This window comes from Oncorhynchus clarkii, chromosome 25, assembly GCF_045791955.1.
Source record: "Oncorhynchus clarkii lewisi isolate Uvic-CL-2024 chromosome 25, UVic_Ocla_1.0, whole genome shotgun sequence".
Taxonomy (NCBI): Eukaryota; Metazoa; Chordata; class Actinopteri; order Salmoniformes; family Salmonidae; genus Oncorhynchus; species Oncorhynchus clarkii.
Genome location: NC_092171.1, coordinates 5,611,623 through 6,188,338, shown reverse-complemented (window position 1 = coordinate 6,188,338; position 576,716 = coordinate 5,611,623). Strand labels below are relative to the sequence as shown.

The following is a 576,716-nucleotide window of genomic DNA, read 5'->3' as shown; positions in this document are numbered from 1 at the left end:
TTTATGTCTTGGGCCTAGATGAATAATTGAAATACAATAAATACTGTGAATTTGTGATGCATAATTGCATTGTAATTTGGAATATTCCATCAAAGTAGTTTGTTTTGACAGTCTAACAACTAACTAACTCTTACGATTAATCACTTGAGGTGAGTAACATGAATTGCCGGAAATAGCTATTGTATATTCTGACCTAGACACTGACTTGTGCAATGCCTAATGCATAATCTATGCATGTTATTGGCTCATCATAGTATATAGCAGAGGGTCTCATAGTCCAAAAACAGCATTGGCCATTGGACTGCTCAGTCAAAACAACAAACTTTTACGATTAATCACTTGACTGGAGTAACTCGAGTTCGGAACTAAAACATTAAAAGTAGGCTATATCTTGACTCATATCCTTCCTTACCTTGGACAAGCGTATCTAAAAGGCCTATCCAGTCGTGCGTGAAGATACCTTTAGGCAGATAAAAGCGCGGGACGGTTTGAGACACGCTCGGTATTGTGAATCTGTCTCACTGATATAAAAGCACGTTTTCATTTATAATTTACACTGTAGAATGACCTGCAAGCCAATCAGAATCGAGTTTTAAACAATACGGTGGGTTCCATGGAACGTCACAAACATATTCGGCCACTTGCGTCACAGATCGCATTCACTGAACATGGGTTTAATAGCTATATTGGCTATATGTACGTTATATGCACATCGTATTGTATTGAGATTACATTTACTGCCCCACTGAAACTATTTAGCCTAATCCTATGAGGATCATATGTCAAATGTCAGAATCATGGCACATGAAAACATAATGAAATTGACTGCAGATTATAAAATTCACTGTGACACAATAAACCCACTGGGCATCAATGTTGTTTCCATGTAATTTCAATGAAATTACGTTGAACCAACGTTGAATAAAAATTGAATTGATGTATGTGCCCATTGGGAAGTGATCCATTCAAAATATAATACATACAGTATTATAAAGAAAGACGTAAAAAATTGCATCGGAAAAACCTTTGAAAAAGTCTAATTTTACATAGGTAAAATGTATGTACGCATTACTGTAAATCGTTTTGGATGAAAGCGTCTGCTTTCAAATCTGACTCTCACACATATTTACAATCTCGCGATGTTTATTTCTGGCGCTTTCACGTTTGCGGGATTTTGTTTAGTAAATGATGCGTTGGAGAGCTCCATGAAATCAGCGACATTAACGGGTCCAAATCGAGCAAAAAGCTTCAAATTAAAAGTCCATCGTTTACTTGAACTCATCACAAATTGTAGTATATTTCCCTGTTTCATGATGCGTTATGTTGCGTTTCTCTGATCTCTGAAAAGTAATTTAGGTTTTCAATATTTTTATTAAATAATATCTGGAATAATAGTTTAATTTCCTTTCCACTTGATGGCACTATCCCCTATGGTACTCCCTGTCAGGGGTCTGAGGATTCTGAAACAAAATAGTTTAGGCTCTTGAAACGCATCAGTGTGTTGGTAGATGTGCTGTACATTGTTATAAACACTTATTACACTGCTATAGACATTTATTATCAATGTCATTCACTGTTATAAACACATATTACATTATAAATGATGATCCTGTGAAGAGCATGCCAATCCCACCACCAGGGTTGTGGGTTCGATTCCCGGGACAACCCATACGTAAAATGTATGTGCAAATGACTAAGTCGCTTTGGATGAAAGCATCTGCTAAATGGCATATATTATGATTACATTGTTTAAACAACAGGCCTACAATGTGAAAGTCTATTGCTTTTTCAAATGAATATTTGTGTTGGAACTTGACATCAGTTGGAAAGGCAGCACATGTATCTGTTTATGTTTCCCTTCCAATGAGCTTATCATATAAACTACAACGCAAAAAGTACGGTTTACTTCACTTGTAATCATATCAGCACAGGTAACAGCCGTTTACAGTCTTTCTTTAGTTTTTCATTCTTACTCTTCCCAATTCACTTAAACTTAAAATTAAAATTTCTTTATTTCCCATGGGCTTCACCAGAGTACCCCCTAGTGGCTGGAACTGTATTAAGCCCCTTACATTTAATTGCTACCTGATTCAAAAGTAGTGGACAGAAATGTGGGCATACTATAATACAAGTTAAAATAAAATAATGACAAGCACATCTTGTTCTTTTTGAATTCAGGTTTTATTAAGTAGGGTAGCTTGGTGATCATGGCTAAGTGTAACAGCATTGATGTCCCCTCTGGTACCAGAACTGAATATTACTAAACCAATATATCCTCAACTATACAGACACACAGCAATGTAGTGCTGCTGACCTGGGTTCAGGACCCACTAGGGGAGTCACCCTACATTCTAAGGAGCCTCAAGGTTAGATCATTGGGCCAGTTACCGAAAGGTTGCTGGCTCAAATACCAGAGCCGACAACGTGGGAAAATAAATAATGATGTCGCTGTGCCCTTGAGCAAGGCACTTGTGGGTGTCTCAGAGGGAGTTGGGGTATGCAAAAAAAACATTTCCATTGCACAATTGTGTGTAAATTTAAATGCTCCATCATTCTTGCCAATGCAGGTTCGTAGTGTTGTAATACTGTTGTAATACTGTAGCTACTATTTGACTGGAGTTGGGTCTTGATAGGAGAGACTGAGTAAGGAGTAGAAAGCCCCTGCCAACCAGGACCTCTCAACCCTCCTGCTCTAAGTCCTCTGTGAACTTCCTGACCTTGAACAAGACCTCCATGTTAACTGTGGGTTGCGTGGTGGATAGTGAGCACAGCATGTCAGACTGGAGGGCAGAGGGACACACACAGAATACAAACAAAATCATGAGCATGGTTCAGAAATTGCACAAATGTGAGAGTCAGTTTGCAATGCCTGGATGTGTATGTTGAAACAGCATGTTCCAGTATGTTTGTGAGCAGTGAATGTGAGTATGTCTGTGCCGTGAATGTGTGTTTCTCACCATGCAGATGATGGGCTCCAGCAGCTTGTCGCTAGGCACATCCATCCAGGTCAATTCTATGGCAGCCAGGTCACCTGGCGAGCACGGGGTCAGAAGGTGATCCACCATCAATTGACTGGTGGCACAGGATGGCCCTCGCACTTAGAGTACCATCACAAACAACAAAATATCTTAAAATCTCCTAAATTGTAGAGAAAGAGATACACCTTTAGTGTGCTGTACAAGAGTGGACTTCAATAGAGTTACCATACAGTATTAGTAGAAACGTTTTAAATAAATCACAAATAACTTCACTTTAGAAATATATTGTATCTTTGTTAATTTTCACATGTGTGTTTGGAACGACTGTCACGTGACTAGGGGGTGATCTAGTATATTTATTTCTATGTTGGTACTAATGTGTTTCCCAATTAGAGGCAGCTGTTTATCGTTGCCTCTGATATTTAGGTAGCTATTTCCCCACCTGTGTTTTGTGGGATATTGATTGTTTGTTAGTGTGTTTGGGCACTACTTCCTCACGGTCTTTGTAAGTGTTGTTATTTTGTTTTGTTAGTTTCACTTAAATAAATATGTGGAACTATACTCACTCTGCGCCTTGGTCCGCTCATTTCCAAGATCGTGACAGAATATCCCACCAACAAAGGACCAAGCATCGTGAAAATGAGGTAAGGAAGTTTTGGACTTGGGAGGAAATGAAGGACACGAGACCCTTCCTTGGTGGGAGTCGCCAAGGAGCCAGGTTCGTAGTGTTGTACATTGACGACACCGGGGACTACGGCCACAGAAACCCCAAGGTGGGGTGCACATGGAGCTGGTGGTCGAGCAGCGGGGAGTGCCAAAGCCTGTTTGGGAGTCGGAGGAGGAATTTGATGAAAGATTCCGGAGAGAGGTGGTAGCGATGAGAATGCTATTAGAACACTAATCACCCCCACCCCCCCCCCATTTGGTTTCAGGTTTTGCGGCCGGAGGCCGCACCTTTGGGGTGGGGGGGGGTTACTACTGTCACAAGTAGGTCAGGGCGTGACTAGGGGGTGATTTGGTATATTTATTTCTATGTTGGTGCTAATGTGGTTCCCAATTAGAGGCAGCTGTTTATCGTTGCCTCTGATTTGGGATCATGTTTAGGTAGCTATTTCCCCACCTGTGTTTTGTGGGATATTGATTGTTAGTGTGTTTGGGCACTACGTCCTCACGGTCTTTGTAAGTTTTGTTATTTTGTTTTGTTAGTTTCACTTAAATATGTGGAACTATACTCACGCTGCGCCTTGGTCCGCTCATTTCCAAGATCGTGACAACGGCACTGTTACTACAGCATTTGTAAGTATGTAGGACAATTACCCATAATGCTCATTGACTGAACATTCAAAATTACCATAGCAATTGACGCATTCACATGCCATCGGAAACTTGGCATCTCAGAGTTAAAACGAATGTAAGTTATTAGCGTAGAGCTTCCTACAGGTTGATTCTGATACTTCACAAGTGGGAAACTTGAAATCATCATTCCATAATGAGTTAGCGAGTCAGTATTTCCTAGTTCCGACTTGAAGGGCCTTCTATGATGTAGGGCAGGTCAGTAACCAAATTATTTTACTGTGCCCAGTTGCACACAGACTTTTATGGTCACACAAGTTGCCACCGGTGGATTCAAAATGAGTAGCCTAACAATTATTTACATGGCCCCAGTTACATTTGCGACAAAATTATTTTCATCATTATTATAATCACCATCTCAATCATTATCACCATACCATCATAGACTTATTATTCTGAGACTCCTCTGCACATGGGGACAAAGATCATACTTTTTGGAGAAACAAAAATAGAACTGTTTGGCCATAATGACCATTGTTATGTTTGGAGGAAAAAGGGGGAGGCTTGCAAGCCGAAGAACACCATCTAAACCGTGAAGCACAGGGGTGGCAGCATCATGTTGTGGGGGTGCTTTGCTGCAGAAGGGACTGGTGCACTATATATTGAAGCAACATCTCAAGACATCAGTTAAATCTTGGTCACAAATGAGTCTTCCAAATGGACAATGACTCCAAGCATACTTCCAAAGTTGTGGCAAAATGGCTTAAGGACAACAAAGTCAAGGTATTGGAGTGGCCGTCACAAAGCCCTGACCTCAATCCTCTAGAAAATTTGTGGGCAGAACTGAAAAAGAGTGTGTGAACAAGGAGGCCTACAAACCTGACTCAGTTACACCAGCTCTGTCAGGAGGAATGGGACAAAATTCACCCAACTTATTATGGGAAGCTTGTGGAAGGCTACCCGAAACGTTTGACCAAAGTTAAAGAATTTAAAGGCAATGCTACCAAATATTATTTGAGTGTATGTAAACTTCTGACCCACTGGGAATGTGATGAAAGAAATAAAAGCTGAAATAAATAATTTCACAGTCTTAAAATAAAGTGGTGATCCTAACTGATCTAAGGCAGGGATTTTTTACTAGGATTAAATGTCAGGAATTGTGAAAAACTGAGTTTAAATGTATTTGGCTAAGGTGTATGTAAACTTCTGACTTCAACTGTACCTGCAAATACTTACACAGCACTATGTAAACTTCAACACAACCACAAACCCACCATGCAATCTGAGTGACGTAAAATATAAAATAAAAATAAATGTACACTTCACGAGGTGACTAGTCTCATTAGGAAAGAAAGTACAAGGAAAACGTTAGCTTGCCTTTAGCATAACACAATGTGTACATTTTGTAAACGTCTCTAAAATGATAAATACATGACACAGCTCTGTAACACGATCACACAACGTGTCAACATCGATAATGATTATAAAACTATATGGTTTCTGCCAAACATGCATTAGATATCATTTGAATTATACATACATAACCTGACTGCATAATTGTGACAACTTATAGATTGTCTATTTCAACCCTGTTACATAGGCACCCCTGTATTTCCTTTATTTTCTTCATGCGAATGATGGGGATTTGGGCCTTGTCTGGGAGCAACATTATATCCTTCGCTTCAGACTCATTCAAGGAAAAACTCATTGTCCAGTTCGAGGTGAGTAATCCCTGTTCTGATATCCAGAAGCTCTTTTCTCATTTGCAACTGTTGGACTAATGATTACACCTTGGATTAACTAGATGCAAGGCGGTATTGAATGTGTCACTGTCTTTTTGTTTTTTTTCACCTTTATTTAAACAGGTAGGTTAGTTGAGAACAAGTTCTCATTTGCAACTGCGACCTGGCCAAGATAAAGCAAAGCAGTTCGACAACATACAACAACACAGAGTTACACATGGAATAAACAAAACATACAGTCAATAATACTGTCACCTTGATTACTCAAGAGATGGTAGCATCAACATTATGTTCAAAATAAGTTACAAATAATGCGGAAAAAAACACAAAAATAGCACATTTGGTTTGGAGTCCGTAAAACGACAACCATCCCCTCTGGCACCATTCTTCCAATCCACTCTCTGACTCAATGTATCATCGATAGGTTTAGGCTACTAAATGATACTCAAATTTTCCCTGTACCCATTATGAGGTTGCTACAACCTTGCCTATGAATGAAAGTTTACAATGTAGGTTGAGAGAATGCTGAGTAATCAAGGTGACAGACAGTGACCCATTCAATACTGCCTTGCATCTAGTTAATCTAGGGTGTAATCATTTGTCTAACAGTTGCAAATGAGAGTTTCTATTGGACCAATTCAGGTATGTTTATCCCCGTTTCTTTCCATTTGCTTCCGTTTAAGAAACATTTTAATAATCGGCGGAATGAATACACCCCTGATCACAAGCAAGCACACTTCACTTTCAGTCACACTAATTATCACTTTGCTCATTGTATGTAAAACTATCTACGCACTCTCCTCCTCTCACCTTTTCCCTTCGTATGTGGACTTCAGTGCACAACACATGTCTGTGACCAGGCAAAAAAAAAAAAAAATCCAAGTCAGAACTTCATATCATAACCACTAACTAGTACACACAGCCTACATAGTTGTCCCGTCATAGTCCACATACTAGAACTAACGCATTAGTAACCCCCCACAATCATGCAGTACAGTGTAGTCAGAAAGCAGTTTAGCAGTTACACAGGCAGCAATAATTTAATAAAACCAAAAGCTTACCTTGATTTGGAAGAGTTCTACTGTAGGATAGCCATAGCCAGCTAGGTACCATAGCATCCCTCTCTATTTGAGCTGGGTGTTTGAGTAGGATAAACTAGATAGCTGCATTCGCTAGCTAAGTGAAAGTTTAAAAAAAATGTAATACAATCAAATGTAGCTGGCGCTCTCTCGCTGTTTGTCTCTCGCTCTCTCTTGCTTCTCCTTAATTTAGGAAGAAATTCATTGTTCAAAACTGTTCAAATATTGTCTTTCTCATTGAGTCAACTACTCTCCACATTTTATGCACCGCAGTGCTAGCTAGCTGTAGCTTCCGTTTTCAGCTACTTTTGGTCTTATTTTTTTCAGCATATATCCATGGTTCTATGGTTTATCACGACTTCCATGCTTCCTATTTATTCCTCTTAGACATAACTAAGCCAGGGAAATACTGGTAACTGAGTTATTCACCATCAATTCACCCATCCTCTTTATACAGTGCATTCTGAAAGTATTTCGTTACCTTACAGGCTTATTCTAAAATGGATTCAATTGTTATTTTTTCCCCTCTCTTCAATCTACACACAACACCCCATAATGACAATGATGATGAGTGGAAACAGGGTGCTCCTGGGCTCAATTTCGAGTCTCATAGCAATTATGAATTATGTAAATAAGCTTTTGCATTTGCAAACATTGCTTTGTCATTATGGGGTATTGTATGTAGATTGATGAGGAATTGTTTTTATTTAATCCATTTTAGAATAAGGCAGTAATGTAACAAAATGTGGAGAAGGGGTCTGAATACTTTGTGAATGCACAGTATGCTGCATACTTCTGGGCCCATATTTACAAGACATCCAAGATTCTGAGTATTCAAGACTAGGATCACTTTTGCTTTTCAGATCATGAAAAATAAGCCAGGGGGGACCATATCAAGCATCTCAAAATGGGAATTATATCAGGTCAATTTTTACACAATGTTTTAATTTAAAAACATTTTTTTATTTTTTATTTTACAGTTAGTCTAAATTCTGCATTTCTGACTAGATTTATAAATCTGGACAAAGTAAAGGAATCCTCTCTTTTAGTACAGAATATCTGAGCCTCAATTTCACTTATTAGTATCTATTTTCTTTAAGAAACATGGTTAAAGAACATGTAGGAGTGAACCTGCATAGGGCATAGCTGTAGCCTTTTTTCTCTCCAGTCAAATATGGTCAATCAGGACACAGAACACAATTCCTGAGTTATTAAAATGTTCCCATCCTCTTCATATGCTGTGTAATAATACTATATTTTAGTATTTCAGGAGATGGCTTCCTGAATATCCCCCAAGCAGCTAAGTTACAGCTGTATCCCATTAGAATCATTCTCCAGTTATAAAAGCCAGTGTTCTGTTGTTCAGGAGAGAGAGGATTGCTGCGAGGATTGCTGCGAGAGGATTGCTGATGGTTATAGCATATGTTGGTGGTTTCTCAGGCAGTTGGTATGTACTATGTTAGTTGTAGATGGGAGCAGCTTTGGTATGTTCTGTGAGTTTGTTGCTCAGTCAGAACTTCTTTGATGTCCTGTATTTCTCAGTGTGTTTGTGAAATTGTTAATATTATTCTGTTTCATTTGTTCCCAGGGGGTTAAGGGGAAGGCACCTAGGGAGTGCTTAGACAAGAGCCCTGCGGGCATACATATACCCGTAGTATATTCACTGTCTAGGCACACTATGTAAGACCTGGGTGGACCTCCCCCTGTACTTTGGTTAGTGCACGAGGTGGTGCTAAATTAGGTAAGTAGTGATTAGGCAGGTAAAATAGGAGAGGGGGCTTTGATATTTACTTACTTTGCTTTGGTTCTGTCCAGCCCCTTTTCCCCATATTACCGTGTGAAGGAATAAATTCCTAGTAAATGGTAAATTCTCTGCCTTTTGTCATCCTTACTCGCACCTACAGTCCATACCTCTTTCACTTCACGGAGAGTTGAGTTGTAGCAGGGTGTTGCGTTCCCTCTTCTTAGAGGCGTGTTGAAAGTCTTATGAAATGTTATTTTAGTTGGATAGAGATGCCTGTACCTCTCTCCGGTAGTCAAATGAAGAGAACAGGTCAGTTAAGCTGGCACTTGCTGTTATATTATTTAGTATCTGGTCCTTTGCAACCCCTTACACAGTAGTACGCCGAACCACTGCATGAGGCCCAGTATAGACGTGTGTGTGTGTGTATATATATATTAAATTAATTTTTCCCACCAGTGGTTAGAGCGTGGGTTCAGTAACCGAAAGGTTGCTGGATCGAATCCCCAACCTGACAATGTAAAAATATCTGTTCTGCCCCTGAACAACCCACTGTTCCCTGGTAGCCTGGTATTGTAAATAATGATTTATTTTTAACTGGCTTGTCTAGTTAAATAAAGGTTCAAATAACTTGATTTTTCTGGTTCATTAAGAAACCTAAACTTAGATATGTGTTTTGGGTTTGAGTCAAGTAGACCATGCCCATTTCATCTTTCTAAAAAAATAAAATGTTATTTCAGATTAAGTCATTGATCTTGCTTTGAAGTAGATCCCTATGGACACTGCTGTCTCAGGCCCATTAGCTTGCATTTACACAGGTAGCCCAGTTCTGATCTTTTCCCCAATTATTGGCAAATGATGATCTGATTGGTTAAAATACCAATTAGTGGAAAAAGATCAGAATTTCGCTGCCTGTGTAACACAGCCATTGTGTGTGTTGCTGCCTATGATGGGCTAATGGCTGTGCTAGATGCCATATTTGGCCAGCAGGTGGAATGGTAGGCTAAATGATGTGTCCAGATTATAGTCTCTTGTCACTTAGCTCTCCAGCCCCCAGGAGCACTACATCCAGCAGTTTATGGCCAGCATGGGGATCTCGTAATAAAAAACATACAATTAGTATGTAAATTAATGTCGGTTTGTTCTCATTTATCTAATTATTGTTTTCAAATATGAGTTGCCGTAGGCTAGTAAAAAGTGGGGGGGACGCAGGTACCCGAAGGCCCTGTATACATTTGATTTTTTTAAAACTTAACAGCCAAATCTAGATAATCTTTAACATTTTTTTTGTGATGACAATTTGATTTCATTTCCATTGACAGAGGAGTACAGAGAAGACAATAATGAGTCATGCTAACCATCTGTCATCCCCTCCCTTCCCCTGCCCACACTCAGTCATGAACTTGAATGCAGAAGAACGACAAGAGAAGAAGTGTAAAGCTCAGTAAATGAGACACAATTGAACTAGCTTAAACGTGTTGAAACAGTTCTGTAGATAGTATCACTCTTTATGCGTTATGTGGATATAAAATGCCTCACTGAACCACCAGGTGGTGGTACTGCATTTCCATGGAATGTCGGGTATGCTGTAGACTTGTAGACGATCTGATAACTAAAAGTGTTCTCAGATATACACACTGCTAGTGAATGAACAAGACATAAATACTAATAGTGATAGCGGCTAGCTTTAGCTAGATAAACAGAGCGGGGGGGGGGGGAAATGTAACGCCAGGTGCTATACATACATTTTTGTAATATAATTGAGCATGAATTGATGTAAGCCTGAGAAACATGAGCGACCTGCTTCATTGTTGGCTTTGTAACACATTTCAGAATCGCCGTGACCCCAACCAACCTCAGTACTCACTGGACCCTTATGATCACTCGACTAAGCATGCCTCTCCTTAATTAATGTCAATATGCCTTGTCCATTGCTGTTCTGGTTAGTGTTTATTGGCTTATTTCACTGTAGAGCCTCTAGCCCTGCTCACAAAACCTTATCCAACCTTTCAGTTCCACCACCCACACATGCGATGACATAACCTGGTTTCAATGATGTTTCTAGAGACAATATCTCTCTCATCATCACTCAATACCTAGGTTTACCTCCACTTTATTCACATCCTACCATACCTTTGTCTGTACATTATACCTTGAAGCTATTTTATCGCCCCCAGAAACCTCCTTTTACTCTCTGCTCCAGATGTTCTAGACGACCAATTCTCATAGCTTCTAGCCGTACCCTTATCCTACTCCTCCTCTGTTCCTCTGGTGATGTAGTGGATCCAGGTCCTACAGTGCCAAGCTCCACTCCTATTCCCCAGGCGCTCTCTTTTGAAGACTTCTGTAACTGTAATAGCCTTGGTTTCGTGCGTGTTAACATTAGAAGCCTCCTCCCTAAGTTTGTTTTATTCACTGCTTTAGCACACTCTGCCAACCCGGATGTTCTAGCCGTGTCCGAATCCTGGCTTAGGCAGACCACCAAAAAATCTGAAATTTTCATACCTAACTACAACATTTTCAGACAAGATAGAACGGCCAAAGGGGGCGGTGTTGCAATCTACTGCAAAGATAGCCTGCAGAGTTCTGTCCTACTATCCAGGTCTGTACCCAAACAATTTGAACTTCTACTTTTAAAAATCCACCTCTCTAAAAACAAGTCTCTCATCGTTGCCGCCTGCTATAGACCACCCTCTGCCCCCAGCTGTGCTCTGGACACCATATGTGAACTGATTGCCCCCCATCTATCTTCAGAGCTCGTGCTGCTAGGCGACCTAAACTGGAACATGCTTAACACCCCAGCCATCCTACAATCTAAGCTTGATGCCCTCAATCTCACACAAATGATCAATGAACCTACCAGGTACCACCCCAAAGCTGTAAACACGGCACCCTCATAGATATCATCCTAACCAACTTGCCCTCTAAATACACCTCTGCTGTTTTCAACCAAGATCTCAGCAATCACTGCCTCATTGCCTGCATCCGTAATGGGTCAGCGGTCAAACAAACTCCACACATCACTGTCAAACGCTCCCTGAAACACTTCAGCGAGCAGGCCTTTCTAATCGACCTGGTATCCTGGAAGGATATCGATCTCATCCCGTCAGTTAGGATGCCTGGTTATTTTTTTTAATGCCTTCCTCACCATCTTAAATAAGCATGCCCCATTCATGAAATTTAGAACCAGGAACAGATATAGTCCCTGGTTCTCTCCAGACTTGACTGCCCTTAATCAACACACAAACATCCTATGGCGTCCTGCATTAGCATCGAACAGCCCCCGTGATATGAAACTTTTCAGGGAAGCTAGAAACCAATATACACAGGCAGTTAGAAAAGCCAAGGCTAGCTTTTTCAAGCAGAAATTTGCTTCCTGCAACACAAACTCAAAAAAGTTCTGGGACACTGTAAAGTCCATGGAGAATAAGAACACCTCCTCCCAGCTGCCCACTGCACTGAAGATAGGAAACACTGTCACCACCGATAAATCCACTATAATTGAGAATTTCAAGAAGCATTTTTCTACGGCTGGCCATGCTTTCCACCTGGCTAACCCTACCCCGGACAACAGCAGTGCACCCCCCACAGCAACTCGCCCAAGCCTTCCCCATTTCTCCTTCTCCCAAATCCAGTCAGCTGATGTTCTGAAAGTGCGGCAAAATCTGGACCCCTACAAATCAGCCGGGCTAGACAATCTGGACCCTTTCTTTCTAAAATTATCTGCCGAAATTGTTGCCACCCCTATTACTAGCCTGCTCAACCTCTCTTTCGTGTCGTCTGAGATTCCCAAAGATTGGAAAGCAGCTGCGGTCATCCCCTTCTTCAAAGGGGGGAACACTCTTGACCCAAACTGCTACAGACCTATATCTATCCTACCCTGCCTTTCTAAGGTGTTCGAAAGCCAAGTCAACAAACATATTACCGACCATTTTGAATCCCACCATAACTTCTCCGCTATGCAATCTGGTAGCAGAGCTGGTCATGGATGCACCTCAGCCGTGCTCAAGGTCCTAAACGATATCTTAACCGCCATCGATAAGAAACAATACTGTGCAGCCGTATTCATTGTCCTGGCCAAGGCATTCGACTCTGTCAATCACCACATCCTCATCGGCAGACTCAATAGCCTTGGTTTCTCAAATGATTGCCTCGCCTGGTTCACCAACTACTTATCTGATAGAGTTGAGTGTGTTAAATCGGAGGGCCTGTTGTCCGGGCCTCTGGCAGTCACTATGGGGGTGCCACAGGGTTCAATTATTGGACCGACTCTCTTCTCTGTATACATCAATGATGTCGCTCTTGCTGCTGGTGAGTCTCTGATCCACCTCTACGCAGACGACACCATTCTGTATACTTCTGGCCCTTCTTTGGACACTGTGTTAACAACCCTCAAGTCGAGCTTCAATGCCACACAACTCTCCTTCCGTGGCCTCCAATTGCTCTTAAATACAAGTAAAACTAAATGCATGCTCTTCAACCGATCGCTGCCAGCACCTGCCCGCCTGTCCAACATCACTACTCTGGATGGTTCTGACTTAGAATATGTGGACAACTACAAATACCTAGGTGTCTGGTTAGACTGTAAACTCTCCTTCCAGACCCATATCAAACATCTCCAATCCAAAGTTAAATCTAGAATTGGCTTCCTATTTTGCAACAAAGCATCCTTCACTCATGCTGCCAAACATACCCTTGTAAAACTGACAATCCTACCGATCATCGACTTCGGCGATGTCATTTACAAAATAGCCTCCAATACCCTACTCAATAAATTGGATTCAGTCTATCACAGTGCCATCCGTTTTGTCACCAAAGCCCCATATACTACCCACCACTGCGACCTGTATGCTCTCGTTGGCTGGCCCTCGCTTCATACTCGCCGCCAAACCCACTGGTTCCAGGTCATCTACAAGACCGTGCTAGGTAAAGTCCCCCCTTCTCTCAGCTCGCTGGTCACCATAGCACGCGCTCCAGCAGGTATATCTCTCTGGTCATCCCCAAAACCAATTCTTCCTTTGGCCACCTCTCCTTCCAGTTCTCTGCTGCCAATGACTGGAACGAACTACAAAAATCTCTGAAACTGGAAACACTTATCTCCCTCACTATCTTTAAGCACCAGCTGTCAGAGCAGCTCACAGATTACTGCACCTGTACATAGCCCATCTATAATTTAGCCCAAACAACTACCTCTTTCCATACTGTATTTATTCTATTTATTTATTTAGCTCCTTTGCACCCCATTATTTGTCTCTACTTTGCACATTCTTCCACTGTATATCTACCATTCCAGTGTTTTACTTGCTATATTGTATTTACTTCGCCACCATGGCCTTTTTTTTAAATGTTTTTTTTTTTTTTTCCTTTACCTCCCTTATCTCACCTCATTTGCTCACATTGTATATAGACTTATTTTTCTACTGTATTATTGACTGTATGTTTGTTTTACTCCATGTGTAACTCTGTGTTGTTGTATGTGTCGAACTGCTTTGATTTATCTTGGCCAGGTTTCAATTGTAAATGAGAACTTGATCTCAACTTGCCTACCTGGTTAAATAAAGGTGATTTTTTAAATTAATTTTTTAATTATGGAATTCATCAGGCCAACTGCATATAATAGAGCTTGACAGCACCTGTTTGTGTCTATTAATTTGGACCCCATATTGTGAGGTATTTCACACTATCATTATAGGGCCAAAAGCAAATTGGTACAAACACAGAAGCAGATTAACAGACCCTCACTTTGCAGGGAGCAAGCAACCCAGCATGCTGACTGGATCACAGGCACACACACAAACACATGCATGCATGCACACAGAGACACACACACACACACACACACACACAGTTTCAATACAGAACCTGCCGCTGTTTATAATGTAGTAGTTTCCTCTTGAACCATTTGGCTGTAGTTTTGCTCCTGTTTACAACATAGCCTATATACAGTGCATTCGGAAAGTATTCAGAGAAACCTGAAAATATCTGTGCAGCAATGCTCCCCATCCAACCTGATAGAGCTTGAGAGAATTTGTAGAGAAGAATGGGAGAAACTCTCCAAATACAGGTGTGCCAAACTTGTAGCGTCATACCCAAGAAGACTCAAGGCTGTAATCGCTGCCAGAGGTGCTTCAACAAAGTACTGAGTAAAGGGTCTGAATACTTATATAAATGTAATATTTCAGTTTTTATAAAAATTTATGAAAACCTGTTTTTGCTCTTTCATTATGGCGTGTAAATTGATGAGCTGTAATGTAACAAAATGTAGAAAAAGTCAATCGGTCTGAGTACTTTCCAAATGCACTGGAGGAGTTTCACCACATGCATGGGAAAGTCACTGCAGTGTGTCTGCCAACTACAGCAGGCTAGATGTATGCACAATTAGCTAATTATACAAACACATCGCCAAGGCCATTATCAACTCGTTGATGTGAGTTGCCCATTTCTCAACACATTTGTCTCACTGTGTTTATAGAGCGCTGTAAAGCCAACTCCTATGGACTTTGCCATGTTCATCATGACAATGAGTATAGGAGATGTCAAGACAGAACAAAGATCTGGGATCAGACTAGACTAGCAATAGGACTTCATGTTGAAATTTGCATTATAATGAAGAGGGGTATTCCTGTGTCATATCTGGAGGCTTGTGGGGGTCAATCGGGAGTGGGGGGTGGGCATGTCTTCAAGGAATGATTCCTTTTCTCTTTGTGAACTAGTGAGCAGCAGATGTCATTCGAATGAACATCTTTCTCATCAAATTGCTCACATAGAACTTCACTTGATTGTTTTATTGATTTATACACTGTTTACTAAAAGGAAGGCTGATTTGATTCAGATGAGTTTTTCTTACAATGAGATATTATGAGGGGGGTCTATAATAACATCAGGGTTGATTAGGCCTACATAATTGTACTCTATAGAGTGGAAATAAAATAATATTTAGATGCATTTGCTCCTCATGTCATAAAAGCATGTTATTATTTAACATTTTTGATTCGAAATGGCTAACTTTGTCCCTAAAATGACCTCACATAGACATACTATTCCTTTAAGGCTGGGTACGCCCCGGGCCAACTGTTTTATGCAAATATCTACGCAATGTAACAATTGAATTCGCTGTGGACCAATCAAAGATGCGCTCTAACCGCGGGAGATCCAAATTTCGCGGGACGAAATTTGGCGCTAAAAAAGCTGTTCTTCCGAACTCCAATTCCCTTGTATCAAGAGCTAAGCTTTTTAGCTGGACAGAGAACCCGACCGTGGCAGTATCTTCTCTACGGAAAATCTGAAGAATACTCCTAAACTTTGTATTTCTGAAGGATTCTGCTTCTCAAGACGTAAACGTCAAAGTTTGCCCATTCTGGACTTGCAAATATACTTGTTGTTTATTTATTTAGCTATTAAATCATTAGCTAGCTAGGCAAAGTCTACGTTTTCTCTCAACTGGACACATCAAACATAATATCGGTTGCAATGCAAGTCGTTTAATTTCAGAAATACTCAAGCAAAGGATATCTCTGGTGATTATCTATTTCACTTATGCATTTTGCACATCATTAACTAAATAGTATTTTTATGAAATTCTTCGGACATTTGTCAAACTAGCAACGAATTGTGAGACATCGCTTCCACGTCGTATCGGAAACTCCAACTCCTTTCATTCACTGTCGTGAATACAGTTTTCTGGAATATTTGAGTTTTGCTAGTAGCTAAACGTATTTTAATTTGAACACAGTCGTTATTTAAATTTACTAAAATGATGCGGCTGCCCAAAGGCGTTTCTCCTGCGTCTGGCCGAGGTGCTGTAGGAGGACTGTCGTGTTCACAGAATAAAGTTTTGTCTGGAGTGAAGACAGAATTCTTCAGCACCGGGTTATGCAGTTCACCGATGAACTCGGTACCGGCAGGATACTTCACCCAAATCTGCAACACGACAGCGGCCGAACAAAGGGTGAACTGCCTCTATGCAACTCCCCATGGACCTGAAGCTAAACCCATCAGATCATCCTCCGGCAGACTCCCGGTAAGACTTTTAAAAAGTTAAGAAACTACCAACAATCGATATTACTGTTCTCTACTTGATAATTAACGTTACTGACTATACAATACGTCAAATTATGGGCAAAATGTTCTTAAATTCCACCGGTATGAATATATTTTTTTCGGAGTTGTGCTTAACATTTAAAAACTGTCAAGCACAGGGTGATTTCTCATTCTAAATGTCAATTTATTTTTCCAAAAGTAAGAGAGAAGAATAACAAATAATTAAATGCAGCAGTAAATAACAATAGCGGGGTTATATACAGGAGGTACCGGTACAGAGTCAATGCAGGGGAACTTGTGTCCAGGTAATTATGTACATGTAGGTAGAGTTATTCGATAACAGAGAGTAGCATCAGTGTGGTGGGGGGGGGGGGGAGTCTTATGGCTTGGGGTAGAAGCTGTTTAGGAGCCTCTTGGACCTAGACTTGATGCTCCGGTACCGCTTGCAGTGTGGTAGCAGAGAGAACATTCTATGACTAGGATGGCAGGAGTCTTTGACCATTTTTAGGGCCTTCCTCTGACACCGCCTGGATGGCAGGAAGCTTGGCCCCGGTGATTTACTGGGCCGTACGCCCTACCCTCTGTAGCGCCTTGCGGTCAGATGCAGAGCAGTTGCCATACCAGGCAGTGATGCAACCTGTCAGGATGCTCTCGATGGTGCAGCTGTAAAACCTTTTGAGGATCTGAGGACCCATGCCCAATCTTTTCGGTCTCCTGAGGTTTTGTCGGGCCCTCTTCACGACTGTCTTGGTGTACTTGGACCATGTTAGTTAAACCTTACATGAACGAGGAGATGCACCATCTGGACAGGGAACTTGTTTCATAATGCCCAATCAGCCAATGCAAGTAATTTGCTGAAAAATGCGATTTAGCTTAACACATTGTTTAGCCATAGCCCCCAGCTGTCACTAACCAACCAAGCCAGGTCATATACACACCCGGCTCAACCTGTTTGTCCATCCACAAAGGTCACAGGTCACAGCTGGACAACCACTCACTTTTCTTGGGAGTTGACATAATTTGTATGTTCAAACATGACACACACACACACACACACACACACACGGAGATAATGACATGTTGCTGATTAACACACACACCCAGGGTTCAGTGTGTGCATCCAGGCTGATATTGTCTTCAGGACTAAATATTGAGGGGAGCACTACTCCTGTGCTTTGCGCTAATACAATGGCATTAACTTGGCTAGTCACATGTCTGGGCTACTGCAATTTCCATTGTGTATTACTCGCCATTGTCCTAATGTCTACTTCCTATTCTAGGCCAAGTCTGACCAAGACGCTAGGTCAGGCGATCAGGGTATTCATCGCCTCTCTCTATCCTACTTTTAGGATTAGGAACATGAGCTTTTAATGACCAGGAACATGTTGTTATAAAACTAGTTACTGCTAGATTACAACTAGTTATAGCCTATAACTGGGGCCCAGAGTTTTTCCTCGTCGGGTCAATGTGTGGTCAGAACTAGGGTCACGGGGTTATGGTAAACAATAACTCTATCCTGACACTAGTTATGATTAACAACAGAATGTCAGCCTCAGCAGGCAATCATTTCCTTATATTGTCCGTAAAGCACAGTGGGCAGAGAGGCTATACTTGCCCTGGAAACATGGTAATGATAATTGTGTCAGAAGAAGAAGTGGTAGAGCAGGACATCCTCTTGCCATGCCCTGTTACTCGTAAACACTTTGGGTTACACTGTGAAGGAGCCATTATCCTTCTCCCTGCTGAAGTCCTTCTCATTGGGAAAATGGGAGTAGAATTAATCTCAAATATGGGTCACTCACAGTCATTTAGCAGACACTTTTATCTAAAGCAACTCATGCTTGCATACATTTTATGTATGGGTGGCCCCGGTAATTGAACCCACAACCCTGGCAGTACAAGCAGCATGCTCGATCAACTGTGCCATACAGGACCACTTCACAGATTGTCATGGATACTTACAACTTGGCAGAGACTAACAACTGGTCAAACAGCATACTAGTCATATTCACCTTGATACTGTATTAGGGCACTCCTACACTCAAGTTGATGCAAAATCTAGAGTTAATTAATAGTTCATTATAGATAACCTGAGAGGATATATCCCCACTGTGTCATATTTATAGTGGTTGCTGCTATGATGTTTGAATGATTGGCAAGCTGTGAAATACTGTGTTTTCTGTGAGGATGATGCTACAACTAACTCGTAAATGTTTGACAGAGTTCTACTCCCGAGTTGAAAAACAAGACAGAAGGTCAAGGAGTGCTCTCTGGTTTCAGTTTGACACATACAGTACCAGTCAAAAGTTTGGACACACCTACTCATTCAAGGGTTTTTCTTTATTTTCACTATTTTCTGCATTGTAGAATATAGTGAAGACATCAAAGCTGTGAAATTACATATGGAATCATGTAGTAACCAAAAAAGTGTTAAACAAATCTTCAAAGTAGCCACCCTTTGCCTTGATGACAGCTTTGCACACTCTTGGCATTCTCTCAACCGGCTTCAGCTGTAATGCTTTTCTAACAGTCTTGAAGGAGTTCCCACATATGCTGAGCACTTGTTGGCTGCTTTTCCGTCACTCTGCGGTCCAACTCATCCCAAACCATCCCAATTGGGTTAAGGTCGGGTAATTGTACTGTACTTTTGTTTGTACTTCTGTTTCTCCCATGTGTAACTCTGTTGTTTTTGTAGCACTGCTTTGCTTTATCTTGACCAGGTCGCAGTTGTAAATGAGAACTTGTTCTCAACTGGCCTACCTGGTTAAATAAAGGTGAAATAATTAAAACAAAAACATATATATTATTTTGTGGAGGCCAGGTCATCCGATGCAGCACTCTGTCACTCTCCCTCTTGGTCACATAGCCCTTACACAGCCTGGAGGTGTGTTGGGTCATTGTCCTGTTGGAAAACAAATTATAGTCGTACTAATCGCAAACCAGATGAGATGGCATATCGTTGCATAATGCTGTGGTAGCCATGCTGGTTAAGTGTCCCTTGAATTCTAAATAAATCACTGACAGTATCACCAGTAAAACAGCATCACACCTCCTCCTCCATGCTTCACGGTGGGAACTACACATGCGGAGATCATCCATTCATGTACTCTGCGTCTCACAAAGACATGGCGGTTGGAACCAAAAATCTGAAATTTGGACTCATCAGACCAAAGGACAGATTTCCACCAGTCTGTCTATTGCTTGTGTTTCTTGGCCCAAGCAAGTCTCTTCTTCTTATTGGTGTCCTTTAGAAGTGGTTTCTTTGCAGCAATACGACCATGGACGCATGATTTCATGCAGTCTCTTCTGAACAGTTGACTCTGTAAAGCATTTATTTGGGCTGTAATTTCTGAGGCTGGTAACTCTAATGAACTTATCCTCTGCGGCAGAGGTAACTCTGGGTCTTCCTTTCCTTTGGCGGTCCTCATGAGAGCCAGTTTCATCATAGCGCTTGATGATTTTTGTGACTGCACTTGAAGAAACTTTCAAAGTTCTTGACATTTTCCAGATTGACTGACCTTCATGTCTTAAAGTAATGATGGACGGTTGTTTCTCTTTGCTTATTTGAGCTGGATCTCAGCGCTTACTGCCTTATTGCCTGCATCCGTAAGGGGCCCGCAGTCAAACGACCACCCCTCATCACTGTCAAACGCTCCCTAAAACACTTCAGTGAGCAGGCCTTTCTAATCGACCTGGTCCGTGTATCCTAGAAGGATATTGACCTCATCCCGTCAGTAGAGAATGCCTGGTTGTTCTTTAAGTGCTTTCCTCACCATCTTAAATAAGCATGCCCTATTCAAAATATTTTAGAACTAAGAACAGATATAGCCCTTGGTTCACTCCAGACTTCACTGCCCTTGACCAGCACAAAAACATCCTATGGCATACAGCATTAGCATTGAATAGCCCACGCAATATGCAACTTTTCAGGGAAGTCAGGAACCAATATACACAGTCAGTTAGGAAAGCAAAGGCTAGCTTTTTCAAACAAATTTGCATCCAGTAGCACTAATTCCAAAAAGTTTTGAGATACTGTAAAGTCTATGGAGAATAAGAGCACCTCGTCCCAGCTGCCCACTGCACTAAGGCTAGGAAATACTGTCAGCACCGATAAATCTACGGTAATCGAGAATTTCAATAAGCATTTTTCTACTGCTTTCCACCTGGCTACCCCTACCCTGGCCAACAGCTCTGCACCCCACGCAGCAACTCAGTCAGGATCACCACTTTATTGTAAGAATGTGAAATGTCAAAATAATAGTAGAGTGATTTATTTCAGCTTTTATTTATTTCATCACATTCCCAGTTGGTCAGAAGTTTACATACACTCAATTAGTATCTGGTAGCATTGCCTTTAAATTGTTTAACTTGGGTCAAACGTTTCGGGTAGCCTTCCACAAGCTTCCCACAATAAGTTGCGTGAATTTTGTCCCATTCTTCCTGACAGAGCTGGTGTAACGGAGTCATGTTTGTAGGCCTCCTTGCTCGCACCAGCTTTTTCAGTTCTGCCCACACATTTTCTATAGGATTGAGGTCAGGGCTTTGTGATGGCCACTCCAATACCTTGACCTTGTTCTCCTTAAGCCATTTTGCCACAACTTTGGAAGATGCTTGGGTGTCATTTTCCATTTGGAAGACCCATTTGCAAACAAGCTTTAACTTCCTGACTGATGTCTTGAGATGTTGCTTCAATATATCCACAATTTCCCTTCTTATGATGCCATCTATTTTGTGAAGAGCACCAGTCCCTCCTGCAACAAACACCCCCACAACATGATGCTGCCACCCCTGTGTTTCACGGTTGGGATGGTGTTCTTCGGCTTACTAGCCTCCCCCTTTTTCCTCCAAACATAACAATGGTCATTATGGCCAAATAGTTCTATTTTTGGTTCATCAGACCAAAAGACATTTCTCCAAAAAGTACAATCTTTGACCCCATGTGCAGTTTCAAACCGTAGTCAGGCTTTTTTATGGCGGTTTTGGAGCAATGGCTTCTTCCTTGCTGAGCGGCCTTTAAGGTTATGTCAATATAGGACCAATGCCATACAACACTCTGTTCGTGGCCTCCAACTGCTCTTAATGCTAGTAAAACTAAATGTATGCTCTTCAACCGATTTCTGCCCGCCCGCCTAGCATCACTACTCTGGACGGTTCTGACTTAGAATATGTGGACAGGTACAAATACCTAGGTGTCTGGTTAGACTGTAAACTCTCCTTCCAGATTCACATTAAGCATCTCCAATCCAAAATTAAATCTAGACTCTGCTTCCTATTTTGTAGCAAAGCCTCCTTCACTCATGCTGGCAAACATACTCTCGTAAAACTGGCTATCCTACCGATCTTTGACTTCGGCGACGTCATTTACAAAATAGCCTCAACACTCTACTCAGCAAATTGGATCTAGACTATCAACGTGCCATCCTTTTCTGTTACCAAAGCCCCATATACTACCCACCGCTTCGACCTGTATGCTCTCGTTGGCTGGCCCTCGCTACGTATTCCCCAACGCCAACACCTGCTTTGGCCGCCTTTCCTTCCAGTTCTCTGCTGCTAATGACTGGAACGAATTGCAAAAATCACTGAAGCTGGAGACTTATATCTCCCTCACTAACTTTAAGCATCAGCTGTCAGAACAGCTTACCGATCACTGTACCTGTACACAGCCCATCTGTAAGTAGCACACCCAACTACCTCATCCACATATTGTTATTTTTGTTGCAATTTTGCATCCCAGTATCTCTACTTGCACATCATCTGCACATCCATCACTCCAGTGTTAATGCTAAATTGTAATTATTTCGCCACAACTATTTATTGCCATACCTCCCTAACCTTACTACATTTGCACACACTGTACATAGATTTTTCTATTGTGTTTTTGACTGTACGTTTGTTTATCCCATGTGTAACTCTGTTGTTTTTGTCGCACTGCTTTGCTTTATCTTGGCCAGGTCGCAGTTGTGAATGAGAACTTGTTCTCAACTGGCCTACCTGGTTAAATAAAGGTGAAGAGAGAAAAAAAAGGAAAGAAATTCCTCAAAGTAACTTAACAAGGCACACCTGCTAATTGAAATGCATTCCTGGTGAAGCTGGTTGAGAGAAGCGTGTGCAAAACTGTCGTCGAGGCAAAGGGTGGCTACTCTGTAGATTCACAAATATAAAATCTATTTAGATTTGTTTAGCACTTTTTTTGGTTACTACATGATTCCATATTTGTTATTTCATAGTACTGTAGGTTTCGGTGATGTGCTAGCTACCCCCTGATCTCTCTCACCCCCACACATCACTACCTCATGTCATCATTGCCTATGCCCTCACCTCTCTCTGGGACTCCCATGGAGAGCTTCTATTCAGGCTAGGGCTCAGGGTGATGGGCTGTGAGATTGCCCACTTTGCCCCTTGTTTACACTCCAGCCAAAAGCTCTCTTTCTCTGTTCTCTTAAGTTCCCTCTTCTCTTTTTGGTCTGCTCCCTTCCCCAGTAGCATGGGGAATGGGATTGTCTTTTTTTTTTTTTTAATTTACGTGTGAGGGACATAGGCTAGCTTGGTGTTGAATGGGTCTTTTTGTCACGCATATTGAAACTCTTCCTTGTCTTGGACGTTAGGTTCTACTTAACTGAACAGGTGTTTGAAGAGCGAGAAGGTTTACACACGCGCTCGCACACACCAGTAGCTAGAAGTGAGTCTGTTGAAAGCATTTGGTTCATGTGACACAGATTTGTGAAATGCCTCTGGAGGGAAAATCCAGTCATATCTGTTGAAATGGCGTGAGTTCGAGGGGTGGAAGGACAGCCGAACTTGCATGCACGTTTAGGGTGAGGACGCTTAGTCGCCGTCTTGGAATGAGGCAATAACGGCTGTGGGTTGCGACATTGTGACGCAATGTGTCATGGAGATAAAGAACAGGGTTGTGAAGGAGGGACTCTGTGTATTTCAAATATGTTTATGTCATTTGACAGACACTCTTGTCAATGTAAGTGCATACATTTTCATACGTATTTCTCGTACCGGTCCCGTGGGAATCAAACCCGCCACCCGTGCAAACGCCATGCTCTACCAACTGAGCCACTTAAGTCGAGCGCCAGCAATGGCCTGCTAATGTGTTGACAATTGCTGTAGTTAGCTGTTCACTCACTATGTTTGAGCGTGACATTGTTTTAGCTTGATGTATTGCATGCGTGTGTGGTGTGTGTGACTCGTTATGTTCTGTATCTCTCTGTACATAACTTTGTGTTGGAATTTGGTGGTTGAGTGATTTTCTTTTCTCCCCCCTCGCCTGTGGTATGCTAGCTGACATAGGCCTTGTATTTTCACACGCCAAAAGGCGAAGCACTGACTCCCCGGTCAAAACCTCACTACAAACACAAACTCACAGGCCTAAGCCAGGCCCCTGCAAAACTGTGGTAAAATGTTCAAGGGGAGGCCCATTCGAGTTAGATACAATGCAAGGCGGCCATTTTAACCACCACATGGGCTTTATTTGACAGGTTGCATTTAGACTCGTCTCCAGAAGATGACACGGGTCACATTTTAATCCCTGAGGTGGTGGGTGGGGGGGAAAATATTTTAAGAGTGTGATCGGTGCTATCTTTTCCTCAATCGCTCCTCTGGTTTGCCACTGAGGCATTTCCTTCCTCTTTATTGGTCAAAAGGAGAAGTCATGCCTTAATGCAGGTTGAACACGTTAGAGGGGAACATTTCTATTTTTATTACAAATGTATTGTTTTGTATTTACCATGGGTAGTAGGCTTACTGGTAAACTACTAATGGCTGCTTTACCTCCAAGTTGGTGTAACGAAAATCTTAACCGATGCGATTGTGTGTGAAAGACAAGTACAGTAATTAGACTATAATCTAGCCTAGTCCTAGTAATATATAGTAGCCCCTGAAATGAACGTGTGTGTGTGTGTGTGTGTGACGGGTTAGACAGGTTCTCTTGTTGTCTTTCCCTGCCACCTGCTGTGTGTGGCTGTGCCATATGTCACTGACAGACAGGTGGACATGTGGTGGAGGACTGAGGGACAATGTCATCCTTTAACTCTCTCTCTCTCTCTCTCTTTCTCTCTCTTTTCTCTCTCTCTCTTTCTCTCTCTTTTCTCTCTCTCTCTTTCTCTCTCTTTTCTCTCTCTCTCTTTCTCTCTCTCTCTTTCTCTCTCTTTTCTCTCTCTCTCTTTCTCTCTCTTTTCTCTCTTTCTCTCTCTTTTCTCTCTCTTTCTCTCTCTCTCTCTTTTCTCTCTCTTTCTCTCTCTCTCTCTTTTCTCTCTCTCTCTCTCTCTCTCTCTTCTCTCTCTCTCTCTTTCTCTCTCTCTCTCTCTCTCTCTCTTTTCTCTCTCTCTCTTTCTCTCTCTCTCTCTTTTCTCTCTCTCTTCTCTCTCTCTCTCTCTCTCTCTCTTTTCTCTCTCTCTCTCTCTTTTCTCTCTCTCTCTCTCTCTTTTCTCTCTCTTTTCTCTCTCTCTTCTCTCTCTCTCTCTTTCTCTCTCTCTCTCTTTCTCTCTCTCTCTCTTTTCTCTCTCTCTCTCTTTTCTCTCTCTCTTATATATATTTATATATATGGTTCAGTTCAAATCCACATGCTGCTCACTTTCTCAAATCTCCTCACAGATCTACTGTAGTAAAGTATGGTTTACTAAGGGATAAGAGTTTTTTAAAATTTTATTTAACCAGGCAAGTCGGTTAAGAACAAACCGGGACAACGCTGGGCCAATTGTGCACCCCCCCATGGCACTCCCAATCACAGCCAGATGTGACACAGCCTGGATTCAAACCTATTCATGGTTAGAAAAAAAGAGAACCAGTGCAATTAAAACCATAGGTGATAGTTAAAACGACAGTAGTTAAAACTACACATTTGTTTAATTCTACCCTGTAGTCTGTGTGTCTAGTTGTACTGTAACGACTTTACTTAGTACATCAGGCCCATTGCAGCGTCAGATCATGACATGCGTCACAGGTTATGCCGTGGTTTGATTTGTAGCTTGTGGACATGTGGCCTTCGCGGCACATGCCCTGGGTTGTGTCTGTAGCCACACTGAAGCAGAGCAGAGTCTGATTTGACAGGCCCTCTCTACAACTGTGATCTGGCGTGTGTGTGGTTTGTAAAACAAGAGATTATGGGGATATGGAGGTGTGTGTGTGTGTGTGTGCGTACACACATCTGTGGGGGGGTAACACCACTTCCCCCTCTGTCTTCAACCAGCAGTACATGTGGTACCCCAGGGCAGATGTTCAATGTTCTGCTTGGTTCCCCCCCACTGCCACTGAGCTGATTATAATCTGGTCCTAATTTAGTGTGTTGGAATGGAGTGGGGCATGCCATTGCTGCAGTATGGGGGTGTTCTGAAATCCTAGTAAGATTATATATATATATATTTTTTTAAATCTCCCATATTTGGACTCAGTGTGTCTAATAATAATAATAAACCATAGTAAACCATCTGCAGTCCTCTTCCAGCAGCACCTTCCGTTCTACCCCGACATCTTTCAGTGCAGGAGATACGCGCTCGTTCCACAGCGAAAATAACATGGAACACATCGATCGAATCCATACGTCCTAAGTTGGAAAACATTTGGAAATTAGAAGTTAGATCTGTTAGACTTCGGGTTGTGGTTTTAATTTCTCTTTCAATAGCCTTTACACTTCTCTTTGGTTCAGTTTCGGTTCGAGTATAAGAAAATAGTCACTGATTTCGGTTGCTATAAAAAAATAAAAAAAGTTACATTAAATGCACTGCGCATTATGTGGGTTGTATGCTGTAACGACACCGAATAAAAACAATTGGGCCTAATAAAAGTCACGTGATGGTAGTCACTGCCCATGACTGATTATCAGTTCATTTAACCATCATTTACTCACATTATTTGACCTTAACTTTTTGTAGAGCTGCGGCCTATGCCGTCTGACAAAATCACTATTTTCGTAGTACTTTTAAAGTAGAAATGGCATGATGACTGCTATCAACCAACTATCAATCACTTAGATCATGTATTTTCAGGTAGAGATACCTCGAGATGCAACTGCTCTCTATCCATCTCGATCGGCATTCTTCTGTCTCTTTTAGGCAGCGGCCATTTTGTTGTTATTTTTAAAACACAGAACGGTAGGCGCTCAATGGATTATGGTAATTGTAATCATTTCCACGTTTTCTGCGCTAAACTCTGTAGATTATTGGTCTGTTGGAAACAACTTCCTACTACATCGCACAGTTCAGGCTTGATCTGTCTACAGAAACTGCGCCATGTGTGCATTGAGCTCACAGAGAAATACTGAACGAAATGGAATTCAAATAATTGAACCAATGTCGGTCAATTAGTTTTTTTAAAATCCGAAAAATATCCTACATTTCCGTTAATTGCTCAGCACTAATAATCATTACACGACTTTAAAGGAGGTCATTTGATGCAAACATATACTGTAAGTAGGTTCTACCTTTTTCCATGGTATAAATGACATTATCACAATCGCTTGCTTGCCATACTAGTCTGTACAACAACGGGAGTTAGCCACAACCAAGCTTGAGGGACAATGTTGATTGGCAGGTATCATTTCCACTGAGGTTGCAAGGTTAAAATGGGAGGTGGGATCAGATCCGCACACCATTGTCTAATAGAGCTCGCCGGCTTGTAGTTCTAAAACCCGGAAATAAGTTACCCCTGGTTCGTCCAGCCATCCCTGAAAATAAGGTCTGAGGTTAACACAGGCTTATACATTTTGTTCTATGAGAAAATAAGGTCTGAGGTTAACACAGGCTTATACATTTTGTTCTATGAGAAAATAAGGTCTGAGGTTAACACAGGCTTATAGATTTTGTTCTATGAGAAAATAAGGTCTGAGGTTAACACAGGCTTATACATTTTGTTCTATGAGAAAATAAGGTCTGAGGTTAACACAGGCTTATACATTTTGTTCTATGAGAAAATAAGGTCTGAGGTTAACACAGGCTTATACATTTTGTTCTATGAGAAAATAGCAGTCAGTAAAAATGACCGTAGCATAGTGGTGAATACGTGTGATGCAAAATCGGAGGTGTGTGTGTAGGTGGTCTTATTTATTTGTGTGCGTCCATAAGATTGTGTATGATAGCAGTGGTTAATCCTAGTGTGTGTGTGTGTGTGTCTTGGTGTTGGTCACCTACTGATTGAGGCCTCGTGCAAGGGGTGTGAGATGTGATTGTTGGGAATGTGGCAGGCTGCCTGTGTGTTCTTTTAAAGAAAATAGGACAAAAGGATGAGTGAGGGGGGTCATGGGGGGGAAAGGGAGGAGTGAGGGGGGTCATGGGGGGGAAAGGGAGGAGTGAGGGGGGTCATGGGGGGGAAAGGGAGGAGTGAGGGGGGTCATGGGGGGGAAAAGGGAGGAGTGAGGGGGGTCATGGGGGGGAAAAGGGAAGAGTGAGGGGGGTCATGGGGGGGAAAAGGGAAGAGTGAGGGGGGTCATGGGGGGGAAAAGGGAAGAGTGAGGGGGGTCATGGGGGGGAAAAGGGAAGAGTGGGGGGGTCATGGGGGGAAAGGGGGGAAAAGGAGGAGTGAGGGGGGTCTTGGGGGGGAAAGGTAGGAGTGATGGTTCATGAGGGGGGAAAGGAGGAGTTAGGGGGTCGGGGGGAAAGGAGAAGTGAGGGGGGAGTGAGGGGGACAGAGGAAGAGGAGTTGGGGGGTCATGGGGGGAAAGGGAGGAGTGAGGGGGGTCATGGGGGGAAAGGGAGGAGTGAGGGGGGTCATGGGGGGAAATGGAGGAGTGAGGGGTCATGAGGGGGGGAAAGGAGGAGTGAGGGGTCATGAGGGGGGGAAAGGAGGAGTGAGGGGTCATGAGGGGGGGAAAGGGAGGAGTGAGGGGGTCGGGGGGGAAAGGGAGGAGTGAGGGGGTCGGGGGGGAAAGGGAGGAGTGAGGGGGTCGGGGGGGAAAGGGAGGGGTGAGGGGGTCAGGGGGGAAAAGAGGAGTGAGGGGGTCAGGGGGGAAAGGAGGAGTGGGGGGGTCGGGGGGAGGAGGAGTGAGGGGGTCATGGGGAAAAGGAGGAGGAGTGGGGGGGGTCATGGGGAAAAGGAGGAGGAGTGGGGGGGGTCATGGGGGGGGAAAAGGAGGAGAAGAAACAGGGGGATGTGGTCAGTGAGTGGCGTTTGGCGGGCAGTGGGGCGGTCCCACACACACACTCCCCTCATTAGAAGTGCTTGAGAATGTGGCCGTTGTCACAGTTCTTGAGACCACCACCACAATTACGACTTGTCGCTTTTCAACAGCCACAATTAGCATTAGCATACTGGCAGCACAGATCTCACACCACAGTGGACGGGCTGGGCTTTATTCTATGGCCTGCTACCATCCTATCCTCATGATCTACAGCTCTATAGGACATAGTTACATGACAAGTGGACTTGTTACGCATTCAAACTGGGGAATGGTATCCTAACAATCCGTCCTTTCTCAGAGAGTGTGCTCTTGTTCACTCCCAGTTGAAAGGAAATGAAAGGTTGGAGATGCATAGTGCAATACTCTCTAGCCCATGCCTACGTTGTCAAATCCAGTGATTTGAAATGTGTGGGGAGTAGTGAACGAGTGCAAACCTCAGGAGAAAGGAGATATTATTGGGACACGTAGCTTGAGAAGGAGTGTCTTTAACCCCTTTTTCCCCTCTTCTTTGTGCCCCCCCCAGGCCAAGAGGAAGCTGGACCTGGAGGACCCTCTCTACCTCCCAGACTTCAGGACCCCCAAAGGAAAGGGGGTTGTGGCCACAGCCAGAATCCCTAGTCCCAAAAGTGAGTGTCTGCATCAGTGAAAAAAAGACCCCCCCCCCCCCCCCCCCCCCTTACTGTCTCCATTACCAAATAAGTGACAGGTTGCATAAAGCCAGACAACATAATCATCCATCCTTTTATACTTAAAACACACAAGCTACATGTAGATCTTTTCCAATCCATAATATTGAGTTCAAATATGTCTATTCCACATATTATTGACTACGTAGACCGTGCACAAATCCACTCTCTTACCCCATCTCTTGTATAACCCTTGACCCTCAGCGCCCAAGTCCCCCGGTGAGCGGACGCGCTACGACACCTCCCTGGGTCTGCTGACCAAGAAGTTTGTTGGCCTGCTGAGCGAGTCACCTGACGGCGTGCTGGACCTCAACTGGGCCACCGAGGTCCTCGAGGTGCAGAAGAGACGCATCTATGACATCACCAACGTGCTGGAGGGCGTGCAGCTGATCCGCAAGAAGTCCAAGAACAACATCCAGTGGATGTGAGTAAGGACACTTAGGACAAGTACATTTAAGGACAAGTCCACGCTTAGGACAAGTAACTTCTCATTCTTCGACCGTAGGAGGTGGGCCCAATTCCATTGTCAACTCCTTAGCCCCTACTCCTTGGTGCAATATTGATAGGTCCACCTTGCTCTGTAATTTAAAGACAATTGTTTTAAAACATTTTTTTTGTACGTATTGATGGTTCCAACTTCACCTGACCATGATCTATCTATACCATGATGTACAATGTATGTACTCTGTGGCTCATCTTAAAAAACAAAACCATTTTATTAGGGTGGGTGGCGTGTTCGAGGGCTCGGCCAGCAGCGGGGAGAAGTCTCGCGCCCTGAGGAAGGAGCTGGGAGAGCTGGAGAGGGCCGAGAAGGCCCTGGAAGACCTGATCACGTCCAGCAGCACCCAGCTCAAGGAGTTGACCGAACACGGGGACAACCAGGGACAACTAGGTTACGTCACCTACCAGGACATCAGGTCTATAGCCAGCCTGCAGGACCAGACGGTCATCGCCGTCAAGGCCCCGTCAGAAACCAAGCTGGAGGTGCCTGAGTCCTCGGAGGTGAGTGGTCGTCATAGAAGGAGAGCTGGGTAGTGTTCATTTGGGCACACCGTACTGGACAAGTTCAGTTAGTACCTGACCGTTTGAAAAAAACAATACAGCTGAAGTACAGCTTAAACAGACATGGAAAAAGGACACAGTGGCCGTTCCAAGGATTGCCTTATGTGTAACCTTTTATTTAACTAGGCAAGTCAGAGGAGATCAAATTCTTACTTACACTGACGGCCTACCGGGGAACAGCGGGTTAACTGCCTTGTTCAGGGGCAGAACGACAGATTTTTTTACCTTGTCAGCTCGGGGATTCGATCCAGCGACCTTTGCGGTTGACGGCCTACCGGGGAACAGTGGCCCGACGCTCTGACCACTAGGCTACCCGCCGCCCCTATTACTTGGAGCAAGTGACATGGGTGTGCAGTCCCTGTACCTCTTCCTTACAAGGATATGCTACCCACTTTCTTACTAAGCCAATCCTCTTGTATAACAAAAGACAGACTCTTTACCCTTCTGACATTTTGAAACCGAGCCCATTCATTTACCAATCCTGCCCACTATCCCTCACTTCCCCGTAGTGCGTCATTGTTACAGCTCCCTGTTGTCCTGTACCCACAGGGCTCCCAACAGATCTACCTGAAAAGTAAGAACGGGCCCATTGAGGTGTACCTCTGTCCCGAGGAGGGCCTGGAGGATGCCAGCCCCGTCAAGAACACCACCACCCCCAGGAAAGATGACCCTCATCACCCCCTGGGTCACATTGCCTCCCCCTCCCTCGCCATGGCACCACCACCGTACACCACTATCAAACAGGAGCCCCAATACACTGACGTCAAGCAGGAGCCCATGGAAGGTAAGATGAACTGGGGGTGGGGACTGAACTGGGGGTGGGGTATCTTGTCTGATACCGCTGAGGTCTATTCAGGGATGTGAAAAGTTCTGAACGTTGCAGATAGCAACAGAATTGAATAGACCTGATACGATTTCCAATTCTACATGACAGACAGTCGTAGCTGTTCTGCACAATACCTTTCTATCTGAGCGTCCTGTACCGTTGCAGCCTCCTCTAAACAGTCCCGTGTGTTGTAAGGGGTGTCCAGTCACTAACACACCCTCTCCCTCTCCGCCCTCCCTACAGCTGAACTCTCCAGACCTGCACCAGTATCCCTCCCCAACACCACCAACCCCACCACCCTCCTGGACGTAGAGGGCCTCCTGGGCCTGCCCCCCAGCTTGCTCCAGATGACCGAGGACCAGCTCCCGGGCCCCGGGTTCACCCCCGACCCCAATGCCCCCTTCGTCAGCTTCTCGCCGCACCTCGACCACGACGACTACCTCTGGGGGCTGGAGGACGGCGAGGGCGTGTCTGACTTCTTCGACACCTACGACCTGGGAGACTTGCTCCAGAGCTGAGGGAGGGAGAGGGCGGATGGGATTATAGCCTAGTTACGACCACGTTGCTTGACCTTAAGCAACTCTGAGCCCTAGTTATAATAGCTAGGGCTCAGAATATATGTAATATAAAGCTATAACTGGTCAAGGGGAAAACTCCTGTCCCTATTCATGAAGGAGTAGTGTCCTCTGTAGAGGTATGGGGTGAAGGGGAAATGTTACACTATGAAGCCAACAACCTTTGCTTTAGCCATGTCTGTTCCGCGTTAATGATTTGTCTAAAACGGGCCCCTTGTGTCTGTTCATTTGTATATACATGTGTATAGTTTTTGGGTTTGGATTTAGGTTAGTGCCTGGATTGATAGTGGTGTGTGTGTGTTTTGTGTGCGCTGTGTGTGTCCAGCTTATGAAGCTCTCAGCGTTGTGGTTTGTGTGTTTGTATAGTGGACAGTTTGTTGTCCGTCTCGTTTCTATTCTGTGTGCTGTGTGAAAAATGCTATGTGCTGTGTGAAAATGCTATATTTTTTTTATGCATATCTGATGACCAGCAAAAAAAATCGACTCGGGCATTTTGGGTTGGGGGTGTTGTTAATAACTCTCAGGATTTCTTTACGACTTCAAAAGTCTAAATGTTTATACTGCGCATCTTTGGCCATTAGGGGGCAGCATTGTATTATGTCAGCTGTAACTTGCCAGCTTTAGAAGGTTGAATCACTCACTGTATGTTTTAAAAACCGAAGTGAAACGGGGAGGTACTACTGAACGTCGCCAATAAAGAACACATTTCATTTGTCCGCTGCAAAACGTATTCAAATATTGTGCCCCACTGATCACGACCCAGGTACCAAACATGGAGTCATTGGCGCTAACTTAACGTGACGTTTCAACGAGGTGTTAGGAAGTATGGTTAGAGTGTAGTTGTCGGGTATTCCCAAGACATCTGTTTTACATTGGGGGACCTGACCTGGTCACTACATCGAGCCTCAAGCTTTATGGAAGGTCAGGGTGGTGAAGTATTCTGTCTCCCATGGCAGAATGTGTCCACGTCTAATCATAGAGCACAGGTGTCAAACTCATTCCCTGGCAAATCTGCAGGTTTTTGCTCCTCCCTTGTACTTGATTGATGAGTTAAGGTCATTAGTTAGGAACTCCCCTCACCTGGTTGTCCAGGTCTTAATTGGACACAAATTGAAAGGAAACAACTCAAACCAACAGACACTCAGCCCTCCATGAAACGAGTTTGACACCCCTGTCATAGAGGTTAGTTAGAAGCGGTTCTGGACCCATAGCCAAAAGACACCGAAGTTGCATCCCAAATTGTGCCCTATACATCGCACTGCTTTTGACCAGAGGTCATAGGGGATAGTGTGCGGTTTTTTTTTTTTTTTTTGGGGTAGCGTTTCTGTAGTATCTAGAATTCGTAGTAACAAATGACCTTATATTTCCAAGGAAATAATCTAGTGAGGATGATAATACGCCACAACATCTGGGTGTTTTTGACTTGGGCAGTAATTAAAATGAACTAGAGGGCAATTTTAATTTCCCACTTCTTTTGAAACTAGATGAAGTCTTTGATTTAAATGGTGGTTTGTGTGTTGTTGAAACGCTTGCCATTCACCCATAATAGGAAACAAAGAGCACTTTGTGTCTGTTCCTGTTTTTATATTTTTTTTTTAAATGAAGGCTCGGCCCCACGTGTGGTACTTTAAACCTGGGAGAAAGAGCCGAAATTACACGCCAAGGTCAAATTTCTCCCTCGTGTCTTTTAGACTGGGCTGTGTTCGCACCGAACTGAACAAAACACATTTCAAGATGTTTTTTGAGCTTGAATTCCGTGTGGTGCATTTTCTGCCTCTTCCCCAATGCGGGTTAAGTCAATTGTCCTGTCCTAACAAACTTGAATATTTTGTGTGCGTGTGGTTTGTTTGTTTGTGTGTGTGTGTGTGGAAGGTTGGGAAATGGGTGTTTTTTTTTTAAAGTTGTAGATTTGTAGACAATTTTTTTACATTAATGTTTAATTGTGCATTTTTTTTGTAACTGTACAGAATTGAATTTGTATTTATAATTCCTGAAATCATTTGTTTTTAATACTGACCATTGTAAAAGAGCAAACGTCTCTGTTTGACATGCGGCACTTAATATTTTGTATTATTGTGGTTGGTTTGAAAAAGAGTAAAGTATTAAAGCCATGGTGTAAACTTGCGATTCTGTCCATTTCCTATGACATCATTCGTTGATTTCTCATGGCAAGCAGCAGTTCTCCAATGTAGGTCAATGGGAGATACCTCCATTGTTCTTTTCTGTCTGGAAATCGGCAAACTCCGTTCCAGGGTGTGCTTGGTCAAGTCCGATCGTAAACCAAACTGTTTTCTTAAGAGTGAGTTTATTAGAACCACTTATGAAAAAAACTAAAAAACTATTTGGGTTTATGAACAAATACTCCTGTTCAGACTTGCTTCAAATTAATCCTCAAAGCAGAGAATTCTGGCCAATATGGTAACAGATTCAAACACAAACCTCGGTATCAACAGACTTGAATACAAATGTACCACAATAATGCTGCAACATATACAGTATAGATTTCTTAGCTCCACAACATCTAGTTGGGAATCCCTATCCAATCCGACCTGTGTTTAGAATCTGGCACAAGGACTGAGGACATGTCGAGGCACATTGATGCAATGAATTGTGACATTCCCATGGCTCGACTGAACAGAGCAACGTGAGCAATGACAATAACACCGAATGCAGCTATAAACTTACACCACCCCCTGACAGGTGGGCAAAAAAAACCAACATAAAAAGCCACGGTCCTTCTTTGGACTTCGACGGTTGTCAGGGGTGACCTACAGACAATAGATAGTGGATGAAGCTAAGGTCAAGGAGTCAGGGGTTAGGGGTCACGATGGAACTGGACACAATGGAATTCTCCAGCCACGGTAGCCAAGTAACCTCAGGCCAATAAACCTTTCTTTCACGGCATAAGAAAGCGCTAAGATGACGTGTGTATTTGATTGGTGTCGTTCTAAGTGCGTTTCTGTGTTGGGCAGAGGACCTAACCGCTATCATTCTCTCTCCGAAGACGATGAAAAGCGTCAAAGGATAGTCAGAAGTTCAACTTAAATGCTTCGTTTCTCTTGGAAGGGAAGCACAATCTAGCCTGAGCCACCTGCCCAATTGAATGGCTGGCAGCTAGTCGGCCAGCTAACGAAACAAGTCCTGGCGTGTTTGTCCCATTGGTGCGCAATGGAGAGGATGAAGGGAGAAGGAAAAGCCCCCAGAAATAAACAGTGATTCTGGAAGGAAACTTATTCTGGTGGTCTCATTCACCAGTCGTGTATTATAGGCCTTTGTGAGTGTGAGAGGATAGTAGGAGAGGCTAGAAAGCTGGCTGGCATCGGAGGCCAGATAACTCGTGTGTAGATAGAATTTTGGATTCAACGGCTCTATTTTGACATGAAGACGGATCAGAATAACTGGAAGAATGGAATATCACACAGTTTCCCACAAGTACTGTATGTATCATTATTAATAGTTGAATCCCATCCAGACAAGTATTCGCCCACAGCCTAGGTGTCTATGATTAGGTTATGTGGCTGGTGAATGCTGAGCGTAACTCTACGTGTTTAACAGGTTGTCAGACACCGCAAAACCCACAGGCTCGTCTGACATACAACATGCCTCTGTTCTCCCTATGCCCCTGGTAACCTGCTCTATAAGCCGTTAAAATTAACAGGGTTTCCCGCAGGCCTGTCACAGGTCACACTTTAAAGGCTGAGTCTGTGATTTTTTTGTATTTTTAATTGAACCTTTATTTAACTAGGCAAGTCAGTTAAGAACAAGTTCTTATTTGCAATGACGGCCTACCCCGGCCGAACCCAGACGATGCTGGGCCAATTGTACGCCGCCCTATGGGACTCCCAATCACGGCCAGATGTGATACTCACGGCCGTAAATTGAGGAATGTGCCTTTAATTCTGCTACATGCTCGGAAAGACGGGTCCTCAAATATGGACATACTTTTTTGAATTCTGAACCTAAACGAAAGCCTTGAATTTTCATGTGAAAAATGTGTACGTGACCAATAAAATGTGATTTAAAAAAACAAACATACTTTCTTTCAGACTGCTACTAGGGGATATCTAGACGTAATTTAATTTATAAACATCAACATTGTCTGGTTTAAAATGAAATTGGCAGCCACCGGTGAAAGTGTCAGGTGTGTGAGGATCGAGACTCACTCAGGTTGGGTGTTGATTTCCTTGAGACGGTGACTGACGGTGACACGACTTAATCGGATTATTACTACATCCATAAATAAATTGAACTTCTAAGCGCCATTCATAACATGCAGGTGTTGCCATGCTAACATGAGCGAAAGACAAGTCACGTGATGTCATGTCTGTCACAGTATTTGGGACGGTGGGGAGACAACAACAAAAAAGGTTTGAGTGTGACACCACCAACAGGAGAGGAGTGCTGCACACAGTGAGTCATACTCATAGACGCTTTACATGTTAAGACCAAAACAGTGGTAGACACTCACGTCAAACTAAGACCTTATTATTGGTACCGTGCCATATTAGAAGCTATTCTCAGTAAGTGCTTTAAAACAAATACTTGAAATGGACACCAGTTCAGTTCCGTTGATTCTCAGCCGGGTTTTTTTTTTCTCTCAAGAAAAGAGTCCACGTGAACTTTTCCCTGAAGTAACAGTGTCTTAAATCTTAAATATTGCTGCACCCTCTCCTCTCCTCTCTCTAGCTATCTTATATGGTAAACCTGGGAATATGGAGTAACCTTAATAAGGAGGAGAGGGAGAAAGGGAAAGGGTAAAGATAGAGGCAGTTTGGATATGAACACAAAAGAAGACTATGAACTTCTGAACTTCTGTAAGTGTTTTCTAAATGGTCTCCTTTCTCTCTTCTAGTCTCTAACTCAATCACTCTCACACACACTCACTTACACACACTCACTTACTCACACTCACACTCACTTACTCTCTCTATCTCGTACACACAAACTTTTCTCTCTCCTTTCTCACCCTATCCCTCCCCCCTCTCTCTGTTCTCTCTCTCTCTCCTATAGTCCTATATGGTTCTGTGTGTGTGTGTGTGTGTGTGTGTGTGTGTGTGTGTGTGTGTGTGGCTGAACAGACCGGCTTGCTCAGTCCTAGTCTCAAAAAAAGGACCCCAACAAACGTAGCAGCAGGCACACAAAGGCCCTGCTTCATCCAGTAGCCCTGCTTGGTAACTGAAGGAGGGTATTGTTATAGGCAGGCAGGGAGTCTCTGAAATGTCTGCATTACATCAACCCTAACGCACAGAGCCAACACAGGCCACAGAAAACAATTTTGGAAAACAAGAGTGTAGCTAATTGGGTCACCGAACCAATTTGTTATGCTCACCAGTACATGGGGCATGTTCTTTAGGCCAGGGGTTCTTAGATTTCTTGAGGTCGGGGCCCCTTTTTTTTACGATAAAAGAATTCATCAGGGACCGCCTCAAAATCAGGACACAACTCGAAATAGATAAAACATAGCATACAAGGAGTTTTACTATGCCATCGGGACGAACCAAGTCTGGCACCTTGGGAAGGAACATTTTAAAAGGCCCATCTCTTGGCGTCGGAGAGATCATTTTGCAGTTTTCAAACTAATGTCCTGCAATTCTACACATTTCGTCATGGTGCAGAGAGATTTTTGTTGTTGTTGCAGCAGAGAAAACGTTGCAGTTTTAAAGTTGAAATGACAAGAAGTATGGAGTTGAAAAAATTGATTATTGGTAGAGCACTGTGGATAACAATATCCCTGTGAGCCTACCAGGCCCATGTTGTCCAGGTGTAAGAACATACACTAAATGACCAAGAGTATGTGGACACCTGCTCATCGAACTTCTCATTTCAAAATCATGGACGTTAATATGGAGTTGGTCCCCCGTTTGCTACCATAACAGCCTCCACTGTTCTGGGAAGGCTTTCCTCTAGATGTTGGAACATTGCCGCGGGGAACTTGCTTCCATTCAGTCACAAGAGCATGAGTGAGGTCAGACACTGATGTTGGGTGATTAGGCCTGGCTCGCAGTCGACGTTCCAATTCCTCCCAAAGGTGTTCGATGGGGTTGAGGTCATGGCTCTATGTAGGCCAGTCAAGTTCTTCCACAACAATCTCGACAAACTGATTCTGCATGGACCTCGCTTTGTGCACAGGGGCATTGTCATGCTGAAACAGGAAAGGGCCTTCGCCAAACTGTTGCCACAAAGCTGGAAGCACAGAATAGTCTACAATGTCATTGTATGCTGTAGCGCTAAGATTTCCCTTCACTGGAACTAAGGGGCCTGGCCCGAACCATGAAAAACAGCCCCAGACCATTATTCCTTCTCGACCAAACTTTACAGTTGGCACTGTGCATTCGGGCAGGTAGCGTTCTTCTGGCATCAGCCAAACCCAGATTAGTCCGTCAGACTGCCAGATGGTGAAGTGTGATTCATCACTCCAGAGAACTCCAGTTTCCACTGCTCCATGGTGATCTTAGGCTTGTGTGCGGCTTCTCGGCCATGGAAACCCATTTCACGAAGCTCCAGGCGAACATTTATTGTGCTGACATTGCTTCCAGAGGCAGTTTGGAACTCGGTAGTGAGTGCTGCAACCGAGGACGGACGATTTTTGGCCGCACCACGTGCTCCAGCACTTGGCGGTCCCCTTCTGTGAGCGGTCCGCGTTGGTTTGTTATGAAAAAGAATGCTATTAAAACATTTGCATTTAAAGTATAACTTTTTAATGCATATAAACAAAATGCATATAAATGTAACAATTCAAAACGAATACAACTCACCATCACATACTTTTAAAGTGGGGCTATGACAGTCCATTTCAAATTAGTCTGACTTAATGTATCTTATCTCACCACCACTAATGAGGTGGGTGTGCTTGGTGCATGTCGCGTCAGAGCTTCTCAAAGTCAGGGGGCGTGGTTGACAAACCCTGCTGTCACATCCAACCTGTATCGGTATTTGGTTTTAATGCAGACAAGAGCACTGAATCCAGCTTCACACAGGTAAAGTTTTATGGTGCTTTCAAGACAACTGGAAATTCGTACAAATCATCTTCAGGTCGGCAAGTTAGAGCTCTAGAAAGAGGCCAGAGTTCCCTAGTTGGAATTCCAAGATGGATGACCGTTCAAAACAAGTTTTCCCGGAGCCAGTTTTTTTCAGAGTTCCCAGTGGTCTTGAACGCAATGAAGTCGGAAGATGGAGATTCCCGAGTTCCCAGTCCTCAGTTGATTTGAATGTGGCATTAATGCTCACAGGGAGACGGCAAGGTACTTATTCCCTTTGAATCAGGAACCAAAACTCCTCCCTATTGAGCTGTTGATGCATTTGGTCACATGACAGCTCGATCAGCTGTTAAATTTTACTCACCGGCATGTCAACTGAGCCAGGATCACAGTCAAACGGATTGGGAAGTAGGCCCCAAAGTGCTCTTCCAAGCATTGGAGGTGAGCAGTCATCACTCATGTGGGACACTTACTGATGCTATTTTTTCTGTTAGATGCTGTTTTCTGTCAGCCTAGGGAAGGGGGCATGGTTCGCTTTTGAAAGACTCCAATAAGAATTCTTTCCTCTGAATCAGTCACTCAGCTGTAGAATGTTTTTGTATTTCCCTTGTATGCTTGAGTTCATTCAGTTTCCCAAATATGTCTGTTACATTTACTTTTAATTACACAGAAAGTCAACCGAGTTTCCTCTCAATGCAAAAAAAAACTTTTCAACACTCCCCTCAATAACCACCAAGCCTCGGTGTGAAATAGAACATGGTCACGCTCTGATCTCATTATGTCCACACAGTTTTGCGAAAAGGCATGAGCACAGTGGATGTGGATTGATGTAGTTTTCAAGCAAAGTTACCTGCTGCAGTATATCTGAGTTCTGTGCTCAGCTCTTTTGCCACCAGTTGCTCTCGCGTATCATACAATGCGTACATATGCCAGAGGGAGACACATTCATAACTAGAGTGCAGAGGCCTGCCCGCCTTCCCACCATAGATGGAGCCCCATCTATGCAAAAGCCCACCATTCGATCCCACGGAACATCCTCTGTGCCGTTTCATGCTCGGGAATCGTGAAACAGAACAATGTGTACTCGTGAATAGCATCCCCAGACATGTATAGCGAACAAAAGTCAATGCATGGGCATCTTGGCCCTCACAGCTAACATCCATTTGGAGACCATAAACTGGGGAGTTTTTGAGTCATTCAGTCAGTTTCCTCTTGATTGCTAGCAATAGCATACATTCTTTGTTTAAAAGTGTTATCTGACAAAGGTATTGATGTGTCTTTCTGTGCCTCTGCCTCCCCACACATTGTTTTCACTATATCAGTTGCGGCCGGTGATATCAAAGTCTCTGCAATAGTGTGGTGTTTCAGAGCATAGCAGGCCTAGCCGTTCACCATGGGAATGATTCAAGTGCAAGTGTGGCCTTTTCCCATATCCAAGGGCACTCTCTGGTTCCATTTTATCTTTTAGATTCGAATCATTTGTATTTACTATTTTTAAAGGTTAACCACATTACAAGGATTTTAAGATTCAAAGACGACATTATATACAGTGGGGCAAAAAAGTATTTAGTCAGCCACCAATTGTGCAAGTTCTCCCACTTAAAAAGATGAGAGAGGCCTGTAATTGTCATCATAGGTACACTTCAACTATGACAGGCAAAATGAGAAAAAAAATCCAGAAAATCACATTGTAGGATTTTTTAATGAATTTATTTGCAAATTATGGTGGAAAATAAGTGGGACTATCATTTGTTTTTTTTAACAGGACACACCTCCAGGCTGTTTAAGGGCTATTTGACCAAAAAGGATAGTGACAGAGTACTGCATCAGATGACCTGGCCTCCACAATCACCTTACCTCAACCCAATTGTGTGGTTCGGGATGAGTTGGACCGCAGAGTGAAGGAAAAGCAGACAAGTGCTCAGCATATGTGGGAACTCCTTCAAGACTGTTGGAAAAACATTCCAAGTGAAGCTGGTTGAGAGAATGACAAGAGTGTGCAAAGCTGTCATCAAGGCAAAGGCTACTTTGAAGAACCCCAAAATAAAATTTATTTTGATTTGTTTAACACTTTTTTGGTTAATACATTACTCCATATGTGTTATTTCACAGTTTTGAAGTCTTCACTATTATTTTACAATGCAGAAAATAGTTAAACTTAAATTAATTAGTGTGTCCAAAATGTTGTTTGACTGGTACTGTGTAAAGTTGAAGTCGGAAGTTTACATACACCTTAGCCAAATACATTTAAACTCAAGTTTCACAATTTCTGACATTTAATCAAAGTAAAAATTCCCTGTTTTGGGTCAGTTAGGATCACATCTTTATTGTAAGAATGTGAAATGTCAGAATAATAGTACAGAGAATGATTTATTTCAGCTTTTATTTCTTTCATCACATTCTCAGTGGGTCAGAAGTTGACATACACTCAATTAGTATTTGGTAGCATTGCCTTTAAATTGTTTAACTTGGGTCAAATGTTTTGGGTAGCCTTCCACAAGCTTCCCACAATAAGTTGGGTGACTTTTGTCCCATTTCTCCTGGCAGAGCTGGTGTAACTGAGTCTAGTTTGTAGGCCTCCTTGCTTGCACACGCTTTCTCAGTTCTGCCCACAAATGTTCTATAGGATTGAGGTCAGGGCTTTGTGATGGCCACTCCAATACCTTGACTTTGTCATTTTGCCACAACTTTCGAAGTATGCTTAGGGTCATTGTCCATTTGGAAGACCCATTTGCGAACAAGCTTGAGATGTTGCTTCAATATATCCACATAATTTCCCCTCCTCATGATGCTATCTATTTTCTGAAGTGCACCAGTCCCTCCTGCAGCAAAGTACCCCCACAACAAGATGCTGCCACCCCCGTGCTTCACGGTTGGGATGGTGTTCTTCGGCTTGCAAGCCTCCCCCTTTTTCCTCCAAACATAACAATGGTCATTATGGCCAAACAGTTCTATTTTTGTTTCATCAGACCACAGGACATTTCTCCAAAAAGTATGATCTTTGTCCCCATGTGCAGTTGCAAACCGTAGTCAGGCTTTTTTATGGCGGTTTTGGAGCAGTGGCTTCTTCCTTGCTGAGCGGCGTTTCAGGTTATATCGATATAGGACTTGTTCTAGTGTGGATATAGATACTTTTGTACCTGTTTCCTTCAGCATCTTCACAAGGTCCTTTGCTGTTGTTCTGGGATTGATTTCCACTTTTCGCACCAAAGTACATTCATCTCTAGGAGACAGAACGCATCTCCTTCCTGAGCGGTATGACGGCTGCGTGGTCCCATGGTGTTTATACTTGCGTACTATTGTTTGTACAGATGAACGTGGTACCTTCAGACGTTTGGAAATTGCTCCCAAGGATGAACCAGACTTGTGGATGTCTACAATTTGATTTATTTTTTTCTCCCAGCATGATGTCAAGCAAAGAGGCAGGGAGTTTGAAGGTAGGCCTTGAAATACATCCAGAGGTACACCTCCAATTGACTCAAATTACGTCAATTAGCCTATCAGAAGTTTCTAAAGCCATGACATAATTTTCTGGAATTTTCCAAGCTGTTTAAAGGCACAGTCAACTAAGTGTATGTACATTTCTGACCCACTGGAATTGTGATACAGTGAATTATAATTGAAATAATCTGTCTGTGAACAATTGTTGGAAAGATTACTTGTGTCATGCACAAAGTAGATTTCCTAACCGACTTGCCAGAACTATAGTTTGTTAACAAGACATTTGTGGAGTGGTTGAAAAACAGGTTTTAATGACTCCTGTCACGTTCTGACCATCGTTCGTGTGTGTTTTCCTTGTTTTAGTGTTGGTCAGGACGTGAACTGGGTGGGCATTCTATGTTACATGTCTAGTTTGTCCAGTTCTATGTTCGGCCTGATATGGTTCTCAATCAGAGGCAGGTGTTCGTCATTGTCTCTGATTGGGAACCATATTTAGGTAGCCTGGGTTTCACTGTGTGTTTGTGGGTGATTGTTCCTGTCCTTAGTGTTAGTTTGCACCAGTTTAGGCTGTTTCGGTTTTCATTACGTTTATTATTTTGCACTGTTTGTATTTAGATTCGTGTTGCTATAGTCACAATAAACATGGATCGTAATCTACACGCCGCATTTTGGTCCGACTCTCCTTCTCATAAAGAAGACCGTTACAACTCCAAACTAAGTGTATGGAAACTTCCGTCTTCAACTGTACTTGAAAATCCATGGCAAGACCTGAAAATGGTTGTCTAGCATTTTTTCAACAACGAATTTGACAGAGCTTGAATACATTTTATAAGAATAACTGCCAAATGTTGCACAGTCCAGGTGTGGAAATCTTTTAGAGACTTACCCATACATTCTAACAGCTGTAATCGCTGCAAAAGTTTCTTCTTCAATGTACTGACTCAGAGGTGTGAATACTTATGTGAATCAGATAATTCTGTATTTAATTTTCAATACATTTGCTAAAATTTCTTAAAACATGTTTTCACTTTGGCATTATGAGGTATTGTGTGAAAAAATATATTCAATCAATTTTGAATTCAGGCTGTAACACAACAAAATGTGGAATAAAAGTATGAATGCTTTCTGAAGGCACTGCATATGCCATAACAGATTGGGAAAATATGATATTAATGGGCATGGTTTTGGTTCACCTCTGGTTATTTACACCAAAAGGTGGTTATTTTACGCCACTGGTTGTTAATTTAACTCTTTACGGTGTTAATTTAACTCTTTACGGTGTTAATTTAACTCTTTACGGTGTTAATTTAACTCTTTACGGTGTTAATTTAACTCTTTACGGTGTTAATTTAACTCCTGATTACAGAACTTTGTCTGCAAGATAATTGCCTTCACTTTGAAGACTAAACAGACACAGTTATAAATAATCAGACTTTCCAACTCCGAGCCTTCCTATTCCATTCTCTCACTTTGCTTAGTGTAGAGCTATTGTCCTGACTGAGTTTGCTAAAAGTGAAAGCTAGTGAAAGCTAGTGGACCAAAGTGAGAGAACAGGTGACTAGATTTCTGTGGAGAAAGTCAAAGATTATGAATAACACTACAGAAAGTGGAGCGCAGCGACAGCAGACACCAAAGGGCGCCTGGAGGAGAGAGAGAGAGATAGATGCCAACTTCAAAAGAGCCACCTCAAAAAGCACAAGAAAGAGGTTTTCAACACCCGCCATCACATATTGTTTCTATGGTCAGAAACAGATAAGATTAGCATTCCTGCAACATTATTTTGTTTAAATATAATTTGATCCCTGAGATATTAAGATAATTGATTGCACCCAAATTGGTCATTTGAATTTATAGGATTCATCTAATATTCAAATAATTTGGACCAAACTTTTTCTAACAATGAGTAAGACATGAGGAATCCAAAGAAATGGTTAAAAGCCCCCCATGAACCCCCTCCACACCCCAGCACCATCTAGTGGTCAGAACCTGGAAATATCAGGATGTATAATGGGACATCAACCAAACAAACAAAAAACATCACCAAATTCACTGAGAAGAGATTATATAGGGTGAAGAAACAATAGTTTGAGCCGCAGTTCCATATTACTTGTCAGACATAGAGAACTGATACTGTATACTTGTTGTTGGGGTGGGATTGATGTGGGGTGTTGTGGGTGGCTTTTGCCCATTTCTTTGTCTTACTCATAGTTAAATAAAAGTTAGGTCCAAATTGGATGTTAGGCAGGGGTGCAACATTCACTGGGGATGGGGGGGACATGAACACATGTGATTTTGAGGTCAAACCATACTCAATATGGTTGCAATGGGCTTGGGAAACAGGCAAACCTGGAGTATATTGCACCCAAAGGTTTTCCGTCTGAAACGTAGCTTCCTTCTGGAAAAGTGCTTTGATATCATTCCTTTCAAATGTTGGCAGATTGTATGATAGCTGGAATTAGGAGTCGGATATTCCAAAACAAATCAAAATCAAATCAAAATCAAATGTATTTATATAGCCCTTCAGCTGATATCTCAAAGTGCTGTACAGAAACCCAGCCTAAAACCCCAAACAGCAAGCAATGCAGGTGTAGAAGCACGGTAAACAGCTATATAGGGGTTTACTACTAGCGTATAACCTGCACTGGGGCCCAACAGAGTTATACTATACCTATACCCGGCAGGGAATTGGAGGGGCAGAGATAAAGGGTTTTCCAGTGAAGAGACAAGGTTTACCATATAATATGACGGCTATAATTAGACTTATTCGGTGAAATACACCAATGAAAGCATTGAAATAGATGCTTAATAGGTATATAGGCTAAAAGTTAGTTTGACCTTTAAAAGTAAAATGTTGCTTTGCTTTCACACAGGGCCATAGCTACATATGAGGACACCTCTATAATTTTTTCACATTTAAAAAGCAAAAAACATTTTAAAAAATTGTGGGGAACTCTGAGTTTCAACTTACTGTTGAGTTAGAATAGTAGAATACACAAAGTGCAATTTCGAAACTTGGTTGTGCATCAGCAGTTTTTGTGTTATGTGTCTCTCACTGACAGTCACTCAGATAGTTTTAAAAAATGGATTGGAAAATTATTCTAGTTAGTCTAGCAAGCTATCGAAATTTGTAGTAATCATGAACAAATTACCGACTCGGCACACTCAGGGCATGTGATCAGGGGCCCTGACCTCCAGGGGGCCCCCATTGATTTTGGTAGTCACTCTCACTCAGATATCATATTAAAGGTAAATATATATTTGTTTTACTTCATATTCATCATCTCCAGCACCACAACAACATCAACATATGTAAAAATGGCACATTTCTATGTTTTGTGGGAAAAAAATAGAGGAAGACAAGTGTTTCCAATGAAATCGGTGTGCATCGCGGGATTTTAACCAATTATGTGTAGGCATTACCTACTTATTGCCTATTAATTGTCTACTAATTGGTTGATGACATTGGAAACACTTATCTTCCTCTATTTACTACAGAACATAGAAACGTGCTATTTTCACATATGTTGATGTTGAGGTAGTGCTGGAGATGATGAATATGAAGTTGACATTTTTTTTAAATGTTCCTTTAACATGGCATCATTTGTAGAATTGCAGGAAATTAACTGTAAAACTGCATCAACAAAAAAGTTATGTAAAGGTAAACAAATGTAAAGGTATTTGTTTACCTTTTGTTAATAAAATACTTGTTCTGTTAATAGATCACTCTGTACGTATTAAATTATAGTTTTTGATCTCGGAGCTGAGTTAATTTGAGCTAATGTGTAGCAGCTAATTGTATAGCTAATAGGCTATGTGTTTGTAGATTGATTGAGGTGAATGACGCTACAACAACTGGGTCATTTTTGCTTGTATTTTCTTGCTCTCCAAATAGCATTTTTTAGTTTTTAAATTGTAATGAAATGCAGTAAATGAGCATCAACTTTCTTATTAAATCCAGACCCTGCCCCATTCACTTTTAGCATACCACCCAGCACGCTTTCATTGGATTTTATTGAGTGACGCCCTATTAATCTGTGTCGTCCACTGTTTTCACTGCACACTAGCGTTTGCATGGAGTTGAGGGGAAATGAGATGGCAGAAGACTGCAGGTCCATTCTTTACGAGTCTCATTCAGAATGCCAGAAAGCACAAACATTCCCACGTGATGATGGAATTACTCCCTCCCTAATAGCACGCACAGAGCCAGCAGTGGATTACTCCTGGCAGCAGGATATTATGCTGGCAGCACAAAACGCGGATTGGTTTCTCCTTCAAAACAAGAGTCGCCCTACAAAGACATGCTAAATTTTTTCTCACTTCAGTGCAGTACAACTATTTTTCACAGCATTGCAACTACTTAAAAAAATAAAACAATTTAACGTACTGTTATATTTAATATTGTATTACATACACCAGCATTTCTTTTTAAAGTTTACACCAATGTTGAAAGCTAAGGCTATGTAAAGAAATGCACTTTTAATAAAATACAAATATATATAATTGGAATTACTCAATAGAGTATACAAAAATGTAATTGGTCTATTCTGTTGGGCAATGGGTTTAATACAGAGTGCTGGTGAGTCCTTACTTCACCCACTTCATTCACTGCAATGCATATGAATTACATATTGGTTTATAGAGAGAGAAAAAAACGACTATGTGCCGATGTCAAAGTGGGGTTTGGAATACTCAGTAGGTCTGTAGAATGTATATATGGTGTCATTTCATGGGGCTCTGAATAATACGGAGTGTTACTGGCCTTTTACGACACCCATTCCATAGGCCATGATGCAGATCACTGTATTCTAAACTCCCAACCCCACTTTTACATCGACAGAAATAATATATTTTTCACTATAAGCCAATATGTATTTCATATTAAAAGTGATTTGCGTTGTGGCCTATGGAATGGGTGTAGTAAAAGACTAGCAACACTGCGTATTCTTCAGCGTCCCATGAAATGACACCATGTATAGATTCTACAGACCCTACTGACTGCTCCCAACCCCGCATTTACATCTGCACAAATAAACGTTTTTTCGCTATAAACCCAATATTGTCAATACCAGTCTCGACATTGTATTTTTTTTAATGATGTAATTTTTTTGCATTCACAACAAAATCGACATTGATAAAAATGTAATATCTTTTGAAACAGTTATCCACTTTGCAATGTTTTGAAATGTGGGCTTTTTATTTGGAAGGTTTTTCTTAAAGCCATTTGAAAGTGACGTCATCTTTAGTGCTGCTATCATACTGTTGTCAGCAGTGGACCTCACTCGAATTGCACCGCAGTACCATCAACTTTCACTCATATAGTTGTGAGCGTGGGAATGCTGTCGCGGGTAATTTTACCTTTTCCACAAAGGAGAACCAGTGCATTTCCAGCGGAAACATGCGTGGTTGAAACTTTAACGACCTTTTAAATGTCTTCAGTTGGACCTTTTTACTTGGAGAGCAACATGCCGGAGCATATCAGCATTTCGGACTTTGTTGCTCTGACAAACGAGGATTTGGCATCACCGACTACCTCGATTTTTCAGTCCAAAATGAGTGAATGTCGGAACACTGTTTCGGCAGTCGAAGAGGTGAGCTGGGGGGTTTCAGTGCGCACTATTGTTTACCTGTCTACAGGTAACTTGTTGTTGACAGTTAGTGGTGGGAGGTGAACCGATAGGTAGACGAACCTCCAGCGAGTAAACTAGCCAAGCGAAACAGTTTTGCCAAGTTCACTATGTCATTTATAAAAGTAGACTGTATAAATGTATTTTACCCTTACGCAACACCGCTGATTTAAATAACCAACTCACTATAACTTTGGTTATTTGAATCGGGGGCAGGACCAACGTTTGGGAACCCTGAACTAAGCTCCCGAGTGGCGCAGCGATCTAAGGCACTGCATCTCAGTGCTAGAGGCGTCGCTACAGACACCCTGGTTCGAATCCAGGCTGTATCGCAACCGGCCGTGATTGGGAGTCCCATAGGGCGGCGCACAATTAGCCCAGCGTCGTCCGGGGTTTGGTCGGTGTAGGTCGTCATTGTAAATAAGAATTTGTTCTTAACTGACTGATTTGCGTAGTTAAAGGTTAAGTAACATAAATGAATTCAAAAGCTACAGCCGCACTCTGAGCTTTGTCTTGCATTGGCTATAGCCAATATAGCCTTAGCGCAAAGGCCAGCAGATGGCGAAATTGAGTCATTTCCCGTCCAAATGAATTATATGCAGCTGGCAAAACATTTGCATGCCTCGTTAAACGGTTCGTACCTAAAACTTTCTCCATTCAGGCTGCATAGGCTTCGATTTCCTCTACACCGCCAAGATTGGGGCCTCTCTAAAATGTTGCTAGGCTGACACACACGCGCATACAGACATGTAGTACGGATGCACACAGTCACACACCCATAAAGGCACTTAGCGCACACACACACCAAAGCCGGGAACTGCTATAATGATCGTGACGTGTCCAAGGTTTGCGAAACATACAATAGAATAGAGGAAAGATGGCATTGTTTGTTGAGCATACACCCAGTCCGTGTCAATGGTAACCGTTTTATTTATGGGTGTAACCGTTTTGCTCTTCTCAAGAGTATAGGGAATTGTTGTGAGTGTGTGTGTGTGTATTCAATGCTGCAGACAGACCACAGCAGGGGTGAATGACAGGGTCTGATCCTCAGGATCTCAGGTTTTATGCTATACGCACATTAGGGCAGTGTTTCCCAACCCTGGTCCTCGAGTAACCCCCAACAGTACACGTTGTAGCACTGGACAAACACCTCATTCAACTCATTGAGAGCTTGAAGATTAATTGACAAGTTGAATCAGGTGTGCTTGTCCAGGGCTACAATGAAAATGTGTGCTGTTGTTGGGGGGGGGGGTACTCTAGGACCAGGGTCGGGAAACACTGCACTGGGGGTTAGGCAGCGTAACAAGCCTTTGATTGAGCCTAAACAGGGTGTGCTGGAACTGCACCGCGGTGGTCTGACCTGTACATGGACACTGTGTACAAGGAGAGGTTTCAATAAGGTTATTCCTTTTGTTAGACGGTGACATGACCTCATATTGGAATGGAGCCATCACCTTAACCCTTTTACACTTAAGTCAACAGATTTGACATCGACGTGTAATAGGTTGACATTACATTTTCACTTTGACCACAGTCTTGCCCTGACTCCAGCTTGGCCCCGCCCACTTGCTCGGAGGTTGACTGTGAAACGGTGGAAAGTACGGGAGGAGTTACTCCATTTTCTAAGCCTCTCCATACATTTCCATACATGTTTACAGTCCCATGCACTTTTTTTCATTAGACAAATAAGACAAGAGAAGGGCTGTTAGGCTATATAAACACTAACCACGACTGGTCCAGTTAGCTGTAATATATCAACTATTTTGGTGCCAAAGGAGTGTCATGTAGCTAGCTAGGTTCTTTAAAATTCACGTCTGTAACTCAAAGCCAGTTCAACTGCCCCCCCCCCCCCACTCTTCCCCCTCAGGGACTGATTTAGACCTGGGCCACCAGGTGGGTGTAATGAACGATCAGGTAGAACAGGTCATCAGCAGTACTCCAGGCCTCGTAGGGTAAGATTTGAATACCCCCTGTTCTTAAGCAAACAGAGTAGAGTGAAGCTACATGTTGACGCACGTCAGGGTGGTGAACCTGAAAAACGACAGGTGTGGTTGGTGCCTGAGAGACATCATCAGCCCAATGATGACAAGCGTGGTGGTGCTAGACGGATTAACCACTGATTCACCTGTTAATGCAAAGTTAGTCACGGCGTGGGAACTTCTGGGTCACCATGACCGCTGCTAGACAGTCAAAGAATTGCGGTTTTCCTATAGACGGTCTGACAGGTTACATTTCTTTCACTGTTGCCGTTTGTCAGTTCTACTAGGTGAAATTCTAACTTGAAGTCTGTGGCGTAATGTTGACATTTTTGCTCTGATCTCCCATTGACATCAATGCATCTGTCTGCGAATGTAACTATGTCAAAGCCAGATTTGCATGCGTAGGCAGATCTCAAGTTAGGATTTACCCCATAGGAATGATCTGCCTTTGTCTTCCTAAAACCTTCTGCTACTAATGGACGGGAGTCAATATGACACTATACACTGTGCAAAACATTGACTTGCACCCCCTTTTGCCCTCAGAGCAGCCTCCATTCATCTGGGTATGGAAAGTGTTCCACAGGGATGCTGGCCCATGTTAACTCCAATGCTCCCCACAGTTGTGTCAAGTTGGCTGGATGTCCTTTGAGTTTTGGACTTGAGGTCGACCGATTAATCGGAATGGGCGATTTAATTAGGGCCGATTTCAAGTTTATTTATTTATACCTTATTTAACTAGGAAAGTCAGTTAAGAACACATTCTTATTTTCAATGACGGCCTAGGAACGGTGGGTTAACTGCCATGTTCAGGGGCAGAACGACAGATTTTCACCATGTCAGCTCGGGGGATCCAATCTTGGAACCTTACAGTTAACTAGTCCAACGCTATAACCACCTGCCTCTCGTTGCACTCCACGAGGAGACTGCTTGTTATGCGAATGCAGTAAGCCAAGATAAGTTGCTAGCTAGCATTAAACTTATCTTATAAAAAACAATCAATCAATCATAATCACTAGTTATAACTGGTTGATGATATTACTAGTTTATCTAGCGTGTCCTGCGTTGCATATAATCGATGCAACGCAGGGGGATGATTTAACAAATGTGCTTTTTTCAAAAATGCGCTATCATTGGACGACTGTACCTAACCATAAACACCAATGCCTTTCTTAAAATCAATACACAGAAGTATATATTTTTAAACCTGCATATTTAGTTAAAATAAATCCAGGTTAGCAGGCAATATTAACCAGGTTAAATTGTCAATTCTCTTCCATGCAGAGTCGGGGTATAGTTTAGGCAGCCTGGCTCATTGCAAACTAATTTGCCAGAATTTTACATAATTATGACATAACATTGAAGGTTGTGCAATGTAACAAGAATATTTAGACTTAGGGATGCCACCTGTTAGATAAAATACCGAACGGTTCCGTATTTCACTGAAATAATAAACATTTTGTTTTTACGAAATGATAGTTTCCGGATTCGACCATATTAATGACCAAAGGCTCGTATTTCTGTGTGTTATAATTAAGTCTATGATTTGATAGAGCAGTCTGAGTGAGCGATGGTAGGCAGCAGCAGGCTTGTAAGCATTCATTGAAACAGCACATTCGTGCGTTTTGCCAGCAGCTCTTCGCAGCACAGGGCTGATTATGACTTCAAGCCTATTAGCCTAATGGCTGGTGTAACCGATGTGAAATGCCTAGCTAATTAGCGGGGTGCTCGCTAATAGCGTTTCAAACGTCACTCGCTCTCAGACTTGGAGTAGTTGTTCCCTTTGCTCTGCATGGGTAACACTGCTTCGAGTGTGGCTGTTGTCGATGTGTTCCTGGTTCGAGCCCAGGTAGGAGCGAGGAGAGAGATGGAAGCTATACTGTTACACTGGCAATACTATAGTGCCTATAAGAACATCCAATAGTCAAAGGTATATTAATTACAAATGGTATAGAGAGAAATAGTCCTATAAATACTATATTAACTACAACCTAAAACCTCTTAACTTGGAATATTGAAGTCTCATGTTAAAAGGAACCACCAACTTTCATATGTTCTTATGTTCTGAGCAAGGAACTCAAACGTTAGTTTTTTTACATGGCACAAATTGTACTTTTACTTCTCCAACACTTTGTTTTTGCATTATTTAAACCAAATTGTACATGTTTCATTATTTATTTCAGGCTAAATAGATTTTTATTGATGTATTATATTAAGTTAAAAAGTGTTCATTCAGTATTGTTGTAATTGTCATTATTACAAATAAACAAATAAAAATCGTCCGATTTTAATAGTTATCGGCTTTATTTGACCCTCCAATCGGTATCGGCGTTGAAAAATCATAATCGGTCGACCTCTATTGTGGACTATTCTTGATTCACACAGGAAACTGTTGAGTGTGGAAAAACCCAGGAGCGTTGCGGTTCTTGATACAAACCGGTACCATACCCCGTTCAAATGCACTTAAATATTTAGTCTTGCCCATTCACCCTCTGAATGGCAATACATAAACAATCCATGTCTCAATTGTCTAGAGGATTTAAAAATCCTTCTTTAACCTGTCATCTACGCTGATTTGAAGTGGATTTAGCAAGTGACATTAAGGGATCATATCTTTCACCACCTGGTCAGTCTGTCATGGAAAGAGCAGGTGTTCTTAATGTTTTTCACACTCGGTGGATGTTTCATTAACTCTTCTTCTCTCTCTGTGTTGCAGTCAATGGATATGGACCAGAACACCTTACAGAGGATGAAGAAGATGGTCAAGGCTATTCACAGCTCTGGAATCAGTAAGTGGCTCCTCGCCACACACACACACACTGTATTACAAACACCCAATGCATATTAAAACATAACTGCAGGCTTTAATAAGAGACTTGGGTGTGGGATGAGGTCTTATTATGGTTCACGTGTTTGTTGATGAAACCCGAGGCTGACATTGTATGGGACGTGTTAGCTGAGCCACTCCTGTCTGTCTGAGACACAGGAGGTTGGTGGCACCTTAATTGGGGCGAACAGGCTTGTGCTTATAACTGGAGCGGAATTTATGGAATGGTAACGATTATGTCCAACGCATGGTTTCCATGGTTTCCAAGTGTTTGATGCCATTCCAGCCATTATTATCAGCAGCCTCCTGTGGTCTGAGACTAATGACAGTGTGTGTTTGACAATGGGCTCAATGTTAGCTGTTTGACTGACACTGTTTAGTTCAGACACCAGACTCCAGAGGTCAAGTAGGGCGCCCCCGTGTGTGTGTTTGTGTGCACACCAGTGTGTGTGCCCCACTGTCCACCTACCACACACTTTGGCTTATAATATAGTTGCTTTGTTGGCAGGATTGTTAGAATGATCAAGTCACCCACCAGTTTGGCATGCTGATATTGTCTAAGTCCAGCTATGAAGAATACTGTAGAAGCTTCTATGTCTGATTCTGGCACCTTTTTGAAGAAACTTTGCTTCATACTTTGATGTGACCAAACAATTACTCACCAGTTTCGCAATGCTAACATGAAGTTGAACAGCAGCATCAGTAAACTTGGATGGAGTTTCGATTTCAAAATGAGTCTTGGATGCCAATCTAAAAAGTTACTTGTTTTTCAACTTTTCCAAACTCTGAAATATTCTGGTTTCCATTTTGGGGGTTTAACTGTCAGATGTGAGCCAAAGTTGGGAGATGGGAGTTCAGCAGTTGAGACCCCAACTCCACTATTCTCCCCCACCCCATCTCAACACCCACTTCCTCTCCCCCTCTTAATGTGGCACTCCAGTCTCATTTTCACCTAATTTACTTAATCAAAGGCACATCTCAATAGGTGGTCTAGGTATGTCATGACATGGCACAAGTGGGGGGGGGGGGGTGAGACTTTCCTATTTTTCTCTGGCTCCTCTATTGTTCCCCAAGCAAAGGTGGAGGCTGACGACATCACAACTTCCAATCAGACCAACTCCGATAAGGCATTACTCTTTGAATGTGTGAAATTGTGCTCAACCTCGCGCGCCTGGTCAAGTCATGACTTGATCTTCAGGTCTGAATGTCGGAGCGCTAGAAAGATGCCAGAGTTTCCGACTTGGAATGCCACTGCTTCAGTGTGTGTACTTTACTATATTTATACTTGGGATATCTCTTTTCAACAGTAAAAGTTCAAACATCGCTGGAGGACTTCATTAACTGGATACTTATGGGGCTGTTCCATTCCACTAAAGCTAAGGGGGGGCCCCCCCCTCTTCCTTTTCGTTGTTAGTGGCTGACTGATTCAGAACCGCTCAATCAGCCATGATGTTCACGTGTGATGTGTTGATTAACTCAGCAAAAAAAGAAGCGTCCTCTCGCTGTCAACTGTGTTTATTTTCCGCAAACTTAACATTTGTAAATATTTGTATGAACATAACAAGATTCATCAACTGAGACATAAACTGAACAAGTTCCACAGACATGTGACTAACAAATGGAATAATGTGTCCCTGAACAAAGGGGGGGATCAACATCAAAAGTAACAGTCTGGTGTGGCCACCAGCTGCATTAAGTAATGCTGTGCTTCTCCTCCTCATGGACTGCACCAGATTTGCCAGTTCTTACTGTGAGATGTTACCCCACTCTTCCACCAAGCATCTGCAAGTTCCCAGACATTTCTGGGGGGGAATGACCCTAGCCCTCACCCTCCGATCCAACAGGTCCCAGACGTGCTCAATAGGAATGAGGTCCGGGCTATTCGGTGGCCATGGCAGAACACTGGCATTCCTGTCTTGCAGGAAATCACGTACAGAACGAGCAGTATGTCTGGTGGTCATGCTGGAGGGTCATGTCAGGATGAGCCTGCAGGAAGGGTACCACATGAGGGAGGAGGATGTCTTCCCTGTAAGGCACAGCATTGAGATTGAGCTTGTTGTCATTGCAGGCAGTCTGATGATGCTGTGACACACCGCCCCAGACCATAATGGACCCTCCACCTCCAAATTGATCCCGCTCCAGAGTACAGGCCTCGGTGTAACGCTCATTCCTTCAACGATAAAGGTGAATCCGACCATCACACCTGGTGAGACAAAACCGCGACTCGTCAGCGAAGAGCACTTCTTGCCAGTCCTGTCTGGTCCAGCGACAGTGGGTTTGTGCCCGTAGGTGACGTTGTTGCTGGTGATGTCTGGTGAGGACCTGCCTTACAACAGGCCTACAAGCCCTCAGTCCAGCCTCTCTCCGATTATTGCGGACAGTATGAGCACTGATGGAGGGATTGTGCGTTCCTGGTGCAACTCGGGCAGCTGTTGTTGCCATCCTGTTTACATACCCTACATTATTAATCTCATATGTATGTGTATATACTGTACTCTATATCATCTACTGCATCTTTATGTAATACATGTATCACTAGCCACTTTAACTATGCCACTTTGTTTACATACTCATCTCATATGTATATACTGCACTCAAAACCATCTACTGTATCTTGCCTATGCTGCTCTGTACCATCATTCATTCATATATCTTTATGTACATATTCTTTATCCCCTTACACTTGTGTCTATAAGGTAGTAGTTTTGTAATTGTTAGCTAGATTACTTGTTGGTTATTACTGCATTGTCGGAACTAGAAGCACAAGCATTTCGCTACACTCGCATTAACATCTACTAACCATGTGTATGTGACAAATAAAATTTGATTTGATGTTCGGATGTGCCAATCCTGTGCAGGTGTTATACGTGGTCTGCCACTACGAGGACGATCACCTGTCCGTCCTGTCTCCCTGTAGCGCTGTCTTAGGCGCCTCACAGTACGGACATTGCAATTTATTGCCCTGGCCACATCTGCAGTCCTCATGCATCCTTGCAGCATGCCTAAGGCACATTCACGCAGATGAGCAGGGACATCTTTCTTTTGGTGTTTTTTTCAGTCAGTCGAAGGCCTCTCTTCGTGTCCTAAGTTTTCAACAACTGTGACTTTAATTGCCTACCGTCTGTAAGCTGTTAGCGTCTCACCTACGCTAGAGGTTAAGGCACTAACGTCCCACCAGCACAAACATCCGGTGAAACTGCAGAGCGCTAACATTCTAAATACACCATCTGTTATAGTAAACATTATTGTAAATACATATATCTAACATCATTTAAAAGATGAACATCTTATTAATCCAGCCGCTGTGATTTCAAAAAGGCTTTACTGCGAAAGCAAACAATGCGATTTTCTGAGGACAGCTCCCCGCACACAAGTATTGCTAGCATTTTCCAACCAAGCATTAGCGTCACGAAAGTCAGAACAATAACAATAAAATAAATAGCTTACCTTTGAAGATCTTCCTCTGGTGGCAATGCCAACTGTCCTAACTACGAAGTGAATGTTCGTTTTGTTTGATGACATCTGTTTTTATAGCCTAACACGAAACATTTGTAAACTGCTTGTGTCGTGATTTCCGTCTCATTTAACTTTGGACAACGCGTTCGTGGTAATTACACACACTAAACAAACTAAAACAACCATGACTGGATAAACATTACAATCCTCTGGTTGTTACTAACACATGATGGTTCTTTTCCCAGGACGTATTGACCGAAACAAACCGATTTGAAGACACCAATCAATGACCTCATTGCGCACCAATGCTTGGACCGGTCTATCATTGATTGACTGTATTTTGGCCCAATGACCACGGATCATCTTGAAATCTAGCTTGGAAGATAGCCAATGAGCTGAGGTAAACGGCAATATGTAATGGTTATACGTTCGAAGACCAGCCTTTGTCGTGAACTCTGGCGTAAGAGAGGTTCATTCGCCATTGCAAATCCTACTTGACGGAGCCATGTTACGCATAGCAGTACATAGTCAATAGCATTTTCAGCTAGTTTATATATTTTAAATTATGGCGACTAAATCAGGAAAAGCTAAAAACAGTCTAGGTATACAGATTTAACCCAAATTATAGAGGAAATTGATAGAGAAAGCGAGACCGAGTAAATAGTAACCCTTGTTTTTTTGTTTTTATATATATATATATATATATATATATATATATATATATATATATATATATATATATATATATTGGTGTGTGTTAGAATAGAATTTATGTATTTTGTATATAGTTCTTTCCTTCAAAATGTATCACTGTACCAATTCGTCCACAGGTACATTTGGTTACATTTGTGTGGGACACCTGGGTGACTTCATGCTCAATGTCATGTAGCTTGCTCATTTTTGAAGTTATCTGTCTAAAACCTTGCTCAGCTATTGTTGCCATCTTATGTTCTTCATTCAAATCCTCCACAGCATCCTATCTGTATGTTTGGCTGTTCTTGGTCATTTGAAAGATGATGCAGCAACAATACAAAACAGAAAATGTATGTTTATTTCCTTGTATTTTCTTCTACCATATCTATTGTTATATTCTCCTACATTCACATTTCCACAATATTCAGAGTGTTTCCTTTCAAATGATACCAAGAATATGCATATCCTTGCTTCTGGGCCTGAGCTACAGGCAGTTAGATTAGGGTATGTCTTTAGGCGGAAATTGAGAAGGGGGGGTACCCCAAAGAAGTTAACAACCGTTCCACAGGTGCATGTTCATTAATTGTTTATGGTTCATTGAACAAGCATGGGAAATGGTGTTTAAACCCTTGACAATGAGTATCTGTGAAGTATCTGTGATTTTTACGAATTTGAAAGACAGGGTTCTGAAAAAGGGACGTTTCTTTTTTTGCTTAGTTTGTGGTTGGTTAGGCGGACTCTCCATCCTCTTTCCATTCCTTTTTTTTCTCTCCTATCTATTTTTCCTCTCTCTCACCCCCCCCCCCCTTTACCCCCTCCACCAAGAATGGCCTATTCCTCTCAGCTCTTGCCAGGATGCAGTGGTTTGTGTATGTTGGGAAGAGATGGGTTTGCTGGAGTTTTAAAGCTCATTAATTATCTTCCCCAGGGACATTAGTCAGCATTCTGTTGCTTGTTAGATGTTTGTTATTGGCTCACACACACAGGGACACAAACTCCCATGCACACGTTTTCTATTACCCATTTCAGACTATTGTGCTGTCAAACTACACTATGCTGGCTTTGATCAATACTGTTCCAGCAGCTAGTATAGCTGTGCTTGGCTCCGTAGTATGAAAGGGCATATGGGGTCACTTTCTTTTGGGTCATGACCTAATAACATCTCTTTATGAGCCCTGGCACCACTGGGTTAGGTTAGACCCTACACTGGACGAAGTGACCCTGAAGACTAAACAGACGCAGTTATAAATAATCAGACTTTCCAACGCCAAGCTTTTCCACTCCGTTGTCTCACTTTGGTTCTTTTGCTTAGTGTAGAATTGGTGTCCTGACTAGGGCTGTTACGGTGACCTTACCGCCACACCGGCAGTAATGAGTCTTGACCGCAGTCACATTCCACGTGACCATTGAGTCACGGTAACTAGGCTCCTCCAAAACTGTGCTTTGATGCTGTTGATGGTTAGTAGCCTACCAAACTTGCTAACGGCTAATCGATAATGGCCTGGTACTCAGTGCTCTAATAACATTTTATTGGTCACATACGCATGTTCAGCAGATGTTATTGCGGGTGTGGCAAAATGCTTGTCTTTCTAGCTCCGACAGTGCAGTAATATCTAACAATTTCACAACATGTACCCAATACACACAAATCTAAGTACAGGAATTTAATTACGAATATATAAATGTATGGACGAGCAATGTCAGGCATAGACTAAGATATAGAATACGGTATACACATATGAGATGAGGAATGCAAGATATGTAAACATTATTAAAGTGACTAGTGTTCCATTAATTAGTGGCCGGTGATTTCAAGTCTGTATATATGCAGCAGCCTCTAATGTGCTAGTGATGGCTATTTAACGGTCAGATGGCCTTGAGATAGAAGCTGTTTTTCAGTCTCTCCGTCCCAGCTTTGATGCACCTGTACTGACCTAGCCTTCTGGATGATAGTGGGTGAACAGGCAGTGGCTTGGGTGGTTGTTGTCCTTTGATCTTTTTGGCCTTCCTGTGATATCAGGTGAGGAACTTAAAGCTTTCCTCTTCTCCACTGCGGTCCCGTTGACGTGGGTAGGGGGTTGGTCCCTCTGCTGTTTTCTGAAGTCCACGATCACCTTTGTTTGTTGAGTGAGAGGTTATTTTCCTGGCACCACACTCCCAGAGCCATCCCCTCCTCCCTGATGGCTGTCTCGTCTTTGCTGGTAATCAAGCCCACTACTGTTGTCGTCTGCAAACTTGATGATTGAGTTGGAGGTGTGCTCGGCCATGGGTGAACAGGGAGTACAGGAGGGGGCTGAGCACGCACCCTTGTGGGGTTCCAGTGTTAAGGATCTGCAAAGTGGAGGTGATGTTTCCTACCTTCACCATTTGGGGAGGCCTGTCTGGAAGTCCACGACCTAGTTGCGAAGGGTGGTGTTCAGACCCAGGGCCTCAAGCTTAATAATGAACTTGCTGAGCTGTTGTCAATTAACATAATTCTTACATAGGAATTCCTCTTGTCCAGATGGGATAGGGCAGTGTGATGGTGATTGCATCATCTGTGGATCCATTGGGACGGTAAGCAAATTTAAGTGGGTCTAGGGTGCCCGCTAAGGTGACGTAATCCTTGACTAGTCTCTCCAGGCACTTCATGACAGAAGTGAGTGTTACGGGGCGATAGTAATTTAGTTCAGGTACCTTTGCTTTCTTGGGTACAGAAACAGTGGGGGCCATCTTGAAGCATGTGGGGACAGCGGACTGGGATAGGGAGAGATTGAATATGTCCGTAAACACACCAGCTAGCTGGTCTGTGCATTTTACTTTTTAAAATTGTATTTAACCTTTATTTAACTAGGCAATGCTCTGAGGATGTCTAGGGATTCTGTCAGAGCTGGCAGCCTTGCGAGGGTTAACACGTTTAAATGGCTTACTCACGCAAGCCACGGCGAAGGAGAGCCCGCATTCCATTGGTCGTGGGCTGTGTCGGTGGCACTTTGTTATCCTCAAAGCGGGTTAAGAAGGTGTTTAGTTTATCCGGAAGCAAGATGTTGGTGTCCACGATCTGGCTGGTTTTCTTTTTGTAGTCTGTGGTTGTCTGTAGACCCTGCTACAAACGCCTCGTGTCTGAGCCATTGAATTGCGACTCCACTGTCTCTACTGACATTTTGCCTGTTTGATTGCCTTGCGGAGGGAATGACTACATTGTTTGTATTCTGCAATATTCCCAGTCACCTTGCCATGGTTAAATGCGGTGGTTCGCACTTTCAGTTTTGCGCGAATGCTGTTATCTATCCACGGTTTCTGGTTAAGTTAGGTTTTAATTGTCACAGTGGGTACAACTTCAAATTCTAGGTCAGGTGAACAAAAGGACTTGAATTCCTGTATGTTGTTACAATTACACCATGAGTCGTTAATCATGAAACATCACCCTTCCCGGGGAGAGATTTATTCCTGTCTGCGCGATGAACTGAGAACGTTATTGGCTGGACCGACTCAGACAGTATATCACAAGAGAGCCATGTTTACGTGAAACAGTATGTTATAATAATCCCTGATGTCTTGCTGGAAAGAGGCCCTCGCCCTGAGCTTGTCAACTTTGTTTTCCAGAGACTGAACATCTGCGAGTAATATACTCGGAAGCGGTGGGTGGTTTGCGCGCCTCCTAAGTCGGACTAGAAGACCACTCCAAGTACCTCTCCTCCTCCGGAGTTGTTTTTGGTCGGCTTCTGGAATCAGTTCAATCACCCTGGGGGGTGTAAACAAAGGATTCGCTTCAGGAAAGTCGTAGTGCTGGTGCGTTACCGCCGCTCTGATATCCAATCGTTCTCCCCGGACCGCATGTAATAACACAACATTTTGTGGGTGAATAATGTAAGAGATATATATATATATATATATATATATAGATATATAGATAGATAGAGATCTCTCTTACATTATTCACCCACAAAATGTATATATATATATATATATAAAATACATAAAAATGTAAAAAAAATACAGCGAAGTTTCTTAAGAGCTAGAAGTGAGGCAGCCCTCTGTTGGCACGTTTTTTTTCAGCTCGTGTCCCTCTAATCACTCTGACATCAATGCAAATAAAATTGAAAATCAAATCAAACACTTCATGAGAGCCCTGGTATTCAGAGTTTTTATTTTGAATAAGATCCCCTATTGCACAACGAGAGACTGCTCCTCATAGCTTGTTGATGCATGGAATGAAGTAAGTGTTCCTATAAGCCCATGTTGCGCAACATTTCTATATGCTATGTTATTGCGTAAGAAAGTCGTTTTTTTTTTACATGGCCTCTATTAAAAAGAAGGGTCTCATCAGCTTTTTATAGGCTAGGCCTACTATTTATTTTTCAACTTTCCAAAAATATTAAGCACATTGCTTCACTTTACAACCATAGTAGCCTACCTGGCTGATATGAAAATTAACTGTGGGAAAAATGTCCTCCATTCGCTATTCAATGGCATACAGATTACATATCCTGCCCCCTTCCCTGATCCAACAGGTGCATGATAATGGCCCATTCTAAATCAAAGCAAATTTCTCACACATACTAAATAATATACAGTACCAGTAAAAAGTTTGGACACCTACTCAGTCAAGGGTTTTTATTTATTTGGACTATTTTCTACATTGTAGAATAATACTGAAGACATCAACTATGAAATAACACATTGTATCATGTCTTAACAAAGTGTTAAACAAATCAACATATATATTTTAGGTTCTTCAAAGTAGCCACCCTTGGCTCCCGAGTGGCGCAGTGGCCTAAGACGCGATCTCGGTGCAAAAGGCATCACTGCAGTACCTGATTCAAATCCAGGCTCCATCACATCCGGCCGTGATTGGGAGTCCCGTAAGGCGGCGCACATTTGTTCCAACGTCGTCCGGGTCTGCTGCTGCTACTGCCACCTCACCCTTTTATCTATTTTGCTGGTCTTTTTATATGCCTGAACTTAGAATTAAATAGGCTTCCCCAAAATAACATGGTGGCTTAGGTAGAACGTTTAATTTTAATTGATGATTTTGTGCATTTATCATAATCCCATCAGCCTGATTTGATGTATGTAGCCTAAACACGATTTAAGGAAATTGTTCTTACACAGCATGTGAATGTTTAAATCTAACCTATTGTATTGATCTGGCTAGTCACAATAATCATATAATTGTGTGCATTACTCCGTGCCAGCCGCGTTCCTATTGGTCAGTTACCGGGTCGGCTTGTAACACCAGCCACGCTATACGATAAAGGCAAAGAAAATCTGACACTGACAGAACTTTGTCAGAGCCTATGACCATACGTAGCAGCAGACCTAGACCCTGTCACATTGAAAGATCCAAGACGTCTGACAATTTCCGACCTAAGATTTTGCCTACGACGTGGAAATGTTGTCTTGGGCAGTAATATCGTGGCATATGACGGCTAATATCATAGTCTGCAAAGGCCTTTAATTAGTGTCCAGGAAAGGGCCCCTCTGTGGTTTATATTCCCTTAAAAAATGGGTATGGATTAGTTAGATCAGGGTTTCTTAAACCTTTTGACGGTGTAGAGAAATGTACATTTCCTGGAATTCTACATATTTTGCCGTGTGACCCAAAGGAAATGTGGCTTTTTCTTGAAAAATGTTGTGCAATTTTACTCATTTTGCCATGGGGGGGGGGATTTTTCTCCAGTTTTAGTTTGACTAGTAGAGAAATGTTAATATATCAGAGTGAGAGCTTCTAATCAATCAATGGGGGCACCCTGGAGGTGCCCTGCATGCCTGGTTGGAATTCGGGCCTTGATAGCTGACTAGACTAACTTAACTATAAAAAAATAAAAAACATTGTATTGTAAAACATACGACTGGATTGCAATGGTTCATAATTGTATTTTATTAGGATTGTTACATTTTAGTCACTGGCCCATTTCTCCATCAAAGTTTTGGGCTTGTAGAAACATCTTTAAATGAAAATTGCACCATATGGATAGCCCTCTCAAAGAACTGCTGGACTTTGTTGGACTATTTTAAGGTGATTTGGGTTGAAGCATTAGGTTGCTAAGAGAAGGATCTTGCTTTTATGGAGGACTGGCTTGAACACAATTTACTCTCATCATGAGCAAAAGCAATTGGTTTTCTACCCAAAGTTGCAAAGAAAATATTGTGATCCATTTTAACCTGTTGCGTCGAGCAATCCCGTATCCGGGAGCGTAATTATAGCCTCAAGCTCATTACCATAACGCAACGTTAACTATTCATGAAAATCGCAAATGAAATAAATAAATAATAATAAATATTTTGTTAACAACACTGTCATCTCAGATTTTCAAAATATGCTTTTCAACCATAGCTACACAAGCATTTGTGTAAGAGTATTGATAGCTAGCATAGCATTAAGCCTAGCATTCAGCAGGCAACATTTTCACAAAAATAAGAAAAGCATTCAAATAAAATCATTTACCTTTGAAGAACTTTGGATGTTTTCAATGAGGAGACTCTCAGTTAGATAGCAAATGTTTAGTTTTTCCAAAAATATTATTTGTGTAGGAGAAATCGCTCCGTTTTGTTCATCACGTTTGGCTAAGAAAAAAACCCGAAAATTCAGTCATTACAACGCCTAACTTTTTTCCAAATTAACTCCATAATATCGACAGAAACATGGCAAATGTTGTTTAGAATCAATCCTCAAGGTGTTTTTCACATATCTATTCGATGATAAGTCATTCGTGGCAGTTTGGTTTCTCCTCTGAAGCAAATGGTAAAATACACGCAGCTGGAGATTACGCAATAATTGCAACGGAGGACACCAAGCGGAGCACCTGGTAAATGTAGTCTCTTATGGTCAATCTTCCAATGATATGCCTACAAATACGTCACAATGCTGCAGACACCTTGGGGAAACGACAGAAAGTGTAGGCTCATTCCTTGCGCATTCACAGCCATATAAGGAGACATTGGAACAAAGCGCATTCAAAATCTGGGGCATTTCCTGTTTGAAATTTCATCTTGCCTGTAGCATCAGTTCTGTGGCACTCACAGATAATATCTTTGCAGATTTGGAAACGTCAGTGTTTTCTTTCCAAAGCTGTCAATTATATGCATAGTCGAGCATATTTTCGTGACAAAATATCTTGTTTAAAACGGGAACGTTTTTTTATCCAAAAATTAAAAGAGCGCCCCCTATATCGAAGAAGTTAATAAACAGAGACCAGCAAAATGGATAAAATGTATTTATGGTAAATAATGCAATGTCTAATTTCTCTGAACGGGGGGAAGAAACATCCAGATTCACAGTTAATGCATTAGGGTTGAAGAAGCAATACTCCAAGGTGCAGCTCCATACAACGTCAAAAATAGAGAACTGATACTGCATACTGGTTGTTGGGGTGGGATTGCTGTAGAGTGTTGACAATTTTACTGGAATCCTCATGTCTTACTCAATCGTAGGAAGAAATTTAGTCCAATTTTGGATTCTGGGTAATTAACAGGGTCAATTTGGGTGCAATCAATTAGCTTAATTTCTCAGCTCTAATTACATTTCAACAAAATAAAAAGTTTCAGGGCCTCCCGAGTGGCGCAGCGGTCTGTAAGGCTCTGCCTCGCAGTGATAGCTCCGTTACCAAAGATCCTGGTGCGATACCGGGCTGTGTCGCGACTGGGAGACCCATGAGGCAACACACAATTGCCCAGCGTTGTCCGGATTTTATTATTTATTGAACCATTTATTTAACTAGGCGAGTCAGTTAAGAACAAATTCTTATTTACAATGACGGCCGACACCGGCCAAACCCTAACCCGGTTGGCGCTGGGCCAATTGTGCGCCGTCCTATGGGACTTCCAATCACGGCCGGTTGTGATGCAGCCTGGAATCGAACCAGGGTCTGTAGTGACACCTCTAGCACTGAGCAGCAGTGCCTTAGACCGCTGCGCCACTCGGGAAGGGTTTGGCCGGCCGGGATGTCCTTATCCCATCGCACGCTAGCAACTTCGGCGGGCTGGGCGCATGCACGCTGACACGGCCGGCAGGGTTACGGTGTTTCCTCTGACACATTGGTCACATTGGTAAAATGACATGACTCAAAAGGCAGCATAGGATGGAAACAACAATTAAGTGTGTGTTTGTGGTTCTAGGTCACGCAGAGAACAAGGAGCAGTACATCGACGTGCTGGAGAACCTGGGGAACAGTCACCTGACCCAGGACAACAACGAGGTGTCCACTGGGTTCCTGAACCTGGCTGTCTTCACCAGGGAGGTCACCGCACTCTTCAAGAACCTGGTGAGAGTAGGGGGGAGACTTTGGGAGGGATAGGGTGCACGTTTGAGGGAAGACTTTTGGGAGGTGGAGGAGAGAAGAAATAGGTGCAAGACGTCAAGAGTTTTGAGTGATGGAGGAGAAACATTTTTAGGGGATGGGGCTTAGAGTCTGGGAAAGGTAAGGCACTTTGGAAATGGATTAGAGACACTTTGGGAATGGGTAGGTAATGAGTGGGGTGTGTAGGGTAGGGAGAGGTGTGGGAATAACTTTTTTGTATCTGGGGGAGGGGCAATGGCTGCAGAGTTTGGAGTGATGGGTGTTAATGGTGTTGAGAGGGGGAAGAGGAGTGTATAGCTAAGAGGAAACAATGCTTTTGAGAAGAGACAGATTTGATTTTTTTTTTATTGGATGTGGGTGTTGACAGAACAGGTGTGGTAAAGTTGGGCTGTATTCATTAGTTGGCCACTGTTGCAAAACTATTATTCCAAACGGAAAACATGTTACAACGAAAACGGGAGTTTCTATTGGACAAATTCAGGTATGTACATCACTGTTTCTACGGTTTGGTTCCTAGTGAGTATACCCCTGGGTGACGTTCTAGAGGTGACAATAGGCTGTTGCTAACACCATTGCAGTATTCAGTCAGATCATAAACATTTGAAGTTGAGCGCCAATGACCTAAGGTAGATGTACAAATATTCACTGAGTGTACAAAACATTAGGAACACCTTCCTAATATTGAGTTGTACCCCCTTTTGCCCTCAGAACAGCCTCAATTCGCCAGGGCATGGGGCGCTCTACAAGGAGTCAAATCACAATTTTATTGGTCACATACACATATTTAGCAGATGTTATTGCGGGTGTAGCGAAATGCTTGTGTTCCTAGCTCCAACATTGCAGTAGGATCTAACAATACACTCATCTAAAAGTAAAATAATGTAATTAGGAAATATTAGGACGAACAATGTTGGAGTGGTATTGACTAAAATAAAGTATAGTAGAATACAGTATATAGATATGAGATCAGTAAAGCAGTATGTAGACATGAATAATCAAACACTTGTCACTTTAATAAAGTGGCCAGTGATTCCGTAAACGTTTGGAGTTTAGCGCCATCAATGATCTAAGGCAGCTGTACAAATATGCACTGAGTGTACAAAAGCGTTCCACACGGATGCTGGCCCATGTTGACTCCTTTGTGTGTGTGGACTGTTCTTGATACACACAAACTGTTGAGCGTGAAAAGCCCATCAGCGTTGTAGTTCTTGACACAGCCAAACTGGTGCGTCTGGCACCCGCTACCATACCCTGTTCAAAGGCACTTAAACATTTTGTCTTGCCCATTCACCCTCTGAATGGCAATTCATACACAATCAATGTCTCACGGCTTAAAACTCCTTCTTTTAACCTGTCTCCTCCCCTTCATCTACACTGATTTTGAAGTGGATTTAACAGGTGACATCAATAAGGGATCTTAGCTCTCACCTGGATTCACCTGGTCAGTCTGTCATGGAAAGAACAGGTGTTTTGTACACTCTTGTGTAGAATAATCCTAATCTGTCATTGTCTGGTTATGTGAACTTAATCTATTTCTGATGTAAATCTTCTCCATCACACAACATATAGGACTTCATGTCTGCAGCTCTACACATGAATAGTGCTGAGTGGTCCTACCGCCATCACTAAGCTGTGACTTAACCAAGCCATGAGCTCATTAATCGTGTGCCCGCGCTCATGCGTGGTCCGAGGGGTTATTTATGAATGAGTTGCAGTGTGGTTACAGCTGGAGGGTCAAAGGGCCCCTGTTGAGGGAGAGGGATGAGGAAAGACCCCGTTCTTGTCGCAGCAGTATGCTTGAAGGGGTGAGTTGTGTGTGCATGCATTGTGTTGGGTGGGATACAACAGCTGCAGGAGAGCACCTCTTCACCCCCCCCGAGAACTGGAACCCCCCCTACTGATAGTCATGTTAATTCATCCCAGACCTTCGTGTGTTGGGAGTGGACAAGGCAACTCCTCCTTTCTCCCCCCCAGCTGTCAAAGTCCCCCTCAGGACCTTGAGGAAGTGCTAGAGGAAACTGAGGAAACTAATCCAAAACACTACCACTGCTTGATTTAGGGGCTTTAACAGTAAACTGTGTGTGTGTGTCTGAGTGCGTGCTCTGAAGAGGGTTGTTTCACTGTTACACAGAACACAGGGCCTTCTTTCCATTTCTTCAATTCTCAGAAGGAAATCAAAACAAAGACAACTTCAAGTTCAAGTTTGCATCAATTTCTCAAGGTGAACCCAAGTGTGAACTCAGAAGGGGGAAATGGTTGTCTTTTTTATTTACCTACAGAGCTGCTTCAGTACAGGAGATGTTTTTGCACTGAACTAGGGTTGCAAAATTCTGGGAACCTTTACAAAAGTCCCATGTTTTGCTAAAAGTCTGGTTAGAGGTTTCCAGATTTCCTCCTTCCAACTGGGATTTCTAGAAAACCTGGGCATTTTGGGAAGGTTCCTGGAATTTTGCCACCCTACACTGAGCAGTCAGTTAATCAGTACGATCTACAAAATGGGTCAGATGTTTTGATTCTCCATTGGCGTGTCATCAGCATGTATTACACTGAACAAGAATATAACCGCAACGAGTTACGGTCATATTTTGATTTTATTTGTTGTCCTGTGTTTTACCAGGTATGTTGACTGAGAACCTTCTCATTTACAGCAACAACCTTGGGAATAGTTACAGGGGACGAATGAGCCAATTGGAAGCTGGGGATGATATGAAGGCCAGAATGGGAATTTAGCCCGGACATCGGGGTTAACACTCCTACGATTACAATGCCATGGGATCTTTAGTGACCACAGAGTTAGGACACCCGTTTAACGTCCCATCCGAAAGGCCACACCCTACACAGGGCAATGTCCCCAATCACTGCCGTGGGATTGGGATATTTTAATTTTTTTAGACCAGAGGAAAGAGTGCCTCCTACTGGCCCTCCAGCACCACTTTCAGCAGAATCTGGTCTCCCATCCAGGGACCGACCAGGACCAACCCTGCTTAGCTTCATTAGCAAGCCAGCAGTGGGATGCAGGGTGGTATGCTGCTGGAAATTAGTAAATTGAAATAAATTCATTTGGCCCTAATCTATGGATTTCACATGACTGGAAATTCCAATATGCATATGTTCACCACAGATACCTTAAAAAAAAAAAAAGTAGGGGCGTGGATCGGAGAAGTAGTCCTTATCTGGTGTGACCACCATTTACCTCATGCAGCGCGACAGATCTCCTTCACATAGAGTTGATCAGGCTGTTGATTGTGGAATGTTGTCCCACTCCTCTTCAATGACTGCAAAGCTGATGGATATTGGCTGGAACTGCAACACACTGTCAATCCAGAGCATCCCAAACATGCTCTTTGGTGACATGTCTGGTGATTATGCAGGCCATGGAAGACCTGGGACATTTTCAGCTTCCAGGAATTGTGTACAGATCCTTGCGACATGGGGCTGTGCATTATCATGATAAAACATGAGGTGATGGCAGTGGATGAATGGCACGACAATGGCTTCAGGATCTTGTCACAGTATTTCTGTGTATTCAAATTGCGATTTGATAAAATACAATTGTGTTCATTTTCCGTAGCTTATGCCTGCCCATACCATAACCTCGCCACCATGGGGCATGCATTGACATCAGCAAACCACCTGCCCACACAACGTCATAAACACTGTCTGCTAGTTGAAACCGGTATTGATCCGTGAAGAGCACACTTCAGCGTGCCAGTGGCCATGGAAGTTGAGCATTTGCCCACTGAAGTCAGTTACGATGCCGAACTGCAGTCAGGTCAAGACCCTGGTGAGGACAACGAGCACGCAGATAAACTTCCATGAGACAGTTTGACAGAAATTCTATGGTTGTGCAAACCCACAGTTTCATCAGCTGTCTGGGTGGCTGATCTCAGACGATCCTGCAGGTGAAGAAGCAGGAATGTGGTCCTGGGCTTGTGGGGGGTCGTTACATGTGGTTGCGAGGCCAGTTGGACGAAATGCCAAATTCTCTAAAACGTTGGAGGCAGCTAATTAATGGTAGAGAAATTAACATTCAATTCTCTGGCAACAGCTCTGGTGGACATTCCTGTAGTTAAGCAAGCCAATTGCACGATCCCTCAACTTGAGACATCTGTGGCATTGTGTTGTGACAAAATTGTGTTGTGGCATTGTTGTGATGGATTACCTTGGCAAAGGAGAAATGCTCACTAACATGGATGTAAATATATTTGTGCACAACATTTGATCTCTTATTTCAGCTCATGAAACATGGGACCAACACTTTACATGTTGCCTTTCTATTTTGTTCAATGTAGTTTTGCAAGAAGAGCTTAAATGGATACAGACCTCCTCTAAAATTGATCAACTGTTTTGAGGTCTTCCTATTAAAACAATGTTGCTTGTTTTCCGGCAGAGTAGAAAACAGCGTTTTGAATCGCTCTATTTTAGGGATACTATGGTGCAGTTGCCCTTGTCTTATTAATATGCATCGTTTTAATTTTTTTTATCACGTGTTGGTCATCGTTGTGTGTCCTGCCCTTGTAACTCATTGATGCATACTGTGGATAAAACAATTTCCCAAATTGGAATTAATAAAGTAATACTCTCTACTCTATAGAGGTACTGTACTATGATACCAGAAGTGGATGGGGTAGGAAGTTTGTGTGTGTGTGTGTGTGAGAACAGGAATAGACCCTGTGTTGGTCCCAAGCCAAGTCTGCACCATGATAAGAGTGAGGGAGGGGATTGCAGGGCGCCATGTCCTTCCTGGGTGGTGGTGTTTATATTACAGTGCCTTGCGAAAGTATTCGGCCCCCTTGAACTTTGCGACCTTTTGCCACATTTCAGGCTTCAAACAAAGATATAAAACTGTATTTTTTTGTGAAGAATAAACAACAAGTGGGACACAATCATGAAGTGGAACGACATTTATTGGATATTTCAAACTTTTTTAACAAATCAAAAACTGAAAAATTGGGCGTGCAAAATTATTCAGCCCCCTTAAGTTAATACTTTGTAGCGCCACCTTTTGCTGCGATTACAGCTGTAAGTCGCTTGGGGTATGTCTCTATCAGTTTTGCACATCGAGAGACTGAATTTTTTTCCCATTCCTCCTTGCAAAACAGCTCGAGCTCAGTGAGGTTGGATGGAGAGCATTTGTGAACAGCAGTTTTCAGTTCTTTCCACAGATTCTCGATTGGTTTCAGGTCTGGACTTTGACTTGGCCATTCTAACACCTGGATATGTTTATTTTTGAACCATTCCATTGTAGATTTTGCTTTATGTTTTGGATCATTGTCTTGTTGGAAGACAAATCTCTGTCCCAGTCTCAGGTCTTTTGCAGACTCCATCCGGTTTTCTTCCAGAATGGTCCTGTATTTGGCTCCATCCATCTTCCAATCAATTTTAACCATCTTCCCTGTCCCTGCTGAAGAAAAGCAGGCCCAAACCATGATGCTGCCACTACCATGTTTGACAGTGGGGATGGTGTGTTCAGCTGTGTTGCTTTTACGCCAAACATAAAGTTTTGCATTGTTGCCAAAAGTTCAATTTTGGTTTCATCTGACCAGAGCACGTTCTTCCACATGTTTGGTGTGTCTCCCAGGTGGCTTGTGGCAAACTTTAAACAACACTTTTATGGATATCTTTAAGAAATGGCTTTCTTCTTGCCACTCTTCCATAAAGGCCAGATTTGTGCAATATACGACTGATTGTTGTCCTATGGACAGAGTCTCCCACCTCAGCTGTAGATCTCTGCAGTTCATCCAGAGTGATCATGGGCCTCTTGGCTGCATCTCTGATCAGTCTTCTCCTTGTATGAGCTGAAAGTTTAGAGGGACGGCCAGGTCTTGGTAGATTTGCAGTGGTCTGATACTCCTTCCATTTCAATATTATCGCTTGCACAGTGCTCCTTGGGATGTTTAAAGCTTGGGAAATCTTTTTGTATCCAAATCCGGCTTTAAACTTCTTCACAACAGTATCTCGGACCTGCCTGGTGTGTTCCTTGTTCTTCATGATGCTCTCTGCGCTTTTAACGGACCTCTGAGACTATCACAGTGCAGGTGCATTTATACGGAGACTTGATTACACACAGGTGGATTGTATTTATCATCATTAGTCATTTAGGTCAACATTGGATCATTCAGAGATCCTCACTGAACTTCTGGAGAGAGTTTGCTGCACTGAAAGTAAAGGGGCTGAATAATTTTGCACGCCCAATTTTTCAGTTTTTGATTTGTTCAAAAAGTTTGAAATATCCAATAAATGTCGTTCCACTTCATGATTGTGTCCCACTTGTTGTTGATTCTTCACAAAAAAATACAGTTTTATATCTTTATGTTTGAAGCCTGAAATGTGGCAAAAGGTCGCAAAGTTCAAGGGGGCCGAATACTTTCGCAAGGCACTGTATGTTTCAACCCCTTAAAGAGCAGAGCTTTCATGTGTATGGTGTACATTTTAGGACACGTCCTTGTTCCTGGGTTAGGGTTCAGGTATCGGCCTGTAAAGAGCAGAGGTGGAGGAGGACCGGACTGACGGACTTTACGACAACTTTGATCTGTACGGTGTATGTTTTCGGACATTCATCTGTTGTGGATGTCCTAACATGTGCACCGTTAATCTGTAGTCCAATTCGATGCACGACGGGAAGGATCTTGGCATAAGTAACCAGAACACAGTATGCAATCCACTTATTCCGTCTGAGTCTCATTTGATTTGGTTGTTGTGGTGCACCCGGAGCCATCCCATCCCTTGAAAATGTGACTCAATTAAAAAAAAACTGGAACAACATATGACCCAAAGGAACCAATACAGGTTTTTTGTTATTTCATCATTGTAAATCAAAAATGGGTGTCTGTGTAACTATGTGACTCATTTGTTTCTGTCTTCCAGGTCCAGAACCTGAACAACATAATCTCCTTCCCCCTGGAGAACATCCTGAAGAGTGAGCTCAGAGACAGCAGACTGGTGAGTAACTAGGGTTGTAAGATTCCAGTAACTTTCACAATATTGCCTTGGTTTTCCAGAAAGCCCGGTTGGTAGGGTCCCCGAATTTCCTGCATATCCCCTCCTTATTCCAGGAATCTTCCAATTGGGAATTTTGGGAAAGTTTTGGGAATTTTGCCACCCTGCGATTTAGCTCTACTGTCGTGCACAAAACTGTAAGACTTCTGTGTAACCTATTGTGCACTAACTCTCCTGCCTCCCCACAGTCTGTGTCTGTAAAGTCAGCGAGAGATACACCTCCCCTAAGAGTAAACCACAACCCTGCAAAACATCCGCTCTGTGTACTTACTACTGCCTCGTGCCATTTTATGACCAACACCCATATTGTGTTGGGTGTCACAAATTAGTGACAGCTTTTTAAAACTTGCATCCCATCGGATGAGCAATTCTTCATTCAATATGTCAGTCTTATCTGTACCATAAATTGTTTGTTTTTTTAAACACATGCATAAATATGGTCAGGAGTTTTTCCTGACCATGTGACTCCACCGGGAGAAACTGGGCCACTGTTTTATATAGGCTTAGACTATTACTAATAGGACCTGGAGATTTACCTGGTCAGGAAAACCCCTGGCCCTACATAATGAATCCTTCACCGGCAGTAGATATTATTGTAAATCCCCTTTGTTGAAGAGTTGTAAAGGGAGTGACTGAGGCCTCCTGTGCAGTGTCCTGTGAATGTCCACAGTTTAGATGATATACAGTAGACTAGAGGCCATGTTTATTTGATATGTCTGGAGCGGATGGCAAGCTGGTCATAACCATCTTTTTCGTCTTCTTTAGGAGCTGAAGAAACAGTTGGAGAAGAGCTGGAAGGACTATGACATCAAAGTGTAAGTTGATGGTGATTATAAGGACTTTAGCCTATTATTTTTATGGTCCATCTCTCAGAAGGTTATATGCAGTACCAGTCAGAGGTTTGGACACACCTACTCATTCAAGGGTTTTCCTTTATTTGTGTTATTGTAGAATAATAGTGAAGACATCAAAACTGAAATAAAACATGGAATCATGTAGTAACCAAAAAGTGTTAAACAAATCAACATATTTTAGATTCTTCAGTAGCCACCCATTGCTAGATGCCAGCTTTGCACAATCTTGGCATTCTCTCAACCAAGCTTCATGAGGAATGCTTTCCCAACAGTCTTGAAGGAGTTCCCCCATATGCTGAGCACTTTTTAAAGTTTGTTTTTTTTAAACCCTTTTTTCTCCCCAATTTCGTGGTATCCAATTGGTAGTAGTTCCAGTCTTGTCTCATCACTGCAACTCCCGCATAGACTCGGGAGAGTCCTCCGAAACACAACACAACAGCTTCTTGACACAATGCACATCCAACCCGGAAGCCAGTCGCACCAATGTGTCGGAGGAAACACCGTACACCTGCCGACCTGGTCAGTGTGTACTGTGCCCGGCCCGACACAGGAGTCGCTAGTACGCGATGAGACAAGGATATCCCTGCCGGCCAAACACTCCCTAACCCGGACGACCCTGGGCCAATTGTGCGCAACCCCATGGGCATCCCGGTCGTGGCCGGCTGCGACAAAGCCTGGGCTCAAACCCAGAATCTCTGGTGGCACAATGCAGTGCCTTAGACCACTGCGCCACCCGGGAGGCGCTGCACAATTGTTGGCTGCTTTTCCTTCACTCTGCGGTCCAACTCATCCCAAACCATCTCAATTGGGTTGAGGTTGGATGATTGTGGAGGCCAGGTCGTCTGATGCAGCACTCCATCACTCTCCTTCTTGGTCAGATAGCCCTAACACAGCCTGAAGGTGTGTTGGGTCATTGTCCTGTTGAAAAACAAATGATAGTCCCACTAAGCAAAACCCAGATGGGATGGTGTATCGCTGCAGAATGCTGTGGTAGCCATGCTGGTTAAGTGTGCCTTGAATTCTAAATAAATCAGGGTCGCCAACAAAGCACCCCCACACAGTAACACCACTTCTATTTTTCACAGTGGGAACCACACATGCGGAGACCATCCGTTCACCTACTCTGCGTCTCACAAAGACATGGCGGTTGGAAACAGAAATCTCAAATTTGCACTCATCAGACCAAAGGACAGATTTCCACCAGTCTAATGTCCATTGCTCGTGTTTCTTGGCCCAAGCAAGTCTCTTCGTCTTATCGGTGTCCTTTTAGTAGTGGTTCCTTTGCAATTTGGCCATGAAGGCCTGAGTCTCCTCTGAACAGTTGATGTTGAGATGTGTCTGTTACTTGACCTCTGTGAAGCATTTATTTGGGCTGCAATTTCTGAGCCTGGTAACTCTAATTAACTTATCCTCTGCAGCAGAGGTAACTCTGGGTCTTCCTTTCCTGTGGCGGTCCTCATGAGAGCCAGTTTCATCATAACACTTGATGGTTTTTGCGACTTCACTTGAAGAAACTTTTAAAAAGTTCTTTAAATTTTCCATATTGACTGACCGTCATGTCCTAAAGTAATGATGGACTTCTCTTTGCTCATTTGAGCTGTTCTTGACATAATTCGGACTTGGTCTTTTTACCAAATAATCTTCTGTCTACCACTCCTACCTTGTCACAACACAACTGATTGGCTCAAAAGTATTAAGAAAGAAAGAAAAATTCCACAAAGTAACTTTTAACAAGGCACACCAAGAGTGTGCAAAGCTAAGGCAAAGGGTGGCTACTTTGAAGAATATAAAATATATTTGGATTTGTTTAAGTTTTTTGGTTTCTACATGATTCCATGTGTTATTTCATAGTTGATGTCTTCACTATTATTCTACAATGTGGAAAATAGTAAAAATAAAGAAACCCTGGAATGAATAGGTGTGTCTAAACTTGTGTGAGTGGTATTTATACACATCCAATAATGTTCAATTGCTGAGGCATGGCACTTTCCAATCTACATTTGAGCTCAGACATTACAGCATTGGTCTAAAATTGCATGTTGGCTAAAAATATGTGAAGGGGGCTTCACCTCCACAAAAAAAGGGAGTGTGTTACAGAAATAGGATGTGTAAAAGGGCAAAGATTAGGACCATAAATACCTGCTGACCGTATCATGTAAATCCACCCCATATTTCTTTAATTCTCTCACAAACACGCACACACTTTCTCATGCGCTGTCTCTGGTCTCCTCAGCAGCTGTTTTGTCTGCCCTGCTGCATTTTCTAACGCTATTTTGTTTTCATTAAGGGTATCCATACATGTCTCTCAAACTCTCTCTCTCTCTCTCTCTCTCTCTCTCTCTCTCTCTCTCTCTCTCTCTCTCAGTGGGAAACTGGAGAAGGAGAGGAGGGAGAAGAGTCGGCAGCTGGGCCTGACCAAGACTGAGGGACACAACGTGACGGAGGACATGGAGCGAGAGAGGAGGACCTTCCAGCTGCAGATGTGTGAGGTGGGGGCTTGGAGCTGAGACTAGACAGGAAACACACACACACACACACTAGGGATGGGCACGGCTAATCAGATAGCCGAACGGACCTTAGTACTCGATTACTTGTGTGTTTGTGTGTGCATTTTTTTTGTAGGCCCATTTAAAAAAGCTTTTCTATACATTTTATCCTTGTGACGCTGTTACCTACAAGGATAAACCATGGCTTTTGAAATAATTTAATAAAATGCTATTTTGTCCACTTCAAATAGCAATTACAGGCGCGCACCTAACGGACTTTCACAATACCTGACACAGACCAATGCAAAACACTCACCAGATAACTTTTTTGCATTTGTATCAGAATCAGTTTTATCATGGTGAAAATGACTTATTTTTAGTTGATTAGGGCCCTAGATCTGTGCATAAAGACAAATTCTCCCCCGAACAGCACAGCTTGGATCAAGGTGGGGGTGGCAAACCATGTAAAATAGGGAGCACAGATTGGAATCAGTACCATTGGAATCGGACTCCAAAGCTAAGCTCAGTTAAGGTTGTAGCTCACAGTTACACTTTACGAGCGTAGGGAAATTTGTTGCACACTCTTGTCAGGTCAGCTGCTGGGATGGATGGAGGAGAGAAGAAGAGGGGAATTATTCCCCTTCCTCCAAGGCTCTCGCCTGGGTCCTATTCATCAGGGCACGCAACAGAAAAATATTTCTTATAGGATAAATCGAGGTTGTACGTCGCTGTTTGTCTTTTTTTTTCGTTTGTTGCCTAATGAACATGATCCAGCACAGCCGCAGACAGATGGCTTTAAACAAGTCTTTATGGAGCAGAGGCGAAGCAGACTGAAGTCATTCCTTCCACAAGCAGCAGCGAGTTCCTACAGCTGGCTCCAAAGGCTTTTTCCGACCTTTTTTTAATTTTTTTTTATTTTTTAAAGCAACAGACTTCAAACAGTTAAAATGGATCAGGGAAAAAAACACGCCCTGAAATGGTTCTGTTATTTCATGTTCGGGCTAAGTCCTGAAAACCATACCGTCTTCGACAAAATACTTATTTATATTAAGGTCCAGCATTTTTGCTGACCATGACGTGACAATGAAGGCCAGGACCTTTTCCTAGTCAGGTCACAACGGGTCAGGAAAAACTCCAGGCCCTATTCAAATGTACACTAAACCAGGATTTAAGAATGACTGATTTGAATCTGTGAAATGACGCACAACTTAATTGTGGTCTATAACCACTGACGGTTTCTGAACCGAAACCTAAGCTCTGTAACCATGGTTACCAACGCTACATCCTCTGGTTTGTCCAGTATTTGCTAAAGATCCAGGAACTGAAGGTGCGCCAGGGTCCAGACCTGCTCCAGAGTCTCATCAAGTACTTCCAGGCCCAGCTCAAGTAAGTTCTCCTTCTATGCTGCATTCATGCCCTTTTCACACTTTTGAGCCAAACCAAGTTGAGCTGGACTGCATTTTGCCCCGGTTATAGTCTATTATATAATTAGTGGAACTGTGCTTGAGAGGATAAAATGTGTAAACGAAAATATCAGAGCCAGTTTGGCATGGAAGTATCAAAGTGACTTATGGTAAAGCATATGGCTTTTATATGCATCCTACTGTTGAGTTTCCCAGCTTCTACACAGAGAGAGTAGCACCACCGCAAAGGGTTTTACGTCAGGAATGTTACTGTGGCTTCTGGTGTAAAATGTTGTGGCTGTTCAGTTTTTGTCTTCCTTTTACGAGCTGTTGCCACGGTACCTAACTATTTGTTGCAAATGTAGTGTTTGTTCGACTCGGGTATGCTAGGGAGCTCTTTATAACCTGCGTGCGTGTTTGGGATCATGTACCTGAGTGTTAAGGCGTTGTCTCAGTTTCTTCCAGGACGGCTTGAAAGCTGCCGAGAACCTTAGTCCTTTTGTGGAGAAGCTGGCGTCATCTGTCCACACGGTAATTTGTGTTTTGTCTACTTGTCTGTCGATCTGTTTGTCAGTCAGTTTCGCCTTCCTGTATGAGAGGATTTAAGTGGAATGTTACTACCTTTTTTGTCTACTTCAGTCAGTCTCTCCATCCACAAGAGAGGATTTAACTGGAATGTCCACAAGCCTGTCGAGGGCCAGTCATTGAAAAAAATAACTACTGACACATTTCCCAGTATGTTGACTAGTAATTCTGTTTCTATTCCCTCACCTTTTGTTTTGAATGTGCCATCTTATCTAGAATGTAAGTCAGTCACCACAGATTTACTGTCTGGGTCAAAGGTCAGATTCTATTCTAACTGCTGACCTGCTTTCTGAAGCTAAGTTTAGTAAATAGTGTTCTGGAACTATGATACGAGAACCATGTCTTCTCTACCATGTGACTACCTTAGAAATATAATCTAGATTACATTTCTATGGTGACTACCATTATACTACTGCTTGTACAGGTGGTTGTTTTGGCAGTTAAGCTGTCGGAAGTTTGAAATATTTAAAACTTAGTCATAGCCATGGAACTGCATCTAACCACTGATTTAGTGGAAGGTAGGTTTTAGTGATAATCTCAGTGTGTGTCTAGCAGGCTGTCTGACGCTCACGCAAGCACATTCACAAACAACCCCCCACAGACTTCCAACTGCCTATGGAAGCCCAGACACAATAACAGAACACATCGCTAGCAGACAACTGTAAATCTCATGGACAGACAACAGTTGAGTAAGCTACAGTCAAATTCCTCTTTAACAACCAACCCTCGATCTCCTCTCTCCTCCCAGACTTTCCCAACCTACAGGCTGCTAGTTACCGGAATCCTCAATTATTTTAATAATTAACAGTAAATCAATGGCAATCTATCGTAACTTTGGTAATTTATACTTTAATAACTTTAAAAAAATAAAATAAAATGTGTTCATATAGTAATAACGTTTTAAAAAGGTATTCATATAGTATTCATTTATCTGTGTTCTTATTTCCATGTCTAGTAGATAGACCATATGGTTCAAGAGAAAATGGCCTAATTAATGAAAGCACCTATTTAACAATTACATTATTTTCAATTAAATATGCACTATGCAGAAATCGCACCGCCATTTCCTGGTTGCTAAAATGATTAATAGTTTGCCTAATTTCAGTTTGACAAAACAAGCAAATATATTGTAGAGAATCATTGTACCATCAAACCGCTGTGAAATCTATTTTCCATAACCAGAAATATAGTATTTTCAGCTGGTGTTCAAAACCGACACAACTTAAGAACGGGAATCATAGAAATGGCGCACGTAGAACAGATCTGCCGCTTCTTAGACTTGCTTTCAATGATAATGACAGATCTATAACACACATTTTCTAAGTGAATTTGGTCAGGGCGCCCAAAAAGTTACATATTGCAACTCTTCCAACTTTTGGCTTTTTTCACAACTGCCACCATTGACCATTGATGCCAAAACATTGACAACTAATACATATTGACATAGTAAAATAAATTGGTATGTAAATATTAAGGATATTTCTTGCTGAAACACTCATATTAAACACATTGTATTCACTAAGTTACCTTATTGTATTCACTAAAATCTCTTATTTTATTGTCATATATTTTACACGCGATAAACTCACACAGAGGGCCAGATTACAGACACCTGTGATAATCTGGAGTACTCAAAAGGGCCACTATGTTTTTGTGATTACATAAAATCCCGCTCTGGCATCAGGCACAGTATTGGTAACGGACACTTGACTTTAATGAGTGTCGGCGATTTTATTCTTGTTCTGCTTGGTCTGAAAGGGGCCAAGCTCAGGCTCGCTATTTCTCATGTTCCAGGAAGTATTAGGGAAATATACTGGTTTGGCCTTTTTCATGATTCATTAATGCGGCAGGCAGATAGGGGTGGTACTAGGCTAGTCTGGTGGTTTGTGCGGTCTAGAAGTTGGGGAAGACGGCACAAATACATCTGGGATCAGACTAAGATGGGGCACCAGAAACCAAAGAGTGTTCTAGCTCCGTTACACTTTATTTAGCAATGTTATGCAAAACTTGGGTTTATAGCTGTCCATACCCATTGCTTGAGGCCATATCAACAAAGCATCCCATCCCACAGCCACTATTTTCTGGGAAAAAGTTGGTTTTGTGTCCAAAGCTGCAATCAACGGCAGAATCTTCCTCTAAACCCAAATCAATGTGTTTGTATTCGATACAGTAGATTGTATTTAGCTAACACTCTGCTCTGTCCTCTGTGTGCTGTAGGTGCGACAGGACCAGGATGAGGAAGTGAGACAGCTCTCTCAGCTACGAGATTCCCTTAGGCTGCTGCTACAGGTGGAGGGAAAAGAAGTATGGTTTTACACCCCTACAGAACTCAAACACCTCGACACATTCTGTGCTGGGCCATGTTCATTAGGCACCAAACGGAAGAAAATGGAATGAAACGGAGAGGGACTACCTCTGCTTGTTCAATAGGAATGTGCTACCTATTTGTTGTTCCAGTGTCATTCAATAAACAGTAGTCTAGCTTTCTTTTAATGTTGTTCTAAAACTATTTTCTCGGACTAAGTCGCTCTGTTTTGTGACAGGAATACCTGAACAGAAAGAACTCGGGTAACGGATACAGCATACACCAACCTCAAGGCAACAAGAAGTACGGCACAGAGAAGTCAGGCTTCCTACAGAAGAGGAGTGACGGGTGAGTCTGGTCAAGTTACGGATAAATACACTGACAACACGAGGCTCCAAGTCCACATACCATGTCTTAAAGAAATGGACTGTCCTTTCTCTTTGCTTATTTTTGCTTATTTTTGCTATCTTACTTGGTCTTTTACCAAAAAGGGCTATCTTCTGATTGGCATTAAGAAGGAAAGAAATTCCACAAATTAACTTTTAGGCACACTTGTTAATTGAGATGCATTCCAGGTGACTACCTGATGAAGCTGGTTGAGAGGATGCCAAGAGTGTGCAAAGCTGTCATTAATAAGGGGTATGTAGCTTGGTGGAGCGACATTGAGATGGAGAGGCTGGGAACCACCGTGCCATGTCAGCCTCAGCTGGTTTCCATTATTCTGGGGTTTGGATCTAGGCTGAGAGGCCTGGCTGGATGAGTGGATCCAGCTCCTCTAGCTAAGCCATGTCATGCAGAGAGAGAAAAGGGGGGGGGGGGGGGGTAGAGGAGGGAGAGAGCAAGGAAGTCTGGAAGTCCAAAAGGGGGGGGGGGGTAGAGGAGGGAGAGAGCAAGGAAGTCTGGAAGTCCAAAAGCAGGCCCATGTCTCTATTTTAGCCCCTCTCTCCCCTGTTCTCAGAGCATTAGATTAGTGTGATAACATGGAGGGGGGTGAATCAGTTGGGGAAACAAACTTATATTCCAACAAATGACTAGTGAGCTTGATGGCAGATATACAGTAAGTTATGCCTGACTAAGACTGTGGTCTGTGTCTCTCGCTCTCTCCCTCCTCCTCGCTCCTTCTCTGCGTCTCCTCCAGGATTAGGAAGGTGTGGCAGAAGAGGAAGTGCGGAGTCAAGTACGGCTGTCTGACCATCTCCCACAGCACGGTGAGACTTGACAATGGCTACGTCTCAAATGGCACCATATTCCCTATATGATGCACTACTTTTTGACCAGGGCCCCATATAGGGTACCATTTGGGGACGCAACCAACATCTCTCACCGTCTCATTTCCTGTGCCCCATAAACCAAACAGTAAAGCTCACTGCCAAAATGAATTCTCCAACTAGTGTATACCGGAATACCTGTAACTTTCTAAATCCGTCAACAGATTTCTAATGCCCTCGAAATGTACCCCTCAATAGATTTTCAGTCTGATATCAAGTAGGACTCTTCTCTGGACTTTTTCACATCCCCTTTCTTGTGGATTTCTCTCAGGAATTCTATCTCGATGGCATTTTTAAGTGGAGTGCCAAGCTGAGTTAAGCCAAGCCGTATGTGGGCTGCCCTGCATGTACCGTATGTGTTGGAACCATGCTGGAAAAGATCACGTGAAAAATGCCATATCTGAGCTGGTGCGGTTCTGTTTGACCCCAGAGTGAGAAATTGACCCCAGTGTCGTTGGTTCCACAGATAAACCGACCACCGGCTAAGCTCAACCTTCTGACCTGTCTGGTGCGTCCCAACCCCGAGGAGAGGAGGACCTTTGACCTGGTCACACGTAGGTTCACCCTTCCCTGACCTTTCACCCCTGACCCCTCACCTCTGTCCACATACCTATGGGCTGAGCTGTACACGTGTAAAAAAATAAAAATAAAAAATAAAACCATTTTTGCTTTAGTTGCTCTTTTTATTTGTATTTTTTCAAATTCCATGCAACTGGATGGACATTAAACCAATTTTTTGTTTTTGTTAAATGTTTATCACCAGTTATGTTTTATACCTTGGAACGAATTGCAGTAATGCCTAATGGGGTTAATCTGTAATGTTGCAGTTTGTGCGTGTGCATATATGCCTGTGTGTGATTGCATATAGATGTCCATATGCATGCGTTTCTTTGTCTTAACCTGTGTGTATGTAATGGAAAGCAGGTGCAGAGAGGCGGGTCTCCCTCCATGGTTTCTCTCGCTGTGTGTGTGTGTGTGTGTGTGTGTGGATCAGGTTTTCCCACTGTAATATATCCCTTGGTATGTAGCCTCCTTCTCTCTCTCTCTCTCTCTCTCTAGCTCTCTAGCTCTCCTTTCATCTCTCCTCTCCCTCTACATTCACACCCATCTTTCTTCTGCCTCTCCTCTCCAGACAATCGGACCTACCATTTCCAAGCCGAGGACGAGCAGGAATGCATGATGTAAGCACAGCACTGGAGTCCCTCATATTCTAGACGGGCATTGTTCCAAATACACTGAGGTGCCAGTCAGGACTTGTTCCATCAGAGAGAGACGGATACAACGTAGAGGGGATACAGTTACATTAAAGGGACATTGAGAGAAACGGATACAATGTTTCTTTCAGAAAGTTGAAAGAGTTAAATTGAGAGGGGGAAAGAAACGCAATAGTGAAGTTACAGAAAGAGGATGACCGAAACCTTCAGAAAGAGCGAGTGTAATTTGAGACACAGAGACTCCAAGTGAGAGGGAGGGGCAATGTATTGAGAGAATAGGGCTGTCGGAGAGCGATTTAAAAAGAGAAGGATGAAGAAAGAGGGAGCCCAGCTGGTTTGGGGTGGGGACCTCTCTCTGGAGCCCGCAGAGCCGAGTAGGGGGGTTTCTCTCCACTCCTCTGTGTGGGCTTCAGATTCTGCCTTTCATCTGGAGGGAGGGAGGGTTGGCTAAAACGAAAGCAACAAAAAGGAGGAGGAGGAGGAGGGGGGGGGTGAGAAAGAAGAGCCCCGAATGAGGTTTACTGCGGTGTAAACGTGCCAAGCTTATAGCGGTGGCACAGTATAATTCTATACTTGTGTTTAGACCCACAGCTGATGTGGGCAGGTGGGTGATTTTGAAGTGCATTTGGTTACGTTAAAGTACTTCCATAAAATAAACATTTAAAATGTAGATGTAGTTCCATTAAAAATGAAAAATAACAACTTGTACGACAATACATATTGTGTAAACCTACATTGCATTGTTTAAGCCCTTCCGTCTGTCTCCCTCTGTCTGTGCGTGTCTCTGTGCATCCTTGTGTGTGTCGGTCTTTCCCTCTCCCCCTACAGTTGGGTGTCAGTGCTGCAGAACAGTAAGGAGGAAGCCCTGAACACGGCGTTGGGCGGCGACCAGCTGCAGTTCCCGGACTCCGGGCTGCAAGAGCTGGCCAGGGCCGTCATCACCGAACTCAGACGCATGCCCGGCAACGAGGCCTGCGCAGACTGTGGAGCCCACGGTGAGACTGGAGGGGAAGAAAGGCCAGGATAGAGGCCATGGCCAGAGAGAGACTTAAAAAAAGAGGGTGTAGTGCCAGAGGTTTTGGGTCCAATTAGAGACTATACCAAGGGCCAATAGTTATTTTCTAGTCAGGTCTCATGATCAGGAAAACCTCCTGGCCCTAAATAGTATACAGTCCACTGTATATGATCTTCTCCTACTTTTAATACAGAGACAAATTTGTTCACGCTAATGCCTTTGCCGTCCCTGACAAAAATATGAAGCTTTACTAAATTTGGGGGCCATTTGAAACACAGTTTTGCTCGTAGCATCACAGTTTCTGTGTGCATTGAGTAACAACATGACAATCCCAGTATTTTAATGCACGGACTCCATTCCTCGTGTTAACAGATCCTACCTGGCTCTCCACTAACCTGGGCATCCTGACGTGCATAGAGTGTTCTGGGATCCACAGGGAGTTGGGAGTCCATTACTCCAGGATCCAGTCCCTCACACTGGACATGCTAAGCACCTCAGAACTACTGGTAACACACACACACACACACACACACACACACACACACGAGTTCTAGACTTCTACGAGCGCTTCTGTCGTGGAGGTAGTTGTCTGTGACCTCTAGAGATATCATCTAAGCTCAGCCGGCTAACACAGTCTTAAGTTGTGACGACAACCCAGGTTCGTTAGCTGGTTCGTTGACCCTCTGAACCTGTCATGTGTATAAATGACACGTATGCATACCTCTAACTCCTCCCTTCTCGGGTCTGTCTGCTTCTGTCTCTGTCCACAGCTGGCGGTCAGTATAGGCAACACACGGTTCAATGACATCATGGAGGCCAGTCTTCCCAATGATTCCATCAAACCTCTACCCCAGAGTGACATGTGAGTTCATTATAAGGCCTTGTGCTGCAGTCATGTTCTCATTGGCGAGTTTGCCAGTTTCTCAATACCTATGGTTGTGTGTGTGTGTGTCGTGGTGAAACTAGGAATGCCAGGAAGGAGTACATTGTGGCTAAGTATGCCGAGCGGCGCTACGTGCTGCGCAGGGACAGGGAGGAGAGTGAGCCGTGGCGTGTGTATGATGCCGTGAGGAGCCGGGACCTCACCGCCCTGCTGCAGTTATACGCCATGGGAGAGGACCTGGCCAAACCGTTAGCACAGCCTGAAGGACAGGTACTGTTATAGGAGACGCAGACAGGTAGGAGGATAGGAAGTTGGACAGACGGGTAGACACGCAGAGTATAAACATAAACACTGCATGTAACATGTAGGATCAAGTACGAAGTTCTGAAGATTACTTCCTAGTGGATGCTTTGAAGTGTGTGCCCTGCGGGGCATCGTTCGGATGCTGTTTCTAATGTAAAGAGCTGTGAAATAATTCAAAAGGCAGCTGGTCTCTCTCCCCCCCCCCCCATATGATTTAAACAACTAGCTTACGCTGGAAGGCTCCATTTAACAACATTCCTCTATGGGCTTGATTCATCCAGTTGACTCTTCCGGTATTCTATGGCTGGCTGGTTTTCTCAGAAGACTGCTGTGGATCCAATGTCCCAAAATAGACTCCCAATTATTCTACACGTAATGACATTAATGTCCCTATGTTTTTGTCGTAAATATCTCTGTTTTTGTATGAAGCATCTTGAGTGGATAGTTGGTCTCCCGCTCCCTTCTCTCTCTCTCTGCAATCAATCTATCGCTCTCAGATTCTTTTTCACCCCTTCATCCTGTCATCTCCTCTCTTCTCTTGTTAAAATGTTATGTTCCCTCTCCTTTCTTTAATCAAATTTGCCCGTCTGCTGTTTTCCACTCAGCAAAAGGTGTGCAAGTAGCACTGACATCCACACATTGTGTGTGTGTGTTGGCAGGGTCTAATTTATTATTTCTGCTTTTTTTTTGGTTCAGAGTGCTGAGCGGAGCACAACAGTGGGTGTACGTTGCCTAATGAGTTTGTCTCTTCTAGGACCTGAGAGAGACCGCTCTTCACTTGGCTGTCAGGCTGGAGGACAGGAGTTCTCTAGCCCTGGTGGACTTCCTCATTCAGAACAGGTGAGCTCCCAGGGCTCTCAATATATAGGGAACTGTCGTCAGTGTGCTAAGCGTAGCAGTCTCCGTTTCCTCCCCCTCAAGGGAACCTGTCCGTACCACAGCTCCAACCCGGGGGGGGGCTAATAACTTGCTCAGAAACAACCCAGGGTTGTGTTCAGTACGGTGAAATGTTTAGAACGTTGCAGATAGAAATTCAGATATAGAGCAGATCTGGTCACATTTCTACCTGAATATTCTGTAACATTGCACCCTCCTGAACAGAACCTGGTTGGCGGATTCTGGATTTCCTGCTTATTCCCGCCTGCCTACTGAGATTTTTACAACCAGGATTTCTAGAAAACCTGGAAATGTCTTGAAAAATGTTGCAAACCCCTAGTCACCAGCACTGACCATTAGTAGTGTCTTACCTACACCAGCCACCAAAGCCATAGGCCTACATGCATGTCATTGACTCCAACTATCCCCGCACAACAGTGTCTGTCTAGAGAAGAAGACTCGAGAGGGGAACACTGCTCTACATTACAGCGCCCAGCACCACAAAACAGAGTGCCTCAAACTACTCCTCAAAGGAAAGGCTGTCCTCCACACAGGTACCTGGTACACACACACGCGCACACGCACACACACACACACACACTGTCGGTTCCTTCAAAGTATTCATACCCCTTGACCTATTCCACATTTTGTTGTGTTATAGCCTAAATTCAAAATTGATTCAATATAATTTTTTTCTCACTCAACTACACACAATACCCCCATAATGACAGTGAAAACATGTTTAAATAAATGTTTGCACATTTTCTCTCATTTACATAAGTATTCACATCCCTGAGTCAATACTTTGTAGGCACCTTTGGCAGTGATTACAGCTGCGCGTCTTTCTGGGTAAGCCTCGATGAGCTTTCAACACCTGTATTGTGCAACATTTGCCCATTTTTGTTTTTTTGTTAATTTCAAAATTCTTCAAATTGGTTGTTGATCATTGCCAGACAACCATTTTCAGGTCTTTCCATAGATTTTCAAGCAGATTTCAGTCAAAACTGTAACTGCCTCTCAGGAAGATTCAATGTCTTCTCGCTACGCAACTCCAGTGTAAATTTGGCCTTGTGTTTTAGGTTATTGTCCTGCTGAAAGGTGAATTAATCTCCCGGTGTCTGGTGGAAAGCAGACTGAACCAGGTTTTCCTCAAGGATTTTTGCCATACTGTAGATATTTTTTCTCCTGAAGAACTCCCCAGTCCTTAATGATTACAAGCAGACCCATAACATGATGCAGCCACCAATATGCTTGAAAACATGGAGAGTGGTATTCAGTAATGTGTGTTTGGGGCAAATCCAATACAACACTCTGTATTCAGGTCAAAAAGTGAATTGCTTTGCCATATTTTTTACAGTATTACTTTAGTGGCTTGTTGCAAACAGGATCCATGTTTTATAATATTTTTATTCTGTACATGCTTCCTTTTCACCCTGTCAATTAGGTTAGTATTGTGGAGTAACTACAATGTTGTTGAGCCATCCTCAGTTTTCTGCTTTCACAGCCATTAAACTCTAACTGTTTTAAAGTCACCATTGGCCTCATGGTGAAATCCCTGAGCGGTTTCCTTCCTCTCCGGCAACTGAGTTAGGAAGGACACCTGTATCTTTGTAGTGACTGGGTGTATTGTTACATCCAATGTGTTGTTAATAACTTCACCATGCTCAAAAGGATATTCAATGTCTGTTTTAGAATTTTTACCCAATAGGTGCCCTTCTTTGTCAGGCATTGGAAAACCTCCCTGGTCTTTGTTGAATCTGTGTTTGAAGTTCACTGCTCGACTGAGGGACCTTACTATTATCTGTATGTGTGGGGTACAGAAAAGGTAGTTAATAAAAAATCAAGTCTATGCAACTTGCAAATATATATATTACACACACACACACACACACACATACACAGTTGAAGTCAGAAGTTTACATACACTTAGGTTGGAGTCATTAAAACCTGTTTTTCAACCACTCCACAAATTTCTTGTTAACAAACTCTAGTTCTGGCAAGTCGGTTAGGACATCTACTTTGTGCACGACACAAGTAATCTTTCCAACAATTGTTTAGACAGATTATTTCACGTATCATTCACTGTATCACAATTCCAGTGGGTCAGAACTTTACGTACACTACGTTGACTGTGCCTTTAAATAGCTTGGAAAATTCCAGAATATGATTTCATGGCTTTAGAAGCTTCTGATAGGCTAATTGATGACATTTGAGTCAATTGGAGGTGTACCTTCAAACTCAGTGCCTCTTTGCTTGACATCGTGGGAAAATCAAAAGAAATCAGCCAAAACCTGAGAAAAATAACTTGTAGACCTCCACAAGTCTGGTTCATCCTTGGGAGCAATTTCCAAACGCCTGAAGGTACAATGTTCATCTGTACAAACAATAGTACGCAAGTATAAACACCATGGGACCACGCAGCCTTCATACCGCTCAGGAAGGAGATGCGTTCGGTCTCCTAGAGATGAACGTACTTTGGTGCGAAAAGTGCAAATCAATCCCAGAACAACAGCAAAGGACCTTGTGAAGATGCTGGAGGAAATGGGTACAAAAGTATCTATATCCACAGTAAAACGAGTCCAATATCGACATAACCTGAAACGCCGCTCAGCAAGGAAGAAGCCACTGCTCCAAAACCGCCATAAAAAAGCCTGACTATGGTTTGCAACTGCACATGGGGACAAAGATAATGTTTTTTGGAGAAATGTCCTGTGGTCTGATGAAACAAAAATAGAACTGTTTGGCCATAATGACCATTGTTATTTTTGGATGAAAAAGGGGGAGGCTTGCAAGCCGAAGAACACCATCCCAACTGTGAAACACTGGGGTGGCAGTATCATGTTGTGGGGGTGCTTACCTGCAGGAGGGACTGGTGCACTTCACAAAATAGATGGCATCATGAGGGTGGAAAATGATGTGCATATATTGAAGCAACATCTCAAGACATCAGTCAGGAAGTTAAAGCTTGGTCGCAAATGGGTCTTCCAGATGAACAATGACCCCAAGCATACTTCCAAAGTTGTGGCAAAATGGCTTAAGGACAACAATGTCAAGGTATTGGAGTGGCCATCACAAAGTCCTGACCTCAATCCTATAGAAAGTTTTGTGGGCAGAACTGAAAAGCGTGTGCGAGCAAAGAGGCCTACAAACCTGACTCAGTTACACTAGCTCTGTCAGGAGGAATGGGCCAAAATTCACCCAACTTATTGTGGGAAGCTTGTGGAAGGGTACCTGAAATGTTTGACCCAAGTTAAACAATTTAAAGGCAATGCTACCAAATACTAATTGAGTGTAAGTAAACTTCTGACCCACTGGGTTTGTGATGAAAGAAATAAAAGCTGAAATAAATCATTCTCTCTACTATTATTCTGACATTTCACATTCTTAAAATAAAGTGGTGATCCTAACTGACCTAAAACGGGGAATTTTTACTAGGATTAAATGTCAGGAATTGTGAAACTTGATTTTAAATGTATTTGGCTGAGGTGTATGTAAACTTGTGACTTCAACTGTATGTATTTGTCACTGGCCTACACAAAATACCCCATTGTCAAAGTGGATGTTTTTGTTGTTGTTTACAAATGAATTATAAACGAAAAGCTGAAATGTCAAGTATGCAAACCTAAATAAGTTCAGGAGTAAGAATTTGCTTAACAAGTCACATAACACTGTGTGAAATTGTTGCATGTTGCGTTTATTTTAGCTCATAAAAACAGTGTATTCAGAAAGTATTCAGACCCCTTGACTTTTTCCACATTTTATGTTACAGCCTTATTCTAAAATCACGTCAATCTACACACACACATAATGATGAAGCAGAAACTGTTTTCTAGAAATGTTTGTTTGCAAATGTTTTAAAAGTGTTTTAAACTTATTGACATAAGTATTCAGCAGACCATTTGCTATGAGACTCAAAATTGAGCTCCTGCATCCTGTTTCCATTTATCATCCTTGATTGGAGTTCACCTGTGGTATATTCAATTGATTTGGACATCATTTGGAAAGGCACACACCTGTGTGTGTGTGTGTGTGTGTGTGTGTGTGTGTGTATATATAAAGTCCCTCACTTGACAGCGCAAGTGATTGTAGAATCATAGGGAAGACAACAAAACTATGAAATAACACATGGAATCATGTAGTAACCTTTGCCTTGATGACAGCTTTGCACACTCCTGACATTCTCTCAACCAGCTTCACCTGGAACATTTTTACAACAGTCTTGAATGAGTTCGCACATGTTGAGTACTTGTTGGCTGCTTTTCCTTCACTCTGCGGTCTAACTCATCCCAAACCACTCAATTGGGTTGAGGTTGGGTGATATGTGGAGGCCAGGTCATCTGATGCAGCACTCTCTCTCCTTCTTGGTCAAATAGCCCTTAAACAGCCTGGAGGTGTGTTGGGTCATTTGTCCTGTTGAAAAACAAATGATAGTCCCACTAAGCGCAAACCAGATGGGATGTCCTATCGCTGCAGAATGCTTTGGTAGCCATGCTGTGTCTTTAAGTGTTCCTTGAATTCTAAATGAATCACGGACAGTGTCACCAGCAAAGCACCATCTCTATGCTTCACGGTGGGAACCACATGCAGAGATCATCCGTTCACCTACTCTGCTTCTCACAAAGACACGGCGGTTGGAACCAAAAATCTCACATTGAGACTCATCAGACCAAAGAACAGATTCCCACCAGTCTAATGTCTATTGCTCGTGTTTCTTGGCCCAAGCAAGTCTCTTATTGGTTTCTTTGCAGTAATTTGACCATGAAGGCCTGATTCACGCAGTCTCCTCTGAACAATTGATGTGCCTGCTCCTCAGAGTTCAAGTAACAGTCCGAGGGGCAGTTAATTGATGATTTCTGAGGCTGGTAACTCGAATGAACTTATCATCTGCAGCAGAGGTAAGTCTGGGGTCTTCCTTTCCTGTGGCGGTCCTCATGAGAGCCAATTTCATCATAGTGCTTGATGTTTTTGTTGTTGAAGATTTTACTGACTTACAGTTCATATCAGTCAATTGAAATAAATAAATGAATCCTCTTGAGTGATGCAGCGGTCTAAGGCATTGCAATCCAATGCTAGCTCCGTCACTACAGATCCTGGTTCGATACCAGGCTGTGTCGCAGTCGGCCGCGACCGGGAGACCCATGAGGCGGTGCACAATTGGCCCAGCGTCATACGGGTTAGGGGAGGGTTTGGCCGGCCCGGGGATGTCCTTGTCCCATCGCGCTCTAGCGACTCCTGTGGCTCATGCACGCTGACATGGTCGTCAGGTGTACTGCGTTTCCTCTGACACATTGGTACGGCTGGCTTCTGGGTTAAGCAATCATAGTGTCAAGAAGCAGTGCGGCTTGGCGGGGTCGTGTTTCGGAGGACACAAGCTCTCGACCTTCACTTCTCCCGAGTTTCATCGTTGCAACTCCCGCACGGACAAGACTGTTACTACCATTTGTGGCTATTTGTGGACAAAAAATATCATCATAATTTCACATGATTTATGAATCAGAAAATCAGTCTGTTTCTGGTGTGACCATTTGCCTCATGCAGCGTGACACATCTCCTTCACAGAGTTGATCAGGCTGTTGATTGTGGCCTGTGGAATGTTGTCCCACTCCTCCCCAATGGCTGTACAAAGTTCCTGGATATTTGCGGGAACTGCAACATTTTCAGCTTCCGGGAATTGTGTACAGATCCTTGCGACATGGGGCTGTGCATTGTCATGCTGAAACGTGGTGATGCCGGCTGATGATTGACATGACAATGGGCCTCAGGATCTCGTCACGGTACCTCCATGCATTCAAATTGCGATCGATTTAAAATGCAATTGTGTTTGTTGTCCGTAGCGTATGCCTGCCCATACCCTAACCATACCCCGCCTCCATGGGGCATGCATTGACATCAGCAAACCACTTGCCCACACAACGCCATACATGCCGGTACAGTTGAAACAGATGAATCCGTGAAGAGCACCATTCTCCAGCGTGCCAGTGGCCATCGAAAGGTGAGCAGACCCTGGTGAGGACACCGAGCACGCAGATTAACTTCCCTGAGACGGTGTCTTACAGTTTCATCAGCTGAAACCCACAGTTTCATCAGCTGTCCAGGTAGCTGGTCTCAGACAATCCCGCTTGTGAATAAGCCGGATGTGGAGGTCCTGGGGCTGGCGTGGTTACACATGGTCTGCGGGTGTGAGGCCGGTTAGAGAATTTGCCAGTATGTCCAAAACGACGGAGGCAGCATATGGTAGATAAATAAACATTACATTCTCTGGCAACCGCTCTGGTGGACATTCCTGCAGTCAGCATGCCAATTACACGATCCCTCAACTTGAGACGTCTGTGGCATTGTGCTGTGACAAAACTGCACATTTTAATGGCCTTTTGTCCCCAGCACAAGGTGCACCTCTGTAATTATCATGCTGTTTAATCAGTTTCTTGGAATGCCACACCTGTCCGGTGGATGGATTATCTTGGCAAAGGAGAAATGCTCACTAACAGGAATGTAGACAAATTTGAGAGAAATAAGCTGTGTGCGTGCGTCTGGAACGTTTTTGGGCTCTTTTGTTTCAGCTTGCTGTTTATATTTGTGTGTGTGTGTGTCTGAGATACCACAGCTTGTTTAGTCTATCTGCTCTCTCTCTCTCGTTATCCAGTGAACTCATCAGGAGAGACGGCCCTGGACATCGCCAGGAGACTGCAGCACTCCCAGTGTGTAGAACTGGTAAGACGTGACTGAAATGGCACCCTATTCCACATAGGACGCAGGTCAAAAGTCTTGTACCATGTGCCCTGGTCAAAATTAGTGCACGACATGGGGAAATGGGTGTAATTTGGGACGCATACACTCACCCTTAGTTTACAGTCAACTCCCAGTGCTAATACAGGCTTTATTTTCCTACTAGCTCCCATCTCGCCCTGCTAAACCTGCTCAGACCCTGTTCAATTTCCTGTCTTCCTTCCTATCATTATGGAACAATAAATAGCATGCTCAGTCATGCTCAGATTATTTGCTCGTTGCTTAATCCTCGTAGTAAAGTCCATAATGAACGAAATGGACAGTGTGTGTTGTCCGTTTTCAGTTCCTGTCCTCTTATCCTTGGGTGTGTAACTGGACAACTGTATCCAATATTTTCCTGTTGAAAAAGGAATAAGCCAAGTTACCTGATACTGAAGTTGCTGTTTCAGTCAAGGTTGGGGTCAATTTTTTTTCAGTCAATTCAGCCAAGTTACAATTCCAAATACACATTTTCCAAAGTGAAAAGAGTTGGAATTTATTGAACTTGACCCTCTTTTGTGACAGATTAAAGTAGGTGGCCAGCACATTGGTTCTGGGTTCTGAGACTACAGTTTCAGTGGTTTTAAGTTGCCCCAAAGCTTGAATATGTTAATTCAATTTCTGGATGATATTCAAGTATTTAATGCAATTAATCACTACTGATAGGAGCATACAATGACTTGTATGTTTGTACTCTGGGTGAAATATGGATTTGTAGCTGCATGATTGACGTGTGTCTGTGCGTGTGCATTTTAGCTGGAGCTGGCCCAGAGTGGGAAGTTCAACAGTCAGATCCATGTGGAGTACATGTGGGAGACGCAGAGCCAGGACCTGTACGACAGCGAAGATGAACTGGATGAGAGGGTACATACACACACACACACACACACACACACACGTGAACACACACACACGTGAACACACACCCAGCAAAGGCGACCTGGACGAGTGGGTACACACACTGTACCACTAACCACTACAACCAATACACTGGGGTAGGAAACCCTGGTCCTGGATTACCGACCTGGAGGACCAGGTGTGTTGTATTTTAGGCCATTACTGAACTGATTTATGAGCTCAGTTGGTCAGGTGTGGTGCCTAGTTGGACCAAAATCCTGCAGTACCTGCAGCATTCTAGGAACAGTGTTTCCTACCCCCCCCCCCGCACTAGGATTTAGCATTTCCCTCTGAGTCACTCTGCTCGTATCGCTCACTATTACGCTGGACTTAGTCATGGGGAGATGCAAGAGCAGGTGAGTAAGAGCCGGATGCCCTGTCGGGTTACTTTAGAAATGCATCCTTCCTTCATAGTTTCCCTGAAGTAATTATTCATCTAAAGTGGTTGGATTGGTGGTCACTGGTGCTTTCACCTATCCAATCACGTATAGATCTGTTCTTACCTCAAGGAAACACTAACAGAAAGTTGTGTCTTTGAAGTATTCGAACAGGGCCAGATACTTTGCCATAAAGGAAGCCTCAGGTAGGCTAGTTGGAATTTTCACCATATTGCTTATACCTTTCCAATTCTTTCAGATCCAAGTGTCTAGGGGTAAGGGCTGGGCACTAGGCTTCTATGGTCATTAAACAATGAATGTCTCCCCCTCTTCCCCAAGCTGAGCCTCGTACCCAGGAACCTGCGCTCGTCTCTGCCTTATAACGGGGGCGTGGGCGCCTCGCCCTCCCGCTGGAGCTTCGCCAACGCCCCTGTGGCGTGTAAGACCTACGAAAATGTGGACTTCTTGTACCGTAACCCCCCCGCCAACAGTGCCCCATCTGGCGTCCTCAAGCCCCCACCGCCGCTGCCTGCTAAAGCCATCATGAGAGGTGAGCCTCAAACAAACACACACACACACCTAATCTGTTTCCATTTCCAAACACTGAAATGAGGGCTCGATTGCAATTTCTACTTTCCATGATTCCTCACATCTACTTCTCAACTGTATTTGAGGAGCTTCCTTTGGATCTTCCTCACCTTTTGAAAAGTAGACAAGGATGCGAGGAATCAAGGAAGAACTAATTGAGAAAGAAACTGCCATACAAAACAAAGTCGGTTCCTGTGTCTCTCTTGCTCACCTGCTACCGTCTCCCCCACTCCCCACCTCCAGGCCGCTCGGACCCCCAGATATCCGTGTCCACCCAGGAGGGGGGCCGCAAATCCCCCCGGCGCTGCTGCTCTAACCCTGCCCCCCAGTCCAGCCCCCCCTCCCCCATGTTGGAGGGTCAGACCCAGGGGGGGCGGCCACCCAGATCACCCCACGGCCAGGGGGGTCAGGTGAGGGGACAGAGACCGACCGCAGCATGGGAGGTTCAGGCTAATAGTGGCTCATGGTCTGGGGCCTTAGACAGCAGCACCAAGTCCAGCTCCCCTCAGAACCACATAGGACCCGTCAGGTAAGAAATAGCCAGACTTCTTTTTTTTTTTTACTTCAAAAGCCCTTTTCCTGATAGAAGCATCAAACATTTGTTTTGTCACAACACCCATTTAAGAAAGTTAATTCCCATCCTAAGAACTGTTTTGGGGAACACAGTTTATGTTTTGCTGTGTGCTTTTGGACAGCACGCCACAGGGCACAGTTACTTTTATCTTACAGCGCCCTCTATTGGCACCTAGTGAATTTCCTCGAGGTAGTCAGTAAACGATTCAAATTCAGCCTACTCTCTAACAGTAATGTCCCCAATGAACCCCTGCTTTCCCAATGTCAAATGCTAAGGAATGTGATTGATGATAAAAAAATAACATAGCATTTTGCGTAACATGCATACCTGTACAGTACACTTGACATTTCATGTATACCGTATGTCCTATCCCAGTAATCACAAGACGTTGAAAAGCAGTCAACCAAAAATACTTATTTTCAACCAACGTATTTTTGCTCATAGGGATGAATCTGTGAGTGGGTGAAGTCCTTGTGAGTGTTTTTGCCAACGCGTCCTCTCTTCCACACCTAGCTCAGAGAAGACGACGTCGTACAGGAGGACCAATAGCGGAGGACAAGGGAAGGGTTCTACAGCCGTGACCTCTCCCAGCTGTGTGGCACTTGGCAGTCAGGAGGAGCTGTACTGCAGCTTCGTGACTAATGACTCCGCCCCCGGCGCCACACCTTCAGCCACACCCACCACCTCGCCCATCACTGTACCCGCCCCGCGCCCTCGCAGAAATGCCATGGTACATATAATATGCTTTTTTTTGTCCACGAGTTCACCTGGATATGTAGAAAAACTGCTTAACTTCCAGAATCTCACACTATCCCTTTGACATTACTGTCTAATTTGTGTGTATCTAATACGGTTCGTATAAGTATGTGTTCTAACATTGTAGAACTACTGTGCAGTATTTGTGTCTAAGAAAATGGTAATCAATCAAATTGATTGATTTTGTAAAGCTTTTTACATCCGCAGATATCATAAAGTGCTTATACAGTGACGCGCGGGTTGACTCATAACCCGCAGTCCCCGCCGTTATATCTGCGGGGCGGGCGGGTTTATTATGGTCCCTAAATATTGTGTGGATGAAGGGCGGGTGGGTGGTGAGCGGGTTGGATAAAGAGAAACCCCCCCCCCCCCCAAAATCCATAAATGTATCATTCTGGTCAAGTTCAGATCTATAGGTTACATAAAGGTATTTCTTAGGCCATCGGGGCCTAAATGCACGCACTTCAAATAAATGCGCTTCAAGAAAACGTCATTCAGTAAATCTTCAAGAGATTAAAGGGGAACTGTACAGTGCATTTTCTACATTTGCGGTTTAAGTTTGGGTGCTGGCCTCAGATTTCTATCACATATTATCAGGCTGTTGAGGACGGTTTATTAGCAATTGCGAGTGGGTGTGAGTAAACAAACCGCTGACCCGCGCATCACTATAACACAATGTGAAAATATGAGCAGTAGAATATAACTGAAAAAGACTGGCATGAATATCATTGGCTGCTTATACTCCACATTCAGCAAGTATGCATTTTTTTGGTACATACTGTATGCCTGTATAAGATTGTGTCTGTAAAGTGCATCTGTGTGTGTGTGTGTGTGTGTGTGTGTGTGTGTGTGTGTGTGTGTGTGTGTGTGTGTGTGTGTGTGTGTGTGTGTGTGTGTGTGTGTGTGTGTGTGTGTGTGAGGTATCTAAGAGCCGGCCGACACAGAAGAAGGTAAAGGCGCTGGTGGACTGCAGAGCTGTCAGCTCGGACCAGCTGGCCTTCTTCAAGGATGAGGTCATCGTAGTCACAGCCACCGAGGACCCCCACTGGTGGGTGAGTAGAAATAAACCTCTTATTCACCGTTATGTATTTTTTTTCTATTTTTAATAAATTTTTAATAAGAGGTTTAACACAAAGTTCAGCTGGTTAATTGTCTTCCAACCGTGCTCTTTTTTTTCTTTTTTTTTTTAAAACTTAGTCTCATTGAGATATAGCAAAAGATTTATCTTATCACGAAAAAAAAGTTTTTTATTTTGTGTCACGTTCTGCATAAAGACAAAAAATCAAAAATACACAGGCATAGAGAAAGCCCTGGCATTAATGTCCCTGTATCTTAAATATGTCCCTCTGTGTTCTCCGTCTATCTGGTCATTGATCTCGATTGTTTCTATGCCTACAGGTCGGCCACATCGAGGGCTATCCATCCAGAAGTGGGACTTTCCCTGTGAACTATGTCCATAAACTAGGGGACTGACTAGTCATAGCCATGGCCTACAACCTAAGCCCTTACGCCCTACCCTAACGCTTACCACGCCACTTACCTGGGAAACCCAAAAGGCTATAACGATATTCTGAACTTTGTGTTGTGTTGTGATCCAAGGGCTATATAATCTGCATACACTCGACTGTATATACAGACCGTGCACTGAAGGAAGTCACTATAGAATGAAATAGTGTAATCTAGGCTTTAACTGATCAAAACACGTGGAGGAATGCCACCCTAAAAGAAAAGCAGGATGAGAAAAGACTCCCTCACCTTCGACCGCTCCAGTTGTAAAACATACTAGAGTTAAATGGTATTTACCACAACTCGCTGCTCGGGAAACATGACTACAGTCCCAGCCACAAAACTGTTGGAAAAGTTGGAGGAGCGAGTATTTCTGCATGTGTTCGTGCGTCAGCCTATGCGTGTTCGCGCAACTGTTGGATTACCTGTCAATGGCATACATATACTGTACTATACTGGAGTCTGGAGGAGAGAGAACATGTGCTCTGTAAGAGAGGATGAATAGCCTACGTTGTCCACTGCCTTCCTGGAAACTAAAGAGACTAGGAGATTCATGCCATGTCATTCACAGTTGTCGGGACTCGGAGCCAGATGCAATGAATACCTGCTCAGTGACCGGTGGCGTTGACGTCTAGGGCTGGAACGACCTGGAACTGAAAGCCAGACAAGAGTGCCTTTGTGGCTTCCAGCCTGTCTCCCTGGGCCTCCGGGGCTCTCAGGCTGCTGCTCTGAAATGGAACCCCGGCCCCTAAGCTGGTTTTGGGCCAGACTCCAGCACTAGCTGGAGGTCTGTCTGGAGCCTGTGTGATTCAGTTTCCTCCAGTCTCCAGATGTAGTGGAGTCTCTACACACTATGTATGGTTTGGCAGGGGACAGGAAGAGACTGTTGCTGCAGTGAAATACACAAAGCTGGATATTCAGTAGGTACCAAATGGATAGAAACAGGAGAAGACTAAATGAACTGATCGAATAAGAAATGTTCATGTTCGTATGCGTTGCAAAATGTTGTCTGTTACTTACTCTTAATGCACCAGGAATCCGGGCAGAATACTGTCTCGATACAATTTCATAAGCGCTTTTAATGCCACTAATAGGGAGCAAACTGTTAACTGTCTTGTACAACTGGTTTATCTGTCCACAAGTGAAACTATGCCTGCTATGGGCATGATGGGCTCTCGTAGGACAGACCACAATACAACCTTTTTTAGAGACAAGGATCTGTAGCTTTTTGGCTGTGCAGGTGTTTCTACGCCTGTCTGCATTCCTGTCGTTCGACAGGGGGTTATTGGAGGTTTTTTTGGCGTTCTATAGCTCGAGTCACCGCCAATAAATATACAAGCAGAGAACTGCATGATCGCTTCAATGTGCATGGATCCAGGGACGGACTGTAAAATGAGGGCAAACCATTGAGTGCATGTTGCACTCTGTTGTACAAATGTTTTTTTTTGTTTTTTTAAACCACATCTGTTGCATGTTGTTGGAAACATTTTATACAACATTTATATCACCCAGTGTTGTAAAATTGTCGAGCATCAGGTTCGATGCACTCTCTTTACATATTGTACCAAACTTTCTCATCTTCCGCTACTCACGCGCTCTCATGTGAATGATACTTGTTAGTTGTGAACATCAATTCGATTCTATAAACTCTTATCTGTGCCAGTGGAGCAACGAGGCATGGGGTTTGGACTAGACAGTGGCCCTAAGGGCCCAGTCAGTCCACAGTACACTCTATTGACTCAACCCGACTGAGACTGAGGAATGAGAGGTGTGCTGGGCCCCCCCCCCCCCGGGGCCCTACATACACTTCACTTTAATTTGGACCGTGAGCTTGAGTAGGGCTGCGTCTCAATACTCTTCTATCATTTTTCTTTTTATAGGTACTATCGGATCAAGGGTTGTGAGGGAGAGGAAGCACGGGAAGAAAGCTCTTTGACATTACTGGACTTATGGCGAGCTAAGTGAAGGCACTTGTTGTTCTTCCACGTCTTCGTATCGTTGACCATATACAGATCCTGAATCGATCTCGACGGTTGAGACATTATCACGTGGTTTCTGTGAAGTTCTCTCACATTAACAATATACTGGAATATTTCTGTCATTTCATTGATTAGCAACTATTTGTAATATAGTAAGTTTTGCACTCTTAGTCCTTTCCACATGTGATTTTTACGCTCCACTAGCGATCATTAAAAAAGACTGTTAACATCTGATATTTTTATGCTGTATTCCATATTTGTATAATGGAGAGTTTGGTCACTTTCAGAATGGATTTACATTATATACATGAAACTTTTGTCATAAATAACAAGAATTATGTAAAATATTCATGGCCGTCATTTGTGAAATGGGAGGTTATTACAAATGGAATTTAAACGGAACACTCAATTCAATTTGTATAACATCCCTCATCCTACCCCTAACAAAAAAAATTTTCTCCACCCCTACTTTACCTTCCAACCACTCTGTCATCCACCTCAAACATCAGCCAAAGCCCCTGGGATTAATAGAGTACATCTCTGGTCACCTAGTACAGGGATTACCATTATACACAGCCTGTGTGAGGGATACAACCTTTTATTGAGTGCTCTAACTGCATGTGCATGGGTTCGTATGTGCGCGCGCACACACACACAGGCGTAATGGGACCAAAGAGCAGGCATATGGGATGGACTAGTCCTCAGAGTGAGCAGTAGCAGAACTTGTATCATTATCCCGGGTGGGCGTCAGTGAGGCAGCTGGTTGCTAGATGGCACCGACAGGTCGCCTCGCTTCAGGTCCTTAAACTATGCAGTTATTTTTTTTGATGTATTGTTTCTTACATTGTTAGCTTATAAAATCTAAACTGTTATTACATACAGCCGGGAAGAACTATTGGATATAAAAGCGACGTCAACTTACCATCATTACGACCAGAAAGACGTCTTTCCCGAAGTGGATCCTTTGTTCGGACCTCCACCCTGGACATGCGATCTTATCCCAAAGGCCGTCCCAAAACAATGCGGTCGCCGCAGGAGAGGCAGACAGAGCGGCCTACTGGTCAGACTCAGAAGGCGAGCACACCATCCACCGCTTCCGAGCATATTACTCCAATCTCTAGATAACAAGGTGGATGAAGTTAGGGCACGAGTTGCCTTCCAGAGAGACATCAGAGATGGTAACATTCTCTGTTTCAGGGAGACATGGCTCACTCCGGATGTGTTGTCAGTCGGTACATCCACCCGGTTTCTTCATGCATCATGCCGGCAGAAACAAGCATCTCTCTGGTAAGAAGAAGGGTGGGGCTGTATGCCTTGTGATTACACCATGAGTCGTTAATCATAACAATATACAGGAACTCAAGTATTTTTGTTCACGTGACCTAGAATTCCTTACAATCGAATGCCCACCGCATTATCTTCCAAGAGAATTCACTTCGATTATAGTCACAGCCAAGCAGATCCCTCGTCGGCCCTGATAGAACTTCACTGAACTCCATGTAAACTGGAAACTATACATCCTGAGGCTGCATTTATTGTAGCTGGGGATTTTAACAAAGCTAACCTAAGAACCATACTTCCTAAATTCTATCAGCATATCGAATGTGCGACGAGCTGGTAGCTTTATGGATCGTGGCTACTCGAACTTCCACGACGCATACAAAGCCCTCCCCCGCCCTGCCTTTGGAAAATCTGACCATGACTCCATTTGTTTGCTCCCAGCCTATAGACAGAAACTTAAACAGGAAACGCCCGTGCTCAGGTCAATACAATGCTGGTCTGACAAATCGGATTCCACGCTTCAAGATTGCTTCGATCACGTGGACTGGGATATGTTCCGGATAGCTCCAGACAACAACATTGATGTATACGCTGACTCTGTGAGCGAGTTTTTATTAGCAAGTGCATCGGCGATGTCGTACCCTCTGTCACCATTCAAACCTTCCCTAACCAGAAACCGTGGATTTGATGGAAGCATTCACGTGAAACTGAAAGTTTGTGGCAGGGTCTATCACGGATTACAAAACGACAACGAGCCCCGTCGCAGACACCGTCTTGCTCCCAGACAAATTAAACAACTTCTTTGCTCAGTGGCACAGTGCCACTGACACGGCCCACTACCAAAGCCTGTGGGCTCTCCTTCTCCGTGGCCAAGGTGCGTTAAACATGTTAACCATCGCAATGCTGCCAGCCCAGGCGGCATCCCTAGCCGCGTCCTCAGCGCATGCGCAGACCAGCTGGCTGGTGTGTTTACGGACATTTTCAACCCATCTCTATCCCAGTCTGTTGTCCCCACATCCTTCAAGATGGCCACCATTGTTTCTGTTCCCAAGAAATCTAAGGTAACTGACCTAAAAAAAACTATTGCCCCGAAGCACTCACTTCTGTCATCATGAAGTGCTTTGAGACTAGGACCATATCACCTCCACCCTACCTGATACCCTAGACTTACTCCAATTTGTTTACCTCCCCCATAGGTCCACTGACAATGCAATCGCTGTCACACTGCACAATCCCATCTGGACAAGAGGAGAAAACCTAATGTAAGAATCCTCTTCATCGACTACAGCTCAGCATTTAACCCCATAGTATCCTCCAAACGCGTCATTAAACTCGAGACCCTGGGTCTCTACCCCGCCCTGTGCAACTGGGTCCTGGACTTTCGGACGGGCTGCCTGACGGGCCACAACCCGGGTGGTGAAACACCTCCACTCTACTGATCCACCCAGCTAGATCAAATCCCTGAGCTGATGAGGTAAAAATCTGTCGTTCTGCCCATGAACAAGGCAGTTAACCCACTGTTCCTAGGCCGTCATTGTAAATACAAATTTGTTCTTTTAACTAACTTGCCTTGTTAAATAAAATAAAAATCCACTGGGGCCCACACAAGGGTGCATTCTCAGCCCTCTCCTGTACTCCCTGTTCACCCATGACTGCGTGGCCATGCGTGGCACGCCTCCAATTCAATCATCAAGTTTGCAGATGACACTACAGTGGTAGGCTTGGTTACCAACAACGACGAGACGGCATACAGGGAGGAGGTGAGGGCCCTCGGAGTGTGGTGTCATGAAAATAACCTCTCACTCAACGTCAACAAAACAAAGGAGATGATCGTGGATTTCAGGAAACAGCAGAGGGAGCAGCCTCCTATCCACATCGATGGGACAGTAGTGGAGAAGGTGGAAAGTTTTAAGTTCCTCGGCATACACATCATGGGCAAACAATTGGTCCACCCACACAGACAGCGTCGTGAAGAAGGCGCAACAGCACCTCTTCAACCTCAGGGGTTTGAAGAAATTTGGCTTTTCATCTAAAACACTCGCAACCTTTTTTACAGCTGCACAATCGAGAGCATCCTGTTGGGTTGTATCCCCGCCTGGTACGGCGATTGCACCGCCCTCAACCGCAAGGCTCTCCAGAGAGTAGTGCGGTCTGCACAACGCATCACCGGTGGCAAACTACCTGCCCTCCAGGACACCTACAACACCCGATGTCACAGGAAGGCAAAAAAAGATCAAGGACAACAACCACAGAGCCAATGCCTGTTCACCCTGCTATCATCCAGAAGGCGAGGTCAGTACAGGTGCACCAAAGCTGGGAGCCCGAGAGGCTGAAAGAAGCTGTTTATCTCAAGGCTGTCATACTATTAAACAGCCATCCCTAATATAGAGTGGCTGCTGCCAACAGACTCAAATCTCTGGCCACTTAAATAAACAGGCTTAATAAAGGTATCACTAGTCACTTTATGTTTACATATCCTACATGACTCATCTCATGTGTATATACTGTATTCTACACCATCTACTGCATCTTGCCTATGCCGCACTCAATCGCTCATCCATATATTTATATGTACATATTCTTATTCATCCCTTTACATTTGTTGGTGTATAAGGTAGTTGTTGTGAATTTGTTAGATTGAACTGCATAGTCAGAACTAGCATTCCGCTACACTCGCATTAACATCTGCTAACCATGTGTATGTGACCAATACAATTTGATTGAGGGCTCTATTCACATCATTCAGCCGACATCCACATAGCGGATGTTTTTGTGGCGGCGAAGCTGGGACTGTGTAAGAGCTTTAAAATCCACAAGTGGCTCCCGGGGCAGCAGGTAGCCCAGTGATTAAAGCTTTGGGCCAGTAACCGAAAGGTTGCAAGATCAAATCCCTGCGCCGAAAATGTAAAAATCTGTCGTTCAGCCCCTGAATAAGGCAGTGAACCCACTGTTCCTAGGCTGTCATTGTACATAAGAATTTGTCTTGCCTAGTTAAATAAAGGTAAAATAAAATTCTCAATGATTTCCCTTGCAGTGGTAGCTGCTGTGTATAATGTTGAGTCATCAGTGTACATAGACACACTGGCTTTGGCCTCCCGAGTGGCATAGCGGTCTAAGGCGCTGTGCCACTATAGAGTTTGTGGGTTTGAGTCCAGGCCCATGGGGCAGCTCACAATTGGTCCAGCATTGTCTGGATTTGGCTGGCAGGGATGTCCTTGTCCCATCGCACACAAGTGACTCCTGTGACAGGCAGGGCGCAGTGCACGCTGACACCGTTATGGCTCTCGACATTCGCCTCTCCCGAGTCCGTACGGGAGTTGCAGCGATGAGATTTTTTGGATTTGTCTAAGGGCTCTATTCAATCAGATCCGCTTTAGCCGACATCCACATAGCGGTTATTTTGGCGGAATCAAAGCTGGAACTGTGCAAGAGCTTTCAAATCCACAAGTGGCTCCAGGAAAGTAGACCTAAAGGTCTGAATCTAGGCCCAAGTGACCGGTATTAGATCACTACTGGCTCAGGGGACAGACAGGAAAAATGGGTCAGGGTTGTGTTGAGTCAGGAATTAGGCCAGCGCCCATTATGGTGCTGATCTAGGATCAGGTCCCTCCCTGTCCATGTACTCTTATTAATTATGCTCTAGAAGGCTAAACTGATCCTGGACCAGTAATAAGTGTGTGCGTTTAACTGGGTGAACCACACACAGGACCCACAACAGCAAGACATTAGCCACATGGCTTAGCCTTGGATGTGCTGTACAGTGTTATTAGATACAGTATATCAGGTTAGCGGCTTAACTGTCATGCTGTATGTAATACTGTACATTCATAAATGGTATCCTGTATCATAAAATCATAGGACATTAAACATGATGTAATATATACAGCTCATAATAAAATCCAGCACAGGCTCTGTTTTACTCAGATCAGTATTAGAATAGGTAAGTCTAGTTTTTCATTAAAAATAAATAAATATACATATACTGTGTATAACCCTGGTGTCGTGGCTAAATTCCCAAACTGGCCCAACTCCATCATGCCCACCAAATCATCAACCTCATTCCTAATTGGCATGTACCTCTCGAGCTGGTGGGTGTTCTGGCACAAAATGGCTCCCGTGCATCAGCCAGGTGGGTGGTGGACGAGTTGAGTTCCCCCCCTACTGTGTACAGGCTTTGAGTACCTTTTAGTTGGATTCCATCCTACACGCTTCTCAGTATTTGGTATTCAGATTTAACTTCTTCAGTCGCCAACATGCTCTGCAGGTCTGGCTACCTTGCGCGCTCTGAATACATTTCATTAAACTGCTGAAAACCTTCCCACTTGCTGGCCAATATTTTCCCTTGGAGTATTCATTCAATTAACTAACGTTCAGCAAGCTGAAAGGGCACTCAACATTGACACAAATTAACGATAAGTGGCAGAAATAAATTGAAGATTGTGGAAGCCGTTTTGTTAGACTTCAATGCAGCTTTAAACATTATCGATCATAATCTGCAGCTTAAAAAACGTGTTATTGCTTTACATCCTCTGCCGTATCGTGGATCGAGAGTTACACAGAGGGTGTTCTTTTAGTAAAGTAAACCAGGTAGAGTTAGGCATACTTCAAAGTATTTATCTTTTTATTTATCTATTTTTTCTTCCACTAGCCTTGAGTAAAGTCAGTCTTTAAAAAAAAAAAATTACCCCATTTTCATGGTATCCAATTGGTAGTTTTGTTTCATCGGTGCAACTCCCGTGCAGACTCGGGGGAGGCGAAGGTCGAGAGCCATAACGGTGTCAGCGTGCACTGCGCCCTGCCTGGCTTCAAGGTCCAGAGTTGAGTGTGAGGGATGTATTGTTTTATTTATGACGTAGGCTGTTTTGTTGTGATGCAATTGTTTTATTCCTCTTTGAACCCAAGAAAGAGTCTTGGCAATAGCCAACGGGAATCCTAATAAATACTAAATCACTATAATTCTACACCATTTATTAGTGTCTGACTGTCATTGGTGGGCAATGAGGGCCCAACACAGTGATGACAACATTTAATGTCAAAGTTTATTGTACAGTACATCATAGGCTCTCTGTACATTCAGACCAGTTAGAGAAGGTACGGATCACTCATTCAGCTCATAACCAATACAAACATTCTTCAGCGTGAACAGTACAGGCAAAGTGAGGCGTACCAAAGAACTAGAAACCTACCCTTTTAGGACAGATTTAAGAACCAGGACACAAGATATCAGACATTCCAAGGAATCAATAGGAGCCTATTGAATACACAAGTGAAGATCTTACATCCAATTGGTCAATGTGGTCACTCAACTCCCATAATACCAGTCACGTTCATCACCACGACACCTACTCAAGTTCAATATGGCGCACATGTTATATCACGTCACGTTTGCTTATTACACCTCACATTCTGCTGACGGTCCCAGCGGGTGTTCTGTCGTCTGTGGTGTCTCATGTTATCAGTTACCCTTCCTCTCTGCTAGTTGCAGTGTCTCATTACATCAAGAGCCATTACAATTACGCTGAGCAGGCTTCACTGCGCTGCGGCGCCAATGTGACTCGCATGACTACCCACTCTCTTTCCCAGTCATGACAGGACAACTGCGTCACTTCTCCAGAGAGAATGAGCGAGAGAAATGTGCCCTGGCGTTCGACACATTCCCAACAGATGTAAAAGCTGACTTAAAATAAGACTATAAACTATAAAGTTTATCAACCGTTACTGTGGCTATTCCCAGCAGAAGAGAACATGTGTAATGTGTGCATGGGTAAGCAATAAGCATTCTCCCACTTTCTCCAGGAAAATGTACCATATTCTACCACATTTCAGACTCAAGAAACCAGTGGTTTGCAAGTCCCATTCTCTCCGTCAGTAGAGTACATGCAAAACATCCTGAACAATGTCAAAACGTTAGCTCTGCACTAGGGAAATTATGTCAAATTTGATGTGAATATGCAAGCAATTCTACACATGAGCAAAATTAATTAATCCCGTTATGTAATGCAAAACCCTTATACAAAGCAATGAGCAGTTTGCATTATTTCAAATCAATGCAAGAACACATTTTATCAGTAGAGCTTCAAATATCTAAACTTATTTTCAAGGTCAACATGGCAATTTAATAGTAAAGGATATCGATCTATATCATTGTAAATAAACATTAAACCCTGTTTGAAAAAACAACATTTTGAAAAAAAACAACATTTTGCTTATTTTACACGAACAAAACACTTTAACATCACAAATGAATTATTAAACACAATAGAGAAGTACATTCATGTAGTAAAGTAGCTAACATTGTTGGAAGCTTGTTTTGGACCTGTGGTTGATTCAGTACTTGTTAATTATCTTTAACAAGTTAGGACAATTTTGGTTGGCTTAGAAGGACCGGGGTTGGAACGCTGGCCATGCCATTAATCCACTGAGCTGAAGCTTAGACATTTGCTCAGAAGCTTGTACAAGTCTTCAGGTCTCCAAATCTTTTGTCATTAAGTTGTTTTGTCCCTGCAACTCACGTGTGAAGCAAGACGAGGTTGCAAACAAGAGACGAGGGAAGAACATTTTGAAAAATCCTGAAGGAAGACTGTTTGAAAAAGTCTAGTGAGAAGATGGACAGAGAAGATTATTTTCAACCACAGGCATTAAACAGGTTAAGGGAACAATATTTAGTGAGGGGAAAAAAACCCATTAACATTACATTCATTCTGCAAGTGGGCCCAGAGCTCTTTGGGAAACTTTGTTTTTCATAGCAAAACAACAACAAAAAGGTGCTATGCCAAAAAGAGGACATTAGGTTTAAAGTGATCCAACCTGGAGCCTGATCTGCTTGAGGTTGTCATCGATAGAACAATGGTCATGAATTCATCATCACACTGTTATATACACGCATACATTGCATAAGGCATTTGTGAAGAACCCTTTTTAGGCTTCCAGTATATTCAGTATAATGTAATAGCCTAATATGTACATAAAACACAATATATGCAACCTACTATAATAGGTATTTTGCTCGTCTCGGGGCATGATAGATACGTAGGCAGTAGCTGACCCTGTGTCAAGATGTAAGCCTATGCTATGGACTGTGATTCACGAACTAAGCAAATGTGTCCTATGCGTAGGGCGATCCTCAGAAGTAGAGAATGCATGTAGACTGCTCCATCGATCATTGTCTGGTTGTAGTTCAACACCCTAGCTTTAAAATAAAAAAGAAGCTAAATAGCCCTTGTAATCGACAGACTAATAAATATTTGTAAATAAAGCGATAAATACTTTCCAATCACCGTCACCTGTGCACCTTGCCGCCTTTGCCTCAACCTGGACTCAGGGTTAGACGTAACATAGCAAATGTACATCCAGAACTGAATATATACCAATGCGAAATGTAACATATCATACTAATTGGGATGTCCATCATCCATTTTGTATGATGTTACAATTTGTATGGTATGTTACGAATTGCAATACGTACAATATTATTAGGAATTTGCTAAACTTATATTTGACGAATTCCAATTTGTTGTGGTTAATGTTAGCTAGGTTAGGCTTAGGATTTAGGTTAAAGGGTTGAGGTTGAGGTTAGCTAAAATGCTAAAGTTGTCCGTGATGAGATTCAAACACACAATCTTTGGGTTGCTAGACCCATTCAGTCACATGTACCACCAACGCTGTGAGGAGGACAGAAAGGACCAATAGGCTAAGCAAGTATCATATGTCAATTCAACCTATATCACCTGAAAGTGAAGTATTGTGTTCTGTAAACTACAATGTCGAGGTGTACATTTGATCATATTTTGTGCACTAGGTCGACTCATCTGAAAACATGATAGAAAATGTGCCTATGCGAGATGTCCCCAACACTCCATTTATGCCTTTTAGGTTACATTATGAATGGAAGAATGGTCATACAATATAAGAATTGAGAGACATATAGTTTCATACGTCTTACCCAGTTGTACATTCACATACGAATTGGGTGACGTAACTTGTTATACATATTGTTCTGAGACCAGATTGCTTTTTGGGTCACCATAACAAGAAAGGAGAATTACTGGGAGAACTAAATGTTGGTGAATCATTTATGTAAACGGTTAGGGGAACTAAAAAGACAAAGGTTAGGTGAATTTACATACCAGGTTTGGTGAATTGGGTTGAGTTTAGATTTAGCTAAAATGCTACAGTTGTCACCGACCAGACTCGAACAATCAACCTTTGGATTCTTAAACGGTCGCGGATTACGCCTACCCATCCTCCCTGGCCAACCTCCTTTCTTTGTTTCTGTATAAAGTAACTAAACCATTAGTAGGTACAATACACTGTATATGCAAAAATATGTGGACACCCCTTGATATTAGTGGATTTGGCTATTTCAGCCACACCCGTTGCTGACAGGTATATAAAATCGAGCACACAGCTATGCAATCGCCTTGGACAAATATTGGTAGTAGAATGGCCCGTACTTAAAAAACTCATCGTCATAGGATTCCACCTTTCCAACAAGTCAGTTTGTCAAATTTCTGCCCTGCTAGAGCTGCCCCAGTCAACTGTGCTGTTATTGTGATGTGGTAGGCCATATGCCCACAGAACAGGACCACTGTAGCGTGTAAAACTTTGCTGTCCTCAGTTGCAACACTCACTACCGAGTTCAAAACTGCCTCTGGAAGCAACGTCAGCACAAGAACTGTTTGTCAGAAGCTTGATGAAATGGGTTTCCATGGCCGAGCAGCCTCACACAAGCCTAAGATGACCATGCGCAATGCCAAGCTTCGGCTGGTGTGGTGTAAAGCTCGCCACCATTGGACTCTGGAGCAGTGGAAACGCGTTTTCTGGATTGATGAATGACGCTTTACCATCTGGCAGTCTGACAGACAAATCTGGGTTTGACGGAATCAAGGAGAACGCTACCTGCCCTAATGCATAGTGGCAACTGTAAAGTTTGGTGGAGGGGGAATAAAGGCCTGGGGCTGTTTTTCATGGTTCGGACTAGGCCCCTTAGTTCCAGTGAAGGGAAATCTTAACTTTGTGGCAACAATTTGGGGAAGCCCCTTTCCTGTTTCAGCATGACAATGCCCCCGTGCACAAAGCAAGGTCCAAACAGAAATGGTTTGTCGAGAGCGGTGTGGAAGAACTTGACTGGCCTGCACAGAGCCCTGACCTCAACCCCCTTGAGTGCCTTTGGGATGAAATGGATCGCCGACTGCGAGCCTGGCCTAATCGCCCAACATCAGTGGCCAACCTCAGTAATGCTCTTGTGACTGTATGGAAGCAAGTCCCCCCAGCAATGTTCCAACATCTAGTGGAAAGCCTTAGCAGCAAAGGTGGGACCAACTCCATATTAATGCCCATGATTTTGGAATTAGATGTTTGACGAGCAAGTGTCCACATACCTTTGGTCATGCAGTGTACGTCTTGGAGGTGCTCAGAAATACATAAAGTATGTTTCATCTGGCACTGAGACCAGGCTGCTCAAGCAATTCCAAGCTATTCTAACATTAAACAGCAACCTGGAAGCAGCAGAAATCCTAATACCACCAAAGCAAGACATTGATTTAAAACGTCAACAAATGATGCTCCAACAAGAGCAAGAGTTTGCCAAATGTCCAAACAATTTAAACTAGCCTATCGAATTGTACCAGAAACACTTCCCTTCTTGTCTACTAAGAACCTTGATGGAGCTTTTGAACAGAATGATAATGGGAAACAATTACCGTGCTGTGAAGAAGCCAATTACCTTGAAGTGTTTCCTCTGCCCACCTATGACAGGTTAGTTCTTATGAAATATGGTTAGCTAAAAGGGTCCTCACCATTTCCTGTTTCCAGCCAACATGTCATACACCAAATGACTGAGCATTGAAACAGTATCAGCTACAACTTTTACCTTACCCTTGAATTTGATGTAATATTTGCTCTGTATCATCAGTTTCAACAATACCTGGAAAGTAGTAGCTGTCGTAGATACTGCACTCATGTGCACACACACACTTCCAATTTATGTAGCAGAGAGATTGTCTGTCTGCCATAACCTACGATTGCCATAAATAGACCCCCCCCTAGTGAATTGGCTGTTCTTTCGACACACACACACTGGCGCTAAAGCAAAGGGGTGGGGGAAACGGTATCCCAAGACGAATGGAACGAGGAGAGGAAGGAGAAGAAATAGGACAAATAATCGTGCGAGTGTGTTCTGTTCTAGGCCTCTCTCTGTGGAATCAGGTCACCTGCATGGGACCCAGATAAAGTGAGAAACGAGAAACAGCTAACACTTTCAAAAACAGAACACCATGTACCTTCAAAGACACCGTCACACAAACCCATCCTTGAACCATCCTCAACAAACCCATCCTTGAACCATCCTCAGTTTATTTTCCTATGAAAAGGGGCATTAATTGCAGTGGGTACCAACGCGCTTACGTCAATTACATTAAATTGCTATATTTGCTCATTTGTCTCCTCTTTGGCTTCCTCTTTCAACCCTCCATCTTTCACAGATCTGACTCGGCCATCCTTTTGCCATGACAACAACACAGAGAGCTAGAAACATTAGACGTCAGCACAAACATCCACCCCACTGGCTCAGCTAGTCTGTGACCTTGGTATATATAACCTACCTTTGCTCGTCTCTCTGGCCATGGCATGGCTATTGCAACCCTAAAACATTCCGTCAACCTCTAAAGCATTGAGAGCCCAGCTCTACCGTTATCAGAATAACATAGTTTTGCGTCAGCGCCGTTGTCCATGGCTCAGGTCCGACTGAAATAAATGCAGCAAAAAAGCAAGTTGTTCTTGAATCCTCGGTCTCAGAGGACACAATGTTTGTCGAATACATTCTGGAAGGTTTTAAGGAGAGAGAGAGAGCTTGGCCTGGGTTGCCAGGCGACAAAGAAGAGGCCACAGGTGGAAGCTTCTGAGGAGGAACTACTTTCTCTCTCGCCCTGAGAGAGTCGACGATAACTCCACTGGGGACTTGGCTTTCAAAGCTCAAAAGATTACTGGGCTGAGAGATAGAGTTTGCTGGGGAATGCCAAGGCACGTTTCCCTTCGTGAGCATGGCCCTCTGCCACCCACGCTTTCTGACTCCCCCTTTCTCTGTCGATCCTCAACTGCCCTTCGCTCCCCTTTTCTCAATTCAGTGGGTTGGAAAGGGATATTGTTCAACGCTCTCCCCCATCCCATAAGCCCAGCTTTGTTATATAACCCTGTTCTCTCTTTGCATATCATAAGAGGCACAGACAAAATGAATTGTTTCCATGTTACCTCACAGTCCAATGCCTGCTCGTAGCCTCTTCAGAGACTTGCACCTTGAATGTTTTTCCCATTTCTTCCAACACATAAAGCACAGAAAATAAGAATCTACCAACTACATCAAGCAATGACATCTGCATTTGTACAATAACCTTTTGGGTTTACAGACGTACCATGTGAGTCCAATGGCTGCCAAACTAACTAATATGTTCAGTAGGCGGTCTTTAGTCCATAGAGGGCCAGCCTCCAGGAACAAACAAGAGCTCAAGCGGGGATTGTACATCAATAAGGGGTAATGGTCTGAAGAGGTGGTGCTCTGTAGTTGATGGGGGTCATTTGAGCTTGACGGGCCAGGGCAGGCACGTGCGGAGTCCTAGCATGGATGAGAAAACGATAGTGGGCCGGTGCTTCTTGAAGCGCAGGCCCTTCTTGAACCGCTGGCTGTTCTCAGCCGTGTACATCTCCCCCTGCTGGGCAGCGCAGGCGATGCGGGTAACCACCTCGCCATGCTCCACTGCCTCCTGCTCCGAGCGCACGAACACCTCCCGGAGCTCCTCCAGGCGCCGCTCCATCTCCTGGATGACACGCTGGCGCTCCTCCATCTCCAGCAGGCGTCGGCGGGCTGTCTCAAACTCCATGCTGGAGCTGGGGGTCACCATCTTGGAGGAGGGGGCCGTGGTGGCTGTCGAGGAGGGCTCCGAGCCGTACAAGGCCATCGTCACCCGCCGGAAGTCGCCCATGGAGATGGAGCGCCGTGTGGCGGGCGATGGAAGAGGGAGGGCCAGCGTGCCGGGGGGGGAAGGGGACAGGGCTGAGAAAGGGAGGGAAGGGACGGAAAGGGGGGGTGCTGAGGCCTCAGGGTGAAGGTGGGAATCCATGTCGTCCGTGGTAGGCGCTTGTCTGAGGTTTTTCTTCACGGCTGGGTGCGGGCGTCAGTCTGTGCTGCTGTTGTTGTTGATTCTAGTATTCTGTGGGAGCACAGTGAGTGGCGTGCTGCCTCAGAGCAGCTTCATTCATTAATAAGAGATCGGAGCTCAGTAAAGCGTTTCATGGGGAGGAGTCCACTCGCCCCTCATTGGTTGCTTGCTTCATGTTGAATGCCGATTGGCTGCTTGCCTCTCTGCTGGCTCTGCCCCCTCGATGTCCTTTGTGTTGCCATCTCTGGTGCTCTTAGCCTACTTCAACAGGAAAATGAAGAGGGATAACACTTTCAGCGATTCTTTCCTAGCTCCTCTCCTGTCTGTGGTTGGCTTAGTGTGTGTGTGTGTGTTGTATGAGTCGTTCTCTCCTCTCCACCCTCCCTCCCTCCCTCACTCCAGCTGGGCTCTATCCATCCTCCTCTATACCGTTCGGCTTGTTGCCCATAGCAACACAGTCTCAGCATCAGATGGCAAGTGGAGGAGGGCGGGGTGTTGTTCACATTTTAGTTTCTCTCTCCCTTACCCTCTCCTTTCCAAACTCATTTATCACTCTTTCCCACTATTCCTCCTCCCCCGTCCTATCATTCACCGCTGAAATTGAATTTCTTTCTTTTTGAACTAGCTCTTCCAAGATGACAAACTTCACTCAGTGCATCTCAGACCCTTATCCAATGGTAATTTGTCCCCCCCTCCACACACACACACACCTGGAATGATCAGACAGCCTTGTACCATCTGTTTGGTTCATTCCCCTGCTAGCTAGCTGATCGAGCCAGCTGCTCTAACCCCAGGTTGAACTATTTTCTCTCTCTCTCTCATTTATATGTTTGGACACACCTACTCATTCCAGTGTTTTTCTTTAAAAAAATATGTTCTAGATTGTATAATAATAGTGAAGACATCAAAACTATGAAATAACACATATGGAATCATGTAGTAAACAAAAACAGTGTTATACAAATATATATTTTATTTGAGATTCTTCTAAGTAGCCAACCCTTTGCCTTGACAACTTTGCACACTCTTGGCATTCTCTCAACCAGCTTCATGAGGTAGTCACCTGGAATGCATCTCAATTAACAGGAGTGCCTTGTTAAATTAATTTGTGGAATTTCTTTCCTTCTTAATGCGTTTGAGGCAATCAGTTGTGTTGTGACAAGGTAGGGGTAGTATACAGAAGATAGCTCTATTTGGTAAGAAACTTGCTTAGGCCAAGAAACACAAGCAATGGACATTAGACCATTGGAAATCTGCCTTTTGGTCTGAGGAGTACAAATTTGAGATTTTTGGTTCCAACCGCTGTGTCTTTGTGAGACGCAGAGTAGGTGAATGGATGATCTCTGCATGCGTGTTTCCTAATGTGAAGCATGGAGGAGGAGGTGTGATGGTGCTTTGCTGGTGACACTGTAATTTATTTAGAATTCAAGGCACGCTTAACCACCACAGCATTCTGCAGCAATACGCCATCCCATCTGGTTTGCGCTTAGTGGGACTATCATTTGTTTTTCAACAGGACAATGACCCAACACACCTCCAGGCTGTGTAAGAGCTATTTGACCAAGAAGAAGAGTGATGTATCAGCTTACCTGGCTTCCACAAACTTGACGGGTACTATACGTGTATATATAAGAGAGTGCAAGAGATTGGTGGGGTTTTGCAGTGTGCATGCTGCAGGGTTGGGGTCAACTTCAACTTTCCTTACCCCAACCCTGACGTGCTGTAGCTAGTTTAGTGTTTGGGATGCTACCACTGTTTGATCGCACAACATAGTTCCAATAAGGGTTCCTCATATAACCCACAGACAGGTTGAAAAGCATGCACACACAGACACACTGCTAACAACTGTGTCCATCCGTGACTTGTGAGCCAAGTAAGCCAGAGGGACACGTGATGCAAACCCTGTCCTCTCATGAAAGACTGGCGCACGCTCTCGCACACACGCAAAACAAGGCTCCTGATACGATCATTCAGGATGCATTACAGTATTACAGGGTTTCTCTCCCATCTCAGACATCATCTCTCCCCCTCCCTCCCTCCGCCCCACTAAAACACAGAAAGCCTGTCCTCAATCCCTTGTGAAAATAACCATCCCTCCATATACCCTTTCCTCCCTCCCTCCCTGTGCGTATACAGACCCTCTGTCCCAGATTAGTTTAATCTCCTTTGCCTATGTTATGTCTGTGCTAGGGGGAGGGAGTGATGTGTCAGTTGCTGGATAAAGGGAATTGACCACTGCACAGAATTTTGGGCAACCAATCGCAGCGTTCCAATGGATAGCAACCGTCGTCGAGTCCAACATCTCGGACAAGCTCACGTTTGAAACACTTTTTAAAAATGTATTAATTTTTTAAATGGCTCAATAATTTAACAGTGCACCAAGAGAACTTGCTACTGCGATTCCTGAAATGCAGAGTCTTGGGAGTAATTTTCAAATCCCAAATTATAATTGGAGAGAACACTAGTTGGCTCTTAGTGGTTAGTAACTTTGGCTGCATGATGACGGGGCGGCAGGGTAGCCTAGTGGTTAGAGCGTTGGACTAGTAACCGGAAGGTTGCAAGTTCAAAACCCCCGAGCTGTCATTCTGCCCCTGAACAGGCAGTTAACCCACTGTTCCTGGGCCGTCATTGAAAATAAGAATTTGTTCTTAACTGACTTGCCTGGTTAAATAAAGGTAAAATAAAAAATGACAGTGCATTCAGAGCCATCCAGTGCCTACAACCTTCTTTTGACCAGGTTCCCTTAAAGCAACTGTAATGACAGTCCACCACAACATACCCGAGAGTCTCCTGATGAGTAAGGGGTGGTCTGTGTTTAATTTAATTTAGTATTAAAAAAAAAAAAAAACAGTTTGAGATCATTGTGAGGGGATTTCACCAGTGGTTAGAGTACCCAAGGGGGGGCGGGGCTTAGCGAAGGGTCAATTATATCACCATGAGGTCTGACTGGGAATTGGGGGGAGAGCGCCACGGGTAAGGCAGGGGACAGGGGGCTCATTTTCAGGGTGCAACCAAAAATAAGTATTTTTTTTAACGTCTTCTGCTCATAGGCATAGCGTAGTTTCAGAGGGAATATGGTCTACTTTTACTTTAGTGGGCTGTGCTGCAGAGGAGCTGGAAACAGATACCTGCTGAAAGAGAGAATAGTCAATCTTCAGTTTTTTTGTGTGTGCTTGTGTGCGCAGTACCACAGCGCTAACAAAATCTTCCCAGAGGCACAATCAGAATTGAGCTCACATCAGCCATAATGAGAACTACCCTTACAAAAAAAAATTGCAGTTTTAAAAATGCAGTAACTGCAGTCGACTGTGGTATTTTGGACACAGTATTTGCAGCATACTGCAGTTATACTGCCTTCTAACTACAGTTCTACTGCACTCTGACTGCAATCTTTTTTCGTAAAGGTAAAAACCAACTGCATAAAACACACATCAGGTTGTTCAGTAGATGTTCATACTATTATCAAATATTCCAGTGAACACATGTTGAAAATACATATTTCCAACCAGAAAGACAGCTGTTCAGTGTCTTGCGCTCATAGGTCCAACTTCACGGTTTTGGAGTGAGAGGTGTTAACACGCTCTGCCTCTTTCTTATCAGAGCATTTCCAAGGTCTGTCGCCCACGCAGAGACAGGAAGAGTCAAAGGCAGCCTTCACTCTGCGTTTTACGACTATCAGACACATTGATGCTCCTGCTTCTATCTAGTGCTGCCTCCAAATCAAACAGACTTGTGTTCAGTAGGCGCAAACGGAAGACGTTAAGAAATGGAGTGAAACAGGGAAGTACTATCTATACTGGCTCAATAAGAAATGCTTGTTTCTATTTCTGTTTTAAAACATGTTGCTACGGTTTGCCCTAATGAACAGACCTGCCTGCCATTACAACCGCAGATGAAATGAGGCAATGCAGCATCTTCCAGGGATTGTCCCAAATGGCACCATATTCCCTATATAGTGCACTACTTTTGACAAGTTGCTTTCAGATGGAGGAGACCAGGGTAATGTAAGAGCCATGGAAAGATGCTAGATACAGTACTGTAATTAATTACCGGGAACCTAGAAAAGTCCGTGTTAGTATGGGTGTGGTTGGAGAGGGTTTATTTACTGCAGTGTGAATTGCCTGTACACTGACATCAAGGTAAGAGCACAGAGTGAGAGAGAGAGAGAGATGAAGAGAGAGTGTTTGCTTATTTACTCGTTTTACAGAAGCAGTAGCCACACAAAACACAAACAATAACAAGTAACAAAACACTGAGACTAATGGACAAGGACAATCACACACACTTAAACATACAAACAATACAACAAAAATGGTGTGCGTGTCCCCTCACAGTCCCCACCATTCCATGAGTTGTATAATAATTTTCTTAAAAAGGTAATTTTTCTTGTTTGCTTGAGGATTTGGAGATGGAAGGGAGTTCCAATACGATCTTGGCTCTGTATAAAATTGTGCGTTGCCAGGGAATTTGAGAGACTTGGAGACTGAAGAGACCTCTGGTGGCATGTCTTATATATATCCATATGGGTGTCTGAGCTGAATGTTATTAGATCATGCAGATAATCTGGAATGTATCATCGCAGTAATAAAACTCATAACTAGAAGAAAAGCAGTTAAATGTCTCGTCAACTCTCAACCAGGAACGACTGGCATGCATGTTTATGTTAATTCCGTGCATTTAAGGGCAAGGCATGTTGCTCCGTTTTAAGCCTTTCTTCGCTACTCTTGACCATATTACCGGACAGTAAACAAGTTGGAACAAGACCAGAGCCTGAACAACTTGTACAGTTGATTTGTGTCAAAAAAATCAGACATTCCCCTTCCCCGTCTTCACAACTTTGCCAATGTGACTTGACCATCCATTCCTCAAAACGGTCACATCCTTCATGTCCGACTCCAGTCGAGGTTTAGGAATGTTTAGAACCAAATACAATGCTTTTAGTTTTAAAATGTATTAAATGTATTTAAAGACCAGTTTATTATTCAAATCACCCATTCTGATACTAACTCGTTCGAAATCTCAGTGAGCTCACTTGCTTCGGGTGTTGACATGTAGAGTGTGGGATCATCCGCATACAGTCATTTTAGCTTTGCGTAAGACCAGACACAAATCATTTGTAAAAATAGAGAAGAGTAACGGCCCAAGGCAACTACCCAGAGGGACGATGCACTGTAGACAGTGCCTTCGGATATTATTCAGACCCCTTCACTTTTTCCTCATTTTGTTAGTTTACACAGCCTTATTCTAAAATTGATCCAAATGTTGTTTTTCCTCAAGCTACACACAATACCCCATTTTTTTTGTTGCAAATGTATAAAATATTATATTCATATAAGTATTCAGACCCTTTACTCCGTACTTTGTTAATAACAATTACAGCCTTGAGTATGATGCTACAAGCTTGGCACACCTGCATTTGGAGATTATCTCCCTTCTCACCAGATCCTCTCAAGCTCTGTCAGGTTGGATGGGGAGCGTTGCTGCACAGCAACATTCAGGTCTCTCCAGACGTTTGATCGGGTTCAAGTCCGGGCTCTGGCTGGGCCACTCAAAGACATTCAGAGACTTGTCCCGAAGCGACTCCTGCGTTGTCTTAGCTGTATGCTTAGGGTTGTTGTCCTGTTGGAAGATGAACCTTCACCCCAGTCTGAGGTCCTCAGTGCTCTGGAGCAGGTTTTCATCAAGGATCTCTGAACTTTGCTTCATTCATCTTTCCCTCGATCCTGACTAGTCTCCGCCGCTGAGTCCCAGTCTCTCGGTTTCATCAGACCAGAGAATCTTGTTTCTCATGATCTGAGAGTCTTTTAGGTGCCTTTTGGCAAACTCCAAGCGGGCTGTCGTGCCTTTTACTGAGGAGTGGTTCTGTTTGGCCACTCTACCATAAAGGCCTGATTGGTGGAGTGCTGCAGAGATGGGAGAACATTTCAGAAGGACAACCATCTCCACAGAGGAACTCCAGAGCTCTGTCCATGACTATCGGGTTAATGGTCACCTCCCTGACAAGGCCCTTCTCCCCCGATTGTTCAGTTTGGCCGGGAGGCCAACTCTAGGAAGAGTCTTGGTGGTTCCAAACTTCTTCCATTTAAGAATGATGGAGGCCACAGTATTCTTGGGGACCTTCAATGCTGCAGAAATGTTTTGGTACCCTTCCCCAGATCTGTGCCTCGACACAATTCTGTTTTGGACCGCTACGGACAATTATTTCGACCTCATGGCTTGGTTTTTGCTGACATGCACTGTCAACTGTGGGACCTTAAATAGACAGGTGTGTGCCTTTCCAAATCATGCCCAATCATTTGAGTTTACCACAGGTGGACTCCAATCAAGTTTTAGAAACATTAAGGATGATCAATGGAAATAGGATGCACCTGAGCTCAATGTCGAGACTCCTAGCAAACGGTCTGAATACTTAGAAATAACTTACATGCTTTTCTAAAAACCTGTTTTCGCTTTGTCATTATAGGGTACTGTGTGTAGATTGCCGAGGTAGTACCGTAACAAAATGTGGAAGTAGTCAAGGGGTCTGAATACTTTCCGAATGCACCGTATACGTTAGAGTAGCTTCCATTGAACACTCTGGGTTTTATAGGATAAATAGTTTGTTCAAGAACAATTCATGTTCAACAACACAGCTCCAACTATCATTCCCATTTCTTTTAAGCAATCACGAGTCAGTGAAGTACAAATTTGAGTACCCTTCTCTACATGCATCCTAAAAGTCAGTTAATGCTATTTTCCAGAGAACAAGTTGTGTTTAGAATGAATTAGCTTTCCTATTTGATGCTGAACAGAATATTAATTTGCTTTTATGTAGGGTTTTGCATGCCATTGTGGAGGTAGGAATTAGGCAAGTATGTGGCGGTACTGTACGCAAGTAAGAGTTGGCGTATTTTAATGAGCGGACGGTAGACCGTTTCAGGGAGCGTGTGGTCAGTACACAAATGTGTTATAGAACAGAATGGTTTGACGCAGAAGAGGAAAGTGTTACCATGTTAAAAGCTGCCTAAGAGTGCGTGTGTGTGTGTGCCTGCAGCAGAGGTCCATCACAGGAGCTAGTCAGTGCATTGGAGGACGTTTGGGAAGTACAATGAAAGTGTACCCCCTGCTCTCTGTGTGTGTGTGTGTGTGTGTGTACGCACATGTGCTGCAGTGAGATGCACACAGTGTTTTTCTGCTTGCGTAACACACTGTTCCCTGGGGTGTTTTAAAGGAAAACACACATCCGTCACATGGTCTAGGACACAGTACACTTAAAGGTGGTCCATAAAGTGTATGAACACAAAAGACACTGACAGACTAATGTAGGAACATGTTCAATTCCTGAATGGAGTGCAACCCTGTTATTTTGTATTATATGATTATTAGTGTACGCATACATGCAGACAATAAGAGACGAAAGCAGAGACAAAGCAGTCTGATCAGCCCAGATCTTTTTTTTTTTTAATAGAAAGGAATCTCATTTTAACACCCTATAGGCCCAAATCTCCACTGCTGCAATGGCAGAAGAGGGTGACGTACCCTCTGTACCCCATCCCGACCCACCAACCCCCTTATCGACAGATATGCTTCAGATATCTAGACGTCAAGGGTCAAGCCTAAAGAAGCTTACAGGATCTAAAAGTATGCTGTAGGTCAAGTTACCTTTACAGGCTACTTAAAACTTAGCCACAAATGTGTCCTATCCCAATACAGCAAATAATACAATGATCATTTAGTCTAGAAGTTATTATGACCTATGATTAAGTAGAAATAGAGAAAGAACTTGATGGAAGTCCAGGGCTTTTCCTCACTGCCGAACCAAACCAAGCTGTACTGAGCTGTACTGGTTAAAATAGCAGAGCCGGCGCAGCTTGGTTCAGGTTGGCACAATAGTGTTTAAAGACCTTTACCCGGGTAGTAGAGTCAAACTGAACAGGAGACAAAAAAATTACCTGCGGACATTCACTTATAAGTGGAAAAACCAGCCGAGAGGCAATTTCAAATCAGAAAAGCCCAAACAATATTGTTTGAGTAAAAGAAGAAAACCAATGCTTTACAGTGACTTTAGGAGAGTGCATTTGAGTGCTTCGACAATCAATCACACAATACTTGACATCGAAACAGAGGAGGATTGTGGGAAAGAGTCCCTCATGGACGCTCGACATACCTTTTACAAAACGTAATCACCACTTTCTTTGGACCGAACAACAAAACAGAAAACAGGCAACAACAAAAGTGAACACAAGACAGACAACATTCAAAATATGCATATCCAAGAAGAAAACACAATGGGGGAAAAAAAAAACAGAGTATAGATTTCAACATGCCAACTTGTTTAGGGCATTACAGATACTCTTCATTTTTATTTTTTTTGTATTATTTTTTTTTACAATAAAAATATTTGGACATCTCTCCAATCTTTTTTTTCTTCTCAGAATCAGCAAGGTCACCAAGAAAAAAAGTGTAGATAAGAAAAGGACAAAGCAACATGACGCCACACTGCACCAGACCATGCGAACAACTTCCTGCAGCTTTCCCTAGGACTGGACTCACCGTAAGTCATGCAAATGGACAGGGAGACACTCAGCTTGGAAAAAAACATTAGCAGTGGCTACATTACCCAGAATTGCTACTTCTGGTACAGTCTCATTTATGGCAAAACATTTTTTTTTTACTTTAATGGTCATTACAAAATAGGAGAATGATAGCAATGGACTGATCTCATTTTGTTCCATAGTCGCTTCAAGCTTTCCTAATGGAAAAACAGCAAAAACAAGAAACAAAATCGATTTGGCAGTAGCATACTACTACGTAAAGCTAATCAACTGGAGAGAGAACGACACACCAAACAGACATACAGAAAGACAGACGTGCAGAGAGCTGAGCGGCAGCCAATCACAGTGATGCTGAGGGGAGAGCCAATCAAAACGACAGCAGAACAGAAACACTACCGAAACGTCAACAGCGGTCATCAATGTCCTCTGTGGTAGCAGGTTGTCTCGCAAACTCAAGACTCACACAACTCTTATCCAAAATATACTGCTAACACATTTGTCAAAACCTGCTGCTACCCCGCTACCTCCTTATCCCCAGTCATGTCCTGTCACTAGTCCAGGTGTGATTGACAGCCAGTGACCACACCTATCGAGGAGGAAACTGAGACGACTGATATCACCGGCAGGGGGGGGGAGGTGACTACAGCAGAGTAGAGTAAGTGGTCCTTGGCTGGTTAAACGGAGGTTGTCTCTTCAGTCCCGTGACTTCCTGCTGTACTGTACTGGCTAGAGTCTGGGGGTCATCATGGTTCTACAGAGAGGTGGAGGGGAGCTTCTTGACACGTCGCTGGGCCAGGAACGAAGACTCGATGGGCTTCAGCTCCGGCGTGGGCTGGGAGCTCTTCAAGGCCGAGTAGGTGGCCGCCATCGCCCCCTGTCAGAAGAGAAGAGGTAGTGCAATGTCAAAATATCAGTTTGGAGGACAAACAGTTCCAGTTACACAGGATCCGGCACCTCGTTAAGACCGTTACATCTTGTGGCATGAAAGAATTTAGGTGCACTATGCAGAAGTCGCTCTGCCATTTCCTGGTTTCTAAAATTCTAATAGTGTAGCAAGTACAGCGTAGGAGAATCATTTTGCCATCAAAACCGATGTGAAATATATTTTTCAGAAACCAAAATATTGTATTTTTAGCTGTTTGAAGCTGGTGTTCAAAACTGAAAATAAAATACAAAAACAACTAAATTTAAGATTGGGAATCATAGAAATAGCCCACATAGAATATATCTACTGCTTCTTAAGTCTCGCTTGAAATGAGAATGACAGATCTATAACTCACATTTGTGTGTGAATTTGGTCAGGTCTCCCAAAAAGCTACATACTGCAGCTTTAACTTGAAAGAGAAGGCAATTTGAATAAAAGCAATCAGAGTTTATTAAGACGCCTCCTCGTTAATTATCCTGCCCAAATGTCATGTGAAAACATATTTCCAGCCCGCGCCTGATATTCTGAGAAATGATTACGGTTGGGCCAGGCCAGGGATAAGGTTTGTGCAACATTGAAGTCTAGAGACCAATGTGTGGCCGTTGGTTTGGTGAGAGAGAAACGCTCCTGTATCTCTCATAGAACTAGAATGAAATTACATTTCTATGATCCTCTCCCACTCTCTGCTCTGATAGACATTGCTAGAAATAAATAGCTGTGGATTGAAAAATGTAGACCAATCACAAGGCACAGCCTACAGTCGGTAACACGCTGCAAATAGGCTATCAATCAACTGATTGTTGAGTTGTAATTGTCTGAACAGCTGCCAAAACAGGCCTTTCGCAATATTTTGAATACAATTGTGGGAAAAGCACAGGTTGAAAGCAAATGGCTCCTGCTGAAAATTAGACGTATGCCTGTAGGCTCCCAACATATTTTATAAATTCCCAAATGCAGTTGAAGTCGGAAGTTTACATAAACCTTAGCCAAATACATTTAAACTCAGTGTGACATTTAATATTAGTAACAATTCCCTGTCTTAGGTCAGGTAGGATCACCACTTTATTTTATGTGAAATGTCAGAATAATAGTAGAGAGAATGATTTCAGCTTTCATTACATTCCCTGTGGGCCAGAAGTTTACATACACGCAATTAGTATTTGGTAGCATTGCCTTTAAATTGTTTAACTTGGGTCAAATGTTTCAGGTAGCCTTCCACAAGCTTCCCACAACAAGTTGGGTGAATATTGGACATTCCTCCTTACAGAGCTGGTGTAACGGAGTCAGGTTTGTAGGCCTCCTTGCTCGCACACGCGTTTTCAGTTCTGACCACACATTTTCTATAGGATTGAGGGCAGGGCGTTGTGATGGCCACTCCAATACCTTGACTTTGTTGTCCTTAAGCCATTTTGCCACAACTTTGGAAGTATGCTTGGGGTCATTGTCCATTTGTGACTTTGAGCTTTAACTTCCTGACTGATGTCTTGAGATGTTGCTTCAATATAGCCACAATTTTCCTACCTCATGATGCCATCTTTTTTTTTGAAGTGCACCAGTGCCTCCAGCAGCAAAGTACCCCCACAACATGATGCTGCCACCCCCGTGCTTCACGGTTGGGATGGATGGTGTTCTTCGGCTTGCAAGCCTCCCCCTTTTTCCTCCAAACATAACGATGGTCATTATGGCCAAACAGTTCTATTTTTGTTTCATCAGACGAGAGGACATTTCTCCAAAAAGTATGATCTTTGTCCCCATGTGCAGTTGCAAACCGTAGTCTGGCTTTTTTAATGGCGGTTTTGGAGCAGTGGCTTCTTCCTTTCAGGTTATGTCGATATAGGACTCGTTTTACTGTTTCCTCCAGCACCTCCACAAGGTCGTTTGCTGTTGTTCTGGGATTGATTTGCACTTTTTGCACCAACGTACGTTCATCTCTAGGAGACAGAACGCATCTTCTTCCTGAGCGGTATGACGGCTGTGTGGTCCCATTGTGTTTATACTTGCGTACTATTGTTTGTACAGATGGATGTGGTACCTTCAAGCATTTGGAAATTGCTCCCAAGGATGAACCAGACTTGGAGGTTTTGGCTGATTTCTTTTAATTTTCCCATGATGTCAAGCAAAGAGGCACTGAGTTTGAAGGCAGGCCTTGAAAGACATCCACAGGTACACCTCCAATTGACTCAAATGATGTCAATTAGCCTATCAGAAGCTTCTAAAGCAATGACATCGTTTTCTGGAATTTTCCAAGCTGTTTAAAGGCACAGTCAACTTAGTGTATGTAAACTTCTGACCCACTGGAATTGTGATACAGTGAATTCTAAGTGAAATAATCTGCCTGTAAACAATTGTTGGAAAAATTACCTGTGTCATGCACAAAGTAGATGTCCTAACCGACTTGCAAAAACTATAGTTTGTTAAACAAGAAAGTTGTGGAGTGGTTGTAAAACGAGTTTTAATGACTCCAACCTAAGTGTATGTAAACTTCCGACTTCAACTGTAGCCCTATTGAGCGAACAGCATCACTGGTTTGTATTTCTCTGTCAGTGTTAAAGTAGCCTGTCATTTTGATCATTTGTGTGGTATTCAAAAATATGTTATGCTGTATCATAACGTTTCTTCATTTTCTCGTGTGTTCCGGTACCTCAGAGCTCCCCAGGTCACGGCCCCTCGTGCCCACTTTTTGTTCAGGCACCACAAAGTTAGGCCACACTATGGCCTAGGGTTGTCTAACGGACTAAACCGCTGCCTCCGGATCACATATACCGCTGCAGCACGGGTTCGAATCCGGCCCACTGCCTCTTCCGCACACTCTCTATCCATCTTCCCCATTGTCTCTCCTCGATCCAATGAAGTGTAAAATTCCCCAAAATATAACCTTGGAAAATAAAACGTTTGGTCACATTGCTTTATTCTGAAATGTACTTTTCGGGACTGTAATGGCAATGGTAATGTCCGCTGTGTCCAATAGAAATAGAAATGTATTCCCAGTGGGCACAGCAGGGTGTACATTATAGTATCAATCCAGTACCTTGACCAGCTTGGCGTCCTGGTGCTGCAGCTGGCTGTTGGGCAGCTTGTCCCTCTGAACAATCCAGGGGTGCTTGAGGACCTGCATGGCCGTCAGCCGCTGGTGGGGGTCCACGTGGAGCATCTTAGACACCAGGTCCTACAGAGAAAGAACACACACAGCAGGAAGGAAGATATTAATGGTTTGATGTTTTTGTACTTTCACCCCTTTTTCTCCTCAATTTCGTGACGTCCAATTGGTAGTTAGTCTTGTTCCACCGCTGCAAATCCCCTACGTACTCGGGAGAGGCAAATTTTGCGAGCCATGCGTCCTCCGAAACACGACCCTGCCAAGCCGCACTTGCTTCTTGAAACGCTGCCCGCTATTCCAGAAGCCAGCTGCACCAATGTGTCGGAGAAAACACCATCCAGCTTGCAACCAAAGTCAGCTAGCAGGCGCCCGGCCCGCCACTATCGCTAGAGCGCGACGGGACAAGGAAAACCCAGAAGGCCAAACGCTCCCCTAACCAGGACGACGCTGGGCCAATTGCGCAACGCCGTATGGGTCTCCCGGTCACGGCCAGCTGCGACACAGCCTGGGATCAAACCTGGGTCAGAAGTGACGCCTCAGCAGTGCCTTACGACTGCTGCGCCACTCAGGAGGCCAGTTTGATGGGTTTTTGTGATATTATATACTGTACACCTCTATCCTTGAAATCCAAACTAAACAACTATTGTTTCACTTCAAGTTTCCCAGCAAGTCCTAGTCAGTTGTACTGTACCTTGGCTGCGTCCGACACGCCGTCCCAGTTGCCTCCGGTCAGGGTGAAGTGACCGCTTCCTATCCTGCTCAGGATCTCATCTGGAGTGTCCTCGGGCCCATTGGCAAACGGAGTGAAGCTGAAAGGGGGAGGGAGGGAGCACATGGGACAAGTCAAACGGGAGAGTGCGTACGAACGCGAGTGACAAAATGACATCTTGTTGGATGTAGATGCCCTACGGAGTGGAATATAGTGCACAGATGTGTGAGCGGGTTGTGGGGTGTGTGTGCACGTGTTCCTCACCCAGCCAGCGTGGTGTACAGCAAGACACCCAGACTCCAAACATCACAGCCCTCATCATAGCCCTGACGCTTCAACACCTGGAACACACAGGACAGAGCAATGCGTCACAATATTGGCTATCGTGCATCAACGTGGTCCAGCTATACGCCCAAAGGCTATACTCCCTAGAATTGGCCAAGGACGCTACTCTTGAGCATTACAAAACATTAAGAACACCTGCTCTTTCCGTGACAGACTGACCAGGTGAAAGACGTGATCCCTTATTAATTTCACCTCAAATCGGCGTAGATGAAGGGGAGGAGACAGATTAAGCCTGGAGACAATTGAGGCATGGATTGTGTATGTGTTGCCATTCAGAGGGTGAACGGGCAAGACAAAAGATGGCCTTTGAACGGGGTATGGTAGTAGATGCCAGACATGGGCTGTTGCGGTGACTGTATTAGCGCCACTGCCGGCAGTCATGAGTCACGACCGTTGAGTCACGACCGTTGAGTCAAGGTAAACTCCTCTTATGCACTCCGGACATGTGTTAGTATGACCAAACTAGCTAATGATCATCAGGTCGCTAATGTCGCCGGTACTCAGGGCTCTGTTGTCCCTCTAAGCACTCTGGCATCAATGCAAATGCAATCGAACAGCACTGAAATCATAAAAACAGTATGTGCTTTAAAAAAAACTCAACTCACTGCGATTGATCAATTTGAAGAAATAAGTTGAGACAGATTGAAACATGGTCTTTAAAACAACATCCACAATGACCAACACAACAAAATGGACAGTGCTTTCTAAGGTGATGATTAATTCAAAACACCCACATGAATATTAGAGATTATGCATACATACGCATAGGCCCAGTGCTCGACTTGGACTGAAATAGGTGCAGGTACTAATTTTGGGTGGAGGCGCTCCACAAAACTTTTGAGCTAATATTCTATGCAGTATAAAACTCATCTCTGGTGAGCGCCTGCCCAAGTCAAGCACCGCAGAGGCATATATACATCTAATCAAATGGCTACCCAGACTATTTGCATTGCCTCCCTCAACCATGCTGCTGCTACTCTGTTGTTCTCTATGCATAGTCACTTTAATAATTCTACCGACATGTACATATTACCTCAATTACATCGACACCGGTGCGCCTGCACATTGTACCGGTATCCCCTGTATATAGCCCCACTATTGTTATTTACTGCTGCTCTTTAATTATCTGTTATTCTTAACGCTTATTTAAAAAAAATAAAGTATCTTCTTAAAACTGCATTGTTGGTTAAGGGCTTGTACGTAAGCATTTCACTAAGGTCTACTACACCTGTTGTACTCGCCACATGTGACAAATACAATGACATTTCATTTGATTTGAGACCAGGCCCGCAAACAAAACAAAACTGAATTAAAATAATGATTGTACCATTATACAATACATAGCCTACCTTATATTACACAGGGCAAAAATATAAATATATACTGATTTAAGATATAATTGGTCCTAAATTAAACAAATTCAGAGTTAGCCTACAATTATAATGAATTATAATGAATTTATTTTCAGAATTAATAGGCTGACACATTACCTTTAGCTACAGAATAGCTCATCACTTTGCGTTCTCATCTCCCCCTTCATTCCTTTCTCCAGTGCGCAGAGAGAGAGGCTGTCAGTATAATGAAATATGTTTTCACAACAGAACCTGTTACTATAAATGTACCCAAACAGATTTCACTTGGTTTCCCATGGAAGGCTTTCCACTAGATGTTGGAACATTGCTGCAGGGACCTGCTTCCATTCAGCCAGAAGAGCATTACTGAGGTCGGGCACTGGTGTTGGCCGATTGGGGCTGGCTCACAGTTGGCGTTCCAATTCATCCTATAGGTGTTCCATGGGGTTGAGCTCTGTGCAGGCCAGTCAAGTTCTTCCACACCGATCTCGACAAACCATTTCTGTATGGACCTCGCTTTGTGCACGGGGGCATTGTCATGCTGAAACAGGAAAGGGCCTTCTCCAAACTGTTGCCTCTTCAAACCGTCTAGAATGTCATTGTATGCGGTAACGTTGATTTCCCTTTACTGGAACTAAGAGGCCTAGCCCAAACTATGAAAATCAGACCATTGTTCCTCCTCCACCAAACTTTACAGTTGGCACTATGCATTGAGGCAGGTAGCTTTCTCCTGGCATCCGTCAAACCCAGATTCGTCCATCAGACTGCCAGATGGGGAAGTGTGATTTATCACACCAGAAAACGTATTTCCACTGCTCCAGAGTCCAATGGCAGTGAGCTTTACACCACTCCAGCCAACGCATGGCATTGCGCATGGTGATCGGCCATGGAAACCCATTTCATGAAGCTCCCGACAAACAGTTCTGGTGCTGACATTGCTTCCAGAGGCAGTTTGGAACTCCGTCGAGTGTGTTGCATAAGAGGACAGCCAAGTTGTACGCGGTACGTGCTTCAGCACTCAGCTGTCCCGTTCTGTGAGTTTGTGTGGCCTACCACTTCGTGACTGAGCCATTGTTGCTCCTAGACGTTTCCACTTCACAGTAACATCACAGTTGACCGGGGCAGCTCTAGCACGGCAGACATTTGACGAACTGACTTGTTGGAAAGGTAGCATCCTATGACTGTCCCACATTGAAAGTCACTGAGCTATTCAGTAAGGCCATTCTACTGCCAATGTTTGTCTATGGAAATTGCATGGCTGTGTGATCAATTTTTATACACCTGTCAGCAACAGGTATGGCTGAAATGGGGGTGTCCACATACAAATCATAGAAATCAAAAGATACTTTTGTATCATTCACAACTAAAGTTGCCAAGCAACTCTAAATCTAGTGTAGGCTATAGGACCCGTTTCAAATGATTACTTTTACGCTCAACATAACCACTTCATATGCGCACTCTCAAAAATACCCTTTCTATTTTATTCAGCTAAGTTCAATTATATTCTTCTTAATATAAAATAATGGCATAACTTGAAGGCTAAATTAACAAGCCTGATAACATACAGTTGGCCAACTCCTAAGCTCTTCAAATAAAATACATTCTCTTAATAAAATTTCTTTAGACCTGCCTGAAAAAAATAATGGATTTATTGTGATGGAGTATGTTCAATTGATTTATTAGACTTTTTAAAAATGTAGAGGTTCCAAAGGCATGCATCAGCGGCTTGTATGTGTGGAGGCCTGGAGACTCTAAAGGTGTTTATGTGCATTAACCGTAAATTACCGCGAGACCGGCAGACTTTTGCATGACAATAACCGGCTGACAAAATGTCGTGACCGCCACAGCCAGGCTTTTTCACACAACAGTTTCCTGTGTATATCAAGACTGGTCCACCGCCCAAAGGACATCCAGCCAAATCGACAACTGTGGGAAGCATTGGAGTTAACAAGGCCAGCATCCATGCCCCGACAAATTGAGGCTGTTCTGAGGGCAAAAGGGGGTGCAACTCAATTTTAGGAAGGTGTTCCTAATGTGTGGTATTCTCAGTGTATATACAGGTATTAATCATAATCGTCAACACACACACACACAGTCCCGGGCCTTACCTCCGGGGCTACGAAGTTAGCAGTATAGCAGGGGGTCATGAGCAGGCCGTTGTCAGCTCTCAGCTGCTTGGCGAAACCAAAGTCACAGATCCTGATGGACTCGGGGTTCCCCAACTCATCTACATACAGGATGTTACTAGGCTTCAGGTCCCTGTGAACCACCTGGAGAGAAGGGAGGTGGAGAAATGAGGAACGGAGGGGGAGGAGAGGTAGAGGTGAAGCGGGAGAAGGAGAGAGGGGATTGAAAGACAACTTGGCAAGGGTCAAATGTTAACACAAAAATAAACCTTCAACTGTTACTTCGACACTTGACTTCCAATGGACTTTTTGGAGATACGATGTTGGTTGTACATTATTTGCCCAGTAGTTGCCTTGAGTGTTAATACTGTGACATAAATCTTTTTTGAAAGTAAGAATATTAGAACATAGGAAAAAGGATAAATATCTAGAAACTCTTGTTAAGACAAAGTTCATTCAGGTCCATATTCAGCAGTGTGTTACAGTGTGTGCGTAGAGAGTCGTCTCACCCCCTGCGCGTGGAGGTATTCTACAGTCTTGGTGATGGTGTGGAGCACGGAGCTGGCCTCGCGCTCAGAGAAGAACTTCTGTTTCAGGATCCGGTCCAGCAGCTCCCCGCCTCGCATCAGCTCTGTCACCAGATACACCTGCTTCCCATTGTCATACACCTGACGGAAGGAAAGAACACATGAAGGATGATGCAGTCTGTGCAGGTGTGTGTGTGTGTGCGCGCGTGTACTCACTTCCTTCCGGATGATGAGTGTGTGTGTGTGTGTGTGTGTGTGTGTGTGTGTGTGTGCGTGCTCACATCCTTCAGGGTGATGATTGTGTGTGTGTTTCAGTGTACGTGCTCACATCCTTCAGGGTGATGATGTTGGGGTGCTGGCCGTATCGCAGCAGGATCTCAATCTCCTCGGAGGGGTCTGTCATGGTCTTGTCAATCACCTGGTAGTGCACAATAATACCACAGATGCCATTATAAATACCCCATTAGGAAACTGTTATGATTGAGTTGGTGCGAGACAAGAGCTAGGAAAGGATTAGAACAGCACTCTCCAAAAGACAGATCTGAATAACTTACTCAACATAAATTGTTCAAATGTATCTTTCAGAAAGTTATGTCCAATTGCTGTATTAACAATGATTAAGCACCCCACAAGATGGACGAATAAAACTTGGGGGATTGGGGAGAGTGACTTGCTTGATATTTCAGGATATACACCCAGAGAGAGGGAGGCTACAGCGTATGATTTGGTACCTTGGCGGGGTACTCGGTGTTGGTGGCTTTGGGGACGCAGGTCTTGCAGACAGAGAAGTGTGTGTGTGTGTGTGTGTCTGTTCTGACCTTGGCGGCGTACTCTGTGTTGGTGGCTTTGTGGACGCAGCGTTTGCAGACAGAGAAGGAGCCCATGCCGATGTCTTCCTTCAGCACGTAGCCATCGCTGAACAACAGGTTCTTCCCATGGAGTTGCTGCAGCAAGCAGAAAACATAGGGAAATGAGTGCTACTGTATAGGGTTACAGCATCACACAGTTTATTTTTTCATATTTTATTTCACCTTTATTTAACCAGGTAGGCTAGTTGAGAACAAGTTCTCACTTACAACTGCGACCTTGCCAAGATAAAGCAAAGCAGTCGACACAAACAACAACAGAGTTACACATGGAATAAACAAACATACAGTCAATAATACAATAGAAAAAGTCTATATACAGTGTGTGCAAATGAGTTAGGATAAGGGAGGTAAGGCAATAAATAGGCCATACAGGTGAAATAATTACAATATAGCAATTAAACATTGGAGTGATATGTGCAGAAGATGAGTGTGCAAGTAGAGATACTGGGATGCAAAGGAGCAAAATAAATAAAATAAATAACAGTATGGGGATGAGGTAGATGGATGGGCTATTTACAGATGAGCTATGTACAGGTGCAGTGCTCTGACAGCTGGTGCTTAAAGCTAGTGAGGGAGATATGGGTCTCCAGCTTCAGTGATTTTTGCAGTTCGTTCCAGTCATTGGCAGCAGAGAACTGGAAGGAAAGGCGGCCAAATGAGGAATTGGCTTTGGGGTGTCCAGTGAAATATACCTGTGGGAGCGCGTGCTACGGGTGGGTGCTGTTATGGTGACCAGCGAGCTGAGGTAAGGCGTGGCTTTACCTAGCAAAGACTTAGATGACCTGGAGCCAGTAGGTTTGGCGACGAATATGAAGCGAGGGCCAGCCAACGAGAGCATACAGGTCGCAGTGGTGGGTAGTATATGGGGCTTTGGTGACAAAACGGATGGCACTGTGATAGACTGCATCCAATTTGCTGAGTAGAGTGTTGGAGGCCATTTTGTAAATGACATCACCGAAGTCAAGGATTGGTAGGACAGTCAGTTTTACGAGGGTATGATTGGCAGCATGAGTGAAGGATGTTTTGTTGCGAAATAGGAAGCTGGTTCTAGATTTAATTTGGGATTGGAGATGCTTAATGTGAGTCTGGAAGGAGAGTTTACAGTCTAACCAGACACCTAGGTATTTGTAGTTGTCCACATATTCTAAGTCAGAACCGTCCAGAGTAGTGAGATGCTGGACGGGCGGGCAGGTGGGCATCGATTGGTTGAAGAGCATGCATTTAAATTTAAATTGCATTTAAGAGCAGTTGGAGGCCACGGAAGGAGAGTTGTATGACATTGAACCTCATCTGGAGGTTAGTTAACACAGTGTCCAAAAGAAGGGCCAGAAGTATACAGAATGGTATCATCTGCGTAGAGGTGGATCAGAGAATCACCAGCAGCAAGAGCGACACCATTGAAATATACAGAGAAAAGTGTCGGCCCGTGGATTGAACCCTGTGGCACCCCCATAGAGACTGACAGAGGTCCTGACAACAGGCCCTCCGATTTGACACACTGAACTCTGTCTGAGAAGTAGTTGGTGAACCAGTCGAGGCAGTCATTTGAGAAACCAAGGCTGTTGAGTGTGCCGATAAGAATGTGGTGATGGACAGAGTCGAAAACCTTGGCCAGGTCGATGAATACATATAGGTCTGTAGCAGTTTGGGTCTATAGTGTCTCCCCCTTTGAAAAGGGGGATGACCGCGGCAGCTTTCCAATCTTTGGGTATCTCAGACAATTCGAAAGAGGTTAAACAGGCTAGTAATAGGGGTTGCAACAATTTTGGAGGATCATTTTAGGAAGAGAGGGTCCAGATTGTCTAGCCCTGCTGATTTGTAGGGGTCCAGATTTTGCAGCTCTTTCAGAACATCAGCAATCTGGATTTGGGTGAAGGAGAAATGTGGGAGGCTTGGGCAAGTTGCTGCAGGGGGCGCAGGGCTGTTGACCGGGATAGGGGTAGCCAGGTGGAAAGCATGGCCAGCCATAGAATAATGCTTATTGAAATTCTCAATTATCGCGGATTTATCGGTGGTGACAGTGTTTCCTAGCCTCAGTGCAGTGGGCAGCTGGGAGGGGGTACTCTTATTCTCCATGGACTTTACAGTGTCCCAGACATTTTTGGAGCTAGTGCTACAGGATGCAAATTTATTTTTGAAAAAGCTAGCCTTTGCATATTGGTTCCTAACATCCCTGAAATGTTGCATATTGCGGGGGCTATTCGATGCTAATGCAGTACGCCACAGCATGTTTTTGTGCATTGCTTCTACACCTGCATTGCTTGCTGTTCGGGGTTTTAGGCTGGGTTTCTGTACAGCACTTTGAGATATCAGCTGATGTACGAAGGGCTATATAAATACATTTGATTTGAATATCCTTCCAGGATACCCGGGCCAGGTTGATTAGAAAGGCCTGCTCGCTGAAGTGTTTTAGGGAGCGTTTGACAGTGATGAGGGGTGGTCGTTTGACCGCAGACCCATTACGGACGCAGGCAATGAGGCAGTGATTGCTGAGATCCTAAATACAGCAGAGGAGTATTTGGAGGGCAGTTTGGTTAGGATGATATCTATGAGGGTGCCCGTGTTTACAGATTTGGGGTTGTACCTGGTAGGTTCATTGATCATTTGTGTGAGATTGAGGGCATCAAGCTTAGATTGTAGAATGGCCGGTGTGTTAAGCATGTCCCAGTTTAGGTAATCTAACAGCACGAGCTCTGAAGATAGATGGGGGAAATCAATTCACATATGGTGTCCAGGGCACAGCTGGGGCAAAGGTGCTCTATAGCAAGCCACAACGGTGAGAGACTTCATTCTGGAAAGGTGGATTTTTAAAAGTAGAAGCTCAAATTGTTTGGGCACAGACATGGATAGTAAGACAACTCTGCAGGATGTCTCTGCAGTAGATTGCAACTCCGCCCCCTTTGCCAGTTCTATCTTGTCAAAAAATGACATTTAGTTTTTTTTGGTGGTCTTCCTAAGCCAGGATTCAGACACAGGTTGGCAGAGTGTGACAAGGCAGTGAATAAAACAAACTTAGGGTGGAGGCTTCTAATGTTAAAATGCGTGAAACCAAGGCTTTTAGAGTTACAGAAGTCAACAAATGAGAGCGCCTGGGGAATGGGAGTGGAGCTAGGCACTGCAGGGCCTGGATTAAGATCTACATCACCAGAGGAACAGAGGAGGAGTAGGATAAGGGTACGGCTAAAGGCTATAAGAACTGGTCGTCTAGTACGTTCGGAACAGAGAGTAAAAGGAGAAGGTTTCTGGGCACGGTACAATAGATTCAAGGCATAATGTACAGACAAAGGTATGGTAGGATGTGAATAGAGAGTTGAGGTAAACCTAGGTATTGAGTGACGATGAGAGATATTGTCTCTAGAAACATTTAAACCAGGTGAGGTCACCTACAGTGAAATAAGGCAATATTTACTAACCAAAACAGCAATGGACAAGGCATATTGACATTAGGGAGAGGCATGCATAGCCGAGTGATCATAGGGGTCCAGTGAGTGGCTCGGCGGGCCGGGGACACAGCAATTCAGGCAGTTAACGGGCCGGGGCTAGCAAGCTAGCAGAAGGGCGTTAGAGGAACGTCGTGACAGAAGAAGTCAGTTGTAGCCCCCTCGCGCTGTTACGTCGGCAGACCAGTTGTCGTGGATCAGCAGGGGTCCGTGTAGTAAAAGGGTCCAGGCCAATTGGCAAAATAGGTATAGTGGGCTACGAAATTGTCCGATGGGCCTCTTAAGCTAACAGTCCGATATGCTCTAGACAGCTAGAGGGCCACGGCTAGCAGATGGGCATTCAGGAGACGTCGCGACGGAGGAGCCAGTTGAAAAAAAACCCTTGGCCGAATTACATCGGTAGTCGAGTCATGATGAGTAGGCGGGGGTCCAGGGCAATTGGGAAAATGGGTATTGTAGCCCTAGGACTGGCTGATGGACCTCTTCGGCTAGCCGGGAGATGGACCTAGCAACGGCTAGCTCCAGCCTAGTTGGTTCTGGCTTCGGGACAGAGACGTTAGCCAGGAATGGCCACTCGGATAGCAGCTAGCTAGCTGCGATGATCCAGGTGAACAGGTTCAGAGCTTGCGGTAGGAATCCGGAGATATGGAGAAAAATACGTCCGATTTGCTCTGTTTTGAGTCGCGCTGTGCAAACTGGCAAGAGTTGTCCGGGCTAAAGGTAGCTGATGACCGCTAGCCGTGGCTAGATGACTAATAGCTAGTTAGCTGGCTAGCTTCTGTTGGGGGTTTTCGGTTCAAAATGTGAAGAAAATAGCAGATCCATACCACATTGGGTGTGGCAGATTAGAGGAGAGTAATGTTGAGGTTAAGAAAAACATTAAAAAAATATATGCAAAGAAAAAAATATTTTAAAAAATATATACACGATTTATACACAGGACATCATGGCGTAGCAAGACTACAACTGCTGTATTTAATATTCGCCCACACAGCCACACCCCATTCCATTAAGGACCTCAGTCAACCGAGCTACGGACTGTTCACTCGGCTACCGTCTGGCAGACAGAGACAGTACAGGTGCATCAGTGCCAAGACTGAGAGAAGAAAAAAACAGCTTCTATTACCAGGCATCAGACTGTTGAACACCCATCACTAGCTATCTACCAGGTGATGCGCACACACACACACACACACACACACACACACAACGCTACTGTCCCATGTCATAGAGACATTGAACCACTGGACACTTACCATTTCACACTGAGTGTTTACTGTAAATACTGCATTCCAGACATAACTCATTCTAATATTTCTTCTTTGTATTTAGTTATACTGTTTCAGTGGTGTGTATTCATGGGTGCCAAAGGGAAGCCAGGCTTGCCCCAAAAATGGACAAAAAAATAAATAAAAATGTATCTCTCGTCTATCGGTTTCATAATTTTCCTTCAGTTTGCAAGAGGCTGAATGTATCTCACCGGAAAAAGCAAGCGAAACAGCACCCCTCTGTCTCAGTATGTGTAGCCCATCTATCTAATGCTGTCTGGTCAAAACGAGTATGATATTGTTGCCGCCCGCAGCATTGAATGCCATCAAGCATATGTCCTCCCTTAATAAAAAATATATATAAAACAGTAGCCAATCAGCGTTGAGCTAAACTGAGTGAGCGCAACTGTGAATGGTTCTGGCGCACAAAATATGGTTGAAAATACCCTAAAATTAAAGCTGACAGTCTGCACTTTATCTTCATAGACATTGTATAATTTCAAATCCACAGTGCTGGAGTACAGAGCCCCAAAAACATTTTGTCACTCTCCCAATACTTTTGGAGCTCACTCTATTTATCTTATGTTGATTGAATTAAATCGTTTTTGGTCTCTTTTAGTTGACTAAGCATTGATGAGGAAATGTTGAAGCTGAAATGGTGCTGGAATAGTGAAGGCAGCTCCTGTTTTCTTTGAGACTTGCGGTAACTCTCCGTGGTTCTACATCAATAGTTGTTTAGCAGTCCAAAAATGTTGAAAACTTTAACTTGCTTGACCATGCTGTAGGTCATATGCTTTGTGGACTACACTGGATAGAGGTTGCTCTCCAGTTTTGTGATGACACAAAGGTGTGGTTGTATTTATTACTGCCACTGGGTCTTCTTGTCTCGGCCTTTAGGCCTATATATCATGGTGGCAAGGTATATGAATGAACAGATTGTAGTGCAAACAACGCTATTATCACAACACATGGTTTGTAATATGGCAATTTTTTCCTGGCTTGGCTTCCCTAGTGATTTTACCCACGCACCACCACTGTTTATACACACCGCATATTTATATATTTATACATACACACACAAATATACACTTGACATGGCTCAATGTAATATCTACTGCTGTACATATCATTCTTAGTATATCTTGTCTAAATTCTTCCAGTGTACATGCGTATAGATTGCATTTTGATTACTGTTACAGTGCTATTTAGGTTAATTGGATTCGTCCTGAACACATTTGAATACCTACTCATTCCAGGGTTTTTCTTTATTTTTTTACATTGTAGAATAGTGGTGAAGACATCAAAATTATGAAATAATACATATGGAATCATACGTATCATCGGCTTGATCAATAAGTGACTTCGTCGTCCCAAAAGTGACCGCACAAACATTTCCCAACCAGAAGCCATGGATTACAGGCAACTTCCACACTGAGCTAAAGGCTAGAGCATGCCACTTTCAAGGAGCGGGACACTAATCCGGTTGAATATAAGAAATCCTGCTATGCCCTCCGACGAACCATCAAACAGGCAAAGTGTTAATACAGGACTAAGAATGAATCCTACTACACCGGCTCTGACGCTCGTCGGCTGTGGCAGGGCTTGATAACTATTAGACCAGACGAGCTAAATGCTTTTTACGCTCACTTATAGGCAAGCAACACCGAAGCATGCATGAGAGCACCAGCGGTTCCGGACGACTGTGTGATCACACTCTCCGTAGCCGATGTGAGCAAGACCTTTAAACAGGTTAACAAGCCGCGGAGCCAGACAGATGACCAGGACGTGTACTCCAAGCATGCACAGACCAACTGGCAAGTGATTTCACTGACTTTGTCAACCTCTCTATTGCCGAGTCTGTAATACCAACATGTTTCAAACAGACCACCATAATCCCTGTACCCAAGAAAGCGAAGGTAACCTGCCTAAATTATTACCACCCCGTAGCACTCACATCAGTAGCCATGAAGTGGTTTGAAAGGCTGGTCATGGCTCACATCAACACCATCATGCCAGAATCCCTAGACCCACTCCAAAAAAGAAAAAGAAAAAAATGCATACCGCCCCCTACAGATGACGCAATCTCTATTGCACTCCACACTGTCCTTTCCCACCTGGACAAAAGGAACACCTACGTGAGAATGCTTTTCATTGACTACAGCTCAGCGTTCAACACCATAGTGATGAGCTTTGTGGGCACAAAGCTAAGGATCCTAGGACTAAACACCTCCCACTGCAACTGGACCCTGGACTTCCTGACTTGCCGCCCCCAGTTGATAAGGGTAGGTAACAACACATCTGCCACGCTGATCCTTAACACTGGGGCCCCTCAGGGGTGTGTGCCCAGTCCAATCCTGTACTCCCTGTTCACCCATGACTGCGTGGCCAAGCACAACACCAAAATTAAGTTTGCTGCGACACAAGTGGTAGGCCTGATCAACAACAACGATGAGACAGACTAAAAGGAGGAGGTCAGAGACCTGGCAACCTCTCAATGTGAGCAAGACAAAGGAGCTGATCGTGGACTACACGAAAAGGAAGGCCGAACAGACCCCCATTAACATCAACAGGACTGAAGTGGCGTTAAGTTCCTTGGTGTCCACATCAACAACAAACTATCATAGACCAAACACACCAAGACAGTCGTGAAGAGGGCGCGACACCTTTCCCCCCTCAGGAGAGTGAAAAGATTTGGCATGGGTCCTCAGATCCTCAAAAGGTTCTACAGCTGCAACATCGAGAGCATCCTGACCGGTTGCATCACTGCCTGGTATGGCAACTGCCCTGCATCTGACCGCAAGGTGCTACAGAGGGTAGTGCGTATGTCCCAGTACGTCACTGGGGCCAAGCCTCCTGACATCCAGGACCTATATTCTAGGCTGTGTCAGAGGAATGCCCCAAAAATGGTCAAAGACTCCAGCCACACAAGTCATAGACTGTTCTCTCTGCTACCACACGGCAAGCCGTACCGGAAAAAGGAGCAGCTTCTACCCCCTAGCCATACGACTGCTGAACAACTAAACTAATCTAATGGCCACCTGGACTATTTACATTGAGCCCCCCCCCCCCCCCCTTTGTTATTACACTGCTACTACTCGCTGTTTATTATCTATGCATAGTCCCTTTACAAATTACCTCAACTGACCTGTACCCCCACACATTGACTCGGTACCGGTACTTCCTGTATATAGTCTCGTTATTGTTATGTACATTTCTTGTTACTTTTTGATTGATTAGATTATTTAACAACTTCAGTTTATTTAGTGAATATTTTATTAACTATTTTTGTAAGTAAGCATTTCACGGGTAAGATCTACACCTGTTGTATTCGGCGCATGTGACAAATAAAATTTGATTTGAAAAGCTCGCACAATGGAAAAACTCTGTTGACATAGATTTTTAGTCCAGTGTAAGGCTCAATCTGAACAGGGAAACTGGCCCCAAAACCTGGCTGTGTGTGGGAGAGCTCTCTGGATTCTTTCTTGTATTCGGTTTGAAACAAATTGTGGGAATATATGTAACCTTCTATTATTCTTATAGGAGATATGGGAGGGGCTGAGTGGCTTTGTCCCATCTGTGACTGACAGCTGACCTGAACCACTGGGTGTGGTGCAGGCTTGGCAGGCTCCAATGATCCCTCCTCCTCCAGCATGGCCGGGGCGACAAAGCTGAAGCCCCGGAAGAGCTGGTGAGCTCCGGCACTGGGTGGAACGCCTGGGGAGTCTGGGGAGAGGTCAGAGAGAGCACAAGGTCTTATACACAGGCGCACACATACACACACACATTAACGCACACACACTTCATGATATACTGCCTCGCTCCAAGGCAATGTAAGCAACATACAAATAACAACCATTTTAGGATTGCTACCGCTTTCACATTTCATTAACATTGATATGATAGAGTGTGGTCTGATTCAGTCAGACCTGGTCTGTTGTCATGCTAGGACAAGTTACTCTCGTCAACGTTAACCTCGTACCTTTGGGTGTGCGGGAGGTGAACTCTGAGTCAAAGTAGAAGGTGTCGTCCGGTCGGGCCACCGCCGGCTTGAACGGGGGATGGATTTCTCGTCGGAACAGTTTCTGAAAGGGTTAAAATACACTGCTCAAAAAAATAAAGGGAACACTAAAAAAACACATCCTAGATCTGAATGAATGAAATATTCTTATTAAATACTTTTAATGTGCTGACAATAAAATCACACAAAAATGATCAACCCATGGAGGTCTGGATTTGGAGTCACACTCAGAATTAAAGTGGAAAACCACACTACAGGCTGATCTAACTTTGATGTAATGTCCTTAAAACAAGTCAAAATGAGGCTCAGAGTGTGTGTGGCCTCCACGTGCCTGTATGACCTCCCTACAACGCCTGGGCATGCTCCTGATGAGGTGGCGGATGGTCTCCTGAGGGATCTCCTCCCAGACCTGGACTAAAGCATCCGCCAACTCCTGGACAGTCTGGTGGAGCGAGACATGATGTCCCAGATGTGCTCAATTGGATTCAGGTCTGGGGAACGGGCGGGCCAGTCCATAGCAGCAATGCCTTCCTCTTGCAGGAACTGCTGACACACTCCAGCCACATGAGGTCTAGCATTGTCTTGCATTAGGAGGAACCCAGAGACAACTGCACCAGCATATGGTCTCACAAGGGGTCTGAGGATCTCATCTCGGTACCTAATGGCAGTCAGGCTACCTCTGGCGAGCACATGGAGGGCTGTGCGGCCCCCCAAAGAAATGCCACCCCACACCATAACTGACCCACCGCCAAACCGGTCATGCTGGAGGATGTTGCAGGCAGCAGAACGTTCTCCACGGCGTCTCCAGACTGTCACATGTGCTCAGTGTGAACCTGCTTTCATCTGTGAAGAGCACAGTGCGCCAGTGGTGAATTTGCCAATCTTGGTGTTCTCTGGCAAATTAATAACGTCCTGCACGGTGTTGGGCTGTAAGCACAACCCCCACCTGTGGACGTCGGGCCCTCATACCAACCTCATGGAGTCTGTTTCTGACCGTTTGAGCAGACACATGCACATTTGTGGCCTGCTGGAGGTCATTTTGCAGTGCACTGGCAGTGCTCCTCCTGCTACTCCTTGCAAAGGCGGAGGTAGCAGTCCTGCTGCTGGGTTGTTGCCCTCCTCCACGTCTCCTGATGTACTGGCCTGTCTCCTGGTAGCGCCTCCATGCGCTGGACACTACGCTGACAGACACAGCAAACCTTCTTGCCACAGCTCGCATTGATGTTCCATCCTGGATGAGCTGCACTACCTAAGCCACTTGTGTGGGTTGTAGACTCCGTCTCATGCTACCACTAGAGTGAAAGCACCACCAGCATTCAAAAGTGACCAAAACATCAGCCAGAAGGCATAGGAACTGAGAAGTGGTCTGTGGTCCCCACCTGCAGAACCACTCCTTTATTGGGGGTGTCTTGCTAATTGCCTATAATTTCCACCTGTTGTCTATTCCATTTGCACAACAGCATGTGAAATTTATTGTCAATCAGTGTTGCTTCCTAAGTGGACAGTTTGATTTCACAGAAGTGTGATTGACTTGGAGTTACATTGTGTTGTTTAAGTGTTCCCTTTATTTTTTTGAGCAGTGTAGTTTCTGAAGAGGTTCAAACCCAGGGGTGAAAGTACTGTAGACTTAATTTCGAACAGGTACGGGACCTTTCTGTGCACAAACTATTTTATGGGTCTAATAGGATAAATGTCCTTTTTAACTGTAAAAATGTACAGCATTACCTAATGTGGTATAAGCACCACCAGTCATGATGCTTTTCATCTGATTGTCAAACAAATCACTTCAAACAGTGGGCTCCCTGTGCATGTTCCTCCACTCTAAACTAATCCCAGCATTCAAACAGTAGGCTCCCTGTGCATGTTCCTCCACTCTAAACTAATCCCAGCATTCAAACAGTAGGCTCCCTGTGCATGTTCCTCCACTCTAAACTAATTCCAGCATTCAAACAGTAGGCTCCCTGTGCATGTTCCTCCACTCTAAACTAATCCCAGCATTCAAACAGTAGGCTCCCTGCGCATGGCTCCTTCTAAAATGCTAATTGAATGATAATCTGGTTCCCTGATGGAACTGTAGTATGAGGTGTCGGACGAGGTGCCACTCACATTCCAGTCTATGGTGGAGAAGAAAGCGTGGCGTTTGATCTCCTCGGCACCGTCCGCCCCCGACCCTGTCCAACCAATCACACCGTTTGTATGGATTACTGCATACAACCTACGCCAGAGCTCTATGCTTTTAACATAAAATAGGCCTTATTATACCAAAGTAATTACTCTCCTAGTGGAACAACCACTGTAATTAGCTTGTAATTAGCTAGTGGGTAAGTACATACTGTATAGTTACGGACAACTCACCCAGTCTGTTGGTGGGGTTCCTCTTGAACAGAGCTCTGAGGAGACTTTGGGCCTCTGAACTCAGGAACTGGGGCATTCCCAACCTTGCCCTGCAGGGGGAGACATTGTTATATCCAAAAGGCTAATAAATAGTAGCCTGGCTTATCCAGAGTCAACACTGCGGAACGTTCACCATTGTTTTCCTGAACGCAGCTTTCAGTCTGGTTCAACCAGGCTAAATAAATATACAGCCTGTAACAATTTCCAATTTCAATCTCTGGCAAGAGCTCTGGTGGAAATTCCTGCAGTCAGCACGCCAATTGCACACTCCATCAAAACTTGAGACATCTGTGGCATTGTGTTTGACAAAACTGCACGTTTTAGAGTGGCCTTTTATTGTCCCCAGCACAAGGGGCACCTGTGTAATGATCATGCTGTTTAATCAGCTTCTTGAAATGCCACACCCGTCAGGTGGATGGATTATCCTGGCAAAGGAGACACGCTCAGTAACATGGTTGTAAACAAATTTGTGCAAACATTTTGAGAGAAACACACTTTTTGTGCATACATAACATTTCTGGGATTTTTTATTTCAGCTCATACAACCAACACTTTACATGTTGCGTTTCTATTTTTGTTTAGTGTAGTAGAACTCTGGGCCCATATCCACAAAGTGTCTCAGAGTAGGAGTGCTGATCTAGGCTGGATTTGTCTTTTAGATCATAATGAATAAGATTATATGGGCAGATTCTAGATCAGCACTCCGACGCTTAGTGGATACGGGGCCTGATAATTAAGGAAAAGGGGGATACCTAGTCAGTTGTACAAATGAATGCACTCAACTAAAATGTGTCTTCCTCATTTAACTCAACCCCTCTGAATCAGAGGTATGGGGGTCATCCACGTCATCGGCGTCTGGGGAAGAGTGGGTTAACTGCATACAGACACTAGCCTGTGATTGTGTCTACTTACTTGAGGATCAGGTTCATGGTCTCTTTGCGGTCCTTTCCTTGGAACGGTAGCGATCCAGTCAGCATCTCAAACTGTGAAACAAATACAACCACCATATTTTTTAAAACCCCATGCCTTTGACATTCAATTCTATTCTAGGGCTCTGACGCAAACACACACATCATATTCATGTTTGTTTGATTGTCTGCATTACAAGGGTTGTGTCCAAATGGAAGAAAACAGATAAACAGGAAGGAACTACCTGAACTTGTCAAACTAATGATCATTTTCATATGCAAAGCGTTTTACTATGTTGTGGACTAATGAATATGACCCCAGAGACCTCGTTGTGTGGTGCCAGAACAACCTCTCCCTCAACGTGATCAAGACAAAGGAGATGATTGTGGACCACAGGAAAAGGAGGACCGAGCACACCCCCATTCTCATCAACAGGGCTGTAGTGGAGGAGATTGAGAGCTTCAAGTTCCTTGGTGTCCACATCATCAACAAACGATCATGGTCCAAGCACAAAAGACAGTCGTAAAGAGGAAATTACAAAACCTATTCCCCTTCAGGAGAGTGAAAAGATTTGGCACGAGTCCTCAGATCCTCAAAAAGGTTCTACAGCTGTACCATCGAGAGTATCCTGACTGGTTGCATCACTGCCTGGTATGGCAACTGCTCGGGCCTCCGACCGCAAGGCCTTACAGAGGGTGTAATGCGTAAGGCCCAATCACTGGGGCCAAGCTTCCTGCCATCCAGGACCTCTATACCAGGTGGTGTCAGAGGAAGGCCCTAAAAATAGTCAAAGACTCCAGCCACCCTAGTCATAGTTCACTCTGCTACCGCACGGCAAGCGGTAATGGAGCACCAAGTCCAAGAGGCTTCTAAACAGCTTCTACCCCCAAGCCATGATACTATCCATGTCTGTGCCCAAACAATTCAAGCTTCTACTTTTAAAAATCCACCTTTCCAGAAACACCGTTGCGGCCTGCTAAAGACCCCCTTCAGCCCCCAGCTGTGCCCTGGACACCATATGTGAATTGATCGCCCCCCATCTATCTTCAGAGTTCGTACTGTTAGGTGACCTAAACTGGGACATGCTTAACACACCGGCCGTCCTACAATCTAAGCTAGATGTCCTCAATCGCACACAAATTATCAAGGAAACTACCAGGTACAACCCTAAATCCGTAACCAGTGGCACACTCTTAGATATCATCCTGACCAACTTGCCCTCCAAATACACCTCTACGGTATTCAACCAGGATCTCAGCGATCACTGCCTCATTGCCTGCGTGCGTAATGGGTCTGCTGCCAAACAACCACCCCTCATCACGGTCAAACGCTCTCTAACACTTCAGCGAGCAGGCCTTTCTAATCGACCTGGCGCGAGTATCCTGGTAGGATATTGACCTCATCTCATCAGTAGAGGATGCCTGGTTGTTCTTTAAAAAGTGCTTTCCTGATCATCTTAAAATGTAGAACTAAGAACAGATATAGCCCTTGGTTCACTCCAGACTTGACTGCCCTTGACCAGCACAAAACCATCATGTGGCGTTCTGCATTTGCATCGAATAGCTCCCGCAATATGCAACTTTTCAGGGAAGTCAGGAACCAATATACTCAGTCAGTTTGAGAAAGCTTGCCTTAGCTTTCCTAAACAGAAATGTGCATCCTGTAGCACTATTGGCAAAAAGTTTTGGAACACCGTAAAGTCCATGGAGAATGAGAGCACCTCCTCCCAGCTAGGATAGGAAACACTGTCACCACCGATAAATCTACAATAATCGATCATTTAAATAAGCATTTCTCTACGGCTGGCCATGCTTTCCACCTGGCTACCCCTACTCCGGCCAACATCTCAGCACCCCCTGCAGCAACTTTCCCAAGCCCCTCCACGCTTCTCCTTCACCCAAATCCAGACAAATTATGTTCTGAAAGAGCTGCAAAATCTAGATCCCTACAAATCAGCTGGGTTAGACAATCTGGACCCTCTCTTTCTAAAATTAACAGCCCAAATTGTTGCGACCCCTATTACTAGCCTATTCAACCTCTTTCGTATCGTCTGAGATCCCCAAAGATTGGAAAGCTGCCGCGGTCATCCCCCTCTTCAAAGGGGGAGACACTCTAGACCAAAACTGTTATAGACCTATATCATCCTGCCCTGCCTTTCTAAAATATTCAAAAGCCAAGTTAACAAACAAATCACAGACCATTTCGAATCCCACCATCTGGTTTCCGAGCTGGTCATAGGTGCACCTCAGCCACGCTCGAGGTCCTAAACAATATCATAACCGCCATCGATAAGAGACATACTGTGCAGCTGTATTCATCGACCTGGCCAAGGCTTTCGACTGTCAATCAACGCATTCTTATCGGCAGACTCAACAGCTTTGGCTTCTCAAATGACTGCCTCGACTGGTTCACCAACTACTTCTCAGACAGAGTTCAGTGTGTCAAATTGGAGGGCCTGTTGTCCGGGCCTCTGGCAGTCTCTATGGGGGTGCCACAGGGTTCAATCCACGGGCCGAATCTTTTCTCTGTATATTTCAATGGTGTCGCTCTTGCTGTTGGTGATTCTCTGATCCACCTCTACGCAGACGACACCATTCTGTATACTTCTGGCCCTTCTTTTGGACACTGTGTTAACTAACCACCAGAAGAGGTTCAATGCCATACAACTCTCCTTCCGTGGCCTCCAACTGCTCTTAAATGCAATTTAAATTTAAATGCATGCTCTTCAACCAATCGATGCCCACCTGCCCGTCCATCCAGCATCTCACTACTCTGGACGGTTCTGACTTAGAATATGTGGACAACTACAAATACCTAGGTGTCTGGTTAGACTGTAAACTCTCCTTCCAGACTCACATTAAGCATCTCCAATCCCAAATTAAATCTAGAATCAGCTTCCTATTTCGCAACAAAGCCTCCTTCACTCCAGCAGGTATATTTCACTGGTCATCCCCAAAGCCAACGCCACCTTCCAATGACTGGAATGAATAGCAAAAATAACTGAAGCTGGAGTCTAATATCTTCCTCTCTAACTTTAAGCATCAGCTGTCAGAGCAGCTTACTGTACCTGTACACGGCCAATCTGTAAATAACACACCCAACTACCTCATTCCCATATTGTTACTTATCCTCTTGCTCTTTTGCACCCCAGTATCTCTACTTGCACATCATCATCTGCACATCTATCACTCCAGTGTTAATGCTAAATTTTAATTATTTTGCCTCTATGGCCTATTTATTGCCTTTACCTCCCTACTCTTCTACATTTGCACACACTGTACATAGATGTTTCTATCGGGCTCTGACGAAGGCCGTGAGGCAGATACGTATAGTTGAAGTCGCAAGTTTACATACACCTTAGGCAAATACATTTAACAACTCAGATTTTTCCAATTCCTGACATTTAATCCTAATAAAAATTCCCTGTCGTAGATCAGTTAGGATCACCACTTTATTTTAAGAATGTGAAATGTCACAATAATAGAAGAGAGAATGATTTATTTCAGCTTTCATTTCTTTCATCACATTCCCAGTGGGTCAGAAGTTTACATTCACTCAATTAGTATTTGGTAGCGTTGCCTTTAAATCGTTTAACTTGGGTCAAACGTTTTGGGTAGCCTTCCACAAGCTTCCCACAATAAGTTGGGTGAATTCTGGCCCATTCCTCCTGACAGAGCTGGTGTAACTGAGTCAGGTTTGTAGGCCTCTTTGCTCACACATGCTTTTTCAGTTCAGCCCACACATTTTCTATAGGATTGAGGTCAGGGCTTTGTGATGGCCACTCCAATACCTTGACTTTGTTGTCCTTAAGACAATTTGCCACAACTTTCTAAGTATGCTTGAAGTCATTGTCCATTTGGAAGACCGATTTGTGACCAAGCCTTAACTTCATGACTGATGTATTGAGATGTTGCTTCAATATAGCCACATAATTTTCCTACCTCATGATGCCATCTATTTTGTGAAGTGCACCAGTCCCTCCTGCAGAAAAGCACCCATGTGGTGGACATGATGCTGCCACCCCCATGCTTCACGGTTGGGATGGTGTTTTTCGGCTTGTAAGCCTCCCCCTTTTTCATCCAAACATAAAGATGGTCATTATGGCCAAACAGTTCTATTTTTGTTTCATCAGACCAGAGGACATTTCTCCAAAAAGTACGATCTTTGTCCCCATGTGCAGTTTCAAACTGTAGTCTAGCTTTTTTACGGCGGTTTTGGAGCAGTGGCTTCTTCCTCGCTGAGCGGACTTTTAGGTTATGTCGATATAGGACTCATTTTACTGTGGATATAGATACTTTTGTTCCTGTTTCCTCCAGCATCTTCACAAGGTCCTTTGCTGCTGTAGTGAGATTGTTTTGCACTTTTTGCACCAAAGTACGTTCATCTCTAGGAGACAGAACGCATCTCCTTCCTGAGAGGTATGATGGCCGTGTGGTCCCATGGCGTTTATACTTGCGTACTATTGTTTGTACAGATGAACATGGTACCTTCAGGCATTTGGAAATTGCTTCCAAGGATGAACCAGACTTGTGGAGGTCTTCAATATTTTTCCGAGGTCTTGGCTGATTTCTTTGGATTTTCCCATGATGTCAAGCAAAGAGGCACTGAGTTTGAAGGTAGGCCTTTAAATACATCCACAGGTCCACTGCCAATTGACTCAAATGTCAAATGTCAATTAACCTATCAGAAGCTTCTAAAGCCATGACATCATTTTCTGGAATTTTCCAAGCTGTTTAAAGGCACAGTCAACTCAGTGTATGTAAACTTCTGACCCACTGGAATTGTGATTATTATAAGTGAAATAATCTGTCTGTAAACAATTGTTGGAAAGATTACTTGTGTCATGCACAAAGTAGATGTCCTAACCGACTTGCCAAACCAAAGTTTATTAACAATACATTTGTGGAGTTGTTGAAAAACGAGTTAATGACTCCAACCTAAGTGTATGTAAACTTCCGACTTAAACTGTAAGCTTATTGAAGATCAGTGATACTATCAAGAGCAGTGTGCGGTTTCCTTTTCCCCCTCATCTTGTCCAACTGTTACCATGCACCCGCAAAAAGATTGCTCAGATGTGCGAGTGCCTTTTGAATTTTCTATGTGTTATAGACTGTACGTTGTTTATGTGTAACTCTGTGTTGTTGCTTTTGTAGCACTGCTTTGCTTTATCTTGACCAGGTCACAGTTGTAAATGAGAACTTGTTCTCAACTCGCCTACCTGGTTAAATAAAGGTGAAATAAAAATAAGACTCCTAAACATCTAATCAAATGCCTACCCAGGCTACATTGACTCTGTACCGGTATCCCCTGTATATAGTCTCGCTATTGTTATTTTACTGCTCCTCTTTAACTACTTGTTACTTTTATTTCTTATTTGTATTTTTAAAACTGCATTGTTGGCTAGGGGCTTGTAAGTAAGCATTTCACTGTAAGGTGTATGTATATGTATGTGCATGTGACTAATAAGATGAGATGAGATACGATGACTCACCATCAGTACCCCAAACGACCACCAGTCTGCACTGTGGATGTGGCCCTGCCTGTTCACCACCTCTGGTGCCATGTACTCCACCGTACCACAGAAGGAGTAGGCTTTCTTCTCATGGTCAACGGCCTCTTTACACAGGCCAAAATCTGGGGTGAAAACACCACAAGTCAGTTACTATTCAACTACCGGTGCTATTATGAACACACAGTGGACAGGCAAACATACAGGTGTAGGATCTTAATGTGACCAGTTTTTCACAGCAGGAAAATAATCCTGCAGCAACAGGAAATTATTGTGTTGATTTGAATTAAATCAACATTTCTGTAGGGGACGATACCTTTTTATTTGGAGTAAATCAAGTCAAATTTTAAAGTGGAAATTACAAACTTTAGAAACCTTCAATACACTACAAGTATGCATTTCCTGTTGTGCAGGATGATCAAATTAGGATCCTACACCTGTACAGGAATAGAGTACATTATTTGCACTATGCTTTATGGATATGGCCAGGAGTAGTTCCTGACCATATGACCTGACCTATAACTAGCCTATAGCCTTCAACTAGGGCCCAGGGTGCATCCGCAATGGCACCCCATTCCCTATATAGTGGGGTATTATATAGGGCCATTATCAGGGAAAACTTTCTGTAACACTTCCTGATGCCTTCATGACTAATGCAGGTATTCAAAGGACACATAATTCATATTCCCCATGTGAAGTTGATACATCACACCGTGACATATATTCAAGGTCACCTTTGATGCTTGTGTATGTGCGTGAACTCCCAAAAGGTAAACAGCCGATAGAGGAGAGAGTGATTATAGGGTTGATAAGATGCAGGAGAAACATAATTAACGTCTAGGTAATGATATACAGGCTCATACATAGAGAAGTTATCTACACAGGGACAGATATGGCTTTGGTGACTCACTGACTAATGGGGAAGGTCAACCTGAGGAGGGAAGTGTGTGGGGGGAGGGAAGTGTGTGTGTGTGTGTGTGTGTGTGTGTGTGTGTGTGTGTGTGTGTGTGTAGGGGGGGGGGGTGTACCTGTGAGTTTGATATGGCCTTCTTCGTCCAGTAGAATGCTAGAAAATATAATGAGAAGAGGTGTTAGTGTGCTGGACTATCATGCTGGGATAAAGAGGTAGGCAAAAAATGATGTCACAACCACAGACTGGTACAAATAACCTGGCACTAAGAGTCTAGAATACTTGAGTTTTTTTTAAAAACTGTAGAAGAAAAAAAAAAGTACTTAGTAGCACATCTTCACAATTTTAAAAAAATGTAATGGCAAATAGGCTGGCCAAATCAACATGTCCCCTCTCAGTGAATTCAGGGGATATCAAAATGGTATATGCCAAAAGAGATAAAAACGTGTCTAATCGGCCTGTGCATACTAGCTTTTTCATCCTCTCATATGTTAAGATCCCATTGCTCAAGACCAGATGTGATGATCGCTCTTGTTGTGCATTCAGTCCTCTCAGTTCTGATGGGGGTTCATTAATGTTATCACTATGGGGCTAAATTACACCGCAGTGCCATTTTCTGGTTTCTATATAATGGATATAGCGAAGTCTATAAGAGATAACAGCACTCTGCATCGCAATGTCCCTCTCACTATGGAAAACACCACCAAAACCAAGACATTTGTGGGTCGGGGCTACAATAGCATAGCATATAAGGGGCGTAATCTTTAGTCCAAAATAGTTGCAATCAGTTGTGTTTTGCTATGAAAACAAGAGTTTCTATTGGACAAATTGAATTAGTTCTATTTGCTTCCGTTTGGTTTTGTTTTGTTCCTAGTGAATACACCCCAGGTCTCAGGAAGTCGTCCTCTCTAGCTCAATTGGTAGAGCATGGCACTTTCATCACAATAATACTGGGTCCACCCATAGGTAAAATATATGCTCGGTTTGCACACATATGACTGAGTCGCTTTGGATAAAAATCGTCTGCTAATTTATTATTATATTTGGAAGGCAATGCTAGGATGTGTGATGCTGTGACGCTAAGCTAGCTAGGACTAGTGGGCCGTCGCTGAGGCTCCACCTACTTCTCAGGTTTGAGGTCCCTGTAGATGATTCCCAGGCCATGCAGGTGGTCCAGGCCCAGGGCCAACTCTGCTAGGTAGAACTTCACATCCTCCTCTGTGAACATCACCTGGAAACGATACACAGAGAGAGAGAGACCGAGAAAGAGAGACAGAGAGACAGAGAGAGAGACACAGAGACAGAGAGAGACAGACAGAGACAGACAGAGAGAGAGAGACAGGAAAAAACGTACATGAGTCCAGACAGGATTATGATTAGAGAGAACGAGACATAAAAATGTCCATCAGGAACAAGACTAAGAACATACCTCTTTCGACAGCCTGGTGAAGAGATCGCCTCCTCTCAGAAAGTCCAGGATCAGATAGAGCTTTCCCTCCGTCTGAAATGCTGGATGCACATACACACAAACAGGTGGTCCGGAGTAGTGCTAAAAGTCCATTTGTCTGACAAACCTAGAACACCCAAAGGTGTTGCCTTTCAATTAAACAATGACTGCCCTTGATGAGCGCCGACACCGAGCGGAGTTAACGCCATGATACCCTAAAGCTGTTATCACCAGAACTGTTTTTTTTCTCTAATATACTTTACTTCTTGAACCTAGCTCTGGTCGTTACTCACCGTAGTGGAGTTTGACCACAAAGGGGTGGTTGACATCTGCCAGGATGTCTCTCTCCATCTTGGTCCTCACCCGGTCTCTCACTGTGGGAGGTGAGGGGCACAACCGTGTCAGCGCTGTCATGAGGTTAGCTCAAAACCTGACTATAGCCTTGGCTCAGTGACAGATGGGTTTGGAACCGGGTGCCTAAGGCTGAGACAGGACCTGAATAAAACGCCAACAGGCCACCATTGGTATTTTTAATGGGATATATTCAATACAAAAACACCAAATCATCACTGCTCGTCTGAAGGCCATGGAATTGTTAAACCAATTCATCTGACAAACAAATAATGAAAATATCCTTGTCGAGTGCCATGTGAAACCAAAGTTTGGCCAATTTCCGCCACACAATTAGTGAAACGCTAATCTACGAAACTGTCAGGGTGTTGACATCTAGTGTAGACTAGATCCCACAGCAGCAGACCACAGCGCACAAGAACAGCTACACACCAACTGAAAAATGGTTGATTTCTTCTCACTATCCAAGCCTTGAAACAAGATCAAAACAAAAACAGTGTGTGTGTGGGGGGGGGGGCAAAGTGTAAAGCAAAAGGACACGTGGAGTAGGAAGTGCAAAAAACGACATGTCTGCACATGAAAGAGGTGAGAACGAGCCCTCCCTAAGAACATAACCACTCGTGTTTGCTCCGAAGCAGGGTCCTTTTGATGTGGGAGGCCTCAGTGAGTTCACAACATGTTTTCAATCCTGTGAATGTGTAGCTACAGTATCGTTTCCCATGATAGTAAAAATCCAAATCAAATGTTAAGTCACGTGCGCCAAATACAACCTTACAGTGAAATGCTTACATACAAAATAAGTGTTAAGAAAGTATTTACTCAAATAAACTGAAGGGGAAAAAATAAAATAAAATAATAATAATAATAAAATAAAGCTGTCATCAAGGCAAAGGCTGGGCACTTTGAACAATCTAAAATATTAAATATATTTTGATTTGTCAAACACTTTTGGTTACTACATGATTCTATGTGTATTATTTCAAAGTTTTGATGTCTACACTATTCATCTACAATGTAGGAAATCCCGTTGGCTAATAGGACTGATGGCAGAGGCAGATTACCCAGTCGCCGTCGGATCCTTTACAAGGCACCCCAACCTACGTCCCCTTATACCTCTGTCTCTTCTTCATGTGAATGACAGAGATGTGGGCCTTATCCGGTGTCTGAAGTACACCGTTTGCGTCCGACTCGTTAAAGAAAAATTATTTGTCCAGGTGATTAAAATCGCTGTTCTGATATCCAGAAGCTTATTTTGGTCATAAGAGACAGTGGCAGAAACATTATGTACAAAATGTTACAAATAACGCAAAAAAATAAAATAGAACAATTGGTTAGGAGCCCATAAAACATCAGCCTTCTCCTCCGACGCCATTCTAACCAGAAGTCCTTACAAGGATAGTAAAATAAAAAGAACATTCGAACAGTTGGACATTTATCCGATCCCCACAAGGAAAACAGCAATTTTAGGGTTAGGTTTACGGTTTAGGGAAAACAGGATTTTTAATGGGAATCAAGGATAGTAAAAACAAACGTGTGTGTGTACCTTTGAGAGTGGCCTTTCTCAGGACCTTCATGGCGTACAGCTCGTTGTTGTCAGGAGGCGTTACCTTCCGCACCAAGAAAACCTACAGGCAACACAAGACAACATCCAACTCTCAATCCCATAGAAAATGAAGAACTTGAAGGGACATTCCAATTCAAGTCTATGCTCTGTGATGGAGGGACCGGCAGCCATATTGAATGTATACATAGGTATTTACATTTCTATGGTCAATCCAGTGCATTAGGCTACAAACCTATGGGACTGACAAGGGGAATGTTAATTGGTAGAACTACTTCTCAATAAACAAAATACTTCGGTCATTGATTTTCCATGGGGATTTTCATGAACTGCAAATGACATGCAAATACCATAAAATGCTAGACAATGTTCCATAAACTGCTAGGTAAACATTATATTGTGCTAGTTAGTGAACAATATGGGAGTTAAGCCTATCTATACATTTATTACATTCACAATCCATTTTGAAACGACCAGACATCAAGAACAATGAGCTCAACCAGAAATGATGTTTTGCCATTTCTGATCTTGCAGTCTGATGGGAGATTAAATGGAACGAATACGAGTTAACACGGAGTTGGTTTGTCCACACACAGTACCAGTCAAAAGTTTGGACACACCTACTCATTCAAGGGTTTTTCTTTATTTTGACTATGGGCGAATGGCTGCCTAACAACCTTAAGGACACCAATAATAATAAGAAACTTGCTTGGGCCAAGAAACATGAGCAATGGACATTAGACCGGTGGAAATCTGTCCTTTGGTCTGATAAGTCCAAATTTGAGATTTTTGGTTCCAACCTCCAGGTCTTTGTATGACACAGAGTAGGTGAACGGATGATCTTCTCATGCGTGGTTCCCACCGTGAAACATGGAGGTGGTGGTGTGATGGTGCTTTGCTGGTGACACTGTCTGTGATTTATTTAGAATTCAAGGCACACTTAACCAGCATGGCTACCACAGCATTCTGCAGCGATACGCCATCCCATTTGGTGTGCAATTAGTGGGACTATCATTTGTTTTTCAACAGGACAATGAACCAACACACCTCCAGGCTGTGTAAGGGCTATTTGACCAAGGAGGAGAGTGATGGAGTTAAGAACAAATTCTTATTTTCAATGACGGCCTAGGAACATTGGGTTAACTGCCTTGTTCAGGGGCAGAATTACAGATTTTTACCTTGTCAGCTCGGGGGATTCGACCTTCCAGTTACAAGTCCAACGCTCTAACCACTAGGCTACCTGCCGCCCCAATTGAGATGGTTTGGAATGAATTGGACTGCAGAGTGAAGGAAAAGCAGCCAACAAGTGCTCAGCTCATGTGGGAACTCCTTCAAGACTGTTGGAAAAGCATTCCAGGTGAAGTTGGTTGAGAGAATGCCAAGAGTGTGCAAAGCTGTCATCAAGGCCAAGGGTGGATACTTTGAAGAATATAAAACACATTTTGATGTGTTTAACACTTTTTTGGTTACTACATAATTCCACGTGTTATTTCATAGTTTTGATGTCGTCACCATTATTCTACAATGTAGAAAATAGTAAAAATAAAGATAAACCCTTGAATGAGTAGGTGTGTCCAAACTTTTGACTGGTCCTGTACATACTAACTGAACTAATTACAATGAACATTGAATGGATTTGTCAATAATGTGTTTAACGTGGTCTTAATAAAGTTAATCTAGACCACCCCGTGTGCCACAATGCTAGAAGAGTGGGTGAAGCAGTGAGCTGAATGACAGGTGTGTGTGTCAGTGTCTAACAGTGTTGCTTCCTGGGCTCAAACCACAAACACAATAAGAAGCAATACTTTGGGGAGATTGAACACTGCATCTTGGAAACGGTTTCACATGTTTCCTAGGAAACTGTTTGCTTTTTTTTGCATGCTTATTTAGAGGATAATTATTACGTATTTTTACTGTAGTTAAACATTTCAACGGTCAAGTGCTGTCATAAGCAACACGAGTTGATCCCCTAAAAAGATGGGCCTTCAAAACAAGAGGTATACATGAGTATAGCAATGTGAACCACTTCTCAGATCTGTCACGGAGGGGGTATTTGAACAAAGGCAGTGTGCTACCTTAGAGGGGTGACGTTTTACCTTGCCGAAGGAGCCCTGGCCCAGCACTTTGAGCAGCTCAAACTGGCGAGCGTCGGCCTTCTCCGAACCTTCCTTGACCACGTGGGTGATGTTAATCTCCTTGATGATGTCATCCTCCTAGAGAGAGACAAGAGGGGGAGAATGTCCATTATCCAGGAGACACCACATTATCCGTGGTACCGCAGCATTGTAGGCGGAGGAAACCTTTCCAAGCTTGATTATAATCTACACAATGCGGAAAAAACATTTGAACCCGCCTGCTCATCAGACTGATCTTAACCATGATTACAATACACGTGTTTTCAAGTGACTGTGTATTTTGAGGTTGAACACACTGATTTGAACTTCAGCCGCCTGTCCTTTAAAACAAAGCGGTCTCTCTTGGATCTCTCCAAATGGATCAGTGAGGAAACTGACAGACGTTTTAGCGCATGAAGATGAAGAATATTTCAGAATGGAAAAGGAGGAGGCCACTAGAAAGTTGCTGGGAGGTGACTCTTTTCTCACACAAGGGTGTGTCCTGATCAAAGTGTGTGCACATTCGAGCAACGATGCAGAGGAGCCAACCCGAAAAGAGGAAGAGGGTAGAAAACAAGAGGTGTGGCCACAAGAGTATAGAAAGCAAGAGAGCTAGTGGAGAGAAAGGAAATGGCTCGGTGCAACAAGTGCTATCCAACGCTAGTGTGTTTCCTTCGAAGGACACAGAGCAGTAATACACACAGGGTTTATCCTAAGACCAGTTCAACATTCGCAACTACCGAAGAAAGCATCTGGGCACAGACGGATGGAGAAAGGAAACAAGAGAGTAGACAGAAAACCCTGTGAAAACTAACCACGGGAAGTTCACAACCCTGATGCATACGTTTGTGTTCTGAGTCTCACTGGAAACAAACTGATAGCACCATTTACCGTCAATGATATTGAGAATGGTAACCATAGCCACAGCTTGAAATAACTACATTTTTACACCAGCGTTGTGGCAAAGAGGCTGTTTTTGAGCTTAGGCCTACTTCACCTTACCCAAAACATCTTAAATAGCTGTATCAGACAGCAATGACAGCGGAACATTCACACAGTACACACTAGGCTTGGGCGATATATCGTACACTGGAGTATTAGAAATAATCGACGGGGGCGTTGTGCTATGCCACTGCTTAGAACTATAAGAAACCGAAGATGTGTCAAACTAGTTAGATCCGGCATTTGGTTTGCTAACTTGCTAGCTAAGTGGATAGCGGTCAAGATCAAGCGTCTTGGTTACAGTTTTTTTTATTAGTGCCCCTTGTGTGCACTTCTGGTAATACCATATACCCAAGTATGGTACAGAAACGGTATGAAAATCTGGATATCACCCAACCCTAGTACACACAGACCAACTTTTGTTTTGTTGAACTGCATCTGCAGTCTGTGTCCTTGAGCAAATACATTGCCTTCATACAGTACTTTATACCATGTTTGCTTAGAGTTAGACATTACTCAAGAAAAACAACCAACCCCAGGCCCCTTATGGGACCAACCAAGACCACCTTGAGTGGACAAAGTCCTACTACTGAGGGTGGAACTCTAACACTAGACGCTAACACTCAGTGGTGTAAAGCCCTTAAGTAAAAATGCTTGAAAGTACTTAAGTCGTTTTTTGGGGGGTATCTGTACTTTACGATTTATTTGTTTGACTACTTTTACTTCACTCCATTCCTAAATACAATTCTGTACTTTTTACTCCATACATGTTCCCTGACACCCAAAAGTACTCGTTACATTTTGAATGCTTAGCAGGAAAGGAAAATTGTCTAATTCACACACTCATCAAGAAAACATCTCGGGAGGCCTAACTTGTGTCAAGTTAATCTCTTTAAAGTAAAAACCCTCACAAACCCACTGTATTTAACGTCTCATAACGCTAGCATGGTTAATTGCAATAAATATAAAATAATGTACCTTCGTAACAAATCAAGACAAAGAACCATACGCTAATATTGTTCCATTTTCCTACTATCAATATTTATCTTTGTTTAGGTTGCAAATAGCTAAACATGCGGTGAAGGAGTTAGCAAGGTGAACACCTGTGAAGGTAATAATGATAAAACACCCGCAATTAACATTTAAAAGTGAGATTTTCACTGGGCAGTTACTTTAAAAGCTAATTTCCTGCAAATCTACACATTTCGTCATAAACTCAGCAAAAAAAGAAACCCTGCCAGGACCCTGTCTTTCAAAGAATTCGTAAAAACCCAAATAACTTCGCCAAAAGAAAGATGCCCAGGGTCCCTGCTCATCTGCGTAAATGTGCCTTAGGCATGCTGCAAGGAGGCATGAGGACTGCAGATGTGGCCAGGGCAATAAATGGCAATGTCCATACTGTGAGACGCCTAAGACAGCGCTACAGGGAGACAGGACAGACGGGTGATCGTCCTCGCAGTGGCAGACCATGTGGAACAACACCTGCACAGGATCGGTACATCCGAACATCACACCTGGGGGACAGGTACAGGATGGCAACAACTACTCCGAGTTACAACAGGAACGCACAATCCCTCCATCAGTGCTCAGACTGTCCGCAATAGGCTAAGAGAGGCTGGACTGAGGGCTTGTAGGCCTGTTGTAGGCAGGTCCTCACCAGACATCACCTGCAACAACGTCACCTATGGGCACAAACCCACCGTCGCTGGACCAGACATGACTGGCAAGAAGTGCTCTTCACTGACGAATCACGGTTTTGTCTCACCAGGGGTGATGGTCGGATTCTTGTTTATCGACAAAAGAATGAGCGTTACACCGAGGCCTGTACTCTGGAGTGGGATCAATTTGGAGGTGGAGGGTCCGTCATGGTCTGGGGCGGTGTGTCACAGCATCATCAGACTGAGCTTGTTGTCATTGCAGGCAATCTCAACACTGTGCGTTACAGGAAAGACATCCTCCATGTGGTACCCTTCCTGCAGGCTCATCCTGACATGACCCTCCTGCATGACAATGCCACCAGCCATACTGCTCGTTCTGTGTGTGATTTCCTCCAAGACAGGAATGTCAGTGTTCTGCCATGGCCATCGAAGAGCCCGGATCTCAATCCCATTGAGCACGCCTGGGACCTGTTGGATCAGAGGGTGAGGGCTAGGGCCATTCCCCCCAGAAATGTCTGGGAACTTGCAGGTGCCTTGGTGGAAGAGTGGGGTAACATCTCACAGCAAGAACTGGCAAATCTGGTGCAGTCCATGAGGAGGAGATGCACTGCAGCTGGTGGCCACACCAGATACTGACTGTTACTTTTGATTTTGACCTCCCCTTTGTTCAGGGACACATGATTCCATTTCTGTTAGTCACGTGTTTGTTTATGTTCAGTTTATGTCTCCGTTGTTGAATCTTATGTTCATACAAATATTTACACATGTTAAGTTTGCTGAAAATAAACACAGTTGACAGTGAGAAGACATTTATTTTTATGCTGAGTAGCTCCATTAACTTTTCTACGTACTTTATATTGTTTGTTATTCACCATCCCAAAAATTATTTTGTAAAAAAAAAGCAGCACCCCGCCGCTGCTAAATTACTTAGGAGAAACACTGACAACACATCCTGACTAACACACACCTTTTGCACATCTCCTGCTCCATAGTCCACACACAATCATATGACAATAGCGAAGATCTAATACTGTATGGGGCGAAGCCTTCATCTTAAGTCGAAAATTCACTTAATTGCATGACCATTCTCCCCAGTGTGAAGACCACATTACCTTCCACTGGGTCCTGTTGAGACTGTCTGCATGGGAGGCGTCTGTCTCATTGCCTGTCTTTTTCTCTGTAGAGGTGCCATGGCCAATCTGTGTCTGTGGTTCGCTGATGCTGGCCAAAGCCTTGTTATGGTGCTTCTTGAAGAGGTAGAGGGTCAGCAAGCGGCTCACTTTAAACTTCCTCCTGTCCTTTTCCATCTCAACATTGCCTTGCCAGCCTAGACCCCATCCCAGTCCCAACCTCCCTACCTCTGGACAGAGTCCTCACTCTCATACCAGACTGGTAGACTGCATGGTAAGATGGGGTGCAAGTTGTACTCTCTGTATGTAAGCCGACTCCGTTAGTTCTGTGTGTCCTGTCCTCTGAAAGCACAGAGCTCTGACTACTGCTGAACAGAGAAAGAGGGGGGGAGAGAGAGAGAGAGGCAGGAAGGAACAAAGAGTCTGCTCTGAGACCTGTATGCAGAACCCACACAACGTGTGTGTGTGTGTGTGTGTGTGTGTGTGTGTGTGTGGGAGAGTGAGTGAGAGAGAGAGTGTGAGAGTGAGAGAGTGAGAGTGAGAGAGTGTGAGAGTGAGAGTTCATCCTCAGCCCTCCTCTCTGAAGTCGATGTCACAGATTATAAATCTTCTCCTTCCTGCTGGAACTGACAGGTCAGCGGCCCCTCCCGTCCCATCATGCGCCGCTCTGCCCCGTTTCCCTTTGGCTATGGTCACAGAGCGGGTAGAGTGACGAGGTGTCGCCTCCCTAACTGCCAACACCATGACCCAGACAGCAAGAGAGACAGGGGAAAAATAGTGAGAGCGAGAGAGAGACCGGGACACTTTTACAGCCTGATGACAGGCATCCCTTACAGCCTCTTTCCTGCCATCCTCGTCTCTACCCCTGTCTTTGTGTGAGAACAGGGCCTTCCACATCCCTACAAACACACTGTCACTGTGTGTCTATATGAGTCAATACACACTTCCTCTTAGCTTCACAGAACACTATTTCACTCAGTCTCCATCTACTTGCTAAGTCACTTTCTTTTGCAGCCTCCTAAGATCGCATATTAGATACTATATTGCACTACTATAACCAGATCTAGACATCTTGTATAGTGTATCACGGCTACTGTAATGCAGATCAACTGTCTTCAGAGAGTAACAAATCAGCTCTCGAGGTGATAAAGACAACTCATTTTGGACAGCTTTCCCACAAACTAGATGTTGAAGAGTGCATTTCTAGAGCCAACATGTGAGCAAGGTGCCAAAATACTTCTAAAGAAATACATTCTCTTCTCAGACAGCCACACCTAGGTGGACGGACTACAGAGCGAAATGCAAGAGCTCTCCAGTCATTTGAGTCAGACGGACAATAATTTAGTCGCTGCATATGCTAGCATTGTTGACCGTATTGATTTAGCCCAGCAAAGCAATAGAGGTACAGAGGGTGCTGACTTGGCAGTGAGCGAAAGCCAAATGAATGAGGAATAATCTTACCTTGGCATTAATATTGGCAAAGTCCTTCTCTACCCAGGTAATATGGGACCGGTCCTGATTGGAAGGTGTCACAGGGAAAAGGATTTCAGGTTTGTATGTCACAGAGTGTTGCATCGGGTCAGTTATCCGTTGGTTCCGCACAGTTGACCCGCAAAGAAATCAGCTGGCGAGTGGAACGGTTCATTATGTTAATTCAGGCTTTCCTTCATTTCGACCAAACGCAGGCCATATCCATGTTAAACCGGTGGCTGGTAAAAGTTGGAGTAGATCCTTCTAAATAAATACATTTTTGCAGCCTATATGCGATTCTTGGAATGGTTTCGTTGAATAGTTTCAAGTAAACTATTTGATTATCTAAACAATATTGAACGTAAAAAGGTCTTGTTTCATTATGTCGCTATAGGCTTTCAATGTGCCGCATCTCATGGTGTTAATAATTCATGGAATAGTTTCCTTCTATTCAAATGTTGAAAAGACACGCAAGACAAGTTAACAGGGAGGAGAATAATAGCCTACTACTCTGGAGTCATAAAAAAAAAACATGAAATAAATGGATGTTATTTGTTGTGTTACGGATCGGCTCTCGAAAACAGTTCTATGCGGATGGGTCGGGTTAGGCTCGGAATTGACGTGGCCCATACAGGACTCGTCACATTTAAAAAAATAAAATAAATTTAAAAAATATATATATATATATATATATATATATATATATATCACCTTTATTTAACCAGGTAAGCTAGTTGAGAACAAGTTCTCATTTACAACTGCGACCTAGCCAAGCTAAAGCATAGCAGTGTGAACAGACAACAGAGTTACATGCAGTGTTCACAGCAAAGGTTGGTTGTCAAGGCGATGGAAGGAGAAAAATAAGATGTGTTTTTGTATGATGTTACCACATGACGTTGGGCGAGCCACCAATAAAGGCATTATTTTAGGCTAGGAGTTGTGGGCTCGATAAATAAGTGACACACACATGGACACAGTCGAGGGGCAGTGAGTGTGCGTCATGTCCACCCACTTTCTCCATTAACACACACAAAATACATACATGCACGCATAAAGCTAATAGCGAATATAGACAATTGTTTCACAGTCTCTTGCTCTTCCGAGAAGGCTACAAGCCATTTTCTAAGCCAAGTTGTAAATTAGTTAATTTCACCTGACAGAACACTCAATAGGCTTTTGCACACTGTGCTGACTAGAAGTAATTCAAGTTCTTTGTAGAGAGATGGAGCGAGTAAGATTCCCAGATACAAGGCAAATCTGCTCAAAGTGATGCCCCCCCACCTCAAAATACAAGATGTCAAATCAGTGACTTTAGAATGGTATAACTACTAAAACATCTTGCTACAATGATAGCACGTATAGTTTCTCAGTCATCATGTTCATGTCTTCTAGAAAGTCTCAAGACACAAGCGATGAATAACAAAATGTCAACTTATTTCAAGTCAGAGGTTCTAGGAGAGTCTACTTTGACTGTACTCTGGTCTTTGCCTTTCCACTGTGACAGTCAGGAAGGATAAGTAGTTCGGTCAAGGTCAGAGGCTACTGCCACAGATGCGTTTCCTACGCCTACCACTCAGGTCACTGAAACCCCTTTTTTAGCTCCTAAAATACACCACACAGAGCCAAGCAATACACACAGCCAAGCAATTCACACACACACACGGTGTGATACTTGCCTGGGGCACACGAAAACCCTGTTTGGTGCGAAATATGTGCCTCCACATCTTGTCGATCGGAGTTTCCCATGTCACACTGTCTAGGACTTCGACACGTACTGTGAGACACTCAGAATGGGGCAATAAGCTAATCTTACACACACACACACGTAAATGGGGAAATGCAAAGAGCATGTCACCCCGGTAGAAGACTGATTTATTGCAGATAATCTGAGGAGGAAACTAAAGAGACTTCCTAAGGAAGCCACAGCAAACTAAACTCAGTCATTACCAGAAAGAGACAAACACATTCCGTGTAATAAGCACGCAGGCACACACGTAGAAAAAGTACCCACAAACCACTTATCAAATGCCACTGCAGACACTTCTTTCTACATCGTGTTGGACCATAACGGCCTCGACTTGAGAAAGCCATGGTGAAAAACAGGAAGGGATGGATTCTTTAGAGTCACTGTGCTGTGTTGCCTAGCAGCAGGCAAGGACAACAGACATGTACTAACTGATTGAGGACCTTTACCACATAATTGTATATTAGAACTCAGTGCCACTTATTGGCACTCTGTGAGCTTTACTCAGAGTCTTTGTCTGCTCCCTGTACAATAACCTAACGTGAAAATAAGAGAGATAATAAAAAGTCAGACCCACAAGTGCAGCCAGGGCGGAAACACTGAATATCTGCAGGAGAAGCAAGACATCGGCCACTTTTTTTGTAAGCAAAAAAGAACTGAGCGAATAGTGCTCAAAAAACAAAAAGTGGTATCCAATTGGTAGTTACAGTCTTGTCCCATTGCTGCAACTCCCATACAAACTCGGGAGAGGCGACGGTCGAGAGCCGTGCGTCCTCCGAAACACAAACCGGCCGAGCCGCACTGCTTCTTGACACAATGCCCGCTTAACCCGGACGCCAGCTGCACCAATGTGTCGGAGGAAACACCGTACACCTAGCGACCGTGTTAGCGTGCATTGCTAGAGCGAGATGGGACAAAAAACATCTCGGCCAAACCCTCCCCTAACCCGGACGACTCTGGGCCAATTGTGCGCCACCCCACGATTTGTGCTTTAAGGTCGGTTCGGTTTGATTATAAAAAAAGGATATCACGGTTTTCGATTATTTTCTTGACATTAAATGCACAATGCAATATATGGGTTGAATGCTGTAACACTATAAAACAATTAATAAAAGTACTGCTTATCACTTACTAACAATCATTTATTCACACAACTTTAATCAAATTTGTTTTACTTGATGACTTTATTATTTCAATCCAAACCAACATCTCATCTCTAAAGGGCTGCTGCCTTTGCTGTCTGACAAAAATCACGATTTTAGTCGTTCTTTCAAGTAAACAAGGCATACCAACTATCAGCCACTTAGATCTACTGCTTCCTATCCCTTTCGATCATGTGTGCCTTCTCTTCACACCAATTTATGCTTGATCGGGAAATGCTGACCAAAGGCTCTGTAGGGAGAGCGTGATACTGTGAGCGTCGCAATTTTTTTTTAACAATGCGGAGGGCTCCGTATAGCACCGCATTGACATGATTGGTTGACGTAGGTGGGGGCGGTACACCCTGTATAAACGCATACTCAATTGCATTACTTCGACGAAAGGCTATCAGAACAAGTCACAAATGAAACCTCTATGACGTGTAGGGATTTCAAAAGGCACGAAAATTAGTGGCATACTGTAAGTCAAGTGAAAATAATACATTTCAGAAAAAGACTACCAAGCCTACCTGTTATGAGTCTCCGCGGTGCCTTTATGGGCTGTTGACATGCTGAGGGTTGACGTTTTTCTGACTGTTACCGTTTGATAATTCCAGTGAAACTTTTGGATTCCAGACTTCATTAATATTTGGACATGCTCACGGACATTATCAAATCGCTATATTTTTTGTTCGCTCTGTTATCATTTCAGCACGCTAGCTAGCTATATATCACAATGCATTATCTAACTTACGGCCGCTAATCCGCCATAGAAAATAGAAAGAATGTAAACTCCAGGTAATATGGCTAGCCTAACTATTGAACTGTTTGGAGCTTGTATTGAAGCAATTTTGTTTTGTATGGCCCGGTTCCCCCGAGTGGGTGGAGATTTCTCTTTAGGATCAATGGAATGGTGGAAAAAAATTGCAAACGCTTTACACCTGGGGCACCGGGCCATGCAAAAATGAATTTGCATAGAACTTTAGTAGTCAAAACCATTCATCTTGTGGCGACGGGGGAAGCGGGGTTCTAAAAAGCAATTATATTGTGCAATTTTACCATTTCTAAAACAGGTTTCTTTTTTATGCAGACTAGTTCAAAAATAAGTGCAATTTGACAAATTATCTAATGGCTTATGATAATTTGCTGGTAAAAAAGGGGAAGTGCAAAAACCTTAGTTTGCACCCCCTATTTTAATTTGCTCCATGAGAAGTGTAGGGTCGTCACAGCCACAAAGTCATAAACCCTGTTAATTTTAACATTTTTCTTCTTAAAATCTGATTTTAAACCCAACTCAGCTTCACCTTAAATTAAGACCAAAAAGCTCATTTTGACCCAAAGGCCAGGGAGAAAAGCTGTTTGGCTCTTAGATGACTCGTGAATTGGAAGCACTTTGCATCAGATGTTCCTAATGAATAAATCTGAAGTCACAAATTCAGATTTAACCCTTCAACCCCAAACTCTAGTAGACTTTGAATAAGAATTGATTTACATTGTTGTGAAACATCATGGGTAAGCACTGGCCATCTTTCAGCTCAAAAAAGTGGATTTCTACTGGTGTGGGTGTTTTTAATTTAATTTGTACCAGACTCATTTAGGATGACTCACACACCTATTGTTGTATTCTTACCTCTTCTTGTCATTGTATTTCAACCAATTCCATCTCACACTAATTCAAGGTAATGAAAGCTTCCAGATATTCTGTATTCAGAAAGAAATGGTTAGCTTCATGCAACTTCAGGTCTTAATGGAAGACAAATTACATTTCAGCACAAAAATATTTCTTCCAGCCTGTCGGCATGCAAGTCATTTCCTCTCCTTCCTTTCTTTGCTGATTCGTTGCAGGAGCAAACAGAGTTTAGTGCAACGGATCGTGACCTTTCATTACAGATATTGAATGAGATGTAACCAAAACAGAGAACACTGAATTGATCAGTGATACAACACTATGCACATGCATGTGTGCATGTTTCTCTTGTTCACTTATAGTGCTGAGCAGTTAACCAAAATGTCGGTTTTTTCAACAACTAATTTACCAATGTCGGTTCAATTATTTGAATTCCATTTCATTCTGTTTTTTTTCTGTGGGCTCGATGTGCAATTTCTGTAGAGATAAATCAGATCAAGCAAGCCTGAACTGTGCGATACAGTAATAAGTTGTAGTTTTCAACAGGCCAATATTCTACATTGTTTAGTGCAGAAAACATAGTAATAAACTACAATGGCCACAATCCATTACGCGTCCGCTTAAACTTGTCCGGTCTGTGTAGAGCAGACACGGAGATTGACCATGCAGAGCCTTTCAATCTGACTTCTACAGTGGCAGTGCAGCATTTACTGCAATGAGGCCTCCACAGAAGTCAGAGCATTCATACATCTTGCGCTTATGGGGAGCTGTCATACTCATCCAATGAATTGGTCTGCACCGCACCCCTCGTAGGGATTCAGTGCTAATCTCTATAGCCATCCATCTGAATTACAAGCCACTGGCTAAATGAAAAGACCTTACCTCTTCTGAGATTTTGGAGTCCGTTTCCCGGTGCTTGACATAAGAGCTCAGCCAAGATAGCATGACGTATAAAGATTGCACCTTTGCCAAAATAATCCATCCACCTGACAGGTGTGGCATGTCAAGAGGCTGATTAAACAGCATGATCATTACACAGGTCCACCTTGTGCTGGGGAAAATAAAAGGCTTCTCTAAAATGTGTGACAAAACTGCACCACACAATGCCAGATGTCAAGTTGAGGGAGCGTGCAATTGCAAGCTGACTGCAGGAATGTCCACCAGACCTGTTGCCAGAGAATTGAATGTTCCATTTCTCTATCATAAGCCACCTCAATGTCGTTTTAGAGAATTTTGCCGGACGTTCAGCCTGCCTCACAACCGCAGACCACGTGTAACCATGGCAGCCCCGGACCTCCACTGCGGGATCGTCTGAGACCAGCCACCCGGACAGTTGATTAAACTGTGGTTTTGCACAACCAAAGAATTTCTGCACAAACTTCGATGGCCACTGGCACACTGGATAAGTGTGCTCTTCGCATGAATCCCAGTTTCAACTGTACCGGGCAAATGACAGACCACATGCGGTCGAGAGGTTTTCTGATGCCAACGTTGTGATCAAGAGTGCCACATGGTGGGGTTATGGTATGGGCAGGCATAAGCTACGGATAATGAACACAATTGCATTTTATTGATGACAACTTGAATGCATAGAGATACCATGACGATCCTGAGGCCCATTGTCGTGCCATTAATCCGCCACCATCACCTCGTTTCAGCATGATAATGCACAGCCCCATGTCGCAAGGATCTGTACACAATTCCTGGAAGCTGAAAATGTCCCAGTTCTTCCATGGCCTGCATACTCACCAGACATGTCACCCATTGAGCATGTTTGGGATGCACTGGATCGACGTGTTCGACAGCGTGTTCCAGCTCCCGCCGATATCCAGCAACTTTGCATGGTAGTCACACCAGATACTGACTGGTTTTCAGTCAAAATCGGATTTTAGTCACCACATTGTGGGCTTGTTACAATACATCAATCATGGCAGATTTGACAAATATCCACTTTGTTAGATCAGATTTGTTGAATGTGTGCCAATCTAGTGTCCTATCCCCCACGGTCTGCATTCCATTGACCGCTCTACCGCATCTATCCCCATTGCCCATAAATATTTTTGACCTGAAATGTAATTTCCCTCCCATTTAAGACCTGAAGTTGCGTGAAGCTAACCATTTCTTTCTGAATACAGAATCTCTGGAAGCTTTCATTACCTTGAATTAGTGTGAGATGGAATTGGTTGAACAGCTTTTCTCCCTGGCCTTTGGGTCAAATTAGCTTTTTGGTCTTAATTTAAGGTGAAGCTGAGTTGGGTTTAAAATCAGATTTTAAGAAGAAAAATGTTAAAATTAACAGGGTTTATGACTTTGTGGCTGTGACGACCCTACACTTCTCATGGAGCAAATTAAAATAGGGGGTGCAAAAATAAGGTTTTTGCACTTCCCTTTTTTTTACCAGCAAAATGTCATAAGCCATTAGATAATTTGTCAAATTGCACTTATTTTTGAACTAGTCTGCATAAAAAAGAAACCTGTTTTAGAAATGGTAAAATTGCACAATATAATTGCTTTTTAGAACCCCGCTTCCCCCGTCGCCACAAGATGAATGGTTTTGACTACTAAAGTTCTATGCAAATTCATTTTTGCATGGCCCGGTGCCCCAGGTGTAAAGCGTTTGCACATTTTTCCACTATTCCATTGATCCTAAAGAGAAATCTCCACCCACTCGGGGGAACCGGGCCATACAAAACAAAATTGCTTCAATACAAGCTCCAAACAGTTCAATAGTTAGGCTAGCCATATTACCTGGAGTTTACATTCTTTCTATTTTCTATGGCGGATTAGCGGCCGTAATTTAGATAACGCATTGTGATATATAGCTAGCTAGCGTGCTGAAATGATAACAGAGCGAACAAAAAATATAGCGATTTGATAATGTCCAAATATTAATGAAGTCTGGAATCCAAAAGTTTCACTGGAATTATCAAACGGTAAGAGTCAGAAAAACGTCAACCCTCAGCATGTCAACAGCCCGTATAGGCACCGCGGAGACTCAAAACAGGAAGGCTTGGTAGTCTTTTTCTGAAATTATTATTTTCACCTGACTTACAGTATGCCACTCTTAACTGAAATGGTGCTCATAACTTCCATTAGCTGGCTAAGGTTAGCATGCTAGCTACTTACACTGCCAGCTGTCAGTCGGTGCCCTATTTGTTGTTACTTGTCTGCTACACGTGGAAATCAACACATTCCCACCCCCAATTCCTGAATATGTAGTGCATTCACTTTTTCCAAATTTTGTTAAGTTACTGCCTTATTCTAAAATTGATTAAATAAAAATGTTTCTCATCAATCTACAGACAATACCCCATAATGTCAAAGTGAAAACAGGTTTTTAGACATTTTTGCAAAAGTATTACAAATAAAAACAGTACAGCTTATTTACATAAGTATTCAGACCCTTTGCTATGAGACTCGAAATTTAGCTGAGGTGCATCCTGTTTCCATTGACCATCCTTGATGTTTCCACAACTTGGAGTCCACCCGTGGAAAATTCAATTGGTTGGACATGATTTGGAAAGGCACACACCTGTCTATATAAGGTCCCACAGTTGACAGTGCATGTCAGAGCAAAACCAAGCCATGAGGTTGAAGGAATTGTCCGTAGAGCTCCGAGACAGCATTGTGTCAAGGCACAGATCTGGGGAAGGGTACAAAAAGATTTCTGCAGCATTGAAAGTCCCAAAGAACACAGTGGCCTCCATCATTCTTAAAATGCAAGAAGTTTGGAACCATCAAAAATCTTCATAGAGCTGGCCGACCCAGCCAAACTGAGCAATCGGGGGAGAAGGGTCTTGGTCAGGGAGGTGACCAATAACCCGATGGTGTGTTAGCAGGATTACAAGAGGTTATATTTATGCACCAAATTGTTTTATTTAATAGAGCAACGTTCTTAGGACTCTCGCTCTCCTTTTCTGTGTTAAACTGAGAGAAGTCTTTATGGAGCTTGGGCTGGCAACTGATTAAGTGATGACTTGGTGATGAAAAAAAAACCTACAGCTGGCATTCCAAAAGATCAGATGTGGTGGGTGTCACCGAGATAGAGATAGCCTGGAGGAACAGAACAAAGGCCTCAGTATTCCTGATTATCCTGGCATCTGGGAGACAACACCAGAAGCATGTGACCACAGGATGAACCCAAAGTGGCTCATGGTGCCCCCAATTCTTATGGGAGGGGGTTGAACCAGCAATGACTGAGAAATCTTGGTATCGGGTATATAAGGAACAGCATGGTCTTTAAAGGGTAGGCTCTCGGCCCAACAGTCAAGACTACTGGGTCGATGGTTTCATAATTGCAATAATTCATCGCTATTGAATAAAGATGATTGTTTGAAGAAATGACCAAGTCTCTCTCACTTGAATAGAATGTTCCACCACAATGGTCACTCTTTCAGTGCTCCAGAGATCGATCCTCTTTGGAGATGGGAGAACCTTCCAGAAGGACAACAATCTCTGCAGCACTCCACCAATCAGGCCTTTATGGTAGAGTGCCCAGATGGTAACCACTCCTCAGTAAAATGCACATGACAGCCCGCTTGGAGTTTGCCAAAAGGCACCTAAAAGGACTCTGACCATGAGAAACAAGATTCTCTGGTCTGATGAAACCAAGATTGAACTCTTTGGCCTGAATGCCAAGCATCAGTTTTGGAGGAAATCAGGCAACGCTCATTACTTGGCCAATATCATCCCTACGGTGAAGCATGGCGGTGGCAACATCATGCTGTGGGGATACTTTTCAGTGGCAGAGACTGGGAGACTAGTCAGGATCGAGGGAAAGATGACTGGAGCAAAGTACAGAGAGAGATCCTTCATGAAAACTTGCTCCAGAGCGCTCAGGACCTCAGACTGGGGCGAAGGTTAGTCTTCCAACAGGACAATGACCCTAAGCACACAGTCAAGACAACGCAGGAGTGGCTTCCGGACAAGTCTCTGGCCCAGCCAGAGCCCGGACATCTCTGGAGAGACCTGGAAATCGCTGTGCAGCGAAACTCCCCATCCAACCTGACAGAGCTTGAGAGGATCTGCAGAGAAGAATGGGAGAAACTCCAAATACAGGTATTCCAAGCTTGTAGCGTCATACCCAAGAAGACTTGAGGCTGTAATCGCTGTCAAATATGCTTCAGAGTAAAGGGTCTGAAAACATATGTAAATTTGCCAAAAATGAAGAAAAAAATAAACAGTTTTTGCTTTGTCATTATGGGGTATTGTGTGTAGATGGATGAGGGTTAAGATTTTTTTTTTTTTTTTAAATGTTAATTTTTTTTATTTTATCGTCAATCTACACACAATACCCCATGACAATAAATAAATAAAATGGAGCAGTCTTATTTTTAAATCCTTTATTATTTTTTATTTTTTTTTAAGTGAAGGGGTCTGAAAACTTAAAATAATTTCTGCTCTAGGACAAGAATTACTCGAAATAGGTGCGGCAACTTCCTCTGAGGTGGCCCTTTAATGTGTTTATAACAGACACTACACCCTTCAAAATCACTTCCACATTCAGTAATAAAACACTTTCACACCAAAACCAGTGAAAGTATCACTGTTAGCGGTAGTGAAATGATTTTCTTGAAAGGTAGTGGCATTGCATTTGTCCAAGTCCCAGAGCAGCAAAGAAATCCAAGTTTCACCATTGTGAATCAATGTCGACCGATTGATGTATTGCGCAGTAGTGACCACACGAGGGCAGTGTAGGTCTATTCTCTGTCCACTGCAACAGGACAACTCTCTATTGAGACCCAAGATGAGTACAGAAAGACTACACGGTGCAGCTGTGGCCAAGAAAGAACATGTTCCTACTGTTCCAGCTCAACAAAGCACCCCTCCTGAGTATCATATATATCTATGACATAACTACTTCAGTGTGGTGGGGCAATGAGAGATGGAGTGACATGAATAGAGCGAGGGTGAGAGCGCAAGAGAGAGAGGACAGCGCCAAGGACAGAGATCACACAAGGGAGAAAAAGTGATAGGGAGAGAGTGCGAGACAGTGAAAGGGGAAAGTGAGATCTTGGTGAGTGAGGCTGTGTCAGATGAGAAGCTGTGTAAAAGACACCAGGGCTCGTATCCACAAAGCCTCTCAGAGTAGTATGATGATGATCTAGGTTCTGTTTCGCCTTTTAGATCATAATGAATAAAATGGCACAACAATGGGCTTCAGGATCTCGTCACAGTATCTGTGCATTCAAATTGCCACGGACAACGTTGTTCGTTGTCCGTAGCTTATGCCTGCCTGTTCATACAATAACCCCACCGCCACCATGGGGCACTCTGTTCACAACGTTGACATCAGGAAGCTGCTCACCCACACGACGCCATATATGCAGTCAGCATGCCAATTGCACGCTCCCTCAAAACTTGAGACATCAGTGGCATTGTGTTGAGACATAACTGCACATTTTAAAGTGGCCTTTCGTCCCCAGCACAAGGTGCACATGTGTAATGTTTATGCTGTTTAATGAGCTTCTTGATATACAAACCCTAATCAGGTGGATGGATTATCTTCGCAAAGGAGAAATGCTCACCAACAGGGATGTAAACAAATTTGTGCACAAAATTGAGAGAAATAAGCTTTTTGTGCACATGGAACATTTCTGTGATCTTTTATTTCAGCTCATGAAACATGGGACCAACACTTTACATGTTAAGTTTCTATTTTTGTTCAGTGTAATACTTCCTGACATTGATACACTTGTATGCATGCACACGCAACACAGAGTAAATTATACCATACAAATACTTCAAAGTAATGCTTTCACAGTTGAACTAATAATAGCAGCTTCTGATGCCTGTGTGATAATTATGTGATTATACAGCACTAAATGCATGGGACTGCTACGGAATTAAAATGCCACAATCACAGTTGTTACATCCATATGAACTCCCTCACCCCTCGGAAACGCTGAGTTCACTTCGTTTGGTTCAGACGAGAGCAGTAAAACTTGCGAACACACGCAATTCAGTGCTTACAACCCAGTTGACTCAGTAATGTTGAAAATGGATCAAACTGATTCTGATTCCCACCCCCACACAATAAGCCTACTTTACCTTAAGGTGTGTGGCCTTGTGATTTCATCGTTTGGGTTCAAAACACAAACACCCTAGATGAGTGTCGCATCACTACAGAGGTGACATTTTACAAAGAGCACATATGTCTGGAGGACCAAACCTGCCATAATCACAAATAAATAAATGCACACAAATAGATAAAATTAGCAGGCAAGTTCATACATTTTCCTCCACATACCTATGTTTAAAATGTGGTATTTAATTAGTCACACATTCATTTCCAGTAGCAGTCAAAAGTTGACACACCTACTCATTTATTTTAAAATCAAAATATATTAAAAATACTTCCAAGTCACCACCCTTTGCCTTGACGACAGCTTTGCACACTCTTGGCATTCTCTAAACCAGCATCATGAGGTAGTCACCTGGAATGCATTTCAATTAACAGGTGTGCCTTGTTAAAAAGTGCATTTATAGAATTTCTTTCCTTCTTAATGAGTTTGAGCTAGTTGTGTTGTGACAAGATAGGGGTGGTATACAGAAAATAGCACTATTTGGTAAAAGACCAAGTCCATATTATGGCAAGAACAGCTCAAATAAGAAAAGAGAAACAGTCCACCATTACCTAAAGCATGAAGGTCATCCAATCCGAAAAGTGCAGTTGCAAAAACCATCAAGCGCTGATAAAACTGGCTCTCATGAGGACCGCCACAGGAAAGGAAGACCCAGAGTTAACTCTGCTGCAGAGGATAAGTTCATTAGAGTTACCAGCCTCAGAAATCTGCAATTAACTGCCCCTCAGATTGCAGCCTAAATAAATGCTTCAGAGTTCAAGTAACAGACACATCAACATCAACTGTTCAGAGGAGACTATGTGAAATCACGCCTTCAAGGTCAAATTACTGCAAAGAAACCACTACTAAAGGACACCAATAATAAGAAGAAACTTGCTTGGGCCAAGAAACATGAGCAATGGACATTAGACCGGTGGAAATCTGTCCTTTGGTCTAATGAGACCAAATTTGAGATTTTTGGTTCCAACCGCCGTGTCTTTGTGAGACGCAAAGTAGGTGAATGGATGATCTCTGCATGTTGTTCCCAATGTGAAGCATGGAGGTGGTGTTATGGTGCCTCGCTGGTGACACTGTCAGTGAGTTATTTAGAATTCAAGGCACACTTAACCAGCATGGCTACCAAAGCATTCTGCAGTGATATGCCATCCCATCTGGTTTGTACTTAGTGGGACTATCAATTGTTTTTCAACCTGACCTCCAGGCTGTGTAATGGCTATTTGACCAAGAGGGAGAGTGATGGAGTGCTGCATCAGATGACTTTGCCTCAACAATCACACGACCTCAACCCAATTGAGATGGTTTGGGATGAGTTGGACCGCAGAGTGAAGGAAAAGCAGCCAACAAGTGCTCTGCATATGTGGGAACTCCTTCAAGACTGTTGTTAAAACATTCCAGATGACTACCTCATGAAGCTGGTTGAGAGAATGCCAAGAGTGTGCAAAGCTTTCATCAAGGCAAAAGGTGGCTACTTTGAAGAATGTAAAATATAAGTATATTTTGATTTAACACTTTTTTGGTTACTACATGATTCCATATATGTTATTTCATAGCAAAACCCTTGAATCGGTAGGTGTTTCCTAACTTTTGCCTGGTACTATATATATTTATTAGTTTATTTCTGTATTTTTTCCTCCAATATGATAAATGGGGGGAGTGTCCGTAAAACACACCATTATTTGATCAATGTCACACACTTGAGGGATTTAGAACCGGTAGGTAGCTTACAGCAACCCAGTTCTCCTGGCAAGTAGTATGGCTGCAATCAGGCGAGCGGTAGCCAGACATTTCGCAGTGCTGGCTAATGCTGCTGAAAACGATGACTCTGCTTCCGTGTGGAGGCATGCATCAAACTTGGTTCAGCAAGCTACTACAAAATGGACACAGAGGTGGGCCCATTAGTTCGTAACAATATGGAGGAAGTTGCCCATCCACATAACCAGTGTTCAGGTGATAACAGAGTCCTGATGCAGCACACCATAGACAAATCACTCTCTGGGCAACCATAATCAACAAGTCATTCAGTACAGTACCTATGCGGTTTAATGAAACGTTGAACACCGTTCGGTAGTACTGAATGCACAATGAAAAATATTTGACGTATTAAAATGGTAAGAATTGCCAGCAATTACAAAATACACGGTTAAGTGGCAATAGAAAAACAGATTTTTTAAAGATTGAGATATAGGCTATCTGCACTCAATGTATTCCCCTATGGCATTCAGAGGCTGTTGTACAGCAAAGTAATCACTAGAACAATTATCTGGGTGATTTTTCTAGGGGCACTGGTGCTCACAAATAAAAACTCCAGGTAGCACAGAAACGTATTTAGGAAGGGAAGGGCGAGCATACTGTATGTCCCCAAAATGGTAGCACTGTAGAGCCCTGGTGGTTGTATGTATGTGTGTGTCTGTGTAATTGTGTGTGTACAGTAGCATTCCTGGATAGCCTAGGCTGTGTAGGCAGGCCAGTGCCCCCCCAGCCCCATCACTCAGGTGACGAACAGGGTTATCAGTCTCCCACTCAGTCTCTTTTTTTTGTTTGTTCCCTCCCTTCGTTCTCCCTCCTGTTCTCCTCCTTCCAATCTTCCGCTCGCTCTACCGCCCTCCCGCTCGCTCTCCCTCCTGCTCTTCAGGAGAGAGTGGAGCACTGTTCAAGCAGAGAGGATCGGTCTGTCTAACCCTTTTTTTTTCTCTCGCTTTGTTTCCATCATCTCTACCTCCTGCCAGGCCCAGCAGTGAGAGACACGATTGACAGGGGTGTAAAGTAGCAGAGAAAGGAGAGAGGGAGAGGCTCTGACATCACCTGTGTGTTTAGCACAGATTTGAATAAAATCCACTGGTGGTGCTGGGTGAGTCATCGTCAGGTCCCGAGTTAAAATGGCCTGCTGTTTCAGGTGTATTGCACAAAGGCTAACTGTGGAGAGGTGAGCAATGGTGGGAAGGATGAAAGAGAGAAGTAAAATCGTAGAGGGGGGAGGTTTTGGCTGAGGCGAGAGTGCCTACAGTAGGCGTACAGGAAGAAGAGTCTTCAGTCCAGAACATAATATAAACACCCTTTTAATAACTGAGGGGGAAAAAAATGGCACACTGCCTCCACCCACTACACCTCAATGGAATAACAGCACTAGTACTGTATAACCTTGATTGTCAAGTTATTTACCACACTCCTACTTAGTGCTTTCCACCATCTCGAACTTTCCAAGTCTCGTTTATCCCATAGACAGAACTGGAACATATTTGATTATAGTGGCCAACACAGAGAGACAGACAAAAAGGGTTATGGAGACAACAATAGATAGATGAAAGATGTATGAAAAAATAGGGGCTTTGCAGAAAGTGTGCGTGATTAAAACAAGAAGAGACGAGATTCAGAGCTATGTTGTATGCACTGTAACCTCAGGAGTTTGGCACTCGCTGGGTTAATGCCCATCCTGGGAGTTCATATCCCACCGCATCTGTCCTCACACAATCAGCCGTCAGCGGAGGAAGACGCACACAAATGTCAGTTGTACCCACCATAAATGACAACAGAGCAATGCTATGCTAATGCTAGCAACAGTAGCTTCCGTTAGCATAGGCTAACTGCTAGTAGGTTCATTTCAAATGGTGACAAAGCAAAAACTACAAAAGCAGCAATTCAGCTACTAGCCATTAACGTTCTCTCCTTAGGTTACAGGAAATCCTGATTTGGCAAGTAGTAGGCTATTAGGTTAGCGGAAGTAGTAGCATCGGTCACATTAATAATTGTAACAGCGGTAGCAGGAATATAGCTGTAACATTAGACCAGAGGAAGGGATGGTTAAGAGGGGGCATTAGAAGGGTGTAATGTCTGGAGTGGTGGGATAGGACAGGTCGATAGGAGAGGAGGATGTCAGTAATGTAAACAATGAGATTATCACAAAGCTAAGGGCTGAATGCTGCAGAAATATTGTATTATGCAGAGCACAAGGACTACTATGGAATATGCATACAAACAGCAGCCTGCTATTCTCATCACACATGTCCCATGTCTCTCATGCACATCATATGCAGTTTACGCATACACACAATTTCCCCTGCCATAGCCCAAGTCTCTCACACACACACACACCTATCCAAGAAACACTATTTCTGAAAGATTCCAGACCAGCTGCTTTATACCAGAGTCAAATCCCTACTTCCCTGATACCGTGCCTCTCCTCCCCACTCTCCAAATCCTCACCTGGCCCTGCCTCCACACACATTCCAGTACAACGTTCTCCCTGGTGCCTTTCACCTCCCAGATTAGTGGGAAGTTACAGTGCATTCAGAAATTATTCACACACTCCTTTACTTAAAAAAAATAAAAATCATGTTACTGGCTCAATTTAAAATGGTTTAAATTGAGATGTGTCACTGGCCTACACACAATATCCCATAATGTCAAACAGGAATTAAGTTTTTCACATGTTCTACAAATTAATAGAAAAATAAATATTAAAGGTCTTGAGTCAATAATTATTCAACCCCCTTACGGCAAGCTTAAATAAGCACATTTTTATTCCTGAACTTAACAAGTCAGTCACATAATAAATTGCATGGACTCACTCTGTGTGCAATAATAGTGTTTAACATGATTTTTGAATGACTACCTCATCTCTGTAAGGTCCCTCAGACAAGCAGGGAATTTCAAACACAGATTCAACCACACAGGCCAGGGAAGTTTTCCAATACATCGCACCTATTGGTAGATAATATATTTTAAAGCATACTTGGAATATCCCTTTGAGCATGGTGAAGTTATTAAGTACACTTTGGATGGTGTATACAATACACCCAGTCACTACAAAGATACAGGTGTCCTTCCTAACTCAGTCGCCGGAGAGGAAGGAAATTGCACATGGATTTCACCATGAGGCCAATGGTGACTTTTAAAAAGTTACAAAGTTTAATGGCTATGATAGTGGAAAACTGAAGATGGAACAGCATTGTAGTTTCTCCACAATACTAACCTAATTAACAGAGTGAAAAGGAAGCCTGTACAGAATAAAAAATATTCCAAAACATGCATCCTGTTCGCAACTGGGCACAAAAGTAATACTGCAAATAATGTGACAAAGCAATTCACTTTTTGTCATGAATACAAAGTGTTGTGTTTGGGGAAAATCCAATACAACACATTACTGAGTACCACACTCCTATTTTCAAGCATGGTGGTGGCTACATCATGTTATGGGTATGCTTGTAATCGTTAAGGACGGGGGAGTTTTTCAGGATAAAAAAATAAACAGAATGGAGCTTAGCCCAGGGAAAATCCTAGAGGAAAACCTGGTTCAGTCTGCTTTCCACCAGACACTGGGAGATTAATTCACCTTTCAGCAGGACAATAACCTAAAACACAAGGGCATATCTACGCTGGAGTTGCTTACCACGAAGACAGTGAATGTTCCTGTGGCCCGAGTTTCTGTTTTGACTTAAATCTGCGGCAAGACTTGACAATGGTTGCCTAGCAATGATCAACCAATTTGACAGAACATGAAGAATTTAGAAAATAATACTGGGCAAATGTTGCACAATCCAAGTGTAGAAAGCACTTGAACTTACACAGAAAGACTCTGCAATCACTGCCAAAGGTGATTCTAGTCAGTATCTGGTGTGACCACCATCTCCTTAGCATAGAGTTGATCAGACTGTTGATTGTGGCCTGTGGAATGTTGTCCCACTCGTCTTCAATGGCTATGCGAAATTGCTGGATATTGGCGGGAACTGGAACATGCTGTTGAACACGGCGATCCAGTGTATCCCAAACATGCTCAATGGGTGACATGTCTGGTGAGTATGCAGGCCATGGAAAAACTGGGCTATTTTCAGCTTCCAGAAATTGTGTAGTGATCCTGGCGACATGGGGCCGTGCATTATCATGCGGAAACATGAGATGATGGCGGCGGATGAGTGGCACAACAATGGGCCTCGGGATCTCGTCACGGTATCTCTGTGCATTCAAATTGCCATCGATAAAACGCAATTGTGTTTGTTGTCCTTAGCTTATGCCCGCCCATACCATAAACTCCACTGCCACCATGGGGCACTCTGTTCAAAACGTTGACATCAGCAGACCGCTCGCCCACGTGGTGCAATCTCCTCAAAACGGTTGAAACCGGGATTCATCCATGAAGAGCACACTTATCAGCATGTCAGTGGTCATTGAAGGTGTGCATTTGCCCACTGAAAGTCGGTTAAAATGCCGAACTGCTGTCAGGGAAAGACCCTGGTGAGGACAACGAGCACACAGATGAGCTTCCCTGACGGTTTCTGACAGTTTGTGCAGAAATTCTTTGGTTGTGAAAACCCAGTTTCATCATCTGTCTGGTCTCAGATGATCCCGCAGGTGAAGAAGCCAGATGTGGGGGTCCTGGGCTTGTGTCTGCACATGGTCTGCAGTTGTGTGTGCCGGAAGGATGTACTGCCAAACACTCAAAAACAATGTTAGAGGCAGCTTATGGTCGAGAAATTAACATTCAATTATCTGGCAACAGTTCTGGTGGACATTCCTGCAGTCAGCATGCCAATTGCATGCTCCTCCAAAACTTGAGACATCTATGCCAGTGTTGCGTGACAAAACTGCACATAGAGTAGCCTTTTATTGTCCCCAGCACAAGGTGCACCTGTCTAATGATCATGCTGTTTAATCAGCTTCTTGATATGCCACACCTGTCAGGTGGATCGATTATCTTGGCAAAGGAGAAATGCTCACCAACAGGGATGTAAACAAATTTGTGCACAACACACAAGAGAAATACACTTTTTTTGTGTGTACGAAACATGGGACTAACACTTTACATTGCGTTTACATTTTTGTTCAGTATATATAGACAGTAGTGTGCGATTTCACACTACTGGGAGTGGAAAATATTTTTTGTATATCTGGTTCTGGATATTCTCATATAGAAACCTCATGGGGAGGAAGGATGTTTGACATGCTTTTTAATATTTCTATCAAACAATTTTTGGGAAAAGTGTCAATTTTAGGCCATTTTAAGACATACCTGCCTCCTCTAAGACATTATGATGCGTGAACTGTACATGATATAAACATCTTGGTGTCATTATACTCCTGTGGAGTACGTCTAGATTCTGAAACACATTTTGACTTTAATTTATTCAACATAAAAAATATTAATATTCAACTATTTTTTACCTTTATTTAACTAGGAAAGTCAGTTAAGAACAAATTCTTATTTTCAATGACGGCCTAGGAACAGTGGGTTAACTGCCTGTTCAGGGGCAGAATGACAGATCGGGGGTTTGAACTTGCAACCTCCCGGTTACTAGTCCAACACTCTAACCACTAGGCTACCCTGCCGCCCCAACTACCCTTTTTGATGTAGCTTATTTTGTATAGATATTGTTTAGAACGTTATACTCTACAATTACATCACATTTCAAGAGTGGGCTCATAATTATATGACCCATTTTATACACGTAAATTGACATGGGTCATTAACCAATCACAGCCCTCCTTTAGGATTGCATATTCAGCAATTCACCAGCAGATGGAGTTCCCTTTGAATCCATTTACCATACATTTTAGGAACACCAACACAGTGTATCAGAAATTCAGACTTTGCAGAGAGCCTATCCTGTAAATGTTATGTATTGTAGATTATTTTGTTTCAAACAATGTCTTAATTTTATAAAAGGGTCATTTTTAATATATTTTTTATGTTGTATAAATGTATCTGAAAAATGTATATGAATCTAGACATATTCCATATGTTAGAGCACACTATAAGGCGTATAATGACATCAAGATATTGTATGTATCATGTAGAGTTCACAGATCATAGTCTTACAGTAGGCATGTATAGGTCTAAAAAAGGGCCTAAAATGGCCACTCATGATTTTCTCAAGAAACGGTTTGTGATACAAAATGTAAAAAGCATGTCAAACATCCTTCCTCTCAGTGAAGTTTCCATGTGAGAACTGCCAGAACAATCTGAGATACCAAAAGTAGTTGTGCCCCCGCTGGCGTGGAATCGCCCAGTGACTGATCTGTACATTGACCCAATAAAAGACCCATTATGGATACTACAGGTGGTTGTAGATAAAGTGTCTAGCCTTAGTTAGTGCTTCTCTGCCTACGATAGTGCTGCTGCCGCAGCAACCTGGGTCAAAGGTCAGTGTACTGTGCTCTTGGGCACGCCCTGGCGTATAAATCTATGACAGTTGAAAGAAAAAAACCCACACCAGCATGTACACAACATGGAAAATTGGAATTGGCTGAGGACGGCATAGATTAGAGGACAATAGCTGAAGGGAAGAAACCTTTGGCCAAGTCTGATTTCAAATGCAGTCGGCCTCCATTTAAAAAAAAAAGCAGCCACAACATAACCAAATGTGAAGCTGCTGAACAGAGGCCAGCTGAGCCAGACCACACTGTAGGAGCTTGAATAGAAGTGGGCATTGTGACCATGGCCTCCAGGCTCCGGCCTAAACCAGGTTGTCTGTCACTCAGAGCGATCTGCACATTGCCTTCAGCTCAAGGCCATGCACACAGATCACCAACCTGATGCCCAGAGAAGCCAAGAAACATTTGAGGGCTTTTCACACTACTGAGCCGAACCAAGACAAAATCAAGCTGTACCGAGTTGGCCTCGTTACGCATTCACCACAGTTGCTTCAATCGTGCTGAAAATAACATTGTGAAAAGAAATGAGCCAACAGCTTGGTTCTGGTCTGCATCGCAGTGTGAAATGCTCAGATTTATTGTCCTTTCCTGTTCCACCAAACCCGGGTCAGAACAGTACAGATCAGCTAGGTTGGGCTCAGTGGTGTGAAAAGGATCACCCAGGGGGAAAAAAGGACAATATCCATCACATGATACTAGGGATCAGAGGGAAACATCTAACAGAGGAGGAAGTCTGAAACGGCACCCTACATAATGCACACAACTTTTGACCAAAGCTCTATGGAGCAAGCCTAAAAGTAGTGCACTATATCGGGAACATAATGTAATTTCAGACGCAACCAGAGACTGCAGAGGAAATGCCCCCAAATAGAGGAGATGTATGGAAGACCTCAATGGGAGAAAAAAAAAATCAAAAAGGGAAAGATTCTGGCCTGCATCTCTTCAGAAGGAAACTATGGCAACAGTTGGCTCTCACAGAACATTTGTCTTTGCAACAGAGAAGAAGGCTACAGTCAGTTACTTTGTCACCACAGACTACAGTAGTAATACGATGGATGCGTTGGTTGGTGTTGATATGAGGAGAGGAAGTGTATCTAAAATAGTGACAAGTGTTATAATTAGCCTCCTTTGGCTGGGCAGCGAGACATCATTACAGCGCGTGTGTGTGTGTGTCGAAATGACGGTGATATATGAATGAGGTAGGAAAGCCCTATGAAACAGACTAGGGGGGGGGGGGGGGATTTATGTGAATGGTTATTGGAGAGGGGGGCAGGACGGCGTTTCTGTGTTTCAAATCAAATCGTATTGGTCACATACTCATATTTAGCAGATGTTATTGTGGGTGTAGCAAAATGCTTGTGTTCCTAGTTCCAACAGTGCAGTAGTATCTAACACACAACAAGACACAAATCTAAATGTAAAATAATGGAATTAAGAAATATAGAAATGCTAGGACGAGCAATGTCGGAGCAGCATTGACTAAGATAGTAGAAAATACAGTATATACATATGAAATTAGTAAAGCCGCATGTAAACATTAAAGTTACTAGTGTTCCATTATTAAAGTGGCCAGGGATTCCATGTCTATGTATATAGGGCAGCAGCCTCTAAGGTGCAGGGTTGAGTAACTGGGTGGTAGCAGGCTAGTGATGGGTATTTAACAGTCTGATGGCCTTGAGACTGAAACAGCTTCTCGCTCTCTCTGTCCCAGCTTTGATGCACCTGTACTGAGCTCGCCTTCTGGATGGGAGCGGTTGATGTCCTTGATGATCTATTTGGCCTTCCTGTGACACCGAGTGCTGTAGATGTCCTGGAGGGCAGGTTGTATGCCCCCAGTGATGTCCTGGAGGGCAGAGTGCACCACCCTCTGGAGAGCCCTGTGGTTGCGGGCAATGCAGTTGCCGCTCTCAATTGTGCATCTGTAAAAGTTTGTGATGGTCTTCGGGGCAAAGCCGGATTTCTTCAGGCTCATGAGGTTGAAGAGCCACTGTTGCGCCTTCACCACACTGTAGTCAATGAACAGCATTCTGACGTAGGTATTAGTCTTGTCCAGATGGGATAGGGCAGTGTGCAGTGCGATGACATCATCTGTTGATCTATTGGGGCGGTACGCATATTGATGTGGGTCTAGGGTGTCAGGTAAGGTAGAGGTGATATGATCCTTAACAAGCCTCAAAACACTTCATGATGGCAGAGTGCTACAGGGCGATAGTCATGGAGTTCAGTTATGCTTTCTTGGGTACAGGAGCAATGGTGGACTTCTTGAAGCAATTGGGGCCAGGCATAGGGAGAGATTGTCCATGTCCGTAAATATTCCAGCCCGCTGGTCTGCGTATGCTCCGAGTACGCTGCTTGGGATGTCATCTGGGCCGGCAGCCTTGTAAGTTTTAACATGCTTAAAATGTTTTACTCACGTTGGCCACGGAGAATGAGAGCCCACAGTCCTTTGGAGCGGGCCATGTCGGTGGCACTGTGTTATCTTCAAAACGGGCTAAGAAAGTGTTTAGCTTGTCCGGGGAGCAAGATGTCGGTGTCCGCAAAATGGCTGGTTTTTCCTTTGTAATCCGTGATTGTCAGTAGACCCTGCCACATACATCTTGTGTCTTTGCCGTTGAATTGCGACTCCACTTTGACTCTGTACTGACATTTTGCCTGTTTGATTGCCTTACGGAGGGAATAACTCCAGTTTGTATTCAAAAATATTCCCAGTCACCTTGCCATGGTTAAATGCGGTGGTTTGCGCTTTCAGTTTTGTGTGAATGCTCCTGTCTATACACCGTTTCTGGTTTGGGTAGGTTTTAATAGTCACAGTGGGAACAACATCATTTCCTGACTAACTCAGTCACCGTGTCCGTGTATATATCAATGTTATTTTAGAAGGCTAGCGGGAACATATCCCAGTCCGCATGATCAAAACAAATCTTGAAGCATGGATTCTGATTGGTCAGATCAGCATTGAATAGACCTTAGCACGGGTACTTCCTGTGAGTTTCTGTCTATAGGAAGGGAGGATCAAAATGGAGTCGTGATCCAATTTGCCCGAAGGGAGGGCGGGGAATGGCCTTGTAGCCACCCCGGCCGAGTAGCAGTGATCAAGTGTTTTAGCAGCGCGAGTACTACAGTCAATGTGTTGATAAAGCAAATTTGAGGAAAATTAAGTTCTGTTAATTTACCAGCTACAATAAATGTGGCTTCAGGATATGTGGTTTCCAGTTTGTCCAGGGTAGTTCCTTCAGGGCCATCTTGGTATCGGCTTGAGGGGAAATACACACGGCTGTGACTACAACAGAAGATAATTCTCTTGGGATGGGTATATGGTCGGCATTTGATTGGGAGGTATTCTAGGTCGGGTGAACAAAAGGATTTGAGTTTCTGTATGTCATCACAAAATCATGAAACATTCACCACCGCCTTCCTTCTTTCCAGAGAGTTCTTTATTCCTGTCTGCGCGATGTACTGAGAACCCAGCTGGCTGTATGGACGGGGACAGTATATCCGGAGAGAGCCATGATTTCGTGAAACAGTATATGTTACAGTCCCTGACGTCTATCTGGAAGGATATCCTCGCCCTGATATTGTCTACTTTATTGTCCAAAGGCGAAACATTCTCAAGTAATATACTCGGAAGCGGTGGACGGTGTGCACGCCTCCTGAGTCGGACTAGAAGTCCACTAAGAATACCTCTTCTACACCGGTGGTGTCTTGGAGAAGCCTCTGGAATAAGTTCAGGTGCCCTGGGGGGTACGAACAAAGGATCCCTGGTCGTAATGCTGGTGAGTTACTGCCGCTCTGATACCCAAAAGTTATTTCTGGCTGTATATAATCACACACATTTTTTGGGGGGCTAATAATGTAACAAATAACAACCCCCCAAAAAATACTGCAAAGTTGCTTAGGAGCTAGAAGCAGAGCTTCCATGTCTGTCGGTGTGGTCTTGCATATGCCCCCTGGTTTGATCTTGTATGCCCCCTGGTTTGTGTGCACACACGTGTGTGAGAAAGCTCCTTTACCTTGCAGTGCAAGTGTAGCTGTATAAGCCCCCAACTCCGGCTAACATATGCCCCCTGGTGACAGGGGTTGGAGACCCGTCTCTGCCACCCTCTGTGTATGGCCCTACTATCGGTCTCCCTTTACATTTCCAGCTGTTCTGTCCAAAATAATAAAAACACTGAATGGAACTGTGGTGCTGAGAAATAGACTCAGTAACCATGACAACCATCACTCGGCAGCAGATGGATGGAGAGTGGAGAGAGAGTGGGTGAAGCCTATGGGTGGTTTGTGGTTATTTATTTAGAATTACTGAGATGATGGAACCAGATGATATCTCCATCTGACCTCATATAAAGTGTCGTCAGAAAGTATTCACACACCTTGACATTGTGTTGTTGTGTTACTGCCTGAAATTAAAATGGATTACATTTAGATTTGTCACTGGCCTACACACAATACCTTATAATGTCAAAGTGGAATTACGTTTGTTGAAATGCTTAAAAATCTATAAGAAATGAAAAGCTGAAAGTATATTCACCCCCTTTGTTATGACAAGCCTAAAGTAAAAATGTGCTTGACAAGTCACATAAGTTTCATGGACTCACTATGTGTGCAATAATAGTGTTTAACATTTTTTTGAATGACTACCGCATCTCTGTACCCCACATATTATCTGTAAGGTCCCTCAGTCAAACAGTGAATTTCAATTGCCTCACAAAAAGCACCTATTGGATGGTGTATCAGTACACCCAGTCACTACAAAGACGTCCTTCCTAACGCAGTTGCCGAAGAGGAAGGAAACCGCTCAGGGATTTCACCATGAGGCCAATGGTGACTTTAAAACAGTTAAGAGTTCAATTGCTGTGCTAGGAGAAAACTGAGGATGGATCAACAGCATTGTAGTAACTCCACAATACTAACATAATTGACAGAGTGAAAAGGAAGCCTGTACAGAATACAAAAATTCCAAAACATGCATCCTTTTTGCAACAAGGCACTAAAGTAATACTGTAAAAAATATGTCAAATAAATTAACTTTTTGTCCTGAATACAAAATGTTGTGTTGGGGGAAAATCCAAGACATTACGGAGTACCAATCTCCATATTTTCAAGCATAGTGGTGGCTGCATCATGATCTAAATCATTATGGTAGGAGACTATGACACAGTGCTAAGTACCTCAATGGACCGTAAAGGTAATCACTCCACAAAACTATAATCACCGTGCCCTTAAGGAAATCACAAATATTATGGACACAATAGAAATAGTGGATATTTGGGAGGCTAAAAAACCCCGACCTAGTGAGATATACATGGATACGTAATCAAGCTAGTCCTCTTGACTACTTTCTCTTTCTCCCTTGCATCAAAAGGTTAAAAAAAGTTTTAATAGGAGAAAGAATGCAATCGGATCATCATCTAATTGGCATTCACATAACTCGTAGATTTTCCAAGTGGACGGGGATATTGAAAATTTAATCAAAGTTTACTGGACGACAACTTATTTTTAACTAAGACAAAACAATTTATAACTGATTTTTTCCAGTATAATATAGGTCCAGCAAATCCCCTTATTGTTTGGGATACCTTTAAAATGTACCTTCAGGAGTCATTCAATTCAATATTCATCAGTAATGAAAAAAAGGCAGTTTCTGGCTAAAGAAACAAGACTAACAAGGGAAATCCATGAACTAGTAGTACAGGTAGATGGCAATAAAAACGATACTAGAGATACAAAATAAGTTTGAGGAAAAACAAAAATAACTTGAGGAACTTATTCAAGAATGATCTAATGTAATCTATTACAAAAATAAAGCAAACTGGATGGAATATGGAGAAAAATGCACAAAATTATTCCTGAATCTCCAATACAGGAACGCTAACAAAAATAATTTGCAGAAACTCGTTACTGAAGACGGAGTCATCTATGATTCTCCGAATTATAATTTAACCTCTTTGATCTCTAGGGGCGCCATTTCATTTTTGGATAAAAAACGTTCCCGTTTTAAGCGCGATATTTTGTCACGAAAAGATGCTCGACTATGCATATTCTTGACAGTTTTTGAAAGAAAACACTCTGAAGTTTCAGAATCTGCAAAGATATTGTCTGTAAGTGCCCCAGAACTCATTCTACAGGCGAAACCAAGATGATGCGTCAACCAGGAAATGAGCAGATTTCTGAAGCTCTGTTTTCCATTGTCTCCTTATATGGCTGTGATTGCGCAAGGAATGAGCCTACACTTTCTGTCGTTCCCCCAAAGTGTTAGCAGCATTGTGACGTATTTGTAGGCATATCATTGGAAGATTGACCATAAGAGACTACATTTTCCAAGTGTCCGCCTGGTGTCCCTGCGTCGAAATTGGAGCGTAAAGCCAGGTGCAATTATTTTTCCATTTGAGAGCAAGGAGAAACCAGGCTTCCACGAAGGATATATCATTGAAGAGATATGTGGAAAAACACCTTGAGGATCGATTCTAAACCACGTTTGCCATGTTTCAGTCGATATTATGGAGTTAATTTGGAAAAAAGTTCGCGTTTTGAGGGCTGAATTTTCCTTTTTTTTTTTTTTTTTTTTTTTTTTGGGTAGCCAAATGTGATGTACAAAACGGAGCTATTTCTAATACACAAAGAATCTTTTTGGAAAAACTGAGCATCTGCTATCTAACTGAGAGTCTCCTCATTGAAAACATCAGAAGTTCTTCAAAGGTAAGTTATTTTATTTGAAGGCTTTACTTGTTTTTGTGATAGTTGCCTGCTAAATGCTAACGCTAATGCTAACGCTAAATGCTATGCTAGCTAGCTACTGTTACACAAATGATTGTTTTCCTATGGTTGAAAAGCATATTTTGAAAATCTGAGATGACAGTGTTGTTAACAAAAGGCTAAGCTTGAGAGATAGCATATTTATTTCATTTCATTTGCGATTTTCATGAATAGTTAACGTTGCGTTATGGTAATGAGCTTAGAAATCCCGGATCCGGGTTTGGTCGTCGCAACAGGTTAAAAGAGGAAGCTAATTATTTTAGGCAGATGTTCTCTTTTCCGTCTTATCCTCTCCCACTGAGTGAAGATTACGGTAAGGAATTTTTTCCAAATAATATAAATAAATGGAAAATTAACTAAATGTACAGAAAGATCAGTGCGAAGGCCAAATTCCAGAGGAAGAACTTTGAGGCTATTAAATCCTTTCAGTCTGGAAAAAACCCCAGGGCTTGATGGCATACCGGTAGAGGTATATCAAGTATTTTTTTATATATTGAAAGCTCCATTGTTAGATTGTTTTAAATCCTCCTATAGAAATAGTAGTCTGTCAGGTACTCAGCAGAAAGGTCTGATCTCTATTAAAACAAGACCCAGATGGCAAATATAAAGACCCAGTCTATCTAAAAAAACTGGAGGTCCCCTTACACTTCAATGTTGTGATGCAAAAATACTGGCAAAATGCATAGCACTCAGAATTAAAATGGTTTAACCAGGTATTGGTCAGCCTGAGCAGACAGGTTTTTTTTTTTACATGGACGATACATTGGAGATAATATACAACAACTACTAGAAATAATAGAACATCCTGAAACGTATAAGAAGCCAGGAATGGTATTTATAGTGGATTTTGAAAATGCATTTGATAAAGACTGGATTTTATTCAGAAATGCCTTCGGTAATTCGGTAATTCTCTTATAAAAACAGGTAAAAAATAATGTATAGCAACCCCAGGTGTAAAATAGTAAATAACGGCTACTTCTCAGAGAGTTTTGAATTGTCAAGAGGAGTTAAACAAGAGTGTCCGCTGTCACCATATCTATTCGTTATGGACATCGAAATGCTAGCTATTAAAATCAGATCCAATAACAGCATTAGAGGATTAGAAATCCAAGGCTTAAAAACAAAAGGTGTCCATGTATGCTGATGACTCAATTTTATATTAAGTCCGCAAGCTAGATCCTTGCAATGTCTCATTGAAGATCGAGATAACTTTTCTGTACTCTCTGGACTAAAACCTAATTATGATAAGTGTACAATATTACGTATTGGATCCTTTACCTTGCAGCTTACCTATAAAATGGGCTGATGGTTAAGTAGACATACTTGGTATTCATATCACAAAATATATAAATAAGCTCTCCACAATGAATTTCAATAGAAAACTTGTAAAAATAAACAAGATCCTGCAACCATGGAGAGGGAAATACCGGTCTATTTACGGAACAATTGCCCTGATTAACTCCTTAGTCATATCTCAGTTTACTCACTTATGGCGCTGCCTACTCCTGATGATTCGTTTTTCAAATCATATGAGCAAAAAATATTTAGCTTCATCTGGGACGCTAAACCAGACAAAATAAAATTATCTATATAATGAATATGAATTGGGTGGGTTGAGATTATTAAATATAAAAGTACTAAAACGCTAAAAGCTTCACTCATTCTCCATTTTTATTTGAACCCAAAATGGTTCTCAAGTAGATTAATAAGAAAAGCTCATCCATTGTTTAAAATGGCCTTTTTGCAGATTGCCATTTCTCATTTTTGATTAATTGAAAATGACACTTTTTTCAAAGTATCTCTCTTTTTCAAAGAAGCATTGCAGAGCTGGCTACAATTTCAATTTCATTCAACTGAAAAGATAGAACAAATATTATGGCTGAACTCAAATACCTGTATTTATGGGAAAGATGTTTGAAAAGAGTATTTTGTTCTTAAATTATATTGTAAATTGGAATGGTAGAGTTATGTCCTTCATGGAGTTATCAGAATTGTACAGGAAGGTCTGCGTACAACCAGTTGATTACAGCATTACCCAAAAATGGAGTAGGCAGGTGGCAATGGGAGAAGGTAAGGAACTGGTCTGTCTGCCCAATATAAAGGATCAAAACTGGCAGGGGAATAAAAAGAGCATAAATAGGAAAGTATATCAGTTTCATTTGAGGACCAGGATGTTGACAACAGTGCCATACAGATTGCAAAATAGTTGGGAAGAGATTTTTGATGTACTTATTCTATGGTACATGGTGTATTAGTTGACATATAAAACAAAGCAAGATTCAAGACTTTGTGCTTTTCAGCTAAAATTATTATATAGAATTCTTGCCACCAACAAAATGTTGAATATTTGGGGCATAAAATCATCGAAGCTCTGCAGATTTTGTTGTGAGGATACAGAATCAATAGACCATTTATTTTGGTATTGCCCTCAGGTTAAGGAATGGCTGAAAATGCATAGCATTGATCTAAAATTGACCCTAGAAATAGTACTGTTAGGAGATCTGGAGAGACCGGGTCAGTCAATTACTAATACTCTTAGTAAAAATATTTATCTTCAACGTGCAATCTGTAGATTCTATTCGATTAGATAGATTCAAATTGTACGTTAAACATCATTGCATATTAGAAAGATATGTGTTGCGTAGAAACACGAAGTGGGTGGCCGGCAGAGATAGATGGGATGGGCTGAGGGAAGCTGAGGGTTGGGATGTGGAATTGGAGACAAGTGGGTGTGGAGTTGCTGTGTGTGAGAGAGAATGATGGTCAAAAGATAAAGGGGAAAAAGTCTAAATCAAACAATCAAAGTACATTTGAATGACACCGAGGCCGGGTTGCCTGATGCCGTGCAGGTATTTGTACACATGCATACACACTCTCATTCAAATAAACACATACAAGAACACACACATACACATAATAGTGCCAGACATGCACACAAACATATAAAGTAGGCATTGCTGTTATGATTTCAGTTGTCCTTGATGTAATTTGTTTTAAATATATTATTTAAATAAATAATTGCCTTGTTTGCTTTTTTCCTTCTGTCTTTCCCTTTAGTTCATTCTCTTGTAATACATGTATCACTAGCCACTTTAAACTATGCCACTGTTTACATACCCTACATTACTCATCTCATATGTATATACTGTACTCTATACCATATACTGCATCTTGCCTATGCCGTTCTGTACCATCACTCATTCATATATCTTTATGTACATATTCTTTATCCCTTTACACTTGTGTGTATAAGGTAGTAGTTTTGGAATTGCTAGTTAGATTACTCGTTGGTTATTACTGCATTGTCGGAACTAGAAGCACAAGCATTTCACTACACTCGCATTAACTTCTGCTAACCATGTGTATGTGACAAATACATTTGATTTGATTGTTGGTGCATTGGGGGTTCTTGGGGGTGGGGAATGGAATTACTTTATTTTTTTTCCGGGGGAGTGGGCTGTGGGAGGGGTCTCGAATGGTTGAGGGACAGCTATTGGGGAACTGTGGGGGGATCAGAAGGTTGTGATCATGAAAAAGGAAACAATTACATATTTTATATCACTTTCATGCACACGCACCCTCACACAAGGATGGCTCCATTGCGGAAAGACTGATACATATTTGATAGTGTCTTGATGCTGTATTGTTTGTCCTTCATGTTCTAATACTTTAACTTCTTGAGCATACTTGACACGCAGACGTCCCAAGTATGCCCCTGGAAATGCAAATGCGCTACGCTAAATGCTAAATGTACTCGTTACAACTCAATCTTTGATCAAAATTCACAAGCAGGGTATTGAATTAAAGCTACACTCGTTGTGAACCTAGCCAGCAAGTCAGATTTTTAAAATGCTTTTCGGCGAAAGCATGAGAAGCTATTATCTGATAGCATGCACCCCCCAAAATGCCAGCACGACACGTAAACAACAGATTTTGCGGTAGCCGGCGCTACCCAAAACGCAGAAATAAAATATAAAACATTCATTACCTTTGACGAGCTTCTTTCTTGGCACTCCTATATGCCCCATAAACATCACTATTGGGTCTTTTTTTCGTTTAAATCGGTCCATATATACCCAAAATAGCTTTGTATGGGAGCTGTGTCATTCAGAAAAAATCATCGTTTTTAAACGCTGCGTAATTTTTTTAAATTAAAAAAGTCGACGATAAACTTTCACAAAACACTTCGAAATCCTTTTGTAATCCAACTTTAGGTATTAGTAAACGTTTATAATCTATCAAAATGATTACAGGGCGATGTCTTTTCAATAGGTCTTCACTTGCAAAAACAATGGCTTCTAATATCTCCCTCAACTGCATCCGGGTGAAGACTGGGAAACTGGAGGTCAGATAGATGGATTTTCCAACAATTAATTCAATTGAAAATTAGGACAATGGCGCCATCGTGCGGAATTTGTATGAATTTCAGGCAGATCGCCATTAAATTCTGTTCTCTTTTAATAACTGGTGGAAGTGACTTATGGAAATTATTTTTAGCTTTCAGAGAGCAGTTTTTCTTGCGTTTTTCAATGAAACACACGATCTGTTATAGTCACAGCCGTGATTTAACCAGTTTTATAAACTTCAGAGTGTTTTCTATCCACACATACTAATCATATGCATATACTATATTCCTGGCATGAGTAGCAGGACGCTGAAAAGTTGCGCGATTTTTAACAGAATTTTCGAAAAAGGAAGGGGTAGAAGTAAGAGGTTTTTAATGTTACCCCTTACTTGTGATTTTTGTAAGAAATAATACAAATAATAAAAAAGTTACAAGTATAGGCTAGCGAAAATGATTTTAATTTTGAAATACAATAGGACCCATTTGTATAATTAGTATTCTGATTCATTAATACTTTTCACAACATACAGTGCCTTCAAAGTATTCAGACCCCTTGACTTTTTCCTACTTTGTTAGTTACAGCCTAATTCTAAAATGGATTACATTTTTTTTTTTAAATCCTCAGCAATGACAAAGTGAAAACAGTTTTTTCAAAATGTTTGCAAAAAAAACAAAAACATTTCGATGGTCACACTGACGAAGTTCTAGAGTTCCTCTGTGAAGATGGGAGAACCTTCCAGAAGGACAACTATCTCTGCAGCAGTACACCAATCAGGCCTTTATGGTAGAGTGGCCAGACGGAACCTCTCCTCAGTAAAAGGCACGACAGCCCGCTTGGAGTTTGCCAAAAGGCACCTAAAGAATCTGAAACCAAGATTCAACTCTTTGGCCTGAATGCCAAGCGTCACATCTGGAGGAAACCTGACACCATCCCTACGGTGAAGCATGGAGGCAGCATCATGCTGTGGGGATGTTTTTCAGCAGCAGGGACTGGGAGACTAGTCAGGATCGAGGAAAAGATGAATGGAGCAAAGTACAGAGAGATCCTTGATGAAAACCTGCTCCATAGTGACCAGGACCACAGACTGGGGCAAAGGTTCACCTTCCAACAGGACAACCCAAAGCACACAGACAAGACAACGCAGGAGTGCTTCGGGACAAGTCTCTATGTCCTTGAGTGGCCCAGCCAGAGCCCGGACTTGAACCTGTTCTAACATCTCTGGAGAGACCTGAAAATAGCTGTGCAGCAAAGCTCCCCATCCAACCTGACAGACAGAGAGAGAATCTGCAGAGAAAAATGGGAGAAACTCCCCTAATACAGGTGTGCCATGCTTGTAGCGTCATACTCAAGAAGACTCAAGGCTGTAATCGCTGCCAAAGGTACTTCAAAGTACTGAGTAAAAGATCTGAATATAGGCAAAACCTGTTTTTGCTTTATCATTATGGGGTATTGTGTGAAGATTAATAAGGGGGAAAAAAAGACCTAAGGAGCATTTTTTAAGGAGAGGCCAGCGGCACACAAGTGTTTGCGTATTACGCAAGCGAAAGGCTATAAGTTAAAAGCTTATTATGAATAACCTATCCTTAATGAGCTAAATATAAGGCTAATAACTGCATTGCTTGAAAATGAGGTGTATATTATATATATATATATATATATATATATATATATATATATATATATATATATATATATATATATATATATATATATATATATATATATATACACACACACATATATATAAACTCAGCAAAAAAATAAATGTCCTCACTGTCAACTGCGTTTATTTTCAGCAAACTTGTGTAAATATTTATATGAACATAACAAGATTCAACAACTGAGACAAACTGAACAAGTTCCACAGACGTGACTAACAGAAATGGAATTACGTGTCCCTGGGTCAAAATCAAAAGTAACAGTCAGTATCTGGCACAGGTGTGGACTCGAGTCACAAATACGATGACTTTACAACTCGACTTTCACCAATGACTCATGACTTAACTTGAACCTTTTGACACAAACTGACTTGATACCTTCCCCAAGGCCAAATATTTAAAATGGTGCTATTTAAGTGTGCATAAAGACAGATTGCAACTTGCAAAACGAAAATGACAGACGGAGGCGAAACAACTTCCAACTTTGTTCGACATTTGAAGCTGCACAAAAGAACGGTAAGTCGTGGCTAATATAGCCGACAGCTATATAATTTATAACCTTACTAGTGTAGTGTCATGACTGTCTTGATCAGGTCAGGTTACAGGAGACCACAAGCCTACAGATTATCTCTCAACCCCAACAGAGGAGGAGAGATCTAGGGGTCTGAAGACATGGGGGGGGGGCCCCACACCCCTGGTAAATCTCAGGCAACAGACAAATTCCTTTGTCCTGTCACTATAGAGAACCAGCCTCAGAACATTAAATATGAACTAAAGGGACTTTGGAACAATGGTTTTCGTCAGGTGGTCATGACGATAGATGGGCTATGAAAATGTATGTATTTTTTGTTCTGTTATTAAAGATTAATAGATGACGTTATTACGAAAACATTGTAATGTGAAGGGTTTTCCTAGTATATGTTTGATGTTTATACATTGTACGTTGTATGGAAAATATCCAAAGCTAAGAGAATGTTTTGGGGAAGATGAAATATTAAGTTAGTTGTCTAAAATGGGATTTGAGATAAATCTAGCCCTTGCCTCATTAACTTGGTATGCCCAGAGAATTGCCCTAAAGGCGGCTACGCCCACTTCTGACCCAAGGGTATAAAACCTGTGAGTATAGAATTTACAACAGGACTATGTGACCCCAGCTGCAGCAGGTTCTGAAAAACCCAGAACGCAACGCAAGTTTGAGGACAAAAATTATTTTCTACCCAAGCTACGGATGAGTAGCTGTGTCTAAGCGGGTGAATTCATGTCGAACCACCTAGCCTCCATCTCCCATCGAATCGTGGTGTCTAAAAGGGTTTCATTCCTATGCTGTGAGCTCTGAGCTACAGAGCTGTCCGTTTTCAGAAGACCCCTTCCAGAGAAAGGGGTGAGGGAACAGACTCCTAAAGCCAAAAAGGACACGGACACCGGGAGGACGAGCAGGGAGGTGCGCAGGAGAAGTGCGTCATCGAACAGCGGAACGGTCCACGCAGAGAATCCCTGGAGATCATCACCACGTAATTGCATCATTATATTCTGACCCATAAGAGCGGCAGTTTGAGGCAAGGCTAGGGTTAGAATAGCATAGCTAACAAATTCACCCAAATGTATATTTATCTTTTTCTCTCTCTTATGAAATTCACATTGTGGGTAACACGCGCCATAGTGTGTTGGCCCGTTATACTAAGTTCTAATCAAGCCTGTTACTCTAACTATTACTCTTGTTAAAAATATGAAACGGTATTACATTTGATGAAGAGCAGTTTTGGACTTGAGACTTGCCTGTCTTGACTTGGGACTTGAGTGCTAAGACTTGAGAAGTACTTGTGACTTAAAACATAAACAATGAATTGGTCCCACCTCCGGTATCTGGTGTGGGCACCAGCTGCATTAAGTTCTGCAGTGCATCTCCTCCTCATGGACTGCACCAGATTTGCCAGTTCTTGCTGTGAGATGTTTCTCCAATCTTCCACCAAGGCACCTGCAAGTTCCCGGACATTTCTGGGGGGAATGGCCCTAGCCCTCACCCTCTGATCCAACAGGTCCCAGGCGTGCTCAATGGGATTGAGATCCGGGCTCTTCGCTGGCCATGGCAGAACACTGACATTCCTGTCTTGCAGGAAATCACACACAGAATGAACAGTATGGCTGGTGGCATTGTCATGCTAGGATGAGCCTGCAGGAAGGGTACCACATGAGGGAGGAGGATGTCTTCCCTGTAAGGCACATTGTTGAGATTGCCTGCAATGACAACAAGCTCAGTCTGATGATGCTGTGACACACTGCCCGAGACCATGACGGACCTTCCACCTCCAAATTGATCCCGCTTCAGAGTTCAGGCCTCGGTGTAACGCTCATTCCTTCAACGATAAACACAAATCCGAACATCACCCCTGGTGAGACAAAACCGCGACTTCAGTGAAGAGCACTTCTTGCCAGTCCTGTCTGGTCCTGTAACGGTGGGTTTGTCCCCATCGGCGACATTGTTGCCAGTGATGTCTGGTGAGGACCTGCCTTTTACAACAGGCCTACACGCCACCAGTCCAGCCTCTTGCGGACAGTCTGAGCACTGATGGAGGGATTGTGCGTTCCTGGTGTAACTCGGGCAGTTGTTGCCATCCTGTACCTGTCCCGCAGGTGTGACGTTCGGATGTACTGATCCTGTGCAGGTGTTCTTACACATGGTCTGCCACTGCGAGGACGATCACCTGTCCGTCCTGTCTCCCTGTAGCGCTGTCTTGGGCGTCTCACAGTACGGCCATTGCAATTTATTGCCCTGGCAACATCTGCAGTCCTCATGCCTCCTTGCAGCATGCCTAAGGCACGTTCACGCAGATGAGTAGGGACCCTGGGCATTTTTCTTTTGGTGTTTTTCCAGAGTCAGTGGAAAGGCCTCTTTAGTGTCCTAAGTTTTCATAACTGTGACCTTAATAACCTACGGTCTGTAAGTTGTTAGTGTCTTAACGACCATTCCACAGGTGCTTGTTCATTAATTGTGGTTCATTGAACAAGCATGGGAAACAGTGTTTAAACCCTTTACAATGAAGATCTGTGAAGTTATTTAGATTTTCACAAATTATCTTTGAAAGACAGTGTCCTGAAAAAGGGACGTTTCTTTTGCTGAGTTTATATATATTTATCTCAATCTAGAACAGGATCATGTATTTTGGATGCAATTTGAATGCAGTTGGAGACACAAAGACTGATTGAAAGCAACGATATTTGTATTTATTATGGATCCCCTGCCAAAGCAGCAGCAACTCTTCCTGGGGTCCAACAAAATTAAGGCAGTTTATGCAATTTTAAAACATTCACAGATTTGACAACACACTGTGTGCCCTCAGGCCCCTACTACACCACTACAGTACTCAATCCATGTGTATGTATAATGCATATGTTATTGTGTGTGTGTGTATTATTATAGCATAGGCTATGCTGCAGCAAATGTCACAAGAAAAAAAGTTACCATGAGGGATGATAGATTTACATGCATTGTGAACTGCGCTCCATACTGAGATGGGCTGTCTGTGCCCACCCTGAGAGTTGATTCATCATGCAAATGCCGTAGAGAAGCCAGATTTAGACAATGCATATAATTTAACATTTCAATTTCACACCATGCTGTTCATATAAATAATTTAATTATATTTTACCGGGTTTCTCACAGTTATTTATCCCAGGCAAAGGGATTGGTTTAGGGCGGTAAATCCCGGTATAGCTCGGCAACTGGGTTCCCGCCATTCAACCCTACTTTAGACTAAAGTGCAGACATATTTTCCTTGACAAGTATATAATAGTTATTTTATCAGCATTCTAGTTCAATCTGGTTCTTCCATCAGCAATGAAATTCTCCACATTCAGTAAGCCATTGTACCGTCAAGGCTTACACTAGCTGGAAAAAAAATGGAGAGAAAAAAAAGAAAAGGCCTAGCTGAAAAAAAAATATATATATATAATGTGTCTCCGCTAGCAAACTATTTTCAAAGCCAAATCGATGTTGCCTGACGACTCATACTGAATTTAATTCCACTGTTCCATCTATCGCTACATACAATATTATTCATTATTTGCATTGAGTCAGTCTCTGGCCCAGTCTGAATACTTTAAAAAGTCACCTCTATTTCATTATTTCCTTGGGTAAAGCCACTGATCTAACATGGTAAGATTGATGAAAGCAAGGGAGTTGAAACCATGTCTTCACCTGTCCACTCACTTATTTGGAATATCGCAGTCCCCAGTGGTAGCCCTGACAGTTGTGGTGGTGCAGTCATTAATGCCTTCCCCTGCTGACTTTCTGGGGTTTGAAGTCCTATGAAGCATGATGAACTTCACTGTGGGATAACATTCACAGTTAAAAACATAAAAGGGAATTGCACTGCTCTTGATGTCCACAGTGGTGGTAGTGCATAGCCATCATGGTTGCAAACGAGTGTATGTGCACACAAACACACACTCACGTGTTGTGGTTGATGCTGTATGATTTCAGTCCAAATCAAGCCAAACACATGCTGGCACACAGTTTGAGTGTTCACACACAAATACATCTCCGTACACACACTGATGTCTCAGGAGAGAGGCTTAAAACAGTGCCTTTTCCCTTTGTAGAATATTACAATTATAGACAGTCTGTCCCTGCTGAGCATCAAAGACATTCAAGATAGAGTAGGTCGCAAGAATACATTTTTTTTTTGATTACGTGAACCCTTGACAAAATGTCAACTTCCTAGTAAAAATGTATGAGATTTGCTGAGACCAATTTAAATGCCTCTCGACCCTGCTGAAGTCTCCAGATTGAGCACTCTACTTCAATTTCTCAGTATGCGTGAATACTCTCATAGAACTAGTGGGTGAGGAAAATAATTTGCTAATGCACTAGTTGGAAAAAGGAGTAGAAGGCACCTGTAAACCCTGAAAGCCCCCTGTGTGTGGTGCACGCATGTGCTTACTCGGCAGAAGAGATTTATATTCTTCAGGGCAGGCTGGGACATGAGGTTCCCTTATTGTCGTAATTGAGTTCCTGCAACGGCTGCGCGCTTGGCTGACATTCACACAATACTCGAGTCATGCTCCATAAACTCTCCAAGTACTGCGTTTCATTTTGGAGATCCGCAAAGCGGCCATTAACACCCACGAAAAATGTAAAAGCCCCCGTGTGTGAGAGAAACGGAGAGAGGCGTGGGATAGAGTGCGTGTGCATGCACGCTCGTGTGCTTACCTGCAACAATGGAATTTGTTTGCACGTTGCACCTGCCTGCATGTGTGTGTGTGTTCGCGTCTGAATACAGGCCTATTGGTTTGGTTAATATGCTTTTGTTTGGGGATTCAGCTTCTCACCTGTGGCACCGCTTAATTGGCCCATCGGCACTCTTTCCTCCTGAGGGACTCTAGATAAATTAGAATGGCTAAATATTATGAATGATGTTGGCAGTGAATACACTGGAGACAATGAGCTTGTTGTGTCACAATGGCTGCTGTGAGAGCCCTATACAGTGGTTAGTTAGACATGGAAAACCATAAACAGTTTAACAACATGGGTTGTGTTCATTAGGGAACACAATAGGCAAAGACATGTTTTGTATTTCTTATTGGACAAGTTCATGTAGTCCCTTATTGTTTCAGCCCATTTTTTTTTCTTCTTTCAATTTTGTGCCAAATGATACAACCCTGCATTTGGTTTCAGAACAGTTGCGTTTTCATTTTTTTCTGTATCAAAATCGTTGCTCTGATCATTTACATTTGCCTGTCAACTCCTGTTGCGTTTCTTAGATTCTCAGTTTATGGCCACATCCTTTTATTGGCTCTTTATTTATATACTGTGAATTTCTCTCCACTTAATTCAGGCCTTCGCAGTAACTGTCCCTGAACTTAGCACTCTCTCCCATTGTCAATTTCTCCCATCGTCAATCCCTCCCTGAATGCCTTGCCTGTACATACAGCCATGGTTAAGACTTGCTGCACAAGCATAATGTCGGACATTTGAAGCGAAATCTTGACATTAAAATTTTTTACAGTGATGAGGAGCTGTCAAATAAACACCCGTTTTGAAAAGCAAAAATCGCTTTCAGCTAATTGTCTCGCACATACACCGACTCGTGTTGAGGGTTGAATGACAGTCTCCTGTCGCACCGGACTCAAATGGAATAAAGTGATTAGAATGCATGCCCATGAGATATTATATTCCTGATTATTTCCCCATGTGTACATCGCTTTCAACAGTCATCTGTTGCTAGACCAGTTGTTTAAACAATGCTCATTTATTTTGATATAACATGACACTCAAATTAGTGGCTATAGTGGCTAGCATTAGAAGTTACTGTAGCAAAGTAACTTAACTAACACTGGATGTGTCCACTGTCCAAAAGGCCTTCCCTTCCTGGTCTCCTATCCTTTAGAATCATTGAGAGGTCACAGACTGAATAGGCCCACAACTGTTATTATAACTCATCCACCTAACAAGTTGTCCCTTATTAGTTACATCATGCATTAAGTTCGTTATCCTTGTGCTATAGGAGCATATGATGCAAGGCAAATTTCGGTGCAAGCAGACGATAAAGTATCATGTCATTGGTCATGAATGGAAAGGAGATATGGCAGTCTGATACTACAGCAGCCTCGCTGCAGAGGTGGAAATCTCATGTCGTGACTCAGGAATGACCAGTTGCGTCACTGAAGGACACTGGTCAAAAGTATCATTATCATCATTGGTTATAGGATGTCATCCTACAGCTGTGGAACAGTCTGTGATACCGCCCCACCCCCACTGCAGAGGGAAACCTTGTGTCGTGACACAGGAATGCACCACCGCTGTTGCTACGTCACTAAAAGGCCATTGGTTCCTCCCGAAGCAAACTAAAAAGCCATCGGTTCGTCCTGCAGCAGCGTGCTGCAGGCTATTAATCATATTAGGAGCATGTTATCAATCTAACTCAGCGCTCTTGCCAAGCGCCATCCGTCAGGCCGCAGTGGACGTACAACAAATGAGAAAAGGCACCGGTGCTTGAAGACGCCCTTGCGCTAGCCCTTTTTAGTTCCCTCTCACATTCCAGTCTATCACTTTCCCTCCTCCTCTCTTTGTCCGCCCACTCTCTACATCTCTTCCTCCCCTGTTCCAGCCTGGCTATGTAATTCATCACAATGTCTTTACGAAGGGCAGATAATGAAGGAGTTATTTAATGGTGGAAGGAGGACAATTGTCCTCGACTAGAAGGCGCTAGCATTGTTGCTGCGGTGAAGATATCAGCTCAAGGAGTTCTCTGCGACAAGGGCAGAGACTTTTGCCTGGCTACTCATCCACATCGCTCCGGCCAAACGCCACGCCCACTAACGTTTCGTGTCCTCGAGTCTGGATTTGATCTCCTCCCCGACGACGACTTGAATGCAAACAACATTCCATCTCGGGCAATGACGATACCAGTACCACTTATTTTTTTCTATCCATGGAAAAATTAAACACACAAAGCAACTCTTTGGTACTTTAAAAACACGCTGTATGTAAATTGCTGTGTGCTATAGCTTGGAAAATAAATAAATGCGCCTCTGAATGACAACATACTGTTTGTTTCCAACATTAGGGTTGTTTTCCTAAAGAAGTTCATCCGCTTCGTGTTTTGTTTCCTTACCACGATACTGATATCATCCCGGTCCTAATTCATATTGGTCCCAGAAACAAATGGGTTGGTTAGAGCCTGTACACGTGGGTAAAGCAGGGGTTTTGGAAATAGTAATTGGCTTTAAAGGTCTGATTGGTTAAAGACGCCCCTCGATTTGACGTCTGCAGAAAATACTTACACTAGCTGTGCCACTAGAGATTCTGGGTTCGAGTCCAGGCTCTGTCGCAGCCGGCCGCGACCGGGAGACCCATGGCGTGGTGGACAATAGGCCCAGCGCACAATTGGCCCAGCATCGGCAATGTTAGGGGAGGGTTTGGCCGGCAGGGGTGTCCTTGTCCCATCAAAGCACTAGCGACTCCTGTGGCGGGCCGGGTGCAGTGCACGCTGACACGGTCGCAAGGTGTACGGTGTTTCCTCCGACACGTTGGTGCGGCTGGCTTCCGGGTTAAGTTGGCATTGTGTCAAGAAGCAGTGTGGCTTGGTTGGGATGCGTTTCAGAGGACGCACGGCTCTCGACCTTCGCCTCTCCCGAGTCCGCATGGGAGCTGTAGCGATGAGACAATTGGATACAACGAAATTGGGGAGAAAAAGAAGTAACAAATAAATAGAAAACACTTATACCATGGCAGTCTCAGACTGAATATACAGTACCTCACATTGGATGGATAGAACTACAATGAAAAGCCATTTTCAACCACATAAGGTCAGAGCGCCCGGCCCAGAGCATGTCTGACCAAGGTGAAAAGTTCACAATCCGAGCAAAGAACATTTACATCCGCTTTGCGGCTCTTCAAAATAAAATACTGCACAAGGAGTTTAATGGAGCATAACTCAAGTAACGTGTGAACGTCAGCCAAGAGTGCACAGCTGTCGCAATGACGACATTGAGGGAACGTCATGACCCAGCTTGAAGAATATAAATCTGTTCCGCTGAGTAAGCACAGACGCATGCGCGCAACTCACTCACACGACAGAGACACACACACTGATAAGCATACTCAGGTTCAATGTCCAATCTCAGCCAACCCGATCTCAGGTTTATCCCAGACTTAGGCAGGGGTCTCTTAACACCCTCAGTCTGGTCCTGAACGGAATATCCCTTTACTAGCTTTAGGAATGTTCTGATATTCCGGAAAACTGGAGCATAACCGCCTAGGGCGCCGCTGTCTTCAGCTCCTTCCGCTTCCCCTTTTTAAAATGTGCGTCTGTGTGCGTGCTTTTAAAGTGCAGCGTGAGCGGGAACTCCAAAAGCCCCAGCCCTCTTGGTCCTGGCAGCAAGCTCGGTTAATCACAGGAAATGAAATGAAACGCTATGTAATGCCATGCCTGCTGAGACAAGCCTGTAGAGGGGGCTTAGCACCGGTTTATAAATGGGAGAAGAGAGGGATGAGAAGAGGAGGGAAGGAGAGAGATGAGGTGATTCATCAGGTAATGGGGTGATTGAGGTCATATGAATATAGGGTGAATGATAAAAGTAGTGAGAGAGAGAGCGAGAGAGAGAGAGAGGTCTAGTTCATGGGTTCAGATGTTGCAGTGTGTTGACTGCTGGGGTTCTTCCTCTGTAACAGACTCTAGTTTGAGATATTAAACATTTAGGAGACCAAAGCTCCAGGAGACACAGAGCAAGCCGAGTGGAGAAGGTTTATCCTATCACACATTATCTGTGAGTCATCTGCTTAGCTGAGGCAGGCAGAGCACTCTCGCACACATACACACAGACTCCATTCAGGCACTACTGTACACACATTTACTCAGACAGACCCTCATGTACTATTCTGCTCTGACGCATGTGTGAGTATTAAAGCCTGTGGCGGTGCATCCATCCCTCATGGCCCTGTTGCAAACAACTCGACCCCATCTGTTTTGAGACAACACTCTGTGAATAGGACTGACAGTCAACGCACATCTCTCCTGAATAAAGAGCCAGCCTGAGGCTCATCACAAGACTGATCGTGCCCCTCAATTTTGGTTTGCCAGTCTGTCTGTCTGGCAGTGCCACCTAAGGAGTATTGGGAACACACAAAGTCACATCTAAGGGTTGGCTGCATTTGCTGCCATAAGCGATTTTTCCTTAAATGGTACGTGAAAGTTGACATTTCACTGTCCCTGCTGCTCTCTCAGACATAAACAAACACTATTTGTCATTGTAGGCCTAATGATTTCAAATTTACACTGACAGCCAAAGAATGGCTTCATGAGTAGTGCGTTACCCTAGGGTGGCAACACATACATTAAGTGATTTCAAATGGGCCTTTCTCCATTCTGATTGTTTTATACTGTTCAATTAAATATATATATATTTTTTAAACAGCATTTTTTGCATATCCTGCACGCAGTTGAGATAATTTCCACACTGCCATGTAGGGCTACACGATATGGGCAAACGATCTAAGACTTAATTTTAACCAAATGTTGCAATTGCAACTCAACTCGGGATTTAGAGTAAAACACTTGGGTGAACTGTTGGAATCATGAAAATATAATGACTATTCTAATTCTATAGTTAATGGGATAGTGGGCACTTGAATGCCAGGGAGGCGTTATTGTAACAGGGTAGGAACCAAAATGTTGACAAGTGTTTCCATAGCGGAGATGAAAAGAACGTAATCTAGGCAGTAAACAGCCTAAATGTTACATTATTTGCTCATCACACCATTGATATAGCAAAGGATGTTAATAGTTTATCGAATCCCATTGTGATGCGGGGGGGGGCACACCTTGTCTGGGGGACATTATTTGCCATTACAAACCCTATAATCTTTGGCTACATTGAATGTTCTCTTGGGTACTTCATGTAGCTAATATATTTTGAGCGAGACCTGAACGCAAGCGTCTCCTGGTTGAGGAACAACAAATGTGCTCCTTGAGTGACGGGGCAGGGCGAGGTCTGTGTGGGAAAACGGTACGGATTAAACTATTAAACAAATGGGATGTTACAAATATCACATTTAACAAACCAAACATTTAAATACCTTTATAGAAGGTCAAGTAAAAACCCTAACAGGGTCCGTGCAACAATACCGGTAGATCGTAAAATATGGTACAGCCCTGTATCAAAGCCCGTGCACACACAGACACAGTGAAAAATACAAAAAAGTATGTGATCAGTGACATAATTCAAGTCGTTGGAGGAAAGACTGATTCAAATGCCATGTTTATTTAAATGAGTGGCGCATCATCATTAGCTGAACCTTTTTAGTGTGCCATCTGAGATACAGCATCCAATTATATTAAATCATTTATATTTTTAGATGAAATTGAACTTCTGACCTACAATGGTGTCTCAACCATGTGACTGTAAGGTACTAAACCAGGCCACAAATGAGAAGCGGTGACCGTAGCAAAGTCATGTTTGACTAATGTGTGCATTCGCATTGTAAACATCACCCACGCCCACTCACTGTGTTGGCTCCTTCCAGGCCATCACTGGGTTCAGAGAGAAGACCAAAGTCTAATTCTGTCTGACTGTGTAGAAAAAGAATGTCAAACTTTGTGCTAGCTAGCTACAGTGGTTCCTCCTTGAAAAGTTGAGAGCTTACGCCCACAGGACTTAAGACTTCATTTGTGGTTTAGTACGGTACCCTGCGTCACCACTTCATTGCCCCAGAGAAGTGCAAGGGGGAGTTCGAGCACTGAATATGCTTTTGTGTCCTACTGTCTAACTGACAATGAATGGGCGACATAAACCTAAATTGAAACTGATAATTGTGCACAACTTCAGTGTCACTTATTAAAACTGTTAAAGTTTTTATTTTGGTCTTACTGTAGTACTGTAGGCCACTCCCGACCGGTCACGTTATTCAGCACCTGGGTGGCGCAACGCTCTAAGACGTTGCATGGCAGTGCAAGCTGTGTTACTATACCCGTGAAGGGTTTCGCTCAGGAATAAATCATTCTAAATAACAAACTGTCTTTATTTACAATTTAGTAACAATGCATCACCCCATGTTCAAGAATGGCCTTTTTCCCCCTTGCTCATTTTATGTTATTTGAAAACTAAATCAAAAATATTTAAGGGACATTGCACTAAATGGCACTGACTAGGGAAACGTTCCCGCTGTTCTGTTCTTAGAGACAGTCTGCACGTTTAAACTAAAACAACGTAACTAATAACGGCATCATTATGCTTTCATTAATAAAATAATGATAAAAACACTCTTTCAATGTGCCTATTTTATTTAGGTATGGATCCATAACAAATTACTGTGGGAATAGATGTCACTGAATTACAGAAATATCATCTATATGTAATTATTGGAGAGTCAAGTCATATTTTTCAATATACTGTAGGCGACATGAGTCTCACTAGTGTTGAGTAATGTGCTGTTTAAAGTGGTGTAGATCTTGTTTATTTAAAGGGCATATTGAAGTTAGAAGTAATAGCCTACAGCTATTTTAGCACCGTTTCGCGCTGCTCTGAGACAAGCATTTGGACTGGTCTTGATAAATCAATGAGATTTCCGTTTGGGTATTGGTTAGGCTAGAATTAGAGAATCAGGGTGTAGAAATGTTATGCTCTTAGTGTAACCTTTATTAAACTGGGCAAGTCAGTTAACTTCTTTGGGACTGAGGGGCAGTATTGAGTAGCTTGGATGAATAAGGTGCCCAGAGTAGCCTTGCAATTTCACTGGCTGTTGGCGAGCGTCCCACATATCCCAGAGAGGTTAAGAACAAATTCTTATTTACAAGGACAGCCTACTCCTTCCTTCCCGTCCGGGAATTGAACCATGGTCTCCCGCGTGCCCTGCCCGTATGACATGGGGATTCTTTAGCTAAATAGCCCAGTACTGTACTGCCGACCATCACGTTGTACAGCACCATATTTTCCCAGAGGGTTTTTTGATTTTCTTGGAATAGAAACACCATAATATCAATCAAATGAACTAAACAAGTATCAAAAGTTTAGACACCTACTCATTCCAGGATTTTTCTATATTTTGACTATTTTCTACATTGTAGAATAATAGTGAAGACATCACAACTATGAAATAATACATATGGCATCAGTTAAGAACAAATTCTTATTTACAAGGACAGCCTACTCCTTTCTCCCCGTCAGGGATTTGAACCCCATCTCCCGCATTCTCTAGTACAGCCATTAATGAAGGTACTTGAGGTCACCGAGAAAGTCTGGACATGGCCTGCTCTCCCTTATGTAAGGAATTAGGCACTTAACCATGTTTACTACAGTATGTATTGTATGCTGTTACTTGTCAGACTGTACAGTAGCCTAATAAACAAACAAATGCAGGAGGCTTACATCTTCAAAACGCATTATTATCCAAAAAGCATATACTGTACAGTACTGTAATTCTTCATCAGCATCGTTATGCTTTCATTAATAAAATAATGATAAAAATACTCTTTCAAAATACAGATGTTGATTTAGTTATTTATTCCCATATCACTGAAATACATAAATATTGGATCAAAGTTGTCTAATGAAGGTAAACTAATTGTTGCTTACAGGAAAATACTCTTTCAAAACAGTCACATTGTACAGCGCCTTTATGGCTATTAGCAGGGCTATATTTTTGCCTTCATTCAGATTACAAATCGCTCAGTCCTTTTTTTTTTTTTAAACAAAATAATCTCAAAATATGTAGCCTTCCTGCGGTGGACGTCTATTTACGCACAGCTCTGAAACGAGCACGGAGAAATGAAAATGTATATTCCATGATATTGTTAAGATATATGGTGTTGACTGAATATACGCAAGTGATGTCTGCTAAATAATCAAGTTTGGTTTCTACAGAAATAAATTGTTTTAAAATAACAACCTGGCTTTATTTACAAATTAGTGAGAATGTCTCACCCCATTTCAAGAATTGTCTTTCTCGCTCACTAGGTTAAATGAAAACTAATTTTCCAAAATATCGTTACTTTTTAAACAAAATTATTATTATTAATTAATTTAGAATTATATAAAAGCTCCTTAGATATTCTGACAGATCCTAACGGAAAATGCCCCTTAGATATTCATTTAGAATCGTCCAACCCTCTAAATGTCATTATTGGCGGAGAGTCAAGTTATTGAAAAAAAATATAAACTGTAGGCCTACCATAGGCGACATGAGTATTGGTTACGCTACAATTACGGTGTTTGAATGTTATGCCCCTTAGATATTAATTTTAGAATCCTCCTATCTTCATATGCTGTAGCCTACTCCCGACCATCACATTGTACAGCGCAATATTTTCCATTCCATCCTAACGGAAACCCTGAGGGTTTTGTTTTCTCGGAATAGAAACACCATAATATTAATCAAATCAATTAAGCCACATTTCTTAAAATCAATCCCATGTACTATGTTATTACAAAAAAGGTTTTAAATTCTCTAGTAATGCCAATATGTAATGCCAAAGTTGCCCTCTGGTGGTCAAACTAGCACTAACGTAAAAAAAATGCCTGACAAATAACGTGCCATAGAATGCTATGACGCAACTTTAAAAGGAGGAACCACTGCAGCTAGAGAGCTTACTCACTGCTCTGTTTACACTGAAGATGTTAGCAAGTGTATTTCTGTGGCTCGGCGTGTGTGCCAGACAAATAAGTCTCCAGGCTTTGTAAAAAAAAACGCCTACAGTCTCTAGAAGTGGATACAAATTGCATTATGATCTTGTCATCTGTGCAGTCCTGTAAAGAATACGCATATTTGGAATGCAACCTAGTCTTGGCCAGGTTGGGATTTGGCTAGGCTAGTTTTTGGCTAGGCTAAGTTTTGGCTAGGCCAGGTGATGGTCAGTGAAGAAAGCTGGAGCCCAGTCCGTGTTGGCCTTGGACTTCAAACAGAGTGGAGTCAGCCAGTCTCATCAATATGTATCTGGGACTATGAGAAACTAACCACTGCTAAAATGACCGACTACAGCCTTACAGGCCACCGAATCTATGCCAAGATCCGCCAGTAGAGATAATGTAGCTACACTCCATAAATACACTACTGTATCCTGAATAGCTGCATTGGAATGTAGCCATGTCTTTATTCCCTGCAGTACTTGGTAATACAAACACCCATGTGGTGCTCAACACGAGTGGATGAGGTGTGCTCCATCCCAATGACGAGCACTTTGGATTTACAGTGCTTTCCCAAGGACTCCAACTGTGGCGGTCATGACATTTTGTCAGCCGGTGATTGTCAAGCAAATAACTGCCGGTCTCATGGTAATTGATTGTTAATTAAACACAAAACACATGTAGCATCTACTGGCTTCCACGCATGACCTACAAGCCACTGATGCAGACCTTTGGAACATCTACATTTTTTAAAACGTCTAATAAATCCATGTAATGTAGCCTACACCATCACAATATATCCATTATTTTAAGCAGGTCTAAAGAAATATGATATGAAGACAATGTAGTCTATTTCAGAAGAACAGAATAGCATATTGTGTGTTTTCCTTATGTTAGGCCCCGATCTGGCAATGCCATATGGCTGTGGGCTACACTAGCAGACAAGATTTGCTTAGAATTCTGTGGCATTATTTTATAGTATGAAGAATATAAATGGAACACAGCCGAATAAAATATAAAGGATATTTTCTCCAAATGATTTGAGGGAGTGCGCACACGCGGCTATTCTGTGTTGAGCTGTTAACAAAGAAGCAGGTACTCCTATATGCTTAAATTTAGAGTTATTTATGTAACTTCAGTTGTGATTCAAATGTTGGGCTATATGTTTTCATATTTAATACATTCTAAGGCTGCATGATCGACTTTGATGATTTGAAAAAAGTTGCATGAAAGGCATGAGCTCTGCTTTGTTTATTTGCGCAGGCTGGACACACTTCATCAGTCCCTCATTCACAATTTGACAAGCACTTGATAATGCCTTGAATTTCCCCATTGCATCTCCTTTGTGTGGCCATAATCCCTGCAAAAAAAGAAATCCATGCCTTTTGCGCACAGTGGCCATTGTGCCCTTGTGAGAAAGATGCGATCACATCAGCCCAAGGCTACAAGCTACGCAACTGCGCGCGTCCTTATCCAATTCCCGAGGTGCATATTGAAGATATTGGAAGAACTGTCCACATTTACCTGATGAGTAGACCTAACAAACAGAAAAAGCACTAGGCTATGTCAATCTACTATCCCCCATAGTACAAACAACCTATTCTACGCAAGAAATACATATTCCAAACATAGATCCCAAATTAATACACCACGAGCATAAAAAAAAAAAGTTAAGCAATGAGCCTGATGCAACATGAGAACGTTTAGCTTAAAATGTTGATAAACTATTAGGTTATTTCTTCACATTTTAAGGGCAGCAACACTCACACGGCAGTAGGCTATAAGTGCAAATGTTCCATTAGCAGGACAACACCATTCTCAAAAGTGACCACAAATGCAATTATGCATGTAATGCTTTTATTAAAAAGGTGCATTTTTAAGGTGAAAATCATCTTCCCCAAACTTCAAACTCACACAAACCTTAACCAAACATATAGGGCTTTGGGCTAGGCTACATGAGGTGTGCAACTATGATTTGAAACAGTCACAACAACAAAAAGCATATGCTGTTTCTTGCCTTGAGCTGGGCATCGTTCACAATAAATAATATAATCATTCACAAGTGATAATATATCATTCCCAAGGAATAGGTTAATATTGTCACCCATCCCACTATTCTTGATTTAATCTTCTAAAGTCTAAATGAAATATATGTATGAAATTGGTCTCGAAACAGGGGCAGCGAAAGAAAAACATGTCATCTATGCACTTAAATAGCAAATGGAGGACGCTTTTCCTGTGGTTCATTTTCATGCCAGCCAGGTAGGCTATACTCCTGTTGTAAAGAGAAGCAACGTGCTTAATATTAGGAAGGTTGAGAAATAAATATAGTAGGCCTAGCCTATAGAGAGCTGATGGGATCCTCCTCTTTTTAGTAGATGCCATCACTTGGTCTTCTCATGCAATTGCATAGCCTATAGAAATGTTGTGCAACATGAGCCCTCATGAAGTGTTTGATTACATTTGCATTGATGTCAGAGTGATTAGAGGGACAAGAGTGCGGGGGCACCAGGCAGTTGGCTACTAATGACCATCAGCAGCATCAGAGCTTGGAGAAGCCTAATTACCGTGACTAAACGGTCACACGGAATTTGACAGCCATCATAACTCGTGACCGCCGGTGTGGCGGAAATACGGTCACCGTAACAAGCCCTAAATCCAAACTGACGTGAAATTACCAGCCTTCCAGCCAAGGACATGCGTACCTAGAGTGCAGGCCTATTTAATGGAATGAGTCTCCAACTGGAATGCTGGTATTTCACATCGGTTTAGTGTATTGTTTGAAAACCGAGGAAGGTTAGATCAGCCAAGCTGCCCAATTTCCAGCTGTCCATAGGCTACGTTCCAGCCTAGTGTTTATACTAGAGCATGCAAGTACAGCCAAAAGAAACAGTCAAATATTCTGAACAGTGAGCAGTAACAGAGCTAGAGCTAAGATTAGGAAAGGTCGTATTTGTCATGTGGTATTTCAGTTTCAGCTACGAAGGGCAAAATATTCTGTGGAATGATTTATTTGTCCTAACATGTCCCTCGAGGCTGATTCAACTTCCTAGAATTCCACAAGGATATTCCTTGGAATTCTAATCTAGATATACAAATGTCACACAATCACTATCCTGACCTCCACTCTAAACTGCCGTGAAAACATCTGCATGATAAAGTGTGTGTGTTCACAGCTAAAGGTGACACCAAGATGGGGAGCGCAGGGCAATCTCATTCTGGTTTCACTCCTCAAAATCTCTTTTTGGAGACAATCCCATTCTGTACCCCCACCACTCCCCTCAACTATGAAGGAATGGAGGTGTTAGCCTCTGCTCTTGCACCCAAAAGGTGTGTTCCAACACACCTAATCTCGGGTCGTATTCACTAGGAACCAAACAGAAGAAAACGGGCTGAAACAGGGAGGAACTACCTGGATTTGACCAATAATACAATAATTTGTTTTATTTCCTTTGCAAAATATGTTGCTACGGTGTGCCATAATGAATATGCCCCAGGCCTCAGAGGAATAGCTTTCGACCGCAGCACATGGTGGCAAGGCAGATTTCCGGTCCCTTGCCAACTTGACTAGCTAAACACCGCTGGAATGTCACGTCGCTGAAAGGGGTGCAAATACTTAGTTCAATCTGCCAACTGACAGAGCAGAGTTGATATGAACAGAGCAGACAGAACATCCCAAAGAAACAGCACCTCTGGCATGACCTTTTAGACTGAGGGAGCTCAGCAGGGGGTGAGAGCAGAGATTCTATATGTCTCACTCTTCTAACTGCCCTCCAGCGATCGCAACCATCAGGCAGAGGTTCGCTGAACCAAAAAAGCTTTTAAAAACACACACACTCACGCACGCTTTCTCAAATAAAGTGTTGCTCTCCGCGCAAAGCCGTAGTCGTAGAACCTGGAGAAAAGCAGCAAATTACTCAAAGCGACACACAAAAACACACCCACATAAAGGCACTCCACATTGACGCCCCCTGAAGCCATCGTAGTGTGGATCATGAAGACAGAATAATCATAGAGGACAGCCTAGCTGGAGAGGCTGTGCGTCCCCAAGCTGATCCAAGACCAGAAAATGTCTGTCCCTCCCTCTCGTTCTCTCATCCTGAGGTTTGCAGACACCGACTCATGGGTCACATAGCTTTGGCTCAGTTACGCCGCATGACATCAGATACACCACGTGACCAGGGAAGAGAAAAACCCACTGTGTTTAAATGTCTAAAGCATGGTGCAGTGCACTCTCCATACAGTAATCATATCAGCGCAGGCCAATTTGATCACCTTAAGTTGATCACTAAAACAGCACTCGCTTTAAGCGGTGTGCACACGTGTGTAATGCTTTTGAGCCTCGGTGACAAATGTTCCCACGGAGGGTCGATTCAATTCAATGAAATTCTATTCAACAAGGTTAAAGCAACAGGGAGTGCTTGCCTTGATAGGTCAAGGCACTGCAGTCCTTTAAGACTTGAGCAGTTACTGGTTGCTTTCCTATAGAGTGCGAGGGGTTTCATAGGGACAGATGTGTTTTGTTGATAAACTAGTGGACTTCTTAATGTCCTCTACTGTCCCTTAGTTACAAGTGTTTTAGGGGAGCACCAAAAGGTTGGACACACGAGAAGACGTTGAAGATGTGAGAGTCAAAACCAAGAGGTTGGACTTCCACTTGAGACTAAATTTAACAAAGTTCAAATAATTGGAGGAGAAACTATTGATTAAAACATCAAGAAGCAGATGTTTGGAGGTTTAGTTTCCATTAGAAAGAGTGAGGTGAAATCCTGGTGCAATTTACCGGTCCAGCTTTCAAATGGCACTCAAGCCAGTTGCTGCCCAGGGGAAAGACAGAGCTAAAAATCAGGCAGCCAATGTAAAACATACACAAAACACGCTAAACAAAACAGACACTGTGCAAAATGCAGGGATTTACCATCCGATTAGAGAGAGATGTGATGGAGGAAGATTGAGGGAAGAGAAGTATGCTGTTCTTCCCCAGAGAAATATTCTGTGTGGTGCATGTTTTGGACAGTTTTCCTTAGATACACATTGTGTTCAATTTAAAAGTGCGCGTTTTTTCTTCACTGCTGGGTTTTCATTGATGGTCGAGGTTGAGAAAGGTCCACCCCGTACAAGAAAAGAAAGAGGAGTGGGAGGCCCCGGTGCACAACTGAGCAAGAGGACAAGTGCATTAGAGTGTCTAGTTTGAGAAACAGACAAGTCCTCAACTGGCAGCTTCATTAAACAGTGCCCGCAAAACAGCAGTCTCAACATCAACAGTGAAGAGGCGACTCCGGGATGCTGGCCTTCTAGGCAGAGATGTAAAGAAAAGGCCATATCTCAGACTGGCCAATAAAAATAAAAGAACACAGACACTGGACAGAGGAACTCTGCCTAGAAGGCCAGCATCCCAAAGTTGACACTTCACTGTATAAATGCATTTGATTGATTGTCTATTTTGAGCCTGTAATCGAACCCACAAATGCTGATGCTCCAGATACTCAACTACTCAAAATGCCAGTTGTATTGCTTCTTTAAAATCAGCACTACAGTATTCAGCTGTGCTAACAAACTCAGCAAAAAAGCAACGTCCCTTTTTCAGGACCCTGTCTTTCAAAGATAATTCGTAAAAATCCAAATAACTTCACAGATCTCATTGTAAAGGGTTTAAGCACTGTTTCCCATGCTTGTTCAATGAACCATAAACAATTCATGAACCATAAACAATTCATGAACATGCACCTATGGAACGGTCGTTAGGACACTAACAGCTTACAGACGGCAGGCAATTTAGGTCACAGTTATGAAAACTTAGGACACTAAAGTGGCCTTTCCACGGACTCTGAAAAACACCAAAAGAAAGGGTCCCTGCTCATCTGTGTGAACGTGCCTTAGGCATGCTGCGAGGCGGCATGAGGTCTGCAGATGTGGCCAGGGCAATAAATGGCAATGTCCGTACTGTGAGATGCCTAAAACAGCGCTACAGGGAGACAGGACGGACAGCTGATCGTCCCCACAGTGGCAGACCATGTGTAACAACACCTGCACATGTTCGACTGTACCGATCCGCACACCTGCGGGACAGGTACAGGATGGCAACAACAACTGCCCGAGTTACACCAGGAACGCACAATCCCTCCATCAGTGCTCAGACTGTCCGCAATAGGCTGAGAGAGGCTGGACTGAGGGCTTGTAGGCCTGCTGTAGGCAGGTCCTCACCAGACATCACCTGCAACAACGTCACCTATGGGCACAAACCCACCGTCGCTGGACCAGACAGGACTGGCAAAAAGTGCTCTTCACTGACGAGTCGCTGTTTTGTCTCACCGGGGGTGATGGTCGGATTCTCGTTTAACGTCGAACGAATGAGCATTACACCGAGGCCTGTACTCTGGAGCGGGATCGATTTGGAGGTGGAGGATCCGTCATGGTCTGGGGCAGTGTGTCACAGCATCATCGGACTGAGCTTGTTGTCATTGCAGGCAATCTCAACGCTGTGTGTTACAGGGAAGACACCCTCCTCCCTCATGTGGTACCCTTCCTGCAGGCTCATCCTGACATGACCCTCCAGCATGACAATGCCACCAGCCATTCTGCTCGTTCTGTGCGTGATTTCCTGCAAGACGGGAATGTCAGTGTTCTGCCATGGCCAGCGAAGAGCCCGGATCTCAATCCCATTGAGCACGTCTGGGACCTGTTGGATCGGAGGGTGAGGGCTAGGACCATTCCCCCCCAGGTAACATTTCACAGCAAGAACGGGCAAATCTGGTGCCACACCAGATATTGACTGTTACTTTTGATTCCCCCTTTGTTCTGGGACACATTATTCAATATCTGTTAGTCACATGTCTGTGAGACCTGTTCAGTTTATGTCGGTTGTTGAATCTTGTTATGTTCATACAAATATTTACACATGTTAAGTTTGCTGAAAATAAATGCAGTTGACAGTGAGAGGACGTTTATTTTTTTGCTGAGTTTAATTGCAAAAGGGTTTTCTAATGATCAATTAGCTAATTAAAGATAATCATTTTAAAAGGCTAACACAACATGCCATTGGAACACAGGAGTGATGGTTGCTGATAATGGGCCTCTGTACGCCTACGTAGATATTCCATAAAAAAGAAAAAACATCTACCATTTCCATGCAACAAAAGTAATTTACAACATTAACTATGTCGACACTATTTCTGATCAATTGTGTTCTTTTAAAATGGACAAAAGAAATGTGCTTTTCTTTCAAAAAACAAGGACATTTCTAAATTACCCCAAACTTTTGAACGCTTGTGTATAATACCCATGTCCTTGTTCAACCACGACTCTGAGAAATAGGATGTTACAGTTCCTCAGATCACAGTGATAGGATGGTCTCAAACAGAGCTCATCCAGTTTATTCTCCGGTGACTACACGTTCCACAATAGAACGGAGGGCAGCGCCGGTTTATCCACTCGCCAAAGTAGTCTTGTCAGGCATCCCACACGACAAGCCTCCGTGTCTTTCGCCACCGACTCAAAGTAGAAACCCTCATCCAAATCGAGGTTAGTGAACGCTGTTCTGATGTCCAGAGGCTCTTTTCGTTCATAGGAGACGACGGCGGAAACATTGTGTCCAGAAAAATTTGTTATTCCCTTCAGCGCCACAAAGTCATAGAATGTTCTCTCGGCTACCGCACGGCAAGCGGTACCGAAGTGCCAAGTCTGGGACCGAAAGGCTCCTGAACAACTTCTACCCACAAGCCATAAGACTGCTAAACAGTTAATCAAATGGCTACACAGACCATCTGCATTGACTCACTGGACTCCACTCACACATACTACGCTGACACTTAAAACACATGCATATTGACACACACACACACACACACACACACACACACGCGCTGCTGCTACTCTGTTCATTATATATATTCCGATTGCCTAGTCACTTTTACCCCTACCTACATGTACATATTACCTCAATTTCCTCGTACCCCTGCATTACCGGTACTCTTTGTATATAGCTTTGTTGTGTTACCATTTCCTTTTTTAATTTAGAGAAATTCTTACTTTTTAGCTCTGCATAGTCAGGAAAGGGCTCTTAAGTAAGCGTTTCATTGTAAAGTTGTTTTATTCTGCGCATGCGAAAAATTTGATTCGTGACACACAACGGGCTGCAAACTGGGGACTTCCATTATGAATGCAGGCCTGGATTATTTCCAGAGTTAACATCCATCCACATGGCCCCCACAGGAGACCCAGAGGTCATTGAGAAAATCATATAATCTCCAATCCCCCACCTACACACACAATCAACCCATCATACTTGTAAATATTTAATCACTAACATAATGTCTCAATGCAAAAACACCCATATGGGGAGCGCTTTCCAGAGCCTTCAAATTGTAAAGACTTTTATACATGCCAGGAAGACACACACACAGACGCGAGGACACACAGACGCGGAGCTAATCCTGATGGAGACAATTCAGTGGAAATTCTGTGGAACGTGGGATCACAACCTGCTCGGTTTTGTATACTCTAATCCCAATGTGGAGAGGCAGGCACTCCAGAGGCCCCCCCGTTGACACTGCTGAGCAAACTGCCACAAAATGGGCCAGGCTGCTGCAAAAATGTATGGCACTGCGCCCCGGCCCACGTGCATTTCTAAATGCTGTGTGACCTCAAAGGGCTCGCACTTGACTGGCGGAAAGTGATATCAAAAAGGCCCGGCTCTTTCTAAACTGCAGCAGGCAGCCAAGCCTTAAAAACACAGCCAGGGTCCGGCTAGCAGAGCCAATCGAAACTAAAAACCCATTACACCACATTAGGAACTTTACTAATCTAATTGTCACCAATGGAAAAATCATTACCACCCCCAAGCCCCCTCCACGCCTGAAAGGTATGACTGAAAGTCAGAGACGCACATGCACCCACACAGACAAAACACTTTGGTGGGGATGGCATTCCCCACCTTTTACTAAGCAACTAAGGGATCTCGAGGTCTAAGGCACTGTATCGCTGTGCTAGAGGCATCACTACAGACCCTGGTTTGATCCCGGGCTGTATCAAATCAAATTTTAGTCACATGCGCCGATTACAACAGGTCTATCAATGTCAACAGTGAAGAGGCGACTCCGGGATGCTGGCCTTCTAGGCAGAGTTCGTCTGTCCAGTGTTTGTGTTATTTTGCCCATCTTAATCTTTTATTTTTATTGGCCAGTCTGAGATATGGCTTTTTCTTTGCAACTCTGCCTAGAAGGTCAGAGTCGCCTCTTCACTGTTGACATTGAGAATGGTGTTTTGCAGGTACTATTTAATGAAGTTGCCAGTTGAGGCCTTGTGAGGCGTCTGTTTCTCAACTAGACACACATGTACTTGTCTTGCTCAGTTGTGCACCGGGGCCTTCCACTCTTTCTATTCTGGTAAGTTTGCGCTGTTCTGTGAAAGGAGTAGTACACAGCGTTGTACGAGATCTTCAGTTTCTTGTCAATTTCTCGCATGGAATAGCCTTCATTTATCAGAACAAGAATAACCTGACCAGTTTCAGAAGGGCTTGGTTTCTAGCCATTTTGAGCATGTAATTGAACACACAAATGCTGACGCTACAGATAATCAACTAGTCTAAAGAAGGCCAGTTGTATTGCTTCATTAATCAGCACCAACAGTTTTCAGATGTGCTAAGGGTTTTCTAATGATCAATTCGCTTTTTAAAATGATAAACTTGGATTAGCTAACACAACGTGCCATTGGAACACAGGAGCGACGGTTGCTGATAATGGGCCTCTGTAGATTTTCCATTAAAAAAAAAAAATCAGCCTTTTCCAGCTACAATAGTCATTTACAACATTAACAATGTCTACACTGTATTTCTGATCAATTTGATGTTATTTTAAAATAGACAAAAAAACAAAAACTTTTCTAAGTGACCCCAAACTCTTGAACGGTAGTGTAGTTGTTTCTTTTGTCCAGGTTGGGAAAGGGCAGTGTGGAGTGCAATGGAGATTGCATCATCTGTGGATCTGTTGGGGCGGTATGCAAATTGAAGTGGGACTAGGGTTTCTGGGATGATGGTGTTGATGTGAGCCATGACCAGCCTTTCAAAGCACTTCATGGCTACAGACGTGAGTGCTACGTGTCGGTAGTCTTTTAGGCAGGTTACCTTAGTGTTCTTGGGGACAGGCACTATTGTGGTCTGCTTAAAAACATGCTGGTACTACAGACTCGGACAGGGAGAGGTTGAAAATGTCAGTGAAGACACTTTCCAGTTGGTCAGGACATGCTCGCAATACACATCCTGGTAATCGGTCTGAATGTTGACCTGTTTAAAAGGTCTTGCTCACATTGGCTGCGGAGAGCGTTATCACACAGTCTTCCGGTACAGTTGGTGCTCTCATGCATGTCTCAGGGTTTGTTTGATCTTAGCCCTTTATTGACGCTTTGCCTGTTTGATTCGTCAAAGGGCATAGCGGGATTTCTTATTAGCTTCCAGGTTAGAGTCGTGCTCCTTGAAAGAGGCAGGTCTAGATTTTAGCTCAGTGCGGATGCTGCCTGTAATCCATGGCTTCTGGTTGGGGTATGTACGTACAGTCATTGTGGGGATGACGTCATCAATGCACTTATTGGCGAAGCCAATGACTGATGGTGTACTCATCAATGCCATCGGAGGAATCCTGGATCATATTCCAGTCTGTGCTAGAAAAAGTCCTGTAGTTTAGCATCGGCTTCCTCTGACCACTTTTTTATTGATCTAGTCACTGGTGCATCCTGCTTTCATTTTTGCTTGTAAGCAGGAATCAGGAGTATAGAATTATGGTCAGATATGCCAAATGGAGGGCGAGGGAGAGCTTTGTATAAGTCTCTGTGTGTGGAGTATAGGTGATCCAGAGTTCTTTTTCCTCTGGTTGCACATTTAACATGCTGCTAGAAAATGTAGTAAAATGGATTTAAGTTTCCCTGCATTAAAGTCCCCGGCTACTAGGAGTGAGCGTTTTCTTGTTTGCCTACAGCGGAATACAGCTCATTAAATGCGGTCTTAGTGCCAGCCTCTGACTGTGGTGGTATGTAAACAGCTACAAAGAATACAGATGAAAACTCTCGGTAGGTAGTGTGGTCTACAGCTTATCATGAGATCCTCAGGCGAGCAATAGCTCGAGACTTACTTAGATATCGTGCACCGCCGCCCCTTGTCTTACCAGACGCCACTGTTCTATCCTGCCAGTACATCGTATAACCGTGAAGCATAAGATGTTAGTTTTTAATGTATCCTCCGCGTCGGGCTCGTCAGAGTCGTGAAAGGAAAAAGAGGATTCTGCTAGTCCGTGGTGAGTAATCGCAGTCCTGATGTCTAGAAGTTACTTTCGGTCATAAGAGACCTTATAGGGTGGCGCACAATTGGCCCAGCGTCGTCCTGGTTAGGATTTGGCCGGTGTAGGCCGTCATTGTAAATAAGAATTTGTTCTTAACTGACTTGCCTAGTTAAATAAAAAATACACTGCTTGGTATATTTGTCCTTAGATTCTACCAACAAGGTGGTAAGCAATTAACCTATAACAACTTGTGTCTTATACGAGTTGAACAGCCTTGAAGTAAAGTACAGCCTGTTGTTTGTTTTCCTTCAACAATAGAACAGGATGCTAGTGTTCCTGAGCCACAATATCAGCTACATTGCATTATTCAACTGAGAAAGGAACTTTTCCCCCCCATCTTCTTGACCCCTTATAGACCTGATCAAATATTAATACAACCGCATCTTTACAAAAGAGGTTTCCTGTTCTCTCGGGTTCATCCACTGTAAAGATAACCTGAGACAGAAACCTTAGGGGTGAGATAGAAACTTTAGTAGTAATAGTAGAAATCTTAGGGGAAACCCCAAAGGTCACCTTGACACAGATTAAGTTTAGTGCTGAATTTTAAAAGCATGCACACCGATGCTTTTTAGTCCAGGACTAGGATTAATCTGTGTCCGGGAAACTGGCCCTAGAAGTTAAAAAAAAAAATCTAGCAATACCTAATCCCAAATCTAAACACATTCCAGTCGATGGGTTCATTTTGAACCCACAAGACGACAGTTCTTTATAGCACCTTTAAAATGAAAACCCCAAAGGGGATTTACACCAAAATGCCAGCCAGACATGGTGACATATTTAAAACTGCCTTGTCACAGAAGTATTTCCTCTCGACTCGCTAAGTGGGCGTGTGTGTTTTCGTTTTACCACACTTGTGAAGACCAGAAGTCTTCAAAAAAATAGTAAGCCAAGGAGCCAAGTGAGGACGTTTGGCTGGTCCTAAAACATGAAAAAGGATATTTTAGGCTTAGGGTTATGTTTAGGGTTAGAACTAGGAGTTAAAGTTAGGGTTTTAATGAAAATAGGATTTTGAATGGGAATCAACTGTTGGTCGTCAAAAAGTATAGTAATACACAAGTGTGTGTGTGCGAGCACGTTTTACAGGAAGGTCCCTGGTTTGAATCCTTGAGCCAACTAGATGAAAAATCTGTTGATGTGCCCATGAGCAGGGAACTTGACCCCAATTGCTCCTGTAAGTCGCTCTGGATAAGAGTGTCTGCTAAACAACTCAATCAAATCAAATCCGGAATAATTCAATTATGAGCCTATTTCAGCACAGCCTGGGTTGTCATTGGCACCATCTTTGATTGAATACCATGAAAACAAAGCCAGCCAGCTATACCAAGCAACAGACCAACCCTGCAGCTAAACACACAGTGCAGCTGTGTTAAGACGTATTTTCTCAAAAGAATGATATTGTTGCCGTTGCATATTGTTGCAATCACACTTCATTGTAAAGAAAAAAAAGCAGCATTTTTTATCTGTAGTAAATATCCCCTAAAATATTACTCAATATACATTAGCTATGCCAACTTTACATCAAATTCCACATATCCACAGCCATAGTCATAACAGAACGCTGTCTCTTCAGTCCTGCTACAGAGAAAATGGCTAGGTAATATCATTTGCTGCTCAGATAGGGCTTTTCACTTGAGTGGCCCAGACCTCATAGACTGCTCATTTCCCAATCTCCCATCAGATGTCATGTCTTAATTGCCTCTATTGCACTAGAATAAAAGCTCCTTAAATCATTTTAAGTTACAGGAGAGAGAGACATTTCTAAAGCTTCTTCGGCGCAACTCTCAGAGAGGAAAGGACTAGGCCAGGAGTTTTTCCTGACAAAATATGGTCAGTAAAAAAACCTTGCTCTAATTGTGCCCATCATTGTGCCCTTGCTCTAAGTTTTATGCCCATCATGGACACGAGGAAGCACAGGAGTGATTATAGAACAATATCTCTACTGTCCACTGCCTTTGACACAATGAGAAAAAGATCCTCCTCACCAACCTCTCATGTCTGGGCATCTCAGGGTCTGCACTCTTGGTTTACTGCTCTACTTGGCAGGACTCTCCTACCAGGTGGTGGAGAGGGTCCCTGTCTGCACCATGTGGTCTCATTACTGGTGTCCCTCAGGGCTCGGTACTAGGTTCTCTCTTGTTCCGTTTTGGGCATAGTCTCTTGATTCTGTCATGTCCTCACATGGATAATTGTGTCTGTTAAATGACAAAACTAACATCTAAAATGGTAGCTTGCATGTTTCCATGCATTTCACTTTCAGCTATCAAAGAGCTCTATATCCATGTTAACATGCTCTGCACCAACGACTCCTTACTGTAGTGTAGGCTACCAACAGGAATCAAGCTTAAGCCCAATGAGCAACAACAGAAGGCTGCCCACCTTTCCTGTGTGCCCTTTGTTCCACTAACAGGCTGGGGAGGCATGGGAGAGACAACGGAGGGCCAATTAGTTATGAAAATGGGACGGTGTGGCTAAGTGTGATGGTGTGAAAGTGTAGACAAGTCATTATAGACCTTTCACTTACCACTACTCTAGGCCTAGGGATAATTACCCAGTCTTCCTTTCCTGAGCCTAATTCGCACGAGGGCCAACCGCAACAATACTGTGCTGTCTTGGATCATTTCTTTTCATATCGTTATTTCCAGCATGGTTCCAGCAACTATGGTGGGTGCGTAACCAGGCCAGCCCAGTACAGTACGCTTGGCTCAGTATTGTGAAAAGTATAGCTGCCTGGGATTCCTGGATCTAGAGCTATTTATTCCCTATGTTGTCCCTGTGGAGGGCCAGGCATGAGGGAGCCAGGTATGCTTAATGGGATGCATTATCGGACTGGTTCATTCTAACAGGTTTCCCATTGATCTCGCCCACGCTCCCGTTACAGGATGGTGCCTTTAGTCTGGATGATTATCTGTCCCCGACATCAAGACTGGATATTCATCCATGCGTCTTGATATGGGCAATTCCATGGTAACGGAATTGTGCTGACACCACAGACATTAAAGTGTGCCATATTGCTGAATTAATCTGAATGGGACCAACAACAAAAAAATCACGAAGGATCATAGTGAAAGATGCCGTAACTAGCAAAATATCATGGTTGATGTAGTCATTTTCATCCTGCCGGAGAGAGTCAACCTTCATATGGAGCCTCCTCTTTTTTGGTTTTTGAACTACACTAAGTGAATTGGATTTACAACCAGTAACAGAATTTCATCATGGGTCCCTGATCTGTACTAAAAAGAAATGCAGAATTATGGATATTACTCTTCATGGTGACGTATCCTAAATTAGTAAACAAAAAGGGTATGAATAGGCAATATGCTACTTTGCATACTTGGGTATTATTCTACAAACTGGCTATTTTAATGAGCTCTGCCCCGAAACAAGACCAAATTTGATTGGTTCAGATTTTGTCCAGTCCTGGCCAATCATAGACGTCTATGTTTCGCAAGTTTGGACAGCACAGTAGTGCTTTGTAAAGTACAATAGAATATAGTTCACTACAGTAGAGTTCAGTACGGTATACTCAACTCACCTGTGCTCTGCACATAGACGTCTAAGATTGGTTAAGATCTGGTTCGGTCTAAACGTCTATATTTGGGCCAAATCAAGGCCAGTCAAATCAACATCTGTGGACCTTGCAATTAAAGCAGGTCCGGACCATACTAAAAACAATTCTGTGGACGTTGAAATCGAGGCCAGTGCAGACTGACCAAATTTCCACTATTTTTGAACGTCCACGGAGGTCCGGGATCGGTAAGGATGCTGGTTACAGTAAATGGAAAGCGAGGGGGCTCATGAGTAGGTGTCAGCAAGAGCTGGGAGAGGTGACGTTAACTGGAAAGCGAGAGAAAGGGAGAAGAGGCAGAGAGAGCGGGAGGGAGGGGTTGTCCAGAATGTTTTAACACTTGCTTTGACCACCAGATAAAAGAGTATGAAAACTGTAATGGGCCCATTCTGAGAGTTTGTGTGGCTTACCACTTCGCTGCTGAGCCGGTTGCTGCTCCTAGACGTTTCCACATCACAATAACAGCACTTATAGTTGACTGGGACAGCTTTAGCAGGGCAGAAATTTGTAGAACTGACTCGTTGGAAAGGTGGCATCCTATGACAGTGCCACATTGAAACTCACTGAGCTCTTCAGTAAGGCCTTTGATTATTCTATATATGACTTGATTTCTCAAAACATAAAATAAGCTTTCATTTGACACCAAATTTGACATACACCTATGAACTTCACATTGGTGCTCATGGGTCCTTTTACATGGAAATACCCATATCCAATCAATCAATACTATTCTACCTGTATGTCAATTGATACTCCATTAAAAATCGCTCAATTCTATTGACTGCCCAATCTACCAATGTATACTACTGTTCAAAAGTTTGGGGTCACTTAGAAATGTACTCGTTTTGGAAAAAAAAAAAGCAATTTTTTTGTCCATTAAAATAATATCAAATTGATCAGAAACACATTGTCGATATTGTTAATGTTGTAAATTACTATTGTAGCTGTAAACGGCAGATTTTTTATGGAATATCTACATAGGTGTACAGAGGCCCAGTATCAGCAACCATCACTCCTGTGTTCCATTGGCACATTGTGTTAGCTAATCCAAGTTTATCATTATAAAAGGCTAATTGATCATTACAAAACCCTTTTGCAATTATGTTAGCACAGCTCAAAACTGTTGTCCTGTTGAAAGAAGAAATAAAACTGGCCTTCTTTAGACTAGTTGAGTATCTGGAGCATCAGCATTTGTGGGTTCGATTACAGGCTCAAAATGGCCAGAAACTTTCTTCTGAAATTCATCAGTCTGTTCTTGTTCTGAGAAATGAAGGCCATTGTGTACTACTCCCTTCACAGAACAGCACAAACTGGCTAGAAAGAACAGTGGGAGGCCCTGGTGCACAACTGAGCAAGAGGACAAGTACATTAGTGTCTAGTTTGAGAAACAGACCTCTCACAAGTCCTCAACTGGCAGCTTCATCAAATAGTACCCGCAAAACACCAGTCTCAACATCAACAGTGAAGAGACGACTCCGGGATGTTGGCCTTCTAGGCAGAGTTCCTCTGTCCAGTGTCTGTGGTCTTTTGCTAATCTTAAACTTTTATTTTTATTGGCCAATCTGAGAAATGGCTTTTTCTTTGCAACTCTGCCTAAAAGGCCAGCATCCCGGAGTCGCCTCTTCACTGTTGACGTTGAGACTGGTGTTTTGCGGGTACTATTTAGTGAAGCTGCCAGTTGACGACGTGTGAGGCGTCTGCATCCTTATTAGCATACTGCACACATAGCACTGATTTTCACAATACAACTGGCAATACCTGAAAACCACTGGTGCATGACATCTTGGCAGGCTGTCCTAGTCAGCCATGAAATCCATGCTGTTAGAAGAACGCAAAATGCAATTTCATAATGTCAATATGAAGATTCCTTGCAATCAATTAAATCCACTATTTCATGCAGCATGTTTCGTATGCAATAGGACTGCTCAGATTATCTGCAAGTTTCCCTGTCGATAAACAGTAGAATTTGGACAATAGATTGCCGTCTGTCAATCCACAGTTGTTCTGTGTAACTTCACATTGCGAAGTTCAGCTCAAATCACGAATCAAATCACGAAATCAAGTCCCATCATATTCTCCTGAGATGAAAGAGAATCGCTCGGTTCGGCTCGTTTCTCTGCATGAATAAAAATAGGGAAACAACTCGAAGAAACCAGAACGCTACATTTTCCTCTAGTACAGGACTGGAGAGGACTGGTGTGCCTGAGAGTCATCACATTTCAGTGAAAGCAGAAAAGGGTTTATTCATCAAGCAGTGGGCTGACATGTAAAGAATATGGAATGTGCAACGTTCAATTTCCCTGAGAGACCCTATTATATTGACCTCAAACAAATATTGTCAACCCACCCAGCCTCATTCTGACTTAGTCTTCAGCACATTGTCAATTGATCCTCTTTTAGGATTTTCAAATCCACATACACACGTGCACACAAAACATATTCCTAGTGAGGAAAGTAGAAAAATGACCAAAATACTAAAACAAAGTGGTCTTCAAGAGTTGTCTCTTCTTTACTGGTTTTGTTGAATCAGCAGATTGGTTATTATTTGCGAGAAGCGTTAGTCTTATAGTTCGCACTTCCCCATCTTTCCAGCACTGCGTCGTTAATTTGGTGGGCATGTGCGAGAGTGCGTGCGAGTACAAGATGTGATCAGAAGATCCCTCTTACCTTGTGCCCAGCAGGTGCGACCCCATCCTCCGTGACGCTTTGTCCATTCTGAAAAGAAACAAGACAAAACAGTTTCAGTGCCAAGATGGTTGCCGTGTGCGAGACAAATAGCAACCTAGAGCATCCATAGTCATTACTGCTACTTTGCTCCTAAACTGACAAACCCAATAATCTACTGCAAACACTTTCCCTGTGGGTTTTGCCTGTTGAAAAGGCCAACCACTGTTATCGTCCAACAATGCATCTAGTGGAACCATTGCTAAGAGCCCTTTAAAGGAAACATGTTATCAGCCACATTATTATCAGTCTGCACATTATTTCCCAGAATGCACAGGATGGACCAGAGGCTAAAACACCGGATGAGATAATTGCAAGAGCAGACAATCTTTAAATGTCATGACGAGAAGCGAATCAAGGCATTTGAAGACCATTCCTTGAGCCTTGCCACTTTCTAGTGAAATCACACTGTCATTAAGGCTAATAACCAATAAACAATAGTAACCATGTTTAAAAACTTCAGGTAGCTGGGGTGACAACAGGAGATGATGACGTGTAATTGACTAAATGTTTTGCCCTTAGCAGAATATATGGTGCAACAGTACAGAGTTATGCAATATCCAACTGCCACAGGTGATTAAAAGAGTATCTCTGGAGATGTTCAATCTAAAGACAAAATACAGAGGTGTCCGTTTCTTCTGAAGCATTGCTAAACAACCTTTCTCTTACCATAGCAGTCCGAATTGACTTTGCTATACAGTATATTGCGTTGGAAAAAACAGAACAGTCAAACACACAAAGAATAGGGGTTTGGACTAGGACTAACAGATCCCCCCCCACCACAACCTTCCTCCCGGTCATGTCACAATGGAGAGCGAGGCGACGCTGAAGTCAGACTTCCTCTCCTACTCATTTCCCTTGACGACAAAACACAGTTATTTTCTTTTAACACACACAAAACGGCAGGCAGGCAACAGCGCCAGCCAGGACATCGATTGGCCTTGAGTGGTGATAAAGTAGGGAAGAGAGCAGGGGGGGGGGGGGTGAATGGCTTTTCTGAGGCACTTCCCTTGGTCTCAGGGAAGAAAAAGATCTTTACTTGTCCACGATATTCATCTCCTCACAGATCGATTAGTGCGTTGGGCTACACGATAAATTACCATAAAATGGAAATGTTTTGTTGAGTCAGTCTCAAAGGCTGCGTTTACACAGGCAGCCCAATTCTGATATTTTCCATGAATTGGTCTTTGACAAATCAAAAATCAGCTCTTTTTGCCAATAATTGGGACATTACTGCTGTGGCCTCTGCTACAAATCAGGAGCTCAAGATAGAAGTAGGATTACAGTAAAATGACAACTTGTTAGGCTATCAAGTCTAGGAAACACAATAATGAGCTTCTCAAAACCAGCCTGAGGTTTTATTAGTGCAGAAGGCAGATGAATATTTTAGACTTTTTTTTTTTTTTTTTTTTTTTTTAAACACTGAGTGCAGTTCAACTCCAAACGTATCTTATCTAGACAATGAGATTCTAGGAAGTGACGTGCCTCACACCATTAGATTCACATCCATGAGGTAGGAAATTTTTTGGTTTGCTCCAAACAATTTTTTTTTTTTTTAAATAAATAAATCACCTCAACAAAACGCTAATAAAATTAGCACAAGTAATAGATAATTTCCATAGAGGCTGCTACCTAAATATGTTAACAAGCTCAAACGAAAATAAACCAGGGCTGTCAAAGTGAACGTTAATAACGCAGGACATGTTTATCGGCGTACATTCTTTTGATGCCGTTAATCACGTCTCGATTTCTTCACCACAAGTGTTTCTGCACAAACCCCCTTTAAGTGCAGAATCCAACGCTGAACACAACTACAGTCAATGCTTGTGGCTTTACAATCACTGAAGACTGTGTGCCTCTAGTTAAAAAGTTATGCCCAATATTACTGGAGCTATGATTTTTATTTACTTAAACATTGGGAGCATTAATAGCTGTATGTTCGTGACTTGTGTTGTTTATGGTGAAAATGCCATAAAAAAAAAATCTGATGTTCCTAATTGTGTGTTTCAAAGCATAGTATGCCTGTTACTCAATGCACTACTTTTTAAATAATTTTTTCTTCTTTTGAGCCAAATTTGAGCAAATTCAAAAATGGTGATTAAAATCAGAATTAACTTGATTATTTATTTTAAAATCATTTGACAGCCCTAAGGTAAACTAATTGCAAAGACAGGCAATCCAGCTCAAAAGTTATACAAGTATAGGTAGAAGCTACCGAGTCATTTTTGGGTCTGAATGAAAGACATTGTGCAAATGAACAAAGTTTTGACAAAATGCTTGTCTGAAGGAAGAAGAGCACTGGCTCTGGAGCAGCATGTGTACGTACACGCTGCGTCTGTGTAGGGCAACAGGCCTGCCTGCTCTGCGAAGACGGGTGAGGAGCAGAAAGAGGGGCCGAGAACAGAGGGGAAGAAAAAAAAAAGGCAAGGAAATCAAGATGGCAGCGGCAGCTGTACAGATACTGTAACTCATCCAGAGCAATTTGACTTCTCAAACACGGCAGAAAGCTACTCTTACATGACGCCCGAAACCTTATTAATTCAGCCACTTACTCAGCTAACTTGCCCTTAACACCTGTATACGGGTCGAAAATGGCAGATTGGGCACTAATAAACACCTACAATGGAAGACAGTAACATGCTGTACTGTACATGATGCCAGAGCTCTGGCTCTGCGCTTCACAGGTCAGTATGGGTTTTGACTAACAGACGTTCTAAACTTGAGCACCTCGCGCAAAAAGTTATTTTTTATTTAAAACAAACATTGTTACACCAGATAAACACCGTAAAATGTGTCTTCTTACAGAGTCAGCCATTGCAGTTGCCCCCATCCCTCCTGCTAAATTGGGCAACTTTCGGTTGTCCGAGTGAGGGAAATGCAGTAAATTAAGAGGACTCAATGTATTTTGAAAGATGAGACATTGAGGATTCTAATAAATACAGTTTGTGTCATACAAGCAAGCAAAAACACCAGTGAGTCCAAATGTGCACCTAAGTTTTAGGATATGGAAATCTGATGTCATATACAGTGTCAAAGTTAATGGCCCGAGGTGGTGAGGTATATGGCCAATATACCACGGCTAAGGGCTGTTCGTAGACGCAACGCGGAATGCCTGGCAGGCAGGCAGGTAGTCTAGCGGTTAGAGCGCTGGGCCAGTAACCGAAGGGTTGCGAGATCGAATCCCGAGCTGACAAGGTAAAAATCTATCGTTCTGCCCCTGAACAAGACAGTTGACCTAGGAACAGTAGATTATCATTGTAAATAAGAATTTGTTCACAACTGACTTGCCTAGTTAAATAAAATATATACCACACCTCAGGCCATAAACATTGGACAAACCCCCGAGGTGCCTTATTGCTATTATAAACTGGTTACCAACGTAATTAGAGCAGTAAAAAAAATGTTGTCATACCTATGGTATACGGTCTTATATACCACATTTGTCAGCCAATCAGCACTCAAACCACCCAGTCTATTTATTTATTTATTAATGCATGCACGCACACACACACACACACATTAATCCATACAGTTGAAGACAAAAGTTTACAAACAATTAGGTTGGAGTCATTAAAACTTGGTTTTTTAACCACTCTACAAACTTCTTATAAACAAACCATAGTTTTGGCAAGTCGGTTAGGACATTACATTGTGCATGACACAAGTAATTTTTCCAACAATTGTTTACAGAGAGAAAATTTCACTTATCATTCACTGTATCATAATTCCTGTGGGTTAGAAGTTTACATACTGTAAGTTGACTGCCTTTAAACAGCTTGGAAAATTATAGAAAAATATTTTATGGCTTTCTGATGGGCTAATTGACATCATTTGAGTCAATTGGAGGTGTACCTGTGGATGTATTTCAAGGCCTACCTTCAAACTCAGTGCCTCTTTGCTTTACATCATAGGAAAATCAAGAGAAATCAGCCAAGACCTCAGAAAAAAAAGTGTAGAGCTCCACAAGTCTGGTTCATCCTTGGGAGCAATTTCCAAACGCCTGAAGGTACCACGTTCATCTGTACAAACAATAGCACGCAAGTATAAACACCATTGGACCACACAGCCGACATACCACTCAGGAAGGAGGTCTGTCTCCTAGAGATGAACGTACTTTGTTACGAAAAGTGCAAATCAATCCGAGAACAACAGCAAAGGACCTTGTGAAGATGCTGGCGGAAACAGGTACAAAAGTATCTATATCCACAGTAAGATCAGTCCTATATCGACATAACCTGAAATGCCGCTCAGGAAGGAAGAAGCCATTGCTTCAAAACCGCCATAAAAAAGCCAGACTACAGTTTGCAACTGCACATGGGGAAAAATATCATCTTTTTTGAAGAAAAGGCCTCTGGTGAAACACAAATCGAACTGTTTGGCCATAATGACCATCGTTATGTTTGGAGGAAAGAAGGGGAGGTTTGCAAGCCAAAGAACATCATCCCAACCGTGAAGCATGGGGGTGGCAGCATCATGTTGTGGGGGTGCTTTGCTTCAGGAGGGACTGGTGCACTTCATAAAATAGATGGCATCAGAGGATGGAAAATGATGTGGATATAATGAAGCAACATCTCAAGACATTAAAGCTTGGTCGCAAATGGGTCTTCCAAATGGACAATGACCCCAAGCATACTTCCAAAGCTGTAGCAAAAAGTCAAGGTATTGGAGTGGCCATCCCAAAGCCCTGACCTCTATCCTATAAAATTGAAAAAGTGTGTGCGAGCAAGGAGGCCTACAAACCTGACTCAGTTACACCAGCTGTCAAGAGGAATGGGCCAACATTCACCCAAATCATTGTGGGAAGCTTGTGGAAGGCTACCTGAAACGTTTGACCCAAGTTAAACAATTTAAAAACAATGCTACCAAATACATTCAATTAGTATGTAAAATTCTGACCCACTGGGAATGTGATGAAAAAAATAAAAGCTGGTTAGTGCCAGTTTGCGCTGTTCTGTGAAGGGAGAAGGACACAGCAATTTCTCGCATGGAATAGCCTTCATTTCTCAGAACAAGAACAGACTGACAATTTTCAGAAGAAAGGGATTTGTTTCTGGCCATTTTTAGCCTTTTAAAAATAATAAACTTGGATTAGTTAACACAAGGTGCCACTGGAACACAGGAGTGATGGTTGCTGATAATGGGCCTCTGTACACCTACGTAGATATTCCTTTTTAATTATTTTTTTTAAAATCAGCCGTTTCCAGCTACAATAGTCATTTACAACATTAACGATATCTAAACTGTATTTCTGATCAATTTTATAATGGACAAAAAAATATTTTATTTTTAAAAAACAAGGACATTTAAGTGACCCCAAACTGTTGAACGGTAGTGTGGGATTGGAAATTATGCAGACAATTACATTGATGGAAGCCAAAATCCACCTGCAATATTAATAAAGCTGATCTACCCCCTAATTAAAAAACAAAGGGGAAAAAAAGTAATTGTGTGATGACGGGGATGACGGATTGTGTTCATGAATATTCTTATGTTACTGAATGAATCCAAAGTATTTTCAAAGTTCGATATAAAACAAATGAAGCGAAAAGTACATTAAAAATAAAATACACATAAAATCAACAGCGTAACATTTGGATTCATGTCAGGTTAACTGTTGTGGCCTTACATTTAGTCTAATAATATTCCCTTTCATTTGCTACCATGGTTATGCATATGCATTTCATATTAGTTCTGTAAGAAACATTTCAACTTAACCCTATCCACACAGGCCAATTACCAGGAGTGTAAAGTGTTAAACAGTAGCTACAAATATTCACATTCATTGAAAAAGGTAAGAAATAGTTGACAGTATTGAAACACCATCCCGCGGCTTTGTCCAAATACCCCGGTATGCAAGGCATACCGCCCAAGCCTAAGGTGAACTATTCCTTTAATAAACTAAAACTGAAAGGCAAAATGTAGTTTTTAAACACTGACATAAAAATCTAATCATGGGAGGAGGGGTTTATCCACAAACAATCGGCACCTTGAGGAGGAAGCCTACTGGTTTGGCACTCTTCCAGTTCAAGAATGCATTTCCCTAACTTCTGTGTTGACTTACCTCTCGTTCTCACTTCTTCCATCTACCTCTCTCCTTCCTTCCAATCAGAGCAAACACACACAGCGCTCACACACATATGCACATTAACACTATACACTCAGACCTCCCGAGTGGCGCAGGGGTCTAAGGCACAGCATCGGAGTGCTAAAATGTTTCACTACAGACCCGGGTCCGATCTGTATCACATCCGGCCGCGATCAGGAATCGCATAGGGCGGCGCAGCGTCGGGTGGGGGGGGGGGTTAACTTGCCTCATCGTGATCTAGCGACTCCTTGTGGCGGGCAGGGCGCCTGGAGGCTGACCTCGGCTGTCAGGTGAACGGTGTTTCCTCTGACACATTGGTACGGCTGGCTTCCGGGTTAAGCGGGCGGGTGTTAAGAGGCGCGGTTTGGCGGATCATGTTTCGGAGGACGCATGACTCGACCTTCACCTCCAGAGCCCGTTGGGGAGTTGCAGCGATGAGGCAAGATCGGAAAAAATATTATATATACAAACACACACACAACCAGTCAAAAGTTTGGATACACCTACTCATTCAAGGGTTTGTCTTTATTTTTACTATTTTCAATATTGTAAAAAATTAGTGCAGACATCAAAAGTATGAAATAACACATTGGGAATCATGTATTAACCCAAAAAAGTGTTAAATCAACATATAATTTTACATCTTCAAAGAAGCCACACTTTGCCTTGATGACAGCTTTGCACACCTGGCATTTTCTCAACCAGCTTCACCTGGAATGCTTTCCCCAAAACTCTAAAAGGAGTTCCCACATACGCTGAGCACTTGTTGGCTGCTTTTCCTTCACTCTGTGGTCCAACTCATCCCAAACCACCTCAATTGGGTTGAGGTTGGGTGATTGTGGAGCCCACAAAACATCTGTCTATGCGTGTCTGTCTGTGCGTGCGCCTGCAAGTTCCTGCCTGTGTGCGCGTGTGTGCCTGCGCGCCTGTCTGCCTAACCGCCCGCCCGTACCTGTCTGTGCATGCCCGACTGCGTGCGTGCCTGCACGTGGACCCCCCTCCCTGCCTGCGTGTGCCCATGCATGCCCGCCTGTCCCTCGTTTGCGTTTGGAGGGTTCGGGTTCACATTTTTTGGCCTGGTGGGAGATCTGTCAACGTGCCCTTGAGCAGGGCATTGAACCTGGATGCTTGTGTGTCGCTCTGAATGGGAGTCTGTTGGATGACTGGTACAATGCAGTTTATGAGCGGCTTCACTGCAAGTATATTATATGTTTCAGATATTCAATAAAAAAATAGATCTAAAAAGCTATTTTTGCTTTATCATTGTGGTATTGTGTGTAGAGTAATGAGGGGGGGAAAAAACAATTTAATCATTTTTAGAATAAGGCTGTAACCTTACAAAATTTGGAAAAAGTCTAGGGGTCTGAGTACTTTCCAAAGGCACGGTTTAGTACAGTAATGTATGGACTCTAGTGTTCTCTACTTTTCTTTACTGTTCCGTTCAAAACTGTGCTGTCCAAACGTGTGTAACAGATGTCCATGATTGATACGTTCAAATCTGAACCAGTCAGTGTTCAGTGGGTGAGGATGCTTGGTACAGTAAATGGAAAGAAGGGAGGTGTCATGGTAGGTGTCATAATGAGCCGGGAGAGGCAACATTAACTGGAGAGAGAGAGCGGCAGAAAGCGCCAACAGAATGGTCCAGTCTTGCTATGACCATCAGACAACAGAAAGACAAATAAAAATGATGAGCTGAACATAACAGCATGCCAGTAAAAGGAAGGACACCAGCTGGGGACCAAACTGTGGGTTGTGACTAGGGCTGGGCGATATGGCTTAAAAATCATTTTTCCAAATGTATGTGCGATTCACCCCTGCAATCGAACCCACAAATGCGGATGCTCCAGATACTCAACTAGTCAAAAGGATGCCAATTTTATTGCTCATCTAATCAGCACAATTCAAAATCTGCCGTTTCCATTTACAACATTATTAATGTCTACACTGTATTTCTGATCAATTTGATGTCATTTTAAAATGGGCAAAATAAAAATGAAAACAGCTTTTCTTTCAGAAACAAGGACATTTCTAAGTGACCCCAAACTTTGACAGTAGTGTGCATATCATCTCTTTAGATTTGTGTGTATTAGATAGCTGTTGTGGAATTGTTAGATTACTTGTACTGTACATGAGATGTCAATTTCCATTAATGAACTACGCATTTCCCATTAATGAACTACGCATTTCCCTATGTCATGTTAGCGGTGTACTGCAGTGGATGGGAGGAGCTTGTTGCTAGCGCTAATGTTTAAATGACTCCACAGCAAAAAAAAATTCAAGTTGTTGGGAAAGTGTGAACACAGATACAGCATATGGAGATGAAATTATACAGTACATGTTTTTCATTGCTCCAAAGATGAGAAGGGGACCTAAAGAAGCCTGATGGTGATCCAGTGACAGCACATGGAATGGAGAGACAGGAAGGGAGAGAGATAGGAATTTAGGGGCAACATACAGTAAGTGCTATGTGACAACCCTGGGCTGAATCTGTAGCTGTTGCACAATCTCTGGTTTCAAAACACAGATTGACAGGAAACAAGCAGCTCATCAGCTGTTACCTGATAGAGTATCTCCTCTCACCGAGTGGATTTATTCAGTGCATGTTGTGATTGTCACATTTCTATTCTGATTAGACATTCACAACAATAGGCTTGCAGATTTAACATCCTACTCTTTAGAACTGCAGTTGTATAGTGTAGACATCAGTTGTCAACAGTAAACAACTGACATCGTCATCAGCTATAGTATAGCAAAGGACCAATGGTAGAATCTGAACAGAGTTCGTACTTTTGACAGTCAGTGCCGTGGCAACTCTGCCATAAAGCTGTTCATGAATCTGACCTTGGCTTGTCCCATCAGAAAGTAACCCAAGCACAACTGTTCAATCAATAAACCCCCAGCTCTCCAAACCCAGCCGCGACCGTCTGTCTAGCAGGGGCAGAGCTCTCCCTTTACATCTCAATCAATCTACCTTGGCCTCGTCTGCCTATCGGTACAAGGTTGGAGTGGAGCCAGGTGCCGATGAGCGCTGTGCTGTGACAGTGATTTACAGCCTCAAGCTAAAATGAGAAAGTTCCCAGTGCGATGCATTCAAAAGACATCAGTCATCTAGCTCTGCATTACTAGACATTGACAATTCCTGCTCCTCCCGAAACGAATTGTATTCAAACATGTTTTGTTGGAGGAAACAGAACAGTCAGCTTTGTCAAGGGAGAAGACTTTTTCTGAATGATCTATAGCCGTGGAAGCCTCCATGGGAGGAGGTTCAATTGTAATCAAATGGATTAAGCGAGGTGCATTAATTAAAGCAGAATTTTGTTTTTTCCATAACCAAATCTCCATTTCTGCTGTTAGCATGGATGGAGCGGTCTTGCTCAAGTCGCAACCAAATAGAATATAACGCTGCGGCTGAAGTTCGGAATTACAATTTCATGTGTACAACATACCTGCAACACTATACTGAGAGCTTTTTCTTTTCTTTCTAAAAGGACATATTTTAGGCAGGTTTTTTTTCTCACAATGTATCATGTTTTTTGCCCGATCCCCGTACTGCACAAAGAGGATTAAGTGAATCACTGGTTGGGGTAAATTTCTCAAAGACCAGTGAAATAGCAAAAAGTGTCTGGACCATTCCATTTACGTCACAAATAGAGATTTGAGTTGTAAAAAAAGCAAAACTCTCATTTAAAATTACCCTGATCCGTGGTGCAGGGAAGACATGCTGTGGTGGTATAGTTCATAATTACATTCAGAAGGCATTCATCAGGCCTCCCGAGTGGCACAGTGGTCTAAGGTGTCACTACAGATCCAGGTTCGATCCCGGGCCGTGACGCAGCCGGCCGCAACGGAGAACCATGAGGCAGCGCACATTTGGCCCAGCGTCATCCTGGTTAGGGGGAGGGTTTGTCCTTGTCCCATCGCGCTCTAGCAACTCCTGAGGCAGGTCAGGTGCATGCAAGCTGACACGGTCGCCAGTTGTACGGTGTTTCTTCACCTCTCCCGAGTTGCAGCGATGGTACAAGACTAACTAATTGGATATCACGAAATTGGGGAGAAAAAGGGTTAAAAAGTTCATTTAAAAAAATACTAAGCACTCAAAAGCCAGGACATGCAACGAGGATAGATGGCCTCACCTGCCCATAAACTGCTAGTTTGAACACTTTTAAAAAGTTAAACTGATCCATGATACAACATTGTAATCTGTTACACAAAATTATAAGTTCCTCAGCACATCCCACTTCAGCTACACTATCATTCACATGGCTACATTGAAAAAGTTTGATTAAGTGCGCCGGACTATGGCCTGTGACGTGAACGAGCAAAAGAGATGAGGGAGGAGCTCAATCTCAAATCGAACAGTTATCTGCGCTGCTCCACCACGATGTCAACAAGGCAGCATTACACAGAACACAAACAGGCTGTGCGCATGCGCCATCGTGCGTAATTGTATTTTATCCCCCAACACTAAACGCGATCACGACACGCAGGTTAAACTATCAAAACAAACTCTGAACCAATTATATTAGATTGGGGACAGGTCGAAAAGCATTAAACATTCATGGCAATTTAGCTAGTTAGCTTGCACTTGCTAGATAATTTGTCCTATTTAGCTAGCTTGCTGTTGCTAGCTAATGTGTCCTGGGATATAAACACTGGGTGGTTATTTTACCTGAAATGCACAAATACCTCTACTCCGACAATTAATCCACACATAAAACAGTCAACCGAATCGTTTAAAGTCATCCCTCTTCCTTCGCTTGACTTTATATTGTGATTGGCAACTTTCATAAATTAGGTGCATTACCGCCATTGACTTGGTTCGTCTTTCAGTCACCCAAGTGGGTATAACCAATGAGGAGATGGGAGAGGCAGGACTTGCAACGTGATCTGCGCCAGAAATAGAACTGATTTCTATTTTATCCCTTGGCAACGCAGACGCTCACGAGCAGTGTGGGTGCAATAATTGAATAACATAGATTTCTAAATGTATTTTGCAAGCGCGCGTCGGTCAGCCTGTTACGCTTTGTTTGGAAATGTACAACATTTATTTTCCATAAAATATGTTTGAATGTTGTAACTAGTTTCCATTGGAAGACAATCACTTTTGCATGTGAACACAGAATCCTATTATTCCACGTGCTTAACCTACATCACATTTCGTTTTGGAGCGATTCAGAGACGGAAGAGAGCGAGACATCCCACTCCCTCATGTTTCTTGGTTCATATACAGCCAATAAACTAAGCAGATGAGACCCAGCTGTTACTGCATTGGTGCCTATGGGAGAGCCACCCATTTTTTTAAACGATTAAAGTCCTGAGTGAGACATCTATTCACCACCTTTAACCGACTGCGCCATCGGCCAAAACGGGGCACCTGGCTCACACCCAGATAGGCAACCCGGTGCCAGAGCGAATGCAATAAATGCTCCAAGCAAAACTCGGCTAGGCGAAGTGAACGTCCGTGCCTCGCATACGCCCTTAAAATATATTCACTTGAAACTAGAAAAAAAAACTGCAATATTACTGTTTGTCCCTCGAGACATTTTAACATAGCCAGTATACACTTCCTCAAAAGTCTGAATTAGTCGAACATGACAGACTTCTTGATTTGACGTTTTTGATCTTCAGCAATGTTTGGTGCAGCATTTCAAGTGTTCAAAAAAAATATGTGCATATAAACTAGTCATCTCTTGTTTAATGACAAACACTTAATTGAAGAATCCCATCCATAGTTCTCACTCCTACTAGTACTGTTGACCGATCACCGACGGGGTACTACGGAACTTTGACAAAAAAAATGTAGTGTGCAAACTCACAGGAAAAAAACAACAACCTTGCCGAACACCAAAACGTCGTCATAATATATGCGCGAACTGTTTATACTACGAACCATGCGACAGGCTTTGCAAGCAAGTGCACCATCCCCAATTTAACCACCAGATTAATGAACAACTGGTCATAATAGTATGTTGCAATTGCCCGTCAAAAACATATTGCATTTTGGGCATTCATTGGCAAATGTATTTCCACGAGCAACAATAATCAGAATGGAAAAGTTTAGCCTACGGATATTTTTGGCACGCGGAATGAAAATAGTAATTTTAACAAACTGTCCTTACCTCCGAGTCCAGTGTAACTAGCTCCATTTGGGGCCAGGGTTCCGCAAGGTGTGCAAGAGGCATTCTGCAGGTTTTTAGTTTCTCCCTCTGCTGCCGAAATACAAGTTGAGTTTGCCCAGATTTATTGGGTTTTAGATTGAGGTTGCGTTGCCCTGGACAAGGTCTTGTTTATTCACAATTTGAAGTCTGGTCCGTTGAGATGTAGTTCAGCACTTCAATCCCCAATGCAAGACATGCATCCAGTCGCACTCCGCAGCCGTCGACTCCAAACTAATATAATCGCTTCAAAATGACGTCGTATAATGACCACCTCTTCAGAAACAAGCAATTCCAACAGCAATAAGCACGATAATAACAAGTTGAGGCTTTGAGTAAAAACGAACCCCTTTTACACGGGTAGCCTACGTTCAGATTTGACGAGAAGAGAGGTGCTGGCTGTAGCTCTTAAACTCCAAGCCGCTTAATAGGCTATCGCTATGCAATTATATTCCTCCGCCGAAATAATTAGCCTTCTCTTGTGTCCATGTAACCTAATTAATCGACGATGCAGCCTATTATATTATAGGCATACAGCTTCTCTTTTCCTCTGTGTTTCTGAGAGATTCCTCGGAGCGGGACTTCGTTCTGTCCGCTGGTTCATCCTCCAGAATGTAGCGTATCAACTCGACCAATTATTGTCAGACTCCAGACGGATTTCATCCAGCCCCTTCTCGGTCGGTCCGCCCAACCGTATTTTCGCCATCCCCTGGATGCTGGTTGAACTGCAAATTATGCATTGGCCTACGTAATGCGCCAAAAGCCCACCATTTGCGCTTGTTTACATTAATCAAATAAAATGTTGGTAGCGTAATAAGACCTTGAAGAGAAGTTTTTTTCAGTATGATGCTAAAAAAAAGAAGGGAAAGAAGAGGAAGAGAACAAGAAGAAGAGGGCGATGATGGTGATACATTGTTATGCACAGAGGTATCATGCCAATTTTTTTTACCCCAAAACCTAACCTTAATCCTAAACCTAACCCTAATTCTAACCCTAAACGTTGCTTATCAAATTTTACTTATTTATAGCGTCATATAATGAGTTTAAAGATATTTAATTTGTCTATCAATGTCCCTTCAAAAAGACATGGCACATGATGCATTTGGGTTTGAAGGAAACCAGATTGATACTTTACATTTAAACATAAAAATTCAATACAATTTCTTTGAGTGTGGTGTATCAATTGATCTGTGCATCGTCGAGGGTCATTGTGTTAATGTATAGGCCTATGTGCATTTGTTTAGGTCTTTGTTTCCCACTGGGAACACTGGTTGAATCAACGTTGTTTCCACGTCAATTCAATGAAATTGCGTTGAACCAACGTGGAATAGATGTTGACTTGACGTCTGTGCCCCGTGGGTTCTTTGGAAACCACCAACATTTGCCACAAAGTGTTTTCATACAGAGTGCAGGTCGGAGAGAATAGTGCTCTGCTGTGTTTCCCTCTCCATCTACTCCATTGACTGGGCTGAGTGGATATTGTTCCTGGTTGAATTAGGTTACTATTGGCAACCAGACAACATCTACCATAGAGGCAGGTGCTGGCTAGATCTACAGTATGACACAAATTAGGATGAATACTTGCACTATTAATATATTCTCAATTTAAGCCATTCACACACACACACAGGCTTGTTTAACTAACCTTGTGGGTACACACAATGAATTCCCATTCAAAATCCTAAAATGCTAGCTTGCCTAATTAAAGTTTGTGAAAAAACAAGGAAGTATAGTGTAGAGATGGGATGGGACTATGGGGCCGATTCACACATAGAAAATCTATTATTTTAATACACATTTTGATTTAAGCACTTATCGGTATTTGGTATTCAGACTTACCGTATACAGGTGCGTCATGAACTCTTTCGGTGTTGCTCCCTTATGCACACTGAATAAAATGTCATTCAACCTCCGAAAACCTTCCCACTTTTTGGCCGACAGATTTCCTCATGGAGTTTTTATTCAATAGGGGTTTCAGTACATCTTAACCCATCCCTTTAAATACGGTGTATTTATTCATCTGGAATTTTCTTGACAAATTCACAAGATTCGCCTACAGTATAGTACATCGAGAGAACAGGTTCTGAATATTAGGGATCAATGAAAGAAAGCCATCAAAATATGCATATTCACCTCTTTTTGTTAGATCAAAAAATTATCTGATATTGTAGATTATTAAGGGTTAATAATTATTAAGGGTTATTAAGGGTTGACTTGTCCACACGGACAAGTCAAAGGAAAGAAAGTTCAACAAAATGAAATGGAAGGATGCAGGCTACAAACGTAGACTACAAATTGAAAGAAACCAACACTAATGTGACAGTTATAAATGTGTGTGGGTATTTCTGAGGGTGGCTACCAATAGTGGCTAATATTAAACATGATACAAATTGTAAAAAACAGAGAAAAGTCCAAGCATATACAGTTGAAGTCAGAAGTTTACATACACTTAGGTTGGAGTCATTAAAACTCGTTTTTCAACCACTCCACAAATTTCTTGTTAACAAACTATAGTTTTGGCAAGTCGGTTAGGACATCTACTTTGTGCATGCCACAAGTCATTTTTCCAACAATTGTTTACAGACAGATTATTTTACTTATAATTCACTGTATCACAATTCCAGTGGGTCAGAAGTTTACATACACTAAGTTGACTGTGCCTTTAAACAGCTTGGAAAATTCCAGAAAATTATCATTTGGAGTTGTACCTGTGGATGTATTTCAAGGCCTACCTTGAAACAGTGCCTCTTTGCTAAAGAAATCAGCCAAGACCTCAGAAAAAAGTCTGGAAATTGCTCCCAAGGATGAACCAAACGCCTGAAGGTACCACGTTCATCTGTACAAACAATAGTACGCAAGTATAAACACAATGGGATCACACAGCCGTTATACCGCTCAGGAAGGAGATTAGTTCTTTGGTGCGAAACGTACAAATCAATCCCAGAACAAGGGCAAAGGACCTTGTGAAGATGCTGGAGGAAACAGGTACAAAAGTATCTATATCCACAGTAAAACAAGTCCTCTATCGAAATAACCTCAGAGGCCGCTCAGCAAGGAAGAAGCCACTGCTCCAAAACCGCCATAAAAAAGCCAGACTACGGTTTGCAACTGCACATGGGGACAAAGATTGTACTTTTTGGAGAAATGTCCTCTGATCTGATGAAACAAAAAAAGAACTGTTTAGCCATTATGACCATCCTTATGTTTGGATGAAAAAGGGGGAGGCTTGCAAGCAGAAGAACACCATCCCACGGGGGTGTCAGCATCATGTTGTGGGGGCTCTTTGCTGCAGGAGGGACTGGTGCACTTCACAAAATAGATGGCATCATGAGGGTGGAAAATTGTGGATATTGAAGCAACATCTCAAGACATCAGTCAGGAAGTTAAAGCTTGGTCGCAAATGGGTCTTCCAAATGAACAATGACCCCAAGCATACTTCCAGAGTTGTGACAAAATGGCTTAGGGACAACAAAGTCAAGATATTGGAGTGGCCATCACAAAGCCCTGAACTCAATCCTATAGAAAAAGTGTGTGCAGAACTGAAAAAGCATGTGCGAGCATGGAGGTCTACAAACCTGGCTCAGTTACACCAGCTCTGTCAGGAGGAATGGGCCAAAATTCACCCAATTTATTGTGGGAAGCCTGTGGAAAGCTACCCAAAATGTTTGACCCAAGTTAAACAATTTAATGGCAATGCTACCAAATACTAATTGAGTGTATGTAAACTTCTGACCCACTGGGAATGTGATGAAAGAAATAAAAGCTGAAATAAATCATTCTCTCTACTATTATTTTGACATTTCACATTCTTAAAATAAAGTGGTGATCCTAAATGACCTAAGACAGGGAATTTGGTTAAGGTGTATGTAAGCTTCCAACTTCAACTGTATATAATGAAAACATTCTAGAGCGCACAAATCAACTCAGTAGGTTCGGATGATCATTGCGCAAGGCTTTCCACAGTAGCAAATTTAGCTTGGGTCTCCAAATTCCGTCCCCTCAAATTTAGAAGGCCATACAATTACAATTCAACTCAGTAGGTTCGGATGATCATTGCGCAAGGCTTTCCACAGTAGCAAATTTAGTTTGGGTCTCCAAATTCCGTCCCCTCAAATTTAGAAGGCCATACAATTACAATTCAACTCAGTAGGTTCGGATGATCATTGCGCAAGGCTTTCCACAGTAGCAAATTTAGCTTGGGTCTCCAAATTCCGTCCCCTCAAATTTAGAAGGCCATACAATTACAATTCAGAATAACAGCACAGCTATTTATAGCCTACTTCACTGTGGAAAAGAGGCCAACATATTTACCTGTCATGTTGATAACATATTCAGTTTTCTTCCACATGACTGATTTCACATTCATCTCCATGAATGTAAAAGATAAAGGTAAAAAAAAAAAAGATCATAAGATAATCTAAAGATGTCGCTATGCTTTCTCAGTGTTTCTGAGTATTATCATCCCTGTCGCCAAACTGATTAGAACTAACCATTTACCTAATAGCTCTTATCAAATTATAAATTCTAGTGAATAATGGTGTCATTCTTATCGGAGAAAATACGTAGCTCAACCTTATTCATAGTCCCCTCATGTGTAAAGGTGGTGGAATCATGAGGGAATTAAGTCAAGGTCAGAATACAACTCTGCCTCACCTCGATTTCTGTGATCTCCACCCCAAACGTATGGCTGGCACGTCTTCCCCATGCTTAAGATCAAGGTCAGAATATGCATAGAAAGAAAACTGCATAAAAAGGGAATTAAGTTCCATTTACTCGCACAACTTAGGTCTGAATTGCCCCCCATTGGGATTTCTGTCTCTGCATAGCGGTGGTGACATCACAAGGTGAAGGCCAGTTGTGGCAACCCAGGGGAAACCCTGGTAGGAGGGAGCAGGGGTTGTGTGTGTGTGCCTGTGTGTGTTGCTGTGTGTGTGTGTGTGTGTGTGTGTGTGTGTGTGTGTGTGTGTGTGTGTGTGTGTGTGTGTGTGTGTGTGTGTGTGTGAAACAGTGAGAGAGTGTATGTAGTGGCATGTGTATGTGGATGCGTGTTTGTGTTTGAGATAGAGTGTGTTTGTGTGCATGCATGTGTGTGTGAGAGAGAGAGAGAGAGAGAGAGAGAGAGAGTGGCTGCCTTAAGCCCAGGTTCTCTGAGACGGGACTAGTGCGTGATGTCTGGACTGAGTACTGAGACAGACTAAGTGGCAGGTTTGAGTCCAAAAACAGCGGTCTGCAAATTAGATAGAATGGTAACCGGGACAAAGCTGACATTGTTATTTAACTTCATTTTCAATTGGAGTTGACATTGATGAAAAGCATGGTGGATAGAGACACAGTGATGGGTAGAATAGCAAGAGAAAGGAGGAGAGAGGGGCAATTCCATGGTAACGGAATTTTCACTTAAAATTATTGCCAAACAAACACCATTGATTTCAAAGTTTAACGACCCATACAACTCTATGCACAATAACTACTTTTAACAATTTACACTGACAATTTCTCTGGAAGAACTGTTCAGATGCAAAGTTTGGCAACAGAATTTCACTAAATTCCCCCTAAATGTTTTGTGTCCACATTTTCCAAAAGCTCGGTTAAATATCTGCTCCAAATTAAGATTCAATGATGTATGCAGAAAGAATGGAGTGACTTCTACGACATGACACATTGACTCTGAAAAAAACAAACACTTTTGGTTATTAAACTACAGTAAGTCAAGTTCTTTTTACACCTGGTAACGGAATTGCGGTAACTGAATTTCATCATGGGTCTGTACTACACATCATGGATCTGTACTACACAGAAATGTATAATTATGGATATGAACGTTATTCTCTTCATAGGGATGTATCCTAAATAAGTACATAAAGGAATAAATATGCAAAATCCTCATTTGCATACTTGGGTATTATTCTACACACTGGTTATTATTTGAATGACCAAATCTGAACCAATCATAGACGTCCATGTTTCACGTTTGGACATCAATGTACAGGACAATAGAGCTCAGTACAGTACATTATCCTCAGCTTCCAACTGGCCCATTCATCCCCCATCCTCACCCCTGTAACTATTCCCAAGGTTGTTGCTGTAAATGAGAAAGTGTTCTCAGTCAACTTACCTAGTAATATAAAAAAAATACATTGTTCTGTGCAGCACAGCACAGTATAGTTTAGTACATACATTACAGTAGAGTTCAGTGTAGGACAGCTGTGGCCAAAAGTTTTGAGAATGACACAAATATTAATTTCCAAAAAGTCTGCTGCTTCAGTGTCTTTAGATATTTTTGTCAGATGCTACTATGGAACACTGAAGTATAATTACAAGCATTTCATAAGTGTCAAGGGCATTTATTGACAATTACATGAAGTTGATGCAAAGAGTCAATACTTGCAGTGTTGACCCTTCTTTTTCAAGACCTCCGCAATCCGCCCTGGCATGTTGTTAATTAACTTCCGAACCACAAGTTCTCAATGGGATTAAGGTCTGGGGAGTTTCCTGGCCATGGACCCAAAATATTGATGTTTTGTTCTGAGCCCCTTAGTTATCACTTTTGCCTTATGACAAAGTGCTCCATCATGCTGGAAAAGGCATTGTTCGTCAGCAAACTGTTCCTGGATGGTTAGGAGAAGTTGCTCTCCGAGGATGTGTTGGTATCATTCTTTATTCATGGCTGTGTTGTACATACAGTGACTGTATACCCCAAACAGAAGCCACAGGCAACATTCGCACTGAGCTAAAAGGTAGAGCTGCCGCTTCCAAGGTGCGGGACTCTAAGTTTACAAGAAATCCCGCTATGCCCTGCGACGAACCATCAAACAGGCAAAGCGTCAATACAGGCCTAAGATTGAATCATACTACACCGGCTCTGGCGCTCGTCGGATGTGGCAGGGCTTGCAAACTATTACAGACTACAAAAGGGAAGCACAGTCGCGAGCTGCCCAGTGACACGAGCCTACCAGACGAGCTAAATCACTTCTATGCTCGCTTCGAGGCAAGCAACACTGAGGCATGCATGAGAGCATCAGCTATTCCGGACGACTGCGTGATCACGCTCTCCGTAGCCGACATGAGTAAGACATTTAAACAGGTCAACATACACAAGGCTGCGGGACTAGACGGATTACCAGGACGTGTGCTCCGGGCATGTGCTGACCAACTGGCAGGTGTCTTCACTGACATTTTTCAACATGTCCCTGTTGGAGTCTGTAATACCAACATGTTTCAAGCAGACCACCATAGTCCCTGTGCCCAAGAACACAAAGGCAACCTGCCTAAATGACTACAGACCCATAGCACTCACATCCGTAGCCATGAAGTGCTTTGAAAGGCTGGTAATGGCTCACATCAACACCATTATCCCAGAAACCCTAGACCCACTCCAATTTGCATACCACCCAAACAGATCCACAGATGATGCAATCTCCATTGCACTCCACACTTCCCTTTCCCACCTGGACAAAAGGAACACCTATGTGAGACTGCTGTTCATTGACTTCAGCTCAGCGTTCAACACCATAGTACCCTCAAAGCTCATCACCAAGCTAAGGATCCTGGGACTAAACACCCCCCTCTGCAACTAGATCCTGGACTTCCTGACAGGCCGCCCCCAGGTGGTGAGGGTAGGAAGCAACACATGTGCCACGCTGATCCTCAACACTAGAGCTCCCCAGGGGTGCGTGCTCAGTCCCCTCCTGTACTCCCTGTTCACCCACGACTGCATGGCCAGGCACGACTCCAACACCATCATTAAGTTTGCTGACGACACAACAGTGGTAGACCTGATCACCGACAACGACGAGACAGCCTACAGAGAGGAGGTCAGAGACCTGGCCGCGTGGTGCCAGAATGACAACCTATCCCTCAATGTAACCAAGACTAAGGAGATGATTGTACACTACAGGAAAAGGAGCATCGAGCCCGTCCCCATTCTCATCGATGGGGCTGTAGTGGAGCAGGTTGAGAGCTTCAAATTCCTTGGTGTCCACATCAACAACAAACTAGATTGGTCCGAACACGCCAAGACAGTCTTGAAGAGGGCACGACAAAGCCTATTCCCTCTCAGGAAACTAAAAAGATTTGGCATGGGTCCTGAGATCCTCAAAAGGTTCTACAGCTGCAACACCGAGAGCATCCTGACCGTTTGCATCACTGCCTGGTACGGCAATTGCTCGGCCTCCGACTGCAAGGCACATCACTGGGGCAAAGCTGCTTGCCATCCAGAACCTCTACACTAGGCGGTGTCAGAGGAAGGCCCTAAAAATTGTCAAAGACCCCAGCCACCCCAGTCATAGACTCTTCTCTCTACTACCGCATGGCAAGCGGTACCGGAGTGCCAAGTCTAGGACAAAAAGGCTTCTCAACAGTTTTTACCCCCAAGCCATAAGACTCCTGAACAGGTAACCAATGGTTACCCAGACTATTTGCATTGTGTACCCCCCTCAACCCCTCTTTTACGCTGCTGCTACTCTCTGTTTATCTTATATGCTTAGTCACTTTAACTATACATTCATGTGCATACTACCTAAATTGGCCCGACCAACCAGTGCTCCCACACATTGGCTAACTGGGCTATCTGCAAATGTTTTCTACTGTTGTTTTATTTCTTTACTCCCCCCCCCCCCCCTCACTGTGCGTGCAGATGCACTTACACCTGCATGCTGCCATTCCTGAGCAAGCTCTGTACTGGTGGTGCCCCGATCACGCAGCTGAATCAACTTTAGGAGACGGTCCTGGCACTTGCTGGACTTTCTTGGGCGCCCTGAAACAAAGCTGTTTTCCAAGCTTTAGGAATCTTTCCTTCGACGAATGCTTGATTGAAGATGTGCGTCACTGCACTAGCAATGATAGGTGCCGCACACTTGAGTAAATATGGATCCAGTTTGTCAGCGCCTAACGATTTCTTAGAATCTATAGCAGATAGTGCAGATAAGACATCTTCTGTGACGTTTTGGAAATTAAAAACCGGCTTACTATTTTCCACATCAGCTGAAGGCCGAGGGGCTGAAACAATCGACATGTCAGGATCATGTTGGCCATTTTTTCTTTAAAAAAGAAAACCAGCAGAAATAAAGTGCTTATTTAAAAACATCACAAATTTCAGTTCGGTCCCTGATGATCCCAGATTCTGATGTAATTTGCGTCGGCAGGGACGTCGATGAGTGTCCTCATTTAATTGAGTTAACAGTTTTCCAGAATTTAGAGGGATCACCAGCAGACTCTGTCATAGCACTAAGAAAGAAAATACCTAGATTTAGCCATTTTTGTTCCTCCGGTCCATTTATTTCTCAATTGCCTAAAAAACAGCCAATCAGCTGTTTCACCAGTTTTCCTCACCAAGGCCGAAGCTTGATTCTTTTGCAGGAAAAGTATTTTCAAATCAGAGGAGAACCAAGGATTAGTTTGATTTTTTTGCCTGTCGCTTTAAACGGGGCGTGTTTATCAGCCGTGGAGGTAAAAATGGATGAAAAAAAGAACGCTAAAACTGGGTCCATTATGCTGTTTATGGATAAAAGCGCTGAGTAATAAAGGTCATGGATAAAGGCTTGCTCTGAGAAGTGTGTCACGTCGTGCATGTAGGTGGCAGGGAAGTCAGGCGCAGGAGAATCAATCTTGGTATAAATAGAGTATTTTAATAACTTAAAACAAACTCCAAAACCAAAGTCCATAATAAAATAAATGTGGGTACAAGAAACCGTCGCACACCATTCCATGAAATACACAAACATAACAATAACCAATCTCTGACAAGGACATGAGGGGAAACAGAGGGTTAAATAGACAGCATTTAATGAATGGGATTGGAACCAGGTGTGTGAGAAGACGAGACAAAACCAATGGAAAATGAAACATAGATCAATGATGGCTAGAAGACCGGTGACGTCGACCGCTGAGCACCGCCCGAACAAGGAGAGGCATCGACTTCGGAAGAAGTCGTGACAAAGTGTTTATAGTTTCTCTTTAGAATTATACGGGGGTCAGGTTTTTTTAGCCTAGTATCTCTGATACATGCAATAGGGCAGTGGTCACTGATGTAATTTGCAAATAACCCACAAGCTATATATATAGTGGGGAGAACAAGTATTTGATACACTGCCGATATTGCAGGTTTTCCTACTTACAAAGCATGTAGAGGTCTGTAATTGTTATCATAGGTACACTTCAACTGTGAGAGACAGAATCTAAAACAAAAATCCAGAAAATTACATTGTATGATTTTTAAGTAATTCATTTGTATTTTATTGCATGACATAAGTATTTGATCACCTACCAATCACTAAGAATTCCGGCTCTCACAGACCTGTTCGTTTTTCTTTAAGAAGCCCTCCTGTTCTCCACTCATTATCTGTATTAACTGCGCCTGTTTGAACTCATTACCTGTATAAAAGACACCTGTCCACACACTCAATCAAACAGACTCCAACCTCTCCACAATAGCCAAGACCAGATAGCTGTGTAAGGACATCATGGATAAAATTGTAGACCTGCACAAGGCTGGGATGGGCTACAGGACAATAGGCAAGCAGCTTGGTGAGAAGGCAACAACTGTTGGCGCAATTATTAGAAAATGGAAGAAGTTCAAGATGACGGTCAATCACCCTCGGGGTGGGGCTCCATGCAAGATCTCACCTCGTGGGGCATCAATGATCATGAGGAAGGTGAGGAATCAGCCCAGAACTACACGGCAGGACCTGGTCAATGACCTGAAGAGAGCTGGGACCACAGTCTCAAAGAAAACCATTAGTAACACACTACGCCGTCATCCCCCTGCTCAAGCCAGCGCATGTCCAGGCCCGTCTGAAGTTTGCCAATGACCATCTGGATGATCTAGAGGAAGAATGGGAGAAGGTCATGTGGTCTGAGGAGACAAAAATAGAGCTTTTTGGTCTAAACTCCACTCGGCGTGTTTGTAGGAAGAAGAAGCATGAGTACAACCCCAAAAACACCATCCCAACTGTGAAGCATGGAAGTGGAAACATCATTCTTTGGAGATGCTTTTCTGCAAAGGGGACAGGACGACTGCACCGTATTGAGGAGAGGATGGATGGGGCCATGTATCGCGAGATCTTGGTCAACAACCTCCTTCCCTCAGTAAGAGCACTGAAGATGGGTCGTGGCTGGGTTTTCCAGCATGACAACGACCCGACTAAGGAGTGGCTCCGTAAGAAGCATCTCAAGGTCCTGGAGTGGCCTAGCCAGTCTCCAGACCTGAACCCAATAGAAAATCTTTGGAGGGAGCTGAAAGTCCGTATTGCCCAGTGACAGCCCCGAAACCTGAAGGATCTGGAGAAGGTCTGTATGGAGGAGTGGCCGAAAATCCCTGCTGCAGTGTGTGCAAACCTGGTCAAGAACTACAGGAAACGTATGATCTCTGTAATTGCAAACAAAGGTTTCTGTACCAAATATTAAGTTCTGCTTTTCTGATGTATCAAATATTTATGTCATGGAATAAAATGCAAATGAAATACTTAAAAATCATACAATGTGATTTTCTGGATTTTTGTTTTAGATTCCGTCTCTCACAGTTGAAGTGTCCCTATGATAAACATTACAGACCTCTATATGCTTTGTAAGTAGGAAACACTGCCGATTTTGCAGGTTAATAAACCCACATACAAACATGGTCTCTTTTTTGCTTTCTTGAGTTTGGCAGCTCCAAAATGCAGGTGCTCAGTGCTTTCGGTGGCAGTGGGGCAGCCAGCAGAAAATATGGAACGTTGGGATTGGTAATGTTTTCTAGTTGCGCTGTGATTGGCACAGTGCTCTGTCACTCATGGGGACACTACGTCACCGCAAAATCTACAGGGAGAGCTTGAAAATTCAAGCCCCTTGAGTGCTGCCATAGAGTTACATTAGAAGTGCCCATCCAAGAGGGCTCAAGGTCATTGGCCACAGATAAAATGACGTCAAATCCAAAGTAGGTTTGAATGGACTGATCATCTCAACATCATACTTTCAAAATCTTAGCTAGCAATCATCATGAATCAAGCTGACAATCTACTGGCAAATCCTTTACAATTTTGTCACATGGAGAAATTATACACTTCCATTCAAAAGTTTAGGGTCACTTAGAAATGTCCTTGTTTTTTTAAATAAAAGCAATTTTTTTTGTCCATTAAATAACATCAAATTGATCAGAAATACAGTGTAGACATTGTTAATGTTGTAAATGACTATTGTAGCTGGAAACGGCAGAATTTTTATGGAATATTTACATAGGCGTACAGAGGCCCATTATCAGCAACCATCACTCCTGTGTTCCAATGGCACATTGAGTTTGCTAATCCAAGTTTATAATTTTAAAAGGCTAATTGATCATTAGAAAACCCTTTTGCAATTATGTTAGCACAGCTGAAACTGTTGTACTGATTAAAGAAGCAATAAAACTGTCCATCTTTAGACTAGTTGAGTATCTGGAGCATCAGCATTTTTTCGATTACATGCTCAATGGCCAGAAACAAAGCACTTTCTTCTGAAACTCGTCAGTCTATTCTTGTTCTGAGAAATGAAGGCTATTCCATGCGAAAAATTGCCAATAAACTAAAGATTGCGTACAACGCTGTGTACTACTCCCTTCACAGAACATCGCAAACTGTCTCTAACCAGAATAGGAGTAAGAGGCCCCGGTGCACAACTGAGCAAGAGGACAAGTACATTAGAGTGTCTAGTTTGAGATGCCTCACAAGTCCTCAACTGGCAGCTTCATTAAATAGTACCCGCAAAACACCAGTCTCAACGTTAACAGTGAAGAGGTGATTCCGGGATGCTGGCCTTCTAGGCAAAGTTGCAAAGAAAAAAACATATCTCAAACTGGCCAATAAAAATAAAAGATTAAGATGGGCAAAAGAACACAAACACTGGGCAGAAGAACTCTTCCTAGAAGGCCAGCATCCTGGAGTTGCCTCTTCACTGTTGACGTTGAGACTGTTGTAGCTCGCTCATTAATGTCTTAATCGAAATTAAGGATGGCCTCTTATCTGCTCGTCGTCCCCTTTTGCCATAGTTTGTACATCTTAATTAACACTAGAAACCACATTTGTTAAAGCAAGTCAGCCATATCAGCTATGTTTTTTTAAGGCAGTAAATGAGGCTGAATTAACTGTTTCGCTGCCAGACAAGGCTCTGCTGATAGCCAGGTGTAGAGCTGTAAGGTGTGGGACTGCTAACAGTTTGTGGGCACAGTTTGTCACCGTTATAGTCCAATTAATGTATTGTGTAGTGTTGTGTAGTGGCTTTGCTGGCATGCATTAAAAAATAATATATATATGTTTGCCCTACCAAGATTTACATGCTAAAATCACCACTATCCCTGACCTTATGGAGTGGAGGCATATAAGCTGTTTTTCATATTTTAGGAATATTTCTTGATAACGATGTTAGATTTAAGTTACTGAGGGGGCACACTTTAGCATAAAATAAAATGCAAATTAATTACTTACTTACTAATTATGTGATTTTAGATTCCGTCTCTCACAGTTGAAGTGTACATAAAAATGACAGACCTCTACATGCTTTGTAAGTAGGAAAACCTGCAAAATCGGCAGTGTATCAAATACTTGTTCTCCCCACTGCCAAAATGCAAAAACTCAACTACCATTTTCCGAGTTAATCTGCAAAATTCCCAAATCATCACTTAGCCCACTCTTATAGATAAGAGATAGCAAAAAGATAGCCCGCTGAAATTAAATGACGATTAAATGCGTCAAAGATTACATTTTTGTCCGTAATGGGCCCAAAGTCTGAAATTATTTGCCGGGGCTGAGAGATGGGGCAGAGAGAATTTGACAGTTTTCCAGAATTTTGACAGATTCCTGTTTCTATCAGAAAGAGTGATTTCATAATAATCAGATTTAGCTTCTGATTAGTCTTATACATGAATTCCTAAAATATTGCCAAACATTTATCTTACTAATGATCATTCAGGAGTGAACCAGGCAATCGATCTACCTTTAACTCCCAGAGTTTTGAAGGGGGAATGATAATCTACAATAATGTTGAAGAAATGTATTAAAAAAGCTTCACGCTAAATCAGGTTGAGGGATAGCTGAGATACAATCAAGGTCACAAAAATAAAGGTCATGTAAAAAAGCTTATTCACCAAAGTTTTTAAAAGTCCTCTCAGTGATGACACGAGGCTTAGATTCATGAATTCTCATAACTCTGACACAGAAAACTGGGCAATGGTCACTAAAATCCAGTGGGAAAACCCCATTAGCAACATATTTATCTAGAGTATTTGTCAAAATATGATCAAATCGAGGTAGATTTGATTATTGCACACATAGTGAGACCATGCAACTTACTATGTAACTTGAGCACATTTTTACTCCTGAACTTATTTAGACTTGCCATAACAAAGGGATTGAATACTTATTGACTAAAAGGCATTTCAGCTTTTCATTTTTTTTAATTAATTTGTAAAACACCATTCCACTTCGACATTATGGGGTATTGTGTGTAGGCCAGTGACAAAAAAAAATCTCAATGTAATCCATTTTAAATTCAGGCTGTAACACAACAAAATGTGGAAAAAGTCAAGGGGTGTGAATACTTTCTGAAGGCACTGTAAATACAACATGCAATACAACGGCAACCCAGAACTAAAATCTGCGCCAGGTACTTTATACCATTTATGTTACATGAGTCTGTCCACAAGAGATTAGTGTAATTACAATGTTGTAAAAGAGCAACTTAAAGGGGAACTTTACCACTTTATAAGTTTACATTTATTATATTCAGCACAATTCAAGTATCTACATAATGTGGAAAATGCTATTCTTTGTTTTGTCGTCAACATCAAACATCTGCTATCTGAGCAGCTAACCGATCGCTGCAGCTGTACATAGTCTATCGGTAAATAGCCCACCCAATTTTACCTACCTCATCCCCATACTGTTTTTATTTATTTACTTTTCTGCTCTTTTGCACACCAATATCTCTACCTGCACATGACCATCTGATCATTTATCACTCCAGTGTTAATCTGCTAAATTGTAACTATTTGCCTACCTCCTCATGCCTTTTGCACTCAATGTATATAGACTCTCTTTTTTTTCTTTTTTTTCTACTGTGTTATTGACTTGTTAATTGTTTACTCCGTGTGAAACTCTGTGTTGTCTGTTTTATCTTGGCCAGGTCACAGTTGCAAATGAGAACTTGTTCTCAACTAGCCTACCTCGTTAAATAAAGGTGAAATAAAAAAATAAAAAAATATATTTAAAAAAGATAAGCCAAAAGGTCATCAGGGTCATTTTCAAAGTAATTCAGTGATTTTCTAAAAATATACTTTCCAAATTAGAGACTCTCCATGGGACCAAATTATAGACTCTCCATGGGATTAATTTGTTGATGCAACAGAGAAAATGGACACAGGCCCAACTGAACACTAAAAGATTAGACAAATATAATAATCAGCATTGTGATACAATTGAATCCAATACATGCGAGGGCATGTAATAGCACACATCAACAGCTAAGTTGAATGAGTACACTCTTCAAAAAAAGGGTTTATAAAGGGTTCTTCGGGCACTCTCAAATATCCATCTGGTGAAAAGGTCCCACATGGAACGAAAAAGGGGTTTCCTATACTACAGCGACAGCTGAATAACCCAATATAGTTTTTTTTTTAAAGTATAGCATACTTCTGAAAATCATCTCCAAGAAAGAACCATGATGTGGTACCATGATGTGGTACAGAAATAATTTCACGGTACTGTTTTACACTTGTTGTATCCCGTTCAGGTGGCGAATAAACTAACATTTAAAAACACATCACTACCCAAACACATCAATCATATCCAGGAAGTGTACTTTACACTCGTCTGAATCCCACTCAATCATTAGCAGATGTGTCACGCGGGGCGTCACCGCTCTCTTAAAACTCTTCGATATAAAGTCCCCTGTTTAGGGGACCATCGTGGTTCTGGTACCGGTCCCGACCAACATTTTCTCTAATAAATCGATCTGTGGACACCGTAGATCAAAATGGCTTGCATTGAGAGGTTTCCCTAATCCTCACGGACACATGAGTATTTCCACAGACAGAAGGGGTAACCCAGACACATCACATTTTGCCCACCTCCTTCCTTGTTCTGCCCACAATGCTTAATTTGCTACCACTGTACATGACGCAGATGAACTATCTTGGGTTAATTAAAAATATCTATGTTTTTTCTCTTCTGCCTGTGTGAAGCGGGATGTGAAATCTGACACCGCTTGAAGCTGGAATGTTCCTCCTACAATTTCATTCGCTCTTCCGACTGTCCATCAACTCCTGGCTGAACCCTACCTCACAGCCACTAACAATGCTACATACCTGTAATCCGTATATCGTAACGTAGCAGGCGAGAGTGGTTTCGATCAAGAGAGACCTACATTTTTCTCTAACAATAAATATACAAATATGTATTTTACAGATATAAAGGAAGGTTTAATCTTATAGTTAGTCGTTTTATAATGTGGTGAATACTCGATCCGAAGATTAGGCAGAGACTAATATATAATTCTAATAGTGAATATTTTAAATTACATACGAGCAACTGCAAGGTAGATCCCTCCCTGACTGCAGTCACCTTCCCTGACTGCGACCAGAGGGGTCTACCTATGCAGCTGCTCGCATGCATTATAAGATTCACAGATTATAATTATAAATGCCTAATCTTTGAATCAAGTTTTCCACAATAATACATTGAATATACTATATTGAGAAAAAAAAAGTAATTTCAAACCTTACATCATAAAATATTTCATATTTGTACTGTGTACTTGAGCTTGTCCTCAAAAGTGACATCTCAGAAATGTATAACTAGAGCTTGTCCTCAAAAGTGACTACATCTCAGAAATGTATAACTATTTTTACCAGAAAGGTGAGATTTGAATCTGTCTTGCAGAAGCATTACTAATGATCGTTTATGGCACTCATGATAAACAACTACTTTTGGGGATTATGTAGATTACATTTAAGAGGGTTTCAGCCGAGAGCAAATTAATGAGCTGCTCAATGGTGGAGAAAGTGCAATCAGCCAACCACCAATGGACTGTGGCAGAGGAGCAGATCACTAATTATGAATAATTCACTATGGCTGGACGCCAATCAATGCTAAAAACCATGAATGTAAACACCAATACAGTTAATGATTGTTTATTAAGGTATAGTGAAAGCAGAGATTGAATGAGTGATGTTGCATTGGGAAATATCATTAAAGAGAGAGGGGAGAGAGTGAGGGAAGCATGGTCGGACGGCAAGATGATAAGCAACGTTTTTCTTTTACGGTGCTCTCTGTCATTGACTTTCAGCAAGAGAATAATGCCATTAACTTCCACTGAGGCCTGTGGCTGTACTGTAGCGCTTGCTGTGCTTTGCAGCAGAAACAGCATGTTGAGACTTGATGTTGTGTCATAGGCTCGGTAATGGGCGGTCCAATTGGATTGAGACGTACAGTGAGCTCCAAAAGTATTGTTTTGGCGCTGTACTCCAGTACTTTGGATTTTAAATGATATCACTATGAGGTTAAAGTGCAAACTGGCAGCATTCATTTGAGGGTATTTTCATCCATATCGGGTGAACTGTTTAGAAATGACAGAACCCATACTTATAGCACTCAATGACTACATCAAGCTTGTGACTACAACTTTGTTGGATGCATTTGCTGTTTGTTTTGTTTGTCTTTCAGATTATTTTGTGCCCAATAGAAATGAATGGTAAATAATGTATTGTGTAATTTTGGAGTCACTGCTATTGTAAATCAGAATATATTTCTAAACACTTTCAAATTAATGTGGATGCTACCATGATTAAAGACAATCCTGAATGAATCGTGAATAATGATGAGTGAGAAAGTTAGACGCACAAATATCATACCCCCCAAAAAAACCTCCCCTGTTATTGTAATGGTGAAAGGTTAGCATGTCTTGGGGGTATGATATTTGTGTGTCACTGTCCCAATACTTTTGGAGCTCATTGTACATGTACTAGCAGAAAGAAGAGGGTTTGTAGCAGCCTTACATGAGCCAATCAATTTTTATTGGATGTTTAACTGTGCTGGTGCCTGATGACATTTCCAAATCAATAATAGTAAATGAATAGTGCCTGCATGCATTTACCTACCATAAGCGGATGCTAACCTCCTGTGTGCCAATGACAGTTGCAGACAAACCCAGGACAATACATGTTGTGTAACAACATTATGGACAACATTACACTGTTATACAATGTTGCCTTTCTGTGTTAAAAAATATGACTTACATCATAGGTATTGCAAATTGGGCAAAAGGACAAATAATACCCAGGTCTGAATGATCAAAGCTCCAACTAGACTAGAGCATCTTGAAAGTTCTTGGTAGCTAGCTAGCTTCTTAGTTTGGATCCCAAGACGCAGTTGGCATCAGTTGCTGGGACTGCTTGTCTCTTTCCAGTGATCCTGCCGACCAAGGACGGGTCTGAGGAGCTATTTGGCGTCACAGCTAGCCGAGAGCAAATTAATGAGCTGCTCAATGGTAGAGAAAGTGCAATCAGCCAACCACCAATGGACTGTGGCAGAGGAGCAGATCACTAATTGGGGTTTTCTTGATCGCAGCCCGTGTGGCTGGGAGCGCGGATTGTCCTGGGTTTGTGGCTGTCTAGATCCCCGCTGTTTGTTGTTGTTTTTTTTACCCCTTTTTCTCCCCATTTTCGTGGTATCCAATTGTTTTAGTAGCTACTATCTTGTCTCATCGCTACAACTCCCGTACGGGCTCGGGAGAGACGAAGGTTGAAAGTCATGCGTCCTCCGATACACAAGCCACACTGCTTCTTAACACAGCGTGCATCCAACCTGGAAAACAGCCGCTGTGTCGGAGGAAACACCGTGCACCTGGCAACCTTGGTTAGCATGCACTGCACCCGGCCCGCCACATGAGTCGCTGGTGCGCGATGAGACAACGATATCCCTACCAGCCAAGCCCTCCCTAACCCGGATGACGCTAGGCCAATTGTGTGTCGTCCCACGGACCTCCCGGTCGCGGCCGGTTGCGACAGAGCCTGGGCGCGAACCCAGGGTCTCTAGTGGCACAGCTGGCGGTGTAGTACCCTTAACCACTGCGCCACCCGGGTGGCTTGTTTGTTGTTTTCAATTAAACCTATGACCTGCCCTGTCTGGAACTGTAAGGAGTAACAGCGTAACCTACGTTGCTAGCTACCATGACAAAGACCCAAGCCGGCGGGAGTACCGTTGAGGACAGTGGTGTCTCTCTATAACACGTGAAAGATCTTTTAAAACAAACAAAAAGAGACCAACAAGAAATTGTTACAACAATAAAATAGCTTCAAGTGTTTTGTCCAAATACTTGTGGATTCTACTAATAAAAGAATGGACAACCTGACCAGAGAGGGCCAGGACCCGAAGAACAGTTTGGTCCCAGGGTCAGCTCGATGAGTTGAAACAGGAGAATGGCAAGATGACAGCAATCAGTAAGTCATTGAGAGAGGACATCAGTTCTGTGTGTGAATCCATGATAACAATGACAGTCTGATTGATCTATCTTGAGGGACAATCAAGTTGGAACAACATGGTTGTGGACGGAATTGCAGAATCTCCACAAGACATGGACAGAGTCTGAGGAGAAAGTGAGGGAAATGGACCACAGGAAGATTGAGGTGGATGGCGCCCACAGGACTGGAAAACCCACCACCGGCCCAGGTGATAGGCCCAGGCCGATGTGATGTGGTTGCAGGTTCACTTGGCATATCTAAAGCCTTTTCTTTTGGGGTGTTTCTAGAGGCCACCAAGTGCTAACAGTCAGTATCTAAATATTGTGTGTGAAATGCTTGATAGCGTATGTGATGTAAACAGAGAGGTCTACTTTCTTGGGGAGCTGAATATTGACTGGTTTTCATCCAGCTGTCCGCTCAAGAGGAAGCTTCTTACTGTAACCAGTGCCTGTAATCTGGTTCAGGTTATTAATCAACCTACCGGGGTGTTTACAAACACTACACGAACAAGATCATCCACATGAATCGATCACATTTTTTACTAATGCTGTAGAACTTTGTTCTAAAGCTGTATCCGTACCCATTGGCGGCAGGGTAGCCTAGTGGTTAGAGGGTTGGACTAATAACCGAAAGGTTGCAAGATCGAATCCCCGAGCTGACATGGTAAAATTCTGTTGTTCTGCCCCTGAACAAGGCAGTTAACCCAATGTTCCTAGGCCGTCATTGAAAATAAGAATTTGTTCTTAACTGACTTGCCTAGTTAAAAAAGGTAAAACTAAAAAATTGCAGTGATCACAATATAGAGGCTATATCCAGGAAAGCCAAAGTTCCAACAGCTGGGCCTAAAATAGTGTATAAGAGATCATACAAAAGATTTTGTTGTGGATGATGTTAAAAATATTTGTTGGTCTGATGCGATTAATGAGGAGCATCCAGACGCTTAATGAATTTATAAAATAGCTTCTTCCAATTATTGATAAACATGCACCTGTTAATAAACGTACTGTTAGAACTGTTAAGGCTCCATGGATTGATGAGGAATTGAAAAACTATATGGTTGGATGGGGCAAAAGGTGTGGCTAATAAGTCTGGCTGCACATCTGGCTGGCTTACTTACCATTTGATGTTGCCAATTATTCTAATTATTATTTAATTGGCAAAGTGGGCAAACTTAGGCAGGAAATGCCAACAACGAACAGTGAGCAATTGTATTCATGCATAAAAAAACATAATCAAAGAAAAGCATTGCAAGTTTTAATTTTGTAAAGTTAGTGTGGGAGAGGTGGAAAAATGATTGTTATCGATCAATAATGACAAACCTCCTGGCATTGACAACTTAGATGGAAAGCTACTGAGGATGGTAGCGGACTCTTTAGCCACCCCTATCTGTCATATTTTTAGTATGAGCCTAGAGGAAAGTTTTGTCCTTTGTCCTCAGGCCTGGAGGGAAGCCAAAGTAAATCCGCTACCCAAGAGTGGTAAAGTGGCCTTTACTGGTATGGTGGAAAATTGCAAGATCATCAAATGGTTGTTTTATGCAACAGAATATAGGATTCTTATAACTATTGTGTGTGTGTTCTACTGAGGATGGGCCTATGGGAGATAACACTGCCAGGAGATTTACGAAGTCTTTGGGGATATCGCATTCCAGAGCATGAGTTAATGTTTCTGTTGTATACGGTACCAGGGAGACATGGCTCCAGTATGGAGTTGGGGGGCCAGACACTAGTCTCTACACAATGAAAACTGTTGACACAGCAGATACCTATAATTCACAGCAGACAGTATCTTTCACAGAAATCTTAACCTTGTTCGTCATGTAGGTTGAAAGGGGTGTATCTTGGCTATAAAATACCTTTGTACTTTTGTCTCAGGGCTCTCACCAGTCATCTGAGCGTGATTCATCAACCAGCCATCATTATCGTAGAGCACTTAATCGATTCACTTTATATGCGAGTTGTATTGACCTCCTTATTAATAAGTGATTAAAGATTTTGTTTAAGTATTACTCTGACTTGTGTGATACGTTTGTCTCTCCTCATTTGATAGTAAAGAAATTAACCACCACACTGGTTCTAAACAGCAGACCTATAAGCTTGCTGCCAGCTCTTAGCAAACTGTTGGAAAAAATTGCGTTGGACCAAATACAATGCTATTTCTCTGTAAACAAATTAACAACAGACTTTCAGAATGCTTATAGAGAAGGGCACTCAATATGTACTGTACTGACATAAATGACTGATGATTGGTTGAAAGTAATGGATAATAAGAAGATTATGAGAGCTGTAGTGTTAGATTTCAGTGCAGCCTTTGATATTATTGGTTTTTCAGCCTCTGCCATATCGTGGATTCAGAGCTACCCATCTAATAGAACTCAGAGGGTTTTCTTTATTGGAAGCTTCTCTAATGTCAAGTATGTAAAGTGTGGTGTACCGCAGGGCAGCTCTCTAGGTCTCTACTCTCTTCTATTTTTACCAATGACCTGCCACTGGCATTAAACAAAGCATGTCTGTCCATGTATGCTGATGATTCAACCATATACGCATCAGCAACCACAGCTAATGTAGTCACTGAAACCCTTAACAAGGAGTTGCAGTCTGTTTTGGAATGGATGGCCAGTAATGAACTGGTCCTGAATGTCTCTAAAACTAAGAGCATTGTATTTTGTACAAATCATTCCTTAAGTGGTAGACCTAATCTGAAACTGGTAATGAATGGTGTGGCGGTTGAACAAGTTGAGGAGACTAAAATTAATTGGTGTTGCCTTAGATTGTCAACTGTCATGGTCAAAACATATCGATTCAATGGTTGTAAAGATGGGGAGAGATCTAGCCGTAAAAAAGAGATGCTTTGCTTTTTTGACACCACACTCCAAAAAGCAAGTTCTGCAGGCTCTAGTTTAGTTTAATCTTGATTATTGTCCAGTCGTATGGTCCAGTGCTGCAAGGAAATACCTAATTTTACCATTTTTAAATGGAACCTTTATTTTTGGTTTGTTAAATGTGATACGCCATGTGTAATGTCAATTTGTATAGTTTAATTCGCTACTTGAGTCATCTCTCTCCGCTCATTCTCTCCGTGCCACATTTCACACAGACCTAGCCATGCCCCGTCACTCAAGGAGCACATTTGATGTTCCTCAACCACGAGACACCTGCATTCAGTCTGCATGGTCAATGCAGCACATCAAATCAAATTTTATTGTGTACACCGAGGAACTTAACTTTCCACCTTCTCCACTACTGTCCTGTTAATGTGGATAGGGGGGTGCTCCCTCTGCTGTTTCCTGAAGTTCACGATCATCTCCTTTGTTTTGTTGACGTTGAGTGTGAAGTTATTTTCCTGACACCATACTCCGAGGGCCCTCACCTCCTCCCTGTAGCCCGTCTCGTCATTGTTGGTAATCAAGCCTACCACTGTAGTGTCGTCTGCAAACTTGATGACTGAGTTGGAGGCGTGCATGGCCACGCAGTCATGGGTGAACAGAGAGTACAGGAGAGGGCTGAGAACGCATCCTTGTGGGGCCCCAATGTTGAGGATCAGCGGGGTGGATATGTTGTTACCTACCCGCACCACCTGGGGGTGACCCGTCAGAAAGTCCAGGACCCAGTTTCACAGGGCGGGGTCGAGACCCAGGGTCTCGAGCTTAATGACGAGTTGAGGGTACTATGGTGTTAAATGCTGAGCTGTAATTGATGAACAGCATTTTTACATAGGTATTCCTCTTGTCCAGATGGTTTAGGGCAGTGTGATTGCGTTGTCTGTGGACCTATTGGGGTGGTAAGCAAATTGGAGTGGGTATAGGGTGTCAGGTATGGTGGAGGTGATATGATCCTTGACTAGTCTTTCAAAGCACTTCAGTGCTACGGGGCAATAGTCGTTTAGTTCAGTTACCTTAGCTTTCTTGGGCACAGGAACAATGGCGCCGTCTTGAAGCATGTGGGAACAGCAGTCTGGGATAGGGATTGATTGAATATGTCTGTAAACACACCAGTCAGCTGGTCTGCGCATGCTCTGAGGAAGCGGCTAAGGATGCCATTCAGGCCGGCAGCCTGGCAAGAGTTAACACATTTAGATGTTTTACTCACATTGGCTGTGGTGTCTGCAGTGCCGTTTTTTGGGTTGCCTACTGGGATCTGATCCATTGTCCCGGGTGGTGGTCCAAACAGAGAACCCGCTTCGGTAAAGTTGTATTCCTGGTCATAATGTTGGTAAGTTGACGTTGCTCTTATATCCAATAGTTCTTCCCGGCTGTATGTAATAAGACTTAAGATTTCCTGGGGTAACAGTGTAAGAAGTAATACATAAAACATTTAAAAATACTGCATAGTTTCCTGCATAGTGACAATCTCTGTCGGCACCATAGTGTCCATGCAACAATGTTGATGACAACAATGCTGTTTTCACTTTGCTTCTAAATATAAATCCACTAGCGTTCTATAATGACACTATTAGTTTGTGTTTCTTACATCAGCAACCAGCTAGTTTGTCTTTCCTTTGCAAGTTGCCCTAAATCCTGTGAGACGCTAATTGTTAGCTGCTAATTAGCTAGCTAGCTAATAAATGTACTGGGTAAGAGCAAACATAGCCTGCTAATACAGCCTGATAATACCAGTGATGGTGTAGACCTAAATCAGCATGTTGTTTGTGCAACAGTACCTTCTAAATCAAAGAGGAATATGCAAAGCAAGAATATGTTAGCTACATGAAGAAGCTAAGAGAAAAAGCTTTTAGGGTACCCTAGGAAACACTTATCAACACTTTAGTTCCTACCCTGTCACAATAACACCTCCCTGCCATTTTGAATTAGTTGTCATCTCAAACAACACTGTATTCAAAGTGCCCACTATTATATTCTAACTATAGAATTAGAATAGTCATTCTATTTCCATGATTCCAACAGTTTTGCTCTATTTCGCAAGTCAAATCACAATTGCAACATTTGGTTAAAAATAAGTCCTAAATGATTTGCCCATATCATGCAGCCCTACGTGGCAGTGTGGAAATTATCTCAGTTGAGCAGTGGTGAAAGCACTTAAAGTATTTTTTATCTAAGGTACTACTTAAGTTATTTTTGTGGTATCTGTACTTTACTATTTTTTTTATTTTTGACAACTTTTACTTGACTACATTCCTAAAACAAAATACTGTACTTTTTACTCCATACATTTTCCCTGACACCTAAAAGTACTCATTACATTTTAAATGCTTTGCAGGAGAGGAAAATGGTCCAATTCACGCACTTGTCAAGAGAACATCCCTGGTCATCTACTGACTCTGATCTGGAAGGACTCACTAAACACAAATGAAAGACATCACTTAGAATGTATGTGTTGCCACCCTAGGATCACTCACTACTCATAACGCAAATGTACAACTTGTATTATTCAAAAACTAAAAATATCGTCAAATACCGTCATACCGTCCAATTTAAAAAACAAATGCAGTGATATAATATTTTGGCCATATCGCCCAGCCCTAAACTGGCCCAGAACAGAGCGGCACGTTTTGCTCTTAATTGTAATCAGAGGGCTGATATAAATACTATGCATGCCAGTCTCTCTTGGCAAACAGTTGTGGAGAGACTGACTGCAACACTTATTTTTATAAGAAACATGAATGTGTTGAAAATCCCAAATTGTTTACATGACCCTGACACACACACACTTATCCCACCAGACATGCTACCAGGGGTCTTTTCACAGTCCCCAAATCTAGAAACAAATTCAAGAAAGTATTATATAGAACCCTTATTGCATGGAACTTCCTTCCACCTCATATTGCTCAAAAAACTAAATAAAGCAACACACGACGTCTCTCCCCACAACGTCTCTCCCCTATTAGTTTGTGTGTATGCATTGATATGTAGGCTACGTGTGACTTTAAAAAAAATGTATGTAGTTTTTTCCTTGAGCTGTTCTTGTCTATTGATGTTCTGTATTACGTCATTCTGTATTATGTTTCATGTTTTGTGTGGACCCCAGGAAGAGTAGCTGTTGCTTTTGCAACAGCTAATGGGGATCCTAATAAAATACCAAATCCATTACAGGCCACGGCGACCTGGTCTGTGCTCTGTTACAATCTTAAATCAAGCAGAAGCAATCACTATAGTCTGTCCTTTGAGTAGCCTCTATGCAGACATGAAAGGAAATGTTATTAGGCAAATCAATGTCTTATATCAAATAGTGCGACAAATCTCTCTGCACTGTCGGTTGAGGGACGATAGTCGCCTAGGTGTGACGCCACCTGTCGGAAGACAATGAGGGAAAATAGCATGAATGGATTGATGAAAACCTAACGTAAACATATTGGTGTGATGCTAATCCAATCTTTTTGATGCAATAAAAATATAAGAACACCTTGGCATTTACTGTATATGCCAAAGGGCCGTTATGGCATTGAGCTTGAAAGGGGCAGGCTCTCTCTTGGTCCTCTCTCCCTCTATCGTCATGCCTCACTTGAAAGAAACACCAGGGGGTGCCAAATATAAGAGGGAAGTCTTTGATGCCTTGGCCTTTAATCCAGCTTTGATTTCTGAGGTTCATTCAGTACTGTACTTGTTTTGTAATGGTTCCCCAACACATTTCACAACTGTTTCCTTACTATTCCAATTCAAACTGAGTCCAAATATGACCTGACAGGCACCAATAATAAAGTCTACAATACCAGTAAGTTATTTTCTACAGAAATTATTCATTACATTTGACGTTTTATTTATTTAGGAGACGCACTTATCATTATTGGATATGATAGATATATTTTTTTGATGTGTTGATCATGTGCATGTTCCTAACAGAAGCATGTCAGTTACTTTATGTATGCCCATAAACTGGGTGGTTCGAGCTCTGAATGCTGATTGGCTGACCCTATACCACGGGTATGACAAAACATTTATTTGTACTGCTCGAATTACGTTGGAAACCAGTTTATAATAGCAATAAGGCCCCTCGGGGGTTTGTGGTATATGGCCAATATACCACGGCTAAGTGCTGTGTCCAGGCACCATATACCACACCGCCTAGTGCCGTATTGCTTAAATAACCTATGTTAGTACATAAATAATTAAACAAAACAACTCACATACAATGGTAAACTATATTACAGAGCAGGCCTAATAGCTAGTAGTATAGTTACAGTAGGAAGAAAACTCCTCACTCCACTCTTGACAAACAAAGCCAATTCCCAAAAGCAACGCACTGTTTTGGGAAAGATTAAGGGATAAGGATTAAGTCGACAAAAAATAAAGACCAGCCTTCACTACTCGTTCCAGTGCTTTCGTTTAATCCATCAAATTATAGTCTAAAATTTGAAGGAATATTTTTTGTTCGACCAATATTATTTAATTCGACCACTCCCACCGCTCCAAACGGAGTGTGAAGAAAATATGCGCATCTGAATCACGGGCAGACAAGCTTCATGCTATTGGTTCCCTGGGGATTTACCTGGAAATGGGAGTGCCCATCATCATCATCATCATCATCATCGTCGAGATGAATTGTCCCTTCCTCTGATCCCTTGTAGAGTCCGTTGAAGAATTCGATTGGGAATAACTGAATCCACGTTCCCAGGACTCCAAGCATGGAGCCTATAACGTCGTGGAGCAAGGAGAGAGTAAGCGACTGGCTCAAAGGTAGGCTATTAACGGCGCCTTTTGTGTTTGCCAGGTGCGTTTAATTCGGTTTGCACGCAGGTAGTCGTAAGTAAAACATCCACAAATCCGCTTGGAAGGGGAGGTGTAGGTGGAATGAGGAAGTGAAGTTGAATGGCCATTTCATAAAGTGATCGTCGAATGTTTTGTACTTTTGTCGACAAGGAGGACACGTTGACCAAAGCGCGAATAGGCCTACAATATTTCACGTCCTACATGTATCAGTTATTGATTATGTGTAACTATTGGAGTGTGCGGTTTTATTAAAGCAGCCAAACGAGTCTAAATTACACCAAATACTGAGCTGTCATTTGCAGCGAGTAGAAACCGGACCAGTTACTCAACTGTTTCTGACATGATTAGAAACTACCACCATTTGTTACTACAGTTCAATCCTGTAAAGCTACACAGCTTCAAAGTGTCTTTAATTTGCTTGTAGGCTAATTTGCTTGCACATGTCATGGCAGAATTAGCAGAACAATCGCCACCTAATTGATGCAAATAATCGTGATAGAGATTTATCAGGTAACATCTGTTAACATTTTAATCGAGTTTCTTTGGGAAAGTCTTTGTCTACCCACAAGCGCGGTTATCATTCGTATCGCGAACTGGCTACATACAGAGTAATAGACGTGCGTGCATTTAACAGACAAACGGGCAATAAAACGGGACATTTGTTTGCAGATATTGTGTAACGTTTGTCTTTTTAATCCAATAGTGTTGTCGCTTACCAGGGGTGGGATATTGTCAATGTGGCTTTGAATGGATAGTAGCTGGGAAGCTTGATGTTTAATGACAGTTTGCGATGGAACACATACAATATGTACGTACTTTCAGAATTGATTGGCGGGCTACTGGTAGCTCGCGATCTACCTGTTCCAGACCCCCTGGTGTAGAACATGTGATGATATGCTTTTTGTTGTACCAGGAAACAGAGAGAGATCTTTAACACTCCAGATTAGTCTTTGACATTTGAAAGCAACTCCTACTCCAGTGTATGTTGTGTGATTTGTACACTGCTCAAAAAAATAAAGGGAACACGAAAATAACATCCTAGATCTGAATGAAGTATTCTTGTTAAATACTTTTTTCTTTACATAGTTGAATGTGCTGACAACAAAATCACACAAATGATCAATGGAAATCAAATTTATCAACCCATGGAGTTCTGGATTTGGAGTCACACTCAAAATTAAAGTGGGAAACTACACTACAGGCTGATCCAACTTTGATGTAATGTCCTTAAAACAAGTCAAAATTAGGCTCAGTACTGTATGACCTCCCTACAACGCCTGGGCATGCTCCTGATGAGGTGGCGGATGGTCTCGTGAGGGATCTCCTCCCAGACCTGGACTAAAGCATCCGCCAACTCCTGGACAGTCTGTGGTGCAACGTGGTGTTGGTGGATGGAGCGAGACATGATGTCCCAGATGTGCTCAATTGGATTCAGGTCTGGGGAACGGGCGGGCCAGTCCATAGCATCAATGCCATCCTCTTGCAGGAACTGCTGACACACTCCAGCCACATGAGGTCTACAATGCCTTGCGAAAGTATTCGGCCCCCTTGAACTTTGCGACCTTTTGCCACATTTCAGGCTTCAAACATAAAGATATAAAACTGTATTTTTTTGTGAAGAATCAACAACAAGTGGGACACAATCATGAAGTGGAACGACATTTATTGGATATTAACTTTTTTAACAAATCAAAAACTGAAAAATTGGGCGTGCAAAATTATTCAGCCCCCTTAAGTTAATACTTTGTAGCGCCACCTTTTGCAGCGATTACAGCTGTAAGTCGCTTGGGGTATGTCTCTATCAGTTTTGCACACAGTGACGATAATGGCGATCAGTTCCGGCCCTAGCCTTTTGGTGGCCCTAAGCAAAATGTTGTTTGGAGGCCCCCTACCTCGCCGGCAAAACATTTTAAATGGCCCCCCTCTTGACTGCAGAGAGAGAAATTGAATTTGTAGAGTTTCCGGCAATTGTACACATTTTGCCATGGGGCGCAGAACATTTTTGCAGTTTTAAAGCAAGTTTGCTGACATTCTAAAAAAAAAGTTGTCATGGGGCAGGAAGAAGATATGGCAATTTTAGAATCAATTTCATGCAATTCTACTCATTTTTTTCATTGGGCGGTGAGAAAAATGTGCAGTTTTACAGCTACTTTCCTGCAATTGTACACATTTTGTCATGCAATGTGCCATGTTAATATGATATCTGAGTGAGAATGACTAATAAAATCAATGGGGGCCCCCTGGATGTCAGGGCCCCTAGCGGCCGCTTATGACCAGGGCTGGCCCTGACGGTGATGATGAGGATACAGATAATGACCCCGATAATGCTGTTGTGATATGGACAGAGATGGGTAACACTTTATTGGAGGGTCTGCTGGCTCATATTAAAAACGTGATTACTAGTTTAGGGCATTTCCATGTAAACGGACCTACGAGCACCAACATTTTAAGAGCATGTCAAGTGTGAAAGCAAAGAGTCTATATTTTTGAGAAATTAAGGCATATATATATGTATATATATATATGATATATGGCATATATAACCATTTGATTTCTGATCGAACCGATGGAAAAAGGGGTCTTAGAAAACATCTACCAGAAAAAGTCTTAAAGTGTATTAGAAATAGATCAAAACAATAATGTTGACGTAAAGACCCCTGGCAACTAATATCAAACACTTATTTTTAGTTTTTGATACATTATTTGCCTTTTTTAAGAAACCAATCATAGATGTCTGTTTCATAAGTTTGGTCAGCAAAGTACAGTAGGCCTACATTAGAAAACAGTAGAGTAAAAAACAGCACAGTTGAGTACAGTCAAGTTTTAAACAAGTTGATTAGAGTATAGGACAGTCCTGTGCTGTTCAGTAGAATAGAGTTTAGTACAGAAAAGTAGAGCACACTAGAGTTGAGTATAATCTACTGAACTCTACTGTACTTTACTGAAATGGAACTTTACTCCACTCTACTGTTCTGTGCTGTACTCTACTGTTCTGTGCTGTACTCTACTGTTCTGTGCTGTACTCTACTGTTCTGTGCTGTACTCTACTGAGCTGTGCTGTACTCTACTGTTCTGTACTCTACTGGGCTGAGCTGTGCTGTACTCTACTGTTCTGTGCTGTACTCTACTGTTCTGTGCTGTACTCTACTGTTCTGTGCTGTACTCTACTGAGCTGTGCTGTACTCTACTGTTCTGTGCTGTACTCTACTGAGCTGTGCTGTACTCTACTGTTCTGTGCTTTACTCTACTGTTCTGTGCTGTACTCTACTGAGCTGTGCTGTACTCTACTGTTCTGTGCTGTACTCTACTGTTCTGTGCTGTACTCTACTGAGCTGTAATGTGCTCTACTTTGATATCCAAGCTCGTGAAACAGACTTGTTCAGATTTGATTTGGTCCGGACCAACCAAAAATTGGTTGATTAGTTGAATCAAGTGTGTTAGTGCTAGGGCAAAAAACTAAAATGTACACTAATGTAACTGCACATGTGTCACTTGCGTTTTAATAAAAGGTTGAAAAATGATACAATTATCCATGTGTGGTCTCCCTCCAGGTCTGGACGTCCCTCTCCAGCAGTACCCCTTCACAGAGTGGCAGGTGACTGGTTTGGAACTGCTGCAGCTCTCCTCCCAGGACCTGGAGCGTCTGGGCGTCCATAAGATTGGCCACCAGGAGCTCATCCTTGAGGCCGTGGAGAAGCTCTGCTCCCTGGTGAGGCCTGGGCTGTTGCTCTCTAGGGGCTGGATGGCTCATAGTGGTCTTCTATAGCCTAGTTGGTACTGTAGAGCGTGGTGCGTGCAACACCACGATAGTGGCTTCGATCCCCTGGACCACCCAAACATAAAATGTATGCATGCGTGATTAAGCCCAAAGCGTCTGCTAAATGGTATATATTATTGTTATTATATATTGATCGAGGGCCCAAGACTAACTTGAGAGATGCATAGAGTTGATGTCTTGGTCTAAACTAATTCCAGGAGATAATATAATTGTTTTGACATTCTTTGCATTTCACATTTTAATCAGGCACTAAATTAATCTCCCATTACAGCTCCACTGCTTTCCAGGTGGTAATGGCTATTTGTGGAAGGAGGAGATTGGCAATAAAGTCCTGAACCCTCCCAAATCTGCCATTGACGTCCATGCATTGAGGTTTCTTAAGTTAAGATTCAGCCTAGAAAGGCCTAGAAAGGCCATTTGCCATAGGGGATACTACTATACATTCTTTTTGGGTTCTATAGTAGGCCAGGGCTTTTTTGTTGCGCTGATCGTGACTTTTTTTTTCGTACGTTGAAATCACTAACCTTGACATACTGCTCACCCGGGTACCAGGCCCTAATCCCCAACACTCGGAGGTGGAAAAGACGACGATATAGCGGGCGACGTGGGGAACCCTGATGTAACTATGGCGGCGAGTGAGTAAACCGCCTTTGCCCTCTGTTCTGTTGGCAATCACTGGGGAACAAACTAGACAAACTCAGTTTGAGACTATCCTATCAACGGACCTGATCTACAGAGTCGTGGCTGGACGAGGACACGGTTAAAATAAATCTAGACTGGTTTTTCTCTGTATCGGGCAGGATAGAGCGGCAGCGTCTCGTAAACCTACATGCTTCAAGCAGACCACCAATTTAAAAGCCATGCTACCAAATACTAACAGTGTATGTAAATTACATTGAACATCCATACGAGGCCGTTTGTTAGGTAAAGCTAAGGTTGTATTCATTATGGAACACCGTAGCTAAACGCTTTACACTGGAAAACGAAAACAAGCTCTTAACGAACACAACCTTGGCTTTACCTAACAAACGGCCTCGCATGGATGTTCAATGTAATTGGACAATTTTAGGTAGTACCTCCCCCCATTTTGGACAATTTTCTTACATTTCGTGCCTACTGAACACCATTCTTCCAAGTATGGCATACAGTGGGGTATTTACAGCGGTACGGCACCATTTTCATTTGGGCAAAAGAAACAGAGCTGTAGCAGCAGCAGAAACACTACTCTGGGCCTGTACCACACCAAATAAGCAAAGGGTTTTATTTTAATCTTACAAGTACTCCTCTGACATTCACCAACTATTTCTAGATTACACCAGAGAGTTGAGTTAAGTTCATGCTCCCTCTGGTGATTTAATATCCTTTCATTATTCTCTCACTTTGCTTGCAGTGAAGTGTGTGTGTGTGTGTGTGTAAGCGAGCGCTGTGTGTGTAAGCGAGCGCTGTGTGTGTAAGCGAGCGCTGTGTGTGTGTGTAAGCGAGCGCTGTGTGTGTGTGTAAGCGAGCTGTGTGTGTAAGCGAGCGCTGTGTGTGTAAGCGAGCGCTGTGTGTGTGTGTGTGTAAGCGAGCGCTGTGTGTGTGTGTGTGTAAGCGAGCGCTGTGTGTGTGTGTGTGTGTAAGCGAGCGCTGTGTGTGTGTGTGTGTGTGTGTGTGTGTAAGCGAGCGCTGTGTGTGTGTGTAAGCGAGCGCTGTGTGTGTGTGTAAGCGAGCGCTGTGTGTGTGTGTAAGCGAGCGCTGTGTGTGTGTGTAAGCGAGCGCTGTGTGTGTGTGTAAGCGAGCGCTGTGTGTGTGTGTAAGCGAGCGCTGTGTGTGTGTGTGTAAGCGAGCGCTGTGTGTGTGTGTGTAAGCGAGCGCTGTGTGTGTGTGTGTAAGCGAGCGCTGTGTGTGTGTGTAAGCGAGCGCTGTGTGTGTGTGTAAGCGAGCGCTGTGTGTGTAAGCGAGCGCTGTGTGTGTGTGTAAGCGAGCGCTGTGTGTGTGTGTAAGCGAGCTGTGTGTGTAAGCGAGCGCTGTGTGTGTAAGCGAGCGCTGTGTGTGTGTGTGTGTAAGCGAGCGCTGTGTGTGTGTGTGTGTGTGTGTAAGCGAGCGCTGTGTGTGTGTGTGTGTGTGTGTGTGTAAGCGAGCGCTGTGTGTGTGTGTGTGTGTGTGTGTGTAAGCGAGCGCTGTGTGTGTGTGTAAGCGAGCGCTGTGTGTGTGTGTCAGCGAGCGCTGTGTGTGTGTGTAAGCGAGCGCTGTGTGTGTGTGTGTAAGCGAGCGCTGTGTGTGTGTGTGTAAGCGAGCGCTGTGTGTGTGTGTGTAAGCGAGCGCTGTGTGTGTGTGTGTAAGCGAGCGCTGTGTGTGTGTGTGTAAGCGAGCGCTGTGTGTGTGTGTAAGCGAGCGCTGTGTGTGTGTGTAAGCGAGCGCTGTGTGTGTGTGTAAGCGAGCGCTGTGTGTGTGTGTGTAAGCGAGCGCTGTGTGTGTGTGTGTGTAAGCGAGCGCTGTGTGTGTGTGTGTGTGTGTAAGCGAGCGCTGTGTGTGTGTGTGTAAGCGAGCGCTGTGTGTGTGTGTGTGTGTGTGTGTAAGCGAGCGCTGTGTGTGTGTGTAAGCGAGCGCTGTGTGTGTGTGTAAGCGAGCGCTGTGTGTGTGTGTAAGCGAGCGCTGTGTGTGTAAGCGAGCGCTGTGTGTAAGCGAGCGCTGTGTGTGTAAGCGAGCGCTGTGTGTGTAAGCGAGCGCTGTGTGTGTGTGTAAGCGAGCGCTGTGTGTGTGTGTAAGCGAGCTGTGTGTGTGTGTGTAAGCGAGCGCTGTGTGTGTAAGCGAGCGCTGTGTGTGTGTGTGTGTGTGTGTGTAAGCGAGCGCTGTGTGTGTGTGTAAGCGAGCGCTGTGTGTGTGTGTAAGCGAGCGCTGTGTGTGTGTGTAAGCGAGCGCTGTGTGTGTGTGTGTAAGCGAGCGCTGTGTGTGTGTGTGTGTAAGCGAGCGCTGTGTGTGTGTGTAAGCGAGCGCTGTGTGTGTGTGTAAGCGAGCGCTGTGTGTGTGTGTAAGCGAGCACTGTGTGTGTGTGTGTGTAAGCGAGCGCTGTGTGTGTGTGTGTGTGTGTGTGTGTGTGTGTGTAAGCGAGCGCGTGTGTAAGCGAGCTCTGTGTGTGTGTGTGTGTGTGTGTGTGTGTGTGTGTGTGAGCGAGCGCTGTGTGTGTGTGTGAGCGAGCGCTGTGTGTGTGTGTAAGCGAGCGCTGTGTGTGTGTGTGTAAGCGAGCGCTGTGTGTGTGTGTGTAAGCGAGCGCTGTGTGTGTGTGTGTGTAAGCGAGCGCTGTGTGTGTGTGTGTAAGCGAGCGCTGTGTGTGTAAGCGAGCGCTGTGTGTGTGTGTGTGTGTGTAAGCGAGCGCTGTGTGTGTGTGAGCGAGCGCTGTGTGTGTGTGAGCGAGCGCTGTGTGTGTGTGAGCGAGCGCTGTGTGTGTGTGAGCGAGCGCTGTGTGTGTGTAAGCGAGCGCTGTGTGTGTGTAAGCGAGCGCTGTGTGTGTGTGTAAGCGAGCGCTGTGTGTGTGTAAGCGAGCGCTGTGTGTGTGTGTGTGTGTGTGCAAGCGAGCGCTGTGTGTGTGTGCAAGCGAGCGCTGTGTGTGTAAGCAAGCGAGCGCTGTGTGTGTAAGCAAGCGAGCGCTGTGTGTGTAAGCAAGCGAGCGCTGTGTGTGTAAGCAAGCGAGCGCTGTGTGTGTAAGCAAGCGAGCGCTGTGTGTGTAAGCAAGCGAGCGCTGTGTGTGTAAGCAAGCGAGCGCTGTGTGTGTAAGCAAGCGAGCGCTGTGTGTGTAAGCAAGCGAGCGCTGTGTGTGTAAGCAAGCGAGCGCTGTGTGTGTGTGTAAGCAAGCGAGCGCTGTGTGTGTGTGTGTGTGTAAGCGAGCGCTGTGTGTGTAAGCGAGCGCTGTGTGTGTAAGCGAGCGCTGTGTGTGTGTGTGTGTGTAAGCGAGCGCTGTGTGTGTGTGTGTGTAAGCGAGCGCTGTGTGTGTGTAAGCGAGCGCTGTGTGTGTGTGTGTGTGTGTAAGCGAGCGCTGTGTGTGTGTGTGTGTGTGTGTAAGCGAGCGCTGTGTGTGTGTGTAAGCGAGCGCTGTGTGTGTGTGTGTAAGCGAGCGCTGTGTGTGTGTGTAAGCGAGCGCTGTGTGTGTGTGTGTAAGCGAGCGCTGTGTGTGTGTGTGTAAGCGAGCGCTGTGTGTGTGTGTGTGTGTGTGTGTAAGCGAGCGCTGTGTGTGTGTGTAAGCGAGCGCTGTGTGTGTGTGTGTGTGTGTAAGCGAGCGCTGTGTGTGTGTGTGTGTGTAAGCGAGCGCTGTGTGTGTGTGTGTGTGTAAGCGAGCGCTGTGTGTGTGTGTGTGTGTGTGTGTGTAAGTAAGCGAGCGCTGTGTGTGTGTGTGTAAGCGAGCGCTGTGTGTGTGTGTGTAAGCGAGCGCTGTGTGTGTGTGTAAGCGAGCGCTGTGTGTGTGTAAGCGAGCGCTGTGTGTGTGTGTGTGTGTAAGCGAGCGCTGTGTGTGTGTGTGTGTAAGCGAGCGCTGTGTGTGTGTGTGTGTGTAAGCGAGCGCTGTGTGTGTGTGTGTGTAAGCGAGCGCTGTGTGTGTGTAAGAGAGCGCTGTGTGTTTGTGTGTGTAAGCGAGCGCTCTGTGTGTGTGTGTGTAAGCGAGCGCTGTGTGTGTGGTGTGTGTGTAAGCGAGCGCTGTGTGTGTGTGTGTGTGTAAGCGAGCTCTGTGTGTGTAAGCGAGCTCTGTGTGTGTGTGTGTAAGCGAGCTCTGTGTGTGTGTGTAAGCGAGCGCTGTGTGTGTGTAAGCGAGCGCTGTGTGTGTGTAAGCGAGCGCTGTGTGTGTGTAAGCGAGCGCTGTGTGTGTGTAAGCGAGCGCTGTGTGTGTGTAAGCGAGCGCTGTGTGTGTGTGTGTAAGCGAGCGCTGTGTGTGTGTGTAAGCGAGCGCTGTGTGTGTGTAAGCGAGCGCTGTGTGTGTGTGTAAGCGAGCGCTGTGTGTGTGTGTGTGTAAGCGAGCGCTGTGTGTGTAAGCGAGCGCTGTGTGTGTGTGTGTAAGCGAGCGCTGTGTGTGTGTGTGTGTGTGTGTGTAAGCGAGCGCTGTGTGTGTGTGTGTAAGCGAGCGCTGTGTGTGTGTGTGTGTGCAAGCGAGCGCTGTGTGTGTAAGCAAGCGAGCGCTGTGTGTGTAAGCGAGCGCTGTGTGTGTGTGTAAGCGAGCGCTGTGTGTGTGTGTAAGCGAGCGCTGTGTGTGTGTGTAAGCGAGCGCTGTGTGTGTGTGTAAGCGAGCGCTGTGTGTGTGTGTAAGCGAGCGCTGTGTGTGTGTGTAAGCGAGCGCTGTGTGTGTGTAAGCGAGCGCTGTGTGTGTGTGTAAGCGAGCGCTGTGTGTGTGTGTGTGTAAGCGAGCGCTGTGTGTGTGTGTGTAAGCGAGCGCTGTGTGTGTGTGTGTGTGTAAGCGAGCGCTGTGTGTGTGTGTAAGCGAGCGCTGTGTGTGTAAGCGAGCGCTGTGTGTGTAAGCGAGCGCTGTGTGTGTGTAAGCGAGCTCTGTGTGTGTGTGTAAGCGAGCGCTGTGTGTGTGTGTGTGTAAGCGAGCGCTGTGTGTGTGTGTGTGTGTAAGCGAGCGCTGTGTGTGTGTGTAAGCGAGCGCTGTGTGTGTGTGTAAGCGAGCGCTGTGTGTGTGTGTGTAAGCGAGCGCTGTGTGTGTGTGTGTGTGTGTAAGCGAGCGCTGTGTGTGTGTGTGTAAGCGAGCGCTGTGTGTGTGTGTGTGTAAGCGAGCGCTGTGTGTGTGTGTGTGTGTAAGCGAGCGCTGTGTGTGTGTGTGTGTAAGCGAGCGCTGTGTGTGTGTGTGTGTAAGCGAGCGCTGTGTGTGTGTAAGCGAGCGCTGTGTGTGTGTGTGTGTGTGTAAGCGAGCGCTGTGTGTGTGTGCAAGCGAGCGCTGTGTGTGTGTGCAAGCGAGCGCTGTGTGTGTGCAAGCGAGCGCTGTGTGTGTGCAAGCGAGCGCTGTGTGTGTGCAAGCGAGCGCTGTGTGTGTGTGTGTGAGCGAGCGCTGTGTGTGTGTGTGTGTGAGCGAGCGCTGTGTGTGTGTGTGTGTAAGCGAGCGCTGTGTGTGTGTGTGTAAGCGAGCGCTGTGTGTGTGTGTGTGTGTGTGTAAGCGAGCGCTGTGTGTGTGTGTGCAAGCGAGCGCTGTGTGTGTGTGTGCAAGCGAGCGCTGTGTGTGTGCAAGCGAGCGCTGTGTGTGTGCAAGCGAGCGCTGTGTGTGTGTGTGTGTGTAAGCGAGCGCTGTGTGTGTGTGTGCAAGCGAGCGCTGTGTGTGTGCAAGCGAGCGCTGTGTGTGTGTGCAAGCGAGCGCTGTGTGTGTAAGCAAGCGAGCGCTGTGTGTGTAAGCAAGCGAGCGCTGTGTGTGTAAGCAAGCGAGCGCTGTGTGTAAGCAAGCGAGCGCTGTGTGTGTGTAAGCAAGCGAGCGCTGTGTGTGTGTAAGCAAGCGAGCGCTGTGTGTGTGTAAGCAAGCGAGCGCTGTGTGTGTGTGTAAGCGAGCGCTGTGTGTGTAAGCGAGCGCTGTGTGTGTGTGTGTGTAAGCGAGCGCTGTGTGTGTGTAAGCGAGCGCTGTGTGTGTGTGTGTGTGCAAGCGAGCGCTGTGTGTGTGTGCAAGCGAGCGCTGTGTGTGTGTGCAAGCGAGCGCTGTGTGTGTAAGCAAGCGAGCGCTGTGTGTGTAAGCAAGCGAGCGCTGTGTGTGTGTAAGCAAGCGAGCGCTGTGTGTGTGTAAGCAAGCGAGCGCTGTGTGTGTGTGCAAGCGAGCGCTGTGTGTGTGTGCAAGCGAGCGCTGTGTGTGTAAGCAAGCGAGCGCTGTGTGTAAGCAAGCGAGCGCTGTGTGTGTGTAAGCGAGCGCTGTGTGTGTGTGTAAGCGAGCGCTGTGTGTTTGTGTGTAAGCGAGCGCTGTGTGTGTGTGTGTAAGCGAGCGCTGTGTGTGTGTGTAAGCGAGCGCTGTGTGTGTGTGTGTGTGTGTGTGTAAGCGAGCGCTGTGTGTGTGTGTGTGTGTGTGTAAGCGAGCGCTGTGTGTGTGTGTGTGTGTGTGTGTGTGTAAGAGAGCGCTGTGTGTGTGTGTGTGTGTGTGTGTGTAAGAGAGCGCTGTGTGTGTGTGTGTGTGTGTGTGTAAGAGAGCGCTGTGTGTGTAAGCGAGCGCTGTGTGTGTGTGTGTGTGTGTGTAAGCGAGCGCTGTGTGTGTGTGTGTGTGTAAGCGAGCGCTGTGTGTGTGTGTGTGTAAGCGAGCGCTGTGTGTGTGTGTGTAAGCGAGCGCTGTGTGTGTGTGTGTAAGCGAGCGCTGTGTGTGTGTGTGTAAGCGAGCGCTGTGTGTGTGTGTGTGTAAGCGAGCGCTGTGTGTGTGTGTAAGCGAGCGCTGTGTGTGTGTGTGTGTGTAAGCGAGCGCTGTGTGTGTGTGTGTGTGTGTAAGAGAGCGCTGTGTGTGTGTGTGTGTAAGCGAGCGCTCTGTGTGTGTTTGTTGTGTAAGCGAGCGCTGTGTGTGTGTGTAAGCGAGCGCTGTGTGTGTGTGTGTAAGCGAGCGCTGTGTGTGTGTGTGTAAGCGAGCGCTGTGTGTGTGTGTGTGTGTGTGTGTAAGAGCGCTGTGTGTGTGTGTGTGTGTGTAAGAGAGCGCTGTGTGTGTGTGTAAGCGAGCGCTGTGTGTGTGTGTGTGTGTAAGCGAGCGCTGTGTGTGTGTAAGCGAGCGCTGTGTGTGTGTGTGTAAGCGAGCGCTGTGTGTGTAAGCGAGCGCTGTGTGTGTGTGTGTGTGTAAGCGAGCGCTGTGTGTGTGTGTGTGTGTGTGTGTGTGTAAGCGAGCGCTGTGTGTGTAAGCGAGCGCTGTGTGTGTAAGCGAGCGCTGTGTGTGTGTGTGTGTAAGCGAGCGCTGTGTGTGTGTGTGTGTAAGCGAGCGCTGTGTGTGTGTGTGTGTAAGCGAGCGCTGTGTGTGTGTGTAATCGAGCGCTGTGTGTGTGTGTGTGTGTGTGTGTGTGTAAGCGAGCGCTGTGTGTGTGTGTGTAAGCGCGCGCTGTGTGTGTGTGTAAGCGAGCGCTGTGTGTGTGTGTGTGTGTGTGTAAGAGAGCGCTGTGTGTGTGTGTAAGCGAGCGCTCTGTGTGTGTTTGTTGTGTAAGCGAGTGCTGTGTGTGTGTGTGTGTGTGTAAGCGAGCGCTGTGTGTGTGTGTAAGTGAGCGCTGTGTGTGTGTGTGTGTGTGTGTGTAAGCGAGCGCTGTGTGTGTAAGCGAGCGCTGTGTGTGTGTGTGTGTGTGTAAGCGAGCGCTGTGTTTGTGTGTAAGCGAGCGCTGTGTGTGTGTGTGTAAGCGAGCGCTGTGTGTGTAAGCGAGCGCTGTGTGTGTAAGCGAGCGCTGTGTGTGTAAGCGAGCGCTGTGTGTGTAAGCGAGCGAGCGCTGTGTGTGTGTGTGTGTGTAAGCGAGCGCTGTGTGTGTGTGTGTGTGTAAGCGAGCGCTGTGTGTGTAAGCGAGCGCTGTGTGTGTTTGTGTGTAAGCGAGCGCTGTGTGTGTGTGTGTGTGTGTAAGCGAGCGCTGTGTGTGTGTAAGCGAGCGCTGTGTGTGTGTAAGCGAGCGCTGTGTGTGTGTAAGCGAGCGCTGTGTGTGTAAGCAAGCGAGCGCTGTGTGTGTAAGCAAGCGAGCGCTGTGTGTGTAAGCAAGCGAGCGCTGTGTGTGTAAGCAAGCGAGCGCTGTGTGTGTAAGCAAGCGAGCGCTGTGTGTGTAAGCAAGCGAGCGCTGTGTGTGTAAGCAAGCGAGCGCTGTGTGTGTAAGCAAGCGAGCGCTGTGTGTAAGCAAGCGAGCGCTGTGTGTGTGTGTAAGCAAGCGAGCGCTGTGTGTGTGTGTAAGCAAGCGAGCGCTGTGTGTGTGTGTGTGTAAGCGAGCGCTGTGTGTGTGTGTGTGTAAGCGAGCGCTGTGTGTGTGTGTGTGTGTAAGCGAGCGCTGTGTGTGTGTGTGTGTGTGTAAGCGAGCGCTGTGTGTGTGTGTGTGTGTAAGCGAGCGCTGTGTGTGTGTGTGTGTGTAAGCGAGCGCTGTGTGTGTGTGTGTGTGTGTGTGTAAGCGAGCGCTGTGTGTGTGTAAGCGAGCGCTGTGTGTGTGTGTGTGTGTGTAAGCGAGCGCTGTGTGTGTGTGTGTAAGCGAGCGCTGTGTGTGTGTGTAAGCGAGCGCTGTGTGTGTGTGTGTGTGTGTGTGTGTAAGCGAGCGCTGTGTGTGTGTGTGTGTGTAAGCGAGCGCTGTGTGTGTGTGTGTGTGTGTGTGTAAGCGAGCGCTGTGTGTGTGTAAGTGTGTAAGCGAGCGCTGTGTGTGTGTGTTAGCGAGCGCTGTGTGTGTGTGTAAGCGAGCGCTGTGTGTGTGTGTGTGTGTGTGTAAGCGAGCGCTGTGTGTGTGTAAGCGAGCGCTGTGTGTGTGTGTGTGTGTGTGTAAGCGAGCGCTGTGTGTGTGTGTAAGCGAGCGCTGTGTGTGTGTGTGCAAGCGAGCGCTGTGTGTGTGTGTAAGCAAGCGAGCACTGTGTGTGTGTGTAAGCAAGCGAGCGCTGTGTGTGTAAGCAAGCGAGCGCTGTGTGTGTAAGCAAGCGAGCGCTGTGTGTGTAAGCAAGCGAGCGCTGTGTGTGTAAGCAAGCGAGCGCTGTGTGTGTAAGCAAGCGAGCGCTGTGTGTGTAAGCAAGCGAGCGCTGTGTGTGTAAGCAAGCGAGCGCTGTGTGTGTGTAAGCGAGCGAGCGCTGTGTGTGTGTAAGCGAGCGAGCGCTGTGTGTGTGTAAGCGAGCGAGCGCTGTGTGTGTGTAAGCGAGCGAGCGCTGTGTGTGTGTAAGCGAGCGAGCGCTGTGTGTGTGTAAGCGAGCGAGCGCTGTGTGTGTGTAAGCGAGCGAGCGCTGTGTGTGTGTAAGCGAGCGAGCGCTGTGTGTGTGTAAGCGAGCGAGCGCTGTGTGTGTGTAAGCGAGCGAGCGCTGTGTGTGTGTAAGCGAGCGAGCGCTGTGTGTGTGTAAGCGAGCGAGCGCTGTGTGTGTGTAAGCGAGCGAGCGCTGTGTGTGTGTAAGCGAGCGAGCGCTGTGTGTGTGTAAGCGAGCGAGCGCTGTGTGTGTGTAAGCGAGCGAGCGCTGTGTGTGTGTAAGCGAGCGCTGTGTGTGTGTGTGTAAGCGAGCGCTGTGTGTGTGTGTAAGCGAGCGCTGTGTGTGTGTGTGTGTGTGTGTAAGCGAGCGCTGTGTGTGTGTGTGTGTGTAAGCGAGTGCTGTGTGTGTGTAAGCGAGCGCTGTGTGTGTGTGTGTGTGTGTGTGTGTGTGTGTGTGTGTAAGCGAGCGCTGTGTGTGTAAGCGAGCGCTGTGTGTGTGTTTGTGTGTGTATAAGCGAGCGCTGTGTGTGTGTGTGTGTGTAAGCGAGCGCTGTGTGTGTGTAAGCGAGCGCTGTGTGTGTGTGTGTGTAAGCGAGCGCTGTGTGTGTGTAAGCGAGCGCTGTGTGTGTGTAAGCGAGCGCTGTGTGTGTGTGTGTGTAAGCGAGCGCTGTGTGTGTGTGTGTGTAAGCGAGCGCTGTGTGTGTGTGTGTGTAAGCGAGCGCTGTGTGTGTGTGTAAGCGAGCGCTGTGTGTGTGTGTGTGTAAGCGAGCGCTGTGTGTGTGTAAGCGAGCGCTGTGTGTGTGTAAGCGAGCGCTGTGTGTGTGTGTGTGCAAGCGAGCGCTGTGTGTGTGTGTGTGCAAGCGAGCGCTGTGTGTGTGTGTGTGTGTGCAAGCGAGCGCTGTGTGTGCAAGCGAGCGCTGTGTGTGTAAGCAAGCGAGCGCTGTGTGTGTAAGCAAGCGAGCGCTGTGTGTGTAAGCAAGCGAGCGCTGTGTGTGTGTGTGTGTGTGTGTAAGCGAGCGCTGTGTGTGTGTGTAAGCGAGCGCTGTGTGTGTGTGTGTAAGCGAGCGCTGTGTGTGTGTGTAAGCGAGCGCTATGTGTGTGTAAGCGAGCGCTGTGTGTGTGTAAGCGAGCGCTGTGTGTGTGTAAGCGAGCGCTGTGTGTGTGTAAGCGAGCGCTGTGTGTGTGTAAGCGAGCGCTGTGTGTGTGTAAGCGAGCGCTGTGTGTGTGTAAGCGAGCGCTGTGTGTGTGTGTGTGCAAGCGAGCGCTGTGTGTGTGTGTGTGTGCAAGCGAGCGCTGTGTGTGTGTGCAAGCGAGCGCTGTGTGTGTGTGTGTGCAAGCGAGCGCTGTGTGTGTGTGCAAGCGAGCGCTGTGTGTGTGTGCAAGCGAGCGCTGTGTGTGTGTGCAAGCGAGCGCTGTGTGTGTAAGCAAGCGAGCGCTGTGTGTGTAAGCAAGCGAGCGCTGTGTGTGTAAGCAAGCGAGCGCTGTGTGTGTAAGCAAGCGAGCGCTGTGTGTGTAAGCAAGCGAGCGCTGTGTGTGTGTGTGTAAGCGAGCGTTGTGTGTGTGTGTAAGCGAGCGCTGTGTGTGTAAGCGAGCGCTGTGTGTGTAAGCGAGCGCTGTGTGTGTGTGTGTAGGCGAGCGCTGTGTGTGTGTGTGTAAGAGAGCGCTGTGTGTGTGTGTGTAAGCGAGCGCTGTGTGTGTGTGTGTAAGCGAGCGCTGTGTGTGTGTGTGTAAGCGAGCGCTGTGTGTGTGTGTGTAAGCGAGCGCTGTGTGTGTGTGTGTAAGCGAGCGCTGTGTGTGTGTGTGTAAGCGAGCGCTGTGTGTGTGTGTAAGCGAGCGCTGTGTGTGTGTGTAAGCGAGCGCTGTGTGTGTGTGTGTGTAAGAGAGCGCTGTGTGTGTGTGTGTAAGCGAGCGCTGTGTGTGTGTAAGCGAGCGCTGTGTGTGTGTAAGCGAGCGCTGTGTGTGTGTGTGTGTGTGTGTAAGCGAGCGCTGTGTGTGTGTGTGTGTGTGTAAGCGAGCGCTGTGTGTGTGTAAGCGAGCGCTGTGTGTGTAAGCGAGCGCTGTGTGTGTGTGTGTGTGTAAGCGAGCGCTGTGTGTGTGTGTGTAAGCGAGCGCTGTGTGTGTGTGTGTGTGTGTAAGCGAGCGCTGTGTGTGTGTGTAAGCGAGCGCTGTGTGTGTGTGTGTAAGCGAGCGCTGTGTGTGTGTGTAAGCGAGCGCTGTGTGTGTGTAAGCGAGCGCTGTGTGTATGTGTGTGTAAGCGAGCTCTGTGTGTGTGTGTGTAAGCGAGCGCTGTGTGTGTGTGTGTGTGCAAGCGAGCGCTGTGTGTGTGTGTGTGTGTGTGCAAGCGAGCGCTGTGTGTGTAAGCAAGCGAGCGCTGTGTGTGTAAGCAAGCGAGCGCTGTGTGTGTAAGCAAGCGAGCGAGCGCTGTGTGTGTGTGTAAGCGAGCGCTGTGTGTGTGTGTGTAAGCGAGCGCTGTGTGTGTGTGTGTGTGTGTGTAAGCGAGCGCTGTGTGTGTGTGTGTGTGTAAGCGAGCGCTGTGTGTGTAAGCGAGCGCTGTGTGTGTGTGTGTGTGTGTGTGTGTAAGCGAGCGCTGTGTGTGTGTGTGTGTGTGTGTGTGTAAGCGAGCGCTGTGTGTGTGTGTAAGCGAGCGCTGTGTGTGTGTGTAAGCGAGCGCTGTGTGTGTGTGTGTGTAAGCGAGCGCTGTGTGTGTGTGTAAGCGAGCGCTGTGTGTGTGTGTGTGTAAGAGAGCGCTGTGTGTGTGTGTGTAAGCGAGCGCTGTGTGTGTGTGTGTAAGCGAGCGCTGTGTGTGTGTGTGTGTGTAAGCGAGCGCTGTGTGTGTGTGTGTGTGTGTGTGTAAGCGAGCGCTGTGTGTGTGTGTAAGCGAGCGCTGTGTGTGTGTGTAAGCGAGCGCTGTGTGTGTGTGTAAGCGAGCGCTGTGTGTGTGTGTGTAAGCGAGCGCTGTGTGTGTGTGTGTAAGCGAGCGCTGTGTGTGTGTGTGTGTGTGTAAGCGAGCGCTGTGTGTGTGTGTGTGTGTGTGTAAGCGAGCGCTGTGTGTGTGTGTGTAAGCGAGCGCTGTGTGTGTGTAAGCGAGCGCTGTGTGTATGTGTGTGTAAGCGAGCGCTGTGTGTAAGCGAGCGCTGTGTGTAAGCGAGCGCTGTGTGTGTGTAAGCGAGCGCTGTGTGTGTGTGTGTGCAAGCGAGCGCTGTGTGTGTGTGTGTGTGTGTGCAAGCGAGCGCTGTGTGTGTAAGCAAGCGAGCGCTGTGTGTAAGCAAGCGAGCGCTGTGTGTAAGCAAGCGAGCGCTGTGTGTGTAAGCAAGCGAGCGCTGTGTGTGTAAGCAAGCGAGTGAGCGCTGTGTGTGTGTGTAAGCGAGCGCTGTGTGTGTAAGCGAGCGCTGTGTGTGTGTGTGTAAGAGAGCGCTGTGTGTGTGTGTAAGCGAGCGCTGTGTGTGTGTGTGTAAGCGAGCGCTGTGTGTGTGTGTGTAAGCGAGCGCTGTGTGTGTGTGTGTGTGTGTGTAAGCGAGCTCTGTGTGTGTAAGCGAGCGCTGTGTGTGTGTGTGTGTAAGCGAGCGCTGTGTGTGTGTGTGTGTGTAAGCGAGCGCTGTGTGTGTGTAAGCGAGCGCTGTGTGTGTGTGTAAGCGAGCGCTGTGTGTGTGTGTGTAAGCGAGCGCTGTGTGTGTGTGTGTGTAAGCGAGCGCTGTGTGTGTGTGTGTGTAAGCGAGCGCTGTGTGTGTGTGTAAGCGAGCTCTGTGTGTGTGTGTGTGTGTGTGTGAGAGCGCTGTGTGTGTGTGTTTGTAAGCGAGCGCTGTGTGTGTGTGTGTGTTTGTAAGCGAGCGCTGTGTGTGTGTGTAAGCGAGCGCTGTGTGTGTGTGTGTGTGTAAGCGAGCGCTGTGTGTGTGTGTGTGTGTAAGCGAGCGCTGTGTGTGTGTGTAAGCGAGCGCTGTGTGTGTGTGTGTGTGTGTAAGCGAGCGCTGTGTGTGTGTGTGTAAGCGAGCGCTGTGTGTGTGTGTGTGTAAGTGAGCGCTGTGTGTGTGTGTGTGTGTGTAAGCGAGCGCTGTGTGTGTGTGTAAGCGAGCGCTGTGTGTGTGTGTGTGTGTGTAAGCGAGCGCTGTGTGTGTAAGCGAGCGCTGTGTGTGTGTGTAAGCGAGCGCTGTGTGTGTGTGTAAGCGAGCGCTGTGTGTGTAAGCGAGCGCTGTGTGTGTGTGTGTAAGCGAGCGCTGTGTGTGTGTGTGTAAGCGAGCGCTGTGTGTGTGTGTGTGTAAGCGAGCGCTGTGTGTGTGTGTAAGCGAGCGCTGTGTGTGTGTGTGTGTAAGCGAGCGCTGTGTGTGTGTGTAAGCGAGCGCTGTGTGTGTGTGTGTGTGTAAGCGAGCGCTGTGTGTGTGTGAGCGAGCGCTTTGTGTGTGTGTGTGTGTGTGTGTAAGCGAGAGCTGTGTGTGTGTGTAAGCGAGCGCTCTGTGTGTGTGTGTAAGCGAGCGCTGTGTGTGTGTGTGTGTGTGTGTGTAAGCGAGCGCTGTGTGTGTAAGCGAGCGTTGTGTGTGTGTAAGCGAGCGCTGTGTGTGTGTGTGTAAGCGAGCGCTGTGTGTGTGTGTGTAAGCGAGCGCTGTGTGTGTGTGTGTGTGAGCGAGCGCTCTCTGTGTGTGTGTGTGTAAGCGAGCGCTCTGTGTGTGTGTAAGCGAGCGCTCTGTGTGTGTGTAAGTGAGCGCTGTGTGTGTGTGTGTGTAAGCGAGCGCTGTGTGTGTGTGTAAGCGAGCGCTGTGTGTGTGTGTAAGCGAGCGCTGTGTGTGTGTGTGTGTGTAAGCGAGCGCTGTGTGTGTGTGAGCGAGCGCTTTGTGTGTGTGTGTGTGTGTGTGTGTGTGTAAGCGAGAGCTGTGTGTGTGTGTAAGCGAGCGCAATGTGTGTGTAAGCGAGCGTTGTGTGTGTAAGCGAGCGCTGTGTGTGTGTAAGCGATCGCTGTGTGTGTGTGTGTAAGCGATCGCTGTGTGTGTGTGTGTAAGCGAGCGCTGTGTGTGTGTGTGTGTGTGAGCGAGCGCTCTGTGTGTGTGTGTGTGTGTAAGCGAGCGCTCTGTGTGTGTGTAAGCGAGCGCTCTGTGTGTGTGTAAGCGAGCGCTGTGTGTGTGTGTGTAAGCGAGCGCTGTGTGTGTGAGCGAGCGCTGTGTGTGTGTGTGTGTGTGAGCGAGCGCTCTGTGTGTGTGTGTGTGTGTAAGCGAGCGCTGTGTGTGTGTGTGTGTGTGTGTAAGCGAGCGCTGTGTGTGTGTGTAAGCGAGCGCTGTGTGTGTGTAAGCGAGCGCTGTGTGTGTGTGTAAGCGAGCGCTGTGTGTGTGTGTGTGTGTGTAAGCGAGCGCTGTGTGTGTGTGTGTGTGTGTAAGCGAGCGCTGTGTGTGTGTGTAAGCGAGCGCTGTGTGTGTGTGTAAGCGAGCGCTGTGTGTGTGTGTGTAAGCGAGCGCTGTGTGTGTGTGTAAGCGAGCGCTGTGTGTGTGTGTAAGCGAGCGCTGTGTGTGTGTGTAAGCGAGCTGTGTGTGTGTGTGTAAGCGAGCTGTGTGTGTGTGTGTAAGCGAGCTGTGTGTGTGTGTGTAAGCGAGCGCTGTGTGTGTGTAAGCGAGCGCTGTGTGTGTGTAAGCGAGCGCTGTGTGTGTGTAAGCGAGCGCTGTGTGTGTGTAAGCGAGCGCTGTGTGTGTGTGAGCGAGCGCTTTGTGTGTGTGTGTGTGTGTGTGTAAGCGAGAGCTGTGTGTGTGTAAGCGAGCGCTCTGTGTGTGTTAGCGAGCGCTGTGTGTGTGTGTGTGTGTGTGTGTAAGCGAGCGCTGTGTGTGTAAGCGAGCGTTGTGTGTGTAAGCGAGCGCTGTGTGTGTGTAAGCGAGCGCTGTGTGTGTGTGTAAGGGAGCGCTGTGTGTGTGTGTGTAAGCGAGCGCTGTGTGTGTGTGTGTGTGAGCGAGCGCTCTGTGTGTGTGTGTGTGTGTAAGCGAGCGCTCTGTGTGTGTAAGCGAGCGCTCTGTGTGTGTGTAAGCGAGCGCTCTGTGTGTGTGTAAGCGAGCGCTGTGTGTGTGTGTGTAAGCGAGCGCTGTGTGTGTGTGTGTAAGCGAGCGCTGTGTGTGTGAGCGAGCGCTCTGTGTGTGTGTGTGTGTGTAAGCGAGCGCTGTGTGTGTGTGTGTGTGTAAGCGAGCGCTGTGTGTGTGTGTGTGTGTAAGCGAGCGCTGTGTGTGTGTAAGCGAGCGCTGTGTGTGTGTGTAAGCGAGCGCTGTGTGTGTGTGTGTGTGTGTGTGTGTGTAAGCGAGCGCTGTGTGTGTGTGTAAGCGAGCGCTGTGTGTGTGTGTGTAAGCGAGCGCTGTGTGTGTGTGTGTAAGCGAGCGCTGTGTGTGTGTGTAAGCGAGCGCTGTGTGTGTGTGTAAGCGAGCGCTGTGTGTGTGTGTAAGCGAGCTGTGTGTGTGTGTGTGTAAGCGAGCTGTGTGTGTGTGTGTAAGCGAGCTGTGTGTGTGTGTGTAAGCGAGCTGTGTGTGTGTGTGTAAGCGAGCGCTGTGTGTGTGTGTAAGCGAGCGTGTGTGTGTGTGTAAGCGAGCGTGTGTGTGTGTAAGCGAGCGCTGTGTGTGTGTAAGCGAGCGCTGTGTGTGTGTAAGCGAGCGCTGTGTGTGTGTAAGCGAGCGCTGTGTGTGTGTAAGCGAGCGCTGTGTGTGTGTGTAAGCGAGCGCTGTGTGTGTGTGTGTAAGCGAGCGCTGTGTGTGTGTGTGTGTAAGCGAGCGCTGTGTGTGCGTGTGTGTAAGCGAGCGCTGTGTGTGTGTGTGTAAGCGAGCGCTGTGTGTGTGTGTGTAAGCGAGCGCTGTGTGTGTGTGTGTAAGCGAGCGCTGTGTGTGTGTGTGTAAGCGAGCGCTGTGTGTGTGTGTGTGTGTGTAAGCGAGCGCTGTGTGTGTGTGTGTGTGTGTAAGCGAGCGCTGTGTGTGTGTGTGTGTGTGTAAGCGAGCGCTGTGTGTGTGTAAGCGAGCGCTGTGTGTGTGTGTAAGGGAGCGCTGTGTGTGTGTAAGGGAGCGCTGTGTGTGTGTAAGCGAGCGCTGTGTGTGTGTAAGCGAGCGCTGTGTAAGCGAGCGCTGTGTAAGCGAGCGCTGTGTGTGTGTGTAAGCGAGCGCTGTGTGTGTGTGTAAGCGAGCGCTGTGTGTGTGTGTAAGCGAGCGCTGTGTGTGTGTGTAAGCGAGCGCTGTGTGTGTGTGTAAGCGAGTGCTGTGTGTGTGTGTGTGTGTGTGTAAGCGAGCGCTGTGTGTGTGTAAGCGAGCGCTGTGTTTGTGTGTGTGTGTGTAAGCGAGCGCTGTGTGTGTGTGTGTGTGTGTAAGCGAGCGCTGTGTGTGTGTGTAAGCGAGCGCTGTGTGTGTGTGTGTAAGCGAGCGGTGTGTGTGTGTGTGTAAGCGAGCGCTGTGTGTGTGTGTGTGTGTGTGTGTAAGCGAGCGCTGTGTGTGTGTGTGTGTGTGTGTAAGCGAGCGCTTTGTGTGTGTGTGTGTAAGCGAGCGCTTTGTGTGTGTGTAAGCGAGCGCTGTGTGTGTGTGTGTGTGTGTAAGCGAGCGCTGTGTGTGTGTGTAAGCGAGCGCTGTGTGTGTGTGTAAGAGAGCTGTGTGTGTGTGTGTAAGCGAGCGCTGTGTGTGTGTGTCTAAGCGAGCGGTGTGTGTGTGTGTGTGTGTGTGTGTGTGTGTGTGTAAGCGAGCGCTGTGTGTGTGTGTGTGTGTGTGTTTAAGCGAGCGCTGTGTGTGTGTGTGTGTGTAAGCGAGCGCTGTGTGTGTGTGAGCGCTGTGTGTGTGTGTGTGTAAGCGAGCGCTGTGTGTGTGTGTAAGCGAGCTGTGTGTGTGTGTGTGTGTGTGTGTGTGTGTGTAAGCGAGCGCTGTGTGTGTGTGTGTGTGTGTGTGTGTGTGTAAGCGAGCGCTGTGTGTGTGTGTGTGTAACCGAGCGCTGTGTGTGTGTGTAAGCGAGCGCTGTGTGTGTGTGTGTAAGCGAGCGCTGTGTGTGTGTGTGTGTGTGTGTGTGTGTAAGCGAGCGCTGTGTGTGTGTGTGTGTGTGTGTAAGCGAGCGCTGTGTGTGTGTAAGCGAGCGCTGTGTGTGTGTGTGTAAGCGAGCGCTGTGTGTGTGTGTGTGTGTAAGCGAGCGCTGTGTGTGTGTGTGTGTGTAAGCGAGCGCTGTGTGTGTGTGTGTGTGTGTGTGTGTAAGCGAGCGCTGTGTGTGTGTAAGCGAGCGCTGTGTGTGTGTGTGTGTGTAAGCGAGCGCTGTGTGTGTGTAAGCGAGCGCTGTGTGTGTGTGTGTGTAAGCGAGCGCTGTGTGTGTGTGTGTGTGTGTGTGTTTAAGCGAGCGCTGTGTGTGTGTGTGTGTGTAAGCGAGCGCTGTGTGTGTGTGAGCGCTGTGTGTTAGTGTGTGTAAGCGAGCGCTGTGTGTGTGTGTAAGCGAGCACTGTGTGTGTGTGTGTGTGTGTGTGTGTGTGTGTAAGCGAGCGCTGTGTGTGTGTGTGTGTGTGTGTGTGTAAGCGAGCGCTGTGTGTGTGTGTGTGTAACCGAGCGCTGTGTGTGTGTGTAAGCGAGCGCTGTGTGTGTGTGTGTAAGCGAGCGCTGTGTGTGTGTAAGCGAGCGCTGTGTGTGTGTGTGTGTGTGTGTGTGTAAGCGAGCGCTGTGTGTGTGTGTGTGTGTGTAAGCGAGCGCTGTGTGTGTGTGTGTGTGTGTAAGCGAGCGCTGTGTGTGTGTGTGTGTGTAAGCGAGCGCTGTGTGTGTGTGTGTGTGTGTGTAAGCGAGCGCTGTGTGTGTGTGTGTGTGTAAGCGAGCGCTGTGTGTGTGTGTGTGTGTAAGCGAGCGCTGTGTGTGTGTAAGCGAGCGCTGTGTGTGTGTGTAAGCGAGCGCTGTGTGTGTGTGAGCGCTGTGTGTGTGTGTGTGTGTAAGCGAGCGCTGTGTGTGTGTGTGTAATCGAGCGCTGTGTGTGTGTGTAAGCGAGCGCTGTGTGTGTGTGTGTAAGCGAGCGCTGTGTGTGTGTGTGTGTAAGCGAGCGCTGTGTGTGTGTGTGTGTAAGCGAGCGCTGTGTGTGTGTGTGTGTGTGTAAGCGAGCGCTGTGTGTGTGTGTGTAAGCGAGCGCTGTGTGTGTGTGTGTAAGCGAGCGCTGTGTGTGTGTGTGTAAGCGAGCGCTGTGTGTGTGTGTGTAAGCGAGCGCTGTGTGTGTGTAAGCGAGCGCTGTGTGTGTGTGTGTAAGCGAGCGCTGTGTGTGTGTGTGTAAGCGAGCGCTGTGTGTGTGTAAGCGAGCGCTGTGTGTGTGTAAGCGAGCGCTGTGTGTGTGTAAGGGAGCGCTGTGTGTGTGTAAGGGAGCGCTGTGTGTGTGTAAGCGAGCGCTGTGTGTGTGTAAGCGAGCGCTGTGTGTGTGTAAGCGAGCGCTGTGTGTGTGTGTAAGCGAGCGCTGTGTGTGTGTGTAAGCGAGCGCTGTGTGTGTGTGTAAGCGAGCGCTGTGTGTGTGTGTAAGCGAGCGCTGTGTGTGTGTGTAAGCGAGCGCTGTGTGTGTGTGTAAGCGAGCGCTGTGTGTGTGTGTAAGCGAGCGCTGTGTGTGTGTGTGTAAGCGAGTGCTGTGTGTGTGTGTGTGTGTGTGTGTAAGCGAGCGCTGTGTGTGTGTAAGCGAGCGCTGTGTTTGTGTGTGTGTGTGTAAGCGAGCGCTGTGTGTGTGTGTGTGTGTGTGTGTGTAAGCGAGCGCTGTGTGTGTGTGTAAGCGAGCGCTGTGTGTGTGTGTAAGCGAGCGCTGTGTGTGTGTGTGTAAGCGAGCGCTGTGTGTGTGTGTGTGTAAGCGAGCGCTGTGTGTGTGTGTGTGTGTAAGCGAGCGCTGTGTGTGTGTGTGTGTGTAAGCGAGCGCTGTGTGTGTGTGTGTGTGTAAGCGAGCGCTTTGTGTGTGTAAGCGAGCGCTGTGTGTGTGTGTGTGTGTGTGTGTGTAAGCGAGCGCTGTGTGTGTGTGTAAGCGAGCGCTGTGTGTGTGTGTAAGAGAGCTGTGTGTGTTTGTGTAAGCGAGCGCTGTGTGTGTGTGTGTAAGCGAGCGCTGTGTGTGTGTGTCTAAGCGAGCGCTGTGTGTGTGTGTGTGTGTGTGTGTGTGTGTGTGTGTGTGTAAGCGAGCGCTGTGTGTGTGTGTGTGTGTGTGTGTGTGTTTAAGCGAGCGCTGTGTGTGTGTGTGTGTGTAAGCGAGCGCTGTGTGTGTGTGAGCGCTGTGTGTGTGTGTGTAAGCGAGCGCTGTGTGTGTGTGTGTGTGTGTGTGTGTGTGTGTGTGTAAGCGAGCGCTGTGTGTGTGTGTGTGTGTGTGTGTGTGTGTAAGCGAGCGCTGTGTGTGTGTGTAACCGAGCGCTGTGTGTGTGTGTGTGTGTAAGCGAGCGCTGTGTGTGTGTGTGTAAGCGAGCGCTGTGTGTGTGTAAGCGAGCGCTGTGTGTGTGTGTGTGTGTGTGTGTGTAAGCGAGCGCTGTGTGTGTGTGTGTGTGTGTGTAAGCGAGCGCTGTGTGTGTGTGTGTGTGTGTAAGCGAGCGCTGTGTGTGTGTGTGTGTGTAAGCGAGCGCTGTGTGTGTGTGTGTGTGTGTGTGTAAGCGAGCGCTGTGTGTGTGTGTGTGTGTGTAAGCGAGCGCTGTGTGTGTGTGTGTGTGTAAGCGAGCGCTGTGTGTGTGTAAGCGAGCGCTGTGTGTGTGTGTGTGTAAGCGAGCGCTGTGTGTGTGTGAGCGCTGTGTGTGTGTGTAAGCGAGCGCTGTGTGTGTGTGTAATCGAGCGCTGTGTGTGTGTGTAAGCGAGCGCTGTGTGTGTGTGTGTGTGTGTGTAAGCGAGCGCTGTGTGTGTGTGAGCGCTGTGTGTGTGTGTGTAAGCGAGCGCTGTGTGTGTGTGTGTGTAATCGAGCACTGTGTGTGTGTGTGTGTGTAAGCGAGCGCTGTGTGTGTGTGTGTGTGTAAGCGAGCGCTGTGTGTGTGTAAGCGAGCGCTGTGTGTGTGTAAGCGAGCGCTGTGTGTGTGTGTGTGTGTAAGCGAGCGCTGTGTGTGTAAGCGAGCGCTGTGTGTGTAAGCGAGCGCTGTGTGTGTAAGCGAGCGCTGTGTGTGTAAGCGAGCGCTGTGTGTGTAAACGAGCGCTGTGTGTGTAAACGAGCGCTGTGTGTGTGTGTGTGTAAGCGAGCGCTGTGTGTGTGTGTGTAAGCGAGCGCTGTGTGTGTGTGTGTAAGCGAGCGCTGTGTGTGTGTGTGTGTGTGTAAGCGAGCGCTGTGTGTGTGTGTAAGCGAGCGCTGTGTGTGTGTGTAAGCGAGCGCTGTGTGTGTGTGTGTGTGTGTAATCGAGCGCTGTGTGTGTGTGTAAGCGAGCGCTGTGTGTGTAAGAGAGCTGTGTGTGTTTGTGTAAGTGAGCGCTGTGTGTGTGTGTGTAAGCGAGCGCTGTGTGTGTGTGTGTGTGTGTAAGCGAGCGCTGTGTGTTTGTGTAGACACGCTTCACCTGCCATCAAAGGCGATTATTCCCCGGACACAAAAGAAGCTACCGCTTCATACTTCTCATGCAAATGACTGTATGGGGAAAGTTAGTTGTCATTGGCAAACCCTCACTTCCTCCTCGTCTCTCTCTTTTTAAGATGCTCTTCATTCTCTTGCTCCTCAAATGTTGGTATAATGAATTTGGCATTCTGTCTCCTTCCTCTCTCCATTTCTCTCTTTTTCTTTCCGAATACTTTCTGGGGATTCACTCTCAGGACACTAATGTAAACAGAGTGTGTTGCACCACTTCCAAGCTCCAGCATGCTTTTGTTTCCCCTGGTAGGATTAATTGACAGACGGTGCCAGGGCCTGTGGGTTTGAGTGGCGTAACCACCGATGTCACCGGGGGCTAAGCTGTTGATCTGCTTGTAAAAGTCTGTTGCAGAAATAGGTTTCTGGCCTTCATGTGTTAATGAAGTGGTCTCCGAGAAGGAGTGCTGATCTAGGATCAAGTCCCTCCCATGTAACCTTATTATTATGTACATTATTAACTAAAAGGCAAAACTGATCCTAGATCAGCACTCTAGATTCACAGGCCCAGGGGCTGTATGTATCAAGCATCTCCGAATAAGAGTGCTTTTCTAGCATCATGTCTCCTCTGTTGTTGTAATGCTATTCATTATTATCTCAAAGGCCAAACTCATCCCAGTTCAGCATTCCTCCTCATTATGAATACAGACCCTGGTCTTTCCTGTGGTCTGAATAAATGGACCCAGCATCTAGTGACTGGGTAAGGTCTGACCAGCTCTTGGCAGGTATTTACTGTAATACTGTTATGGCTTATGGTTAGCCTAATGGAGGTACATTTTATGAACTACAAAGGACTCATATTGAGATTAATGGCTACTATGTTAACATGTAGTGTGTGTGTGTGCGCGCGCGCTTTCTTTCTCTCCACTTTTAGTCTGCATTGGGAGTCTGGGCTGCATCATGTTAGCTCCTCGCTCATGCTGCACAGAAGTTAACACACTTGACTAATGCGGCAAGGCATGTAGAAATGTTTAAACTGTTCATTACTGTTTGTAGAACACTGTAAAGCTAAAAGATACCGGTAGCTTCCAGCTTTTGCTAGCTTACAGCTATCATCAATTCATTACCCTGGTACTTTGTTTTTGATAATATGCAAAATAATACTGATTTCAAAGCTGATTGCCACCAAAACGTTATTCATGAACTTAATCGGTCTCTCTCACACGCCTCTCCCAAACATTTATCTATTGCAACGGTAATTTTCAAGGCTGAAATCTTTAAATGACGTGAGGAAAACTTAACTTCTTTTCCCATTGTAAACGATGTGGATGGAGAAGGAAATGCTTTGCTTTACAATTACCATCAGGGTGTACCCTTTCCATGCATACTACATTGAGTGTACAAAACATTAGGGACACCTTCCTAATATTGAGTTGCACCCCCTTTTGCCCTCGGAACATTGCGTGTGTGCGTGCAGTACATTCGGGAAGTAGTCAGACCCCTTCCCTTTTACCATTATTTTTGTTTCGTTACAGCCCTATTCTAAAATGGATTAAATAAATAATCTACACACAGTACCCCATAATTACAAAGCAAAAACAGTTTTTTTTGAATTATTTGCAAATGTAATAAAAAATAAAAAATAAACTTATTTACATGTATTCAGACCCTTGGCTATGAGACTCGAAATTGAGCTCAGGTGTATCTTGTTTCCATTGATCATCCTTGAGAAGTTTATACACCTTGGGAGTCCACCTGTGGTAAATTCAATTGATTGGACATGATTTGGAAAGGCACACACCTGTCTGTATAAGGTACCACAGTTGACAGTGCATGTCAGAGCAAAAACCAAGCAATGAGGTTGAATGAATTGTCGTAGAGCTCCGAGACAGGATTGTGACGAGGCACCGATCTGGGGAAGGGTACCAAAATATTTCTGCAGCAGTGGGGACTTTCCCCAAGAACACAGTGGTCTCCATCATTCTTAAATGGAGGAAGTTTTGAACCACTAAGAGCTGGCCGCCAGGCCATACTGAGCAATCGGGGGAGAAGGGCCTTGGTCAGGCAGGTGGAACCAAAAATCTCAATTTTGGACTTGTCAGACCAAAGGACAGAATTCCACCGGTCTAATGTTCATTGCTTGTGTTTCTTGGCCCAAGCAAGTCTCTTCTTATTATTGGTGTCCTTTAGTAGTGGTTTCTTTGTAGCTATTTGAGCACAGTCTCCTCTGAACAGTTGATGTTACTCTGTGAAGCATTTAGTTGGGCTGCAATCTGAGGTGCAGTTAACTCTAATGAACTTATCCTCTGCACCAGAGGTAACTCTGGGTCTTCCTTTCCTATGGCGGTCCTCATGAGAGCCAGTTTCAACATAGCGCTTGAAGGTTTTTGCGACTGCACTTGAAGAAACTTTCAAAGTTCTTATTATTTTCCGTATTGACTGACCTACATGTCTTAAAGTAATGATGGACTGTCATTTCTCTTTCCTTATTCGAGCTGGTCTTGCCATAATATGGACTTGGTCTTTTACCAAATAGGGCTTCTGTATACCTCCCCTACCCTGTCACAACACAACTGATTGGCACAAACCCATGCATTTGTGAAATGTCTTTCCTTAACTTTTAACAAGACACACTTGTTAATTGAAATGCATTCCAGGTGACTACCTCATGAAGCTGGTTGAGAGAATGCCACGAGTGTGCAAAGCTGTCAAGGCAAAGGGTGGCTACTTTTAAGAATCTGAAATATATAAAATATATTTTTTATTTAACTTCTTGATGCCCCATCCCGTTAGCGGGATCATTTTCGTCAACCACCGCTGAATTGCAGAGCAACAAATTCAAATTAAATGCCTAAAAATATAAAATGTTCATGAAATCACACGTGCAAAACACAGCTTAGCTTGTTGTTAATCCACCTGGCGTGTCAGATTTCAGTAAAGCTTTTCCGCGTAAGCATACCAAGCGTTTATGTAAGGACATCTCAGTAGACAAAATATTACAAACAGCTAGCAGCCAAGTAAAGACTGTTCACACCATGGGGAAGCCATAGGAAAGGAATCTGGTTGATATCCCTTTAAAAGGAGCGAAGGCAGGCTATGGAACATGGAGCTTTCAAAATAGAGGCCACTTCCTGGTTTGATTTTCGCCTGCAATATCAGTTCTGTTATACTCACAGACACTATTTTGACAGTTTTAAAAACTTTAGAGTGTTTTCTATCCTAATCTGACAATTATATGCACATTCGAGATTCTGGGCCTGAGAAATAGACAGTTTAATTTCGGTATGTTTTTCATCCAAACGTCAAAATACTGCCCCTACACTGAACAGGTTAACACTTTTTTGTTTACTACATGATTCCATATGTGTTATTTCATCTCATGCAAGACCAAGGGAGTAATCTATCTCGTCACCTGTTCATGTGGAAAAGCCTATGTAGGACAAACGAAAACACCATTTATACAACGCATAGCCGAACACTGCAGCTCAACCAGGTGTAAGAACATGGACTATCCAGTAGCAGCTCACTTTGTTGAAGCTAACCATCCCATCTCCTCCCTCAAATACACAGGTATTGAGCATGTTGCTCTACCAAGGAGAGGAGGTAACATTGAGATCCTACTACTACAAAGACAGGCTTACTGGATATCCTATCGAAAGACATTGACCCCTAGTGGTCTGAATGTTGACTTTTATCTCAGGCCCTTCTTATGAGCACTTTTATCCCTTTTTTTATAAAATATATATATTTTTACAGCTTATTAGCGTACACCTAATGTGTTCCCCCTGTTGATGATGCTCATTATACGTTAAGGTTGAACCAAAAGATTACATGTAACAAAAATTAAATACGAAATAATGTGGAATTGAATGAATCAATAATGTATGTTGCCGTTAATATGATGTACAGTATTCCATTAAGGTTCTATATGATAACAATAGTATAATATATGTAATATGCCATATATATATATATATATATATATATATATATATATATATATATATATATATATATATATATATATATATATATATTTTTTTTTTTGTTTTTTTGTTTTTTTGTTTACAGTTTCACTCATTTTTAGTTAACTTAAACATTATGACACCCCTCACCACTGTCATTGGTTACACTAATTGCACTGTGTGTCTACATAACCTGGTTCAAGTATTCATGACATTACCCTGAGGAAGACACAGTGGTGCCGAAACATTGGTGAATACCCATTAAATTCCTGGGAGATTATACATGGAGTGTGCAATTTTTTTTTTTTTTAATTTAAAATTTTGATAGCGCCAGCTCATGTGTTTTTTTTTTTTTTTTTTTTACATAGTTTTGATGCTGCCAAACTTGACTGGTACTGTGCATACATTGAATTTGGAGTATTCAGACCACTTGACTTTTTCCACGTTTTGTTACGTTACAGCGTTATTGTAATTTAGATTTTTTTTAAAAATACCCCATCAATCTACACACAATACCCCATAGTGACAAAGCAAAAACATTTTTTTATAAATTTGTGCATATTTATAAAATATTAACTGGAATATCATATTTACAGAAATGTTCACACCCTTTACTCAGTACTTTGTTGAAGCACCTTTTGGCAGCGATTACAGCTTCAAGTCTTCTTTGGTTTGAAGCTACATGCTTGGGACACCTGTATTTGGGGAGTTTTACTCATTCTTCTCTTTAGATCCTCTCAAGCTCTGCCAGGTTGGATGGGGAGCGTCGCTGCACAGCTGTTTTCAGGTCTCTCCAGAGATGTTCGATCGAGTTCAAGTCCGGGCTCTGGCTGGGCCACTCAAAGACATTCAGAGACTTGTCCCGAAGCCACTTCTGCGTTGTCTTGGCTGTGTGCTTAGGGTCATTGTCCTGTTGGAAGGGGAACATTTAGGGTAATTTAATCCATCTAAAAATCAGGCTGTAATGTTACAAAATGTGGTAAAAATGATGGGGTCTGAGTACTTTTCGAATGCACTGTGTGTGTGCACATACATACAGTTGAAGTCAGAAGTTTACATACACCTTAACCAAATACATTTAATCTCAGTTTTTCACAATTCCTGACATTTAATCCTAGTAATAATTCACTGTTTTAGGTCAGTTAGGATCACCACTTTATTTTAAGAATGTGAAATAAAAGTAAAGTGATTTATTTCAGCTTTAATTTCTTTCATCACATTCCCAGTGGGTCAGAAGTTTACATACACTCAATTAGTATTTGGTAGCATTGCTTTTAAATTGTTTAACTTTCGTCATATGTTTCGGGTAGCCTTCCACAAGCTTCCCACAATAAGTTGGGTGAATTTTGGCCCATTCCTCCTGACAGAGCTGGTGTAACGGAGTCAGATTTGTAGGCCTCATTGCTTGCACACGCTTTTTCAGTTCTGCCCACAAATTGTCTATGGGATTGAGGTCAGGGCTTTGATGGCCACTCCAATACCTTGACTTTGTTGTCCTTAAGCCATTTTGCCACGTATGCTTGGGGTCATTGTCCATTTGGAAGACCCATTTGCAACCAAGCTTCAACTTCCTGACTGATGTCTTGAGATGTTGCTTCAATATTTACACATAATTTTCCACCCTCATGATGCCATCTATTTTGTGAAGTGCACCAGTCTCTCCTGCAGCAAAGCACCCCCACAACATGATGCTGCCACCCCCATACTTCATGGTTGGGATGGTGTTCTTCGGCTTGCAAGCCACCCCCTTTTCCCTCCAAACATAACGATGGTCATTCTGGCCAAGCAGTTCTATTTTTGTTTCATCAGACCAGAGGACATTTCTCCAAAAAGTACGATTTTTGTTCCCATGTGCAGTTGCAAACCGTAGTCTGGCTTTTTTATGGTGGTTTTGGAGCAATGGTTTCTTCCTTGCTGAGTGGATTTTCAGGTTATGTCGATATAGGACTCGTTTTACTGTGGATATAGATACTTTTGTACCTGTTTCCTCCAGCATCTTCACAAGGCCCTTTGCTGTTGTTCTGGGATTGATTTGCACTTTTCACACCAAAGTACATTCATCTCTAGGAGACAGAACGCGTCTCCTTCCTGAGTGGTATGACGGCTGCGTGGTCCCATGGTGTTTATACTTGCATACTATTGTTTGTACAGATGAACGTGGTACCGTCAGGCGTTTGGAAATTGCTCCCAAGGATGAACCAGACGTGTGGAGGTCTACAATTTTTTTTCAGAGATTTTGGCTGATTTCTTCTGATTTTCCCATGATGTCAAGCAAAGAAGCACTGAGTTTGAAGGTAGGCCTTGAAATACATCCACAAGTACAACTCCAATTGACTCAAATTATGTCAATTAGCCTATCAGACGCTTCTAAAGCCATGACATAATTTTCTGGAATTTTCCAAGCTGTTTAAAGGCACAGTCAACTTAGTGTATGTAAACTTCTGACCAACTGAAATTGTGATACAGTGAAATAATCTGTCTGTAAACAATTGTTGGAAAAATTACTTGTGCCATGCACAAAGTAGATGTCCTTACCCACTTTCCAAAACTATAGTTTGTTAACAAGTCATTTGTGGAGTGGTTGAAAAACAGGTTGAAATGACTCCAACCTAAGTGTATATATTCCCGTCTTGACTTGTACCACATTTTGTTGTGTTACAGCCTGAGTTTAAGATGGATTCAATTGACATTTTGTGTCACTGGCTTACACGCAATACCCAATAATGTCAAAGTGGAATTAGGATTTTAGAAATGTTACTAATGTTTTGTACACTCAGTGTTGATGTTTGCACTTTTGGTGACTTGACCTACATTGTATGAGCTATGAAAATGACTAACTCATGATTCATGGCTTTAATGGTGTGTGGGGGTGATTCTTATGAAATTGACAGCAGTAAGATTTCAGTTTGATTTCACCCTAAACTTTGACTGTAGCTTTCAAATTATATTTCACTTTCTATTTTCTGACAAAACAACCACTCAAGAGTTTAACAGTATGAGGCCAACAGTATGACTCCCATCTGACCATCTATTCTTCTTTCCCAGATCGGATTTTTAGCTTTTGTGGTTTCAGTTGGGCCTCTGTGGATCTTAATGAAGTAGTTTATACACAGTGAAAAATGTTTTGGAAGCAGTGTAATATTTTGGCAGCTGTGCAATCTTTTGGAAGTGGCGCGTACCAGCTGTGCGTATGTTTGCCATGTTATTAATGCTATTGTAGGTTGAGTTTACATGTGTAGACAGGCACTCTCTCTTAGATGTCATTGTGCATCATGGCTTTATGATAACAGATGCACTAAGACCTACTGTACTAGGCCTACTTTTCAAGTTGAGTAACTGTGTGTGCGACTTGTGCTTGTGTGCAATGCGTGTGCATGTGAACTCCCAGCAAACTTGGCCCCTGGTTGTCTCACTCTCAACAGCCTCCCACTGTTTTCCCCTCCCGGTCTCCCTCCCCAGACGTACGGTATGGGTGGAGAGAGCCTGCGCTGCCTGACAGAGAAGCTGCGCATTGTGGTCCACTCCCTGACCATGGGTATCCAGGTCCGCTGGAGGGTGAACCCCTACGACGAGCAGACTGCCACCAGGCTGCCGGCCAGCGTGCTGCAGGTGGTGCTGGAGCTCATCACCTCCGCCAAGGGCCTCTTCTCTCTGCTCAACAGGTACATTAAATAACCCTGTTTTATATATGGCCAATTATTGGCAAAAGAGCTGATCCGATTGGTCAAAACACCAATTAGTGGAAATAATAGACATTAAAGAGACACATCTTCATCGTCTTGTGCTCACTGTCTGTCCAGGTACCAGTTTGCACAGCTGAGTGCTTACACGACCAGTAGGAACATCATCACCCACTGTAAAGAGCTGGGGACCACAGTACACAAGGTACGTCTACTGCTCCAATAGGCATCAAACAAAACAGACAGAAACCAGGAGAAACATTTGTATTTATGAAATTAGAAATAGTTGTTTTCGTTTTGCTACAGATATTAAACTGTGGCAGCCGCACATGTGATGAGACAAAAAAGTTAGTGCCAAAAGCATCTGTGCAGATAGTCCGGGTAGCTATTTGATCAACTATTTAACTAGCAATTTTGCAGTCTTTCAGGCATGGCTGTTCATGTTTTCTTAGTGTAGGCACTCACTGCTTTATACCAATTTGATTAATGTCGTTTACCTAATAGGTAGGAGTAAGCTAACCAGGAAAAACTCTAGGCCTTATAAACAACATTTTGAAAAATTACACATTGAATGAGTGGCTTAAATATTCTAGTTTGACCAAACAATGCATACCAGATTTTTTTGGGGGTTTTTAGAGGAAGTGTACACGGGGCAGGCCAGCTGCTTGTGGGTTAAAACGCATGCAGCCAACTTCCAAAGAGGAACCACCACTGTGTTTGTTTGGTTTGCTAGTTTAATCAGCCACCTAACACGGCACGACAACAGTAATCTCACTCCTCTGCTATTGTGGAACTCTTGTATAAGCACCGACCATGCATGCATTCTTTATCTCCAGCATACTTGGAATAGTTTAGGTTCAGGCACCTTGAAGAAGCACAGGTTGACTGCCGAAGGAGTCTTTTGCTGTTGTTGATATTCCGTGTTTGTTATGTTTGTGATGGGAAATGTTGTACGAGTGGGGAAGGTGGATGAATGTGTTAAACTGGTTACTTGTGACTCGTGAGAAAGACAGCCCTGGATCTTTCCGTAGATAGTGCCTGGGGGAGGAGAGAGAGTTAGCGACCGGGGGGAGGGAGTGAGATGCAGGGACAGAGGAGAGCGAGCTGATGGAAAGGTTTACTGAAACTCAACTTGTGTAATTCCCTGTAGTTCACCTGCTGTGGCCTGCAGTGCAGTCGTGAGACACCGATAGATAGACAGACAGAGGGAGAGAAAGAGGACCCCAAGGTATTATATTTAGTGCTCTTACTTATAGCCCTATTTTGCAACTCTGGATTGTCTCCAGCCAAGGTAGGTAATTTCTCCTCTGTAGCGGTTTTTGTTTCTTTCTTTATTGCAGTAGCTAACTGGTTTTGTCTGCTTGTTTGTGGTGCGCACAGTTTGTGTCAATTTAGACCAGTCTTCCATCATTGTAAGTTTGTTTTCTTGTAGAAAATTGCTTTTGCTTTTTGTTTGCTCTCTCGCTTTTTTTGTGGTCCTCTTTTTAGTTGTTCGCATTAAAACATAAGAGACGTGATAATAGACTTGACCTCTTCTTCACAAATCAATACAAAGCTCTTTAAAACGGACTTGAAAGCTTTGCGGTGTGCACACTCATTCGGTACATTCACCGTGCTCCAACGGTAATAATAGCACATTGTTGAAGCCAATTCATGAATATGACTGACGTTCTCTTGAGTAAAGCAGCATAGAAATATAATGGACAGTCTACACACACTATTTCTATGGTTAAGAACCCACTACCCCTCAGAAGGGAAGGAAGGTGGGAAGTGTGATGGGGTCTGCATTAGAACAATGAAGGCCCTTGAGGGATGTTGATGCTTTCTAAGGGTGTTTTGTCCAGCCAAATGCCGGCTTGTTGGTTTTTGTGTGAAGTCTGTCCAAACATGAGACTTAAAGTAATTAGTGCGCGAAACTTTGTCAGACTTTGTCATTACGCCAGATTGTTTTGACGGTGGATTGTTCTACGCTGAAGTTACTGGTCATTGTTTGGTTGGTTCCTGTTTTTGGACCCAGTGAGCAGCCACTGCCCGCTTCTATTGTGTGTTTTAGGGATAAGTTGAGCCATCCTTGTTTCTAGGAAACCATACACAAAATGCATAATTTAATTTTAAAAGTACAAAGTGTTGGTTAGGTGTTAAGCCTGTGTTTTAAAAGATGCTTAAAATGATTCAGACAAAAAAAGCGATTTGTGTTGAATTGTGTTTGGGGAAATAAAGATGGTTTATTACACATAGACATGGTTTTAAAGGCAACTTAACTTACCCTGTCCCACGGATCTCAATACCCCATAAGTTGTGCCTAGAGACTGCTTTTGTTGGACAAGCTATGGTTTTAAATTTTTTTACGTGAATTCTGATTATTTCCAGTGATACGCAACCTGCTCACAAATATGTACACATTGTTAGAAAGAATGCTATATTTCCCATGACGGAGTGATGCTAAATGTAATTTTTATTTATTTTTAAAGTTACCCCACTCTCCCCTAAATAATAAATATATACGCCATTTTAGCAAACGTTTATATCAAAAGCGACTTACTGTCCACGCATGCATACATTCTAGGTACCAGTGGTACCGGGAATCAAACCCACTATGCTGGTGTTGCAAGAGCCATACTCTACCAACTGAGCGACACAGGACCTATAGTCATAGGCCTCTATCATAGGTAGGATGTGTATCATTGAGAGATGCTGGATATTAAGGGGTCGGGATCCAAGACTCGGGGTCTCAAGGCAAGGTAGCTGAGAGTTAAGACAGAAAGGACCGAGTGATGTCCTTCACAGCAGGTTTTTGTACAGCGGTTTTGTCGTTGGGAAAAGAATAAATAAGCGTACAGTATATGTCTGAAGTTTGTAAGGAATTTCTATTACACTCAATAAAAATAACGTAGGACATCCAGACAGGTGGGTTGGTCCTCTGTCCATCTCTCAAGGCATCATTTATCAAGTTGATAGCTCTAGTAAGGTCGGCAGAATACACGCTCGCACACACCCCATCCCCCTCCTCTGCGTACAACAAAGTTAGCCCTTGGCAACAAACGCAAATGTCAAATCTAATGTCACCTTGTTTCAGAGACTGATGCTTTCAATGATTATTACTTTGCTTGTTTCTAGAGAATTGGTTAATCTGTAACAAGAACAAGGGCCAGACAGATTGTCCCAAAAGACACCCAATTCCTATATAGTGCACTACTTTTGACCAGAGCCCTATGGGCCATCCTTGTTTCCGTGCTATGTAGGGAAGAGGGGTGCCATTTGGGACGCAAACCATGTCTCTGGGTCCTCATAGAAAATAAAGGACTCTCTTTCATTTCCGGCATGTATGAAATGTATGTATGGATGTGTGGTGCATTCATGTGTCTTTGTATGTGTGTTTGTGCTCGTGTGTGTGCGCTCGCTCGCTCTCTCTCTCTCTCTCTCTCTCTCGCTCTCTCTGTAAGTACGTGTCCACCCGCCTCCCTCCCTCCCCACTCACAGGGTTTATTTTCCTTGGTGCCCTGAAGGATTTTGTTGGGCCACGAGTAAGCTGCTGTGATCCTATAGTGCTCCACTGACTAGTGGCTCTCAATCGGTACTCTTCTAACTCTGTAGGACTGGAGAGTACAGGACAAGATCGGACTGGAACCGGTTAGAGCAACAGCAAGCAAAGTCCACTACAGAGAGCGGTACATACTGGACAGAGAGAGCGAGCGTGTGTGTGGGGGTGGGGGGAAGAGAGAAAGATAACAAAGATTCTCAATTCAGTTAATTTAAACGTGGAGAGAGGATCAAGCGAGAGTTGCTTGAAGGAGTCGTATTGAGGTATGTGAGAAGGAGATGGCTAACAATATGCAAAGCCATTAGTGTTTACATCTACGTTTCCAATGGCCTGATGGTAACAATACATAAGTGTGTCAGTATATAGGCTACTGTAATTTAGAACAGTGAGTATGGCTTCTCTAAGATGTTATGCAGCGTGGAGCTTCTTACTACGGGGAAATGGGGATACCTTAGTCAGTTGCGCACCTGCATTCAACTGAAATGTGTCTTCTGCATTCAACCCAACCCCTCGACATCAGGGAGGTCTGGTTAGTGGTCTGGTTGACATACTACAGTGCATTCGGAAAGTATTCAGACCCCGTGACTTCCTCCACATTTCGTTACTTTACAGCCTTATTCTAAAATGTATAGTTTGTCAATCTACACTGTCATAATGACAGTGAAAACAGGTTTCTAGACATTTTAAACGGATACCTTAATTACATAATTATTCAGACCCTCGAAATTAAGCTCAAGTCCATCCTTTTTCCATTGATCGTCCTCCTTGATTGTAGTCCACCTGTGGGAAATTCAATTGATTGCATATGATTTGGAAAGGCACACACCTGTCTATATAAGGTCCCGTAGTTGACAGTGCATGTCAGAGCAAAAACCAAGCCATGAAGTCAAAGGAATTGTCTGTAGAGTGCTGAGACAGGATTGTGTCGAGGCACAGATCTGGGGAAGAGTGCCAAAAAATGTCTGCAGCATTGAAGGTCCCCAAGAACAGTGGCCTCCATAATTTCTTATATGGAAGAAGTTTGTAACCACCAAGACTCTTCCTAGAGCTGGCTGCCTGCCAATCGGGGGAGAAGGGCCTTGGTCAGGGAGGTGACCTGTGGCATAGAGTTCCTCTGTTGAGATGGGAGAACCATCCAGAAGGACAATCATCTCTGTAGCACTCCACCAATCAGGCCTTTATAGTAGAGTGGCCAGACAGAAGCCACGGCTCAGTAAAAAGCACATAACAGCCCGCTTGGAGTTTTCCAAAGAGGCACCTAAAGGAATCTCAGACCATGAGAAACCAGATTCTCTGGTCTGATGAAACCAAGATTGAACTTTTCGGCCTGAATGCCAAGCGGCACGTCTGTAGGAAACCAGGCACCATCCCTACAGTGAAGCATGGTGGTGGCAGCAAGTCTCAATGTCCTTGAGTGGCCCAGCCAGAGCGCGGACTTGAACCCGATTGAATAGGACTGTGGGCTCTCCTCCGTGGTCGACGTGAGTAAGACATTTAAACATGTTAACCCTCGCAAGGCTGCTGGCCCAGACGGCATCCCTAGCCGCGTCCTCAGAAGCATGCGCAGACCAGCTAGCTGGTGTGTTTATGGACATATTAAATCTCTCCTATCCCAGTCTGCTGTCCCCACATGCTTCAAGATGGCCACCATTGTTCCTGTACAAAAGAAGGCAAAAGGAACTAAACTAAATGACTATCGCCCCGAAGCACTCTCTTCTGTCATCATGAAGTGCTTTGAGAGGCTAGTGAAGGATCATATCACCTCCGCCTTACCTGTCACCCTAGACCCACTTCAATTTGCTTACCGCCCCAATAGGTTAACAGACAATGCAATTGCCATAACACTGCACACTGCCCTACCCCATCTGGACATGAGGAATAACTACGTCAGAATGCTGTTCATTCACTATAACACCATAGTACCCTCCAAGCTCATCATTGTGCTCTGGGTCTGACTTCCTGACAGACCGCCCCACAGTTGGTAAAGGTAGGAAACAACACCACTTCTCTGATTCGCAACACAGGGTCCCACAAGGGTGTATGCTCAGCCCCCTCCTGTACTCCCTGTTCACCATGACTGTGTGTCCACGCACGCCTCCAACTCAATCATGAAGTTTGCAGATGACGCAACAGTAGTAGGGCTTGATTACCAACAACGACGAGAGCCTACAGAGAAGAGGTGAGGGCCCTGCAGTAGAGAAGGTGGAAAGCTTCAAGTTCCTCAGCGTACACATCACTGACCATCTGAAATGGTCCACCCACACAGACAGTGTGGTGCAATAGCACCTCTTCAACCCCAGGAGGCAGAAGAAATTTGGCTTGGCCCCTAAGACCCTCAAACTTTTACAGATGCACAATTGAGAGCATCCTGTTGGGCTGTATCACCGCCTGGTATGGAAACTGCTCCACCCGCAACCGCAGGGCTCTCCGTAGGGTGGTACGGTCTGCCCAATGTATCACCGGGGGCAAACTGCCTGTCCTCCAGGACACCTACAGCACCCAATGTCACAGGAAGGCCAAAAAGATCATCAAGGATATCAACCACCCGAGCCACGGCCCGTTCACCCTACTATCATCCCGAAGGCGAGGTCAGCATAGGTGCTTCAAAGCTGGGACTGAGAGACTGAAAGAAGCTGTTTTTCTCAAGGCCATCAGACTTGCCATCACTAGCCGGCTACCACCCGACTACTCAACCCTGCACCTTAGAGGCTGCTGCACTATATACATAGACATGGAATCCCTGGCCACTTTAATAGTGACTCAACACTTTAACGAGTCACTCTAATAATGTTTACATGCTGCTTTACTCATCTCATCTCAGTACCAATCAAAAGTTTGGACACACCTACTCATTCAAGGTTTTTTCTTTATTTTTTAAAATGTTTTACATTGTAGAGTAATAGTGAAGACATCAAAACTATGAAATAACATATATGGAATCATGTAGTAACCAAAAAAGTGTTAAACAAATCAAAATACATTTTATATTTGAGGTTCTTGAAAGTAGCCACCCTTTGCCTTGATAACTGCTTTGCACACTCTTGGCATTCTCATTTCAATTAACAGGTGTGCCTTGTGGAATTTCTTCCCTTCTTAATGTGTTTGAGCCAATCAGTTGTGTTGTGACAAGGTAGGGGTGGTATACAGAAGATAGCCCTATTTGGCAAAAGGCCAAGTCCATATTATGGCAAGAACAGCTCAAATAAGCAAAGAGAAAAGACAGTCCATCATTACTTTAAGACATGAAGGTCGGTCAATACGGAACATTTCTAGAACTTTGAAAGTCTCTTCAAGTGCAGTCGCAAAAACCTTCAAGCGCTATGCTGAAACTGGTTCTCATGAGGACCGCCACAGGAAAGGAAGACCCAGAGTTACCTCTTGTGCAGAGGATAAGTTCATTAGAGTTAACTGCACCTCAGATTGCAGCCCAAATAAATGCTTCACAGAGTAACATCTCAACATCAACTGTTCAGAGGAGACTGTGTGAATTGGGCCTTTATAATCGAATTACTGCAAAGAAACCACTAAAGGACACCAATACGAAGAAAAGACTTGCTTGGGCCAAGAAACATGAGCAATGGACATTATATATTTAAGATTTTTGGTTCCTACCGCTGTGTATTTGTGAGACGCAGAGTGGGGGTGCTTTGCTGCTGAAACTCAGTGATTTATTTAGAATTGAAGACACATTTAATCAGCATGGCAACCACAGTATTCTGCAGCTATACGCCACCCCATCTGGTTTGTGCTTAATGGGACTATAATTTGTTTTTCAACAGGACAATGACCCACCACAACTCCAGGCTGTGTAAGGGCTATTTAACCAAGAAGGAGTGTGATGGAGTGCTACATTTTGGGGCGGCAGGTAGCCTAGTGGTTAGAGCGTTGGGCCAGTAACTGAAAGGTTGCTAGATCGAACACCTGAGCTGACTAGGTAAAAAATCTGTTGTTCTACCCCTGAACAAGGCAGTTAACCCACTGTTCCTAGGCCGTCATTGTAAATAAAAATGTGTTCTTAACTGACTTGCCTAGTTAAAGCTTAAATAAAAACATGCAAAAATAAATACAAATCTTAAGACCTGGCCTCCACAATCACCTGACCTCAACCCAATTGAGATGTTTTGGGATGAGTTGGACCGTGGAGTGAAGGAAAAGCAGCCAACAAGTGCCCAGCATATGTGGGGACTCCTTCAAGCTTGTTGGAAGCATTCCAGGTGAGGCTGGTGGAGAGAATGCCAAGAGTGTGCAAAGCTGTCATCTAGGCAGCTATGCGCTTCAACGCTTGGCAGTCCAGTTCTGTGAGCTTGTGTGGCCTACCACTTCGCTGCTGAGCCGTTGTTGCTCCTAGATGTTTCCACTTCACAATAACAGCACTTAGTTGACTGGGGCAGCTCTAGCAAGGCAGACATTTTACTAACTGACTTGTTTGAAAGGTTGCATCCTATGACGGTGCCACGTCATGTTAGTCACTGAGCTCTTCAGTAAAGCCATTCAACTGCCAATGTTTGTCTATGGAGATTGCATGTCTGTGTGTTTAATTTTATATATCTGTCAGCAACGGGTGTGGCTGAAATATCCAAATCCATTAATTTGAAGCGTCCACATATCTTTGTGTGTATATATAGTGTGTATGCACCTTAAACTGACGGATTTTAGTGGGGATTTTTTTATTAAGTTACTTAGATTGACGTACATGAGTCAATTGACTCCTAAGCATTTTAAGCCGACACCAGTGTCAACGACGACTCCTCACTTTGATCACTCATGCTACAGTATACAATGAAGGGAAATGAGACATTTGAATTTAAAATATGAATTGTTTCCCGATTTAATGCAAAGCTTTCTAGAGCCTTTGCCTTACATCATAAGTTAGCATTTGTAGTTCATTAAGGTGAAGTTTTATTGTATTTAGTGTTTGGAGTAATTATCAAATATAGAGCAAGGAGAAAATGAACACTTGCTTTTTGTAGTCCCTTCACCATCATTTAAAGAGATATATGCTCCTAATATTTCACATGGGTTGGTTCAGTGCAGACCTGGGTTCAAATACGGTTTGAAATCATTTCAAATGCTTAAGCTGGGCTTGATTGAGCTTGCCTGGCGCAATGGAAGTAAAATAATAGTTGCAAAAAAGCAAACCCTACCCATCTGTTACTTTAGACAGGCTAAAGCAAACGGTAATTATATATTGGAAATATTTCAAATAGTTGTTGAACCCAGGTCTGGGTTGTTTGGTGTTAGTGTGTTGAAGTGTAATGAGATCCACCCTAGGTATGTCCCTCTGTCTTTTAATAGATTGTTCCTGTCTGCCCTGCTAACAGGGAACACGTTCTGTCTTATTTGGTCAAGAGCAAAAATACACACGAAGAGGCACAGTGACAAAGTGAACAGAGGTACATAGAAACACACATTTCTGTATCAAGAAGGGGCTTACAGTACCTTCAGAAAGTATTAATATCCCTTGATTTATTCCACATTTGTTGCTACAGCCTGAATTCAACATTTATTTAAAAAATAAATGTCTTACCCATCTACACACAATACCCATGTTTTTCTTCATATTTTCAAATTTATTGAAAATGAATAGAATAATCTCATACAGTATCAGTCAAAGGTTTGGACACCTACTGATTAAAAGGTTTTTCTTTATTTGTACTATTTGTGTGTAATGCTGTTATCAAGGCAACGGGTGGCTACTTTCAAGAACCTCAAATATAAAATGTATTTTGATTTGTTTAACATTTTTGTGGTTACTACATGATTCCATGTGTTATTTCATAGTTTTGATGTCTTCACTATTATTCTACAACGTAGAAAATAGTAAAAATAAAGAAAAACCCTTGAATGAAAAACCCCTGAGTCAATACTTTGTAGAAGCAACATTGGCAGTGATTACAGCTGTGAGTCTTTCTGGGAAAGTCTCTAAGAGCTTTCTACACCTGTATTGTGCAACATTTTCCCATTTTTTTTATTTACAAATTCCTCCAAGCTCTATCAAATTGGTTGTTGATCATTGCTAGGCAACCATTTTCTGGTCTTGCCATAGATTTGTATGTATACTGAACAAAAATATAAACAGAACATGCAACAATTCTAAAGATTTTACTTGAGTTACAGTTCATAGAAGAAAATGAGTCACTTGAAATGAAGAAATTAGGATGTGGATGTCCTGGGCTGGCGTGGTTACACGTGGTCTGCGGTTGTGAGGCCTGTTGGATGTTCTGCCAAATTCTCTAAAACTGCGTTGGTGGCGGCTTATGGTCGAGAAATTAACATTCAATTATCTGGCAACAGCTCTGTTGGACATTTCTGCAGTCCGCCTGCCAATTGCACACTCCCTTAAAATTTGAGACATCTGTGGCATTGTTTTGTGTGACAAAACTGCCCATTTTAAAGTGGCTGCTCATTACAAGGTGCACCTGTGTAATGAGCATGCTGTTTAATCAACTTCTTGATATGCCACACCTGTCAGGTGGATGGATTATCTTGGCAAATGAGAAATGCTCACTAACAGGAATGTAAACAAATTTGTGCACAACATTTCAGAGGAATATGCTTTTTGTGCATATGCAACATTTCTGGGATCTTTTATTTCAGCTCATGGAAAATGGGGCCAACACTTCACATGTTGCGTTTCATATTTTTGTTCAGTACAGATTTAAGTCAAAACTGTAACTTGGGTTACTCAGGAACATTTACTGTTTTCTTGGTAAGCAACTCCAGTGTAGATTTGGCCTTGTGTTTTAGGTTATTGTCCTGCTGAAAGGTGAATTAATCTCCCAGTGTCTGGTGGAAAGCAGACTGAACCAGGTTTTCCTCTAGGATTTCGCCTGTGCGTAGCTCCATTTTCTTTTCATTTTTTTATCCTGAAAAACTCCCCAGTCCTTAACTATTACAAGCATACCCATAACATTATGTAGCCACCACTATGCTTGAAAATATGGAGAGTGGTATTCAGTAATGTGTTGTATTGGATTTGCCCCAAACACAACACTTTTTATTCAGGACAAAAAGTTAATTGCTTTGCCACTTTGTTTGCAGTATTACTATAGTGCCTTAATGCAAACAGGATGCTATTGGAATATTTTGAATCATGTAGGATGGATCAATGTTGTTGATCCATCCTCAGTTTTCTCCTGTCAAAGCCATTCAACTCTAACAGTTTTAAAGTCACAAATGGCATCATGGTGAAATCCAGAAATCATGTATCTTTGTAGTGACTGGGTGAATTGAGAACATCCAAAGTGTAATTAATAACTTCACCATGCTCAAAGGGATATTCAATGTCTGCTACCAATAGGTACTCTTCTTTGTGTGGCATTGGAAAACCTTCCTGTTTGAAATTCATTGCTCGACTGAGGGACCTTACAGATAATTGTATGTGTGGGGTACAGAGAAGGTAGTCATTCAAAAATCATGTTAAACACACTGATTGCACACAGATTGAGTCCATGCAATTTATTATGTGACTTGTTAAGGACATTTTTACTTCTGAACTTAGAGTTGCCACAACGAAGGGGTTGAGTACTTTTTTGACTCAAGACATTTCAGCTTATTATTTTGTATCAATTAGAAAAAGAATCGAAAAAAACCCAAACATAATTCCAGTTTGACATTATGGGGTATTGTGTGTAAGCCAGTGACCAAAAATCAACATTTTAATCTATTTTAAATGTAGTCTGTAACAACAAAATGATGAAACAGTCAAGGGGTGTGAATACTTTTTGGAGGCACTGAACGTGGCAGGGGGTGTGGCAGGGGTCATGGCAGGGTACGCGGTTGGCCCTGCTAAGTTTGAGGCCCCCATTTTAGCTGTGTAGAGAAATGTTGGCATTTAAGCCCATTTCTCCAATCAATCAATCGATCAAATGTATTTATAAAGTCATTTTTTACATAAGCTGATGTCACAAAGTGTGATACAGAAACCCAGCCTAAAACTACAAACAGCAAGCAATGCGGATGTAGAAGCATGGTGGCTCGGAAAAAGATTTGAGATAAAAAATAAAAAAAAGTTGATTATAACAGTATGTGGCCAAGATGTTCAAAGTGTCAAATAATCAGTGGTTGTAGAGGGTGCAACAGGTCAGCACCTCAGGAGTAAATGTCAGTTGGCTTTTCATAGCGGAGCATTCAGAGTTCGAGACAGCAGGTGCGGTAGAGAGAGCCGGAAACAGCAGGTCCGGGACAAGGTAGCACGTCCGGTGAAAAGGTCAGGGTTCCATATCCGCAGGCTGAACAGTTGAAACTGGAGTAGCAGCACGACCAGGTGGACTGAGGACAGCAAGGAGTCATCAGGCCAGGTAGTCCTGAGGCAAGGTCCCAGGTCCTCCGGGAGGAGAGGGAGAATACTTAAATTTACCCAGGACACCGGATAAGACAGAAGAAATCCTCCAGATATAACAAACTGACCCTAGCCCCCCCGACACAAACTACTGCAGTATAAATACTGGAGGCAGAGACGGGAGGGGTCCGAAAATACCCCCGAACCTTGCCAACCAGGCAGGATATAACAGCCCCCAAAGGGATATTTTCAAACCACCAACTAAGACGAGGCTGAATATAACGAACCCGAGAGGGGCGCCAACCCGGACAGGAAGATCGTGTCAGTGACTCAACCCACTCATGTGACGCACACCTCCTAGGGATGGCATGGAAGAGCACCAGTAAGCCAGTGACTCAGCCCCCATAATAGGGTTAGAGGCATAATCTCAGTGGAGAGAGGGGAACCGGCCAGGCAGAGACAGCAAGGGCGGTTCGTCGCTCCAGTGCCTTTCCGTTCACCTTCCCACTCCTGGGACAGACTACACTCAATCATAGGACCTACTGAAAAGATGAGACTTCAATAAAGACTTGAAGGTTGAGACAGAGTCTGCGTCTCTCACATGGATAGGCAGACTATGTAGCATACGTGTAGGTATGTACGACAGGACCAAATCAGAGATACAGGTAGGAGCAAGCCCATGTAATGCTTTGTAGGTTAGCAGTAAAACCTTGAAATTATCCCTAGCCTTAACAGGAAGTCTGGAGGCTGGCACTGGAGTAATATGATCAAATTTTGGGGTTCTAATCAAGATTTTAGCAGTCGTTTTGCACTAACTGAAGTTTATTTAGTGCTTTATCCGGGTAGCCGGAAAGTAGAGCATTGCAGTAGTCTAATCTAGAAGTGATGAAAGCATGGATTAACTTTTCTGCATCATTTTTACAATGTTACGTAGATAGAAAAAAGCTGTCCTTGAAACAGTCTTGATATGTTCGTCAAAAGAGAGATCAGTGTCCAGAGTAACGCCGAGGTCCTTCAGTTTTATTTGAGAGGACTGTACAACCATCAAGATTAATTGTCAGATCCAACAGAATCTCTTTGTTTCTTGGGACCTAGAGCTAGCATCTCTGTTTTGGCAGAGTTTATAAGTTAAAAATAATAAATAAATAAATAAAAATTGCCGCCATCCACTTCCTTATGTCTGAAACACAGGCTTCTAGCGAGGCCAATTTTGGGGCTTCACCATGTCTCATCGAAATGTACACCTGTATATCGTCCGCATAGCAGTGAAAGTTAACATTATGTTTCTGAATGACATCACCAAGAGGTAAAATATATAGTGAAAATAATTGTGGCCCTAAAACAGAACCTTGAGGAACATTTGTCAGAGGACAAACCATCCACAGAGACAAACTGATATCTTTCCGAAAGATAAGATCTAAACCAGGCAAGAACTTATCCGTGTAGACCAATTTGGGTTTCCAATCTCTACAAAAGAATGTGGTAATTGATGGCATCAAAATCAGCACTAAGGTCTATGAGCACGAGGACAGATGCAGAGCCTTGGTCTGACGCCATTAAAAGGTAATTTACCACCTTCATGCATGCAGTCTCAGTGTTATGATGGGGTCTAAAACCAGACTGAAGCGTTTCATATACATTGTTCGTCTTCAGGAAGGCAGTGAGTTGCTGTTGCGCAAGAGCCTTTTTCTCAAATTTTTTTGAGGATTGGGAGATTTGATATATAGACCTATTTATATATTTTTTTATGTATTTAAATTTTTATTTTTATAAAAAAAATAGATATATATATATTTTTTTTTTTGTTGATTATTTATGTTTTTATATTTTCTGGGTTAAGGTTTGGCTTTTTCAAGAGAGGCTTTATTACTGCCACTTTTAGTGAGTTTGGTACACATCCGGTGGATAGAGAGCCGTTTAATATGTTCAACATAGGAGGGCCAAGCACAGAAAGCAGCTCTTTCAGTAGTTTAGTTGGAATAGGGATGCAGCTTGAAGGCCATGACTATTTTCATGAATGTGTCAAGAGATATTGGATTTAAAAACTCCCTAGGTCCTGGAAGTGTTGTGCAGACTCAGGACAACTGAGCTTTGGAGAAATACTCAGATTTAAAGAGGAGTCTGTAATTTAATTTCTAATGATCATGATCTTTTCGTCAAAGAAGTTCATGAAATTAGCACTGCTGAACTGAAAGCCATCCTCTCTTGGGGAATGCTGCTTTTTGACCAGCTTTGCGACAGTATCACATTTTTGGGGGTGATATTCTCCTCAATTAAGGTATACTTAGCGATATGATGTAGATGCAGAAAGTAAATGCCATAGTGGGTCAATTTCCGCAACAACTACGAGCGTTGAAGCGTTTAGGATCAACTTCTCCACTGTTTTGGTGCCATGGCTTCCACACTGTGCACAAGCGCAGATACTGTGTGTGAGACTTGCCATCTCACTATTTTCAATGTCAGCGGTGCTGCTCGTAGCAACGCAATTTCGCTGAGTCTACCTTTAAGCGCAGGGACATTTTTGTCATTTTTAAAGCAAATTTCTTGCAATTCTACAGATATTGCCATGCAGTTGAGAGAACATTTTGCCGTTTCAAAGCATATTTTCTGCAATTCCATGCATTTTGCAATGGCTTATGCTGTGTTCTTTTGCTCAAGCATAATAACCAAATCTAAACTTCTAAATGCATTGTTTTGGAAATTTTCATTTGTCCTTTGCTGTCAAAGATGATATTCTTAAAAAATATACACAGTGGCCAGTTTATTAGGCACCGTTCACAAAAATGGTTATCTCCTACAGTGAGTGAGTCACATGGCCATGGCTTGTTATAATAAAGCAGGCAGCGACACATTCAGTTACTGGTCGATTGAATTTTAGAATGGGCAAAACCAAGTGACCTAAGCGACTTTGAGCGTGGTATGATCGTCAATGCCAGGCGCTCCGATTCCAGTTTCTCATAAACAGCCTGCCTCCTGGGCTTTTCACACACAACCGTCTGTCTAGGGTTTACCGAGAACGGAGCGACAACCAAAAAAACATCCAGTCGGCGGCTGTCTTGTGGCCGTTGATGAGAGGTTGAAGGAGAATGGCAACAATCGTGCAAATAACGGCACAGTACAACAGTGGTGTGCAGAATGGCATCTCGGAATGCACATCTCGCTGGTCCTTGTCCGGTGGTCTATTGCAGCAAACAGACACACCGGGTTCCACTGCGATCTGCTAAAAACTAGAAGAAGCAGCTCCAGTGGGCACGCGATCACCAACACTGGACATCTGAAGAGTGGAAAAATAGTTTGCATTGAAAGCATTTTTCCATCCTGAAAAATATCAGATAAAGGGAACCTGAGGGAACATATAACACAACAATTACATACTTATTTCATTTATTTCACAAGGAAAGTAATGCAACACCCAATGCCCCCTTTGTGAAAAAGTAATTGCCCCCTTACACAGGCTCTTACTGTGGAATGCAGTGTTTTGGTTTTCGCCAGGCATAATAGGACCAATGTCATCCAAATGTTATATTTTTTGAATAATTTGTCCATAGAACATATTTCCAAGAGTCTTGATCATCATCCAGGTGCTTCAAGGTGCTTTTTTGGCAAACTTGAGTTAACTTTTTGGATGACATGGGTCCCATTTATGCCTGGTGAAAACCCGACACTGCATTCCACAGCAAGAACCTTATACAAACGGTCAAACATGGTGGTGATTCTTTGCTGGCTGAATCATTTCAAATACTTTGGCTGTGCTTGATTGAGTTTGCCTGTTGCAATGGATTCATTCCCAAAAAGTGCAAACACCAACCACTGCAGGCAGGCAGGCTAAAGCAAATTCTCAGTATTTGAAAGGTCTGATAGAAACATTTTCTATTGTAACTGATACAGATTAGATTATGTTCCCTTGGGAAGAGAAATGGGATACCTAGTCAGTTGCTCAACTGAAAGCGTTCAACCGAAATGTGTCTTCCGCATTTAACCCAACCCCTCTAAATCTCGAGAGGTGCCGGGAAGCTGCCTTAATCGACATCCGTGTCATTGGCGCCCGGGAAGCAAGTGTTGTTGCCCTTGAGCACGCAACTGCCTTGCTCAAGGGCAAAGCAGCAGATTTTTCCACCTTGCGGGCTCGGGGATTCGAACCAGCGACCTTTCGGTTACTGGACCAATGCTCTTAGCCGCTAGGCTACCTGCTGCCATATGAGTTGCAATGTGAATTAAACTATTATTATTATTATTATTATTATTATTATTATTATTATTATTATTATTATTATTATTATTATTATTATTATTATTATTATTAGTACTGTTGATCTCAACCCAAGTAGTGAACATACCATATCAAACATGGTGTAATGAGCCACAGGATTCACCTGAGAGCCATATGCAAGTTATTTGGATGAGTAGTGATACTGATATTCATGTACCTAATGCATGCAGTGGTGGACAAAGTACCCAATTGTCAATGACTCAAGTAAAAGTCATCCAGTAAAATACTACTTGAGTAAAAGTCTCTAAAAGTATTTGGTTTTAAATATAGTTAAGTATCATAAGTATAAATCATTTCAAATTCCTTATATTAAGCAAACCAGATGGCACCATGTTCTTGTTTTTTAAATTTACAGATTCATTCCCCCCACCCCCCACCCCCCTCCTCTCCCCTGTAACTATTCCCCAGGTTGTTGCTTTAAATGAGAAAGTGTTCTCAGTCAACTTACTTGGTAAAATAAGGGTAAAATAAATACATATAACATAACTATATTGGAAAAGTGAACATAATGTTTGAGTAGTTTTGCCTAACCTTGTGTTGGAGTAGGGGGGACTGTCTGATTTGCTGCAAATTCTCACTCAATCTTTCATTAAATTCCAATGAAGGCTCATTACATGTGTGAGACGGCCCAAAGCCCGAGGCCAAATTTCATGAAGGCTTTATTTATATTATAAAAGTAATGGAGGCTTTTATATTCATTATTCTGCTAAGAAACAACCACAGTTTGTGCGGAACTCATGTTTAGGAAAAATTTAACATCGAAGTGGAGGGGCCTGTTACTAACAGGGCTGGGTGGTGGGTGCTGTGGTGCTTTGGGTCTGGCGTGCAGTACACAAAGAGGAAGTGACACTGAGAAGTGAGCTTAGATTTACACTTGTGCTTTCTCTCACCATTACCCACCTGATCTAAGAGTAGTTTCAGGGCAGGCAGATTTTCACTCGGGTTGCGTCCCAAATGTCACCGTACTCCTTATGTATGCAGGGATATGTAGGGAATAGGGTGCCAATTGGGACACTGGCCCAGAGATGTCATATCCTGTTCTGCGGTTTCACAAATACAGAATAAAAATGTATCATAGAGGAAGTTGTCAATAGCAGCCTTAGGGGGAAGTTGTCAATATCAGTCATAGAGCTATGCTACAATGCGTCTAGTCCTACTCCTTCGATGTTATTAACCCATTGCTAGGGTATTGGGTTTTTCCTGGCTGGTGCATGTATACATTGCAAATTGTAGCTATTTGGTCTAAGGTCTTGCCTTTCACTTCTAATTTTAAAGAGGCATTCCGCTCCAAAATCAAAGTTTGGCCGATGTTTTCAGAGCTCAAAAGCGGTCTAATGTAGATCGTCCATGTCCCAGGCCATTTTGTTTTGTAGATGCAGCGATATGCCACAATCCGAAATGAGTAAATGTTTTTCCAGATGTGTGGTTCTTCGGGCTGAGGCATATACAACCAATTGCATGGGGTGTGGACTCGTTCTGAAATTAGGCTACCTTTTGATGTAAATAAATCCAACTCAAGCGACTCTTTCTCTCTCCCTTAATCTCTTGCTTTATCTCTCACGTCACACAACCTTTAATTAGTTAACTCTAATCCTAGCATTCACTGCTCACAGGAGTTCACAGGATTTACCCTCCCTCACAGGGCAACCCAGTTAAACACACACTCGCACTGTATATCAGGGAAAAAATGTACCTCCCACTCACTCCTCTATGTTGACATAGCCTGGTATCCACATTGCGAAACAGTGACTTTGAATACAATTGGTCTGCCTCTCTAAAAAGGAGTTTGTCAATGAAATGACGAGTGAGGTAAATACCGTGAGTGGCCTGGATGGCATGTGTCACAGTTAGTGTTAGCAGAGAGGATTGTGGGTGTTGTAGTGTTCCTAGTACTCTTGGATTGTCCACTTCCTGGTCTTTGGGAATGCCTCAGGCCTTTTTTATCAGAGAAAGTGGGACATGAAACCATCAGATCGTCCAATTGTCAAATGATACTGCTCTCTGCAAATGGTTTTTCGGTCTCAGCGGGTGTTTGTATATTATTTGTAAGGTTTACACCTGTCCCTGATCTTGTTGTTTTCACTGTGCTTTTTTGACAGGATTCAACAGTTTACGAGAAAGAAAAGGACATAATCTCCATCGTGAGTATACTCATAGCCACTGTTTTCTAAATCTGTCCCTACTCAAATACACCACATGACCAAAAGTATGTGGACACCTGCTCGTCAAACTCTCATTCCAAAATCATGGGCATTCATATGGAGTTGGTCCCTCTTTGCTGCTATAACAGCTTTCACTCTTCTGAAAAGGCTTTCCACTAGATGTTGGGGACTTGCTTCCATTCAGCAACGAGCGTTAGTGAAGTCGGGCACTGATGTTAGGCAATTAGGCCTGGCTCGGCAGTTGGCATTCCAATTCATCCCAAAGGTGTTCGATGGGGTTGAGGTCAGGCCTCTGTGCAGGCCAGTCAAGTTCTTCCACACCGATCTTGACAAACCATTCCTTTATGGACCTCGCTTTGTGCAGAGGGGAATTGTCATGCTGAAACAGGAAACGGCCTTCCCGAAACTGTTGCCTCAAATTTGGAAGCACAGAATCATCTAGAATGTCGTTGTATGCTGTTGTGTTAAGACTTCACTTCCCTTCACTGAAACTAATTGGCCAAGCCCTAACCATTAAAATCAGCCCCAGATCATTTTTCCTCCTCCACCAAACTTTACAGTTGGCACTATGCATTGGGGAAGTAGCGTTCTCCTGGCATCAGCCAAACCCAGATTCGACCGTCGGACTGCCAGATGCTGAAGCGTGATTATGGAGATTGCATGGCTGTGTGTTTGATTTCACACACCTGCCAGCAACGGGTGTGGCTAAAATAGTAAAATCCAGTAATTTGATGGGGTGTCCACATACTTTGGTGTATATATAGTGTGTCTACTAGATGTGCAGTGCAACCCCATTGTTTAATTTTAATGCTAACAGCAACTGAATTTGAAGCATTTGATTTTATACATCAAAATATAGGAATGAAACATGGTGAAAGAAGGTTATATTATAAGTAAGCGTAGATCGTACGCGGCAGTCATATCAGCGGCAGTCTTGTCAGAGGCGGTCTCTTCGCCAAAACTAAGACCGTCACCAAAACAAAGACTTTTCTGGCGAGTTGTTCTGCATAGTTATTCTAGGAAGGAAAAAGAGGAAGGCTGCACATCACTCTCTCACTTGAGTATATTACCTAATTATTTTCAGATTCTTGTTTTACTCTTTTGCAGCTTTGTCAACTGTGTGTTTTCTATCCCTGTTCACTCTTCTTTCTGTAAGCTTTACACGTTCCCCACCCGTTGGCTTTCAACCCTTCTAATTTAGTCTACCCTGCGCACACAGCCCATGTGGAATTCCTAGTATCAGGCAGCGTTCATGTCAGCCTATTTTGCCCTTAAATCACTCCACTTTTCGGCGCTGAAGAAGACATGGATTACCCCGAAGAACACTGCTACTCCAGTTGCTCTGTCGTCTTCTGACTAAGTGTTCCCTCATAGTCCGAGAGCATCTGGATAGTCGCGCTGGTGGCACAATGCTACTAATTTCTCCAAAGTCACATTTTTTGTAAAAATATTTCCCCCCTCTAACCTGTCTATCTCCTCATTTGGATTCCTTGCGGTCACTCACTTGTCCACTCAAGCTTTATATTGTTGCCATCTATCACCCAACATTTGCTCTTCCTTAATGAGCTTGACACCTTGATGAGCTAATTTCCCAACAATGCCTCACCACTCATCATACTGGGTGACTTCAACATCGTAACACCTGGCTTTGATGAATTTCTTTCCACATCTTTCTTCCTTTCCTTTTTTGACTTCTCCTTTTCCCAGTCCCGTCCCACTCACAAGGCAGGCAATGTGCTTGACCTCATCTTTACTAGAGTTTGTTAGCCTACTAATCTCACTACAACCCCCCTCTGTGTCTCTGCTCACTACTTTGTTTATTTTTCTTTCCCTCTCTCCAGCAACCTTACCAACTCAGCTCCTACCCAGACGGCCATGCACCATTGCAATCTCTCTCTCCCATTACTCTCATCTTCTATCCTATCATCTCTACCTTCTGCTAAATCCTTCTCTCCTGTCTCCTAATTCTGCCTCTTCAACCTTACTCTCGTCCCTTTCAACATCCTTTGACTCTCACTGTCCCCTTTGCTCCCGACCGTCTCGGCCCTCCACTCCTACTCCGTGACTGAGTGACTCACTGCGAGCTCATAGAATAGGGCTGCGGGCAGCTGAGCAGAAATGGAGGAAAACTAAGTACCTATCTGAGTACCTATCATCCTTCCTCTTTACCTTCTCTTGCTTTGTATGCCCTATGCCCTTCCTCACACAAGAAGCGACGCAGGTCCTAATCCAGGCTCGTGTCATCAACCTTCTCGAATTCTCCCATGTCGCCCCGCTCCTCTGCTTACATCCACTACAAGACTATGGTGCTTCCCTACAGAGCAGCAAGGGGAACTGCTCCTCCCTACCTTCAGGCTATCCTCAAACCCTACACCCCAACACAAGCACTCGGCTATGCTCAAACCCTATGGTGGTCACCTCCTGCTCAGCCCAGTCAACGTTCTTCTCTGTCCTGGCACCCCAATGGTGGAACCAGCTTCCTCTTGAAGCTAGGACAGCAGAATCCCTGCCCACCTTTCGAAATGTCTAAAAACCTACCTCTTCAAATAGTACCTTACATGAATCCTGGAGAACCCCACCGCCCACACACACACACACAAAATTCCTAGTAGTATTGACTTTACTGATAAGTACTTTATTGATACCACTGTGGTATGTTGTTGTCTCACCCAGCTATCGTAAGGTAAATGTAAGTCGCTCTGGATAAGATCTGTAGAAATCAAATTGTATACCCATATAAGATATCAAATATAAGTGAAACCATTTTTCATATACAACATCTGTCTGTCCCGTCAGTGTCGTCAGTTGGAGGCAGTGTGCGATGAGATCCTGAACTGCAGTCCAGAGGCGCTCCTTTCCCACACTGCCCAGTTGGAGAGTGTTGACCTGGTGCCTGTCTCCCCCGGCGACCACCTGGTAACTGGTCCACTGTCAATGTCAACATTTTTAACTAACCAATCAGATCTGGGACCGGCTTTGGCTAACCAATCACCTGTTATTGGGCTCTGTCTGTTTCTTCCTTTGCCTCTGCCATTTCTCCCTCTACCTTTTGGTTAGTCAGGTTGGTCAGAGACAGAGAATATCAGAACACCTTCTATTGAGCGCCTTCTACCTCTAACTTCTGTCTCTACCTCTATCTTACTAATCTGACATAAGTCCTTTAGGTCAGCCTGGTCGTCCTTTAGGGATGACTCATGTTGTCTCCATCTCTCTCTGCTCTACATTTCAAACGTATTACTTCTCTCACTCTTTGTCCTCCTTATTTCCCATCTGTTTAATCATCCTCTCCGATCATTTCTTCAAACTTCTTGTCCACTTTCCTCCAGCTGTCACTCACTCTATGCAATTAGTCCTCACTAGGCCTCCATTGTTATACAGTGCCTTCGGAAAGTATTCAGACCCCTTCACTTGTTCCACATTTTGTTACGTTACAGCCTTGTTATAAAATGGATTAAAAAAAAACATTTCCTCAGCAATCTACACACAATACCCCATAATGACAGTGACATTTTGTTTTTTACAAACATGAGATTTGAAATTGAGCTCAGGTGCACCCTGTTTCCATTGATCATCCTTGAGACATTTCCAAAACTTGATTGGAGTCCACCTGTGGTAAATGCAATTGATTGGACATGATTTGGAAAGGCACACACCTGTCAACATAAGGTCCCCCAGTTGACAGTGCATGTCAGAGCAAAAACCAAGCCACGAGGTCGAAGGAGTTGTCCATAGAGCTCAGAGACAGGATTGTGTCGAGGCACAGAGCCTCAACATTTCTGCAGCATTGAAGGTCCCCAAGAACACAGTGGCCACCATATTTAAACATTTTCTCCCAAATTTTGTGATTATGATCTTGTCTCATCGATGCAAGCTGCAACGGGCTCGGGAGAGGCAAAGGTTGAGTCATGCGTCCTCCGAAACATGACCCGCCAAACCGCGCTTCTTTAACACCTGCTCGCTTAACCCTGAAGCCTGCTGCACCAATGTGTCGGAGGAAACACCGTTCAACTGACGGCCGAAGTCAGCCTGCAGGCGCCCAGCCCGCTATAAGGAGTCACTACAGCGCAATGAGCCAAGTAAAGCCCCACCGTCCAAACCTTCCCCTAACCCAGATGACGCTGCGCCAATTGTGCACCACCCTATGGGACTCGGTCATGGCTGGTTATGACACAGTCTGGCATCAAACCCTAGGCGGTAGTGACGCTGTAACACTGCGATGCGGTGCCTTAGACCACTGCACCACCCGGGAGGCTTTTTGCCTCCATAATTCTTAAATGGATGAAGTTTCAAAGCACTAAGATTCTTCCTAGAGCTGGCTGCCCGGCCAAACTGAACAATTGGGGGAGAAGGGCCTTGGTCAGGGAGGTGACCAAGAACCGGATGGTCACTCTGTCAGAACTCCAGAGTTCCTCTGTGGAGATGGGAGCACCTTCCAGAAGGACAACCATATTTGCAGCATTCCACCAATCAAGCCTTTATGGTAGAGTGGCGAGACTGAAACCACTCCTCAGTAAAAGGCACATGACAGCCCACTTGGAGTTTGCCAAAATGACACCTGAAGACTCTCAGACCATGAGAAAAAAATTTTCTCTGGTCTGATGAAGCCAACTCTTTGGCCTTAATGCCAAGTGTCACGTCTGGAGGAAACCTGGCATTCATCCCTATGGTGAAGCATGTTGGAGGCAGCATCATGCTGTGGGGATGTTGTTCAGCGGCAGGGACTGGGAGACTAGTCAGGATCGAGGAAAAGATGAACGGAGCAAAGTACATCAAAATCCTTGATGAAAACCTGCTCAGGACCTCCGACTGGGGCGAAGGTTCACCTTCCAACAGGACAACGACCCTAAGCACACAGCCAAGACAACGTAGGAGTGGCTTCGGGACAAGTCTCTGAATGTCCTCGAGTGGCCCAGGTATAGCCTGGACTTGAACCCGATCTAACATTTCTGGAGAGACCTGAAAATAGCTGTGCAGCACCACTCCCCATCCAACCTGACAGAGCTTCAGAGGATCTGTAGAGACGAATGGTAGATTCTCCCCAAATACAGGTGTCCCAAGCTTGTAGCGTCATACCCAAGAAGACTCAATGCTGTAATCGCTGCCAAAGGTGCTTCAACAAAAAGTACAGAGTATAGGGTCGGAATACCTATGTAAATGTAATATTTAATTTTTGGGGGAAAAATGTCTAAAAAACATTTTTTTTCTTTATGGGGTATTGTGTGTAGATTGATGCGAGGGGAATTAATTTAATCACTTTTAGAATAAGGCTGTAACTTAACAAAATGTGGAAAAAGTCGAGGGGTCTGAATACTTTCCGAATGCACTGTAGGCGTCCACTTTTCTCTCTTTGCTGTTCCATTTTCTCTCGTTCTGACTCAGTTTTCCGTTTTCACTCCGTCATGTTTCACCAACACCCCACTTTTTTATTTTATGTTCCCTGATTCTCTTTCTGTTCACATTTTCAGTTTCCTTCCTCTGACATCTTCGTTATGCTACAGCATTGTGCAAAGTTATTGCCATGGAGACAGCACAACCCAAGACACATACTGAGTGTGACATATTTCGAGTTGCATGAGGGGAAGAAGGCACATTTCTCGCTCTGCAAGAAAAAAAAATAAGCTTAAGTTAGAAATGTATATTCTTATAAATTATACTTACTTAAATGAGGATTAAAGTATTGACCTTTTCATCAAAATGGTGAAAACCAATGGACAAGCACCTAGGAAAACATATTTCAAGTTATGTAAAGAAACAATATCAATATCTTACCAATTTTTGCCCATTTCGGTTTCGGAAATCGGTTAATTCCCCCCTTTTAGTTGACTGTTGGAGGAAGATTATGGACCTATCCTCCCCCAAGTCTAGTCAGTTTACCGTTGGTGTGATGTGACCTGACAAAGAGTGATTGGTTAGAATGGATCATTGGTATTAGAACTTGGCTGGCATAGAGGATTTACTGCAGTCTGGTGCATGTCACATTGCACTGCAGCGATTTAAAAACTCTGTTGCCTTTTAAATCCAGTCAGAAGAATCTCATAGAAAATGAATATAGAATTTCTTTAAAAATCGTAAATGTTGATCATGAGAAACCAAATATAGAAGCTCTATGATTGATCTGCTCTAGCTGCACCAACAGTCTTTTTCTCACACAGAGATCTGGGTTCAGATAGTATCTGTATTCTTTCCCATCCTTTTCATTTTTGGTTGAGCCTGCCTGGAGTGCCAAATCTGCAGTTTTGCAACTTCCATTGGTTCCTTCACGCCAGGCAAGCTCAATTAAGCGCAGCTAAAGCCCCTGAAAGGAAACAAGTATGGGTTGTTCCACCAAATGAGTACCGTTTCACACCAATATAGAATTGTAAATGTCAGTTTTTTTTAAATGAAGTGCCCTTTTAATATAGACCACATTGAAAATTCAATAAATATATATTTTTTTTATATGAAAAAATACTTCCTAAAGTGAAAAATTCTGCATTTTGACATGTCCCTCTGTGCACCTTCTGTGACTTCTAGGAAGATTTTAACCCACTTAACCCCAACATTTTGGCAAGTTTTCACCAACATTGTAAGCCCCTCGTTATTGTTTTGCTTTGACAGTCATTTCTGAAGATGATCATTTATTTCATGTGATTATAATCACATGGAATGCCTGTCCCTAATTTCAAGGTCAACCATGTTACGTGAATTAAACTTTCATTTTCATGTGGGGAAACTATTCCTTTTTAAATATATTTTTCAAAGGAAACATTTCACTTCTAATAGTCAAATCAAGTGTTGAAGCACGTGAACTCTTTTTGGTCATTTTCTTTGTGTTTTGTGGCGGAAAACTGAGCGAGTTGAGTTTTAACACGTCAACCCTGTTACCCTTAGATAGATAGTAGGGTTGTGCGTTGTTGTGGAAATTCTTACACAGGGACACTCAACGTCCATCTTAAATCAATCATTCTGTTTATTGTCAGCGTGCTAGAGAGGTTCCAACCAACTCAATGCACCATTGTACACATGTCAATCAGGAGCTCTGCCTGGGCAATCCCAGCGGTTGTCTTTATATATGGCTATACACAGACAAGTTATATTTGCATGATTTAGCATAATTCATGAATCATTACCATTTTGTTTCATTCATGTGACCGACCAATACTGGTTCGTAACATGTGACAAACCGAGGCTTCTTCTCTCTAAGCTGAGACCTTCAAACTGAGATATCTTTCGTTCTCAAAACAAGGTCTGGGCGTACTGCCAAATTGCAGGTACTTGTAGTGAGGATTCAGCCACATGCATGAACACAGAAATTGGTTTATTGAACAGCACGTGAATAGAACATAGAAATGAGTTATCAGAAAAGCACCAACATTAAAATTCCCATTACCATTATCCTCTTATCACTTGTGTAATAATAAGCATTTTAATTTCATGTAAGAGTTAAGATTTTAGCTTCTATATCAAAATATTCTATACTCTTAAGGGAGGGAACTCAACACAGGAAAAAACCCAGACAATTCATAATTTCAAACCCTTCATTCTGGGTTGTACAATCAAATTAGTATGGTAATAATATAATAATAATAAAGGTTATATTTCTATTAATGGGAGTGAGTATCAAAAATGCACACACATGCTCAAGGGATCTCTAGATTCAGAGGTGAATAAATCTTTGTGTTAACCATTGTTTCCATATCTCTTACCAGAATCGGGTTGGATTGACATGTGTTTTTTCACGAACTGTCCCTGGGACATCAACTTAGTCAAAATATAAAACCCAGTTGTTTAACAATTCTGCTAAGACCTTCAAAAGGTTGGTGCTTGCTCATCAGCTCAGTGTTCCACTTAATGTAAACAGGTTAAGGGTTTAGATGACCTTACCCTCAACTTGTTTAAAAAAAACAACCTTCAATCATTACCGTCCGTATCTGCAGGGGGAAATAGGAGCTCATCCAGAGTAGGCAGCTCATTAGTTTCATCATCCTCTGGAGGAGCAGAAAACATGTTAGCTGCTGAAATCTTATCAGCCAGAGAGGCACAGATCGCCTTACAGCACGTTAATAACAGAGAAGAGAGAAAACGCGTTATAAGTTTCACACCAACCTTGATAAGAATGAGGTTGGGGCATGGTTAGTCCAAGCCTCACCTTTCCTAATTATAACTATTAATAAATTATCAAACCCAAATTAAGAATGACAGTCCTTAGTGCGTCACGTTCGTTCTATTACTTTCATTTAAGAACCTCAACTTAGCACACACCAATACTGACAGAATTTACATTGACATACAGTATATTCATCCTATATTTCTAGCTTCAACTTTTCTCATCACTTGTGGTAATGATAGATTGGTATCTCAATGTGTTCTTAGTCTAAATTACTATACATTTCACAGTGTGCAGACCTCCACAATCAACCTGATACCCCAAATAAACAATTTTGGATAAGCCTAAATCAAATACGGGCACTCTTGACCAAAGGCACTCATCCTTCCTGCCATTTCTTCAAGTTCTTCTTCAGATAGGGTTTCAGTTCGTCCTTTTTGATGGCATATGTTCAAAGTGGATGGCCCTTGACAATGTCTCTCATCTGAGCTGCCACTGTCCTTTACAATCCATTATGTCTTTGTCCATTTTCCAACCAGTACACCAGCAGCATGAGAGAAGTTTGGACTGGATCTCTCTCCATGTCACACTCCTGAGAGAAAAAGCATGAGAGAAAAGGCAGTTGATCGCTTCGACTGGATGCTGTGTACAGGTTGCTGGCTCGGACTCAGGTCTCACGGTAGACGTGAAGGACCATTTTGAACGCCATTGTCAACCGTTACTTTAGCCGGTTAGAGGGTGTGTTGAGGTTCACACTGTTTTTGCTCAAATTATCTTCCATGCATCTAGATACCACCCCCCCCCCCCCCCCAATTGGCTTGTACTCCCTGATCATCTTGGCGATCCCACTGCAGAGTTACAGGTCAGGGAGCCAGAGGGCTAATCCTTAGGGAGACATCCAGACACTCCAGCAGACCCAATATGGTGAGATTTGTTACAGAAGCAAGACAAAAACAAAAACGTAAATGACAACCACAATATACATCTTCATATAAAACTAGAGGTGTGGAAAACTTCAATCCATTTGAAGTAACTGTCATCCAATACCAACATCTCTTTTTTTTCTTTTACAGGCAGGCATGTGAAAAAAATGTTTGATTATTTACTGAAGGGCCCCAGGGGACCGATAATCCCCCTCTTTGGACACGACTCACATCTTGATTCATCTGTCCCCAAAAAAACAACACTGCCTGTTAAATCAAAAGTAAACAAATTAGAATAACAAAATAAATAATTGTATCCCATAAGGTAATGGTAAAACAGACTAAAGACAGGTGTCCCTCATTGAGGTGCAGCGCTCTCTCTGTTCTTCTCGTGGTCCGAATCTCACACAGACTATTGATAAATTATACACTTCTTAATTATTTGTTTTTACGTAGCCCATAAACTATCTCCTGTCTTTCTAGTGAGGGTGATCAGGCCTCACCAGGAAGACCAAACAGAGGTCAGTCAGCCCTATTAAGTGAGTGTTTGTTTTCCTGTACCTCAGACATTTATTTAATTATGCTTCAAACATTTTAAACATTTTTGTTTAACTTCTCTAGGGTAGTGGGCAGCATTTGGAATTTTGGATGAAAAGCATGCCAAAATTAAACTGCCTTCTACTCAGGCCCAGAAGATAGGATATGCATATAATTAGTAGATTTGGATAGAAAACACTCTAGTTTCCAAAACTGTTAACTGTTCCAAAACTGTTAAAATAAGGTCTGTGAGTATAACAGAACTGATTTGGCAGGAGAAAACCTATTCTATTCAATGCCATTACATTATCCATTGAGTTAGGACTCAACTTGCAGATCCTAAGCCTTCCACTAGATGTCAACAGTCTTTAGAAATTGTCTCAGGCTTGTAATTCTGAAAAATGAGGGAGTAAGAGCAGCCTGATTGAGTGGACCCTGTCGTGTCACAGAGCTTTTTCATGCACGCGACCGAGAAGAGTGCCTTTCTTGTTTACCTTTTATATTGACGACGTTATTGTCCGGTTGAAATATTATCGATTATTTAGGCTAAAAACCCCTAAAGGATTGAATATAAACATCGTTTGACATGTTTCCATGAACTTTACGGATACAATTTTGATTTTTTTTGTCTGCCTGTTGTGACTGTGTTTTTAATGGGGGTGAGTATCGGATATAAAGAGAGACTTTATCGAACAAAAGGAACATTTATTGAATAAATTAATGTCTTCTGAGTGCAAACATATGAAGATCATCAAAGGTAAGTGATTAATTTTATCTCTATTTCTGACTTAATGATTTGTCTGCTGGGCTATGTTCTCAAATAATTGTAAGGTATGCTTTCGCCGTAAAGCATTTTTGAAATCTGACACAGTGGTTGGGTTCACAAGAAGTTAAACTTTAAACCTATGTAAAATAGTTGTATCTTTTCTGAATTTTTATAATGAGTATTTCTGTATTTGAATTTGGCGCTATGCAATCTCACTGGATGTTGGCCAGGTGGGATGCCACATTCCCTAGAGAGGTTAAAATGTGTACAGCATCCTTTCTAACCCCTGAAAAACCCACTAAAACCAAATGAAAAGACCCCACACCATAAATCAATATTAACACCACTAACAAATATTAATTAACAGGTGGGTTGTGTGTGGGTTCTGGCGTGTGTGTGTGTGTGTTTGTGTGTGGCAGAAATTGTAGGGTAAACACAAACAAAATGGCCAGGCCTTTTGCTTAATTTGGGAGGTCCCTTAACAGCTGGATCTGGGCACTTTTAGCTGCTCTCCCAAGGCACATGCCTCAGGAAGCCTTTCAAAGGAGGAGAGATACAGAATCATTGATAAACATGAAAAAAGGGTAATAGCAGACATTCCATCAGTCCCAAGAAAGAAAATTCACCCGTACTTAGTTTTCACTTTGCATTTTAATCAGTCCTAAAAATTCTTAATCATAAATTGAGTTTACTGCATCTTGGGCAGGAAGTCTTAATTACAGAATTAAACTTCATACACATGAGATGATACGGTGTCCTGTAAAGCTGAATAAGGCACATTCTAAAGTAAACCATTCTCTTGTAATCTTAACTTCTTAGGGCTGAAATCCCGTCAACGGGATTGATATGACAACAGCCAGTGAAAGTGCAGAGCGCCAAATTCAAACAGAAATCTCATAATTAAAATTCCTCAAACATACATATATCTTATACAATTTAAAGGTAATCTTGTTGTTAATCCCACCACAGTGTCCAATTTCAAATAGGCTTTACAGCGAAAGCACCAAAAACGATTGTTAGGTCACCACCAAGTCACAGAAAAATTCAGCCATTTTTCCAGCCAAAGAGATGAGTCACAAAAAGCACAAATAGAGATCAAATGCATCACTAACTTTTGATGATCTTCGTCAGATGACACTCATAGGACTTCATGTTACACAATACATGTACAGTGGGGCAAAAAAGTATTTAGTCAGCCACCAATTGTGCAAGTTCTCCCACTTAAAAAGACGAGAGGCCTGTCATTTTCATCATAGGTACACTTCAACTATGACAGACAAAATGAGAAAACAAATCCAGAAAATCACATTGTAGGATTTTAAATTGATTTATTTGCAAATTATGGTGGAAAATAAGTATTTGGTCACCTACAAACAAGCAAGATTTCTGTCTCTCACAGACCTGTAACTTCTTCTTTAAGAGGCTCCTCTGTCCTCCACTCGTTACCTGTATTAATGGCACCTGTTTGAACTTGTTATCAGTATAAAAAAACACCTGTCCACAACCTCAAACAGTCACACTCCAAACTCCACTATGGCCAAGACCAAAGAGCTGTCAAAGGACACCAGAAACAAAATTGTAGACCTGCACCAGGCTGGGAAGACTGAATCTGCAATAGGTAAGCAGCTTGGTTTGAAGAAATCAACTGTGGGAGCAATTATTAGGAAACATACAAGACCACTGATAATCTCCCTCGATCTGGGGCTCAACGCAAGATCTCACCCCGTGGGGTCAAAATGATCACAAGAACGGTGAGCAAAAAATCCCAGAACCACCCGGGGGTACCTAGTGAATGACCTGCAGCGAGCTGGGACCAAAGTAACAAAGCCTACCATCAGTAACACACTACGCCGCCAGGGACTCAAATCCTGCAGTGCCAGACGTGTCCCCCTGCTTAAGCCAGTACATGTCCAGGCCCGTCTGAAGTTTGCTAGAGAGCATTTGGATGATCCAGAAGAAGATTGGGAGAATGTCATATGGTCAGATGAAACCAAAATATAGCTTTTTGGTAAAAACTCAACTCGTCGTGTTTGGAGGACAAAGAATGCTGAGTTGCATCCAAAGAACACCATACCTACTGTGAAGCATGGGGGTGGAAACATCATGCTTTGGGGCTGTTTTTCTGCAAAGGGACCAGGACGACTGATCCGTGTAAAGGAAAGAATGAATGGGGCCATGTATCGTGAGATTTTGAGTGAAAACCTCCTTCCATCAGCAAGGGCATTGAAGCATTGAGTGCATTGAAACGTGGCTGGGTCTTTCAGCATGACAATGATCCCAAACACACCGCCCGGGCAACGAAGGAGTGGCTTCGTAAGAAGCATTTCAAGGTCCTGGAGTGGCCTAGCCAGTCTCCAGATCTCAACCCCATAGAAAATCTTTGGAGGGAGTTGAAAGTCTGTGTTGCCCAGCAACAGCCCCAAAACATCACTGCTCTAGAGGAGATCTGCATGGAGGAATGGGCCAAAATACCAGCAACAGTGTGTGAAAAACTTGTGAAGACTTACAGAAAACGTTTGATCTCTGTCATTGCCAACAAAGAGTATGTAACAAAGTATTGAGAAACTTTTGTTATTGACCAAATACTTACTTTCCACCATAATTTGCAAATAAATTCCTAAAAAATCCTACAATGTGATTTGTCTGGATTTTTTTGTCTGTCATATTTGAAGTGTACCTATGATGAAAATTACAGGCCTCATCTTTTTAAGTGGGAGAACTTGCACAATTGGTGGCTGACTAAAAACTTTTTTGCCCCACTGTATGTTTTGTTCGATAAAGTGCATATTAATATAAAAAAATCTCAGTATACATTGGCGCGTTATGTTCACTAGTTCCAAAAACATCCGGTGATATTGCAGAGAGCCACATCAGTTTACAGAAATAATCATTATAAATGTTGATGTAAATACAAGTGTTAGAAATGGAAATATAGATAAACTTCTCCTTAATGCAACCACTGTCAGATTTCAAAAAAGCTGTACGGAAAAAGCAAACCATGCAATAATCTGAGAACGGCGCAAAGAAAACAAATAGATATATCCGCCATGTTGGAGTCAAAAGAAATCAGAAATAACGTTATAAATATTCACTTACCTTTGATGATCTTCATCAGAATGTACTCCCAGGAATCCCACTTCCATATTAAATGTTTGATTTGTTCGATAATGTCCATTTATGTCCAAATTGCTGCTTTTGTTAGTGTGTTTGGTATACCAAACGGTAAAAGTCCCGCGTTTGGTAAAAGTCCCGACGCGCGTTCACTAGGAGCCAACGAAATGTCAAAAAGTTCCCTTACAAATCAAATCAAATCAAATGTATTTATATAGCCCTTCGTACATCAGCTGATATCTCAAAGTGCTGTACAGAAACCCAGCCTAAAACCCCAAACAGCAAGCAATGCAGGTGTAGAAGCACGGTGGCTAGGAAAAACTCCCTAGAAAGGCCAAAACCTAGAGAGGAACCAGGCTATGTGGGGTGGCCAGTCCTCTTCTGGCTGTGCTGGGTGGAGATTGAACATCTTGGCCATGGTGGAGATGTTATAAATGTTCATAAATGACCAGCATGGTCCAATAATAATAAGGCAGAACAGTTGAAACTGGAGCAGCAGCACGGCCAGGTGGACTGGGGACAGCAAGGAGTCATCATGTCAGGTAGTCCTGAGGCATGGTCCTAGGGCTCAGGTCCTCCAAGAGAGAGAAAGAGAGAATTAGAGAGAGCACACTTAAATTCACACAGGACACCGAATAGGACAGGAGAAGTACTCCAGATATAACAAACTGACCCTAGCCCCCCGACACACAAACTACTGCAGCATAAATACTGGAGGCTGAGACAGGAGGGGTCAGGAGACACTGAAGTCCGTAGAAACATGTCAAACGATGTATGGAATCAATCTTTAGGATGTTTTTAACATAAAACTTTGATAATATTCCAACCGGAGAATTCCTTTGTCTTCAGAAAAGCAAAGGAGTGAAATGTGCGTGACCAGCGTGTGACTGCTGGCAGACCTCTGACTCATTCCTCTTTCATTCGGTCCCACTTCACAGTAGAATCCTTAAACAAGTTTCTACAGACGGTTGACATCTAGTGGAAGCCGTAGGAAGTGCAACATAACCAATATCCCACTGAATATTCAATTGAAAATCGACCAACCTCAGATTTCCCACTTCCTTTTTGGATTTCTTCTCAGGTTTTTGCCTGCCATATGAGTTCTGTTATACTCACAGACATATTTCAAACAGTTTTAGGAACTTCAGAGTGTTTTCTATCCAATACTTCTAATACATGCATATATTAGCAACTGGGACTGAGGAGCAGGCCGTTTTCTCTGGCCACCTTTTCATCCAAGCTACTCAATACTGCCCCTGCAGCCATAAGAAGTTAATATTTTTGACCTGTTGCATTGACATACAATTATGTACAAACTGTTCCAAATTTCTCCACTGTGTCTCTCACAGCTTATTTGAGTTCAGTGTGTACTGGCGGCTAACTACTGTTCCACAAAAAGCTTATCTTAAATCACAAACAACAGATGACTTAAACAGTGGACCAAGCCAAGAAGAGTGAGTGGCCTCTAATTTAAGTCGCAATGCTCAATCCCTCTGTCTTACTACTTCAAATTACTAAAATATTGTATTATTGGATTGCTATCTGAAAGCCAATTACCATTCACGTTGGTACTTTCATTAGTCTCCATAATCTGTTTACTTCAACCTTGACTCCCTTCTTCCCAATAGGAAGACCTTCTCAATCTGCTACTTATACACATGGATCACTCTCAAACAACATTCTGCTTTTCCCAGTATTGCAAGGTTTTAAAACAAAACAGAACAAAACAAACATGATACTTTTCTTCATATTGGAAGGCATTGTTTCATTTTTACTATACCTTCAAAAAGCTAAGTATTTTATTACCAATATCTGTTGGATATTCACTTTCTGCTTCAATATATATTACATGTCTATTATTTTAAGATTCATATGTAATGCTTTGGAGGGATCAATGTGTATTATCTTGGTTAGCACTGTCTCAGTCCCCAGTAGATGGCATGCTGTCCATACGAAGTCTCTACCTAGCACCTTAAACAGTTGAATAGGTGAATACAGAAAATCATTGGTTCTATTTAACAGGATATGGGCTTATTTCAAAATACATTACCAGGGTGGAGGAAATCTTCTAATTGTTTATAGTTGATCAGGGGTAAATCAAGTCCCGTACAATGCTTTAATCTTATCATACCTCAAATGATCCATAAAGGAACCACTCTGAACATTTCTCAGAATACTTTTTTACACCACTTTACGTATGTCTACGTGTGGATGTGGAGGTTGTAAGATATTATTTTTCTATTCTTACTTCTTCAGTTCATCATAATAACCTATTATACTCAATATTATGTTACTTTAACTCTAACCTTTTGTTACATCACAAATTCCTCCTTTAGGTTAGTGTTCTATTCATACAGGGGTTTAGATATTTGCACTAGTTCTATTTAACAGCATATTTTGAAATAGTTCTCTTCTTTCATATCTCCATACATGACTCCACTGATGAGTAATGTTATCCTCATGTAATCTAAAGTCATGTTAACCTCAGAGACATGTTATCCTCGTTACGAACGAGACCCGTTATCCTCTGAGACATTTTACGTATGACATTTCTGAGACATGTTATCTCTACCTTTAGATCCTACAGCTGTGTTGGACAGGCCCCTAGATAACGTTATGATCAACTCACACACAACTGGAAAACACAGCTCACATTCACTCCATATTCACACTGGAGCTAGTCCCCTGACAGCTCTCAATCACTCAATTCTTAATAGCTAAATTTCAAACCATGTATTATCCAAATTTCAATCACCTCTTGTTATCCAATTATCAATATTTCAGCTTATTCCATATCTCACAATCACACAACTTTCACTTAGTACTATTCCCAAACACACTCGGTAATCTCCTCATTTTACCCCATGTGCATCGTCAATGATTCTCTCTTGTCGTTACTTGCTATGAACCATATGGATCATCAACGGTTCTCTGCTATACATATAAATAACACCCCTAATTCAAAAATACCTTGTTATTTTGTAGTGGCTGCAGACAACAAAGACATGTCTTCTAAATGCCTACAGATAGCTGTCAGCGGGGCTTTCCATGGTACTGTTACGCCCTCGCTCTAGTCTTCTCATACAACTAGTGAATAGTCTTCTCTCTATAAGACTATGGGTACCTTTAATGCGGCCTTGATTTAAAAAAAAAAAGCATATATATATATATATATATATATATATATATATATATATATATATATATATTATACAGATTCATATAAATTGACTGACTGAAATCAATTGCCGTCCCTCAATTGTTCGTGGATGATGTGTCTCCTCCTGGATAGCTCACAGTAAGGGTCTGTTCTGGGCGGGTCTCGTCGTCTTTTGGTCAGGTGGGAATTTCCCTCACACTTCATAAAATGCGCCACCGGTTTTCCTCGTAGACCCCCACTGGAAAGCAGAATCAATCATCCTGTTTGACGCCAAATTGTTGTGGAAATTCTTACACAGGGACACTCAGTCAATCATCCTGTTTATTGTCAGCGTGCTGGAGAGGTTCCAATCAACTCAATGTACATGTCTATCAGGAGCTCTGCCTAGGCAGTCCCCAGCAGTTGTCTTATTATATTCAGCTATACACAGACAAGTTATATTTGCATGATTTAGCATAATTAATTCATCATTACCGTTTTGTTTCATTCATGTGACTGACCAATACCTCACGAGTCTTCTCTCTAAGCTGAGACCTTGAAACAGATATTTCGCTCTCAAAACAAGGTCTGGGCATACTGCCAAATTTCAGCTACTGATAGTGAGGATTCGTTCAGTCAGCCACTTGCATGAACACAAAAAATTGTTTTAAAATTCCCAATGCAGCATCTTTCCCTTTTAAGACGATTTGATACGTATCTGATATTATACAGGAACGATCCGTTTTAGCTTTAACCTCTAGCGTCGAGCAAACCCGTATCCGGGAGCGTAATCATAGCCTCAAGCTCATTACCATAACGCAACGTTAACTATTCATGAAAATCGCAAATGAAATGAAAGAAATATATTCACTCACAAGCTTAGCCTTTTGTTAACAACACTGTCATCTCAGATTTTCAAAATATGCTTTTCAACCATAGCTACACAAGCATTTGTGTAAGAGTATTGATAGCCTAGCATAGCATTAAGCCTAGCATTCAGCAGGCAACATTTTCACAAAAACAAGAAAAGCATTCAAATAAAATAATTTACCTTTGAAGAACTTTGGATGTTTTCTATGACGAGACTCTCAGTTAGATAGCAAATGTTCATTTTTTCCCAAAATATTATTTGTGTAGGAGAAATCGCTCCGTTTTGTTCATCACGTTTGGCTAAGAAAAAAATCTGAAAATGCAGTCTCTACAACGCCAAACTTTTTACCAAATTAACTTCATAATATCGACAGAAACATGGCAAACGTTGTTTAGAATCAATCCTCAAGGTGTTTTTCACATATCTATTCGATGATAAATCATTCGTGGCAGTTGGGTTTCTCCTCGGAAGCAAACTGAAAAATACTGCAGCTGGACATCAAGCGACCACCTGGTAGATGTAGTGTAAAATGGTCAATCTTCCAATGATATGCCTACAAATACGTCACAATGCTGTCGACGCTATGGGGAAACGACAGAAAGTCTAAGCTCATTCGTGGCCCGTTCACAACCATATAAGGAGTCATTGGAACACAGCACCTTCAAAATCTGGGGCACTTCCTGTTTGAAATTTCATCTTGGTTTCACCTGTAGCATCAGTTCTGTGGCACTCACAGACAATATCTTTGCAGTTTTGGAAACGTCAGTGTTTTCTTTCCAAAGCTGTCAATTATATGCATAGTCGAGCATCTTTTCGTGACAAAATATCGCACTTAAAACGGGAACGTTTTTTTATCCAATAATGAAATACCGCCCCCAGAGTTCCAAGAAGTTAAACAATTTGGTGCGTTTCGGTTTGATTAGAGGAACGAATTGATGCAATTCGATGTGATATGATTCGATGCACTAACATTTGTTGCACAAACGCATACACATCTCAAGAGGGTAAATAAAATAATCCTATAGTAAGTTCCAAATAAAGTAACAGGGTTGATCGTAACAGGGCAACGCACTCGTATCTTAAACACTACGCAAAAGGTACTAGTAGTTGGTGGAACGACCCAAATAATACCCAGGTCTGTTCAAGTCTCATCTGGCCGTCATTATCATCTCTCCCTTCCTTCATTTTCAGTAAACATGAGCTGGGCCATGTTCATTAGGCACTAAACGCATGAAAACATACTGAAAGAGGGAAGGACTACCGGAACATGTCCAATAAGAACCGCTTGTCTTCGTTTGTATTGCAAAACGTTTTGCTACGTTGTACGCGCTAATGAATACAACCCTGGAGTCTGAGGGACGTGGCGATGGCCTTTCAGATTCAGATCTATTTTCAAATCTGCTCCAGTCAATAAGTCATTATTAGAGGCATGTCTACAAGCCCCAGGAATCATGTGATGTGTATTGATCGTGGCTGGGCCGTGCATGATCATGATCCCCACGGCTCCCCTTAGCTTACCTGCGCAAATATCAAACAGGACCCCAAGGGAGAAATGACATGACATACAGGCAGATCACTATGAATCAGTATGCACCTGTACATACATTAGAGCTAGAGTAGAATGACATAGGAGAGAAGGATTGGAGGTTTGATTGCTGTGTGGGACGTTGAATGACATCAGCACTGCAGGACTAGAAGGTATTGTGTTGTTGTGGCAGGTTGATGGATGATGGGTGATTTTTAACTGTAGTACTGACATCAGATTAGCTGGGCACAGAACGCAGGGAATTTCTCCTTATCTAGCGATCTTGTTTTTTTTGTTCTTTTTTTTCCCATTCTGTCTGTCTTTTATTGTATTTTACATGACCGTGTTGTCTCCCTTCCAGGGCATTGAGATCACGTCCACTGGCTCCAGTAATCACTACATCACAGGCACCACCGCAGAGGTCAGACTCTTTATTCTCCTCTTCCCCCTCTCAACCCTGTCCTTCAGAGCCCAATGCCACGGGCTCTTACCGAACATTATCATATAAATGCACTTTACTTTAAACAAACCCCATGGGACTAATGGTTTGCATTACCTTGACATTTAGAATGTCTGCTGTACTGTCTGGGTGGGTGGGTGTACAATCGGGTCTGAAATTACTGATACCCTTGAAAAAGATGAGTGATAATGACTGTGTTAATATAAATTATTCAAATAATGAGCTATATTGTATGCTAAACAAAATTGGGAAATTAAATACTTTTATGCTAATACAATTGCTAAGAGAACGAGATTTTGTTAAGCAAAATTGTTGACCACCCAAAGATTCCTACAAATCAAGTAGTCATAAGTTTAGTATTTGGTTCCACATCCTGAGCACAAAATGACTACATCAAGCTTGTGACTACAAACTTGTTGCATGCATTTGCAGTTAATTTTGATTGTGTTTCAGAATATTTCAGCCCAATATAAATGCATGGTAAAAATGTATTGTCAATTTAATTTTAAATAAGAATGTGTTTCTAAACACTTCTACATTTAATGTGGATGCTACCATGATTACAGATACCCCCAAGACATGCTAACCTCATACTATTACCAATAACAGGAGAGGTTAGAATGTCTGCTATTATCTTGGGGGTATCTGCAATCATGGTAGCATCCACATTAATGTAGAAGTTTATTTACAATAAATTGCGCTCAAAAATGACACACTACATGACCATTATTTTTATCGGGGACAAAATAATCTGAAACATAACCAAAACAAACTTCAAAGGCATCCAACAAGCTTGATTTAGTCATTGTGTGCTAGGAATATGGGACCAAATGCTGAACTTTTGACAACATTATTTATGAGAATCTTTAGGGGTGTTTAGTTTTAGTTTAGTTTTGACCCCTACCTTTTTGATAAAAAAAGTATTAATTGTTAAACAAAATCGCTTTCTCTGAGCAATTGTATTATTATAATATAATTTCCCCCATTTTCTTGGTGCATACAATATAGCTCAGTATTTGAATTATTTATTTTTGCACATCTTTATCAAGGGTGTCAGTAATTTAGTAGCCACTGTACACACTGTGTGTGTGTGTGTGTGTGTGTTTTCTTTGTGTGCACTGTAGATCTCCAAATAACCATTAGTTAATCGAGCTAACATTAGTCTGCCATTCTGAAGAGGGACAGTTGCCAAGTGCAAGTACTCTGTTAAAGCCACACATATCAGGGGATTACCATGGTAGATAGAATCATCAGAAAACATGGACCTCATGGCATCGGCTGTAAGCCAGTATAATGATACCACTATTTACTATAAAGGCATAATGTTTATCACAAGCTGCTACAGTGGGAGGATTGTTCACACCACTCTCGTTAAAAATAGTCCACTATAGGGAATCTGGTGCCATTTGGGATGTAACCACTGACCTACAGTATCTAAGACTGGTAAATCCAATGTGGTTGTAACTAATCCTACTGCGTTCGAAACGTTATCTAGGTTGATTATTGAGGTTTTAGTGTTGTGAAAGAGAATGCCACTTTTTAATGGTCATTAGTGGTACGGCTATTTCACCGTACTTGTGCATGACGAAACTTGAACGGTCGTTCGTGAAATATCTCAGTGAAATATCTTGCTTAGTTGATGATAATGACTGGTTGAAGCAGGTCACTTTTTATGGCCAGGAGTTTTTCCCTGTCAGTTTAGGTGGTTCACATATGTACTCCGCCCTGACTTGGCTGTGTCTCTCTGCTATTACAGTACATGTACAGAGACCTGAATGGAATGGCTGCAATGATTGTGATAGGCGGTTGTTTTTCCCGAACTTACTTGAATGCGCTAATTGTACGTTTCTCTGGATAAGAGCATCTACTGAATGATACAAATGCACATATAAAATAGAATTCTGATCATTCCTAGGTGATAGGTGGAGCGGCAGGTAGCCTAGTTGGACTAGTAACGGAAAGGTTGCAAGATCGAATCCCCGAGCTGACAATGTAAAAAAAATACAATTATAATCTGTCGTTCTGCCCCTGAACAAGGCAGTTTAACCCACTGTTCCTAGGCTGTCATTGAAAATACGATTTTTTTTAATTAACTGACTTGCCTAGTTAAATCAAATCAATAAATAGGTTGGGGGCTTGGCTATTTTATTACTCCCCCAGTTAGATGAAGGCTTGCCAGGGAAAGGATCGAGGGAACCAAGCTTTAGTACAGGATGGTCTCTTCTCTGGGACAGCCTGGGATAGACATGTGTTTTTCCATGATGTCATGATCAGAATATAGACCGACTCCCCTGGCTACTGCTACTGGAGTCGATCTGAAGCACTCTGTGTATGCATTCTAGAGAGAACAGCACATGCACACTCAGTGCATGCACATGTGCACGTACAGTATGCATGATTTAGTACACAAGCCCACTCAGACTTTTAACCTCTGACCCTAAGTAAGCATTTCGCTGCTGTTTACGAAGCATGTGACAAATAAGATTTGATTTGATTCCTCTTTTAAACCAATTAAGGTCAGACGTCAAGTCCCCGCCACAATGTTACATCTGTCATACATAGTCTATAGTGGTGTGCGTTTGTGTGTTTTAATTATTGGCTTGTGCATTGCAGTCACCCGCTGAGTTCTGTGAGAAGATACTGGCTGGAGACGAAGTGATCCAAGTCAATGACCAGATTGTGGTGAGTATTTTGTGTGCTTGTGTGTTACTTAGCGCCAAGTCTGGCCTAGCCAAGCATAACTTTATATGAACTCCAACTCCCAATGCTTTGCATTGTCAGGTTGGCTGGAGCAGGAAGAACCTTGTGAAGAAACTGAAGGAGAACCCCAGTGGGGTGACGCTGGTCCTCAAGAAGGTCCCCGTGTCACTGAGAAGCAAAGAGACAGCCCAACAGCCCCCCTCGCCACAGGTAGGCTGCTGGAGTACAGTGGGAAGCATACATTGCATGTGTACATACATACACGCATTCACGAGGATGCACACACACACACACGTTTACACTCAGGCATGTACACACACCCACCCGCCCACCAACACATACTGAACCAAGGAAACACATCCATTTAGACCTGTATGCTTTCATAGAGCAGATTCTCTCTGGATAACCTCTGGTCACTTGGGTTTAACTGTTTGTTATCCCCACCTTCAAGCATTCATGCTCTCACCCTGCCCGAGGTCTTGTCTCTGTCTATATAGAAAAACAAATCAAGGACATGCACACACACACATTTTTTCCCTCTCATACACACTCTCTTCTGTCATGCACACACAGCTAACTACTCCGCCACCCCTCGTTACATGACTCACCATGTTAAAGCCAGCCTGTGCTGTAGTCTGAACACTGAGACAGCGAGCCATGTCAGTCAGTCGTGTGTATTGACGCTTGCTCAGGACCTGTGTGCGTGTGTATGTGTGTGCGTGCGGTACTCCAAACGTGGAATTTTTTTATAATCCAATAATTATTATAAGCACATAACATTTTACTGGCATGGACAAATTATGTAATTCAGGTATTCAATTTGTCAAATGTAAAAAAAAAAAAAGATATATAAAAATCTTAGAATACACTCCTATATAGATTTTCTTACTATATCAGGTATTTAAAAAAATGTTAAAATAAAGGTATATGTACCCAATTTACATAAACACACCTGTTGTATTTGCATATATGAATATTAACATAAAGGGGTGGAACAGGGCTGTAACCACCAACAACTTGTTCCGTCTACCCGACCTGCACTCAGCTGTGCTGTCCAGACTGCCTCATTAATTGGTGTTGTCACATACTTTACATTGTTTGCGACATCAGACATAATATCACTATAATCCGAGTGTTCATTTTCAGATGTTGCTTTCATTTCAGCGCATCGAATTTATGAACGTTTCAACTAATATTAAATTATTTAAAAAAAAATCGAATCCACAAAAACTGTACACCCTTCAAAATAGTTGTCTTTCTTGTGATGTCTCGAAACAGTGCACAAAGTCCCCGATGAAGCTTTACCATTCTTATAGATGCAACGGAAAGACGGTGTATTCCATTGAGCCCATTTCAGCCATTACCGGGGTGTGTTTGACAGGTCATTACAAACATTTCCATGGTCGTAAAGTGTGGGAAAAGACGCAGGAGTAAAATAAAAGCAATTAATCCAGCGAGATGTAAATGAGAAGTGGATTTTGCACCCCTCAAACACAGGAAGTATACGGCTGAAAAAGAGGGGCAGGCGCGTTGCTAGTGTGTGTGCGCGCCACAGGTGAGTGGAGGCTGAAGACTATGATTTTATGTGGATGATAAAAGCTGCCATTTGTCCTGAGGGCTCGGTCCACATGGCGTGCTGTGGCTCAGCTCACACACACACACACACACACACACACACACACACACACACACACACACACACACACACACACACACACACACACACACACACACACACACTGTATTAAAAGGAACTGAGCAGAGTTCACAACTTCACACCCTATCTCTTAATCTGAAGTGTGTGGGGAGGGTTCACATTTTCTGCTGGCTGGTTTTCAGAAAGAGGAAGAGGAGGAGGAGGAAGAAGAAGAGGGAAACCAGAAACACTCCATATTTGAGAGAGTAGCAGCCTCAGTCAGGTCTCTGTCATTCAGGTGAGAACACACACAACAGACATGAATGCTACTACTTCAGTACTTCCTGTGTGTGTGTGTGTGTGTGTGTGTGTGTGTGTGTGTGTGTGTGTGTGTGTGTGTGTGTGTGTGTGTGTGTGTGTGTGTGTGTGTGTGTGTGTGTGTGTGTGTGTGTGTATTTATTTTACACAACCATTTGAACATATTTTTTCTCTTTATCAAATGAAGTCCAGTATTTTTCAATTAAGAGTTTTTTTTTTTTTCTCCCTCCACCTACTACTATTTTAGGCAGAAACTCTTCAGTTGTTTTGAGACTAAAACCTATTTTCTGTCTGTACTGGTTGATTTTAAAAAGAAATGTCAGAAGTGTTTCCTCTCGCACAACTTGTCTGACCTGTCGGCAACAGGCAGCATGATTCTGTAATAGACCAATGGCTGAGGTCATGTTGCAAATGCAATTAAGGCTGTCATAGACGGTCATTGGCCATTTAATATTTTCCCTCCCACAGAATACTGGTAAACCAACAAAGGCCTGGTGCGTTAGATCAATACATTTATATTGTGTACTGTGCTACTGTCTGAAAAACATTTGACTCGGTCTACTCGGTCTACATACTGATCTCCTATGGGAGTGTAGATGAATTCTGACTTCTGAAGAGTTTTTGTTGAAATGATATATCCAACTTGAATTGCACTTTAAAGGGGAAGTTTACCTTAAAATGAAAGTTTGTCAGTTGCTTTCATAATCTCCACAATGGTCTTACATTGATATTAGTTCATATTCACCACCTCGAAAAATACCCTAACTTCATGTGTTGCATTTGTATTTCCTGCTTCAGGGTTCTATATCAATGCTATAGTTTTTTGCCCCTCCCACTCTTTTGCATGGTGCGTGTGTAAGTTTCTAAACCCAGAGGCCCAACATCGCAAGACTTCCGGGAAAGCTGGCGAAGCAGACTCTGCAGACCAGATTGGGGTTTGAGAAGTGAAACATTCTTTCTTAGTTGTTCATTTTCTCAATCTAAAGGCACAACCTAGATTCGAGCCAAGTAGCTGAACATCTTATTTCTCCAACCTCATGAAAGTGACAAACTGACACGTTTTCTTTTTTCGTCAAGAACAATTTTATATCGAAGGAGTGCCTTTTGATTTGATGGCCTGCACATGCGCAGTACGACCATTACACCAGATGATGTGTTTCTGCGCATGAGCTTAGTCGCCATGACATCACCTACATGCGCAATGTTGAATTTCTATTAGAAGCAGTTTCTACATATCTTCATTCTAAACCATCTTTGGTGTTAGTGTGACTAAGTGTGCTCCCTCTTCCCCTCCATCCCATGTGTGGTGTGCAGGGCTGACATATAGTGTTGTGGATGGATCGTGTGAGTGTGGTAAAGTGTGCTCCCTCTTCCCCTCCATCCCATGTGTGGTGTGCAGGGCTGACATATAGTGTTGTGGATGGATCGTGTGAGTGCGGTAAAGTGTGCTCCCTCTTCCCCTCCATCCCATGTGTGGTGTGCAGGGCTGACATATAGTGTTGTGGATGGATCGTGTGAGTGTGGTAAAGTGTGCCCCCTCTACCTGTATGTAGGGCTGCAGTTCAAGGGCCAGTGGATATCCAGCCTATGGGCCAGGAGAAGTCGGATCTGTCCAGCGACAGGGGATTGGACGGCAGCCTGACATACACCTTATGTCCCAGGGGGTCCCAGGGGGACCTCTCATACCTGTCATCAGGTCGGAACCATAGACATGACCATAAATGGTAGAAGGGTTCCCACTCGATGCTGAAAGGTCAAAATTGGCTAAATTGTAAACATTTATGAAAACAAAATGTAGCTTTTTGGTTTATATTTAAGGTTAGGCATAAGATTAGCAGTATAGTTAAGTTTAGGGTTAGGTTTAATATCAAATTTAAAGAAGATAAATTGTAGAACAACTAGCCTGGGCATCCGTCTTTGGAACTTGGCCAGATAGTGACCATCTGGTAGAACTAGTGCCGGGGCACATAGGCCAATATGATAAGCTTTAGAAGGAATAGCCGAACTGGCATTACGGTAAATGGTAATAATAGTTACCTTTTTTATTGATTCCTTTTTGTCATTTGAACAAGTGTCACTATTTATCGTTCAAGACAGTTTGAAGTTGTTATCAGACGACACCGCTTATCGCCATAACATGTTTCAGTAGATGGCCTACCAGGGCCCTGTTCAGTTACTCTCTGCATCCAAAACCAGTTGGTAAAATAACGAGAGAAAAACAGGGAAGAACATTGCAGAATTAAGCCAATAAAGGGATGAATTTGTCCTTTTTGAAAACTTTTCAAAATATTTTTGCTACTGAACATGACACTAAATTCCAGCTAAAGTAAGACTGTTGGAGACAGAATGTTAGTTGTTGGCTGTTAGTAGTGATTGTAATTGTGCTGTGTTGTTGTATAAAAAGTGTTCTCACCTGTGTGTGTGTGTGTGCATGTGTGTGTCCTAGGAGAAGCCGAGGGTTTGGAGGGGTCCAGGCTCAGCCCCGGGCCGAACGGAAAGGGCTCTGCACCCTCCAGAAGTCCGTCCCCCCGGGTAATAGAACTAGGCAGAGAGAGTATCAGTTCCATCAGTTCCTGTCCTGAGATGGGCGGACACACGGTGAGAGAGACACACACACTGTTTTTTTTTCGGTGGTGGTGGTTATGATGGCCATGAGGTTAGTTTCTGGAGAGGCTCTCTACATGTGATGTTTTAATGTGTACATTTGAGCTTTTCGGAAAGACAATTACATTTTTTTTTTTTTTATTGAATTGAGGACAAATTCTCTGCTGTTTTTAATTTTAGGAGGATAAAGAACAAAAAAAGGGGTCTACAAAAGGTAAGTTTGGGTTTTAAAAATCAGTTTTCCTTATTTATTTCGAGTACTTTACATGTGCTGTACTTATTTTCGCAGCAGGTATTTCGATGCGCATGGAGATTGTGTCACCATAACTTTGACACCCTCTCTCCCGTCTACCCCCCCCCCCACTCCAGGCACGCGTAAAGTGATGAGCAGGCGGCGTGTGTCGTGTCGTGAGCTGAGTCGGCCCGAGTGTGACGGCTGGCTGTGGAAGAAGAGGAAGGAGAGCAGTGTGTTCATGACCCAGAAGTGGCAGCGCTTCTGGTTCGTCCTCAAGGGCCCCTCTCTCTATTGGTACACCAGTCAGCAGGTGAGGTCCTTTTTTGTTTTATTTGTTATAAATATGAACTGTGTAATTGAATGTATTAACTGTTTCATTAGTTAGAACCATGTTACCAGTGCTAACCCAGTTGAGCCCCCACCCCCACCCCAACTCCCCACTCATCCCCCCTCAAAAAGGGTCGGGAGGGAAGAAAACTGTTAAACACTTATACACAAACCTACACAATCATATAAGGTGCTTTAATATTCCAGGACTTGATAACTGTTCGGGAGGGTGCATGCAGAATTGTGTAGATTGTATGGTATTGTGTAGAACAGATGGGATTGTCTGTCATGAGGAAAATGGTGAGTCGTGGCAGCTTTATTCACAACGTTTCTATGGAAAGGTTTCACTTCCCTGAATATACCCCAGGTGAACACAATCGTATAAGTGCATTCATCTTATTGCGTTGATAGAGACGATGCACATGAATCGGCATTCCACGCCTCACATCAATGTACAGTCGCGCTTGTGTTAGCCATAAAAGTTCCTTTTCATCTGAAGCCCTTGGACAGGCTACAGCAGATAATAGACAATATGCTATTATATCATATTATACACTGTGTCTCATTGGCAGGTTTATGCACGTAATGTGATGGAGGCCCAATAATAACATGGCTCAGATAGTTGTATTTACCACTATGACTGATAGTATTATTGCATTTGGTTGTGAAACAGGCTTCCACTGTGCAATGTGATTTGGCATTATCTGTATGTATTTTATGCCTGGTAATTGTGATAAGCATGGCCTCTTATGAGGCGGCCCTTATCAAAATTACCATGCGCAAAATATGTTCGATAATGTGTCTTTTCAACGTCTTGTGCTCACTGGAATTGCAGTAGCCTGGTTAAAGTGGACTGAACACTCATAGGGTTCATTGTGGAGTAACCAGGCTATCATGGCTGCAGTAGTTATGTGTGAGATTAACCTATTCCTTTCTTTGTCATCGTCAGGAGGAGAAAGCGGAGGGCCTGGTTAAGATCTCCAGCTACAACATAGAGGGTGCAGGAGAACACAAGAGGAAGTAGTGAGTATTCATGTCGGATGGAGTGTCTAGTGTGATAAGACAGGTTATTTAGGGGCGGCAGATAGATTAGTGGTTAGAGCGCTGGGCCAGTAACCGAAAGGTTGCTAGATCGAATCCCCGAGCTGACAAGGTAAAAATCTGTCGTTCTGCCCCGGAACGAGGCAGTTAACCCACTATTCCAAGGCTGTCATTGTAAATAAGAATTTGTTCTTAACTGACTTAGGATTCACTGTTTGATGGTACTTGAGTCCCATCTGGGTTTTTGAAATATGGCGCAATGGAATCATCCTAAATTTGAAAGTCCCATCCATCTGACACGCCAGACAGCCGCAAATTAAGTATTTTGAAAATTATTTTAACCCAGATTTGGACGTAACCTTTATATTATTAGATTGCAATGCAAGCCCAGTGTAATGTACATCAGCAAAAAAGGGAACTGCTATATACGTTTCCAAGAGTGCAGTGTTTCCCCTATATTCATTTAGCTGCCGCTACTCCAAAAAATAAAATAAAAATATATTATTATTTTGTTGAAAATAATTTTCTGAATGGTAAAACATTTTCAGTCTATAAGCAATTAAAACCTGGTATAAAGTATGTATTAAAGATAATGGAGCCACATTTATATTTTTAAAGATCATCTTTGAAACTAACAATCACCAAAATAAACTTTAGATTTAGAATCTAAAATATCAAAAATGTCATGTCATAGGGCCCACATTGATTTTGTTATGTTTGAGTCACTCGGATAGCATAAGAATATGGCATAAGCCATGGCAAGGTTGGAGAATTGCAGCACATTAGCTTTAAAACAGCTACACTTTGTCTCTGCAGCAAAGAGTAGGGCCTCTAAACATGTGGGTCAGAGGCTAACACTGAAATGTCATATCTACCAAAGGTAAAGGGAATCAATTGAGTAGACCTTCTTACTAATACCATTCTGTCAAAGTGTGAGTCAGTAGTAACATCCCCCATCTCTTATTGTAGGGGTAGCTAGCTAGCTAACTTAGGGGCAGCTAGCTAGCTTAGCGGTAGCTAGCGTAGTCGTAATTTTATTTTATTCATATTTTTCTTTGGGGGTAGATCAGCTTTAATATTGCATATATATTGTAGCTTCCATCAATGTAATTGTCTGTATAATTTCCAATCGACCATTATATTTTTTGTAAATACATTGTACATGTATTTACATGCATTATACATATATATAAAAAATATTTTCCTTTATTATGTTCCCCTAAACCTACCACCCCTCCCCTAATTGGAGTAAACTACTGGGCAACAGCACTTAGGCTTCTACTTCCAGGTTATACCTACTATGTATATTTTACGGACACAATATATTTTACTATAGTTATCTTTTTTAAATTTGATTTTTATCCCATCCTTCACTTACCCTCAACCCATTCCATCTATCTCTGAAGACCATCCAGTTTCTATTTTCCACATATTTTTCAAATGTGCTGTGATGTTTCACAAAAGTTCTGAACCTTTTTCTATTCTCGTAGTTTCTACAGATAGTGAATTTTAAAGATAATAATGATTTTAGCAATAATGTTTATATTATTGATCAATTGACTAAAACTTTTCACCCAGCAGTAACCCTAACCCTAAACAAATTATCTAATGGTTGTCTCTTCGCAGGAAAATCTGCAGAGCTGGGATGATTGTATACCGTGCATATGGAAAGTATTCAGACCCCTTTTCCCACATTTTGTTGCGTTACAGCCTTATTCTAATCCTCATCAATCTACACACAATACCCCATAATGACAAAGTGAAAAATTATTTTTAGAATTTTTTTCAAAAGTATTAAGAAACAGAAATACCTTTATTTACATAAGTATTCAGACCATTTGCTATGAGACTTGAAATTGAGCTCAGGTGCGTCCTGTTTCCATTGATCATCCGTGATCTGTTTCTACAACTTGATTGTAGTTCACCTATGGTAAATTCAATTGATTGGACATGATTTGAAAAGGTCCCACAGTTGACAGTGGATGTCAGTCGAAGGAATTGTCCGTAGAGCTCAGAGACAGAACCTGGTGGTCACTCTGACAAAGTTCCTCTGTGGAGATGGTTGTTCTTCTGGAAGGTTCTCCCATCTCTGCAGCACTATACCAATCAGACCTTTATGGTAGAGTGGCCAGACGGAAGACACTCCTCAGTAAAAGGCACATGACAGCCCACTTGGAGTTTGCCAAAAGCACCTAAAGGTCTCCCAGACCATGAGAAACAAGATTCTCTGGTCTGATGAAACCAAAATGGGAACTCTTTGGCCTGAATGCCAATCGTCACGTCTGGAGGAAACCTGGTACCATTCCTACGGTGAAGCATAGTAGTTGCAGCATCATGCTATGGGGATGTTTTTCAGCGGCAGGGACTGGGAGACTAGTCAGGATTGAGGCAAAGATGAATGGAGAAAAGTTCAGTGAGATCCTTGATGAAAACCTGCTCCAGAGTGATCAGGTCCTCCGACTGTGGTGAAGGTTCACCTTCCAACAGGACAACGACCCTAAGCACACCACCAAGACAACGCAGGAATTGCTTCGGGACAAGTCTCTATGTCCTTGTGGCCCAGCCAGAGCCCGGACTTGAACCCGATTTTAACATTTCTGGAGAGACCTGAAAATAGCTGTGCAGCGATGCTCCCCATCCAACCTGACAGATTGAGAGAATCTTCAGAGAAGAATGGGAGAAACTCCCCAAATACAGGTGTGCCAAGCTTGCGTCATATCCAAGAAAACTCCAGGCTGTAATCACAGCCAAAGGTGCTTCAACAAAGTACTGTACTGAGTAAAGGGTCTGAATACTTATGTAAATATATTTCTGTTTTTCTTTTTTTGTAAATTTGCTAACATTTCTAAACCTGTTTTTGCTTTGTCATTATGGGGTATTGTGTGTAGATTAATGAAGGGGGAAAAACTATTGAATCCATTTTAGAATAAGGCTGTAACATAACAGAATGTGGAAAAAGTCAAGGGGTCTGAATACTTTTCAAATGCACTGTAGATAACATTCTATTGGTTGCAAGAATTATGTATCATAATATAAATTGGAAAATTATACGTTTTGAATCCGACGTCGTTTTGTGTATCAGCTCATAAACCATGTCCAAAAAATCTAAAATCTCTTCCCAACTATTTTTCAATCTATATGGCAACAGTCAATTATTTATTTTTTGGTCCTTAAATGAAACTGGTATGCTTTCTCAGTTATCACAATTTTCTTTAACCAATTTTGGTCTTTAATGCACGTCCGACAGACAAGTTTCTTACTATTTCCCCCTTCCACTTGCCTCTTTGAGTTTTGTGTTGATGCTGCAATTAGTTGGTTGAAATTTTGGGTAGAGCAGACATTTCCATATAGTTTTGTTAGCTGAATGTGTGAAATAACTCCATCAGTCCTATTTATGATATAATTTACAAAGAATATACCTTTAAAAAAAAATATATATATTATTATTCCAAAAATAATGTTTTTTTCTCTTTGTTTTAATCAATTAGTATATTTGAGTTTAACCATAATATTTGTTGTATTATTTGTTCTGTCTTTTCTGGTGAATTAAACTGAAATTACAACCAACTTTCTATGGCTTGTCTTAAAAACAGGGATATTTTGGAGATTATTTCATTTTCAAGTAACCGAAAGTGAGATGATGTAATCTGAATAAAGGGAAAAAGGCCATTCTTGAACATGGGGTGAGACATTCTTACTAATCTGCTGGAGAACCAGTTCGGATTTAAGTATAACTGTTGTATGACTGACGCCTTTAGTGAGAGGTCTAATGTTTTAATATTTGATCATTTCTGCCCTCCAAATTCATATTCATGATATAAATAGGCCCCTTCAATTTAGTTTGGTTTTCCGTTCCAAATAAAATGGAATCTTTTTTGCTTATATAATTTAAAAAACATTTTGCTAGGTGTAGGCAAGGCCATAAGCAAATAGGTAAACTGGGATATGACTAAAGAGTTAATCAGGGTGATTTTTCCACAAGTGTTTTTCTTTCCATGGTAGCAAGATCTTGTCTATTTTTGCACATTTTCTATAAAAATGTATTGTAGTGAATTGTTTATTTTTTTTCAAGATATGAATACCGAGTATGTCCACATCACCGTCAGACCATTTTATTGGTAAACAACACTGTAATGTAAAACATTTTTTAGGCGGTGATCAATACGTAATATAGTACACTCATCGTAATTTGGTTGTAATCCAGAGAGGTTAGAAAAAGTATCTAGATCGTCTGAGGCTGTGGAGCCGTAATTTAATTAGAATTTCTCTCGCTCTCTCTTCCTCTGTCGCTCTCCTTTCTCTCTCTCGCTCTCCCTCTGTTTCTCTACCACTCTCGCTCTCCTTCTCCCAGTGTCTTCCAAATGTGCCACCAGCGCTTCCAGACTTTCTTCTTCGCCGCCGAGAACGTCAATGACATGACCAAGTAAGTGTGACCGATTTATGAACACACACAGTGTGCTAATACACACATACACACTAGGGATGGGCACGATTAATCGAAACGGATGCTAGTATTCGATTGCCTGCGAGAATATATTTTTTTTTAGGAAAAACAAGGCAACAGTAAACATGTCGTCGCCCACGAATGATGCAGCCCCCCTCCCCCTCCCCCCATGCTAACAAGTACATGGGAAAAAAACATAGCAAATGCTCATGAGCGCATGCAAACATTTTATACAGTCTCTGACATAAACTATTTCCCAACTCATAAAGTTATAAAAAGTAACTCGAAAATGCTACTCACAGTTTGCTGCACGCACAAAACGTATATTAGACAGCAAGGCTCTTGATCCAGGAAGGGATTCTCTGCTCTTACTAAGAGAAGCATGATTCTGCTAGAAGCTTGATTTTGCAAGAAGCTAACCCCTTAGCTAGTTAGATAACTAGCAAACCAAATGCACAACAACTGCTGAGCATTTAGGAATTTTCTGTGAGCTCCAAAAGTATTGGGACAGTGACACATTTTGTTGTTGTTTTGGCTCTGTTCTCCAGCACCGTGGATTTGAAATTATACGATGACTATGAGGTTAAAGTGCAGACTGACAGCTTTAATTTGAAAGTATTTTCATCCATGTCGGGTGTTACAGACGCACAAGTATCATACCCCCAAGACATGCTAACTTCTCACCATTTCAATAACAGGGGAGGTTAGCGGTCTTGGGAGGGGGTATGATATTTGTGTGTTCGTAATTTTCTCACACATCATTATTCATGGTTCATTGAGGATTATCTGTAATTATTCTAGCATCCACATTAATGTGGATTTAGAAACATATTCTATTCTTATTTATAATAAAGGTGACTCCAAAATTACACACTACATTAATTACCATTCATTTATATTGGGCACAAAATCATCTGAAACAGAACCAAAATAAACGTAAATTGCATCCAACAAGTTTGTAGAGTCACGAGCCTGATGTAGTCATTGTGTGCTATGAATATGGAACCAAATACTTCACTTTTTACTACTTTAATAAACATAAGTGAATTTGTCCCAATAATTTTGGTCTACTATAATGGGGGGGGACTATGTACAAAAAGTGCTGTAATTTCTAAATGGTTCACACCATATGGTTGAAAATTCCCTAAAATGAAAGCTGACGACAGACTAAAGCTGCCCTTTAACCTCGTAGTCATTGTATAATTTAAAATCCAAAGTGCTGGAGTACAGAGCTTAAACAAAACATGTCACTGTCCCCATACTTTTGGAGCTCACTGTATAAGACATCTAGCTGGCGACCATTTACTTGTCATATCCCAACTGTAGCTAGATCACCTGGTGCGTGCTGCAGAACAGTGAGTGACTTAAGGCTCCAGGTCTCTTGTCGTTGTGTGCTTGTAAACGTGACTGGGGACTACAGGTAAGCTTTATCATTTAAAAAAAAATGTGACCGGTGAAATGCTTGATCTCCTAACGTATTGCACAAGTTGACTGCGGGTATTTTACTTAAAAAGTAGCAACAAATATTCATTATTTATAAAAAAAAAAATAAATAATAGTTTCAATGCTATTCATGGTATTCATGGTACTTCCAAATGCCCCGGTATACAATATATACGGTCTACCTTCCAAGCCTACAGCTGAGGATTCCCCATAGAAACGACGATGGAAATGTCGCAGTGATTTGATTTGCATACACTTACTATTCAAATGCATTGCATTGAAATGATGTAGCGTGGCTAAAGAGACATCTTCTGATTCTATGGTTGTTTTTTTTTAGGCAAAGAATGAGTGATGTTGGTTGATTGGTCGGTCCGGCAACGTTGTTAGTCTTATAGGTGTGGCAGACCAGGTGGTTCGGTCAAAACGTTTACACAGATCAGACACGGACAGAGTAGGATTAGCTCGGTTTCAAGGGTGTTTATTTGAACAACAAGCCAAAAGAAAAGGTCTCCCCCATGAGACCCTCTACGGGATACCGTCTTCTGGGCTCCGGGTCTTGCTGTATCCTGTGGGGAACAAAAACTGAACTCGCTCCTTTTACCTCTGGAACCGTCCCCAACTATATGGCAGTAACCTTTCTTCCCCCAGTCCTTCCTCCCGTGTGCTGCTCTTCTGGCAGCTTTATTGGGACCTGTCCAGCTGGTGAGCAATAAGCCCTTGATTACTCACCAACCACAATCAGCCCCAATAAGTCCTGACTGGAGAGCCCGTCGTGACCTGGCACGTCCAGCAGAGGGCGCCATCGCCTCGTGATGTATACTCCGTCTGTCACCATGGCTCGACGAGTCTCCCCCTGGTGGCTGACCTGCTGTACGCCACATAGGTTACAACCATGATCAGTGATGGCTCTTACTTTAGAGAGGGTTATTATATCAGACATGGGTCACGTTAGCCTTGTCCCAGATCTGTTTGTGCTTTCTTTCCATTCCTGTCATTGTCACGTGGCACAAACATGTCAGGGACTAGGCCATAAAGATAAAGGCTAACCTATGAGCACAAGAAAGAGGTATTTCACCATCTTGAGCTCACTGGATATGTCACTAGGACTGTGGAGCCGGTGATTGTCAAGCAAATAACTGCAAGTTTCACACGGTAATTGACCGTTAATTAGCATAAACACGTTTATCATCTCCTGGCTTCCACGCATGACCTACAAGCCACTGATGCAGACCTTTGGGACATCTTCATTTTAAAAAGTCAAATCCGTTAGTTATTTTAGACAGTTCTAAGGAAACATGATATGAAGCAAATGTAGTCTATTTTAAATCAAATCTGATTTTATTGGTCACATACACATATTCAGCAGATGTTATTGCGGGTGTAGCGAAATGCTTGTGTTCCTAGCTCCAACAGTGCAGTAGGATCTAATAATTCACAACAGTACACATACATCTAAAATTAAAAGAATGGAATTAAGAAATATATAAATATTAGATCGAGCAATGTCGGCGTGGCATTGACTAAAATACAGTAGAATAGAATATATACATCTGAGATGAGAAACACACTTCACAAGATCAGAATAGCATACTCAGAGTTGTTCTTATGTTATGCCCTGATATCGCTTATTTTTTTAATTATTTTTTTAACCTTTATTTAACTAGACAAATTCTTATTTTCAAGGAACAGTTCGGGGGCAGAACGACAGATTTGTACCTTGTCAGCTCGGGGAATTGAACTTGCAACCTTTCGGTTACTAGTCCAACGCTCTAACTTCTAGGCTACCCTGCCGCTATGCCATATGGCTGTGGGCTACACTGGTTCATTTAGCAGACAAGGTTTGCTTAGAATTCTGTGACATTATTTTGTATTATTTTATAGTATGTAGAATACAATTGAACAAGGCTTAATAAAAGAGAGGATATTTTCTCCAAACGATTTCAAAGGAAGTGCACGTGTGGCTATTCTGTATAGGTATTTATGCAACTTTAGTTGTGATACAAACGTCGGGCCATATGTTTTGTTGTGATACAAACGTCGTGCCATATGTTTTGATGTTTTAATATATTTTAAGGCTGCATGATGGGACTTTGATGATTTGAAAAAAGTCGCAAGCTGCACACACTCTTGGCGGCATCCCCCTTGTTTGGCCGTAATGCCCCCTAAAAAAAAATCAATGCCTTTCGCTGCCAAAGGGGACATTTTGCCCTTGGGCTGAATATAATAGGCTAATTGTAAATCCCTTCTCCCCGGCTGCCGTGCTCTGAAGCACCTCTCACTTACATGGCTCTCTCAGATGTAGCCAATGCACGTCACGTGATCGGGTCCTTCTCTCTGGCATTTCAGCTAAGAAGTAGGCTACAAGTGAATGAAGATAGACACATCGGGGGACGCAACTGCGCGCGTCCCTCTTATCGAATTCTGAGGTGCATACTAAAGATGTTACAACAGTCCGTGTTGCCTACTTTTTGTCAGCCAACAAGATGAGTAGGCCTAACGAACAGCAATAGCAGCCTTTGTCAATCTACTATCTACTATCCCCCATATTACAAAAGTTCACCTATTCTATTGGTCAACTTGTTCTTCTGTGCAATAAATAGATTTTCCAAACATACTCTGGGACAATTGTAGGATGCGATAGATCCCAAATGAATGAAACCACTCGCATCAAAAAACCTTTTAAAAGCAACGGGGCTGATCATTTAGCTTAACATTTTGAATGTGCACATGGCAGTAGGCTATAAGAGCGAATGTTCCAAAATGCAATCAATTAGTGGGAAGACACTGTTCTCAAAATTGATGGAAAATGTGATTATGCATGTAATGCTCTATTATAAAGGTGCATTTTTATGGTGGAAATGATCTTCCTCAAACTCGCAGCCTGTGTATGCCAGTTAGGGAAAGGGGTCAGTTGTACAACTGAATGCATTCAACTGAAACGTGTTTTCTGCATTTAACCCAACCCCTCTGAATCAGAGAGGTGCGGGAGGGCTGTCTTAATCGACATCCACGTCTTCGGCGCACGGGGAACAGCGGGTTAACTGCCTTGCTCAGGGGCAGAACAACCGATTTTTACCTTGTCAGCTCGGGGATTCGATCCCGCAACCTCTCGGTTACTGGTCCAACGCTCCTACCCGCCAGGCTACCTGCCGCACGCCAGGCTCGACACCGGTTATAAAGCGGATGAATGTGCTTCATTTTAAGAAGTTATTTGTCCACTTTAGTTGTGATACGAAACACATAGGCTCGTGGGCTTGGATACATGAGGTGTGCGACTATGACTTGAAAAAGTCGCAAAAAAAAGGTATGCATTGTTTCTTGCCTTTCACAAGTGATAGGCTAATAATGTCACCCATCAGACTTCTTAATTTAATGTTGTCTTTACACTAAATAATATACAGTACCAGTCAAAAGTTTGGACACACCTACTCATTCCAGGATTTTTCTTTATTTTTACTATTTTCTACATTGTAGAATAATAGTGAAGACACAAACTATGAAATAACACATATGGAATCATGTAGTAAACAAAGAAATCTACATATTTGAGATTCTTCAAAGTAGCCACCCTTGGCCTGAATGACAGCATTGCACACGCTCTCTCAAACATCTTCATGAGGTAGTCACCTGGAATGCATTTCAATTAACAGGTGTGCCTGGTTAAAAGTTATTTTGTGGAATTTATTTTCTTACTGGCTCTCATGATGACCGCCACAAAAAAGGAAGATCCAGAGTTACCTCTGCTGCAGAGGATAAGTTCATTAGAGTTAACTGCAGATTGCAGCCCAAATAACTGCTTCACAGAATTCAATTAACAGAGACATCTCAACATCAACTGTTCAGCGGAGACTGTTGAATTGCTGCAAGGAAACCACTACTAAAGGACACCAATAATAAGAAGAGACTTGCTTGGGTCAAGAAACATGAGCAATGGACATTAGACCGGTGGAAATCTGTCCTTTGGTCTGAGTCCAAATTTGAGAATTTTGGTTCCTGAGCTCGTACCTAAAAGAGGGGCTACTTCAGCCGCATGGACATGGTTTGGGTATGAAAAGTCTGACACGGACCAGAAAACCGTCCTCGGCAAAATATGCCGCAGGCCGGACCCAACAACAGGCTCAAACACCACAAATCTAGTTTCCACTTGCACAAGAATCATCTGGGACAGTACGGAGAGAGTCTACGGATGAGACCCAAAAAAGTACAGTCGAGTGCTCAAAACAAACCCCCGACTCAGACGTTGCAAGAGGCTTTTGCCAACAGCACGCCATATGGCAAAGAATCACGAAGATGGAAGGAGATAACAGCTGCCGTTACAACTTACATCTGCAAAGACATGGCTCCAATTTACACAGTCGAGAAACGGGGGTGTATATATATATATATTTTTAGGCCTATATTTATTTTGTTTGCAACAGTAGTTGAAGTGTTTTCTATTTTATTCATTCATATTTTGTTATATGCTCAATTGAACATTTGCACAAAGACTCTAAATAAAAGGAGAAATAATCAAATATGAATAAGTACCTTTTTATTTGTTGAGTATAATTCAAAATGTAATAAGAAATTGGCCTTTACATGCAGTCATTTTATATAAACTATTTATTCATTGAATTTACAGAATGTGCTGTATCGTTATCGGGATATGAGATTTTGGCCATATCGCCCAGCCCTATTAGGAAAGTTGATAGATAAATATTAACTCAGCAAAAAAAGAAACATCCCTTTTTCAGGACCCTGTCTTTCAAAGATAATTCATAAAAATCCAAATAACTTCACAGATCTTTATTGTAAAGGGTTTAAACACTGTTTCCCATGCTTGTTCAATGAACCATAAACCATTAATGAATATGCACCTGTGGAACGGTCATTAAGACACTAACAGCTTACAGACCGGAGGCAATTAAGGTCAGTTATGAAAACTTAGGACACTAAAGAGGCCTTCCACTGACACTGAAAAACACCGTAAGAAAGATGCCCAGGGTCCCTGCTCATCTGCGTGAACGTGGCTTAGGCATGCTGCAAGGAGGCATGAGGACTGCAGATGTGGCCAGGGCAATAAATGGAAATGTCCGTACTGTGAGATGCCGAAGACGGCGCTACAGGAAGACAGGATGGACAGCTGATCATCCTCACAGTGGCAGACCATTTGTAACAACACCTGCATAGGATCGGTACATCCAAACATCACACCTGCGGGACAGGTCCAGGATGGCAACAACAGCTGCCCGAGTTACGCCAGGAACGCACAATCCCTCCGTCAGTGGTCAGGCTGTCCGCAATAGGCTGAGAGAGGCTGGACTGAGGGCTTGTAAGCCTGTTGTAAGGCATGTCCTCACCAGACATCACTGGCAACAGCGTTGCCTACGGGCACAAACCCACTGTCGCTGGACCAGACAGGACTGGCAAAAAGTGCTCTTCACTGACGAGTTGCTGTTTTGTCTCACATGGGATGATGGTCGGATTCGCGTTTAACGTCGAAGGAATGAGCGTTACACCGAGGCCTGTACTCTGGTGCGGGATAGATTTGGAGGTGGAGGGTCCGTCATGGTCTGGGGCAGTGTGTCACAGCATCATCGGACTGAGCTTGTCATTGCAGGCAATTTCAACACTGTGCGTTCCTCCTCCCTCGTGGTACCCTTCCTGCAGGCTCATCCTGACATGACCCTCCTGCATGACAATGCCACCAGCCATACTGCTCATTCTGTGTGTGATTTCCTGCAAGACAGGAATGTCAGTGTTCTGCCATGGCCAGCGAAGAGCCCGGATCTCAATCCTATTGAGCACGTCTGGGACCTGTTGGATCGGAGGGTGAGGGCTAAGGCCATTCCCCGCAGAAATGTCCGGGGACTTGCAGGTGCCTTGGTGGAAGAGTGGGGTAACATCTCACAGCAAGAATGGGCAAATCTGGTGCAGTCCATGAGGAGGAGAGACACTGCAGTACTTAATGTAGTTGGTGGCCACACCAGATACGGACTGTTACTTTTGATTTTGAACCCCCCCCTCCCCCCCCCTTTGTTCAGGGACACAATATTCAATTTCTGTTAGTCACATGTCTGCGGAACTTGTTCAGTTTGTTTCAGTTGTTGAATCTTATGTTCTTACGAATATTTGAGTGAGAGGACGTTTTTTTATTTTTATTATTATTATTTTTTTTTAGGGCCTAGCCTGTAGAAAGCTGATGGGATCCACCTATTTTCAATAAAGGCCCATTCTAAACTTTGTTTTCTCACGCAATTGCATAGCCTGTAGAAATATTGCGCAACATTAACTCATGGGCACTCGTGATTTAGATTTAGATTTTTAATTACATTTGCATTGATGTCCGAGTGATTAGAGGGACAATAGAGTGCTTGAGTACCAGGCAGTTAGCGAGTTTGGTAGGCTGCTAATGACCACCAGCAGCATCAGAGCTTGGACAAGCCTAATAACCATGACTAAACGGTCACATGGAATTTGACTGCTGTCATGACTCGTGACCGCCGGTGTGGTGGTAATACGGTCACCGTAACAGCCCTGTATGTCACATTAGGTTTTATTGAACAAACTGGAACATTATGATGGTATATGGGTTGTTTGATACCACTTCCACTCCTCTATGATCACTGCTGTGTGACAGAATCAACAATAGATTGAATCTCTCCATCCCACTCACTAAGTCTTGCTCTGAAACATTTATACAGCTGTTATCCCTGTCTCTGCCACAGTCTGGTGCTATCTCTCTCTCTCTCTCACGCACACACAGGCACACGCTTAAAGCAGAGCCTTTATCTCTCCCGCACAGACCGCAAATAGTTTGATCACATGCCGGTAAGGTAAAGCGAGGTATGAGTACTGACTTCTGAGCATATGCTATAGTCTTCGCTGCCACCTTCTAGTGGATTGTTAGTGCTACAGAAATAGGCAGAGAATCACATATGTTTTTTTTTGTTGTTGTTCCAATTTAAAATAAAGACTTGTGGGCATAAGCTGAATTTTATTTTCTGAAATGATCCCAGTGGGGTAGTTGGTTGCTTGGAGGAAATTCAACGTGCATAACTGTACATAAAGACAATGTTTTCCCAGTAGCCTGCTTTAGCCTCACAGGCATTCGTTCAACATGTGGTATTTTTTGGAACTCTTCCCTCCAGTGTTTTCTTCTCGTTTCTAATGAGTGCTAGAAGCTGCCTGATGGCCCGGTCCGTATTTATAAAGCTTTCAAAGTAGGAGTGCCGATCTAGGATCAGTTTCCCCCTGTCTGTGTATTCATATTCAATATGATCTAAAAAAAAATGTAAAAAAAAGGTCCTCTTCATTTTTTTTTTTACAATACAATACATCCACATACAGTTGAAGTCGGAAGTTTTACATGCACTTGGTTGGCGTCATTAAAACTCATGTTTCAACCACTCCACAAATTTCTTGTTAACAAACTATAGTTTTTGCAAGTCGGTTAGCACATCTACTTTGTGCATGACACAAGTAATTTTTCCAACAATTGTTTACAGGCAGGTTATTTCATTTATAATTCACTCTATCCAAATTCCGGTGGGTCAGAAGTTTACATACACTAAGTTTACTGTGCCTTTAAACAGCTTGGAAAATTCCAGAAACTCATGTCACTGCTTTTTTTTAGAAGCCTCTGATAGGCTAATTGACATAATTTGAGTCAATTGGGGGTGTACCTCTGGATGTATTTCAAGGCCTACCTTCAAACTCAGTGCCTCTTTGCTTGACATCATGGGGAAATCAAAAGAAATCAGCCAAGACCTCAGAAAAAAAGTGTAGACCTCCACAAGCCTGGTTCATCCTTGGGAGCAATTTACAAACGCCTTAAGGTACCACGTTCATCTGTACAAACAATAGTACGCAAGTATAAACATCATGGGACCACGCAGTCGTCATACCTCTCAGGAAGGAGACACGTTCTGTCTCCTAGAAATGAACGTACTTTGGTGCGAAAAGTGCAAATCAATCCCAGACCAACAGCAAAGGACCTTGTGGAGATGCTGGAGGAAACGGGTACAAAAGTATCTATATCCACAGTAAAAACGAGTCCTATATCGACATAACCTGAAAGGCCGCTCAGCAAGGAAGAAGCCACTGCTCCATATCCACCATAAAAAAGCCAGACTACAGTTTGCAACTGCACATGGGGACAAAGATCATACTTTTAGGAGAAATGTCCTCTGCTCTGATTAAACAAAAATAGAACTGTTTGGCCATAATGACCATCGTTATGTTTGGAGGAAAAAGGGGGAGGCTTGCAAGCCAAAGAACGCCATCCCACCCGTGAAGCATGGGGGTGGCAGCATCATGTTGTGGGTGTGCTTTGCTGCAGAACGGGCTGGTGTACTTCACAAAATAGACGGTATCATGAGGGAAGAAAATTATGTGGATATATTGAAGCAACATCTCAAGACATCAGTTAGGAAGTTAAAGCTTGGTCGCTTTAAGCATACTTCCAAAGTTGTGGCAAAATGGCTTAAGAACAACAAAGTCAAGGTATTGGAGTGGCCATCAAAGTCCTGACCTCAATCCTAGAAAATAGAAAATTTGTGGGCAGAACTTAAAGCTTGTGCGAACAAGGAGGCCTACGAACCTGACTCCGTTACACCAGCTCTGTCAGGAGGAATGGGCCAAAATTCACCCAATTTATTGTGGGAAGCTTGTGGAAGGCTACTTGAAATGTTTGACCCAAGTTAAACAATTTAAAGGCATTGCTACCAAATACTGAGTATGTAAACTTCTGACCCACTGGGAATGTGATGAAATAAATAAAAGCTGAAATAAATAATTCTCTCTACTATTATTCTGACATTTCACAGTCTTAAAATAAAGTGGTGATCCTAACTGACCTAAGACAGGTACTTTTTTACTAGGATTAAATGTCAGGAAATGTGAAAAACTGAGTTTAAATGTATTTGGCTAAGGTGTATGTAAACTTCCGACTTCAACCGACAACATACAGACGCACTCGAACATACACAACATCACCCCTGCCCAGACCCACCTGCTCACACCCCCATCTCCAGCACCGCGTCACTCTACACCACTTGGCCTCAAACTGCACCATTTTGTTTCTCTCCACCGCCCACACTCACTCAGCATTTAGATAATACAGCAGTTGACCTTTTCCATCTAGATCAGTACTCCTAATAGCTTAATGAATACAAGCCCTGGAGTGAATGCTGTCTCTTCCTCTGCAGGTGGATCAACTGTCTGATTTCAGCCATCCAAAAACACAAGAAGTTCCACAAAGGGCCACCGGACAGCGAAGAGGGTAGGAGAAGCTTTACATGAAATCTTGAGATTTTGATTGGATGAAGATATGTATTTTGTCACCATTTTCCATCTTACAGTTGTCCCTGACAGTAGCCAAATCAAAAAATACATTAGAGGCTGGCTTCCCAGCCTACTACTGGACTAGTTTAAATGGAGTTTCTCCATGAGTTTTCTTATCTTTGTCTGGGTAACCAAACAAATGTGTTTTAAAAAAAGAGAGAGATTAGATTTAGATACAGTTGAAGTCGGAAGTTTACATACACCTTAGCCAACTACATTTAAACTCCAGTTTTTCACAATTCCTGTCTTAGGTCAGTTAGGATCACCACTTTATTTTAAAAATGTGAAATGTCAGAATAATAGTTGAGAGAATTATTTATTTCAGCTTTTATTTCTTTCATCACATTCCCAGTGGGTCAGAAGTTTGCATACACTCAATTAGTATTTGGTAGCATTGGCTTTAAATTGTTTAACTTGAGTCAAACATTTGGGCAAACATTGGGTGAATATGGGCCCATTCCTCCTGACAGAGCTGGTATAACTGAGTCAGGTTTGTAGGCCTCCTTGCCCGCATATGCTTTTTCAGTTCTGCCCACAATTTTTTTATAGGATTGAGGTCAGGGCTTTGTGATGGCCACTCCAATACCTTGACTTTGTTGTCTTTAAGCCATTTTGCCACAACTTTGGAAGTATGCTTTGGGTCATTGTCCTTTTGGAAGACCCATTTGCGACCAAGCTTTAACTTCCTGACTGATGTCTTGAGATGTTGCTTCAATATATCCACAGAATTTTCCTTCCTTGTGAATCCGTCTATTTTGTGAAGTGCACCAGTCCGTCCTGCAGCAAAGCACCCCCACAACATGATGCTTCACGGTTGGGATGTTGTTCTTTGGCTTGCAAGCCTCCCCCTTTTTCCTCCAAACATAACGATGGTCATTATGGCCAAACAGTTCTATTTTTGTTTCATCAGAGGACATTTCTCCAAAAAGTATGATCTTTGTCCCCATGTGCAGTTGCAAACCATAGTCTGGCTTTTTTATGGCGGTTTTGGAGCAGTGGCTTCTTCCTTGCTGAACGGCCTTTCAGGTTATGTCAATATAGGACTTGTTTTACTGTGCTATTGATACTTTTGTACCGGTTTCCTCCAGCATCTTCACAAGGTCCTTTGCTGTTGTTCTGGGATTGATTTGCACTTTTCGCACCAAAGGACGTTCATCTCTAGGAGACAAACCATCTCCTTCCTGAGCGGTATGACGGCTGCGTGGTCCCATGGTGATTATACTTGCGTATTATTGTTTGTACAGATTAACGTGGTACCTTCAGGCGTTGGGAAATTGCTCCCAAGGAAGAACCAGATGGAGCTTGTGGAGCTCTACAATTTTTTTCTGAGGTCTTGGCTAATTTCTTTTGATTTCCCCTTGATGTCAAGCAAAGAGGCACTGAGTTTGAAGGTAGAACTTGAAATACATTCACAGATACACCTCCAATTGACTCAAATGATGTCAATTAGCCTATCAGAAGCTTCTAAAGCCATGACATAATTTTCTGGAATTTTACAAGCTGTTTAAAGGCACAGTCAACTTAGTGTATGTAAACTTCCGACTTCAACTGTATATATGTGTGTATATATATAATAATCAAATCAAATGTTATTTGTCACGTGCTGAATACAACAGGTGTAGTAGACCTTAGCGTGAAATGTTTGCTTACAAGCGCTTAACCAATGCAGTTTAAAAAAAATAGTTTTGTTTTTACTAAATAAACTAAAGTAAAAAAAATGAGTATTAAAAAATGTAGTACTTGTAGTATTATTATTATTATTATTATTAACACAATAAAATAACAATAACGGTACAACAATCTATACTTGTACTGAGTCAATGTTTGTCGAGGTAATTTCTACATTTAGGTAGGGGTAAAGTGACTGCATAGATAATAAACAGTTAGTAGCAGCAGTGTAAAAACAAAGTGGGGTGTCAATGCAAGTAGTGCGGGTGGCCATTTTGATGAATTGTTCAGCAGTTTTGTGGCTTGGGGATAGAAGCTGTTAAGGAGCCTTTTGGACCTAGACTTGGTTCTCCGGTACCGCTTGCCGTGCGGTAGGAGAGAGAGAACAGTCTACGACTTTGGGCCTTCCTCTGACACTGCCTAGTATATAGGTCCTTGATGGCAGGAAGCTTGGCCCCAGTGATGTACTGGGCCGTACGCACTACCATCTGTAGCGCCTTACGGTCGAATGCCGAGCAGTTGCCATACCAGGCGGTGATGCAACCGGCCATGATGCTCTCACTGGTGCAGCTGTAGAACTGTTTGAGGATCTAGGGACCCATGCCAAATCTTTTCAGTCTCCTGTGGAGGAAAAGGTTTTGTTGTGCCCTCTTCACAACTTTCTTGGTGTGTTTGGACCTTGATAGTTTGTTGGTGATGTGGACACCAAGGAACTCTCGACCCGCTCCACTACAGCCCTGTTGTTGTGAAAGGGGGCGTGTTCGGCCCTTCATTTCCCGTAGTCCACTATCAGCTGGTTGTTGTCCTGGCACCACACTGCCAGGCCTCTGACCTCCTCCCTATAGGTCGTCTCATCGTTGTCTGTTATAAAACAAATACATAGATAAAATAATATATACATATATATATATATATATACCTAGTACCAGTCAAAAGGTTTTTTTCTTTATTTGTACTATTTTCTACAGTGTAGAATAATAGTGAAGACATCAAAACTATTCCACATATGAAATCATGTAGTAACCGAAATAAGTGTTAAACAAATCTACATTTATTTTATATTTGAGATTCTTCAAAGTAGCCACCCTTTGCCTTGACAGCTTTGCAGACTGTGGCATTTCATTTTTAATACGTACATTTTGAAACATGTTCTAAAAACCTGTTTTTGGGTTGTCATTATGGGGTATTGTGGGTCGATATATATTTTTTTCAAATCCATTTTAGAGTAGGGCAGTAACGTAACCAAATGTGGAAATAGTCCAGGGATCTGAATACTTTCCGAATGCACCGTATATATTAATAATAATGTATGCCATTTAGCTGACCGTTTTTTATCCAAAGCCACTAACAGTCGTGTGTGCATACATTGTTTCCCGTATCGGTGTCCCCAGCGGGAATCGAACCCACGACCCGTGGCGTTGTAAGCGCAATTGTCTGGACAACTGGTATGGACAAGTGGAAATAATAATGCTAAGGTTGATTTATTTATTTTTTTGTCTTTGTGGACAGATTGTTACAGTGAGACAGAGTCAGAAGATGAGGGGTCTTCTCCTTCTCCACACAGAAACAAGATCTACACGGTGAGGAGAACCACACACAAACACAGGCGTTGTTTCTGTCTTTTTGTGTTTTGTTGTCTGTCTTATCCTGCACTGTACTATTCTTCTTCTTCTTATTTGATTTGTTTTTTTGTCTCTTGTTACTTGCCAAGCCATCATCGTACCGGTAAAATAACAATTTGTTCTTAACCGACTCAGATTTTTCTTGTCAGAGGACATGCTCAGGAAAGAATCTTGGCTCTAGTAATGCCGTAGAATAGAGGTCCAAGTCAGAACTCTCCCTAAGTCTGCCACACTTACCTGTTCTCTGGTTCTGGTTACTCGTTCTCTCTCTCTCTCGCTCCTCTAACCCTTTCCCACCTCTCTACCTCTCTGTCCTTCCCTCCATTCACTCATTAAAAAAAGCAAGTGATGTTCCATACTAATCTAATGTGTTGTGTTTGATGGACACCAGAAAACCCTGTCCAACACATTGCCTCGGGCCAGGAAGGGCAAGGACAAGGACAAGGGCAAGGACAAAGAGAAGAAGGACAAGATGCACGTTCCTGGTCCACCCACAGGGCGCAGCAGAAGCCCAGGTACTGTATGGTGGAGCGCAACACTTCTGTTTCACCACAAGGTGGAAGAAGAGAGTCATATAGGCCTATAAGGGGGTTCCATTGATGGATACGTTTTAATTTCTACCAGGTGGCCCCAATGTTCTGGGGGCTTCGCCAGCTTCATCATGGCTGTTGTCTGCCTGTCTCTCCCCAGTGTCTTCAAATTGTGCTACCAGGGATTCTATAATGTGTTTATTTGTCTGCCTCCTTTGTGTCATGATATCTAATCAGCTACCCTCCTTCTCAATAAGTTGTATTGGTGTTGAAAGCATGACAAAATACAATGCCAAAAGTGAATTACAACAACATATTCTCTCTCTCACTCAGTGCATGCTGGGAGTGTTTTGTAGTTGACAGGTGGTATGGAGGGCTCTGTCCTTACTCATTTTCTTGATTCTTTCCATGGTAATTTCTTAAAAATATATATATATATATATATATATATATATATATATATATATATATATATATATAAAATATGGTGGAGAGTTAACACACTGTTAGTTTGGCGGTACCCTCAGTTTTTTTTTTTTTTTTTCAAAGTTGGGCAGGAAGAGGACGGAAGAAGTGGTGAGGTTTTGGATATAGTGATGTGGGATTTTGTTTTGTGAGGTAGAGGGCAAGGTGAGTATGCAGCACAGGGGATATTTTTTTTATAAAGAGGGGTGGGGGGTGGGGTGGTGCAGTTTTAATGAAATGAGGATATATCATTAAAGAAAGACAAAAGGTCTCTCTCTCTCTGTACATCTCTCCCTCTCCCCCCCCCGCACTCTCTCTACCCCCAATCCCCCCTCCCACCAGGAGCTCCGGAGGATGAGATGGGTGTGCTGTTCCACCGGCTGAATGAGGGTGGCGTGTCCCTGATCGGCAGCGACAAGCTCACAACTCACGACCACTTCCGCAAGTCCTTCATCCGGCGCAACAAGAACCCGGTCATCAACGAGAAGGCCCACACGCTCCGCGTGCTGCAGAGCACCCTAAAGGTTCGGGTCGACCCTCCGAGCTCAGAGCCTCTTCAGCTAAGCGGTGTCCCCATGAACTTGACCCACATCGCTCCTTATGTGTACTCTTTATTTGAACGCGTTTGTATAAGTGCCCTATATGGGGATTGTATCCACAAGTAGTCTCACTTTTGACCGATGGTATGCTCTTATTGTTGTCTTAATTTGTTCTCTTTCATACAATTTGAGCCGTTTCTAAATTGGGTTGTCTTTGAAAGAAGATCTCTTTCCACAAGTGGTTTTCCCCATGACCTAGAATGTTGTGAAAGGAACAGGCATAGCAGCAGGAGGTATGGCCCGGTCTGTGTGACTTCACCCGGAAAAGCTCCTGGCCCCAGTTCACGTAGCCAGGGAAAACTCCTGACCCTCATTATAGTGTACTAATATAAACATTTCATTTACTATTATGATGTGAATGACCATCTGTTCTGAATGTGCTTCTAGGATAAAGAGGCGGAGCTCCAACTCATTAACAAGGTTCTGGAGGACTCTGATCTGACGTCGCAAAAGTACCGCCAGTGGAAAGAACATAACGAAGACCTTCACCTGGTGATCGAGAAACTGGCTGTCCAACGGGCCACAGCAAGGGTGGGGCATAAAGAGGACCAGGACACACCCCCCGTACCGTCACCCGGGAAGCAGGTCGCTGTGGAGACGGGGGGGTGTGTGTGTGGACTGAGCCTTAGTGACGGGGAGATGCTGGTGGATGCGGAGCCGTTGTTGTCAGGCCCGGTGAAGAATGTGGGTGACTTGGATGTAGAGCCACAGTCCGAACACTCATCGACTGCTGAGAGCAGCACAGACCAGCAGAGCAGCAACACAGCCGACGTAGCTAGTCAAGCTAGCCCAGATAATTACTTCTACATATGAGACACCAATGGACTGATCTGATGGTTTTTCTAGTTTCCATCAATGATTATTATAAGGGCCTGGTGTTTTTCCCAACCATATGACCTAAGCAGGAAAAACTCATGGCTCTAGTTACAGCTGTGATACGTTCCGGGAGATTTTTCTGGTCAGTAAAAAGTGTGGCCCCTCAGGATTTTTGCTTGGTTTTTGTTGATAAGAAAGACGGGCTTTGTCTATCCAAACCTGAATTCGGTATTCATATAACAAAAAACTAACAATTTTGCCAAGTATCACTCTATTGATGGATATATATACTGTATTCATGGGATATTATGGGCTGTCTTAGTTTTCTACTATTGCATTATTATTGCAGATTTTAAAGGAGATTTTACAGGTAAATGATATCTATGTGCTTTATGCCTGTTATGTACATAGAATTTTAAATGTCATGTAACAAGATATATTGGCCTTTTTAAACTTAGATTGTATGTATTTTTGCACAGAATAAGGCCCGATCTTGCCACATTATGAAAATTGTTATTATAGATCAAAGACGATTATTCATTTTAATCTGAGGTTAACATTGAAGACAGTTCCAAGATGTGTTCCCAAGTGTGTGTGCGCGTACGTGCTTCTTTTCAGCTGGGTTTGTCCAATGCATCTTGAATACACTGATGGTACAAAACATTAGGAACACCTTCCTACTATTGAGTTGCTTCCCTTTTTGGCCCTCAGAACAGACTCAATTCTTCGGCATGGACTTTACAAGGTGTCGAATGCTGGCCCATGTTGACCCCAATGCTTCCCACAGTTGTCAAGTTGGCTGGATGTCCTTTTGAGTGCTGGACCATTCTTGATACACACTTGGAAACTGTTGGGTGTGAAAACCCCAGCAGCATTGCTGTTCTTGACACACTCAAACCGATGTGCTTGGCACCTACTACCATACCCTGTTCAAAGGCACTTCAATCTTTTGCGCATTCACCCTCTGAATGGCAATACATACGCAATCCATGTCTCCGTTGTCTTGAGGCTTAAAAATCCTTCTTTACCCTGTCTCCTCCCGTTCATCTGAAGTGTATTTGACGAGTGACATCAAGGAGGGATCATGGCTTGCACCTGGATTCACCTGATCAGTCCATGTCCTAATGTTTTGTACACTCAGTGTAAATTGATTCAATATATTCCGATTGAGCAATAGCAATCCTCACTGGTGACTGAGCAAGCGACTGCTGTAAAGAACAAATGATGAACGCATAAATTTGATAAAAGTTGAATGATCTATTTCAAGTAGCCATTGTCCTACACTCTTAGAACAAAAGGGTTCCAAAAGGGTTAGGTCTCCATAGGAGAAGGGAGAAAGAACCCTTTTTGGTTTCAGGTAGAACTCTTTTGGGTTCCATGTCGAACCCTCTGTGGAAAGGGTTCTACATGGATCCAAAAACAGTTCTACCTGTAACCAAAAAGGGTCCTTCAAAGGGTCAAAGACCATCTTCAGTCCCCCCCCCCCCCCCCCCCCAGGCAAGTAGAGCGACCCGGCCGGGTGCAGAGTAAGCTGGGGGCAGCCTATGATGAGGTCTATTGGGGGGTGTCTTCTCCAGCTGTGTGTGTTGTGATGTCCTATATGATGATGAACTGTCAATAAAATGACATTACACTTATTGATGAAATTTGTATTGATATTTGTCTGGGACTTTAGTTTTGCATTCATTGCTGAAAAAAGTGATGAGAAAAGTGTTGACAAGGTTGTGGTAAAACTCATTGACTAAGAGCTTCCTTATGGGCTCTTCCCAACAATGCAGAAAGAAAAAAAAAGGTAATACCATGAGATATAAATACACAATGAGTAACTTGGCTGTATATACAGGTTATTTGCTAAGAATTTGCATGATAACAGCGGGCACCTTCTGATAATTTCTTTGGAAATCAACACAATTGGGAACAACATTGTTACCTCTAGTATCAAACGATGCCTACTTGTTTTTGGTAATGAACCTCAAACAAACAAGCAGTTAATAGGTTGTTGCTGTATACAATATTACCATGTAATTTATCAGTAAATATATTGAACTGAATATCAACGTAACATGAAAAATGTTGGTCCCATGTTTCATGAGCTGAAATAAAAGATCCCAGAAATTTTCCATACACGCAAAAATCTGAATTCTCAAATTTTGTGCACAAATTTGTTTACATCCCTGTTAGTGAGCATTTTATCCTTTGCCAAGATAATCCATCCACCTGACTGGTATTGCATATCAAGAAGCTGATTAAACAACATGATCATTGCACAAGTGCACCTTGTGCTGGGGACAATAAAATGCCACTCTAGCTAGCAGCATACCACCCTGCATACCAAGCAGGGTTGGTCCTGGTCAGTCCCTGGATGGGAGACCAGGTGTTGCTGGAAGTGGTGTTGGAGGGCCAGTAGGAAGCACTCTTTCCTCTGGTCTAAAATATATTCCAATGCCCCAGGGCAGTGATTGGGGACACTGCACTGTGTAGGGTGCCGTCTTTCGGATGGGACGTTAAACGGGTGTCCTGACTGATGTCATTAAAGATCCCATGGCATTTATCGTAAGAGTAGGGGTGTTAACCCTGGTGTCCTGGCTAAATTCCCAAACTGTCCCTCAAACCATCACCGTCACCTAATAATCCCCAGTTTACAATTTGCTCATTCATCCCTCTCCCCTGTAACTATTCCCCAGGTCGTTGCTGTAAATTAGAACGTGTTCTCAGTTAACCTACCTGGTAAAATAACAGATAAAATAAATGTAAAAAATGAAATAAAATGTGCAGTTTTGGCACAATGTCACGTCTTAAAATAAAACGTAATTTGATTTGAAGTTTTGAGCGAGCATGCAAATGGCATGCTGACTGCAGGAATGTCCATCAGAGTTGTTTCCATAGAATTTAATGTTCATTCCTCCAACGTCGTTTTAGAGAATTTGACAGTACGTCCAACTGGCCTCTACAACCGCAGACCACGTGTACATACGGCTTCTTCATCTATGGGATCGTCTGAGACCAGCCACCCGGACAGCTGAGGAAACAGGAGTATTTCTGTCTGTAATAAAGCCCCTTTGTGGGGAAGACCTAACCCAGGCCCTCCCGTGGCTGTGCCCCTGCCCAGTCATGTGAAATCCATAGATTAGGGCCTATTGAATTTATTTCAATTGACTGATTTCCTTACATGAACTGTATATTTTTGTTCAGTATACATCTCTGTGCTGTAAGATCGTTTTTTATCACTGACAGGTTTGAATATTGTTTAGTTCCCTACGTTTCCTCCTCAAATACTTCTCCAAGACACTCGCTGCCATGCAGTGGTGTAGTCCAGGGTTTTCTAACTTTCTTCTGGTGTCCCCCTGGGTGCATGTTTAGTTTTTTACCCCTAGATTTCAAATAATATAAGCTTGACGATGAGTTGGTTATTTGAATCGGCTGTTGGGGCAAAAACACGAAACATGGCCCCAGGAAAGTTTCTAAAATGCCAATAGGCTCTGCGGTTTCATAGACAGAGATAGAAATATCCATTCTAAATTTAGAAAGAGGTGAAATAATAGATGCAACAACTATCATGGGTTGCAAATATGACTAGGATAATGCATTTGCTGCAAGACAATGAAAGAAAGTTCATTTGAAAACCAATAGAAATGAATAGCCATATGAGGAAGTCTTTAAAATAATTGCCTTAGTATTTCTATGGTGGGATTTTGGCTATAGTCTACTTTGCCGCAAGGTAAGACATGCCTCATAATACGAAGGAAAACATCCAGGTTTCCAACCATTAAGAAACAGGACAAATATAATGATAGATCTAACTGTCTTCTGGTAGATGGAAAGGCTTTCACGTTCTGAATTAAATATTAACTAGCTACAAAGTAGCATATCATGATTACTTGCAACGATGTTTGGCCACTTGTTTTGCAAACTCCATCTCGTGCATAGCCGCGGGAAGTAGGGGTGCTGAGGGTGCTGCAGCACCCCCTGAAAAATCGGAATATAATAGTTTTTTTATGTAAATGCTCATGTGTGTTACACAAACAACAGTTGTAGGTGCCTGCGCAGTTGAATTGAAGGGTAACTACACCAAAAAATCTAGTAAATGTATTGGATTTTTCCCAGACCTCAAAAGTCATCTCCCTGATTGTGGTTTAACTTTGAGAGCGAAAACCTGGACAATTTTGAAAATCAGAAACCTGTGGATTTCTGACTCAGTTGACAGCTTCATTTATCTATTTCAATAATAGGCCTACTATTAGCCAACTTGAACAGTATAGAAGTGAAAGAGCATTATGGGATTTATAATTTTAGGTAATCCAGAGTGTATGTCACTGTTTGCTATATAATTCTTAACACGGAGTGCCTTTCCTTCGCCGGGTGGGCCATTTGGAAAATTGTTGGCAAAATTAGAGTATACCCACTTCTCCAGGTACCACTACACCACTGCTGTGATGGTTACCTCCCCGACAAAAACTTGTAAATATCATTGGACAGGACGGGTGCCAGTGTGTGTGTGTGTGTGTATGAATTTTGATGAGCAATGTGTTTGGGTTTCTTCTTCCTCATTGTGTGTATTGGCAAAATGATCTTTGTGCTGGGCCAAGAACACAAATATTAAGATAAAAGTGGTAGTGCATATCTTTACAAACCCTCCCGTTCCATGTGTCTAAAGACACTTAAACATATTTAATTAATAATTACCCTCTTTGCAGGTTTCAAAACAGGATGTCCAGAGAAGGGCTCAATTAACTAGGCTACAATACTTCACAGCCTGTTGAAAGTTAGCCTGCGATTAGCTTTCTTTATCGTTAGTCCCTGAAGGCAGCTTGTGCTTTAGAGGATTACATAGCATTTACACTATACAAGCAGCACTCGCCTAGCCATGCTAGCCTCGCCCTCATGTGGGTACTAAGCAAGCTAAGTAGTGCCACATATCAACAGCCATTGTCAGCCAGTCCAGTAGGGATTGGAAGTTATGGTGAGCTTTGATTGGTTATAGTTCCACTTTCCCCAACTTTAGTCCCGTCCTGTTCAGCTCCCTCGCTTGTGCTCGCATTGCTCAATGGTCCCGGCCCACTCCGCTTCTCTCGCTTTCCTTCCATTGAACGTGAATGGCTCCCGATGTTTCGCCGTGCATTGGCGCTTCCTCGTGTAAATGGCCCGTTACACAGCAGGACCTGTGAACATAAAGCATCTCAGAGTGGTGTCTCAGAGTGCTGCTCTTTGATAAAGGTCCCTGTGGCCTAAAAGTCCACTGTAAACTGATCCTAGATTTGCACTACATGCTTTATGAATACAGGCCCAGGAATCTAGGTGTAGCCTGGCGTAAGTAGGGATTATCATTGTAAATACACGCTAGATTCTTCCAAGGTCTTGTTACATGTTTGCTAGTCAGTATCAATGAAATACCCAAGACCCATTCTGTTTCTGTGGGGCGTATTTTGAAATCACTTTTCTCGCAATGGATGTGGATTTCTGTGTCCCATAGGTCAGTGACGTGAGTTCCTCAAATATTTGCTCTGTAATTATAAAGTCCATAATAGTTCATTCTGTGCATTGCAATTTCTCGTGGAAGGACGCATGTAACACAACTGCTATTGTAGGTCGTGGAATGCAATAAGTTCACCACAGGAGTGCACAGGTTTTTCAACACTAATGATTTCAATGCTCTAGCTGCAGACCTCATCTCTCAGCCCCCTCTGTATACTGCCACCTACTGGAGACCTCATCTCTCAACCCCCTCTGTATATACTGTCACCTACAGAAGACCACATCTCTCAGGCGCTCAGTGACGAACTGCCCAGGGAAAACAAATCCCCTCTTTCAATTAGCTCCTGGATGCTTCTCTTTCTATTGGCTTCAAAATCAAATCAAATTTATTTGTCACATACACATGGTTAGCAGATGTTAATGCGAGTGTAGCGAAATGCTTGTGCTTCTAGTTCCGACAATGCAGTAATAACCAATGAGTAATCTAATCTAACAATTCCAAAACTACTACCTTATACACACAAGTGTAAAGGGATAAATAATATGTACATAAAGATATATGAATGAGTGATGGTACAGAACGGCATAGGCAATATGCAGTAGATGGTATCGAGTACAGTATATACATATGAGATGAGTAATGTAGGGTATGTAAACAAAGTGGCATAGTTTAAAGTGGCTAGTGATACATGTATTACTTAAAGATGCAGTAGATGATATAGAGTACAGTATATACAGTGGGGCAAAAAAGTATTTAGTCAGCCACCAATTGTGCAAGTTCTCCCACTTAAAAAGATGAGAGAGGCCTGTAATTTTCATCATAGGTACACTTCAACTATGACAGACAAAATGAGAGAAAAAATCCAGGAAATCACATTGTAGGATGTTTAATGAATTGATTTGCAAATTATGGTGGAAAATAAGTATTGATTGAATATGTCCATGAACACACCAGCCAGCTGGTCTGTGCATGCTCTGAGGATGCGGCTGGGGATGCTGTCTGGGCCTGCAGCCTTGCAAGGGTTAACACATTTAAATGTTTTACTCACGTAGGCTGCAGTGAAGGAGAGTCCTCAGGTTTTGGTTGCGGGCCGTGTCAGTGGCACTGTATTCTCCTCAAAGCGGGCAAAAAAGTTATTTAGTCTGTCTGGGAGAAAGACATCCTGGTCCGCGACGGGGCTGGTTTTCTTTTTGTAATCCGTGATTGACTGTAGACCCTGCCACATACCTCTTGTGTCTGAGCCGTTGAATTGCGACTCTACTTTGTCTCTATACTGACGCTTAGCTTGTTTGATTGCCTTGCGGAGGGAATAGCTACACTGTTTGTATTCGGCCATGTTTCCGGTCACCTTGCCCTGGTTAAAAGCAGTGGTTTTCATGTTGGATGATGACAAGGGGAGAGGGGCATGGGAGCTGAGGGCGGGGGGCCTGATAGATGTGAGGGGCCTGAAAGATGAGGGGGAGGGGCCTGAGAAATGAGTTCTCCAGAAGGTGTCAGTATAGAGAGAGGCCTGAGAAATGAGGGGCCTGAGAGATGAGGTGGACCCCTCTCGATCATTTGGAAAAATCAAGATTTCGCAAGGGTTTGCAACTTTGGAATTTCAGAAGGGGAGGTGCAAAGAGGGGGTGGAGCTACTGCCCTGCTTCCACTTAAATGTTCTAACAAGTCTGCAGTCTGCCCCCAGAACTTAATCGAGCATCTGATGCAATTGCGCAAGATTTTAGTTCTGACCTTCCGAGATGATGTGCATTGTATTATGTTATATATTCTCTTCTACCTCTGCCAGCTTCTGAATGAATGGAAGGTGTGTGTGTGTGTGTGTGTGTGTGTGTGTGTGTGTGTGTGTGTGTGTGTGTGTGCGCGCGGGCGTGCATGCGTGCTCGCTCGCTCGCCAGTTCCGTCTTCACACAGACACTGTTATTGTTGGCTTTTCAACCATGGCAGTGCTGACGTGTTGACAGTGTGAGTTGTGAATATTATAGTTTCACTGAACAATCATTACAAACTCCGATGACAGTGTTTGTTGCACAGTTAACAAAACCTGTTTATTCACAGTAGAATCATAGTAACAATACATTACATACTGACAACTACTATGCAGTTCCAAATGACATAGAAATAATATGTTTTCCCCGTATATTATCTCTACACTACAAACAGTATAAACATCTTGATAAAATCTTCACAGTCATCAATAGGATTTGGCATCTGTAATGTATGCCTGACTTAAAATTCTATACAATCCGTGATTTAATTCTTTGAGGTATTGTCAAAAATGGTCAACAACTAACACTGCTTCTAAAGCTTAAGTCCTAAATATGCCCTTAGATCTAAGATTATCCCTAAATCATATACATTTAGTTTGACACAGAAGTAGTAGGGTCTGCTGTATGCTCAAATATTGTGTCCGACAGAAACCATGACTTAATGAAAATCAGGAAAGAAAGAGAAAGTATTAGACAAAGGGCAAAGAGTTTGCAAAGGCATGGGTAGTAGGCTACTACAACCACCTACAAGGCTGACATCAAAACATTGCTTTGTGACAGTTCTATACTTTTTTTTTGCAGTTAAAGGCAACATGAATACTTTTTTTTTTAAGGTTATCATCTCCAAGTTAAACACCACAGTGCCATACAGCTTCCTTTACAAAAGTTAAAGTTCATCATCCTTCATACACCCTCTGTGCCAAATGGACAAAAGACTCCCACCACTGAACCCAAACCATCCACAAACACCCTTTTCACACTGTTGTGTTAACCAGGGGCAGAAAGGCCAGCTGGTGGTTCGGGTACATTTTTAGACCAGTATCCCTTTCTAGCTTGGGTTTTTGCACAAATTGATCATTATTTAGCTAATAATAGGGGCTTCAAGGAAAAAAATTGTCCGGTTTGGGGGCCTCGAGGAAAAACAATGGCCAGTGTTTTAGAAATGCCAGTGCCAATTTCTGGTCCCAGTCTGCCCCTGGTGTCGACCTGAACCTTACTGTGTTGGCTTAGATATGTTCTTTTCACAATGCCCTTTTCAGCATTGTTCTAGCAACTATGGTGGAAGCATACAAAGCAATTGCAGTACAGCTTGGTTCGGCTTTTGCTTGGCTTTGTAGTGTTAAGGGTAAATCCAATTCATAATCTTCACTCACAGTAACTCTCCCCCAGTCTCCACTAACAGCTGACGTCGTACACCTCTGTGTCCTGCTTGTTCTTCAGCTGTGAGCAGGAGGGACATCTGGGCCGAATCTTGAAGCTGAGCAGTAGCGCCACCCCCCCCACCACCTGTACACATCCCCCCACCCAGCCGAAGTAGAGCGACCCGGCCGGGTGGAGAGTGAGCTGTGGCAGCCTATGATGAGGTCTGTGGGGGGGTGTCTGCTCCATCCCCAGTATTCCAAGGTTGTGTGTGTACACCCCCAGGGCGGTTAGACTCAGCAGGCCTGACAGCGCCACTAGCAGGCCTCCCGCCGCCACCACGCTTCTCAGAGGCAGGTCGGTCCAGCACCTCACCCCCACACTGGCCAGCACAATGCCGGCACCACACAGGAACAAGGAGCTGAGCACAAGGCCTTGCGCCAGCCTCACCTGTGGGTCGCTCTGGTAGGCGCCTTCTACTGGCCAGCACTGCTTCAATTCCGAGTGGGCCACCTGTAGGCAGCTCTCCCATAGGCCATCGGTGCGCAGGAGGAGGCGGGGCTCAGCCCCGGCCACACCCACTAGCTGGGTCTGCCCCTCCCTCCACTGGGGCGTGATGGCTGCCATGAAGACCAGCACCAGGCCCAGAGGGGCGAACACGATGCCCATCACCATGGAGGCCGGGGTTTGCATGCTGCTGCTGGGTAATTTCGGAGGAATTTCTGGGTAATGGAGTTCTGGATGGGCTTCTGGATAATGTTCGACTCTAAGTGATGGTGGTAATGAAGGTCGACCTGTGGTGTAGGTTGACCTTGTTCAGAGACAAAGGATGGATGGTGGATCTGAGATCGTGGCCAGGTGAGTCACAGACAGTAGACGTCAGTCACACCTTGAGGTAGGACACCGTCAAGCTACATGGAGGAAAGAGGAGACATAAGACATTACCTCACCCAGTACAAAACCTTGCACTGACGCAAATATGACTGAATGTCCTCTGACCACAAACTCCAATTGACCTGATTTGGAATGTGCTGGATTTCATCCCCGTCTCTGAGAGATCAAACGGTCTTATATCTGGTGTAACTGTCTACGTGGCAGATCTAAATGGTTCCCTTCACCTTGCTGTGGTCTTCTACGCGTCCTTCACTCCTCACTGGGCTGAGAGAGAATATGTACATTGTTATGTCATGCCAATAAAGCAGAGAGAGAGTGAGTGAGAGAGCATATGGCTTCAGTGGTCTGCTGGAGGCTAGGAGAATCTAGATGCCCCTCTGTTGCTAAGATACACTAACCTGGCCAGTCTCACAGCCGCTTTATTACACTTGGAAACGTCGGATTGAAAGATACATTAGTCAATGAGTGTGTGTGAGTGCCTGTATATTCATACTGTTGAAGTCGGAAGTTTACATACACTTAGGTTGGAGTCATTAAAACTTGTTTTTCAACCACTCCACAAATTTATTGTTAACAAACTATAGTTTTGGAAAGTCAGTTAGGACATCTACTTTGTGCATGACACAAGTAATTTTTTCCAACAATGGTTTAAAGACAGATTATTTCACTTATAATTCACTGGATCACAATTCCAGTGGGTCAGAAGTTTACATATACTAAGTTGACTGTGCCTTAATTAAACAGCTTGGAACGATGTGTCATGGCTTTAGAAGCGTCTGTTTGGCTAATGTACATAATTTGAGTCAATTGGAGGTGTATCTGTGAATGTATTTCAAGGCCTACCTTCAAACTCAGTGCCTTTTTGCTTTACATCATGGGAAAATCAAAAGAAATCAGCCAAGACCTCAGAAAAAAAAGTGTAGACCTCCACAAATCTGGTTCATCCTTGGGAGCAATTTCCAAACGTCTGGAGGTACCACGTTCATCTGTACAAACAATAGTACGCATGTATAAACACCATGGGATCAAGCAGCCGTCATACACTCAGGAAGGAGATGCGTTCTGTCTCCTAGAGATGAATGTACTTTGGTGCGAAAAGTGCAAATCAATCCCAGAACAACAGTAAAGGACATTGTGAAGAAGCTGGAGGAAACAGGTACAAAGTATCTACAGTGCCTTGCGAAAGTATTCGGCCCCCTTGAACTTTGCGACCTTTTGCCACATTTCAGGCTTCAAACATAAAGATATAAAACTGTTTTTTTTTGTGAAGAATCAACAACAAGTGGGACACAATCATGAAGTGGAACAACATTTATTGGATATTTCAAACTTTTTTAACAAATCGAAAACTGAAAAATTGGGCATGCAAAATTATTCAGCCCCTTTACTTTCAGTGCAGCAAACTCTCTCCAGAAGTTCAGTGAGGATCTCTGAATGATCCAATGTTGACCTAAATGACTAATGATGATAAATACAATCCACCTGTGTGTAATCAAGTCTCCGTATAAATGCACCTGCACTGTGATGGACTCAGAGGTCCGTTAAAAGCGCAGAGAGCATCATGAAGAACAAGGAACACACCAGGCAGGTCCGAGATACTGTTGTGAAGAAGTTTAAAGCCGGATTTGGATACAAAAAGATTTCCCAAGCTTTAAACATCCCAAGGAGCACTGTGCAAGCGATAATATTGAAATGGAAGGAGTATCCGACCACTGCAAATCTACCAAGACCTGGCCGTCCCTCTAAACTTTCAGCTCATACAAGGAGAAGACTGATCAGAGATGCAGCCAAGAGGCCCATGATCACTCTTGATGAACTGCAGAGATCTACAGCTGAGGTGGGAGACTCTGTCCATAGGACAACAATCAGTCGTATATTGCACAAATCTGGCCTTTATGGAAGAGTGGCAAGAAGAAAGCCATTTCTTAAAGATATCCATAAAAAGTGTTGTTTAAAGTTTGCCACAAGCCACCTGGGAGACACACAAAACATGTGGAAGAAGGTGCTCTGGTCAGATGAAACCAAAATTGAACTTTTTGGCAACAATGCAAAACGTTATGTTTGGCGTAAAAGCAACACAGCTCATCACCCTGAACACACCATCCCCACTGTCAAACATGGTGGTGGCAGCATCATGGTTTGGGCCTGCTTTTCTTCAGCAGGGACAGGGAAGATGGTTAAAATTGATGGGAAGATGGATGGAGCCAAATACAGGACCATTCTGGAAGAAAACCTGATGGAGTCTGCAAAAGACCTGAGACTGGGACGGAGATTTGTCTTCCAACAAGACAATGATCCAAAACATAAAGCAAAATCCACAATGGAATGGTTCAAAAATAAACATATCCAGGTGTTAGAATGGCCAAGTCAAAGTCCAGACCTGAATCCAATCGAGAATCTGTGGAAAGAACTGAAAACTGCTGTTCACAAATGCTCTCCATCCAACCTCACTGAGCTCGAGCTGTTTTGCAAGGAGGAATGGGAAAAAATTTCAGTCTCTCGATGTGCAAAACTGATAGAGACATACCCCAAGCGACTTACAGCTGTAATCGCAGCAAAAGGTGACGCTACAAAGTATTAACTTAAGGGGGCTGAATAATTTTGCACGCCCAATTTTTCAGTTTTTGATTTGTTAAAAAAGTTTGAAATATCCAATAAATGTCGTTCCACTTCATGATTGTGTCCCACTTGTTGTTGATTCTTCACAAAAAAATACAGTTTTATATCTTTATGTTTGAAGCCTGAAATGTGGCAAAAGGTCGCAAAGTTCAAGGGGGCCGAATACTTTCGCAAGGCACTGTATATCCACAGTAAAACAAGTCCTATAGCGACATAACCTGAAAGGCTGCTCAGCAAGGAAGAAGCCACTACTCCAAAACCGCCATAAAAATGGACAATGACCCTAAGCATACTTCCAAAGTTGTGGCAAAATGGCTTAAGGACAGCAATGTCAAGGTATTGGAGTGGCCATCACAAAGCCCTGACCTCAATCCTACAGAAAATGTGTGGGCAGAACTGAAAAAGCGTGTGTGAGCAAGGAGGCCTACAAACCTGACTCAGTTACACCAGCTCTGTCAGGAGGAATGGGCCAAAATTCACACAATTTATTGTGGGAAGCTTGTGGAAAGCTTTGACCCAAGTTAAACAATTTTAAGGCAATGCTACCAAATACTAACTGAGTGTATGTAAACTTCTGACCCACTTGGAATGTGATGAAAGAAATAAAAGCTGAAATAAGTAATTCTCTCTACTCTTATTCTGACATTTCACATTCTTAAAATAAAGTGGTGATCCTAACTGACCTAAAATAGGGATTTTTTACTAGGATTAAATCCCAGGAATTGTGAAAAACTGAGTTTAGATGTATTTGGCTAAGGTGTATGTAAACTTCCGACTTTGTGCGTGTGTGTGTGTGTGTGTGTGTGTGTGTGTGTGTGTGTGTGTTACACTTTATGGTAGGGATAGTTAGGAACAGTGAGTAGTGACCTTGGTTATATTGAGACTAGGATGTAATTGGGTTGTTCTACTGTCTGAATACTGAATGAGTTGATCAGTGACAAGAATACTCAGGGGGCACACCTAGGCACACACACGGAAAATCCAGGAACAAACATCCCCCGGGTACAAACAACATCAGTCACCATCAGAGGGCTGCATGACAAACGTGTCCTTATAAAGGGATGTTCTTATCAAAAACATCAAGGCCATGTTCAGTAGGGCACACCATATTGAAGTGTTTTGAAATTGAACATAAAAATTAGCATTTCTCACTAGTCAAGTCCATGTAGTCCCTCCCTATTTTCAGATTTTTTTTCTCAACTTGGTGCCTGATAACACAACCCAGTTGTTTGATCCCAGTTTTGTGACAGTGTTTTATCCACCCCAAGATAATTACCCTCTTAGTTAATAGCAATCTAAAAGTATTCCTTTCATGATTTGCCACATAATAGCAATTACCACGCATGGATTAGACATTTGATACATTGTGTGAAGTGCTACAAGGCATCAATTAATTGCGTTGTGTGTTACAACATCATATTAGCATCTAAGTGGCTGCCATCATAGAAATATAATTACTAGAAGGGACATTCCCATTCAAGCCAATTATGCTATAATGGTTGGACTGGTAATTATTTTTCTATGACGGCCATACAGCAGATACAGATGCTGCTAGGCTGCAGCATAGAGCGTTAGAAACAGTTGCTCAGTCTGTATCTCTTTGATTCTTCACTGTTTCTGGTGATTTATTTATTGAAGGAGTCCTACTGAGCCCCTTCCCACTGGTAGGGTGTGTGTTTATGAATTTGTGATTGCGTATGTGCACGTGTGTGTGCATTCACGCATGTGTGTTTGATTGTAGCATTTTTCACTCCCGCTATTTTGAAATAACCTTGTTGTGTATTTCTATTTCCCCTAACGCTGCTGTGTGTGTCTGTATGTGGATCAGACTAATTACAGACAACATGGGGAGATTGCAATGGGAGTTTGTCTGCAGCCTCCCAGGCAGATTGTTGATCTGTGGGTTTGGATGCAGGGTGGATGCGAGTACATTGATGCTCTGGGGAGATTATATAATAATTGTTAATTAAAAAATTGTTACTCAATTGCATACGCCTCTCTCCTCGGGTTATCACTAGTTAACACAGCCAAAAGTCCAAATTGGTTGTATCGTAAAAAAAAATCATAATTAATTAATTTAAGGTTAGGGTTGGGCATAAGGTTAGCATTGTGGTTAAGGTTATGGTTAATTTTAGGTTCAAAATTGCATTTTAAGATGAGAAATTGTAGAAATAGGCACCCCTGGGAACCATTGACCAACACTTTGGTTCCTACCCTGTCATTACTGCAACCTGGCCTTTTCATTAGTCATGCCAAATAACAAACAACATGCCAATATGGCCAATAATCATGGCAATAATAATTCTATTTTTATGATTCTGTCACGTCTACTCCCGCTCCCCCTCTGGCGTTCGACGTTGCCGGTTTACTAATCACTGGCTCTGACAACGTTCATTACGCACACCGAGCACCATCATTATGCGCACCTGCGCCTCATCATGAGACACACCTGGACTCCACCATTTCACTGATTACCTCCCCTATATCTGTCACTCCCTTAGTTCCATTCCCCAGGTAGTATTGGTTATGTGTTCCATGTCCAGATGCTACTCTTGGTTTGTATCGTTCCATGTATTATTAAATTCACCACCTGCTTCTCGACTCCGAGCGTCTCTGTCACAGAATACTGCCTCAACAAATGGAAGCAGCAGGGAATCAGAACTCCCAGACGGTCGACGAACAGGGATATCTACTTCGTCTGCACCACGACCAGCTGGTACAACTGGGGCGGCTATGGAGGTCCTTTGCGTTCTTCAACGTCTCGAACATACCCAGAAGGTGTTACCTTCAACTACCGGAAGATACTCTACCACCAGTCAACCCAGCAAGCCAGGACACCAGTCCATTCAGCAGTCAGCCCAGGTTAGCAATGCCCGTTTGTACCTCCCGGACAAATGACGGAACCCCATCTAAATGCTGTGGCTTCCTACTCCAGTCCTCCCTCTATTTTACACACCAGACGGACCTCTCGGTGGTGGGAGCTCCCAAGGTTGCCAAGGTTATTTCTCTGCTGGCTGGGCAGGCCTTGGAGTGGGCTACGGCCATCTGGGAAAGAGGAGGCGTTCATGGCTCTGTTCAGAGGTATCTTTGATCATCCGCCGGAGGGCAGAGAGGGGGGTGAGCACTTATTCCAACTACAGCAGGATGACCAGACCGCTGCCGAGTACGCGCTCTCCTTCGGGACAGTAGCAGCGTCCAGCGGATGGAATGAGCCAGCGGTCCAGACAGAACTGGCATGTCGTGACGACAACCTCTCCTTGGATGCACTCATCGCGATGGCCATCTGGATAACCTACTTCAGGAGCGTCGGTACCCTCATCGCTTCTCTCCCTCCCTCGGTGACCACTCTGGTTCAGAGCTTTAACCCATGGAGGTAGGGGTCACACGCCTCCTCGCAGCTGAGCGACGCAGGCGGAAACAGCTGGGGCTCTGTCCCTATTGTGGTCAAGGGGGGCGCCAGCTTCAGCAGTGTCTGGTACGTCACAACTCGGGATACACAAGAGCAGAAGGATAGTCTTGTGATCTTCCACCTCCTGGGGCAGGTGTGAGTATTCTTCATCATTTTCTGCCAAACCCTTTTTAGTGTCGCTCACATTAGCTATCTGTCCCTCATGTACTGTTTCTACAGCGTTAGTGGATTCTGGTGCCCTGGGGAACTTTATTGACCAGACCCTTGCCTCTCTGAACATCACCTCATACCCCCTCTCCGTTTCCGGTTTCAGCCCTTGATAATTGGCTACTAGGATCCGGCACCATTACACACCACCACACCACTACCCGTGGAGTCCATTAATCATGAAAACATTCCCTTCCTCATTAGTGCACCAGCTCACAAGATCATCATTGGCCTCCCATGGCTCTGACGCCATAATCTCACCATCTCAAGGTTGAGGTTGAGAATCACGGCCTGGGCAACTGAATGCCGGAGGACCTGCTTTCCCATCCCCTCTCGAGTCATAGCCCATGTGGTCTGGTACGTAGATATTCTCCAGGCTCTGGAGAGGGAACACACACCCACTACCTGACCTCCTGAGCGCATCTACATTTCCACAGGGACAAAGGATCGGCTGCTGACCTGGGTGCACACAGCTGTTGTTGCTGGCCATCCAGGGATCACCCGTACTATTCAAGCTCTCTCCAAAAAGTATTGGTGGTCCACCTTGGCCCTGTTCTATGTGTGACAAACTAAATCCCCCCTGCATGCTCCAGCAGGGAAACTCCTTCCCGTGCCTCAGCGTCCCTGGTGTCACGCCCCGACCTTAGTTATCTTTGTTTTCTTTGTTATTTTGGTTAGGTCAGGGGGTGACGAAGGTGGTATGTGTGTTTTTGTTTTATCTAGGGTTTTTTGTATTCTATGGGGTTTTGGTATTCTAGGTATATGTAGGTCTATGGTGGCCTGAATTGGTTCCCAATCAGAGACAGCTGTTTATCGTTGTCTCTGATTGGGGATCCTATTTAGGTTGCCATTTCCATTTAGGTATTGTGGGTTATTTTCTATGTGTAGTTGCCTGTCAGCACTCTTGTTATGTACAGTGCCTTGAGAAAGTATTCGGCCCCCTTGAACTTTGCGACCTTTTGCCACATTTCAGGCTTCAAACATAAAGATATAAAACTGTATTTTTTTGTGAAGAATCAACAACAAGTGGGACACAATCATGAAGTGGAACGACATTTATTGGATATTTCAAACTTTTTTAACAAATCAAAAACTGAAAAATTGGGCGTGCAAAATTATTCAGCCCCTTTACTTTCAGTGCAGCAAACTCTCAGTGAGTTTCAGTGAGGATCTCTGAATGATCCAATGTTGACCTAAATGACTAATGATGATAAATACAATCCACCTGTGTGTAATCAAGTCTCCGTATAAATGCACCTGCACTGTGATAGTCTCAGAGGTCCGTCAAAAGCGCAGAGAGCATCATGAAGAACAAGGAACACACCAGGCAGGTCCGAGATACTGTTGTGAAGAAGTTTAAAGCCGGATTTGGATACAAAAATATTTCCCAAGCTTTAAACATCCCAAGGAGCACTGTGCAAGCGATAATATTGAAATGGAAGGAGTATCAGACCACTGCAAATCTACCAAGACCTGGCCGTCCCTCTAAACTTTCAGCTCATACAAGGAGAAGAGTGATCAGAGATGCAGCCAAGAGGCCCATGATCACTCTGGATGAACTGCAGAGATCTACAGCTGAGGTGGGAGACTCTGTCCATAGGACAACAATCAGTCGTATATTGCACAAATCTGGCCTTTATGTAAGAGTGCTCAAGAAGAAAGCCATTTCTTAAAGATATCCATAAAAAGTGTTGTTTAAAGTTTGCCACAAGCCACCTGGGAGACACACCAAACATGTGGAAGAAGGTGCTCTGGTCAGATGAAACCAAAATTGAACTTTTTGGCAACAATGCAAAACGTTATGTTTGGCGTAAAAGCAACACAGCTCATCACCCTGAACACACCATCCAAACTGTCAAACATGGTGGTGGCAGCATCATGGTTTGGGCCTGCTTTTCTTCAGCAGGGACAGGGAAGATGGTTAAAATTGATGGGAAAATGGATGGAGCCAAATACAGGACCATTCTGGAAGAAAACCTGATGGAGTCTGCAAAAGACCTGAGACTGGGATGGAGATTTGTCTTCCAACAAGACAATGATCCAAAACATAAAGCAAAATCTATAATGGAATGGTTCAAAAATTAACATATCCAGGTGTTAGAATGGCCAAGTCAAAGTCCAGGCGCTACAAAGTATTAACTTAAGGGGGCTGAATAATTTTGCACGCCCAATTTTTCAGTTTTTGATTTGTTAAAAAAGTTTGAAATATCCAATAAATGTCGTTCCACTTCATGATTGTGTCCCACTTGTTGTTGATTCTTCACAAAAAAATACAGTTTTATATCTTTATGTTTGAAGCCTGAAATGTGGCAAAAGGTCGCAAAGTTCAAGGGGGCCAAATACTTTCGCAAGGCACTGTAGCTTCACGTTCGTGTTGTTTTATATAGTTTTGTTCAGTGTTCGTTATTTATTAAAGTAGTATTTACGCCTATCACGCTGCGCCTTGGTCTCATCAATATGACGAACGTGACACCTGGTCTCATCTATCCATTGATTTTGTCACTGATCTCCCCTCTGACGGATTCACCACCATTTTGGTGGTTGTGGCTAGATTCTACAAATCCTGTTGTTTTATCCCTCTCTCTGGTCTCCCTACTGCTCTCCAGGTCACTGAGGCACTGTTCCAGCAGGTCTTTCGGCATTAAGGCCTTCCGGAGGACATCGTCTCCGACCGTGGCCCCCAATTCACATCACGTGTATGGAGAACCTTCATGGAGATGATCGGGGTCACGGTCAGCCTCACTTCCAGGGATAGGCCTCAGTCTAACGGGCAAGTTGAGAGGATGAACCAGGAGCTGGGAAGGTTCCTGAGGAGCCACTGCCAGGACCAGCAGGGGGAGTGGGCCCGATTCCTTCCCTGGGTGGAGTATGCCCAGAATTCATTATGTCACTCCTCCAACGGGCTGACTCCCTTCCAGTCTGTTCTGGGTTATCAGCCAGCCCTGGCTCCGTGGACCCCGGGCCCGACCAAAGCTCCTGCGGTGGATGAGTGGTTAAGACACGCAGAAGTGTGGAGCGATGCCCTCCGCAGGGAGGTTGCTGTGTTCCATCCTGGTGACCACGTCTGGTCCTCTACCAGGAACCTCCCACTCCGCCTGCCCTGCAAGAAGCTGAGCCTCCTGTTTGTGGGACAGTTCAAGGTTCTCCGGAGGGTCAACAAGGTGATGTATAGATTACAGCTCAATAGTGACTACTGTATATCACCTTCCTTTCATGTCTCCCTTCTCAGGCCAGTGGTTCCTAGTCTCCTGGCCGAGGCTGTCCTCCACGACACCCCTCCGCACCCTTTGGACATCGAGGGAGGTCCCGCCTATGCCATCAGATCCGTACTGGACTCCCGACGTCGTGGGGGTCGGCTCCAGTACCTGGTGGACTGGGAGAGGACATTCTGGATGCCAACATCATTCGTGATCTTCGCCGCCCGCTCCTTGCCCTCGAGGCCGTGCCCCTGGCCAGAGTGGGGCGGGGGGGAGGTTACTGTCACATCTACTTCTGCTCCCCCTTCGACAGTTTGCTAATCATTGGCTCTGACAACCTTCATTACGCACACCTGGCGCCATCGTTACGCGCACCTGCACCTCATGAGACACACCTGGACTCCACCATTTCACTGATTATCTGTCACTCCCTTAGTTCCATTCCCCAGGGAGTATTGGTTGTGTGTCATGTCCAGACGCTACTCTTGTTTTGTATCGTTACATGTTTCTTGTATTATTACGCACCTGCTTCTCGTTTCCCAGCATCTCTGTTAGTTTCCAACTTTTGACCGAAGTGTGTTGCTCTACACTGAGTGTACAAAACATTACTAATATTGCGTTGCACTCCCTGTTGCCCTCAGAGAAGACTAAATTCGTCTGCATGGACTCTATGAGGTGTCGAAAGCGTTCCACAGGGATGCTGGCCCATGTTGACTCCAATGCTTCCCACAGTTGTGTCAAGTTGGCTGGATGTCCTTGGGTGGTCGACCATTCTTGATACACATGGGAAACTGTTAAGTGTGGAAAACCCCATCAGAATTGCAGTTCTGGACAGGCACATACTACCATACCCCGTTCAAAGGCACTTAAATATTTTGTGGTGTTCATAACTCTTATGAGTGCTCCAAACTTTCAATGCGGAGCACCAGTGATACCAATGAAAAATATTAATTTAGAGCCCTGCCTGTGACTGGCTTCGATTCCATCAGATTGAGCGTTAACCTGCATTGGCATCCGTATAGTGGATGTTTTGGTGGGGTTGGAGGTGTAACTGTGGTATGAGCAGACAAATAGGTGAGCGGCTAATCTCGTGTCAAGAAACTCCCTTATTATTCCTACCAAGTTAGAAGTTTGAAATGGCGATATAAAGTGTAGGCTAATGCAGGTTTTCATGTTTAGTTGATGGGGGATTTATAGCCCATCAGTCTTATCTGTCTTAAACAATAGAGCATCGCGCATGTAAGTGTTTGAACTTGTAGCGCAGCTGCATGAAATTCTAATGAGGCTGCATGAGATTCTAATGAGGCTGCATGAGATTTGTCGGATTATAAAGTCGGTGGTTTTGTTGCATCCAATAGCCGTGCCCGCGGTAAACTAGCGTAAGGAGCCGCTTGTGGATTTGACAGCTCCAAATCTAGGTCCAACTCAGACACGGCCAAAACAACCCCTACGTGGGTGTCGGCTAGCTCGGATCTGATAGAATCTAGCCCTGAGTGAACATGGGCACTTGGGCAGTGACATTTTCACTATCAGCATCTGGCTTTATCGTTGTCGTTTATTTTTTGATCCTGGCATTATCACTGAATAATGGATGATATGTACCACAAATTCAGCACATACAGTATGACCGCTGTTGACCAATTAAAGTAGCTGTCCAGTGTTCCAGATATCTGTGAAATATGACTTAAACGGCCAAATGCAGCGTTTTTTATATCAACATCAAATAATTTCTGGGTAACAATGGAATAATATATCCCCCCCCCCCCAATAATTTTTTTTGCTAAAATGTATCAAGAATTTTGCTAGGACTGTTTGGGAGTGGTGGGGAGGGGGAAATGAGAAACTAGCTGTTATTGGCAGAGAGATTTGGAAATCTCTTTGTTAGTGGTCTATTTACCGCATGATAATCTCACAAAAAACGAAACTCTTGCCCATGGAAACCTGCCGATTAGAATGTCTTGTGTGAATTGTATTTTCAATGAGCAACTATCAGGAAATATCACTGTTAAAAAACATTGGACGTTTACAGTGTTCGTATCATCAGCTTTTGTACAATATGATGCAAAACACAGGAAACTGAATTTTGACTGCACTGGGTCTTTAAAATGAATTACAATATTAATTAAGTCGATATTCCAGAACAGCTTCAATGCGCCTTGGCATAAATTCTACAAGTGTCTGGAAATCTATGGGTGTTTTGTTGATGGTGGTGGAAAACACTGTCTCAGTATTCAATTGGATTGAGATCTGGTGAGTGAGACACACACACCTTTTAAATCCCCTATGCTCCTTTGAGATCCCTCTTTAAAAGTCACTGAGATCTCTTCTTCTAGCCATGCCATCCAAAATAATGGGCAACTGGGCATGATTATACATGACCCTAAGCATGATGGTTTGTTTGAATTTCTAAATTAACTCAGGAACCACACCTGTGTGGAAGCAGCTGCTGGATGTGGAGGTTCTGGGCTGGTGTGGTTACACATGGAGAAATGCTAACTAACAGGGATGTAAACAAATTTGTGCTAAAAATTTGAGAGAAATAAGCTTTTAGTGCATAAGAAAAAAAACATGTATTTATTTTTGTTCAGCTCATTGAACATGGCACCAACACTTTACATGTTGCATTTATATTTTTGTTCGGTATAGCTAAGTTTGCCACCATTCTAGCTAACTGCTTCTAAACAAAGAACATCATGTCATGTTGCAAGCAGATTTCAAGCATTTTTTGAAACAGTGTTTTTTCTGCAAGTAAAGGACGAGTCAGCAACTTTATTTGGGTATGAGTTAACAGAATGAGCTTTTAAAAATTAGATTTCTTGGGACAGTTACTTTAACCTACTTTACACTTTCATTCTGGCAGGTATTGGAAACTGTGACATATTCACCAGAAATGTTATTACAGTGGCTTGCGAAAGTATTTTTTCTATTTTGTTGCCTTACAACCTGGAATTAAAACAATTTTTTAAGGGGTTTGTATCATTTGATTTACACAGCATGTCCACCACTTTTAAGATGCAAAATAGTTTTTATTGTGAAACAAACAAGAAATAAGACAAAAAAACAGAACTTGAGCGTGCATAACTATTCACCCCCCCCCCCCCCCCCCCAAAGTCAATACTTTGTAGAGCCACCTTTTGCAGCAATTACATCTGCAAGTCTCTTGGGGTATGTCTCTATAAGCTTGGCACATCTAGCCACTGGGATTTTTGCCCATTCTTCAAGACAAAACTGCTCCAGCTCCTTCAAGTTGGATGGGTTCCACTGGTGTACTGCAATCTTTAAGTCATACCACAGATTCTCAATTGGATTGAGGTCTGGGCTTTGACTAGGCCATTACAAGACATTTAAATGTTTTCCCCTTAAACCACTCAAGTGTTGCTTTAGCAGTATTCTTAGGGTCATTGTCCTGCTGGAAGGTGAACCTCATCCCAGTCTCAAAAATTTCTTTTTTCACTTTTATTTAACGAGGTAGGCAAGTTGAGAACAAGTTCTCATTTTCAATTGCGACCTGGCCAAGATAAAGCAAAGCAGGTTGACACATTAAACAACACAGAGTTACACATGGAGTAAAACAAACATACAGTCAATATTACAGTAGACAAATAAGTCTATATACAATGTGAGCAAATTAGGTGAGATAAGGGAGGTAAGGGCAAAAAAAAGGCCATGGTGGCGAAGTAAATACAATATAGCAAGTAAAACACTGGAATGGTAGATTTGCAGTAGAATAATGTGCAAAGTAGAGATATAAATAATGGGGTGCAAAGGAGCAAAATAAATAAATACAGTAGGGGAAGAGGTAGTTGTTTGGGCGAAATTATAGATGAGCTATGTACAGGTGCAGTAATTTGTGAGCTGCTCTGACAGCTGGTGCTCAAAGCTAGTGAGCTAGATAAGCGTTTCCAGTTTCAGAGATTATTGTAGTTCGTTCCAGTCATTGGCAGCAGAGAACTGGAAGGAGAGGGGGTGACCAGAGAGACATACACCTGCTGGAGCGTGTGCTACAGGTGGGTGCTGCTATGGTGACCAGCGAGCTGAGATAAAGGGGGGACTTTACCTAGCAGGGTCTTGTAGATGACCTGGAGCCAGTGGGTTTGGCGACGAGTATAAAGCTAACGGCCAGCCAACGAGAGCGTACAGGTCGCAGTGGTGGGTAGTATATGGGGCTTTGGTGACAAAACAGATGGCACTGTGATAGACTGCATCCAATTTATTCAGTAGGATATTGGAGGCTATTTTGTAAATGACATCGCCGAAGTCGAGGATCAGTAGGATAGTCAGTTTTACAAGGGTATGTTTGGCAGCATGAGTGAAGGATGCTTTGTTGCAAAATAGGAAGCCAATTCTAGATTTAACTTTGGATTGGAGATGTTTGATGTGAGTCTGGAAGGAGAGTTTACAGTCTAACCAGACACCTAGGTATTTGTAGTTGTCCACATATTCTAAGTCAGAACCGTCCAGAGTAGTGATGCTGGACGGGCAAGCAGGTGCAGGCAGCGATCGGTTGAAGAGCATGCATTTAGTTTTACTTGGATTTAAGAGCAGTTGGAGGCCACGGAAGGAGAGTTGTATGGTATTGAAGCTCATCTGGAGGGTTGTTAACACATTGTCCAAAGAAGGGCCAGAAGTATACAGAATGTTGTCTTCTGCGTAGAGGTGGATCAGAGACTCACCAGCAGCAAGAGCGACATCATTGGTGTATACGGAGAAGAGAGTCGGCCCAAGAATTGAACCCTGTGGCACCCCCATAGAGACTGCCAGAGGCCTGGACAACAGGCCCTCCAATTTGACACACTGAACTCTCAGAGAAGTAGTTGATGAACCAGGCGAGCCAATCATTTGAGAAACCAAGACTATCAAGTTTTCCGATTAGAATGTGGTGATTGACAGAGTCGAAAGCCTTGGCCAGGTCAATGAATACGGCTGCACAGTATTGTTTCTTATCGATGGCGGTTAAGATATCGTTTAGGACCTTGAGCGTGGCTGAGGTGCACCAATGACCAGCTCTGAAACCAGATTGCATAGCGGAGAAGGTGCGGTGGGATTCAAAATGGTCGGTAATCTTTTTGTTGATTTGGCTTTTGAAGACCTTAAAAAGGCAGGGTAAGATAGAAATACAGTGGGGAGAACAAGTATTTGACACACTGCTGATTTTGCAGGTGTTCCTACTTACAAAGCATGTAGAGGTCTGTAATTTTCATCATAGGTACACTTCAACTGTGAGAGACGGAATCTAAAACAAAAATCCAGAAAATCACATTGTATGATTTTTAAGTAATTAATTTGCATTTTATTGCATGACATAAGTATTTGATACATCAGAAAAGCAGAACTTAATATTTGGTACAGAAACCTTTGTTTGCAATTACAGAGATCATACGTTTCCTGTAGTTCTTGACCAGGTTTGCACACACTGCAGCAGGGATTTTGGCCCACTCCTCCATACAGACCTTCAGGTTTCGGGGCTGTCGCTGGGCAAAACTGACTTTCAGCTCCCTCCAAAGATTTTCTATTGGGTTCAGGTCTGGAGACTGACTGGCTAGGCCACTCCAGGACCTTGAGATGCTTCTTACGGAGCCACTCCTTAATTGATGCCCCACGAGGTGAGATCTTGCATGGAGCCCCAGACTGAGGGTGATTGAAAGTCATCTTGAACTTCTTCCATTTTCAAATAACAGTTGTTGCCTTCTCACCAAGCTGCTTGCCTATTGTCTGTTGTCTGTCAACATGCCTTTTGGTGAACACCAAACGTGTTTGCTTATTTTTTTCTTTAAGCAATGGCTTTTTTTCTGGACACTCTTCCGTGAAGCCCAACTCTGGAGTGTCCGGCTTAAAGTGGTCCTATGGACAGATACTCCAATGTCCACTGTGAAACTTTGCAGGTCCTTCAGGGTTATCTTTGATCTCTTTGTTGCCTCTCAGAATAATGCCCTCCTTGCATGTTCCGTGAGTTTTGGTGTGCGGCCCTCTCTTGGCAGGTTTGTTGTGGTGCCATATTCTTACCATTTTTTAATAATGGATGGGATGTTCAAAGTTTCAGATATTTTTTTATAACCCAACACTGATCTGTACTTCTCTACAACTTTGTCCCTGACCTGTTTGGAGAGCTCCTTGGTCTTCATGATGCCACTTGCTTGGTGTTGCCCCTTGCTTAGTGGTGTTGCAGATTCTGGGGCCTTTCAGAACAAGTGTATATATACTGAGATCACGTGACAGATCATGTGACACTTAGATTGCACACAGGTGGACTTTATTTAACTAATTACATGACTTCTGAAGGTAATTGGTTGCACCAGATCTTATTTAGTTATTTTGTCCATTACATGAAATCCAAATAAAAATCCATTTAAATTACAGGTTGTAATGCCACAAAATTGGAAAAATGCCAAGGAGGATGAAAACTTTTGCAAGGCACTGTAATTTACTATTTTGAATCATAGAAAGTTCCAAACTTTTAAAAGTAATTTCTATCATTTTCCCTCTCATTCTTTTGACATGCTCACCTTCATGGCCACCCAGAGATGATCAAGTACAAATGAGCAAATGCGGCCCCTGATGACACCTGTGTCTCCAAGGCTGTGTTTAAACAGGCAGCCCCATTCGGATATTCTGCCAAAAGGTCAGAGTTGGGCTGTCTGTGTAAATGCTGTCGGTGTAAATGCTGTCTGTGTAAATGCTGTCGGTGTAAATGCTGTCGGTGTAAATGCTGTCTGTGTAAATGCTGTCTGTGTAAATGCTGTCTGTGTAAATGCTGTCGGTGTAAATGCTGTCTGTGTAAATGCTGTCTGTGTAAATGCTGTCGGTGTAAATGCTGTCGGTGTAAATGCTGTCTGTGTAAATGCTGTCGGTGTAAATGCTGTCTGTGTAAATGCTGTCGGTGTAAATGCACCCTGAGACATTGAGCAGCAGGACACATTTTACATAAGATACAGATGTTGGCATAGCAACTTTCAGAATAATAATCAGGGGAAACTATTAGAAATGCGATAAAGGTTTGAATTGAAAGATGAGAACCAGGGAGGAAGAGGTGAAGCGAAAAGGGTAACTCGGTCCACAATCGGTCTCCTCCAGAAGGTGGCGTTTAAAAAAAAAAAAATTGCCCACCAAGCGAGTCGTTTTTGTATGGAGGTCCATGAGAGAATGTCGAATTTGGTCCCCAGAAACTGTAATAGCTTATTTGCTATGTGAGGCTTATTTGATTGAATAGAAGTGTTGTGATGTGTAGGTTGTTACGAATGTACTAATATAAGTACACACACGTGGCATACCGGCAACTTTTAGAAAAACTATTTTATATGGTGTTGTGCCTGTTTTTCACACTATCTTCCTTCTCATTGGCTAGAATGGTCCCACATGGTATTCACTTCGTCTCTCCTGCCTCTTCCTCTCCGAGGACAGCGAATCCCATTGTTAGACATGAGACTTGACCATCTCGTCATTATATACGTATCATTGTGACGACTCAATACTCTCTCTAAGCGTGTTTAGTTTCTCACAAAATGTTCGATGATTCACAGACATCCTACATCCACACACACTCTTTCCCTCATTCGCTGTCATATTGATTGCACTGTAAGCCAAACCGAATTAGAAGGACACACGTACCATTCAGGTGAGGTAGTAGCGGGCTCCACGTCTTGCCTGCTCATCCTCTGTCCGTCTGTACTCCTTACGTTATTCCTTCTAGTAGGATCCTATGCTTGCCCTATGCATCTCTTACCCTTTCTCTCTCCTCCCCTCTTTCTCTTGTCTCGATCACGGGTCACGGGAGGATGGCTGTGTTAGATTTCAGATGTAGCCGAGTGTGCATTCAGCCTCTCTCTCTCTCTCTCTCTTTCTCTCTCTCTCACTTATATTTCTCTCGCTCTCTCTTTCCTTCTGTCTCTCTCATCTCTGGTACCCACTGGATTCACAAACCCGCTCTTGCTGTCTTTCGCTTCTCTTTTATTCTTCTCTCTTCACTTTCTCTCCATCTCCCTCTCTCTCCCCCTCTCCCGCTCTCTGTCTCCTCTTTGGTGCCCAGTGAAGGATGCCCAAACACTCCACATAGGTACGTGTGCTGCCTGCTATATAAGTTGTGTCCGCACTAGAAGCAGCTCGCATGCTGGAACAAACGGGTAAGGATAAGGAAGAGGCAAGAGGGTTCATCCAATAAACTGGCTAAACAGACAGACAGGCACACACGTGCACATAGACACAGACTCATGCATACAGTACACTCATGTATACACACACACTCAAGATGATAGAGATACTTAACCTTATTGTTAACAGAATAAGAATTTGGTTTGTGATGGCTGATATAAAATAAGCAGACAGGACTAGATAGACACACACGTGTACATATATTAAGCAACAAGCTCTCACAGTCTCACTGCAGAATAAGATGTTTCTCCAAACATCAAATTTCAAAGAGTATTTGACACTCTGGGTTGACTCCTTCAGAGTCCTCCTGCTCAGTATCATTCCATTTCTCAAAACATCACATTTTGAAGTTGCTCCAAATGTCAAATTTGTAAGGTTAAGGGTTAACGTTTGGGATAGGTCTAAAACAAAAAAACATGGAGTGAACACTCAACCTTCTGATCCAGAGTCATGGGATTAACGGCAAAACCCAAGCCTACTTGATGGCAATAGAGCTCACTGTTGCCCCTAGTAGCCGGTTTAAAAGGCATTCCCAACGTCCTGAGGACATGGATAGACATCCAATTTTGATGTCACTTTTGAGCAATCTGTCTGGTATTAACCCAGCTAGCACATTTGGTTCCTTGGAAGTTGTGGGGAAGTATGTTTTTGGTTTCCCATTGGTTCTGGGAACTAAGTGATACATTTGCTGACCGGCAAAATTGAACGTTTTTTAAAGTGAAAATTCTGCCTGTTCTGGGAACGTTCATTTTCTGGTTAGACATGTATAAAAAAATAGTTTTGACCTCTTTTGGAAATCAGTGTCTTGGTTTTCTAACAACCTATGTATGTGAATATTGTCATTTTGTTTCTCATTTTCCATTATGTTTGAGAGAAACTGAATTGTGCTTTTTAGAAGAAATCATTTTTATATTGACACGTTCTCACCAACCTGGAAGAAACATATAGTTCTCAGAACGTTACGTGCTAGCTGGAAAGGGCCTGTGCTATAGGCTATAGGCCTGCACTGGTCTAGGGTATTCTTATCATGTCATCATTCAGTAAGATTTGAGTTGAAGTGAATTCATTTTAAGTCATCTTCAAACTTTAGCATACTAAAACCACTAAAAGACAACATCTTTTATTTCGTATATTTTTTATATTCTTTCAAAAACAAAAAAAACTAAGAAGAGTATCAATACAAAAGGATCGCCATGCTAAAATCATAATATACATTACAGGGATATAGATAGAGAATTGAAATGTTGCAAAAACATACAAGTAAACTCAACTGAAAGATTTTGACAGGGGTTGATCAGATATCAAGTGGTTCAGGCACAGGTCCTTAGGGGAAAAATGTGATGGTTACAATACAACCTAGAAATGTGCACAGTCCTCTATGAAAGAAGGCCACTCAGGTTTTTGTGAAGGCAATACTCGCCGAAGTGGGAAATGTGTGACTTTGGTTCTAAAAAAAGTCCCTGGTTGGAGAATTCTGGGGTGTGAAACTAACAGGCATTATACTATTTGTAGCACTATAATAGCAAACATTATGGTCAGAGAAATACACAGATGTAGGATCTTAATTGATCACCCTATTGCAGGAGAACTTTCCTGCAATGCAGGACATTTTAAACTCGTAGTGTATTTGAGGTTTAAAAAGGGTTTTTAAAAGTTTGCTTCCACTTGATTTTCCCTTATGCAAAATGTATCAACCCCTACAAAAATGTCAATGTATTATAATCCACATAATACTTCACATTCCCTATTGCTGCAGGATTATTTTCCTGCTGTAGAAAACTGGCACAAATTAAGATCCCACATCTGTAATATCGTGAAAAACATACACAATCCAACACAATGGCATCATTCCCATTACTTGAGATCCCTTGGAAGAAATGATAAGTACATGAAAAGCAGCAAGAAGGGCAGTCTTTTGGAAAAGTTGACAACATACACGGACGGTGTGTCTCCTGAAATGGAAATGCATGGCTTTGGATGTTTGTGGAAAATGGGTTATACTATCACTCATATGACGTATTCATTTCTATTTACAGAAAATATTTACAGCATAATTCATCAGAATCGCTCTGTTATAAAATATATACTACAGTAAAAAGTCATAAGGGGTTTAAATTGTATTTACAAAGGCAGTGACTGGCATTGGTACAAAGCTCTTGGTCTGAAGTCGGTTCGATGGTTGAACTAATGGTGGGTGTAGCTGGTCTTCTTTGGCCTCATTGGTCTTTGCCATCTTGGGCTAGCCAATAGAGTCTCTCACAGAGTAGTGCTTAAAAAGTTGAAAATCGGCAGGCAGTTTGATTGGCCACACTTTGCAACGGGGTGGGCCGAACATCAAAAATGTCCGCCCCCTCTCTTCATAACTCCATGAGAGTGACCTGGAACTGACCGCACATGATTTCAGAGATCTCTATGAGGAATGCTGAGTGGTTGCTGTAGTGTTCAATGATGTTGTCATCCATGTTGACGAAAATCCTGAAAAATAAACAGACAAATAACAGATTAATGTCTTTGTAGGGGGGAACATGCTATGTAAATTACCAGTTTTCTGCTGTCTGGCTGATACATTTTGTAGTCACGAAACAAAAGAGTGAGAAGCCTACAATTCCCTCAACACTGCAGACAATTTATCAGGCCAGACTCCTTTTCCCATAGGGCAACCCGTCTTTACGGTAAGTAAAGCTCTGTTGATAATCAAGCGAACTGCCTGTTCACGCTACCCGGAGGGAAGGGACTGATAGAACACTATAAGCGGAATGAGACATAACCTGTTGGGTTCTCCATTCAAACCCCCAGGGCAAACTCAACTTCAGTCAAAGTTATTAAAGCCTTTCAGGCAGTGTGACAGAATAACCACAAAACATTCTAGGTGACAGTGATCTACTCCATCAAGTCAGCTTCAACAGATCACTGCCTCGGAACATGTTAGTTACACATCTTCATTGGTATGAATGCTTGTGTGAAGACACCTACAACAGGCCTACTTTACTACTAGTGGTAGATCTGAAGCTTAGGGAAATGTCACCTATTCAGTAAACATAAAGACCTTCGATGTACACTATGAAATTAGAATAGTACAGAATTTTCCCCAAAGACTATGGTGACGTCCAAATACGCATACATACACTTGCATTCTAAATAGAAGGCATTTTAGTTATGCGAAAAGAGTATGTTTTATAGTATGCGAAATGTCTAAAATCGAGTATGGTTTAAAGGTGCAATATGCACAAACAGTTCTGCCATTTTCTGGTTGCTAAAATTCAAATAGTTAATGTGACAAAACAAGCAAGTGTAGAGAATCGTTGTGCCATCTAAAGTGCTGTGAAATATTTTTTCAACGACCAAAAATATTGTATTTTTAGCTTTTTGAAGCTGGTGTACAAAACCAAATATAAAAGAAGGGGAACCATAGAAATAGTGCACATAGAACAGATCTACCACTTCTTAGACTTGCTTTCAATGAGAATGACAGATCATTATACCTCACATTTCTATGTGAATTTGATCAGGTTGCCCAAAAAGTTACATATTGCAGATTTAAATGCCAGGATGCTAAACTCTTTACTGCTTTTCATCTAGTAGAACTTGCTGCACACTATTAAGGAAGAGAATTGTCTTTCCAGACTTGCATGTGTTTGATAAAGACCTTTGAATATGAAATAAGCGGACGCGCTGTGACCAAATGAACGAATGGCGGGAATCAACGCAATTGCACACTAGATGACAGGTTCTCAGGATGGGTGAGCCTAGTATGTTGATATTTGTTGATAACTGCATTCGTTTTTACTAAACAGTACATTCTAAATAGTATGTAGTAGAATTAGTACGTAGTAGGACATTTTAGTAAGTATTTGGCAAGATCGATTTCGGACACAGCCTTTGGCGCAAGCATTGAAAACAAAATGGCCACCATTATTTAATTTCATGGTTGACATGCTGCCAATAGGGAGACCAGCTCTTTTTCAAAGGCTAGTCCTATTTAATGTCAACCAGCTGGCCTCCACATTGTTGCTCAATAAGGTGCCACCCTCTTTTCACTCTCTGAAGTAAATAGACCAGAACACTTCTTGGTGTAGCTATGGGATGGTTAGATCAGATTAGAGGAACATAAATACTGTTAAGTAAAAGAATAGGGTGACTCATCCAGCCTAGTTTTAAAATCTTTCCATCCTGTGTTTTTTGGAAGAGCTGCAATTATCACATTCCAGGAGACAGAGCAAGCTAGCTCACCTAGCCGGTCTGTCAACTTTAGTTGCCTTCCTTACTGAGGAAAGACCAAAATTCAAGCAAGATTCAACTTAGATTCAACCTATCAAGATATGTAACTTTCAAAATACAGAAATCATCCCGTATGATGCATTTTGCAGCATTATACAGGGATGATTTCAGTATTTTGAAAGTTATATGCTGCATGACCAAAAGTATGCTCGTCGAACATCTCATTCCAAAATTATAGGCATTAATATGGAGTTGGTCCCCCTTTGCTGCTATAACAGCCTCCATTCTTCTGGGAAGGCTGTCCACTAGATGTTGGAACATTGCTGCGGGGACTTGCTTCCATTCAACCACAAGAGCATCAGTGAGGTCAGATTGGTGGGCTATTAGGTCTGGCTCAGAGTCGGTGTTCCAATTCATCCCAAAGGTGTTCGATGGGGTTGAGGTCAGGGTTCTGTGCAGGCCAGTCAAGTTCTTCCACACCAGTCTCGACAAACCAGTTCTCACTTTGTGCACAGGGTCATTGTCATGCTGAAACAGGAAAGTGATTTCCTCAAACTGTTGCCAAAGTTGAAAGCACAAAATCATCTAGAATGTCATTGTATGCTGTAGCATTAAGATTTCCTTTCACTGGAACTAAGCCCAAACAATGAAAAACAGCCCCAGACCATTATTCCTTCTCCACCAAACTTTACAGTTGGCACTATGCAGTCGGGCAGGTAGCGTTCTCCTGGCATCCGCCAAACCCAGATTCGTCCTTCAGACTGCCAGATGGTGAAGCGTGATTTATCCCTCTAGAGAACGTGTTTCCACTGCTCCAGAGTCTAATGGTGGCAAGCTTTACACCAAGCCGACGCGTGGCATTACGCATGGTGATCTTAGGCTGCTCGGCTGTGGAAACCCATTTCATGAAGCTCCCGAAGAACAGTTCTTGTGCTGATGTCGCTTCCAGAGGCAGTTGGGAACTCGGTACTGAGGTGTTGCAACCGAGGACAGGCGATTTTTACGCGCTTCAGCACTCGGCAGTCCCGTACTGTGAGCTTGTGCGGCCTATAAATTTGCGGTTGAAACGTTGTTGCTCTTAGACGTTTCCACTTCCCAATAACAGCACTTACAGTTGACCGAGGAAGCTCTAGCAGGGCAGACATTTGAGTAACTGACTTGTTGGAAATGTGGCATCCTATGACAGTGCCACATTGAAAGTCACTGAGCTCTTCAGTAAGGCCATTTTACAGCCAATATTTGTCTATGGAGATTGCATGGCTGTGTCAGCAACAGGTGTGGCTGAAAAAGCCAAATCCACTAATTTGAAGGGGTGTCCACATACTTTTGTATATATAGTGCATCTTGAAAACATGATTGCTGACAAGTAAAACTTTTTGGAACTATGTCAACAATAGTCTAATTCTTTTTGGGTGGAGTTTTCCTTTAATCAAATCCGCAAAATTTCCCTTCAACTTACTGTATCTTGCTAATGTTACATGCTAATAGTATTGGTAATTATGTAGCATAGCTAATGCTAACACTTATTCCTCCTGATGTAACCCCCCCCCCCAAAAAAAAAGAAGACACAGATCAATGCAGGGCCTTGGTTTAAAAAGTAACTTACCCTCTTTTGCATTTCTTGTAGATGTTCCCAATGGTGTCCTGTTGCATGGCGTACTTTTCAGAAATCTGAGAAAGGAACAAACGAAAGATGAGTGTCACGGTCAACTCCCACGGTATCTTCTCCTGGTTGTTGGATGAGATGCTTGGAGGATGACAACAAGGTTGGGTAAGGAAGGAACAAGTATCATGAGTGTACTACCTACCGCTTGTCTTAGGCCTTTCAGGGTTGGGCTGCTGAGCATGAGAGCATCGAACACTTCCTCTGACTCGGTTCTCACGTACAGGAGCACTGCAAAAACAAGGTAACAGAATACTTCAGGTTGTGTGTGCCAGACAAGGACCACAGCAGGGCTTTGCTTTGCATATTGACCACTTATTCTTTGCCTCATACTATATGTACAGGTTTGGGTCTGGGCCAATTCCATTTCAGTACAGGAAGTACATTATTTTCAATTCTTTACCTCGCTGCTGCTCTTCGCATCTGGCCTGCTTGCTTGGTGGTGGGCTACCATTGCTTTGTTCCGGTTGATTAGGGTAAAGTCTCTTCAGTGAGCTCTTTTCAACCTCCTCCAGTGTTGTGGGGGGTGCCTACACGGAGAAATAGGAGATATGTAAAACGATTAGGTACAACTCCTCCGTAGAATATTATTGCTTCATTTCCCATCCCCAGTCATTGCATGGTTGTAACAGTCATGAGTATGAATGTTATTGTCACGAATCTGTCGATACGCACATGAATGGTGACGCAGATGCAGACAGATAAAAGGTTCCAGACAAGACGTTTGTCTGACGTTCAGAGATGTTTGTCTCACAACCGGTCAGCGAGTCACATCGTATATTATATAGAAAATAACATTTCCAGACTCTTTTACGAGTCATGTTGATGTCGCTCCCCTCTAAAGAAGCTGACCTTTTCTAAGAAAGTTATCGAAGACATTTTCTTTGAGCGATGGAATGATTTACGATACTCAACTATTGAACTCCCCCCCCCACCTCCTAAATGCAAGGTACCCCCTTCACCTTTAGCCTGAATTAGGTCACATCTCTACCTTGCTTTCCTCTCTTAAAGCTGTGAAGATGTATATAATCTACGCACTGTCTAATAAGTGTGTGTTAATTAACACTAGGGAAATAATGCTGGAAAGGGCTGGAAAGGGACTGGCATGCAGACCTTACTAGACATACTGAGCACATACACACTCTCCTTCCCCACTCTCTAAAGCCCAGACTGTGGGAACTAAAGGCCTGTCAGGACAGCAGCCCTTACCACCTCCACTGGCTTGTGTCAACAAAACTGAAAAGGGGGACTTGTGTGTGTGTGTGTGTGTGTGTGTGTGTGTGTCAGGTGTGTGTGTGTGTGTGTGTGTGTGTGCCAGGTGTGTGTGTGTGTCTTTGTCTAAGCCCCCGCAGGTTAATCCGTGTGTCAGTCACACTTGAGTCGAGTTTCGAGTCGAGGAAACTGAACGACCCACCAATTAGATCGGCTGATCTCGGCGTCTGTCTCTCCTCACTCTCCCATCCCAACCCCCTTTTCCCACAACATTTTTTTTCCCACACTATCCCTTTTTCCCCCCCTCTGTGCACCGTCAGCCTGGAGCTACAGTCCAGGGATAGCAGGGAACATGACTCAACTCACTCTTGTGGTGGTGAACTCCAAGATCCCTCAATCCCAGAAAATGAGAGAGAGAGAGAGAGAGAGAGAGAGAGAGAGAGAGAGAGAGAGAGAGAGAAAAGAGAAGAGAGGAAAATAAAGGGGGAGTGGATAAGGGATGGGGGGAGGGAACCTACCAGGCCGCAGCGCTGCATGTTGGAGAGGTGCATCTCTGGGATGAAGAGGACAGGGTTGGTGACGTGGTCCTCCAGGGTCTTGAAGAAGGTGCTGCCACTTCCCATTGAGCTGGACACTACTGACTTGTTGGCTGAGGAGGGAGAGGAGAACACTGGTTTAGAATTGACGTTACAGACTGGCCTATAAAGGACTGGTTTACCCGGTGCTCTTTAGTCTATGAGTAAGGTTTACCTGAGTGTCGGAAACTGGCTCTATGACATTGTAATGCACCACTAGTTATTCTCTTTAAGAAAGAGTCGGATGCTATTCATACAAATGGGGATAAATCCCCAAATTCTAAATTTGGTTAGAAACCCATGAGGTGTTAAATTACAATCACAGATTTAAAATACAGGATGTATTTCTTGCTTGGGTTGGTGTCTTGCTCCACTGCTGATCTAGTCAGAGTACATTTTCAATCACGCAATGGAGTTGAATTGGACTTGGGAAGGCCAAGCTTCATGATAAAAACAAACTGATGAAAGATACCCAAACTGTAATTAAATTCCTTATTTGCATGTTCTGACACACAACATGATGTATCGGTGGATTATTTTGTTGGTGGATGTCGTAGGCTGTCATTATATTAGTAATAAGAGCCTGAGGTAGACTTACTGTTGTTGCTTGAGTCAATGACTGTCTTGACCCTCCTCTTGCTCCTTTTCCTCTCTTCATCCCTCATCTTCCTCTCTGCACCCTGAGGAAAAAGACAGACGGTCAAAGCTCCACTCTGACACTTTTACTCCTCATTTAACAAATGAGTCAGCCGTACAACAGGTGCATTTCTTTAAAAACAAACAACAACAACAACAAAAAAATTATGTCATGGATGAGCATAGCTAGCACAGTGGAAAGAGATCTTCACTGACCTTATCGCAGAAGATTTTGACCTGGCAGGCTGCTCTGTGAATAAGGCGGTTGGTGCCGCTGCTGAAGTCATATGTGTCAATCTGGAGGTTGAGAGGAAGCCCCTTCACTCCCTTCTGAGAGGAGAAGTCTGTGCTCAGAGAGTTAATGCCAATGTACACCTGGAGGAGAGAGAAGAAGAGGGTTACACAGGATATCAGACAACAGTTGAATTGGAACTTTCTAGAACAGTTTTGCTGCCCTGTAGCACTTTCCTGTCGTCAAATGACCTAGTGGCCTCATGGGTGAAATGTTATTCATAACGAATGAACATTATTTTTTAAAAGCCGCAGAAAATACGGTGTATCGATGTCAAATGGTTTTGCTATATTTCAGTCTTCTCTGATGTGTGTAAAGTGTAATATTGGGAAGCAAACTCAACATTGAATACATTTCAACTCTATATCTGACATTAGCCCAAACAACTACCTCTTTCCCTACTGTATTTATTCTATTTTATTTATTTATTTTGCTCCTTTGCTTTATCTTGGCCAGGTTGCAGTTGTAAATGAGAACTTGTTCTCAACTTGCCTACCTGGTTAAATAAAGGTGAAATAAAAAAAATAAAAAATATAAAAAATAAAATTGGAACCTTAAAAATCATTAAGGCATTTTTTTTATTTAACCTTCATTTAACTAAGCAAGTCAGTTAAGAACAAATTCTTATTTACAGTGACGGCCTACCAAAAGGCAAAAAGCCATCTGCGGGGACGGGGGCTGGGATTAAAAATAAAATAAATAAAATATAGGACAAAACACACATCACGACAAGAGACAACATAGCATGGTAGCAACGACACATGACAACACAGCATGGTAGCAACACAACATAACAACAACATGGTAGCAACACAACATGGTAGCAGCACAAAACATGGTACAAACATTATTGGGCACGAAACAACAGCACAAAGGGCAAGAAGTTAGAGACAACAATATGTCACACAAAGCAGCCACAACTGTCAGTAAGAGTGTCCATGATTGAGTCTTTGAATGAAGAGATTAAGATAAAACTGTCCAGTTTGAGTGTTTGTTGCAGCTCGTTCCAGTCGCTAGCTGCAGCGAAGGAGCGACCCAGGGATGTGTGTGCTTTGGGGACCTTTACCAGAATGTGACTGGCAGAACGGGTGTTGTATGTGGAGGAGGAGGGCTGCAGTAGATATCTCAGATAGAGGGGAGTGAGGCCTAAAATGTAAATAAGCATCAACCGGTGGGCCTTGCGACGGGTATACAGAGATAACCAGTTTACAGAGGAGTATAGAGTGCAGCGATGTTTCCTATAAGGAACATTGGTGGCGTTGACACAATTCACATTTTTTTTTACAAAACAAACACTAGAAGTCTATGGACACATGGTGTAATGACACCTTTTTGGATTGTAAACCCCCTCCAATGTGGACAAATGTACAGAAGTACAGTATAGCAGAAAAGTCTAGAATGTTTCCACACTGGTTGGGTCTTGGCAAGGTTTTAGGATATGAGAGGCATTGATTTGAACATACTATTGTGAGGGGCCAGGAGTGGAAAGGGATGGTTGTGAAAACAAGTGCCTTCCGTGTTTATTAAAAGGAGTTTTTCTCTCTCATTCCTTCCAACCCGTCCTTTCCCTTCTCTTTCTCATTCTCATTCTCTCTCCCTCACCTGCAGTGAGTTTTATTGCCCCACCCTTATGCCCTGGGGGCGCTCTTCCCTTGCACCGGGGCAGCCGCATGCCAGGGATTCCTCCCCTCCCAACCCTCAGCGCTCCTTCATCGCCCCATTTCAGCTCAATGGGTAGCGTGGCTAGGTACATAATAGGGGTGCGCCAAGCGTTACGACATCATCTGTGTGAGTGTCAGTGTGCGTGTTTTCCACTGTTGCTCCAGTTTCCTCGCTGCTTTTACCTTAGCTTCCTCATTGGGGTTCCAGATGAAGGACAAAGCGTTGAAGGCCACCTCTTCCACGTGGCTGATGCCACTGAATACCTCTTTGTAGTCAGCTAGAAGATAAATAGAAAGATATTGATTTAGTTCAGAGAAATTTCTGGAACCATTGGAATTGTTATTGTCTTTCATTGAAGTGGTTATCTGCTCAGAATAGATACAGGCTTACAAAAAGCAACAACAAAAACAACAACTGATTAAAAAACAAAAATCTTCCAGTCAGTGGCATTTGTTGTTGTAGATGTTGACCTATGGCATTTATCCATGACAACGGGGAAAGCCTTGTAACTGTCTGTTTCTATGCTATACATGTGTTTGTGTGTAGACAGACGGTCAAAGATGCGGTGCCATACCGATGTCAATGACTCTCTGCTTAACGGTCGGCTGCCGTGCGTGCCAGTGATTCCAGCACCTCAGCTGAATCTCTGCGCTCTTGTCGTTCTCAAACACCGCCATGACCACCGTCTGGAGAAAGAGAGCCACAAACAAAAGAGAGAGAGAAAGAAGAGAAAATAGGGAAAGAGAGAAAGAGCGAGAGAGAGAGAGAGAGAGAGAGAGAGAGAGAGAGAGAGCGAGAGCCATCAGACAAGGTACATTTTGTGTAGGTTATACGTCTTTGTTGGTGCGTCGTCGACTTTGAGAAAGGCACAACTGGGCACGTTTCATTCAGACATCAGGCCCAGTTATCATAATTCTAAATCCTCAATTCTCTTCTGGTATTGTCACCAACTATTAGCAGGGCTTGTGTGTGCTCTCTTTTTACTTGACAAAAGAGAGGGTTGTCACCCAGGCCGTTGGCACCACACCTCTCCCCCTGTTCTCCTTCTGACTTAGTCACAAAGAACTCAGGGCCTGACTAACTGGCTGACATGCATTGGGTTTGGCCTCGCCAGACGAAATATGCAATGGCCTGAGTACTGTGCCTGGCGGAACTCCAAACCCGAAATCCCTCATCACAGAAAGAGAGAAAAAGGTTTCCCACTCCAATTCACCACGACTTGGTTCAGACAGTCAAGAATGTTGAACCTAGATATATATTTTTTTTTCTCAGGAGATTCCTAAGGAACATACTTTCACTGGGGTTGTGTCAGACAGAACATCCTATGGATAGAGGAAATGTTCCTGGGTGATGTCATCAAAGCTCGACTCACCTTGACTTTGTTGGGGATCAGACTGGCTGAGCTGTCCACCCCCTGAAGGGAGATGGGGTAGAACTGGCCCTTGTTGAGGTAAACCATGGGCAGCTCGGACGACTTGTGCTGGATGGCTTGAGGGGCTCCCAGAATGAACTGGAAAGTGTTCCTGGAGACAGAAAAGAACAGAGAAGAATGTTAGTGCACAGCATTATGCTTTGCTATTAGAATTTTACCCCCCCCATTGCTTTATAATTTACACACAGCTCAATTATATTCATTATCTTTAGCCTAATAAGTATTAGCGATACTGGGCGTACAATAGTTCAGTGTTCAAGCTGACGTGATGACTTTGAAGTCATCACACAGGTGTCATAATTTGATCTGATTCTCGGTGGGCAAATAGCTAGCTACCTGTATCTCTCTGGAGGGGATTTGCTGTAAGAGTCAGAGTAAACTGGGCTGTGCTGCTCGGCAAAGGGATCGCTGTAGGGTAGAGTCTGCTTCAGGGCGACACAAGACAAAATGTGAGAAGAGGGAATATGAAAAAGACAAAAAGAAAGAGAGAGATGGAGGGAGGGTAACTAGAAGTGAAGGGGAAGATGAGACATTGCCAGAGATGAAAATGTACAAAGGTCAACACCAGTTGTGATTTAGACAAAAAAACAAGATGGCTACTCTTCTTGGTGCTGTAAGCTTACCTCAGTGGTGACCTCAGGGAAGGCTGTCTCTGTGGGCCACTTCTGGGAGAGCAAGGAGTCGAAGATGTTGTTGATGACCTGCTTGTCGTAGGTGTCGGCACTGGGGGTGAGAGGGAGAGGGTTTTGGGGAACAGAGGGGGGACAAAGGGGTGACATCTTGCTGTTCAGCTCCAGCGCCTCCTGGGGGTGGTTGGAGGAAATGTTCTCGGACAGCAGCTTCATAATGTTGGCTGGCGTCTCCAGGGAAACCAGCTCGGGGGAGGAGCCAATCATAGTCCTGGATTGGGGGGGAGGGGGAGGAGTTTAAATACAGGACCAACCCAATTCGCCACCCCTTCGAATTAACACTCAATGAAATCAATGGGGTTGTTTGACAAATAGTACTCTCGCGCGAAACACTGATTGTCAAAGGTACTTCCTTCCTTCAAATAAACTCCAGCTCTTTTATACAGTAGCAGATACAGCAGCACACATGCACACAATTACAGACTGTAAAACTAGGCGTCAAAGTCAATAAAACATTCATAAAGCCAGTTTAGTTCTCAGAGCCCACTAAGCACACAATGCTACTGAAAGTGAACTAAACAGAGCTGGGCAGGAACTGTTTACGGCCTAATCCTGGAATGTTTTCTGACGGGTGTGTTTGACGGGACAACAGCGTGCCCCACCGATGGCCATTTTTCAACCCAGACAAAAGAGAGGGTGAGAGAGCGGCAGAGCTGGGGCTGCTTCTCCGCCTTTGTGAGTCAGAGTGTTGTTCGGGGGAGGGAGGAGAATGATGAGGAGGTGTACCACGGCCCATAATCCCTTGGGGCTCTGTTTGACATGGGGATTAGCCACCAGCTCACCCAACTCTAACCTCACCAAAGCCCTGCCCTGCCTCTACCGCTTGACTCCATGTCAATGGGCTTGACTTCATGACATGGGAACTCCTAATACCACCCGGCAACCACTTAAAATCCCTTTACCCCCTTATCTGTGCCATAAGCACACCCCTTTAGTGCCTCTCTCCCTAGATTGACAGGTGGCTCTCTCAATCAAGTCCATACTGTTGGTAGTGTTAATAATTGCTCAGAAGTCAATCTTACCTCTCTGATGGCTTGTACATACTACTGCCTCGGCTGCATGCAACCATCTTCTGCTCTTTGGGTGTCTGTGAAAGTGAAACAACAACCGTGAGTACTGATACAGCACAATATCTATACACAGGACTCAAAGTTGAACTTAAACAGGTGGTATAACACACAGACGCACAGTTACCTTGCACTGGTCATATGCGAGTAGGCTGTCTGTGTAGGCCCAGGAGTCCATGATGTAGTTATTGTAGCGCTGGTAGTTGAAGCTCTCGTTCTGAAGGACCAGTCCCAGAGTCCTGCAGCAAACAGGGCCAGGAGAAACATCACATGAATAAACTTACATTATAGTTTTATTACAGGTCAAAATGGTAGGCTTCCCATTCAGAATGTGGCATTACAGTGAAGGATTTAGTCATTAAATTCCTCTTCTTTTTTAAAATAATAAAATAATATATTAGAAAGGCAACAATGAGCATGTTTTGGCTATAGAAGTGCCTCTTTACCGGTGTATTAGAAATGCAAGGGCTTTATGGTGTGATCATCTGCATGCTAATAACAACCTTAAGCACTGCACATACCTGCCTCTGGAGGTTTTCGATTGCAAAACCACAGATCTTAATCATATTTGGCTGCAAGTGTCAGAGAAGTTCAACATGCCAGGGGCCAAGAGCTCATGTACACACAAACATGCCTTGTATGACCTCAAAATGATCAAGTTACCTCAGAACTGTATGGTGTTTGTTTTTTTAGGAAAGAAAGAAACAACTTTTTTGATTTGAGCCTTTCCCTTCCGAGGAACATATAACGATTTCTAAAGTAAACATTTCAGGACCAGAATGCTCACCTGGGAGTCCCAGAGTTTCAATATTGCCAAAAGGCCAGAAACAAAACAAGGGATTTGGGGGAAGGATGAGTTACTCCTCAGACCAGGATAAACAGAGAGAAAAGCAGGATTTGTTTTGGGAATTCCCTGGCTACTGGGAATGGGAATAAGCCTTCTCCTGTAAGTGGCCCTGAAATGGCCAGCATGCAAACAGTGCAGATTTACCTATGGGCTACCACATCATGTGCTAACAACAGAGGAAGACTCCAGGCATTGACAGCCGACTATGTTTGATTAGGAGAGAGGGAGAATGGCAAAAAAAATACCTACGCTGTTACGATTCCAACCCAAACTCTTAATGACTGTCACAACAAGGTATATTAGCATCAAATAAGACTGTGTGATCACCTATACGTCGTATAGAATTCCATACAACTGTTTTACTAAAATGCTTCACCTCAAAAAACTTCTACCCACCACTGTTCTAAAATACACCCGTCTCTCCCTGTACGCTCACTCACCTCAGTACACTATGACACCACAAGATCTCATTAGCTACTCTCCTTTCCCTAAATAATGCCCAAGACAGATGTTACAATAGAGAATCCCGGTCTAGAGTTTCCCTACTACACTGTTGTGTAATTCAACTCATTACACATTGTCATTAACCAGCCCCTCCAACACATTCGGGGGATACCCGTTTCTCTCTCCCCCCCATTGTGTGTTGTACCCCCCTGGGTTCGTGTCAACACGGCTTATGGACAGGCCAGTTTAAATCATGAGCCGGCTTAAATTCACAACATCGCGGGGAGAGAGAGAATGTCAAATATAAAATGGAGAAACCTGACACACACTTTTCTAAAAACACACCTTTCACATGGGGGTCTCATTACACAATGTAAAGAGAGAAAGAGAAGGGGGGCCCCGAGTGCCTGATTTCTCACCCTCTCTCTGGAAGTCTAAGTGGCTCAAACCACTGTACAACAGAAGATGAATGAACAAGTCAACGCTTGCATAATTTTCTATTCTGGCCCTCGGCAGAAAAGTTTAGATGAAAATTATAAGAGGAGGGGAGAATGTTGCAGAATCAACAGCAGTTTCAGCCAAAGGCCTTACATCTGTCATTCTAACCAACCAATACACTTGACTATACGACTGGTTGCATTTCACCTTGGAAGTTAAACCACAAGACACAAGTCAGATTGGGGCCAGATTAAAAACTAACTCCACTACATCCCCCCCTCCCTTGTTGACTATCTGAAATGAAAATGTGGATGGTTTTTAAAATTAAACGACGACAAAAAAAAGAGGTCATGCTCATGGGCCCCAACTCCCTCATCAGGAAACGGGGTCAACATGAGAATCGATGGCTGCACCATCCACTCCAACTCCACAGTCAGGAACCTCAGTGTTTTATTCAACCCCACATCCGGGAACATCATCAACATCAGACTTCTTCCAACTCAATAACATCTCACGACTCAGATCCTCTCTCACTGACCCCATTGTTGAAACCTTCATTCAGGCTTTTGTTTTTTTTTATCACACTTGGATTCCTGCCACGCCATTCTCTACAGGCTCCCCGCCGAAACACGGGACAGACTTCAACATATCAAAATTCCGCTGCACGGGTCCTCACATGAAACCAAACCTTGGGACCACATCGCCCTCAACAAATTGCTCATGCTCACCTACAAAGCACTTAATGGACTGGCGCCCACATACCTTACCTGACCTCCTGCACCCCTACACTACCACCTCTTCACTGCGCTCCTCTGACACTGGCCTCGTCACCATCCCTCGCGCCAGTCTCCGCTCCATGGAAGACTGGGCTTTTAGCAGTGCAACTCTGGAAGTCCCTCCCTCTCCATGTCAGAACCTCGCAATCCTCCATACATAAATTCAAGTCCACACTAAAAGACACAGCTCTTCACACCTGCTAACCCGAATTCTCTGTCGTCTTGGCTTTAAATCCTCTATCTAGTTCACTTTCTGTCATCATGTTTTGTGTTCTCCATGGTTAGTCTGTCATCATGTTTCGTGTTCTCCCTGGTTAGTCTGTCCTCATGTTTAGTGTTCTCCCTAGTTAGTCTGTCCTCATGTTTAGTGTTCTCCCTGGTTAGTCTGTCATCATGTTTAGTGTTCTCCCTGGTTAGTCTGTCATCATGTTTAGTGTTCTCCATGGTTAGTCTGTCATCATGTTTCGTGTTCTCCCTGGTTAGTCTGTCCTCATGTTTAGTGTTCTCCCTAGTTAGTCTGTCCTCATGTTTAGTGTTCTCCCTGGTTAGTCTGTCATCATGTTTAGTATTCTCCATGGTTAGTCTGTCATCATGTTTAGTATTCTCCATTGTTAGTCTGTCATCATGTTTAGTGTTCTCCCTGGTTAGTCTGTCATCATGTTTAGTGTTCTCCATGGTTAGTCTGTCATCATGTTTAGTGTTATCCCTGGTTAGTCTGTCATCATATTTAGTGTTCTCCCTGGTTAGTCTGTCATCATATTTAGTGTTCTCCCTGGTTAGTCTGTCATCCTGTTTAGTGTTCTCCCTGGTTAGTCTGTCATCATGTTTAGTGTTCTCCCTGGTTAGTCTGTCATCATGTTTAGTGTTCTTTTATATACTTACTTATTTTAACGTGTGATTTTAACTATTTTTATCCTGCTGGTTTTCTTGTGTATATAAAGTGACTTTGGGTTTTGTTAAAAGCGTTTAAATAAAATGAATTATTACAAGTCCAAACACATTTCCCTTAAATAACACATTCTAGCATGAAACACCAACTCCATGAAACATAGCATGTCACAGAAAAAAAATTCAACTTACTCAATCTCTTTGGTCATGACTCCTTTCCAAGACAGTAGATCTCAGGCTTCTTTAGGTAAAGTCTCCTCTAGTGTGTATGTGTTTGTGTGTTCTTGTGAAAGGCTGTCAGCCAGTCTTAGCAGAGAGAAGCAGACTTGTCCCGCTGAGTGAGCTTGTTTGATTCCTGTCCACATTGGCTCCCAACATTTATTTCATGCCGACAGGTAGCTTTCCTCACTCACTCCTGATTGGCCGAGGGCTCTGGAGACAGGTGCCTGATAGGACAGGTGTAGATGGTTTAACTGTTTCAGTGCTGGTGAGAAACCAGGTGTGAGTGGTGGGTACTTAGCAGGACAATGCTGGGCAGCGTTTCACGCATCTCATTGAGATTTAAAGAAAATACTGAGATTGGCTTCTCCAAGGTGTGAAATGCTTCTTATTTAGAGTGATAAACCAAAGAGTTTTTGCAGGAACTAGGCTTTAAAATGGTAACGTTAATTCAGTATCATTACTTTCTCTCTCTGAGTCTACGGTGTTGTGAAATTTCAACTGGTGGTTTTGGTGCCCTTGTGTTTGTAATTATCATTGGCAAAACTATTTGATGGGAGTAGTTGGGGGTAGTGGTTCAATACTTATTATTTGGGGAGGATTTGTAATTTGCATATTGAATTATCCACAAGAGGCACATGATAAACATTAGAATATGTTCCCTATAAAGAAACTCCTTTTCATGTGCTTAGTGGATTTCTGCAATAGTTTACAAAAAACATTTGCTGATTTACGTTTTTTAGAATTAGGTTAGGATTTTTTCTGGTTTGAATTTTACATTGAGAGTTCAAAACTCTCAAAAGCATTACATCTTTACATATTTCACATATAACAGGAAATATCACAAACATAGAGTACCAGTCAAAAGTTTCTACAGTGTAGAATAATAGTGACGACATAAAAACTATGAAATAACACATATGGAATCATGTAGTAACCCAAAAAATTGTGGCTACATTGAAGAATCTAAAATCAAAAATGTATTTTGATTTGTTGAACACTTGTTTGATTAATACATGTTTCCATGTGTGTTATTTAATAGTTTTGATGTCTTCTCTACTATTCTACAATGTAGAAAACAGTAAAAAAAATAAAGAAAAACCCCTTGAATGTGTACGTGTCCAAACTTTTGACTGGTACTGTATATTATTGTATTTTGAATGTAGTTTATTTCTTTAGGCTTATTACCATGTGATTACAGAGGAAACTAAATGACAGATGAATAGGAAAGGGGGATCAGCCCATCCAGCACAGACCACAATATACAAATTACATGATACCTTACTTTCTTCACAATTATTTCACAATGAATTATGAATTGAGTTACCAACAGAAATCTGTGTTCCTATAAGGATCTTCTTAGATTGTTACAATGATAAGGCTCCTCCAGGCAAACGTGCACTGGCCTCATCCACCCACACATTTTCCGTTCCTTTCTGAAGAACCAAAAACAACAACACATGGGCATCTCAGATTAGAGACTTAGGATCAGTTGTGCCTTTTAGATCATAATAAATATGATTAATGGATGGATGTGTCACGGTCTTCCTCCTCTTCATCTGAAGAGGAGAGGCGAGAAGGATCAGAGGACCAAAATGCGGCGTGGTATGTGTTCATAGTGAATTTTAATAAAGAGAACACTGAACACTGCAACACTACACAAAAACAATAAACCAATGACGACCGTGAAGCTACAAATGAGACCTGTGCTGACACAAGCCACTAACATAGACAATCACCCACAAACAAACAGTGCAACCCAGGCTACCTAAGTATGATTCTCAATCAGAGACAACTAATGACACCTGCCTCTGATTGAGAATCATACTAGGCCGAAACATAGAAATCCCCAAATCATAGAATATCAAACATAGACTGCCCACCCAACTCACGCCCTGACCATACTAAATAAATACAAAACAAAGGAAATAAAGGTCAGAACGTGACAGGATGGATGGAATTAAAATGGAATTGATCCGGACTCTGGCATAAACATGCCTTTCTGACCATCTGTGCACTGAAGATAAATTCATATGTAATGCATGCATCAGTAAGGATGTATACTGTATGTATGTGTGTGTGTGTGTGTGTGTGTGTGTGTGTGTGTGTGTGTGTGTGTGTGTGTGTGTGTGTGTGTGTGTGTGTGTGTACGTACGTGTGTCTGTGTGTGTTTTCTGTTCCTGGGACCTCAGGGCATCTGGCGTGGAGACACATACGGGTGTGTGCTCTGAGACTTGCGCCTCCCCCCCACCCCCCACACACACAAACCCTCTCACACACAGAGACACACACCCTCACACACACCGAGGCCTGAGGGCAACTTGGATGTAAATCAGAGAAAAAGAGAAAGAGAGAAAATGCACTGAGTGACACACCTCTGGGTTAAATACGGAAGACACATTTCGGTTGAATGCATTCAGATCTGCAACTGACTAGGTATCTACTTTCCCTATATTAATGTAATCCTCAGGAAGTGTTATTAGTTGAACTCAGTGAGGTCACACTTTTTAATCACTCTCATTGTTTGTATTAGATTAGATTTCAGCCAAGTTTGGTTTTGATCACTTGAGCTACAGCCCAATGAGTTACAAACAATATCATGATTATATCATGGTCATAGCAACAGGCAAATAAAATACAGTAACCGACTGTGTAATGACGTCGAAGCACTGACTACGAAGTACGATTTTAGAAGTGACTTATGTGAGGTTTCTGTACTAATTGAAATTCTCGCTGTATTAGTGGAGGCTCCTCAGAGGAGGAACGAGAGGACCATCTACCTCTGTGAATTTCAGCAAAATAAAAAATTATGATTTTTTTTAAAAGTTATCCTTTTAAGATAAAACTATACTAAATACATTCACATTTCACCAAATGCCTGATTAAAACACTGTTTTGCAATGAAGGTCTACAGTAGTCTCAACAACCCACTCTAAGCTAGCAACATGGTGTAGCCGGAGGACAGCTATTCCCTGTCCTCCTCTGGCTACATTGACTTCAATACAAAACCTAGGAGGCTCGTAAGCCTTACCACCTTCCATAGACCTACATGGTAATTATGACCACTTTTGGAGGACGTCCTCCAACCAATCAAAGATTTTGCGATATGAACTGACATGTTGTCCATCCAATCATGGGATTGGATGAACGAACCTAGTGTGGGGTATTGGGGTTGTACCACGGAGCATTATGGGGGTTCTATGTGTTGAGAAGTTTTGTGAGTTGGTGACATATTGGATAGAGATTGAGAATGAAGAGTGATAGTTTAGCATTTTTAGGATATTATTCCATTCAAATTAGTTTTTTCAAACTACAGGAGATGTAGGAGGTAGATTATATGTTGTTTTCTTGATTTCAGAACTTGTATTTTTTGTGCCATTTATTTCAAGTTGCCTTGCTAACTTTAGTAGCAATTGCTAATGTTAGCTAGCTACCAGAGTGCAGTTTTCTCAGCCAGAATGGCTATCTAATGCTAAGAACAATGTAGTGGATTTTCTTGTTGAAGAACCCCATTCATTGCCCACGTCAGATTCAAGCTTCTTGGAAAAAGCTGCATCGATCATGTAATGGACGAATGTCTGCATATTCAAACTGCGCAACACAACAGGAAGGTAAGAAGAAACGGTCACAAGCAGCTTATCGGCAAGAGTTGGCTTTTACTAAGGGGCACGACGAGAGGGAAAGTTCAGCTAACAAGGGCAACTAACAAGGAACTTGCAGATGTAATTGCGTTTTACCATGCTTTACATGCTGAGCATATGGACATTTCTACTGTCTTCTTTTGGGACGGCGAAATCAATTCAGAATGATTTCATTACATCATCCATTAAAAGTGCGATTAAAGCGAGAGGTTGACGCTGGCTGAAAACAAGACAATTGTTCAGTCTGATCAATTATAGGCTACTAATAAGAGCAGATGCATACAGCCTATGCACCCTGTCCATCTGGTCAGAGTAAACAAATTGGTAACCCTATGTATTTATAGTCCATTTATTTGTCAGGAGAAAATGTGAATGTGATACATTTAGGTTTACATTTAAACTTGGGCTGCCTAGGCAGTACTTTGAGATATCAGCTGATGTACGAAGGGCTATATAAATCAATTTGATTTGATTGTACCTGCTCATCCACTGGCACCTTTTCAATCCAAAATGATTACCTGGAATTAATCAACATAATAGTGATAATAGTGAATTTGTGTTATTGCATAGGCCAGCAAGATGCAAACATGCATAAAGCAAGCTCAGCCCTGTGAGTTAAATTGTCTATCCGTTGTTGTCTCTCTGTCTGAAGTGAAACCCCCCCTCTTAGTCTAGTCTAAATATAATTTATATGAACAAGTATAAGGTTGCTGCAGTTTGACAAGGTTTTCATCCTCCCCAGGGCCAGTAGTTTTTCCCAGGAGTTTTTTTAAACCATGTGACCTGATTTAGAAAAACTGGTCCTATCATCGCACACATAAAACCTTTTAACAACAAATTAATCAATGTAATACCCTATAGGGTCCAGAGTTTTCCTGGTTAGGTTACCAGATAAAGAAAATGGGGGGGGGGGGGGGGGGGGGGGGGGGATTGCCCTACCACTCTGGGACCAATGGTGCCACCAGTCTGCTCACAGTTGTCAGTTATTGTCAGGTATGTGGATGATCATGGCTTTATTCAGGAACGATTCTCGGGCTACTTTGATCTGTCAAGTGGGTGAGCTGTGCAGTCTGTGTTTGACGTTGTGAAATCTGAGATGTCTGAGTTTAACCTCATGGAGAAACTTGTTGCCCAAACCTATTAGGGTACTGATTTGATTTGCTTTAATGGAATGTATCTGCTATTTGTATTGAAAGCTAAGTCTCCTCCTGTTTCCTGATTAAGAGGTGATGACCACTCCACTCCACTACCATTGTCAACTCTCTCCTGACATGAACTGAAGCCATGTACTGAACAGTGTCTCCTGACCCCTCCTGTCTCAGCCTCCAGTATTTATGCTGCAGTAGTTTGTGCCGGGGGGCTAGGGTCAGTTTGTTATATCTGGAGTACTTCTCCTGTCCTATTTGGTGTCCTGTTTGAATTTAAGTGTGCTCTCTCTAATTCTCTCTTTCTCTCTTTCTTTCTCTCTCTCGGAGGACCTGAGCCCTAGGACCATGCCTCAGGACTACCTGACATGATGACTCCTTGCTGTCCCCAGTCCACCTGGCCGTGCTGCTGCTCCAGTTTCAACTGTTCTGCCTTATTATTATTGGACCATGCTGGTCATTTATGAACATTTGAACATCTTGGCCATGTTCTGTTATAATCTCCACCCGACACAGCCAGAAGAGGACTGGCCACCCCACATAGCCTGGTTCCTCTCTAGGTTTCTTCCTAGGTTTTGGCCTTTCTAGGGAGTTTTTCCTAGCCACCGTGCTTCTACACCTGCATTGCTTGCTGTTTGGGGTTTTAGGCTGGGTTTCTGTACAGCACTTTGAGATATCAGCTGATGTACGAAGGGCTATATAAATACATTTGATTTGATGTCTCATGTACCTGCTCATCCACTGGCACATTGAATGTGAGTAGACCTGTCAATTTTCTCTCATTACTGTATGTAGTCAATCACATTCACAAACACAATCACATTATTACACATAAATGATTTTACTCCTTGCTTGGACTAACTCATTCTTAGCTCTTTTGTCTAACTGTGTAGTGTGTTGTATTATTGTTTTTTGTCTTCCCGGTCAAATCCTGTCCTGCCCTCAGTGGAAGTTGAGCTCTTCCTCAACACCATCCATCCATGATGAGCCTGTCCTGCACTGAAGCCAATGAACACCTCAAACCCGGTCCTGCATTGAAGTCAAGCCTGTGAACACCTCAACTCATGCCTCATACCCTCATTCAATCACTGCTGTGATCCCTTCCCAACACTGTGTAAGAAGCCCTCTCATTCCCATTCCCCATAATATTGTACTACTAATGTCTTTATTCAATTATTTAGGTTCAGATAATTAGTCTTTGGCGATTTTTGAAACACGCTTTGTCGTCTAGGTGGTCCGCACCTATACCGTATATCTCCCATCCTCCTCAATTTTCCAAGTCACCAGTCTCCAACTGCACTGTAGGATCATTAAATGCGTCTTCTATTTGTTTGCAGACACTGATTTGAATTAGATACTGTAGCATCTTTAAATGTATGGCGCGACAGGGCTCTCTATATAGCAGAATATTTGCTAGTGGCATACTGTGTAAATATGCCTTAACATAGATTGTTCATGGAGAATTCTCCACAGATCTGTGTGCAATTATTCAGCCAACTAGTGATCTGGTTTCCGTTCAATCACTTTGCCTACTTCTGAATTGATGTTTCTACAGGGCCTGTTATTGAGCTAGACATTATTGTACGGTGTGTCTATCTTAGGAGGAGTGGAGATGAAGTATAAAATATGAAATCAGGTATGCAAGCTGGAACGAGTCAAAGAGAAAAACCACTTGCCCATCACCCTTTAGCCTCAACACTTTCCCACTGTTGTCTCAATCCTAAATCTTTTTTTGAAACTTCTGATGAGAAGAGATGGCGAGTTTGACATGTTTTTTTCTTCCGATGGTTAGATTGATTTGAGAAGCAAATAAACGTCAATTAAACCTACCTGTTTAGTGTTAAAGCAGTATAGGTAAGATCATCTAGAGAGAGAGGAGAGAAGTAGGAAGCTTTTCCAGGAAATAGAAACAAAGCCACATAGGAGTGTGCATCTGCAACAACCTCAGAGAGAGAAAGAGAGAGGAAGGAGAGAGTCAAGTGGGCGAAGTAGAACAAAAGAGCAAGAGAGAGGGAATGGGACGATAGAGAATGGGAGAGACAAAGGAAGAGACAAAGGGAGATAGTACCAAAAAGAATGAGGGGTTGAAAGAGAGGGCCTTTTGCACAATACAGCCACTGACAGCTATTCGTTCACCTTTCATCACCTCTCCCTGGGCGTGAACGGCCTCTCCTTTCAGGTGTGGGACTCTCTCGCTCCGCTCTCGCTCTGCCCCTCTCTCTCTCTATTTATGGAAGTGATATCAACATATTCGTTATTAGGTTACAGAGAGCTGGTAGTCCTATCCACCAAACTACCAGGTGTGAAACAGGGACTCAGTGGGTATGCTAATTTTGGAGCCGACCTAACTCACTCTATTAAATTAATCAAAACAGGAACCTTTTACATTTGGCTAGACATTCAAAAGAAAATGGACATGGACATGTTCTAGTCTGTGGCGACCTAAATGCCAGAACCAGATAAAGAACCTGACACCCTCAGCACACAGGGGGGAAAACACCTGCCTGGAGGTGACAGCATTCCCTCCCCCATATGCCCCTCTAGGCACAACTACGACAACATAACCAACAAAAACTCCTGCAGCTCTGTCGCACGCTGGGTATGTACATAGTCAATGGTATGGTAGGTACACCTATAGCTCATCTCTTGGTAGTAGAACTGTAGACTACTTTATCACTGACACCAGCCCAGAGTCTCTCAGAGCGTTCACAGTCAGCCCACTGACACCCCTATCAAATCACAGCAAAATCACAGTCTACTTTAACAGAGCATTACTCAATCATGAGGCATCAGAGCCAAAGGAACTGAAAAATACTAAGAAATGCTATAGATGGAAGGAATGTAGTGTGGAAACCTACCAAAAAACAATTAGTCAACAACAAATTCAATCCCTTTTAGACAACTTCCTGGACAAAATATTTCACTGTAATAGTGAAGGTGTAGACTTGGCAGTAGAAAATCTAAACAGTATATTTGACCTCTTAGCTTCCCTATCAAATTCTAAAAATGTCAAACAGAAAACCTAAAAAAAATTACAATGACAAATGGTTTGATGAAGAATGTAAAAATCTAAGAAAGAAATTGAGAAACCTATCCAATCAAAAACATTGAAACATAGAGAAGTCTACTCCTTCACTATTGTGAATCACTAAAACAACACAGAAATACGCTACGGAAAAAGAAGGAACAGCACGTCAGAAATTAGAAACAAAATACAAACCCTCCAACCCAAAAAGGCCTGTGGTGTTGATGGTATCCTCATAAAATCATAAAATATACATATATATATATATATATATATATATCCAATTGGCTATACTTAAACTCTTTAACATCATCCTTAGCTCTGGCATCTTCCCCAATATTTGGAAGCAAGGACTGATCACCCCAATCAACAAAAGTGGTATAACACTCCCGAGTGGCGCAGTGGTCTAAGGCACTGCATCATAGTGCTAGCTGTGAGGTCCTGGTTGGAGTCCAGGCTCTGTTGCAGCTGGCCATGACCGGGAGACCCATGGGGTGGCGTACAATTGGCCCAGCGTCGTCCGGATTAGGGAAAGATTTGGCCGGCAGGGATGTCCTTGTCCCATCGCGCACTAGCGACTCCTGTGGCGGGCCAGGCGCATGCACGGTGACACGGTCGCCAGGTGTACGGTGTTTCCTCCGACACATTGGTGTGGCTGGCTTCCGGGTTAAGCGAGCATTATGTTAAGGAGCAGTGCGGCTTGGTTGAGATGTGGTTAGGAGGACGCACGGCTCTCGGTCTTCGCATCTCCCGAGTCTGTACGGAAGTTGCAGCGATGAGACAAGACTGTAACTACCAATTGGATATCACGAAATTGGGGAGAAAAAGGGCAAAAAAACATTTAATAAAACATCTGCAGGTGCGCGTAATGATGGATGCCAGGTGTGCGTGGTTAGTGGTTAGCCAATGGTTAGTACTCCGGCAACATCGAACGCCGGAGGGGAGGAGCAGGAGTAGACGTGACAAGTGGAGACAAATTTGACCCCAATAACTACCGTGGGATATGTGTCAACAGCAACCCTGGGAAAATCCTCTGCATTATCATTAACAGCAGACTCGTACATTTCCTCAGTAAAAACAATGTACTGAGCAAATGTCTAATTGTGTTTTTTCCAAATTACCGTACGACAGATCACGTATTCACCCTGCACACCCTAGTTGACAAACAAACAAACCAAAACAAAGCTAAAGTCTTCTCATGCTTTGTTGATTTCAAAAAAGACTTTGACTCAATTTGGCATGAGGGTCTGCCATACAAATTGATGGAAAGTGGTGTTGGGGGAAAAACATACAACATTATAAAATCCATGTACACAAACAACAAGTGTGCGGTTAAAATTGGCAAAAAACACACAGGGTCGTGGGGTGAGACAGGGATTTGGATTAAGCCCCATCCTCTTCACCATATATATCAACAAATTTGGGAGGGCACTAGAACAGTCCGCAGCACCCGGCCTCACTCTACTAGAATCTGTTGTAAAATGTCTACTGTTTGCTGATGATCTGGTGCTTCTGTCACCAACCAAAGAGGGCCTACAGCAGCGCATAGATCTTCTACACAGATTCAGCCAGACCTGGGCCCTGACAGTAAATCTCAGTAAGACAAAAATAATGGTGTTCCAAAAAGGTCCAGTCGCCAGGACCACAAATACAAATTCCATCTAGACACCGTTGCCCTAGAGCACACAAAAAACTATCCATAACTCGGCCTAAACATCAGCGCCACAGGTAACTTCCACAAAGCTGTGAACGAGCTGAGAGACAAGGCAAGAAGGGCCTTCTATGCAATCAAAAGGAACATAAACTTCGACATACATCTGACAATAAAATACTTGAATCAGTTATAGAACCCATTGCCTTTAGGGTTTGTGAGGTCTGGGGTCCGCTCACCAACCAAGAATTCACAAAATGGGACAAACACCAAATTGATACTCTGCATGCAGAATTCTGCAAAAATATCCTCAGTGTACAACATAAAACACCAAATAATGCATGCAGAGCAGAATTAGGCCGTTACCCACTAATTATCAAAATCCAGAAAAGAGACGTTAAATTCTGCAATCACCTAAAAGGAAGCGATTCCCAACCCTTCGATAACCAAGCCATCACCTACAGAGAGATGAACCTGGAGAAGAGTCCCCTAAGCAAGCTAGTCCTGGGGCTCTGTTCACAAACAGACCCACAGAGCCCCAGGACAGCAACACAATTAGACCCAACCAAATCACGAGAAACAAAAAGATAATTACTTGACACATTGGAAAGAAACTGAGCAATCTAGAATGCTATTTGGCCTTAAACAGAGAGTACACAGTGGCAGAATACCTACCACTGTGACTGACCCAAACTTAAGGAAAACTTTGACTATGTACAGACTCAGTGAGCATAGCCTTGCTATAGAGAAAGGCCACCGTAGTCAGACCTGGCTCTCAAGAGAAGACAGGCTATGTGCACACTGCCCACAAAATGAGGTGGAAACTGAGCTTGACTTCCTAACCTCCTGCCAAATGTATGACCATATTAGAGACTCATATTTCCCTCAGATTACACAGATCCACAAAGAATTTGAAAACAAACCCCATTTTGACAAACGTCCATATCTACAGGGTGAAATATCAGTGTGCCATCACAGCAGCAAGATTTGTGACCTGTTGCCACGAGGGCAACCAGTGAAGAACAAACACCATTGTAAATACAGCCCATATTTATGTTTATTTATTTCCCATTTTGTACTTTAACTATTTGCACATCGCTACAACACTGTATAAAGACATAATATGACATTTGAAATGTCTTTATTCTTTTGGAACTTCTGTGAGTTTAATGTGTACTGTTAATTTGTTATTGTTTATTTCACTTTTGTTTATTATTTATTTGACTTGCTTTGGCAATGTTAACATATGTTTCCCATGCCAATACAGCCCTTGAATTGAATAGAGAGTGTTCCCTTTCTCTTGTTACAGGTTGAGGTGTTGAACAGGCCTCTGGCGGACCTACAGATATTTGTTCAACAATTCAACCTGTTACACACTCTGTTCGATGAAGATTAGAGTTGAGAAGAATCTTAGGAGACTTGAGTGCTCTGAGATAAAGCGGTAGGAACATTTGAAAGTGCTCCACAGTGACTGTCCATCCTCCCAACCCTGGTAAAAATGAATGAGTGGTGGTGTTATTCTCTGAGAGTGTGGAGGTGTTAACGGCCCCAATCAAGACACAGATCAAGTCTGCAGCTCAGCTCCACTACAGGGTGTGAATAGAAAAGGTGTGCTCCCCTTTCACGCCTTGAAACTGCACTACCAACTGTTCGGCGCCATCTGTCTATCCGTCTGTCCGACCTGCCTGCTTTACTTGCCTGTCTGTGTGTCTGTCTGGCGTATGTGTGCGCACACATGCGTATTTATGTGTGTGTGTGTGTGTGAGTGCAGTCATGCATGAGTACAAGCAAACAGACATGTCAGGGGGTGTCGCTACGCCCCACTTCCGCTGAGAAGGGGCTCTCTCATCGCCTTTCCCTCCCGCTCTATCTTCCCCTCTCTCAGTAACTCTTCCTTTCTCTTCCTTTCTTCAGTCCTTCCACTGCTAAAGACAACAAGCACCCACTCTCCCACTAAGCCTTGTCTGAAATGTAGAGCTAACCTCTAACTCTGTACTATTTTCATATGAATTACATTTTTTACTTTAGTTTAGTTTTGAGTATTTTACATTTTTTATCATATTTTGTGGAAAGCCGTACAGAGGCCTATAACTTATTTTAGAACAGAACTCATATATTTTTCTAACAAATAAGGTAAGTAAATAAATAAATTTAAATAAATAAATAAACAAATAACTGAAAGAAAAACCTTTGCAAAGGTTAAAAGAGCGACATTCACATGTGGCATCTTAAGCTATCTAAGGGGCTGGATTCAATCCATATCGCGTAACATCTGTGTTAAAGTGTAAAGGTCATTTCCGTTTGAGCCGACATATGCACCGTTTAGCGTGAATGCGGTCTCCACGAACACGGGAACATCGCCTTTAAATTTCAATCCAGCTATAACGCAGATCTTCAATAACACTTCTGCGATACGGATTGAATCCAACCCTACCTCTCAATCTATTGTAATGGGTAGCTTGTCAAGGAGGCATTTGTGCAGATGGTGGTGTACGACGCTAGAACCCTGGAGCATGTCATTCCCTCTGGTGAGGACAATGTTACCTTAAGCTAAAGGAATTGACCTGAATACCCAAACTCCTTCTTTCCCTCTCTCCTTTCTTCTCTACCCTTTTATTGGTTATCAGCAGATCTGTGGTTATCAGTCCCTGTATCTATTCGACCCTCGCTTACAAGACAGTGGTAATCCAAACAACGCCACCGCCCTGAATGCTGGACCCCGCTGCACCCCGGTGGACCTTGGGGCCACCCACGGGGGTGTGTGTGTGTGTATGGAGAAGACAGGGGGTCTGCTATCGTGACCCCTGGCAGGTGCTTTTGGCGCTACGGTGTGTGTGATTGTGTGCATGCACTCTCAGGTAGAGAGCTGTCTTGTGAATGTATTCGCTTTAGCCAAGCACAGAGCCCTGAGAGAGAAGACACGACAGACCCTACTAGCACCCCTCTCCAACCCCTGCTCTCCCTCCCAGGCTCCCAGCAACCCCACATGGGCTCCAGAGGGGGGGGGGGGGGCACTTACCACTTCAAATCCCCAACCATTGCAACACATTATGGCTGTTGAGTATCCATGGGGAATGTATGGAGTTTAAATACAGTTGTTGGTGTTGCCCAATACTGCCACATGCATTTCTATTAGACTCATTGAAAATCAATGGAGAAAAGGGCCTATGACTCACCTTAGCGTTAGCACAGGATAGGCTTAGCCATGCCCCGCAGGCCTCTCGAACCAACCATTCTGTGACAGTGCTAGAAATACAGTCCATGACCAAAAGGATGTGAACACCTGCTCGTTGACCATCTCATTCCAAAATCATGGGAATTAATATGGAGTTGGTCCCCCCTTTGCTGCTATAACAGCCTCCACTCTTCTGGGAAGGCTTTCCACTAGATGTTGGGACATTTCTGCAGGGACTTGCTTCCATTCAGCCACAAGAGCATTAGTGAGGTCGGGCACTGATGTTGGGTGATTAGGCCTGGCTCGCAGTTGGCGTTCCAATTCATCCCGAAGGTGTTCGATGGGTTTGAGGTCAGAGCTCTGTGCAGGCCAGTCAAGTTCTTCCACACCAGTCTCGACAAACCATTTCTGTCTGGACCTCGCCTTGTGCATGGGGGCATTGTCATGCTGAAAGAGGGGAAAGGGCCTTCCCCAAAGCTGGAAGCACAGAATCGTCAAGAATGTCATTGTTTGTTGTAGCGTTAAGATTTCTCTTCACTAGAACTAAGGGGCCTAGCCCGAACCATGAAAAACAGCCCCAGACCATTATTCCAACTCCACCAAACTTTACAGCTGGGCAGATAGCGTTCTCCTGGCATCCACCAAACCCAGATTCGACCATCAGACTGCCAGATGGTGAAGTGTGATTCATCTCTCCAGAAAACGCATTTCCCACCACTGGTATGCATGGCCAGAGCACTATTTTAATGTCATCTGACTAAAGCACTGGTTCCAATCCAATTGCCAATGCCGTATAGCAAACTCCAGGCATTTACATTTGCTGGATGACGTGATGATAGAGCACTTTGGCCACACACACCCGTTATACACTTTTTTGTTATACAAATTAATTTGTTTGTTTCTTTTGCTTCTATACCTGATATTATGTTTTTTTTATATAATGTTTCTGTGTTTTGCCTGCTTATATACACTACCGGTCAAAAGTTTTAGAACACCTACTCATTCATGATATCATAACCACAAACGGTAAAAGACAGTACTGTGCAGCCGTCTTCATCGACCTGGCCAAGGCTTTCGACTCTGTCAATCACCATATTCTTATCGGCAGACTCAGTAGCCTCGGTTTTTCTAATGACTGCCTTGCCTGGTTCACCGACTACTTTGCAGACAGAGTTCAGTGTGTCAAATCGGAGGGCATGTTGTCCGGTCCTCTGGCCGTCTCTATGGGGGTACCACAGGGTTCAATTCTCGGGCCGACTCTTTTCTTTGTATATATCAATGATGTTGCTCTTGCTGCGGGCGATTCCCTGATCCACCTCTACGCAGACGACACCATTCTGTATACTTCTGGCCCTTCCTTGGACACTGTGCTATCTAACCTCCAAACGAGCTTCAATGCCATACAACACTCCTTCCGTGGCCTCCAACTGCTCTTAAACGCTAGTAAAACCAAATGCATGCTTTTCAACCGTTCGCTGCCTGCACCCGCATGCCCGACTAGCGTCACCACCCTGGATGGTTCCGACCTAGAATATGTGGACATCTATAAGTACCTAGGTGTCTGGCTAGACTGCAAACTCTTCTTCCAGACTCATATTAAACATCTCCAATCCAAAATCAAATCTAGAGTCGGCTTTCTATTTCGCAACAAAGCCTCCTTCACTCACGCCGCAAAACTTACCCTAGTAGAACTGACTATCCTACCGATCCTCGACTTCGGTGATGTCATCTACAAAATAGCTTCCAGTACTCTATTCAGCAAACTGGATGCAGTTTTTCACAGTGCCATCCGTTTTGTTACTAAAGCACCTTATACCACCCACCACTGCGACCTGTATGCTCTAGTCGGCTGGCCCTCGCTACATGTTCGTCGCCAGACCCACTGGCTCCAGGTCATCTACAAGTCTATGCTAGGTAAAGCTCCACCTTATCTCAGTTCACTGGTCACGATGACAACACCCACCCGTAGCATGCGCTCCAGCAGGTGTATCTCACTGATCATCCCTAAAGCCGACACCTAATTTGGCCGCCTTTCCTTCCAGTTCTCTGCTGCCTGCGACTGGAACGAATTGCAAAAATCTCTGAAGTTGGAGACTTTTATCTCCCTCACCAACTTTAAACATCTGCTATCTGAGCAGCTAACCGATCGCTGCAGCTGTACATAGTCCATCGGTATATAGCCCACCCAATCTACCTACCTCATCCCCATACTGTTTTTATTTTATTTACTTTTCTGCTCTTTTGCACACCAGTATCTCTACCTGTACATGTTCATCTGATCATTTATCACTCCAGTGTTAATCTGCTAAATTGTAATTATTCACTCCTATGGCCTATTTATTGCCTACATCCTCATGCCTTTTGCACACAATGTATATAGATTCTTTTTTTTCGACTATGTTATTGACTTGTTTATTAATTATTGTTTACTCCATGTGTAACTCTGTGTTGTTGTCTGTTCACACTGCCATGCTTTATCTTGGCCAGGTTACAGTTGCAAATGAGAACTTGTTCTCAACTAGCCTACTTGGTTAAATAAAGGTGAAATAAATAATAAGGGTTTTTCTTTATTTTTACTATTTTTTACAGTGTAGAATAATAGTGAAGACATTAAAACTATGAAATAACACATATAGAATCATGTAGTAACCAAAAAAGTGTTAAACAAATCAAAATATATTTCATATTTGAGATTCTTCAAATAGCCACCCTTTGCATTCTCTCAACCAGCTTCACCTGGAATGCTTTTCCAACAGTCTTGAAGGAGTTCCCTCATATGCTGAGGACTCGTTGGCTGCTTTTCCTTCACTCTGCGGTCCAACTCATCCCAAACCATCTCTATTTGGTTGAGGTCGGATGATTGTAGAGGCCAGGTCATCTGATGCAGTCATCCATCACTCTCCTTCTTGGTCAAATAGCCCTTACACAGCCTGGAGGTGTGTTTTGGGTCATTGTCCTGTTGAAAAACAAATGATAGTCCCACTAAACCCAAACCAGATGGGAAGGCGTATCGCTGCAGAATGCTGTGGTAGCCATGCTGGTTGAGTGTGCTTTGAATTCTAAATTAATCACAGACAGTGTCACCAGCAAAGCACCCCCACAACATATTTTTATTTTATTTTATTATTTTACCTTCATTTAACTAGGCAAATCATTTAAGAACAAATTCTTATTTTCAATGATGGCCTAGGAACAGTGGGTTAACTGCCTTGTTTATAACACCTCCTCCTCCATGCTTTATGGTGGGAAATACACATGCGGAGATCATCCATTCACCCACACCGTGTCTCACAAAGACACAGAGATTGGAACCAAAAATCTCCAATTTGGACTCCAGACCAAAGGACAAATTTCCACCGGTCTAATGTCCATTGCTCGTGTTTCTTGGCCAAAGCAAGTCTCTTCTTCTTATTCAAATCAAATCAAATCACACTTAATTTGTCACATGCGCCGAATACAACAAGTGTAGACTTTACCGTGAAATGCTTACTTACAAACCCTTAACTCTGTGAAGCTTTTCTCTTTGCTTATTTGAGCTGTTCTTGCCATGGACTTGGTATTTTACCAAATAGGGCTATCTTCTGTATACCACCCCTGCCTTGTCACATCACAACAGTTTGCCTCAAATGCGTTAAACCTGTTAAGCCTACCCCCTCCTTTTTCGAACATTCTGTTAAAAATCGCGCAACTTTTCAGCGTCCTGCTACTCATGCCAGTAATATAGTATATGCATATGATTAGTATGTGTGGATAGAAAACACTCGGAAGTTTCTAAAACTGGTTAAATCACGGCTGTGACTATAACAGATCGTGTGTTTCATCGAAAAGCGCAAGAAAAACTGCTCACTGAAAGCTAAAAATAATATCCATGCGTCACTTTGTTAAAAGGGCACAAAATTAATTATGGACCTGCATGCAATTGCTACAGATTCCACACGATGTCGCCATTGTCCACATTATCCGGGGAGTTTTTTGTTGGTAAATCCAACTAACTGGATTCCATTTCTTCCGGTCTCCGCCAGGATGTTTTGAAGTGCACATTTTCAGCCATTGATTTGAAGACGAGGAGCTATTGAATACACATCGCCAAGCGATCATTTTGATAGATTATAAACGTTTACTAATACCTAAAGTTGGATTACAAAAGTATTTCGAAGTGTTTTGTGAAAGTTTATCGTCGACTTTTTTAATTTTAAAAAATGACGCTGCGTTTTAAAACAATGTTTTTTTCTGAATTACACAGCTTCCATAGATGGCTATTTTGGGTATATATGGACCGATTTAATCGAAAAAAAAGACCCAATAGTGATGTTTATGGGGCATATAGGAGTGCCAAGAAAGAAGCTCGTCAAAGGTAATGAATGTTTTATATTTTATTTCTGCGTTTTGTGTAGCGCCGGCTACGCTAAATCTTTTGTTTACGTCGCATTCAGGCATTTTGGGGTGTTGCATGCTATCAGATAATAGCTTCTCATGCTTTCGCCGAAAAGCATTTTAAAAATCTGACTTGTTGGCTAGATTCACAACGAGTGTAGCTTTAATTCAATACCCTGCATGTGTATTTTGATGAACGTTTGAGTTTTAACGAGTACATTTAGCATTTAGCGTAGCACATTTGCATTTCCAGGTGCCTAGTTGAGACATCTGCGTCTCAAGTAGGATCAAGAAGTTAAGAAGGAAAGAAATTCCACAAATGAACATTTAAGTAGGCACACCTGTTAATTGAAATGCATTCCATGAGACTACCTCATGAAGCTGGTTGAGAGAATTCCAAGTGTTTGTAAAGCTGTCATCAAGGCAAAGGGTGGCTATCTGAAATATAAAATATATTTTGATTTGTTTGACCCTTTTTTGGTTACTACATGATTCCATTTGTGTTATTTCATAGTTTTGATGTCTTCACTATTATTCTACAATGTAGAAAATAGTAAAAATAAAGAAAAACCCTTGAATGAGTAGGTGTTCTAAAACTTTTGACTGGTGGTGTATTTTGTAGGCTTACTATATACTTTTACTATATTTAGCAATTTTCCCCATGTTGTTGCTGTAAATGAGAACGTATTCTCAAGTCAACTCAAGAATGGAGGCTGAAACTTGGTGGCAAGTGGACCTTCCAGCAAGACAACCCTAAGCACACATCAAATCCACAAAGAAATGGATAATTAGCCACAAAGCAAGAACCCCAAACAGATATAATATTTGACAAACACAGAATAATTTCAAACCCCAATTACATTGTGATACGATCACATATGCCTCCCTGAATTAAAATCACTTTGAGCTGATTTCCTGGTGCTCTAACAGTCTTTCATGTCCAACAGTGGAGGCTCCTCGGAGGAAGAAGGGGAGGACCATCCTCCTCACTGAATTTCATAAAGAATAAAAATGGTAAAACATTGAAAAAGATAAAACTATACTAAATATATTCACGTCTCCAAATAATAGATTAAAACACACTGTTTTACAATGGTCTACAGTAGCGTCAAAAGCACTCTGTAGGGTACCACCATAGTGTAGCCAGTGGACAGCTAGCTTACATTGACTTCACTACAAAACCTAGGAGGCTCTTGGTTCTCACCCCCTTCCATAGACTTACACAGTAATTATGACAACTTCCAGAGGAAATCCTCCTCAGAGCTTTTGCAGCATGAACTGACATGTTGTCCACCCAATCAAGGATCAGACAATGAATCAAGTACGGGAAACATGAGCTACAGCTAACTAGCACTGCAGTGCATAAAATGGAGTGAGTAGTTGACTCAAAGAGAGAGTAAGATAATATTTGAACAGTTTTCAAAAAATGTATTTCTTCAAAAATGAAAGAGAAGCAAGAGAGAAAAATAGTGTCATTTTTTATTATCACTTTCATTTTCACTTATTTACAGTAGCTAGCAAATGCAGCTGGCTAGTTTAGCCTACTCAAACACCCGGCTCAAACAGAGGGATGCTATGTTAGCTAGCTGGCTATGACTATTCAACACAACACTGGAACTCTTCCAAGTCAAGGTAAGCTTTTGGTTTTATTAATTACAACATGCTCGTTCAAAGTAAACATTCTCCAGTGAATTAATTAGACCTTTACCAAACCTGCCTGCAAACCTAATCAATGGGATTTAGACTTAACACCCCTAATCTCTGAATATTTCAGAAAACACACACACTTTTTAACAGCTTCGGGAGCGTTTGAGTCGGTCACACCCAGAGAGCGAAGCTTGATTAATCTCTCTGGCTGGTTTCAGTCCAGTGCAGAGCCATAGAGCCCTCCCTATTACAGCCCTAAAGGAACTTGGCTCCAGGCTGCAGTAGTTAACATGATCCAAGTCAGCAGCCTGCAGCCACAGGCCCAATCTGGCAACCCTGAGGGCAAAATGCTGTGATAGCACAGACAACTCCAACTAGCTACAACAATTACTACCAATTTTCTGCTTGGTTTTGCAGCAGCAGATACTTAAAATATATTGTTCTCTAAGTGAAATGTGATAGGGACAGCTGGTGTTTCAACACACACTCCACTGAGAAAAAAATATAAAATTCCAACTACATGCAGGAATTTGGTGAAATGACCTTTTTGACAGTTGGCATGTTTGAAGCGTTAAAGGATATGGAAATGAATCGTCCGTGCATTTGTTTCCTGTTATGAGTTTTAAAAAAACATGCCTTGTGTGTGTGTGAGTACATGTGTATTTACATGTTTGTGCACAGAAAGGGAGATAAACAAAAACTTTACAAATGACTAGATGTGTTATGGAATAGACAGTGTAATCGTCTTTCTGGGAAATGGCTGTAAATCAGCCGTGTGGGAGTGAGTGCTGTGTGAAACTCCTTATCACACTGTCAAATTGACCAAAAGCAAGACCCACTGATTCAGACATAGCGTGCAGTACTCTGCACTTCCTTCTCTCCCTCTTACGATAACCATCTCCCTCCTCCTTCTCTTCTTCTTCCCCCCTTCCCTCCCTCCACCCCTCCACTTTCTTTATGGATGACTTGCGATATTCCCGTGGGATAGTGAGGCCAGAGTGCTTTCCAGGCTTTCCATGGCCTCGTTGTTGCCTCATCCCAAATCACCTGCAGGGAACATGTTCAGTCAGACCACCTCGCCATCTGGAATAGTACAGTATCACTGCTCGAAACCGGGCCCTTACCTGGCCGTGGGACACAGGTGATCCCCTCCTCCTCCTCAAACAGACACTTTATACTCTCTCTCTATCGCGAGGGCTTCTTTCGAGATGCTCGCACCCAGTTTCAGTCTACGTGTCTCGTCTTGTCCTGAAGTCGAATGAGAAACACACTCCCTTTCTTCTCAATCTTGTTAAATAAATCTGTGTGTACGTGTGTGTGCGTGTTAATCGTACTCCTGGGCCACAGTGGGGCGCGACATCTTCATTGTTCATTCACAAAAGCTGATGTCATTATTTACTATTTTCTACATTGTAGAATAATAGTGAAGACATCAACACTATGAAATAACACATATGGAATCATGTAGTAACCAAAAAAGTGATAAACTTCTTCGGGATCGGTGTTCCTTCCACGGGACGGTTGAGCCAACGAAGGCTGATGCGATTAGCACGAGGTTGTAAGTAACAAGAACATTTCCCAGGACATAGACATATCTGATATTGTCAGAAAGCTTAAATTATTGTGTTAACTTTTTGGTGAAGGCGCAGTATTTTCACAACCGGATGAAATGCATGCCCAAATTCAACTGCCTGCTACTCACCCCCAGAAGATAAGATATGCATATCATTAGTAGGTTTGGATAGAAAACACGCCGAAGTTTGAATCATGTCTGTGAGTATAACAGAACTTATGTAGCAGGCGAAACCCAGAGGAAAAACCCTTCAGATTATTTTTTTTAGGTCACTCTCTTTTCAATGGGTTTCATTGGGAATCCAGATTTCTAAGGGACCTTCTAGCAGATCCTAGCGCTTCCACTGGATGTCACCAGTCTTTAGAAATTGGTTGAGGTTTTTCCTTTGTGTAATGAAGAAGTAGCCCTGTTCAAAACGAGGGTCACTTCAAGTGTACTGTTAGATAGAGGCACGTGACCAGAAAGGTAGCGTCTGTTTGTTTTCTTCCTGTATTGAACACAGATCATACCGTCTTCAATTGTATCGATAATTTACTTTTTTTTAAATACCTAAAGTTGTATTACAAAAGTAGTTTGAAATGTTTTGGCAAAGTTTACAGGTAACCTTTGAGATATTTTGTAGTCACGTTGCGCGAGTTGGAACCGGTGATTTCTGGATCAAACTCGCCAAATAAATGGACATTTTGGATATATATATCGATGGAATTAAATCGAACAAAAGGACCATTTGTGATGTTTATGGGACATATTGGAGTGCCAACAAAAGAAGCTCGTCAAAGGTAAGGCATGATTTATATTTATATTTCTGCGCTTTGTGTCGCGCCTGCAGGGTTGAAATATGTTTTCTCTCTTTGTTTACGGAGGTGCTACCCTCAGATAATAGCATAATAGTTTGCTTTCCCCCGAAAAGCCTTTTTGAAATCTGACACATTGGCTGGATTCACAACACGTGTAGCTTTAATTTGGTATCTTACATGTGTGATTTCATGAAAGTTAGATTTTTATAGTAATTTATTTATAGTAATTTATTTGAATTTGGCGCTCTGCTTTTTCACTGGCGTTTGGCCAGGTGGCGTCCCACATATCCCAGAGAGGTTAATCTAACTGCACTGTCCAATTTACAGTAGCTATTACAGTGAAATAATGCCATGCTATTGTTTGAGGAGAGTGCACAATTTTGAACATGAAGTTATTAATAAACAAATTATGCACATTTGGGCAGTATTGATACAATATTTTGAACAGAAATGCAATGGTTCATTGGATTAGTCTAAAACATTGCACATACACTGCTGCCATATAGTGGCCAAAATTTAAATTGCACCTGGGCTGGAATAATACATGATGGCCTGTCTCTTGCATTTCAAAGAGGATGGAACAAAAAATACAAAAGAATGGTTGGTTTTTTCTTTGTATTATCTTTTACCAGATCTATTGTGTTATATTCTCCTACATTCCATTCACATTTCCACAAACTTCAAAGTGTTTCCTTTCAAATGGCACCAAGAATATGCATATCCTTGCTTCAGGGCTTGAGCTAAAGGCAGTTAGATTTGGGTATGTCATTTTGGGCGAAAATTGAAAAAAAAGGGGCAGAAACAAATCAAAATATATTTTAGATGATAGATTCTTCAAAGTAGCCACCCTTTGCCTTGATGACAGCTTTGCACACTCTTGACATTCTCTCAACCAGCTTCATACTTTTCCAACAGTCTTGAAGGAGTTCCCTCATATGCTGAGCACTTGTTGGCGGCTTTTCCTTTATTCTGCAGTCAACTCATCCCAAACCATCTCAATTGGGTTGAAGTCGGGTGATTGTGGAGGCCAGGTCATCTGATGCAGCACTCCATCACTCTTCTTCTTGGTCAAATAGCCCTTACACAGCCTGGAAGTGTGTAAGGGCTATTGGTAGTCAAATGGTATACCCATTAAGCACAGACCATATGGGATGGTGTATCGCTGCAGAATGCTGTGGTAGCCATGCTGGTTAAGTGTGCGTTGAATTCTAAATAAATCACAGAAAGTGTCACCAGCAAAGCACCCCCACACCACCTCCTCCATGCTTTACGGTGGGAACCACACATGCGGAGATCATCCGTTCACCTACTCTGCATCTCACAAAGACACAGCGGTTGGAACCAAACATCTCAAATTTGGACTCATCAGACCAAAGGACAGTTTCCCACCGGTTTAATGTCCATTGTTCTTGTTTCTTGTTCAAAGCAAGTCCCTTCTTCTTATTGGTGTCTTTTAGTAGTGGATTCTTTGTAGCAATTCAACCATGAAGGCCTGATTCACACAGTCTCCTCTGAACAGTTGATGTTGAGATGTCTCTGTGAAGCATTTATTTGGGCAGCAATCTGAGGTGTAGTTAACGCTAATTAACTTATTCTCTGCAGCAGAGGTAACTCTGGGTCTTCCTTTCAAAGTAGGGGCAGTCCTCATGAGAGACAGTTTCATAATAGCGCTTGATGGTTTTTGCAACTGCACTTGAAGAAACTTTCTTGAAATGTTCTGCATTGACTGACCTTCATTTCTTAAAGTAATGATGGACTGTTGTTTCTCTTTGCTTATTTGAGCTGTTCCTGCCATAATATGGACTTGGCCCAAATAGGGTTATCTTCTGTATACCACTCCTACCTTGTCACAACACAACTGATTGGCTCAAACGCATTAAGAAAATAAATTCCACAAATGAACTTTTAACAAGGCACATCTGTTAATTGAAATGCATTCCAGGTGACTACCACATGAAGCTGGTTGAGAGAATGCCAAGTGTGTGCAAAGATGTTATCAAGGCAAAAGGTGGCTACTTTGAAAAATCTTAAATATATTGTCATTTGTTTAACACTTTTTTGATTACTACATGATTCCATATGTGTCATTTCACAGTGTTGATGTCTTCACTATTATTCTACAATGTAGAAAATAGGCAAATAAAGAAAATCCCTTGAATGAGTAGGCGTGTCCAAACTTTTGACTGGAACTGTATATATTTGACAACTTTTACTTTACTACATTCCAAAAGAAAATATTGCCCTTACATTTTCCCTGACATCCCCCAAAAAACTTGTTGAATGCTTAGCAGGACAGGTTAATGGTTCAATTCACAGTTATCAAGAGAACATCCCTGGTCATCTCTACTGCCTATAATCTGGCGAACTCACTAAACACAAATGCTGCGTTAGTAAATGATGTCTGAGTATGCCCATGGCAGTTGGAGTATACCCATGGCTATCCGTAATATAAAAATAAAAAATAAAATTGTGACATCTGGTTTGCTTAATATAAGGAATTTGAAATGATTTATACTTTTATTTTTGATACTTAAGTATATTTTTAGCAATAACATTTACTTTTGATACTTAAGTATATTTAAAACCAAATACTTTTATACTTTTACTCAAGTAGTACTTTCACTTTTATTTGAGTCATTTTCTATTAAGGTATCTTTACTTTTACTGAAGTATGACAAATTGGGTACTTTTTCCACCACTGCTTACATTTGACCTTTGACCTCCTGCAGATGGAGACACAGTCGTCACAAACATGAACCAGTAGTTGCCATAAGGTCAACAGCATCATGAACTTTACCAAGAACCAGGACATTTTAGAACAAAACCTGATTGACTCTGCCAGGAAGCTGAAACTTGGCCGCAAGTGGATCTTCCAGCAAGACAGTAACCCCAAGCACACATCAAAATCCACAAAGAAATGGTTAATTGACCACAAAAATCAACATTTTGCAATGGCCATCGCAGTCTGTGGACTTGAACCCCATTGAAAACCTGCAGTTTGAATTGCAGAGAGCAGTCCATAAGCACAGACAAAGGATATCAAGGATCTGGACATTTTCTGTATGGAAGTTCCCTCCCAATGTGTTCTCCAATCTTATCAAACATTTTAGAAAAATACTCAGTGTCGTTATCTTCGTCAGGGGGGTGCTGGATTATTGAAAACAGGGGATCCAATAATATTAACCCCCATCTTTTTAAAAAGTTTTTTTAAATAATTTGTTAAAACAAAATCTATTTCTCTAAGCAATTGTATTAGTATAAAATAATAGTAAAAAAAATCATTGGGGGAGGATCCAATAAGTCTTTTTTGCTCATCTTTATCAAGGGATCCAATAATTCGGGCCCCACTGTATTTCTCTATGGAATGAAAGCATGCACCTCAGCTCAGCTTGAACAAAAAGGGAATCAGGATGTTCAACTCGGGGACTTTAAAATCTCAAAAAGCTTTTTATTTTTTACACCAGGACATTTCAACAGGTGACTGTCCCGGAAAGAGTAACGAAAAAGGAGCACGCTGTGTCTGCATTTGTTTACAGGACAAACAAACAGGCTTCGTTTTCTGTTGAAGTGTCTTCGGGATAAGAACATATTTTTGGGGATCTCTATTCGTACCAGACGTACACATTTTATGTCATGTAAAAACTCTGACATGTAAAAATTTGACAACTTAATTAATATAAATTGTTTTTATGTGTGGTAAATAATGTGAGGGGCATTTAGGTAACCTGAGTGGAGCAGCCAACACCAGCTGGCATAGGGTGACATCAGGCATGCACCTGCTATTGTGTGACTCAAGTACCTCCTGAATGAATGCACCTGTCAGGGAGAGAGGGAGGGAGAGGGATGGAGAGAAAAAAAATATAAGAAAAAAGGGAGGGGAGTGAGGGACTACTGCCTTCAAGACAAATGTGTCCTGTCATTATGTAAAACACCACAAATCAAGATGGAGGCCGAATGAAAGTTTGGAGGAGATGGGAGGAGGACGACAGGGTGGGGGAGACTTGGAGGAGAGGAAGGAAGAGGGGTGTTCACTTGTCCTTTGCTCTGCAACAAGTTAAACCTGAATCTAAAACTAACAAAAGGCAGGGATTGTAAGGTGCTGAAAATATGAAGGAACAAGCAAACAAAACACTTTTTTTCTTCAATTTGTTTTACAGTCTTTTGTTCACTCCGCTCTTCTCTTTCTTCTCAGGTTTCAGCTGAGGTTTTCTGTCCAGAAGCAGTGTCTTCAGTCCCCGAAACAAGCACAGATTGACAGGATAAAGTGTCACTGGCCGACCCTGACAAAGTTTATACAGCCATTATCGGCAGCGGGCAACAAGCATGCAGGCGGCATCCGCATGTGCAGACACACACACACCACCGAATGCCGCTCCCTCACACCTACACTTAAATATACAGTCACTCGCTCACTTTGGTATATACATTCAAACAGCCATACTAAATCAAGCACCAAGTAACACTCTACACACACAAACCCTGATACAAATGATCTTCTGCCCCATTATGAAAGTGTTATGAAGAAATGGCAAAATAGGAGTTTTAAGATTAGGATGTATGCACGGATAGGCTAAACACAATCCACAATGTATGAACACCTACACTCCAAACATCTCTTAGAGGATGCTGCCAGAACCACAAACAGGTGTTTAACATCTACGCTAAGGTCAAAAGGTAAGACGACGAGTTTCTCTTCTCTAGTCATGGCTTGAACCCAGAGAGAACCCTATCCTTGATCTGTGCATTGTTTCGGATCAGGGCCCTCAAAACACTGTCCTAGTGTTACAGTGGTACAGTTATGGCAACACCGTGCCGTTGCTACTGTGACAGACATCTGGACAGACACACACGCGCACAAACACATGCAAACGCATGAGAACGCACGCACACGCGCGCACACAGAAGAAGCAAGACACATCCCTTAATTAAACCCCAAAATCTCAAATTTGTACTCAGCCTAATTATAGTACTTATGCCATTAAGAATCTTCAGCCCGTTGACCCCTCTGTTCCTAATGAGCAGGTATGGCTGCATGAGCTCACTATCACCACGCCAGAACAATACATTGTGGGGCTTATGGACCTGACAGGTTAACTAAGTGCAACCGCAGGAATTTGAGTGGTTTTGCCAAAGTCGTAATGGTTACAGTTTAGGGGACTAATGATCCATATCATGTTCTATGTGGCAGGGTGCTGGAATTGTGCTGCCTTTAGAAATATGTGTTTTGTGTGGGTTTGTTTGGTAACTCAATACGGTCAAGACAATTGGGTTTTATTATGAGGCAGGCCTGGCATTTGATAGGTAGTGTAGTCTATTGTAGGGCCAGTGATATGGGGGTGTTGAGGTTGCACGTTTTTACTTATAATAGACTGTACTGGACTGGCATAGTAGCTATTGAGGAGTAGAAGGAATGTAATAATGAATTCTACATTCAAGACATCAAGGGAAATACGCTAGTTCGATAGTGAGCAGCAACTGTCCTAAATGCTTGTGTAGCGTCCACTCAATGGGACTTTTGACTCCTCAACCAGTAAAAGTTATGAGACCCAAAAATCCCAATTTAATTACTTGAGCGGTCTAATAATAATAATAACACATTTCAAAGAGACAGTGGCACATACCACCGAAACCAATATTCCCGATAAGTGCATGCCCAAAAAAACGAAATAATGATTCAATCAATAAAGTCACACTCAAGTCATAGGTATGCATCAAATCCCACCCAAATCACTCATCCAACGTTTCTGAACTTCCTCCTAACATTGTCACTGTCGCCGTCACCTTTGTAAATCAAAGCCTCCATGTTCCCAAACGTGCAGGGAGACGAGCCTGGGCAGGTAGAGAGGACTGAAGAAAACGCCTGCTCTGCCATGACCTAACCTCATAATGACACAACATTCTCCGCAGAAAGGAGTATCACCTCATTGCTCAAAAAGAAACTAACCAGCCTTCCTGAAAGAGTGACATGTACACAGTAATAAAGCTTTCCTCTTGTTCTCCTAACGTACATGCATTCTTGAGCCGTGACTAAGGGACGTATGTACTGGCCGCCCGCAGGCTCGTTTGCTTTTTGAAACTGGTTTGTCGGATACACTTTGGAGACACTTGTCATTAACACCAACGTTCGCGCATTCCTCTGGAGATGGTGGGCATCGCCCACGCATGGCAAGGAACTGACAGCCGTGGATGAGTGACTTACATGTAGTTACACATGAGAAAATATAAATAATATGGAGAACACACACACACACCAAAGGCACACTCACGCACACACACTGTATGTCACAGGTCATGACAATCACATGCTTTATTTCCCAAGCATACCGAATAAAACACAATATGTCACCCCCCAAAGATTGAGTTAAATAATAGATGCTCTGAAATAGACACGCTCAAAGTTGCAAAAATCGAGTTTCTCCCTCTTGTAAATGAGAGGAATCCCACACATCTTCACTGATCCCAACACTTTACTTTGACACTGCATCTGTCAAGCGCATAAGACCAAGACATTTATGCACCACAACCATGACCCTGCGAGTCACAGCTTCAACTAGGGCTAAAGACACAGCCCTTCTCCAGCCCTCCCAATCAAACCCCCAGTCATAAAACCACCTGCAGCTTGCCTCTAACCTCAACCAGGAGGAAGTTCTTAGCATTTGAAGCTAATACAATGACAGGATATTGGAGGATTTTGGGGATTGGCGGATTGATCCATCCTTAGCCTAAGCCCCTGGAGGCTGCCATAGGCAAGTGCTGTAGAAATTCCAACGGTTATTATAGGTGGGCGGATACAGGTGGTGAACTGAACTGGTCGGTCCACTATGCAGTATGAATGAACCTCTAAGGCCCCCCGGGTAGGATGCACCCTCTCCCCTTTGGCGCATAGCCCCTGGACCCCAACCCCCCCCCACACACACACACAAATTCATATATGCACACACACACACACACACACACACACACCAGGTCTCAGTACGGAGACCAAGCCTCAAAGCCCCTCCTGGTTCTATGGAGATCAATGCCTGTGTTGTGCACCTGTAAACAACCTCTGAAGAACGCCTTATGCTGTCTCTTATCTCTCACCGAGATACATATCTGTGACCCATAATGACATGTTCCATTTGGGGCATTCACACAACTCATGTTAAGTGGCGATATAGTTTGACAGGTGTGATTTGCTCAGGGGGAACAGCTTTGAAGTTTTGGAGGGAGATATTTGCATCACAGGAGGCTGCTAAGGGGAGGACAGCTCATAATAAAGGCTGGAACGGAGCGAATGGAATGGGATCAAACACATGCAGACCACGTGTTGGATGTATTTGATACCACTTCACTTATTCAGCTCCAGCCATTATGTTGAGCCCCTCCTCCCAAATGAAGGTGCCACCAACCTCCTGTGATTTGCATGATGTCTTTTGTGGGTCATTTTAAGCCAATCCCATGATTATTTCATATAGAGCAGGTATTCCCAAACTGGGGGTATGCCAAATAAAAACGCGATTCCCATTTTCTTTTTAAAATATATATATATATAAAAAAATATAAAAAATCTTCACATTTTCAAACAGTCCATTAATATTTTATCACCTGTGTAGCCTTGTTCCACTGCCAAAAAATGTAATTAAACCATCTAGTGTTCAGCGAAATAACAACACAATGTCAAATACAGGTAGCCTCATCAAATAATTAACATCCAAATCACATGAACCGTTACTCTCTTCCACTAATGGTCTGTAAATGTAGCTGCTGCTCATGTTGGTACTGATGTACTGATGGCGCAAATACCATAACAGGGAGACATAGTGGAGTGGGTGAAAGCAGTTGCTCCCGACGCCACTTGGGTACACTGCAGCATCCACCGAGAGGCTCTTGCTGCCAAGGGAATGCCTGACAGCTTGAAAGACGTTTTGGACACTACAGTGAAAATTGTTAACTTTGTTAAAGCAAGGCCCCTGAACTCGTGTATTTTCTGCTCTATGCAATGATATGGGCAGCGACCATGTAACGCTTTTACAACATACAGAAGTGTGCTGGTTAGTCTGACCGTTTGAATGATGACGAGTTTCTCACACGACTGGTGATGTTTTTTCTCCCCTGAATGATCTGAATCGAGGATTACAGGGACTCTCCACAACTGTATTCAATGTGCGGGACAAAATTGAGGCTATGATTAAGAAGTTGGAGCTCTTCTCTTTTTGCATTAACAAGGACAACACACAGGTCTTTCCATCATTGTGTTTTTTTTGTGTGCAAATTAACTCAAGTTTACGGACAACGTCAAATGTGATATAGCGAGGCACCTATGTGAGTTGGGTGCGCAATTACACAGGTACTTTCCCGAAACAGATGACACAAACAACTGGATTTGTTATCCCTTTCATGCCCTGCCTCCAGTCCACTTACCGATATATGAACAAGAGAGCCTCATCGAAATTGCAACAAGCGGTTCTGCAAAATTTTAATTTAATCAGAAGCCACTGCCAGATTTCTGGATTGGGCTGCGCTCAGAGTATCCTGTCTTGGCAAATCGCGCTGTTAAGACACTGATGCCCTTTGCAACCATGTACCTATGTGAGAGAGGATTCTCGGCCCTCACTAGCATGGAAACTAAATACAGTCACAGTGTCACGACTTCTGCCGAAGTTGGTCCCTCTCTTTGTTCGGGCGGCGTTTGGCGGTCGACGTCACCGGTTTTCTAGCTGCCACCGATCCACTTTTCATTTGTTTTGTCTTCATTGTACACACCTGTTTTCCATTCCTATAATTATATGTTCCTTATTTAACCCTCTGGTTCCCCCATGGTTTTGTTCGTGTTTGTTCGTTGTACGTTAGTCTGTATTTGTGAGCTTGATTATTTTCCTTATTGGAATATTTGTTGTTTTGAGTAAAGTTACGTGCATTACTCATCTCTGTGTCCTGCGCCTGACTCCACCTTACCTGCTACACCTAGTGTGGGAAATTATTTAAGACTGAAACTCTTGCGAGCCGGGTTGTGACAAAAACTCACTCATTCTTATGTTTAATACATGTATCATATAGTGTGTGTGTGGCATGCTTACAATGATGGTATAAAACAACATTTGAGAGTGCGCTGACCCCGATGCTACAGGGGGAACACAGCTGGAGGTTGAATGTTTGAAGGGGTACAGGGCTATAAAAGGTCTGGGAACCACTGATATAGAGGGTTACCTACTGATCATAGCATATTTGTGTTCGAGACGGTCCAATCTGAAATCCCGAAGTTGTGGCCTTGGACTGATTCATGTAAATATCAGAAGTTTGATTTCATAAATGGATCTTATTGTAATTCTGGCTTCTCAAACTAATGCAGGCATTTTGATAATTACTGAGACTTAGTTAAAAAAAGTATGTTCCATACTCTGATGTGTCTGAATGGTTCTAATGTTTATAGATCGGACACAGCTGGCAGGGGTGGGAGTGTCACCATATTAATAAAGAACAACTACTGTGTGTTTTGCTGTATGTATTACCACCTCTGTCCTCAAGCAATATGAATGTCTTGTCCTAAATGTAAGGCTTGGTAATTATCAGGTTTGAAGGTAAGACCCAGATGCAGACTGTGTTGGAGTGACAATGTTTATTACAGCAACAGGGCAGGCGATAGACAGTTCAAGGCAGGCTGGGGACAATAACCAGAGTAGTGGGGTAAAGGTACAGGACGACAGGCAAGCTCAGGGTCAGGTAGAGTGATCAGGCGGGAGGGATCAGAGACAGGACAGGCAGGGGTCAAATCCAGGAGGGCAAGAAAAAGGAAGACTGGGGAAAAGGAGGAGCTGAGACACAAAACGCTGTTTGACTTGACAAACAAGACTAACTGGCAACAGACAAACAGAGAACACAGGTATAAGTACCCAGGGGATAATGGGGAAGATGGGCGACACCTGGAGGGGGGTGGAGACAAGCACAAGGACAGGTGAAACAGATCAGGGCATGACAGTACCCCCACCCCTTTCTAGGGACGCCACCTGGCGTCCTACATGGGTGCATACCTGGTTGACCGGGGTGCCAGCAGTGGAAGTCGGCGATGAGGGCTGGGTCCAGAATGTCTCTAGCGGGGACGCAGCACCTCTCCTCCGGTCTATAACCCTCCCAGTCAACCAGGGCCTGGAAACCCCTGCCCCGCAGTTGAACACTCAGGAGGCGTCTCACCGTGTACGCAGGATGGCCATCGATGACACAGGGAGGAGGGGTGGGCCTGGAAACAGAAGACAAAGGGCTGTGAGACATGGGCTTAATCTTAGACACATGGAACGTAGGGTGAATACGAAGGGTACAGGGTAACAAAAGACAAACAGCAGGGGAACTAAGGACCCTAGAGATGGGGAACGGGCCAAAAACCGGGGGGAGAGTTTGCGGGATTCCACCCGAAGGGGCAAATCCTGGGTGGACAGCCATACCTTCTGCCCGAGACGATGCCGGGGAGCCGGGGTCCAATGGAGATCCGCCCGTCGTTGATACTTGGAGGTGGAGACCAGGCAGCGCAGGCTAGTCTCCAGATCCTAGTTGGCTCCCTCCGACTGGCCGTTAGACTGGGGGTGGAATCCGGAGGACAGGCTGGTCGACGACCCAATGAGGGTGCAGAACACCTTCCAAAACCGAGACGAGAACTGAGGGCCCCGGTCAGAGACCATGTTGACCGATCGTCCATGGATCCGGAAGACGTGCTGCACCATGAGCTGGGCAGCTTTGGAAAATCGATCCACCACAGTCAGGATGGCAGTGTTGCCATCAGATGGAGGAAGACCCATGACAAAGTCCAGGGAGATGTGGGTCCAGGGATGGTGAGGGACAGGCAGAGGTTGGAGGAGACCAGCCAAATGCAGAGACATCAGGGACCATGGTGGGCCACCAAAAGCGTTGTCGCACAAAAGCCAGGGTCCGGCGGGAGCCCGGGTGGCAGGGCCAGTCTGGAGGAGTTTCGGCTGGGGAATCTGTGCCTCCTGAACCTGTTTCCTTATACCTCAGCTGAGTGCCAGGCACGAGGTGGAAAAGATGGTCATGGGCTCCGGGGTAATAGCCATGGGGCTATTACGGCAAGACAGTGCATCCGGGTTGACATTTTTGGATCCAGGCTGATATGAGAGGGAGAAGTTGAATCATGTGAACAGCAGGGCCTATTTAGCTTGCCTGGAGTTGAGGCATTTGGCGGTGCAGAGCTACTCAATATTTTTGTTGTCGGTCCAAATAATGAATGGGTGTTCCGCCCCTTCCAGCCAGTGCCTCCATTCATCCAATGCCATCTTCACTGTGAGAAGCTCACAATTTCCCACATCGTAGTTTTTTTCCAGGGCGTCGAGGCGATGGGAGAAGAAGGCGCAGGGATGTAGCTTCAGGTCCAGGGCAGAACACTGGGACAGGACCATCCCCACTCCTGTTTCCGACGATCGGCCTCCACCACAAATTGACGGGAAGGGTCAGGATGAACCAGGATGGGAGCAGTGGTGAAGCGATGTTTCAGGTCCCGGAAGGCCCAGTTAGCAGCAGGGGACCACGTGAACAGAAACCTGGGAGAGGCGAGTGCTGACAGGGGGGAAGCCAGGGAGCTGTAACCCCGGATGAAGCGGCGATAGAAGTTGGCGAACCCCAGGAGACGTTGCAGCTTCACCCTGGACGTAGGCTGAGGCCAATCTACCACCACTCTCACCTTCCCGGGATCCATCTGGAAACTCCCAGTGGAGATGATGTACCCCAGAAAGGGGATGGTGGAGCAATGGAACTTGCACTTCTCTGACTTAACAAACAGCTGGTTCTCCAGGAGGCTTTGAAGAACCTGTCAGACGTGGAGCACATGTTCTTGGGGGGGCGGGAGAAGACGAGGATGTCATCAATGTAGACAAAGTCGAACCGATTCAACATGTCACGGAGAACATCCTTTACCAGAACCTGGAACACAGCAGGGGCGTTGGTGAGGCCAAATGGCATGACCAATTTTTTGTAATTTTTTTTTGTCTTCCACTCATCCCCCTCCCGTAACCGCACCAGGTGGTAGGCGTTCCGTAGATCCAGCTTGGAAAACATGGTGGCCCCCTGGAGCGGCTCGAAGGCCGAGGAGATGAGTGGTAGCAGTTCTTCACCGTTGTCATTTAATCCCTGGTAGTCGATGCTTGGGTCTTGTCTGTAAGCAGGAAGCACCAGTGACTAGAACAATATAAAAAGATGATGCAGATGCTAAGCTATGTAACTATTTTGCTAGCACAGACAGGAATATGTCCCGGGATTCCTCCAATGGCATTGAGGAGTACACTACATTTGTCATTGGCTTCATCAATAAGTGCATCGATGACGTCATCCCCACAGTGGCCGTACGTACATACCCCAACCAGAAGCTATGGATTACAGGCAGCATTCGCACTGAGCTAAAGGCTAGAGCTGCCGCTTTCAAGGAGCGGGACTCTAACCCGGAAGCTTATAGGAAATCTTGCTATGCCCCTCAAACAGGCAAAGCGTCAATACAGGACTAATTTCGAGTTGAACTACACCGGCTTTGATGCTCGTTGGATGTGGCAGAGCCTGCAAACCATTACAGACTACAAAGGGAGGGAACAGCCTATCGGATGAGCTAAACTATTTCTATGCTTGCTTCGAGGCAAATAACACTGAAACATGCATGAGAGCACCAGCTGCACTGGAAGACTGTGTGATCACGCTCGCCGCAGCCGATGTGAGTAAGACCTTTAGACAGATCAACATTCACAAGGCTGCAGGACCAGACAGATTACCAGGACGTGTATTGCGAGCATGCGCTGGTCAACTGGCAAGTGCCTTCACTACATTTTCAACCTCCCCTGTCAGAGTCTGTAATACCAACATGTTTTAAGCAGACCACCATAGTGCCTGTGCTCAAGAACACTAAGGTAACCTGGCTAAATGACTACCTACCAGTAGCACTCAAGTCTGTAGCCATGAAGTGCTTTGAAAGGCTGGTCATGGCTCACATCAACACCATCATCCCAGAAACCCTAGACCCACTCCAATTTGCATACCGCCCCAACAGATCCACAGATGATGCAGTTGATGACTATTTGCATTGACCCCCACCCCCCCCCCCCCCCCCCCCCCCCCACACACACACACACCACTGCCATCTATGCATAGTCACTTTAATTAACTCTACCTACATGTACATACTACGTCAACAAAACTAAGGAGATGATTGTGGACTTCAGGAAACAGCAGAGGGAACACCCCCCTATCCACATCGATGGAACAGTAGTGGAGAGGGTAGCACGTTTTAAGTTCCTCGGCATACACATCACAGACAAACTGAATTGGTCCACTCACACAGACAGCATCGTGAAGAAGGCGCAGCAGCGCCTCTTCAACCTCAGGAGGCTGAAGAAATTCGGCTTGTCACCAAAAGCACTCACAAACTTCTACAGATGCACAATCGAGAGCATCCTGGCGGGCTGTATCACCGCCTGGTATGGCAACTGCACCGCCCTCAACCGTAAGGCTCTCCAGAGGGTAGTGAGGTCTGCACAACGCATCACCGGGGGCAAACTACCTGCCCTCCAGGACACCTACACCACCCGATGTCACAGGAAGGCCATAAAGATCATCAAGGACATCAACCACCAGAGCCACTGCCTGTTCACCCCGCTATCATCCAGAAGGCGAGGTCAGTACAGCTTCTATCTCAAGGCCATCAGACTGTTAAACAGCCACCACTAACACTGAGTGGCTGCTGCCAACACACTGACACTGACTCAACTCCAGCCACTTTAATAATGGGAATTGATGGGAAATGATGTAAATATATCACTAGCCACTTTAAACAATGCTACCTTATATAATGTTACTTACCCTACATTATTTATCTCATATGCATACGTATATACTGTACTCTATATCATCGACTGTATCCTTATGTAATACATGTATCACTAGCCACTTTAAACTATGCCACTTTGTTTACATACTCATCTCATTTGTACATACTGTACTCGATACCATCTACTGTATCTTGCCTATGCTGCTCTGTACCATCACTCATTCATATATCCTTATGTACATATTCTTTATCCCCTTACACTGTGTACAAGACAGTAGTTTTGGAATTGTTAGTTAGATTACTTGTTATTACTGCATTGTCGGAACTAGAAGCACAAGCATTTCGCTACACTCGCATTAACATCTGCTAACCATGTGTATGTGACAAATAAAATTTGATTTGATTTGATTTGAACTGGTGCCCCCGCACAATGACTGTACTGGCACCCCCCTGTATATACTGTTATTTTTTACTGCTGGACGTAAAAAAAAACGTATTTACCTCTCCAGACTAACGCATATTGTTCCCATACAGCAGTCGCCCAGGTGAGAGCCCTCCCTGACTTTTCTCTCTTATTCTTATCCATATTTTTTTAATGTGCACTGTTGGTTAGGGGCTCATAAGTAAGCATTTCACTGTCTACACCTGTTGAATTCGGCGCATGTGACTAATAAAATTGGATTTGATTCGGGGGCAAGGTGGAATCCCTGGACATGCGAACAAAGTCAAATTTCCTCTCCCTCCGTCGTTCCTGTAGTCGCCCATCGATTCAGATGGTCAAAGCGATGAGGGAATTGAGTTCTGTGGGTAACTCCCGAGCAGCAAGCAGTTCTTCCTGGTTCCAAGCACTCTCCGCTGCCAACGTGAGAAAATCCATAGTCGGCCACACTGCAGGAGTCCTCCTGAAGCTGGATTAGCTTCCGGGCAGCTTCTCTCCTGGAGAACAGGGCGTAAAAAAAACGTATTTACCTCTCCCACGAACCCCTGCAGACTAACGCATATTGTTTCCATACAGCAGTAGCCCAGTTGAGAGCCCTCCCGGACATCAGTGTGATGAGATAGGCTATCTTGGATCGATCCGAGGGGAAGGAGGAGGGCTGAAGCTCAGAAATGAGGGCACACTTAGCTAGAAACACCTGACAGGTGGAGTGACTGATGAGACGACGCTGCTAGCAGCTGGGTAACTGAAGGGCTGTGGAGTTACCAACGTGGTAGGCTGCCTCCCAGACAACATGCGGAATTGCTCCAGCAAACTGTCTAATGCCCGGTCATGGCGTTCATCCAACGTTTGGACCCCCTCCATAAGGCCATGAAGCAGTTCCTCGTGCCTCCCGATGGTGGCTCCTTGGGAGGAGATGGCGTTGCATAGCTGGCCCGGGTCTCCTGGGACAGTCATGGCCAGTTTGTACTATCAGGTTTGAAGGTAAGACCCTGATGCAGCAGACTGTCGGAGTAACAATTACAGAAACAGGGCAGGCAAACAACAGGTCCAGGCAGGCAGGGGTCGATAACCAGAGTAGTTGGGGAAAGGTACAGGGCGGCAGGCAGGCTCAGGGTCGGGTCAGGCAGAGGTCGTTAATCCAGAGGTTGTGCAAAGGTACAGGACGGAAGGCAGCCTCAGTGTCAGGGGCAGGCAGAGTGGTCAGGCAGGCGGGCTCAGACAGGACAGGCAAGGGTAAAAACCAAGAGGGCGAGAAAGACTGGGGAAAAGCAGGAGCTGAGACACAAAACGCTGGTTGACTTGACAAACTAGATGAACTGGCAACAGACAAACAGAGAACACAGGTATAAGTACCCAGGGGATAAAGGGGAAGATGGGCGACACCTGGAGGGGGGTGAAGACAAGCACAAGGACAGGTGAAACAGATCAGGGAGTGACAGGTAATAATGCCCAACTAACTTTGCCCTCCCTCGGTCATCCCATTTGCTCTTTGCAAATTGTCTGACTTGCAAAATCTGAATTACTAATATTGGGGGTTAACCTGAATTGGTTGATGCCAGTATCAGATCAACTGATCATCAAAGAGACATTTTAAAACTTTCAATGAGCAACATTTTCTGTATTACTTGTACTTGGGTTGTATGATTGGGAGGATGTGTCCTCTAGCTCTGATTCGGATCAGGCTCCTAAATGTTTTTACCGCTCTGTTTAACTCTATTGCAGTTAAGCATGACCCATATAAGAGATTAAGGACAGATCTAATCGATGCTACACGCATGATTTGTCTGAAAGATTTCATGAAAATAATCGCAGTTGAGGCTAAGGCTAGATTGACTGATTCTACCTCTGATTGGCAGTCCTTCAGACATTTGAGAAATCAAATCAAATTCTATTTGTCGCGGAAAACAACAGCTGTAGAACTTACGTGACATGCTTACTTCCAAACCCTTAAAACCTCTTAAGGATTGGCTCCTTTTTTTCAATTTTCACCTAAAATGACATACCCAAATCTAACTGCCTGTGTTCAGGCCCTGAAGCAAGGATATGCATATTCTTGGTACCATTTGAAAGGAAACACTGACGTTTGTGGAACTGTGAAAGGAATGTAGATTATTAGATCTGGTAAAAGATAATAGAAATGTAAAAAAAAAAAAAAAAAAATGTATTTTCTTGTACCATCATCTTTGAAATGCAAGAGAAAGGCCATATTGTATTATTCCAGCCCAGAATAGAAATTAACCAACAATGCAAAAAACATGTTTTAAGTGAGAAATTGTTTATTAAAAAAATACAAAACTAAAAAAAAAATAAACACAATAAAATAACGAGGCTATATACCGGTACGCAGTCAATGTGAGGGGGTACAGGTTAATCGGTGTAATATGTAAATGTGGGTAGGGTTATTTATTGATAAGCTGTATGCATTGATAATAAACAGAGAGTAGCAGCAGCATAAAAAAGGGGGTCAATGCAAATAGTCTGGGTACTGTTTAGCAGTCTTATGGCTTGGTGGTAGAAGCTATTAATGATCCTTTTGGACCTAGACTTGGTGCTCTGGTACCGCTTGCGGTGCGGTAGCAGAGAGAACAGTCTATGACTAGGGTGGCTGGAGTCTTCAACACCTTTTAGGGCCTTCCTCTGACACCGCCTGGTATAGAGGTCCTGGATGGTATAGAGGTCTGCAGCATCTTGCAATTGGATGCAGAGCAGTTGCCATTCCAAGCAGTGATGCAACCAGTCAGAATGCTCTTGACCTGCTCCACTACAGTCCCATCAATGTGAAAGGGGGTGTGCTCGGCCCTCCTTTTCCTGTAGTCCACGATCAGCTCTTTTGTCTTGCTCATGTTGAGGGAGATGTTGTCCTGGCACCACACTGCCAGGTCTCTGACCTCCCTGTATGCTGTCTCATTGTTGTCGGTGATCAGGCCTACCTACCACTGTTGTGTCATCGGCAAACTTAATGATGGTGTTGGAGCCATCTTGGGTGAACAGGGAGTATAGGAGGGGACTAAGCATGCATCTGATGCCACCCTTTGTCTTACCAGAGGTTGATGTTCTTGCCAATGCACAGAAAAGCCAGCCAACTGTATATTATCCATGTCGGTGAATCATAAGATATTACAGTTTTTAAGGCCCCGTTGGTAGGATAGTCCCGAACGGAGCTCATCCAGTTTATTCTCAAGTGATTGCAAATTTGCCAGTAGGATGGATGGTAAAGGCGGATTATCCACTCGCTGACAAATTCTCACCAAGCACCAGGATCTGCGCCCCCTGTATCGGCGTCTCCTCCTCATGTGAATGACAGGGATTTGGGCCTGGTCCAGGAGGAGCCGTAAATCTTTCGCCTCCGATTCCTAAAAAAAAAGCTATTTTCAGTCATTATTATTATTATTATTATTTAACCATTATTTAACTAGGCAAGTCAGTTAAGAACAAATTCTTATTTACAACGACAGCCTACCGGAGAACAGAGACGGTGGCAGATACATTATGTACAACAAAAGTTACAAACAGCACAAAAATACACACAGAATAGCACAATTAGTCATACCCTCCGGAGCTATTATTAGATAGATGTCTTCCTCTGGATAGAAAAGCAAAGTCAACTTACTTCTTGAATTGTGTAGCTGAGAGTGGTGGAAATCCAGCTAATTTCTGGAAAGTGGTCAAATCTATGAAAATAAATGACACCCCGTCATTGCCCCAGCAGATTATGACAGCCTCTGGTCCCATAACAGACAAAAATGACATTTGTGATTGTTTTAATAACCCTTTTCCTAGGGTTAACCCTTTTCTTATTCACTGCTAGACAGATAGCAGAGAATGATACTCTTTTGTAAATTTGAACCATTTTTATGTCAATGACGTATTAAAAAACATCCACAGGAACGGATTCGCTTGATCCCTTTCTACTGCAGCTTTCTGTCCCCCTATTGTAAAAACGTTGATCCACATTTTTAATATAACAATTGCTTCTGGTGCTATCCCTAAGATCAGGAAGGCGGCGCATGTCCTCCCCCTTCACAAAGTGGAGATCTTTCTCACCTAGATCAAGACCACCCAATTTCTAAACTATCTTGCCTTGCAAAAATATTAGAATCCCTGGCAAACACTCATCTAAGAACTATTTTAACTTCAAAATATATTCTTAATGTGTACCAGTCTGGTTTTAGACTGGGACATAGCACCGTTTCAGCAGCTACGCTTGTCCTCAATGATACATTAAATTGCTTAGATCATAGGAATCACTGTGCTGCCATATTTATAGACCTATCCAAGGCCTTTAATACTGTCAACCATCCCCTACTCATTCAAATGGGGCTCGACCAGGCATCTTTGGAAGTGGTTTGGGGAATATATGTCAGACAGGACGCAATGTGTGCTTTTTGATCGTGTCAAGTCAAGTTATCGTGATGTTACTAAAGGTGTTCTGCAGGGGTCAATTTTGGGACCCGTCCTCTTTACTATGTATATACAGTGTATTCGGAAAAGTATTCAGACCCCTTGATTTTTTTCCCACATTTTGCCAAACTGACCAATCAGGGGAGAAGGGCCTTAGTCAGGGAGATGTGTCGCGCTGCATAAGGCAAATCAAAAGGTTGGCTGGTCCTCATTAAAGTCCCGTAGATCACTTCATTACTCCCTTTTTGATTACAAAGCTCTACCACACACGCTTTCGACCTACCTCACTTCACTGTTAAAATGTCTAAATATCAGACAGCAAACAATTTCACAGGGATGGTTAACTCTTAAGGTTCCACTAGTACGTACCGATCTAGGCAAATCCTAATTCAGTTTTAGTGACCCCCCCAATTTGTTGTATTGTTGTCCTCAGGGAACCATTGTAAATGAGACCCTGATGTCAAAGGGCTCCTCTGAATGAATTAAATTCAAATAAAATACATTAGAACAAGTGAAAAATTGACACGCACGGGTCATGTGAAAATGTATTTATAGAAACACTCTCTCTGGTACATATTGATAAAATCGAAGTCCTAACTATATATTTAACTATGCATGCATCAAGTCATAAATATGCAGGCATCCATCCACCTCTCTCTCTAACTACCCACCCAACCATCCATTCACATGGGCTTTAGAATTGGCTGTGGAAAGGAGGCATATAAAGTCCTGAAAGCTAAGGCAATCTTTTCACAAATCTTTTCCAAATTGTCAAATGTTGCCAATGCAAGGACATACGTCACTGCAATGGCCCTGTGTATTGTCCTCAAAATGTCACAATAAATATGTGATTACCTAAGAAGCATTACCCATATTGAGAATAGGAGAGGACAGATGAATCCAGTCCATCAAAATATGCAGCTACCTACCTGAGGGTTGTCTCTTCTTTCTAGAAGAGATGGTATCTTTCATTTTCATTTATATTTCTTCAGATGTGTTGATTTCTAGCCTCTGCATTGAGATGAAAAGACAAGGATTACTGAACATGTTTCTTCCATGTCAGTCTCCCAATTACACTGGGATACATATCTGGCAGGCTATGTTTCCTGCTGTGGAAACAACAACAAAATATTTCATCCATGTGAATATGCCAATTTTTGTGTTTTGTGTTTGTTATTCACTGTGTTTCATAGCATCATTGTCATGGGCTTTGTCAATCATTGTCAATACTGGCTACATGTCCCCACTGACTGGGAGAGTCTATGGGCAATTTCTGCGTAAAAACTCTGCTCTCTATGCAAAGTCAAACTGCAAATTGACAACGTATGACATCATCCCCATGTGAGGGAATAGCCTTCCTATGTTCTTGTTGTGCTAAACCCAAGACACAGGGTAGTTTTGATTATTAGTATAAATAATTGTTTGCTTCAGAGGTGTTATTATCACTTAAACACATCACATTTTTTTATTTATTTGTCTGTTCATTATGCATTTACAATGGTATTCAGCTACTCAAGTTAAGGAGGATGCTTTCCATGATCAAATAGTCTACAAAATAAAGACCAGGAAAATAAACCATGTAGCTTCACTCCCTCTACTGGATAAAACAAATACTGAAGATATTGTGTGTGGTTGAAATTGAGGATGACAATGTTCAGTTCTTTTTTCCTCCTTTTTTGTGAGCAGCTTTTTACTTTATAGTCTCTTTTCAAGGGGGGGGGGTTACAAGTTTTTTTTTTAAGTAAAGGAAATGCCTACAAAGATTTCCCCAAACCATTCCCTCACTCCCTATCCACATCCCCGACCTGATGAAAGCATGCCTCCCACAGTTTCTCACCCAGAAAGGCCTACCTTCAAACTAAGTGCCTCTTTGCTTGACATCAAGGGGAAATCAAAAGAAATCAGCCAAGACCTCAGAAAAAAAAGTGTAGAGCTCCACAAGTCTGGTTCATCCTTGGGCGCAATTTCCAAACGCCTGAAGGTACCACATTCATCTGTACAAACAATAGTACTCACAATAATAAGTATAAACACCATGGGACCACACAGCCGTCATACCGCTCAGGAAGGAGACGTGTTCTGTCTCCTGGAGGTGAACGTACTTTGGTGTGAAAAGTGCAAATCAATCACAGAACAACAGCAAAGGACCTTGTGAAGATGCTGGAGGAAACGGGTACAAAAGTATCTATATCCACAGTAAAACGAGTCCTATATCTACATAACCTGAAAGTCCGCTCAGCAAGGAAGAAGCCACTGCTCCAAAACTGCCATAAAAAAGACAGACTACGGTTTGCAACTGCACATGGGGACAAAGATCATACTTTTTGGAGAAATGTCCTCTGCTCTGATGAAACAAAAATAGAACTGTTTGGCCATAATGACGATTGTTATTTTGGAGGGAAAAATATCATGTTGTGGGGGTGCTTTGCTGCAGGAGGGACTGGTGTGCTTCACTAAATAGATGGCATCATGAGGCTGGAAAATGATGTGGAAATATTGAAGCAATCAGGAAGTTAGCTTGGTCACAAATGGGTCTTCCAAATGAACAATGACCCCAAGCATACTTCCAAAGTTGTGGCAAAATGGCTTAAGGAAAACAAAGTCAAGGTATTGGAGTGGCCATCACAAACCCTGACCTCAATCCTATAGAACATTTGTGGGCAGAACTGATAAAGCGTGTGCGAGCAAGGAGGCCTTACAAACCTGACTCAGTTACACCAGCTCTGTCAGGAGGAATGGGCCAAAATTCACCCAACTTATTGTGGGAAGCTTGTGGAAGGCTACCTGAAACATTTGACCCAAGTTAAACAATTTAAATGCAACGCTACCAAATACTAACTGAGTGTATGTAAACTTGTGAACCACTGTGAATGTTATGAAAGAAATAAAAGCTGAAATAAATTTCTCTACTATTATTGACATTTCACATTCTTAAAATAAAGTGGTGACCTACGACAGGGAATGTCGTGACCTACGACAGGGAATGTTTACTAGGATTAAATGTCAGGAATTGTGAGAAACTGGGTTTAAATGTATTTGTGTAACGTACTGGGTGTAGCGGGTGAGAAGTCAGGCGCAGGAAACAGAGAGTTCAGGGTAGTGCTATATTTAATGCACAAAACGGCAAACATAAGCCAACCCCACGAAAACACAGGGCGCACAACAAAACAAATACCCCAAACACGGGGACTTAAACTGTCCAGCAAAACCCACAAAATGGGGAAACATGTAACACACAGACGTGCACACAAGTTACACAAAACAATCCCGCAGAAAGAGCAGACGGGCCTACTGGTAAATAAAGCCTGACTAATCAGCCTAAAACACAAACAGGTGAAACCAATAAACAGAAAGGGGAAAAAGGATCAGTGGCAGCTAGTAGGCCGGTGACGACGACCGCCACCCGAACAGGAGTCACCTTCGGTAGGAGTCGTGACAATTTGCCTAAGGTGTATGTAAACTTCCGACTTCAACTGTACATTTCTTAATTAATTTTGTAACTTTGCCCCAGAAATATTTTGCTGCACTCCCACATCATATGAAGGAATATGCATACCTGATTTAGGGGACACACACAGTTGGGAGTTGTGGCCAATTTTATTGTATGTGGTTTCCTTGGTGTTAAATACAGTTGGTGAACAAACTTAAAATGTACAAGTTGATAGTTGGGATTATGGGATGCCAAGGACATTTTTCAAAATTCTGTTCCAGTTAAGGGGTTGTTCAGATTCAATTAGATATGTGGACCATACTTTAATAGCTAACTCAGAATATGAGCTTTCCAAAAGTAGTTTATATATTATAGAGATCAGTCCATTCAGGAGCCCAGATCATTTATTTATAAATCCCATCATTGGATAGTTGTGTTTCCCAAGGGACTCCATAGGCCAGCATAGCTGACCTAAAGTTGCAAATATAGAAATAAGGAGTGTCCTAGTAAAGTGTATGTATCTTTAAAATATTGGAACGTTCTCAAACCACATTGGGACCATTGGGTGCATGCAGAAGGCCACCCTCCAGATCGCAAGAGATTACCGTGAAATATTAGCGTATGGGCATGCCATTTTGATTCCCAGTTACATTGTTTTTCCAATGTTGTGCCAAATAGAAATTGTGTGACCAATCATAGGTCCAAAGAATAGTTTACATTGTTTAAGTGATATCAGTGAAGACCACCTTTCCAGGGGCAATAGGAGACACCATATTTCTCTTTATACTCAGCCAGGGGGAAGAATAATGATGTCTAAACCAATTTAGGATGGGGCAAAATGCTAGTGGCTGGAAATACAATTTAAAGTTTGGTACGGATAGTCCACCCACGTCTTTCCCTCTTTGTAAATTTGTTCATTTTTTATCCGGGATCGTTTACCTTATTAAATACATTTTGAAACCACACTATGCACTTTATCCCAATAGGCAGAAGGAGGGGCCATGGGAAACATTGAACTACAGATATTCAGCCGTGCCAATAACAGATATTCTGTTGGTTAAAGCAACTGGGACATTATTCCATCTACTGAGGTTGGATTTAATAGATTTTTTTTCTGAAAAACTAAATATAGGTTACAACATGAATATAATTTATTTGCTTATTTCGCCACAATTAAACAAATACTACACCCTCACATTAAGCTCCCGCCTGTCTGTCTGAGATTCTGAATCTTATCATAATTGTGACATGAGTAGCCTATTGTATCGTCATCATTCATTGTTTTAGTGCTACTTTACCATGGCTTTTCTCCAATCCCCTGACAATGTATTTTTACTAAATAAACTTGTCAGTCACCATGACTAATCATATAGAACAGGTGGACTGGCGTGTTCTTAAAACAAGAGGACACAAATAGTTTTATCCTCTGTCATCAGCAGGCACAACACACCCCCCCCCCCCCCCCCCCCTCTGACCTGCCTTAAAGCTACAATAGCAGGGAATGTGTATGGAACCAGTAGCTTTGACGCAATGCAGGGTCTGTCAAATGCCTGTAGGAGTGTATGACACACAAGGAAAGCATTTGTTTCATTCAGCAAAGTTAGAGATGACTGATGGCATCAGATTATCATTGTCTTTCTCCATTTACCACCCAGTTTTTAATAATAGCTACCATGGAAAAGTACAACGCACAGGCAGAACACTATCATACCATTCATTACAAGTCACAGGTATGGTGTGTGTGTGTGTGTGTGTGGATAGAAGAATTGGGATAACACTTTATGAACCTCTGGTTTGATAGGGTTTAGCTTTGGTGTTGTGGTTGTCATAATTTGTTGTCCCATATTGATGAATATGGTATTTATATAGGTAAAAACCTGCAGTACTTCTTACTGTATATAATAAACGCACCTGCCTTCATTTAGGTCTATGGTAGCGCTCAAAAACCCAAGTGGGGTATACCCAGTTTACAGCCGCCTCCCCTTGGGTTCTCAGTTGATGTTACTGATTACAGCTGGCTCTCTCGTGAACTACAATCCCGACGCTCTGTCTAAACGTAAATACACTTCACTTGCGATACAGTTTTGGAAACCTTTGGAACTAACTTTTCATATAAGCGAGAAAATCTTTAAAACACAAAATATACAGTACACTTACTGAGCTCAGTTAAGCAAAGTTGCACCCGTCTGTTTTTCTTAAAGCAAGTTTTCTTGAGTCTGCCGCCTCTTCATAAGAGATTGGTTAGCAGTACTACTCCTAGTAGAAGTGGGAATTATGGTAAGGAGTCTTCAGAGTTTTCGTGCACATTTTGTCACTTGAGAAATACTGCACCAAACATCTTGGTTAGATGTAAAATTGCGCAAGAAAGACCTCCTCGGAAAAAAATGTTTTTATACTGTATATGATCTTCGATTAATTCATACTATTTTGATGAAGTGTTAAAGCTATGCAGTTACGGTGGCTCAAGAGAGACAAACAGCAGTAATATAGCACTTTGGAGTCTGGAAGGGCAAAGGGGCATATGCTCTGCACAGGTAGACTGCGTTTAGACAAGAAGCCCAATAATAATCTTTTTTTTTCACAAATTGCATGGTGTTTTGACCAATCTGATCAACCCTGTGAAAACATTGGATGTAATTGGTCAAAATACCAATTAATGGAGAAAAAACATTGAATTGGTCTGCCTGTGTGAATGCAGCCAGCCACAGAGCCCTAGCTGTGCATGTGCCTGGTTTAGACTGTCATGTTCCACCTGTCACCAGAGGGCGGCAGAGACCTGTCATGTTCCACCTGTCACCAGAGGGGGGCAGAGACCTGTCATCTTTCATCTGTCACTAGAGGGCGGCAGAGACTGTTTTAGAGACTTATGACAGGTGTTTTCTATTTAAGCAATAAGGCACGAAGGTGTGGTATATGGCCAAAATACCGTGGCTAAGGGCTGTTCTTATGCATGACGCAATGCGGGGTGACTGGATACAGCCTGAAGCCATGGTATATTGGCCATATACCACAAACCTCAGAGGTGCCTTATTGCTATTATAAACTGGTTACCAACGTAATTAGAGCAGTAAAATGACATGTTTTGTCATACCCATGATATACTGTCTGATATACCATGACTGTCAGCCAATCAGCATTCAGTGCACGAACCACCCAGTTTATAATACTAATTACCACCGGCTAAATATATGACTTTAAAATGCCTACTTACTCTGTTCCATCTGACTGCGCAATCCACTGTCTCATCAGTCCAGCCAGGCACTTTATAAACGTGATCTCCACTATAAAAAGCATCTAGACATTATCTCACATTTCTTTTAGACTAACATTCTGTTTTCAACAGCGATTTGTATAAACCTTGCTGTCTGTCTCTCTGACATTTGCAACATTGTTTCAATATACCAATTCGATCTCCAGCTGTCCCATAGTAATGAACGTGTCTGGACGAGACAGGCTGGCAGAGTTTCTCAGCCAGTCGAAATCATGAATCAGCTGGCATCATCTTTATGGATATATACAAAGAAATGTCAATTGAAAAAAGGTCAAACGAAACAAAGTGCAGCTAGTTTGCAGTCTTTCCGGCTTCAGTTTGAAGTGATTGTGTTAGCTATGTTGTTGGCTAGCTCCTCTGAAGAACAGTGTCCTGAGGAGTGAGCACATTTTCTATGCCAGGTGAAATCGTGCCCCATTAGCTCATTTTTATGGATGTATCCAAATAAGTCACTAGAAAACAGCTTAAACAAATGTTATTTGCTGTTATTCTGGCTCGACTTCGACCTAACAACACCTGTGCCAATATATCCTCCAAACACCGGCTCGGGCATTTTCACTTAATTATGATTACCTTTTAAGAAAGGTGTGTTTCTGTTACCCTTTGAGGAAGCTTGATTCGTTTGCCGTGTGCGCTTATCTCCTGAGTACGTTTTCGAGTCCTAGTTGTTTCCCAGTGTTACTTTGTACCTTCTGTTTAACTGTTTTCCAGTAAAGTATTTATGTGTACCCTATACCACTCAGGCGGCAGCCAGCTTTCTTGAATAGACGGTATAATGTTTAATAACAATTACTACCTATTTGAATGGGCTAGGTCTATGGTTTCCTCCCTTTATGTAGCCTTTTTGTTGCCTATTCGAAGAAAGGGCGTGTTAGCGTGGCCTACTGTACGCCAATATGTGACCGTGCAACAGCAACTAATCATATCCTGCAAAATATACACCATAGGCAAGAACACAATGTATTGTTCAATTATTGGCAATCCTTTCCATTAGCAATTACTTTCTTAAGTGAATTTGTCATATTTATTTGCAAGCTGCACAAACAATTTGGGCATGCAACTTCAATCTGGTATAAGGTGCTGTAAAGCGATGTCACGACTTCTACCGACCGTAGCTCCTCTCCCTGTTCGGGCGGTGCTCGGAGGTCGGAGTCGCCCGGTCTACTAGCCATCACCGATCCCTTTTTCCTTTTCTGTTTGTTTTGTCTTTGGTTCTTTTTCACACCTGGTTTCATTTGCGTTAATTTCTGTGTGTATAATCGTAACCTGTTGCCTGTCTAAATTTGTGCGGGATTAGTTGTTGACTATGAGATGCTCGGTTATGTATTACCGTTATTTGTTTTCACGGGTTCTGAAGTATATGAGTGTCGGAACTTTGTTTGTTGCGTGGAAAAAGGAATGGGGTGGTGAAATAATTTTCTGTCATGGACAAAGGAACTCAAAGGGTTTGATGATATTAATTAACAAAAATGTTAATCTGAATGTTTATTTCTTTTTATTTATTTCACCTTTATTTAACCAGGTAGGCTAGTTGAGAACAAGTTCTCATTTGCAACTGCGACCTGGCCAAGATCAAGCGTAGCAATTCGACACATACAACAACACAGAGTTCCACATGGAATAAACAAAACATACAGTCAATAATACAGTAGAACAAAAGTATATATACAGTGAGTGCAAATGAGATGAGTTAAGGAAATAAATAGGCCATGGTGGCGAAGTAATTACAATATAGCAATTAAACACTGGAATGGTAGATCGGCAGAAGATGAATGTGCAGGTAGATACTGGGGTGCAAAGGAGCAAAATAAATAAAGAAATACCAGTATGGGGATGAGGTAGGTAGATAGATGGGCTGTTTACAGATGGGCTATGTACAGGTGCAGTGATCTGTAAGCTGCTCTGACAGCTGGTGCTTAAAGCTAGTGAGGGAGATGTGAGTCAGGAATGATTCGCAAGGAAGGTGGATCCTTTTGAATATGAAAGTGGACGAAAAAGAGATTTGGCTCATGAATCTATATGGTCCAAATTAGGATGATCCACACTTCTTCAAAAACAACAATTTATTTGAATTTACAGGCAACAGATGATCGAATCATTATGGTAGGAGACTATAACACAGTGTTAAGTACCTCAATGGACCGTAAAGGTAATCACTCAACAAACTATCACCGTGCCCTTAAGGAAATCACAAATATTATGGACACATTAGAAATAGTAGATATTTGGAGACTAAAAAACCCCGACCTAGTGGCTATACTTACAAGGAGGAGACTTAATCAAGCTAGTCATCTTGACTACTTTCTTGTCTCTTTCTCTCTTCCATCAAAGGTTTAAAAAGTTTTAATAGGAGAAAGAATGGGATCGGATCATCATCGAATTGGCATTCACTTAACTCATAGATTTTCCACGTGGATGGGGATATTGGAAATTTAATCAAAGTTTACTGGAGGGCAACTTATTTTTAACTAAGACAAAAGATTTTATAACTGAATTTTTCCAGTATAATATATGTAGGTTCAGCAAATCCCCTTATTGTTTGGGATACCTGTAAATGTACCTTCAGAGGTCAATCAATATTCATCAATAATAAAAAAGCAGTTTCTGGCTAAAGAGACAAGACTAACAAGGGAAATCCATGAACTAATAGTACAGGTAGATACAAATAAGTTTGAGGAAAAACAAAAATAACTTATTCAAGAATGATGTAATGTAATCTAATACAAAAATAAAGCAAACTGGATGGAATATGGAGAAAAATGCACAAAATAATTCCTGAATGATTCTCCACATTATATTTTAAAAGAGGAAGCTAATTATTTTAGGCAGATGTTCTCTATTCCGTCTCATCCTCTCCCGCTGAATGAAGATTATGGCAAGGAATTCTTTCCAAAAAATATTAAAAAATTGAAAATTAACAATTGTACAGAAATAACAGTGCGAAGGCAAATTCCAGAGGAAGAACGTTTTGAGGCTATTAAATCCTTTCAGTCTGGAAAAACCCCAGGGCTTTATGACATACCGGTAGAGGGGGGTGTGTGTGTGTGTGTGTGTGTGTGTGTGTGTGTGTGTGTGTGTGTGTGTGTGTGTGTGTGTGTGTGTGTGTGTGTGTGTGTGTATATATATACACACACACACACACACGCCGTCATTGAAAATAAGAATTTGTTTCATAACTGACTTGCCTAGTTAAAAATAAAGGTAAAATAAATAAAATAATAGGTACTCAGCAGGAAGGTCTGATTTCTCTATTATTAAAACAAGACCCAGATGGCAAATATAAAGACCCAGACCTAAAAAACTGGAGGCCCCTTACACTTCAATGTTGTGATGCAAAAATACTAGCAGGGTGTATGAGTTGATATATAAAACAACTCAAGACTTTATGCTTTTCAGCTAAAACAATTATATAGAATTCTTGCAACCGACAAAATGTTGAATGTTTGGGGCAAACAATCATCGAAGCTCTGCAGATTTCTTTTTTTGTGAGGATACAGAATCAATAGACCATTTGCTTTGGTATGGGAAGGCCAGCATGCCGGAGTCGCCTCTTCACTGTTGACGTTGAGATTGGTGTTTTGCGAGTACTATTTAATGAAGCTGCCAGTTGAGGACTAGCGAGGCGTCTATTTCTCAAACTAGACACTCTAATGTACTTGTCCTCTTGCTCAGTTGTGCACTCCTCCCACTCTTTCTATTTTGGTTAGAGACAATTTGCGGTGTTCTGTGAAGGGAGTAGTACACAGCGTTGTACGAGATCTTCTGTTTCTTGGCAATTTCTTGCATGGAATAGCCTTAATTTCTCAGAACAAAAGTAGACTGACGAGTTTCAGAAGAAAGTTCTTTGTTTCTGGCCATTTTGAGCCTGTGATAGAAGCCACAAATGCTGATGCTCCAGATACTCAACTAGTCTAAAGAAGGCCAGTTTTATTGCTTCTTTAATCAGAACAACAGTTTTCAGCTGTGCTAACATAATTGTAAAAGGGTTTTTCTAATGATTAATTAGCCTTTTAAAATTATAAACTTGGATTAGCAAACACAACATGCCATTGGAACACAGGAGTGATGGTTACTGATAATGGGCTTCTGTACGCCTTAAAAAATCTGCCGTTTCCAGCTACAATAGTCATTTACAACATTAACTATGTCTACACTGTATATCTGATCAATTTTATGTTTTTTTAATGGACAAATAAATGTGCTTTTTCAAAAACAAGGACATTTCTAAGTGACTCCAAACTTTTGAACGGTAGAGTATGGTACGTAGAAATCCGAAGAGGGTGGCCAGCAGAGATAGATGGGATGTGCTGAGGGTTGGGATGTGGAATTGGAGACAAATGGGAGTGGAGTTTCTGGGCGGGGGATAGAATGATGGTCAAAGATAAAAGTCTAAAAAAATTGAAATAAAATAAACAAACAGTAAGTTTAAATGGCACTGAGGGGGAGTGTTTTACAGCTAATGCCGGTTTGCCTGAGGCTGATGCCGTGCAGGTGTTTGTACACGTGTATATACACACACTCTCATTCAAATGCACACGTACATACACGGACACACACATGTAAATAGTGCCATACATGCACTCAAACATATTCAGTTGACTTTGCTGTTATGATTTTTGTTGTCTTTAGTTTTTTGCATTGTTTTCTGTTTTCCTTTGTCTTTGTCTTTTTCTTTTGTTAATTTTCTTGGTCATGGGGGGGTGGGGAATGTTTATTTTATTTTTCTCTGGGGGGGTCTCGGATGGTTGAGGGGCAGCTCTTGGGGAACTGTGGGGGGGATCTTGGAGGACTGGTAGCCTGGCGGTTGGGAGTTTGGGCCGGTGGCTGATGGATCGCTGGTTCGGGTCCTTGTTTTTGACCTTGTGGGAGATCTGTCGACGTGCCCTTGAGCAGGGTGTTGACCCTGGTTGCTTCTGTGTGTCGCTCTGGAGGGAGTCTGTTAGAGGACTAATGTGATGTAGTTGTTGAGCGGCTTCACTGCAAGTATATAGTATATTTTAGATACTCAAAAACAACAACAAATAATTACCAAAAGGGTTATAAACTGTTATTTATCTTATTTTTGTTTTAACGTGTTTTGTTAACATGCTTGAATCGTCAGGTAGTAGTTGGAGATACGGTCTAAAATGCACAATGATTCAATGTGTGGGTTTTATTTAAAACTGAAGGAACTGGGGGAAGATGTACGTAGAATAGAGCCATATTTATTGGGTTTGAAAGCATAATATGATAACGGTTGAAAGGCTTTATTCGAGTGGTCTTGGTGTTGAGGATGGATTTGACACAATTTTCTGCCCTTTTTAAATACAAATATGTTTAAGTAGGGATCTAGTTGCATTTATTCTGTGGACTACTGGGATATTGAACGTTTTGCGTTACATAGATATTATTACAATTTCTATGTATCGCTGTGCAAGCAAACCCAATATGAAAACAATTATATGCGTAATTAGAGAGGTGAATTAGAATAGACTACAGACTTTACTGGTCAAAGCTTATTGTTTGGCAGAATTAGTCTTTTTTTCTTAAAAGAAAATCCAGTGGCACTGGCAGAACCATGAGCTCACAGAATCCCATTGTGTTTGCTTCTTTTAACCCTTAACCTCATTGCCATATTGCTGTTGTATTGTGCACAGGGTAAAGCTAATAAATATTATACTACTGATGTTCCTTCAAAAGATGAATGCATGACCATATAAAACATCAAATCTATGAGAGGTTTCCCAAATACAAAGATTATCCATTATATTGACCAGATACTCTAGTGGCCGCTCTAACAATGAAAATAAAAGACTTCAAAAATGGAAGGCAGTCGGGAGGAGGCATGATCAGGTGGGACCATTCTAGCCAATGAGAGGGCACAACCGTTTCCACTAGTTACCACAGCTAGAAAGTCAAAATGGGCCATTATTGTAAAAAATGAAATAAAAAAGAAGCTAACATTAGCTTTTTAGTCTTCATTTAAGGTTATCATTAGGTATAAGGTTAGGCATAAGGTTAGTAGTGTGTTTAGGGTTATGTTTAAAATCACATTTAAAGAAGATCAATTGTAAAAATAGGCAGGGTTTATGACCTTGTGGCTGTGGTGACTAGTAACGACTTGGCCCAACTCTCATATAAAGCGTTTTTTATTACTTTTATAGATAACTTTGACACCTTCTGGAAACAGAAGATACTCTACAGGAATGACGGAGTACATCCAAATCATCTTGGCTCTTGGACGCATTTCAAGGCTGTGTTGAAACAATGACTTATCAATGACCCAAGACCAGCTCAGCTAATCCCTACCATTGTGACAATGAGTCGTCATAATGCTGCATTAAATGTGCATTATCCTAAGGGCGTTGGCAGACACAATGTAAGTAACTTAATATATGTCCCCCTAATTGCCCTGAATACCTTTGTTAATCCTACTGCTATTTGATGCAGTAATCATGAGCCAATGAACCAGAGTTACACTGTTAGCACTATGCCCTAGTAGGTGAGATCACTTTGTGCAGCTCACCCTGCACTATCAAGTCTACTTCTGATAAGCTTCCCAGTAAAGCATTAAAAACAATCAAACAACACAGAAAAGTGCTAAAAGAATTGCCCATATTAACATATGCAGCCTGAGAAACAAGGTACATGAAATTAATAACTTGCTTGTAACAGATGACATCTCTGACTATCTCTGAAATTCACTTAGATAATACAGTGGTAACAATACATGCTTATAACATCTACCGAAAAGACAGAAATGCCAACAGAGGCGGTGTTGCGGTCTATATTCAGAACCATATTCCTGTAAAGCTTAGAGCAGATCTAATGTTAAATACTGTTGAAGTAATATGGCTACAGGTTCATCTGCCTCACCTAAAGCCCATTCTTGTGGGAAGCTGCAATAGATCACCAAATGCTAACAGTCAGTATCTGGATAATATGTGTGAAATACTTGATAATGTATGTGATATCAACAGAGAAGTATATTTTCTGGGTGATTTTAAATATTGACTGGCTCTCATCAAGCTGCCCACTAAAGAAAAAGGTTCAAACCGTAACCAGTGCCTGCAACCTGGTTCAGGTTGTCAGTCAACCTACCAGGGTATTTACAAACAGCACAGGAATGAAATCATCTACATGTATTGATCACATCTTTGCTAATGCTTTAGAATTTTTCTTTAAAGCACTATCCAAATCCATAGGATGTAGTGATCACAATATAATAGCCATATCTAAGAAAACCAAAGTTCCAGAGGCTGGGCCTCATAAGAGGTCATACAATAGAATTTGGAGTGATTCATATGATGTATAGAATCTGTGGTGTGTAATGAGGAGCAACCAGACTCTACACTTGACACATTTATGAAATTGCTTATTCCAGTTACTAATAAGCACGCACCCATTAAAAAGGTATTCAGGATCGGTGGGTCCGCCACGGGACGGTTGAGCTAACGTAGACCAATGCGATTAGCACGAGGTTGTAAGTAACAAGAACATTTCCCAGGACATAGCCATATCTGATATTGGCAGAAAGCTTAAATTCTTGTTAATCTAACTGCACTGTCCAATTTACAGTAACTATTACAGTGAAAGAATACCATGCTATTGTTTGAGGAGAGTGCACAGTTATGAACTTGAAAAGTTATCAATAAACCAATTAGCCACATTTGGGCAGTCTTGATACAATATTTTGAACATAAATGCAATGGTTCAATGGATCAGTCTATAACTTTGCACATACACTGCTGCCATTTAGTGCACCTTGGCTGGAATACAAAAAAACGGTTTGTTTTGTATTTTATTTTACCAGATCCAATGTGTTATCTCCTACATTCATTTCACATTTCCACAAACTTCAAGTGTTTCCTTTCAAATGGTATCAAGAATATGCATATCCTTGCTTCAATGCCTGAGCTACAGGAAGTTAGATTTGAGTATGTCATTTTAAGATAAAATTGAATTAAAGGGTCCGATCATTAAGAGGTTTTTTCAGAAAATGACTAAACTGTTAAATCCCCTTGCATTGATGAGGAATTGAAAATTGTATGTATTCTGCCCTTGAGTTGCGTTCCCATGCAAAACTAGACAGATGGCTAACAACTAAGTCTTCAATAAAACTCCCAAGGCGTGACTTTTCTTGAATGAATATATTGAAAACGTTTATGTGGTGAAACTGCAAAATACAGAAAATAATATACTTTAGTATTCAATTCACACCGACACACTGTAGCTGTACATTATACATTTGAAGTTGCATAAATACAAAGCACGCGCTAAGGTACCATGCATCTGGCATGATGCCAAACCATATAGCTAATTGTTACTCATATGGTAATTGGCTCCTTTCATTACTCTAATAATGTACAACCATTTATGTAGAATAACAAAGCATATTACACTAGGAACAGTAACAAAACTACAGTATTGTATATTTTACAATTCGTTTGCATGACGCACGAGCAAAGTAATACAGCTAACGACATACATGAAAGGCATTGCAATTTGTGAGTAACTACATTGAAAGACCTGCACCGTAGCGTTGTTTGTAGCTGCTTCTATGCGTGCAGAACAAATTCTCTACTTTGTTTGCGTAGTCTTTCTAAGTACCAGAAACATCCACTAGGGGGCAAATAACACCATTGAACACAATGAAAATCCAATTGAACCATTGTAATAAAATAATCTGTTACCTTCTAACAGGATGGCAGCACACTCCCCGCCTGGTATAATGAAATTGTGCCACTATGAAATAAAACATATCAGGAAACAAATAATGTCCTTTCTATTTTTATCTTTTGTCTCTAGGATGCTTCAGAAAGAAGAACAACAATCTCTGAGATTGGTCTCAGAAACACCTTAGCAGCTCCTTGCTTGACAATTTTTAGTTCTACTTTCCTAACCTTTTTTTGTCAGTACTGGGAAAGGTTTTTACCACAAGCCTGACTGGCCAGTCATTTCTGTGTGCCTGACTGTCTTTCAATAAGACAACATCTCCCACTTTTACATTTGGCTTTTCTGCTGTCCATTTTCTGCGTCTCTGCAGCGTTGTCAGGTACTCCTGTCTCCACCTTTTCCAAAAGGTGTCAGCGAGACACTGAACTTGATTCCACTTTTTCCATTTCTCTTCTTTTTCTGTGGGAAGAGGGGCATCCCACTCACTCTGATCAGAAGAGAGTTCTCTGATTTAAGACTTTACCTTGCATTGTTATTGGAGCCACGAACCCAAGGGGGTCATAAAGACTATTCACTGTGGACAGGATGCCTCTCTGCGTAAAAGGCTTCTCATTGTGGGACACCTGGAATGAGAAGCTGTCTGTTTCCAGGTTCCAGGAAAGTCCCAGACTCCGTTGAAAGGGGAGAGGATCCACTCCTAGGTCCAGATCTTTTAAGTCTTTCGCACGGTCCTCCATAGGGAAGGCTTCCATAACTGTTTTGCTATTGGATGCAATCTTGTGTAGTTTCATGTTGGACTCCGCCAACATTGCTTGTGTTTTTCTTAGAATGTTGATAGCTTCTTCTGTAGTAGCTACTGATGTCAGACCATCATCAACGTAGAAGTTCCTCACTACATATTGCTTGGGTTCTGACCCATGTTCCTTCTCACCCTGTAGCGCTGCTCGTCTCATGCAGTAGATGGCTACGGCTGGTGAAGGGCTGTTCCCAAATACATGGACTTTCATCCTGTACTCAGTTATGTTTCTATCTGGGATGTTATCTTCATACCAGAGAAACCTTAAGTAATCTCTGTGATCCTCACGTACACCAAAACAGTAAAACATTTGTTGCACATCTGCTGTTAGTGCAATGCAATCCTTGCGGAAACGCATTAGGACACCCAAGAGTGTGTTGTTTGAGTCTGGACCACTGAGCAGAACATTGTTAAGTGACACGCCTTGACACTTAGCACTGGAGTCAAATACTACTCGTATTTGTTCAGGCTTTTGTGGATGGTAAACACCAAATATGGGCAGATACCAACGTTCTTCGTCTCCCTCTAGTGGCTGTGAAGGTTCGGCTTGGTCGTTATCCAGCATCTTTTGCATGAAGTCAATAAAATGACGCTTCATGTCAGGCTTTTTGTCTAAAGTCCTGCGAAGTGATGTGAGACGGTTCATGGCCTGCTCCCTGTTATTAGGGAGGCGACGTCTAGTGGGGCGAAAGGGTAGTGGAGCCACCCAGTTGTTTCCATCATCCTGGAAAACCTGTTTGTCCATAATGTCCAAGAAGGCTTTGTCCTCCACTGATGGTGCTGGTTTATCATCGTCTTGTGTTTTGTCGAATACGGAACATCCCAGGCTGTCTGTGTTCACAGTTGTGATTGGATCTCTCGAGTGCACTGTAGAGGGAGATATGTGTTTCTGAGCTATGCTGTTGTAGTTCTCTTTTACCTGGATGATGTCTGGGCAAGGGCTCAGATAGGATGTGCGACCATTTTGAAGTATGTTTGTCCTGAACACGTTAACATTGGCTGGTCGGTGAGCCGTTCCCAGACAGACCTCACCCACGATGACCCACCCGAGGTCGAGTCGCTGTGCATAAGGAGTGTCGTGGGGCCCATTGATTTGCTCTCGTACCTTGTGTACCCTTAAGATGTCTCGTCCTAAGAGCAGGAGGATGGGAGCGTCTGGGTCCACAGCTGGAATTTTGTCCATAACTGGTTGCAGATGGGGATGATGATATGCAATGTCGGGGGAGGGAATCTCCATCCTATCGTCTGGCATCATATCACACTCTATCAGAGTAGGGAGAGTGAGCTGCATGTGTCCATCTATAGACTCCACCATGAAGTTGACGGCTCTCCTGCCTGAAGTCTCTGTTACCCCAGAACACGTCTTCATGGTGTATGGAGCAGAGTTGTCATTGATGTTGAAGAGACTGAAAAACTCTGTCTTGGCCAGAGATTTGTTACTCTGTTCATCAAGCACTACATACATTTTTACAGCTTTCTCTCTTTTCCCAGCCGGATAAGCTTTGACTAGGCATATTTTTGAACATGATCTTAGATTGACTGCCTCACCACAGATCTCTGTACACTTTGAGGTGACAGAAGAGCATCGCCACCTTGCTCCCCGCCATGCTCTGTTTCTGCTGTAGCGGTGTCTGTATTTGAAGGGGCTGGGCCTGGATGCAGAGCAGCAAGATGCCTGTCGCTGTCGCACTCAGAGCACTTGATTGAAACCTTACAGTCTTTAGCTCTGTGCTGAGTTGACCCACAACATCAGAAACAAATGCCATTGTCTTTGAGATATGATTTGCGCTCATCTAGAGTTTTGTATCTAAACCCACAACACTTTTTAAGAGGATGAGGCTTGTTATGTATTGACAGTGATGGTCAGGGTTTTCAACATTTGTCTTACTGGGTTTGGTTTGGTGGTCTGAGGCCTCAGATGACACATCTGTCTTGTATACAGTCACAGGTGTCTTGCTGCTGTACCTGGCAGGTTTCTCACTTTTCATGGACACCTGGTTAGTGGGTGAAGCTGGGGTCATTTCTAATTTTCGCCTTGTTCCTGATGAATCTCGAGAAGAACGAGAATGGTGGGAATGCTACCCGATAGTCCTCCTTATATTTAGATCCCTGTGCTATCCATTTTTCTTGTAAACTGAATGGAAGTTTCTCTACAATAGGGTTTACCCCCCGAGATGTGTCCAGATAAGCGAGGCCTGGAAGGTACCCTTCTACTTTAGCACACTCCAGTTCGAGAAGAATGTCACCTAGTTCTCTTAGTTTGTGATTGTCTTTGTTAGCCAGTTTTGGAAAATCCTCAATTTTCTTCAACAGTGCATTCTCAATCACTTCGGGTGTACCATAGCACTCTTCTAGTCGTTGCCAGACCATGTTAAGCCCTGCTGTTGCGTTGAAAATATGGACAGATCTAATTCTGTTTGCTTGCTCAGACGACTCTGCCCCTAGCCACTTGGTAATTAGATCTAACTCTTCCCTGGCTGATAAATTCAAGTCTCTGGTCGCATTGAGAAAGGATGCTTTCCATGTCCAATAATTTTCAGGGCGATCATCAAACTTCAGGAGTCCGGAACTCACCATCTCACGGCGTAGGAGGTACTTGATGAGGTCTGGTGCCACTTGTGACTCAGGGAAGTTTTGTGTGTGTGACTGGAAGTGGGCTTGTTTTCCATTTCCACCATGCTGCTGTTCCTTTCTTTTGAACGGAGAGTCTCTGCTCATGTTCTGTTGTTTGCTACTTTCTGGATTATGGCATATAGCTGGGTCAACACTAAACTCTTGTTTCTCAACTTCAAATGGGAGTTCAGCAAAGTAGGGCCTAGCATGTTGTTGCACATACTCACATGTACGTTGGACTGGACTTAAGGGCTGTGTCCCTGTGTCTAGTTCTTTGCGAAGCTCTCTGCGTTCTGATTCTACAGTTTCTTCAAAGGCTGCAGCTTCAGCCAACGCAGCAGCAGCTGCTCTCTCAACTTGGAGAACATATACAGTTGCCTCGAGGTCAGCTTTTTGCTTCATCACAGAAGCTTCCTTTTCAGCATAGGAGACTTGTGCACGTGCTGCGTCTGCCTTGGCGCGTGCTTTGACGGCTGCAGAACTCACCGTTGAGGATCTGCTTGACTGTTTTGATGACCTTGATCTTGTAGATTGAGACTTGGTCCCAATGTGCTGAAGAGGCTCTTCCATCTCTCTCTGTTGAACACCTGGCTCTGGTTGTTGCATCGTAGACTGCTGGTCTTCCCTAGGATAAGAGGCTTTGTTGGCTGATGAACGTAGAAACATAACCACCGCGTGCAGTTATTCTTGTGCTTGAGCCCGCTGTGATGATGTTTTTTCACTATTCTGCCCTTGAGTTGCGTTCCCATGCAAACTAGACAGATAGCTAACAAATAAGTCTTCAATAAAACTCCCAAGGCGTGACTTTTCTTGAATGAATATATTGAAAACGTTTATGTGGTGAAACTGCAAAATACAGAAAATAATATACTTTAGTATTCAATTCACACCGACACACTGTAGCTGTACATTATACATTTGAAGTTGCATAAATACAAAGCACGCGCTAAGGTACCATGCATCTGGCATGATGCCAAACCATATAGCTAATTGTTACTCATATGGTAATTGGCTCCTTTCATTACTCTAATGTACAACCATTTATGTAGAATAACAAAGCATATTACACTAGGAACAGTAACAAAACTACAGTATTGTATATTTTACAATTCGTTTGCATGACGCACGAGCAAAGTAATACAGCTAACGACATACATGAAAGGCATTGCAATTTGTGAGTAAATGCAACCAACCAACATTGATATGTAAGCAACTCTATCAATAACAAGATTATAATCACTAGCTAAATGCTTGAATTGAACTTACAAACAAATATTTTCCAAGGCTGAAGCGTGACAAGAAATAACTACATTGAAAGACCTGCACCGTAATGTTGTTTGTAGCTGCTTCTATGCGTGCAGAACAAATTCTCTACTTCCTGTTTGCGTAGTCTTTCTAAGTACCAGAAACATCCACTAGGGGGAAAATAACACCATTGAACACAATGAAAATCCAATTGAACCATTGTAATAAAATAATCTGTTACCTTCTAACAGGATGGCAGCACAATATGGTTGAGAGGGATGAGGCAAAAGGTATGGCAAATAAGTCTGGCAGCCCGACTGATTGGCAAACGTACTGCAAATTAAGAAATCACGTGACTAAGCTAAATAAAAATTTAAAAAACTATGAAACAAAGAAATTAAATAATGAATGATAGCCAAACCCTTCGGAGCACCTTAAATACATTTTTTGGGGAAAAAAGCCAACTCGGTTCCATCATTCATTGAATCAGATGGCTCATTTATCACAAAACCCACTGATATTGCCAACTACTTTAATGGCTTTTCACTGACAAGATAAACAAACTTAGGGATGACATGCCAGCGACAAACGCTGACACCACACATCCAAGTATATTTGACCAAATTATGAAAGACAAGAATTGTACTTTTGAATTCCGTGAAGTCAGTGTGGTAGAGGTGAGAAATTATTGTTGTCTATCAACAATGACAAGCCACCGGGGTCTGACAAGCCACCGGGGTCTGACAATCTGGATGGAAAAGGGTGTCCTTGTCTCATCGCGCACCAGCGACTCCTGTGGCGGGCTGGGCGCAGTGTACGCTAACCAAGGTGGCCAGGTGCACGGTGTTTCCTCCGGCGCATTGGTGCGCATTGGTGCGGCTGGCTTCCGGGTTGGATGTGCGCTGTGTTAAGAAGCAGTGCGGCTTGGTTGGTTGTGTATCGGAGGACGCATGACTTTCAACCTTCGTCTCTCCCGAGCCCGTACGGGGAGTTGTAGCGATGAGACAAGATAGTAGCTACTACAACAATTGGATACCAAGAAATTGGGGAGAAAAAGGGGTAAAATAAAAAATACAAAAAAATAAAGTGTGTGCCCTCGGGCCTGAAGGGAAGCTAAAGTCATTCCGCTACCCAAGAATAGTGAAGCCCCCTTTACTGGCTCAAATAGCTGACCAATCAGCCAGTAAACATCTGTAAAAAATGGTGTTTTGCCAGTTACAATGCTATTTCACAGTAACCAAATTGTCAAAAGATTTTCAGCAAAGACACTCAACAAGCACAGCACTTACACAAATTACTGATGATTGGCTGAGAGAAATTGATGATAAAATAATTGTGAAGGCTGTCTTGTTAGACTTCAGTGCAGCTGTTTACATTATCGATCATAGTCTGCTGCTGGAAAAATGTATGTGTTATGGCACCCCCTGCTACAATGTGGATGAAGAGTTACTTGTCTAACAGAACCCAGAGGGTGTTCTTTAATGGAAGCCTCTCAAACATAATCCAAGTAGAAGCAGGAATTCCCCAGGGTAGCAGTTTAGGCCCCTTGCTTTTTTCAAACTTTACTAACGACATGCCACTGGCTTTGAGTAAGGCCAGTGTGTCTATGTATGCGGATGACTCAACACCATACACATCAGCTACAACAGCAACTGAAATGACTGCAACACTCAACAAAGAGCTGCAGTTAGCTTCAAAATGGGTAGAAAGGAATAAGTTCTAAATATTTCCAAAACTAAAATAATTGTATTTGGGACAAATCATTCACTAAACCTTGAACCTCAACTACATCTCGTAATGAATAATGTGGAAATTGAGCAAGTTGAGATGTCATGGTCAAAACATATTGATGCAACAGTAGCTAAGATGGGGAGAAGTCTGTCCATAGTAAAGCGATGCTCTGCCTTCTTAACAACACTATCAACAAGGCAGGTCCTACAGGCCCTAGTTTTGTTGCACCTTGACTACTGTTTAGTTGTGTGGTCAGGTACCACAAAAAAAGGAGTTAGGAAAATTGCAATTGGCTAAGAACAGGGCAGCACGGCTGACCCTTGGATGTACACAGAGAGGTAATATTAATAATATGCATGTCAATCGCTCCTGGCTGAAAGTGGAAGAGATTTGACTTCATCACTACTTTTATTTGAGAGTTATTGACATGTTGAATGCACCGAGCTGCCTGTCTAAACTACTGCTCGGACACCCATGCATACCCCACAAGACATGCCACAAGAGGTCTCTTCACAGTCCCCAAGTCCAGAACAGACTATGGGAGGCACACAGTGCTACATAGAGCCTTGACTACATGGAACTCTATTCCACATCAAGTAACTGACGCAAGCGGTAAAATCCGATTTAAAAAAATGTATTTAAAAAAACACCTTATGGAACAGCGGGGACTGTGAATCAACACAAACATTGGCACAGACCCATGCATACACACACACAAACACGATAACATACGCACTATACATACACATGGATTTAGTACTGTAGATGTGTGGTAGTGGTGGAGTAGGGGACTGAGGGCACACAGTGTGTTATGAAATCTGTGAATGTATTGTAATGGTTTTACATTTTATAAACTGCCTTCATTTTGCTGGACCCCAGGAAGAGTAGCGGCTGCTTTGGCAGCAGTTAATTGGGATCCATAATAAATACAAATACAAATAGGGTGAAGCATGGTGGTGGCAGCATCATGCTGTGGGGAAGTTTTTCAGCGGCAGGGACTGGGAGACTAGTCAGGTTCGAGGGAAAGATGAACGGAGCAAAGTAAAGATCCTTGATGAAAACCTGCTCCAGAGTGCTCAGGACCTAAGACTGAGATGAACGTTCACCTTCGAACAGGACAACGACCTTAAGCACACAGCCAAGACAATGCATGAGTGGCTTGGGGACAAGTCTCTGAATGTCCTTGAGTGGCCCAGCCAGAACCCATTTTAACATCTCTGGAGAGACCTGAAAACAGCTGCGCAGCGATGCTCCCCATCGAAACTGACAGAGCTTGAGAGGAACTGCAGAGAAGAATAGGAGAAACTCCCCAAATACAAGTGTGCCAAGCTTGTAGTGTCATACCCAAGAAGACTAGAGGCTGTAATGGCTGCCAAAGGTGGTTCAACAGTCCTGAGTAAAGGGTCTGAATACTTGTGATATTTCATAAGATAAATATATTTTAATTTTATTTCTAAAAACCTGTTTTTGCTTTGTCATTATGGGGTATTATGTATAGATTGATGAGGGGGGGGAACGATTTAATCCATTTTAGAATAATGCTGCAACATAACAAAATGTGCAAGTCAAAGGGGTCTGAATATTTTCCCGAATGCACTGTAGCACAGAACCATCCTGTCAGCTGGCCTCAGATCGACATAAGTCAAAGTTTGCGACTGGATGTGTAGTTCTGTATGATAGCTGCTAATGTGGCTAACTAGCATTTAATTTTGGGGGAGTAATTACAGCCAAATATATTGATAAAAGTGACCTTCTCTGAGAGAGATTTGCACCGTTATCAAAACATCACGCCAGGGTAAGCCTACACCAAACAGAAGTTATATGAATTGGTTAAAAAATCCTAGACACAAATTTATGGTGAAAAAATGATTGGAACCACTTCCGTGTTTTACCGTTAGGTTTTATGGGTATTATGACTCATACTGTGGTCCTCAATATGGCCGAGTCTAACCGAACCACAGACTGAATGGCAAACACTTCCAGCTGATTGCAAGGAAATGTGCTTCGGTTGACTACATTCGGCTATTGTTTACATATTGTAATGTAACAGGCAGCAAGCTCTGCTTGAACCCTCAACCTATCCCAAAGCCCAGTGCACCATCGACTGTGCCACAAAAGCATGCTTGAGTAGCAGAGTCGATATCCACGCTTATAAACCAGGGTCGCTACAATATTGTGCATCATGTGCAATGAATCAAGAGACAAGTGACAGAACCTACCAGCGGCGCAAAAAGTCAGGTAAGCAACACTTTTTAGGGGAGATTTTTTTTATGCCCACGCAACTGAAACAGGACTAGTAAAGGCCCATTCTGATTTTTCAGGCTCAGCATCCCTACTTCCCGCGGCTGTCCACCTCCTACCACCAAAAGGAACAACAACATGTACAACTGGTAAAGTAACCTCAAATGCCATTTTATTCAACATTCTGTCTTGTTGAGACTATTGCAGCCTTTTTTTTACAGCGACTTCTTTCAGACTGAAATCCATGGTGCACCCATGGTAACAGTCTGATGTTTAGGCAAGGATAAAACGTGAACCACTTTCTTGATAGGACTATCAGTTATCACGAGTTGAAAATTTAACTCCTCAATCCTGTTTCGATGGCTCAGAATGGCCCGGTTCCAAAATGAATAAATGTTTCACCCCCTCGCAAACTACGCCTACCTGGGCGCCAGGCCAGATGAATATAGTCCCCTTGTGGATGGAGTTTACCTCCTTTCTTTTAAACTCAGCTCACATTAAACTTTTCTGGCAGCTCTGTAACAAAAAACGGTATACATTGTAGCTTTTAGAGAGATTACATTGTTACAGCACTGCGTTGTTGACATGCTGTGCAGTTTTAACTAGGCTACACAATATTGTTGTTGCCTATATAGGCTATATTCTGCGCTTTGGAAAGAAACGTACTAGTATGTCAGTTGTATTTCATCACACATTGTGTGATTAAACTGTATGAATTGTGAATACATAAGGACTAATCATGTATTCAGGCTGGATAGTGTTTCAAATATATTTTATCAGCCACCAGGGGTCACCCTATCCGACCACAGCGTTTGAAATGACCCTCTATTGACTTATTCATGAAGGGCTACACGCTTAGAAAAAAAGAGTTCCTCGGTTGTCCCCATCGGAGTACCCTTTTTGGTTCCAGGTAGAACCCACCCTTTTTGACTCCAGGTAGAACATCTACCTGAAACCAAAATAGTTATTCAAATGGTTGTCCTATGGGGACAGCCGAATAACCCTCTAACCTTTTTGGGATAGGGGGCAGCATTTTCACTTTTGGATGAATAGCGTGCCCAGAGTGAACTGCCTCCTACTCTGTCCCAGATGCTAATATATGCATATTATTATTAGTTCCGCTAGAAAGGTTCTAGATAGCACTTTTACCCCCTAAGAATGTAGTTTAAATGCTAGTGTTGAGGTCTTATTATGGGAAACATGTATACGGAAGAAAGGAATATCTGCAGCATTTGGTTCGATCAATATCCTCATCACTTGTTGTCTAGTAGGCCTACTGCCTGACTGACATAATAATAGATAGGTGATAAGAGAATTATTTGCTTAATGGTAATGATTAAAATATTCCACCCTGAAACCATATAATTGTATTAAATGTATTAGAATCATAAAACTATAATCTGATGTGTGTAGTTTTAGTCAGAATTAGAACAAGGACCTTTTGTTCAGCAACTGGACGCAAACCATAGTTTGCAGTGCATCAGCACCACTGTCATGGAGGACGTAAACTCAAGCACCGAAGTAACAACTGAGGTGGAACCAACAACAGGAGTGGAACTCACCGAGCCTCCCAGACCTGCAGTCGAGAGGAGACTACCAGGGCACAGGCCGTATGTGAAGTGGCCTGGCGCCAGTGACAAGAAGTTGTGGGAAACAGTGAATACTGACCTTACCTTGACCCTCGAGAAACTTCGAGGCACAGTGGAGAAGAAGTTGGAGAGGATGGGGGACATTATCTATGAGTACGGGACAGAAAGATTTGGAGTGGAAGAGGCAAAAGGCGGGAGAAAGGTTCCAACCCCACCAGTTTCCAGGAGGCAACAAGAAATCAAGCGCCTCGTTCAAGAAAGGCGACAGCTTAAGAAACAGTGGAAGAAGGCCTCGGAAGTGGAAAAGGAGGGCATAGAGGCACTTCAGGCTGATATCAAAACCCGGTTGGCATCCCTCCGCAGAGCAGAGAACCTACGGAAACGCAGAAGGAAGAAAGAACAAACTAGAACTCGATTCTATAAAGATCCCTTCAAGTTCCTTAAAAGTCTCTTCACAAAGGAAAAAAGTGGAGCTCTAAAAACAACAAAGAAAGACCTAGAGGAGCACCTGAGAACAACAAACTTTGACTCAAAGCGACATGAACATCTGGCCATTCCATCAGATATCCCACCCATTGAACCCCCGGAACATCATATTGAGACCAGCCCTCCGACATGGAAAGAGGTGGAAAACACAGTTCGACGGGCAAGAACAGCATCAGCCCCGGGGCCAAATGGAGTCCCGTACAAAGTGTATAAGAACGCACCAGACGTCCTGAGGTTCCTCTGGAGGCTTATGAGAACAGCTTGGAAAAATAAGATAATACCCAAAGTGTGGCGTAGGGCAGGTGGGGTCCTGATCCCTAAGGAGAAGGATGCAGTGAACATCAGCCAATTCCGCCCAATCTCCTTACTCAATGTCGAGGGTAAAATCTTCCTTAGGGTCATTGCCCAGAGGATGGCCGAGTACCTGCAAAGGAATGCGTACGTCGATACATCTGTACAGAAGGCAGGAATATCAGGGTTCTCTGGCTGCTTGGAACATTCCAGCATGATCTGGCACCAGATCCAAATGGCCAAGGTGGAAAAAAGGGACCTCCATGTAGTCTTTCTTGACCTCGCCAATGCATTTGGCTCTGTGCCCCATGAACTCCTGTGGTCTGCCTTCAGATTTTTCCACATACCGGACACCATCACAACCCTGGTGAAGTCGTACTTCCAGGATCTGCAGTTCTGCTTTACCACCTCAGAGTTCACCACCTCATGGCAGTGCCTGAATGTAGGTATAATGGCGGGATGTACCATTTCTCCGTTGGCATTCATAATGGCAATGGAGGTTATCATCAGATCCTCAAAATGGGTTGCTGGTGGACAGCGAGTTGACTCTGGTTTCCGCCTCCCTCCACTCAGAGCCTACATGGACGACATTACAACATTGACCACCACTGTCCCATGCACCAGGAGACTGCTCAGAAAACTCGAGGAGAACATCAGCTGGGCCCGTATGAAGATTAAACCATCCAAGTCACGCAGCATCTCGATTGTGAAGGGAGTACTCTCTGACCTGAAATTCTTCATCGGAGATGACCAAATCCCAACAGTGTCTGAGCAGCCGGTAAAAAGCCTTGGAAGGTGGTATGATGCAAGCCTGAAGGACAAAGACCAGGTGCAACAGCTGCGCAAAGACATCAGTAGTAGCCTAAAGTCCATCGACAACACCCAGCTACCTGGAAAGTTAAAGGCCTGGTGTCTGCAGTTTGGTCTCCTACCCCGGGTGTTGTGGCCCTTAGCAGTGTATGAGGTTCCAATCTCAACAGTGGAGAAGATGGAAAGAGTAGTCACAGGCTACTTAAAGAAGTGGCTCGGAGTTCCACGATGCCTTACCACCATAGGCCTCTATGGAGATGGTGTCCTCAAGCTGCCCCTCACCAGTCTAACAGAGGAATTCAAGTGCTCAAAAACCAGGCTCCAGATGACACTGAATGAATCTCGAGACCCAGTGGTGAGCAACAACGCGCCGACCTTGGCAACTGGGCGCAAATGGAGGCCAGGAAAAGCAGTCCAGGAGGCAACAGCAGCCCTCAGACATGCTGACATTGTGGGTCATGTTCAGCAAGGGAGAGGAGGCCTTGGGCTAACTAGCCGTGCTGCTTGGAGTAAGGCCACTGCACCAGAGCGGCGGAAGATGGTAGTGCAGGAAGTACGCCATCAGGAGGAGGCTGCAAGGTGGGCCAAGGCAGTCTCTCTTTCCAAACAGGGACAGTGGACTCGATGGGACAGTGTGGAGAAGAGGAAGATAAGCTGGAAGGATCTGTGGGCCATGGAAGCGAGGCGGTTGAGCTTCTCCATCAGAGCAACATATGACGTCCTTCCAACACCAGTTAATCTTCACCAATGGTATGGTGAAGATCCGGACTGTGCCCTCTGTTCCATGCCAGCCAACCTCAGGCACATTCTCACAGGGTGTAAAACAAGCCTCACTCAAGGACGCTACACTTGGCGTCACAACCAAGTCCTTAAAAACCTTGCGTCCGCCCTGGAGGACAAGCGAGCTGCCACCAACTCCCTACCACCCCCAGCAGCATCACACCTCTTACGGACAAACTTTGTCCACGAAGGGGCTAAACCACCGAAGCGCGGCTCGACACCATTAGAGCGAGACCAGCTGCGCTTGGCCCGCGACTGGAAAATGCTAGCTGACATTGGCCGGCAACTTGTGTTTCCTCCGGAGATCGCAACCACCACCCTAAGACCTGACATGGTGCTCTGGTCCCGTTCACTCAAGAAGGTCTTCATCATTGAGCTCACAGTACCCTGGGAAGACTCAGTAGATGAGGCTTATGAGCGAAAGCATCTGCGCTATGCCGATCTAGCTGCCGAAGCACGGCATCATGGCTGGAACACAGAAGTCCGACCAGTGGAGGTGGGCTGCAGAGGTTTTGTGGCAACATCTACAACCAGACTGCTTAGAGACCTTGGAATTAAGGGCCAGAGCCAGCGTTCGGCAATCAAAGCTGTATCGGAGGCGGCAGAAGGCAGCAGTCAGTGGCTCTGGATGAAGAGGAAAGACCCCAGCTGGGCCCCGAAGTGAGAGGGCCAGGAGGTATGCGGTCAACAATGCTTGACTCAGGGAGGAGGATGCCCCTGCCATGCATAGTCCCATGGGATGTTGGCTATCATCAACAAGGCAACTCCTATGACTAATTGGGAATGGGACGCAAGCGTAGGATTGATCACCCTGTCGCTGGCCGCCTTTGGGGAGGGTGTATAGTGTGAAAGGCCGAAACACCCTAGGAACCAAAGGTACACTACTGATGATGCGCTCCCCAAATTTCACCAGGCTCACTGTTCATTAACTCTTGGAAGTGCTTGCACAAAGGATAGTAACATCTCATCCTGTGTTCTTGGAATCTGTTCCTTTTTAGTATGTAAGCAGGGTGCAAGTGTGAAACAAATGATAAGAGGAGCTATCGACAGACAAGTTGTACTACTGTGTTCCTTACAGGACATTCTGTCTCCACCCGTGGAGGGGAGAAACTGTTAGGCTTGCAGAAAATTATGAAACATGTTGCAGATTAAAGAAACAATGTATCTGTGTAGTGGAAAAACACAAACTGCCTCAGCAAGACGTAGCTTAAGATTTGAACGTGTTTGTGTGTGTGTTATAAAGACTGTTTTGTATTATGGACTTCAGAACGTTCTCGTGAATAAACTGTACGAACCTTTTGCATACGCTGAGTCTTTGCCTAATTATTATTAAACCCATGGTCTTACAAACCTCGGGGATTGGTCAAAGCTATTGATTGTTAGTTATTATCATTGTGATTGAAAATTCTCCTGACAATAGGTTAGAACAGTAAGACCATGCAAGGAGCAGGGAAATTACATCAATATGTCATATAAATAAATTTTTTGATTACTTAAAGTAAAAAATCTATACTTTATTTCTGTATCTCTCTTTCTTTCTCTTGAGTCTTGTCCCTGCTAGTGCCCCAGTAGGGGGCCCTCCTCTCCCACTAGCAGCTCACCTCTACCCCTCTGTTCCCTGTCCCTGGGCCTGGTTGACCATGCTGCAGGAGGGGGCCAAAGCCTGGAGCAATGGCTCGGAGGCCTACAGCATAGACCCTGAAGAGACGGAGGAAGAGGACATGGTATGTGGGGAGGATGAAGACGAAGTGGAGTAGATGATGGACCTCAGTGACCTGCCCAAGCCCTGTTCGCCTTCAGGGTCCACACGGCCTTGTTCGAGGAGGACCACCACCGGTTGAGACTAGTGATGTCACTTCCTGTTTCAGATGTGCCACACCCCCTGGTTGACTTGTAGGCTAAACTAAATTAAGGCCGTTAGGAAGCAATTCACCCAAAATGTTTTGATTTAGCGTGTGTGCATGCATGCATGCGTGTGTTATGTATCTGACTATCCATGCATGTGTGTGTTACCTTACATGAGTTCTGTCCGTCTCCCAACCACAGATTCAGTTCTCCACAAATAGCATGATATCATTACCTATCGAGAAATTGCACCCCACACAGCCTATCCCCAAGCCTGGCCAAATTCAGTCATCTTTCCCACAGTGGCTGCCAATGGCCCAGGAAGTACACCTGCTGCTACAAGGTTTATTTGTGACACACATGCCAGGAAACATCCCATGCTGGGGTCTGATATAATGACTCACACCCTATCCCGAGATGAGCCACTTGCCATATCCAGTCACATTATATCATTGTATGCATGCACATGTGGTTAGCTTGGCCTTAGCAAGGCTCACACACAGGCACAATCAAGCACATACGCATTCAAGCACAGACACACACACACACCACCTAATCTGAACCTATGGGCCCTATGGGACACAGTTGGTGGATCAAGGCCTGTCACATCTTTATCTACCAGGGATGAAACACAACCCAGGCTGTCTAAAAGAAAATACTTTTTAATTTTCTGCCCCTCTAATCCAATTAGGCTGTCCCAGCATCCATCCCTCCATCTGGCATGCCTCACATCCCTCTCTCTTTCTCACTCGCTCTCTCTCTTAATTCTTTACCTCTATATTTCACTCACCCAGTTCCCGCTCTTGTTACCTCACTCGCTCCTGTCAATTCCCCCTGCACTCTTTTTTTTTCTCTCAATCCAACATGCACTCTTTTTTTTCTTTCCTTTTCATTCTCTCTCCCTCTCTCTGTATCCTTGGACAAATGATAACCAACACACAAGCAGGCAACAACAAAAATGGCACACGAATAAATGAATCACTCTCACTTTGTGAATTTGGTTGTTTGTACACCCTTTGCTCCTTGCAGTTGAATCCGCCCCCCTTCCCTCCCCATCCTTTGATTCCTTTTAAGTAGAAATGCCACCCCCTCACACTTCAATTAATGGATATCAATGCACCGTACACTGCATTTGAATAGGCCTGACTAAAAAAATAACCATTTCAACACTTATTTGAATATTCGTAAACTGATAGCGAAATGAGAAGGTAACCTTTCAAAGGTTAAGGAAAAAACTCTCGATGCCCCCACATGTGAATGTTGTAAGCAAGAGAGTAGGTGGTCATTTTTGGTCATTGTATCCATGAACACACAAAATCACACAGACGTGCATTAACATACAGTTCAAGCACACACACATAAACCCACACACATGCGCTGTATGTCCCAAATTTACAGTTGAAGTCAGAAGTTTACATACACTAAGGTTGGAATTATTAAAACTGTTTTTTCAGCCGCTCCACAAATTTCTTGTTAACAAACTATAGTTTTGGCAAGTCGGTTACTTTGTGCACCTACTTTGTGCATGACCCAAGTAATTTTTCCAACAATTGTTTACAGACAGATTATTTCACTTATAATTCACTGTATCACATTTCCAGTCAGTCAGAAGTTCACATACACTAAATTGTGCCTTTAAACAGCTTGGAAAATTCCAGAAAATTATGTAATGGAATTAGTCTTCTGATAAGCTAATTGACATCATTTGAGTCAATTGGAGGTGTACCTGTGGATGTATTTCAAGGCCGACCTTCAAACTCAGTGCCTCTTTGCTTGACATCATGGGTAAATCAAAAGAAATCAGCCAAGACCTTAGAAAAACATTTGTAGACCTCCACAAGTCTGGTTCATCCTTGGGAGCAATTTCCAAACGCCTGACGGTACCACGTTCATCTGTACAAACAATAGTACGCAAGTATAAACACCATGGGACAACGCAGCCGTTATACCGCTCAGGAAGGAGACTCGTTCTGTCTCCTAGAGATGAAAGTACTTTGGTGCGAAAAGTGCAAATCAATCCCAGAACAACAGCAAAGGACCTTGTGAAGATGCTGGAGAAAACAAGTACAAAGGTATCTATATCCACAGTAAAACGAGTCCTATATCGACATAACCTGAAAAGCCGCTCAGCAAGGAAGTAGTCACTGCTCTAAAACCACCATAAAAAAAGCCAGACTACGGTTTGCAACTGCACATGGGGACAAAGATCGTACTTTTTGGAGAACTGCCTTTTGGTCTGATGAAATAAAATAGAACTGCTTGGACATAATCACCATCGTTATGTTTGGAGGAAAAAGGTGGAGGCTTGCAAGCCGAAGAACACCATCCCAACCATAAAGCATGGGGGTAGCAGCATGATGTTGAGGGGGTGCTTTGCTATAGGAGGGACTGGTGCACTTCACAAAATAGATGGCATCATGAGGTAAGAAAATGATGTGGATATATTGAAGCAACATCTCAAGACATCAGTTAAAGCTTAGTCGCAAATGGGTCTTCCAAATGGACAATGACCCCAAGCATACTTCCAAAGTTGTGGCAAAATGGCATAAGGACAACAAAGTCAAGGTATTGGAGTGGCCATCACAAAGCCCTGACCTCAATCCCATAGAAAATATGTGGGCAGAACTGAAAAAGTGTGTGAGAGCAAGGAGGCCTACAAACCTGACTCCGTTACACCAGCTCTGTCAGGAGTAATGGGCCAAAATTCACACAGCTTATTGTGGGAAGCTTGCGGAAGGCTACCCGAAACATTTGACCCAAGTTAAACAATTTAAAGGCAATGCTACAAAATACTAATTGAGTCTATGTAAACTTCTGTGATGAAAGAAATAAAAGCTGTTATTCTGACATTTCACATTCTTAAAATGAATTGGTGATCGTAACTGACCTAAGACAGGAATTTTTTACTAGGATTAAATAGCAGGAATTGTGAAAAACTGAGTTTAATGTATTTGGCTAAGGTGTAATTTTAGTGTAATTTAAATGTAATATATTCGACTTCAACTGTAATATCTTTGTTGCTTTCATTCTTTGTTTAAATCTCTGGTACATTGATTCTTTCTCATCTGTAAGAACTCATATCCCAATCCCAGCCTTTCTCCTACTTACCAGCGAGACAACATTCTAGAGTCAGTCACACACACCCCTTTCTTCTCCACACACACACGCACGCACGCACGCACGCACGCACGCACGCACGCACGCACGCACGCACGCACACACACACACACACACACACACACACACACACACACACACACACACACACACACACACACACACACACACACACACACACACACACACACACACACACACACACACACACACACACACACGGCATGTGTGGGCTAGTCTGCCACTGTAATCAGGTACTGTAGGGCTCTGTAGTCGGAGCAAGACGTGCCATAGCTTTATCAAATGCTCTTATTAAGAACTGCTGGGACTGCAAAGAGCTTTTCCCCCCCCAGCTGCATTAGCAAAGGGAAAAACCTAGTGACACACTTTCTTTATCTGAATTATATTTCCGTGACCTACTCTCGGCAAAAATGGAAAGGACTTTTTTTTTAACGCTTCCTAATTCTACCTAGAAGTTATGGCGGCCCAGTCTTTCCTCCCCGTCGTTATGAAGTGATAGCCTCATGGTAGTTCTTTATTTTACAGCCCAATTTTACCTGATATTTACATAGAAACTATGTGGGAATAATGTCTAGTGCTTACCTCAAAGAATTCAACACAATTGGTAACTACCAGTCCCAAATGGTACATAGAATAGAAAATAATAAAATAGAGAATAGAATACATTAAGTAAGCAGTGGGCTGTAAAACAAAGCTCTACCCAACTCATTTATTTATTTTGTATTTTATATTAATTGCCCTAGATTTGCTGCACTTGTTATTACACCAATAGAAATTTCTGTCAAAGGAAGGTCACACATGATGAGGCTATGCTGATGAGGGGTGTGCGAGGGATTTTTTTGGTTAGTAATGAGAGACAAGAATGGGAAGGGTGGTGGTGGAGGGGAGGAGGTTAAGGTCAGTGAGGCTATTAAGACTTCTCATTACTTATACAGTCCATGCCAGCAGCCTAATCAGCCTACCGCAAGGTTTTCAGATGCTCTCAGTGCGGCAGACAGGAACGATACTAGTAGGTTACTTTCACTACCTAATCATTTCACCTTTATTTAACCAGGTAAGCTAGTTGAGAACAAGTTCTCATTTGCAACTGCGACCTGGCCAAGATAAAGCATAGCAGTTTGACACATACAACAACACAGAGTTACACATGGAATGAACAAAACATACAGTCAATAATACAGTAGAACAAAAATAAAACAAAGTCTATATACAGTGAGTGCAAATAAGGTCAAATAAGGGAGTTAAGGCAATAAATAGGCCATGGTGGCGAAGTAAATACAATATGGCAATTAAACACTTGAATGGTAGATGTGCAAGTAGAGATACTGTGGTGCAAAAGGAGCAAAATAAATAAATACAGTATGGGAATAAGGTAGATAGATGGGCTGTATACAGATGGGCTATGAACAGGTGCAGTGATCTGTGAGCTGCTCTGACAGCTGGTTCTTAAAGCTAGTGAGGGAGATGGGAATCTCCAGCTTCAGTGATTTTTGCAGTTCGTTCCAGTCAGTGGCAGCAGAGAACTGGAAGGAAAGGCGACCTAAAGAGGAATTGGCTTTGGGGGTGACCAGTGAGATATACCTGCTGGAGCGTGTGCTACGAGTGGGTGCTGCTATGGTGACCAGCGAGCTGAGATAGGGCGGGGCTTTACCTAGCAGAGACTTGTAGATAACCTGTAGCCAGTGGGTTTGGCGACGAGGATGAAGCGAGGGCCAGCCAACGAGAGCGTACAGGTCGCAGTGGTGGGTAGTATATGGGGCTTTGGTGACAAAACGGATGGCACTGTGATAGACTACATCCAGTTTGCTGAGTAGAGTGTTGGAGGCTATTTTATAGATGACCGATCCGAAGTCAAGGATCGGTAGGATGGTCAGTTTTACGAGGGTATGTTTGGCAGCATGAGTGAAGGAAGCTTTGTTGCGAAATAGGAAGCCGATTCTAGATTTAATTTTTGATTGGAGATGCTTAATGAGAGTTTACAGTCTAGCCAAACACCTAGGTATTTGTAGTTATCCACGTATTCTAAGTCAGAGCCGTCCAGAGTAGTGATGCTGGATGGGCGGGCAGGTGCGGTTGAATAGCATGCATTTGGTTTTATTTGCGTTTAAGAGCAGTTGGAGGCCACGGAAGGAGAATTGTATGGCATTGAAGCTCGTCTGGAGGTTAGTTAACACAGTGTCCAAAGAAGGGCCAGAAGTATACAGAATGGTGTCGTCTGCGTAGAGGTGGATTAGAGAATCACCAGCAGCAAGAGTGACATCATTGATGTATACAGATAAGAGAGTCGGCCCGAGAATTGAACCCTGTGGCACCCCCATAGAGACTGCCAGAGGTCCGGACAACAGGCCCTCCGATTTGACACATTGAGCTCTATCAGAGAAGTAGTTGTTGAACCAGGCGAGGCAATCATTTGAGAAACCAAGGCTGTTGAGTCTGCCAATAAGAATGTGGTGATTGACAGAGTCGAAAGCCTTGGCCAGCTCGATGAATACAGCTGCACAGTAATGTCTCTTATCGATGCCGGTTATGATATCGTTAAGGACCTTGAGCGTGGCTGAGGTGCACGCATGACCAGCTCGGAAACCAGATTGCATAGCGGAGAAGGTACGATGTGATTCAAAATGGTCAGTAATCTGTTTTGTTAACTTGGCTTTCGTAGACCTTAGAGATGCAGGGTAGGATATATATAGGTCTGTTTGGGTCTAGAGTGTCTCCCCCTTTGAAGAGGGGGATGACCGCGGCAGCTTTCCAATCTTTGGGAATCTCAGACGATACTAAAGAGAGGTTGAACAGGCTAGTAATAGGGGTTGCAACAATTTCTGCAGATAATTTAAGAAGGAGAGGGTCCAGATTGTCTAGCCCGGCTGATTTGTAGGGGTCCAGATTTTGCAGCTCTTTTAGGACATCTGCTATCTGGATATGGGTGAAGGAGAAATGGTGGGGGCTTGGGCGGGTTGCTGTGAAGGGTGCCGGGCAGTTGACCGGGGTAGGGGTAGCCAGGTGAAAGCATGGCCAGCCGTAGAGAAATGTTTATTGAGATTCTCAATTATAGTGGATTTGTTGGTTGTAACAGTGTTTCCTAGCCTCAGAGCAGTGGGTAGCTGGGATGAGGTGCTCTTATTCTCCATGGACTTTACAGTGTCCCAGAACTTTTTTGAGTTTGTACTACAGGATGCAAATTTCTGTTTAAAAAAGCTAGCCTTAGCTTTCCTAACTGCTTGTGTATATTGGTTCCTAACTTCCCTGAAAAGTTGCATATTCTGCTAATGCAGAACGCCACAGGATGTTTTTGTGCTGGTCAAGGGCAGACAGGTCTGGAGTGAACCAAGGACTATATCTATTCCTGGTTCTACATTTTTTTGAATGGGGCATGCCTATTTAAGATGGTGAGGAAGGCTCGTTTAAAGAATAACCAGGCATCCTCTACTGTCGGGATGAGGTCAATGTCAATCATTCAGTGATTTAATCAATCATTTAATCATTAATCATGATTAAAGTAGAACCCCCATCCCAAAACCATAAGACAATGCTCTTTGTGGTACAGACATACTGCAATGAAACAGTAGCGGAGCATTGGTAGTGCAAAAAAAAGTTATTTATTAGTATCTCCATACAATCTAGTGCTTTGAACACCAGGAAAATCCAATACATTGTGGTTATATTAAGCTTAACTATACTGAATACATTTTCCATCTGCACAAAAAGCTTATTTCTCTCAAATTTTGTCCACAAATTTGTTAACATCCCTGTTAATGAGCATTTCCTCTTTGTCAAGATAATCCATCCACCTGACAGGTGTGGCATATCAAGAAGCTGCTTAAGCCAGTACATGTCCAGGCCCGTCTGAAGTTTGCTAGAGAGCATTTGGATGATCCAGAAGAAGATTGGGAGAATGTCATATGGTCAGATGAAGACCAAAATATAACTTTTTGGTAAAAACTCAACTCGTCGTGTTTGGAGGACAAAGAATGCTGAGTTGCATCCAAAGAAAACCATATCTACTGTGAAGCATGGGGGTGGAAACATCATGCTTTGGGGCTGTTTTTCTGCAAAGGGACCAGGACGACTGATCCGTGTAAAGGAAAGAATGAATGGGGCCATATATCGTGAGATTTTGAGTGAAAACCTCCTTCCATCAGCAAGGGCATTGAAGATGAAACATGGCTGGGTCATTCAGCATGACAATGATCCCAAACACACCGCCCGGGCAATGAAGGAGTGGCTTCGTAAGAAGCATTTCAAGGTCCTGGAGTGGCCTAGCCAGTCTCCAGATCTCAACCCCATAGAAAATCTTTGGAGGGAGTTGAAAGTCTATGTTGCCCAGCAACAGCCCCAAAACATCACTGCTCTAGGGGAGATCTGCATGGAGGAACTGGCCAAAATACCAGCAAGTGTGTGTGAAAACCTTGTGAAGACTTACAGAAAACGTTTGACCTCTGTCATTGCCAACAAAGGGTATATAACAAAGTATTGAGATAACAAAAGTTTGACCAAATACTTATTTTCCACCATAATTTGCAAATAAATTCATAAAAAATCCTATAATGTGATTTTCTGGATTTTTTTTCTCATTTTGTCTGTCATAGTTGAAGTGTACCTATGATGAAAATTACAGGCCTCTCTCATCTTTTTAAGTGGGAGAACTTGCACAATTGGTGGCTGACTAAATACTTTTTCGCTACACTGTACATCCACAGGTACACCTCCAATTGACTCAAATTATGTCAATTAGCCTATCAGAAGCTTCTAAAGCCATGACATCATGTTCTGGAATTTTCCAGGCTGTTTAAAGGCACAGTCAATTTAGTGGAATTGTGATACAGCAAATCATAAGTGAAATAATCTGTCTGTAAACAATTGTTGAAAAAATTACTTGTGTCCTGCACAAAGTAGATGTTCTAACCGACTTGCCAAAACTATAGTTTTGTTAACAAGAAATTTGTGTACTAGTTTTAATGACTCCAACCTTAGTTTATGTAAACTTCCGACTTCAACTGTAGCTAACATGCCAGGGAAATAAAAATAGACTGTACCTTTAGAGAGAGATGCAGAGAGATATAAATGACAGGAGAGGAATAAATAGAGCTTGAGAGAGAAGGGATAAAAGAGAGATGGAGAGTAATTAAGGGCAAGAGAGGTGGATAAAGACAGGGATAAGTGGAGCTTAAGAGACATTGGGGGAGATAGAAAAAGAAAGGAACAGAGAGTGTAATACATAGATTTTTCATCCTCCAGCAAGCCTCCCTGCCAGGCAAATTGCAGCGGCAAAATGCATAAGCAAAGAACAAGACGATGTCCTTTCCAAAGGACACAATAACAGTATACTTTAAATGTCATCCCCTCCTTCAAAAACAACAACCTGCATAAAACTTTGGTTATCGAACTTCAACAAGGTAGCATTTATTGAAATTTCCCATGTGAAACTGCAATTTACAATTGAGGTGAAAACGTTATTCTAAACTGCAATTTTGAAGTTTTTTTTTTTGTAAGGGCAGTCATTATGTCTTGTGACAGACGTGCTCAAGATTTCCTTGTGGATGCTGAGATCAGCCATTACAAGACCATGAACTTGACTATGAGTAAGGCTTACCTCACCAAAGACTTCCAGAAGTCTTCCAGAGGAATGGACGATGGACACACTCTGCAACAGTGCATCATGGGTGACCTTCAGCTCTCTGTGCGCCCTCCCGCACGTTCCCCCTACGGGACAGAGACCCCAAAATAGACGGACAACATAACACACGCAGCACAGCAGCTCCATCCAATATGATATTTTTCCTTCAGACTGGCTTTAATCTCTCGGTTCTAGATACAAACAAACATACACAGGCCACAACACTAACCTCTGCTCTGCTGCTCCCCAACTGTACAAACAGTCAATGCTGTGCTTTCACCATAGTGTACTATAGCACGAATTGCAGGGTTTCAATCAAATCGGGAATTGATGAAATAAAAATAATGTATGAACTTTTGTAATTGTTTATCCTCTTCGGTCTGTTGTGAAGCAATGTTTTCAATTATTAAATTGGAATTTCAGTTTACTCCCTGAATTGACTGTTTTCAATTCGAATTGACCCTAACCACTCTGACTAATTGTAAATTCGGAGTTGAGGGTTACATGGCACAGTGCACAATGACAATACAATGCCATCAGGGGGATGATGTTACTCCTGAACGAAAATATAAATGCAACATGCAACAATTTCAAAGATTTTACTGAGTTACAGTTCACATAAGGAAACCAGTCATTTGAAATAAATGACTGAGCCCATAATCTTTTTAAGTGGGAGAACTTGCACAATTGGTGGCTGACTAAATACTTTTTTGCCCCACTGTATGTCAAGGCCGACCTTCAAACTCTGTGTCTCTTTGCTTGACATCATGGGAAAATCCCCAAAAATCAAGAAAAGACCTCAGAAGAAAATGGTAGACCTCCACAAGTCTGGTTCATCCTTAAGACCAATTTCCAAACACCTGAAGGTACCACGTTCATCTGTACAAACAATAGAACGCAAGTATAAACACCATGGGACTGGGCAGCCTTCATACCGCTCAGGAAGGAGACGCGTTCTGTCTCCTAGACATGAACGCACTTGTGCAAATCAATCCCAGAACAATAGCAAAGGACCATATGAAGATGCTGGAGGAAACAGGTAAAAAAGTTTATATATCCACAGTAAAACGAGTCCTATATCGACATAACCTGAAAGGCCGCTCAGCAAGGAAGAAGCCACTGCTCCAACACCGCCATAAAAAAAGCCAGACTACGGTTTGCAACTGCATATGGGGACAAAGATCCTGCTTTATGGAGAAATGTCCTCTGGTCTGATGAAACAAAAATAGAACTGTTTCCTCATAATGACCATTGTTATGTTTGGAGGAAAAAGGTGGAGGCTTGCAAGCCGAAGAACACCATACCAACCATAAAGCGTGGGGGTGCTTTGCTATAGGAGGGACTGGTGCACTTCACAGAAAAGATGGCATCATGAGGCAGGAAATTATGTGGATATATTGAAGCAATCTCAAGACATCAGTCAGGAAGTTAAAGCTTGGTCGCAAATGGGTCTTCCAAATGGACAATGACCCTAAGCATACTTCCAAAGTTGTGGCAAAATGGCTTAAGAACAACAAAGTCAAGGTATTGGAGTGACCATCACAAAGCCCTGACTTCAATCCCATAGAAAATTTGTGGGCAGAACTGAAAAAGCGTGTGCGAGCAAGGAGGCCTACGGACCTGATTCAGTTACACCAGCTCTGTCAAGAGGAATGGGCCAAAATTCACACAACTTACTGTGGGAAGCTTGTGGAAGGCTACCTAAAATGTTTGACCCAAGTTTAACAATTTACAGGCAATACACTCAATTGATATTTGGTAGCATGTAAACTTGTAAAGCTGAAATAAATGATTCTCTACTATTATTCTGACATTTCACATTCTTAAAATAAAGTGGTGATCCTAACTGACCTAAAACAGGTATTTCTTTACTCGGATTAAATGTCAGGATTTGTGAAAAACGGAGTTTAAAAGTATTTGGCTAAGGTATATGTAAACTTCCGACTTCAACTGTAGATCTCGTAACGGCATTGTAAAAACAGGAGAGAGACTAAAAAGGAATGGGAACACATTCTATCCTTAAGCAAAGTTCCATCCCTTGCATTTATGAGCCTGTGGGTTTCGTAAATAACAATGCTACTTCTCTCTGTCTGCTTGCCTCGTGGAAATGACACACTTAAGTCTTGGAACACTGTGCTGTCTTCAACATTTGTTTATCCTCTTGTCTTTCCAGCTGCTGGCTATTCAGGCTGACATACAGCACATTTGGAAAGTATACAGACGTTACAGCCTTATTCTAAAATGGATTAAATAAATAAAAAATATTTATAAATCTACACACAATACCCCATAATGACTAAGTAAAAACAGATTTTTAGACATTTCTGCAGATTTAGTCAAATAAACAGAAATACCTTATTTACGTAACTATTCAGACCCTTTGCTATGAGACTCGAAATTGAGCTCGGGTGCATCCCGTTTCCAATGATCATCCTTGAGATGTTTCTACAACTTGTCTGGAGTCCACCTGTGGTACATTCAATTGATTGAACATGATTTGGAAAGGCACACACCTGTCTATATAAGGTCACACAGTTGACAGTGCATGTCAGAGCAAAAACCAAGCTACAGTATGAGGTCGAAGGAATTGTCCGTAGAACTCCGAGACAGGATTGTGTCGAGGCACAAATCTGGGGAAGGGTACCAAGAATTTCTGCAGCATTGAAGGTCCCCAAAAACACAGTGGCCTCCATCATTCTTAAATGGAAGAAGTTTAGAAAAACCAAGACTCTTCCTAGAGCTGGCCACCTGGCCAAACTGAGCAATCGGGGGAGAAGATGACCAAGAACCCGATAGTCACTCTGACAGAACTCCAGAGTTCCCCTGTGGAGATGGGAGAACCTTCCAGAAGGACAACCATCTCTACAGCACTCCACCAATCAGGCCTTTATGATAGAGCAGCCAGACAGAAGCCACTCCTCAGTAAAAGGCACTTGACAGCCCGCTTGGAGTTTGCCAAAAGGCACACAAGATTCTCTGGTCTGATGAAACCGAGATTGAACTCTTTGGCCTGAATCCAAAGCGTCACATCTGCAGGAAACCTGGCACCATCTCTACAGGATGTCCTTGAGAGGCACAGCCAGAGCCCGGACTTGAACCCGATCGAACATCTCTAGAGAGACCTGAAATAGCTGTGCATCGACGCTCCCCATCCAACCTGACAGAGCTTGAGAGGATCTGCAGAGAAGAATGGGAGAAACTCCAAGTACAGTTGTGCCAAGCTTGTAGCGTCATACCCAAGAAGACTCGAGGCTGTAATCGCTGCCAAAGGTGCTTCAACAAAGCACTGAGTAAAGGGTTTTGAATACTTATGTAAATTTGATTTTTTTTTCTTATATAGATTTGCAAAAAATTATAAAAACCTGGGGGGGGGGGGGGATTTCATCTATTGTAGAATAAGGCTGTAACATAACAAAATGTGAAAGGGTTCTACATGGAACCCAAACGGGTTTTTACCTGCAACCAAAAAGGGTACTTAAAAGGGTTCTCCTATGGGGACAGCCGAATAGCACTTTAAGGTTCTAGAAGGCACCTTTCTTTCTAATAGTGTACATCACGCGTTATAATGCATTTAAGGAATACTCTTCCTATCATTTGTTCAGTACTGGTCTTCCTCGGCTGTGCTCTCATCCAGGTTTGTCCTCTGCACCTTGCTTCTCGCTATCTCCTTCTCGTTCTTGCTTTTTCCCTGTTCCCCATGACTCTCTCTCTCTCTCTCTCCCCCCTCCTTTCTCAGTTTCTCTCCCTTTCTCTCTCTTATTCACTCTCCTCTCTTTAACGCTCTGTTCTTTCTCTCTCTGCTCTCTCCATTCACTCTTTCTTTCTTATTCCCTTACCCTCTCTCCCCACATGCTCCCTTTCTCTCTCGCTGTCTCCCCCTGGCTCCCTATGCCTGTACTTGGCTGCTTTGTTTTATTATTAGCTCGGCCTAAATTACGGCAGCTGCAGTGGCGCCAGGGGGTGGCTGAGCAGGGCCGAGTGAGGAAGTGTGGCACTGGCAGCCTCCATCGCTGCGAGGGCATAGTGATGGTGTGTGTATGTGTGTGTGGGGGGGGGGGTACATTGCTGTTTTTAGGCATTAGCGACATACGGGAGCCCCCAACCAAAAAAGGAAGTCAGTCGGGGTCTCAACTTACTGTTAGTTAGGACAGTAGAATAAACAACGTTCAATTTTTACATTTGGTAGTACATCAGCAGTTTTCCTCTTGTTATGTCAGTCTCTGACTGTCATTCAACTAGCCCATGTCCGCAGACAATCTATAGATTGCTAGGTAAGCTATCCTAACCAGCTATCTAAACCTTGTAGTAACCATGGCCAAATTACTGACCGTGTTCCTGACCTCCAGGGGGCCCCCAAGTCACTCTCACTCAGATATCATATGAACATGGCAAAATGTGTAGAATTGCAGGAAATTAGCTTTAAAACTGCCAATATTTTTCTCCATCCTATGGCGAAATGTGTAGAAATGCAGGAAATTTGTTTTGAAACTGTGAAATTTTCTCGCCATCACATGGCCAAATGTGTAGAATTGCAAGACCAAAGAAACACCTCTGGGGGTTGTGTGTGTATGTGTGTGTGACCCTGTACAGACAGACTTTCCGATACTTTGCCGGTAAAAAATAAATAATCTGGCAATGTTTTTAAGAGCCCAGTTCATACAGTCTCATTTACCACGTTATTGCCAGGATAAGCCTATTATATCTCCAGTGCACATGCCTGCAAGTTTAGGAGTGGGAGTAGATATGGGCCGTTGTGGGTGGACATCTATTTGAATAAATCCATTGAATATACACCATAACAAAGAAATCCATTATTCATTTGTTGTAGGCAGGTCATAGGAAATATTATAAGACTAATCAAATATGTTTTCAAAAGAATAGAATGGCATATTTTGAGTTGAATGATGTTTCTGGTCTGTGCAGCCTATATGCTAAATGTCTGCACCATGCATATGAAATCAATAGTTAAACTATTCCGTTTATTAAACAGACAAGAATATAATGGAAAATAACAGAATAAAATACATCATATTTTTTTCCACGGAACCAGAGTCATACAGTAATAAAGATAAGGTGATCTTTTGAAACAGAGCCCAAGCTTTTTTGATCCATGTTTCATCTCTTTCCTACCCTCACTCTGTTTTGTTAAGGAGCAGGCATAGGGTCTTACGTTGAGAGTAGGCTTATCTTCATCATGATACCAATAGAAAATAATAAGAATCTACACTACCGTTCAAAAGTTTGGGGTCAGTTAGAAATGTCCTTGTTTTTGAAAGAAAAGCACATTTTTCTGTCCATTAAAATAACTTAAATTGATCAGAAATACAATGTAGGCATTAGAAAACCCTTTTGCAATTACGTTAGCACAGCTGAAAATGTTGTTATGAATAAATAAGCAATAAAACTGGCCTAGTTGAGTATCTGGAGCATCAGCATTTGTGGGTTGGATTCAGTGTAGACATTGTAAATGTCTTCCAGAGGACGTCCTCCAACCTATCAGAGCTCTTGCAGCATGAACTGACATGTTGTCCATCCAATCAAAGAATCAGAGAATGAATCTAGTACTGAAAGCATAGGCTACAGCTAGCTAGCACTGCAGTGCATAAACTATGGTCAGTAGTTGACTCAAAGAGAAAGACAATACTTGGAACAGTTTAACAAATGTATTAAAAAATTAGATATTTTGTTCACTTTGACTTGGCCTACTTAACTAGCGAATGCAGCTAGCTAGTTTATCCTACACAAACACCCAGCTCAAACAGAAAGGGATGCAATGTTAGCTAGCTGGCTATGGCTATCCAACACTAGAAGTATTCCAAGTCAAGGAACAATTTTGGTTTTATTCACTTATTGCCACCGTGGTACGCCGGTGTAACTGCTAAACTACTTGCTGCTGACCGTACACTGTATTGCATGATTGTAGCGGGTTTACTGACGAGTTAGTTCTAGTAGCTATGTTTGGTTTTTGAAAAATTGTTTTTTGAGGGAGTTCTTAAAATTGTAATGTCTTAAAGTAATGATGGACTGTCATTTCTCTTTGCTTATTCGAGCTGTTCTTGCCATAATATGGACTTGGTCTTTGACCAAATAGAGCTATCTTCTGTATAGCACCCCTACCTTGTCACAACACAACTGATTGGCTCAAACGCATTAAGAAGGAAAGAAATTCCACAAATGAACTTTTAACAAGGCACACCTATTAATTGAAATGCATTCTAGGTGACTACATGGAGCTGGTTGAGATCATGCCAAGAGTTTGCAAAGCTGTCATCAAGGCAAAGGGTGGCTACTTTGAAGAATATTAAATATATTTTGATTTGTATAACACTTTAGGTTACTAAATGATTCCATATTTGTTATTTCATAGTTTTGATGTCGTCTACAATGTAGACGCCATATATTTTTTTACTTTGCTGTTTCACAAAAGTTCGGAACCTATATACATTTTACAGACACAGTATACAGTTGAGGTCGGGAGATTACATACACCTTAGCCAAATACATTTAAACTCAATTTTTCACAATTCCTGACATTTAATACCAGTAAAACTTCTCTGTCTTAGGTAAGTTAGGATCACAACTTTACTTTAAGAATGTGAAATGTCAGAATAATAGTACAAATAATTATTTATTTATTTATTTCATCACATTCCCAGTGGGTCAGAAGTTTACATACACTCAATTAGTATTTGGTAGCATTGTCATTAAATTGTTTAACTTGGGTCAAACATTTTGGGTAGCCATCCACAGGCTTCCCACAATAAGTTGGGTGAATTATGGCCCATTCCTCCTGACAGAGCTGGTGTAACTGAGTCAGGATTGTATAGGCCTCCTTGCTCGCACACACTTTTTCAGTTCTGCCCACAAATTTTCTATGGGATTGAGGTCAGGGCTTTGTGATGGCCACTCCAATACCTTGACTTTGTTGTCCTTAAGCCATTTTGCCACAACTTTGGAAGTATGCTCGAGGTCATTGTCCATTTGGAAGACCCATGTGCAACCAAGCTTTAACTTCCTGACTGATGTCTTGAGATTGCTTCAATACAGTGCCTTGCGAAAGTATTCGGCCCCCTTGAACTTTGCGACCTTTTGCCACATTTCAGGCTTCAAACATAAAGATATAAAACTGTATTTTTTTTGTGAAGAATCAACAACAAGTGGGACACAATCATGAAGTGGAACGACATTTATTGGATATTTCAAACTTTTTTAACAAATCAAAAACTGAAAAATTGGGCGTTTGTTGTCCTATGGACAGAGTCTCCCACCTCAGCTGTAGATCTCTGCAGTTCATCCAGAGTGGTCATGGGCCTCTTGGCTGCATCTCTGATCAGTCTTCTCCTTGTATGAGCTGAAAGTTTAGAGGGACGGCCAGGTCTTGGTAGATTTGCAGTGGTCTGATACTCCTTCCATTTCAATATTATCGCTTGCACAGTGCTCCTTGGGATGTTTAAAGCTTGGGAAATCTTTTTGTATCCAAATCCGGCTTTAAACTTCTTCACAACAGTATCTCGGACCTGCCTGGTGTGTTCCTTGTTCTTCATGATGCTCTCTGCGCTTTTAACGGACCTCTGAGACTATCACAGGGCAGGTGCATTTATACGGAGACTTGATTACACACAGGTGGATTGTATTTATCATCATTAGTCATGTAGGTCAACATTGGATCATTCAGAGATCCTCACTGAACTTCTGGAGAGAGTTTGCTGCACTGAAAGTAAAGGGGCTGAATAATTTTGCACGCCCAATTTTTCAGTTTTTGATTTGTTAAAAAAGTTTGAAATATCCAATAAATGTCGTTCCACTTCATGATTGTGTCCCACTTGTTGTTGATTCTTCACAAAAAAATACAGTTTTATATCTTTATGTTTGAAGCCTGAAATGTGGCAAAAGGTCGCAAAGTTCAAGGGGCCCGAATACTTTCGCAAGGCACTGTATATATTCAATGACTTTATTTGAGTTTAACCATAATTTGTTGTATTATTCAAAGTATTTAGACCCCTTGACTTTTTGTTACGTTACAGCCTTATTCTAAAATGGTTTAAATAGTTTCCCCCCTCATCTACACACAATACCCCATAATGACAGAGCAAAAACAGTTTTTTTTAGATTTTTGCAAATGTATATAAAAAAAACTGAAATTACATTTACATAAGTATTCATGACCCTTTACTTTGTTGAAGCACCTTTGGCAGCAATTACAGCCTTGAGTCTTCTTGGGTATGACGCTAAAAGTTTGGCACACCTGTACTTAGAGTTTCTCCCATTCTTCTCTGCAGAGCCTCTCAAGCTCTGTCAAGCTTGATGGGGAGCGTCGATACACAGCTATTTCAGGTCTCTCCAGAGATGTTCGATCGGGTTCAAGTCCGGGCTCTGGCTGGGCCACTCAAGGACATCCTGTAGGGATGGTGACAGGTTTCCTTCAGACGTGACGCTTTGCATTCAGGCCAAAGAGTTCAATCTCGGTTTCATCAGACCAGAGAATCTTGTTTCTCATGGTCTGAGTCCTTTAGGTGGCTTTTGGCAAACTCCAAGTGGGCTGTCATGAGCCTTTTACTGAGGAGTGGCTTCTGTCTGGCCCCTCTACCATAAAGGCCTGATTGGTGGAATGCTGTAGAGATGGGAGAACCTTCCAGACGGACAACCATCTCCACAGGGGAACTCTGGAGTTCTGTCAGAGTGACTATCGGGTTCTTGGTCATCTTCTTGATGAGGAACAATATTATTTAATTCATTTTAGAATAAGGCTTTAAAGTAACAAAAATGTGGAAAAAGTCAAGGGGTCTGAATACTTTCCAAATGCACAGTAGGTAAACTGGGTTATGACTAAAGAGTTAATCAGGGTGATTTTTCCACAGACAGGTATTTTCCTTTCGGTGGTAGCAAGATCTTATCAATTCTTGCTCAATTTCTAATTAAATGTATTGCAGTGAGAATTTCTTTCCTACGGGATATGAAAACTGAGTATGTCCACATCACCACCAGACCATTTTGTTGGTAAACTACACAGTAAGGCCAGTTGTATTTTTTTGTGATCCAATACATAATATAGTACACGTATCATAATTTGGTTGTAATCCAAAGAGGTTACAAAAAGTATCTAGATCAACCTCAGTTCATGAACTGATCAACCTCAATTCATCTTTCAATCACCCACGTGGGTATCACCAATGAGGAGATGGCCCGTAGGTATCTGCTTCTATAAACCAATGAGGGGATGGGAGAGGCAGGACTTGCACTGCGTTCAGTGTCACAAACAGAACTAACTTCTATTTTAGTGCATGGCAACGCAGACGCTCAGTGGCGCTCGCGAGCAGTGTAGGTGCAATGATTGAATAACATGTATCTGTACATTTATTTTGCAACGCTCGCAAATGCGACACGAGCGGTGTGGTTAGCATGTCAGCCAAATACATAATCAATATTTCAATATTTTATTTGGACGGGCAAGGATGATAACCCTGGTACAGTCAACTTTAGGGACAGTTCTTTGTGTACTTCTGTGGTCTGAAGTAACCTTTTATGAGTGGATCATCTATTAGTGTGTGTAACGGCTTTCTTCCGCTGAAGGAGAGGAGGACCAAAATGCAGCGTGTTTAGAGCTCAACATGTTTAATCAAGACCATACGAGAACACTACACAATACAAAACAACAAATGTTAAAAAAAAAATAAAAAAAAACAGTCCTATCTGGTGCAATGACACAAAGACAGAAGACAATCACCCACAAAATACCCAAAGAACATGGCTGCCTAAATATGGTTCCCAATCAGAGACAACGATAAACACCTGCCTCTAATTGAGAACCAATCTAGGCAACCATAGACTTCCATAAACACCTAGACTAGAAAACACCCCATAAACATACAAAACCCCTAGACCAGACAAAACACATAAATCCCCCATGTCACACCCTGACCTAATCAAAATAATAAAGAAAACAAAGATCACTAAGGCCAGGGCGTGACAGTGTGACAATTTTAGGTCCCCTATTAATCAAGGATCTAGTGAGGGGAATGACGGTTGAATATCCAGGACACTCTCAAAATATATATAATTGCAATTCATAGAGTAAAAATATTCATTTCACAGATATATTTGCAAGGAGGATAAACCCCTCTGAGAACACTGGATTAATGAGGGTAGATGATGGTTTTATTCCAAATAGATTTTAAGATGAGTTTAGAAAATGCTGACTGAGATCATTTGAAATTAGTAAGAACACTCTAAAAGGGGAGCACATCCTCAATCTACTCATATTTTATAAGAATTGCATGATATTACTAATAGAAAGTAGTACTATGATAATGGATCAAAAAGTGAAACACCATCCCATTCGATTATATTCTATTCCATTCTACTCTAGCAACATAGTGCTTCTTAGTCAATTCACACTAACAGCGGGGCCATAGCCTCAGGCCGGTCAGAACCAGATTGAGCCACCCCAGTTAACAGTTGGTTTGCATGGTTGTCTGTCTCTGGACAATGTGCCCTGTGGTAGATTACATGACACACAGACAGACAGCCCACTCCCTCCAGCCTATTGCCTACTCATCATGGCTTATGACAACTTTTATTTTCTTAGCTAGTGAATGATGAAACTGAGAGCTGGTGCTGTAGTTGAGGAGTGTGAGGTAATGCAATACTGAAGTCTGTCGGAAGTTTGGGCCAATCAGATGAAGTTGAGAGTGAGAATGCACATGTCACATGGCATCATCATAATGAGTAAGGTAGATATGACAATTGTGGTAAGTTATTGTACTACAGGCTGCCTCTGCAAGGTCCACAACATATTAGCAGACTATACTGGATTTGTCTGGATTGTTCTGTATTTGCACCAGGCACTTTACAATCAAATGCATTGGGAACATTATAATGACAAAAGACTACTGAAGCATACAGACAGCCTACCCCATAAATACATATTCAATAGGGTCACTACACATGTTGTGGGAAAGGATGGGTATATAACATGAGCATGCATATCACTTTGAACTTGAGTAAACACAAACGGACTTATTTCATTTGATTGAGCATGGTGCGTCCCATGTCAGAGAGAAAGTAGCCTAGGCCTATTCTATGGAACCAAGACATTATCAAATTCAATTCCAGGCAATTTTTTTGTGGACTGTGCTTATAGGCAGTCCTGATTATTATTGTTGGAAGAAGTAGGCCTAGAATACATCATTTCAGAGTTATTTTCGCAGTTATGTTAATTGGCTAAACGAGAAGGAGAAAGAAATAAAGGGAGGCAGTTAGAAACGCTCCGTGGGCTACAAGCTGCAGTGCCTCCTCCCTACAGCATCGCTAAACGAACAAATGAGGCATGACGTCAATGTTGTGCCTGAGCGCGCGCTGGTTGGTGCGCTCGCGAGCGCTTCTGACGGTCGTTCTGTATTGAAGCGGTGTAGGAGAGTGAGAGTTTACAGCTGCAGCATCACTTCCTATAGCGCACCCAAACTGCGAGGACACCACTTCATCCGAAGCAAACCCATTGGAGTGTACAATCACCTGCGAGGCTGTGACTGCACTTTCTCTGAAGCAGACAAGAACCCAACGAAATATTTTATTTATTTATTTATTAGCTACGAAAGGGAATGCCATCTATAAATATGAAACTGGAGATGGTGACCATTATCGCCTGCGAGGTAGATACCGACGTGTTTACGTCCGATAAAATGCAGGTAGGCCAACAGTTTCATAAAACCGTACGTTCAATATTTTGATTATATTTTTCGTTTTGTGCTCCGAATTACGCATGACCGGATTTTCTGCATGGCCCAAAGTGCCTGTCTTGATGACGTTTTATGGAGTAACCTTTTCACCATGGATATTTATCAATGAAACCGCAGTTCGTCAAGATGCACGTCTTGAATGCGCATAGTTGTCCTCGATGTCATAATTGATTGACGTTTGTGGGGTTGCAGAAGTGGGGACGGGAGGGCGGACAAAAAAGCCTCATGCAGTAGCCTATACTTTTTTCACTGTATGCGCGTTTTGGTACGCAAGTTACATGGTTAAATGCGAAGGGGGGTGGGGGGGGGGGGGGGGGGGGGGCGTTATCGAATTGAACTTGAGGAGGAGCGCTGAACGAAATTCAGATTTCTTTTAGACGCAGTGTCGGAGTCGGACCCCCCTCAACCCTCCCTTTTTCAGCATTGCAGGGGCGCCAGATAGCTAGACTGCTACTTCAGGGAGCGCATCGATCGAATCCAACCGTCACGGGGCAGACGATGTCGGTACCTATATGCCCACACGTTGTAGCCTTGGAATAAGAAAGTGCTAATAATTCATTGAAATGCCGCACATATGTTGTTCAAATGGTTAATTGTGGATCAAGGCTGGCAATTGTATTGTCCATTGCAGAGGACAGCGCGTGCCGTGCAAGAACAACAAGGTATTAGGAGACTAAGTCTTTCCTAAATACAGTTATGTAGTCTGAACAGAGGTCTTATGCTATGAAAAAGTAAACAGTAGCTCTGCCATGGCCTCAATAAACACAGACATTATGCATGTGTGCTCGTGCACACACTCACACACACACATCTCCGACTCCAAAAGCACCTTTATTTTTTTGACATTCAAACCTAAGCTCTACATATCCTAACTCTTCACCTCACTGACTCCCAAAACCCTACTACCACCTTTTGCCTGGGGATGCTCGTGAAATCATGCAATGCAGGGGAGCGCGCGCAGGCTCATGTTGGAATAGGATGGCACAAAGAACAGGACTAATCCGTGTTTCTGGCAGTCTGGGCACGGGGGGAAAGATTAGCGGGGCATGCACGTGGTTGGGGAACACTGATTGAGATCATCTCTCCCAGGCAGCTTGCGGTTTGGTTCATTGTTTTCAAATATCATTCAAGGAGGCCTCATCTATTGTCTGTGTGTTCTTTCTCTCTACCTTTATTCATCCAAAGCAGTGGTCAACAACATTTTCTGAGTCAAGATAATTTTCGCAGTCAAAAAGCAAGCTGAGATCTACTGCTCAGATTTGTACTTTTTACATTAACCTCACACAAACAGTTTTGTAGAAATGAGGTTTGGGCAGTAGGCCTAGCACATTATCACAGCATATTGGCTATATGATTGGCCTGCCAATATTGTTAATCAGACCATATTATATTTCAAAACTCGAGCTTTGATAACAAAATAGATCACAGTGAGTCACTGTGGAGCATGAATTGAAAAGGCTTGCAAAAGTTTTCATCCCCTTTGGCATTTTTCCTATTTTGTTGCCTGGAATTAAAATGGATTTTTGGGGGGTTTGTATCATTTGATTTACACAACATGCCTACCACTTTGAAGACGCAAAATATTTCTTTATTGTGAAACAAACAAGAAATAAGACAAAAAAACAAAACTTGAGCGTGAAATAACTATTCACCCCCCCCCCCCCCCCCCCCCCAAAGTCAATACTTTGTAAAGCCACCTTTTGCAGAAATTGCAGCTGCAAGTCTCTTGGAGTATGTCTCTATAAACCTGGCACATCTAGCCACTGGGATTTTTGCCCATTCTTCAAGGCAAACTTCTCCAGCTCCTTCAAGTTGGATGGGTTCCGCTGGTGTACAGCAATCTTTAAATCATACCACAGATTCTCAATTGCATTGAGGTCTGGGCTTTGACTAGGCCATTCCAAGACATTTAAATGTTTCCCCTTAAACCACTTGAGTGTTGCTTTAGCAGTATTCTTAGGGTCATTGTCCTGCTGGAAGGTGAACCTCCGTCCCAGTGTCAAATCTCTGGAAGACCAAATACAGGTTTCCCTCAAGAATTTCCCTGTATTTAGCACCATCCATCATTCCTTCAATTCTGACCAGTTTCCCAGACCCTACAGCATGACGCTGCCACCACCATTCTTCACTGTGGGGATGGTGTTCTCGGGGTGATGAGAGGTGTTGGGTTTGCGCCAGATATAGCGTTGATGGCCAAAAAGCTACATTTGCCTAGAGTACCTTCTTCCATATGTATGTGGAGTCTTCCACATGCCTTTTGGAAAACAAATGCGTTTGCTTATTTTTTTCGTTAAGCAATGGCTTTTTTCTGGCCACTCTTCCATAAAGCTCAGCTTTATGGAGAGTAACGCTTAAAGTGGTCCTATGGACAGATACTCCAATCTCCGTTGTGGAGCTTTGCAGCTCCTTCAGGGTTATCTTTGGTCTCTTTGTTGCCTCTCTGAATAATGCCCTCCTTGCCTGGTCCGTGAGTTTTGGTGTGCGGCCCTCTCTTGGCAGGTTTGTTATGGTGCCATATTCTTTATTTTTTTACAATGGATTTAATGGTGCTCCGTGGGATGTTCAAAGTTTCAGATATTTTTTTTATAACCCAACCCTGATCTGTACTTCTCCACAACTGTGTCCCTGACCTGTTTGGAGAGCTCCTTGGTCTTCGTGGTGCTGCTTGTATGGTGTTTCCCTTGCTTAGTGGTGTTGCAGACTCTGGGGCCTTTCAGAACAGTATATATATATACTGAGATCATGTGACAGATCATGTGACACTTAGATTGCACACAGGTGGACTTTATTTAACTAATTGTGTGACTTCTGAAGGTAACTGGTCGCACCAGATCTTATTTAGGGATTTCATAGCAAAGGGGGTGAATACATATGCACGCACCACTTTTCCGTTTTTACATTTTTGTATTTTTTTTTAAACAAGTAATAAAAAAAAATTCACTTCACCAATTTGGAATATTTTGTGTATGTCCATTACATGAAATCCAAATAAAAATACATTTAAATGACAGGTTGTAATGCAACAAAATAGTAAAAACGCCAAGGAGGATGAATACTCTGCAAGGCACTGTACCTGCATCTGAATGTCAACAAGGTCAAATCACGACGTCGGTGATCTTCAGGTCGAAAAATCAGAGCTCTAGAAAGATGCCAGAGTTTCCGACTTGGAATTCCGAGTTGGATGACCGTTCATAACGATTTTTCCCAACCGCCTCTCACGGTCCCTGCTCTCTCATTCCTTTCCTCTGGTGAGACTGATCAGAGAGGGGACACACCGTCTTCCACCTGATGTCGAAGCTCGAGTCACACCGCATCTGCCTCATGCACGAAATCATGTTGTTCCTATGACCAGAGACAGTTAAATATTCCTTAATATTAAAATCGTCATGACGAGCTGCAAATAATAACAATACAACGCAGGGCTGTCGATACTTGGCTACTCTTTCATTGCAGCTTCAGCCCGAGCGGAAGTACGGAGAAGCGCGTTTTGTAATAGTGTTGAATAAAACAGTGACAGTGCTGAATATAAACTTAAACAGCTCTGTTCTGCTGTATTCGTTGAGTCTCTCTGTGGTCATAATTTTAAAAGTTATGAAATTACGTAGACTAGTAGCCTAAACTTGGCTGTGGCCAGGGTCATGGAAGCTCTGTAGCCACAGTGATTTGAGCTATCCGATTGGGCAGCGCAGTAGGTGCACTCGATTTAGTCACAGATTTGCTGTTCCGCCGGGTAGGCGGAGTTTGTCTCATGGGAACACTTTACTTACTCGGTTGGCGACCACTGATCTAAAGTAACATAAATATTATAGCATGGACTTTGAAGCTATAGCTGAGATATAAATGTTACCCAGCTAGCACAATCTAGAGGCGAAAGAAACGCACACCTATTTAGGCGAGGTGCTGGCTAGCGGAGTGGAACACTTAAAAAAAATAAAGGAGAGCCGCACACTCTAGGAGCTCAGATGCAAAATGATTTATGTCCAACATTTCGACAGACAAGCTGTCTTCATCAGGGTATAATGACAAACACTGCGGAATGACTCATTTATATAGTGTCAAAAGACACACACAGGTGTCTGTAATCATGGCCGGGTGTTGCCTGATATCGTTGGTTAATTCTCATATTAAAATAGCATGCAAAAAATATAAATGAATAGAGTACGATCATAGATACAATTTGGCTACATGAGCCTACAAACATTTACAATAGCAAAATCACAATCATCAGAAGAATGGCTTCAGATCAAAGTTTAGGTTGAGACAGCTAGCATAAAACATTCCTGTAACGTTTCCTAAAGGTTCTCCTTTGGTTATTTGAAAAACAACTTTCCCGTTACGTTCTGGGAACGAAAATGTGTTAGCCGGGTAGGCCATCTTGTTGAGGTGTCTTGCCTTGAGCCAAGGAGCCTGTGTAGGAATTGAGGGACAGTGTGTGATGATATTGTTGCTGGTTAATACTGATACAGTGTCTGGTTGTGTTTGATACTATGCTGTCCATCTGGAACTGTGGTTCATAGCCAACCTAGAACTGAGACTATTCTGATTCTACCATGCAGACTATGAAATATTAAGGAATTGCTACCTACAATATCCTACTAAGAGTGTACAGTGCCTTGCGAAAGTATTCGGCCCCCTTGAACTTTGCGACCTTTTGCCACATTTCAGGCTTCAAACATAAAGATATAAAACTGTATTTTTTTGTGAAGAATCAACAACAAGTGGGACACAATCATGAAGTGGAACGACATTTATTGGACATTTCAAACTTTTTTTACAAATCAAAAACTGAAAAATTGGGCGTGCAAAATTATTCAGCCCCCTTAAGTTAATACTTTGCAGCGCCACCTTTTGCTGCGATTACAGCTGTAAGTCGCTTGGGGTATGTCTCTATCAGTTTTGCACATCGAGAGACTGACATTTTTTCCCATTCCTCCTTGCAAAACAGCTCGAGCTCAGTGAGGTTGGATGGAGAGCATTTGTGAACAGCAGTTTTCAGTTCTTTCCACAGATTCTCGATTGGATTCAGGTCTGGACTTTGACTTGGCCATTCTAACACCTGGATATGTTTATTTTTGAACCATTCCATTGTAGATTTTGCTTTATGTTTTGGATCATTGTCTTGTTCTTCCCTGTCCCTGCTGAAGAAAAGCAGGCCCAAACCATGATGCTGCCACCACCATGTTTGACAGTGGGGATGGTGTGTTCAGCTGTGTTGCTTTTACGCCAAACATAACGTCTTGCATTGTTGCCAAAAAGTTCAATTTTGGTTTCATCTGACCAGAGCACCTTCTTCCACATGTTTGGTGTGTCTACCAGGTGGCTTGTGGCAAACTTTAAACAACACTTTTTATGGATATTTTTAAGAAATGGCTTTCTTCTTGCCACTCTTCCATAAAGGCCAGATTTGTGCAATATGACTGATTGTTGTCCTATGGACAGAGTCTCCCACCTCAGCTGTAGATCTCTGCAGTTCGTCCAGAGTGATCATGGGCCTCTTGGCTGTCAACAGGGCAGGTCTTACAGGCCCTAGTTTTGTCGCCCCTGGAGTACTGTTCAGTAGTGTGGTCAGGTGCCACAAAGAGGGACTTAGGAAAATTGCAGTTGGCTCAGAACAGGGCAGCACGGCTGGCCCTTAAAAGTACACGGAGATCTAACACTAATGATATGCTTATCAATCTCTCATGGCTAAAATGGAAGAGAGATTGACGTCATCACTATTTGTTTTTGTAAGAAGTGTTGACAAGCTGAATGTACCAAGCTGTCTGTTTAAACTACTAGCACACATCTCGGACACCCATATGCATACCCCACAAGACATGCCACTAGAGGTCTCTTCACAGTCCGCAAGTCCAGAACAGACTATGGGAGGCGCACAGTACTACATAGAGCCATTACTGCATGGAACTCTATATGGAACTCTTTTCCACATCAGGTATCTGATGCAAGCAGTAGAATATTTTAAACAGGTAAAAATATACCTTGTGGAACAGCGGGGACTGTGAAGAGACGCACACAAATGTACAGACACACGCATACATTGTAATATTGTTGTATGGTGGTATTATACATGTTGTATATGGCAGCAGCTAATGGGGATCCCTAATAAATACAAATACAGGAGAAGCATTTGAACATATTTTTTCTTAATCAAAATGCTTTTTTTTTGTTTTTTGCAGTAATGCATTCTGGAACATGTGCACTTTCATGTGCCTTAATAACTAACTTGTATTCCATCTGTAAATACAAATAAAATTGTTACATTACGAGTCTAGTTGGTTTAGCCACGGAAAAAGACAGGAACCTTTCCGCTAGTCGTGATTTACTGACATAATGGATGGGCTGGACATGCCAGGAGATGAGTGTGGATTAGTCTGCCATGTAGCATGCTTCTGTCTATAACCTGAGCTGCTCAGTATGTGTTGATAGTCCTTTCTACCGCAGCGTTTTTGAAAGATATAACGTTAGCCATCGAGAACTACAAAAGTTTTACTACTTTCTCAACAACATTGATGCCCTGTATTTAGCCGGCGCTATCGACAGATCAGTTGGAAAAAGTAGTGATGGGCTACTTTCTGCACACGCCACGGTCAGTGTGACCCGGAGTGACTTGACACAACGCTGGCCAAACAAGATGTAGCTTGAAACAAAACAGAGATCAATGGCCGTGAAGCCATTTACATGGGTAAGAGTCTAGCTACATTTTCCGATATTATAAGTTTCAAATTCTGGCAGGAAGTCGTTTTCATTTCAAGTTAAAGCGTACTGTTAGCTAGCAAACGTTAGCTTGCTGGCTGGCTAGCTAACATTACATGTATGATCTGTGTAGTAATATTATTCGAATCAGAAACAGTTTGCATTGATAGTTATAGCCTAATGTTAGTTAGCTAACATTGAACCTAGTTGGTTAGCTTGATCTACCTGCCAATTCATACTACAGCTATGACAATGTTTGTATTGGTAGTAGTATGAGTTGAGATTATTCCGGTTCGTTGTTTAGCTATTTAGCTAGCTACATGTCTAAACAAAAGACTCAACTTTACCAGATTATTACATGACCATCAAGTTAGCCAGGTGTGTCTGGGAGTGATTATGGCCATCTATTGTATTTCATGAACATGTGTACATGTCTAGACAATAATGACCCATCCATTTAGCTAGCTGTCGCTGGGGGATGGTTATAGCATTTCTTTCACATGACCCATCAATTTAGATAAGTATGTCTGGGTAAGCATCATCTAATAATGAATAAATGTTTATCAAATATTTTTTTCTGGACATTTTCTGTTTTTGATATTGATACTTCAAAAGTAACCATTTCAATGTACTGTTTACACCTTCTGTATCCTGTGAATGTGAATTTGATATTATGTGTGTTTACCAGAAACGGTCATGTGAAGAAGAACATGGCCTGCACCAAAGTCAGATTAGGATATATGCTAAGGACTAGATAAAGTGTATTTTTACCTGGAGTTTTACCTTATTTGTAGGCTACTACTTTTAGTCTTGTTAACTACACTACTTACTCTGTTTAGCATATGGCCTCACATATGAATCCTTAAAGAGATGGGGGAGGATAAGATTTAAGAGGGTGTGAACGATGCTGAATGGGTGGAGACAATGAAGAGCTCTGCAGTAGGTGTACCGGACCATTCAAGGGCCATTTTCTCAAAAGTGGGGTTATAGTTTATCAAATTTCAAAGAAGAATTTTTTCCCATTGTTCCTCAACTGCAGTGCATGATATACTATTTTCTAGTCTTTACTTTTATCCAATGTAAAATAAATACCATTAAAAATGTTGCTACATAGGACTGAATCCAGGCAGAGGGTCACAAATAACTTCCCCTTATAGTGTGGCTCAGTTGGTAGAACATGGTGCTTGCAACTCCAGGGTTGTGGGTTTGATTCCCACGAGGGACCACTATAAAAATGTATGAACTCACTACTGTAGATTGCTCTGGACAAGAGTGTCTGCTAAATGACTAAAATGTAAAACAAGTGAAAAAAGAAACAACACATTGTGACCTTCATGCACAAACACACTCCACATACATTATATAGGATCACGTGCACATGCTCTCTCTCTTTCACAGTAGTGACAGGATGGAAAAAGGTAATTGTTGTATATTCCCTCTGTCAGCAAACCTCCATCCTTCCAAACTAAATCCCAGGCCTTGTAGAACCCTACTTTCTTTCCATCAGCATTTGTGGTCTGCCTGTCTGTTCCCAAGCCTATCATCATAACAATGGCAGCCGTCTGTGTCACTTGTACCTCTGCCTACCGCCCTGGAAACTCAGGGGAGAGCTTTGAGGAGCCACATCTTTTTTTGATGCCTGTTTTGGTCTCTTGCCTATTTATCAAGCACGTACCAATGGTATATTCAATGTGGATGTGTCAAAACGTCACGTATGAAATTATAATTGATTGAAAACATGGAACATTTGGATTGCTGTTTGGCTTGCTTTAGTACGGTCATCGTATCATCTTCAAAAACCTGCATTGATAAAAAAAATAAAATCTATCCATATTTCAAACAATCAGCAACCTATCAGCAAGGTTGCACTCAGCAAGCCCTCACAAAGCGCAGGCACTTGCTCGATGATATAACTATTCTGAAACAGCTCGTTAGAGGTTTGCATTGCTACAGTAGAGACATAACAAACGGCGTGTGTCAGTCAAACAGGTATAGCAGAAGGGGAAAGAGTGGAGGATGAAGCGGATGGCCATATTATGTTCTGTCCAGGTGGGAAACCAGATCTGGCCCTGGCAGGTGGACAAGGCCTAGGCCCCTGGTCCACCTGTGTATAACTCTGATAGCCTAGTCCAGAGTAGGGGGCTCGGGTGTTCACCGCTCTCAGTCTGTGGATATGTCGATCTGGGCCACGGTCGTCTCACATTCCCCCGAAACCTTAGAGAGACTCTGGGTCTCAGGTGTCACGTAAAAGGTTAGGACGATGTCCGCTGGAGTGACATAGAAGAAAAAAAACACAAAGAATAAAAGTCTTGTCTCCAACTCCGACTTCTATCGTTGGCGTTGCGCCGGGATACAAGAGCCAAGACAACAGGGTTGTGAGATGTTAAGGTGAAGGCTAAAGGAAAAAGCTTTTTATCCATTGAAGTGGAGATTTTTTGGGATCAATGGCAGGATGACATGAAGTCTAGTCACTTGATGTTTTATTCATGGCTACCACTTTGTTGCCATGTAAAAGCATTATCTGAAATGAACGTTTCAGAGCTTTCATTTGGATAAGGCATCAGTGCCTTTACATCACACAGTATGCCAATAGAACCAGCCCCATTTTTAAGATTTAATTCAAGGAGCAAATTCTATTTATATTTATGAAAATGTTCATATTTTGAGTCTCTCCGCTAGCAAGGGCCATTGTAAGCTCAACGGAGTCATTCAATTTGTGTAGTTGGAGTCCTACCATCATGATTGGTGCAATACTTAATAAATAATATCAAGTGAACGATGGCTTACGGTAGGCGTTAATGATGTGGCCGAGGATATGGAGACTGGATATAGTCGTCTGTCAATCTGTCAGTCTGTCAGTTAAATGACCTCTACAGCGCTCCATAGTCCTGAATTACCGCGTTAAAAAGAGACGGCACAAATCTTCAGACCAGGCCATTACTAGACCTAGCTCACAACCAAGGTGACACAAAGCGACACGCGAGGGAGAGAGCTTCATTACATTTGCTGCTGAGGCGTAAGGTGAGAGTGACCCACCATCACAGCATCTTCTGGAGGATGTTGTCAGGGTTATGTCAACCATTGGAAGTTTGGGAAGGATATTGATGATGAAGATTATGAAAGAAATTGTCTTCCACAGTGAAATACCTAAATGACAGATTGGTAAAAGGATTCTTTTCAAGTACAGAGCGAGTCCTCAGAGGCCATTACGTCTCACCCGTCAATACCATCAGCGTTTCCAATTTAACAACTTTGTTTCTATATTTAGGGAGTTTTCATACCCCTCCAATTACTTTTATTGGTAAAGGATTCTATCGACAAAATGTTGCTACTTTTCAGGCTGCCTTTGGGGAGTTTTGACAGAGGGTTTCTATGGTTTTGATAGCATTTAGTGAATTTTCCCACTAAATTCTGCCTCAAACCAGAGTGGGAGAAGCTGTTTGTGCAACAGAAGTCACAGCAACGGCACACACAGGCAGAGAAGCACAAGGGGAGGGGGTGTGCGGCGGGAGAGGGGGGCGAAAACGGACTGCAGCAGCAAGGCAAATTGGTGCAGTGACGTTGTCGCGGCAACAGCTAAACGTAACCTAGCAATTTCTAGCGACAAAAATCAAAGGGCCAATAGCGGATCTCACTGAAAAAAAAATGGTTGGCAATACTGGATACTGTTCCCACTCCCGTATTGATCCCATAGCAATTACATGGCCGGTTTTGGCTGCTTTTTAGTTGCCCGCTTTGCAGCGCTGAAGGCTAGGCTAAGAGCATAGTGCAGCTAGGTCTGAAGAATTAGCATATGAGGCTCTAGGTAGCCTTACTGTCATTTGTCATGAGTTGTTTTGCTGCATTGTTGTTTTGTAGCGCTGAAGACTAGACTAACATGCTGACTACACTGGCCACACGCACCAGATGCGATCATGACACTCGGGTTAAAATACAAAAAACAACTGAACCAACTATATTAATTTTAGCGGCAGGTCGAAAAAACACATGAAACATTCATGGACATTTAAGTAGCTAGCTATCTGTTGCTAGCTAGTTTGGCCTGGGAGATTAATATTGGTTTGTTATTTTTACCTGACATGCATATGGTCCTCTTTTTAGCTGGTTCTTTGTAGAATTTTGACTTGGAGTCATACAAAATTGTGGGGTTCTCTATGCCGACGATTAATACACACATATAAAAAAATAAAATCGAGTTCGTTTTTAGTTATTCATTAATCTTTCAAGCATCCACGTGGGTTTGTATCTTCCTGATCCGTGTTCTATTTTAGCGTTTAGCCACACAGACGCTCTTTCACGTGTGTGGATGAAATTATGGAATAACATGTATGTGCACATGTATTTTGCAACAGTCCAGACCAAATCTGAACCAATCATAGGTGTCTATGTATCACAGGTTTGGACAGCACATTAGAGCACTGCAGAGTGCAGTACAGTTCAATACATTATAGTCATGTAGAGTATAGTACAGTACGTTACAGAGTACAGTAAAGTATAGTTCAGTACATTAGAGTAAAGTACAGCATATATTGTACTGTACTGTACCCTACTTTACTGTACTGTTCTCTAATGTACTCTACTGAACTAAACTCTACTGTGCTGTACTGTAATGTGTTGCCCAAACTTGTGAAACAAATACTTCCGGTCTGGACTGACCAAATTTGGTCTTGTTTGGGGGCGGAGCTCATTCATTAATACCCAGCTTGCTTTGCAAGTGTTGTTTATTTACATGTATTTTTCTACATTTCATTTTACATTTTGTGCTTTTAGCAGATGTTATTTTTCAGAGTGACTTAGTCAGTGGATTAACAACCACATATCACAGTCAGAGCAACAAAAGCCTTTCTGTAACTTACTGAGAATGTTACTGTAGTTGTGTGTTCTTTTTTATAAAAAAAAAATTTGGTCTGAAAACTTTGAAAATGATCATTGCTAGTTTTAAAGCTTTAAAAAAAGTTACATAAGTGCATGTAACAGATGGGAGGCAACTTTTCCTTTAAGCTGCGCGGGTGCGCCCACCTCCTCCTGGACTGCTGCACAGAATAAATGGCATGTTGCGCAGAGACGCAAGAGTTCGAACTTTACTGAGTTCACCCCATTAGCTTGCACTACATAGATCAACGTTTTTTTCCGTGATCGAATCAACATGATATCTGCCCCTTTTCAATGCAACAAACCAAGACAAAATCTAACTTTGCAAGATTGAGGATGTGATTTTGCTGTAGACAGAGCCAGAGCAACGGAGTAGAATTCTATTGACAGGGGTGGCACCATGAGCTGTCTTTCAGTCACCCACGATTGAATGCACTTTTCAGATCAGATCAAATTGTGCATGTGCACATTTGTTGGTATTATTTGCTCGTTAGTGAGTTATTAGCCCAGTTATAGATAAGTATTGGTCAGCAATGGGGAGTTACTGCTTCCTACAAGTGCAAGAGGTAAAAGGAGCAGTGTTGTATTTTGAGACAGAATATGCAAATAAGATAATAGGTAGAGGGGTAGCCTACATTGTCTAATTCTCTGTATGGTAATAATAATTAATTGTCTTTTGTAAAGTGGTTTCTTGCATCATGCAACAATGCAATGTACAGTCACCTATTTGGCACATGGTGTTACAGACCAAGTAAAAAAAAATCATGAATTAATGTCAAGCCCTACATCATGTAAGAACGTTTTTAAAAGTCTCATGCAATCAGTGGCGACCAGTCATTCATGGCCCCACATTTTTTTGCCCCCCCTCCCCCGAAAAAAAATAATTAAAAATTGCAGGGAGATTGCCTGTTTTGCATGTTATTTTGGTATTAATACATGTCGCATATCAGTTTGCAAACAATGTAAAAATGATATATCATTGAGTTAATAAAGCCTCATACAAACATGGTCTCTTTTGTTTTCTTGAGTAAAGCAGCTCCAAAATGCAGGTGTTTCAGCCTAGCTCAGTGTGGTGGGGCAAGCCAGCAGAAAATACGGAGCGTTGCGACGTGATTGGCTCAGTGTTCTGTCGCTCATGGGGACACTACGTCACTGCCAAGTCTAAGGGTAGACCTCGAAAATTCTAGCCCCCTGGGGTGCTGCCTTAGAGTTACATTAGAAGTGTCCATCCAAGAAGGCTCAAGGTCATTGGCCACAGATAAAATGATGTCAAATCACGTTACATCTACAGTAGCTTTTATTGGACTGATCTTAGCAGTCATCATCATGAATCAGGTCAACAATCTACTGGCAAATCCTTTTTAATCCTTGTCATATGATGAGAAATAATTAAGAGAAATTATAGATAAAATGTATCGGTGCTCATCGGCCATTGGACATAAACATTATACAACAAGTTGGAAATCGTAAATTTAACAATGAGTGGCTTGGAAGGAGTCAGTGGCTAACTGATTTATATGCTAAAATCGCCACTCCATGCAATGTAGGCAGTGAACACCACATATAGGCTACTGTAGCCTATATCATAGAAATCAAAGCTGTTTCCATGTGAAAATGTTATGGGATTTTCTCCATTGGTTTAGTTGGTAGGCCTATTATGCTCAAATAGCCACAATAGCCTATTGGCTACTGTCTAAAACTGTAAGGGTAAAGCCTCAGTGTTAACTGTAAACACGTGCCGGAAGTTGAAAAAAAATCTCACAAGGTTCAAGTTTCCGCTCCCAAGACCAAACATTTGCTCGGGGCCCCAAAACATTACAGGGAACATTGATGGGAGGAATATAATGTTTTCTGCATTGACATGTAGAAATAAATGATTGTATGTACTGTTGAAATTTGGCCAAAGAAACAATGACCCAAAAAATACGTACTGTATTTTCAACGTCCGTTCTTTAAAAGTCGGGAAGAGATGTATTTTCAACTTTCAATCAGAACCAAAAAATAAATGTGATTTTAACGTTTGGAGAAGACTTAATTTTGCTCACTGGGTAAGGCTTAAGTGCTGCTAGGCAAAGGTGTGTTTTTGGTTTGTTATATATAGTCTGTAGCATTAGCATATGAGGGAAAAGCTATCCACTCTGAGGTAAATGCTCATTATAGCGTCTGTTGGAGTTATCCAGACTAGTCTGTGGTTAGTGGTTCCCAGAGGCGCCAACCTCAGGCCTCACCCAGTGTGTCAATCTTCCCACTGGAAGACTCAGACAGTAAACAAGCATTAGTCTGGGCACTAACACCCTCCTCCCTGCTCTACAAGCCAGTACCAGGGGATAACATTGTGCTAACACCAAACAAACACTCGCATCATTCATTATGACATGCATTATTTTCCAACTGTGAAATTCTAATCTAGACTCTTTCAAAGCTACACTTTCCTACCAACTGCCACCTTATTGTCTGGTAGGTGAGATTAGAGATGTCTCCTCTGACTTGAGGAAGTGTAGTTTGTATGCGTGCATGAGTGTGTGTGTGTGTGTGTGTGTGTGTGTGTGTGTGTGTGTGTCCGCACACCCAAAGATAACAGGTGGATCACTCAACTGCTCCCATCATCCCCTGACCTGCTTTGATTGGCTCCAGCTCAGCCGACAGGGGGACTGTAATTAAAAAAGATTGTTGGCACACTTAAGAGATAGATTTCCTTAATTATTTCAGCACACTCTATTTTTAGTTTAAAGTCCTTCCTGAATCCCTCCAGGCGACATGGCCTAGATTGTTGGTTTTCACCCAAATCTCCCGCAGTGGATGAGAGTCTCTTCAGTTTGTCCTTAAATAAAGCCCTGCCTCAAGGGAACGCTCTGATGACCAGCTGACTTGGCGGATATCGGTTTTTGGCTAGCCATCCGGGGTCATATTAGGGCACACTGTAGCAAAATGTTTTGCAACTGAAAACTAAAAACCAGTGTTTCTTATTGGACATGTTCAGGTAGGCCCTCTCTGTTTCAGTCCGCTTTCTTCCATTTGGTGCTTAATGAAAACAACCCGGGCTATAAACAAGTTCCAAACTGGTTGTCTACAGCCAGCGACTGCTCTCTCCACTCTCTTTGCTATTGAACGCTCCCCTGCCTGCTGATTTAACTCCATTATGTAACGTGTCAGCCGATGGAGTGTGCAGCCGCCGAAGGGTTTTACGATGTCTCACATTGTGTGATCTATAAAATGACAGTAGGCCCATTAGTCGAGAGGGCTTTTCTTTGGATGAGTGTCGCTCATGCATTTATCAGACATGGAGGATCAAGGCAATGTTATGGTGAGATGACAACCATCCGTTTATTTCCACCGATAAAGCATGTTCAAGGCTTATGTCATCAGAAAACATTTAGTCAACATTATGTTGACCTTGCAAATATTAAATGTCTGAGGCTTTATTACAGATTATATTTTATATATTTTTATATATATATTCAAGCAGTAGGGATAATTACTGCTTGAACTTTGCTATATACTTCTATGTTTACAGAATCCAGTGCAGCCCTGCAGTTTCTGTACTATCCTGGTTTGGCTGCTGCATCAGTGTGTGTGTGTGTGTGTGTGTGTGTGTGTGTGTGTGTGCGTGTGTTTTTTTTACTATCCTTGTGGGGACCAGAAGTCCTCACAAGGATATTAAAACAAATAAAATTCAGACAAGTGAGAACATTTCGCCAGTCCCCACAAGAAAAAAAGGCTATTTTAGGTTTAGGGCTTAGGGTTACAAATATGGTTAGGGTTAGAGTTAAGAGTTAGGAGTTAAGAGTTAGGGGTTAAGGTTAGGTTTAGGGTTAGGGTTAGAGAAAATAGGATTTTGAATGGGAATCAATTGTTTGGTCCACACAAGGATAGTAAAACAAACGTGTGTGTGTGTGTGTTTACTCGGCTAGCAAAGCAGTATGGGCCCGGCTAATCGTCACTGAGCCATATTCTAATCTAAACAAACGCACTCATACTTTTACATAACACAGCATACAGCCACATAGTGAGTGTATGTGTGTTCCTCTCTCATCCACACTTAACACCGTAGAGACTGCTAATTTAAATTCCATTTCTAACTAATTTCCTGTCTTCCTATCTGTCATCTTGGTGCTGATGAATGTGAGTCAAGGCAGTGTCCCGTTGTTACAGCCGTGACAGCTTTTCCATTACCATCAGGAAAATGACCGTCTCATTACCCACAGGGCAATCTGCTAAAAGATGGGATTGTGTCACTCGCCTCTGTCTGTCTCTCGCTCTCTCTCTTGGCTAATTTGGGCCAGCTCATTGGCCAGCCGAAGTAACCTGGAGTGTTTCATAAAGGTGACATGGGGAGGTAGTAGAGGGGCGCGGGTAATGCGGTAATGGCCATCTTTTCTCTTGGAGCTCTTGAGGAGCTATACTTTGGCCACGTTTCAATGTCCAATGTCCATACTACCATAGGCTACTACTTAGAATGGATGCCAAATGGATCGCTTCATATTAAGTGTTATAATCTAGTGTGGCTATTGGCTATTGTAACAGAGCCTTTTGTCTGTCTCTGACTTGGCTTTTTCTGGGGCTATTCCCCCTCCATTATAGAGTAGGAGACCCAACTCATTACTCATTGACCTTGTGGTCTGAGTGTCCACGCTGAGACTGGAAGGTTGGGAGTTTTATCCTCATCCGAGTCATACCAATGACTTGTAAAAATGGGGACCTGGTGAGTTTCTGCTTGGCACTCAGCAGTAAAGAGCTAGATTGGGGGTAAAGGCCCTGCGATAGACTAGCGTCCTGTACTTGTACATCAAGCTGGCCGCACTCTACAGCACGTGTCGAACTCATTCGACGGAGGGTGGAGTGTCTGAGGGTTTTCGCTCATCCCTTGTTATTGATTGACGAAATAAGGTCACTAATTAGTAAGGAACTCGGCTCACCTGCGGTCAGAAATCAGCAGACACTAGGCCCTCCATGGAACGGGTTTGACACCCCTGCCCTACAGAAACAGGCTCCTACTCCTAAAAGCCGTTTCGGCTCGCTTAAGCCAAGCCTTGTGCAGGACTACTTACTCACTTATGTACAGTACAGACATATGATCTGAACAGTCATTCAGCCTTACTTGTTTTGTCCCGTTACTTCATCTAGTGACAAAAAATGTACCCCAATTTCCTGCACAAACTTTACCTCCATAAAGTTAGAGGAACAGGGCCCACAGCGGCCATCTCTGATAAAAAGTCACCTTTGAGAGAGTCAAAAACAAGAACAGCTTGTTCTGTTTTCCTCATACTCATCCTTTGTCCACCATGTCTTCATGCTTCTCTCTTACTGTGGATAGCAGGTTTGTGTGTGCGTGTGCGCGTGCCTGCATGCTCGAGCGAGTGAGTGAGTGGTTTTGTGTGTCCTTATGTGTTAGCGTGTGTGTGTTTTACACCTTGGATTAAAAAAGCCCGGGTCAGTCTTCCTTTACAGGCCCCACGGTCGTCCGTCAGCTCCAATTGGGTTTGAGGTGCATTACCTGTCACATTATTTTGCCCGTGCCCACATGCGGACATGACCCCTTATTTTCTAGAGAACAAATCCTCAGGTTACATCAGAGCCCAGATGAGAAACAAAGTTATCAGTACAGGCACCACCGCTGCTCTGAGCGTCAAAATGACACTTGTCAAATAATCACAGCATGAGCCTGGTCTAATATGCAAGTCCTCTTTAGCTCAGTTGGTAGAGCATGGCCCTTCGGTTCAATTCCCGGGACCACCCGTACGTAAAATGTATGCTTGCATGACGGTAATTCGCTTTTGATAAAAGTGTCTGCTATATGGCATATTGCCCTTCGTAACGCAAAGATAGTGGGTTCAATTCCCGTCACCACACTTATGTAAAATGGATGCTCACATGACTGTAAGTCTGCTAAATGGCATATATTATTATATTTTAAGTTGCTCTGGATAAGATTGCCTTTGACTGTAATAAGGCGCTCTGAAGAAGAGCATCTGCTAAATGACTAAGACGCAAATGTAAAATGTATGTTTGAGTACCAGTCTGATCATGCCAACTCCTTGTCACTCGTTTTCATGCCAAACTATTTTGTCTTGACAATGACAGCCTACAGCAATGGAGTTGGCAAGAGCACAGACATATCTGGGACCAGGCTACTCAGACTTAACACACAGCCATTGATTCCATAAGTGTGTTGTAATACATCACTAAGATATTAAGCTTGATGAACCCTGTGACATTGGCGAATAGGTGGCTCGTAGTACTATTACAGTGCACATGCACAGTCCAGCCCTGGGTCTCGTCCACAGTTGCAATGGGGTTTAGACTGCAGTTTGCTATGAAGCCACCCATTTACAACAGAATTCTGGATTCAGTAGCAAGTGAGCCGAGGAGTGAACCAGAGCCAATCTGGGAGAAGATGGAGAAATTGGAGGAGAGTGAACGGAGAGAGTCAGAGACCGTCAGTGAGTTGATGGAGAAATTGGAGGAGAGAGAAATGATGCACGGCATTCGCCCTAAAGAGCATGTCATCAGTTTGATGAGTCAGCTCTCCATACTCGTCCTGAGGAGCGTGCTAGCAGTCTGGTAAAAACTATGCCGGCTCCATGCACCAGGTCTCCAGTACGCCTTCACAGCCCAGTACGTCCTGTGCCAGCTCCCCGCACTCGCCATGCGAAGTGTGTCATCGTTCCGGTACAATTTGTGCCGGCTCTACCCACTAGGTCTCCAGTACGCCTACACAGCCCAGTACATCCTGTGTCAGCTCCTCGCACTTGCCCTGAAGTGTGTGTCACCAGTCCGGTACCACCTGTGCCGGCTCCACGCACCAGGCCTCCAGTGCACTTTCCCAGCCCGGTACGTCCTGTGTCTCCTCCTCGCACTCTTCCTGAAGTGCGTGTTCCCAGTCCGGTACATCCTGTGCCTGCTCCTCGCACTCGCCCCGAGGTGCGTGTCACCAGTCTGGTACCACCAGGCTTCCGGCAACGGTCCCCAGTCCGGAGCTTCCGGCGACGGTCCCCAGTCCGGAGCTTCCGGCGATGGTCCTCAGTCCGGAGCTTCCGGCGACGGTCCCCAGTCCGGAGCTTCCGGCGACGTTTCACATTCCGGAGATTCCGACGATGGTCCACAGTCCAGAACCTCCTGCGACGGGCCACAGTCCGGGACCTCCTACGACGGTCCACAGTCCGGAGCTTCCGGCGACGTTTCACATTCCGGAGATTCCGACGATGGTCCACATTCCGGAGATTCCGACGATGGTCCACAGTCCAGAACCTCCTGCGACGGGCCACAGTCCGGGACCTCCTGCGACGGTCCACAGTCCGGAGCTTCCGGCGACGTTTCACATTCCGGAGATTCCGACGATGGTCCACATTCCGGAGATTCCGACGATGGTCCACAGTCCAGAACCTCCTGCGACGGGCCACAGTCCGGAAACTCCTACGACGGTCCACAGTCCGGGACCTCCTACGACGGTCCACAGTCCGGGACCTCCTACGACGGTCCACAGTCCGGGACCTCCTACGACGGTCCACAGTCCGGGACCTCCTACGACGGTCCACAGTCCGGAACCTCCTACGACGGTCCACAGTCCGGAACCTCCTACGGCGGTCAACGGTTCGAAACCGGTCCCCAGTCCAGAGCTTCCGGCGACATTTCACAGTCCGGAGCTTCCGGCGACGGTCCACATTCCGGAGATTCCGACGACGGTTTACGGTCCAGAGATTCCGACGACGGTCCACGGTCCGGAACCTCCTGCGACGGTCCACGGTCCGGAACCTCCTGCGACGGTCCACGGTCCGGAACCTCCTGCGACGGTCCACGGTCCGGAACCTCCTGCGACGGTCCACGGTCCGGAACCTCCTGCGACGGTCCACAACCTCCTGCGACGGTCTACGGTCCGGAACCTCCTGCGACGGTCCGGAACCTCCTGCGACGGTCCGGAACCTCCTGCGACGGTCCACGGTCCGGAACCTCCTGCGACGGTCCACGGTCCGGAACCTCCTGCGACGGTCCACGGTCCGGAACCTCCTGCGACGGTCAATGTTCCGTAACCTCCAGCGAGGGTCAACGGTCCCGCTCCAAGGCCGGAGCCTTCCTCTGTGCCGATGTCCAGTCCAGGCATGGTGTCCAGTCCCGCTCCAAGGCCGGAGCCTTCCTCTGCGCTGATGTCCAGTCCAGGCATGGTGTCCAGTCCCGCTCCAAGGCCGGAGCCTTCCTCTGCGCCGGTGCCCAGTCCAGGCACGTCTGCCAACTCATCTCCATGGCCGGAGCCTTCCTCGGCGCCGAGCTCCAGTCCGGGCACTGCGTTTTCCCTCCATGGCCGGACCCGTGGTCTGGGAAGATTTCCTGCTCTAGTATGCGAGCTGAGTTTCCACTTGCTACTTAATCTAGAAAATGGGTGGCTTCAGAGCGAACTGCAGCGCCCCATTCTGAGTGCCCTTTCTGGATCCAGAGTGCCAGAGCCCCTTCTATACGCTCACTGTATGATAACAAGTGGTGTGTTTTTGCCAAGTGGTGTGATCATTCCTTACCAAAGCTTTACATTTGAGATCCTATGCTTTTTGCAGGACCTTCTGGACAGAGCAAAGGCTTTCTCCGCTGTAAAGGTCTATTTAGCCGCTATCTCTGCCTTTCATATAGGCTTCAATAACAACACAGTAGGGAGGCATCCCCCTGTTGTCTTGCTTTATGAATGTGCCTCCAAGCCTTTAGCCCCATCTTGGGACCTACAGTGCCTTACAAAAGTGGTCCCCCCTTGGCATTTTTCCTATTTTGTTGCATTACAACCTGTAATTTAAATAGATTTTATTTGGATTTCACGTAATGGGCATACACAAAATTGTACAAATTGGTGAAGCAAAATGAAAAAAACACTTTTCAATAATTATAAAAAAATGTAAACGAAAAAGTGGTGTGTGCTAATGTATTCACTCCCTTTGTTATGAAGCCCCTAAATAAGATCTGGTGCAACCAATTACCTTCAGAAGTCACATAATTAGTTAAATAAAGTCCATCTGTGTGCAATCTAAGTGTCACATGATCTGTCACATGATCTCAGTATATATACACCTGTTCTGAAAGGCCCCAGAGTCTGCAACACCACTAAGCAAGGGGCACCACAAAGCAAGGGGCACCATCAAGCAAGCGGCACCATGATGATCAAGGAGCTCTCCAAACAGGTCAGGGACAAAGTTGTGGAGAAGTACAGATCAGGGTTGGGTTATAAAAAAATATCTTTGAACATCCCACGGAGCACCATTAAATCCGTTATTAAAAAAATGAAAGAATATGGCATCACAACAAACCTGCCAAGAGAGGGCCATCCACCAAAACTCATGGACCAGGCAAGGAGGGCAGTAATCAGAGATGCAACAAAGAGACCAAAGAACCCTGAAGGAGCTGCAAAGCTCCACAGGAGAGATTGGAGTATCTGTCCATAGGACCACTTTAAGCTGTACACTACACAGAGCTGGGCTTTACGGAAGAGTGGCCAGAAAAAAAGCCATTGCTTAAAGAAAAAAATAAGCAAACACGTTTGGTGTTTGCCTAAAGGCATGTGGGAGACTCCCCAAACATATGGAAGAAGGTACTCTGGTCAGATGAGACTAAAATGTAGCTTTTTGGCCATCAAGGAAAACGCTATGTCTGGCGCAAACCCAACACCTCTAATCACCCCGAGAACACCATCCCCACGGTGAAGCATGGGGTGGCAGCATCATGCTGTAGGGATGTTTTTCATCGGCAGGGACTGAGAAACTGGTCAGAATTGAAGGAATGATAGATGGCACTAGATACAAGGAAATTCTTGAGGGAAACCTGTATTTGGTCATCCAGAGATTTGAGACTGGGACGGAGGTTCACCTTCCAGCGGGACAATGACCCTAAGCATACTGCTAAAGCAACACTCGAGTGGTTTTAGGTGGAAATATTTAATTGTCTTGGAATGGCCAAGTCAAAGCCCAGACCTCAATCCAATTGAGAATCTGTGGTATGACTTAAAGATTGCAGTACACCAGCGGAACCCTTCCAACTTGAAGGAGCTGGAACAGTTTTGCCCTGATGAATGGACATAAATCCCAGTGGCTAGATGTGCCAAGCTTATAGAAACATACCCCAAGAGACTTGCTGTCAAGTCTTGACCTTAGTTCCTTTTTATGTCTCTATTTTAGTTTGGTCTGGGCGTGAGTTGGAGTGGGCATTCTATGTTTTGTTCTGTGTGTTATATTTCGATGTGTTTGGCCTGGTATGGTTCCCAATCAGAGGCAGCTGTCAATCGTTGTCTCTGATTGAGAACCATACTTAGGCAGCCTGTTTTCCCACTATGGGTTGTGGCTAGTTGTTTTCTGTGTCTGTGTTTTCACCATACAGAAAGAACTGTTTCGATTTTCGTTTCTTTCCTTCACTTTGTTATTTTGTATTTTTCGTGTTCTGATATAATTAATTATCATGAACACTTACAACGCTGCATTTTGGTCTGATCCTTCCTACTCCTCATGAGACGAAGAAGAAGTTTGTTACACTTGCAGCTGTAATTGCTGCAAAAGGTGGCTCTACAAAGTTTTGACTTTGGGGGGGGGGGTGAATAGTTATGCACGCTCAAGTTTGCGTTTTTTTGTCTTATTTCCTGTTTGTTTCACAAGAAAAAATATTTTGCATTTTCAAAGTGGTAGGCATGTTGTGTAAAGCAAATGATACAAACCCCCAAAAAATCTATTTTAATTGCAGGCTGTAAGGCAACAAAATAGGAAAAATGCCACGGGGGTGAAAACTTTCACAAGCCACTGTATCTATTGAGCTTGAGGCCATTTCACAGCAGCCTTTCGAGCCAATGGAAAGTATGGAGATGAAAAATCTCTCCTTCAAAACCGCTTTACTGATTGCCCTTACATCTGCAAAGCGAGTGAGTGAGCTGCATGCACTGTCAGTCCACCATTCGTGCCGACAGTTTGCCCTAGTTTTTCCAAGGTGACTTTGTTACCCAACCCAGCCTGTTTGCCTACTGCCAGCAATACTTATTATTTCCTCACCTTAGAGCTTTTGGCCTTCCATGCGCCTCCCCTCTCTTCTACTGGAGGAATAGTGTCTCCACCGTTTGTGTCCAGTACGCACTTTGCGCATTTACTTGGAAAAGAACGAGTACATTGCGAAAGAGCGATCAACTCCGTATCCTGGGCACTCTCTCTCGTCAACGGCTATCCCGTTGGATAGTGGAGGCTATTATACTGGCTTATAATAGCAAGGCCACTGGATGGCCTGAGGGCTCATTTCACTAGAGGTATGGCTACCTCTTGGGCACTGTTCAAAGGCATCTCTGTAGAGGAGATTTGTGATGTGGCATGTTGTCCTCAGTATCAGAGCCTCTGAGGCGTGATGATGTTGGACCCTGGCTTCGAAGGGCCAAATCCCACAGTGAGACATGGGTACGAGTATTTGAAAGAGAACCCAAGGTGACTTGTGTAACCCCAATTCTCTGAGAATATGAGTGAGATGCTCGCAAGAGCACAAGGAAAAGAGAGACATGCTTGAGAATGACCAGAGGGTGTATTGAGTGGCGCCTTATAAAGAGGGAGGGGCTCACCTCATTCGACACTCAACCTGTCCGTCTCCGACAGAAGTTGTGTGATTGGTTCTTCCGTAGTGATCCGCCTATCCAGCGATACCATAGTGAGACATCTCAATCATATTCTCAGAGAACCGGGGTAACTTTGAGTTTCGTCTCAAACAGTGCCAAGGAATCAGGTTTAGTGGATTCAAGTCCCACATTGAGTGACAGTTTTGTCGAGTCGCCTGCCAAGTGACTATCCTCTTGCCAACATCACATATATTTTGTAAGAGATATGTTTTGTTGCTATGGAACTACTGTGCGTGGCTGCTGAGGGCTAGGACTGGTACTGGAAGGATGTATCAAAGTCTGTGTGGTCCAGGATGTAGAATTGAAATGAGTGTTGTCATTGGCTGGAAGGATGTATAAAATTTGTGTGGTCCAGGAAGTGGAATTGAAATTAGCGTTGTCATTGGCTGGGAGAGGTTGTCTGTCAAAGTGCTGCCCACATAAACACGCAATTCCTGGCCCACTCTACCATAACAGCTTTTGAGTGGCACTGCATTATGCAATATTTAGCTTGAGTTTCATCTATTTATATTTGACTACCACTGGGAGAGATTGACTCACAGGCACAGCCATAACAATATTATGTGATCACCAGTCTTACAGTGAGGTAAGATGGAACTGTGAACTGAGGAGTTGAACACCGTTGTTGGGTCGTAGATGGGGTGATGTGTGTCACTGTTTTCCGTCAGGGTAGTGGTTGCCTATGCTAGTTTCAAGTGCTAGTTATCAGGTGTGGCTGACAGTCTGCGATTTATATTTATTGAAATTGAAAGTGGATTAAGCTGGTAAAGTCAAACATCACAACACTTTCTAAACCACTCGGGCGACAAAAACGTTTTTCTTTGTCGCCATTCGTCCACATGGCTGCTGGCTTTGCTATCACCAGAAATATTGTGAAGATTGCCAATTAGGACCCCAAAAACAGAGGTAGTAGGGGAACCTATTCAAGTAAGTAAATACATTTGTTCTATGTAAAAACAAACCCTTTATTATTAGCTAGCTAGCAGGCTACATTAGGCCACTTTGAAGACTGACTCAACTGAGCTGCTAACTTAAAACACACTGTTCAGCTAAATTAATTAAATATCATCAGCTAGCTATCTAGCTGTCTTGATGTAATCATTGTAAATTAAAAACACCATCTTCAAATGCATTTGTAGATAACAGCCATGGAAGAGGCTGAAATTGCAGCTCCAGCTGTCAGTAAAGCGAGAGTGTAGGCTACTGGATAGTGCAGGTCATTTTGTGGGAGGACATTATGAAAAGATTCTCCAGTTCCGGTCCCTAGAGGGGAAAACTTTGAGGACAGAGCAACATAATATTCAGTGCTATTTAATTTAACCTCCATGCTGGAGGTCTGCTGGATGTGCCGTGTTCTGCATCAGCCCAGCTATAACATACCTGATTCAACTTATCAAATCTAATGAGTTGATTATCAAGTGTGCTATTGCTGGGCTGGAATAGAAGTGTTCTCACCCAGTAGATCAGGGATCAGTGGAGCAAGGTTGGCCACATAATGGAGTTTTTTTTTGTTAACCAGAAAAAATTGCTTTAGTAATAAAAGCCTACTTGTTACTACTCAATTATATATATTGTTGTTTAGACTAAGATGTCTAATCTTTACATACGAGTTAGCTTATTTGTACACTTTGAAGTGATGACGTGTTGATTCTTTGAAGTTAAGTGTTTAAATTTGTTTTAATTGTTGAACTATTATTCAAAATGAACTAATGTCAATGTTGATGAATCACATATCTCAATCCTTTAATAAAAAGGGGAAGGGGTTCTTTCTCCTAATGTGTCTGTGTTTCTCTGTTGTATTCTCAAATGAACATGTCCTTTTTGTCTAGTTGTAAGATCTCCAATCTCTTTTATTTGATTGGCACTCTTGTATATCCGCTATGTGGATCCATTTTCCAGCTTAACTTCTTAGCGATCCCTTTGCGCGCCAATCCCGTTAACGGGATTGATTTAACAACACCCAGTGAAATAGCAGCGCGCCAAATTCAAAAACAGAAATACTCATAATAATAATTCATACAAGTGTTATACACCGGTTTAAAGATTAACTTCTTGTTAAGCAAACCATGCTATTATCTGAGGACAGCACCCCATCAAACAAACACACATGAAAATCATAATTCAACCCACCAGGCGCGACACAAAAGTCATAAATAACATATAATTCATGCCTTACCTTTGAAGATCTTCTTCTGTTGGCACTCCAATATGTCCATTAAACATCACAAATGGTCCTTTTGTTCGATTCATTCTGTCGTTTGATTCTGCAAATACACCGGTTCCAACTCGCACAACATGACTAGAAAGTATCTAATAAATAACCTGTAAACTTGATCCAGACATTTCAAACAACTTTCCTAATCCAACTTTCGGTATTTTTAAACGTAAATAATCAATACAATTTAAGACGGAATAAACTGTGTTCAATAGCGGATAAAAACAAAGTGGAGCGAGCTTTAAGGTCGTGCGCCTCAACCACAACAGTACACTACACTCAACCCTCATTCTCTACAGCCCTAGTTCTTCATTTCTCAAAGGAAAAACATCAACCAATTTCTAAAGACTGTTGACATCCAGTGGAAGCGATAGGAACTGTAAGCAAGTGCCTTAGATCTAGATCCCCATAGAAAACCCATTTAAAAGAGAGTGACCTCAAACAAAAAAAATCCTGGATTGTTTGTCCTCTGGGTTTCGCCTGCCAAATAAGTTCTGTTATACTCACAGACAGATTTGAACAGTTTTAGAAACTTTAGAGTGTTTTCTATCCATATCTACCAATTATGCATATCCTAGCTTCTGGGCCTGAGTAGCAGGCAGTTTACTTTGGGCACACTATTCATCCGGACGTGAAAATAGTTTCCCCTAGCCTTAAGAAGTTTTAACATATAGCATGCATTGCCAATGCAGCCATAGGCCTACAGTATGATGGCATTACTGGTCTTATGGGAATCTGTCATCTGAAGCAGAGAATAGCTAAACTCACCACTATATGTTCGCAATTTAAAATAGTACCTGTAGACAAACCATATACCAGATTTTGTACATGCCTTTTAAGTGCTGACATATAAATTGTTTAGTGCAAATCCAACCCTTGTAATTAGGTTCATTTTATTTAATTCATTTTAAATTCAAAAGGCACTCGCACATCTGAGCAATCTCTTTGCAGGTGCATGGCAACAATTGAACAAGATGAACTGATGTGGGTGGGGCTAGGTCTACATAAGGGTGCTAATTTAAAAAGATTTTCAAAAGCTCTGACGAAGTCCGTGAGGCCGATACATAAGCTTATTAAATATCAGTGATACTACCAAGAGCAGTGTGCGGTTTCCTTTTTCCTTCATTTCATTCATTTTAGAAATGTTGCTTGCAAGATTATTGCAGTTGTTCCCATAGACTGTACATGGTTGCTCTATGTACCATTGACCCTGGATAAGCTAGTGACTGGGCTAACACAGTTAACCTTTTAGGTGAGGCTGGGCAATATGGGCTAAAAATCATATCTACATTTTTTCTAACTTATGGGCGATTCACGATATATATCTTCTATATTGTATTTTAAAGTTCTCTAAATAAGCTTTATCGCACAATTAAAGGTCAATACACTGCATATAAAATTATACCTAGGTTAAATGTAAGCCTTCCACACCCATAAGACCCACTAATAATGATCTGTCTGTAAGTCTGTCAATGAAAATGCAATTTTTGTTACAAATTTAACCAGAACCATGCATTTAATGAAACACGGACAGGAACAGAATAGGGACAGCGTCTGGACAGGGGGAAACAAAAATGACAATAATGCCGGGGATGAAACAGAGGAAACAGACAGATATAGGGAAGGCAATGAAAACGTGAACGAGTCCAGGAGAGACCAATGAGCGCAGATGTGCGTAATGATGGTGACAGGTGTGCGTAATAAAGGGCAGCCTGGCGCCCTCGAGTACCAGAGAGGGGAAGCGGGAGCAGGCGTGACAGTACCACCCGGACCTGACATCACCAACAAAACAAAAAACTAAAACCTCTCTGATGCTTCAAATATTGCTGTCAGCATTCTGTGAGGACAGACGCTTGAGATGTGAAACAAGTACAGGAAGCGAACATTTAATGAAACACGGACTGGAACAGAATAGGGACAGCGTCTGGACAGGGGAAAATAAAAACGACAATCAAAACGTGAAGGAGTCCAGGTGAGTCCAATGAGCGCAGATGCGCATAATGTTGGTGACAGGTGTGCGTAATGAAGGGTAGCCTTGCGCCCTCGAGCGCCAGAGAGGGGAAGTGGGAGCAGGCGTGACAATTATAGAAAATGAGCACTGGTCTCAAAAAACAATCTCGAGCACAAGCCCACGTGCTAGTGAGTAGCCAGCTAATCTTTATATTTAAAGTCTAAACTATTTGCTTGCTAACAAGGTAGATGAGTTAAATGTTATGAATACACCCATCTCCAGCTGTTTGAACAGCATAGCCTATTCACTTTAAGATTTTGAAATCAAGTGGCTTACCTGCTTAGGAAGACACCTGTTTCTTAGAATGAGAACAAGTTGCCTATTCCTGATGTAAATTAAAGATTGGTATGCTCATTGCACATGTATAAAACACAGACAGAACATGACAGTCTGTGGCTAAAACGCTGCTAGCGGTACGTGGTACGAGACAAACTGAGCATCCATTTTCCACAATCATGTTCATTGATACTCTCGTTCTAGTAGTGTCTGCTCTATTCTACATGGGAGTTGAGACATAAAAAGGGTGTCGTTAGAAAGGTTAGGTTCTCGTCTGTTGGACCAAATCGCAAATGCAAATAGCGAGTTTAAACTGCTTGTTTAAAGTTATCTTTCGTCGTTGTGAGTGGCAGGGGGAGGGGCTTGGTGTCTGTGTGCGAGTGACCTGCCCAGAGCCCTGACCTCAACCCCATTGAACACCTTTAGGATTAATTGGAACGCCAAATGTGAGCCAGGCCTAATCGCCCAACATCAGTGCCCGACCTCACGAATGCGCTTGTGGCTGTGTGGAAGCAAGTCTCCACAGCAATGTTCCAACATTTAGTGGAAAGCCTTCCCAGAAGATTGAAGGCTGTTATAGCAGCAAAGGGGAGACCAACTCTATATTAATACCCATGATTTTGGAATGAGATGTTTGACGAGCAGGTATCCACATACTTTTGGTCTTGTAGTGTAGCTAGTAGCTAGCTAGTTATACCTAGGTAGCTTACAAGGTTAGCTGACTTCTCAAAACGAACCTCGTTGTGGCTAGCTACTTCTTGTCCCTCATGCTAGCCTTTACAGGCAAATATCACTTCAGAAACATCAAAATGTAAAAAATATTGATATGGCCAGCATTGAAGACCATTTATCCCCTTTTCCTTGAGCTTTAGCTAATCTCGAAATGACAGAGAAATATTGTGAAAACTAGTGTGCTGCAAACATTCTAAAATGGTTTGTCACCAGGGCTTGTTATGTTGACATTTTCTGTCCTCACACACTGGTGCTCCTACGACACTCTTCTGGTGAGCACCTTTGGAGCTCCGCCCAAGCAAGGCATTTGATTTTTTTTGACATATTGTGAGGCGCAGTGGTGGAAAAAGTACCCAATTTTCATACTTGAGTAAAAGTAAAGATACCTTAAAGGAAAATGACTCGAGTTAAAGTGAAAGTCACCCAGTAAAATACTACATGAGTAAAAGTCTAAAAGTATTTGGTTTTAAATGTACTTAAGTATCAAAAGTAGAAGTATAAATCATTAAAAAAATGTCTTATATTAAGCAAACCAGACTGATTTCTTGTTTTTTAAATTACGGATAGCCATGGGCACACTCCAACAACTGAGACATAATTTACAAACGAACCATTGGTGTTTAGTGAGTCTGCCAGATCAGAGGCAGTAGGGATGACCAGGGATGTTCTCTTGATAAGTGCGTGAATTAGACATTTTTCCTGTCCTGCTAAGTATTAAACATGTAATGAGTACTTTTTTAGGGAATCCTGTTTTCCCGTTTTAGGGAATCATGGTTCGCGACGAGGCGAACCACAGCATAACATGTGATTGGTGACAGAGCTGAAACTGACAGGGGTCACAAAACAGCCATAACTCAAGTACTGGATGAATGTAGCCTACTGTAATAGGGTTTGATATGCAACCCACTTCCTGGCAGCTCAACATCAGGAGGACTTTGGTATATCCATGATGTTTTTGTGTGTGTGTGTGTTTTCCACATGTTAGTCATGGGTGTTGATGATGGTAGTCTAGAATTAACTGCAGGGGGTTCATCACTACTCGTTCAGTACAGAGGCTCTGAGTGGAAAAGTAGTCCCTATGTCAGGGGGTTGGCACGGCTACAGACTGAAGGGCGGAGTCAAGACACAGAAACAAAAATTGAACAATTTTCTTGGCTTATGAATGGAAAGGCCCTTGTATGGTGAGTTAAACACCAATCAGATGTGCCGCCGATAGTGAATCTAGCTCTGGCTGGAAAGCAGATAAGGAAATTCACATGGGGGTTGAGGAGTGCTCATCTTTTACAAGCAGCTTATTCACTTTTCCACAGTTTACGCTCTTTATCAACCTGTTACTGTCAGTGTCTCATACCTTGACACTTCCGTATCCCCATAGCAACGCGTTACAAACGTGTATGTGTTTGACGATACCTTTGGAACAAGAGGTGAATTACGTCTTATGCTCTTGTACCAATAGTAAAGTCTGACACAAACGCGTACCAGTACCAATATTATTGTTATTTTAGCATTTCCATTTGAAGGAGTAATTATTATTTAGTGTGATAGTAAATGCTTCCTTCAATCAATTGTGTCCTTTCAGGAAAACTATGATATGTATGTGATTGAGAGCCTTTCTGTTTAGCTGAATTCAACTACAGTTGCTCTAACCCAAAATGGCATCGCCGAGCCGACCAAAAGGAAGTCGGCACCAATTCCTTTTAAATGATGCCTATAGTTTCATGGCTACCTTTCTTCCCTATCTCAAAAACAGGTTTGAGGAGAGAGAAAGAATAGTCTCCTTGAATGCTCTGTCTGTGGGAGCGTGCTGTGACAAGCCCCCTGTATCAACTAGCCAGCCTCCACCTTCCCTGGTCTCTTCCCAGTTACTGGCTCCCGACAGAGTCCATCGATTGAATTCACAGCTAAAATGTCACTCTGTCCAAGCAGTGAGAGAGAGAGAGAGAGACAGAGCGATAGGGGGAGAGGGAGGGAGAGAGAGAGAGAGAGGGATGGAGAGAGAGGGAGAACATTGAGAAAAAGAGGGCGTCGGAGGGAGAAAAGAGAGAGGTTGGGAGATAGGGAGAGGAGAGAGATGATAGCATCTGGAGGGCCAGAAGGATTCAGATGGGAAATCTAATTTCCTTACCAAACACAGCAGTGGATGGGCAGAGGAACACCATGGTTACCCCTGATATATATATATATATATATATATATATATATATATATATATATATATATATATATATATATACACAATGTAACTCCAAGTCAATCACACTTCTGTGAAATCAAACTGTCCACTTAGGAAGCAACACTGATTGACAATAAATTTTGCATGCTGTTGTGCAAATGGAATAGACAACAGGTGGAAATTATAGGCAATTAGCAAGACACCCCAAATAAAGGAGTGGTTCTGCAGGTGGTGACCACAGACCACTTCTCAGTTCCTATGCTTCCTGGCTGATGTTTTGGTCACTTTTGAATGTTGGCGGTGCTTTCACTCTAGTGGTAGCATGAGACGGAGTCTACAACCCACACAAGTGGCTCAGGTAGTGCAGCTCATCCAGGATGGCACATCAATGCGAGCTGTGGCAAGAAGGTTTGCTGTGTCTGTCAGCGTAGTGTCCAGAGCATGGAGGCGCTACCAGGAGACAGGCCAGTACATCAGGAGATGTGGAGGAGGCCGTAGAAGGGCAACAACCCAGCAGCAGGACCGCTACCTCCGCCTTTGTGCAAGGAGGAGCAGGAGGAGCACTGCCAGAGCCCTGCAAAATGACCTCCAGCAGGCCACAAATGTGCATGTGTCTGCTCAAACGGTCAGAAACAGACTCCATGAGGGTGGTATGAGGGCCCGACGTCCACAGGTGGGGGTTGTGCTTACAGCCCAACACCGTGCAGGACGTTTGGCATTTGCTAGAGAACACCAAGATTGGCAAATTCGCCACTGGCGCCCTGTGCTCTTCACAGATGAAAGCAGGTTCACACTGAGCACGTGACAGACGTGACAGGGTCTGGAGACGGTGTGGAGAACATTCTGCTGCCTGCAACATCTTCCATCATGACCGGTTTGGCGGTGGGTCAGTCATGGTGTGGGGTGGCATTTCTTTGGGGGGCCGCACAGCCCTCCATGTGCTCGCCAGACGTAGCCTGACTGTCATTAGGTACCAAGATGAGATCCTCAGACCCCTTGTGAGACCATATGCTGGTGCGGTTGGCCCTGGGTTCCTCCTAATGCAAGACAATGCTAGACCTCATGTGGCTGGAGTGTGTCAGCAGTTCCTGCAAGAGGAAGGCATTGATGCTATGGACTGGCCCGCCCGTTCCCCAGACCTGAATCCAATTGAGCACATCTGGGACATCATGTCTCGCTCCACCACAGACTGTCCAGGAGTTGGCGGATGCTTTAGTCCAGGTCTGGGAGGAGATCCCTCAGGAGACTATCCGCCACCTCATCAGGAGCATGCCCAGGCGTTGTAGGGAGGTCATACAGGCAGGCACGTGGAGGCCACACACCCTACTGAGCCTAATTTTGACTTGCTTTAAGGACATTATATCAAAGTTGGATCAGCCTGTAGTGTGGTTTTCCACTTTAATTTTGAGTGTGACTCCAAATCCAGACCTCCATGGGTTGATAAATTTGATTTCCATTGATAATTTTTGTGTGATTTTGTTGTCAGCACATTCAACTATGTAAAGAAAAAAGTATTTAATAAGAATATTTCATTCATTCAGATCTAGGATGTGTTATTTTAGTGTTCCCTTTATTTTTTTGAGCAGTGTATAAATAAATAAATATATATATATATATATATATATATATATATATATATATATATATATATATATATATATATATTCGGCATAAACTAATACCACCATTCTGAATGTTGACACTGAATGAAAGTGGAACTCCCTCAACAAGCTTTTTGTTTTGCTAAATATGACAGACACACATCTGACCAAGGGCCATATGTATGGCTCTGATCATAATACTGTAAACACAGCCTTGGGTAGGTTACTTTCTATATGTAATCCGTTACAGTTACTAGTTACCTGTCCAAAATTGTAATCAGTAACTTTTGGATTACGCAAACTCAGATTACCCAAATGCCGACAGCAGTTGCACCATTGGAAGACATAGCCTGGACTGTAGCCTACAAAAGTCTATTCCTGCTCTTTTCCCGCGATACACCAAATGTGTTTGATGTGCCATCATAGTGGTCTCTGACTTGTGGTCAGACTCGCTCAGGAGGAACAAACAAACAAACTTTTTTCAATGCTGATTTGAATGTCATTGAGAAAACAGAGAAGTGTTAAAGATTTTTTCCTGCAAGCATCCTTTCTGAATTTCAAAGTAATCTTCAAGGTAATCATCACATTTTTCAAAATATCTATAATCTGATTACACTATTTTAGCTGGTAAGAAAATGGATTACAGTTACTGTTTTTTGTAATCCTTTACATGTAACGGATTACATGTACACGGATGACATGTAATCCGTTACTCACCAACACTGTGTATACCTTAAATACACTGAGTGTACAAAATATTAGGAACACCTTCCTAATATTAAGTTGCACCCCCTTTTTCCCTCAGAACAGCCTCAATTAGTTTGTGCATGAACTACAAGGTGTCAAAGCGTTCCACAAGGATGCTGGCCCGTATTGACTCCAATGCTTCTCACAGTTGTGTCAAGTTGACTGGATGTCCTTTGGGTGGTGGACCATTCTTGATACATACAGGAAACTGTTGTGTGTGAAAAACCATCAGTGTTGCAGTTCTTGACACGCTCAAACTGGTGCACATGGCACCTACTACCATTACCTGTTCAAAGGCACTTCAAATCTTTTGTCTTGCCCATTCACTCACTGAATGGCACAGATACACAATCAATGTCTCAATTCTCAAGGCTTAAAAATCCTTCTTTAACCTGTCTCCTCCCCTTCATCTACACTGATGGAAGTGGATTTAACAGGTGACATAACAGGTGACATCAATAAGGGATCATAGCTCACCTGGTCAGTCTATGTCATGGAAAGAGCAGGTGTTTTTAATGTTTTCTACACTATAAATACAAAAGTATGTGGACACCCCTTCAAATTAGTGGATTCGGTTATTTCAGCCGAGCAGGTGTCCACATACTTTTGGGCATATATACACATTACATGACCAAAAGTATGTGGACACCTGCTCATCTATCATCTAATTTCAAAATCATGGGCATTAATATGGAGTTGGTCCCCCCTTTGCTTCTATAACAGTCTCCACCCTTCTGGGAAGGCTTTCCACTAGATTTTGGAACATTGCTGCGGGGACTTGCTTCCATTCAGCTACGAGAGCATTAGTGAGGTCGGGCATTGATGTTGGGCGATTATGCCTGGCTCGCAGTCGGTGTTCCAATTCATACCAAGGGTGTTCATTGGGGTTGAGGTATGGGCTCTGTGCAGGCCAGTCAAGTTCTTCCACACCGATCTCGACAAACCATTTCTCTATGGACATCCCTTTGTGCATGGGGGCATTGTCATGCTGAAACAGGAAAGGACCTTCCCCAAACTGTTGCCACAAAGTTGGAAGCACAGAATCATCTAGAATGTCATTGTATGCTGTGGCATTAAGATTTCCCATCACTGGAACTAGCCTCAACCATGAACAACAGCCCCAGACCATTATTCCTCCTCCACCAAACGTTACAGTTGGCACTATGCATTCGGGCAGGTATCGTTCTCCTGACGACTACCAAACCCAGATTCGTCCGTCGGACTACCAGATGGTGAAGCGTGATTCATCACTCCAGAGAACACGTTTCCTCTGCTACAGAGTCCAATGGCGGTGAACGTTTCACCCCTCAAGCTGACGCTTGCCATTGCGCATGGTGATCTTAGGCTTGTGTGCGTCTGCTCAGCCATGGAAACCAATTCACGGATCTCCTGATGAACACTTCTTGTGCTGACATAGCTTCCAGAGGCCGTTTGGTACTCCTTAGTGAGTGCTGCAACCAAGGACAGATGATTTTTATGCACTTTAACACTCGTGGTCCCATTTTGTGGCCACAAGCTCACTCCACAATCCCCCGACCTCAACCAAATTGAGTAAAAGAAAAGCAGCCAACAAGTGCTAAGCATATGTGGGAACTCCATCAAGACTGTTGGAAAAGCATTCCAGGTGAAGCTGGTTGAGAGAATGCCAAGAGTGTGCAAAGCTATCATCAAGGCAACAAAAAAAATAGTTTGATTTGTTTAACACTTTTTTGGTTACTACATGATTCCATATGTGTAATTTAATAGTTTTGATGTCTTCACTATTATTCTACAATGTAGAAAATAGTAAAAAATTAAGAAAAATACTTGAATGAGTAGGTAGGTGTGTGCAATATTTTGACTGGCACTGTATATTCATGTATATAGAGTCAAGAAACAGCTTATTTTCTTAAAAAGTTCATAATGTCACGATTTCGAAACTACAGTGCATTCAGAAAGTATTCAGACCCCTTGACTTCTTCCAAATTTTGTTACGTTACAGCCTTATAATAAAATGGATGAAATATATTTTTCCCTCATCAATCTACACACAATACCCCATAGTGACGAAGCGAAAACATGTTTTTGACATTTTTGCAAATGTATTAAAAATAAAATTAGAAATCCCTTATTTACATTAGTATTCAGACCCTTTGCTATGAGACTCGAAATTGAGCTCAGGTGAATCCTGTTTCCATTGATTATCATTGAGATGTTTCTACAACTTGATTGGAGTCCGCATGTGGTAAATTCAAATGATTGGACATGATTTGGAAAGGCACACACCTGTCTATATAAGGTCTCACAGTTGACAATGCATGTCAGAGCAAAAACCAAGCCTTGAGGTCAAAGGAATTGCCCCATAGAGCTCCGAGACAGGATTGTGTCGAGGCACAGATCTGCAGCATTGAAGGTCAGCAAGAACACAGCGGCTTCCTTCATTCTTAAATGGAAGAAGTTTGGAACCACTAAGACTCTTCCTAGAGCTGGCTGCCCGACCAAACTGAGAAATCGGGGAAGAAGGTCCTTGGTCAAGGAGGTGAACCCGATGGTCACTATGACAGAGCTCCAGAGTTCCTCTGTGGAGATGGGAGAACCTTCCAGAAGGACATCCATCTCTGCAGCACTCCACCAATCAGACCTTTATGGTAGAGTGGCCAGACGGAAGTCACTTCTCAGTAAAAGGCACTTGACAGCCTGCTTGGAGTTTGCCATGCTTCACCTTCCCTAAGGTGAAGCATGGTGGTGGCAGCATCATGCTCTGGGGATGTTTTTCAGTGGCAGGGACTGGGAGAGAGAGATCCTTGATGAAAACCTCAGGACCTCAGACTGTGGCGAAGGTTCACCAACGACCCTAAGTACACAGCCAAGACAACACAGGATTGGCTTCGGGACAAGTCTCTGAATGTCCTTGAGTGGTCCAGCCAGAGGCCGGACTTGAACCCGATCGAACATCTCTGGAGAGACCTGAAAATAGCTGTGCAGCACTGCTCCCCATCCAACCTGACAGAGCTTGAGAGGATCTGCAGAGAAGAATGGGAGAAACTCCCCAAATACAGGTGTGCCAAGCTTGTAGCATCATACCCAAGAAGACTCGATACTGTAATCGCTGCCAAAGGTGCTTCAACAAAGTACTAAGTAAAGGGTCTGAATATTTTTAAATCATTTGCACGCAAAAAAACATCCTGTTTTTGCTTTGTCATTATGAGGTATTGTGTGTAGGTTGATGAGAAAGAAACAACAATTGAATTCATTTTAGAATAAGACTAACGTAACAAAATGTGGAAAAAGTCAAGGGGTCTGAATACTTTCCAAATGCACTGTATAATATATCTGATATACACTATTATTTTTTCAAAAAGTCTGCATTTTCCAGTCTGCTTAGTGAACAACAGGGGAGGGTGACCTGGAAAGTTGAAAACCTCAAATTTCACAATCCAACATGTCCGCCAGTCCAGAAAATCCAATACGCGTAGCAGATGCCGCTAGAGTGCTACCACAACAGAGGATGGGCCACAAGAGAGGAACTATGACACAGGACACCCCTATGTCCCCTATTGCTCAAATGACAAGATCATATTCTGTTTCAAATGGCTGAATGATTGATTCACCCACCCTTTTCACTACTCCCCTCTCTCCCACTGTTTGTCTGCTCCCTTTCATTAATTAATAGAATATATACTATATTGTCCCTTTTGTCCCTTTTTTGATTTCAGCCTAATCTTAACCCTCCCCAAAATGCACACATTCGCGTGTATCACACACACAAGGCACAGGGTCAGCCATGGAGCAGCATCTATGGATATAGATGTATATATGTAGGTTTATAATAATTACATTATTTGATTGCATTTATATGCCTTTCCAGATGCTCAAATCCTTGTAAGGGGGGGGGGGGGGGGGGGGACACACACACCTCTGGAGCTATGCTGCAGTGTAGGGATATGCTACCTTACAAAAAATGCCTGAAATGCTTAATGGTGACATTTCAGGACAGGTGCAGGATCAACTCCAGTCTAAAATGGCCAATTGTTCTTTCTTTCTCTCCCAGGAGCGGTTTGAGGCCTTATTCAGGATCTATGACGAGCAGACGTCCTTCCAGATGTTCAAGAGCTTCAGGCGAGTCCGCATCAGCTTCAGCACTCCGGAGGCAGCCGCCCGCGCTCGTGTCGAGCTCCACGAGACCGAGTTCAACGGGAAGCAGCTCGAGCTTTACTTTGCCCAGGTGAGTGAACTCTTCCTGGTTTAAGGTTTGTTTTGCAATGGAAAACTAAAATGAATGTTTTTAAAGTCTAGATTGGATAGTCCCTCCATTTTTCAGTGTTTCTTTTTCAATTTGGTACCTAGTAAACACGACCCCAGGTATTACAGAAGCCCCGTTTATACATAGTTCTAACATGCATCCTTTGTCCTGATTTTTTCCACATTCTGATTGTGCCCACATTTTCAGACAGGTGTAGACGATTAAAAGACGCATTGTGAACTGTTTGTGATCAGATCTTCCTGACCACTTCCGGAGGTAGTCAGGCACGCATTGTGTCTGGATATCTTACATGTGTAGATGGATCAGGACAGTAAAACCATTTAAGTCATCATTATCCCACCTTATAAAATCATTGACAGGTGGCACCATTGACTTATGCATCAATATGTATCTTAAAATAAATAAATAAATATTATTTTTGAAATAATAGCTGTAAAATAATTTGCATACAGGGAGGGACCAGGAAATCTGGTCACAATCCAGACACTATTACGCAACAAAGCCTCCTTCACTCACGCCGCCAAACTTACCCTAGTAATACGGACTATCCTACCGATCCTCGACTTCGCAAATTGGATGTAGTCTATCACAGTGCCATTCGTTTTGTTACCAAAGCGCCTTATACCACCCACCACTGCGACCTGTATGCTCTAGTCGGCTGGCCCTCGCTACATATTCGTCGCCAGACCCACTGGCTCCAGGTCATCTATAAGTCTATGCTAGGTAAAGCTCCGCCTTATCTCAGCTCACTGGTCATGGTAACAACACCCACCCGTAGCACACGCTCCAGCAGGTATATCTCACTGGTCATCCCCAAAGCCAACACCTCCATTGGCCGTCTTTCCTTCCAGTTCTCTGCTGCCAGTAACTGGAACGAATTGCAAAAATCGCGGAAGCTGGAGACTTACATTTCCCTCACTAACTTTAAACATCAGCTATCTGAGCAGCTAACCGATCGCTGCAGCTGTACTTAGTCCACTTGTAAATATCCCACCCAATCTACCTACCTCAGCCCCATCTTGTTTTTATTTACTTTGCTGCTCTTTTGCACACCAGTATCACTACTTACACATCATCATCTGCTCATCATTCACCCCAGTGTTAATCTGCTACATTTTAATTACTTTGCTACTATGACCTATTTATTGCCTTACCTCCTCATGCCATTTGCACACACTGTATATAGACTTTCTTTTTTTTCTATTGTGTTATTGACTGTAAGCTTGTTTATTCCATGTGTAACTCTGTGTTGTTGTTTCTGTCGCACTGCTTTGCTTTATTTTGGCCAGGTCGCATTTGTAAATGAGAACTATTTCTTAACTAGCTTACCTGTTTAAATAAAGGTGAAATACATGAATTTTTTTTTTTTTAAAGGCACAGTGGACAGATATGAAACACATTTTAATGTGTAGACATGTTTCAGAAAATGTGGGCACAATATCAGAATGAGGACAAGATCAGGACAAAAGGACACTTGTTAGCACCAGGTATAAATTATGCTAAAGCATAGACATTAATACCAGTAGATAGTGATGCCATCCACGTATTCCTATGGAAAACTCCAGATAGCATGTGAAGCTGGAAATATGTGAATTTGAAGCGCGCCATATTGTGGAATGGAATGGCACCCCAAAATCACTAAGCATCATGGTGAAAGTGGCTGTAAGAGTCAACCTATGGCATGAGGGGGTGAGCTTCCTCGTAGCCTGCTGGCCCTTGATTGGTCTATGTCAGCATGGGGTACTGTGTGACAACAAAATAGTAGTCAGAAAGGATCACTATTTAACCCACATGAGTCTAAGCCCTGTCTAAGCCGAGGGGGGGGAGGGTTCTACTATGCTATAAGAAATTGTTTTAAGAAGGTCATACCAAGGATAATTTTGCTTTGATTTTGAATTGTAAAATTCCTTTAAGTATAAAAAAAGTGTTATTTTTTATATAATTGGCTGACTGCTATTAGCCAATACAAACACATTGAATAACATATTCACTACATGGACTAACAGAATCTAAAGGAAATTTGTTCTGAAGTGTTTGTCCTCGATCTGAGAGATATAAGAAAGATCAGGAACCTTTTTTTTTTTTTACATGTACAGTTGAAGTTGGAAGTTTACATACACTTAGGTTGGAGTCATTAAAACTTGTTTTTCAACCACTCCACAAATGTATTGTTAACAAACAATAGTTTTGGCAAGTCGGTTAGCACATCTACTTTGTGCATGACACAAGTAATTTTTCCAACAATTGTTTACAGACAGATTATTTCACTTATAATTCACTGTATCCCAATTCCATTGGGTCAGAAGTTTACATACACTAAGTTGACTGTGCATTTAAACAGCCGTCATACCACTCAGGAAGGAGACGCGTTCTGGAGACGCGTTCCTAGAGATGAACGAACTTTGGGAGGCTTGCATGCCGAAGAAGACCATCCCAACCGTGAAGCACGGGGGTGGCAGCATCATGTTGTGAGGGTGCTTTGCTGCAGGAGGACTGGTGCACTTCACAAAATAGGTGGCATCATGAGGCAGGAAAATTATGTGGATATCTTGAAGCAACATCAGTCAGGAAGTTAAAGCTTGGTTGCAAATGGGTCTTCCAAATGGACAATGACCCTAAGCATACTTCCAAAGTTGTTGCAAAATGGCTTAAGGACAACAAAGTCAAGGTATTGGAGTGGCCATCACAGTGCCCTGACCTAAATCCTATAGAAAATGTGTGTGCAGAACTGAAAAAGCGTGCTCTGTCAGGAGGAACGGGCCAAAATTCACCCAACTTATTGTGGGAAGCTTGTGGAAGGCTACCCGAAACGTTTGACCCAAGTTAAACAATTTAAAGGCAATGCTACCAAATACTAATTGAGTGTATGTGAACTTCTGACCCACTGGGAATGTGATGAAAGAAATGAAAGCTGAAGTAAATCATTCTCTCTACTATTATTCATATTTCATATTCATTATTTCATATTCTTAAAATAAAGTGGTGATCCTAACTGACCTAAGACGGAATTTTTACTCAGATTAAATGTCAGGAATTGTGAAAAACTGAGTTTGAATGTATTTGGCTAAGGTGTATGTAAACTTCTGACTTCAACTGTATTTATCCCCATATTTCTAGCACTAAACAGTCTCCATACAGTGGGGCAAAAAAGTATTTAGTCAGCCACCAATTGTGCAAGTTCTCCCACTTAAAAAGATGAGAGACGCCTGTAATTTTCATCATAGGTACACTTCAACTATGACTGACAAAATGAGAAAAAAAATCCTGAAAATCACATTGTAGGTTTTTTAATGAGTTTATTTGCAAATTATGGTGGAAAATAAGTATTTGGTCACCTAAAAACAAGCAAGATTTCTGGTTCTCACAGACCTGTAACTTCTTCTTTAAGAGGCTCCTCTGTCCTCCACTCGTTACCTGTATTAATGGCACCTGTTTGAACTTGTTATCAGTATAAAAGACACCTGTCCACAACCTCAAACAGTCACACTCCAAACTCCACTATGGCCAAGACCAAAGAGCTGTCAAAGGACACCAGAAACAAAATTGTAGACCTGCACCAGGCTGGGAAGACTGAATCTGCAATAGTTAAGCAGCTTGGTTTGAAGAAATCAACTGTGGGAGCAATTATTAGGAAATGGAAGACATACAAGACCACTGATAATCTCCCTCGATCTGGGGCTCCACGCAAGATCTCACCCCGTGGGGTCAAAATGATCACAAGAACGGTGAGCAAAAATCCCAGAACCACACGGGGGGACCTAGTGAATGACCTGCAGAGAGCTGGGACCAAAGTAACAAAGCCTACCATCAGTAACACACTACGCCGCCAGGGACTCAAATCCTGCAGTGTCAGACGTACAATATATATACAAAAGTATGTGGACTCCCCTTCAAATTAGTGGATTCGGCTATTTCAGCCAGTATAAAATTTAGCACACAGCCATGCAATCTCCATAGACAAACATTATCAGCAGAATGGCCTCACTAAAGAGCTCAGTGATTCTGGAAGCAAAGCACAAGAACTGTTCGTTGGTAACTTAATGTAATGGGTTTCCATGGCCGAGCGTCCGCACACAAGCCTAAGATCACCATGCGCAATGCCAAGCGTCGGCTGGAGTGGTGTAATGCTCGCCACCATTGAACTCTGGAGCAGTGGAAACGCGTCTGGAGTGATGAATCATGCTTCACCATCTGGCAGTCCGATGGACGAATCTGGGTTTGGCGGATGGCAGGAATATGCTACCTGCCTGAATGCATAGTGCCAACTGTACATTTTGGTGGAGGAGGAATAATGGTCTGCGGCTGTTTTTCATGGTTCGGGCTAGGCATCTTGGTTCCAGTGATGGGAAATCTTAATGCTTCACCATACAATGACATTCTAGACGATTCTGTGCTTCCAACTTTGTGGCAGCAGTTTGGGGAAGGTCTTTTCCTATTTCAGTATGACGATGTCCCTGTGGACAAAGCAAGGTCCATACAGAAATGGTTTGTCGAGATCGGTGTGGAAGAACTTGACTGGCCTGCACAGAGCCCTGACCTCAACCCTATCGAATACCTTTGGGATGAATTGAAACGCCAAATTGAAACAGCAACATCAGTGCCTGACCTCACAAATGCTCTTGTTGAATGGAATGGAAGCAAGTCCCCGCAGCAATGTTCCAACATCTAGTGGAAAGCCTTCTCAGAAGAGTAGAGGCTGTTATAGCAGCACTGGGGGGGACCAACTCCATATTAATTCCCATGATTTTGGAATAAGATGTTTGACGAGCAGGTGTCCACATACTTTTGGTCATGTAGTGTACTTCCAATAATATTTTCAACTTGTACCGGGGACCTTCAGACAACTTTTTTTTTAGGAAAACAACTGACAGGTACGTATTCGAGAGAGTGTCACCTTTCCACAGAGGGATCATGTTGGTGTGTAGCCCAAACTGTTCGACTGTTCGATTGTAGTCATAGAGCAAAACGGAGCACACCATCATGTTCGTGAGAGTCTTCCCTTTCGATAGAGTAGTCATAATAGTTTGTAGGCCAAACAGTTCCGGATGCTATAAATGATTTTGTGATAAGACCTATATTCGGGATAACTCATGGTCTGACAAACACCGCTCTAGCTCTGTCAGATTTCACCGCAGATGCGGAAGTGTGACTCATCCAATGCATAGAAACAGATATCTTTAGCTTAAACTGACAGATTTTTATGGGGATTTATGTATTATACTAATTATACTGAACAAAAATATAAACGCAAAATGTAAAGTGTTGGTCCCATGTTTCATGAGCTGAAATAAAATATCCCAGAAATGTTTCCATACGCACACAAAGCTTATTTCTCTCATATTTTGTGGACACATTTGTTTACATTCCTGTTAGTGAGCATTTTTCCTTTGCCAAGATAATCCATCCACCAGGTGTGGCATATCAAGAAGCTGATTAAACAGCATGATCACTACACAGGTGCTCCTTGTGCTGGTGACAATAAAAGACCACTCTAAAATGTGCAGTTTTGTCACACAACACTATGCCACAGATGTCTCAAGATTTGAGGGAGCATGCAATTGGCATGCTGACTGCAAGAATGTCCACCAGAGCTGTTGCCAGAGAATTCAATGTTCATTTCTCTACCATAAGCCGCCTCGAATGTAGTTTTAGAGAATTTGGCAGTACATCCAACTGGCCTCACAACCGCAGACCACGTGTAACCACGCCAGCCCAGGACCTCCACATCTGGCTTATTCACCTGCGGGATAGTCTGAGACCAACCACCAGGACAGCTGATAAAACTGAGGAGTATTTTATGACTTCACACTCCAGACCGGACACCGGGGGCCTGCACTTACATTTTACACTTTAGTAATTAAGCAGACTCTCTCATCATGAAGACTTATAGGGTTGAGATTTTTCACCTAGTCGGCTCTGGGATTCTTACCAGCGACCTATTGGTTACTGGCCCAACGCTCTTAACCGCTAGGCTACCTGCCACACGTCAGTACACTGTATCCTCAGATACATACCTTACTTTACTGTACTCTCCAACGCTGTGTGAGGAAGTGATTTGCTCATCCCAAATGTTCACACCGTCCATGGCCCCGAAAACAAAAACCGTACACTCTGTTATCGTGAATGCGCTTTCTGTAATTGTTGTAATCAACTGCTTAGAGTGATCAAATCGTCCAGAACAAATGTGATCACTATATGTGGAGTGCAATGTACTACGAGGATAGAGCCGGCACATGCCATTGGCAGCTGCTCCCATTAAGTACTTTCCCAAGTACTTTATTTGCACTGGTTCCACGAGAGAGATGTTTCATATGCAAGATACAAGACACATAGCCTTGTGGTGTAGGTTGAATCAAAGCACTCGGGAGCAGCATATTTGTGTGCAGCCTTTCTTTCTCTATTTCTATACTGTACTCTCCCCATTGAGAATGTAGTGGCCTCTGAGCGAGACCTGACCTCGTCCTCCACTCACAATGGGTTCAGGTCCCTCAGTCTGAGGTTTTTCTGAAGCGTTGTCATTAATTCCACATTTTTTCCCTTTTGTGTCATTGCAAGTGTGTGTGTCTTTGTATGCCTCTCTACAGGCATTGTGTATGTGTGCGTGAGTGTGTTCTGTGTTTGTGCGTGAGTGTGTGTAGTCGGGCATGCGTCCTTGTGTGTATTGTGGGTGTGTGTGTGTGAGTGAGTGGGTTCTGCTAATGACTATGCTCCTTGGTTGTGCTCAGCATGTGTTTGTTCTGAGTGTGTTTACTACGTGGGTGGGCCGCTAAGGGGACTAACCATGTCACAACTTCCGCCGAAATCGGTTCCTCTCCTTGTTCGGGCGGCGTTCGGCGGTCGACGTCACCGGTTTTCTAGCCATCGCCGATCCACCTTTCATTTTCCATTTGCTTTGTCTTGTTTTCCCACATTTCGTGACGTGTATATAACCCTCTGTTCCCGCCATGTCTGTGTGTGGAATTGTTTGTTGTAAAGTGTTTTGTGCACTTCAGACTGGTTTGCGACGGGTTGTTTCAACCCATATTTTGTTGTCCTGGGTGCCGTTGGTTTTGCATCATTAAACTGCTCCAGTTATTACCCAGTTCTGCTCTCCTGCGCCTGACTTCCCTGCAGCCAGTTTACACACCTCTTACAAACCAAGGTGTTAGGGATGGGCATTTGACATTTTTACTCACTTTTTTTTTGTGCAACAATGCCTCATATATCATAAACATTACAGGGAACAAATCCTAATTGCTAAATTGCCCCATATATATATTCAGCCAATCAAAAAAGCAAGTGCCATTTAAGATTAATTTATTGAAACCGTAATATCAACTGGTTATATTGTATAGTGAAACACAATCTTCAAAAAGGCAGTAACCTCAGTGGGTTGTAGAAGCCTATGGCTGTGCAATGGCATAACCTTGTTTTGTTAATTGAGCAGACAAGAAGCTCTTATTTTCCAAGGCCTTATCACAGTCAAGACAAACCTATTTTATAGTTTTAAAAAAACAAACATGATGTAATATAACAGAATAAAATAGAACATACTTTTTTTTTCTCCAAATTAAACAAGTTGCCAGTGCGATGTGATATGCATCTCGCGCGTCTGGAACATTCTTTCTCACGGGGTGATCATTTGAAGCAGGGCTCAGTTTGGTGAGTTGAAAGACACATTTTTTTTCAAGGTTACAAACCAAAATGTGTCTACAGTTCGATTTAGTTTATTCTGCCTGTTCAAAAAGGATGAACAATTACACATTGAACACTGCATGATGATGAATTACCTATGTAGGCCTATGCTTAATGATTCTGATAAAAAAAATACACTCTGTCTTTATCAAACTAGATTTTTTGCTTATTTTCAGTGTGGAATCTGTCTATTGAGTTATAGCCGAGGCTAACCAATCGGGAAATGGCACTAGCAGTTGGCAAAGTAGCCTAAGAGGAAAATAGACAGGAAGCAATTATTCCAAAACTGCAGCTCATTGTTGGAACACATATTTTCCTACTTCAATCAACCAGTCCATTTTCAATTTGTGATGAAACTGTCGTCATTTGGCAAGGAATGTAGCTTGTGTAGTATCCCATCAGTTAGATGCATTTATCTCTGTATGCGTAACAGGAGCTTGTGTGTGCACTCAGCACACGTGTGTAGAGGGAGCGGTCGGAACGCAATTGAGTGAATGAGACATGGAAGGGGAAAGGAAATGTAGGGAGAAGAACTGTCTAATGCTTGGCTTGGTTTCTTTTTTTTTTTTTGTGCCCTGCAAATGCACATGTACAAATGGAACACTAGAGTCAAAGCAAATTAACATCGTCTTCAAGACCAAATGTATTTTTTTCAGACAGGCACTAAGCACATTCCACCAAATAATTATACAGTATTTGAAAAAAAATGTGATCTCTGGTTAAAAAAATCGAACTTTGACGTCCGTTCGAGTACTCTATTACTCTTGTCCATCCCTACATCGAGTGCGTGTATTATATAGATATGATCCAGTACATAGTGTTCCAACAGGAAGTGCCAACAGGAAGAGAACACAGTGTGCTTCCTATACAACAGCAGCCAGTATTCATTAATGCACAACGTATCTTTAATCTTTTCTACTTTAATGTTTCCAGCATTGAAATGTTTTAAACATTTTCCATGGTGTGGCCAAATGAACATGATCCGTTCTGACATGCCCCCCTGTCTCCTCTCCTCCTCTCTCCCCCTCTATAGGTTCAGAACTCTGGGGAGGACATAGACAAGTCGTACCTGGCCCCTCCCGCGCCCGTCAAACAGTTCCTCATCTCGCCCCCCGCCTCGCCGGCCGTGGGCTGGAGCCAGAGCGAAGACGCAACGCCCGTCATCAACTACGACCTGCTGTGTGCTGTGGCCAAGCTAGGCCCAGGTCAGTACACACACACACTTTACACACACTCTTGTGCACACACACACACGAACACAGACAAATAAATACATATATAGACACATACACAAATGCACGCACACATACGTACACATAAATACACACCATTTTGCAAGCACACACACACACTCTACCCTTTTATAAACATTTACTCAAATTGTTAACTGAACTGAGTTCACCAGCTTTATCTGCTGTGGTATCGTGAGAATCATAGGACAACAGTAAGGTCACAAGAAGGGCACCAATTAGCATTCAAGCATACAATTGCTTTGTGCGGCATGCTGGGTGGTTGACTAAGTATGAATGTCCATCAGAAAAATAGATTCATCCTCAGACTATATATTATGTTCCCTCATGCCTCTCTCTTATGGCATCCACACTTCTCTGTCTGTCTGGCTGAGTAAAGGGCTAGCGTTTGCAGGCAGGCGGTGACCTTTGAGAGATGCCAGCCATATCAAACAGGGAGTAATGACACCTGTGTTTGGCGTAATGACACCTGTGTTGGAATAATGACACCCGTGTTCTTTCATACTGGGGTCAGGAGGGTCACATGGTTTACTAGGTCACCAAGCTCCCAGGATTCTTCACTGTATGCGTCCCAGTAACATGTCCTTTCTCCTGATGTGTGCGCCCATACACAACTATCCACAAATGTTAAAGCATTGGGCTCGAGGGAGTTTCCACTGTTATTCTTACGCCAGTTATTTCCTTCCAAGTCCATGAAGGGAAGGGAACCAACAATTTGCACACTTCAAGAGGAAGGACAGATTCATTGTTTATGATGCTAAAGACCCTTGTCATGTGTAAAAAGGAGACCCTTCTAAGATATGGTCGTCAGTTACACCATAATATGTTTTTAATAGGCCCACGTGACCTGATCCAAGAAAAACTCCTGGCCTGTGGTCAGGAAAAGGTCTGGTCCCTAGTTATATTATAGGTGTGTGTTCTTCACTCTACATGTGTGTCAATAAGTTTGTGTGTGAAGTGTCTTTTCATCCAGACATCAGGACATGCAGTACCATTTTGAGTGTTTCTCTTCTAGTCTACCAGGGAACATTAAGGGCTGTTAAACGAGATATAGCCTATGCCATTTAGCCTCTGACATGGCTTAATTTCAAATGCACCACCACAACCCCCTCTAATGCATTACAAGAACAATCATGATTCCTACATTACATGATTTACCATGTTGAAGCCCAGACCACCGCTGCACTCACTGTTACTATGGTAACAGGAGGAGGCATCAGGAAATAGAGCTGACGCTTGTTTGGGCTTCTTTAGCCTGCCTCGGATTCAGATTAGTGCTTGGCTGCAGTGTGGCGCCCTAGCACTCTCTGCTGGCTGCCTATGGTAGTGACCTTCCCGGGACAAAATAGGGCCTTGTTTTTCCTGTCAGACAGTGGTGTGGGAAACCTCTTATCACGTTTCCCTCTGCCCTGTCTGGTCTTCATGGCAACCATGATACAATCTGCATGCGTATTTGAGGGCAGTTGTGATGTGAGCATTGGTGTTGCCTAGTCTGTATTAAATAGAACATTGAGGCCCTGCCCACCTATGGGAAAACAACAACCTTGGTTATCCAATTGGCTCACAGCAAAAACAAACAACCTTTTTCAGACACAATTTTCTTGTTTTATGCTTGTTTTAGTCAATAACAAAACTACATTTAAGAAATGTACAAAATGTCTAGATTACTTCTCAACATTGCCTGCTCCCAAGCATTTTCACTACTTAGAAAAATGTAATATTGTAGGGCTTTCTTCATGCCCCTTTTCATGACGGTGCTAACATTAAGCCACGTGAGGGCTTCCTTCATGCCCCTTTTCATGACGGTGCTAACATTAAGCCACGTGAGGGCTTCCTTCATGCCCCTTTTCATGACGGTGCTAACATTAAGCCACGTGAGTGCTAGCTATCTACCAAGCAGAGCTTTAAGCTGTTGAAGAGGATGGGCAGGCCCCCAGGTCATGGCATTCTGCCATGGTATGGAGTCCCTGCATAAGACATTGCAGTAACTCCTTGTGTCTTCCAAAGGTGGCTCCTTACGGGGAGACAGCATTGTGGAGCTGGTCTGAGTCTGCTGGGTCAGTCATGGCCAGTTCGTACTATCAGAACTGAGGATAAGACCCAGATGCAGACAGCTAGAGTCACAGATGTTTACTGACCCAAACAGGGGGCAGGCAAAAGACAGGCAGAGGTCCGTAATCCAGGTCAGTGTCAATAAGGTACAGAACAGCAGGCAGGGTCAGGACAGGCAGAAAGGTCAGAACCGACAAACTGGCAACAGACAAACAGAGAACACAGGTATAAATGCACTGGAGATAATGAGGAAGATGGGCAACACCTGGAGGGGGGTGGAGACAAGCACAAAGACAGGTGAGACAGATCAGGGTGTGAAAGTACCCTACAATTACATCTGCAACCATGTGCATGTGAGTAATAAACTCATCTAAAAACGAATATATTCTAATCTAGCCAAGACCAACAACACAAACATAAAGACTATAAAGCTACAAGTAGTAAGTGGAGTTACAAACAGACTATACTAAACAAGCTATGATTAAATGTTTTCCACACACATAGCTATGTGTAGCTTACTTAGACACTGTGTCCCCACTTTCCCACTCTTCCACACCGAATAGCTTGAAGCCAGAAGGCTATTCTCGTAGGCTCCATTTCCTTACGTGGATGCATTGCGAACCAATGGTCAGGATTTTTTTTACCTGTTTACACTCACATTGAACAACCCAGCAGCTTTTCTGGAAGTTTTGTCAATTCTGTATAGCAAAAGATCGACGACGAAGTTGGCTCTTTTACAATGGGGGTCAATGGGAAAGAATGTCTGTTTTTCCAAATTTGTGGGCGTGGTTGAGGAGAATTCCTTCTTATGACACGAATACCGAAGTATATAAAATCTTGATATCTGTATTATTCCACCTCTATTTGATATATTATACTGGCTGTATATTTTAAGAATTATATAACGTTAGTAACATTTGTTCCATGCCATATAACATTTATAACGTGTTATATATTCTCTAGTAGCCAATTCTCTAGTTGTTTGGCACATGATAGCAACAGACAGTTTGATCCTATCCTATCTTGCAGTACATTTCATTAGGCTGCAGCCAGCCAGTGTTGCAACAACTGATAGCATTGGCCATTGGGAACCACCGGTCATTGCAGGGGAGTTCCGTCTGTCAGGAAGGGTTCTACATGGACCCCTGAAGAGTTCTGCCTGGAACCAAAAGGGGTTCTTCAAAGAGTTCTCTTATGGGGACAGCTGAAGAACCCTTTTAGGTTCTAGAGAGAACCATTTTTTTCCTGGCTTTTGCATCTGTTCCTGGAGTGGGTTGACTCGCTTCAATCTGCTTCAGTGGGAGATCCGACATTCAGGGGCTCATCTAATCAAAATATTTAAACTGGAATGCTGATGTAGGCCTGTTGATGCATGTGTAGCACTGTAAAGGCAAATAAAGTCTGGTATATTAGTCTCTTTTTTTCTCTCTCCCTCACTCTCTTTCTCTCCCTTTCTCTCCCTCCCTGTCTCTCTCCTCCCCCCCTCCCCACTCCCTCTCTAGGGGAGAATTATGAGCTGCACGCGGGCACGGAGTCGACCCCCAGTGTGGTCGTGCAGGTGTGCGACAGCGACGCCGAAGACGACAACAACGCCGAAGCGCGCCCCAAGCAGAAACAGCAGATTGTCCAAACCCGGCGCCCCGACGGACCACCGCAAGTCCTCAACTAGGACCCTCCACTTCGGACCCCACTCCTACGACCCCCCAAAACACACACCTAGACCTGTCGTCTCTGTCTCTGCACTCGCAGAGACACAACGAGACAACGCCCCTCATTTCAATTCAACCAAAAACAAACAAACGACAAACATTTAGTGGTGTTTGTGGACGGAGCGTGGCTATTGGATGGAATGAGGCGGCCTGGCCTGTATGGATGATGGAGGATGGATGAGATTCACACGCACACTCATCACACTCAAAGGAAAGAGAGGGAGGAATAACGGAACCCTTGACCCTTACTCAGCCAGGGGCGGTAATGTAACACCGTGTCCCCCCTAAAGCAGGCACACTGTCATAGAATCATACACTCAGCTCTCATATGTGCTAGTACTGTAGTAGTTCCGCTAGTCTGACCTCTCCTTCTTCATTCCTTCATTTCCGTCATCGGTTAGTTGTGTGCAATGGACTTCGGGGACATGCAATACCTCCGAAGAGAGATTTTGGTTGTTTACATCGGTTCTTCTTCTGCTCTTTTATCATATCAGCCGATTGGTTGTTTCTGCTATCACAGGAATCAGGAGTGATTGCCTGGTATTCCTCTCGTCTGCATGTATATATGAGTTCTTATGAGAAAAATACTTACTACAGAGACTCAAACACTAAACTACTGTACGAAGCAAAGGAACCTATCGAGGTCACACACGACATAACAAAAGGTCGCCATGTGGTAACAACAAAGTTGCGGTGGTGTTTGCACTTTCTTTTTTTGGTTCTGCTTCTGTCCATCTTTTTTTTTAATCAGAGATGTGTATGTTGGTTTTTGCTGAACTAGATGTGTGTTCTTCCTCTTAACATGTATTTGATACCACAAACAATCGTTTTTTTTGCATGCTTACTTACTATAGTCGGCAGCTGAGGCGTTTTATACTGGTCCAGACGACAGGGAAATGGAATGACGCTTTTGACGACACGCATATCTATAGTTTTATAGTGTCAAGTGAGAGGGGAGAGGCTGGCTGAGCAAGATATAAGACTGAGAGTGAAACGAAACCTTTACAGTGTGAGTAAAGGCCTAAGAGTAGGTCTCTCTCTTAAAGCCTAATAGTTGGGCTTTTAGGATAGGAGTAAAAGCTAGCGTTAATCTTCAAGAGTGTTGATGTTTTTTCAGGGGGCATTTTTATGATTCCCATCTTTCCGGTAATGGTTTTTGGTTCTTGTTATGATATCAACCCAGTTTATATATATATATATATATATATATATATATATATATTATATATATATATATAATATATATATATTATATATATATTATATATTATATATATATATAATGTCTGTTTTTCTTCTTCTGAGACCTATATTGCTCGTTTTGCACTGAAAATCTCGAGATCTCTGGAGCTACACTGAAGGAATGTCCTGAATTTCCTCTGCCAGCTCTTGAGAGTTTAAGGCCCCTTCTTCGTTCTCGCTGTAAATAGCTGAATAGTCAGTAGGTTGAAATAGTCCATTAGATTTTAATGATTGACATTAAGCGTTGCTGAGAAAGTGAAAATTGTTAATTGGCCTCCTTGCCTCTGGAGATATCAACCAACGCCTTCGTCTCACCTTGCAGTCACAACACGAATCATTGGAAACTCAAGAAACTTAAGAGAAAGCATTGATTTGATTCACTCCAATTTGGAATACTGCTGCATTCACAGTTGTTACGTTCCTCCTCCAAAAAAAAAGCTATTACCAACTCCTAAATAAATAAAGTGTGCTTTTAGCCATTTAGCCAATCATTTTAGGAGTAACTATTTCCAGAATGTTTGATTTTTCTCCCCACTATGCACCTTGAATAAAATAATATGTGATGCCAAGTGTCTGTCATTACAATGATTTCATGCCATAAAAAGTCCTTATGTTTTTGTTTTGTCACAGAAACATATTCCATGTAGTGAGACTGTCGAATACAGACTATTCCATGTTGAGTCCTTGATTTTATTTCCATCCTGAAAAGGTGTTTTGAATCTAGTCGGGGTTTTTTTTTCTTCTAAATTAAAGCCCAACCATTGAGGTGGAGTGTTCAAGTGTTCAATACAGTACATTTGGCCTCAGTGGTGAACGTAAACCTTCTCCGTGTTAGAAAGCATTACAAATGCATTATGGTCTCTGCATGCGAGCACTTTTTCTGCATTTTCTTTTTATCCTTGTAAGATGCAGTCTTGCTAGAGAGAACGCTCCTCATCGACATTATTTTTGTCTGTTATTTTGTATCTTCTGTTTTTCAAGATGAACACCTGGGAAGCCTTCTCACCAACAGAGCAGTGTGAGTCCCGACTCTCAAATGATCTGAATTCCACCTCTCGCTAATGGGGTTTTGAAGGCTCGGGAGTCCTTTGGATATAAGTGTACCACTGAATAGGTGTGGAAGGAAGAACAGGAAAACTTGTCTTTTGACAGGATAGATGGTTGCAACCACAGAACGAATGTGTGTTTTTGTTTCAGGGCTTGTCTTCTGGAACATACTTCCATGTGCAAAGCGTTGTCCTTTCAGAGGTGACTTCTAAAAACGAAGCCGGCAGCAAGTGTTGAAACGCACCATAATGGCATAAGCAGTTTTTAGTTGTGCTGACTGGTGAAAATATTGATGATTGATGACAATGACGATGATTATGTTGATGATGCTTATCTGATGTTTTTTACAGTCTTTGAAACTGGGTGCATTTTTTGGTCACTGTTGAAAAGAGAAAAAGTATATTTATGTATATATGCCAAGTGTTTTTGTTGCCGAGACCAGTTCCAGCGTGCATCACAAGAAATTGTGGCTTCTACTTTTATGTTGATGTAAAGATTTTAAAAAAACGAAGTCCTGAAATGCTCGATCAAATCAATTCTCATTGCGTCGTGTTGAAAATTGACTCTGTTTGAATGTTTTTTTGGAAAGTCTACAATGCAAAAAGGTCAAAGCCGTCCGTTATTGTTGTATACTGTTCTGTTGAAATCTGAATATTGTGTACTGTACTGTAGTTATCCAAAAAACAAAGTAGCAATCAAGCAATAATTTACAGTTATATACTGGTATCTGTATTTCATGTTATGTACTAATTTCCAGAGTGGTTTTCTCTGACTGTTACAACAGTACTTGCTTATTTGTGTAGTATGATTGTCATTTGTTTCACATAGAGAAATATATAAAGAACTATTCTTAAAGAAGTCTGGAGTTTGTGTGTTTTTTAAGTTCCGGTATGATGTATTTTTTCCTCTTGCTCTGAATGTACCTTCAAATATTTGACATATAGTATAGTACTTGTACTATATACTACCAGTGGTGGGAAAAGTACCCAATTATCATACTTGAGTAAAAGTAAAGATACCTTAAAAGAAAATGATTCAAGTAAAAATGAAAGACACCCAGTAAAATGCTAGTTCAGAAAAAGTAAAAAAGTATTTGTTTTTAAATATACTTAAGTTTTAAAAGTAAATGTAATTGCTAGAATATACTTAAGTATCAAAAGTAAAAGCATAAATCATTCCAAATTCCTTATATTAAGCAAACCAGACAGCATCAGTTTCTTTTTTTTCTTTTTATTTACTGATAGCCACTCCAACATCATTTACAAACAAAGCATTTGTGTTTAGTGAGTCCGCCAGATCAGAGGCAGTAGAGATTACCAGGGATGTTCTCTTGATAACTGAATTGGACCATTTTCCTGTCCTACTAAGCATTCAAAGTGTAACAATTATTTTAGGGTGTCAGGGAAAATGTATGGAGTTAAAAGTACATTAGGACTGTAGTGAAGTAAAAGTTGTCAAAAATATAAATAGTAAAGTACAGATACCCCAGGAAACGATTTAAGTTAAGTAGTACTTTAAAGTATTTTTACTTAAGTACTTTACACCGCTGTACAGTATACTACTAAACTATAGTACTACTGCAAATATACTGCTACAAGTATAACGTGAAAGATGGATCAAATTTCATGTTTTGAACCAGTAGCTGCTGCACAGACAGTCAACAGTGCCAACTGTTCTCTTGTTTGAAGGTCAATATTGTCATGGTTAACCTTTTCGATCGCTTTCATACTTAACAGTTAGTTAGCCCGTTACCTGAATGTTTTTTCTAAAGTGACTGAATTCACAATGGATTGATTACTCTAAAGCTGAACATCAAAAAGTCTTTAGCACTGCAGTGCAGTGTCTGGTAGAACTATCCGGATGACTCAGTCTTTTTAAACCTTGTTGTATCAACACTGTCATGAATGAAACAATAACTTTTTTTTAGATTCAATTCATATTCAGATACATTTCCCAACACATTTTTCACAGAAGGATTTTTCACAGATGCTCAATTCACAGGAAGAAATATGTATGTAAACAAATCTGTCCTACTTGTTACATGTAATGGGTATGATTGGTCTGGCTACTGTTCTTAATAGTGAACACTGCTTTAACCTATGTTTGATCAAAAGCGTAAAAAGGCTGCTAAAAGCTATAGCGTTGCATTTTACATCACAGCTCAAAATAAAGTGGTGTTAACATGGTAATAGTATGGTAACACGTTATAGTTTACATTATATTGCCCAGGTACACCTTCATTTCAGTGTAATTCTATTCTTGTTTTAGGGTAATACCCCATACAGTGCCTTCAGAAACTACTCACACCCCTTTACTTTTCCCAAATGTTACTGTTACAGCCTGAATTAAACATTTACTACATTTAGATTTTGTGTCACTGATCAACACACAATACCCCATAATGTAAAAGTGGATTTTTGTTGTTGTTGAATTTTTTTAAAGCAAATGATTTATATATATATATATATATGTAATTGAAAAAAATTATGATGGGCAAATATTGCACAATCAAGGTGTGCAAAGTTCTTACAGACTTACCCAAAAGGATTCACAGCTGTAATCGCTGCCAAAGGTGATTCTAACATGTATTGACTCAGGGGGGTGAATACTTATCTAATCAAGACACACTGACTATGCTAAACATTAAGAACACCTGCTCTTTCCCTGACAAACTAACAAACTGACCAGATTAATCCAGGTGAAAGCTATGATCTCTTATTGATGTCAGTTGTTAAATCCACTTCAATTAGTGTAGATGACAGGAAGGAGTTTTAAGTATTGAGACAATTGAGACATGGATTGTGTATGTGTGCCATTCAGAGGGTGACCAGGCAAGACAAAATATGTAAGTGCCTTTGAACGTGTAGTAGGTGCCAGGCGCACTGGTTTGTGTCAAGAACTGCTGCTGGGTTATTCACGCTCAACAGTTTCCTGTGTGTTCAAGAATTGTCCAACAGCCAACTTGACCAAACTGTGGGAAGCACAGGGGATGCAACTCAATAGGTCAAATCAAATTGAATTTGTCACATGCACCGAATACAACAGGTATTACAGTGGACCACCATCCCTTGTTTGTAAACGCAAGCGTAACGAACTTCATTCTCGCCTTGACCATCAGAGTAGTTGCAGTCACGCTTGTTACGCACAGCAGTGTTTTGGAAAGTAGTATTTTGGAAAGTGTTTTTTCAATGATTTCATTGAAGACATCATGGCGAATAAATCAGGAAAAGCGAAGTCCAAGTCTAAGTATACAGATTTGCACCAGATTATAGAAGAGATTGATCGGGAAAGTGAGACAGATTTTTTGTTTGAGGAATCTTTGAGTGTTATGATTCAAACATTGAGGAGCTGTTTCTGCAAGGACAGGACGTACTTCTGGACGGGTAAGTGCTAATGCCGTTTTATGAAATATAAATATATATACAATATATATATTTTTAGCAATTTGCAATTTGCAATGAAATGTGTGATGAAATGTGTAAAGTACATATTGGCTATAGTGTGTGTGTGTGTGTGTGTGTATGTATGTGTATGACCCATAACCTGAGTGTGAGTGTGTATTGTTTGTTTGTTGGTTTGTTTGGGTGTGTGTGTGTGTGTGTGTGTGTGTGTGTGTGTGTGTGTGTGTGTGTGTGTGTGTGTGTGTGTGTGTGTGTGTGTGTGTGTGTGTGTGTGTGTGTGTGTGTGTGTGTGTGTGTGCGTGTGTGCTCAAAAAAATAAAGGGAACACTAAAATAACACATCCTAGATCTGAATGAATGAAATATTCTAAACACTTTTTTCTTTACATAGTTGAATGTGCTGACAACAAAATCACACAACAATTATCAATATATATTCCATTTTTTATTCAAATGGAATGGAGTAGAACAGCAAACACACACATGGCCACTGCGCCTGCTACTCCTCTACATTTCCATATGAAAAAGCCATTGGGTACTGTTGGGGGGAGGGCAGGCCCACAACAATGGCCGGAGTTGAATGGAACAGCACTTCACCTTAGCGACTGTTCCCTCTGCTCTATACAATACATATCTGTTTATTTTATGTGATGATAAAAGGCTCATACAATACAAATATTTTTTTAAAGGTTTTCTTTCACAGTGATAGCGACTCTGACTGGGAACCCCCGGTGCCAAGCTGCCCGCTCTACCTCTGCCCCCTCTACTCCTGCCTCCAGTGGTGTTCATATGCCACAGTTCATTACTGCAGGCATGACTGTGCCTCCGGGCCAAAAGGGCACAGCATGGAGGCGTCGTTGTGTTCTGTGTCACATGAAGTCCCCCATCACCTGCACCACTTGTTCAGTTTGCCTCTGCTTTACATCAGAAAGAGACTGCTATGGGACATGGCACAGGCAGCAAAATATTGTGTGGAGGACTTCCAAACGGTCTACCCATGTTTTTTTTCTAATATTTTTTAAACATTTTAATATTGTTTTTGTGTGTGTTAGAATTGCCTTTTGATATGTTGTATATAGTTATAGGTCATTTCACCAATTCGGCCACTTGGGTACATTTGGGCAACTTGTGTGGGACACCTGGGTGACTTCATGCTAAATGTCATGTAGCTCGCCCATTACTGAAGTTATCAGTCTGAAACTTTGCACACCTACAGATGCCCTCCTGTGTTATCCATCAAAATTATCTCCAGCATCCTATCTGACTGTGTGGCTATTCTAATACATGTGAAAGATGATACTACAACTATAAAAAACAGAAAACGTATGCTCTTTCTTTCTCTTTTCTTCCACCAGATCTACTGTGTTATATTCTCCTACATTCAATTAAGGTACTAGGGGGCAGTATTTTCATTTTGGAAAAAAAAACTTTCCCGTTTTAAACGGGATATTTTGTCAGAAAAAGATGCTAGAATATGCATATGCAATTGCAAACAGCTTTGGATAGAAAACACTCTAACGTTTCCAAAACTGTAAAGATATTGTCTGTGAGTATAACAGAACTGATGTTGCAGGCGAAAGCCTGAGAAAAATCCAATCCGGAATTGCCCCAGGTTTTGAAAGCGCTGCGTTCCAATGACTCCCTATTCAGCTGTGAATGTACCATCAACGAGCTTACGCTTTCTACGTATTCCCCAAGGTGTCTACAGCATTGTGACGTAGTTTTACGCATTTCTGTTGAAGAATAGCCGTAGGTGGCCACATTGCGTAAGTGGTCACATGGTGGCTTCGAGAGAGATTCTCGCGTAAAATACAGAGGTAGCCATTACTCCAATCGGTCCTAGTGAAAAATGAATTGTCCCGACGGATATATTATCGAATAGATATTAGAAAAACACCTTGAGGATGGATTCTAAACAACGTTTGCTATGTTTCTGTCGATATTATGGAGCTAATTTGGAATATTTTTCGGCGTTGTGGTGACTGCAATTTCCAGGCGATTTCTCAGCCAAACGTGTAGAACAAACGGAGCTATTTCGTCTACAAAAATTATATTTTGGGGAAAAATTAACTTTGGCTGTCTACCTGGGAGTCTCGTTAGTGAAAACATCCGAAGTTCATCAAAGGTAAACAATTTAATTTGATTGCTTTTCTAATTTCCGTGACAAGGTTGCCTGCTGCTAGCAAGGCATAATGCTATGCTAGGCTATGATAAACTTACACAAATACTTGTCTAGCGTTGGCTGTAAAGCATATTTTGAAAATCTGAGATGACAGGGTGATTAACAAAAGGCTAAGCTGTGTTCCAATATATTTCACTTGTGATTTTCATGAATGGGAAGATTTTCTAGGAAGATTTATGTCCGTTGCGTTATGCTAATTCGTGTCAGGCCATGATTATGCTCCCGGATCCGGGTTTGAGAGTCACAAGAATTAACATTTCCACAAACTTCCGAATGTTTCCATTCAAATGATACCAAGAATATGCATATCCTTGCTTCTGGGGCTGAGAAACAGGCAGTTAGATTAGGGTATGTCTTCAGGCGGAAATTGAGAACAAGGGATGCAGCCATAACAAGTTTTAACCAACAATGCAGTTTTAAGAAAATACAACAAAAAGTAATTAGAGAGCAGCAGTAAATAATAATAGCGGGGCTATATACAGTACAGGGGGTACCGGTACAGAGCCAATGTCAATGTGCGGGGTCACCGGTGTCAAGGTAAATGAGGTAATATGTACATGTATGTCACGGTCGTCGTATAGAGGAGACCAAGGCACAGCGTGGTAAGCGTACATACTTATTTTAATGGAAGAACGAATACTGAACAAAACAACAAAATTAACCGTGAAGCTATTATGGCTAGTGCAGACAGGCAACTAAACAGACTAAGAACCCATAAACTACCCAAGGAACATGGCGACCTAAATATGGTCCCCAATCAGAGACAACGATAAACAGCTGCCTCTGATTGAGAACTAATCTAGGCAACCATAGACATATTAACACCTAGACTACCAAAACCCCTAGATATACAAAAAAATTAAACAAACCACCCTTGTCACACCCTGACCTAACCAAAATAATAAAGGAAACAAAGATAACTAAAGTCAGGGCGTGACAGTGTAGGTATAGTTATTAGGTGTTCCTAATGTTTGGTACTCAGTGTATATTAGTGTTTTAGTTTTGATGAATACAAAAAAAGATTACAACTTTTACATTACAGAGTATTTATTTTGTCTAGATCGTTGACCAAAAATTACAATTAAATCCATTTTAATACCACTTTGAAACACAACAAAATATGGGAAAAGTCAAGTGAAAACTTTCTGAAGGAACTGTACGTAAAAAGAGTAACAATATCTGAACAACAGTAACTTGTGCTAGAAGTTGAGGTTTGGAAAATAGATGAATTGGTATGTTGGTCAACATAATACTGTGATAGTAGGTATATTTGAAGAGTTTATTTCCCAAACACTATATCCACCAATTTTTTACATTTTTCATCGGAAATTTTTGCTTACTGTTCTCAGATGTTATATCCTTAGATTTGGTGTATGAAAATGTTTTTTGTTTGTTTGCAAAACCCTATAATGTAATAACGTTATATTATATGAATTGTTTAGGTGGAAGGAAATGTTTGTATCCTGTATATTTATTTAATTAACTGTGATATGTGGTTCTCACCTATTTATCTTAAGATGAATTCACTTAATGTAAGTCACTTTAGAAATGAACATCTGCTAAATGACTAAAACATCAACAACATTAAAATACAATATAAAAAAAACTTTTCTCCACAATTTTGTGGTAACCAGTTGGTAGTTACAGTCTGTACCATCGCCTCAACTTCCGTACGGACTCGGGAGAGGCGAAGGTCGAAAGCCATGCATCCTCGGAAACACGACCCTGCCAAGCCGCACTGCTTCTTGACACATTGCTCGCTTAACCCGGAAGGCAGCTGCAACAATGTGTCGGATGAAACACTGTACAACTGGCGACCGTGTCAGCGTGCATTTGTTTTTTTATTTACTATGGATCCCCATTACTCTTTCTGGGGTCCAGCAACATTAAGGCAGTTTATACCATTTTAAAACATTACAATACATTCACAGATTTCACAACACGCTGTGTGCCCTCAGGCATGCGCCACTAGAGCGCAATGGGACAAGGACATCCTGGCCAGCCAAACCCTCCCCTAACCCAGACGACACTGGACCAATTGTGCGTCTCCTCATGGATCGAACCCGGATCTGTAGTGATGCCTCAAGCACTGCAGTGCCTTAGACTGCTGTGCTACTCGGGAGGCCCCCAAATGTAAATGTTTTACATAACAGATCTCATACTACTAAAAATAATATTGTCACAAATGTATAATTTGTACAGTTCTTTATAAAAATGTAGTTATTTGTTACATTTGACTGTGTAAAACCTAGCTGTGCTACTTATTTATCTAAGAGTGAGGTGGATATATAGCATTTTGCAAAAAAAACATGATTATTTGTCTGAAATAAACCATTAAGTGATAGATTTTAAACAAATGCATGTACGTCATTGAACAACCCTATGATTAGATAGTGAAAAACACCAATGTCTTCTATAATTGATTTGTGTGACATATCCCAAGACCTTAGAAGCTGTATATTTCTGGGACATCTCTTCTCTTACATTGATTGACTGTTATGCAACCATGTTGTCGGCCTCTGTGTGTTAGATAGAGGGTGACAAGGAACATGAATGATGGTCATCCCATTTAAAATATATATTTTTTCATCCCTCATTAATTTTTTCCCAGTCACTTAAAAAATACAGGCGTGCTTCCTAACTCAGTTGCCGGAGAGGAAGGCCATCGTAAGGATCGGACCAAGGCGCAGCGTGAGTAGAGTTCCACATCATTTTAATAAATCGAAACTCACTGAACAAAACAACAAACAATCCACAAAAAACCATGACGCTACTGATGTGCACTAAGGCAACTATACATAGACAAGATCCCACAACACAAATGAGGAAAATGGCTTCCTAAATATGATCCCCAATCAGAGGCAACGATAAACAGCTGTCTCTGATTGGGAACCATATCAGGCCAACATAGACATACAAAAGCCTCTAAACTTACAAAAACCCTAGACATACAAAAACTAGAGTACCCACCCTAGTCACACCCTGACCTAACCAAAATATATAGAAAAACAGAGATATCTAAGGTCAGTCACCAATGGGGACTTTAAAACAGTTACAGAGTTTCATGGCTGTCATAGGAGAAAACTGAGGATGGATAAATAACATTCTAGTTACTCCACAATACTAACATAAATGACAGACTGAACAGAAGGAATCAAATACAAATCCCCTAACATGAATCCTGTATGCAATGAGGCACTGAAGCAAAGTGGCAACGAAAGTAACTTTCTGTCCTGAATACAAAGCGTAGTGTATGGGGCAAATCCAACACAAACCAGCACTGACAACCACTCTTCATCATTTCAAGCATGGTGGTGGCAGCATCATAATGGGTATGGAGTTCTTTAGGATAAAAATTTATGGAACAGAGCTCAGCACAGGCAAAACCCTAGAGGAAAACCTGGTTCTATCTGCTTTCCAACAGACACTGGGAGCCAATTTCAGGACAATAACCTAAAACACAAGGCCAAATATACACTGGAGTTGCTTACCAAGACGACATTGAATGTTCCTGACCGGCGTAGTTACAGTTTTGTATTAAATCGTCTTGACAATCTATGGCAAGACATGAAAATGGCTGTCTAGCAATGATCAACAACCAACTTGACAGAGTTTGAAGAATTTAAAAAAAGAATCATGTGGGGGCCTCCAGAGTGGCACGGTGGTCTAAGGCACTGAATCGCAGTGCTTAAGGCGTCACTACTGGGTCGGGTTCGATCCCAGGCTGTGTCGTAGCAGGCCGTGACCGGGAGACCCATGAGGTGGCACACAATTGGCCCAGCGTCGCCCGGGTTAGGGGAGGGTTTAGCCGGCCGGGATATGTCCCTGTCCCATCGCGCTCTAGCGACTCCTTGTGGCGGGTATGGTGTTTCCTCTGATACATTGGTGCATCAGGCTTCCGGGTTAAGCAAGCAGTGTGTCAAGAAACAATGCGGCTTGGCAGGGTCGTGTTTCGGATGACGCATGGTTCTCGACCGTCGCCTCTCCCAAGTCCATACGGGGGTTGCAGCGATGGGACAAGACTGTAATTACCAATTTGATATCACAAAAAAGTACTTTTCCCAGTTAGGAGATGGATTATGACCTAGTGGAAAGACCCGGGTGTGTTTACCCTCATGCATTGAGACAGCTGGTCATTGATCAGCTCCATTTCTATTGCGCTACAGGACTGGTTGTACTTTCCCCACACACACATGAAGGCATGCGCACACACACACACACATCACCTTTCCATGCTATGCCTCAAAGGACCAGTGTACAACAGAGGTATGACCACTTCCACCATGAAAAACATCCGTGTCATAGTTTATACACTTGGAAGAATGTGAGCTTCTCCCTCCTTTCCAGCAGGTGTAGAAATCCAGTCTGTGTGGAGGCCCGTTCTGCTTCATGTCTTCTAAGATACACCCCCAAGTGACAGTCGCCCTATGGGCCCTTGTCAAAAGAAGTGCACTACATCTGGAATAGGGAACCATTTGGGACAACGCCTTAGTCTTCACCACAGCCCTTCTCTTCGTTGTGGGGAATTCCTCAGCACAATAACCCCCCCCCCTCCCCCCCAGTGTTTTACTCAGAAGGAAGATATGCTGAATGTGATAGTTCACTTGCACCAACTATGAGGATCGTTGTATCAAATGACAAGCAACGGGTGTCAATGTATTGTGCTCATAATCACTACATTTTAAAATCACAGGCAAAATATACAACAGATTGAGCCTATGACACTTTTTCAATGGAGATTCTCCTCCTCTTGCTTTTTAGTCAGGGAGTAGGCTTACTGTAATCTGTGTCCTGGAAACTGGCCCATAGTGTTTTGTAGTAAGAATATAATCTTTCAAGGCCTAAATTAGTACAATGGGGCAAAGGAATTGATGGAACACATAGGCCTTATATCGATCTATTTATTCCAGGTCCCTATCATATCACACCTCTTCTGTCTGCCTTGGCCATGTTGAAAATAAGCTGTTAATGCCATAAAGAGATGAAGGCAGACGAAGGAGGCTAATGTCAACACTTGAGTCTATACCTTGTGACGGGAGAAGTGCACGAAGGTTGCCTTGCTATTGTAAAGACGCTTTGACTTACCTTTGACCGTACTGAAGTAGCAGATTTCTGTTTGTCTAGAATATATGCAAACTTGAATAGGGAACATCATATATGTACTGTATGGAATACTTTGTACTCTCTGTAGGGGCTAAACTAGCAATCAATTGAGCCATATAGTGGTGTGATATCTCAATGGCACCAAACCAAAAATGGATACAGATAAATAGTCAGGTATATGGCATAGCCATTCTCTGCAGAGCAGCATGGTGTTCACTGTCAATGGTTAATCGTTAACTCAATTCAACCGTGAAAAGCAATGAATCAGTTATTAATCGGTAATAAATCAACAAACAACAGTCACTGCATCCCCTACCGACTGTTTGTATTGGAGTGAGATCAAAACAAAAGGGATACCATTTTGAAAGATTGCATTCATTCTTCTTCTATGTCTGTATGAAATCCGATCCAAATCTTTAGAACTGGCTTAAGTAATGATTCCTGATTATAAAGACATTTTTCCACCTGTGAATTTGGGGAATGCGCAAGCAGGCAGGCAAACAGAGTTTATCCTTTTGGGAGCAGGCAGCAGAACAACACCTGTCCACTAATGAAGCTTAGTTACACCTTCTCATAAAAGAGGGAAAGTAATTAGCAACCCTTAGAGAAAAATCACATGATTTTGCATGTAATTTCACATGAGAAATCATGTGAAAGCGTGTTTTTGGAACACTTCACATGTGATCACGTTTTCACGTGTAGTTTCAAGTTATCACATTTTGCCTTACATGTTGTCACGTTATCACATTAACTTCACATAAGATCACACGTGATCACATTCATGTGTTTTTTCCGTAAGGGTAGGGCCTCAACCTAGCCTCCACAGGTGAACAGACTTGGGTTCAAATACTATTTGAAATCATTTCAACTACTTCATCTGGGCTTGATTGAGTTTGCCTGGTTTAAGGGATCAATAGAATAGTTACCAAACTGAAAACCCCACCCATTTTGTACTCCAGAAAGGTTAGAGGAAACTCTAAAAAGTTTTTGAAATATTTAGAATAGTATTTGAACCCAGGTCTGCAGGTAACATGAGGCTAACAGCTAGCGTGTCTTTTGAATAGTTGGCAAGGCTAGGAAAGCCATTGCTGCCTGTCATTGGATCTGGTGAGAAGAGAGGAGAAAGGAGGAGAGAAAAGACAATTCTTCCCAGAGAGAGAAAACATGTTTCCATTCAGCGAGACACTTCTTGGGCAAGCCTTTCGTTGAGGCTGTTTGTCTTAGTAATGAATATCCCCCATGGGGTGAGGGCTGTGGCTTTCTGAAAGGGAACAGGCATGCCATTACATACAGTGCCTTCAGAAAGTATACACACCCCTTGACTTTCTCCACATTTTGCTTTGTTACAGCCTGAATTGAAAATGGATTAAATTGAGATGTTGTGTCACTGGCCTACATACAATACCCCATAACGTTGAAGTGGATTTTTTTTTAACAAATAAATTAAAGAAGAATAGCTGGAATGTCATGAGTCAGTAAGTATTCAGCCATGTTGTTATGGCAAGCCTAAATACAGTAAGTTCAGGAGTAAAAAGTTGCTTAATTAACAAGTCAAATATAAGTTGTATGGACTCTGTGTGCAATAATAATGTTTACAATTATTTTTTTAATGACTACCCTATCTCGGTACCCCACACATACACATGCCTCGCAAAGAAGGGCACCTATTGGTAGATAGGTAAAGACACAATAAAAAGCAGACATTGAATATCCCTTTGAGCATGGTGAAGTTATGAGTTATACTTTGGATAGTGTATCAATACACCACGTGACAAAGATACGGACGTCCTTCCTAACTGAGTTGCTGAAAAGGAAGGAAACCACTCAGGGATTAAAACAGTTAAAGAGTTTAATGGCTGTGGTAAGATAAAATATGATGGATCAACAATGTTGTAGTTACTCCACAATACTAACATAAATGACAAAGTGAAAAGAAGGAAGCCTGTACATAAAACAAATATTCCAAACGATGCATCCTGTTTTGCGATAAGGCATTAAAGTAAAACTGCAAAATATGTGGCAAAGAGATTAACTTTATGTTCTGAATACAAAACGTTATGTTTGGGGCAAATCCAAAGCAACACATCACCAAGGACCACTCTTCATATTTTCAAGAATGGTAATGGCTGCATCATGTTATGTGTATGCTTGTCTTTGGCAAGGACTAGGGATTAGAGGAAAACCTGGTTCAGTCTGCTTTCCAACAGACACTGGGACACAACTTCAACTTTCAGCAGGACAATAACTTAATTAGAACACAAGGCCAAATATACACTGGAGTTGCTTACAGTTTTGACTTAAAACAGTTTGAAAATCTATGGGAAGAGTTGAAAATGGCTGTGTAGCAGTGAACAACTAACGTGACAGAGCTCAAAGAATAAAAACAATTATAATGTGCAAATATTGTGGTGTGCAAAGTTCATGTAGACTTACCCAGAAAGACCCACAGCTGTAATCGCTCCCAAAGGTGATTCTAACATGTATTGACTCATGGGTGTTAATACTTATGTAAATGAGATATTTCTGTATTTCATTTTCAAGAAATGTACAGACATTTCTAAAAAAAAAAGTTTTTACTTTGTCATTATGGGGTAATGTGTGTACTGTAGATGGGTGAGAAAAAAATATATTTAATACATTTTCTATTCAGGCTGTAACACTGCAAAATGAGTCAGGTATGAATACTTTCTGAAGGCACTTTACATTATTTTTATTGTTTTAGTCATTTAGTTAGTGACCAATCCAAAACATCCATTAATTCCTTGAAGTTACGGGTAATGGAACGTTTCAGAGAGACTTCATACAATGAACATACAGACACACACACACACACACACACACACACACAGAGACAAAGACACACACTGCATTTACAGAGTTACAGCATACCTGCCATCCTGCCATGGACTGTAATGGTTTTTGTCTTTCGAGGTTGGGGCACCTACACACACACACACACAATGATACACACACACAAAGCAGAGGTATAGCTGGAGCAGAGGTATAGCTAGGCAGGCACCCTGAGACTGGAGGAGCGTCGCTTTAATCAATGCATGCAGCAGTGGCCAAGGCACGCCTAGGACCAGGCAGTCGGACCTGAAAAACCAGCTGCTCAGAATTACAGTTACCATACAGCGTGGCGTCCAGCCTCTACACACACTCCACAGAGAAGCAACAGAAACCATCCAACCAACCAACATTCTGTTGTGTTTTGTCTTCTTCCAACACTGTGCGTGAAGTGTGTCGTTTCTGCGGGTCGTCTGACTTTTTGAACGCTTTCCACTTTCAAATCATTTTTTTTTTCTTCTACTTCGTTTGGCAAAGTAGCCCACTTCTCTCTGCTCCAATCCCCTCCCCCCAGCTTCGACAGATTCCTGAGTGGACTATGTCCCCTGTGGCTGAGGGAGTGGGGGGCAGGTGCTCCTTCTGAGGCTCCTGGAAGAAACGTCTGGGATAGAAAATCTGAGACAGGTGAGCAATCTAAAAGAGGGAAAGTAGTGATAAAGGTCTCTCACTTTCTTCCCCATATACTCTATCTCTACCAGTCTGCCGGGTCTCTGTGGTGTCTTTATGTGAGTTAGTTACTACACTGGCTCACAGACAAGCTAATCTGGGAGTGGGCTAGAACTCGCAAGGGGATGGGGGGGGGGGGGGGGGGGTAAGTCCTAGACGACGTGGCGACCGACAAGCAGCAGGTGAGTCTCAGGTGGAATGCTGAAGCCAGAATAGCTGACATTCCAGAGAGGGGTAGTAAGGATTTGGAATACTAGTTGCGCTGCTAATACGGCTGAAATAAAAAGTTTGATGTCTCGTTCTCACTCTTCCTGTCTGGGTCGGATGCCTGATTCATGGGAATAACGTTACTGAGGCGCTTATCACCACGTTGATTGTTGAAGGGGACTGGGAAAGATCAATGCTTTGGGATAGAGGCTGACAAGGTAGCGTTATGAGATGACTTTTTCTGAAAATAAGTTTTCACTTCTTGGACATGACATATCATATCATTCACAGAGGGTGGAATATGTTGTGTTATTATTTTGTAAACATGTCATGACATATGTCATCAAAATCAAAAACATACAGGGATGAATGAATGATGAAATCTTTAATTATTCATTCAAATTTTGGGGTCAATCTTTCTTATGAAAGCAGTAAAAATATTTTACAATCAACAATTATTCCCATATAGCATATTTTTTTCACATTGAAATGACAACATGTACTGTGTAATTACAGTACATAGCTTAATGTGTACATTTTCTTGTATATGAAGACTGCTTCCTCTCAGCATTGTTCTAAAAGTAGATCAGTGCCCTGCCATTCTGCTGTCCTTGGTTCTCTCCAGTTGCTACAGAAAAGGTCATCGAGTCCTTGACTTTTTTGAGGATGCTATTCTACACACAGTGTCACTATATTTAAGTGGTTTTATGAACTCATTATGTGCCTAATATCAAATGAATAGTGTTAGATCGTACCAGATGAAGGTCTTGTTGGTGGCACAGTTCATCGTTGGAAGTCTCATTTTGTGGAATCCTATAAATATATTTTTGTCACATACTGTCCATCAGTAGTCAATTTCATATATATATATATATATATATATATATATATATATATATATATATATATATATATATATATATATGACGGTGCCATGTTGAAAGTCACTGAGCTCTTCAGTAAGGCCATTCTACTGCCAATGTTTTCCTATGGAGATTGCATGGCTGTGTGCTCGAGCATATATATGTATATATATATGCAGAAAATAGTAAAAATAAAGAAAAACCCTTGAATGAGGTGTGTTCCAATTTTGACTGGTACTATAAATAAATATATATATATATATATATATATATATATATATAGTACCATATAGTACCATAGTACCAGTCAAAGTTTCGACACACCTACTCATTCAAGGGTTTTTCTTTATTTTTACTATTTTCGACATTGTAGTGAAGACATTAAAACTATGAAATAACACATAGGTCAGTCAACCCGGAAAATGTCAAGAACTTTGAAAGTTTCTTAAAGTGCTGTCGCAAACACCATCAAGCGCTATGACAAAACTGGCTCTCATGAGGACCGCCACAGGAAAGGAAGACCCAGAGTTACCTCTGCTGCTGCAGAGGATAAGTTCATTAGAGTTGCCAGCCTCGGAAATTGCAGCCCAAATAAATGCTTAAGAGTTCAAGGAATAGACACATCTAAACATCAAGGCGAAGGGTGACTACTTTGAAGAATCTCAAATATAAAATATATTTTGATTTGTTTAACACATTTTTGGTTACTACATGATTCCATATGTGTTATTTCATAGTTTTGATGGCTTCACTATTATTCTACAATGTAGAAAATAGTACAAATAAAGATAAACCCTTGAATGAGTAGGCGTGTCCAAACTGTTGACTGGTGCTGTATATATGTTAGATCTTATAGACCTGTCAGCAACGATGTGGCTGAAACAGCCTAATTCACTAATTTGAAGGGGTGTCCACATACGTTTGTGTATATATATTTGCTTACAAAACATTAAGAACACCTTCCTAATATTGAGTTGGATTCACCAGGTGAATGTGTCATGGAAACAGCAGGTGTTCTTAATGTTTTGTAAACTCAGTGGATATACAGGAAGTGCCAGAAATCCCTATGTTGATACATTTAATACATTTTGCCATTACAGATAAGTTCTTAATGTTTTACATAACTTAATTGCAAGATTAAATATCACCCTGATTTTGGATTTGGATACAATACCTTCTCATCACTTCTAGAAGCAGTGATCTTGCGACTCTCAGTAAAGGCAATGTTTAAATGGTTGAGTGCCTGGGGCCTAGATGGTGCTCTTCAAGGATCAAGCCACCGGGGCCTGAAAAGTGGGCTGTAGGTGACAATTAATCAAACCTGCAGTGGAAAACTAGGAACCAATGAAACATTGCCAACGTTATTGCTTTATGCCCTTATATGAAGAGCGGAACGACTAGGTGCACCTGTGCCATATTGACTGGTTCAATATTGACTCAGACCTTCGTTTGATTAAGGTTGCTCACTGTACTGTGGGTTAAATCTGGACATTTAAAAAAAAAATAGAGGAAACTAAATTGTACTGCGGCGCTTGTCTGTTGGAAGTCAATTGTATGAAAAGAACAATAAAATATGATTTGTTTGCAGAGGGAAATGGAGAGGATATTATGCTTTACAATGGGGGGGGGTTGTGGTTTGTGGAACAACACACATGCGGCTGGAAGGGTCACAGAGGGGTTAGAGAGAAGTATGGGTGGAAAAGAGGAAGAACAGCAAATAGAACAAAAGGCACAGTTGAAGTCAGAGTTTTACAGTCGGGTTTATGTTCAGTGGATTATGTCCACTGGGCACAGACGTCAGTTCAATGTCTCGTTTTGATTTCCATTTGGTTGAGTAACATGAATTCAACGTGAAATCAACAACAACAACAAAAACTTCACCGTGTCATTGAATGTAGGTTAAAAGTTTGATGACAAAAAAGACGAAATGCCCTCAGTTTCATTGATTTTGGTTTAAAAAAAAAAATACGTGGAAACAACGTTGCTTCAACCTGTTTTTGCCCAGTGGGTTGGTTGTTGAATAAGTTCAGGTGTAAGGTAGGTCATTGCTAGCCTGGTTAATGCAATGCAGTGTTCAGTCTAGTTTAACCAGGTTTTGTCACTGCTGGCCTACTGTGCTGTAGTTGAGCACATTTTCTCAACGTTTCAATACCAATGGCATATACAGTGCCTTGCGAAAGTATTCGGCCCCCTTGAACTTTGCGACCTTTTGCCACATTTCAGGCTTCAAACATAAAGATATAAAACTGCATTTTTTTGTGAAGAATCAACAACAAGTGGGACACAATCATGAAGTGGAACGACATTTATTGGATATTTCAAACTTTTTTAACAAATCAAAAACTGAAAAATTGGGCGTGCAAAATTATTCAGCCCCTTTACTTTCAATGCAGCAAACTCTCTCCAGAAGTTCAGTGAGGATCTCTGAATGATCCAATGTTGACCTAAATGACTAATGATGATAAACACAATTCATCTGTGTGTAATCAAGTCTCCGTATAATGCACCTGCACTGTGATAGTCTCAGAGGTCCGTTAAAAGCGCAGAGAGCATCATGAAGAACAAGGAACACACCAGGCAGGTCCGAGATACTGTTGTGAAGAAGTTTAAAGCCGGATTTGGATACAAAAATATTTCCCAAGCTTTAAACATCCCAAGGAGCACTGTGCAAGCGATAATATTGAAATGGAAGGAGTATCAGACCACTGCAAATCTACCAAGACCTGGCCGTCCCTCTAAACTTTCAGCTCATACAAGGAGAAGACTGATCAGAGATGCAGCCAAGAGGCCCATGATCACTCTGGATGAACTGCAGAGATCTACAGCTGAGGTGGGAGACTCTGTCCATAGGACAACAATCAGTCGTATATTGCACAAATCTGGCCTTTATGGAAGAGTGGCAAGAAGAAAGCCATTTCTTAAAGATATCCATAAAAAGTGTTGTTTAAAGTTTGCCACAAGCCACCTGGGAGACACACCAAACATGTGGAAGAAGGTGCTCTGGTCAGATGAAACCAAAATTGAACTTTTTGGCAACAATGCAAAACGTTATGTTTGGCGTAAAAGCAACACAGCTGAACACACCATCCCCACTGTCAAACATGGTGGTGGCAGCATCATGGTTTGGGCCTGCTTTTCTTCAGCAGGGACAGGGAAGATGGTTAAAATTGATGGGAAGATGGATGGAGCCAAATACAGGACCATTCTGGAAGAAAACCTGATGGAGTCTGCAAAAGACCTAAGACTGGGACGGAGATTTGTCTTCCAACAAGACAATGATCCAAAACATAAAGCAAAATCTACAATGGAATGGTTCAAAAATAAACATTTCCAGGTGTTAGAATGGCCAAGTCAAAGTCCAGACCTGAATCCAATCGAGAATCTGTGGAAAGAACTGGAAACTGCTGTCGAGCTGTTTTGCAAGGAGGAATGGGAAAAAATTTCAGTCTCTCGATGTGCAAAACTGATAGAGACATACCCCAAGCGACTTACAGCTGTAATCAGAGCAAAAGGTGGCGCTACAAAGTATTAACTTAAGGGGGCTGAATAATTTTGCACGCCCAATTTTTCAGTTTTTGATTTGTTAAAAAAGTTTGAAATATCCAATAAATGTCGTTCCACTTCATGATTGTGTCCCACTTGTTGTTGATTCTTCACAAAAAAATACAGTTTTATATCTTTGTTTGACGCCTGAAATGTGGCAAAAGGTTGCAAAGTTCAAGGGGGCCGAATACTTTCGCAAGGCACTGTATGGTTGCTTATTGATCTCCAAACGTCCAGAGAATATCCCTAGAACGTCCGTGACTCACCTATACAGCATGTGATCCATAAGTTATCAATGGCTGTTACCTCAGTAAATAGCAAAGCTGATAAATAGAGTATGTCATTAGTAATCGCCCATGACCTAATGTTGAGTCAACATGAGAGAGTTGTGTGATGTTTGCTGCAGAGTTGGGAGACAGATGAAGTGTGGCAAAATTGGAATTGGAAACATTAGTTGAGGTAAATCTTGGCCTATTTTTTTCTGTTTCTGAAAATAAGACTATTTGTCAGTTGGCTGAGATATTGTTTCACAAAGTTGAGAGTCAAAATGTATTCATTTGCACCAATGGCCCAATCTAATTCCAGCTGTACAGATCACATCTCTCTGTTTGGCATCAGTTGAGTTTAATGGGAAAGCCATGCGGATGTCATCCTAGAGTGGCCCTGGAAGTGAAATTCTGACTGCTGACCTCTGAGTGAACCTGGCAGTGGGTGTTGTCACCTGGCAGAGAGTACCCGGAAGCACTGGTCTGGAGCCAGCTTTTAAATATTGTGGTGATGGTTTTTAGTTTGTTTTGTGGTTGTTAAGACAGGTCCAGAATCAGATCAGTAGCCTATACCTTGCTTAGTAGGATATGACACAGGCTGTCACAGAGGTAGTTGGGAAAGTGTTGGGCATTGGACTCTTTTAACCTGAGGGGTTTTAAATAAATCTCAGATACTGGCTGAGACGGCAATACTGTCTTGGTTCCATCATAACCGTGGGCAACACCAACAATGGTTGATAAAGGGACAGTTCACCCAAATTGCAAAATGACACATCTGCTTCCTTACCCTGTAAGGAGTCTTTGGACAAGAGACGTGCAATCCATTTGTTTACTTGGCTGCTGTCAACAAATGCTAACTTAAGTCACATTAATATACCCTAAGTTAGCATGGGACAACAACAATATTATTTGATTCAGTCTTACCCATGGGCAACACAAAGAATGGTTCACCAAGGAGGTGTACCACTGATCCTTCGACTCACTTTTCTATTACGTTATTGAGGTTTTGTTAGAGCATGGTGTCTTACCAAGCATTGAGAACGTCAACAAAAGATCTTGAGAAGGAATAGGATCTGGCATTATAGGATAATTGTTCTCCTTTGCACTTATAAGCACTGTAAAGATATATGAAATGAGGTCTAGCATGATGACATGAATGGTTGTTTATTCATAAGGGTTGGATTGAATGCAAATAATATCCCACTTAAATTGTGATTCTTTTACAATATAAAGTCAGTCACTACGGATACTTTTAAACACTTCAGATCTGTGTGTTAAATGCAACATGATCTCACTCGCTAGAGGCCATGCTGTATGGAGACTCAGTGCTGATCTAGGATCTGTCCATACAATGTTATATCGGGGGGAAGTTGCTATGAGGTTGTTATGCTGATAGAGGTGAAGCAGAGACTAGACTCACTGCCAACATGTTCATCACTCTGGACAGTAGGTAGTTTGGATTCATGGAAAACTGACGTGGGGCCTCCCTGGTCCTGCCCCTGAACAGTTCTACGAGGCTTTGCATCAGTAGAGGAGGCAGCTACACTCCCAGCGCGGGAAATATAATTGCTGTTAGGAAATTGTGGTGGTGAATCCATTTGAATGTAATCAGCTAGGAATGGTGCTGGCTTTTTGTTTCTCTGAGTGTTTTATTTTTTATTTTATTTTACCTTTATTTAACTAGGCAAGTCAGTTAAGAACGAATTCTTATTTTCAATGACGGCCTATGAACAGTGGTTAACTGCCTGTTCAGGGGCAGAACGACATATTTGTACCTTGTCAGCTAGGGGGTTTGAACTTGCAACCTTCCGGTTACTAGTCCAACGCTCTAACCACTAGGCTACCCTGCCGCCTAGTGTGTGAGTGTGTGTGTGTGTGTGTGTGTGTGTGTGTGTGTGTGTGCGTGTGTGCAAGCAGGCATCCGTGCATATGAGCATGCACGTGTGTGTGAGAATGTGCACGAGAGTAGTACTTGTGGAACAGAGTCTGATCTTCCGTGTTCCAGGGTTCTGAGCTTTTTATAGCCAATGCAAATCTTGTTCTCTTTTGAAGCACCTGTTCAGATAAATGGGGGTCAATAGGGTGCTAGCTCAACCACCCAGCATGAGATGTGAGACTATTAATTTGTTCTCCATAATATCATATATACAGTGCAATCGGAAAGTATTCAGACCCCTTTACTTTTTCCACATTTTGTTACATTACAGCCTTATTCTAAAATTTATTAAATTGTTGTTTCCCCACATCAATCTGCACACAATACCCCATAATGATGAGCGGAAACATGTTTTTAGAAAATGGAGCAAATTTATTACAAATAAAAAACTGAAATATCATCATCATTACTTAAGTATTCGGACCCTTTACTCAGTACTTTGTTGAAGCACCTTTGGCTGTGATTACAGCCTCAAGTCTTACACCTGTATTTTGGGAGTTGCTCCTATTCTTCTCTGCAGATCCTCTTAAGCTCTGTCAGGTTGGATAGGGAGTGTTGCTGCACAGCTATGATGTTCGATCGGGTTCAAGTCTGGGCTCTGGCTGGGCCACTTAAGGACATTCAGAGACTTGTCCCGAAGTCACTCCTGCGTTGTCTTGGCTGTGTGTTTAGGATCGTTGTCCTGTTGGAGGGTGAACCTTCACCCCAGTCTGAGCTACTGAGAGCTCTGGAGCAGGTTATCACCAAGGTCCTTTCTGTACTTTTTGCTCCGTTCATCTTTTCCTCAAACCTGGTCTCCCAGTACCTGCAGCTGAAAAACATCCCCACAGCATGATGCTTCACAGTAGGGATGGTGCCATGTTTCCTCCAGACTTGACGCTTGGCATTCAGGCCAAAGAGTTCAATCTTGGTTTCATCAGACCAGAGAATCTTGTTTCTCATGTTTCTCATGGTCTGCGAGTCCATTAGGTGTCTTTTGGCAAACTCCAAGCGGGCTGTCATGTGCCTTTTACTGAGGAGTGGCTTCCATCTGACCACTCTACCATAATGGCCTGATTGGTGGAGTGCTGTAGAGATGGTTGTCCTTCTGGAAGGTTCTCCCATCTCCAAAGAGGAACTCTGGAGCTTTGTCAGTGTAATCATCGGGTTCTTGGACATCTACCTGACTAAAGCCCTTCTCCCCCAATTGGCCAGCTCTAGGAAGAGTCTTGGTTGTTCTTCCATTTAAGAATGATGGAGGCCACTGTGTTCTTGGGGACCTTCAATGCTGCAATTATTTTTTGGTACCCTTCCCCAGATCTGTGCCTCGACACAATCATGTCTCGGTATCAGGTATCAAGGTAAGACCCAGATGCAGACCGTGTCGAAGTAACAATGTTTATTACAGCAACAGGGGCAAAGGTACAGGACAGCGGGCAGTCTCAGGGTCAGGTCAAGCAGAGGTCGGTAATCCAGAGGTGGGGCAAAGGTACAGGACGGCAGGCAGGCAGGCTCAGGGTCAGACAGAGAACACAGGTATAAATACACGGGGGATAAAGGGGAAGATGGGTGACACCTGGAGGGGGGTGGAGGCAATCACAAAGACAGGTGAAACAGATCAGGGTGTGACACTCTGAGCTCTACGGACAATTCCTTTGACCTTGGTTTCTGCTCTGACATGCACTGTCAACTGTGGGACCACACAGGTGTGTGCCTTTCCAAATCATGTCCAATCAATTGAATGTACAACTCCAATCAAGTTTTAGAAACATCTCAAGGATGACAAATGGAAACAGGATTCACCTGAGCTCAATTTCGAGCCTCATAGCAAAGGGTCTGAATACTTATCTAAATAAGCCATTTTTTTTTTTTTTAAGTATACATTTGCAAAAATTTCTAAAAACCTGCTTTCGCTTTGTCATTATGGGGTATTATGTCTAGATTGATGAGGGGAAAAAAACAATTTAATCCATTTTAGAATAAGGCTGTAACAAAATGTGGAAAAGGGGTCTGAATACTTTCCTAATGCACTGTAGCTTTGAAATCCTAACATTATGAACTTCTGAAGAAAATAAGCAGTTTCTCGACTCATAAACTGACTTTCTAGAAGGGAGTGCGCGGCGAATGGCTATGCAACCGCATGACACAGCACGGCAATGTGAATTTGATTGGCAAGGAATACCCATGCTTCGAGCATTATGCATATCTCCATTCATTTCCCCCGTTGTTTACCATCTAATTTTTTTTATAAATATATCTGATACTTATTTTCTACTACAAAGATCTGGTCAACGGTCAAATCATGAATGAGGCAGAGTGAAATCGAGACAAGGGGCTAGACAAGATAAACTACAAAACACTCAATCTCTAGAGTAAAAGGGAGACATCCATGTCCCGTGTCTACTCAGTGAAACACTGTATTTAGCTAAGGCCATACAAACTCAATTCTATGTTTAACGGATGCCCCTCAAAAATAAAATAAAAAATGTGCTCGCTTTCCTCACAAAAAAATAAGTCATCTGTTAAACATTTATCAATGTTTGTGGCGAGCACCTCAATCAACAACAGTTTTTAAACCAGCATTTAGAAAGGGAATTTCAAAAGGAAATAATGGGAAGGTTTCGTGCCAAAAGAGATAGCACTGACAGTATCATCTGTATTGTTCTGCATATCTATGTAACTCAATTCTCAACAGTGTTTTGGCTGCAACACTGTTGACAATTGACGATTGATGATCACTTCACCAACATGATACGTAGATAAGATCATTCATTGTAACCAAGTAAATTCATTTAAATATGGTGACTTAATTGCAGCTTTCGCCTTGTCATGTGGAAGGCCACGGAAATATTTCATCCATATTTACTATGACATCGCAGATCTTTAACGCCTGCACATTTTGTTTCATGTAGGTGTTCACAGTGTAGGTGTTCACAGTGTAGGTGTTCACAGTGTAGGTGTTCACAGTGTAGGTGTTCACAGGGTAGGTGTTCACAGTGTAGGTGTGCACAATGTCCATCATCTTCACAATGTTATCATATTGTCTGCATTTCAGATAGGCATTCTTGGGATTTTTTTTGTTGATGTTTAACGTTTAGAGTGATGCACAATATGTTGTAAAATATGTTGTATAATCTGCACCAAGGTAACAGACAGAGGATATGACGTAAACAAGGTTATTTTTTATTTTGATCAGGGCCCGTCAGTCAAACATGCGTCTGGAAACTTGTTTTTTGGGAAATGAACGATACACGGGAACGAGGAGAAACACATAGTATCACCGCTACAAATATAATTGATGATATTTCTATGGTACTGTATCACCACTCCATTATACAATATGGTTAATGCTCAGGTATAGCCTAAATGGGTGCCCAAGGTAGGGCAACTTCATTCCAGTGGCTTTTGGCATGTGTTCATTAATTCATTCCACCCACTTGTGTTCTGTCTTTCTCTGCCCACTCTTTCTCTTCCTTTCTCTATTTTCCTCACCCGTTTTGTTGGCGAGGATATGGCAGGCGTTCCTCAGGTGGCTCTTGAACTCATAAAATGTAGGACGTTAATGACTCTGACTCATGTCAATTTTCATATAATTCCTATGACTGAATAGGCTCCATGCTTAGATTTCAAAATGCCTATGCTGCAGGCACATCATTAATGTGACAGACTCTCTGCAGGGTGACACCAAACGCTAAGTTCAATATCAATCATCTAACAATAACCACTCTCTCGCAGGGTGACGCCAAGTTCATTAGCAATCATCTAGAAATTACCTATGCAATCATTTTTTACATTTTATATATGAAATGTGGAATTTTATTGCAGATATATAGTATCCTCTTTGCATGACAAGTTTGTACCTTTTTAATGCACCCAACTGTAGTTAGAGGGAATCCTAATCATCAATGTGAAGGTTTGTGAAGGTTTCCTGTGAAGGTTTACAGCAGGTCCCGGAATCATCAGATGACACGCTGAATTTTTTTCTCTGTCTGCACAGGAAATTGTTGAAGATGATTTCAACTGTCTCACCTGTGACCAACTTCACTACGGTATTCTCCAATACCACAATCACCACCAAGTCCAAAGAACAAATACTCACTCAGAGTAAGTGGGCGTGTGTGTGTGTGCGTGTGTTGTGTGCGTGCATGCATGTGTACTGTATGTGACCTGGCTGGTGTGTGTGAGAACTGTTTGTTAGCACCATTTTATTTGCCGTTTTTGTTACATTTCAGAAGTGAATACACTATTTGTAATAGTTTCACAATGATACCAAGTAGTAGTAATCATTTAACACCTCCCCTGTGAAATGTTTTATCAATAGGAAATTATAGCCCTAGTTAAGATACGCATGTGCTTATAAATAACATCCCAGTGCGTCACACAATCTAATCAAGATGTACTGCAAGGGAGTGGTAAGAACTGAAACTCGACCCGTTCACTAAAGGATACATCTACAATCCCTCCCAACAATGCTATCAACAATGAGAGGCAGCATGCAAGATGGCTGACGAACGAATGTTGATGACAGTATACTAAATGACCATTCAATCTCACAAACAAATAACATTGTTACCTCTTTGCTCATTTCCCCAGGTTCAGGGGCTATGATTGCTGTCATTGTCATCGGGATCATTATCCTTCTAACCATACTACTTGTCACCCTGAGGACATACAACAGGTCAGGCTGCATTTCATATAAATAGGCCTCAATTACATGCTCAGTGACACAGTCAGCCATTGCAGGTTCCCTTTCAATTGTTTGTTTTCGAAATCTAACAGAGCGATTCCCCAGAATCTCTAGAAGCTCAAAGAACCAATCACACACACACAGTGGCAAAAAAGATGAGCCCCTACCCTCATACTGAAGAGCCACTCGCCTGACCTCTGGTCATTCTCATCTCTCTTCCTCATCATGAAGAGTAGTACTCTAGGCTGCTCAGCACGACTTGATCTGTTTTCAGGTTCAACTGTTCACAGGTGTGCTGCAAGGTTACGCTGCCAAGCGCAGGTTTTTCAGCTCTTGTCTTCTGCATCACTGGTACTTCCTGTTTGAGTTTTTGCTTGTAAGCAGGAATCAAAAGGATAGAGTTAGGGTCTGATTTGCCTTTTATGTGTTTCTGTATGTGGAGTAAAGTTGATCTGGAGTTTTGTTGCCTCTAGTTGCACAGGTGACATGCTGGTAAAAAAATGAGTTAAAGCGGATTTCAGTTTTACTGCATTAAAATCAACGGCCATGAGAAAAACTGTCTCTGAATTTTCATTTTCTTGTTTGCTTATGGCCCTATACAGCTCATTGAGTGCGGTCTTAGTGTCAGCATCGGTTCGTTGTGATAAATAGACAGCTACCAAAAATATACATAAACTCTCTTGGTAAATAATGTGTTCTGCAGCTTATCATGCGTTATTCTAACTCAGGGAATCAAAAACTTGAGACTTCCGTAACGTTAGAGATCGCACACCAGCTGTTGTTAACAAACAGACACACCTCTCCCCCTCTCGCCTTACCCAAGTCTGCCGTCCGGTCTTGACAATGCAGATAAAAAACAGCGAGTTGTACAGTGCCTTGCGAAAGTATTCGGCCCCCTTGAACTTTGCGACCTTTTGCCACATTTCAGGCTTCAAACATAAAGATATAAAACTGTATTTTTTTGTGAAGAATCAACAACAAGTGGGACACAATCATGAAGTGGAACGACATTTATTGGATATTTAAAACTTTTTAAACAAATCAAAAACTGAAAA

The 576,716-nt window shown here is 43.0% G+C and overlaps 8 protein-coding genes across 15 annotated transcripts; 4 read left to right on the top strand and 4 right to left on the bottom strand.

Annotated features, from left to right (window-relative positions):
* Positions 1–16,586: 16,586 nt before the first annotated feature.
* On the top strand, positions 16,587–33,705 carry LOC139383762 (E2F transcription factor 2). The gene is made up of 6 exons (XM_071128324.1): positions 16,587–16,853; positions 29,515–29,617; positions 29,882–30,101; positions 30,400–30,679; positions 31,289–31,523; positions 31,809–33,705. Exons 1-6 carry the CDS (start codon positions 16,587–16,589, stop codon positions 32,081–32,083), a joined length of 1,380 nt encoding a protein of 459 aa, XP_070984425.1. The 3' UTR covers positions 32,084–33,705.
* A 14,130-nt stretch (positions 33,706–47,835) lies between these two features.
* On the top strand, positions 47,836–99,392 carry LOC139383674 (ArfGAP with SH3 domain, ankyrin repeat and PH domain 3). The gene is made up of 26 exons (XM_071128208.1): positions 47,836–48,146; positions 52,875–52,947; positions 65,235–65,380; positions 72,284–72,358; positions 73,181–73,230; positions 75,635–75,758; positions 77,056–77,141; positions 77,614–77,689; positions 79,961–80,047; positions 80,287–80,396; positions 81,187–81,256; positions 81,783–81,870; positions 82,449–82,497; positions 83,359–83,525; positions 83,918–84,051; positions 84,316–84,407; positions 84,512–84,698; positions 85,486–85,571; positions 86,046–86,161; positions 92,251–92,318; positions 93,129–93,236; positions 93,986–94,196; positions 94,478–94,763; positions 95,322–95,538; positions 96,485–96,616; positions 96,963–99,392. Exons 1-26 carry the CDS (start codon positions 47,985–47,987, stop codon positions 97,035–97,037), a joined length of 3,075 nt encoding a protein of 1,024 aa, XP_070984309.1. The 5' UTR covers positions 47,836–47,984; the 3' UTR covers positions 97,038–99,392.
* Positions 99,393–111,897: 12,505 nt separating this feature from the next.
* Positions 111,898–112,513, bottom strand: LOC139383236 (TMF-regulated nuclear protein 1-like). Its single transcript, XM_071127678.1, has one exon. It carries the CDS (start codon positions 112,441–112,443, stop codon positions 111,898–111,900), a length of 546 nt encoding a protein of 181 aa, XP_070983779.1. The 5' UTR covers positions 112,444–112,513.
* Positions 112,514–120,773: 8,260 nt separating this feature from the next.
* LOC139384128 (ribosomal protein S6 kinase a, polypeptide 1) lies at positions 120,774–263,600 on the bottom strand. 6 transcript variants are annotated; one of them, XM_071128799.1, is made up of 22 exons: positions 263,463–263,600; positions 224,262–224,309; positions 154,870–154,986; positions 152,756–152,837; positions 151,155–151,235; positions 150,844–150,923; positions 150,539–150,645; positions 149,533–149,570; positions 148,487–148,629; positions 142,999–143,069; positions 142,048–142,136; positions 141,799–141,863; positions 139,654–139,756; positions 139,267–139,397; positions 130,916–131,041; positions 130,426–130,515; positions 130,080–130,238; positions 129,553–129,714; positions 126,012–126,088; positions 125,730–125,847; positions 124,970–125,107; positions 120,774–121,890 (listed from the first exon to the last, which is right to left on the bottom strand). In XM_071128799.1, exons 1-22 carry the CDS (start codon positions 263,598–263,600, stop codon positions 121,768–121,770), a joined length of 2,286 nt encoding a protein of 761 aa, XP_070984900.1. In that variant the 3' UTR covers positions 120,774–121,767. The 6 variants fall into 6 exon arrangements, with proteins under 6 accessions (XP_070984900.1, XP_070984901.1, XP_070984904.1 ...); XM_071128800.1 differs by lacking the exon at positions 263,463–263,600 and adding an exon at positions 236,523–237,179; XM_071128803.1 differs by lacking the exons at positions 224,262–224,309; positions 263,463–263,600 and adding exons at positions 160,079–160,132; positions 161,764–161,866.
* LOC139384127 (connector enhancer of kinase suppressor of Ras 1) lies at positions 263,555–365,414 on the top strand. 2 transcript variants are annotated; one of them, XM_071128796.1, is made up of 21 exons: positions 263,555–263,650; positions 267,235–267,392; positions 296,113–296,315; positions 296,454–296,538; positions 314,525–314,566; positions 317,384–317,503; positions 333,907–333,966; positions 336,619–336,687; positions 336,787–336,915; positions 338,545–338,639; positions 340,213–340,355; positions 341,106–341,257; positions 341,444–341,477; positions 341,633–341,808; positions 342,775–342,848; positions 347,218–347,289; positions 357,942–358,015; positions 361,255–361,325; positions 361,759–361,882; positions 362,705–362,886; positions 363,349–365,414. In XM_071128796.1, the coding sequence occupies exons 1-21, from the start codon at positions 263,599–263,601 to the stop codon at positions 363,772–363,774; spliced, it is 2,541 nt and encodes an 846-aa protein (XP_070984897.1). In that variant the 5' UTR covers positions 263,555–263,598; the 3' UTR covers positions 363,775–365,414. The 2 variants fall into 2 exon arrangements, with proteins under 2 accessions (XP_070984897.1, XP_070984898.1); XM_071128797.1 differs by lacking the exons at positions 263,555–263,650; positions 267,235–267,392; positions 296,113–296,315; positions 296,454–296,538 and adding an exon at positions 308,579–308,820.
* A 6,997-nt stretch (positions 365,415–372,411) lies between these two features.
* LOC139384130 (claudin 23-like) lies at positions 372,412–373,150 on the bottom strand. The gene has a single exon (XM_071128804.1). The coding sequence runs from the start codon at positions 373,066–373,068 to the stop codon at positions 372,412–372,414; it is 657 nt and encodes a 218-aa protein (XP_070984905.1). The 5' UTR covers positions 373,069–373,150.
* A 19,027-nt stretch (positions 373,151–392,177) lies between these two features.
* On the bottom strand, positions 392,178–408,024 carry LOC139383520 (grainyhead-like protein 3 homolog). 2 transcript variants are annotated; one of them, XM_071128085.1, is made up of 15 exons: positions 407,878–408,024; positions 404,420–404,531; positions 404,248–404,312; positions 403,160–403,436; positions 402,873–402,961; positions 402,477–402,627; positions 401,679–401,790; positions 401,287–401,381; positions 399,367–399,525; positions 399,113–399,194; positions 398,458–398,588; positions 397,131–397,257; positions 396,873–396,958; positions 396,671–396,735; positions 392,178–393,321 (listed from the first exon to the last, which is right to left on the bottom strand). In XM_071128085.1, the coding sequence occupies exons 1-15, from the start codon at positions 407,892–407,894 to the stop codon at positions 393,204–393,206; spliced, it is 1,686 nt and encodes a 561-aa protein (XP_070984186.1). In that variant the 5' UTR covers positions 407,895–408,024; the 3' UTR covers positions 392,178–393,203. The 2 variants fall into 2 exon arrangements, with proteins under 2 accessions (XP_070984186.1, XP_070984187.1); XM_071128086.1 differs by having other exon boundaries at positions 402,873–402,958.
* Positions 408,025–497,564: 89,540 nt separating this feature from the next.
* Positions 497,565–548,909, top strand: LOC139383670 (regulator of calcineurin 3). The gene is made up of 4 exons (XM_071128204.1): positions 497,565–497,786; positions 534,796–534,969; positions 543,716–543,887; positions 547,487–548,909. The coding sequence occupies exons 1-4, from the start codon at positions 497,700–497,702 to the stop codon at positions 547,651–547,653; spliced, it is 600 nt and encodes a 199-aa protein (XP_070984305.1). The 5' UTR covers positions 497,565–497,699; the 3' UTR covers positions 547,654–548,909.
* Positions 548,910–576,716: the final 27,807 nt, after the last annotated feature.

Coding starts and splice junctions, on each gene's coding strand:
- LOC139384127 (XM_071128796.1), top strand. CDS start 263,599: ATGGAGCCTATAACGTCGTGGAGCAAGGAGAGAGTAAGCGACTGGCTC. Junction 341,258..341,443: donor CTGAGATGGGCGGACACACG/GTGAGAGAGACA, acceptor TTTTAATTTTAG/GAGGATAAAGAACAAAAAAA. Junction 362,887..363,348: donor TGCTGCAGAGCACCCTAAAG/GTTCGGGTCGAC, acceptor ATGTGCTTCTAG/GATAAAGAGGCGGAGCTCCA.
- LOC139383520 (XM_071128085.1), bottom strand. Junction 402,962..403,159: donor TCCCTGAGGTCACCACTGAG/GTAAGCTTACAG, acceptor GTCGCCCTGAAG/CAGACTCTACCCTACAGCGA. Junction 399,195..399,366: donor TCAAAATCTTCTGCGATAAG/GTCAGTGAAGAT, acceptor CTTTTTCCTCAG/GGTGCAGAGAGGAAGATGAG.
- LOC139384128 (XM_071128798.1), bottom strand. CDS start 158,794: ATGGAAAAGGACAGGAGGAAGTTTAAAGTGAGCCGCTTGCTGACCCTC. Junction 151,236..152,755: donor GAGAAAGGCCACTCTCAAAG/GTACACACACAC, acceptor CACCTCCCACAG/TGAGAGACCGGGTGAGGACC. Junction 121,891..124,969: donor AGGACGCCAAGCTGGTCAAG/GTACTGGATTGA, acceptor CTCTTCTGACAG/GGGGCGATGGCGGCCACCTA.
- LOC139384130 (XM_071128804.1), bottom strand. CDS start 373,068: ATGCAAACCCCGGCCTCCATGGTGATGGGCATCGTGTTCGCCCCTCTG.
- LOC139383674 (XM_071128208.1), top strand. CDS start 47,985: ATGTCTTCAGTTGGACCTTTTTACTTGGAGAGCAACATGCCGGAGCAT. Junction 82,498..83,358: donor GACGAGCAGGAATGCATGAT/GTAAGCACAGCA, acceptor CTCCCCCTACAG/TTGGGTGTCAGTGCTGCAGA. Junction 95,539..96,484: donor GCCCTCGCAGAAATGCCATG/GTACATATAATA, acceptor TGTGTGTGTGAG/GTATCTAAGAGCCGGCCGAC.
- LOC139383762 (XM_071128324.1), top strand. CDS start 16,587: ATGATGCGGCTGCCCAAAGGCGTTTCTCCTGCGTCTGGCCGAGGTGCT. Junction 29,618..29,881: donor CAGAATCCCTAGTCCCAAAA/GTGAGTGTCTGC, acceptor CTTGACCCTCAG/CGCCCAAGTCCCCCGGTGAG. Junction 31,524..31,808: donor CAAGCAGGAGCCCATGGAAG/GTAAGATGAACT, acceptor CCCTCCCTACAG/CTGAACTCTCCAGACCTGCA.
- LOC139383670 (XM_071128204.1), top strand. CDS start 497,700: ATGCCATCTATAAATATGAAACTGGAGATGGTGACCATTATCGCCTGC. Junction 497,787..534,795: donor TTACGTCCGATAAAATGCAG/GTAGGCCAACAG, acceptor TTTCTCTCCCAG/GAGCGGTTTGAGGCCTTATT. Junction 534,970..543,715: donor TCGAGCTTTACTTTGCCCAG/GTGAGTGAACTC, acceptor CCCCCTCTATAG/GTTCAGAACTCTGGGGAGGA.
- LOC139383236 (XM_071127678.1), bottom strand. CDS start 112,443: ATGGATTCCCACCTTCACCCTGAGGCCTCAGCACCCCCCCTTTCCGTC.